At 46.8% G+C, this 484,696-nt stretch overlaps 5 protein-coding genes, 3 long non-coding RNA genes and 1 other non-coding gene across 31 annotated transcripts; 4 read left to right on the plus strand and 5 right to left on the minus strand.

Annotated features, from left to right (window-relative positions):
- Nucleotides 1-1,280: 1,280 nt before the first annotated feature.
- On the minus strand, nt 1,281-89,935 carry UHMK1 (U2AF homology motif kinase 1). Of its 12 annotated transcripts, none has more exons than XM_073221782.1 (17): nt 89,491-89,924; nt 87,831-88,123; nt 87,054-87,245; nt 84,950-85,044; nt 80,407-80,483; nt 80,158-80,256; nt 76,874-76,962; nt 35,094-35,430; nt 18,414-18,618; nt 16,310-16,485; nt 14,763-14,935; nt 10,226-10,419; nt 8,873-9,013; nt 7,886-8,074; nt 6,733-6,780; nt 2,554-2,620; nt 1,281-1,847 (listed from the first exon to the last, which is right to left on the minus strand). In XM_073221782.1, the coding sequence occupies exons 1-17, from the start codon at nt 89,756-89,758 to the stop codon at nt 1,755-1,757; spliced, it is 2,736 nt and encodes a 911-aa protein (XP_073077883.1). In that variant the 5' UTR covers nt 89,759-89,924; the 3' UTR covers nt 1,281-1,754. The 12 variants fall into 12 exon arrangements, 11 of the variants coding, with proteins under 11 accessions (XP_073077883.1, XP_073077882.1, XP_073077884.1 ...); XM_073221781.1 differs by having other exon boundaries at nt 6,733-6,783; XM_073221783.1 differs by lacking the exon at nt 6,733-6,780.
- LOC118973496 (U6 spliceosomal RNA) lies at nt 79,063-79,169 on the minus strand. Its single transcript, XR_005062872.1, has one exon. It is a non-coding gene; the product is annotated as a U6 spliceosomal RNA (small nuclear RNA).
- Nucleotides 89,936-108,171: 18,236 nt separating the features above from the next.
- Nucleotides 108,172-149,762, minus strand: LOC118973434 (uncharacterized). Of its 2 annotated transcripts, none has more exons than XR_012124980.1 (4): nt 149,337-149,762; nt 147,241-147,356; nt 109,457-109,789; nt 108,172-108,632 (listed from the first exon to the last, which is right to left on the minus strand). It is a non-coding gene; the product is annotated as an uncharacterized lncRNA (long non-coding RNA). The 2 variants fall into 2 exon arrangements; XR_012124979.1 differs by having other exon boundaries at nt 109,424-109,789.
- Nucleotides 114,412-148,517, plus strand: SH2D1B (SH2 domain containing 1B). 2 transcript variants are annotated; one of them, XM_017662543.3, is made up of 4 exons: nt 114,412-114,688; nt 135,135-135,198; nt 137,219-137,375; nt 147,311-148,517. In XM_017662543.3, exons 1-4 carry the CDS (start codon nt 114,540-114,542, stop codon nt 147,397-147,399), a joined length of 459 nt encoding a protein of 152 aa, XP_017518032.1. In that variant the 5' UTR covers nt 114,412-114,539; the 3' UTR covers nt 147,400-148,517. The 2 variants fall into 2 exon arrangements, with proteins under 2 accessions (XP_017518032.1, XP_073077615.1); XM_073221514.1 differs by lacking the exon at nt 147,311-148,517 and adding an exon at nt 140,966-144,685.
- Nucleotides 149,763-151,380: 1,618 nt separating the features above from the next.
- On the minus strand, nt 151,381-403,031 carry LOC108405971 (carboxyl-terminal PDZ ligand of neuronal nitric oxide synthase protein). 7 transcript variants are annotated; one of them, XM_073222112.1, is made up of 13 exons: nt 401,331-402,998; nt 340,981-341,052; nt 225,748-225,840; nt 215,059-215,132; nt 195,398-195,506; nt 187,133-187,274; nt 179,073-179,239; nt 177,443-177,616; nt 173,796-173,837; nt 170,519-170,684; nt 169,077-169,208; nt 155,310-155,595; nt 151,381-154,562 (listed from the first exon to the last, which is right to left on the minus strand). In XM_073222112.1, exons 1-13 carry the CDS (start codon nt 401,433-401,435, stop codon nt 154,067-154,069), a joined length of 2,058 nt encoding a protein of 685 aa, XP_073078213.1. In that variant the 5' UTR covers nt 401,436-402,998; the 3' UTR covers nt 151,381-154,066. The 7 variants fall into 7 exon arrangements, with proteins under 7 accessions (XP_073078213.1, XP_036879617.2, XP_073078214.1 ...); XM_037023722.2 differs by having other exon boundaries at nt 215,059-215,117; nt 401,331-402,996; XM_073222113.1 differs by lacking the exon at nt 401,331-402,998 and adding an exon at nt 400,451-400,570.
- SPATA46 (spermatogenesis associated 46) lies at nt 160,197-162,926 on the plus strand. Of its 2 annotated transcripts, XM_017662549.3 has the most exons (3): nt 160,201-160,335; nt 161,581-161,694; nt 162,260-162,922. In XM_017662549.3, exons 1-3 carry the CDS (start codon nt 160,233-160,235, stop codon nt 162,760-162,762), a joined length of 720 nt encoding a protein of 239 aa, XP_017518038.3. In that variant the 5' UTR covers nt 160,201-160,232; the 3' UTR covers nt 162,763-162,922. The 2 variants fall into 2 exon arrangements, with proteins under 2 accessions (XP_073078217.1, XP_017518038.3); XM_073222116.1 differs by lacking the exon at nt 161,581-161,694 and having other exon boundaries at nt 160,197-160,335; nt 162,260-162,926.
- Nucleotides 403,032-419,947: 16,916 nt separating the features above from the next.
- LOC140845931 (uncharacterized) lies at nt 419,948-468,129 on the minus strand. Its single transcript, XR_012124849.1, has 4 exons — nt 466,053-468,129; nt 463,869-464,378; nt 442,027-442,121; nt 419,948-420,236 (listed from the first exon to the last, which is right to left on the minus strand). It is a non-coding gene; the product is annotated as an uncharacterized lncRNA (long non-coding RNA).
- On the plus strand, nt 430,879-436,754 carry LOC118973490 (uncharacterized). The gene is made up of 5 exons (XR_005062865.2): nt 430,879-431,061; nt 433,351-433,485; nt 434,974-435,044; nt 435,156-435,247; nt 435,548-436,754. It is a non-coding gene; the product is annotated as an uncharacterized lncRNA (long non-coding RNA).
- OLFML2B (olfactomedin like 2B) lies at nt 437,750-469,852 on the plus strand. Of its 3 annotated transcripts, none has more exons than XM_037023894.2 (8): nt 437,750-438,213; nt 440,640-440,903; nt 442,914-443,021; nt 451,298-451,471; nt 456,937-457,177; nt 458,862-459,404; nt 468,136-468,312; nt 468,791-469,852. In XM_037023894.2, exons 1-8 carry the CDS (start codon nt 438,040-438,042, stop codon nt 469,390-469,392), a joined length of 2,283 nt encoding a protein of 760 aa, XP_036879789.2. In that variant the 5' UTR covers nt 437,750-438,039; the 3' UTR covers nt 469,393-469,852. The 3 variants fall into 3 exon arrangements, with proteins under 3 accessions (XP_036879789.2, XP_036879787.2, XP_036879788.2); XM_037023892.2 differs by having other exon boundaries at nt 437,751-438,213; nt 456,934-457,177; XM_037023893.2 differs by having other exon boundaries at nt 437,751-438,213; nt 456,934-457,177; nt 458,865-459,404.
- The last annotated feature ends 14,844 nt before the right edge of the window (nt 469,853-484,696 follow it).

Here is a 484,696-nt window from a genome sequence, read left to right on the forward strand (position 1 = left end):
AATTATTTGACAAGGGCTCATGAAGGCACATAGTGCTACCACCTTATAGTTTCATGGCTCAGAGGCTCTAGGCTCTTTGCCTTCAGGTACCCAAGGCTCCCCAGCCATTGCTCCTCTCCAGGAAAACCCCTACAGTAATCCCATGCTGCCAGGCCTGCCCTTCCCTGGCATTATTAGTATGATCTTAAAGATAGGGAGATAGGAAATAACCAGCAAATGGGCAGAAAAAAGGAAATGAAGCATACTATTCAGGTGCTAAAAACTTGGCGGTTCTGTCCCCAAAATCCGTTTGGAGCTTGTTCTGATGGAGAACTCAAGCCTCACAAATCTTTTTGAGAAGTGGAGTGGATAACAATAGCAAAATTGGGCTGTTATTGAAATAAAACAGAAAATATGCTACACATACTATTTAGTAAGCCTTAAGCACAAAACCAGTGAATTTAGATAGATATAAATATCATAGATTCTTTTTTAAAAGTGACCCTTAAAATTTGTACTTCAAGAGAGAAAAGACCCACCTGTGACATTCCATCCTGTGACAACTTTTCAGTGGAAAATAAAATTTACTGATCTCTTCTCTACATGCAACTTTTATAATTTTTCATTTACCCAGATGTTAAATTTTATGCTTTTGGTCAATACTGACAGGCTATATAAAATGCATTTATGAAGCTCGATATCTTCATGCAAACTGCATTTTAGACTAGAGAACCCTAATGACCAATGATACATGGTCCATAAAGACCCAAATTTGTATCTTTTTTTAATCTTTCAGTTGAAAAAAAAAAAAAGTAGAATGGTGGTGACGAACTTGCCTGGAGAACGGCAGGAACCGTATTCTTGGGAACACCTAAGCGCCACGAAATGATTTGGGCAAAAGAGAATGAACCAACGACACAAGGCTGCTCCACACTGACAGCATTAACACTGGGGCCGGACAGTTCCCTGTGGCAGGAAGCTGCCCTGCACACTGCAGGGTGTCTAGTAACACCTCTCATCTCTTTATTAGCTTCTAGTACCACCATCCCACCCCCTCAGTTGTGACAACCAAAAATGTCCCCAGACATTGCCAAATGCCCCCTTGGAGGGGGCAAAACCACCCCTGGTTGAAAGCCATTATTAACAAGTGACAGGAGAATAGAGTCCAGGGTTAAGAGTCATGAAAAATGATGACTCTGACTCTCCCAGGAGTCTCCATTCAGTTTGTTACATCATCTCAAAGTTTCTCCCAAGTTTCTTATTTTCCCAACAGAATAAATTCCTCAAGGTACAAATGACACTCCACAGACAAGAAAAGTTTATTTTACTATCCGATTTTCTTAAAAAAATTTAATTTTTGATAAAATAAAACAAACTTTTAGTAGCATAGAAATCTTCCAACATGTATAATGACATATTATTACTATATACAACTTCGAAAACAAATGCTTTCAGTTCCAAGAAAGTAATATTGGGCACTCTGACTATTTAAGCTGCAGGAAATTTCCTGGATGGCCAATGTTTTCCTTGGCTTGGAAAAAAAAATTATACAATTAAAAAATATAAATAAGAAGTTTGATGAATTGAGAATCACAAAAATGATTTCTGAAAGTTCAGTCATCTGGATCTTGGGGAATCTGTGGTAGTAAGAGTTCAACAAGCAAAATGAAACCCTGTGGACAAAATTTGAGTATTCCTGGAGAGGTCCTGTAGGTTCACAGTCGGTCTATCAAAAATGAAAGCTATTCTTACTGTGGTAGAACTGGGCATCTGGTTCATAAGCCGTTCTTCACCAGCTCATGGACTCCATTCTCATCAATGATTAAAGGTGCATGGAACTCTTTATCTGCCACGTAACTTTCTATTCCCTAAAAGAAGCATTGAAACGAAAACACAGAAAATTGGTGCGCACTATCATGTAATTCTGGACTTAAAGCATAAATGACACAAGTTAGGCTGAGATTTAAAAGTAAAAAATCTATTTAATACACTTTTTAAACTGGGCTAATGACCCACTTATGGAAGCACAAAACAAATGACAAAAAAAAGGTACATAATTTCTAAAGCTAATAAGATGATAGTTATTCTTCCTATAACCATAGCAAGGTGACTGTCTCTGGCAGGACCTGACAAGGATCTCCAGAAAAAATATTACATAGTAGAATAGGAGGAACCGCTAAATCCTTTAATATTAAAAGTGAGAGTACTAAGTATATGAACAAAATAGATCCACTAGGAGGAATTGCATTAAAAAGAGCCAAATGATTTATCTGAAAAAAAAACAAGGCTAATTATTTAAAAAGCGCATTGCATTTCAACATATAGATGAAATGGACTGAACATTAAACCTTCTGTTCATGACGACTGACCCACTTACAGGACAGACGCAAAGCCATCAAAGGAATTCTGAGAGAGGAACTCAGAACAAATGCAGTTTCTTGGCTCATTCCCAGAACTGGCTCCTCTGGGCAGGGCCGTCAGGAAATTCTGTGTCTTCTCTAATCCTTCTTAAACACAGAGCAGTACCAGAGTCCTACTTCTAAAAGAAAAGGGGAAAAGGCAATGCAAACTTACTTCTCCAGCATAGGAGATAAGAGGAGAGATTTCACACTGGATTGGTACATCATTGGCATCCTTCAAGCTAGGGAAAAAAACAGATGTGTTCAAGATTTTGCTTCCACTGTCACTTGCCACAGTGAAAGCACAGACCATAACTTTCCTCTGAGAACCCTGCAGATAACCAAATTCTCCTAGTTAGGCAAAAAGAATGGATCCTACCCTGATCACTAAACTCCCACGTTAACATGAAATTGTCACAGTGCAAAAGACACTATTTGCCAGTAACTGTCCACAGTTCTTCAGAGTACTTCACCAGTATTCATACACTTAGACCCCCTAATGCACATGTCATTTTTTATCATTTTCAGGTTTTAGTTTGATAAAGAAGAGATTATTTATTGAGTATATACTATGTTCAAGGCCCCCTGCCAGGTACTTTGAACCCTTCATATTTCATTTTAATCCTTGCCACAACCTTACAAGTCAGGTGTGAATGTTAACATACTAAAACCACACTGTCCAATACAGTGGCCACTGGCCACATGTGGTTAAACTGACATTAATTAAAATTTTATTTAACTAAAATTCTATAACTTGGTTCCTTGGTCAGGATAACCACATTTTAAGGGCTCAATATGTTAACAAGTCCAAGCTTGTGCCATTCACCACACAACATGCCAGTAAGTCAAGAAGGTGTTTGGCCAAGGAAAGAGACTCTACTCGGAAAGCCAGCAGACCGGGAAGATGGTGGACTTGGGTCCTGAAGTCCCATCTTGACTCAGGGCTGATTTCAAGCTTCTTTCGTATTAAGCAACATGGGTGACCAAGGGGCTTGAGGTCAGGAACTGACGCTCGATCTCAGGTGTCTGGTCAGCTAGGGTTTGAGGAAGACTGTGAAAGCCCTGTCCGTGGTCAGCTGACTCCAGGCACTGTGTTGACATGGGTCTGGGCATGACGCTCCTGTAAGTTCTTGACAATCCAGTCATCATTTTTATACGAACTTCTTTATCTCCTCAGGGGAGGGGACTTTCAGGTAAGGGGCTGGTCACATCAATCTTAAGTCACGAGCAAAATTCCTTTTGATGATCAGCAAGCCTGCATGCAGGGCTGCAGCGCTGACCAGATGCTTTTTGACCCAAAGTCTATGGCAGCAAAAGAGACAGTTATAATATGAAGGCAGAGATGCCAACTTTTTCACTCTGTTAAAACTAGCCATGAATGGCTAATAACTGCCAAACTGGACAGCACAGGAATAGAATATTTCCTTCATTACAGAAGTTCTACTGGACAGTACTGCTTTAAAGGTCAGTTACATTATTTCCCAGTATGTGTTTTCCTATACAGCCCAATTTCCTAGATTAGCTGAGCTGATTCGTTCAATGTTTCAAAGTGCCTCTCTGTTACTTTCACCAACGTCCCTCTTTAAAGAGCTAAGGCAGAATGCATCCAGGCGCAGGCCAGGCCAGGGTGACCATCTGCTTCCGCTGCATCATGGTCTAACATCTGTAGCCACTTGCAATCCTCGGTTTCTAAGTGATCTAACACAGAAGTCAATAAGTAGGGTTTTTAATATGTTTAAAGTCATTAGGCCTCCAGGTCTTTTTTTACCATTTCAAGAATCTTACCAATAAAAACACAGGTCACACAAAATCTAGTCTCTTGTGGCCTCAAACCATAGCTCTCCTTTATTTCACCAAATACACAATCTAGCGGAGTCAGTGAGACCACAGGTCTTCTGGGTTCAGCCACACTCAGTATTTCTCTAATATAACCACTCAGCTAGCACTCAAGGCACTCCATATCCTCCTCCCACTTACTTGTCCTCTACTTGCTACTCCAAACAGGCCAGCTGCACCCACTTGGGGTTATTCCAAGTCATTCTCAGCCATGGGCCCTTCGACTACCCAAATCATACCCATCCTCCAAGACTCAGTGCAAGCCCCAATGTTCCCTGACAGCTGCATTACTTAATGATGCTTCTCATTCATTTATACAAATAAATAAACAAATTTATTAGACATCTGCTAAGTCACTGCCTTCCAGGGTAATTATTTATACCACACATTTAACACATAAGCACATACTCCCTGGTAATGTTTCTTAATTTCACGTATGTGCATCTTGACCTCCTCAGAGGCCATGAGAAATGACTTCTTTCTCTTCTGTAAGTAACCTCAGCACCTGGAATACTAACGGCATCTATAGGTCTGTGAGTAGGCCTACAAATGCTTGTCAGCTAAATGAGTAAATGAACTAAGGGTGGACAGATAACAGACTAACTGGGAGAAAAACTGAATTAAAAGAATCTACACACATCTGAAGAGATGTGTGCTCCATCGTAAGAGCTTAAGATCTGGCCCAGATCCTCTAAGGCAACTTAGTGTCATATTCAACAAAAAGGGAAAAATGATGACCCACTCCACTGATAAAATGTATTTAGCCCACGCTTACCTGAACCCCTGAGGGAATTGGTGTGCCAGGACCAGAAGGTGCTTTTGAACCCAAGGAACAGCTAGCTGATCTGAACATAACTTCCCCTCTAGTACCACAAAGACAGCCCATGAAACTAAGGAAGTCAACTTCAATAAACCAAGTTGGATGCCCCACAGGAGGAAAGACAGAAGCTACCATCACTGAATGCAAAATCTCAGTTAATAGGCAAACTAGCTCAGTAACAGTACTGTAGGTAACACCATTTAGTAGGCATTAAGGTAAAAAATAAAAATAACATCGTTTTGTCAACTCAGCATCCTTGCTTCCATTCTTTTTGAGTTCTTTCCATTCTTTCAAGTTGCTTCCTCTCCGTTTTATACAAAGAACTTCCTTTTCATCTCTTACTCTTGGGTAATATTTTTCTACTGTCTGAGGACATCCTCCAGTGCTAAGAATTTCAGCAGGAACTATTTCTAAGTCCATGATCTCATTTGGGGTCAAACTGTGATTTCAGTTTAATTATTCTACAAATGACTAAAATGAGATAAATGAGGGAAACAGTACTAAATGAAAGAACCCAAACAAAAACTAAATAATGCTTAAAGCCTTTTGTATCTTAGCTGAAAGAGCTGGATATTGTTCTCAGTTGCATAACTAAGAAACTATTTCACTTGTTTAGGTTAAAAAGCTGTGGTTCAATGGGGAGGAAATTTAGGAACAAAAATTTATTCCTTGAATTATAAGAGCACCTTGCTTCCACATACTAAAAATGATGGATGAGCCAGAAAGTGACAAAGAACTCTGCATTCCAGTTCCCATGATCTGAGGATCAATAGCCACCTATGAGTCCTACAAGAAACCGGCCAGATCGGTGAGTCCGCTTGCTTCTCTAGAGACCAGCCTCCCGGAAATTGACATGCACAGGGACTCGTCTCTACAGGGCAAAGATGAGTGGCACAAACAGGAAGAACACAGACGAAATCGACACCACTGCTTCTCTTCTCCCAAGATAACTCACATCTAGGTCCTCTGCCTCGTACACATTTCCCAAATTACCTTAAAAACTCAAAATTCAAACTAAACATATTAACTTTTAAAGTGTAACAAGTATTATCAAGTTGTCTCTAGCTATAAAAACGTTTTCCAAACTTTGTCAGTACCCACATAAGAGAGGATATGTGCTACGTCTAGCTAAAAATTACCTGCCACTAAGTCAAAAAAGATTCTTTCCTTAGGAGCAGGTTAATAACTATCTACAATTAACATACACAGACCACAGTGGGGAGCTGTTAGTAAGGGAATACATCAAAAGAACAGTTTTCTCCACCCTTAGAGCCATCAAATATGTCAGGAGTAGTTGGCCTTTGTACTGAGAACATATATCCAGTTCAGTAAGACACATCTTCAGAAGGTTATTTTTATCTAGTTTATGCTTATGGTAAAAGGGGTAAGCTGGAATCCAAATTTCTTCTCCCTTGCTGTAACTTACTCTAGATCTTAGCTATTACTTGGAAATTTGTCACTGCAGGCTAAACACCTATGGTCAGATTCTTTAGTAAAGCATGCTCCCCATTTCCAGCATGCATTGAAGTCCTGAGTTAGTGTCATCCAGATCCTGCCACCAAATAAGCAGTACACCCCAACCAAAGCTCCCACCAGCCCCCAGATCACCACAAGGCACCGCACTACACCACAGCACCAGTTAGTATGGAGGGAAGCACAGCCCATCACCATGCACTACAGGCGGGCTGGTATATTTACTTGTGATTGACATCAGCTGTGATGGTCTCTGACTTCCCATCTGTAGCACTGCTATGTAGGAATAAATAAACATTAATGGAAATGGAAACAAATCAACAATAACAATGACCGGGAATTGCAAAACATACTTGACTGAAAAGCATGTATTTATAGTAAGTTATAGACTTCACAAAGGAGATCTGAGGGGGTAAAAAAAATGACCAAAAATAAAGCATGAGGACAATCTGACATGCCACAGAGCAAGCTTGGTACCAAGACACAACCTGAAAGTAGCCTTGAACTGGGAGACAGCTCGCCACTCCTCCCTCTCATGAACACACAGTTATGGACCAGTAAGCTCAGTACCCGATGTTCTAACATTTATCAAGGCGGTCTAGCACTTTTGTGCATGCAGCTCACCATTTAATCTCTTAAGAATATAAATTACATGGCAGAACATTTTTTACAGAAGTATAGAACCACTGAATGATTGAGAAGGGGAAAATTCTGGGTGCCAATGAAAGTTTTATGATAAATACAAGATTTAGCTTAAAAGCACATTATATCAGATTTTAAATAGCTACAAATACATATTTTTTTAAACTTCTAACATCCCAAAACATTTCTAGTTTGAGTATCAGTGACTGTCAGTGGCATTCACCTCCCTTCCTGGCACCTCCCTCAGTGCCCTGAAAGGGCCATGGTAAGGACAGGGCGGGCCCACGTCCCGGAGACGGCATGGGGCTAGTGGGTCTTCTGGGGGACGGGGTGTCTCACAGACGGTCCCCATGGTGAGAACAGACACACGGCAGCACCGCCCAAACCCTCGTGCCCTGCGGGACAGTGTGCTGCTGATGGACTTTACCATGTGGCACACCCAAAGTATACCTCCTGACCACTATTCAGTCGGAGTCGTTTCACTGACATGGTGGAGATGTAGCCAAAACAACAGGAGATTGAGAAGAGACTCCCCTTCAAGAAGAAATAAAGCTATCTAAAATTAACACACACAGACCAAAGTGCCATTACATTCTCTCTGTGATGTCGTTATTCCACATCAGGAACTGCCCACATCAATACTTGGCTTTGTTAAAAAGATCTAGGAATACACAGAGAGAGGTCCAAGAGGCAAAGTCTAGGAGGTGGTCACACACAGGAGGAGACATCAGCTTACCGGGGAATTGCTGGGAGGCGAGAGCCATTTTCATCTATGAAGTGGCCCCCCGCATTGAGGACCCAGCAGTGATGCAGGGACAGCAAGGCGTGCCGGGCAGTGGTAGGGTTGTCCTTCCCGTTCTGACTGTCTGCATTCTTCAGTGGGGAAAATTCGTCTTCCCGTAATACTTCATACACCACGAACTTCCTAGAGTGAAATGATACATGCACTGCTTTATTACGGAATAAAACCACGCACGGAGCTTCTGACTCCACTCTATATAGCTAAGCCTCTGGTCTTAGTAATAGGCTCTTTTTATCTAATTTCGAATGAATGCTGAAATAATGCTCATCCCAGGAATAAAGTTGGAATTCTCTTCTTCAGTGTCAAATGGGAAATTACATCCACCCCCAATTATAAAACACTTCATCTTAAATCAGAAAGATTAGAAATCTTAATGCAAAAAAGATACTAGTATTATCTGTTCTGCAGAAAAAAAGCAAAAAGGGTGATTTAGAAATATACATGGAAAGATTAATCTTATACAGCTAATCTGTCTTCTGCATTTTCATATTGATCAAATTCGAGGACAAATATATCAACATCAAATGTAATCTCTGATGGAGTCATATAATCTACAAACATGTTCACTGAAACATTTACTTATAGGTCAGTAAAACATCCTAAACATAAAATGGGCCAGTTCTCTATCTCAAACTTTTTAGTCTCTCAGCCAAAATAGGTGACTTTAACAATTTTTCAGGTGATCCAGGTAATAAACTAATTGATACAAAGAAAAATGTACTCAAAGGCAACTCAAACCATGGTTTGACCAATGGTTACAGTAGAGAATGATAATCAACCTAGACTGTACACTTCACATCAAAATGCTATACCTGACATGTATGCTATCAAAGGTTTCCTGAAAAGTGTCCCATCTAAGAGAGTACAAAGCAGCATTTCAAGACATATATTTAATCATAATTAACACTATTCAAAACATACTTTGCAAACTGGAAGATGTCAAAGACAAATTTTTCCATCTTTATTCCATTTGGTTTGTCTGGCTTAATTAACTGCCCCTGGGAATCCACATATGGAATCTTCTTCTGAGCCACATGGTGCTGCAACTGAGGTTCATAAACACTAAGTAGGAAAAAAAAGACAATCACTTTCCAAACTTAGCCACCAAATCTGATAATCATTCTCATGGGCAAATGCATCAAGTACTAAGATTTTCCAAATAAAGAGCATTTGCTAAGTTCATGTTTAAATACTACATAGATTTTCCTGTTCATTTAAAGTTAAAAAAAATCAAATTATTATCTCTACATTAAATAATACACAACACACACACAGCTCACACCGATGTCTTTCCCTTAACTTCTGTGTCTCTTGTGAAATGTCCTACTCTTTGCCCCAGCTTTCCCAACAGAGATCCCTTCAAGTATGGGATGGAAAGATGTGTAATAGTAACTATGGATGAATAGTTAATAATTACTATGGATGAATTTATAACACAGCTACAAACAGCATAGTGGTATGGGAAATATTTTGGAACTGGAGTAAATATTCTAAAGTAAAGCTGAGCAACCCTTTTAAAAGTAGCCAGTCATCCTGAATGTCTAAAAACTTTCAAGTGTTCTTGATCTGGGTCATGGTTACATGAGTGTATACACACATCAAAATTCACCAAACTATACACTAAGATTTGTGTATTTTTATCATATATACCTCAATGTAAAAAATAAAAATAAAAGCTATCAAGTAAAGTATCAGATAGTGACAATGTCCTTTATGTAAAAATCCGGTAGAATAGAATGGCTCTTATTTTTTCCTGAATAAATTCCCATGCTGACTTCCATCCCGGTCTTAAGGTCTTTTTTCTTTACTCTCTAATGCACTACTTCCTAAATGCTAGTCTGGGAACCACCCAAATTAAATTGTATGGGAAGCTTCTTAAAAATACTGTCGCCCTGCGTCTACCTCCAGAAATTCTGATTCAGTAGATGTAGGATAGACATCTATTTTTCAAAGTTTCCAGCTGTGATGGAGACAGGGTGCTTCACTTTTTACTCTTTCCTTCACCAGAACCTAGCACATTAAAGGGAGGGGAAGATAAGAGAAGGCAGAACTGCTTTGGACTCCAATTAATGCACCAGGGAATGGCTCCTATGAATCTGCACCATATCTTACTAAAAACTACAATGGGAGATAAATTTCCATTTGATAAAAGTGATGCTCAGGAAAGATGAATTCTGTAGAATATGGACTTGGGGTGTCTTCCTACTTCTCAAGTGACTTAGTTTCTGATTAACAATAAATGAAAATTTTTAAAGCCCCCCATCTCGCCCATACTTGACAACTTCTCTCAGAAATGGTACAGTGAAGAAATGGTTTGCAATGTTTCCCGCATTGAACAGCAGTCGTCCATCTGAGCTTCGTTTTTGAGCTGTTGCCAGAGAAATCTCACTATATTCCACCACCTGATACACTCCATCCACTCGGCAAACAACTCCAACTGGTTCTGTAGGGTTCGTCTTCTCCACCACCTATACACCAAAGAAAAACGACAGTAGTGGAAGAAATGTAATCAAATGCTTGTTGGCGATTTCCCATTTTCAAAGGCCGTATTTACAATTTTGCTTACATTGTCTTAAAGGTATTAAGTCAAAACAAATCTTTAACTTTAGATAATCACCTCTCCTTTACATTCTTTGACAGACTACTTTCCAACTAGAACTGAGGTAAAGTACCTCCTTCCTATTTATCACCTGATTAATCTGTGGAGTAGAAATTCCATCATACACACAACCCAGAGGACTGGGAAATAATTACATGAGTCTACATCCACCTCAAATATCTTTTATTGTTAGCAGTTCATTTCTTCTTAGCCACACTCAAACACTTTAAGACTAAATGAAATGAAACTTTTCTGGACTCACAAGACAAAATAAGTAAGGCATTTGCCTCCCATTTTATACTGCCCTAATCATTATTTCATTGGAAACCAGGGTTTCTTTCATTTGCATTATCCCATTTTTCAGGGAGTTGGTTACAGCAAGCATGTCACTGGGCTCCCACTCCAACTTCAATCAGAAAACTTACCCATATTTATGTGTTTTGCATGCTGGACTTTGAAGTAAGAGATTCTTTGTTTAAAAAACCGTTTGAAAACCAGTGATTTATAATCTATAGATGGCTCTAGGCTGGTGGAGTTGCTATGTGAAAGGTATGTATCAAAATCAGAGGGAAAATGTTAAGAGTAAGTAATTTTAAAAGCCTCACAGGTGATCCTGATACTCCACCACCCTGATCCCAATACCACCACCTACTTCAAGTGTCTAGAAGAAAATTATAAAAGAACTGTATTCAATGCACTAACAGAAGACCGATGCAGACGAGGTGTGTACGCAGCAGAAGCACCAGGCAGTAAGAAATATCTGAAGATAGTATTTTGTTTGCGCTGTTCAATTAAGAATTCAGCATACTTCAGATTATTTTGAAAGACCTGTTCCTAATTTGAAAAATATCTTCTAAGAATACATGAAATTTTATCAGTAAAGTTAAAACTTTTCTTTGGCAACTGGCTTCTTAAATCTGGACTCTAGCTGTCTCTCTTAGACAACTAAAGTCACTACTGAGAACTTCGTTTACGCAGCAATTAACAGCTGGGCACTGCGTGTAGCTCAGTGAAGCAGGGCTACTGGACTCGTAAGCCTGCTGTGTAGTTTCCCTGTTTGCCACTCTGAAAAGAGCACAGTATTCACTGAAAAGAAACTATCTACCACAGAAGTGGATTAAACTGGAGGGAAACATTATACAGCAAAGTAATTTAAACTAATCATGGGCCTATTTACAATTCTACTCTATCAAACCATCACCACCTCTCACTTTATATACTCTACAGTGAGTTACCTTAATAGACAAATAACTTTGAATAGATTCTTCTTGTCCCCATTAAAAAAAAAAAATGCAGACAAGGCTTATTTTCCTATCACCTCTATATACCCCTAATTCCCAACAAGCTATGGAAAAATAAGCATATCCACATTTTCCATTTCCCAAGTGTTAGTATGTCAGTGAAAGGCTTACTTTGGATAGTTATGAACCTCCATTATAGAAGTCAAGATTACAAAAGAAAGCATTTGTGAATTGCATAAAGTTGGAAATCAGTTTACATTATACAGAAAAGATACACAGTATAAAATTAAGAGGTTTGCTTGGTTTTCTGTGAGTTAAATCCTGAGTTCAAAATACCACTTCAACCTCAAAGCTCCTGTAACTGCTTTACAAAATGACCTTCAATTAACAATGGTTTCTACCCTTTTAGCTTTTGACTTTTGCAAACCATTTCCACTTTTAGAAGTCCTTTCCCAAGGCCCTCACTCCATAAAAAAAAAATACTTAATTCACCCAGATAGGAGCCTTTAAAAGAAGTATGCAGAGAAGTCTACTACCCTCCTATGATCGCTACCTAATTTAGGTGTTTTTAAAAATACATTTAGTGCCTTGGGGTTTTTTTATTAAAATAAACATGGTGGGAGGCCAGATGCACAAAAATGGTTCCCAACATTTCTAAAAGTTTTTAACATGTACCAGTGAGTTTCATCTTAATACATACTTATCCATTCACTGAATGACCTCTACATGATATGGCAGGCAAAGCGAAGCAGGTAGGCTGAGGCAGGATGTGGCCCACAGAACCCACAGGTAAAGGAGAACAGGGACTGGTTACACTTGCATCTCTGTGTGATTAGTACACTCATCAATTTAAAGGTTTTTGAGCTGCCAGCAAAACACACTTTATCTATTAAAAGTCTGGTTTTATAATGTGATACAACACTAAAACTAGGACCTGTGGAACATGAATTCTAATCCTGCCTCCATTCATGTGAGGAAGGACCTGCACCTGGAACTTATTTAGTGCTGGAACTCAGGGTGCTCATTTCTGAGAACAAAGGGGGTGACCAGATGATCTCTGAGGTTCAATGCTCTCTGATCATCTAGAATTTCAATTGATTCTGAAGCTAGTGCAGTAAAATTCAAATTTTAGGAAAAAGAGTGACACCAAGTGGAACAAAGTCAGAAATGCAGTTCTGTTGTTTAAAGTTCAGTAGCTATTTAAAGTCCAATGTACAGTTTAGTATTATTTATAATACGGTACAGACACTTTATGTAATAGAGTATTAGAACAGACAGAAGTCTTAAATAAATGAACCAATTCTTTGTTTTCAGAATTAGGAGGAGTCTTATTAATCTTCCACCTTAATATCTCAAAACTTGTACTAATAAATTTAAGAATTTACGTTCTCCGACTTTGCAGTAAATTTATAGATTCGTTTTGAGAGAAACGACTACTTTATAATAGAAAATCTCCACAAGAATATGGTATGCCTTTTATGGCAACTCTTCTTTTTAAAACAAGGTGTCTCAAATTTATATGTAGTCTAATTTGTTTTTGTCCAAAGACTATATGGATGGTTTTTGCTTCTGGCAGAAAAGTCTTCCCTTCCTGTAATATTACAAATTATTCTAAACTTTCTTCTAACATCTTTATGGGGTTTTTTTATATTTAACTTTGTAATCCATCATGTTTACATTTATTTATATGTAATTTTGAAATTGATTTTGGTATGAGCTTTTAAGTTCTTACTTCACTTTAAACCGGTTATCTCATTCATTTCCCCCACTGATTTGAAATGCCGTATTTTCACACAGTATGCTCTTATATATACATGGATTTATTTTTGACTGATCTATTCTGTTCCACAAATCTGTCATTCTATTCTGGTTTTGGTACTAATAACTCTTACTCACTTGTTATTTACACCCATTTTAATATCTGACAAATTATCTCCAACCTTCTTTCCTCATCATCATCTTTTTTCAACATGTTCCTAGCCATCTTTACATGTTTATTCTACATTTTACAATCATTTTGTCAAATGTCTCCAAAATAGTCTCATTGGGACTTTGATCAGGATTGTTATACTTTAATTTGATAAGAATTGTTATTTATAGATATCCAGGAAAGGAATACTTATACATTATAATATTATACATTTCAGTATTATACATTGAAAGTATACAATTTATATAATATAAATATGTATACAATTATACATTGTAAATTTAAGACTTCAGCTTCTATAACTTTGATTAGACTTATAGATTCATTTTATAAAATTCAATTTATAAATTTTGAGTATTTCTAAATCTTCCAAAGTGCTTTTTTAGGTATTTCATGTTTTCTATTTTACTCCTAGATATATTGCATGTTTTGTTTGCTACAATAAAAGCAAGTCTCCTATATCATCACCTATGCAACAAAAAAAATGTTGAAAAGAACTATGCCCGGGGCAATCTTACATACAGCACTATAAATCTCACTCTATCTTAACATCATTCCGTGCTCATTCAAGCAAGCAGTCAATCCCCTTAACTGCCCTTACCCCCAGTCTGCATGTTTCCATTTCATTAACAAGACTATAATGAGATACCTTGTCAAATGCCTTGCTGAAGTCTAAATCTGCTATTTCTACCATATTTCCCCTCCTTAGCTGTCATAGGAAGAAACTGGGTTAATCTGATCAAATACAACTTGACATTAATGAATCCATCCCAGGCCTAGTGGTGATCATTCACTTTCCTAGGTACTTACAAATCATCCTCACATGTTTTAACCTCTTATTTGAGATGCACAAGCATACAACACTACTTCTAGAATTAAATGTTGCCAATTTAAGAAAAAAATTGGGTGTGGGAGAGTTTAGAGAGATGAATGGTTCTAAAATATTTAAATCGCCCTAATAAATCTAGGCTGACTCCTGGAATGTATGTACAGACAGAGAAAGACCATTTAAAGCCTCACTGTGGGCAAGGAAGGCATTACCTTTGCTCCACAGTCTGCTCCTTTCTGAAGGCAAAATCCAATGAACCGTGGGTCTGCCACTTTTACTAATATGTTGTCAACACAATAGACATGAATGCTCCAAATGCCTCTTTGCTCCATATCTTCCACAATGTTCTGGGCTGCAAGAGCCCGATAAAGACCACCATTTCCATCTGGGAAATAAAATAGCCCATTAGTGGCACACATAAAACCCATTACAAAAGTAACCCCAAAATCATTTAATGCTTCCAAACCAAGGTAAAGGTGGAAACCACAGTTTTACATTACAGGGCAAAAAAAAGTAAATATTCATAGGAACGATTCAGGTGTCAAAGTTACACTACATGATTTTGAAGGTAATTTGGCATAAGCGTCCAGAGAATAATATTATTAATGTAGGACCAGGCAAATTGAACACTGCACTTTTCAACTCAGCCCTTTTAATAATTTAGCCTGAAATATATTATGAAATATAAAACTCTTTACCAAGCAATGATTATTTCATAGCATTTCTAGTTTTATTAATACTGTACGATTCAAGTTAGCTCTCTATTTACAGCCCCAACACTGACAATTTCACCCCATCTCAAAAATGAAAATACATGGGTATTTTATCCCAAATTTAAGAAACCAGACCGATACGAAGGTCCATGGTGATCTAAACTAAATGCAAGTAAGCGCCTCTTCTTGCCCCATCTGTTTCTAGTGCGGCCTTAATGTCCTTCTTCCATCAACCTCAGCCAAGCTTAAATGATGACAAAAGGTTCGACAACTTCACAGAACAGAGCTAAGAATAGCACACTCTTCCATTAATAAAAAGAATTAAGTAGGGAAAAAAAGAGTTAAGATGGAATGAAAGCCTACATCTGGACAGCACCACTGTTAATGCTGTTTATTTCCTTTCAGTCTTTCCTCCAAGTACAGATTCACATAGATATGAACACATTTATTTTTATAGCTGGAATCATACTCAGGGTGACTGTACGTAGCTGCACAGCAGGATGCTGCCCAATTCTAGGATTGCCATTACAAGGACGCTGTGCATGTACTACTACCCAGACCTGTGCAAAGCCATGGCCCTAATATCGCATCTGCAGTTTTGTATTTCTCATTCTCTTACTTAACGTACTGAAACTATTTCTCTTTGTCATTTAATATCTACAAGTAATTATCCTAATATTGTTTCAGAATTAATGCTATAAGATAAACTGTAATGTAGCCTTTTATTTACTAAATAGCAAATGGTCTCCAATTTTTCCCTCTAATAAGTAATGCAGGCATTAAGACTGTGGTTTATAAAATACTCAATAAAGAGAATACTCTGAATGCTGCTCAAATTGCTCTCAAGGGCAGACATTCACAAAATGTGTCACAAAAAGTGTATCCACTTCACCAATGGGCATTTTCATTTTTTTAATTATTGCAAAATCGCAGAACACTTTAAATGTTTAAACATCCAAAACACCAAATTAAAAAAAAGAAAATCAAAATTTAATGATTTATGTTACTACCACTTCTAGTCACCATTATCAAGCATGGTTACAAACCTGGAGCCATAGAAACTTTGTTCTTCTCTTCCAAAATAATTTTCCCATCAAAACTCAGAGCAGGCAGCATTCCCTGCTGGAAAAAGATCACGTTCTCTCTTTTTAAACCAAAGTACTTGTGCTTTGTGAAGAATTCCTTTGTAGATTCCATGGTTCTGCCACTGGTCATTATATACCTTGCGAGAGACAAGCAGATCCTCTAAACAACAGCACTATGTGAATTAGGCCCAAATCAAGCCTTGTCCGTTTCCTAAGCTAAAGAAAATCTTCGCGAGCACCGCTTATTGTCTCAGCTCCCTTCATCCTTTTCCTGGGTACCGTATATAAGCTGCCCCTCCCCTCCTGGTAACTTGGTAACTTCACCACTCCTTACATAAGGAATAAATCTATGTAACAATATTAAACATAACTCCTGCGCCAGAGACCCTATAGGTGTTTTAAGTAAGTATTTTGGAGTTCGTAGAAAAGGGTATTCTAAATTAAAAACTAAATAAAAAAGGAGAAAAGGGTTAACTACAATACATTCTAGTGATCTTGGTTCTGCTCACCCTCCATTTAAAATCCTAAGACTGTAATTATATGTTCTATTGTCTCATAAATTCAACACATGTTATTGTGACAAAAAAGAAAAAAAATTCTACCTAAAACCACAATTAGTGACTACAATAGCTTTGTCCTTAGTAGAATATTAACTACATATGAGGAGTTTGTCTGTTTTGGTTACTGATATATCCCTAGAAGCGGCACTCAGTATGTTCTGAGTGAAGAAAACAGTATAATTTCCCACCACAGTAGATATGTGTTTAACAAAGTATCCGGAAATTTTGAACTCTGGATATAAAAGGTTTGGTCATAATATAGAAGAAGGTGATAAACAGGTGGCTAATCTGCTTGCATAAGCAAAGAACAGAAATTTCAAGAGTTGGGAGAAGAAAATCCAGCACAACAGTGGGAAGCCAGGACTTTATGCAGAATGTCAGCTGTGTAGAACACAGATGTCTCTCAAAGATCACCAAAGGAATCAAGATGAAAAAATAAATCAACAGTTCACAGCAGACCAATGCTCATGTGGAGAAGAGCTAGCAAAGCTGGGAAAATTACAAAAAGCTTATTTTAAAGGCATCAGCTACAGAAGCAACGCGGATTAGCACTAAAATTCTAGACAGTACAAATCTTTCAAAGGGGAGCTGAGGAAATGCAGCTGCCTTTTCCCGGGTGTATTAGCTGATTTTGAGTACAGGGAATCCGGGCAGAAGGACAAAGAAACCAGCTAGGCTTTTGTTGGTCACATGGGCTGAAATAACAAGGTTAGGAACTTGAGGGATCTCAAACACACAGCTGGTTTCCCACTCAAAACATGCTAACTTCCAAAGCTGCTCTTGGAAAGAGATTAAAGAGCTAAATCAAAAACTTCTAAAAAGCAGAGCGTAACTTCCCATAATCTCTCCATGCTTAGGAGACAAACACAGGTGGAGGTAGACCCTGAGAACCCCGCATCCTGGCTGCAACTAAGAACCCAAGAGTGGCCCATGGCAGAGAAATCAGTGAAGGTTTCAGCTGAGGGGTGTGGGAAGGGGGTGCAGGAGGGCTAGATACGAGTTTATAGACAGACAGAACCTGGTGAGTACTAGAGTGGTGAAAATACTCATACCATGTTGTCCTGAAATTTCAAACACTAACAATAAGAGGAGACCCTCAATGCTTTCAAAGAAAAAAAAAAAAAAAAGATTAGGAATCAGAATGGCAATGGACCTCTCAATAGCAATGCTGAAAACAACAGAGCAGTGCCTTCACATTTCAGAGGGAAGCTGTTTTCAGTCAGAAGTCCTGTACACAGACAATCATATGAAGTTTCTGGACTCAAAGGAGGCCCCAGGGGACTCACACTGAGGGGCTGGCGGGGCGGCAGTGGTAAAAGCCGGAGGAGGGCATATAGTGCTCATTAAGGTACCTGGATCACCTATCCAGCTGTTACACATATCGCTTTTAACACACATAGTAAATAACAGGAAATATGTCTGCTTATGAGTACAGTACATATTTATTTTGAATATTGTACATCGGTGTACGTTCAGGCCCTCTCCCACAATGAGACGCATCTTACCAGGGAATAACGCATTTGTCGCCGTGGTATTTTTCAGCCAACTGCTGAAGCTTCAGGATACGTTCTGCTTGAATCTGAAAAAGCGTCTTACGGGATGGCAAACCAACATCATACATCCCCTTAGGATAGGCAACACCGAGTCTTGTCCCCTGCCCACCAGCGAGGAGAAGAACTGCCACTTTGTTCTGCGAAATCTGGAAAAGTCCTAGAAAAGAAAACACTTGTATCACAAAGCCTCTATTACACATAGAAAGGTAACAACGAAGAGTCGCGCCATCCGCAGAAGGCAAAAACAAGGAATCCTCGTGCATGCGTGGATAACTAACTTGTTAATAAAAACATTTTTATTACTAAAAAATTAAATTTATGCAATCCAACCAAACAACAATGAATAATATACTGTAATGAACTAAGTTCTTTTCTGGTAACATTGGAAGGCAAAGACCAAGAGACATTCCAAATGGATTACAAGTACTTCACTACTTATTAGATGGGAGTCAAGAAAGACACAATAAAAGACAACACCTACACTTCAAGATGAATGATGATGCTACTAACTTATCTCCAGCCTATAAATTAATCAATAACAAATAATCAGTGAGCATCACATATACTAAGGAAGCTACCAGCCAGTAAATGTAATGGCTAAGAAGCCAGGCTCTGAAGTCAGAACACCTGGGTTTGAAACCTGACTCACCTGAATGAGCTTAGGGGATGTGCTTGCAGAAAGGCAATAGATGTTGTGGGGTGATGGAAATGTTCTATATCTTAATTGGGGTGGTAGTTTCATGAATGTATAAGTTTGTTAAAAAATTCACAGAATTAGTGCATTTTGTGGTATATAATTATACTTCAATAAAATTTATTAAAATGCCTTCTTTTTCCAATAAGCCATCTACAGCAGCTCAGGAGGATGTGAAATTCAAGGTCTTTTTGTTGCTGATTTACTTTTGCTGTCTGGAAGCCTATCAGTTTTCAACAGCTGAATATTTGGCAATAAGTAATAACCAAACATAATGCTTAAATAAAAATATTATTCTTTGAATCAAAATACATTCAAGATGGGGGTGTGGGTATAAAAATAAATAAATAAATTCAAGATGGATTTAAGATCCAAATGCAAACAAATGAAACTGTAAATGTCATTAAAAGAGGCTCTCAGTTTGCATTAAAAAAAAAAAAGACACTAAAACCTTGCCACACACCATGTCTGAGAGCCATCCCATCACTCTAAGGTGGAGAGTCTTAGCCACAAGGCAAAGCGGCTCGCGGGAAGAGGCTGCATGGAGACTGGGTCTCGGAGAAGCTAGAAAAGCTGCTGATGTCAGATGAGATACGGCAACTCTTGGTGGGTTTCATTCTTTTCTGAAATTCATACTTTCATTAAAATTCTTAGAAATTTTGTGAACGAAGCTGGCCACTGTCCACAATTACATGCCAAGCCAGAGGAGGCAATGGTGGCCAGTACTGACCATCATTTTTTTATATCCTTAGGTAATGTGTTTCTCCAATTTACTAATTGTGTGTTTTATGTGTTTTTGACATATTAGGCTTTCCTAAAGCTAAACTCCTAGTACATCGAGGACTTAGAGAAATATTCTAAATAAATCCAGTATAAAATCAGAATTGTGCCCAGTCCTGATCCTACAATCTATCTTAATTAGTAAATAAGTATAGATAGCCCAGAGACAGTAGCAACTTTCTATTTTAATTAAAAAGTTTAAAAGCACATTTGGTATTTCCGTAATTTTCACCTTTGATAGGAAGCTGACCTAAACACCTGAGACATTTTCTCTCCTCCTTCCTTGCCTACAACCAGAACTGTCCTCCTTGTTTTCTCCATGGCATTCATGATACCTTATCAGAGTTTGAAAATCATAAAAACAGGGGTAACTGTTAGGCCCCAGAGTAGTAACTATAATCTAAGTAGGTACGATTTCCCCATTTTAGACATAACAGGCTCAGAGAAGTTAAAGGTCTTGCCAAGGTCCACAGCTAGTGAATGTGAACCAGGACTGGCACCTAACTGCAGGGCCCAATCGCCACGCACTGCATTGCCTCCAGCCATCCCATCACATCCAAGCATTTAACAGACATGTACAGCACCAGAATTTTTAGGGCTATAAACCTTCCCTCCTATTTCTTTCTTTCCCACTGAATTCACGGGAGTTTTGCTTCCTTTTCTTAAATCTATCTCACCCACACCCTACACAGAAAAACTGCTGAGCAAAGAAGAGTCCACATTCTCCAAAACTTGCCGAACACTGAAATTTCTGAGAGCATTACAGATATGCGTCCCTCTTAAAGAAGCACGATAACCACCACGTAACAAAGATTGACTGAGATGACACACTCTGAAGGGAGAAGGGAACTGTATAAGGCATTTTTGAAAACTGTTTTAACATTTGGTTATTCCCTACTTATCAAACCAACTATGGTTTCTAAGGAGTAAATTTAATTCTGCTGTCATTAACCCAAAATGCATTATTTTTGAAATGCAGGTCCACAATACCTCACCTAAACTCATGGGTCAGATATGTTCCAGCATGTGGAAAGAACCCTTTAAAATTTAGAAAAGGAGTAAAATAACATACAATATATATTTCACCCCTTGCCAATCTCAGACGACATCCAGCAATCACACTGTATGTGACAAAGTTCATCAACAGTCTTATGTCTGCTCAAGTCAAGTTTTGCGGCAGAACAGGCTTTGCACCGCTTTAGAACTGCAAATAAATAACTAGTCTGAACTCTCGCATACCAAAGGTGTTAGAATAAGAAATACTTCTAAACAGTTTCAGAAAAAGTCTCAAATAAATATTCAGACAACACAGAAGCCCTAGTTCTTGTGTACTATTTACTTTCTTCACAGAGCATGTGTTTTAGCGTTTTATTGTTAATGTGGCTCTAGTCTTCCTGACATCTTACGTTTTACCTTCAGTCCAAAGGTAAATTATTTTCCTCAACTATCTTACCTGTAAAAGGTTAAGTTCCAGCTCAGTCCAAGGCCATCCAGTGCTTTCCATGGATTCTAACAGTAATCAAAATAGCACTGTATAAATTTTTCTTTTTCTTAGGTCAGTTCTCTAAACTTCTGTTTCATTCCAGTTTTCCAAATTTTTCAGTTTTAAGGCTTTGCTAACCAGCAGCTTATGGTGGCCTCATTCTTTATTCAAATCAGTGGCATGAGTTTGTTTTCTAAGCCTTTGTTTGCCAGATGTTCCTTAATCCTTCTTTCCATCTATGGACACGATCACTACATGTTAAGAGCAGCATTCAGATGATGCCTGCCAGGTGTACGTTTCCAGGCAGATCAACATTTACATCTCCTCTCCATCTAGCCATAACTATTACAATGAATTATAACAAAATCCATATGTATTTGCAGTAGAGGTTTCTGCATTAAATTCTTTCTGCTTATGCAGCTCACTTATGAGCAGACAGAGAAAAACAAGAGGAACAAAAGCAGTCCCTAGTGTACGGATGCCAGCTGCAAGTCACAAACTAAATGCAGCTACAGCTGTTGTTGACAGTATCAAATTGTGTGTACTCTGGCTCAAGTACACAACCATTTCATCTGTTACTACAATAAACTGCAATGCTTATCAAAGTTTAACACAGAAATTAGCCTGGCTTATGACAGAAAAAAATGCTGCTTGAAATTTAGTGGGCCAATACAATTCAGTAAGCCTTTTTTAGTTATGTGGCAGTTGTTTGTCATGGCATAAATGTCACATGAGCAACACTGCACCTCTCTGAAAAATGGTGACTTAATTATAAATGTATGTGACAACTAGGAAATTATGAACTTCCCCTAACCCACAACTTTTTTGCAGAAATATGAAAAAAAAACAAAAAGTCCATCATTATATCATCCTTCCCATCTTCCTACTAGAGGACACAAGAGTTATTAATCTTCCTAGAAAGGGTGCCTAAGATGGACCAAATCAGAGGTCAAAAAAAAAAAATCAAGCCAGACTGAGTTTGTAGGGCAGGTAGCACATCTCTCGCCTTGGAGAGTCATGTAGTATGGGCCGAACAGGTCTGAGCACTTTTCCCGGCAACATTTACAAGAAACAGAGCCAAGAGTCCGCAGTGGCCTGTAGCAGGTCAAATGCTTCCTGGGCATCTTCCTATCTGGACGAGTCCCTCCCATACACTGGGGCATGAGCCTGAAATGAGGACAGTGCCTGGACTTCCAGAGCAGAGCACTGCCAGAACCTTCCATTTGAACTCAGCACTCCAAGACAAGGGGCAGGCAGACAGGCTGTTCAGCTAGCGGAAATAAGGGAACACTACCCAAGCAAGTTAGTCAGAGGAGGTAGTTGAAGTCTTTGTCACAGTTTACAGGTGAAACTATAATTTTTATAAGTTTCATAACTGTCAGATTTTTGATTAACTATTTCCCCAAAATGTTAAACACAAAAAGCAGTGAAATCTCTATTTGAAGCAGTTTTAGCTACCAGGGATTATTGTGAATTTCATTAGCTGTATAATGGCATTATGAGCAGTAAGAACATGTCTATGTACTTACAGACACATCCCGAACTATATGAGGCTAAAAGTAACATGATGCTTGACATTTGCCTTAAAATATTACAGCAAAGAAAAAAAGAGAAAGAGGGAGAGACGAAGAAAAAGCAGCAAATTTTGATATTTAATCAAGGTGATACACATGTGGTTGTTCATTATAGTATTTTTATCTCTAAACATGTCTCAAAATATGCTTGAAGTTTTTCACAGTAACAAATTCTTAAGCCAGCTACAAAGTTATAGACAAAAACCCCATTATGTGTGCTTGTCAGAAAAAACTATAAAATATTACTAGCAAGTACTTATCTGTGAATTATGCGATGTCAGAGGGTTATATTTTCTCCTTTGTAATTTTTAGTTACTTTCCAACTTCCCTAAATAAGCATGTGTTATTTTTAAAACAAAAGAAACTATTAAAAAAAGTTTTCAGGAAAACTTGGAGAAAATGTTATGAATATATCTTAATGATCCATTCGTTTTATTTTCTACCACAGTGCTGCATGATAACAAAGTACCATTAAGATTTTAAAAATTTGTCCTAGGGAAAAAAAATAGCTAATACTCAATACTAACTTGTTATTATAAAGTAAAATTGGAAGATTGTTCTGTGCTCAGTAGAAGCATGCATCTCTTTAATAAAGAATGGGGTTTTGTTAAGCAAAATATTCCCAATGTTGAGTATGTTTACTAACATAATATTCTCATCGAAGCTTGTAATTACTTCTTTTTGAAGATCTCACTTTTGTAAAACAGATTTTTTCACTGCTCCTCTACATTCCACTTTCTACAACTGGCCAGAACACTTCAAGAATTAAGTTAAAACAAGATATCTCTCCAACAAGGAGCACACTGCTCACTTATGTAAAATATCCTTCAGAAAGAATTTTATATAATGTCAGTAGCCACTAGACACTTTGAAATTACTATCCCATGCCTTCATTTTCCCCCATCCTGCAAGTAATGAGTGTGGAGTGGGGGTTGCTGTTTTTGATACAATTGCTAAAATCTTCCTGCTCTCTGAAATATAGCATCATAATCTTTGCAATGGCAATCTCTTCTCTTTGACAACTTTCTGCAAAACTTTATTTTGTTATAAATTTGCATGCACATGGAAGTTTCTGGCTAAGTGAAAAGGATATACCGTCAGTTACAAAGTCACCTTCTCCACCCCTAGTGTATCGGCCACAAATAAACACTATCCCTTTGACAGTAAGCCAAAAGGAAGTTTGCTTTGTACCTTCTTATACCGGGTTGTAATAGCTCCGAATTTTAGTTTAAATAAAAACTCACAAATGTTGACTAGTTTCACAGATTCCACCAGAAAGGTCATAAAGAAGACTCAAATTATGGGAGGTTTCGATTTTTGCTCATGATCCCCTGATGCAAGGTCAAAGCTGTGGCTTTCCAAGAGAGTTAATTCTAAGACTTCATCCCATAAAATTGCAAGGAGAAATACAGGCAGCAGCTGGGATACAAGAGGGTAGGAAGAGGCCTGTGTGGCTCTTGTTTTGTTGCAGTAGGGGAGGAGGGGAGAAGGGGAGGAGGGGAGGAGGGGAGGAGGGGAAGGAGGGGAAGGAGGGGAAGGAGGGGAAGGAGGGGAGTATTAATGAATCCAGAATCAGAAGGGGCCAATGTACCGCTAAAGCTTTCCATTCAAAAGGATCCGTGTGGAAGTCACTAACTCGCAGCTTGGTGGCACAGCCCCACTCTGAGTGGGACTAGGTGAGCCACCACCAAGCATGTGGATACACAAGAGCCCTCCTTCAAGGTCATCCAATAATTTTCAATGTTTTTTCATTCCCAACTCCTTTTAAAGAAAACCTCATGTAAAGATCAAATATATGGAACAGTTGTGGGTAAAACTGTAATATTTCCAGAATGTCTCACCTGGCTTTAGTACATCTGCAAATCAACAGGCGCTCAAGGGTGGAGAGAAGTATGGCTTTAGGGTATTTGCAACATTCCTCAGGGGTGGAGAGTTCATCTCCTTATCAGTGGGTAATTACCTGGGCACCTGAGGGCGTGTCTGAACCTGAGAGGTTAAGGGGAGGGGGCTGGCTCGGTTGCTGGCTTGCTTCTTCTGGAGCAGAGGAGAGAGATGGCCCTGGACTGCAGTTTGTAGGTGAGGAGGAGGGCCGGTTTTGCGTCAGCTGGAGCAGGAAAGAGAAAAGGCCCCAGACTGCAGTTTGTATGCAATAAACAGATTTTTTATTTCTCCCTTTGACTGATTTCGGTTTTTAGAGGTATTTTGCCCCAGGATTTCCTTTCCCTGGACTTATAACAGTTCAAGCAGAACTGCCTCTGTAGTGGGGAGATGGAGTTAAATGACCTACCTGTTTAATACGCATTCCCCCCTCCTCACAGTTTCCCCTGCACTGGGGGAAATCCTAGGGCTCTTTGGAGCAGTCTAAAAATCAGTAAATCTGTAAGCCTGAAGAATGATACGGAGGGCGATACAGAAGGCTGGTGGCACTTATCTTTCTTTTTTTGGAGGTGGAGTGCCAAAGGGTGAAAGATAAAAGAAAAACAGCACAGTGTGGTCCAAGTGTGGACTGTAAGATTTTATCTGTAATACTGCACATCCATAAATGTCAGTGTATCTGTAATACTGTACATCTATAAACATCCATATATACAATCATATATTAGCTGGCAATGTGAGCCAATAAAATACATCTGATGAAGTTATGAGCAATTTCTCAGTAGTAGTTCTGTTATTTTGACATTGTTTTTGCAATAAAGTAACATTTTTTAAAAAGGAAAAGTATTCAGTATGTTTATTCTATAGTTGAGGAAATGAGGCCCAGATTTGACAAGGAACATGTACAAAACTCAAGGGCCTGAACTGCAATTTTAGTCACTTTTCCTTACAGTAGAGTAGTCAGTTATAAAAACCACAGCCCTTACCTCCACCAAAAAAGGTATATTTGAGATGTTTTGCCATCCTCAAAAGTACTAGTTACTACTAGTTATAAGGACAGACTTTTATGATACACTTTAGAAGCAGCAGCAGTGGAGAGCAATTCAACAAACACTTACTGACTTACTAGTAACTGCAAAACCATATTCTAAATGCTATGTGACAAGCACAGACAACCAGCACAAGTTCACAATGTGATGATGAAGACAGACATAACCCTTATTATAAGGCAGAGTGAAAGAAAATCATGAACAAATAACTCCAACCCAGACACTGAAGAAAAGGTGGTGGATCAAACAGAACCTTAAGGAGTGAGTGTCAGTTCCCCAGTGGCAGAGCCACTGCACTGCACGACTCCAGGATATGGCCTTGCACGGCAACCCAGCTAGGTAGAGAAGGGGCAAAGGCCAGATCAAGGCAAGGATAAGCATGAGCAAAAGCAGGGAAAGCCTAATATCTGTAATGTTCACACAAAGATGAATTATTTGGTCTGGCTAAAATCTGTGGGGCAGTAGGAATGGAGAGAAATATAGAACACCAGGACTGGATATTTAAGCTAGGGCAGAATTAGGGAAGGTTTTTAGATTAAGGCAGCATCAACTGAAACATTTAAATTGTACCTCAAGAAAGCAAATCTAATAGAAGTACGGAAATTGAGGAAGGAAAGTGAAGAGACAAGAGGCAAATTTAGACTTAAATGAGAAGAGCCTTGAATCAACCAGAAACAAAGAGAATATAGGGACTGGCACTGGGACATCGCCGAGGTCTTGGCAGTTCAATCCGTCATTTCCTGATCAGTCACCTGGTTTAAGATAGTACAAGAGGGGGCGGAGCCAACATGGCGGCATGAGTAGGACAGTGGGAATCTCCTCCCAAAAACAGATATGTTTTTGAAAATACAACAAATACAACTAATCCTAAAAGAGAGACCAGAAGACACAGGACAACAGCCAGACTACATCCACCCGTGCGAAAGCCCAGCGCTTGGTGAAAGGGGTAAGATACAAGCCCCGGCCCGGCGGGACCCGAGCACACCTCCCCCCAGCTCCCGGAGGGAGGGAGAGGGAGCCCAGGACTGCTGAACACCCAGCCCCAGCCACCCGCACCACAGCGCAGACACAGTGCATGCATGGAGGGCTGGAAACTAGGGAAATAGGGCAGCAAGACCTCTGAGCGGGTTCCGAAGCTGATGCCCCTGTGACAAAGAAAAGCGAGTGCTTTTTGAAAGTCTTAAAGGGACAGACACATAACAGCTGGACGGAAACAACAAAGATCACAGTCCAGTGGCTGGAAATTACAGGGAAAACCGGGTACACTAACCCCCTGGGCAACAGCTCTGAGACCCCTCACGGAGGTAAACAGCCAAAAAACCCCTCCACTCCCCCCAGCCCCACACCCCCATCCATTACCTCTCCGGGCGCTGCGAAAGCAGAGAAGCAGCCTAAGGCAAGCCCCACCCTCAGAAAGGGAGTTTTCTCCATATCGGCCCGGCAAGACACAAAGACCCAGTCTACACGCAATTACCCAACACAAGCCACTAGGGGTCGCAGTTGTCCCAGTAAAGAAAGGCCAGTAGCAAGTGAAAAGTTTGGCCCTCCTAGCTGACAGTCAATAGCACCTGTCAACATGAAAAGGCAAAAAAATATGATCCAGACAAGACTAACCCAGAGAGCTTTGGCATCTGCTACATCTTCCCCTGAGAAGGAACCTGGGGAGATAGATTTAACCAGTCTTCCTGAAAAAGAATTCAAAACAAAAGTCATAACCATGCTGATGGACTTGCAGAGAAATATGCAAGAACTAAGGAGGGAGAATACAGAAATAAAACAAGCTCTGGAAGGACTTCAAAACAGAATGGACGAGATGCAAGAGACCATTAATGGACTAGAAAACAGAGAACAGGAACTCAGAGAAGCTGATGCAGAGAGAGAGAAAAGGATCTCCAGGAATGAAAGAATTCTAAGAAAGCTGAGTGAACAATCGAAAAGGAACAATATCCGCATTACAGGGGTACCAGAAGAAGAAGAGAGAGAGAAAGGGATAGAAAGTGTCTTTGAAGAAATAATTGCCGAAAACTTCCCTAAACTAGGGGAAGAAATGGCCTCTCAGACCACAGAGGTACACAGAACTCCCATGACAAGGGATCCAAGGAGGGCAACACCAAGACACATAATAATTAAAATGGCAAACATCAAAGACAAGGACAAAGTATTAAAGGCAGCCAGAGAGAAAAAAAAGGTTACCTACAAAGGAAAACCCATCAGGCTATCATCAGACTTCTCAACAGAAACCCTACAGGCCAGAAGAGAATGGCATGATATACTTAATGCAATGAAACAGAAGGGCCTTGAACCAAGGCTACTGTATCCAGCACGAATATCATTTAAATATGAAGGAGGGATTAAACAATTCCCAGACAAGCAAAAGCTGAGGGAATTTGCCTCCCACAAACCACCTCTACAGGGCATCCTATAGGGACTGCTCTAGATGGGAGCACTCCTAAAAAGAGCACAGAACAGAACACCCAACATATGAAGAAGGGAGGAGGAGGAATAAGAAGGGAGAGAAATAAAGAATCATCAGACCATGTTTATAATAGCTCAACAAGCGAGTTAAGTTAGACAGTAAGATCGTAAAGAAGCTAACCCTGGACCTTTGGTAACCACAAACTTAAAGCCTGCAATGGCAATAAGTACATACGTTTCAATAATCACCCTAAATGTAAAAGGACTGAATGCACCAATCAAAAGACACAGAGTAATAGAATGGATAAAAAAGCAAGATCCATCCATATGCTGCTTACAAGAGACTCACCTCAAACCCAAAGACATGCACAGACTTAAAGTCAAGGGATGGAAAAAGATATTTCATGCGAACAACAGAGAGAAGAAAGCAGGTGTTGCAATTCTGGTATCAGACAAGACAGACTTCAAATAAAGAAAGCAACAAAGACAAAGAAGGACATTATATAATGATAAAGGGCTCAGCCCAACAAGAGGATATAACCATTATAAAAATATATGCACCCAATACAGGAGCACCAACATACCTGAAACAAATACTAACAGAACTAAAGGAGGAAATAGAATGCAATGCATTCATTCTAGGAGACTTCAACACACCACTCACTCCAAAGGACAGATCCACCAGACAGAAAATAAGTAAGGACACAGAGGCACTGAACAACACGCTAGAACAGATGGACCTAACAGACATCTACAGAACTCTACATCCAAAAGCAACAGGATACACATTCTTCTCAAGTGCACATGGAACATTCTCCAGAATAGACCACATACTAGGGCACAAAAAGAGCATCAGTAATTCCAAAAGATTGAAATCCTACCAATAAACACCTGTATCCCCTCACCAATGTATTTTGTTTATTAAATAAATGTATTTTGTCTGAAAAAAAAAAAAAGAAATCCTACCAACCAACTTTTCAGACCACAAAGGCATAAAACTAGAAATAAACTGTACAAAGAAAGAAAAAAGGCTCACAAACACATGGAGGCTTAACAACACGCTCCTAAATAATCAATGGATCAATGACCAAATCAAAATGGAGATCCAGCAAAATATGGAAACAAACGACAACAACAACACTAAGCCCCAACTACTGTGGAACACAGCAAAAGCAGTCTTAAGAGGAAAGAATATAGCAATCCAGGCATATTTAAAAAAGGAAGAACAATCCCAAATAAATGGTCTAATGTCACAATTATCGAAATTGGAAAAAGAAGAACAAATGAGGCCTAAGGTCAGCAGAAGGAGGGACATAATAAAGATCAGAGAAGAAATAAATAAAATTGATAAGAATAAAACAATAGCAAAAATCAATGAAACCAAGAGCTGGTTCTTCGAGAAAATAAAAAAAATAGATAAGCCTCTAGCCAGACTTATTAAGAGGAAAAGAGAGTCAACACAAATCAACAGGATCAGAAACGAGAAAGGAAAAATCACGACGGACCCCACAGAAACACAAAGAATTATTGGTGAGTACTATGAAAACCTATATGCTAACAAGCTTGGAAACCTAGGAGAAATGGACAACTTCCTAGAAAAATACAACCTTCCAAGACTGACCCAGAAAGAAACAGAAAATCTAAACAGACCAATTACCAGCAGTGAAATTGAAGCGGTAATCAAAAAACTACCAAAGAACAAAACCCCCGGGGCAGATGGATTCACCTCAGAATTTTATCAGACATACAGGGAAGACATAATACCCATTCTCCTTAAAGTTTTCCAAAAAATAGAAGAGGAGGGGATACTCCCAAAATCATTCTATGAAACTAACATCACCCTAATACCAAAACCAGGCAAAGACCCCACCAAAAAAGAAAACTACAGACCAATATCCCTGATGAACGTAGATGCAAAAATACTCAACAAAATACTAGCAAACCGAATTCAAAAATACATCAAAAGGATTGTACACCATGACCAAGTGGGATTCATCCCAGGGATGCAAGGATGGTACAACATTCGAAAGTCCATCAACATCATCCACCACATCAACAAAAAGAAAGACAAAAACCACATGATCATCTCCATAGATGCTGAAAAAGCATTTGACAAAGTTCAACATCCATTCATGATAAAAACTCTCAGCAAAATGGGAATAGAGGGCAAGTACCTCAACATAATAAAGGCCATCTATGATAAACCCACAGCCAACATTATACTGAACGGCAAGAAGCTGAAAGCTTTTCCTCTGAGATCGGGAACTAGACAGGGATGCCCACTCTCCCCACTGTTATTTAACATAGTACTGGAGGTCCTAGCCATGGCAATTAGACAAAACAAAGAAATACAAGGAATCCAGATTGGTAAAGAAGAAGTTAAACTGTCACTATTTGCAGATGACATGATACTATACATAAAAAACCCTACAGACTCTACCCCAAAACTACTAGAACTGATATCGGAATACAGCAAAGTTGCAGGATACAAAATCAACACACAGAAATCTGTGACTTTCCTATACACTAACAATGAACCAACAGAAAGAGAAATCAGGAAAACAACTCCATTCACAATTGCATCAAAAGAATAAAATACCTAGGAATAAACCTAACCAAAGAAGTGAAAGACTTATACTCTGAAAACTACAAGTCACTCTTAAGAGAAATTAAAGGGGACACTAACAGATGGAAACTCATCCCATGCTCGTGGCTAGGTAGAATTAATATCATCAAAATGGCCATCCTGCCCAAAGCAATATACAGATTTGATGCAATCCCTATGAAACTACCAGCAACATTCTTCAATGAACTGGAACAAATAATTCAAAAATTCATATGGAAACACCAAAGACCCCGAATAGCTAAAGCAATCCTGAGAAAGAAGAATAAAGTAGGGGGGGGTCTCACTCCCCAACTTCAAGCTCTACTGTAAAGCCATAGTAATCAAGACAATTTGGTACTGGCAGAAGAACAGCCACAGACCAGTGGAACAGACTAGAGAATCCAGACATTCACCCAGACATATATGGTCAATTAATATTTGATAAAGGAGCCATGACATACAATGGCAAAATGACAGTCTCTTCAACAGATGGTGCTGGCAAAACTGGACAGCTACATGTAGGAGAATGAAACTGGACCATTGTCTAACCCCATATACAAAAGTAAACTCAAAATGGATCAAAGACCTGAATGTAAGTCATGAAACCATTAAACTCTTGGAAAAAAACATATGCAAAAACCTCTTAGACATAAACATGAGTGACCTCTTCTTGAACATATCTCCCCGGGCAAGGAAAACAACAGCAAAAATGAACAAGTGGGACTATATTAAGCTGAAAAGTTTCTGGACAGCAAAAGACACCATCAATAGAACAAAAAGGAACCCTACAGTATAGGAGAATATATTTGAAAATGACAGATCCGATAAAGGCTTGACGTCCAGAATATATAAAGAGTTCACACGCCTCAACAAACAAAAAACAAATAACCCAATTTAAAAATGGGCAGAGGAACTGAACAGACAGTTCTCTAAAAAAGAAATACAGATGGCCAACAGACACATGAAAAGATGCTCCACATCGCTAATTATCAGAGAAATGCAAATTAAAACTACAATGAGGTATCACCTCACACCAGTAAGGATGGCTGCCATCCAAAAGACAAACAACAACAAATGTTGGCGAGGCTGTGGAGAAAGGGGAACCCTCCTATGCTGCTGGTGGGAATGTAAATTAGTTCAACCATTGTGGAAAGCAATATGGAGGTTCATCAAAATGCTCAAAACAGACTTAGCATTTGACCAGGAATTCCACTCCTAGGAATTTACCCTAAGAATGCAGCAATCAAGTTTGAAAAAGACACATGCATCCCTATGTTTATCACAGCACTATTTACAATAGCCAAGAATTGGAAGCAACCTAAATGTCCATCGATAGATGAATGGATAAAGAAGATGTGGTACATATACACAATGGAATACTATTCAGCCATAAGAAAAGGGCAAATCCTACCATTTGCAGCAACATGGATGGAGCTGGAGGGTATTATACTCAGCGAAATAAGCCAAGCGGAGAAAGAGAAATACCAAATGATTTCACTCATCTGTGGAGTATGAGAACAAAGGAAAAACTGAAGGAATAAAACAGCAGCAGAATCACAGAACTCAAGAATGGACTAACAGGTACCAAAGGGAAAGGGACTGGGGAGGATGGGTGGGTAGGGAGGGATAAGGGGGGGGAGAAGAAGATTAGCATGCACGGGGGGTGGGAGAAAGGGAAGGGCTGTACAACACAGAGAAAACAAGTAGTGATTCTACAACACTTTGCTATGCTGATGGACAGTGACTGTAAAGGGGTTTATAGGGGGGACCTGGTATAGGGGAGAGCCTAGTAAACATAATATTCATCATGTAAGTGTAGATTAATGATAACAACAACAACAAAAAAAAGCAGTTCCTGTGTGGTGACCTCCAATGAGTTCTACACAATGGTATAAAGGGCATATAAAAGTGTAGGCAAAGGGTTTGTTTGTATTTATACAGAGGATCAAAGCCTAATTTGGCTACCCAGAAAATGAAGTAAGATACAATATGAAAAAGAACTTCCAACATCAGCACTCTCTGGAAAACTCATGCCAGAAGATGATCATCAAAAAACCCCAACAAAGACCCACATGCTGCTACAGGTGTAGACGCACTCATCCCACCGGTTCCTGGACTTGCCATAGGAATGAAGAAGGAGATATCTAAGCTGGCCTGTGCATACAGTAAAACAACAAATTTGACTGGATCTATACTGTTGGAACTCAACCAAGAATTAGGAGAAGTGCAAATTGTAGTGCTCCAAAATCTTACAACTACAGACTATTTAATGTTAAAAGAACATATGGGATGTGAACAGTCCCCAGGAATGGGTTGTTTTAATTTGTCTGATTTCTCTCAGACAGTTCAAGTTGAGTTGGACAATATCCACCATATCATAGATAAGTTTTCACAAATGCCTAAGGTGCCTAACTGGTTTTCTTGGTTTCACTGGAGATGGCTGGTAATTATAGGCATGCTTTGGTTATGTAACTGTATTCCTATTATGTTAATGTGTGTGCGCAATTTAATTAGTAGTTTAAAACCTATACATGCTGAAGTTACTCTACAAGAAGATATGTCAAAGAAATAATCAATCTTCCCATGTTTTCTTCCGCCTGTTACTTCTATAACTTTTCTTCTTCCTTCCTAATTACAACCCCTAAATAGAATTCATGCCTCATATTGAATTTACCATGTATCATAATTCTTCCAAGTGGTAAAGATACCTCAAGACAAATGCTGGGCATAGAAGTCACAGGGCATAAATATGCAAAGAAGTAAAAAACTAACCTTTTCAAACAATAAGGCTTCTCTCTCACTTACCAACTTTACATTTCCCTGTATGGCCCCGGAAGATGACTGGTTAGCCAGAGACGGGTAAGATTCCTCAAGGGAGGAACGACCTAAGACAGGCACAGTCGCAGGGGGGCCATCAGGTGAGTTAATCAACAGTGGTGAGGCTTAGAACCTCACCTCCCCTGTTTTGAGAGAAATCTTCTGCATCCGTGGATGTTTTAATGCCCTTGTCTAGCTTGGATTAACACATAGTCTACAGGCACACACCTGATCATCTACAATTGCTCTCTTACAACACTAAACTATGTTTTCTACCTTTATCTTGCATCTACCTACCACTTCAGCATTTTATTAAAAATAAAAATAATAATAATAATAAAGGGAGAAATGTGGGATCCACATATAAATCAAGTATAAAAATCAAATGAATATTCATATTTGACCTGATTGTTTATAGTTCATAATGCGTGATCAAAACCGAAAGTTTCTGTGATGAATGCCCTTGTACTGTTCACCATGTAAGAACTTATTCACTATGTAAGAATTCATTATGCTTCAGAAGATTGGAGACTGACGAGAATTAGGCTTGAGATGGATTAATGATTGTGCACTGAGCATTGACCCCCCTATACAGAATTTTATTGTTGTTAACAACCATTTGATCAATAAATATGAGAGATGCCCTCTCAAAAAAAAATTAATAATAATAAAGAGAGAAATGTGGTATCCACATGTAAATCAAGTATAAAAATCAAATGAATATTCATATTTGAACTGACTGTTTATATTTCATAATGCATGATCAAAACCGAAAGTTTCTGTGATGACTGCCCTTGTACTGTTCACCATGTAACTTATTCACTATGTAAGAATTTGTTCTCCATGTAAGAACTTGTTTGTTATGCTTCAGAAGATTGGAGACTGACGAAAATTAGGCTTCGGGTGGATTAATGATTATACATTGAGCATTGAGTCCCCTATACAGAATTTTATTAACAACCATTTGATCAATAAATAGGAGAGATGCCCTCACAAAAAAAAAAAAAAAAGTACACACTTCCAATTGTAAAATAAATAAGTAACCGGGATGTAATGTATAGCATAAGGAATATAGTCAAAATATTGTAACAACTTGGTATGGTGATAGCTGGTACCTAGAATTATCATGTATATAAATGTTCAATCACTGTGTTGTACACCTGAAACTAATGTAATACTGTGTGTCAACTACCCTTCAATAAAAAATAATTATCTAAAAAAAAAAAAAAAAAAAAAAAAGATAGTACAAGAGTCCAGCCATTCATTACATGATTCAGTTACTTTAACACTTTTAGTCTGTCTCATGATAACTCTTGAACAATTAGTCACATGCTCAGTACCTTCACTCTCCCAGGCCTGGAGCTGGTCTCGATCCCTGGTAGCGCTGCCCAACACCTCCCGAGGGACAGGCTCCATTCGTGCATCCATTTTCTCTTGCTGAGAGGACTGGTTAAATCCTTGCATGGCCTTTTGGAAAACGGTGGTCAGGTCCTCAAAGTTCATGACCTGGAGGTCTGCATAAAGCTCCATCTGTTGGGCTTCGTCCAGCTCATTCCAGAACTGCAGCAGGTGTTCTTGCCCAGCTTTGGACAACCTGAGTTTGAGGCCATCAACATTCATAATGCTCTGGTAGCCAAACTTTGTGAAAAGAGGGGTGTGATTTCTGCACCTGTAAACCTGCGAGAAAAGGAACCAACAGCAGGTCAAAGTTCAACCTTGAAACGTGAAGGCTTTCTCTTCCCAAAAATAAGTATATCAAAAAAACTTGATGTTAAGGAAACTAACTTCTGCCTTTCCACCACAATACTTGTAAGAGATCAAACTTGAAAGACCATACTAATTAGCATTCTGTACCAGGCACTACACTAAGTACTTGACACAGTCGTACCTCATCTTCAACACTCGGACACCACCAAGGAGGCCGAGGCCCAGAAAGGCAAAGTGAGCTGGCCAACTGGGAGCTGGGGCAGGGGCCCAGGCAGTCCGATTCCGGGGCTCACCCGCTGACCACATTTAGTTGCCCCTGTACTACTCCTCGGACCACTGAGCTACCACTGAAACAACCCTGGCAACCTGAAACAATTTCACGGTCCTCCTTTTATCTCTAACAATGGGAAAAAACTGCTTTGTTTTGTTTTTTTTACAGAATACAACAAAATTCAAGAAAACAGGACCAACTATAGTCATGAAAAATGTTTTATTTCAATAGCAACTTCTGCAAAGAAGCAAAAAGAAAATCCACTGCCTTTACTAAGAACTGTACCCTAATGGCACAAGGAACACACACATAACAATCAACAGGTAATAATGTCTGTAAGAGCATTCCATGACAGCACAGCAAAATGTTAACCTGCATAACACCAAAACATTAAGAGAAAGAGGACTTATTTAATCTACTTGCCTAATATAGATAAATGCAAGACAAGATAGGCACTGTCTAGAAAGAGCTCACAAAGGAAGCAGGAGCTAGCCAAGCCTCACAGAGCAGAGTACCCAGATGAGGAAACGAGCAGAGCTGGATGCCCAGCAGCAGGAAGCAGGTGGGAGAGGGGGAACACTAAGAAAGCTGAAGTTTTATGTAGAAGGATGGGAAATGATGTAAGGGAGGGCGAACCCTTTACGAGCCTTGAAAACCAAGCAAAGGAATTTAGACCCAATAGAATCGGTAGCAAGAGGCCAACAGGAGACTGGCTCAGCTGGGCAGGTTACCTTGCTTTAGAGAGATGGCGTAAAATGGATTGTAAGGAGGGTCAGCCAGAAGTAGGAAACAAGTTAAAAGATAATTGCAGGTAAGAAACACCAACAGTCTGAAGCAGATTCGTTACAGAGGAAATAAGAATAAAAGGGCTAAATTTGGGGGTCACAGTAAAGACTCCTCACTGTATTTTAAGTGCTTAGATGTGAAGGGCAGAAAAATGGAAGCAAAGAAACAGCCTGCTGTCCTCTTCCGCCAGTGGAAGAATGAAAGGCAATACAAAGGTGGCTCACAACACGATGCTAGAGTTCAGCAATTTTCCTGTGCCTCAGTATTCTAACTAGCAACGTTTAAGCAGTTAATAGTATCTACCTCATCAAAACTATTTAACATTGAACACCATTACAAACTCGGGTTAAGGGAACCTACATCTAGGGTTGCGAGGCGGCGATACTACCACCTACCACTTGCATATCACTTAAGGAGAGGCAGTACAATTCTAAGTGCTTTAAAGATACTGGCTCATTTAATCCTCAAAACAGCGCTAAGGTATCGTTTCGGGGAGCACTTTACAAGGAAAAGGAGCCACAAAGATAACATGCCCCAAGTCCCAAACCAGTACAGTAACAGAGCTGAGATGCAAACCCTGACAACCTCTTAATTCATGCTCTTAACTATTATGCTGCACTGCTCTCAAGAGAAAGAAAACGCTAGCTCATACGTGCGTGCTGTGTGTAAAAGGAGTAGAAAGAAACACATTACTCAGAAATATACACATAACTGAAGTTCTTACATCCGACTCACTTTGCAGAAAAAAAAAGTCCACAAGCCAATAGAATGGAGAAAGAAAGAAAATATATAGGATAGAGATACAAGGAAAACTTTACGGGGTGAGTAAATACTGCACTTTCAAAAGCATTACTACTTTTTATTCTGTATTGGGCAAGTCAATCCAAATCAGAAATTACTCAGAAATAATTTTTACTAGTGTCCACTCAAAAATAAATTCAAGAAAGATATTATCATACAATAGAGACAGGCAGAAAACTTCTACATATTTTTCTCTCAAAAAGATGCCCTCCAAAATTGAAGTGACAGACTGGCTTCATGATTCTTCTTAAAAAATCAACTTCAAATAAGATTAGCATATAAGATTGAGTGCATTATATTCCCAACTTTTAATTTTACTTTGTTATGTAAATTTACTTCCAGGACAGAATACTTCAAGTGTGGAAAGGATATCAGCTATCAAATATACTTTATGAGACAAATGATTCATAATAAAACTAAGGCTTCTGTAAAGAAAATGAAGCCTTGATTATCAGTGTGGGATACAATTCTAGCTTGCTGACCTAGGACCCTCATTCTTTTCCCCAAGTACTTCTTTAGTCTTTTCTATCCACTGAAATCCCAGTCATCCTTAAAGTCCTGCCTCACATAGTGCAGTTTGAAATGAATCTTCACGGGTCTGAGAATCAAAAGGGACCGACTTTTATTTCCAGCTCTACTGCTTGGGCAAGTCGCAGACACCTTCAACTTTGATGTATCTTCATCTGTAAAATGGGAATAATACAATGTTCTTCACAAGGTTCAGAGGCATAAATAAAATAATCCTTACAACCAATGAAAAATGAGGCTCTAAGAGGTTACTAATTGCCCAAGGCTACATACGTAGTAGGTAGAAAAACAGGAATTTTAACCCAGATAAACGTGATTCTAATGTTATAATCATTCCACCACACAACAACTCTCACAAGCAAGGAAATACTAAGAATTTAACCCAAGGTCTCATTTAGAAGATAAGCGGTATAGCTGGGTGGTAACCAGCACTGGGCTCTGGAGTCAGATTGGCTGGGATCAAATCCCAGCTCCATTATTTCCTAATTTTGTGGTCTTGAGAAAGTTATATAACCTTTCTGTACCTCAATTTTTGTCACCTACAAACTGAAGATAAATACAGTACTTAAGGTTAAGAGGATTAATGAGTTAGTAAAATGAAAAGCATTTAAAATAGTACCTGGCACATGGAGAGTCCTTTATAAATGCTACTAGCAACTACTACATAAATGAGTAATTTGTGCTCCAGACCACTGAGTTACAGCCTCCTGGACATGAGGAGAGCTACTTTTTTGAATTCATACCGGAGGATGAAAGAAGTTTGCCAAGGACATAAGGAGAGAAAATCCGTCAAAATGGTTCCAGTAAAAAAATGTATTCAATGAATAAGGAATAGTGTTGGAATATGGGTAGCAAATAGCTGTAGGTGAGACTGACCGTCTATCAATGCTGCTATTTCTGTTAAATGAAAGGTGACAGGGTCACACCACCCTTCTCACTTACTTATATGGATAGGTTACCTCTATAAGTTTCCTTTTCATATGTAAAGGCACATTAATAAACAATTTAAGATGGAAAATTATTTAACTATCTTGTGCCATTATTAATTCATCCCATATTTAATGAGCACTTGCTGCCTTCTGGTGACAGAGACACAGCAATGAACAGCGATGTACATGACCACATTCCAGTGTGGGAGACATACACACAACATGTCAGGTAGCTCAATGAGACAAGTTCTACGGAGAAAACCAAGGTGGGGTAAGGAGTCAAGAGACACAGGGGAGATGGTGGATATTTTACATGGCGTGGTCAGACAGGGCTTCTGCGACATTTGACAATACATGTGAATTAAGAGGGGCAAGCAAGTTAGCATGATGGGGAGGAACGTTCCAGGTAGAGGAAGCTACAAGGGCAGCAGTTCTGAGGCAGGAATGTGCCTGGCATGCAGCTGGAGCCGAGCGAATGAAGCAGAGTGACTGGAAACGAGGCTGGAAAATGAGTAGAGACCAAGCAACGTAGAACCTTGTGATCCAAGTAAGGGCTTTGGGTTTGGGAGCCATTGGAGAATTAGGAGAAGGCGAGTATCACTCTGTTGCTCTGTGGGGAAAAAAAGCCTGTAATTAAAGCACAAGTGAAGGCAAGTGGAAGCCAGCAGACCAATTAGGGAACTACTGCAATGGTCTAGATGATGGACGAGGGTGGCTTACAGTGGTGGTGAAGGTGGATTCTAAAAGGTGGACCTGCAAGACTAGGTGATGGACTGAACATGGAGAGAGAGAGAAAGACGGAGATGAAGCAAAGATGACTCCAAGTGGTGGTGCCATTTATACTGAGGTAGGGAAATATGGACAGGAGCACATTTAGGGATATGTGTGAAGGGAATCAATGCTTCCCCTTGGGTTATGTTAAACTTGAGATGCCTCGACATCCAAGCAGAAACGCTGATGAGATAGCAATGTAGGAGTCTAAAGTTTCAGAGGAGATACGGAGCTAACCAGAAAACTTTCAAGGTCATCAGCATACATGATATTAAGTTATGGACTGAATGAGATTCACTAGGAAGTGCAGATAGATTAAAAAACAAGAAGTTAGGAGACTCAGCCTTGGAAACTCATCAGGGTATTAGAAGGAATTTCTATTGATTTATATATGTTTCAAGAGAGATGATTCCATCATTTTTTAATTAAAAAAATACATCATATAAAACAGCCAGCAGAGCGATAGGTTTATTTTTCAAGAAATGGGGTCTTTCCTAGGGTCTCATCTAAACTACTCTTTTGCCCAGATGTAAGGGAGCATACCGTACTGGGAAAATCAGCCGGGAACCAGGTAACTGAAGAATTGGAAGTACTAGTTCTGGGTCCCTCCCCATCATTTGACTGTGCAAATCATTTAACCTCTCAGTATACACATTTCCTCATAAAGATAATACAACCAGTCCTACTCACACCCTCAAAGGACAGTAAAGAGTCGAGAGTGATCTACCCACTAAAACACACATGCAAACATATTATTACACCATTTTAAGACATAAATCAAACTCTTCCTAAAAAGTCATTTCATACCTAATGGCTAAGCACCTTCAAGTGCTGCATACTTCAGAACCTTCAGATGCTTGAGAAAATGGATCCATGCCAATAAGACAACTCAGAGGTTAAACTCTGAAATCATTTGTGCATTTGGAGGAATAATTTATCTGATTTTTTTTGTGGTAGATATAACCACCTCCATGCCACAAAAACAGTATTTTTCCCTTAATTCTGATAAGAGGTGTGCACAGGTATATAGTGGTAAGCATCAGTGAAGAGACTGGGATTTTGACAGCCAAAGGCTGAAAAAGTACAGATCTCTAGAAATTAGGACAAAACGCAATATACACCCATTAATACATCTGCATCAAAAACAATGACAAATTTGACTATTATCAAATAGAATTTAAATGCTAGTATTAAAGAAATCTGTCTTTCCCCCTCCTTTTTTGGTCTCCTTCCTGCCCCTATCTCTGCTGCTGAATTATGTCCCCAAAACTGATAAGCAAACCTCTTAGACCTTTTAAAATGTAGCCTTGGGGTTGAGCCATAACCACTGAATCCTATAGATGCGTGGCAGCGCAGCCTACCAAGTCTTTCTTAATCCCAGCCAAGTGCGCCAACTCAATAATAGCGGGGGAATAAAAAGCTGCCTTCGGTTTCCCGTAAATCTTTCAGTCCACACCTAGTGAATTCCACTAAAGCACTACATAATGCCATGCTCGTGTTATCACAATCACTGCTACCTGACCAGATTTCATAAACCATGTACAAATACAGAACAGCGTCCGGCCAAACGTAAAGTGTTCGGGAAGCCATATGTCCGGCCCCCGTGTGCTCTCGGCTCTCGTATTCCACCCTCCTGCTTGGCCGACCCAAAGGAACCCAGACAGTCCAACCCTCTCCCATGACCAGTATTAAACAAAAAGCGGCAAGTAGGTTTTGTCCCAGTCTCACATCCCACCGCGGATGCTTCGTGGTCAACACTCACAATTTCTCTCCTCACGTAGCCATGACACGCCACCCGGCTGGCTCCCACCCGACAGCTCCACGCCCCGCGGTCCGCCCGAAGCCCCCCGAGGTTGGCCTAACTGTCCTCGGGGCCCGAGACCCTCAAGCGCCCCGCCCCGTCCGGGCGCAGCCGCACTCCCAGCGCTGGGCAAATCCCTGATTGCAGACCTTGCCCCAAGCGCCCCGAAGCGGCCCGGCCCCGGGGCGCCCCCGCCCACGTCCAGCGCCCGACCTCCCGCGGGGGCCCGGGCGCCGGCGGGCGGACTGTGCCCTTAGGACAGGCGGCTCCTCGCAGGGCCGGCGCGTGCCCCGTGCGCACGCCCGCGCGCGGCGGGACAGACCCCGGCGCACCCCGGCCACCGCGCCGTCCAGGCCGGCGGGGGAGGGAGACGGCGCCCGGGTCGGCGCCCTCACCTCCCTCGGCGCCACGTCAGCTCTGCCGGTTCCGGCTGCGACTGCGGCTTCAGCTTCAGCGGCGCAGCCACCCGAACGGTGTCCCACACCCGCTCCGCATATATACCGCCATCCGGGGGACCGGGGCGGGCCGCGGGCGGGGGCCAGGGGAGCGCCGGCCCCGGCCACCCCGCCCCTCGAGTGGCTGCCGGCGCGGGGAGGAGCCCCGACCGCCCGCCCGGACACGTCAGCGAAGCGCCAGCGCCGGGGACCAGGCGGACTCTGAGAGGGGCGGGGACCCGGAGCGCCAATCATTCTCTGCTCCAATGGAGGCGGAGATGCCCGCGGGAGGCCCCGCCCCAGCGCCGGCGGGCGGGGAAGGGTGCCCCCTGCGACCGCTGTAGGGGCGGGGCCCCGTCCGCGAGAACGTGCCGCCGTGCGGGGCGCCCTGTTGTCCCCGCGTCGGCCCGCGGGGGGGTTTGTCCTCGACGTCCAGGCGTGCCTTGGTCCCAGCGGCTCAGGCGCGCGCCTCTCCGGAGCGGGCCGCGGCGCTGGGCCGGGAGCTCGGTCGGCGGCTGGCGAGTTCTGGCAGCCCGCCCGAGTGTTTGCGAAAGCGCGGCCGTCGTCCGCGCAGCACCCGGAGGGCGGACCTGGCGCGCCCCGAGCCCTTGGGCTGGGTATTTAGTGTCGACTTGGCCACACCCCCAGCAGGGCTTCGACCCGGTTTTACGGTGTTTTAGGTTCCACGCGTTTGAAGCCAGGCCATTTGCTTTTGCACAACAGGCACGAAAAGAGGAAGTGCAAGCAAAGGTATTAGGTAACCCGAGATAATGAAAAGTGCACCGTGTGAGCCCGGTTGTCACCTGTGTGAGACCTGGGGGCTTACGCCCCGCGCCACAATATTCCACACGAAAATGGTGATTGGACAGATGGCCTCCGGGGCCATTGCAAGGCCACTGTTTATTAACTGCCTGTTGGTCCTGTTCTGTCATCTTGTGTGGATGGGCACGTACAGGTTATATGTTCAGCCTTAGGCCTTTGAAAGCTGTGTTTACATTTAAAGTTGTGCTGCACTTTGCACAGTTTTGCAAAAAGTCCAATACCTTGAAATATCAAAAACACCTAAGTTTAACAAAGCACCTAATATAAGTAAGTTCAGGCATTTAGATACCTTTCTTTACCTTCTTAAGGACCAGGGCCTCTTCATTACCTTCATTCATTGCAAAATAATCCACCACACTAAGTGACAATTTACATTTGGTAAATAATGCTGGTTGATTTATATTCAGGAGGTTCAGTATTCTCCATCTTTAATGATCCCAGAATTTCATCCATTTATTTGAAAGATTTATAGTGTAGTAGTGCTTACGTATATGAGATCTGAAGACAGAATTCTAGCTGCTTTATTGCTTGTGATCTTTGGCAAGTTAATTCATGAATTGGTTTTCTCATCTATAAAATACAGACGATAATAAAAATGCCCTTGGGGTTGTTGTGAGAATTAAACCAGTTACTACAAGTAAATAATATAAAACAGACTATATACAGTGTAAATGCATCGTAATTACTGTTATTTGAGTGCTGTCAGGTGCTGTTGTACATCATCATCTGGAAAGCCTCTCATTGTTTGGATCCGTGATACTATAAAGGACATTTCTCTCAAATCTTTCATGGTAACTGAGAATAAAATCACTATCATTAATAATGCCCAGGTCCCACTTAAAGAGACCTAGAAGCCTGCCCACAATGATGTAAATGAATATAGCATTGTGACCTTTAATGAAAGGAAGAGAGTTTTAAGACAGTTATTTCTATAAATATACTGATTATTACTCTTCTCTGTTTCTATACCCTGAGAGAGAAATACATGAGGGTTTAGAAAAATTCTAAGAGACCCAGATTCAAAATCACCAACCCTTACAAGCAGTGTTGTCATTTAACTTCTCTAAACCACAATTTCCTCCTTTATAAAATGAGGATAATACCTACTTCACATGGGTGTAGTACCAATTGAATGAGAAAGAGTCTAAAATAGTGTCTGGAGTATTTATTACAGACCTTCAATAAATACTCAATGAGGATTGAATAAAGAACAAAAATCACTACGGAGAGTCCTTTGAAGATAAAAGGTATAATGGGAACCCAGCAATGAACTATTACACAGTCAGATTTTTACTTTTACCCTTTCTGCTAATTTTATTTCTAGTTACTAGTCATAAGAAGGGCATTAATCTCATCTTGCCAGATAAATATCAAGAAACTTCTTACACTGGAGAGCTATTTCTGTCCTTCAAAATATATTTTATATACATGGCCTCTTAAAACAGCAGGGAAAAAAGCAAGGATGCTTACTCTATCCATGATTATTTAATATTAAAGATATCAGCTAATGAAATTAGACAAGAAATTGTAAGAGGCTTAAGAATCAGAAAAAAATAAGTAGAACTACTTAATTTCTAATAACTTGAGAGATTACATAGAAAACCCCAGGGAATCAGTGATGAGACTGGCTCACCTGCAAGAATCAGTGGTAAGACTAAATCGTAACATGGTTTCAGCAAGGTAGAAGGCTATAAAATCAATGGACAGAAAACAAGAGTTTTCAGGTACACAAACAATAACCAGTTAGAATTAGAAGACCTGATGGTAGAGAACATCCCATTTATTCTCTAACAATAGTAACCATAGTAACAAAGTTACCATTCTCTAACAAATTGTAACAAAGAAAATTAAATAATTAGGTATAAATCAAACATAAAATGTGCAAAACCTGTCTGAGGAAAATTAAAACACTTCCACACAAAAGTCACAAAAGATACTTAAATCAAATGCAAAAATGTCCCTTGTTAATTTATACATTAAACTCTACTCCCTATTAAATTATAAATTTATAAACTAGACAAACTGATACTAAAGTTGAACTTTAGTTCTCATGGAAAAAGAAACATGAAAGAACAGCTAGAAAAACACAGAAAAGCTATCGTAAGAAGCCTACCTACCAGATGTTAAACTAGTCTATGAAGCCCCTATAATTAAAATAATGTGGCACTGGAACATGAATAGATGAACAAGTGGAATAGACTAAACCGTCCAAACTAGGCCCAACTACCATATCTTAAAGATGGCATTTCAAACCACTGGAGCAAAAAAAAAAAATGAACGTTTTAATGAATTGGGACAAGTGGGTAGCCACTTGGAAAAGTACAAAAGGAGATCCATACTTCACACCATTCACAAGAATAAAGTCCAAAAACATAAGGGATCTGAGTATAAAATATTAAATTATACTAGTACTAGAAGACTTGTAATGCTAGGCACCTGCCGAAAAACACTGATAGGAATAGATATGGAGAGACTTTAATAATACATTGTTACTTTTTAAAAAAAAAAGCAAAGTGCAAACAAGTATACATAATGAAAAAGGGAAATAAAAATGTATCACATCTGGTTATTTTGGGAAAAAGGAAATGTAAACAGCAAACCAATGAGATTAGTTACCTACAGGGAAGCGGGCAGCACTGGACTGGAAGAAGGGCTAGGGGTGTTGCATTTCTCTGCATATAACTTTCTGTGTAGTTTTGACTTTTGGAACCAAGCTGATGTTTTACATACTCAAAAAAATGAAATAAAATTAACAAAGAGAAAGTTGGACGCTGCAATAGAAAACAAACAGAAACAAATCATCCTACCTGTGTCTTAAATAACATAATTCCCTGAAAAGTTTCCTAGGGAAACACTCCAGTAACTTCTGAACACAGTATTTATTTTTTTTTACAGCTTTACTGAAGTTGTCTTGAAACTAGAGATCTTTAAAATGCAGTCAGATTACTTTTACATGTGAATGTACCTGTGAGTAAAATACTTTATATGCTCTCAATCTAAAGAGAATTGTAAACAAATATTAAACTCTAGTTAGTAGTTTGGCATTTCATAGTGATATGGGTTAGCAATTCTTAAATTATTTTATGTAGAGTGGAGGTGGGCAAGTGACTAAATATATTACTAATGAGGGCATATTTACTGTTGAAGAAAATCACAAATACAGAAAGGGAGTGAAATGAGAATGACCTCTTTAGTGGCAAACTGGAATTGAAATTACCAGTATGAACTCATGGTTATTACTCTAAACACAGAAATAGATAGGTGTGTATATGTGATAGAAATGTATAGTTGGGGGAAAGTGTTAGCAATTGGTGAATTTAGGTAAAAGGTACATGGAATTTCTTTATACTGCTCTGCAATTTCCCTATAAGGTTGAAATATATCAAAATTTAAATGTACAAAATATTAAAATACTACTAATGGTGGAGTTCTTCATGGTCAGTCCAGACACAGAAGAAAGTCTGTAACCCACGGAGCACCCAGCTCCGTGTCCTTGTCCCATGCCACATGCCCTTTGGCACCCAGTCAGTATGCCACATCACCTGGGAAATGGCAAATGCCACCAGCAGTATTGTTTATGATGGCAGCTGTGCCTCCTTGGAACAGGAATGATAGGGAAGTGTTTTGCAATGATTAATGATCTCCAACTTTCCAGTTGAAAACAGTGAGGCTTCGATAAGGAGACTGGAACTTGTGCCAAGTGGGAGTTGCCTGGAAACCCTTGGGTGGAACTATTCTCTTAACAACAAACTGGCATATTTCAGGAGTCAATCAAGAACAAACAGACTTTTGTTAAAAACAGGTTGACTGAATTACGCTGCGCCAGTCCTTATGATAGTACCATGGGGAATCAAAAGCTAGGGTCTCTGTCCTCAGGGAGTTTATAATGCAAAAATATAGGACAGATGTTCCTCTTTCCAGCAAGAGGGTCCCAAGTGCCACAGTGAATACACTAACGAGGGATTTCGGCACTTAGAGGAGGGTGAGAAAAAAGGAGTGAAGGAATTCCCCTAAAGGACAGGCCAATAGGGTTTGAGGAAGAGTCAGCGGGTGAGGGGCAGCCTCCCTCTTTACAGAAGCTGCCCCTTGATCCTCAGCCATGACAATGGGGTGTCTACAAGCTGCTTATTTGTTTTCCTACTGGCAACACCACCACCTTTTCTAGCAGGAGCTAGAAGAGAAATGACTTCCTTAATGAAAGAAACCAAAGGACTTACACTCAGCTGAAGAACTGAGGAGTGAAGTACCTACCTGGGGAATGGTATTAAATAACCTATGACATCTGAAGCATCAAAAAGGAAATATGACTACAGAGTATATATTTTTGATAATAGGTATGATCCCAGCTTGGTTTTAAAAAAAATAGATAATACTTTCATCTATTAAATAGACAGACAGAAGATAGACAGATGGATAAATGAGATGATAGGTAGAGAGAAACTGTGAGATTTGGAAAAATCACTCTAAATCCCTGAACTTTAGTTTCCTCATCAACAAAATTGAGATAATACAGTACATTTTACAGAGTTGGAAAGAAAATTCAAAGAGCACACAGCTGTTCAATAAACATAAGGTGAAAAAAATGAAAGAGAAGGAAAGAAAGAGGAAAAAAATAAAGATAAGAAGGGAAATGGAATAGTCCTCTCTTAAAAATACAGAATCATGTTGCGATTTCAAGAGAGATGTTTTAAATGGGCCATTATTGCACACAAATTCAAAAACTCAGTAGGGCATACAAAAGAAGTTCTTATCTTTTGTCTTTTAGGGGCAATGGGATTATTTTTATATTATTTTGAATATATTTTTCTGAATTTACAAATGTGAAAATTATTTGATAATTAAGAGAGTATATGTTTTTTAATTTCAGAAAAGCAGGTTGTTACTTAAGCAGAAGAGCCTGCTCACTAGCTTGCTTGGTTTTCCTTACGGTTGTGTTGGACATGTGCCTGTCTGTGCACACTTGTCCTGTGTAGTACAACCAGTGACGACCCACTCAGATTTTTCAGGGTGGGCTGGTTTGGGTGAGGCTACCCCAACGGAGTCCTCCCCTTACTGTCTCTAATGCAATGGCCTCAGATAGATCACTGAACTTCTCAAAGAACGCAGATGGTTTCCCAGAACATCGGATCACTAGGAAAGTCTGGCTCAGCTCTCGGATGAGCTCAAGGCAAGGCCTGAGCATTCATGAACTCGCTGTTTCCGAGACAAATAAATGGGTGGTGAAGCGATCAGAGCTCTGAGCTTCCTGTTGACCGTCTGGTAAAGTATGAATACTTCATTCTCCCGGGAGATGATCCTGGCAGCTCACCACTCCTCCCACGCTCTAAATTTCTATAGCTTATGGTGTGTTTTGAAATACTGTGAAATAACAAATACATGAAATTAATTTTTTTTACTTAAAGTACAGACTATTATCTCAAAACTTGACTATTATCTAGGAAGTGCATAAATAACAGACTGGAATAAGCCAGGGAGCAGGTAAGAGTGTGTTGTGTGCAATATTAGAGATACACAGCTTCAGGACTCCAAATTGAATAGGTTTTTATGGGGTGGAAGAGTGGATTTTAAATATAATTTCAGGGCAATTGGCTGGAGACTATCTGGTCCACCTCCCTTAATTCATAAAGACACAAAATCTCCCCAAAGTGAAGTGGTTTACCTAAGGACGGATCAAACAGGTAATTAAGAAGCAGGAATAAGATTAGAAGTCAGCCATCTATTGCTACATAACATGATTTTTCTGAATGAGCCTAAAAATAATCCAATCATTAAAACCCTTCAACTTCAGTAAAAAATATTCCCAACATAATTTCTTCCCTTAAAGCTAAACATATCATTACCATTATGAGTCCTGGGTCAAATATTTAATGTCTATTCTTAGTGGCCCACTTGGACGGATTTTCCTAATGAACCGTAGTGGTGTCTCCAGGGGGAATTCCTCAGAAACAGCCTAGAATGGCATCTGACCTACACTGAAACCAGAAGTGCAACATATTTTGTTCTTAAACCTGCCTCCCCGCCCACCTGGTGGTTCAGCCACCCACTTGTGCTTATGGATGCCCATTCATAATAGTCTCCCAGATGTGAACAATCTCCCATAAGCTGGTTTCCCAGCTATACTCTAAATACAGTATGTTTGGATTTATTACGCTTTTTATCTCTAAGTTCACCTCATCTCAATAGGAGTAACACACACAAGGTAAACCACAAGTTATTATTGTTGGAGATACCTCCTTGTCACCTATTCCTTCTTGATGGGTGAAATTTGCTTTCTATTTTTCAGGTAATATCTTTAAATAAGGACATAATAAAAAATGGGATGTCACCTCCGAGAAATCTCAGGCACAGCAAGAAGTTCGTTCATATTATTTTGCCCCAGGCACCACATCTCCACTTGGCCTGTGTTACTTAATGTTAATAGAAAAGAGACCCAGTGTTGCAATACAAGTCTCTTGACAGTGCCAACTGGATTGGTATCAAACATTAACTACAAAAATGCAGGCTCAAAATTTACTTATGTTTCCACTGCTGCTGGGCAATTATTTCCTGAGTCATCCGACAGCATTTATTTATTCACGTACTTTGTTTTTGACTGTTTAGCGTAAGAGGTAAGAATATGGATTCTGAAGCCAGAGAACATGAGTTTCAGTCCTGGCTCTGCAGTGGCCTAGCTGAGCGATCCTGGATTGGTTAACTGATGTCTTTGTCCCTCATCTCCCCACCTACTAAAATGAGGTCATAATAGTATCTACCTGCTAGGGTTGCTGGGGGATATTCCTAAAGTCCTTAGACCAGTTTCTGACTCAAAATAAGAGCTCTGTAAGTTTTTGTTTAAAAAAGACTATTTACTAAGTTTGGCTTACTGGGCAGGTATTGGGGAATAGAATGGTGTGGCAGACATACTCAAAGGTGACTCCCATGACCCATGACCCTACCCTGCCTTTTGGATTGTATAAGGACCTGTGAGTACGACCTCTTGATAGCAACCAACTGCCATGCTGTGAACTGCTGCCCACAGAGAGAGCCGCACAGAAGGGAATTTGACACACTTCTAGGTGCTGAGAGTAGCCTCCTGCCAGCCAAAATACAACCAACCAACCTTGAAGTTTATAGTCCTACAGCTGCCAGGAAATAAATTCTGTCAAGTAAATGAGCTTGTAAGTAGACTCTATGCCAGTTGAGCCTGCAGATGAGAACGCGACCCACTGACACATTGACTGCAGTTCAGGGAGACCTTGAAGCAGAAAACCCACCAAAGTCCTGGTCAATACTTTAATTACAGCTTTTTGAGAGAACCTAACCCAGAAGATCTGTGTAGCTGAATGGGTTAGGAGAAAAACACACAGCCATTCATAAAAATTGGCGCCACTTAAAATTTATAACCATTACACAAATACTATATACCACATTTCTCATTCTCTCATTCTGCCATTATTCTAGGTGACTATTTCCTATCTCTCAGACCTTCTCCGCCATCTCCACTCTCAGCAGATACCCTTGCTTCTCCTTTCATTGAGAAAATGGAAATACGCAGAAGAGGATTTCCTGCCCAGTTCACCTGATTCCAGCTATAGGGAAGCTCAGAATTTGTCCTGAGAGCAGTGAGAAGCCTCTGAAGAGTATTATAAGCCATCCTTCTATCTTCTCTACCTATAATGTGGGACAAGACAGCTAATATCACAGGCCTGCATATCCTATGGGCATCCGTCTCTTACACTATAAAATTGTGACAGTCCTTGCTAGCCCAGCAAGGGCACAAAAGATCCCTGGGCATAGTTGGTGGTGTTTGAGACTCATTTCTTATTTTCTTCTTTGTGATGAAAGAAAACTTAAAAGCAGAAAATTCAAAGACCAGAAACTTTCGGTGTTTTTCAAAGTTTTTCCTCATTTTTTGATATACAAGTATTAGAAACATTAAAATTTGGAATGTACAAAAGAGAGGAGGAGGAAAGGAAGGGATGGTGGGAGGGGAGGGGAGAGAAAGAGAAAGAAAAGAAGGAAGAAGAAGAAGAAAGGAAGAGAGGGAAGGAGGGAGGTAGGAAGGAAAAATAAAGAAAAAGTACAGAGAAAAGGAATAGAAAATCACAAGGGCCCGTCACATAAAACAGCTCCTATTAACAATACGTTTTCTACGTACTTTTTAAACCACCACCACCACCACCTTTCCCGGGGGAGTGGGAGGGGCAGTGCCTTCTCAGAAATCCTGACTTCTTGCAGCATCAGCACCCTTGCCCTAGCTGAGCTCACTTCCCACTCAAAAGTTTTAGAGAAGACATCCTGGGGTTTGCTCTGAATCGATGACCTTTCTGGCATTTCACTGAAATAACTGCTGACTAGGTTTTTCTTGGGCATAAAGCGGTTTTTAAAAGATATCCTGATTCTTCTTTTGATAGGAAAAACAGTAAATTTAGTTATACTCTATTCTAAGCAGTTATAATGAATGAGTGACAAAATATAAACAGGCCACCCAAGAACAGAATGAATCCCTTTGAACAGAAATGAACATACGAACTCTTCTGCTCACCAGAATCTCTCACTAAATTATATGATAGAATTCTACTGATACCTGTTTTATCCTTTTTAAACATCAATGTGTCCATTTATTCATCACTGAATATACTATCCCATTAATATTAGGCTTTATTAGTTCCCATTTTAACTTTTTTTCTTTAAGTTGTGATAATTTGTATACAGATCATTATTTCTGTTTAAATATATACAGATCATTATTTCTGTTTAAATAACTGTTTAAACATTATTTATTATTAGCCATAGAAGATGCATCTTTAGGCCACACTTGGTACACAGAACTAGTAATTGGCTGTAAAGTAATTTAGAAATACGAAAATATAAATGGGACTTTCCAAACGGCAGTTGGTGACTCATTAAATAGCATCTGATTATAGCTGGTTTGGTTTTACGATGAGGAAAGCACACATTAAATTGACAAACAATGTAAAATATTTCCAATTATGTGCTTGAAAGTTTTCTGACCACAAAAATTAAGAACATTTTCCAGTAGTCATTGTGATCATTATTTTCATCATTCAATTCTCTTTACAGTTGATTCAACGAAAGTCTCTATAATTATGCACAGCAAAATACATTTGGGATAAATTAAGTCCAAAATCTGCTTAAACTAATATATGCAAAGCCTTTAGCTATTTGTAACTATTGATAAATTTTCAACAACAAATACATTTCTATTATTTCTTAGGTGCCCACTGAAACAGAAGGCCTAATATTAACTTTTTAAAATGTTAAATGATTCTATGCTGCCATAACTTTCCTCAGAAAGCAACACTATCAACAAAAGAAATAAAATCACATCCAGTTAATTACGGTTAGGAAGCACGGACATCTCCAAATCGTTGAGCTTGTCAACCTTAAAAATTAAACAAAGAGTACCAAGCAGCCAATGAGTTTATTCAGGAACAGAAGAGGAATTGCAATTCAGGACATGCAAACTATGGCAGAACCATTGGCAGGACTGGAGAACACAGAGCATCCTTTCACAGAGGAGTAAGAGAAACACGGATGGGGTTGCTTTAAACAAAAGCTCACTGGAGGAAAATGAGAGTTCAAAGTGGTAATGGCTTCTCATTGGCTGCAGGCGAAGGCAGATTGCGGTTGCCAGGCTTAGAGGAAATCTTCCTACTTCCTGCTGGTCTATGTAAGCTTCCAGGAGTGGAAATGTGGAAAGAGTTCTCCCTTCATGGCTTGCTGACTCCATTTTAAATGAGATTTCCTTTATTCTTTTTCACAAGCTCACCTCAAAGCAACTGAAATTCAGCACTGAATGATGTTGAATTTTATGTACATTTTTCCTTATATTCTCATTTCATCTTCAAAATAATCTATTACAAGATTAATTTCAATATTACCTTTATTTTACAGCTCAATAAACTGAGGTTTAGAAACATTAGTGGCTTCTGTGAGGTCTCATACAAGTGGCAGACTTTGAATTTGAACACACAGTTGACTAAAAATTTCATGTTAAAATCACATTTAATGAATCTGAATCGCCAACCATTTCATTTCCAAGATAGTACTCTCCTAAGCACCCATGTAGATAAATACTGCATGGTAATATCTCAAAAAGATAATGGTGGCTAATTAAATATCTGTATTGCCTCATGAATAAGCCTTCACACAAAGTTAGTAACATATTTTACCTTGCAAAACCAATCCTGTTTCTTCAAAGCTCACATGTTTAGTTTCACAAACCTTTTTTCCCCTATATTCGAGTGATTTGGCCTCAGATGTTAGCATTAAGGACGGGCATAAACAAATGCATTTCTGACTTCTGCAATGTTTCTACAAGTGTTTAAAACAAAGAGAGTTAATTTATGAGATAAACATGAATGTTTTTATCAATACTTAAGATACAGTACACAAATCATAGCAACTTTTAGAACTTACCCATATCCTCATATCATTTAGTGTCAGTTACTCATATTAAACATGCATTTTTGGAGGACAGAATCTTAACCTGAAAGGAGCTTTACAAGCCATCACGTCCTACCTCTCAACGATGAGGTGAATCATTTCTTCAACATCTCTGACAGACAGGAAGCTTATGAAATCATGAATTAACTATTGCCAGGTAGTTATAAATGTTATATTTCTTTCTTGCATGATAAATGTATTAACTTTATATGGCTGCTATAACAAATTACCACAAACTTATTGGCTTAAAGAACAAAAATTTATTATATCACAGTTTCTGTAGGTCAGAAATTCAGGTGGATTCAACTCAGTCCAATACTCAGGGTTTTAAAAGGCTGAAATTGAGGCGGCTTTACAGAAGAATCTGCTTCCAAAATCATTCAGGTCATTGCCCATATTCAGTTCCTTGTGGTTGTAAGACAGAGGTACCTATTTCCTTGCTGTTGTCAGCCCAGGGCAGTCTTTGCTCCTAGAGGCTGCTGGCATGTCTTCCCAGGCTTTCCATTTGGGCCCCTTCCAACAGTGTAAGTTAGTTAGTGTTCTCACTGCCCTGAAAGTCCTCTGTGTTCTGCCTATTAATCTCTCCCCATCCCCTAATGCTTGGCAACCACTGGTCTTTTTACTGTCTTCAAGTTCTGCCTTTTCCAGAATGTCATGTAGTTGGACTTTTCAAATTGGCTTCTTTCCCTTAGTACTATGCATTTAAGTTCTTCCGTGTCTTCTCACAACTTGATCACTATTTTACTGCTGAATAATATTCCATTAATTGGATGTACCAGTTTATCTATTTGCCTACTGAAGGACATTGTGATTGCTTCCAAGTTTTGGCAAGTATGAATAAAGCTGCTATAAACATCTATATGCAGGGTTTTTGTGTGGAGAGGTTTTGAACTCCTTTGCCTAAATACCAAGGAATGCAATTGCTGGATCTTATGGTAAGAGTATACCTCATTTTGTAAGAAACCAATAAGCTGTTTTCCAAAGCAGCTGTACCATTTTGAATTCCCACCAGCAATAAGAGTTCTTTTTGCTCTATACCCTCACCAGCATTTGGTGTTGCCAGTGTTCCAGATTTTGACAATTCTAATCAGTGTGTAGTGATATCTATTATTGTTTTAATTTGCATTTCACTGATGACATACGATGTGGAACTTCTAATGTGCTTATTTGCCATCTGTGTATCCTCTTTGGTGATGTTAAGGTCTTTGGCCCATTTTTAAACTGAGCTGGTATGTCATTTTTTATCTTTCTATTTTCAATCTATTTGTGGTTTTGATTCCAAAGTTTCTCTCTTATTAACAGCACATAGTTGTACCTCGACCTCTATCCAGTCTGTTGATCTCTGTCATCTTCTTGAGTGTTAAGCCCATATACATTTAATGTAGGTGTTAATGTGATTGGATTTACTCCACCATTTTTATTTATTTTATGTCTCATGTCTTTTATGGTCTTCTGTTCCTTTCTTTTTCTTAAACAGAAGTTAATAGTGTAGCATTTTAATTCCTCTGTTGACTTTTTAACTATAAATTATTAGTGTTATTCTTTTGTGATCACTTTAGGAAACACAATAGGTTTTGTAAATTATCACAATCTCCTTCTATGGCTAATATGACAATTCTGGTACAGTACAGCAATTTTGCTTCAATATAGCTTTATTTTCTCATATTTTCATTGTATCTCATATTCTCTTTCTCATAAATATTACGTATTTACATGTTATGAACTCAACAGGAAAATGTTAAAATGATTCCCTTATGCAATCTTAGATTAAGATTAAAGAAACTAAAAGAAGAAAAAGTACATTTATTCAGTCCTATATTTATACACATATTTATCATTTCTGGTACTCCTCATTTTTTCCTGTGGATTCGAATTGCCATCTGGTGTCACCTCCTTTCAGCCTTAAGAACTTCCGTTAGTGTTTCCTGAAGGCAGGCCTGTTAGCACTGATTTCTCTAAGATTCTTTTTTCACTGGGAATATTTTTAACTTGCCTTCATTTTTTGAAGCATAGTTTTCCAGAATATGAAGTTCACCCATTTATTTCTGACCAAATTTGCTGTTTTCACTGACAATGTCATTGGATGTGGGTTTCTCACTTTTCGCCCCAATCAGGCCAGCCCCCTCCAGGTGAACTGCTGTATTTCACAGTCAGCCCCGTCTGGGTAGCACTACCAAGCCAGTGGGGTTGGGGAGAGAAGCAAGACCACCACAGACTCCCACTGCCTGTACAGAAGTTCAGCAGTAACTCAGGAATAAATACTTCTTAACTGGTTGTTTTCTTTGGTCTTTATCAGAGCCCTGAAATGAAAGTTCTTGAAATTTTTGTCTAGTTTTATAGTTTTTCTGGGAGACTGCCAAAAGTTCTATTCTCTGATTATATAGATTAGATATTCTCAGAAGTTTTAACTCTTAAGAATAGCCATTGACTTAAGAAGCTTTTATATTTTGGCTGCTCAGGACACTAGAGGTGATTTTCCAATCCTATCACAGATGCTTATTGCTCTAAAGTGTCTCATTTTAACTTTATTTTTTCCTTTTGGAAGTATAGCCAATTCATTTTTATCAGAGATAGTGGAGGACTTGAGAATTTACTAAGCATATACTAGGTTACTGGCAAGATATACTCTCACATGCATTATGTCACTTTAAAATAGTAACACTGCAATATATACTTATTTTTGAAAATTTCAAAAGTAAAGAAACATACTTAATGTCATAGCCTATTTTCTCTGCCCTTCCCCTCTCAACCTGTGTGTGTGTGTGTGTGTGTGTGTGTGTGTGTGTGTGTGTGTTTTGATATTAGTGGTAGAAGGTGACAAGTAAATCTCCTACTGGTCTTCTTTCAAGGTCATAGCCCTCTTTCAAAGTTCTATAGTTAATAAAAATCTTTGTTCTTATATCAACTGCTGCGGGTAGAAGAGAAAGCCATAGTATACGTCTTTGAACTTCAGCACTGCCTACGACACTGTGGTTATACAAAGCAGAGATCCTGTTCTTTAAGGAGGAAACCAGATGTTTAGTTCCAAAAAAATTATATTGCTCTTCATATGCAGAATTTTTTTGTCCCTGTGAGTGCATATTTTATCCTCTCAGAAATTTTTTAAATATACACATGGATTGAGACTTCTTTGCTCTTAAAAATAATTGTTGACAGTAGGGTAGACTGCCATCAGGAGAAAACCTGGACCAAAGAAAAAAAGAATTTTAATTCGAACTGGTGCTTCTCCATCTTTATAGGAAACAAAAAGTAATTTACAGCCAGGATCAGAAAAAAGCAAGTACTGCAGTAACCACGGGGTATTGTCGGAAAGGCAGAGCCAGATCAACAGCAATTTTAAACTTTTTTTTTTTAACTTTCAGATATAATGTTCACAGGGGAAGAAATGCTGCTCTTGGTTAGTCTGAATTGTGCCCATTCTTTAAGCGACATCAGAGGAAATCATTGGCTTCTCTCACTGACGGGAAAGGGAATTGGAACTGAACGTCCCCATCACCCACACTCCAGGACAAATGGTTCCTCTTCCCCCAGGAGCTGACACAGACCCACAGAAAAGTCATCTTTAGCATCTAGTCAAAGCCTGAGGCATTGCCCTTAAATGCTGGGAAAGACTGAGAAGAAAAAGTTCTTTCTCCACCAGGTGGGACTGGAATTTCCCAAGAGAAGAGTAGCCTCAGGGCCGCTCAGTTGAGGGACTTCCAGAAAACCGAGGGAAGAGGGCAGTGCAGATGAGGAGACCGACAGACTGGTCAGGGTGGACTCCGGCGAGGACCCATGCGAGGGCCTGCCCGATTCAGTCCCAAGGGAGGTGAGCAGTCTAAGAGGCACGTGAGTACCGCACCACAAACGGACCAAACTGTACTGAGGCTGTTTAACACCCTGACATCAACATATATTTATTACCCAAATAAAAATCACCCCAATTTCATGTCTTTGGGTTTCCCAAAGCAGAAAACCGGTGACCACTTGACGCTCTCTACCAAAGAAACACAATCTTGAATACACAAGCTTGGCTTCTTATTGCCACAAGCGAATCTGACTCTCTCTGCAGAGCCCAAAGGCCCATTAAACTGCTTCCCCAAAGAAAAGATGAATTCTGTCTAGAGCTATAAAACGCAATTTATAAATCTGTTTACATCTTTCAATCTCTTTTTAAATGACTCTCTCTAAATGGCTGGGATTCCCCAGGTTCCTGGTTCAGAGCTTCTATCTAGGATCTTAATTATCGCATCTAGAATATATTTTTTAACGTTTGGTAGCCATTTATTATAAACAATGTCTTTGGAGAGTTCCATTACCCAGCAGGCTCATGCTAGACTTGTCCTGTGGCTGCTAATTCAGTGTGGTTAGGCAGACTGCCCTCACCCATAGCTGGGCTTTGAGCATCTGCTGGGCTGTTCCAACAGAGATCACAGTTATTGTACTCACCCTTGATGAAGAGCTTCAGTTTTCCATAAAGAGCCTGTGGTTTCAAGTTGCTAGGGAACTCAGGGCTAAACATGGAGTGGTGCAAGAATAATGAAAGGCCTGTGAACTCAACTGGAAGGTTGAGACACGTCATAGCTGGATCCAATTCATATCCTCTGAGGTCATCATTACTAGCCTCTGTGGGTGTTGTTTTCCCTTAAAAACTAGAAAATTAACTTCCCAGCTCATGTTTCTGGAACTCAAAAAAATACCATGAGCAATGAATTGTGAATTTCACCCAAGATATATCATCAATCTACAAAGAGCATACATATGAGGCGCACATATATGAAATTATTCAACTGTGTTGAAGCCAACTGTAAGGCCAAGCATAATTCAAGAGAGACTTAGGGCTTGAAATTACGGCTATACTGGGGATACACTGAATGAGGCCACAAAGCCTCACTCTTGACATACTTAACAAACACTTTAAGGAACGATTGGCCCACATACGTCCATAGCTGTAGTAATAGGAACATACCTGTATTAACAGGAAAATATTGTTTGTGAATTAATCACCAGCCAACTTTCATCCTGAAGTAACAATCCTCCTGTACCTACTCACACAGCTACAGGCTATAAGCAAAATGAAGGGCTCCTATCTTTGGAAGGAAAATATGTCATTAAAAATCCCAAACAAAAAGCTCTCCCAAGCTTCATTGAGACCTGACAGTGAAATTGTATTATTGAGGTCAGCTTTAATATATAGTAATTTTTACAGGCAATGCACATTTGATGGTTGCAGTAGTTATTTTTGCCCACAACATCAAGGAGTGAATATTTATGTTTCATCATTTCTTGAAAGGCTTAAGAACTTAGTGAAAGAGTGCTAACAGTGACCACAGGTAGAAAGAAACCAAGAGCCTTCAAAACTGCGTTTCTGGATCTATTAGTTGACACATTTTCCACAGTTGCAAGTAGCAACTTTTCCCAAATGTACACTTGTTAGTAATAAAGGCATGGATTTGCCAAAATATCCTGCTATTTGGGATGCTCCTAACATCAAACAGGGTGAGGCCGAGCCATGTACTAAACCGACATGGTCAGAAAGAGAGAGAGAACACTGGAAGGAAAAGCTTTAAAAAGTTCATCTTGCAGCCTGACGTGATTAGAGTAATTAGGATGATGATCGGCAGCAGCACGTGACGATGTAAAAACAATTAGTGTATCTGTTACCTGAAATACATGAAGACACCAAGGCGTGTAGAGCTTAAGCAGCTTACAAAAGTCATACGATTAAGGTGTGATGAAGTCTCTCCAGCTCCAACATGGCCACGGAGTCATACAATCCCTTTATCACTCAAACATACCTCCCTATCTTCATCGCCGAGTCACCTTCTTTGCCTGGTCCCCAAATCTCTAATTCTGTCTGTCTCTGTCTCTCTCTCTCTTACGCACACACACATATTTGGTATCTGATCATCTCTCTTGTCTTTGACCCAAGTAACTTGGCCTTTGTAAGCCAGCAGATAGCTCTGTTGCTCTATCCAAAAAGAAGATATTAGGAAAAATAGAGCATTAAAAAGAACAGGCATTAAGAAGGAAAAGAACTTTCTGTTCCTGAGCCCTTGCCATCTATGTCCACTTGTGATGCCAACTGATGTTGTAACATCACCCGCCCCAGACAGATCTTCTCTATTACCTAAGGATTACCCAATTAGTTGAATTCCCTGCCCTTTCTTTTTAACAGAAAAAAGAAAATGATTGTGTCACATGCATGAACAGAAACATGAGTAAGTGGAGGGAAGCTGTTCTGAGTGGCAGAAGTCCAATTTGCTGAAACCACAAAAGTGACCCTCAAAACGCCACTTTGAAGCAGCCTCGGTCAGGGACTGGAGCCCCATGCCACCCCTCCTCAGAGCGCCAGGCGCAAGTCCTCTTTCTTGGCTGTGACCTGCAAGTCAGAAGCTGAGGTCCAGTGGATCTGGGTGAGCACTTCGCCCCCATTCCCGATGTTCCAAGTGGAAGGAGCTCCTTTAGAGTCTAGCTATTGCTATCATTCTATCCTTATTCATTTCCAGAGGAAAAGAAGTGAACTGACTGGCAAATTTGGGAATATGCAAAACTCTTACTTGCTTCTGCAGAAAGCGTGGGCTTTCTGCAAATGTCAGCCACTCTGTAAGCTTGGCAGCAAATGCTCTGCCCTTGAAGGGGGGTTGTCACCAGGGCTGAGTCTGTCTAATGCTAAGGAGCAGCATTAGGAAGCTGCTGTAGCCACGCACCTAAATTGCATCTTCCAGTTGCACGATCAGTAGACAGCAGCCATTTCATCTCCCTTTGCCTATTTTACCCAAGTTCAGGGAGAATGGTACCTTTTTTTGGTTGTGTTTTTTGTTTTTAGCTCCCTCATTTCCTGGCATAAATAATGTAGCATTCCTAGTATATGATGTCCTTTTAGTTATAAAGTATATAAAATTCAGTCACTGTTCTTAAAGCTCTCATATACAATGGGGAGAAAGAAACCTTATTTAGCGTGAAGAAATTCTAATGGAGGTGGAGCACAAGATTCTTTGAGGCTTCCAGGAAGGAGCAGTTGATTCAGCCCAGGGACCATAGATTTACAAAGATGGTGGCACACGAGCTGATTCTTCAAGGATGAGAACTGTTGACTAAGCAATGATGCACAGAAATGGAGGAAGCGCTCTGGGTAGATTGCGGAGCCCTGAGCCCAACTTCCAGTGCAGAGCTGGGGAGGAGAGGGCAGGGCGTCTGGAGAAGAGTTTGGGAAACATTGGAAACCACTGGAGTGCCTCGTAAAAACACACATGACCAGGCTCTACCACAAGTTTACCAATCTAGAAGGAGGAGTAACCTAGGAATATATATTTTTAATTGGCACCTCAGGTAAGTTTTTGATCAGGAAAGTTTGGGAAATACTGCCTAAACCTGAGGAATCATTAAAGAGCACCAAGAAGTGCAAGAATCTGATCAGAACAGAATTTTTAACTGCTGGCACAGCAGAACTTGAAGGCAGGGAGATGACTGTGATAGTTTAAGCAAGAGACTATGATGGTCCAAAATATGCCACTGACCATGGATATGAAACCCAAAGTCTAAATTTAAGAGGTATTTAAGGTGAAGGATGGGCAGGATGTAACTGACTGCTTGCTGACAGTGAGGGAGGAGAGCTGGATGGCTCCCGGGTTTCTGACATAGACCACTGGGTAGACGGGCCATTACCAGGAAAGAGAACAGTCAAGGGATTCTCGAAATATGTCCTCAGCTAATGAGCAGCTGTCCCTTCTGGAAGCACCGCCCCCTCTCCAAAGGAAGAGCCCACAAATTGTCTTTATACAATGTAGGTCAGTATCTGGTCGTATTTTATTGACCTAAAATGGGCACCTAAATATATTGGGTCAATTAAATAAGGGATTTCCAGATCCTATATAGAAAGCAGTTTTTATCTGTAGCTGGAATAGTAAGTCTGTGCGGCAGGCAGCTACATCCCACCCAAGGGTGGGTGAGCAGAGAGAAGACAGCAACCATGATAGTAGTAGTAGCCGGAGGGAGAGGAACGAGAGAGCCACTAATAAACTAGGCACACTCCAAAAGTAGCAGATACTAAGAAAAGAATCAGAGGACCTACCAGCAGCTTCCCAATTCCTGGTTCCTATCCCTCTAAGACCTGGCTGTCTTGCTACTCTCATATTCCATACTGTATCCTTACGATACATTCTTTTGTTTTTCAGTTTATTCACTTCAGCTAGCACTACTTTCTGTTACTTGCAACCCAGGGATAGAGACAGCAAGCATATTGAGTATATCAAGATTTTAGGTAGCCAAAGAACGTCCCCACAGAAACATGTAGAAGGCTGTTTTGATATATTAGTCTGGTGCACAAAAAAAAAGGGGGAATGGCTAGGATGAAGTAAGTATTTGCTTATGTTTGGCAAAAAGGCTGAAGCTGAATTAGAATAACTACAGTCCTCTAGACAGGTCGCGGGGGATGAGAATAGCTATGGTCATCTACATATATCATGAGGAAAGGAGATAAGAAATATAAGCTATCTTAGACACTAAATGACTGGAGCAAAGTTAAGACTTGTGATTTCTGAGGGAGTACAAATGACCTTTTGGTTGTTGTGGCTAAAAACAAATTTTCCTAACTCTTACAATTATTAAATCTGATTAAGGTCTATAAACATTAGAACTAATCTCATAATATTGTAAGTAATAAGTAGTGACAGACATTAATTAGAGAGAAACCTCCACATGCAAATTTGATAGAGCAGCATTTATTTTCGATGAGCAAGTATACTCATGCTGTCCTCCACTCCCTTTCAGGAAACTCTAACTGCGAGTGGACAGCTTTGGTGACCCTACATTCTACATCCAGGAAGGCAAAAATTCAGGATGTAATACAACTGCCTTTGCTAGAGAAACTGGGAATGATTTCTGAGTTTAGCTACAAATGAGGGTCAGAATACCTCACTGAGTCAAAAATCGTTACCACACCTCATAAATCAGGAGTGGCCCGGGTATTTTGTCTGGGATGACTTCCAAACATGTGTTAAGTATTATTTGTCATGGAACTTTATGTAATAAAAGTTTATTTTTTTTATTAGATAAACATCACTAGGACATTTGCCAACTATGATAGTTCTTTGGACCCTAATTGCTTCTTCCTTTTCCTCTTAAAGTCGCATGCTCCATTTAACTATTTTTTGAAAGTTTAGATCCTGAAACGCATGTTACCGTCAGCATGCCAGTCTTCTGCCCAAAAATCCATACTTAGTGTCATAGAAAAAAGACAGGAGGAAAACACACTGGTATTTCCAAATTTTCTCTAAGCATGGAATTGATAAGAAAAGGTGTAATCAGAAACAGAATTTGAAGAAATTTATTTTAGGTCGGTACCTTGTTAGCAATTAATACACATGAAATTTTCAAGGCATACTCCTGAAGATAGTCGGTTATTTTTGTGTGTGTGTGTGATATGTACTATTTTGTCAGATATATTCAGGTTCTTAGTAATTATAGTTCTGCTGTCCTCTGCAATCATAAGTGAGAGATGCAAAGGATAAAACATACACAGTCCAGTCAATACTGTTACACATTTTAAATGAAGTGTTGGCATTTATTAAGTTATAAGAAGTGGAACAGATGTAAATATACCACCTTTGCTACCTTCTCTCAAAAGGTTCTGCACATCAATAGCATCCCACAAATTTTCAAGAGTTTAAATACAGTGTCTTCTTTGGGTCCCAGGTAGGAGTAAAAAGGTTATAAAAGACAGTGAGACAACTGAGAGAAACTGAAAATGGGTTGTATATTGGGTCGTTTTGTGCCAATGCTAAATTCCAGGGGAGGTAATAATGGTACCATGCTGATAGAGGACAATGTCTTTATTCCTAGGAGAGTCATACTGAAGTACTTAAGGGTCAAGTGCCATGATATCTGCAACTTTCAGACTGTTCATTAAAAAGTAGTTATATTTATTTATGTATATAGGGGGGGAAAAGCAAGAGATAAAAGAAATGTACCAACATGTTAACAATAGGTGAATCTAGGTAAAGGGTATATCCTTTCAACTCTTCATTTAAATATAAATAGCCTTCTGTTCAAGACTTCCCCGAGGAAACTGGGGAGAATATGTTGTTATACCCACCCTACCTAACCATGGAATTGTTTCCACCCTACCCTGCTTCCCTAAACCTCTCTTAGTATCATACAGCATTCTAGTGTTTCAAGGATACAGGTTGGGAAATGCTGCACTTAGCGCTAATCGGCCCTTCTCTAATTTCAACTCGTTCACTTCCTGCTCAACTGAACTTTGGGTTTCATTCTTTAAAATGAGCCTTTACAAGCTTGCTCCCTTCTCTCAGGGACCATTTCATATAAACACGTTTTAAAATGGAGTTGCCTGTAACGGTTTGCCTTTTTAAAAGGCAAAGACAAAAACGTCTAATAGCATACGGGTCTCCTGCAAGGCTCCCCACTGTCAAAAGCACAAAACCGGCAGACCACAGGCTATTGCCATGAACGTGACCAGTTCTGATGGCTACCTCTGCAAATTGCTTGATTTCACCTAACAGACAGGTCTCTTTTGTGAGTGAGGTTGATCTTTAAAAGGTTACTGCAAAACCCTAACTTTATTTTCCTTCTATCACTGATCTCTCACTTAGATCTCTCGCTAGAGCCTCTTGCCAGATATTCACAACTCTGGGAGACATTTAACTGGAATTTAAATATGCAGGCTCCAATCACCTACTCAATTTCCTTTATACTTCTCTGTGCGTTTCTATTCCATATGTTGGTGAAGATGATGACGCATACATAAAGACATCACATATGATTTGTTAATATACATAATGTATACACTACATGGAAAACAGGCCTTTGAAAGTGGTTTAGTTCTGCGTTGCCAACTCCCTCATGTCCCGACCTATTTTATACATCAAGAATTTTTATTCAAAATTGCAGAAGAGTGGAGAGAACTACAAATTACAATAAAATGCGTTTTTAAATTGGGAATTTGCCTACCAAGTTTTCAACACACTTATGCTAAGAAGGGGCTCAAGGATTTGGGTTGTTCAGACACAGTTTTACACAGAAGGAAGTGAAAAACCCCAATTCCTTAACTTTAAGACCACATAGTCTTTCACAAAAATAATTTGCCATACCTTTAAAGTCCGAAGGAAGCCCACCTTTCCAAATTCCTTTGTAAGTTACTTGACTAATCGCCACTTTTCTTGTCAATAAGTTGCATTTTATCTGTTCTCCTTTGCTTCATAATTGAAGTAGAAACTACCAAATTGTCATTCTTTGAAATACTGAAGTCATCTACAACCAACTGGCTGCACATTCTACATTCATTTTCAACTGAACAGCACTTACTGAGCAATGACTGTAGTTTGGGCATGGCACTAGGTGCTCGGGACACAGCCCTGAACATGGAAATCCAGTCCTTAAGGGTGCCCCAGGGGAAGAAAAAAAACTGTACGTTTGACCATATAGAAAATACATACATAGGAAGCAAAGGGCTGGCACAGAAGCACTAATGTTTTTTGGGGGGAGGTGAGAGTTTGGGGGCAGAGTTTAGGGAAGATTAGAGCTAGGGGGTGACAACTGAGCTGTTTTAAAAGACAAACAGTATTTCATCACATAGGTGGAGTCAGACTGTGAAATGTCTTATGTGACAATCTACAGGGATTACTATTGTGAAGGAAATGGGCAGAAGAGAGAGGAAATGAAGTGAATATTTATTTTTTATTTTGGTATCATTAATGTAGTTACATGAGCAACATTACGGTTACTAGACTCTCCCCATCACCAAGTCCCCCACACACACCCCATTACAGTCACTGTCCATCAGCGTAGTAAGATGCTGTAGAATCACTGCTTGTTCTCTCTTATACTGCCTTCCCCGTGCCCCTCCCGGCGTATTTTAAAACAGGCAGTAGCATGATGGGCTTACTTAGGAATGAAAACTGTCAGCACTGTGAAGGAGAGAGTGGGGACACGAGACTAGAGACGGGGACCCCCTAAGAGGCCATGGTATGGGAGCCGGAGCAAGGACCCAGCCAAGTGGTACGAGAGGAAATGACAGAGGGAAGACAGACCTGAGGGGCATGGCTGGGTGACTGGAGGGCAATGGAGCAGAGTGGTGCCAAGACCAACCCTAGGAAGTAAGATGATCCATGTGCCCATCTTCCTGACCATAAATGCAGTGAATGCTGGACACCTTCTTCACAGGCTGGTGAGGACTAAGTGTGGGGGAAAGAAGGTAATGCACAAAAAGCATTCTGCAGTGCCTGGAACCAAATAAAAATAAATGCTCAATTCGTTACTATTCTTACTGCAACTATCATGGAAAAGGAGGGATTGAGAGTGACTGAGTCTGGTCTACTGCTTTCCAATCCTCCAGCCAAGGCCCTGTGCTTAGACCAATGCTTCTCAAGGTGCGGTCCCTGTACCATCAGCAGCAGCCGTACCTGAGAACTTGCTAGAAACACACAAGAACTACAATCAGAAACTCTCGGGGTGGGGTCCCCAATGTGTGATGTAACAAGCCCTCCCAGGTGATGCTGGTACATGCTCAAGAGTGGGAATCGCTGATTTAAACATTCATTTTCTCTTGTCTGACCTCTTGAAACAGTCTCTGAGGGTGTCCCCCAACATTATCTTTCTCTTAACTCATCACCCAGATCAGCTATAGGCTTCTTAAAACACACACCACTGGCGGACAGACCATATATAACTACCACCGTTAGTCTTACGAAATGTTTGGCAAGTTTATTTAACATTTAACCTCCTTGGGCCTCAGTCTCCACATGTGAAAGGGAACATCAAACTATATAAAACGGTACCACCATCTGGGAGATGCTCCATACTTGACTGCTGTTCATTATTACCATTGAACCTACTATCGCATTTGGTCCTGGTATAAAATACAACTACTGTCAGAAATTAAGTCACTTGTCTCTTGATTAAAGCTATCCAGCTTGATAAAAGAGCCAACATTAGAACACAAATCTCCCAATTATGGATTCTAGTTCTTTTCATTAGAGGCTGATACTGTAGGAACAAGAAGGAGGCTCTGTCTATAATATCAACAACATTCACTCCAAAATAAAAAGTTACATTTCAATAATGTCAGTTTGATGCACTGTTTCCAAAAGTGAAATATATACTTTTTAGAAATGGTGGTTGAAGCTACATGCAAGGTTTTCAATGGTAGCTTTCAGTAAAAATTAAATCGTAAAGAAAAGCATACTCACCTGCTATCTAACCTTGAATAACTAAAATAATTACTAAGTGCGTAACTGAAATAAAAAAGCAATTCCTTTATTTTTAATAAGCTTTATTTTATCACCCTTATCAAACACATATCAGAAAGCATATCAACAGTGCATTTTATGGTCAGTTTACAACAAAACTGAACAAGGCAATTGTGTTTACAGGAAGTTTCAGCGAGGAACTATACACAATACAGTCGACTGAAACGCAGTGTCCGTACTTTCTAGATATATAGGAAAGTGGAAAAGTAAGTTCTTTGCTATTCAGCAAGAAAAAACAAGTTTAAAGGACTTGAATAGAAATTCAAAATTAGGGATCTGAGAAAACAACTTTTTAGTACTGATAACACATCAACATGTATAGTCCCACTTAATTATTTAAAGAAAAAAATCTCACAAACAATAAGAAGACATCACCAAAACAGAGAACCACTGTGCCAAGAAATGCCAAGACCAATATGCTACTGGAACAGCTGGTAGAAATATTATAGACAGCTACTCACTATGTACTGTAATATTCTCGGAGTTCTGAGGTGAAGGTAAACCAACAGGAGAGAATACTCCTTGTAACTGGCTTTGGTTTAAGAGATCTTTCACATTTTTTCTAACCACACCTTCTAGTCAAAAACATAGCCATTACCTGTTACCGAGGGAAATAATAGATTTTGATATTCACAATCACTCCAGTGATACAGGAAACCATAAACTGCTAAATGTACGATCACAACTGGACTTCTAAGAGTGATCAAAAGATAAAGATGGAGCCCTTTCTGGTGGTGGTTGGGGTGGGGGCGAACCAAACCTTTCTACCCCAGTGTGACATTTTAAGAGGGTAAGAGAGGAATGTTAATTTATTAAAGATTTTTTCCAAACAGGAATTAAGAATGAAGGAAGAAATCCTGCTGGAAAAGATATGACAGCTTTACCCTCTGCAAAGTAAATATTCTACACAAGTGCAGCTCAGCTATTTTTTTTTTATTCTGATGAATAAGCGCTACTTACTCGCATAAGGTGCTGTAACTGTGCAGCCAGTGCACACTAATGCCACCCACTGCACCTGACGTGCAAAGGGAAATACAGAGATGGCTGAATCCCAGGTCCTTCCTGACCTTGATTTGCACGTATCTTGATGTATACCAAGTACACAAAAATCCCTGGAATTTAAATATTTATTTCAAAAATATTAGGCCATATTGAATACGGATATTTATTCTGGTTTTGTAAATTCTTATATTAATTTTCTGGGGAAACAGTAATTAGGAATGTGTAGGAAAGGCAATGTTTCTGTGCTACAAGTACCAGACCTAGATTTTTAAAAATAAATATCATTTTTAGATCATAAGCTACATGGAAAATTGCAAATACCAGTAGGAAGCCACTTTCTTCAATTCATATCTCTATTTTTTCTCTTCTTTACTCTTAAGTTTGGCAGACTCCTAGCAATCCATGCTAATAAAACAACACAGAGTGAGATAATTCAAATAACTTGAGATATTTTGAGTCCATATATGCATGACGACTTCAAACCCCATATATTTGCTTTTATGGTTCATTGTCCTGACATCATGAATGCTAGTAAGTGATAACCTAGAAGGGAGAGGCAATTCCAAAATAAGAGGGCAAAACAAGTGACCACAAATAATTCTCTTGCTGACAATCAAGAGTTTACCATGCTAACAATTAGCTCTGCTGTTTACATACGGGTTTTCAAGAAGAAACAAAGAAACTAACAATTCCAGTTTGGGCTTTTTTTTCCCTCTAGAATGTGACTTATTTTCATTATATAAAATAGTATAACAAAATAAGCTCTTTTCTGCAAAACAAGGATTAACGGTCATTTAAGGAAAATAAGATAAAATGCTTCTCTTTGCCTTTAAATTAAAATACTATGAACCTAGGTCATCAAACTTATATGGCTTTCAAAAAATCCATCAGTTTTCTTTAAGATACTGTGACAGCTACTCTTTCTAATGGGAAATAACAATCAGGCAATCATTTTGTAAGTTTCCCATGAATTCCAGCATTTATGGTGCCACAAACATAACTGCCATAATTATGACAACTGTCTGAAAAGCACAAATAAAGCAAATTTGAAACATTAACTCTAATAAGCAGTATAAGAACAACGAAAGTGCTGAGCTGTAGGAAAATTAATAAAACCTTCTTATCAGGAGAACAAAGCTTGCATAAACTATGTAGCTTATATCCTGAAGGTCACAGTAATTACCACCTATAAAATATAAAATTCCCTAAATGCTCTCTGGTTCTTTTATAGCCCCTTTCTCCTATAAAATTACAGAAAAAATAGATGAAATTGTTTACCTCTTCTTAAATATCCATGGTATTTGTCAACTGCATGTCACTGTGTGAATCTACTGCTTATCACACGGCTTAAAAAACAGTGAAAACACCGGGTGGGGTGGGGCTAAGAAAACAAAACCTGATACACCCTGCAGTATCAGGCAGAGAAGTAGCTAACCTAAAACGGAACAAAACAAGACCTTTAAAACTTTGGGTACTTCCAAAACTAAACATCCATGTTCCTCTGTAATTTAGAAAATGTAGCTGATCTAAATATACCAGAAGAGGCTCAGCTGGGCTCCATATTGTGGAGACTGAACCATTTTTATATTTATATTCATTGAGAAAGCTTTTAAGTAATACTAATTTGAAAAGACTGCCATGTCAAAGTTAAGGTGACTTTTGAGCACCTTAAGAAATGGAAATTATTTGACGCTAATTGTGACCAAAGGCTGGTCTGTACGTGACCACAACTGACAAGAAATAAACTGTATCAGAGAGCTAAAGTAATAAGATTTGAAGAGAGAACCATAAGTTAAAAAATGGAACTAGATTCAAGGAAGAATTAAGATTCTGCCAGATAAACTCTGGCTTTCCCATCACATGTAATATTGGGAAAAAAACAAATACAAATAGTTTTACACATTCAAAAAGAGGTAAACCAAGGAAATTTTGGACTTTTCACTACATGATTCAATCCAAAGGTTATTCCAAGGAAAAGGTAGACGTACAATAAATTATCATCATCTGGGAAGCTTTCACCCAACTGAGTTCTAGTATTTTCCGGAAAACACAAGGCACTTGCTTCAAGCTTTGACTGTCTACACATCCACCAAACTAAATGTCATGATGCAATTCCATCCGTACCCTGACCTGAATAAAGCCCCCTAACATGTACCCTTGCATAAACGGCTAGGGAAAACACTCAGTTACTGAGCATCTCCCCTCCCCCCTCACCCAGGAACCATGTTACTGTAATTACCATCAGTTACTATGGTACTGATTTTCATTAAATTATAAGAAATAAAATGTCATGCTGCCAAGTAACTGATAGTAGAAATTACATAACATAGGCCCAATAAGGTCAGAATATTAAGATCTCTAAGAAGAAAATAATGCCAAAATCTTAGTTACCTGCATATGATGGGTAAACTGAAATGAGCCATGAACCATCATCTAAGTGTTGGAACTCTGACTTTTACTCCAGAAACATAACTAATGCCATTATCAGAGTGAAAGCCCAGTATAATAAAATGAATACAAACCCATGCAAAGTTTCTCTTTAGCTTTCTCTACATGGCAGCACTGTTTCGGGCAGCATTCCCTATAATAAATTTGCTCAAAGGTGAAAATAAGTACAAGTAACATGAATCTAGAAGGCTAGTTAAATAAAAATTCAGGGACTTTTTTAACAGGGTTCATTTAACATAACTCAGCACTTTCTTTAGCAGCTGGAGTACCAAAAAGAAGGCAACACTTGTCTCAATAAAAACAAAGAAGGATGAGTAAAACTATATTTAGGATTTTGTTCTACAAGTGGCCATAGTTTTGGCTCAAAACACAACAGAGAGCGTTTCTCTAAAGAGTTACTATATTTTTGGGCATAAAACAAGGAAGATAACCAGTGGCAATCAATGCAATCTCTTATTCCAAGAGGATAATTTTTTAATTATTCCTTTAAAACGCAGCCAACAGTCACTTTAAGCCAGTGCTATCTTTTAACTGAGGTGTCCAACCCACTCATTCTCTTCCTCTAAATACAGCACTAAAGTTGTGAAAGTGACTAGGCTAGCCACCTCTCCAAATATGGTTCCTAAGAACCAAAGATTTCCTATAGGATAATGAATTTATGTCTTTTCTGGGCTGAAAATGTACCATGACAATCTCATGGAACAGTAAGAAGAAACTGGGAGGGCAAGAGGGAAGGAAGCACAGATATCAATTTAGGGCAAGAAAAACTACCTGAGATAAAATTTGCCCAAAAGGGTAGGGGTTAAGTGACACGAACCCTCACCTCTTTACCTCACCTCTCAAAAAGAAAACTTCTGGGTTTTTAGTAACTTCAAGGAATCAAAATCTCTGTATATATTTCATCCTAAAAGAATCATGAAAATTGTATCTTTTGATAATATTTGGTTCATGGTAAAGAAAGATAGTAAGGTTAAACTTCTTATAATATCAAAGGAAGGAGGGTGAATCTGCATATGTCATCTTTGGTGGTAACGGGCTAAGAGCTATAAAATAATTTTTATACACGGGGCATCTTCTTTCGATCCTGTCTCTTTAATATAAAATATTTAATTCAATACATAGTTACTCAGGCCCATCAATTAGCCCCTCAGCTCCCTTAAAATCTAGTTAGCATCTTTTGTAATAAAATTACAGTGTTAAACACTACATGTACGTATGACTTCACCAGCAGGCAGATGATCAAAGAATGCTGTGAGATTCGGCAGCGTCGAGTCAGCAGTGGACTGCAGCACTAAGCTTAGAAGCCTACTTGCAGTTTATTTCTAAGGATTCTTTTGCACGGGGCAGGGAGGGAATGAGAAAGTTCTATGTGCTAACCCAGCATACTTGTCCTTAAAAAGAATTCATTTGTGTTCTGTGTTCTTTAGTATGGATGGAAGAACCTGGTGTTTTTAATCACCATGGAAGACGCTACGTATAAATATTTATGTTTTAGGAAAGCCTAGGTCTCTACAATACTGGTTATAGTCTTTTGAATTTTTATTTGAAAACAAATCAGCTCATCAACAGCTGAAAGGGCCGAAATGAAATATACTAGTGCCCTTCTAAGGGCACATATTAGAAGCTTACTTACTATCTAATTTTCCCTTGGGGACCACACCACAAGACCTTTTGGCAATTCATAAATCAGCCCCCTTACGCCAACTTTGGCCTTATAATAAAGATTAAGGGAGAGTCCTGAATAATGTGGTAACTGTAAATAACTAAAATGTCAAATAGTAATTGTTTAAACAGAGTAAAATAATTCATCCTCTAAAATAAAAATTCTTAATTGGGTTCCCAAAAACCTGGCACACACAGAGAAAGACTATATGAGGAGGCTTCCAGCAGGGAAAGATATAAAAGGCATTTTTCTTAGGAAAAAAATAAATAAAAATTTCATTTAGGTAAGGAAACAAGAAAAATTTCATAACCTGTATACAACTTGTCTTTTTTTCTTCTGTATGATCAGCATTCTATAAAGGTTTCTTAAGTTTTAAACTTTAAGGACAATCTACCATAAAGGGGAAGGAACCCATAATTCTAACTCCTAAAGCCACGTAATCAAGCCTGTTTCCTCTGCTCAGGGACACATTAGATTGCTACGAATCTTCTAAGAATTCTTCCCAAGTTTTTCTTTTCTACTTGCACCTTACGACGGCCTCATCCTTCTTAAACTCCTTGCAGTCAAAAGCCAGATCACCTGGATGCTGTTCCTTAGCTTCTCCTCAGCTAAGGATGGAAGCAGAGAATGGGGGAGAGAAGGAAGAGGGGAGCAGGTGGGAATGAAAGAGAAGAAAAAAGAATCCTTGATTATCCACTCTCTCTCTGCCCGTTTTTTTCTTTTCTTTTCCCTTCACTGAACATCTAATTCTTTCTTTTTGACCCACTTCAATTTTCCATCATAGTACACAGCAATGTATCTTGAGAAATCTTACAATGATCATAGGAGATTCAGTACAAAAAGATGAGCTAATAAAGGGTCTAAACTAGATGAAGGATGGGGCACTTTACCTGTAAAGTACCCGTTCTTTGTTCCAATCACTTTAACAGAGTTCCCATGTAACCCAGTTTAGACTTATTGTTCTGAGCCTCTCAGGAATGAACTATTTTCTCATTTACATTCTATTAGACAGACCAACTCTCCAAAACTTATATCCTAAATCTTACAGATATGAAACAGGTAGGTAAGAGTATAGACTGTATCAGCTCACAAGATTCACACTATAAAGTACACTGACTCAAATTTTCTCTCATCTTTCACACCTGCACACGCATTCAAGCATACATACTAGACATAAAAATTGTGCAAGATCATCAGCTTTCTATTTTAAAAGCCTTACTTAAAAAAAAATGTAAATAGGCTCACTGCAGTTTTCTTAAAGGAATATTCAGTATTACAGTACTCCTTTAAAAAAATTCACAACTCAGTGTTAAGAACACAGTAGGTAATTGCTGCTTAACAATTAATTACTTAACATTACTGAGAGCATCCAGTGCCAGCCATGGATACCAGCAACAAGGAAGAACCAACCGACAACATGAAGGAGCAATCTGTAAATGACGTCACCAACTCTAACACATTTGTTATTACTCACTACATGGTATTACTCATCCTGGCTTCCTGATCACATGAAATAATTAGTATCTTTTTAGGTACATAGGGAAGAGCAGCGCTGGCCTGCACAAAAAAGGCTGCCCATGTGGACGCTCTGAACCCCTCAATACATAGCTGGGTGGGTTTGTCCTACTCAGTGCCAAACATCTGCAATGTGTCACTGCGTGAGCAATGGCTGCACATTAGTAGGATTAAATAAATGTACAAAGTATTCCCTAAAAATGATAAGGGAGATACTTCTGCATTCAGATGTAGAATACAATAACCCAGGAAATGGAAGAGGAGAAACAGGAAACAGTCCTTAGTTTACTGATTAAAGCAAAGTTTGATACAGATATCCCCTCTTATAGGCACTCAGCGGGTAGAATGTCGCCACAACAAACTTCCCATCAAACATCCTTCCAGTCAGCAATTTCTGAGCAGCTTTGGAATCACCAGCGTTTGCATACTCAACAAAGACCTGTAAAAGGACAGAGAAAACCAAGTAACTTCATGTCCATCAAGACTGTTTCAGAAGAGCCCTGCTCAACTCTATAGCGTACATGTGCGTACATGTATCAACTGGACACCTTGTTACAATGCAGACTGGGCTTCAGCAGGTATACAGCGGAGCCAACCCTCTGCATGGCTGAACAAACTGTCAGTGCTGCTGGCCGTGGGCCACATGTGTAATCAACAAGGTTTAGAACACTTCCTCAGGATTCAGTTCAATTCTGAATAACCCATCAAAGGCAAGCTGGGTGAACAACATACATCCCTTTGCCAAGTTCATACAGCAGTGCTCATTAGTACTAGACGCAGACAGGAGACAGGGCCGAACGGCCCAGAGAGCAACTGCACCTCAACAGTGCCTCACAGATAATCCTCACTTTCACCAGTGGAATGAGGCAAAAATACTGGACAAAGCTGCTGAAATGTATACTATTAAAAGATTATAGAATCTTCATGTAGAAGCCATGACTACATTAAGGAAGAATTTCAAAACTAGGTAATCTCCTTTTCCACAGCATCCTACCTGAGATAGGTGGAGGAAATAGCATAATAATGTTATGCTCTTTTTGTTGCTCTAAAGTAACAGTTACAGGGAGGTGAAATGATTTGAAATGACTTTTTCTCAGGTACCCATGAACTTGTGAACCAGGAAAAGAACTGCCTCCCCGCCTCAGCTGAATGCCAGGTTTGCTATGTCAGTAGTCTTCAAACTGGGATGTGGACATCCTAGGACACTCAGAGACTTGGAAAGGGATGCAGGAATAGACAGATGTAAGGAAATCCATTTCCAGACCCTCAATTTTCATTTGCACCTCTTCCTAAAATTGGATCTACCTAGAAATTCAAGACAGGTTATTCTCTTTCATTTCCCCTTTCATAGGGGCTCTTCTCCCACTTGACAAAGCAGTTATTGCCAAAGTATAAAGACCTCCAAGGCATGAAAAGAAGAGATGATCCCAAATACAGTCATTTTTAAAATGGCATCTTCCTTCACTGGTAAACAAAGCACCAGGCCATGCCTATGACTGGTCACCCTCATCCTAAGCATGGATTTCTGTTAAAGATAACATTTGACAGACCTGGGGTATTTTGGTCCGTGATGGGATTTTCTGATGTCATATATATTGTAAAATGGAGAGGTGGAACTGATTTTGCCCCTTCTGTTCCATGACTATTTTCAAACTACGTACTACTCTTGAAAACAAAATAGAGATCACCCTGAACTAAAAACTGCCCTTTACCCATATGTAAAGGTAAGTGGTGCTTTTCAGCGATTCTTAAAACCCATCCCTAAACTGTGTCATTAACTAGAAATGATAGTTAGGCTGTTCGTTTTCAATCTAATTGCATGCAGAAAATGCTACTGATAAACTTTCATGTGATTTCTTTCAGAAGTGTCCTTCATATAAGGTGTTAAGACCTATATTACTGAATCATATCATGAAATACATAATAAGCAGTCAGTGCTCATTTCATTCATCTTAAAATACTTAATATTGTATATCTCCCTTTTTACAAAAAATAAAAGTATGCTAGCTATAGGACCAGTTAGTTTCTAACAACACATACTTTTTCATCAAATACAAAAGAAAGTTAGACAATGATGTCCAGTAAGAATGAGGCTGATTTTTAGCCTGAATCTTAATTAATTCTAAATCCACACACGAAAGTTCAATGAGTAGACGTGCATTTACAGAAGAAATACCCTGCTTTCTACCACACGCCTTGCTTCATAAATAGCCTATAATTTTACACATTACATCACTTTTGACTACATAAAGAGGAAAAATGTTTTTTTAAAACTCATCATGAAATTACATATTTGAGCTTTATCATTTTAATCTTCACTACTTTTTAAATTATAAGATGCATTCCATAATTTATTTTTCAGTGTTTATATTAAAAAAACACAGTAGTTTTACTGTTAATTTGAATTGAAAAATTCAAAGGAAAAACTGACTTTGAGCTGTGATTCCAAGTTTATCAAAAATTGTTTTCATTCTCCTTTCTTCCCTGAAAATATTCCTCCTGTTTCTTTATTTCGTGTCTTCCATTTCATTTTTGACCACTGAGGTTAATATAGAGTCAGATCATGTTAATCTTTAATTCAGAACCTTCCAATACTTCCCTTCCCATTCAGAGTGGAAGACAGTGTTGTGTTACTGGCCTGTGAGGCGCACTGGGCATGTCCCCACCGCTCTCTTACCTCTCTGATCTAACCTGCTCCTCCCCCCCCTCTCTCACTGACCTCCTGAGACACGCCAGACAAAATCAGGGCCTTGGAATCTGCTGTTCCCTTTGACTAGAATTCTCTTCCTTACCTCTGACAGATTGCAACTCAGATATAGGCTCAGTATGTTCTTCCCCACAACCTGCAACTTACCCCAGTACGGCACTCCTTAAACCTCTCCCCCGCAAGCCTTTCTTTCCATAGCACTTGTGAGTATACATTCTTTTGTCTGTTTTGGTCAGTATTGTATCCCAGGGCCCAGAATATAATAGATGCTCAATAAATACTGACTGCCTGGATTATTTACAGCAATAATGCATTTAGTATGTTCCTGACACTGAATGAGACAAATGCTATTATTACTGCATTGACAACTTTTCAGACTAGAATGCAATTTATTTTTTTTCAGTTGCCAAGAATTTTTACAATTTTGAACCATAAGAAAAATAATTTTGCACAACCAGAGGTGATTTCACCCACCAGGGAACATTTGGCAGTGTCCAAAGACATTTCTGATGGTCACGACTGAGGAGGGGAGTGGGGGAAGGCATCTACTGGTAGAGGCCAGGGATGCAGCCAGCATACCATAGTGGGTATCACGGCTCCCCCAACAAAGAATTATTCAGCTCAAATGCCAACAGTGTAAAGACTGAGAAACTCTGAGATAGAGTAAAACAACATTCTGTTTCCCAAAAGATAAAAATACTACAGATTAAAGAAGGATTTTCTCCTACATCTTTGCCATACAATCTAAAAAGAACTGTGTGATCATAGTTTTAGCCTGTACACTTTACAGGTGGAATAACTGAGATCTAGTCATGTTGTGACTAGAACTCAGATTTTAAGATTCTAAGTACAGTGCACTTTTCTTCTTCCAATTATTTTTGGTGATTGATTCTATTATAATCAGAACCTGACCTAAATGATTTTCTAACTCTATTTAATTAGAAAAAATTGGTCAAAATATTTCTGTAGCTGACCCCGACATAAATTAACATTTCATTCAGTTGGTGTCACCGTTTACTATGGTTCAAAAATAGATAATACTTTTTAAAAAATAAATTTTAACTTATAAGAAAATATATGCAAATTATAGGACTTTTGGGAAAGATACAAAAAAATCCATAATGCATAATTCATCATCCCTGGCAATATTTTTGTGTACATTTTCTACGAAACTAAAACATTTGTACAGAATTTTAATAACCTCTGAATAATTCTGGAATTATGAAAACATTTGCTTACTTGTCCTCTGCCAGGATTTTCCTTTGGAACAAGCAGAGACACCACTGGTCCGTATTTCTGACACTCCTCTTTTACATCTTCCACAACATCTGATTATTAAAACACATAATAATAACGATCTTGATGTAATTAGTAAACAGTCATTGTTTTTCAGTCTTAAATCATCAAAGCATTTGGGAACCCATATTAAGTAATGAGGTCATTTTCTACACCTTCTAAAATTAGGCTTAAGAATAATATAAAGTCAATACATTTAATAATTTTTTTGGATTTCAAACTTAATGTTTTGAAGTTAATATATCAAATTATTCAAAATCCAAAAAAGCAGTCTCACTTTCCCAAATGCTATTTTGTTCTCCTCCCTAAAGGCAACAAAGATTATCAATTTCTTTTGTATCCTTCCAAAAATATTTTAAGCTTATACAAGCAAATACGACCATATATAATTTTTAAGTAAAAAAATCGAACTCTTGCCTTTTATTAACATTATATTCTTAAGATCTTTCAATATCATGAAATTTTCCCCATCTGTTTTATGGCTGTGTAGTATTTCACTCCACAAATGGTGGATAAACTCTCCAATATGCCCTCCATTAGTGAACAATTAAACTATTTCCAAACTTTTCATGATTATAAACAATACTGCAATAAGCTTGTACATATCTCATTTCCCTTGCGTATTTCTAAGTTGATTCTAGAAATGGAATTGCTAGGTCAAAATTGATATGAATTTGTCATTTTGTTAGAATTAACAACTTGCCTGTCATTAATGTTTACCAATTTCAACTCTTTCCAGTGATGTATGAGATGTGTTCCTGTACTCTACCCCCAAGAGGGTTATCAAATATGTTCTTCATTGTTAATGTGACAGATAACAAAGATATCACAGCACAGTTTTAATTACCATTTCAGTAAATGAGAATCTAAAGCCTCTACCCATTATTTAATGGGTTGATTTATTAGGGACTTGTGATAAAAGCCATAAATATTTTTTCCTAGATTCTCAGTTGTCTTTTAATCTTTCTTACGGTGGTTTTTATGAAGGTAATATTTGCTGGTTTATCATTTTACCGTCTCTGAGTTTGGTGGCATGTTCGTGCCTTTTGTGCTCCAGGAATGTACTTTTTAAAATCAGTCCTGGTTTTTTTAAGTTAAAAATTTTTTTACCTTTACTCCCTCCCTCTCACCCTTCCTCCCTTCCTTCCCTCTTTTTCTGCCTTTCCTCTTTAATTCCTCCTTTACTTTTTGGGTTTTTTTAAATACTTTAATATTTACTTGATTTGGAATTTATTTTGGTCTAAAATGGAAGGTTTTAATCTAACTTCTCCCCACTTACAGCTGTAAACAAACTTACCTAAAACTAGTGTTATTTGACAATGACCTTGCAAACTGGAACTAATACAGGTATTTAATGGCAATATATTTCTGCTGCACTTTTAGATCATGTGAGATTCTTAAACACTAATATTTAATAGCAACATTTAAACTTTTAAATACTTGGTGTATTTAGAAGCAGGAAAAAAGTGTTATATAGCAAGATACAAAGAGCAAAGTAGCTATGGTCCACCCAAGGTTTATTAAAGAAAGCCCAAGTTTGAGTTTTGTAGAGATAAAATTTACTAGTAGCAGACAGAATTAGGTGAAGAACACAGCATGAAGACAAAATAAGCAGTCTTTTGAATCTGAGACTGTTCTTTCAGATAGACAGGCATTCTGAAAAGCTGAAGCTTTTCAACTTAACTATCACAGACTCAAAGAAATTATGTTTTGTCTATTTGTCAGATAACTACATAAAGCTCAGGGTCATCAAATGATTTTGCCACACAAGAGACTAACTGTGGCAAAATTAGCCTTATCTGTAAAAATGCAGTTTTCTATAAAGAAAATGTTTAATCCTAAGCATCTGGTATTTTTAAGTTTTGTCCTGCTTTAGTCCATACACTATTCTGCTTCCAGAATGTCCTTACTAAAATACAAGTTTGACTATATCACTCACTTAAAATTTTTAATGGCTCCTGTTGCCTTCAACAAAGAACAAATATTTACTGGGTACTTGTAAACCAGGGCCTATTTTAGCCCTGATGCAAAACCCTTTTCTGTAGTTTATATTCCAGTGTTTGTATCTCTGGGATAAAATCCAAATTTTTAAACAAAGCAAACAAATCTGTTATGTATCCATATTCTTTTTTTTAAATATGGAACGCTTCAGGAATTTGTGTGTCATCCTTGCGCAGGGGCCATGCTAATCTTCTCTGTACCCTTCCAATTTTAGTACATGTGCTGCCAAGGTGAGCACTGTTTCTATGTTCCCGGCTACCTCTTTAAGCTTTAACTAACTGTTCCGCAATAAATATCCTAAGATACAGCCACACCAAACAATTGCTGTTCTCTCATTTTTGTGCTACGTCCTCCCCAACCCTTCAATTTTTAACCAGGCAACTCCAATTCGTAATGCAGCTCAGGTATCACCTCTGTGGAGACATGCTCACCGATCACTCCAATGAGGTCACGTACCCCTCCTCTCTGCCTTTGTATATTATCCTACTTTCACGTTTATCAACTGTAACTGCTTGCTATATAACTGTCTCCCCTACTACTCTAAAGGCAGGCAGGGAATAATCCACATTGGCAAGGACACAGCCAGTACCCAATAAATGTATCTTGAACAAATGAAATCTAAACAGGAGAAATGAAAGCACAGGGAAGGACTCCCACAGAAGGAAGTTGCTGGGAAATTAACCTTACATTAATCAGGTAAAGGCTCATGAAACCTAAAAGTCAAAAGGACCTTAGGAATTGTCTTAGCTTGCTCAAGTTGCTGTAACAATGACGCCACACACCGAGTGGCTTAAATAGCTGATACTTAGCTCCCACAGTTCTGAAGGCTGGGACCCCAGCACAGAGGCGAGGGAGTCAGTGTGTGGCGAGATGGCCACCTTCTTGCTGTATCCTCGTGGCGCAGAGGGAGAGCTCTCCTGTCTTTTCCTCTTTTTTAAGGGCATTAACTCCACTCTGAGGGCCCCACCTCATGACAGAATCCAACCCTAGTACCTCGTAAAGGCTTCAACTCCAAATACTATCACATTGAGGAGAAGGGCTTGCCATATGAATTTTGGGGGAACACATTCAATCTATAGCAGGAACCAAAAAGCGAGTCTTTTAGAGATTATATAGTTCAATACTGTCATTATATAAATTAGAAAAACACGAGAATCTTATGAATTGATAGGTCTATGCAGACTTATTCAAGGAAGACATCAAAACATAGTTTAGGAAGCATGTACCTTCATATTCCTCCTCGTTCTCCAGATAATCGTCATCCAGCACGTTCAGCAGCCTTAGCACTGGAGTCGGGAGCATCACCAGATCTTCAATGTGAGGGGCTGCGAAAGTTCAAGTTAACACGGTTAACTGTAAATGTTCAAGATCTATTGATGAACAGCAGGCAAAGGAGCTTGGGAATATAAATTCGTTCCGATGTCTTATTTGATTGTCAAATGACCAAGGAGAAAATAAAGATGTATACCACTTACCAAAAGGAATGCTGAAGAATGGACTGCACAATGCCATTTCAGCAGGAATTCGCCTGCTCGGATCACCATGAAGCATGCTAAGGCACAAAAATAAGTGTCTTTACAATTACTGCCAAATCTTGTGAAAATACAAGCCAGAAAGAAAATAAAAATGTCTAAATATTCATCTAAGCACTAATTATATCAGCGTGATTTACTGAATCTACAAAGAATATAAACGCTATTTACGAGTAAATGATTCAATAAATCATGATATATACCTATGTCACAATATTACATTTTAATTTAAAATGTTTCTGATTAATAAATACAACATGGGAAAGCGATCCACAGTCTACAACATCAAGTGAAAAAAAAAAAAGCTAGACATAGATTTGGGGTAATCCAAATTAAAAAAAAAAAGATATTGGTAAAATGGTTTTTTAATTCTGTCAAATCCCCCTAATAATAGAGCAACTTGACAGCAAAATCAAAAACCTATGGATAACATGTACAACAAAACTAGGCAATCCTAATAAATGCCAAAATTCAAGAGGCTAGGGAGAAACCATCAAAATAGTAGTCAGCCTTTCACCATATTGGCATCTATGTGGAAGGAAGCAGAGAAAAGAAACAGTTGATCTGATAAACCAGAGAAAAGAACAACCCAAAACAGCCAACAGGCACTCACTGGAAAGCACAGTAAGCCAGCTGGAGAAAAGCAGCTAAAACTACAAGAGCTTACATACATACATCCTCATTCCAAGGGTCGCAAGGGGTCTAAGACAGGAAGGGGTTGGAATAATCTAGACCCTATGACCTCCCAACACTAACCAGCTGAAGCTCCATTCCAGGGCAAAGTCCCTGCAGAAAAAAGGAATCTTGGAACTAGAATCCAAACTGAGTAGGACTGAGTGAATAAAAATTGAGAGAAAGACACACAAACACCAGGAAAAAAGTAGTGGAGGGGCAGAAGCAGATCTGAGGGAAAAACGCCTTTTTATAAGCATTGCATAGTAACAACAGAAAAGGGAGCCTGTATAATTGGAAAAGCTATCTCAAGTACACCACCTTTTATAAGCTTAGGAAATGAATTTCATACAAAAATGAGCCACATAAAAAGCCTTATACAAAGTTATACCAAAAAAACTGCAAAATTACGTCCCTCAGACAATGAATGTATGTCAGAAAAGACATGACCACAAGACAGATGGACAGCATGACCCACCATTTCAAAATGAGCTGAAGACATTTTCAAAAAATGATACATAAAAGAGCAACATCAATCAAAATTAGGAAATCTCAGAAAGTAGATAACAGAACTGAGGAAAGAATCAGAAATATAAGAAAAAAATAATTTCACAAAGTAAGATTAAGCTAGAAGAGATACAAGGATGAGTAAACATGAGATATCATCTTAAAAGTAAAAGGCAGAAAGGAGGAAAATTTTTAAAAATCAAAAAGAAATAATGAGGTAAAAAAAGATTCAGAAGACAGTGACGATATTAAATAGAGTCAAAGAAAATCCCATCTATGGAGAATAGGAGTGCCCAAAGGAGAAAACCAAAGCAAGGGAACAGAACACTAAAAATAAAGACACTCCTAAGACAAACAAAAGATCTGAAATTACAAATTTTTCTGACACTATAGACCCAGTACAATCAGAATCAAGATATATTCTGGTAAAAACCACTACACTTTTAAGAAAAACATGAGATTTTGGGGGCATCTGGACAAAAAGTTTAAGTGAATTTTAATATAAAGACAACTGTGTCTTTAGACTCAACAGCAACAGCAGATGCTAGAAGAAAAATGGAGTCATATATTTAAGACATTCAAGAAAAGAAAAATGTATGTCAAGGATTTTTATGTACAGATAAACAGACCTTCAAGTATAGTAAGCACGGTTTATTATTAGCACGCAAGAACTCAGAGAATATTAACCTTATGATCTCCTAGAAAACAAGCTTCAGCAAACTAAAATGATGAGAAGACATCAATACAAGGACCAGTAGTGAAGACTGAATACATATTTACATATAAAAGTAAGATTAAATGAGAATGTTAAAACAGAGAGTGCTTAACACATAACAGTTATATAATCTATTGATGCAAATACAACTATATCTAAAATGGGGGAAAATAGGAAAAGCACATACAAACAAACTTTTCATTAGTCTTACTACAGTACTATTCTGAGACTGTTTTATCATAATATGGAATAAGGCAAATGAGTAATTGTGAAATATTCTAGTTCTGGCATTGTCTTTGTCCTGAAGAACCAGAATTCTTGACATCAAGGAAGGAGATATAAAATAGAAGAATGATAAGTAAAACTCTATGGTCTGGAATTTGAATTAGTAATGTCAATATGAACTGTAACTACTTAAAAGGCCTAGAAACAAGACCATCCTGGTAGCAATGAATATTCCTAATACCCAGATTGTGGTTTTAAAATAAATTTCCTACTTTAAACCAGGTTTCCTGGAGAAATGGCTACTTCCTGGTCTGTGGCAGGAAACGTAAAGGATGACCCAGGAAAATCTCATCCTAACATAGCAAGGAAGCTGTAAATGATACCCAAGGACTGCCAAAACCACCTCACAGCACCTCACACTCACCACAGGAGGGTCAATTCCAGCCTCAGTTAAGGTAAAAACTGCAAAGGACTGAAATATCTAAAATACATCTCAACCACGGGTTAATAACACTTGGAGCTTTCAAAAGGGGATGATACCCCCTTTGAAGGATAACAGAAAAGTCAAGTTATTATGAAAATAAAGCAAACAAAGCATTTACTCTGTCTTTGGTTAACCAAACGAAGAACAAATGACAGAATAAGATCACCATTCTACAACTCCTAACAAAGTAATGGATCTAGGCAATGAGTATTAACAGCTGCCAACACATAAAACAGAGATATCTACACCATGCACCTCCTTTTAAAACAACATAATACTATATATAGTCTTGGGGGAAAAAAAAATCAAACCCTCTAGATACAACTACCAATTAACAGGAAATAGAAAACCATGTTAAACTATACCATGATAACACAGTCACCAAAATGCAGACTGTGGGCCACTATACTGAGACAAGAACCCCAGGTTGTTCAACAAATATGCAAGGGAAAAGGAGGGCAGGATAGGAGCCAGAAAGGGACCTTTCAGATTACAAGAGACTTCAAAGGGATTTTTATTTTTAAAAGAGCTTAATGTTTAAACATTAAACACTAAGGCTTAACGTTTAAGGATGCACACTTAGCTAATAAAACTATAATGAAAACAAGGAAATAATTACCATACAAGTCAGTGCAGTGGTTAATTTTAGGGAGGAAGAAGGGGCTTGAGATTGGGATAGGGTGAATAGAGGACTTCTGCAGTAGCTGGACTATCCTTGACTTGAATAGTGGATACAAAAGTATTCCTAAGGATTAATTCAGCTTCACATTTGTTTTCTGTATCTGGGTTTAATTCTATAACTAAAAAAAAGGTTCAAATAATTTGCATGCATTTTTAACCAAGTCAGTATTCAAATTCAGATGATTTGACTTTCAAGCCAGAATCCATTATATGATCTTACCCTGCCATCTTCTCAATGTAAAATGCAACCTGTAATATCTACTACCAATCAGATACTTAACAGCTATTTAAAATTAATTTGTAAAACGCATACACACAGTGCAAGTAAAATTGGCGAGATCTGAGTAAGTTCAGTGGATGCAGTGTCAATTCCTGGTTCTGATATTGCACTACAGTTACGTAAGATGCCACCACTAGGGGAAACCAGTGAAGGGCACACAGACACCTCTGTGACATTTCTGCAATTTCCTGTGAACCTACAATTATTTTTTCAAGTTAAAAAAAAAAAACTAATTGAAAAGTTTATAGAGTCAATAATCCAAAGAAACAGTAATATTCTGACTTGCTCAAGAAAGCCACCCTTTTGCAGCATACTAATTATTTTATTCATTTCTGGGCCATAATGCTAGAAATGTAAAAGATCATTACTTGCTAATATGCATTATTTATTTTTAAATACCCAGTGTGTCTGGATCTACTCAGAAATCAGAAACACTGTATCTGTCCTCAGAGTTTGAAATAATGGTAATTATTTAAAATATAATATATAATTACCTTATTTTATACTTTCTTTGGTAGTCCAAAAGCAAATTCAGTCTTTGTCAATAAAGACTCTCCTTAAAAACCTATATTCCATCAAGTATATAGAGCTACCAGAGCTACAAGAGGCCAAAGGCCCAGTGGCCATCATCTATCTTCCAGTGAATCAACAGCTACCAGGAAGAGCCTAATATCTGGTACTCACCACCAACAAAAGGACATTCCTTTTGAAATAATTTTTAGTAAAATGACATGATCACTATGTTTCTTACAGGAAGCTAGCCTGTACAGGGTATGTAACTTAAGATTTTTATTTCTAAGGAAGCAAAACCTGAACATGATCAAACAAACCAGAAAAAATAACAGAAATACATTCAGTGAAAAAACAAAAAGCTTTATATAGTAAATGAATGCACAGCATGCTTCAAGTACACGTAATGTACCTTTTGATAAGGTCTCTTAGGTGATAGGCTGGAATTGCGGCATTCACCACTGCTTTACTGGCAAATATGTGATCAATAATAGCAGAACTGTTTGCCTGCAAAGGGGCAGAAAAGTCTTCTTTGGTTATTCAGTTTCTGTTTACTGAGTACTAGGCACACAGCACTGTACTATTTGGTAAGTAAAATGAAACAGAAAGCATCCTCTTCTGAGAGCTTATAATCTTAATTGAGAAGATTATGTGTAATTTTAAGCTTCTAGAAAGGAGAAACATTATTTTTATATTCTCAGCACCTAATTTAGTACCTGGTACTCTATGAACATTTTACCAGATAAAGAATAAAGAAAGAAATACCAAAGCAACCACATAAAAATGTAGTTTGAGGCCAAGTGAGAAAATGAATGTGTGATAACGGATTCAGAGCGTCTTAGTGATGAGTTTTCAAGCAGAAATAAACTATCAGAGAAATAAGGCAGTTTTAAAAATCGCTTTTGTCCTATTATTCTTACTCTGAATCCTACGGAACATAACATTTTCCCCCTGAGTACTATGCTACCTCGGAATCTGGAAGTGTGTACATGAGTGAAAAGACTCGATACCATCATTATCACTCAAATTTACTACAGGCCACACATTAGGCCGAGAACTATGTATCATTTCTTTTATAACCTCAGTACTCTTACAATACACATGCTATTATTACCCTCATTTTACAGAAAGAGAACTGTGGTCTAATGAACCTTAATAAGTAACTTAGTAAGAAGTGAAGGCAAGACATAAACCCTAGTAGTTTGATTTCAGAGTCTGTGCTTGTTCTCACTTGGCAATTTGCTTCCATAAAAGATGACAAAATGTGGAATGAGTTTTTATCTAGAGAAGTGGACACCGAGGACTCCATTAGTGTACACCATGCCTCCAAATCTGCCTGCATGTGCCCTAGCTCTGACCTAGTTCTCATCGGTCAAGCAGATACAGTCCAAGGGGCTCAAAGACAGTCGAAGCTAATGCGAAAAACTCATCTGTGTTTGCATTAGTACTAGAGAAAGAATCCTTAGGCCTCGGCTGTTCGGGAGAATCAGTGATAAAGAATGATGTGGTTTTACTTGCATGGAAGCTTTTTTGTTTTGTCTAAAGTAAGCATTAGGTATTCCCACTGGGCTATTAAAATATTCCTTCTGGGAAGACTTCCAGAAACAGATGACTAGGGATTTAAAAGAAATTAGACTCTATATGATATAATATATATCAGATGCTCAAAAAAACTTAAATAACAATGTTTAGCAATTAATGGTTTTGATATTATCAAACCTCTAGCCTGAATGATACTGATATCCACTGAAGCCCCACAATATGTCTCAAAACATAATGGTAGTTTATTCCTAACTTATGAACATACAAAAAGTTCATTTCCCATGTTAGAGATTTGGAATTTAGAACTCATGCAGCCAATGTTTTAAGCAGTACTTACTTTACCAGGATAGTTCATATTCGGAAAATACATAAATATGAAGCAGTGAAGAACTGAGGACAGAACACTAAACTCTTGAGTAGCCTGGGCAGAATTTGGAGCCCAGTTCTAGAACACCCAGCTCTGATCTGGAGCAAGTGGCGTTACCTATCTGTGCTTCCAATTTCTCATTTGTAAAAGAATAACCAATATCCACTCCAATGATCCTCATAGATTTTTTAGAATTCAATGAGATTGTGCCTTAAAATACTTTTAACTATAAAGCATTATGTAAAGTATTTAACTTAGTGTTAATTATTTAAGAATAACAGAACGTATGAGTAATATGTTAGAACGTGGTATAACAAAAATACAAAACAAAAGAAAGCACTTTTGATTCTTTGGGAAAGTGTATTCATTCAAACATTTTATCAAGCACTTACTACATACCAGGCCACCAGCTAGGAACTGTGAGCATGCAACGCTCACTAGGCACACCAACAGCTACGGCAGTGAGCAGTAGCTTTTAAGGTACCAAAAATACAGAGAGGAGGATGGAGGAGAGGAAGCAATCAGAGTCCTCCACAGAATCACTGTCTTATTTATTACTCTTCAATTGGAATGGAGGACCCCAAAGCAAAGCGCTAGTGCAGTTTACCTTCCATTCCTGAGATCTGACTGTATGTTTCAGTTTCATTCCTGAGAACATTTCCAGTAAAATGATTCCTAGGCTCCAAAGATCAACAGCTGAGGTACATTCTGTATCACTCTGCAGGCCAGCCTGGGCCAAGCAATTCTGCAGTTCTGCTTCTGGAGCCCGATACCCGTCTGTCTGAATATACTTTACATCCTAAGGGAAATAAGTAAATATTACCACCAATAGAAGACTGATTCCTTTCCTTCCATCTCTACAGTGTATTTACTTCTCTAAAAGTGTAGTATACCACTGTCAGAAATGTTTAGTCCTCGGCTACCATAATTCTTTGTTTCATTAGAGGGACGGTTCTCACAGGCAAGCTGTATACTTTCCATATGGCTGCTCATTTTTTAAATAGTCTCTTGCCAGTCGGCACTGCTGGTAAGTAAGGCCATTCTGCGAAGAGGTGACAAACCATGGAGAATGGAGGGTTGCCTGAACTGTCATGTGTGTTCTGCCATGAGATAGTGCCCCAACATTCAAGACACCCGGAATGTAACAAAGCAATTAAACAAATGCTCAAAGATTAAAACAGCATTCTAGGTAGATGAAGTACTCTTAAAAATTTCTGAGCCCTCTTTGTATCGGCTCCCCCAACCTGACCCAGACGTATATCCTTTTTACCTGGTGCAATGCAATTCTTTTTATTTCCTTCATTCCCCAGGCATTTCAGTATTTCAGATAGAAATCTCTCTTAAGTCTCTACTAAAGCACCCCTGTTATTAAAGTATTTCTTACCTGATTGCCTTCTTTGAAGCTAAGTCCAAAGTCAATGAGTTTAAAACATTCATTCTCTGCACTCCACAGTATGTTACGTGGTTTGAGGTCTGCATGGACATAACCCTCATGATGAAGAAAAGCAAGGGCTTCCAGAACATCTCTGGCACAATGCTGTATCATCCACATGGAACAACCCTGGTGACTGGAATATAAAAGCAATTCCGAAACACTGACATCCAGGAGCTCAAGCAATAGACAGCGCGATGGCACATTTGGAGAGAAGTGGATTGTAAAGACTCCATACAAAGTCACTAGAAAAAGAAATGAATTATAATACTAAAAATCAGACTCCGAATAAGATATTATTAAAGTAGGTAACTCTGTAGTACAAATTTGAGATAGTCTAGGTAAGGATAACTTTGATGAGCAATCAAGCTCCCACTGTAATTTATTTCTCCCATGAATAAGACTTTTTGGCAACTGGGTTATTTTAATAAAATAAGATGAGACAACCTTCAACAGCTGATTACTATTCAAAGATATTAAATATGGCACAATAATTCAAACTGTGTTTCGCTAACCACTCAGTGGTGGGTGAATATGCACTTTAGGTGCCAAGCAAAAATGATGGGAAGTAAAAATTCAAATAATAAGTACTCTTAAGATGAATGTCACAACGTGCAAAAACAAAACTGAAGATTGGTTCTTGATCCAAAATAGTACTCTATAATCTAAATATTAAAATAAGAGCTAAAGACTTTCAAGATGACATTTCAACTTAATCTTGCAGAGATTCATCAAGTCCTTAGGCTTGCAAAAACTGCAAAAAATTTCCCTCTCAAATGCCAGCTTATATAAACCATTTAGAAGCCTTAAAAAAAAAAAAACAGCAACACTAGTGTTAAGAAATTCTTTGTCAAAATGGTAATACGAACAGGGCCACTCCTCAAATTAAACATGGATTATGCCTGCCAGGAAGTAAGACATTTCTTTACCAGCCAAGGCTATGTAACTAATTCTAAGCTCTTGGTGTAATGACAATGAACACCTTTCATAGATCAATCATCAGTCCTTATTATACATGTTGTATAATAATATATATGGGTGTATAAATAGTTATCTTATATGTCTCTTACATTCTGAATACCTAAATCATGAAACACAGTCTTAAGCAGGGTGAAAGCACGAAGAGTTCCAAAATTCACATTTCCATAAAGACTCCAATGTAATTAATACTGAGTCATTTTTCCCAAATCCATACTAAATATGTATCAGGTAACATCTATATTTGATTATCACTGATATCACAAGCCCTAGAAATAGTTCACATTTTTTTCACTAGCCCGCAAAGATTCAAAAATTTCCATACAAGACATGACAATCTAGCAAAGATGCATGCCTCACTTCACCAGAAAAGATAAATCTTCATGCTAATACGTGCGGCCTTCTCCGAGCAGACCCGAAGCAAAGGAGAACTTGCTGAGCATCTACTATGTGACACTGGGCAAAGCAGAACACCAACTCCACGGACTGCAGACAGTGATGGAGTGAAAGGGGGATGGGAAAGGGGCCCGGCTGGGGTGACGAGACGGCGGGACCGCTCCTTCCGCCGGGCTGAGACGGGGCGCATGCTGGCCTGGGACCCGGGCGAGAAGGGAAGGGGGACAGCGGCAATTACCGATGTTCCTGTGACCCTGCAACCGCTCCAGCGCCGCCCTCTCTTTGCGGAAGCCGTACTCGGCGGCCGAGGCCGCGGCCCCGGTGGTTCCCGGAGGTAGGAACTGCTTGAGGGCGCCGGGCGGCGAGCCGGGTGTGCCGCAGCAGCGCACCCGATACACCGAGGCCGAGGAGCCGCTCCCCAGGCGGCTCTGGACCTGCCACAGCCGCCCGAAAGCTTCCAGGAACCGCGGCGGCTCGGCGCCCCACGCGCAGCCGGATCCCGCCATCGGGCTGGACTGAGGGCACCGACACGCGAGCTGACACGACGCCCGGGGCAGGCCGGCAGCGCCCGCGGTCACATCCCCGGCCGCCGAACCCGCGGCTCCGCAGGGAGGGGCCTGCCGCCGCCTCACCGACTGCCAAGCACTCGAGCCGCCATGACACCGGAAGCCGCGTGCGCCCGGGCCAGAAGCCGGAAGTGGGGGACGAGCCAATCCTGCCGGCGGGAGGGGGCGGGGCCTGGGGGCCTGGGGGCCTGGGTTCCGGAGTGAAGTAGATTTGGAGAAAAGGGTTGCGGGCATCGGACGAGCTGCTTCCTTGCGTCGCTATTATTTAAGTCCTGAGGCTGACACTTCCACGTACGCCACCTGAAACTGGTGCTTTTTCATGTCGAGTCACCTCACCTCACGCCTGGGAACCCAGGGAAATAAATCCCTGCCTACATTCTTCATGGACGGGGCACCAAAGGGCTACCCCAGTTATAACGGAAAGGGTTTACCACCCCCTGCACGGCCGCGGCCGCTAGGAGCCGTAATTATGGGTGCCCAGGTCCTTGTGCCCTTTGTCCACACGGCCTATGACTGTCTCACGGAAAAGCACCCACTCTGGGCAAACATGGGTCTTTTACACACTTTCATTGTTCCATGAATTCATTTGATTCTTGTATTCATTCAACAAACGTTCGTTGAGTAACTTGCAGCAAGTAGGAACCCCAATCCACAAATGAGGGTGTGTAGTGAATGTAGTAGCCTTCCTTATTTTTCTGTGATTCAACTTTTTCTATTTCAAACTCCACTCAGATGGGGTGGCAGCAATTCAGTGGCAGACCATTTGCTCCCCACCTCCATTTCCTAAGGTTTTGCCCCAGTTTCCAGGCAGGTGGGGTAGCTTATGAAATGCAGAGAGAAGAGGTTGAGGAGCCATCTGCTTTTCAGTATCACGGGGCAGCATCTTGTCAGGGTGTGGCCGAGATATGCCTTATTGCTGCCTGCAGGCCCTCTCGGGGTCTGGAGTAGGCCCTACTATTTTTATCAGGCATTTTTCTCTATGTCTGAAGTTGATACTAATCTCTCGAGAGCTTGGGCTATTGGAATACAAAACAAAAACAAAAACCAACTATAGGCTCCTCTAAGGCAACGTGCACGCATTTGTCTACTTGCATAAGGGATAAAGGCCCAGTGGAGGCATTTCGGAGTGGGCAGGAACTTAGGTCCTGGGGAAGACATGAAATAGAAATGACTCTGATTTCAAGTAACGTGGACTTGGTACAATGAATTAACACGTGTATTTCATTATGATCGCAGGTGTAAAGGTACAAATGCTCTAAAGGAGGCACAGATAGATTGCTAGGAGTAGAGGAACTCTGAGCAACTGCATGTTAGAAAAGTGTGAGTAAAAAGAAGCATTTCATTCGAGTCTGTCTTGTTGAAACAGAGTGTACTGATCGAGATACAGCAAATACTGAACTTTTAGAGGTTGAAGAGGTCTTCCTTGTGACAAATATGCATTTTATAATCTATCTCTACATATAAGCCCTTTTCCTAAACACTAGAGGCAGAAGTTATCAGAAAATACCCTCCAGTAAAGTTTTTTTTCTTTATGCTTTTCCAACTTCTCTTAATACTATCATGTCTTCTATTGCTCCCTTGTTAACGAACAAGGTAAAGGACTAAATTGTATAATTGAGCCCCATCCAAAAGAGGTGCCAAGAATAATGCAAAACAGATGCACCGTGGAATGCCTTTAACTAAAGCGCTGGCCCACATTTTAGTTGTTGAGCTCTTGAAGATTCAAATCCTTCAAGCATGAAAGTCAGTTTGGACCAGCTAAGACAGAAAATTTCATCACCTCCAGGTGTCTGGGAGGAGTTTAGAGTTTAAAAAGTGTATGGGTTCCCTCTGTTGTTACAATGGGGAAATTACAGTCCCCGGGGGCCCAGAGGAATGTCACAGAGCACACTGCAGTCTCCAGAGTAAAACTCAGAGTCAGACCCAGATAGGGAGGCTTTTCCCCAGGCTGTACGGGGTGGGGCGGGCGAGAGGGACAATTGATTCATCCACTGGGTCTACTCCCAGGACCACTCTTCTTGGCTAAATGGCAGGAGAGAGCTAGGCAGGTCCATTGATGCTGGAGTTGCCTCAGAGCCCAAGGACGGGGTAGAGTGATTGGGAAAGGAAAAGATAAATCTGTGACCAAAAAGAAGACTTTGTTTTGAAAAAAAGATGGAAACTAAGTTTATAGAGCACATATGGGAGCTGTTACATTGTAAGGGCTCTTTGACAAACAGTAGCTGTTTAAAGAAACTGTACAGAATTATTGTTTTCTTATCTGTGATCCTCTATTACCCTTTGCAGTTATCTTCCCAAAGGAAGCATGGAAAACTTAACAGAGAAGCCTTTTTCTTCAAATTACTTCAGGATAAAAAGCCCAAAATAATAAATTGAAGAAATAGAAAAGAAGTGAAAAAAACTCAGATATGTCTGTGGTTAAATATGCATTGTCTAACTCTCACTTCTGTCAGGATAAAACAAGGTAATATGCATGAAAAGTTTGAAAGCTACAAAGCATGTTGTTATTAACATTTTCTTATAGAGCTGAGGGTGACAGAAGTAGAGGTAACAAATAGATCATTGAAGGCCCCAACTAGCTCTTGTGTGAAAAATAGGTGCTTCATAATACAGGTGGGTCTGAATGGCAGAAAAACTTATTCCTCAAGCCCCTACTGAAAATCAGTCAAAGCTTGACCTTTAGACTAAGAGACATTGAAGACTAGATATAGAGACAGGAATGTGGACCCAAATCCTGAAAGGTGGAAAAGCCCAGTAGCTTGAAACCATTCATTCATTTATTCATGATTTCAATACATGTTTATAAAGACCTACTGAAATTTCCTGGGCAAAGAACTCATAGTCTGGTGGGGGTGGCAGGTAAGATTAAAGGAGAAGAAGTACAGGTGAAGGAATGTATTTAAAGCATAAGAAAGAGCCCATCATTTGAGACTGAAGAGAGTCAGAAGATGACGGTTGTGGGTAAAGTGGTCTGATGAACTGAAAGGCACCGATGACCCCGAGCTTTTCCAAAGGTGGCATGAGATCAACATGGAAGCAGGTGGGGAGGAGTGGGGGTTGGAGAAAGAAGTATGCTGAGTGAGAAGTATGCTGAAGAAGATGGTGGGTGAAAATGGAATGGCATCTCCCTATCTTGAAGTTTGATTGATGATTGGCTCTGATAATATTTAGGAGGCAGTTCTGCACTGGATACACTATTGGGGAAAAGGCTGGGGGTAGGGGGTGTCTCAGTGTCACTCTTTTCAACTGGCCCCAGGAACTATTCATCCTGGAAATTTTGATCGGGGAATGACGAATCAGCATTTTATTAGTATCTCAAACAATGTTATGAAACTATACTCCTGAGCTTTCTCCCCACTTGCTTTATCCACAGCCTTCCACAGCTCAGTTAATGGAAACTATCTTTCCAGATGCTCAGCCCCAAAAACCTGGAGTCATCCTTGACTCTTATTTCTCCCATCCTTAAAACATACTCAGACTGCAACCATTTAAAATGTTTTGTTTTTATCACCTCCTCAGCTACTCACTTGGTTGAAGCCCAGATCCCCTTTGCCTAGATGGTGGAAATAGCCTCTTAACTGGTCTCCATGCTCCCATGCATGCCTTCCTACCGCCATCTCTCAACGCTACAGCTTGACTTCCGGTTAGAAGTCAAGTCAGGCCAAGCCTTTGCCGCAAGCCCTCTGATGGCTCTCACCTCACTCAGAATTAAAGCAAAACATCCGTCAGAAGGCCCATAAAGCTGCACATGATTTACCCTCCTGCCTCTCTGACCTCATCTTCTCCCACTGTCCCCCTTGTCCACTTTGATCACAACACACCAGCCTCTTGATTGTTCCTCAAACACATCGAGCATCTGTTTTCTTCAGGAAGGAAATTTGATGAGTCCTCTGCCTGGAACCGTCTTTCCTCAGATACCTATTGGTTATATTGTTTTAGATTTCTGCCCAAATACAGCTGAATTGGGGAGGCCTTTCCTGTCCACTCTAATGTAAATTAGCAATCCCCTACTTCCAGGCATTCCCTGTTACCCCTTATATTGCTTTCATTTTTACCCATAGTACTTCTATTTGGCATAGTATATGCTTCCTTCCTTCTTTGCTCCCTCCCTCCCTCTTTCCTTCCTCTTTCTTTCTTCCTTTCATTACTCGATTCCTCTGTCTAAAACGTAAGCTTGATGAGGACAAGTTTGATCTTTGCCTCCACACCGCTATACGTACAGGGCCTGCGACAGTGTCTCACATATTAGGCACTTGATAAATATTTGTTAAACGGTCATCTGCTTTTTCTCCAAAGGCAGCAGCTGAAGCCGGTTAATAGAGAGGAGATGACAACCAAGAGGAGAAAGTGGAGAAACCAGAAGGACTTTAACCAAAGGCATTATGTCCTAAAAAGGAAAGAGTAGAAAGAATTGGGGGAGATAGACTTTGAAGAGAGAAAAACAGAGGTTGAGATGAGCAAATCCCACCTGCCTTAGAAGAATAGAAGCGCTTGGCCGACTGTTGGGGGACGCATGAGAACAAGGAAGAGCCCCAAGGAAGGGGTCAGTCTGCCCACGGGTCAGGGTCATCAGATTTGGGGCTTTATTCATTTCATCTCCTCTCGCTCCCCTCTGATTGAGATGAGAATTTCGTACAGAAATGACGTGCACTAGAGGTTGTGTGTTCACGCAGAGGCAGTCTCCGTCTGCAGCCTTGGCCCTAAGGGCAGCCCCCAAGTCCCCACAGGAACACCAGTCTGTCCTTTCCTACGTCCCAGGGAAGTGGAAGTGTTAAGGCCACGCCGCCGTGGGTCGTCTTCCCCGGTGTAGCAGGATTATAAGCTGTTTCTTAATATTTGCTTTCCCCCATGTAATCATTCTTTTTTCTTTGAAGTTGCACATTACTGGTTTGCTGCACCAAGCAGAAGCCTCTGGGGCATCTGAAGGGAGAACTCAGGCCGCGCCCGCTTCCTGCAGAACCTGGGACGGCAGCCTTCTCCTGGGCGGGGAAGCCCCTCCGCTGACTTTTTCTTATCCTCGGTCCCGGACCAAGACCGTTTTGTACAGGATTGAAGGACCTACACGAGGAAATACGGGAAGGAAGATGCGGGAGGCAAAGGTGATTTGGAAAGAGGAGGCAGAAGAGAAGGGGACCAGAGAGATCGGGCCGTGCATTCAGTGCCTTCCTTTCCTCGCTTCCCTCCCCGCACCAAGTAACTCTTACAGGTGCTACTTTCCCAGGGACATTTGCATGAAGCGGAATTCTCACGCTCTCTGCTCTGTTCTCCACCTTCTGGTGGACGTGTTAATAAACAGTGAAGAGATGATCAGCAAACCAAGGAAAACCCAAAGGCCTTGATAATCCAGAGGCCCCAAGGTCAGCTACATATAACTAAGAATCGCTTCTTGATTCAAAAATGATGTTTCATTCCTGATTCTGAGATAAGAATGTAGCAAAAGAGGTACAAACTCAGATTGTTAACTCATCACTTGTCACTATTTTACTTGGTGTCACAGACTACCTTAATTATTAATTTATACTAAAAGCTGCATTATTTTTATTTCAAATGCTAACCGCTTTTCCTCTGAAAATTTAAGATTCTGCTTAGGAATTATTCGTTCTGATTCTTCCAACCTAAGCAAGTTCCCATTAAATTCTTTTGTTTTGTGGGTTCATGTATGAAGTTAAACTACTAACCCTGGCTGTGTTACTATGTATAGTCCTAGTATAATAATGGTACTGTATATTTTAATACTGTGTCTTTTAATAGATTTATATTGTATTTATTCTTTTGGACAGGGATGGATACAGAGAGAGAGTTTGAGGGTTTCTGGGGTTTTTTTTGTCATTCTGTAATTGTGTTATAATATAAGAAGTATTGATGGGATTTAGGCCAAGAAATCTAACTGGTGTGCAATGGAAAAGGGCAGATTTATATTCCACCTACCTCACATCCCAATTCTAATACAGAATAGCAGCAACAATTATTTTTTAAAATCCTTTAATGTGATAAGGCCAAGTGAAAGGCAAGAACTTCTTCCTTTCCTTGAAAGAAATCCTGCCCGACTCTCACTAAAGCTCTCAACCCTCTGCACATGTGGTGGCAGAGCAACTGCAAGGTCAGCTTTTCCCATGGCATGTTAACAGAGCCCACTGTAAGTCAGAAAGGGGAACGCACCAAACTGTCCTAATGAGGCAGGGGACAGAGGGACGCAGGCAGATAGAGTTCAGGGCCCTTGTAAGTTTCAAAAAAAAAAAAAACAACTCCAATCGAACTCAACCATTCAAAAGTACAATTAGTTAGATGAACCTCAGCTAAGTGGTTATGCCCTATGTAAATGAAGCATTGTACTTCCAGCCAATCAAGAGTGGGTTGCAATGTCATCAGTTCAGTTCTCTACTTGGTCCAGGGAGAGTGGGATTTCTTCCTCTCCAGAGGCAATATAAACCCCTGAAACCACAGCCCTGACATATCCTCCCTTGCTGCCTCTCCTGACTAGGAGAATGTTTCTCTTTTCAATCATTGAAAGAGCTCTGCTGGTTGCTCCGTACCCTTGTCTGCTGGCTTCCTTCTTCCTCACCTCCAAGACACGATCCTGAAAAATACAGCAGCATTCTCAGCCAGTAACACTAGCTGGAGAACGTGGGGTGGGAGAAGGGAGATTAGCAAATTCTTGAGGAGGAAAAAAAATCTCTAAATTTGCAAATGAAATTTCCCCAGAAGAAATCAACTAATATATGCAGTGTGCATTGTGTAAAGTCTCTGTTCTGAAAGCATTTGGCAGGGCTCAGCAGAACTGAGTCAGATAATACCATTTCTTTGCAGATGATGCATTCAGATGTCCCAGGAGGTGGTTGCTAGCGTGGGCCCTGGAGCTGGCTGGCTGGCTCCTAATCCTAGAGTCATCACTTTGCCATCACGTATGTGCTCTTGGGCAGGTGACTTCTCTGGACTCAACTTCTGTTTCTTCAACTGCAGAACATCACTGGGTTGCTATGGAGACCAAAGGAAGAGCCGCATTTAAAGGGCTCAGAGCCTGACAGAATAAGTACCCACTCCACAGATTTGTTATTCTTCTCTGCCTTTTGAATTACTTACTATGTGGACCCAAAAGCTGGGAAGATAAGACTAAAGAATTCTAGAGCTCTCTTCCTGGTCGGGACCACTGATGGTGGCACCACTTCATTTGTCCTATTTTCTGGGATGGTGGTAGCATTTACCAGGGGCCTCTCGGCAGGGCCCATTGAGTAAGGGCGAGAGACAGAGTGGGAGATGGTCTAACAGGCAAGAAACTAAAGTGGTGCCATGGGAAAACCTTTTCTCTTTCATCTTTGAGCCCCATCTTGGACTGTTTTATTTGCAATCCAGCCATTGCATTTTAATAAATGGGCAGGCTTGATCCCCCCATCCTGCAAGTGAAAATGAACCTAAGACATTACTCTTAAATTCATCATGTTTTTAATGCTACTACCATGGGTTTTTTTCCACTAGTATAATTTTAACCTGCCAAGTTGGTCCTACCAGAAAACTGAATTCTCCCAAGACATAAAATTTTCATTACTTACTACTTGGTTGCAACAGCTACCTTCTGCACCCTTACCAGAGGCAAAGATTTTTTTTGTGGTCCTCTGGCTGTTATTACTACCAAGGCTATAGACAGAATTTCAGAATAGGCAATGACAAATGATTTCAGTAAATTAAAAAATTCAGAAAACTGCTGATTCTTTTTTTGTATAGTTGATATATAATATTGGTTTCAAGTATGCAACACAGTGATTCAGCAGTTACAAGCATTATTAAATCCTCACCCCCACTAGTGCAATTACTGTCAACACAAAAAAACATTGCAGGATCATTAACTATATTAAGATTTTTGTGCCCCTTTATTCCCTTCACCCTCCCCATGGTAACGACCAGTCACTTCTCAGTGCTGATGAGGACTATTTCTGAAACACTGAAATTAGACATAAATAAAAATACAAATTTTTAGTCTTCTGTATAATTTTGCAAGCCTAAGGGAAGATACTTTCTGCATGTGTGTTTATTTTACACATGTGGTATTGGAAACGAATGGTATAATACACCTCCCCATAAATTAGACAAAAGATAATGGATATCAAAAAGGGACTGAGAAAAATATTCTAGTGAGTCAGATATAAGAAGCAAATATAAGAACAGGAGAGTCAAGTGAGTTCCAAGTTAGTAAGTTCAGGTAAGGCTTGGCAAGAAGTACCCTTGTGAAACTATGGAATAGTAGCGTGCCGTGGAGCATTGGTGTTTGGTGTAGACTGGGACTGACTCCTTCGGAAGTCAATGCTTTCCAGCTCTTTTGCTGTACCAAAAATCTCAGGCCATAAGATATTAAAGTATCACCTTATAACTTGAGAGGAAAAATGAAAGTGAAAATTTTAAGCTACTGTATCATTTGCAAAATCATATGGCTTTAAAAAGCTTGAAAATGACACTTTTTTTTTTGAGAGGGCATCTCTCATATTTATTGATCAAATGGTTGTTAACAACAATAAAATTCTGTATAGGGGAGTCAATGCTCAATGCACAATCATTAATCCACACCAAGCCTAGTTCTCGTCAGTCTCCAATCTTCTGAAGCATAGCGAACAAGCTCTTACATGGTCAACGAATTCTTACATAGTGAATAAATTCTTACATGGTGAACAGTACAAGGGCAGTCATCACAGAAACTTTCGGTTTTGATCACGCATTATGAACTATAAACAATCAGGTCAAATATGAATATTCGTTTGATTTTTATACTTGATTTATATGTGGATCCCACATTTCTCCCTTTATTATTATTTTTTTAATTTTTAATAAAATGCTGAAGTGGTAGGTAGATGCAAGATAAAGGTAGAAAACATAGTTTAGTGCTGTAAGAGGGCAAATGTAGATGATTAGGTGTGTGCCTCTGGACTAAGTATTAATCCAGGCTAGACAAGGGCAGCAAAACATCCACGGATGCAGAAGATTTCTCTCAAAGCAGGGGGGGGTGAGGTTCTGAGCCTCACCTCTGTTGATCCCCAATTTCTCACCTGATGGCCCCCCTGCGACTGTGCCTGTCTTAGGTTGTTCCTCCCTTGAGGAATCTTACCTGGAAAATGACACTTTTATAAAGCCTACCATTTAAGTTGCCTATAAAAAGTACAAATTAATAACATGTTTAGCATTGATCAGAAGAGAAATATACTATAAGGATGGGATGTTATTTGGTTAAGGAATAAGTACAAAGTGTTCAGTTAGAAAGTTTATAAAGGTATAATTATGCAATTACGCATAGTTGGAACTATTCTCCATGCTATGTTAACAGAAATGGAATGTACTAATAGAATAGAGATTTAGGAGACCATCTTTTGGTTAGCAAGATAAATGATAGTAAAGATGAGATGTGCCAGTTATCAATTTACTGCCTCTCAGATTCAAATCCATCCTTCTTTGACCTGCTTAGAGATACTGAAGCAGGCGCCTGGCAATATGTCTTGCTTGCCAGCTGTTTTTGTTAACAGGGCACTGGAGGAACATGGCTAGAGACTGGATCTTCTTCAGCTGGTTTGGAGCAGCTTTCAGGGACCTGAGGGAAGTCTCACAGGATTCGCTCTCCAGGGAGTTTCTCCAGCACCTCAGCTGGCAGCTTCCTGGGGAAAAGCTCTCGTACACCAGGACTCTGGAACTTCTGTGTTGCTCTGTAGCCCAGGCTGCAGCCCCAGCCTCCCAACACCTGATCTCGGCCTTCAGTGGTGGGTACCCTCTTCCAAATTCTTAGTTTACTCCTTGGATATTCTTTACCTGAAGCTGGAAGTAGTAGCTTCTTCCTGTGTTATGATTCCTGTGACCCTTAAAGTTCCCTTTTACCTCATCTAGGTAACTGCCTTTTACTGCTTAACAATTCTTTATGTTAAATTTTCCCTGCTCCAATTATAGAGTGGTTTCTGACTCCTAACTAGATCCTTTCCTTGAAAGAAAGTATATGCAATACAGAGAAGGAGGCCAATTGACTACTGAGATCAGCCTTTCTCACACTCCTTACCCTGGAGAAACCCTGGAAATGATTTTTAGGTCACAAGGAAACCCAAAATAGAAATTATTAAATTGTGGTTTATGTTATCCGTGAGTTGTAGGTAATAATGGTTAATATTCTCTTAGTAGATAATGATGTTTTTCGGTAGATCTACTTATTTTGCCCCAATTATTCATGTATTTGTGTGTGTGTGTGATTCTCCCTCCCCACAAATGACCACAACTCATTAGTGAAGACAGAGAAAACTTGAATCTTTCCTTCGTTTAAATGTCAAGGCCAAAGAGGCCTAAAAATTATAAAACTTCCCACTGTATAAGATGCTATTCAGATATACTATGTGGTATATTCATGGGAAAGAGTAGTTTTCTCCATTTAAAACTAAAAATTACTGTTTAGCCAACCTCTCTTGAAAACAATAGGTAGTTAAGCTTAGCTTATCTTTGTTGATCTTTATTTTCATAACATTTTTAAATTCATAAGACAGACAATGAATTGTTGTTAAATAACTGACTTAAGCTGAAAGGAGGTTTAATCTTCCTAAAGGTAGGCTTGATTTAATTTAAATAAAAGCTGTACATTTATTTTAATTAATGTTATTTATAGCATGAAGTGTTACTAACACTTATTGAATAGTTAAGCCATAAAAGTCATTAGCCTAAAAATGTCAATAAAAATCTAGTTTAAGATATAAATTTATCTGAAACTTAAAAAATACTTCCTTACTGAGTGATATGATCAGGCTGAAATACAAATGCAGCAGTTATGAAATTATTATATATATGACTGCTTTTTTGTACAAAAGTGTTATTTTTTGAAATTTAAAATGCAGAATAAAATTGACTTCTTTAATATGAAATCTATGCTTGTGTTTTGCTGCACAAATATTTAAATTTGAGTCGAACTGGAGATAAGCATTTATGGATTTCATTTAAAAGTGAAATAAGATCAGTTTTGTCCTTGCTCTTGATTCTTGCTATCCAAGAAAAAAACCATTCTCAGCCTTGTATTAAGCGGAAAACTGCCCCCACAATGTTCGTTGTTTTTGTATGAATGGCAAGATACCCTTATTTTACCCAAATCTTTAACTTGTCTAGGGAGCAGTCAATAAATCTCGTTTTTTGTGTATGATCAGACTGCAGCTCACCAAGTTCTTCCCCTTCTCTCAAAGCCAACCCCAGGAGATTCAGAAGGAATGGCCGCTTACCCCGTCATACATTTGGATTGGAAGGAAGAGAAAACACAATTCAGTTTTGTTCTGCAGTTTTCCCAAGTTATTTTCAGTAAGACTTGAAACTCACTGATGCTTCTAATCCCCAGCAGGAGTAAAAACAGTGTGATTTCACAATATGATTTTTCCAAAGACTCCGTTTGCTTTTCAATTCAAGGGCCTTGTCCCTTAAGCCCATGCATTTTCTTTAGGGCCTTCCAGAGACGTACTCAACGGGCTTATGGGCTTGACAATGTCTGCTAAGGAGGCTAATTTCTGCAGCCAGCCTTCATCTTCAAAGCACTCGGCAAAATCGGGCCTCCGAGCTTGGAAAAGGGATCTGGCAACTCACCCTTTAGCTCAAACACCCTGTTGAGAATGTTTCCCCCACCAGCCACCAGATAGCTGCGTGTAATAGATTTATGTACTCTTCATCTAGAATTTTGCAAAGGTTTTTAAACATTCCTTTTTAAAAAAAAAAACTGGAGATCTACTTTCTTTTTTAAACTGAGATGTAATTGACATATAACAATTAGTTTCAGGTGTACGGTGTAATGATTCCATATTTGCATATATGGATTGCAGAATGGTCACCACAATAAGTTTAGTTACCATCCTTCGCCCCACAAGTTACAAATTTTCTTTCTTGTGATGAGAACTTTTACGGTCTACTCTCTGAGCAACTTTCAAATAAACACCACCATGTTATTAACTATAGTCGCAATGCTGTACATTCCCTCCTCTGCCTCTGGCAAGTGCCAGTCTGTTTTCTGTATTGATGAGTTTGGTTTTTTGTTTTTGTTTAGATTCACATAAATATGAGATCATATGGTATCCATCTTTTTCTGACTTATTTCATTAGCATAACACCTGAAGGTCTATTCACATGGGCACAGATGGCAAGACTTCCTTCTGTTTTTATGACTAATATTCTCACATATATATCCTATATATGCAATATGCATATATATATAATATTCCTATGCATATGACGTTTCCTTTATCCATTCTTCCTTCAGTGGACACTTCATTTGCTTGCATATCTTGGCTATTGTAAATAATGCCGCTGTGAACATGGGGGGCAGATATCTGTTCAAGTTGGTGTTGTTTTTGTTTCCTTTGGATAAACACCCAGAAGAGGAATTGCTGGATCATGCAATAGTTCTGTTTTAATTTTCTGAGGGATTTCCATACCGCTGTCCACAGTGGCTGCACCAATTTACATTCCCAACAACAGTTCCTTTTCTCCACATTGTCCCCAACATTTGTTATCCCTTCTCTTTTTGGTAATAGTCATTTAGACCTTCTTGAGTGAACCTGTCTCTGCTTAATAAGATTAAGAGCATCCCCCGAAGTTTTTGTTTTGTCCCTGAGGGTTTTTCAAGAGCACCTCTCTTTGAAGAAAGCAGCTCGCTGTGACAACATTAGGATTCTCTTTTATTTTCTTTTTGCAACAAAGGTGAACCTCTCACTGAGCCAGCTATTGATGTGGTACCATTAATTATACTTGCCAATAGAGTGCCTTCAAGAAAAACCATCTTCTATAGACACAAAGACACTATTTCCTGGCCTTTTCTTGTTTCAGTCTGTCCTTTGTAGCAGAAAAGATTTCCAAAATATTATCATCATTAAATATCTTACAAATGCCACAGCATATTTATTTCTGAAATCTGTTAACTCATCAGCCTGGATAAAGAAACTCTTGTTCTTCAGTTGTTAACATAAAATCTCTTCAGTGTCATGTGACTTGTCATCAGCATGTTGATTTATTGTACTACCTTGGAATAAATCTGTCTCAACTTTTCATATTACATGCGGTAGGCTAAATAATGGCCCTCAAAGATTCCCCTGGAAACTGAGTATTAACTCTGCCACATACCAATTGGTATTATGACTTTGGTTTTATCTTGGTATTATGTCACATACCACTGGTTATGTGACCTCATTCCAAATTTATAGCTTTGCCTCAATTCTTCTGTCCTTCAGCGTGACTCTCCTCTCCTCTACAAGTTACTTGAAACTAATCACTTGACAAACTAATTTATTCCACATTGTGAATGACCAAACCCCTTTACTCTTCCAGAGATGTACTGGTGATTTTCTAATAAGTAAGTTGAGTGGGGAAGAATTTTTAAGATTATAAATTAAAATATAACACATGCAGAAAATGTCCAAGTCATGGATATACAGCTGAATGAATTTTCATAAAGTAAACACACAAGAGGGAGGTGGCACCCAGCTCAAGGTAATATTTTGAGACTCAGTTCATTTGGCAGTCACTTATCTTCCTCCAGCCCCAACACCCAGGACAGAATCTAGGCTGTTTCATGTTTCCAATCTGTGCGTTCATTGGCCAAGGTAGAAGCCACCAGTATAATAATGAAACTATCTCCAGGCCTGGGTGTGAAAGCACTTTGTAATCTCTGTGTCCAGGACCACCAAAGCGTAAACATTTTCTAAAGGCTCAGCATCAAATTCTCCTCCACCATGAAAGTTTCTGACTTTGCTGATGGCATCCTGACAGTGTCTCTCCTCTGTAATTTTTGGCTGGACTCTTACCAGTGTTACTCCATCGCTATTCATCCTATGTTGTTCTTATGTCTATGCTCACGTGACTTGCTGGGGAAGGGAATGTTTCTTATATCTGATAAAAGAGACTCAAGAAATATTCGAGGTCTTGTCTGCCGTATATAGTCACCACCCCCTTTGCTTTGGGTATGCAGGTGGGGAGCGGGCGGTGTTATGGACAGAATGTTTGTGCCCCCCTTCTTACATTGAAACCCCAACCCATAATTGGGACTAGATGATGTCATATGGGTGGGGCCCTCATGAATGAGATTAGTACAAGAGTGAGAGTGACAAGAGCTTGCTTCCTGTGCTTTGCTCTCTGCCACGTGAGGCTTCCAGTCGGCAGTCGGCCCCCTGGAAGAGGGCTCCCGCCAGAAGCTGACCATTCAGTGCCAGCACCCTGCTCTCAGGCTCCCAGTCTCCGGAACTATAAGGGAGAAATTGCAGTTGTTTATAAACCCTCCAGTTTGTGGTTTCACTGCAGCAGCCTCCACTGTGAAGATGTGAGGAGGGGTGGGGCATGAAACAGATGTTTGCATGACGTCTATAGAACAAGACTACTAACTGGAATAAAATTGCAGAACCCACTTGGAAACTGTGACTGTCATTGTCATGGTATTTTACTATTTCCTAGCACAGTAAAGTGTGAAATCTGGCTTTGGCCTCCCTTACTTCACACTTCCAGTAAGTTTATCACCATGTTTTCTATCAAGTTGATACAGTACTACCGTCCACTATTTTAAGACCACCACATCTACTCATCACTGAATAGACCATGATAATGGCTAGCTAAGATTTATATAATACGAAAATGGGAACTTTGTCAATGGAGGCATGAAACCAAGCTCTCAGCCAGTTATGTTATCTTTTATAGCAAAATGGCCTTATGGCCAATTAGCTATGCGGCAAAAATGTTTGCAGGGAAAATGCCTGCAGCAAAGATGTCTAGGGCAAACGTGTTCATGACAAAACTACCTAGAAACAACTGACTCATTCAGAGAAGATGATGAATGAGTACAAATTTAAGCTGTGCCATGGGGCTAGGGGAGGAATGGAGACAAGACTATTTAGGTCACAGAAAGGACCCATCAATCATTGGATATAAGGATAAATGAGAAGAAATTTTGAATAATCTCCAGTTTTCTATTTTGGGAGTCTAGCTGGATAGTGGTAACATTCAGAGATAGAATACATCAGGGCAGGTTCATATTAATGGCTTGCTTCTTAATCTGAATGGTGGGGATATAACCGCGCTTACCCCCTACTGTGGTTCAGAATATTCATTAAGATAACAGACAAAGCACCTGGGACACAGGATGTGCTCCGTAAGTAACAGTAATGTTATCCCATTACCTGCAGGCCTCCTCTGACTTCCTCCATCTTTTCCTGTAAAAAGAGAAAAGTCTTTCCATTCTTAGAGAGAAAGATCTCAAATGTGACCTTCCTGGCCAAACATTTTCTGCTCTCCCAAGCTAAACACAGTATTTTGTAACTGTGCCACCCTTCTTGACCCCAGTCCTGCCCCCAGGAGACTGTTCGGTCACCTGGGCCCTTTCATTCTATACCTGCTGTAGTCACAAAAGCAGCACACATCACGTAAGGTGGACACAGGCCAGCTTCTGGGTACACGCTAATTCCTTCCGCTTTCCAGGAGATAGTTTGGGGACTGCGTAGCAATCTCCAGGATGTTTCCCCTGTCTCTGAATTGAGGGGTTGAGGGACTTCTATCTACATTGCAAGGCCTCAAGAGGGTTTCCCTGCAACCTGGAGCTTCTCTGGGTTAGCCAACCAGGCTGCTTAATTGTCTCTGAGGCCCAGGAAAGAATGTTTCATGCTTAGGAGATACCTAAGGAGAGCGTCCTCTCCTCCCCGCCATTAATGAACATGTAGGTACTTTAATTCATCAGAGGAGCTGTGGGACATCTCGGACGCGAGGACAGGCCAGTGAGGGAGAGGAGCATTACCAAGGAGAGAGATGGGCGTCAGGGGTTGCCTGGGGCAGGCCCAGCAGGGGCATCCAGGAAGCAGAGGGGAATGAAAGGTGTGACGGAAACCTCACTGGCACATCCTCTGTGTACGCAGCCATCTAGCCAGGCTCGCAGGGATGTGAAGGTACATTTGGGCTTGAAGCAGTCAGCGTTTGGGGAAGGACAGAGACACAAAGGGGACTGATTCGAAAAACAGCAAGAAAAGTACAACAGTTGTGATGAAATAGGCACAGGAGAGGCATGCAACCGAAGGGAGCAATTTTTCATGTTTGAATGTAGCACCGAAGTGAGGTTTTTGTTTTAAAGATGTGATAAAGTGACTAACCAAGTGAGAATAAATGCAAAGTAATGTGCTAGGATGCCTTACTATTCTTCCCAAGTTATACTTTAAAACAATAATAGCAACGACAGTATTAACTGACATGTTTCTCTCTAGTGCACCCTATTTAGGATATTTTGAGGAAGTCATTATGTGTTTTTTAACTGTTTTATTGAGGTATGAACAATATATAAAAACTGTAGCTATTTAATATCAATGCCATTAACTTACCCATCACCTCTAAAATTTCCTTCCACCTCTCCTTTGTGGTAACAGTACATAAGCACTACCCTCTTAGCACATTTTAAGTATGCAGGTTGTGGACGGCCCCGAACAGCACCCCTGGGACTGTGCAGGACCCAATCTGCATAGTCAGTGCAATGTCTGTGGAAAGCTGTGGGTTACAGAAAATGACACTCCCTGAATTTTATCTTTGTTGAGAGCAGTGACATTTGACATTTCTATTTGACCCAGCCTGCCAGTCCCTTCACCATAGAATGACCTCAGCCTAGAATTTTCTCCCTTTGACACTTCCCAACCTTTACCTCTGGGAGCTCTTGCTCATTTATTTCAGATAAAAGATTATTGCCTTTTGTACACCCACGGTCATACCAGCATTATTTGCAATAGTCATAAAAGTCGAAGCAACCCAATCCTCTGATGGATGAAAAGATAAACAAAATGTGATGTGTATACACATACACACACACAATGGAACATTATCCAGCCTTAAAAAGAAGCCAATACTACAACTTGGGTGAACCTTGAGGATTTAGGCTAAGTGAAATAAGCCAGGCACAAAAGAACAGACATGGCACAATTCCACTTACATGAGGTCCCTAGAGGAGTCGGATTCATAGAGACAGAAAGCACAATAATGGTGTCCAGGGGCTGAGAGACGGGGGAATGGAGAGTTATTGCGTAATGGGTACACAGCTTCTGTTTTGCAAAATAAAGAGTTCTGCAGATGGATGGTGGTGATGGTAATGCTACAATGTGGATGTGCTTAATGCCCCTGAACTGGGCACTTAAGAATGATTGAGATGGTAAATTTTATATTATATGTATTGCACCATAAAAAATTATTATGTACCTTTTAAAAAACGTGTTTTCTTCTGAAGGACCTTCCCTAATCCCCTGTAGAAGGTCAGGGCCCTCCCTAATCCCCTGTAGAAGGTCAGGTAAATTTTATATTATATGTATTGCACCATAAAAAATTATTATGTACCTTTTAAAAAACGTGTTTTCTTCTGAAGGACCTTCCCTAATCCCCTGTAGAAGGTCAGGGCCCTCACCATGCTCCCTGGTACTGGACCATGGTTCCCCTACCCATCACTTACTACACTCCAGTGCAATAACTACATCAGTCACTACCTAGTGCTGCCCTCAAGCTTTTTGCAAAAAACTTCTGTCCTAATGTGTTTGTAGCCACCAAAATTAACTTCCTGACTGGGCATACAGCTAGATCACTTACCAAAATTGCTTTGACTTAAGTTTGACTATATAATTAAGTTCTCCTTAATGAAATTTTTGATCTAAAATAATGGGTGCCCCTTTCAGATTTGGCCCTAGAAATCTCTCATGTGTGGTCTTAACGCCCATTTTCCCCAGACTGCCATATATTCAGGATGACAAAGGGAGCCTTCAACACAACAGCGCATGTGGAGGATGCCAGGGCCAGTGCCGTCAAGGGTTCCTGAGAGACCATGTGGGAACAAGCTGACCTGCTGACGTAAAGTTCCATCCAGGACTCTTATGCAAACAGGACACAAAATCTCTTGTGTATGTCACTGAAATTTTGGGAGTCCTTTGGCTACTTCGCCCTCCCTCCCTTTACTCATCCATTAATCCACCTCCTTCATCTGACTTCATCACTTATACGTAGGAGTGGGGAGCAAGCTTCTTAGCCCCTCTTAGGTTCAACTTCTTTATTGGGCACATGGGAATAAAGGGGTTTGTTTTATAGAATTGTGGCTATAACATAGTGCAGCACTTAGCCCATAAGGAGCTTATTGATGATTATGAATGGCCCCGACTACGCACTCATGGCTGACCATCGGCGTGCCTCAATGCTCCGTACTTTAGAGGTATCATCTCCAATTCGGACATGCCTCTGTATGAGCAGCTATAGGAAACCCAGCCTTGCATTTCAGCTGCACTATGTCACGACTTCTAAGACACCATTGCTTTTCAAAGACAGTATCCTTTTAATAAAAGTCTTTCAGGAGAAACATACACTATCCTTTTTAGCTGTATGCATTGATATTATGACTGGTTTTGATTTCAGAAACCTTAAATTATAGGAGAAAATTCTTAGGATAGACGACACATGGTATTTATACAGTTCTTTTATCTCTTCTTGCCCACACTTGCTGATTCTCAGGCCATGTGCATGCACATGGGCTCACACGTGATAAGATAGGAAATTCTAGCTCAATTGTCTGACAGTCCATAGCAGTCCACCTTGAAAAGAGTACGGGTCAGCACATGTGATTTAACTGAGCCACAGAGACGTGGTGGCCTCATGCAGGACACAGCCAGGCTCTCCTGGGGCTCTGGTGACTTTCACTGCCCCGAGTTAGACATACGGGGTTTGTCGAGGACCTGTGTCTGGATATGCTAAATTCCTAGAGCCCCCAGGAGCAAAAGGAGAAGAAGCCCCTTTCCCAGGAGCAGCCACGTCACTGGGCAGTAAGTGTGGGCAGCTGCCCTGGCATCTGGAAAAGAGAAATAGAATGCGTGAGGCCAGAGCTTGGTGTCTGCATGGAAGGGGGGACTGCTGACAGGTGCTGAGCGCTCCCAGCTCCTTCTAGAGCTGCACAAAGTATTTCTCAGAGTCCTGGGGAGGCTGGAAGGGACCAGTTACCTGCCCGAAGCTGCCTAGCAAGGGCGGAGCTGGAGTTGGTCTTGCTGGCAGAGCTCATAGCTATAGAGGCTGAGGGCCCGTCCAGCTTATAAAGGCTCCAGGAGCCCCTGAGGACAAACCCTTTCTGGGGTACAACAGCTCCTGGCCCCACTCATATACCATGTTCTCCCCTCCTTCCCCCACAGAACACCTCCAGGTGCCATTCCGGGCCCCGCACTCAGGGACGATGGAATCTACTCTAACTTGAGGCCTAGCTAGCCACTCGGCTTGAAGCAACAGTTTTACAAGATACAGGTGGGCATAAGGGGCCTTCCTAGGCCATCCCAGGAGAAGAGGGCTCGGAATAAAGGGGGAGACAGAAGCAAGGAATCCAGATCCCTTCACAAAAAAGATCCTGCGTCTTCCGTTTCCTGCCCCTGAAGGGCTGAATGAAGGGGCAGCTGCAGTGGTTTCAACCAGCTACAACTACAGCCTTCAGCCAGTCAGCTGGTGACTTGGGGGGACGATAAAGAGTAAGGAAAGGAGATGACCTACCAGGGAGGGGTCCTGGACTGGCCCAAAGAGTGAAGCCAAGGGACAACGTCTACCAAGGGTGACTGAGGCCCCACCCCCAGGCCCAGAGGATGGCCCAGTCACCCTTACCAGTAGGGACCGGCCCTCTAGGCCCTGACTCACTGAAGCTCCTCGGAGTGTAATCAGAAAGCAATATGGAGGTCTTTGTGGTTATCAAGATGTGGTGAGTTCCCACATCCGCCATCATCAGGTTGCTGAGCTGCAGGGAGTGGGTCTGGGTGACCTGCAGTCGATCTTTCCGTCGTGGGTCAGTCACCATGATTTGAGGACTTCCCACTTGGTTCACCTGTATGAAGACGATCGATGTTCCATTGTGAAGCCAGGTGACAGACTCAGTCTCCCGTCCTGCAGAAAGCTGCAGGGGAAGAGTTACGGCCTCCCCCAGAACCCCGGCCACCATCAGCGGGGTTGAGCCGGTTTGTGGAACTGTGTTCCCTGTAAACACAGAAGGGAACTGCATAAAAACTGCTCCTGGCCTCCTCCCTCCCCGCAAGTCAGGCTTAGCTCTCCCTGGTTGGGGCCCCCGAGAATGCTGGGCATCAGCACCTGTGAGTGGTGCCATGGCTGCAGCTGGAAGCTGGCACTTCTTCCTCCCCTTCCTGCTGGGCTCACTGTCCCCCAGCCCCAGGGCTGGGTTTCTATGAGAGCTATTGACCCTATTAGACCAGAAGGGAGACCAGAGGAGAAGTCAGGGCCTGGCCTGGCCCCTCTTTATCCTTAGCCCTCAATTTCAACAATCTCATGACTTCCTGTTGTCTGAAATGCTTCCTTACTGTGGGGCGAGGGTTTCAATATTACTGCAATTCTGGTGTCTCAACAGTGTTCGATCCACTCTAAGCATCCCTAGGTGACAGGTGACAGTCCTGTCCTAGCCTCTATTTAGATGTACAGTTTGGGGCAGCCTGCTGATTTCTCCAGGCCTCTTCTCTTCCTTTATAAAACAGTGCAGATGAAATGTAAAGCCTTTCAGATTCCTAACGATTCTGACATTCAAAACCTCACTATCCTATGTGCCCTCGACCCTCTTTCCTCCTCTCCTTTTCCCTCCATCACTCAGCCTCCCCTCTCGCGTCATGGAGCCATTCAACCTCTGCTTGGTTCCCCAACCTCTCTGACGTGGGTGCTTGGTTCAGGGAAAGGCTGTGCCTGGCGGTGCCCATGGGGCCCCTCTGCCCCTTGGAAGATCGAGCAACAGGGGAGGAGCCTCTGACTCACCCATCCTCCCGGGACTGGAGAGGCAGGAGGAGGCAGGGCTGAGCAGGGGGTCCCAGGCCAGCAGAACTCACCTGGTTTGCCCTGAGGACCCCAAGAGAAGGTGGAATAAAGCGGCGCGGCCTATTCTGCAGCACCAACAACCAGATGAATGTCTGTTAGTTCCCCAAGCTCAGCGCTTCTGCTGACCCCTTCCCTCATTTTATCTTGATTGGTCCTGACATCTAAGATTCTGTCCTTAAAGTCATTCTGAGTTCATACATATGAAGATCCCACTTTAGAGGAACCTCATTTACTTTAACAAATGGTTCTGATACAGCTGGTTAGCTATTTTTACAAAAAGCTGAAATCTCCTCCTACCCCAAAGGCTGTGAGAAGTCCCAGGTATGTTACACCCAGTATCCCCACAAAACCATTGCAGTAGGCAACATCCCCATTTTGTGGGAGAGAAACTGGAGCTTCTTATTAAACAACTTGCCCAAGACCAAATTGCTAACATGTTCTTAGTTCCCTCTCTTACCAATGTCCCCAGTCCCACTGATTTATGCCCAGGGTGGTCTCCTTGGAACTGTGGCATAGCGTGCCAAGCAAGGAACTTGAGGGCCTGCCAGTGGACCCAATAGGTGGCATCTTGTCATTCTGCGTCCTAGAGATGAGCAGCGCCTCTTTGCTATGTTAGAATGGCAATGTGATGACTTTCACAGACCAAAATAAAAATATCATGGGGAAGGTTAGAAAAGAAGGAAGTCACACGGAGAGATGGCCTAGCAGCTTATAACACTGGCCAGAGAGCTAGGTGGTAACCATGAACAGGAAATGCAACTTGATCTTACAGGCTGAGAGAGTATCCAGAAATGTGCAAAATACTGTAATGTGACTTGTGAGTGTCGGAATTTGTGAGGGTCTGCCTTTATGATCAGCAGAGTCGCATGGAATAGATGTCAGGAGATACAAGGGATTCATCTGCATGTGGGAAGGGACAGGTGGCACTTTCTCTAGCCATGGGAAGTCTGCATGTCCCCACTGAGGAGAATAATTAAAGAAATCACTGAGAGAGGCCTCTTAGGACATCTTTGGAAAGTCTTGATTCTAGAAAAGACGACTTATATTTTACATAAGTTCATTGTAGACAAACCAAACAAAATTTAAAGGTATAAATAATGAAATAGAAACCCTCTAAAATCTTATCACTCATAAATGATCCTGTTAATATTTTGGCAAAATTCTTTTAAAACTTATCTCTGTGAATATGTATACACACATAGCATTCACACACACACACACACACACACAGATGGAATCATCTAATTTGCTGATCGACAACCTTTTATAACTCAAAAAATAGATCTAAAAAGTGTTCATCCCACTATTTGACTCAGTTTTTATGAAACTGATCTATGGAGAAACCGTACTGAATGTCCAAGATTCTGGATTTGTCTGTCTGCTTCCTCATGACGGTACCATAAATAGAAATGAGCTATGAGGACTTAATTCATTTCAGGTGTAAGTGTTTTTGAACGTACACTTCAAAATGGTGCTGTGTGTTTATGGCTGCATCAAATTAATAGGCATTCAGTGTCCGGGTGTCCCACTCTTAGACATGTTAAGACCTGTTATTGGGTTCACGTGGTGACTGCTTAATTTCTCCCTTGTAAAGTTCATTACCAAACATTTGCCTAAAGTTTTCATGCACTGTCTCTCCCTACCTGAATTGTTTATTCCATTAGGCATTAAAATAGAACTGAGATGGTTCTATCAGAGGGTAAATGCATATGTAGTGGCTGGATATTGCTGAACTCTCCTCCATTGGAGATGTGACCATTTTCTGTGCCAACCAATGATGGGTGAGGTATTCTATTTCAACCCAGTATGTTTTCAAACCTGGTTTTCAGCCATAGGATAGGTGAGAGATGTTATCCCAGAATGGATTTAATTGGTGCGTCTCTTGTGATGATTGAGGATGAGAGGACTGGGTTTTGAAGTAGAAAAGAAGGCATGGAAATCCATGCTATGCTAAAGATTGAGAGTGAACCCAATCACTTCCTCCCTTAACCAAAAAACATCCTTGCATCAAGCTTGGCACCAACTTCCTCTTTCATCAGTAACACTTCTCTCCTCAACTGCCAGAGTTCGCAGGAAATTAAACAGGGAATTGCCCAACGCCACACAAGAGAAATTAGGATTTGCAAGTGTCTCTCTCTGATAACAGATTCCTGATTAGTGCCATACCATTACAGTCCGTTGCACCAGCAGCAGAGGAGAGGGACTCCCAAGAAGGAACGAAAATCTGCTATAAGGAGGTTCAATGGAACGTAGATTTCCCCCAAGAGTGGGTGGACAGCTGGTACGCAAGGCAGCGAGATGAAATAATTATCTGGGTTATGAAGGCATCAGGAGAAGTAAGGATGAGACATGAGCACATAGCTCTATTTTTACTTGAGATATGTAGCAATCCCTATAGATATTTGTATAAGACGGCTGAATAGAGAGAAATGCACTTATAGTTTATATCAGTTAACATTGTGTGATGTAATTGTGAGAGTTAAGTAAATAATCCAATTTAAAACATTGGATTATAGGTACGCTTACATGGCTTATAATAGCTGAAGTTAATTAATAATTGATAATACGTAGGCTGGTTTGGTTGTTCGAAACAACTTTGGAGGAAATGAGAGGTGTTAGTCAACAGGCACAAACTTCCAGTTATAAGATGAATCAATTCTGGGAATCTAAACTACAGCATGGTAATCACAATTAATGACACTGTATTATATACTTATAAATTGCTAGGAGAGTGGATCTTAAATGTTCTTACCACAAAAAAGAAATGGTAATTATATGACAAGGTAGGAGTGTTAGCTAATGCTATGGTGGTAACTATTTTGCAATGCATAAATGTATCAAATCAATGGTTTGTATACCTTAAACTTATACAATATTCTATGTCAACTATATCTCAAGAAAGCTGGGGGAAAAGGCCTTAGCAATTACTCTTAGGGCTAACTCTGATCCTCAGATAACAGAAACCACCTTTCCCAAGAACATCAGCTGATCAAGTTGGAAGAGGCTCAGCAGGAGAGAAAAAGTTGGGGGGGATTTTCTCATCAACACCAGGTTGTCTAAAGGGAACTAAGTGTCTCTGGCTGGATAGACTCTTCTTGGTCTTTCTTCAGGGGGACATATCACTGCTGTCCTCCATGGTGGGAGTTTCAAATGACCTGAGGAACTTCAGACCCAAAGCTAATTCTCTTCTTCCACCTGGGGAAGCGTCCCTGAACTAACTTTGCACACCCAGGTATGCTTCCCATCCACACCAGCTCTTTCGCCAAAAGGCAGAATGCTGGAGGATGTTAAGAATGGCCTTTGTTCACCTGTGGCCAGGAGCCTCAGCCAGGCAGTGGGCTGTCCTCCCCCACGGTATCCAACTGTCTCTCTTCCCACTGATGTCTTCCATCTGTGGAAGTCCTACCTTTTCAATTGCTCCATTATGTCTGGACATATTTGGACTCATTCAGCATCTGAACACTTTTTGAGCCCCTGTTCTGGGCTACACATAACATCCTCCCAGGCAGCTTCAAGCAGCAAATGGGCATGCATTACAGCAAGAGGCAGTGATGTGCTCCCTGGAAGGGACAACAGGAGCCAGAGAAGATGAGCTGGTGTTTTAGGGTAATAGCTAAGACTGCAACCCAGTTCTGAGGAGCCTCAGCATTGCAGCCCCAGCCATGAACATCACCGATTCCACGGAACTCAAACATGCCTCCACCCACTTCAATGAGTCATACAAGGGCCATTTACAGGCTAAAAGTTGTGGTCACTTGATCACCCCCACCCTTCTCATTTCCTGAATCTTGTGAAGCTGGCCCGTCCCACCGAGCAATCTCATCTCACTCCCACCAGCCTGAGGAGAAGGAGGTACTTCCACTGTCCCCCCGCAGAGCCATCCTTGGGCTTGAGGCTGGATTTCAGGGGCATGAGAGAGCTGCCCATGGATCTACCTTATTACCATGGCCCTCTGTCCAAGCGAGACTGTGAGACCTTGCTGCTCAAGGAAGGGGTGGATGGCAACTTTCTGTTAAGAGACAGCGAATCTATTCCAGGAGTTCTTTGCCTCTGTGTCTCGTGAGTAGCCTCATCTTCTACACATTTGGAACCTTACATTGAATGTATACTGATAACCAATAGAAAGGAAATTGCATTTCACTCTGACTTTGCAGTCCAAATGGGCAGAGTGAAAAGAGCTAGCCACTGCCGAGTAAGTGGTATTTTAGAAAGGTCCTCTCCTGCAGAGGTCAGTGTATTCAGTATAGGACCGGCTATGTGCCCTTTATGAAATTTCAATATGAGAGACCAGAGTTTTACATGTATTCTGCTGGCTACACTTGCAATACTTAGAATACTAATAATATTTCACCTTTTGTTAGATTTGTAAAGGGCTTCAACGTCTGTCATTTCCTCTCATCCTTCTGGTAGTCTATTAAGCAAGCATAAGCAATTGTCATTTTACAGCTGAAGAAAAAGAGACCTGAATTTCTCCAATGACTTGCTTATGTTAAAATTCATCTGGCATTTCCAAAGAGGCTGAGTTCAGTACGAAATTCTAGGGGCCAGAGCCTTAGAGCTGCCCTGCTGAAGGAAATTGTTTAGTCAAGTTTGGAAAGCAGTTCTGAACAGATATCAGAAGAAATCTTGATTACCTTTAAGAATTCTCCTCTTTGTAATGACCACTGAACTTTTCCTTCTACTTGTTATAGGACTGACAACCCCAGTGTCTCTACGGATACATTTCAGTGCTTCTTAGAATTAGGGAGCTCTGGGGACAGAAGTGACTGTCATCACTAACAGAATAGGCAGGAATATATTTCTTTCTATGATACAAGCATATGGATATAAGAGACATAACCTTAAGGTGTCAGCTGTTTGAATTTTCAAGTTAAAACTCAAGTGATGTTGAAAGTGTTTTCATATAGTTTTTAGCCACTGGTAATTCCACTTTTGAGAATTACATAATCATAGCCTTTTCCCATTTTTAGCTTGTTTGTCTTCTTTTTACTGTTTTTTTCCAATTTTTATGTATGAAGGTAAAACACTTTTTCCAGAAAAGACACATGCACAAAAGAAAACCACAGACCAAGTGCAATTTCATTTAATACTAGTTTTCAACTATTAACAAACTAGAAGCCAGTAACACATTAAAGGAGAAAAAACACTATGCACAAGTATGGTCGGATCCAAGAAATCAAGAATGCTTCATATTAGGGAAATTATTAGTTTCATTACATATTAATAGATCAAGGGTTACAAACCACATAACTCATTCAAATTTGCTTCAAAGGTATTAGATAAAATTCCACATTCAGTCCTTCAGTTAAACACATACACACATATATCACACATGAACTTACATGGTCCTAACCATACAGAACTAGGTAGATACTTCCTTAACCAAAGGCCAGATGAAGCATTAGAGGAATTCCTACTAAAATCATGAATGAGCTGATGACGCTCATTATCAGCAGTACTATGTAACATTTTTCAGAGATATTAGCAAGTCTGACAAATCAGAGGAAATAAAAAATTAAAAAGGAAATGCAAAATGATTATTTGCAGTTGACATAATTTTATGCCTGTGAAATCTAAGATGAACTGAAAAAAGACCTACTAAAACGTTTCTAAAGTTCATTAAGGATATCTGCTTATGAAGCTGAAATTTAAAAATCAGTACCTTTTCCATACAGAAACAATTACCGGCAAGAAAATATAATAAAATAAGTCAATTGCATTAGCAAAAAAATAACACCTAGGAATAAATGTAATATGAAATGTGCAAGACTTATAAGAAGCAAACTTAAATATCTACTGGGGAATTTATTAGAAGACTTAAATAAGTTGAAGGACTCAATTTGGAAGCATCCCAGTTCGCCATAATTAATCTATAAATTCAGTATGTTTCCAGTTTTAAAAAACTGACAGAATTTAAAAATTTTTCTTCAAGAATAGTAAAGTTTATCCAGGTGGGATATGGAGTACAGGGAAGGTGCCAGAATAGCCAGAAATTTTTTGAGAAAAACAAGGGAGGGACTAGCTCCACCACATATTAAAATACATTATAAAACTATAGCAATTACTACAGTAATTAAAAGCATTTGGCACTGACAGATCAACTGAGTAGAATTTAGAGTCTGTTAGAAATAAGGCCAAATACATATGAAATTTAGCATATGATTAAAGCATTTCAAATGAATGTGGGAAGGATGAATGACAATTAATAGTGTTAGGACACTTGGCTAAGTCACTTAGGAAAAAACAACCTCAATCCCTGTCTTTATTCTTAAGTAAAATTAATTCAAAGTCTTTCTAAAATATAAATTATTTTTTTTAATGGAATCATGTATATTAGAAGAAAACATGAACGATTAAAAAAGATTCTTGGAAATGAGAAATCCTTTCTAAACAAGATATAAAGCCCAGAAAAGGAACTACTGATTAGTATGACCATTATAAAAAATAAATCTTAAAAATAACTTCATGACTACTGACAAGCCAACAGAAAAAAAAAAACCTCATTTACACATAAGAGCTTTTAAAAAATCAGTAGAAAACTAGGGAAAGTGCAAGAAAAAACTCTGAAAAAGAATGTGAGAAAGATAGGAACTTAAAAAAAAAGCTAGATCGCAATGATCACTAAAGAAATTTAAATTAAAAGAATAATGAGATGTAATTTTTTACCTATTCAATGGACAAGAATTAAAATTATGAAAATACCCAGAGGAAATTACAGTGCTGGCCAAGCAGACACGCTTGCAGATGGTAATGCAGGCTCCTTGGAGGGTAATGTGGTCAAAACATAAAATACACGGATATAACCTCTTGCCAAAATTTTGCTAATAAAAACCTATCTGATGGTTATGACTGCAAGAGTTTGTGCAAACTGGCATGAACAAATTAGATAAATCCACATATGATATGAAAAAACCTCCAAGATCTTTTGTTGTGTGAAAAAGGCCAAGATGCAAAGTACAATCCCATCTGTGTACAGAGGAAAATGACTGTATCCTTGTATAGTCACATAAAATTTATACAATGTAAGAAACATACTAGTAGTTACAGCTGGGAAATTTAGGAGGAATGTGTTGGTAGAAAGTTTGTGGATTCATTCTTTGTCTTTGGAAACTTTTTTTTTGCACTGTTTAAGAGTTTTGTGTGCGCATGTATTACTTTTGCATTTAAAAAGAAGTTTATCAAAATGTAGTGAATCCCTCCCATCCATTCAAACACCGCACTAGTGTGTGGGGCGATTCTAGGGAGATTCCAGTTAGGGAACTTGCAATTCTTTTCAAGAGATCCAAAACATGTACATAAAGAAAATAAGGGGAAAGTATAAACTTCAGAGAAAGCTCTTTTATACAAATTTAAGGACAGAAGAGACGTACAGGAGAGTCTTCTTAGAGCTGGGCCTTAGGAGAGTGGATAAGATTTCATTACACAGAAATGGAATGGAAGTCATGTAGGGAGGGGAGGAGGCAGGAGCAGAGATCTCTGAGAAGCAGGATATTATCAAGTATCTATGAATCGTACATGGTTCTAGAAAGGTAGTCTGGAAACCAACTTTTGGAAATGTAGGTTACGATAATATTATAGGGTCTTAAGAGAATGATTATGTGGGGATAATGCGGAAGCATAATAGTTTCTGAGCAAGGAAGCGGTAAGACAATTGCTGAGGTGCAGAACTTCAGTCTGTAAGGGCAGGTACTGAGGCTGCCATGTGATGGCAACAGAGACTGTTGTGTGTCCGGATGGGAGATGGTGAGGACCTAGCAGTGTGCATGTGTGTGGTGGGGGGTGGGTGGGGAGGGTGCAGGCAGAAGCGAGGAAAGGTGCGAGGATTGTGACAGACACAGGACACACCTTGACCAAGATCTCAGGGTAGGTCGTCTAAATTGGGATTCTCTTTTTAAAATGTACACTTATTCTTAACTGTTCTGCAGTATATCACCCTAGCTTGTATATTCATCTAAAGCAAAAGTCACTAAGACTAATACTAAAAGAGTAATACTTATAATAACAAATCAAATGGGGAGGCTGAGATAAATATATCTTGGGCAGCTGCACAAGATCAGGCCTCCCCCTGCTCCCTGCCCGTGTCAGTGAAAGGCAGACAAAATTTCAGACATTCTCAGACTTCATTAAGGCTCAGTTCAAATGAGCCACATCAACATGGTCCTTGTGGAATTTTATTATCACCTTATAGTCCTTGGGAAACTATTTTCACACAGATCAGTGCAGACCACTTATTCTCGTTGTTCAACAATTATTTAAAGTCTCCCATATGCCAGGCCCTGTGCTAAATACTCACTTGGTGCCTTCAAACAGCTCAGAGCCTGGTGGAGAAAATAAAAAGTAAGCAGACACTGGGACGTGTGTGATGCTGTGGATGGACTCATATCAGGGCATGACGGGAACGGAGAGCAACTCGGGATTCGTTCACCAAGGGCTGGAGATCCTACCTGGGGGTTGGGACTTGAGGGATGAATAAATAAAATCTTCATTCATTCTTTTAACAAGCTACGTTTCAGGCATGGCTTTATGCATTGTGACAAATACTACAGGCATTAGCCCTACCCTCACAAAACTACATTCTGGTGACAGGAAACATGACAAAAACAAGACAGATTGGTAACCCAGGGAGGGACAGAGAGGCTACTTTAGGCTGGGTACAGGAAAGTTTCCTGTGATACTGTGACATAAAGCAATTCATGCCCCAATATACAGCCTACGTGAGCAGAGTCCAACTCATCTACAATGCAAACGTTAGCAAGAGAGCCTCTACAAAAGTGATTTCCAAGAGCCAAACATTGTACAATGTGTTATACCCATTGTGTCATTTATCCTCTGCAATGTCATTTGCAGTAGGTGACATCCCCATATTGTGGGAGAGAAACTGGCGCTTCTTATTAAACAACTTGCCCAAGACCAAATTGCTAACATGTTCTTAGTTCCCTCTCTTACCAATGTCCCAAGTTCCACTGAAATATGCTCGGGGTGGTCTCTTGGAACTACCTGTGGCATAGCGTGCCAAGCAGGGCATTTGAGATCCTATCAGTGGACCCTGATAGGTGGCATCTTGTCATTCTGCTTCCCAGAGATATGCAGCCCCTCTTTGCAGTGTTAGAACGGCAACGTGATGACTTCCACACTTCACAGACCAAAATAAAAGTCTCATGGGGAAGGTTAGAAATGAAAGAAGGAAGTCACACAGAGAGTTGGCCTAACAGCCTGTAACACTGACCGGAGAGCTAGGTGGTAACCATGAGCAGGAAATGCGACCTCATTTTACAGGCTGATAGGGCATTCAGCAATGTGCAAAATACTGTGTAGTGTGACTTGTCAGTGCTGGAACTGGGAGCGGGGTCTGCCTTTACGATAAGTAGAGTTTAATGGAGTAGATGTCAGGAGATACAAGGGAGTCATCTGTGTGTGGGAAGGGAAAAATGGGACTTTCTGTAGCCATGGGAAAGCTGCACGTCCTCACTGAGGAAGAAACAGCAATCAAGAGAATGAATGGGAAAGACCCAGACAGACATTTCCAGCTCTCAGCTTCTGAGATTTTTGGAAAGCCTTGAGAGTTCAGAGGGAAAAAATAATTCAAACTCTGTTGTTGTGTTAGAAAAATCAAATGTAAAGACAGGTATGAAAAGAAAAGCAGAAAGCATCTCAGTCTCACCACTCCGAAAACACCGTTTCAGATGTCTCAGCGACATCTGCAGACGGCTACGCTATGCACGTGAGTGTGTGAGCAAATATATGTGTACATATATAAAAGTAAAAAATATTAAAAATAAAGTAACACAAAAAATGTTAAAAAAAATACAGAAATGTAAATTTGTATGTATGCACTACCTATGAAACTATAAAAATCACTCATTATACATGATGGTTTACAATCTGTTTTTTTTAACGTATTGTAAGAATCTTTCCATATCAGAGGAAGGCAATGCACATCATCCTTTCATGACTGTTTAGCATTTTGTTGATTGGATATATTATACTTTATACATAATTGTACATTTCAGTCATTTGCAATTTGGAAATGCAGTTTTTTCCAATTTGGTCCAATGGACCCAATGTGATCTGAGACTATAAAGATTTTTGCACTTGTATCTTTGAAAGTTTGCCCAACTCTCTCCTTAGCACAAAATCCTAGGTGCTTTAACATTTCTACACACATTGCCACATTAGCACAACCAAAGGTTATGCCAAGGCACATACCGATCGAGGTCAGTGACAAGGCTGAAGCCAGAAACCTGAGAATAGCAGTGACTTGGCTTCCCACTAGGTCATGGCCTGGAAAAATGCAAAATATGTAGTTGACGTAATAGGGCGCAGTCATTCCATTTCTTTTAGCTGATCTTTTGAAGCTTGGTTAAAATAAAACTAAAAGCTGAAACATGAACAAGTTTCCCCACAACGCTGATCACAGGAAGGAGACCGACTGCTAATCTGTAGACCATTCCTGCCCCGAGAAAGGGCCCACAGTCCTGGTGCAGCGCCTCACATGGTGACCATCTCAAGGAAATGCCTCCCAGGAAAGAGTAAAACAATCTGGAGATAAGCAGAAACTTAGAAGACCTGCATTCTAACCTTTTCAAATCTTGACTGAAAACAGCATGCTAAAGATTTAAGAGTGGGCTTCATAAGCCCTCATATTTCTCAAGTCTTATGTAGGATGGAAGATTTCACAGGAAAACCAAAAAAAGTAGACATTTCAACACACTGAGTATAGAAGTGACTGAGTGACCATCTGAATCTCTTTCCTTGCCACGTCCAGAGCTGTCCTCTACTGTGTATCCTGTTTACACTGAGATGAGGCCACCACCTTCTTACTGAGGACCTAATAGCAAATATAGGCACCATTTTTTTTCTAATACCAGAGACCAATCATGAAAAGAGCAAGAACTATATATGTAACATGAACTTAAACTTGGTTTATAGTTTAGAGAAAAAATAAATTCTATTCATATACCTTTGTGAGTCATGAGTGATCTTTATAGCTTTATTGAGACATCATTGATCTAAAATACAAAGCATATAACTTGATGAATTTTGACATTTGTTTACACCCATGAAACCATCAGCAGAGTCAAGATAATGAACTTATCCATTACCTCCAAAATTCCCTGTGTCCCTCTGTAATCTCTCCTTACCACACCTCCCACCACTGCCAATCATCTGCCTTCTGGAACTATAGATTGATAAGTATTTTCCAGAATTTATTATAGATCAAATCATAACTTCTTTCATTCAGAATAATTATTTTGAGATTCATCCATATAGTTACATGCCTCAGAGTTAATTTATTTTATCGCTGAATAGTATTCCATTTTAGGGGTATATCACAATCTGTTTACTCACTATCAGCCATTACAACTAAAGTTGCAATGAATATTTGTGACCCAGTCTTCTGGACATAGGTCTTCATTTCTCCTGGGTAAGTAACTAGGAGTGGAATGGTGGAGTCATACATTCATGGCAGGTTCATATTTTTAACCATATTTAAGCCACCAAAATGTTGTCCAATGCACTATTTCACATTCCCACTGGCATTAGATGTGTGCTGGTTGCTCCAGGGCCTCACAGACACTTTGTAGGGTCAGTTTTTAAAATTTTAGTCATATTAATAAGTGTGTAGTGGTAGTTTATGTATAGTGGTAGTTCATGGCGGTTTTCATTCACATTTGGTTAATGACTAACAATACTGAGTATTTTTTATATGCTTATTTGTATCCAGATATCTTCTTTGATGACGTATTTGTTCAAATATTTTGCACATTTAAAAATTTTATTTTCTCATTTATTTTCTTACTGAGGATTGATGATTCTTTACATATTTTGGATGCAAACTCTTTGCGAGATACATAGTTCACAAGTCCTTTCTCCCATTTTCTAACTTGCCTTTATCCCCTTGATAGCATATTTCAAGAGCAGAGGTTCTTAATTTTAATGAAGCCCAATTTGTCACTTTATTCTTATATACCATGATTTTGGTGCTGAATCTAAAAAAGCCTTGCCTAACTCAATTCACAGAAATTCTCTCCTATCTTTTAGAGTTTTATAGTTTTAGGTTTCACATTTAGTGTAGCCCGGTCTGACTTAATTTTTGTATCTAGGGTAAGGTTAGGGTTGAAGCTCATTTTATTATATATGGCTACCTAACTGTTCCAGTTCATTTGTTGAAAGATTTTAATTTTTCCCAATGAATTGCTTTGGTGCTTTTGGGGAAAAAAATCTACTGACCATAGAAGTTTAGATCTACTTCTAAGCTCTCACCATTGATCTTTTTTTCTATACTTATGCAAGATCTATATTATATTGGTTACTGTCACTTTATAAAAAGTCTTGAAATCAAATAGTATAAGTCCCCCAACTTTTTCAAGGGTATTTTGGCTAGCCCAGGTCCTTTGCATTTCCATACATATTTTAGATTCAGCTTTTCAGCGACAGATGGAATTTAAATTGAGATCACATGAATTTACAGGTCAATTTGGAGAGAACTGAAATGGTAATATTGATCCTTCTGATTCATGAACATCGTTTAATCTCTCCATTTCATTTAAAATCAATTCTTTTAAAATTTCTCTCAGAAATGTATTGTAACATGTCTTGCACAATTTTTGTAACATGTATCCCTAACATTTCATATGTTTGAGGTTTTAAATGATGTTTCAATTTCACTTTCCACGTGTTCAAAGCAGGTAAATAGAAACAAGATGTCTGCATATTAAACTTGAATCCTGCAACCTTGCTAAATTCAATTATTAGTCCTGTGGTTCTTGCAGTCTGAATGATTTTCTACATACCACCTGCAATTAAAGATGGTTATACTTCTTTCAATCTTTCCGTTCCATTCTTTATCCTGCTTTATTGCAATAGCTAGGACTTGCAGAACAATGCAGAACTCCTTGTCATTTCCTTATCTGGGGGTAAAAATATTCCATCTTTTACCATGATCTATGATTTTAGCACTTCTACTCCTAGTAGAGTTGAATATTAGGAATGTATATAGAAGTTTATCAAATGCTTTTTCTGCATCAACTGAGAGAGTAGTATGAATTTTTGTTTTTTAGTATGTTCAATTTTTTTAAAGACTCCACACATTAGTGATCCCAGGCAGTATTTGTGATTTCCTTCTTTTTTACGGTTGAATAATATTCCATCACACACGAGTATATATATATAGACCATATATATAGACATATATATACACACACCACATCTTCATATGTTCATCTGTTGATGGGCACTTTGGTTGTTTCCATATCTTGGCTATGGTGAATAATGCCACACTGAACACGGGAGTACAGATATCCCTTTGATATCCTGTCTTCATTCCCTGTGGATACATATACCAAGAAGTGGGATTGCTGGATCATATGGTAGTTGTATTTTCAATTTTTTTAGGAACATCTTGGCTGCTTTCCACTGTGGCTGCACCAGTTTACATTTCTACCAAGAGTGCACAAGTGTTCCCTTTTCTCCACATCATCACCAATATTTGTTATTTCTTGAATTTTCCAACAGGTGTGAGGTAGTATCTCATTGTAGCCTGAGATAAATCCTACTTGATTGTTATGTATTATCTTCTATATATAGTGGTTGATTTGACTTGCTAAAATTTTGATAAGAATCATTGCAGCTATATCATGGGAAATATAATCTGTATCTTTACTTTTTAGAAAGTCTACTTCTAGCTTTAACATAAGAGAAATGCTCGTCCCATAAATAGCTTAGGAGTACTCTCTCTTTAATATTCTGGAAGAGTTTGCTTACAATTGATGTTATTTCTTCCTTAAATGTTTAGTAGAATGGATCAGTAAAGCCATTTTGTGCCTAGAATTTTCTTTGTGGGAATGTTTTAACTATAAATTCATTTTCTTTAATAGATATGAGGTTATTCAGTCTATTCTTGAGTGAGGTTTGTTCATTTGTGCTTGCAAGTAACTTGTATATCTGATTGATGTCAAATAAAACTTGATTTTATTTATCCTTGTAAAGAATACCATCTTTTTATAAAATCAAACTTGATTTTATTTATCCTTGCAAAGAAATAGCTTTGCTCATTCCTATTTCAATGATTTCTTTTTTATTTGTTATTTCCCTTTTTATACTGATTTTCTATATACATAATCTGTCAATTGCTTAGAAAAGAATGTTGAGATTTCTCACTTTATCCTGCATTTATCTATTTCTGCTTGCAGTTCTACTGGTTTTTCTTCATGTATTTTGACACAACCATTTAGATGCATAAATATTTAAGATTGTTATATCCTCTTGATTGATCCTCTTATCATTTTGAAAAACTCTCCTTTATTATCCCTACTTATCTGTGCTCTGAAATCTACTTTATCTGCTATTGCCAGCTTTTTATTAATAATGATAAGATATATTTTTCTCATCAAGTAACTTTTAACCTATTTGTGTCTTTTTACTTACTTCAGATCTCTTGTAATAATCATACACCAGAGTCTTGCTTTTTATCCAATCTGACGACCTCTTCCCTTTAATAGAGAAGTTCAGACCATTCATATTTAATGTCATCATTAAGATGACTGGGTTTAAATCTACCATCATGATACTTATTTTCTATTTGTCCCATCTATTCTTTGTTTTCCCTTTCCCCTTCTCCTGTTTACTTTTGAATATTTTATATTTACAAATCACCATTTTTGTGGGCTTGCTAGCTATAATTCATTGTTTTCAGTGGTTTACTTAGTACTTATAGAATAAATGTTTAACTCAGCCTATATGTGAGTAACAATATACCACCTCACCTATAGTATAAGAGCCTTATGACCCTTTTGTTTCCCCCACACTCCAAGCCTTTGTGCTAATATTGTCATGCATTTTATTTCTATATATTTTTAAATTCTACAATAGATTGTTATTTTTTGCTTTAAACAGGCAATTACTTTTTAAATTATTTTAAATATAAGAAAAATATTTTCCCTTTACCCACATATTTACTATTACTGGTACTGTTTGTGCATTTGTGTGTGCCGGGGTTTCTCAACCTTGACACTATTGAAATTTTCTGCCAGATAATTCTTTGCTGAGGGGAATTCCTTGCGTAACTTGCAACGACCCAAACTCTCTCTAGACATTGCTGAATGCCCCCTGCAGGGGAAGAACCACTCCTGGTTGACTTGCATTGTTTCTGATCAGAAGTTTACTGTAATTCTTATACTTGTTCTTCTGTAGTTATCTTTTTCTATTTGACTACATTTAAGACTCTCTCTTTATCATTGGTTTTAGGCAATTTGATTATGATGTTCCTCTGTATCATTTTGTGTTTCTTTGGTTTGGGGTCCATTGAATTTCTTGAACATGCAGATTTATAGTTTTATCAAACTTAGAAAATTTCATCTGTTATTTCTTTAAATATTTTTTCTATGCCCTTTTCAGGGAATCCAATGACAGGCATATCAGGCTATTTACAGTTGTTCCACAGAGTTCACTGGTTCTATTTTTCTCTTCCAGATTTTTTTTTCTGATTTTCATTTTGGGTAGTTTCTATTATTCCATCTTCAAGTTCACTACTTTATTTTTTCTGCAATGTGAAATTTGCTGCTAGTCCATTCCATATTATCTTAGAGAATTTAATTTTGGTGTCTCTTTTATATTTATACTTAACAAGTTTCTATTTACACTTAACAAGCTCTATCTTTCTTCTAGATTGTTAAACATCTGAGATAACTTTAATAACTGTATTAATGTCCTTGTCTACATAGGGGGAACCTAATAGTCACCCTGAGTGGGTGAGTTAGAGCTAAAGAGTCCAGGAAGACCATAAAGTTTACAAAGGGATATACAGAAAAGAGAGAAATACACTGAGAAAGAGCAACAGAGATTTACAGAGAGTAAATTAAAAATTTAGCTGGTAAGTTAACATTTACTAGGTGTGAATAGAGGCAGGAAATACAATCCATAAGAAGAAATACTAATCAATAGAAACAGACCCAGAAATGGACAAACATATTTTATAGGATATTAAGATAATCAAGGTCTTTCTGGGTTATATTATGCCAGAGATAGAGAATGACACATCTTTGAGGTAGTTCATGACTGTGTGCCGCTACTCCTATCAAAGAAGGCACACTGGTCCTGACTACTTGCTGAGGAATTTTAGATGATAGCTAGATAGGTAGGTAGATTGCTTTTGTTTGGTCTACAGAAAATCTTCTCCTAAATCTAGATGCCAGATCTGAGGTTATTTTAGCCACAAAAGGATGTATATTTGGAACTGCAACTATAACTACAATAAACTTTGAGTAAGGTTGCAGTAACTCACAGCCATTCTCCAAGGGACATCTGGGGTTTGCACTGGCCAGATAGGCAAGTTAAACGGGAATGTGGTACGAATCAGCATACTGTGTATTTCATTTTGATGGCACACTTAGTAATTTCTTCCAGAGATATGAAATTGCTTTTAGCTTGCTATTTTGGCAGATGAGGCCAGTTATAGGAGATTATGCTTGATCCTTCCTGCTACAAATAATCCTTATTCTATGAATCAGAGAATCAGTGAAAAGAGTTTGCCAATTTCTAACTGCATAAGGATATTCTGGAACAGGGGAAATAACCACGGGCTGGTCCTGTGGGCCCTCTGGACTCACTTGAAGTAACTCAGGCCAAGATGACTTCTCTCACCTGATTCCCACAAGTGCTGCCTCTGAACTGGTGAACGAAGAGAACATTTGGGGTCTTCAGGAACGCGTGTCAGTTCAGAGCCAGTACCAAATTACCCTAAAAATATTGGGTATTTTTCCTTTCCCCATTGTACAATGACCCTGGTAAATGGTGGTAGTTCTTCTGGAAAAAGCCTGGAGAAGAGTGGACACATTCCTTCCTTAAAGGAATCCAGAAACCAGGCAACCCTCTGAATTAAAGGACTCTGGGCCTGTGAACTGGACTACGTCTGTAAATTACGTCAGACATCCAAGAATCTCGACTATGTGACTCAAATCGGGGTTTTGTCATCAGAGCTACAAGTTCTCTGTTTACATTTATATCGAACAGCCCTTTAGGCTGCCCGTCTACGCCATGCTTTGGAATCCAAACATTGCCACAGACCCCCGTAGAGCAAATCACTCATCCTGTTACATCCCTTTGGTTTATAATAATTGTGTTAGGTCACTAACACCGGACCTCTGCTGTTCCTGGATCTCGTTATTTCAGTTGAGAGCAGGGCACCCAATTCCACTGCGGGATTCCCTCTGCCATGTCCAGCCTACAGGAAGCTACACTTTTCCAAGACGCCGGTCCTCTCCTCACAATGTATTTTTTAGTGCATCATGAAGGTGCTGTCCTTTAGACATCTGGAGGTGGGTAAGGAATGACTCTGCAGTTGGCATAACTGGATCTATTACAACATTCCCATCTCCCTGAGTCACAGTGCCAGGGACGGTTTGGCATTTTGATCTCTCTTGAATGTAGGCCATTATTAAATCTACACTTCAGTTAATCAGTGTAACAGAATATTCATGCCACCCCCAGGTGCATGAGCTAATACTTTCATTACAGATCCTGAGTGAATGTGCCAAGCTTATCTTTTATTCATCCTTCTTGGTTTAACATCTTTATGGCTAATTCCATATATGCTCTTTGTATACGTGCCTCCCACTGGGTGAACAAAATCAGAAGCCTGCAGGCAAGGTCGCTCGCAGCAGAGGCCACAGCAGAGTGGAGAAGATTAGAAGAGGATCCGGGGACACAGAGAATATCCAGCACAGGGATACACCGATTTTGAACTCAGTAAGTTTGAAACACCCAGAAGACATCCAAGGGAGAAGTGTTAAGTGGTTGGATAAATGGGGGAAGTTGGAGCTAGGAATGCAAATTGAAATATAACTTGGTAAGAATGAATGTTTACAATACTTGATCTTTCCAGTCAAAAACTTGGCTTCTCCCTTTAGTCTGTGAAGTATCTGTTCATGTCTCTTGGTAAGATTTCTTCATACAGGCTCGGCACATTTCTTGTTAAGAATTTAAAGCAACTCAACAAATATTTATTGAGTGGGTACTATGAGGCAGGCTAATGTGCTAGAGAGAAAAAGCAGATGTGACTCTGACCTTGTGGGACGCACAACTGAGGGTGAAAAGAGATGAGGAAGTGGATAATTAGGGTTCAGTATGTTGATAAATAAGCAAAGTGGGACTACATAAAACGCAAGGCCTCTGCACAGCAAAGGACACCATCAACAAAACAAAAGGCATCCTACAATGTGGGAGTACACATTTACTAGTGATTTATCCAGTAAGGGGTTAACATCCAAAATATATAAAGAAATCATAAGACTCAACACCAAAACAAGCAAATAACCTGATTAAAAAATGGGCAGAGGACCTAAATAGACATTTTTCCCAAGAAGATATACAGATGGCCAACAGGCACATGAAAAAAAGCTCCACATCACTAATCCTCAGGGAAATGCAAATCAAAACAACAATGAGACATCACCTCACACCAGTCGGAACAGCCACCAACCAAAAGACAAGAAATAACAAATGCTGGCAAGGATGTGAAGAAATGGGAACCCTCCTGCACTGTTGGTGGGAATGTAAATTGGTGCAGCCACTGGGGAAAGCAGTATGGAGGTGCCTCAAAAATTAAAAATAGAAATACCATACAACCCAGAAATTCCACTTCTAGGAATTTACCTGAAGAAAACAAAATCTCTGATTGGAGAAGGTATATGCATCCCTATGCTTATTGGCACATTATTCACGATAGTCAAGATATGGAAGCAACCTAAGTGTCCATCAATAGATGAATGGATAAAGAAGATGTGGTACATATACACAATGGATTACTATTGGGTAATAAAAAAGAATGAAATGCCGTTATTTGCAACAACAAATGCTAATGGAATAAGCCAGGTGGAGAAAGACAAACACGCTATTATTTCATTTATACGTGGATTCTAAAAACAAAACAAAGCAAATCGAAAAAAACCGTAGTAGACTCACAGACATGGAGAAGTGACTGGTGATTACCACGGCAGGGCTGTTGGGGCAGGTGGGAAAACAGGTGACGGGGATAAAGAGGCACAAAATTTCAATCATAATATAAATTAGCCACAAGGGTGAAAGGACAGCATAGGGAATATAGTCAATAGTTGTATAATATCTTTCTATGTTGACAGATAGTCATTATACTAGTTGGGCTAAGGATTTAATAATGTATATAATTGTTGAGTCACCATGTTGTATACTTGAAACCAGTGTAACATTGTATACCAGCTATGCTTCAATAAAAATAAAGAAAAAGATCAAAATAAATTGATGGTGATAAAAAGTCAGAATAGTGCTTACCACTGGTGCAGGTATAGGCTAGGAAGGGACAAAAGAAAACTTTCTGGGTTATCAGAAGTTCCAGTGTATTGATCTGGGTGGTGGTAAATATGTAAGGAACCATAAAACTATACTATTAAAATTAGTGTACTTCAAAAAATAAAATTCAGTATGGCAAGCGGTATGCTTGGATGGTAATGCCCAGCTTTTCTCGAAGGCTCTCCTGCCTTCGCCCCAGTGAGATGGGGCAAGAACCCATCCCAGGGCCCTTCACCTGAAGCAGGCTGGCACCACCAGGCCTTCGAGCAAAGCCTTGGATGGCAGAGATGGCGTGTGGCTGGTGATCGTGGTGTGTGGACAGTGAGGATATTGTGATACTGATTACCACAGCTTTATGAGACTCGAGGCCTCTTTAGACAGGAAGATGCCAAGTAAACCCTACCTGCCCATCACTCCTCTCCTTTCCCGGCGAGAACAAGCCTGGGGTCAACCCTCTCCCCCATCCCACCCTCCTAAAGGCACAGAGGGAAGAGGGCCGATGCCAATTTTTATACTATAGTCATTTTAGGCCTGCTTATTAAAGCATCTAAAATGCTTTTCTGTGTATTGTAAAAAGGAAAACCTCCTTAAAGGGGGAATTACTAGAGAATGAAAACACCCTTTACTGAAACACAGAGCACTTCACTCAAGACGGGTGAGGTTGGTGGTAAAAACAACACCCTTCAGGGGGAGCCCTCTGCGTTTAACTGTTTTGTTTTTGTGTTTGGCTATTTCAGAGCCGTCAGGAAGCATCTGGAATCCAGAAAGTTAACCACTGAGTTTTCTAAAGGCTTAAATAACGAACTCTGTAGCTTGCTTTCAATAGACAGGCATTAACTCCAATAAAAATCCAAAAAGTTCAAAACAGATTTTTTTCAAAGTGGCAAAAGAAGAGATGAGATTGTGTGAAGATGAACAAACCAAAGGCAAATATTTAGAGTCAGCTGATATTTACATCCTTACCATTTCCCAACTAGTGTAAACAGCGCTTTTCCAACAGATGGAAAAATTTGCATTAAAAAATCCTCAGGACTCAGTGATGTCATCATTGGTCCACCCTCCCTCCCTGCCCTCTTCTCTCCCCTCCCTTCATTCCTTCCTGTCTTTCCTTTTTCACCCTCGAAATTTCACTTAAAAAAAGTTTTTACCTTAAATTTTTCATTTTTGAGTGCTTGTTGTATTTTGAATACTGGATTTTAATTGAATCCAATGATAGTCCTCATTTGAAAATATGTATTCATTAATTTATACTTGTACTTGATATTTTTATAATACATTTATGATTTTTAATATTTTGATGTATTTAAATGTATTACCTATCTCGTTTCACTGATCTTCGCTTTTAATAAATAATATTTCCATTGTCAATTTTGTTCCAGCATTGCCAACATCAAAGAGTGGACTTTTTGGGCTCATAGGCATTTCAACTTCACTAAATGTTGCCAATTGTCCTTCAAGACATTAGTACCTAATTACTCTCCCATTAGAATACAGAACTTTCCAGAGCTCCACATTCACAGCCAATATTTTCCATTTATAAACTATTATATCTTTGCCAATGAAATAGTATGAAATGGTCTCTGATTGTGGCTTCTTGTACTTCCCTGAGTAGTGAAGGGAAGCATCTTTTCTCATGTTTATTGGCCATTTCATTTGTCTTTTGCTTATTGTACATTTGTGTTATTATATATTAGGCATGTAATTATCCTCTCCCAATCTGTGGGTCTTTTCACTTTGTTCACGGTATACTTTGATAAATAGAAATCTTAATTTTAATATAGTGAGTGGAGTACTCTTTCCTTATGGCTTGTAGTTTCGTGATTTAAGAACTCCTTTCTTAACTTAAGGTCATTAAGTTGTTCGCTTACATTTATTTCTCCTAATGTTCTGCATTTTCATAATTGGGTCTTCAATTGGAGTGTGAAGTAGGGATCTGACTTTATTTGTTTCAATGTGCAAACATTATCATTACCGTTTAACAAATGGTCCATCACCTCCTCACAGATCTGCTATGCTACCTCCGTCACATATCAACTTTTCATACATATATGGGTCTGTTTCTGAGCTATTTTATTCCATGCGTCAGAACCAGTTCCTCACTACTTTAATTGCAGCTTTATGAGAAGACTTGAAACCTATTAAGACAGGAACACGCCCTCCACCACCACAACAAACACACACACCCCCAATCTTATTTCTTGTCTTCCAAACTGACCAGATTTGTGTGCAGAGTGACATGACCTGACTCATATTTGTTAGAAAGGGCCACCCTGGCTGTTGTGTAAAAAATAATGATTAATGACAACAGAGAGGAAAAAATTATAGAATTATGTTCTTGAATGGATGGAAGCAGGTGGCATCCAGTGGGAACAGGAGGGACCAGCTCTAGAGGGCAATGTGGAAAGGTCATCTGCAGTAACAAAGGCGGAGCCTGAGCACAGATGCTAATAGGACGTAGAATCAGGAAATTCTCTTCTGATTGCTTCAATCTTTGCGAAGTCATCAGTTAAGAGGTGTTGAGTGTTTAAGAATCAAGGACACAGTACAGAACTGTTGACTATAGGGAAGTAAACTAATATAATATCGTGTGTCAACTATACTTCAATAAAATTAAAAAAAAAAAGAATAGGGAAGTAAATGATTGCCTAGAGACATTACGAGCCCACATTAGATTTGTCAACGTGGCTGCGTGTTTGTTCTCCCCAGCCACGTACAGCTACAGGACGGGCTTAATCAGGGTTCTGGTTTTGCTAGCTGAGTAAATAAACTGAAAGATGGTAAAGGAGATGAAGGTGTACACAAGGCGTGACCCTAATAAGGGCGGACAAGCAATGTACGCTGGGCACAGGAGGGACTGAACACAAGCAGTAGGATCAATGGACTGGAGGGAATATGGGGTCAAGGGATTATTGGGGTCAGGGTAGTAGAGGAAGGGATCTGGAGAGAGATGGGAAGTAGGAGAAAGGGGGATGCGTGAAGTTCACATTATGAGAGAGCTGTCATTACTGGCAGTCACAAGGTCAAAGTCCTGAGTGGGGCTGGCTTCCTGGAGAACAACCTGTGACCTGGCCCCGGGCCCTACCTCAGAGGGCCCTGCACTTGGTTTAATGCTCTGCTGTCACTGTCTCAAAATTCCCAACGATTTTTTAACAAGGAGCCTTACATTTTCATTTTGCCTTGAGTCCCACAAATTACGTCGCCAGTCTGGGTGATCAATGTGGGAGTGAGTGGCTGATGTGGGTGGAGGACAAGATCACCGAAGAAGAGCTCAAGGAAGTAAGAACTAGGAGAGTTAGGGCATAATCTACACGTGAATTGAAATGGCCTGAGATTGGGCAGGAGCAGCAGTGAAGAGAGGGCCGGTGAGCTGGGCGCTGGACCCAGGAGCCAGGGGAGGTCGCAACAGTGAGGGGCAGGCGGTAATACAACCTACTGACATGAACCCCCAAGCTGAGGATTTGGAGGAAGAAGGGAAGCGGCCCTGAAGAGCCGAGAGAACCAAGAACACTGGCCTCCCTCCCAGCCCCGCAGCGAGAGGGCTTTCCCATGGGTGAGGGGGAGCATTGTCCTCGGGGCACAGCCAGGTCTCTGCAGGACAGGACGGTGACAAGGATGCTTAGGGCAGAGGCTGAAGACAGAGGGCCCTTTGCTGAGGAGGGACCTTGAGTTCCAGAGAACACAGTGGGAGGATTTCAGGAGTCGGGGAGAAAGGGTCACAGCAGAGGCCATGCCGAGCTCCGTAGGATTAGAAAACAGAACAGAGATGGCCTGGGAACCGAGGCTCTTGTAAAGACAGACAAACGGGGGCAATGGGCATGATGAGTTCAGCTCAGTGGACTCCTGGGGGTGGGGGGTGGGGTAGTTGCAGTTGTGGGAGAGAGGGAGAGGCAGGACGGCATGTGCTCGGGGTGAAGAGGGGCCCCTTTGTCACCACTGGTGATGGGGGCAGAAGGCCAAGGGGAAGCATGGGCTTTTTATACAACTTTAGTGTAAATTCATGCTGAAAAATCATGCTTCTTTTACGAGTTTTATAAATGGCATTTATAAAATATTAACGCTGGCATAAAAACCATTTTTATGTTTACTGGTAATACCACAGTCCTATAAAGCAGGTCCTAATATCATTGCTCTGTAATCCCATCATTTTTCTGCATAAACATTCTAAAACAAAGGCATATAGTATCACAAGTTCAGTAAATCAGTTTCTTTTAACGCGTTGTTACAATGGGGCTTGTTATTTCATTAAAAATAGTTGGTAAAGAATTAGACCATATTTGAGCAATATCTGCCTTATAACTCCAAGTATATGGCTTCTGGACTAATTAACATAGAACCTCCAAAATCAGTGGTAAAGTCTTCTGTACCTTAAAATTATAAATAGCTTTCTGACTTCCCAATTCAATCATTAGTCATTTGATTCTTTGTTCTAGGTGCAAGTAGGAGGGGATCAGTCAGATACTTTGAACCTCATGTCAATGTCTTTGATTCTCATTTTTCACCTTTTAATATTTCTGTTGAATCAGAACCTGTTTAACAGTCAATAGTTACATTTAATATAAGCACTTTTCTCCTGGAAAGCTATTATTAAATTGATACTGTATCTTACAATTGATGACATCTTAGAATTGAAGAAACAGTGATGTATGCTATTTTTTGCTTTGGAAATTGCTGAATTGGGTCTGTTATCTAAATTCTGGTTAGATTTCTTAGCCAATGGCTCTGGTTCCCATGAGGAACAGGAACACAACATATCACTTGCTTGGGCAAAATTCCCAACATTCTCTCTTCTGGTTGCGCTAACTATCCCTAACGAGGCCAGTGACATACCATTTAATGAACAGTACAGGAGTGTTCATTGGCGCTCTGTATGTTGTATCAATTTAGAGCTAAATGCAGAAGACTAGAGATAAGTAGCAAAACTATGGAAACTGTAAATTCTCTCTCTTATCCTCTTACTAAACTCAGACTTCTACCATCAGAATATTTCAAAACCTCCGTCTTTCAAATTCTACCATTTCAAAACTTCTGTCTCAAATTCCTACAGATGAGAAGGCCTGAGAATGATCCATTTCTTTTTGGGACCCAAGATTCACAAAGGCAAGGCACACAAAATATATAATAGTGGATGTTACCTGGACTTGTATGTAAGAACATTATGATTCACACAGTCATCTTTCCACAGGTTTAAAAATTTCGTCTACACATACCGAATCTTCAGAGAGAAACATGGGTGTTACAATATACAGGTAAGAACATACAGGAACGCCTGTGACAAACAGCCTGGAGAGAAGAGCCTGAGGCCCAGCCGTGTGGGGCATTCTGAAAGGGAAGCACCGTGCAGAGTCAGTCAGGTCAATATTTAACCTTGTCTCTCTCGGAAAGAACTAGGAAGGCACTGGAATTGGGTCCCATTTTTTAACAAACAAGGCCGTCATTCAAAAGTGTAAAGTACGCCCTGTTCCTTCAGCGGCCCGATGGAACAACCTGGCCTCCGTGTAGGACCTCTGCCGAATGAGAGGACAAACAATGACCAGGACAGCATGGAAAGGAAAGGTGGGGAGAGGTCTGAACATTTGGGAAGTCAAGGGGGCTCCACAGTTGTGTGAAAATATAAAGGGAAGAAGAATCAGTCAACTGCCAATCTTAGGGATTTCTTTGATTTTTCTGGTGTGCTGGAAAACCTTTTGCACATTTTGAATTTGCTTCTGTGCCTTAGGAAGTAGAGTGAAATAAACATAATTAAATCTTGAATTACTAACAGAATCCTGGAACAGTCTTTCTGAGACACATGCAAGCTTGAGCAGATTTTTACTGCACGATTTCTCAGAATCTTCAATATGCTAACGGTCACTGTGAATATCTGGAAGAGATTAGAATATAAATGACCCTCAAATACATATATTTATTTATGCTATAAAGGATATTATTGAGGTAACTGAGAAAATATGAATAAGGCCTGTTGATGAGTAAATGTACTACATCAAGATGAATTTCCTCATTTTAACCATTATAGCATGGATATGTAATGTCCTTGCTTTTGGGGAAATACTGAAGTATTTAGGTTAAAGGGGTACCATGTCAACAATTTACTCTCAACATTTAAAAAAATGGAATATATAAATACATATATATGTGTGTGTATATATACACACACACACACACATATATATATTTAGAAATAGAATGAAAAGCAAATATAATAAACTTAACATTTGGGGTGTAGGTGAAGGATACACATGGGGTAAAACATTTCTGCAACTCTTTAAGTCTGAAATGATCTCAGAATGTTTTCTAAAGAGCAACTTGTTTTAAAACTTTTTCCTTTGCTGCGCATCCTTTGGGGAATTCTAGGCAATCCCTTAATACCCCGTTTTGTCTCTTGTCTGGATGAAACAGAGAAACATCCAAGTCAGTTGTAGCTCAGACACAGGGGGCGTTTCATTGGGAAGCAGCTCTGCGCTCAGAGGCCATCGTGAATGCCGCCCTGGGTTGAAGGGATGACCCTACTTGTGACCTTCCTGCAGCCGACTTCAAAGTCAGCCTGCATCTATATCCATTGCGGAGGTTAACCACACTGCACGGGAGAACCTTCCAGTCACCACCTCTGCCTGTGGTCTGACGGGGAGCTGTATGAGAACCACAGTGATCAAGAAAACCACACGAGAGCAAAAGGAGCGAACTGTTTTTAAAGAATTGCTTTAAGGTTATATTAGAAAAGTGCACTTGGTGTAGAGCTGGTAAGCGGAAGACTATTTACAACTTACCCAAGTCATGCTGACATTCCTAGTTTCAATATAAATCCAAACTTTTGTCTCGTTTTCCTCTCATGGAGATTCTGAATTCACAAGAATGTAAATTAAGTATTTTGCGTTTCCCACCAGAAGTCCACCTCTGTTAGTCCCCTAGGAGAGCAAACCTTCCAGGGAGGCAGCCTCCCTGAACCCTCAGAGGGGTGCCCTCCACAGTGTAGCTGCAAGAACCGCCCCAGACAACCTTGCCAAGGATGGGGGCTCACTCAGTACTGCACACTGAGGTGCGGCCCCTTGACCGTTAGTCCTCTAGGGTCACAGTAGCTCCGGTCAGAGGTCAGTCTGAAAAACCAGGGTTCGTGTGCACTGCAATGCGCGTGAGCTCCTAAGCGTGACCTGCAGGCCACTTGTTTTGCTTGTCAGCTCAGAGGCAGCCCAAAAACCACTATTTTGCCAAGTGTCACATTTCACACACAATTGCAAGATGATGAGTTGATCTTCTCTCGTATTTTTGCAGACTGTGGAAGGCGCTCAAAAACAGCTCTTTCCAAACCTAAAGGAATTGGTCGCCAGATTTGAAAAACCAGATCAAGGGCTGGTGGTCCCCCTTTTAAAGCCAATAAGGAAACCCAGCCCCTACCTGAGATGGAGAAGACAGAAGATTCAGTTGGAGGGTAGGTATGGTAAACACCCTCCCACGAGGTTCGGAAAGGAACCTTAAGTCCCATTTCCACCACTGGCTCACTTTGTAGATACAGATAAACACCCTTTTCTATTATGCTGCGTTTATCTAAAAGGCTTTATGTACTAAGAGCAGTTTCTGTCTTTTGGGGAGGCAGTGTCTTTGAGCCTCTGAAGGTAGCCAACACTTAGAGCTCTCTGTGCCTACACTCTGAAAGGGTTGGCTTCCAGCGCATTCTGTGACCTTGTGCAAACCACACAGGTCTGGGAACAGATGGACAAAGAGGAAGAATTTTCAAATGAGAAAATTGCTTCAGTCCCGTGCCCAAGGCTTATCCTGCTTCATTTTTTTTTCATTTTTTTATTTTTATTTATTTATTTTTATTTTTTTGAAAAACATTATGTTTACTAGGCTCTCCCCTACCCCAAGTCCCCCCCACAAACCCCATTACAGTCACTGTCCATCAGCATAGTAAGATGTTGTAGAATCACTACTTGTCTTCTCTGTGTTGCAAAGCCCTCCTCTTTCCCCCACCCCCCACATTATAAATGCTAATCATAATGCCCCCTTTCTTCTTCCCCGCCCTTATCCTTCCCTACCCTCCCATTCTCCCCAGTCTCTTTCCTTTTGGTAACTGTTAGTCCATTCTTGGGTTCTGTGATTCTGCTGCTGTTTTGTTCCTTCAGTTTTTCTTTTGTTCTTATACTCCACAGAAGAGTGAAATCATTTGGTATTTGTCTTTCTCCGCTTGGCTTATTTCACTGAGCATAATACCCTCTAGCTCCATCTATCTTGTTGCAAATGGTAGGATTTGTTTTCTTCTTATGGCTGAATAATATTCCATAGTGTATATGTACCACATCTTCTTTATCCATTCATCTACTGATGGACACTTAGGTTGCTTCCATATCTTGGCTGTTGTAAATAGTGCTGCGATAAACATAGGGGTGCATCTGTCTTTTTCAAACTGGAGTGCTGCATCCTTAGGGTAAATTCCTAGAAGCAGAATTCCTGGGTCAAATGGTAAGTCTATTTTGAGCATTTTGAGGAACCTCCATACTGCTTTCCACAATGGTTGAACTAATTTACATTCCCACCAGCAGTGTAGGAGGGTTCCCCTTTCTCTGCAACCTCGCCAACATTTGTTGTTTGTCTTTTGGATGGCAGCCATCCTTACTGGTGTGAGGTGATATTTCATTGTGGTTTTAATTTGCATTTCTCTGATAACTAGCGATGTGGAGCATCTTTTCATGTGTCTGTTGACCATTTGAATTTCTTCTTTGGAGAACTGTCTGTTCAGCTCCTCTGCCCATTTTTTAATTGGATTATTTGCTTTTTGTTTGTTGAGGAGCGTGAGCTCTTTATATATTTTGGATGTCAAGCCTTTATCGGATCTGTCATTTATGAATATATTCTCCCATACTGTAGGGTACCTTTTTGTTCTACTGATGGTGTCCTTTGCTGTACAGAAGCTTTTCAGCTTGATATAGTCCCACTTGTTCATTTTTGCTGTTGTTTTCCTTGCCCAGGGAGATATGTTCAAGAAGAGGTCACTCATGTTTATGTCTAAAAGGTTTTTGCCTATGTCTTTTTCTAAGAGTTTTATGGTTTCATGACTTACATTCAGGTCTTTGATCCATTTTGAATTTACTTTTGTGTACGGGGTTAGACAGTGATCCAGTTTCATTCACTTACACGTAGCTGTCCAGTTCTTCCAGCACCATCTGTTGAAGAGACTGTCATTTTGCCACTGTATGTCCATGGCTCCTTTATCAAATATTAATTGACCATATATGTTTGGGTTAATGTCTGGAGTCTCTAATCTGTTCCACTGGTCTGTGTCTCTGTTCTTGTGCCAGTACCAAATTGTCTTTATTACTATGGCTTTGTAGTAGAGCTTGAAGTTGGGGAGTGAGATCCCCGCCACTTTATTCTTCTTTCTCAGGATTGCTTTGGCTATTCGGGGTCTTTAGTGTTTCCATATGAATTTTTGAACTATTTGTTCCAGTTCATTGAAGAATGTTGTTGGTAATTTGATAGGGATTGCATCAAATCTGTATATTGCTTTGGGCAGGATGGCCATTTTGATGATATTATTTCTTCCTAGCCAAGAGCATGGGATGAGTTTCCATTTGTTAGTGTCCTCTTTAACTTCTCTTAAGAGTGTCTTATAGTTTTCAGGGTATAGGTCTTTCACTTCTTTGGTTAGGTTTATTCCTAGGTATTTTATTCTTTTTGATGCAATTGTGAATGGAATTGTTTTCCTGATTTCTCTTTCTATTGGTTCATTGTTAGTGTATAGGAAAACCACAGATTTCTGTGTATTAATTTTGTATCCTGCAACTTTGCTATATTCCGATATCAGTTCTAGTAGTTTTGGAGTGGAGTCTTTAGAGTTATCCTGCTTCATTTTGCTCAATATTTGCCAAGCATTCATTTAGACAGTGCTAGGGGACAAACTATTCCAGACAGACGCCTAAAGGTACTGAGCCATAGTGGGAAATGAGATGGCCAGTAACTGACTGCAGAGAATCCATGCTGAGACCTCCCAAATCATATCATGAGCAGTTGCTCTTACCCGCCTCCCTTGAAATCTCTCTGAACATAATCTGTTATCTGTCAGTGATCACGTAATTTGACTTTAACTCAGACTTCAAGAGGTATTTATAGATTAACCCTGTTTCCTTGCACTGGGATGTATGGTTATGTTCCCAGTTAAAGGGATTTCAGGTACCAGTAGGCAGGTGGTAGTGATGGGAGATGTGCGAGCGAGGGGGAGGTGCAGAGGACAGAGTCCCTGGGTGCCTGCAATCACCCCACCCCCGTCCTACTCTGCCCTCTGCCCCAGCCAAGCCACCCGGAAGGCGGCTGCAGCAAGCACCTCACCTCCCCAGCAAGACTCAGCATAGGTCTCAATGGTTGGGATAGAAACCCTCCTCTCCCACGGTTCCCCCGTCCCTCTGGGCCAGGCAGAGGGGTCCCACACACAGTCATTCCCTCCAGTTTCAGATGAAGTCCCAGGGCCATTTTCCACCTAAACCCACCAGGAAAAAAACAAAAAAAAGAGCATTAAAGGGGCAGAGCTAGAACGCTGTGCTGCAGGCCTTAGGCGAACCCAGATGGGCTGCCGAGGGTGGCTGGCATCACGGCGGTATTTGTCTCAGCAATGACAGTGGAGGGGAGAACCTTGCAGAGATCTTTCCCCAGAGTGGGGCAACGGCTCCCTCACGCCAACGGCCCTTGCTCGGTCACCCCGGCAGAGTGAGCCCCCAGTCGTCAGCTGCCAGAGGGGACACACCCTCCCCTCGGCTCATCTTCCTCCTGCCCCTGGCCTCCTGAGAGCGAGCCACAGGTCTGCTGCCGGTGAGCAGGGGCCTCTGTGCTGGGAGCCCTCATGTCTGCCCTATAAAGAGACCCCTCTTTTGCAGGAGGGCTCCCTATGGTAGCCCCGCCCTTGAAGAAGTCACTCTGGTGTGCCATCGAGGTGGCCCCGTGCCTGGGGAGGGTCTTCCTTCTCCTGAGGGGGGTGGGCCTCTGGGACGCCAGGTGCTGAGCCTCAGGGCTGCTCTGCTTTGTCCCCAGAGAACGATAACGAGGACTATGTGAATGTCTTGCCTTGAAGATAAGCAGACAGGACCAAGCGGTTAGAGAAGAGATGATGGGTGACAGCTCTCCCCGGCCTCCCTGCCTCTCCTGCAGGTGGAGGTCTGGGAGGCCAAACTCTAGGGGACAGCTCGGACGCTGCAAGTCCGGGAAACGGAAGATGCTCTGTCCACCAGCCTTGGAGGACCCCCTCTGTAGGTGCCCACCTCCCAGGCATACCCCGCGAGCAGCTTCGAGCCCCTCTCCCTCTCTCCTCTCTCTTGGAAGAGAACAGCCTGAACCTGTTCTCCCTGACGTGCTACAGGCACCGCCACTAACTATGCCACAGTTGATACCCGCCCGGCCCAGGCACCCAGGGGGGCAGCGTCACACAGAAGAGCGGGCACGAGGCACACGTTCCAATCCGCAGCTGTGTGACTCTGCACGCACAGCCTCCTCTGCCCAGGTCTCTGTCTCTCCATCTATAAAACAAGCGGCTGGCAGGGTGGTGCACACTGCCCCCCGCCTCTCTGCTGCGTCCGGTGTGCGCGGTGGCACCGGGAGGCCTGGAGCGACGGACATGCGCACAGGGACAACCAGCGAGGCGTCAGGGGCCCCGCCTCCCAAACGGCCAGTCGGGCCTCCGCACCCACGGGGCTGGTCCTGGCCACTGGGGGGGCCCTGCCCCTGCCCCACCCATGCACGCTTCTCCCTCCAGCCTGGGCTCCTCGCCTCCTTGCTCTTGATCTTCTTGACAAACATTTCCTTGGACCCACATTGATTTTCCTAATTTCATTTCTGTCCCAGCCACTTGGCAGCACGGATGCGGTTCTGGGCCATGATATATGTGGGGGCTTTTAAGCTACGCTCCTCTGTGGGGCTCCTGTTCCCAACTAGGTTTTAAATGCCACCAGAGCAGGGCTGGGTCTCCCTTGTATCCTCCACATACAAGGAAATTCTACGCACATTCGCTTGTCCATCCTCAGGCCCCAGTGAGTCACTGCACCTCACTGGCCTCATCTTCAACATTGTTGAAAGAACTCCAGATTTCAAGACAACATGAACAGACATGGTAGTGGCCCCAAAGGGTGAGCCACTCTGTGTCTTAGGTCATAGCAATCCACAGCAGCCACCTAGAAGAGAACCCCGGCCCCCCTTCCAGCTAGCTGTCCTTGGCACAGAAAATCTATTCAGTGAATTTTTCTTGGATAAATGACTGAATAAAATTAATATATAAAATGTGGACACTCCTTCTGGATAGCAGAGATGTGTCTGAGCTTCATGCATTTCAAAATCTGCTAGAACAAGACTCTTGGATGAAGATCTCCCAGTTCTAACCCATGTAGAAGTGATTTCCTTTTTTTCTGAGCACACAAGTAGCCTTGTGTGATGCTTGATCCCCAGTGGGTGGGCATTCAGCACATTTCTCAACCGAGCCAGCCACGTTTCATAGCTGAGATGATGTCATGCTAGAAATCCCCAAAATTTTTTAGAAGACCCCAAACAGGTCATGTGAGGAAGAGCTGAAAATCTGGGAATTTTCAATAAAGAGGAAAGACCCAAGAAACTGCAGCAGCTGCCTCAAGTGTTTGGGGCGCTGCTCAGAGCAGAGGGTGGAGACTCACCGCGTTTTGTGCCAAGCAACAGAACTCACCCCCGCAGCTGGACGCTTACGGTAGGCAAGTTCAGTCAAATGCAAGAAAGAACTGCGGACCGCTGGGGCTACCTCACACCCTGACAGTCTGCCCTGCGTGGTGAAGGGGAGAAGGGCCCTTCCTGGAGAAGAAATTAGACTGGCTGCCTAACTGTTAAGGCGCCTGTCAGGTCGAGCCTTGTATATTCTGTTAGATTAACTCTTAATTAGTTTTAGCTGTTATAAATTCTGCCTTATGGTTTATTACGTTTCTAGAAGCCTAGGGCGACAGCAAAATGTTTACACTCCCATTAGATCTACTGATTTGCCTATTGACTCTACCGTAAATTGGGTTGTAAATTCTACGTGAATGGCTTTGTCAGCTGTAAATAATAATATTTTGTTCTCCATCCTTTCAATAGCTATGTGTCTTATTTATTTTCCATGTTTATTTGATTGGCGCCAGTGTACATTAAGCAGTAGTCATGAAGGGGGCATTCTTGTGTTGTTCCCAGTATTACATGGAATTCTTAGAAATTTTTGCCATTTAAGCATATATTTGTTGGAGCCTTTAAAAAAAGGCTATTTTAATTTTTATCACAGATGTTTTGAAATTAAGTGACTTATTTCTACATCTATTGAGATAGTCACATTCTTTTATCATCATTGCATTATAGAGGTAAATAACATTAGTAAAATTGCTGATCTTTAACCATCCTTGTGTTGCTCAACTCGATCATGTTATATTATTTTTAATAAACTGTTGGATTCAGTAAGTTAAGATTTTTGCATTAAATTTGCTTTAAAACTCAAAAACCATACAGAACTATAGTTTACTGAATCATGGTTATACTAATCAAATACAGTAAATTAAGCAGTCTCTCCTTTTTCAGTTTTCTGTAACAACTTTGTCAATTAAGGATTATCTATTGCCTGAATGTTTATTAGCACTCTGGTAAGTTTGAAGCTCTGATAAAGAGGGTGAGGGAGTCTTTTATGACTGTTTAAATCTCCTTAATGCCTAGTGGTTCATTCAATTATTTTGCCAATTTTGGCAGTCTTTGTTTTCTGGAGTTTATCCATTTTGTCTAAGTTTGTACCATGATTGGCATGTAATTCATAATATTCTTTTATTACTTTTAAAGATTTGTTGTGACTGTAGTCTTAACCCCTTCTTCACTCTGTATGTCATTTGCATCTTACTTTTTTATTGATCAGTTTTATCCACTTTTATCTGCAGTCCTTTCAAAGCCAGCTTTTAGTTTTGTCAATCTTTTTGCTGTTTTTAGATTGCTATTGCCTATTTAATTGCTTCTTATTCTCATTTTTTTAAGTTTATTTGGTTTATTCTCAATATTGTTTTCTAAGGACTATATTTAAAGCTATGTATTTAGCTCATAGTATATCTTTACCTATATCCCACAAATTTTAACCTGAATAGTGTCTATTGCTATTCAGGTCAGAGTAGTTTTAATCCCTGTAAAAATGTTCTCTTCAATCCAAGGATAATAGCTTGTAATTATTTTAGTTTTTGTTTTAGTACAGAATCCAAAGTCTATAGAATTAAAGTTAATAACATAGTGTGACTGGATTTCTAAAGCTTCCTTGATGACCTGGTATATCTGTGAATATTTCATTTGTCTGACAAGAATTGTTTTTTCCAATTCATTTTAAAACTCATCCTCTTTACCCACCCCACAAAGTGTTCAAAATTATACATCACGTAAAATATATTTTTATAGAATTTATTTTTCATCTATCTGACCTACTAGTATCGAAGAGAAATAAGCCACTCATTTCATCCCAATATATAGTAGAGTTTAGCTTTCTGATTACCATAGTTGGCATATGGATTTTTCCTCATAGCTCCACCATTCTTGTTTTAACTATTTTGAGGTTATATGTTTAGGTTTATATGTTTTTACAATTATTTTAACATCTTAACATGTTTACTTTATGAAGTATTTCTCTTTGTCTGATTTTTTCCTTTAATTCTATTTTGCATCATATTGAAATTGTTATCCTGTCTTTTCGTTCATCCCTTCCCACTATATAGTTTTCCACCCTTTTGCTTTCAAGTTTCTTCGTTTTTTTTGTGTTAACTCTGTCTTCTATAGACAAAATATTGCTGGATCAATTTTTTTTTTCCAATTTAAGATTCTCTCCTTTTGTTTGGTGAGTTCCATATATTTGTATTTATTATAACTTATTCTCTGGAATTTATGTCTCCCATTATTGTGAGCTGAATGTTTCTGTCCGCTCCAAACTCACGTGATGAAGCCTTGACTCCCGGTGAGGTAGTATTTGAGGCGGGTCCTCTGGGGGGTGATCAGGTTTAGATGAAGCCCTGAGGCTGGGGCCCTCGTGAGAAAAGGGAGAGACAGCAGAGCTGTCACAAGGAAGGGCCTTGTGAGGACGCCGCAAGGAGGTGGGCTCTCTGTCCCACAGCAAGCGGGCCTCCCCGAGCACTGCGTCCACGGTCCTCTTGGACTTGCCATCCTCTAGGCTGTGAGAAATAAAATCTAATAAAACGTCCGTGGTTTTAAGCCATGTAATTTGTGGTATTTTGTTATAGCAGACTGAGTAAGAAATCTTATTCTATTTTTTCCATTTACTACAGTTTGTTTCCTTCCTTTTTTCTCCTTTCCTGCTTTCCAGAGAATAGATCAAATCTAGTGCTGCTGATTTGAAGGGTCCATTTAAAAAAAACCAACAAACATTTGTTTGGTGGTTACTCGTATGTTATTAAGACCTATATTTTCTAAGAGACATTTTCTCTATAATATTTAAAATACATCAATTGCTAAAATTAAGCATCCTTTCCCTTCTGTCACCATCACCAATCCCACCTCCTATTCTGATATTGTCTAAAGTTTTCATTATTATCATCAACTCCTTTTGGGTCCTTTATCATTTAAATAACAGCAAACTTTACTGAGCCCATTACTTAGCCTTACTTCTTATATATTTGCAAACACATAGCGCTTTCCTGAGTCCATGTCTCTTACCAGAATATTTTCTCCAAGAGTATTTTCAAAAAAAATTTTTTAAATAGTAAACCATTTGCAGTCTTATATGCCTCATACCTTTTATTTTACACTCATCTAAATGATAGAACTGAATATAAAAAAATAGGTTTAGAGTTCTCTGTTTCGGCAATACAAAAATATTAAGCCGTTGGGATTCTTACTGAGCTGACTCAAGTCAGAGTCTCCTTGCAGCTGATCTTTCACTCTGGTCCATCTTTATGATCTTAAATTTCACTGTAATGTGTCTAAGTGTGAGTTTTCCCTTCTCCATCCTGTCTGAAAGTCTGTCTGCTGTTTCGTTCTTAAGATTTTGATCTTCCTGTACTTGGAGGACTCATTCTTTTTTCAAAGATGCCCCCTTTCTATCATCTCTCTCCTACTGGAATCCCTAGTTAAGAAGTCTCATCACTTTTATTTCTTCTTCCACATACTATTGGTTTTTAGGAAAATTACAGGCCTCTCCAGAATGGAGATCGTACTTATCTTATAAAGAATAAAAAAGGTTATTACTTTTGTTATGAAAAGCTGCCTCTGTAGTAGCTACCAGCAACTGCAGTGCCCAAGCTCGCCACAAGAGGTCAGACAGCCACCAAGAAAACAAATACTGATTTTCCTTGTTTTTTTTAAAAGCTCTGCTGAGGAAACACGGTAGCTATACACCCCGAAACCCGAAACATTCCTGTGAATAATATTCACCTCTCATTTGAATGCTTAATCTGCAGTGTCGATAACAGGATTAGCGTATGAGCCAGCCTTCCCTGCATTTGCAATTTGAGACATAATAGGAATATTCCTGTCCCTCCTGGAATGCTAGCAATTCATAGCACAGATTCATACCAACCCCCTTAAGAATGAATGTTTTCAGGAGGCGCTAGGGTCAGCTCTCTCTTACTGGTAGTGTGACCTTAGACATGTTGCTGAAACTCCCTAAGCCTCTGGTCAGCCCCATTTAGAATATGGAGTTAATCATTGCTGCATAGGGTTAATGTGTGGAATCAGAGACCATGCCAGCACAGGTTAACGTTGGAAAAATACAGCCTTTGTTGTTTCTTCTTCTGTAAAATGTAAGAGTTGGTGAATGGGTCTCAAAATTCCCAACTGACATGAATATTCAGTGTTCAATGAAATTGCATTCACCCCTGGAGAAGGTCCAACTCAAAAAAGATGTTTCCGGGCCTTAACATTTTCTGGAAATTTTTATCAGACTGGTGTGATGGAAGCAGAAGAGCTTCTGCTCCTCAGACCTAAACCCTAGCTTTCAGGATGAACTCTCCCTTATCAGTTATGACTCAGGCAGTCTGCTTCGTCATTATCTCAGCCTCAGTTTACCCATCTACAAAACGGCACTGAAATAACTACCTCACAAGAAACGAGGGTTAACAAGATCATGGGTGTCAATCTCTTTGAATGCAGTAAGATACTGTTTGTATCTGAACAACAGGCTTCATAGGACTTCCCCGGCATGGTTGAAAAAAAACAAATGAGATAATGAGTGTAAATTGATTAGCACAATACCTGGAATACATAGGAGCTTTAGATATGTAATAACAGAGCACCAATTAACAGCAAAGTCCCAGATGGTAAAAGTACAAATATTAAGGGTTGGAACTCACAGCAGTTGGAGAAGTGTCAGTCAGAGGTGGGCACGTGCCTGGCATTGAAGTGTGACTCTTTTTTCATTAGGCTGGACACAAACGCCTGCTTCTGGGGCTCCACGGCGAGGTGGTACCTGTACAGGGAGCAGAATTAATGGAGGCTCTGGCTGGAGATAAATGAGCTACTCACTAACCCGTTCATCATTTTCCCCTTTGGAAATGGCCTCCCTCAATTCCTCTGTGCAGTCCAGGACCAGGCACAGAGACTGGGTAGAGGCCCTGCAAGGGGCTGCAAGGGGTCTTGGGGGTCTATGCCAGCCTCAGTGAAGGCCCAGGCTCCTCTGTTCCACACGATTCATGCATGTGCGTGTGTGTACATTCATATATAGAAAATCTCCCAAATTAAATGACAAGCTCCTTGACTTTAGTTCAGCACAAAGCACATCTTTATTGAGCTCCTGCAATGTGCCAGGCTGAGGAGTCAGAGACGAGATGGTGTGGCCCCTGCCCTTGACGGCCCGAGGCACGAGGAGGCAGCCATCTTCCACACCATGTGGCAGGTGCCAGAGCAGAGATGCACAGGGTGCTTCGGGAGAGCACCAGAAGGCTGGTGGGGGGTCCAGGGAGGGGCCCTGGAGGAAGGGGACTGAGCCGCCATGTGAGGGATGAGTTAACAGCCTGGCAAACTCAGAGGAGAGAGAAAGGAGGGCAGAGGGGACCGGGCAGGGGGACAGCCTCGGAGACATGCAAGCAGTCTGAGCAGTTTGGAGCTCTGGGTACCAGGGCACAGAGAAAACTGTGGCAGATGAAGCATGACAGGCAGGCCGGGAGGCCATCCAGGATGCAGGGTGCCCTCTCTGAAGCTCCACACAGTGGGCTCCCCCGCCCGGTCACATCCTGCTCCCCCTACGTAACTGCTGGTTAATGAGCAAGGGGCTTCCTGGGGAGGCACGGGCAGGGCCACTGATCTCAGCCTCATCCCATGTGGGCTCAGCTCCCAGGTGGCCTACACAGAAGACGCAGCCCCTGGAAACGGCACAGGGTGGTCTGGTCTAAAGAGAACTCACCACATGTGCTGCAGAGGCTTTCTGACAGGCGTTGACGTGGAGAACCAGGTTTCAAATTGAGCAAGGGAAGGTGAAATGGAATTCACCAGCTACCTGGAGACTGCGAGGAATACAGTGCCGGCTGGGTCGTCCAGGCTTCTGCTGAGCTCCCTATCCGGCAGCTGGGCCTGCCCCCTGCGGGCTCAGGGTAGGCAGGGAGCCCACCCCCTGGGTGCAGGGTGGATGAAGCTCGCTCCCTCCCGAAAAGGCCACGAGCTCCTTCCCTGGCCTCGTGGTGGCCCGGGCCAACCGCACAGCCTGACGGCTGCCACATGGAGCGGTTACAAGCTGCCACGAGCTAGCCCACGAGGCCAGCTGACCACTCGGCTGGACTGGAACACGAGACCAAAGCGGCGGGCGTCACCTAGCGAGCACAGGCCAGGGGAGGCTGCGGCGGCAGACGGGGGGTGGCGAGCCAAGGAAGGAGGTCGCTGAGCAGATGGCGTGGGGCACCGCTACTGGTCACACAGCGAAAACCAAAACAAAACCAAATTGCAGTTTGTTGGAAGCTGCTTTTTGTTTGGGGCCTTTTTTTTTTTTTCACCTATTCCAAAAGGAAAATATTGGCAGTGTTCCCTGCTCTGTAACCAAGTTCCCCAGGCACCTCCCAGGAGAGAGACAGAGGCCTGGTGGGTCCCAGCCAGTCCTTAAATGTTTCCGTGAGCTTATGTGCCTCCCTGTCTGCGAGGGGTTTGTTTAGCGGGGTAAAGCCTCTCCGGGCTCCCTCGAGTGGGACTGTTTATCATGGCAGCAGCTGGAGATAAGCTGGACACAAAGAAGGTTTGTGTCTCAGGAGGGTCAGGCCCTAGATACGGAAGGTGGAGGAATTTTCTCATTAGCAGGAGCCAGTGGTGAGGACCCCGGGCTGCCATCGTGCGCCCAGTGCAAACAGCAGCAGACAGGAGGGCAGGCGGGGGCTCTGAGCTTTCACAGGACGACTGAAATTAAAGTTTCCAGGGTAGATTTCTTTGGGAGAGTTGAAGGACATTAAATGCCATCTGCACTTACCAAGCTGTCAAGGGAAGGTGGACATCCATCCAGAGGGCTGTGTGGACTTAATTACTTGTTCCCACTCACAGGGGGGCCACAGCGGGGAGTCCAGATGGGGCCCCTCAAACCCAGCAGGGGGCACTGGTGAGCATAGCCCCGGGGAACGTGAAGGCCAGAAGCCACTGCTGAGTTATCATCAGCAGATACAGGCTGGATAGGGAGGCTCTGCGTGGAGACCCAACAGGAAGTGAAAGCACAGACAGTTCTAGAACATTCCCAGAATTCACTGACCTCAAAGGGATTCTGAAGTCTGAGAGTTAATTGACCAAGAAGAAATTCTGTTTGGAGCAGCATCTGAGGTGCAGTGCAGGATAATTCCATGAATTCTGAACACCAACTGGGTCCCCCGCAGTACATGAGCGCTTTGTTCCTGATGACCTCTGATGTGTTAGCCTCCTTCAGCACCCGCTGTGGACAGATGAAGCTCAGAGGAAAAACTCCCAGTTTGAATTCACATGCCCTGGCCCACGCCGCCCCCTGCCCCCCCTCCACCCCGACACACACACCCCACCTTTGGTGCTTCCCTTGCATTTTCACATCCTGCTAACATAGCACGTTAGCATAACAGGGGGACAGGTGCGAAGGTGTCCTTACGATTGTTGGCATGCTAAGAGACAACCAGGTTACCCCTTTCCCACCAGTTACCCCTGTGCCCCAGGCAGCACTCAGCTCATGCAAGGCCTTGGATATAGTGTCTGAATAACTACGTCTTTGTACCCCAGCTACTAGCCCAACAGCTCAGCTTTTAAAAATGTGACCTATGCACATCCATTTTTACACTTTAAGATCTCCTCAAAAAATTTGTATACTATTTTTCGTGTTTGATCTTAGCCAAAAATAACCACTTTGCATAATAGGAGGAAAGGCATATTAAAAGCACATTTCACGCCTGAATGACCTCAGGGGCGGATCCTGAAGTCATCCGATGGGAGAGGCCACCCGGAGCATAGTCACTGGAGCTTGCGCCTAAGGAAGAGAGTTGCTGTTAAGTACTTTCAGCGCTTTATTCCCATGCGCGGGATGTGTTGGACTGGTTTTTGCTTTGCCTGCCTACTTCGAACAATGTGCTGAGCTACACCGCAGGGCAGGTGAGCGACCTTACAGAGGGGGTGTGGTCATCCCACACGTCCTCTGAGAAGCATAGAGTGGAATCCGGTGCAGGAAAGCCTGGAGAATTGGCCTCATGCCTGAGACACCTCTGACGTGGAGACAGGGACCCGTGTGAGCTGTAGACTCCAACCCCGGCCACGGGGGCGAAAGACAGCACCCCACAGAGAGGTCCCATCCTTCCTCTTTGGAAATGTGTATGGTTTCTGCAAACGCACTAAATGCCACTTTTCTTTCCCTGTCTCTTCTCCACTTTTCTTTTAAGGTGGTTAAAGGCACGGTCAATTCTCAGCTGTGTGAATCCTCTGGGTTCCTGGATGTGATCCCAGGAGCCTGAGGGCAGCAAGGGGATAAAGGGGCTTCGGTCCAGCACGGCGCCAGCCCACACTCGCTTGATAAGTGAGCGTCAGAGCTGCCAGTCTGGGTGAAAACACCCAAGTCAGCAGCTCTGGGCATTTTCCTGCCATTTCCAGGTGACTTGGAACCTGAAGGCAGCCCTGGTCCCTTTCTAGAGATTTCTGCACGGGTGCACACAGCTCCATCCCCTCCTTAGCGGCACAGGCTGCAGACCCCAGGCTAACTCACTGCCTAGATGATCTGGGGGTCACGCAGTTCCTGCTTCCTCCTGAGGAGGGTCTTACCCTCACCCATCACGTTGGCATCCCTGGAGCAGCCGTAGATCGGATTGGGGGACACTTACATGGCAGCCAGCGATCGGGGAACACACGCAGGGGCAGCTGAGAGGCGGTCTCCCTCTCGGCCTGGGGTGGGAGGTCTGTCAGCCGCGCCCATCTTCCTCCCACCTCTCTGCTCGGCCTCACACCTGACAGGTCAGCCTTGAGAAAAACCAACCACTCCCCATCAGCCCAGAGAAAAATACTCAAAACCAGCAAAAGCAAAGCACAGCATTTTATTGTGCAAGTTCCTTCTACCAGAAAATTACTAAAAATATAAATATAAAACCTCTAGAAAATACTCAGAATAGATCCATAATCTTCTTCCCCAAACTGGGGCCAAGCTTTGTTCTTTAAAAGTTGGTGGGTTACATACGCGCTTGTCGTTGTGTCACCCACACAGGCAACACAGACCCACCTTTCCCCATGCAGGGGAACAGGCCGACCTCCTGCCAGAATCTGGGATCTTCCCTTGAGATCTACCAGGGTAAAGCTCTGTACTGAACATGGGGACATGGGGGCTGGGGGTGTTAATGGGCAGAGAAAAGATTCTGTGGACACAGAAGACAGGTCTTTCGTTTTTCCTTGTCACCCTGCCCTGGCCCGGACAGGGCCACCTGACAGCCAAGCTCCCAGGAAAGCTGGGGTCACAGGGGGCACGTCATGGGACGGGAGGTGGGGGCGTGCTGCAATCACAGGAAGGCCAGGGTGTTGAGACAGACATGGGAAGCCCAGTGGGGCTTTGGCCTCCTGCGGGGTCGGGAGCCATCACTCCTGCCTGCCTGTGGGCACCACCTGGCCCTGAGCACCAGGCACTACCTGCAGCAGCTGCAAGCAGACCTCAGCCCGGGAGCCCCACCCGAGAACGGCCACACCCTTGCAGGAAGATGGCTGAGGTGGGGATCACAGGCTGGCCAGAGACGGAAGCAGGGCCCCACAGCCCCCTACTTAGTATTGGACTCCAGTCTGAGAAACTCGGGGGTCACCCTGGTGATGGTCCTGGGGCAGCCCGGTAAGATCCCTGGGCTAACCAGTCTGGGGGCCAGGACAGCAAGTGGCTGGGTCTGGAGAACAAGGTGTTGAAGCCAGCCTGGGCCTGCAACCTCTGAGCCAATGGCAATCACCCGGCCAGGCCATCCTGGTCTCTGCCAGAAAGCTGCCACGGAGGGCAGCTAAGTTTCCCATCACAGAAGCAAACCAAACTACTGGACGGGAGCTCAGATGAAACTGGGGTAGCTCCCAGCAGGCGTATTTAGGTTCTCTCTCCCTACTCCCAGCTCTTATTTTGTGCAAAATCCCAAGTCATTCTGGGAAAACTCACAGGCCCCCAAATGCTAGTCCTGAGAGCTTGTGAACAGGGTCACATATCATGCCTTTGTGATGTTCTTGGGAGTCAGGCGGGATCTACATCCAGTAACAGCCCTTCTCCCCTCGCCAGGGCCTTCAGGAGCCCAGCACACGTGTGCCCTCGCGGGAAAGGGGAGAGAGGTTCTGCTGTGAGTGCGTGTTGAAGCCCTGCTTCCTGGAGCAATGGAACACGGAGGAAGGCGAGCGGGCAGCTATGGCCAGGCCACAGGGCTGCAGAGCAAGAATGGAGGAAAGGTGGCCGCATCTGGGGCTCCCCTGTCCCCAGCTTGCATGTTTTATAGGCAGAGGTGGCAGGGAGGGGAGCAGAAACTGGCCAATGAGATGAAGTGGGAAGTGGGCTGTGGGTGGGAAGCCAGACGATGACTAGAAAAATAATGGCAGCCAGAATCACAAGACAGCAAATAGCGAGGCCTGGCAGCCTCTGGCACCCCAGCCTTCTCTGCAGAAGCAGGTCCCTGTTCAAGAAAAGGGCCATTCTCTTCATGCTGCAAAGGTCCCCGGGGTTGGGATTACCCCCTGCCCAGGTCTCCAGGCTGCAGGAAGACAGCATGACAGGGCCCCTAGTGGGAGACAGAAACACAAAAGTGGGTTAACCCAGGAGGGCGGGAACTGGTTTGGGCTGGAGCAACCGTGCCAGGCCCTCACACAGATGATCCCAACAGCAGGGCTGCAGAGGGCACCGCGGGGCAGCAGGGCAAAGGCGGGTAGGCTGGGACCAGGAACTTCAGCACAAGGGCCAAGTACCTCCCGCCTCACAAGCCCGCATGCTCTGGTTGCGCCCCACTCTCACCCCCGGGCCCCACAGCCGAATCACTTCCGGCTGTGGGCTGGCCCCTGAGGGCTGTCCTGCTCCAAGCTGCTCTTTCCCTGTCCTGTGTCACCGCCTTCTGCTCGGGGCTCTCAGGGCCGACTCCTGGGCCTTACCCCCCACCCCCCCACACACACTCTGAACACCCTCTGCCGCTCCTGCCGCGGCCTGTCTGCACAGCCAGGGAAGCCCTGCTCTCTCCCGCGCAGGCATTCAAGGGCAGCTGTTCTTTCCCCTGTGCCCTGCCCGGGGGAGGGCTCCCTGAGTAGCAAGGCTGCCTGAGGGCTCAGGCCTGCCATCTGCTTCCCCCGGCCCACACCCCAGGGCTGCGGCAGCCAGGGGCCTGTGCATCTGGCCCGGAGGAGCTGCGCCTGGGCTGGGCCTCTCACCAGGCTGAACCCATCAGCCCCCAGCCTGCTGATCCCGAGGCAGGAGGGCACTGGCTCCCCAGGGAGGACAAGGAAGGAAGGGGGAGGCGGGCAGGGAGCAGGGAGCGGGCGTGCACAGGCACAGAGAATCTCTGCAAAACGCTCCACCCTGGCTGGTAGGAAGCCAGAGCCACGGGGGAGCAGAGGTGCCCAGCCCCGAGGGCTGCAGCCAGCACCCCGAGGGAGAGCCCACTCTCTGTGGGGGCCCTGCACACAGACAAAGGGCGTGGGGAGCTGGGCTGGGGCCAGGGCACACTGTGGAGAAGAGACGCAGGGGGTGTTTGGCAGGGAAGAGAAGGGGCTCTACTCAAAGGACAGCAGGTCGGGGTGTGGGCCCTCAGTGTCAAGGCTGGAGGTCCGTGCCCGAGGGGGGCTGCTGTCCTCCAGTGGCTCAGCCAGGCCAATGGGGCTCAGGCTGAGTTTGAGGCCATTTCTCTCCATGGGCCCCGGGGAGGAGGCCCTTCGGTGCTTGGCCATCTTCAGCTCGGACTCATCATGGGGGTCCTGATGGATCAAGTCCGGGACGGACAGGGAAGTCTCCCCATTGGGCAGGGCCTGGCCCCCGTCCGCCGTCCCCACGGGGGCCTCTGGCCGGGATGCATCCGCTGGGCTGGGCCGGGCAGCAGGCAGGGAGTCCTGGGGCTGCCCGGGGGACAGCTCAGTGCCACACCCCAGACCGCTGAGGACAGGCTGCGACGAGATCAGCATGTCCTGCGTGGTCTTCAGGGCCCGAGGGGTCCGCTTCCTCGCTGCGGGAGGAGGGGGGTCCAGCCGTGGGACCGCTTCTTGTAGGGCTGACCTGTGAGGTTGATGATAATGAACACACATCAAGGGGGCAGACCGCTGCACGCCGCATCCCTGCCTCTCCTGCTCAGCCTCCCAGCGAGCGCTTGCATCCGGGCCCTCACTCTGGTTTAGGGGGTGCGGCTCCACAGCTGGAGCACAGCACCCGCTTCCGGCCTGCCACGTGCTCGCCCGGTGATCAGAGCAGGAACACTCTGTGCCGGCGAACAGGGAGCCCTGCCAGGGGTGCGACCACCTCAGGAGCCCAAGGGTTGTCAAGACCCTGGGGGCAGGAGGACTGGGGAGGCTGCTCAGCAGGGACCCTGGTTCTCACGGCTTCTCTACTGCCCGCAGCTCGGGCAGCAGCTCACAGGGTGGCTGGGTGTCAGTGCACCCAGAGCTCTGGGCAACTCCCGGGTTGGAATCCAGCCCCACCAACTGCTAACTGTGACCTGAGGCGCCTTACAGTACCTCCCTGAACGTGCACCATCTGCAGAATGAAACAATGTCCTCTACCTGGGGGGCGGCTGGGCTAAGGCTGGGCAAACAGAGCCATGCAGCGGGCGGCCGGTGGTGCCAGCACGGGAGGGCACTGCAGTCACGAGGCCGGGGCCAGCACCCACTGCGTGGCCCAACCCACAGCTCTTCTTCCCAGGACACCCTCACGTCCCTTCTCGGGGTGGCTTTCTGCTGGAGATGCCCCAGGTCTGATCAAGGGGGTGCACAGAGTCGAGGGCGTGTCGGGGGATGGGGATGTGCTCACCTCTCGTCCCCCAGGTCAGCCCCGCCGGCCAGCAGGGCCCCCGCGGTCTTGTTGACCTCCATCGTGCCCACACCGCTCAGGCTCCAGGCCTCTTTTCTGCGCAGGAAGTCGTTAACTTGGGCCCCCGCGGCTTTACCCAGGCTCCTGAGATGCTGGCTGCTGCCCACCCGGAGTCCCGGGGCTCCAGAGCTGGGGGCCGCCGGCCTGGACAGGCGGGGGAAGGGGCAGCTTGGCTGGAGCTCTGGAGTGAGGGCTGTGTTCAGATTCTCAAACATGCCATGGTCCACTAGGAACAAAGGGGAAGACAGAGACGGTGAGTAGAGGGCAGTGGGGCCTCTGGCTCTCTCACTCTGCTTGTCCTCTCCTTACCCCATGCCCACAACTCCATAAGGCTCTGGAAATATTCAAGAGTGGGAAGGCAAAGACACTCCCGAGCCTTCCAATCCAATATACCCCAGGGGAGGTGGGGCTGGAAATTCTAGGTCTGCCCCCACCCAAGGTAATCAGTGATGAACACTAACCATAAACTTTAACATAACTGATCCCTTTAAACCTGTCTCCTTGACTCCAGGCTTGACCCTTACTTTGGGGTCACCAAGCCCGCTGGAGTAAGGAAGCAATGAAATACAGCATTTTTATGCTGGGGTGCACACATGCCGAAGCCTCTGACAAAAGCATTGGGACGAGCTGGAGGAGGCGGCCTGGGGCTGTAAGTTACCCACTGGAAAGACACCGATGTAGCACGTTTTCCACGTGGAGAAATAGGCCAGCCGTGGCTCCCTTCTCCTGAGGGGGAACTAAGAACAGGTCAGTTGTATGCAGTGACATGCCAGGTAGGGGTTCAGATGGTTCACACCAACAGACACATGCTCCGTGCCAAGGAAGATGAAGCGGGAACCGAACACGTACCCGTTCCGTCTGCACAACAGCTAGCGAGGCAGGGCAGGTAGGGCTCCTGTGCACAGGTGAGGACCACTGGGCTCAGAGTGACCAACTGCTGGGCCTGCAGTCACAGAGCCACTGACCGGGGGTGGGGAGGGGACCAGAACCAGAACGCAGGTTTCCGCACCCAAAACCCATGGCTCTTCTACTGCTTTGCCTTGGACCATGGAACAGCGGCCTACATACACCTTGTAGACAGTCCCTCCCGGGGGCCTTTCTTGGGCTCAAACGATTAACTCAAAGGGCTGGGTATAGACCCACTAGGTTGTAAGCATTTGCAGGGCAGAGGCCATGTCTCATTCATCTTTGCATCTTGAACAGCTAGCCTGGGTCTGGGGTACACAGTAGGTGCTCAATAAATATCTTGAATTGCCCAACCCATTTTGCTGACGGAAAATTGCAGAGGCCAAGATTGTAGCTCCAAGCCTCGTAGCTGCAACAGCCAGAGCTCAGGGCTCTAAGCCACGCCATGCTGTCGGTACACGCTCCCGCCCGGAAAGCCAGCTCAGTGTCCAAGGTAGCCACAGCCACTCTGGGGCCTTGGAGGTGGGCTTGAGGTTCCGTCTCACCAACCACTCTAGCTACTTTTTCAACCCGGGGGAAGATGAGGCTTTCTGTGGTCACAGATGCCTCTCCTTGCTGTTACTTCTGCTAAGGGCATTTTCTCAGTGACCCTTCCTAAGAGTCACTGAGGTTAGCATGTCTTTTTGTTTTGCTGCACTTCTGCATAAGGCAGTTCTCTCTGCCCGGCGCTGCTGAGTCCTGGGCTTGGGGGAACATTACTTTCACTGTGGTTTCAGCAGAGGCACCCCTTCTGAGCCAATTATCTAGAGAAGCCATACTCTAGTAAAGATCTTGGGCAGAAGTTGTGGGAAGAATAGGAATCCCCCCTGCAGACGAACCCCCCACTTTTTACCTTTGCAACCGCTCCCAGCCCATGTGCAGGATGAGCACCACCAAGCAAGACCCCTCCCACTAGCAGGGGTTCCCGGCCCGCCTACAACATGGTCATCGGCTCCTGATTCTTCTCCCGAGAGAGGCTCGGGCTATGTTATCCACTTCGGTGTGACTTCCCTGTCACGTCCCACAGCCCTCTAATTTTTCTTTTATCATAAAATCTGCAAATTGGCAGAGAAGCCCTTGGAAACGAAGGCATTTCATTTCCCCCTCAACGAGAAAGTATTTGGGCCACCATGCAACCAGAGTGAATATTCAAGAGAGGTATCACCAGGGAAGGCAAATGCCCATCCCTTTACCCTATTTCCTGGCACAGATATTTCCATGATGGTTTCCTTATTAGTTTAAAGTGAAATTTCAGAGCAGACACACTCATTTCTAATAAAAGTTCCAAAAACACCTGTTAAAATGATTTGTGAATTGGGAACCCCTTTTATGATTATTTTAAAAACACATACTAATAAACATACAACTTTTGTATTATGTACCATTTTATATTCCCTGTACTCCTTCCTCTCTGCCCTTCAGAATGTATACACCAAGTTCTTAATTTGAAAATAGCCCTTCTTTAAACTTTTTACAATTCTCTAAGTCCTTCTGGTAAACATACCTTGTCTCTATAAGAAAGTGGTAAGCTCCTCGGGGGAGGTAGCATCTTCAGTGATTTTTATTTCTATAATGCTCTGCACAGGGCTTGCTAAACAGTGGGCATTTAATAAGTTAGTTTAATAGAATTGGCTTTTTATATGAATACTTAGAAACTGACTGCATTATGGGCTGACACTGTAGAGAAACAATTTCCGAGCCTTTGTCTATTACAAAAGCCACTCAAAATCCCCCTCTGGGAGAGGTCTGTAGGGACCCTTGAGGTCAGTCCAGGAGGAATTGTCCTTTCCAAAGTGGGACTTAACTGGGGGTTCCTTCATCTCCACATCCAAGGGATGTGCTGTGAGCCCCTCCCGCTTATGGCATTAATTAAGATCCACACACTGTCGTCTCCGCCTTCCCCGAGACTTAGAGGCTTGGTGGTTTAGAAAATAATGGCGATGGTGGAAAGAAGGATGGCTGGAGCCCGGCTGGGTGGGTGGCCCTCCCAACAGCACCCTGCAACATGCACACATCCAAGCAGAGGGGAGCATCATTCATAAGAAAGACGGTATCTTACCTGTCCGAGAAAGGAGCTCGGAAAGCAGGTGGGAAACAAACGAGAGAGAGAGACATTTTATGTAGTGACCCATCACTTTGGGAGTGTCACCTCCTGCCCGGGCCTCCAGTAACAACCTACCACGAGGATATAGTGTGAAGACAGAAGCCCTGACACCAGGAGTGTGACAAACCCTGGATGGCCAGGCTCCCATAAACTTTTCAGTAACTAAACCAACACAGGGTTGTGTTTAAAACACTCTACAAATAGCCACTTTAATGCGACTGGCCATATTTCTGCCAACATTTGGAGCCCCCTTTCCATGAAGTATACCCAAAGTTCCTAGCTGGCAGTGGGAAGATGCCAATGGGCCAAGGTAGGATGCACCTCAGTTTTCTGGATCCTGGACGCATCGCTCATTTCCCTGCTGTCTCACTTACACATGTAAATCACTAGGTTTTTAGAGCGGGAAGATTTTCTTCCACTCCAACTGTCTAAATTAACCAAAGGGGGAAACCAGGCGGCAGAGAGGTTTGCCTAATAACATACAGGGAGCTGATGGCAGAACAGGGATTAGAACCCCCACGCTGCCTCCCAGACCCAAGGCCTTTCTCTACCCCACGATGGCCAGATCAAACTGCTGACACCCTCAAAGTTACCGACACATATGACATCAATTCACATTCCAACTCATTCTACCGTCCGAAACCAGGCTAGGGGGGAAGCACATGAGGAAATCACATTCTTCACACTGTTCTGCAAATGTTTAAGTGCTGTGAATAAATACAGACACCAAGACAACTCCAGCTCTCAAATGCAGAAGCTTGCCCACATCGCTTCGCACACTTGCAAGATGAGCCCACTGCTACTCAGGGGGACAGACCTTTCCCACGGCATAAACACACCCACGATAGTGCAGATCTAACTCACTGTATGCATTTAGTTGACACCTGTGGGATTGTAGAGAATGAACATCTTCATCTTATTTTCAACGTGGCATTAACATCCTATATCCTTATTCCACATCCCTTTGTGCACTAGGCTGCTGATTTACCAAAGAGGGGCAAAGAGGCACCCTTGCCACTCAAGTTCATAGTCTCCCCAGAAAATTGCTTATAGTGAGCAAAATGGTGTTAAGCAAGCCACCATTTGCATTTTAGTCAACTGCTAAAAAAAACAGACAATACAAACCATTTAAAACAGTATCTGGCCCCTATTCTTAGGAGTCCACAGTGAAGTATTTGGCATGAAGGGGCATTATATTTGTAACTTACCTTCAAGTAGCTCAGAAAAAAAAAATGCACACACACACACAGAGATGGAGGGAGGTAACTGATAAAGGTAAAATTAACAGGGAAATCTGGATGCCAGGAATATGCATGTCCTCTGTACTAATCTTATTTTTGTAAATTTTCGTAAGTTTGAAATTTATTTCCAAAGAAAATACTGCAAACCAAAGAACAGAAAGTGAAATAACCAAAACATTCGGTGGCAGAGGTAAGGCAGACAATGGCCAAGCAAAGCATGGTGGGTATTCAGAGAGGGCAGAGGTTTCCAGGACTGGGGGTGCTGACAGCAATGACACAAAAAAGTGACTCTAAGGAACTAAGCAAGGCAGACAGATCCCATCACTGCCATGTATCTCTAATAGCCTTCATTCTTTGGGGATGTTCGCAAAGCAGGCCACTGAGGAACCGCAAGTCCAAAATAATAATCTTTAAAGATCGAGATGGATTCTATCCATCTTTGAAAGGGATGACCCAGCTGGTGAGTGGAATCATGTGACATTATGCTGTCACCTGCTCAGAATGTTTATTGTCCGGACAACCCAACCAGAGTCTTGGGAGCAGGTTATGATCTCCACACACTAGAGCAGAAATATGGAGAAGTTCTCTCTCCTTAGCATTTCTGAACCTCAAATCTCTTCCTCGGTCCTGAGCACTTTCCCTAACATTATGTCTTCACATGGCACCAGCTTGCCAGGTAAATTTGGGGGCCATGAGGTCTTCTTTTTTTTGAAGTTTCAGTTGAGTACTCTACCAGATCATGTTAGAGGAGCACGATTTAGTGAGAAAGTCAAATTATACATGGGGAGAAAATGATTTTTCAAAATTCTGCTTTCTTGGTAAGTAGTTCCTGCTGCTTACTCATTTCTGGCAAGGAAAGAATGAGGGAGACACTGGCTGTCAAGTTTTTCCTCTAGAATCCACGTGACATCTCAAGGTGTCAGTCTGTCTGTGTGGAGTATGTGCTGGTGTTAGCCGTTTTGTCCGACAAGCTGGAGAAGATCTAGACTTCTCAATCCAACAGCAGGAACCTGCTGGGTTCAGCAGAATAACTGATGGGTGCGCATGGACAGTTGGGTGCTCTGATGACTTCCCATTCCAAGTATGGCCTGTTGGCCCAAACATCAGCATTACCTGGGAGCCTGTCAGAAATGCGGGGTGTCACGCTGATCCCAGAGCCGCTGAGTCAAAATCTGCCTAACTAGATCTCCAGGTGATTCCAGTGCACAGTAAAGTTTAAGCAATAGCTCTCTCCAGGTTATTCTGAACATCCACGTGCCTATACACAGGACAATTTTATATGTCTGTTTCCCAAACTGAGAGCAGCTACTGCTCTGGGATTGAGGTAAGTCGGCTTTTTATCCAGCATTAGCAGCCATGCAGGGGGTGGCAGGCAACTAGGTGGGAGATGTTGCCATTGGAGAAACCAGCCTCTGGCCCTCGAAGGAACCATGTGACATGGCCACGCAGCCCATGAGCAGACTCCCTTCCCTGGGCTCTGCAGACAGACAGACACTGAGCTGCAGAAGGTTGGGGGCCAGGCAGAACACGAACACGAACACGAACACACATGAGCACATACGAGCATGCACACACACACACACACACACACACACACACACACACACACACACACAGTGAGCTATGGGAGGTCGAGAGGCAGGCCAGGCAGAAAGCTGTCTTCTTTCCGGTATGCAACTCTTAAACTGTCTTTTGGAGAGGCGTGCTCTCAGGTCTCCATGAAAGTGCCCTTCCTGAATTCCCCAGGATGCCAGCCAGATAGGTCCGCCTGTCTGCGTGCTCAGGAGAGGTCACTGTTTTTGCTTCGGCCTTGCAATGTCTTAAAATTTCAAGGCTGAGCCCCTAGGTATGTCTTGGGGAGTCCTGAGAAGAGGACTACCAAGCTTGCTCAGCTCACCAGAGCGTTTCTTCTCTAACCCAGACATCACAAAGACTGTGTTTCTGGTGGAGGCGTCCAGCCCAGCTCAGGCCCTGCCACGGCAGTTCCACGGCAGGGCAGTCTGGCACAGTGTGCGTGACACGGTGCTCTTACCAGGTGAGGCTCTGGCCCCAAGTGGACATGTGTGAAAAGCTGGGGAGTTCAGAGGCCGCCCCCTGCCTTCCCCAGGAGTCTCCTCTCTGGCCCTTCGGAGGCCTGGGGGGTCCCCTGCTTCTCTTGTCCTGTCTCAAGCTGGTATGAAGAGCATTTTCTGCCTGAGTGGGCTGGTGCAGGAAGATAGTGAGGCTGGAAAAACAGCCACCCCAGTGATGGAGGAAAGAGGGACTGTCGGAGGCCAGAGGTCTGGCTGTGCGCCGAGCCACCTGTCTACCCTTAGAGGAGGCAGAGGAAACGTGTCTGCAGGGAGGGCAGGCCTGACAGATGCCACAGCCTAGTCACCAAAGGGGAGTGTCTACCCACACTGCCCCTTGGGCCAGCAGGAAAAGCGAGCAGCAGGAGGGCACTGCGCCTTAGACTGCGGCCCCGCCCTGCCCTCTCCGGCTCCCAGGACCGCAGTGCAGGGGGTGGAGGCAACCTGGTGTCACACCAGCCCACCTGCCAGTCTGCTCCTCCCCACGGCCTCCAGCCCCCTGAAGCTGACATGCAGCCCTTTCCCCTGCAGACGGCGTCCTGGGAGACCCTCAGAACGGGGAGCAGCTGAGGCGGAACTGCGCCATCTACCGGCCCTGGTTCTCCCCGTACAGCTACTTCATCTGCACGGACAAAGGCAGCCACCTGGAGACCTACGGCCTCCCCGAGGGGAGACCTCGCCTTCCCGAGGACCCGGCCAGGAGCAGCCCCTCGTCTTCTTCCTCCGCAGAGAACCCCTGCCCCCGAGGGGCCACCGAGAAATCCAGGCACGGCCAGGACCCCGGGGACTCCATCACAACCCAGGACATCCTGATGGCCTCCAAGTGGTACCAGGTCCAGCAGAACGGCTACAAGTGCGCAGCCTGCTGCCGCATGTACCCCACCCTGCACTCCCTCAAGAGTCACGTCAAGTGGGGTTTCAAGGAGGGCTTCAGCTGCAGGGTGCACTACCGCAAGCTCAAGGCCTACTGGGCCAAGGGGAGGGCGCGGCCTGGGGACACGCCCTCCGGGGGCAGCAGCCAGGCCTTCAAGTAGTCCCACCTGCTGGCAGCAGCTGTCTGTTAGTTGGCAGCTCAGATAAATTGGGGATGAAGCCTATTCGTGTCTCCAGAGAGATGTCAATCAACCAAAGTTAGTTGCAGCCTTCTACCAAGTGTGAGGTCACCTGCCGTCCAGCCTCTGGTCCCACCCCACTCCCCTCTGGCTAAGAGCTGCCCAGCAACACCACCCCCTTCTCCCTGCCCCCCATCCCCTCCGCTTCTACAGACAAAACCTGAAGTTTGGGAATATCCTCTAAGATGGTGGTTCTCAAAGTGAGGCAGATGAGCCGCGTCAGCTTCCCCTGGGAATGTGTTAGAATCTCCATCAGACCTACTCACTCTGGGGGCTCAGCATCTGTGAAGGAACCGGGCCTTCAGGTGATTCTGATGCAACTCAAGTATGAGAGTCACTGCCCGGAGCCCTGGCCTTCCTGTTGGTCCCTGGGTGACACGGGGGCTCACACCCAGGGGATGTGACCAGTCCTTGCCCCACACCGCGGCGGGGGCTCACACCGGAGGGATGTGACCTGTCCCTGCCCCACACTGCGGCGGGGGCTCACACCCAGGGGATGTGACCAGTCCCTGCCCCACACCATGGCGGGGGCTCACACCGGAGGGATGTGACCTGTCCCTGCCACACCCCACAGTGGGGGCTCACACCCGGGGGGATGTGACCTGTCCCTGCCCCACACTGTGGCGGGGGCTCACACCCGGGGGATGTGACCAGTCCCTGCCCCACACCGCGGCGGGGGCTCACACCCAGGGGATGTGACCAGTCCCTGCCTGACCCCACAGTAGGGGCTCACACCCGGGGGATGTGACCAGTCCCTGCCTGACCCCACAATAGGGGCTCACACCCGGGGGATGTGACTAGTCCCTGCCCGATCCCAGGGCGGGGGCTCAGACCAGGAGAGGAGGGCTGAATGCACTTTCCTGTTGGCAGAATCTCTGCAGTCTAAAAGCTGCCTGGATGTTAGATCTTCTGAGGGTGGAATAGGGAGAACGGCCTGCTCCTGTAAGGCAGTAAAGAGGCAAACAGGGCTGGGCCCACCTGGGCCCACCCCACCTCACCCCACCTCCACCTCAATCCTTCACTCAGAAGGGGCATCTCTTGCTGAAGCAGAACAGAATCATTTTTGACCCGGGGGGGCAACTTTACATGGCTGCATTGAGTCATGTCAAATTGGGCAACAAAACCGTTTCCTATTACAAGTCGTGTGCCACCAGACAGCCCTGACCCTTACATTTCTGAGCAGGCCTCACTGCCAACTCTGACCCAGAAAACTGGGCGAGCACCAGGGATGCAGGACATGGGCTTTGCCCATCATGTGGTTTCTGAAAAAGGAAGAAGACGTGGGTGCTTGATGGCCTTATTTATCGCTCATCTGCCCAGTAACTCAGCGGGCCCTCTCACCGCAGTGGGCTTTTCCCTTCAGGGACCCTGGACCCTTCCTTGGTCTCTGCCCCCTACTGCTGGCCACCAGGCTGGGGTGGAGGAGCTCCCCATTCCCTTCCAGAGGTCAGACGGCCAGTCTTTCCAAAGCCAACCCATGGTTTAGAGCAGCTTCTGCTTATCACTGTCCTGCTAAAAGACCATCGGGGTCTTCTGTGAGAGGGGCGGGGCTCAAAGCCCTTCATGTCCCATGCCACCGAGCCACTCCCTGCCCTGCAGCCCATCCCCTGCTCCTCACCCAGCTCTTTCCACACCCCCCACCTGCCCCGAGTCCAAAAATCTACTTGACTGCAAGCTCCAGCTGGGCCAGGACAGGCAGGGTCCCGCCCTGTCACCTCTGGGGTGGGGTGGTCTCTAGGCCGCCCTGATACCCCCTCCCTGGACCTGGTTCATTCAGGAAGCAGACGAATGACTCTGGGCATATATTTAGTTCCATAAAAGCCACCTGAGTCCCGGCAGACTTCTTACCCATGTCACCAGGCACTGGAGCCCCCCTGATGGGGCTCTTGGGGGAGCCCATGGAGGGGAGCACAAAGGGTGGGGCACAGTGAAGCTGCTCACCGTGGTCCATGCGAGAACCAGGAGAGGAACTGCCTCCTCTGGTCTCAAACACTCTGTCTAGGCTTCTCCCCCAGGGTATCCGATATCATAGCACAGCACACACTAGAGAGGGGGAAGAGCCCCCCAACGGCCGGCACTGAGCCCAAGGGTCACAGCACATGCCTAGGGATGCCTAGCAGGTGCTTAGTGTTTTCTCCCTGAGGACAAGGTGCTTCCACCCTTCACATTTAATGAAGCATCATTATGACCCCAGAAACTTCTACAGAGTTCTGAGCGTCTCATAGCAGCTGGAAACACACCCAGCACAAGCATGACCACCGACTCCCGTCAACTGGAAGGCGAGCTGTGCTGTGCCCAGGGCCTCTGCCAGGCACTCTGCTGGGCGCTCGCAAAAGGCGACCTCATATGCTCTTCATTATGGCTTTATCTGGTGCATTTCATCCATTTTACAGATAAGAAAATGAGGCTCAGTTTACCCAGCCAGAAAAGGGCAGAGGGCATGTGAACTGGGTTAATCTGACCCTCCCAACTTCCCCTCAGACCTGGGCCAAAGTATCAGGCTTCACAAACCCTCTGCCTCAAAACTGCTAAAAGTTCTGGCCAAAGTAATCTGGGTTCCGCCGTGTGGGTTTTGCGAGATCCTGCAACGCCTGTTCCGCCAACACCCTCTCCTTGACCAGCATCCCGCCCTGTTAATTCCTCCTGTCGGGAACGCCCACACCCCAGTGAGCCAAGACTTCTCTGCTGTGCTGCGTTGCAGTGGCACCACGACCCTTCCAGGCAGGGGTGGGAGGAGCCTGTTTTACCTACAGGGCAACATTTCTGGAATGGGGCCCATTCACAATCCTACCAACTACGTATTTCAGACAGTCAGGGAATCAGTGAAATGTTACCATCTGGAGGATCTTAGTTATATCTGCAAATATCTGTATCTATGATGTCGGACTTTCTCCAGCACTCAAAATCACTTCTATTGCCTTGTATTCCAATAATGTTTGGAGCTTGAAAAGACGTGGAGTCTCAAAAAATGGGTCCAGACTAGGGATTCTCATCCTCAGCGCTACCACCATTTGTGCTGGCTAAGTCCCTACTGCGGGCAGCTAACCTCCCTGACCTCCACCCACTACCTGCCAATCGCATCCCTCCCCGAGTTGGGACAACCAAAAACATCTCCAGATGTTGCCAAACATCCCCTGGGGAAGCAGACTGTCCCCAGATAAGAACCACAGCATAGCCTGATCTTGCAAGACTGGTCTATATCAGCAGCCACTGACAGCACCCCCTTCGCCAACTCTCCGGGGAAATATGAAAATTCTTTCTAAACCCCTCACCCCTGAGAACTGCGTGGCCCAGAGCTGATCCCACCTGGCTGGGGACGTGGGGGGTGGAAGTGAGAAGGAAGGAGTGGGGGGACCAGAAGCAGCAAGAAGAGACAATGGAAAAGCTTTTAGAAATAAGAAAGGTTTATTTAGCAAAAAGCCACCAGACTAGTGACGACATCCATGGAGTAAGTGCACTTACATGAACAGAATCTTTGCCCAGAGAGTTGATCCAACAGAGTTAATGACACAAAATAGTTTCAGGAAGAAGTAGAGGGTCAGGAGGACACAGTCAGGCAAAGAGTCAATCAAAGGGACACAACTAAACAGAAGCAGCTGCGAGAGGGGAGGCCATGGGGCCTTGCAGAGAGCAGGGACAGGGGCAGGGGCAGGAGAGTCTTTGTCACCTCACCAGGCAGTCTGTCCTGCGCAGAGAAGCGCCCTCCTGGCTCCACACCTGTGCCGGCCTCACTGCCCAAAGTTTGCTGCCACCTGGGGCAGCTGCCACCCTGGTAGGTGCCCCTGGTGTCCCTGTGTCCTCCGTACAGGGCAGAGTACAAGGAAGAAGAAGAGGACAGCAGAGCTAGCGAAGCAAGAAGCAAGGCGGGAAAGGACAGGGTGACATCGCCGGGAAATCAGGTCTTTCCTGCCCAGTGGCTGGGGACCCTCTCAGGCCCCTAGATCTGTCCTTGGCCTCCCATCTCCACACAGCCAGCGTGTGCTGCTTTGGGTCACACTGGGGAGATGCCAGATACACGAACCAGTGCTCCGGGGGGGTGGGGGCGTGAACACCCCAAAAGGTGTGGCCCAAAGGATGGGCGGAGGCAGGGGAAACCACCACAGAGCACTCAACGGCAAGGGCCTCGACTGGGTCCCACGTCGGCAGTACAGATGACTAGGCTGCAACTCCTTAACCTTCATTTCCTCCCCCTTGCCCTCTGCAAGCTTTTTAAAGACCTTTTAGGGACTATTCCACCCGCCCTCCCCCAACTCCTCACTGCACCCCACACAAGCCTCTCCTACCACACTCCATGCACCTAATCCACTGGCCTCCGGCAGGATCCTCAGCTCCTGTTTGCAGGCAGTGGGCCTGGAGAAGCCGGCCCTTCTCTCCTCTGGACACCCAAAAGCCTAATGACCTGAGAGGAATGACTGATGCCACCCAAGGGACCCGGGTCAGGATTTTGTAAGCCAGTGAGGCTCAGCCAAAAACTGGACCCTGATACCACTCCTTCAGTTTCTCACTTTCCCGGTTCTTCCCTCCCCCGTGTATCTGGATCCACTCCCAGTGGTTAATTAGAAAATATATCACAATCAACAGAACCACCCGTCTGCAACTAAATGCACATTAGGAAAAGAACACAAATCTGTTGTTGACCCAAACACTCTATAAAGATCCCGATTTCCTTCCCTCTCACAAGTCAGACATAACGTATGCACCTTCTCTCTCTCTCTCACACACACACATCCATCCACTGACACCCTAGTGCACCAAGGCAGGCTAACATAAAGCTGCATTGATTTCCCCTCATGTGGACTTTCTTGTCTCGAAGAAACCCAAATGTATAAGGAAAGGGCTGCACTTCCATCTGCATAAATTGTAAAGCGTAGTCAGGGTTGAAGGACTCCACTTTGGAGCAACCCCATCCTTACCAGCTGGCCCTGAAATCACACTGCAGTCTGGGCCTGTAGCTTGTGGTCCAGGATGAAGACTTATTTCCCCAACACACAATGCCAGGGTATCTCAGCTCTGTCTTCAGCATCTTTAAATGTTAACAGCCGCTTCTGGCCTTACGGGAGTGAAAGGAACTTGTCCTTGTAACCGTCAGCCTACTGTGCCGGGGGACTGACTCTAGGCAGCGCCTGGATGGTAAAAGGGACTGACACGTGGCACAGTGACAGGTGAGATCGAGGCCTGCACCCACAGACGGGGCAAAGGGGACAGTGGCTGTGGCACGGACATAAGCAGTCTCAGCTCCTAGCCTGTGTTTGCTTGCTTTTTCCCTCTTGCAGTAAAAGCTGGCCACTGCCCAGGGGAGGGACAGGTTGAGAGGTAAGGCTGGGGGCTCGGGGGCTTTAGGTCTCTGAGGCTTTCATAGAGGCGAGTGTTAGAGAAGCTTCAGCTGGCCCAGCCCCTGAGGCAGGACACAAGGACGGAAGGGGGCCACTTCCCCGCCTCCGTGTGGACGGGCTGGGCTGGCGGGCAGCAGTCGGTCCTAAGGACGGGTGGCAGCAGAGGCTGTCCTCCCCGCGGGCGTTCCCCGCAAGGGCCTGCACGCCGTCCTGACTCCTAGTCTCTTCTGAAGCAGCAGCCAGCACCCGCTGCGGGGATCCGGAAGGGGTGCCCAACGCGAGGCACACATCCCATCCCACGCTCACACTGGCAAGGCTGCCCTGGCCATCCGAGGCCAAGCATCTCCGCAAGGGCCGGGAGGCGGAGGGTCTCCCAGGGCGGTCAGCATCCTGGGATGCAACCTCCAAGTCCCTGGGAAGGTACCGCCGGCCCCCCTCGGGGCCGGGACCACGGAGACGGGGAGGGCGGGGGCCTCTGGGCGGCACCCCGGGCGCGGCTCCGGAGGGCCCGGCCCTTCCCGCCGCTGTGGCCCACCGGGAACCCGACTCCCCCCGCTTCTCCCTCCGAGCAAGACCCCGATGCTCCCGGGAGCCGCCGACCCTGCGGCCGGCCCCGCGCCTGCGCCCTGGGCCCCGGGCCCTACACGGCGATCTCGTCGTCCAGGCTGTCGCCCGGCTCCTGCCGCGGCAGGACGTTCAGCAGGCGCGGCAGCTCCTCCTGCGACCACGAGTCGCGGTCCTCGCTCTCGTCCGTGTTGGACTCGTACTCCGAGGCGATGCCGGACTCCCGGAACTTGAGCAGCTCCAGGCCGCCCAGCAGCGGGGCGCCCGGGGCCGGCGGCGGGGTGTCCCCGGGCGGGAGGAAGCGGAAGCACTCCAGCCGCACCAGGCGCTCGCGCCTACCTAGGGGGCTGCCCGCCGGCGGGGCCAGGGGCGGCGAGGGCAGGTCCTCCGGCCTGGGGGTCGCGGGGTCGCAGAGCACGGGCAGCGCTCCGGAGCGGAAGGTGATCTCCAGCAAGCTGTCCTGGGAGCCCACTGCGGGGGACAAGGGCGACAGGGGGCCGCGTCAGCCCGGCCTGGTGGGGGGCCGCCACCCCGACCACCCCTCGGGGGTTCTGCTTCCGCCCGGTCCTGCCCCCCACTGTGCCAGGGACAGGCCTCCGAAGGGGTGTGGGGAGGGAAACAGCCCTAGGGGGCTGCGTTGAAAGCATGCCAGAGCTTTTAGTCCAACCGTGTAAACTGGCATGAATTGGATAGGGCAGGGGTTGTTAAACAAAAATAAATACTCAGACAGGCTTCTGTAGTGGGGAAGGGTAGGGGTTCCCCATCCATATTTTTGGGGCGCTTTACAAATGCAGTGTCCCAGCCCTGCCCAGATCTAATGATGTATAATCTCTGCGGTTTGGACATGGGAATATACATTAAAACAAATAAAACCTTATGGGATAGTTTGGGGAACTACTGGAACAACAAGGAAAGCATTTGTTTTGCACTTGGGCCTGGGTTTGAATCTCGACTCCGCACCTTGCTAGTCCTTTACCTTTGAGCTAGTCACCTAACCTCTCTGCGTCCAGTTCCTCATCTGTCAAATGTGCGTAACATCACCACTATGGGGCTCAGATCATGTACATGGAATCCTATCGGAGTATCTGGCACAAGAGATAACCAGCGGACATGCGCTGGTCCACAGCCCACGCACTGAAAACATCACACCGCACGCAGAGCAGCTCAGGAGGAAGGTGTGGGAGCGCCCCGCCCCAGCCGCCCTCACCTGGAGGCGGCTGGCCAAGAGGCAGGCATTTCGGGCGGGAGCCAGGCAACTCTGCCAGGGAGCGGCAGGGCTAACTGGCCAGTTACTCCTCTGCCTTACTCATTAAGTAGGTCTACCACTACCAGCCTCTTCCACGCTACAGTCGTGAAGTACGGAGTGCAGAAACTGTCACCCCACAGGTAGTTCAATGCCTCCCGCAGGCTCAGAGAGCATCTCATACCACAGGTGCTTACATTTCAACTGGAAAAGCCCTCTAATAAATGGGCTGCCTAGGATTTGGAGGGCCCAAGGCCCCACTGAGGAGAGTGGATGACCACGCGGCAGGACTCCCGGGACACTCAAGGTCGAGTCTGGGCACTGGACTAGAAGGCAGCCAAGACCTTCTCTGGCCCCGACATCGTGTAATCCTATGAAGTGCATGGATGGGACAAAGATGCCTTTGTTTTCTGCTAGAATACCAGGGCAGCTCAGGGGCCAATAAAACACCCCAAAGCTTTCGGGCAAGGAACATGTGTTTCCCAGAGCCTCCACATGTGTTTTCCAGAAGGCAAGATGGGGCAGGGCCCTCACTTACTAGCGTTCTGGCCCGAGAGCTTCAGCTCCAGCTCCTGCACCTGCCTGACCAGCAGGGAGATGTGCTGCAGCATGTCCTTATTCTGCAGCAAGAGCTGGTGCACGCGAGCCTGGGCCTCCAGCCGTGCCGCAGCCTCGGCAGCCAGCTGGTCCTTCAGCAAGTGAACCTGCAGAGAGGAGGAGAGGCAGAGGGGCAGAGGGAACAGGACAGAGAGGAAAGAGGGACATGAATGCAAATGAGAGTCGCTGGTGGGCAGCCAGGACCGAACACAACTTCTGGGTTCGATTCAAGATGAAGGAGCCCTGCCTGGGCAAAAGGGGCACCTGGGCTTGTGATTCGGAGAAGCCGAAGCAGCCGGGTCACTGTCTTGACTTTGTCTGTCTTGTGAGGGCTTGTGACATGTCACTCACTCAGGGCCCCACCCTGGCACTCCATTCCTGCCAGAACTCCTTTGGCTGTTCACACAACACTGCTGTGTCCAGGGACATACTTGTGTCTCATCTTGTCTTTTAAAACCCATGAATGAAAACTGACATACTGACCCACTAAACTTAGAATAGCGTCACAGAAAACCCCCATATAATCCCTCCTGCCCCCATCCTCATGCTCAAACATGGAAACAGAAGCCCTGCATATGCCCTGAATCAGTGAGGTGGACATAATAAAGCCTGCCTCTCCATGTCTGTGGGTGTCAGCTTCCTTTCCGGATCGTCCACTCCCTTTCTATTTCCCATGGCAGTAGGTCCCGGCTTCATACCTGATGGGGTCAGATGTTTGTTGACTGACTCATAAAAGGGCTCGTCCAAAACCCCAAAAGAGCTAAGGTGAACAGTTTACAGAGCCACCCTCTGTGAGGAGCGGACCCCCATCAACTCTCGCACCCTCTTCCGGCAGAGCGGCTGGCACTGGCTCAGCCAACATGCTTGGGGCCAGCGGTGTCTGTTCCTGGTGTGTAACTGGGAGCGGGGATAAAACTCAGGGGGAGGAGATGTGGGGCGATTATATCAGGATCCTGGCTGGAGGACACTGAGCCACAGGTAATAACAGCATTCACACGTGTGATTCCTTGGCTAGAGGTGGATAAAGGGGCCTTCGTTACAGTTTCAGAAGGTCTCTGAAGAGAAGGAGCTATTGAATGTGGTGGTCTGAACCACGGCAGCTTGTGGAAAAGGGTTTTCTTGGCCCCAAACGTGTGCATAAAGACACAGTCAGGTGACTGGGACGGGACAGGGAGATCGCGGAGTGGAGGAGAGTGGAGAAAGGGGATTTGGGGGAGCTAGCCGCCTCTCTGGCTCAGACAGCAAACGCTCTGGACTGCTGAAGGGCAGTTCGCTCCCAAGAGATTCACATCTTACCAGGGAGTAAAAGACCATGTCCAGCTCACTGCCTGGCCAAGCCTGACCAAGTGACCCGGCAGCCCAGTGTCTGTCCCTGCCAGCCACCAGCAATGGAGACACCTAGTCTGGGTGCAGCCGCTTCCGACCTGCCCAGACCCAAGGACCTGACCTTGCAGTCAGCTCTGAACCTAACGAAGTGGGGCTACTAAGGAAATCAGTTACCCCTTTCCATTAGAGGCCCCCGTGGCTGGGCTGTCTTTCCCCAGGGGGCAGGGGACAGGAGGGATCTAAATTTGTCCTCCGTAAGGTGCTGCTAAGGACAGAACTGATAGTTTGGTCAAGATATTGGCGTCATTTGCAGCCTCATATACACTAAGGGAAGAACTAGAGGGGGCTGAGAACAGGGGCAGTAATAATTTAGTCTGGATATCAGAACATGGATGACTATTCAGCTTTAAGCTTTTGTCTTCCTTGGAAACTGAGGCATGGAGGTATTTCACCCAAGAGTCCCCCAAATCCTGTTGGTTCTGAAGAACAGGACAATTGTTCTGGGAAGCCCCCAGAAGTGCCCCCAGAGGAAGGGCCACCCTTAACCCTTCATCTGTGACTAATATAAACTTATCGTCAGAACACCATTGAAAGGAATCTACTGAGCTGACAGAATTGTTAATTATCCTGTTTCTATTTCCTTTGGAATAAAACAGAAATGTTATAAATGTGGAACAAAATTTTCAATGCATGTAAACAGAGAAAGCAGGGAATTCCGCATGCCACTAAATGGCATCTATGGAGGGCTCCTTGCACACACACTACAGACTCAGGTACCGGCATTCCACATCTGAACATCCCAACAGAATAGGCCGTTGGAGAGCAGTGGACCAGGGGCTGGAAGTCTGAGTCTGTTCACTTTCTCCATCTCTCAGCCAGGAGGGCAGCCTAGAGATTCAGAGGGTCTATGATTCCAAATGGATGCAGGGGTGAGTTCCAGGCGCCATGTGCCAAGGGCTCCCTGATGAAAATCCCTAGACTCCCACTGTGAAGTCAGAGAACTAGAACTGGGGACCAAAAGACGAGGACCCGCCTGCAGAAACCAGGAGAAAAAAAATGGCTGGGAGCTTCTTTTGCAGGTTCCAAGACGTACCGGCGGTGGAAGACCGTCCTGCATAAAAGACCACCTGGAACCAAAGGCTTCCTTCACAGATCTGCCGGCCCAAAGTGCCCTGAGAAAATGCTCCTGAATTTGAGTGTTCCTGGTCCAGATGAAATAAGAATGTTGGCTCTGCACTGCAGGGCTGTAACATTCCAGGCGTTTTCAAACCCTGGGAATGCGAAAGCACAGGCTGCTGCCGCTGATGAGACCAGAGCTACTGGGCCCTTCTGTGTCTGTGGCCGTCCAGCGTGGCATCGGCATAAGACTCAGACCTCCCGCTCTGGCAGTTTGTGCCACGGGAACACCCAAACCAGGCCAAGTGGAAACAAGCAGCCTGGACTTCTTTTAAATTTGAGGCAAGTTAACTATTCGTGTTTTGCATACGTAGGTCTGGCCCTGAAGCACTGAAAAGGAGGCGGCGAGCGTTCTTTTCAGCCCTGGCAGGGGGCAGGCTGCTATAGCTGTGTGCTTGCTCCCTTAACTGTACAATGGGAGTGGATCCTGCCTCCTCCTCCTCCAACCAGGTGAGATATTTATTTGTATTCTGAAAATTTTTCTTAATTAAAGAATTAAATACCTTTAGCAAAGGTAGGCCATGTTAATTTCGGAAAAGGTGTGAGTTTGCTTTTCCCTTCTGGAGCTTTGCAACTACTGCAGTCACAGATGAAGTGGGTGGGAGGGCTCTCTGCCGAAGGCCAACCCTACACCCTCCAGCTCTAGAAAACGACACCCACCCTCACCCCACCCAGCAACACCAGACCACTGCCCACTCGCTCACCAGCCTACTTGCCTGGACTCCAGCTCCTCCGTGAGAGGTGGGGGCAGGGCCAGGCTGAAGTGAGGGAGCAGCAGGCACGTGGAAATGGCAGTGGAGAGAACCAGAGCAATTTGCCCCCACACACACCAGACAGACAAGCAGAGGCAGGCGGCGCTGTCTCAGCATGCATAAGGCACAGGGACTTGGGAAGGGTGCCGGGGACTGGGACAAGCCACAGGGACAGATGCTGAATCTAGGGCCTGGGGATGGGGGGCAGAGTGTTTCTAGCCTGTGCCTCTAACTACAGCACACACAATTGCAAAGCATAAGTAACCAATCACTTGGTTGTAGAACAAACCCAAGCGGCAGCAGGTAGAGGAGAAATCTTTAAATAGCAATCAATGTGCTCTCATCTCTCTCACGAGCTAGGACAGGAATTGGCAAACTGTGAAGGAATCTGGCACAATTAACCACTGCCAGTCAGCCGCAGTGCCCAGATCAGTTCTGGAGCTACAGGCCCTGCCCACGGCCATGCAGGTGCCAGCTACAGCCCAGCTTTGGTTCAAGGATTAGTTATATTCGTTCACACCCTTGAACTTCTGGTCCATCTAAAAGCAGGAAGCTAGTGCAGCTAGGTAAGCCTCATGCTAGGTCAGCAAAATGGTCACAGGGCTTGAATATTCACTATTTACACGCTGAGGTGAATTAGAACTGCTTAAGAGTTGGCTGGACACCACCTTTGGGCATGTATGGTTAAGACCAGGCAGGCCCTTTCCAGACCAGCTCTGAACCAATTTAGGGAGAGGCTGGGAGAGGTCTTGAGGTCTGAGACCAAATCAGAACACCAGGAAAGAGATCTAAGCCTCGTCCCAGTAGTAACAGTAGAACGAAATGGACCTGTGAGAGTAAATGTAGCAGGGAGGGGACATAAATAACGCAACAGGGATCCCAAGAGCGCTGCTGGCAAGAAACTGCCTTTGTCCATAGCTCCTCCCAGGAGCCACCTGGGGACTCGGATGCTCCCAGGGAAAAGGAAAATGAGTTCCCACCTGCCATGCTGAGGTCTCAGTATTATCCACTGAAATTCTGACTGCTGGTAGTTTTCACGCAGACAGACAGAAACCTTGAAGTTCGGTGGCAATCGAGTCTGACAGAACAAGTGGAAGCTGACCTAGTGCTGGACACTGAAATCAATCCTACCGAGCAGAGAAGCCAGGGACAGCAGACTTAATCTACTGGGCATGTGTCAAAGACACCAGGGAGACCTATCTGTCAATCCACCTACATATCTGATATAACTGTTTTCACCCAAAGATATGGATACTAATAAAAAACCCTTGGGTCAAATGAGACAGAGTGGAAGGGCCAGGAGTGTGCAGAGAAGCACATGAGGAAAGGACAGCTGAGGACTGAATCCACCTGGAGTGCAGAGGAGCAGAAGGGCTGAGCGGCACCACAGACCTCTGCTGCGTTCCTGGGCAGCGAAGGAGATGCCAACCTAAGGCGGCCGAGACAGCTTACGGGGTGGAAGGGGAGGCGGAGGAGAGGATGTTCAAGAAGCCTGATTGCCTCCAGGTCCTGTCCAACCTGAAGATTTTGGAAGTCCACAACCAACTCAAGCCAACTCACCAACGGGTGACGTGAGCACCCCGTGGTGGCCTTTCAATCACGTCACGGCCCAAACCGAGGCTCAACCGGGGCACCACCAATGATAATCAGCAGATCCCAAGGCAGAGGCTGAGGGTGCCCAGCCTGCATAAGTGGTTGGAGCAAGCACCGCACTCCTTCCTGCCCCCGCCCCCACATTCTGTCTTCCACAAGAGAGGCAATTATAATGGGAGCAGGGCAGTGACGTCCCACTGGACAGATGCTTGATTCTGTCCTGGAGAACCACTTTGTGATAAACCCAAGGTCACTTAGGGCCTGGTGGCTTTGCAGGCGGAAGGCTGCCTTACGCGGCCACAACACTCTTGCTGTGGAGGGCATACGTTTGCAAGTAGTGTCTTTCTAGCGACGTCAAATTCAAATGCCTCCCTGATAATCATGAATATGCACCAAGCCCATTTTTAGATAAATAATAATTACTGGCAATTGATATGCTAGAAGAGGAAAGTATTCAGGTCAGAGAATGGATTTGTATTCAGTGGGAACTTCTGGAAGGGATGTGAGTCGCACAGGGCCCCAGGCTGGGAGCTCCCGCCAGCGTTCACCAGCGGAGGAGGTGCATGGGACCACCACGCTGTCACTAACTAGAGATGAACTCTGTTAGGAGACAAACAGCAATGATTTTTTTCCCCCAAAATATAAGAAACCATTAAGGACACTTCTTCTTGTTGCTGTTTAGGGAACACTTGTAAATCCTCTTAGCAGCACACGTTTGTTCCACAGTCAGAATTTTTAAGAAACATCAAGGAGCCGTGCCCGGCAGGTTCCACTCTTTGGAAAACTGGCTCTTAGAGGCCTTGTGCCTCAGGCCCAGGTCCGCTGTGAAAACGTGTTATAAGGTTTTGTCAAGACCCAAGTTGCCCCAGACCCAGCTCTAACTGCCAGAAGCTCCCTCAAGGTGCACACTGGAAAGGACGGCTTTGTCTGGTGATCTCTCTGCCAGGAGGTCATAAGAATAAGCAGAAGAAACAGTGGGAATAATAAGTGCCCCCTGGAGAATCTGCTCCCCACCATTGTAGAGCACAGAAACCTCAGAGAGTCTGGTCAAAGGGAGTGAGAATGCCCGTGTGCGTGTGCAAAGCGCCTTTCCAGACCTTTCACTGACACTCCCAGCCCGAAGGCCCCTCCTCCTGTCTTCATCTACCCCCCCCCCAGGTGTCTCTGACTCTTAGGTCAGGATTCAGCCTTTAAATGCTTCAAGGGATGTATCTTCAGCATTACTGGTTGTCCCAGTGAAGGTGAAGCTCAGACCTGTGAGTTTCAAGGACGATGTGAAACACAAAGCCCTCCAGGGAAAGCAAGTAGGATCCCACTAAAAGCAGCGAGGCAAATCAGGTCTACAAAGTGTCAGCAACAGGAACCCTTTGGGACTCAAACAATGCTTTGCTCCCAAGAGCTACGCCAGTTCTTCCCACTGCAGTTCAAATACTACATCTAAGTTCCTGCAGGTTAAATTCCATTATGATGACTGCTAAGGCCAGGATGGCATCAAATCCTGCCTGCAATGAGAAGATCACTAATGGAGGTGTGGAAACCTGTTCGGACAGGCCGCTGGGATGCCGGGGTGGCAGTCTCTGCAAGGGTGCTGGGCGCAAATTCAGGTGTCAAGGCTCTTTTAAGACAGTCGCCACAACATCAACCTGTCCTGCGTCCGAGAGCGTCCCTTCCCACCCCAAACGCCAGGAGAATAAGGCCGGAGAGGAGGGGTAGAATTGGGCGCACCCGAGTCCTCAGCCAAGTTCACATCACTGTCCACCAACATCCAGCCAAGCCAGCCAAGCCCAGCTCAGAGCGGGGGTTCCACAGGAACCAAGACACTTCTGCCCCGTTCAACCACATCCACTGCCTCTCCCCTTCCCGCCGCCCCCACTCACCCCCAACAAGCCCCGACCCAACAGCATGAGCAAGCCCTGCGGCTCCCTAGGCGCTGAACCTGCCCTGAGCCCCCGGCTAGGGGAGGAGCGTCAAGCCCATGAGGGTGGAGCCTGCGAGGAGGGGAGGAGGCTGAGGAGAACCTGGGCCACGGCCACTTGCGTCTGCTGCGTCTGCTGCTGGAGGAGCTGCTGGAGGAGCTGCATCTGGTGGTGGGTGGACAGCGGTGTCCCCGCGCCCGTGGGCTTCGAGCAGGCTGCGGGAAGGAGCATCCTGGGCGAGGCGGCCAGCACGGGCTCCTGGGGGTGCGGCGGGGCCTGGAGAGGAGAGAGGACTGGGATGACCCCGGGCAGAGCTGCTACAGGGCCTCTCTGCAACACGCAGCGTGCACACGCGGGGGTGGGGTGGCCCACTGGGAACCGAGGGTCAGCCATACCGTGTCCTCCACAGACACGGACAGGGCCCTCGGAGGGAGGCGAAGTGACCTCCTGAGCTGGGGATCGGCTGACAACCCTACCAGGACACGTCAGTAACGAGACAGACAGCCTGCACCATCCTCTTGCCCACCACTGCCCACTGTGCCATGCTGTCGTTACCTGAAGCTCTGGATTTAGGGGGATCTATTTCCATGGGCCACGGCTACCTGCCTCCCCACCAGGAGAACAGGAAGAAGGCAGCTACCCCTTTACTCCGCTGCGCCCTAGGACTCCCTCCCCAAGGCCTGCCGTGTGTCTCCTGGGGCGGCCCCAGCCCACCCCAGCCACTTCCCACAGTGACAGCCACCAGGGGGGACAGGGGACCTTCAAACAGAATGGTCCGGACAGATCCTCTGTTAGCTGAAAGCGGTTTCTGCCCCTCGCCGTCTCCCTGGATAGTTGGATGCCTTCACCCTGGCGGCCTCTACTATGCACAGACCCCTCTGCGGGCACGCGCATTTTGTTTCTGGCAGTTCTGCTGCTCATCCGTCTTTCACGTGCAAGAGCCAGCGTCCGAGGACAGGGCTCTGCCACTCGCACAGGACAAACAGCCCCAGAGAAGGTACCAGGTGACGCTTTGGAACTGTACTGCCCTCCAGACTGGACAGGCCTCCCTTTGTGATGAACAGTGTCCACCTGAGAAAACGCCTGTGCGTGGGGAGGAAGGAGAGGCCCAGGACACAGACAACTGGCTGGAGACCACAGTGGAGGGCCATTTGTCGGAATTTTCCTTCTGGATTTTTGTTTAGTTTTCAGGTCAGAATTTGGTCTAAATTCTTAGTTTCTTAGTCTGGATTCTATCATGAACTCCCTGGGGCCTCCGTCATCTCAGCCTCGAGACACGGGGATGGAGTGGATGATACCTGAGGTGGCCTCTCAGCTTCTGACCTCCAAGGGGCCAATGCCAGCCCCATGGCTCTGTCGCACCGTGCACAGTGGGGGGTGGGAGAGGCAGACTAACTGCCCCTCAGCCAAGTCCCGGGGGGGATGGCAGGCATGCAAGGACCCGCCTTTCACAGCTATTGTGCAGGGACGGGGGCCACCAAGGGCAGGGCCTCCAGGGAGAAGAAGGGGACCAGGTCTCGATGGGGCCCCGGAGGGCGAAGCGCCACAGGGAACACTGTGGTCTCCTGCCACATGGCACGTCCCGTGCCCGCGCCTGAGCCTCCAGCCAGGCCCTGCTAAAGAGAACGAAACATGCTCTGCATGGGGCTGGGGGGCCACGGACTGGCTGGGGCCGTGACCCGGTTCACCCCAGGAGGCAGCACTGGTGCAGACCACCCGGCCCGCCGCCTACCTTGGCGTCAGTGCGGGAGCCTCCCTCCTTCCCCACAGCGTCCAGGTCGGTCACGCCTCGGCTGAATTCCAGGAGGTCGCTCCCTGGGGGCGGGGCCTCTACTGCATCGATGTCGGTCTCCTCCGCGGTGGCCGTGGAGGCCCTGTCGGCTCCAGCGAGCTGGCGGCCTGCAGGGACAAGGGCAGGTGGCACCAAGAACACCCTCCTTTCCCAGCACCTCGGTGGTCAGTGGCGTCGTGGGAAGGGAATGCCACCAGCTGCACAGCCTTTTCACCCATCTTTTCACTCAAGGAAACGGAACTTCCAATCCATTCCCACCCTAACAGTTACAAAGTCCAGAAAGATAAAACGACATTTCCTTGAACGTGGATGGGACTGCTTCCCCAGGCCGGCCTGATGTTTGCATTGACAGGGTGTGGGGGACCCCGGAAGAAGGGGGTGACAGCCACCTCGGCCTCCTCTTGGCACAGGAGTGGACTGGGCCCAGGAGAGCGCCCTGAACTGGCCGTCCACAGTAAGGGTTTCCCAGCCAGGCCCCAACGGGCTGCTAGACAAGGAGTAAGTCACCCCACTCCCTGGGCCCCAGGTCCGAGATTGAAGAATGAGGAGGTCTGAGGCCCCGCCCTACAGCGTCATCGGCCCCCCACTGCCTGGAGCCCGACCCTGACCTTGCCCCCAGGTGCAGAAACTGGGAGAGGGGCCTGTGGGAGGAAGGCAGCAGTGGTTCGGGAGACACGGGGTGACTGGTTTTTCACCCCTTTTCTGGCGTGTCTGCCTGCTCCCCACTGCACCGTCCCCAGGGAAGGCAGCGCCTGCTCAGCCTATGGACGGAAGTCCTGCTAGTCCTCATTTTCCTTCATTCCCTGTTCCTTCCTACTTCCTGGATTCCATAGACACCTGGCAACACCTTGGCATTTCCCAGGGAAAAATTTCTTTCTTTGCATTTGGGATTAGGTACATTATTACTGTTTTCAAGCAAGATTTTAAAAGGTTTGTGAGACCAAGCTTTTAGATTTTAAAAGCTTTCAGAGACCAAGCACCGAGTGTAAAATGGAGCAGGTTAACATCAGCAAGAAAAGTGGAAAGCTGATTCCCTAATCCTAAAGCCAACCCTCGGTCCTCTGAGCACCTTTCACCCCCTTGGAGAACAAATAGTTCTGACAGGTCTTCCCATGCAAACCCACGGGAGGGGTCTGGGGAAGCAAGCCTGGGACTCGGAGAGCTGGCAGCATGCCTGCTTGTCCTGGCTGCTCTGGAGCTGGGGGATGGCCTCACTGAGGGCTGTAATGGAAAGGACGGGTCTGGGCCATGGCCTGGCAGGGCAGCCCGTCTGCTCCTTTGTAAACGAGCGGCCGGGGCATAGGGGGCAGGCTGCTCTCTGCCACGTCCTGCACCCAGAAGGGACTTTCTTGGTGACTGGGAAGGTAGCAGTGAGAGAGGGCTGATGGCCAACTCGTGGCAGGTGGATGGTGCTGGGAACCGAGCACTGGTTCGCCATGCTGGGGAGGATGGAATGGGGTGAAAGGGCATGTGTTTGGGCAGCAGAGAGTCCACCACTTACCGGGAGGAGCCAGTTCCCCAGCGCGGTCCACCCATTTGTCATGCACTTAGCACGTGATGGTCGACCTGCCTGGCTATCTACCCTCCCCCACCCTTCCAGTCTTGAGGTCAGGGCTGTGCCTCATTCATCTACTTTTGTTTCCCAAGGATGTGGCATAGAGGAGGTATTCAATAAACACTGACCAAAGGTCATGACAGGGTAGCAAAACAGGGGGGTGGCTTTGGGACAAGGCTGTTCCCCTACGCCTGGCGATCCTGGTGACAGGGATAAGCAGCTACACTCACAGAAGGTTTGGAGATAACTGGGTGGGAAGCCCGGAAGAAGCAGAGAACCTCAAGGTTCCAGCTCTGCTTCAGGGGGTCACAAAATACATAAGTAAACTTGTGCAGTCATTCTGCTTGTCCTCACGGAATTCCCAAACTAGGTCCGAAGTGAGCGTACCACAAGCCATGGGATGCCTTTCTGAGAGACTTCCTGTCCCCAGTGGGCTCTCTGATGATCACATTTGAGGTCCCAAAGATTTAATACAGCTGATGGGTAGAGATGAGCAGAGTAACAGATCTGTTAGGACCAGGAGGGTAAAGCTGGGGTGGACAGAAAGAACACATTGCATGGAGGGCTGAGATGACCGTGTGTGCCCGTCAGCACATCAGGCAGCTAAGGCAGGGCTGGAGGAGGGACCCACAGCTAATGGTCATGTGCAGGTCCTCACAGACAAGGGAGGAAATCTGGCACTTGCAACTTTCCTGGCCTCAAGAAGCCTAGAGGACAAGAAGTGGTATTAAAAACCTTCTGGCAAAATCAGGAACCTTACAGGATTGAGCGTTATGGGCTCCAGTTGTGCTAGGGGGAGGTAAGCCTGTGTTTTCTCAGGAGAGATGGAGAGGGACTTTGGGGACTAATTTCAACTGTTTCCTGACACACTGAGCAGTAACCAGAAGCCATGAGACATGTGCTGGCCTCTTTCATCTATTCAGTAAGTATTTATTACATAGCTTGTACAGGACAGGAATCTACTGGGCATCAGCAGCACCTTGCTTTCAATGCTTCTGCAGTTAACAAGGTGGCGCTTCAGTGACCTCGACTGGCTGTTTCAGGAAGGGCTGGCAGACAGCAGACCCCAGACCGCTGGAGGAGGAAGGGCAACGATTAGATGAGGAAAGTAGTAGGTGAGCGAGTATCAGTATGTCTTGTAAGAAGCTTGACTATGACGGAAGGAATGAGATGAGGCTAGGGGAAGATGCAGGTTTCATTTTGTTTTTTTCTGAAGATGGGGGAGACTTTGCCGTATCTATATGCCGCGGGGGAACAAGTCAGCCCAGGAGAAGGCTCAGGAGGCGCCTGATGGCGGGGGATTCAGGAACAAGTGAGATGAGGGTGGAAGGCGGAGGCGGGTGCAAGCGTTCACACAGCACAGGAGAAAGACACTGTCCCCAGAGACGGAAGCTGGGCCAGCCAGGGGCGCTGCTGAGTGGGGAGGGAGTCCGGCTGAGCCCGGGGAGCACAGGTGACCGCAGCCAGGCCACCCGGGGGATGCGGGTTTCCCCAGTGCTGCCCCGCGTTACAGGGCTGGAATGGGCAGGTACTGCTGGAATAACGCAGAACTTACTACATGTCAATTACACTTCAATAAAACGGTTTTTAAAAAAGAACAAGGAATTATCAGCTCACTCTCAAAGTGCTTGAAACGGCCATTTTGTCTCAAAATTGCAGTGGTAACGGTTTAAACATAAAAAGCACTGACAACATTCCAGGGCCCGGGTTTAAGGATTTTACATGCATCAAGTAACTTATCCTCACGACCATACCAAGAGGTAGGCCCTATTATGATCCCCATTTGATGGCTAAAGAAACCGAGGCACACAGCCAGTAAGGCTGGAGCCGGGGCTCCAAGTTACCAGTGTGGCTCCAGGCTCAGGGCTTTTCACCACGGCGCCCCCTGCCACCCGGCAGGCTCCCTGCTGCCACCCACAGTCCCACCTGTCCTACACCCAGCCCGCTTGGTCTCTTCAGGGCATTTGCTCTCCAACGTGACCTCGTTGGCATGCCGTCTGTTTGCGCCCCACCCCGGCTCGGATGGTGAGCGCCTCACCAGCACGGTCTTGTGCAGTTTCCCAGATGCAGAATTGAGCCTGGCACTCCAGAGGCACGTGATAAACACCCGCTGAATGAAGGAAGGAGCTGGAACTAAGGAGAAACACAGGATCGGGCAGGGGTCACGCAGTGAGACAGCGGAGCAGGTCTGGGGAAGAGCAGAAGCGACAGAACGTCCGCGAGTGCTTGCTACTAGGTGAGCAGGGCGCCCAGGGCCAGCAGATGCAACAGGTGAACAGTAAACATCCCCGAATCCATCGCTCACTGTGCAGATGCTGGGAGTTTCAGCTTTAAGAAGCTCTCTTCTTCCAAAGGTTTCCAAGCCCTTCCCCATGCTGGACTGCCCGCCGCCATGGGAGGAGGGATGCCTCCAATGGAACAGGACGGTTCCCAGGAAACCCTCTCCAGGACTCAGAGAAACTGTGCAGGGCCAAGCAAGGCACATGCAGTAGCTGCACTGGCCCGCCAGGCTGAGCCCCAGGGCCTGAGGGCAGCTGCTGCCTGAAGATACAAAAGATAAATGTCCCCCAGGACAGGGAAGGGACTGAGGGAATGAGGGAGGGAAGGAAGGCAGGCACTGAGAGGGAGAGAGGCCCCCCCACCACACCGGAAGGTGAACAGCACAGCCTCCGCGCTGCCCAATTCCTCCAGGGCAAACAAGTTCCCTCCACACAATAAAGGGGCTACAGTCACACCACGTGGGCCGCACCACTGGGAAGACAAACATGGCACTAAATGAACAGCTCCCAACATGGAAGCTTGGGACGTGGTCATTCTTGTTAAAACAAAAAACTGCCAACCGACAGTCCTACTCTGAGGCTTCAAGGTGCTCCCCCAAATCTTAATGGAGCCGATAGATGCTTCTGGTGGATGCATTTAGAGAAAAAAGAAACATGTTCCTAGCAGTTTATAGACAGTAAGGAAACAAGTGGAACAGTAAAGAGCGACCATGGGGCTGGGCAGTGAGCGCCATCCTTGGTAAGAAAAGGTTTCCCATCCTGCATCTGTAATCTCGGGGCATCCAATACTCCAAGTAGGTGTAACTTTGTGGCTGCGGCCCTAGCTGCAGCCAGAGGGCACCTGATCCATCATTTAATGTGGACCTGTCCTAAAATCATGGGACTCCAAACATCCTGTCTTCCCTCCTCACTGCACAGAGGGGGGCATGTATATTAGACTTAGAACTGGAAAACCAGCTCATAACTAACACATATTTAGAGAGGATAGTATGCTAGGCATAACGCTGACTTACATGCATTATCTCACACCTGACAGATAAGAAAAGACAAATCTGAGATAATGAAATTTGCTGAAGGTCACCCTGCCGGGAAGTTCAGGTGCCAGAACCCGAGCTCCCAGGTGCTTCTCAAATCGGCGGCTCCAGCATGCTTCCTGCCACACCACGTGGCCTCTTCACTTCTGCAATGGTCAGTTTTGTGTGTCAACTTGGCTAGGCCAGGGTGCCCAGATATCTGACCAAACATAATTCTAGATGTTGCTGTGAAGGTATTTTTCAGATGAGGCAAACACCGACATCAGCCGACTTTGAGTAAAGCACATTCCCCTCCGTAATGTAGGTGGGCCTCGTCCGACCAACTGGAAAGCCTTAGTAGAACACAGAGCGACCTCCTGGAAGGACAGGAACTCTGCCAGCCAGCCAGCCGCCTTTAGACTTGAACCGCAACTCTCCCCCGGGGTTCCACCGGCCAGCCTACCCTGCAGGCTCCGGACTCGCCACACCTCCGCAATCACAGGAGCCAATTCCTTACCCTCAGCACATGCGTGTCCATCTCCCTCACTAACACGCTTCCATCATGCCACAGGCCACAGTCTCATTTGCACGAAGAGGGAAGGGCCCCTGCCACTTCCCTAACTCAGCAGGGATGCCAGTGTGATGGGCACAGTGCACACCTACCCGACCCTGACCTCCTTAAAGGGACACTGAGGGCTCTGACACCTCAAATTTTGAGGGAACTGTACCGGACCCAACAAGTTTTCCTAAAATGGACCCAGATGTTTCTACATGTAGAAATAAATTTCATTCTTCTTAGGGAGGGTGGTACACAGAAGATGCCAAGCAGCTGAGGTCTCATATTTAGCATGATGATTTGAGAAAATTATCAACAAAGAGGTGTTACCAGGAGAGGTGCAGAGCTAGTGGGCCCATCATTTCAACGCTGACCATGTGCTACAACGGGAGGGGCGTTAACCACGCTGGTCTCTGTGCAGCCACCGCCACCACCATCAGGGTGCTCAGCCCGCCAGTCTCACCCTCCGGGCCAGATCACTGCAATTCTACCTGCTCTCCCCATACCGAAGGTCATCCTTCCTCATCAAGGGGACTGCTTAAAAGTCACTCCCTGCTGAAATCCCTACTCAACATACATTTGGCATAGAATAAGCATTGAATAAATGCTGTTGGCAATGGCTAAAATGACATGCATCCTTGGCCACGCTCACTGACCATGTCTATCATTTCACTTTACAAGTATAATAAGTCTACATGGAGCAGTCCTGCCCACCCACCCCCCCCCAGGGCTTGCACTCCACTGAAGGCAGAAGCCACCCCGCATCTGTAGCCAGGGAGTGAAATGATCAAGGTAACAGTATCAGCCAGGAATGAAGAGAACACAGGAACCGAAAAAAGTCTTTACATTTTTGGTAAGGAGAAGGGGAGCTGAAATGCAGGCTTCTCCAAAGACAGGGCACTGAAGGCCAAGTGGAGTGTCTGCCTGGAGGTGAGGCTGAGACTACTGGCAGGAGGTTTCAGGACACTCAGGGATGGGAAGGAGCCAGGGCGGGCAGAGATCAGACAGAGAACAGGACAGAAGTGACCTGTAGTGACCCCGGAAGAGAACCTCCACAGTACCACAGGAAATCATATCTCCTTGTGGGGCTGGAGGTGGCGGGAGAGAGTAGCTCCCTCCGCAGGAGGGGAATAAGACCGACCCCTCAGAGGGGTCTGAACGAACTGCTCTCCAGCTAGTCCTCTTCTCCAGAGGCCAAACCGCACCCTCCCCACCTCCTTGGCAGGCAGCTGGGCAGCAGGTTTCTGTTAGGTGCTTGGGGACTGGCTCAAGGCCCTCAGACAGGAGTCTAGAGAACAGCAATGTGCAAACTCCACCTCTGGGCACCCGTCCTGGGTCCAGCCCCTTCTCTCCAGGCATTAGCGGCTGCCCCAGAGACTGTGCGCTTTACTAGCTGGTCAGAATTTCCTTTTGCATATGTGCATCCTGGCTGCCAGGGCTGTGAAAGCTTGGAGCCTCTGCTACCAGGGCACCGCCAAAGAAGAGCTGGTAACGTAAAGGCATCAGTCTTCTCCAGCGAGCAGCTCTAGGGCAACACCTCCAGGTGAAGTTGCTCGGCCTCTGTTCTCTGAGCAGCACGCCAGCTGTAGGGCTGTGCAGCACAATCTCTTTCCTTCGCTGGCCGCCTGGCTCCTGTTCCCAGAGGGACCCACAGATTTTCCTCTGAGCACGGCTTTCTCTGTATTCCTTAAGTTTGGAATTCTATACGCTCTCCAAAGGGCCCCCTTTGCTGTTAGAAATTTGTATTGTTACATTAAATTTACAAATTGAACATAAGGAAAACCAACATTTTTATGACATTGTGGTTTCCTAACCAAGACCCTCCCGTTTGTTCGTGATTTTCTTCATACAAAGCATATACATTTTTGTTATTTTTTCACAGGTATTTTATCTTTTTAAATTGGTACTTTAATGGATTGTTTCTTCCACTAACTTCTGAGTACTTGTGGGAATAAAAAACCCTTAGTCATCTGTATGTGATACTGGACCTCACATTTTTAAGTATTATTTCTAACAGCTTTCAGCTTATTTTCTTGGGTTTTTGCATATAAAAATTAACATAACATAAACAATATTAGCCTTGTACCTTCTCTTTTCTAATGCTCAGACTTTGTTTTTTACACATTTAGTTAGATGATCAAGGTGGTAAAAGGAATCTTTGTCTTATTTCTGCCTTTTAATAACTTGAAAATTAGAGATATTGGGAAGATGTCCATACTGAGGGTTTATAGAACTACCGAATTTAGAAATAGGAAAAAAAAAGTAAGTGTTCAGGTAACTGTAAATTTATCTTCTTTCTAATTTGTTGTATGATGGTACATTTCTACTAAAATTTTCTTTGGGTTCAGACTCAGGAGCATGAGCAATACCTTTAAAACATGTTTCCTGATATCCAGTCAGTTTCCATTTGATAGTTTAAACCTGTTTAATTATCTGAAAATAACACACGTTCCCTAAAGAAAATTTGGGATCTCAAGAAAAGTAGAAAAAATAAAACGCAAGTGACTCGGTGTCTGGGGGCTTGGAGGAGTGACCCTCGCCCCAAGCTGTGTGTCCTCCTGCCTGTCAGTCCGCACCCGCAGTGGTGGGCGGCCTACCTGGGTCCCCTGAGCTACTGCTGCCCCTCTCGCTGTCCCCGTCCTCCTGGCCATCTGCATTCTGCTGGGTGTGCTGCAGGCTCAGCTTGTGGCAGACCTCGAAGGCCTGCCCCACGGTCCGGACGATGCGCATAGCTTGGCTCTGGGAAGGAGAGAGAGAGAGAGAGCAGGTGAAGGCCACGGAGACCCTGCCCAAGGACGCACGGAGAGGCTGGGGTGGGAGAGGATGTGCAAGGGGCACGCCGGCAGGAGCCCGCAGAGCCCGCAAATGAGAGAGGGGGAAATCTAAGGTCGTTCCAACGTGCTCACACTCACAAAGATGAGTGGAAGACACCTCCCTTCCTGAGATACTCCAAAAACAGCCAACTGACGGACAGCAAATACCCCAGTTCTGGGCTTAGCCCAGTTCCTCCTCCCAGGTTTAACACAAGTGGCCAGTATGCTTCAGAATCCTTTGCCCACCATGAGCAAATGTTCAATGGGTTCATCACATGAAGCAACACAGCCATCTTTCTGTTTTCCTGCTGGCAACAGTGGGCTTCTCCCTGGAGCTCCGGCAGACCAAGGGCTGTGGGGATGGGGGCTGAGAAGCATGGTCCAAATGGCAGAACCAGCTGACAGCCCCAGAGCCCAGCCCCCTGGATGCCACGGGCAGCGAACCAGAGCTGAGGTGAGCCTTCCCGGTCTGCTCTGAAGACGTCACTCATTCGGATCTAGTCTTTGACCTTTTCCTACTACTTAACCTCTTCCTGTAACAGCCCAGGGACTGAGCCTGGCCCTGGCTCTCAGGACCCGCTGCTCAGCGAGGGGAGGCGGACGCAGGGCAAGGAAGCCTGCCGCTGAGCGTCTGGCCCACGCAGGTGTAGGAAGGACCTCACGCAAGGTTTCCGGGGCATGGCCTCCACAGTGGACAACTGACCGCAGCCTGGTCATCAGCCAGCGTTTCTTTTTTTCCAAGGACGAAGAATGAATCCAATGGCAGCTCTGAGATAGGAGTTCAGGCTGGACGCTCAGCTCACCGCTCCACTGACCCCCGTGGTCCCCGCACATGCCACCACCGCACACCACACTTTATTTAACTATGGCTGTCACCCCACTCGTGACTCTCATCACATTTTGGAGGATCTGGCTTCAGGTCAGCTGTGACCACCTAGTGACCCCACACGATCTCAGAGGCGACTGCTCGATCTGCACCGAAGGTGAGGAGCAGCAGGCGCCAGTCTTACACAAGAAGGCCCCACCTTTCCCATTCCCAAAATACACGAAGACGTGTGATCGAGAGGGCGCAGTCCCTACCCAAGTGGGGCCATGCACAGCCCGGGTTTTGCCATCTCCCCTGGCCGTCAGGCTGTGCTCTGGTCAGAGGGCTGAACCAGAAGCTCAACTCTCTGAAGAAAAAGGAGACTCGATTCTTCCCCTGGGCCTCCTGGGATCTTCCGTTGCTGATTCCCTTTGTGAGGTTGAGAGCAGACTGCCTATCGTTCAGCCTTTACGGCAAAGCTCATGACCAGTTCACAAACCGCAAACAAGCCCCGAAAGTCAGAGAAGGGAGAGGGGAGTGGCTGTGTGTGATGGACACGCAAGTGACTCGGTGTCTGGGGGCTTGGAGGCAGAGTGTCGGTAGGCAGAGCTCAGCACTTCTGCGGTTTGTTGCACTCATTTATCCTTTCCTCCTCTTTAGGGTGAAGGCACTCTACTTTCAGTCACAGTAAAGGACACAGTCCTTGGTTTACGAAGGGCCCTCTGCACCTGAGTATGCAACCAAGCTACCCTACTTGTTCTTCAGCAGGACTACATACACATCAAAGACCTGCCCTTCCCACGCACCCCTCCAGGAGCTAAAAGGGGCGTGGTGGCTCCCAATTTTACCCCAAAGTGTTTATGTGAGTTTAGATGCCCCTTGACCTCTAAGCTCTCCTTCCTTCACCAGGGAAAAGTCTACTTTTAGAAAATTCTACGGAAGGCCCTTGTGAGGGGGGAAGTTCCTTGAAGGTGGCTCGCAGGGTCCACCTGCACCTGGCAGGGGCTGTTCCCCCCCACCACTGGCGCCATGTGCCTTCTGCATAGCCTGGCCGCCTGCTAGGCCTCCTCACTCAGAGACGTGGCCAAGAAAACTGGTTCTGCCTGACCCCTTGGAATGCAGGAATCACGTGCCAGGACTTAATTGTTAATAAGCCATGTCTAAACCGAAGGAGGAGAACTGTGAGGAAAAGCTTTAAAAAAGAGCCCCTTCCCTTGGTCCCCGTTGCGTCTCATGACCATAAACGGGCCTTTGGAAATCACGGGAGTGTTAAAGATGTGCCCGCAGGTACACAGCAGAGCAAGCACACAAGTAGTGCTAGGCTGGGACGGCAGTTTCTTCCAGCTCCGTGACCTGGCCATTCTCTGGAATTCGCCAGATTTTTTTTTAAAGCATCATTATACTGCGTTATTTCTGTACAAATCCAGTTTAGTTTAACTCAAGCCCCTGAAAAGTACTTGGCCACGCGGATCAAGTCTTCCTGTCCAAAGCCATTTTCTATTAGCAATCCCGAAGCACCTGTGGGCTGAGAGTTGTTTAGATTTGGCCAGATAGGGCTGTGAGGCTTCCAAAGCTGGGAAGGACTGTCTAACTTCAGAGCGGCTCTCAGCCGCACGAGGCAATTTTGTGAAATAGGGCTAGAGAGGAAGCCGTCTTAGAACTCCGCGCCACTTATCCTCACAGCACAGAAATGCTTCTTTAAGCCATCTACTTACTCATGTTGACAAAGCCCCCTCCCCACCACCTCAATCCAGCACAGAAGTCAAGAGCAACAGAGAGCTCTTCTCTGCAGCGTGTCTAATGCGGGTACCAACTACATGCCTACCGGGGCGTCAACACTGAGGAATTGCTGCAAATCATGAAAACAACACTACATTCTCAGCGAGACTGGGCTGTCCCCTCAAAAGCAGACAGAAGTCTGCAGTGGCAGCTTTAGGAAGGTAGAAATCTAACCGTGGATCCCTATATTTCACGGGTCTACAGAGAAATTACAGTCCATCACGATGTGATTTTCTGCTCTCATTTTAGGGGACCTTGTGGTTGGCTGGGAATCTTTTGAGTGATATACACATGCAAAGAATGTCAATCACTTAGTCTTACTCTGCAGCTAATCTAATAGATAACCTTGAGGGCTATTTTGAATTTCACTGCCCTGGAAAAGGCTCTATTTCACAAGTCATAGGCATGATTAAAGAGAGTCTCTAGAGAAGTATGGAACGTGCAGGGTTTAAGCTCCAAATGCAAGGTTTGCCATGCACAAAGATGATGATGACACCCAAGATGAAGTGGCAGCAGGACAGAAAGAAGAGAAGGGCAGGTACCCTCCTGGAAACAGGGGTCTTTATCAGTCCAACTCTGGCCTCTAGCTTATGGTTTCCCCCCAACTCTGAGCACTCAAGTTTTCTGAACAACTCAAGTGTTTTCTGAGCACTTGAGGCCTGGCTGGCACATGCTTCTGATTTCTAGGGAACCAAAGTCCAATGAGTCAGTTCTAGGACAGCTCCCACCAGGTGCACAGTTCTTCTCGTCTATCACGGCAGTCAAGTATAGTGCCTTTATCTTGACTCTAACTGCCACAGAATCTCAGCGAAAATAGAACCTTTTTTTGAAACTCAGTAAAAGATTTAAGCTTATATCAAATGACTGCCATCTAGAGAATTCACAATCCTGAAGCAAGAAAATGTATTTGGACTTCTACACAAGGAAGAGCCACGGTGGTCTGGCTCTGAGTAGGAGATGGGTTAGGTTTCTCTCCAATAGGTTACCTAATGGCCTTGATCACAACATTTGATTGACGGAGTGCCTTGGACACCAGAATATCGCTATGAGGAGAGCTTACTTTCAAAGTGGCTATGACTTTCAATGTTGACAGAAGATAGTGTATCGGGGAATTTCCAATAGACTGGGTTTTTCCTTGTCCTCTGCTAGTGCACAAACCACAGCACCACAGAGAAAAGAAGGCTGAGTTATAACCCCAAGGTCATCAGTAACCAGCTAGGTGACCACGGGCAGCTTAATTCACCTTTCCAGGTACTGATTTCCTAAACAAAGAGGATTGGACTAGACTGAGTTCTGAGGTCTGTGATTCTGTATTTCCACTTCCCAACATAACCCCACCCCAAAATTTAAGATATAAAAAGACAAGCTCTCTCCCTAAATGTAGGACCCGTCTCTCTCCCCTGTCCTCAGCTGGGCCAGGCAAGTGGCTTGTTCTGTAGCACATGAGTGTCCTCATCATTCGAAATCCATGGCAAGCTCTCAAGGACAGTTGAACTTCTCAGCTGCTGGCCCCTCATGTGACAGTGACAGCATTAAAAGAGGAAATGACTTCTCTTAACCCAAACCGATGAGCTGGGGTTGCAAGCAAAATGATTCCGAGGAGCTGCTCGTAAAGATAATGGGCAGATTCCCGCCACCCCTGTCAACTGCCAACACTCCGTGTATTTTCGCACTGATTGTACAGTCACACTTGATCAGGGCCCACAGCCACGGCCTCCTGGGGCTAGGAGAAAGTGACAGAAGGGCACAGCCACGCCACAGGAGAGGTCAGCGGTCACACAGGAAGCGTCACGAGAGGCTAAAGGCCTTGCAAACAAACACCCGACGGGGGGCAGCAGGTGCTCACTGTGTCAGGTGGAAGGGCCTCCACTGGGTGCTCTGGGCGAGGAGGAAACCTACTCCACCCCTCCTTCCCAGCTCTGACAGTGCTGGGGGACAGCCCCCCACCCCAATCCCGGCCAACCTTCCCCATCACACAGAACTTGTTCCCTGAAGATCGGATTGCTTGGCACAAAATGATCAGCAACCCCGGGATGCCTCTCATCTCATCTCCCGGCTGGAGACGCTCAAGTCCAGAGAAATTCCTGCATTCTTCACAAGTCTCATGGAACAGAGCTCTGGACTAGAAGTAGGAAGCTAGGTTCTGATCTCAGTGGCGCTGCTGACCCACTGCGTGCCCAACGGCACCTTACTTCCCCGCCCTCTTTCCTTCACCAACTACAAAACACAGTCAGTAGGAGACATAAGGATACTAGGAGAAAAAAGGAAAATCTATGTCAAAGTGACCCGGGCCATTTCGAGTCAAGGAACTCTTCACACTCAAGCGATGACGATGGGAGAACCTGGCTACACACAGGCTTGAAGAGCACGGCCAGTCCTTCACTGAGCACTTCCTGATGAGAAGAGCGCCCCGCGGAGGTTAAGAATGGGAGCTCTGTTGTGATGCCACCTCTCGCTGCGAACTGTTTCTTAAGCCTCCGTTTTTCCATCTATAAAATGAAGAGCATAACACTGCCCCCCCTCACAGGCCCCCTGGGGAAGGAAAGGTGGTAATTCACATAAAGAGTTTAGAACAGTCGCAGGCACACAGCAAGTAACCAAAACATCAGATAACCTGATTCAACACAAGCTGGAAACCGGGTAGTCTAGAGCGCTGTGAGTAGCAGGCAGGGTGCTATCTAGCTTCAGATGAGAGCCCAGCTAAAAAACCCAGCTCAGGAGCAAACCCGGGAGGTGGGGGGGGTGGGGGTGAGCACCACACTGGCTGCATGTGTGGGTGACCAAAGGCAGAGCTGAAGTGCACAGTGACAGCTGTGCTGGGGGTGACATACAGGGAGGCCCTCTGCCCAGAAGAAACCACCCTGTTCCCCATGACGGACGGAGGGGTGAGGATGCCCCCCACGTGAGAAGCCCGTCGGAAAATGTGCCATGAGCATGCATCCGGGGCACACGATGTGGTGCAAACAGCTAAAACCGAAGCCCTGGAGAGGAGCTCATACAAGAATCCCCTAGGCCTCGATCAGCACGAGGGCTCCAGGGAACACCCAGGCCTGCTGGATCTCCCTGCTGACCTGCAGCCACCCAGAAACACCCCGCCGGACATTCCCTCAGTGCACAGACTCTACACCTCACCTCCTAAGTATTCTTACAAGTTGCCAGTGAAAACTCCTTCTCAAGCCACCTGCTATCTCCCCAAACCAGAAGTGCTTTACGCAGGAAGAAATCACCATATCTGGAGGCTGACCAGGGTAAGCGCGCAAAGATTCTAGACATGTTCCCCACCCTCCCCACTTCTGCTTCCTTGGCCCAACAATCCACTTCTCTTTCTTGGCTTGGAAACCAGTCCTTCCACCTACAGCTGGGCAGCGATGGGGCTCCCAGCCCAGGCTGTCTGGAAACAATTCCTTCAGTTGCATGGCTGCAGGCCAGCCAAGGGCCTGAGAACCAGCTCAGTCTCAGTAGGTGAGAGTGAAAGGGATGGAGAAGATAGAAGAGCCAGTGACCCGAATTAGCTTGAGAGCTTTGAGACCTGGAAAAAAAAATACCAGTGCACCAGACGACTACTTTTTCACTGGGAAATACGAACTTAATTCTGTGCTCCCCCCAGGATCAATGCTTCCAGTGGGCATTGTTCTCAGACTCAGATTTTGGCAGAACTGGATGACCCCACTGTGTCTCTGCTGCTATACTAGAGCTGATGGCAAAGCAAATGGAATGATCCCCTTCACCCCCGGTTTCCTGCTCAGAGTTCTTTTGTTCTGCACGCCTCTCCAATCCCAGCCAGTGCCGGCTCATGGGAACCGCGACGAGTCATTTAATCTCTCTGAGCGTCAGTGTACTCATCTGTAAACCTAGTGGTGAAAATTACCTGTCCCCAACTTCATACAGGATGCATTAGTAAATTACAGTGTGCCAGTTGTAACTTCAAAAAATCTGAAGTCCATGTGATTCAGTTACTGGACAAAACTAAAGTCACATGTACTCAAAATGAATTAAATGAATAGAGCGCTCAAAATGAATTCAAAGGGAATGCCCGTCTTTAGCCGCATCTGTCAAAGACCTTTGCGGATAACCCAACTCATACTCTCAGGGACACTGCACTCCCCCTCCCCTCCCCTCCCCTCCCCTCGTCCCCGCACCTCGAAGCTGCCTAAGAGCCTTTGCTCCCCAGCCTTCTGCCGTTTCTTCCTTTCCCTCCCACTCCTCCTCTTTCTTTTGGTTCTTAATTTGCAGCTCCACTTAGCCCCACGGATCCCCGCTTTTTTTTTTCAACTGTACTCGTATCTAGAAGTGAAGTCGGTCAACTTGCCCCCGTTTGCCTTCTACTCTTCTAGTTCTGGCTCTTTCCATCCAATTCCACGATTTGCATTAAAAAGCCTGGGAACAGGTGGATAGGGGCACAGATCTCCCTGCAGGAAGAGGCTTGATCATCAAAGTAGAATCTTCTCTGCAGAGCTGGGGGGGGACCGGAAATATGTATCATAAATATTGACCCTGTCGTGTATTATCCTGGCTTGACAAGGCGCGGGCCTATTAAAGATGCCCCAGGGCATAACATGTCACACAGGAGTGCGGCACTGGTCCCCGCAGAAAGCCAGGCTCAGCGGTTTGTGTCTGCAGTGGTGGACCTGTGCGGAACCTGAGAGGCACGCAGTGTTTTTGTCCGGAGTCTCTCCTGCAGAAAAATAGTCTTTGTCATACTAACACATAGTACACGGAAAACATGATTCCGTGGCCCAAGGTGGCCTAAGAAACACTGGGTTAAACAAAGTTAAAGGCGTTGCTCTGACTTTAGGACTTGCTGCAAATTTAAACAGGCTCATGTGCCAACAGCTGGGGGGAGGAGTTCAGGTTTTATGGGAAACATTTTGGGCAATGCTGATCCTGACGCCTCCTCCTTGTCTTAGAGACAAGGAAGCTGAGGCCCATGGCAGGCAGTGCCCCAGATAACAAACACCCTGCAGGGTTTTAGCGAACAGGAAGAACTAGAGAAAAAAACAACAACAAAAAACAAAAACAAAAAAAAATTAGAGCTTTCCCAAAGCCTGGTTTGGTGTGTCAGGCCCCTGGAAGAATGACAGAGGGCGTGCATGCCTCGCCAGAGTCGCAAAAGGTGATTTCCTCAAGCATCAAGGCTGCGTCACCAAAACAGCCATCGGCACAACCAACGTCCCACACAGTCTAAACTGGATCCCACAGGTCAGCCTGTGGACAGGACGCAAGGCCTCATCAGCGCACGTCCATGCTTCTCTCCTGCCGTACACCAAGGCGGGCGGCTGTCCTGTGCGCCCGTGTGCTCCCCATCCAGAGCCCTTACCCAGTGGCTGAGATCTGTCCACGTGTCTGCATGTCGCTAAGGACAACGTTTAGATGAGATGACACTAAGAGAATTCCACTACACAGGAGCAGTGACAGACCACCGATGTCAGAGGGAAATTAAAGATGACCGATGACTGCCCCTTTACCTTCTTCTTGGATTTAAAGACGTTACACCTGAAGACATTGCTGGCACCATCTCGAGCGATATAGCTGAAGATCTTCAAGTCTTGGGAATCGTGAGAGACGTAGAAGATCCTACAGGAAGAGCAACAGAAAAATGCACTGAAAATAGCAGTAGGTTCAAATCTCCAACAGGGAAACCTCTGCTTCGGGGCAGCCTGGGCACGGAGCTCCCTCAAGTCACATTCCAGGGAAGGCCTTCTCCCCGTGAATGCTACAATGCAGGTGGCACTTTCAGTGGCTCCCTAAGCACTGACGCCCAGTGAGTGGCCTCCGCTCTGGAAGGGGGGCGGGGACAGGACACAGACCCCACACTAGGCTAGACAGCAAATCTGTCCTGGTAACCTGGGTGTTAGGAGGAAAAACTGTTCCCTTCCCTTAGCAGGGCAATACACCGGCACCTAATCCAGGGAAATGCGGCAGAGTCTCCTGACACCCGTTCAGCTATCCCCAAATAAGGAGCCTTGGGCGCCAGTGGTGCTGACCACGTTAGGAGAAACGCCTCACCACCACGGGTCCCTGTGGTAGTGGAGGTGACATCAGTGCCCGTCCCCCTCCATCAGGCCCATGGCCCCCGTGTATTCATTCTGCCATGCAGCCAGTCCCCGAGTCCACGCAGTGGGCAGCCACTATCCCAGCAGCAAGGGGAACAGCGGTAAAGTCCCCAGGCTCACGGAGCTCACACGCAGGAGGCAGTGATAAACAAATGGAAAACGAGCACTACACAGAGAAACAAGGCAGAGCAAGGCCAGAGGATGTTGGGGGCCATTCAGGGCAGTGGCCAGCGGGAAGACTGCACCACAGGCAGAGACCTTACAGAATGGCGCAAAGGAGCCAGGCACAGGACTGTGGGGCACAGGAGCTGCAGGAAGTGGGGACAGCACGTTTAAAAGCCCTGTGGTGTTCCGAAGGCGCCTGGCGCATTCACTGCATGGCCCATATGGAGTGAGTGTGGTCAGCGACGGGCCAGAGATGCAGCCAGGGGCCAGGATACGGGAGGGCATCACGGTCAGGGTTTGCGCTCCAAGCAAGATGAGGGACCCACCATCAGAGGCTCCTGAGCAGGGAACTGACTTCCCGACGCTTGACACTAAAGGATCACTCTGGCTGCTGGGGGCCGGGGGGCAGGAGCAGAGGCAGAGGGCAAGGCTGGGGAACGGGGAAAATAGTAAGCAAGTCCCTAACGGCTGGCACTTAAGTGGGCCTGGGACAGGGCACCACAGGAGCCACAGGTCTGGGCGCTGTCGGCACGGGGCATGGGAGGGGCCTACGGGCGGTGCATCAGCAGAACCGGTTTGGGGCAATCCAAGGAGTGTTGCCCTGATACACCCTCCGGGGGCACGTCATTTCCATAAAACATCTTTTCCTCACTAACAACAGTGGTGACTTCCACCCAAGGATTTAACAGGCCTGCCCTGTCCTAGTGCCGGTCAGTCCTGTGTAGTGGAAAGAGAACAGGATTTAGCGTTGTATCCACAACTTTGTCACTTACTATGAAGTCAATCATGTAAGCCTCAGAGGCTCGGTGTTGTCATCTGTAAAATGGGTCTATTGACAGTCACATCTTGCAGGGTTACTGGGAAGACAAATGACGAGGCAAGTGTCTTTCCACTTCTTACCCACATAACCTCGAAATAGTCTCTTGGTGTCTTTTTCCTGAGATTCTCATCAAGGACCCCAAGAAGCCTGGAGGGACAGTCAAAAGGAAAGTGGATACAGAGAGGACAGTCCGAGGAGGAAGCCCACGTTCACCCTGGGGCCCCCCTGTTTCTCTGAATGCTGCCGGGAGTCATTTCAGTACATGGCACACATCTACCACCTCTAAACGACACTGACATAAAGGTGACCTGCTTACTTAAGGTGGCTTCCAAGAAAGCTAATCTAATGTCACTGAGCCCAGAGAAGTCCTCTGTGCTTCTAATGACCCCAAAGTGGCCTCCTAACATGGAAGGGACCAGCCAACAACTGGTCCTGCCTGAGCTCCAGACCCACCAGCCAGGCCTTCCAGACACACCTTCCTGAAGGCGTCTCAAGCTGCTCAGGGGCGACATGCCCCTGCTTGAATTCACCATCTTCCCCATTTTCTCCAAGCAAACGTGGCCTTCCTTCTCCCAAGCCCCATCTCGACGAGGGGTACCATACCCCCTCAGGCCGGGAACCCGGGCAGCACCCCTGACTCAGGACTAAGTTCTTGGCAGCCCACCACCCCAGTCTCTGAATGCTTTTTTCTTCAACTCTGTGGCACTGTTTTGGTCCTACTTTTCTCCTGGATTTCTGCAACCCGTCTAGTGTGTCTGCTTCCTAGCTCACCCACTGCCAACCCTTCTCTACTTTCCTAGCCAAGTGGTATTTTTAAAAACACAAACCACATCCTTTTATTTCCCTTTAAAAACATTCAAAGGCTTCCTGCTGCCCTAGGGTCAAGTCCAAACTCGTCAGCACGCAGCATCCTCCTTTCTGCTTTTGTCTCTCAAGAGAGAGTCCTGACCTAACGGCCTTTCAGAACTAATGACGTACATCTCCTGCGTCTGCCACCGCCGGACACCACTGGCTCCTCAGGGCTCGGTTCTGAGCAGCCTTCCCTGCCCGCCCCTCCGCCGAGTTGGAGCTGCCGAGCCCCTGGGCTCACCCATCCCAGCGCGTGTATGTTACCCTATGATGTTTATGCTGGAGTGCCTTGAAGGAGTAAGAACCACATCCCAGCATCCCTGGTGCCAGCACGGCAGGCGGCACACAGAGGCTCCTGTGCCTGCCCGCGAGGGAAGGACACGTCCCCGCCGCCGTCGGTGAGCACCCACGGCACGTCTGCCTGCCCCTTCATCTTCCTCTCAGGAAGTCAGGTCCGCTTAGTTCAGATTCATCACATGCTAAACTCCTTTGACTTTTGGGGTTTTTAATTTATTATTATGCAATACCCTAGGACTGGGAACTGTATTTAAAACTGATAGAGCAGATATGAATGCTGACTGGCATGCCAGCAGGGCGCAGAGACGTGGAAGGCAGCCAAGAACACAGCCAGCGAAGCCTCGCCCTCCCTTGATAAACAAAGCATTTGTTCAGCAAATACGATGACCCCTTGTGTGTGGACACAGCCGCGCTCTTTGGAGATTGTTATGTCTGAGTTCAGAAACCCAATGTGTCGTTGTTAAATGGAAATGGCCTCCAGCTAACCAAAAACTCCACTGATTGAAGCCTAGCAAAGCGTCCACAAGCACAACAAGCAGGAGAAAGTTTTTCCAAGTGACCTCATTCGCCAACACATTAATACATCAACAAATTCAGGCCTCAGGTCCAAACTTCCAGAGTTTGAAATACACTCCAAGACCCTTATTTCTTCATTCCTTGGATTTTGTAAGAACTGTGATGGAATGCCCTGGGGGTGGCGGTGGGAGGGGAAAGAATAACACGAGAGACTTCACTTTCCTTCTGTCTTCTTTCCTGAAGTCCAGCGCAATTCATTTTCCCTCCCAAAACGCATCTCAGTTTTCTCAACCTTGAATATAATTATCAAAGGCAGGACAACATAGTTCACACAGTGCTCACGATGGTCACTAAGGTTTTGTCAGGATTTTGTTCCCCCTTCAAATTTCTTAAGATTTCTTGTTTTTATTTCAAAATACGCATGGAATTACAAATTTCACTTACTCATAGACTTGTTATGATTTAAAGCCACAGCAATAAACTCTTCTGCAGATCCTTATGTCCATAAATGACTGGCATATAAACAATACCTTGGAGAAACTGGACAGGGGTTTATCATCATGTTACAGTTCAGGCTGACAGTGATAAATAACCACCGGGCCCGCCACCAACACCGGTTTCCGCCACAATTAATCTGAAGATAAGCTTGTTTCTCTTAGGAGCACAGAAAAAAATGTAAGAGGGTAGAAAAAACAGTATGGTCATCAGACAGATATGAATGCCGCCTGGCACAGTGACAGAGCTCACCCAGGATCTGTCCATGATGGGCAAGTCCCTCCCTGAGACAGTGCCCACTCCCCTTTATGGGAGCCTCGAGTTACTTGAAAATTTTCCTTTATGTTGATTAGAAATCTGCCAACAGGAATGCAATAGAGGGAAACAGTGGGAAATCCTGGCCCTGGTGCAGGACAGACCTGGATTTTAGACCCAGGCCCTGCCGCTTCCCAGCTGGGAGATCCCAGTCATCCTCTCCTTTGGTTCGTTGCCCGTTAGACCGCCGATCGCAGCACTGACTGTACCGCACGGACAGGGTTTGAAAAATAAACGCGTGCAGAGATCAGCTTATCGCAGGTGGCTTAATAGATGGCAGCTGCTCTTAGGCTGCCGCACACTGCCCTCCTGCCCGACTTCTAGCCTTTGGGGCCTCCGAGAACAAGGCCAATCGTTCTTCCAATGGCAACCCTTTGAGTATTTGGAAACCACCACTGGGTTTATATTTACTCCTCTCATTTTTCAAGTGACACACGTCCTCTTCCTTCAATGTTACCACACTGGCCCATTTTCCAGATGCCTTATTTCTCTGGCAGGTGTGTACTGTGGAAAGAGCACGGGCTTTGGGATGAGAAGGATCTGGGTTCAAGTCTTAGTTTTGACCTTCCTAGCTGGTAACCTTAGGCAAACTATTCAGCTGACATAAGCCCTTTCTTTCTTCAGCTAAGATATACTTCATAGTATTATTAACACACACACACACACACACCACATTCAACATGATCCCTGACACATGGTGAGTTGCTAGCTCAGTAAACAATGAGCTCCATTTTTCTTGTTAGTCTTTTATGTATGTACCCCAAGTTTCCAACAACTCTTTAAACACAGTTCAAAGAACTGAACGCACGTCTCTAGAGGGATGTAAACATCACAGAGTATATTTGGGTGACTATTTTCTATGCCTTAGAACTGAATCTGCATCAGAGCATCTCTATTTTTTATTTAGTTACAGCCTCTCACTGCTGGGTTCACAATGTGGTCAACTCAGACCACAGATGCAAAGCTAATTTGCACGACTGCTCCCAAGGCAGATTCTCTAAGCATACCTGGGCAACTGGCTTTTGGGACTGGCCCCAAGTGATCCATATTTCCTTTTCCAAGACTGTTTAATGAGCATTTCTACAATTTTGCCCACAGGCAACGACAAGTTCACTAATCTGTAGTGTTTTATTCTTGTCATTTTCTCGTATCTCTTCTATTCCCCATGAATTTGCAAAGATGACCGATCATGATTGTGCATTCTCATTCTTTAGGACCAGGACCTACACACACTTGAAGTAAGTGAGGGACGCCTGCCTTTTTCCTCATGGGGTTTCAACTTTGCATATTTTTTAAGTCACCTATGTTTTAGTGTTTCTAGTTTGCAGATGAAATAGTTCTCTGCTGAAGAGGGAAATAAAAGAGACATAGTTAGAAAAATGGGATTTGCGAGTCCCCGCTCCTCCCCTGCGGCCTCTTCCGTGACCCCAGCACACCTGGGATTTCAGCTCTCTCAGGGACAGCTGTTCTTTGCACCCATATTTGGTTTTAAGCACTGCCTACCGTACTGTGTACTTTCTAAACAACGTCTTATGAAAATCTGGGTAGCCACATGATTTTTCTTCACGGTCTCACCTAAATTATTATAACGATCTACTGTGTACCTACAGTAAGGAATAAGCAATCAAGTTTTAAAATCTAGTGAGAGTCATTCTAACACACGTATCCTTTTGCAAACCTAGTTAAGGCACCCTCACGGCCTATCTCAGCAGCTAATTGTTGTTTTAATTTCACAGATGGTAACAAGTTCTTTCTTATGTCCCACTAAATCTCCCCTGCTTTCTTTGAATCAGCCACAAACCATTTTCTAAATGCCAAGCATAGTGACACGTTAATTTCCTCTTGTTCAGTACTTGAGAAGCAGGTAAGAAGCAGGCCCACATCCCTCACAAAACCACCACGGAAGTCCCTTCATGTGCTTCAAGGCTTTAACTTCTCCCCAACAGAGGTAATTTCTCCAGTGTAACTGTCACCTGCTGTTGGCTCTCAAACAGCACGGTTTTCACAGGCTGCCAATTCTTCCTCCTCTGCTGCAGTGTTATCTGGGGTCACACATTCTGTGTGCTCATGTTTTCTGGGCTCGGCCCGTGCCCTCCCAGATTTCTGAAGATCGTCAGGCTTTCTGAGGACTCTTGCTCAGAGACACAACTTGCCTTCCAGAGCCGGAGGGCAGAGGGAAAACCCACCCAAGAGGAGAGGGACTACTTTGGGGTGCACCGGGGGCCTTGCCTAAAAAGCTGCACCCTCTTCTCCTTTCCCTGAGTGTAATTTATTTTCCTTTCTTCAAAGCAGTGAATATTTATTTCCCTTCTTCAAGAGTTGGGCAAAAATATGTGCAATGCAAAATAAACCCTAATCAAAAGCTCTCACGGTTCCTCATCCACACCCCTGAATCTCTGGGAACACCATGGTTTTGTGGAACAGGCCTGACAGAGCCAGGAAGCCTGGGCTGAGGCTGCCGCCCTTCTACCATGCCCAAGTCACTTCATACTCTGAGCCAGTTTTCTCTACTGCAAAGCGGCATGAGAAGAGGCTCTCGGGACTATTACAAGACGAAAGGGGACGATGTCTGCAGAGTGCCTAGCACACAGCAGGTGCTCAGAGAACCTTAGTAAATCGAAGTGATCATATAGGTACATGTACTGACCTACTGTGAGTCTACCACGTGCCAGGCACTGCTCTAGTCACATTACACACAAAACCTTACTTAATCCCCACAACATTATGCAGTAGGCAGTATGAATCTCCCATTTCAGAGGTGGAAAACACAGGGGTTAGCCAACTGCCTCAAGGTCACACAGCCAGCGAGCGGTCTCTGTATTAGTTTCCCAGGGCTGCTGCAACAAGTCACCACAAACTGGATGGTAAAAACAACAGGAATTTAATGTCTCATGGGTCAGGAGGCCGGAACACAGAATTCAAGGTGTTGGCTGGGCCCGTTCCTTCTAGAGGCTCTGAGGGAGAATCCAGCCCGTGCCGCCCTCCTGGCTTCTGGCCGCTGCTGGCAATCCCTGGCTTCCTTCAGCTACGCCGCTCCAAGCTGCTGCTTCCCCCGCACAGGGCTCTTACTCGTGTCTCCTCTGTTTCTGTCTCCAAACCTCCTTCTTATCACAGCAGTCAGTAGGTCTGGGGCCCACCCTAGCCCAGCATGACCTCATCTTAACCGAATCCCACCTGCAAAGTCCCTACTGAGCACTACGGTCACAAGCGTAGGTTTCCAGGTTAGGCCTGGACTTAATCTTTTTTGAGGGGTGCAATCAGACCCACTACAGTCTCAGTGCTAGATTCTGAACCCCAGAAATCTTCACCAAGTTCTTAACTTCTGCATCAAGATGTCAAACATCATAAATAGACAGTTGTGATTGTTACTGGAAGTTGGTGCCATGGTCCACGATGCCCCATAGGAACCCTGAATTTCCTCCCTCTAGTTGCTTTCCAAGCCCTTGGTACCTTCATAGATTCTCTATGGTCGCCGACAAATTCGTCCTCACACAGTAAGATTTTCACTGGGTGAGAGGCACGCGCTTTCTTGGCTGCCCCTGACTGTGCGCCTTCCCTCCAGGCTCCCTCAGATAAACCAACCCAAGGATACCAAAAATGGCAGGAGCACATCTTAGTCTTCCCATAGGTGGTCCTCAAAAGACCCCCTCGAGCTTCCAGGGACTCACAAGGCTTGCTCTGTCCTCAGCTCTCATCCCACACCCCTCAGGCCTCTTGCCCAGCCCTGCGGAACCCCATGAACCACGACGGGAAACGAGGGGAGGGCACCCCCACCCCCAGGGCCCCGAGTGGGCCTGGCTGGCACAGCCAGCTACTTTTCTTCCCCCGACTGCGCCACCTTGCCTTCCTGACCCTTCATCAGGGAGGGTCTGCACCACGGAACCCCCCACCCCCCACAGCACCCTCCCAGGCCCTGCAGGGGGAACAGGGCAGGCGGGCGCTGCAGGGGTCAGCACCCTCCCACCCCAGGACAAGGGCAGAACCATCCAATTCACCCTGGGGTGACTCCCTCCCAATCACCATCTAGTGTCTTTGTCTTTGTTTTCTTTACTTCCAGGCCACTAACAAACCTTAGAACAAAATAGAAAAAGAGTGAACTGATTCTTCTTTGATTTCATTTAAATTTCCAATCATTTTTTAGTGGTCTTCTGTCTTTACTTAACATTTGGGGAAGCGGTGGGCTGGGGGGCTTGAGGCAGCCAGGTACAAGCCTGGAGGGACGTGAGGAGAAGGTTGTAAGAAAGAAGGTTCTTCCTTGAGAGTCCCTCCCCTCCTGCTGTGTGCCAGAAGCTCCATCTTCTCAGGGCCTCTGAGGGATGGTCACTGAGGGATTAGAGTGCCTTAGGAATGGCTCAGCATAACACTGATTCTTAGAAATGTACGTCCTCCTCTGTACCCACCCCATCCGCATACCGGCTTCTCTTGGGACACAGAGCTGAGCCCGTGTTGGAGCCTGTCCTTGAAGAGCCCGGAGCGCGCTGACAGGCGAGGCCAGCGCAGAGAAGCGCAGCGGAGGCCACTGACCACTGCCTGCGGCCCGGGGGCTGCCCTCCGAGCAGCTTCATGAAGAGCCCACGGAGGGAGTGGGGATGGTGGAAAGGGGTCACTCACGGCATCAGTTTATCATGAGGGGCTTTTTACAAAGGGGAGGACGGAGTGCAGGTAGTGCGGAGCCCTGCGGAGCCCCCAGCGCCGGGGCAGGGTGGTAAGTGGCTGCCAGAACCAGACACAGAGGACCTGTGCGTCGGGGGCTGGAGCTCTCATGGCAGGGAGGCAGCCCGCCGACGTGGCACTCACAGGGCAGCCCCCTGGGCCCAGCGCGGTGGAGAGGGGTGCAGCAAAGGGCGGCCATGCACCGCAGGCAGAAGAGGGGAGAACATTCCTTCCAAGGGAACCGCGCGGGAGGCAGGACTCTCCAAATAGCACCGTTTGCCCGGACACAGGAACACAGGACAGGAAGTGGGAGCAGAGGGAGGTCAGGGGCCCCACACAGCTGGCAGGGAGGGTGGTGCGCGAGGAGGACAGGAGGAGAGGAAGGGGGCCAGCAGGAGGCTACTGAGCGCAGGACGTCCGAGGGAAGAGGAAGAATCTGGATCAGGGCTTGCTGGTCAGAAGAGCTGCACAAATTCTTGTTCTGCTGCTCAGAATTGTGAGACACTGGGGCAGCCTTTTAATTTGCAAGGTTCGCTTTCTCATCCACAAATATGGGCGGAGTCCTGACCGTCAGAGTCTGGGTGAGTGAGGGGCCTCGCACGGGCAAGGAGACGGACGCGCCCTGGCGTGCTGCAGGGCATGGCCTGTGCGGCCCCACGTCAGCCCTGAGTCGGGCAGGAAAGCAGGAGGCCTAGCCATGGCAGTGACGGGGGAGGGACAGGCATTTAAGAGCCGTTGCTCTGGACCTGAGGATGAGCAGGGGGAGGAGAAGGTCCCAGTTGAGTGACTTGGGTGACCTGGCAGACAGATTCAAGATTAACCAGGTTAAGGGACACAGAGGGGACAGGGAAGGTGGTTCTGAACACGTCAGCTTCGAGGGCCCACCGACGTGCACAGTGTCAGGACTTGGCGGGTGGCTGAAGCCATGGAAAGCAAGGGTCCCGGGGAGCAAACACTCAATAGAGTGGGAAAAACCCCATTACAATGAGCTGAAGAAACCAGTGGGGGCTGGGGGCCACCCACAGCAAAGGCCATTATTCCAGGAGCCTGGTAGTGGAAGGCCAAGACAGGATGGCATCTTTTCTTCCTAGCATGGCAAGCCCTGAGCCTGTCCATAGGCTAAAAAAGAAGAGACAAGACCAAAATAGCCTCAAGACCCAGGAAAACACAGGGGAAATGATGGCTCGAGATCCAGATGAGACAACGGGAGATAGGGTCCCAGGGGGAGCCCGCCTCAGGAGAGGGGCAGCAGCCTCCTCTGAGTCTAGACGGCGAAGGGCAAACTGGACACCTGCCATGAAGATGGGCCAGTCCCATCCCTGGCTTGTCACCTCCCCTCATTAGAGGGCACGCAGGGGGCCTTTCTGAAGTGGCTAAGCCTTTCCCTGGCACAGTTGGGCTGTTCTCACGTGCAAGGAGGTGGGGTGAGCTCTGGCTGAGGCAAGACATCGGTGTGAGTTTTCGGTCACGCGTGCTGGTGAAAGCACCCACCGCATTAACTGCTCCCGAGCGGCATCTCCCCTGTCCGTCACCTTCCTTCCTCTCCCCAGGATGAGGGCACCGATCAGAAACGTTAATACGGACCAAACAGAAAGCACACGTGCGACCAGAAACATGTGCTGCTATCTTCAGAGAAGACACCCATGCTGATGCACCCAGGCCCTGGGCCCCTGGCCGGGGGGACTCACGTAAACACATGGAGGCTGCAAGGAAGGAGGCCCGGCCAGGGACACAGAGGGCTCTCCTGGGGCTTGGTGTAGGGGCACTTGCAGTTTCTCTCATACCCAGCTTGTCAAATTCCTCTCTGTCAGCTAAGGCATCTGACAGGCTTCATTATTTCCTTAGGGCTTTGTCCTTCCCATCAGTGAGAAAAGGCAATTGGAAGGGATTTGGGTTTAGCTGTTTGGATTTAAAAAAAGAAAAAATCCTTCTTATATACATACATATAAAGATAGATGTGTGTGTGTGTGTGTGTACAGATACATATGTATACATATTTTGTGCATACACACACACTTTTTTTTAAACAGTATTTGTGTGTAAGGACAGGCAGATGGGACCTCTGGCCCACTGCCTGGATGGCCACTCCAAGTCTAGAAGAAAAGGCACCAGCAAAATGGACCTCTCCCAGCAGTCAGGAGCCCTCAACGACGGCTGACAAGCCACACTGCGCCGCAGGGCGCTCACGTGAAGACCACAGCTGTCAGGGGTTCCTTCTGAGGTGCTTCCCGTTCTTTGCCTTCAAAAAAACCTTTTACCGGGGTCATCACTAAGAACAAGATGAACACATTTGCTGTTCATTATGATTTCATTTCTCCCATCTGCCCTGATAGCTCTGAATTACCAGTAGAAGCTGCAACAAATTGTCAAGAGATAAAGTCAAAAACCAAGATCATCCACAGAAAAAGACGACGAGGCTCTGATGCCACGAGTGAGCCGCACAGGCTGGCACCCTCAGTCTCCCTGACAACGGGCATGCTTTCAAAGGCAGCCGCGCTGAGTGGCTGATCCCACAGCACAGAGATGTCTGCCTTCCTCCCTGAGCAAAGCTGAATGAGGCCGCTTGATTTCCTGTTGGCCGGTGTTCCCCAGTGCAATGCTGCCTTTCAAACAGTCACCTTGTGTGCTGTTTATTCTCTTCTATTAGAACTTATGTTCTTGATGTTCGCAACACATTTTTGATCACCTTCCCTAAATACCTTCACATATGGGCCAAATTCAGAGCTCAAGAAATGTCTGCAGGTTGGAGGGTCAGTTGGTTCATTCATCCATCCATCCAATCAATCCTAGATAAAGTCTATAGAATAAATGTACCCACTTTCAGGGAATTCTGCAGAGATCTAAGAGCAAATCAACTCAATTTAGCAAACACGTACTGAGCACGGTTATGTGCAAGACAGTAAACAAGAGAGACATAAAGATGAGTAAGATGTAGCATCTACTAAAAAAACACAGACAGATAAATAACTAATACAAGGATGAACCTGAGGGCTATTCTTCAGGTCCAAAGGATAAACAGAAATTAGATCCGCACTACGGGAGTGGGGATGAAATCCAGAAAGACCTCCTGGTGGAAGGGATATTTAAAATACAACCTTCAACAATGAATAAGAATTTGACAGGAAGAAATGTTAGTTGAACACAGAAGACTCGATCACAGTTTGGTCATGACTGCAGCCAGAACTGGGACAGGCCGTAACTCTTCAACAGCTGCTCCTCAGGATCTCCTGTTCAGGGTGTGGTGATCACATCCCCTGCAGATGTGATTTAGCTTTTTCCATCCTGCATTTCCTGAATTCTATGCATAACTTCCTGGGCCTCGCTGCCATCCTCATCTCCACAGTTCAAGGTATGTGTTGGCAGAAAAGGAGCTCAGGTTCACACTGGCTGTGTTCTTAGAGGTGGGACATCACCACCCTTCCTCCTAACCATGCCAAGATGCAAGAAGGAGCCACAGAGAGCAGCCCAGGCCACGCTCAGAGGACAGGGCACTGCACACAGGGTCTAGACTGGTGTGCAATGCAGAATGCCCGAGCTGCCCCTGTGGCATGAGCAATGACACCCTTCTACTACGATCCTAGACACTACTAAGGGCTTGTCAGACAGGGGCTACAACTTCAGATCAAAAGCAATCTTCATTTGCCTTTGGGTTTGAAGATGGTCACACGATGTCCATTCCCCAGCCCATTACATGGTCCTTTACACCAACATAAAACACAGATGCCCTATATGCTGACTTCCCCACATCCATGTGAATCCAGGTTCACTCAGGGTACATTTCATCAAGGCTCCTATGAAAATCCTCTCTCCTTATGCGATCTGAAACCCCTCCCAAAAAAGAGATCGGTTTGTTTGAATAAGACTCCTCTACCAAGGTGCAAATGCCTCTTGGGCTGATAAACTCCATTCATAATTAAATTATTAAGAAAGCTAGATTCTTTTTTCCCCCTCCTCCTACAGTAGAATAGCCAATGATAAACCTTCCTGGACTGAGATACAAAATATTCTGGTGGCTTATGACTGTTGACACCAGCGGGTCTTATGTTGGAATTGATGAGCCTTGGGACTACAGGTCTATGAATTGTCCTAAAATTCAAAATTTTGCAAGTATGTACAAGAATGAATTGTTCTAGGGAGAGAATACAGTTTCACCAGATTCCTGAAGTATTCATGCCCCACAAAAGGTCAAGACTGTCCAGTGGACACCCAGGCCCGTGCCTGTGGAGGAGTCAAAGAAAGGAAAGCCAAATTTAGCCTGCACACACTGCCATCTGAGACTCCTTAGGCGGCTTTGCACGAATTCTAAATCGATTCCGACTTTATGCATTCAAGAAGGAGAAAAACAAAGCACAGAGGGATGGAACTTGAAAGCAGGCAGTTGTTCAAAAGCAGGACTGGGACCAGGCCTGGTTTCCCTAGTCCCCTGGGTCCTCCTCCACAGGGTGATTCCCTCCCCGATAGGCAGGGCTTAATTATGTGACGTTTTCTAAAGTTGGCCTAACTGGGTTTTCCACCATTATTAGTGTGAGAGATGCCCTGTAAGGCCTGGCACAGAGAGGCCGACCCCGAGGTGTGACCAGTGGCTCTGTGGCTGTCCTCAGCTTCCTGCTGGGCATGCCTCTTTGCTCTCCAGCCAGCCTCGTTCCTCGTCTGGGCTGTGCTTTAGGCCACCAAGCAGGGCAGAGGACAAGGCCACCAAGAGGATAGTGGGCTTAACAGCCTTTTTGAAATGACCATTTCAGTGCAGCTAACAAGTAGATGAAGTCTGCCCTAGCTTGTCATGCAGTATTTTTAGCACTTACTCTGTGTTAAAGATCCTTCCAGGCACAAGGGATATAGTAGTCCACAAAGCATGTATGACCCCTGCCTTCGTGGGGCTCACGCTGACCATTATCATGACAACGTTGTCCATTCTTTGCCCAAGACTGAGTTTAACAACCAAGCAGGATCCACCGGAGGCAGAAAGCCCTCAGAAAGGGCAGAGGGGAGGCTTCCAGATTCAAGCTGAGGTCACCAGGGACCTCTGTCCACCCGCGTCCCTAAATAAGATGATTCTCTCTCATCTACTCAGTATTTAGACTGTCACTAGTCTGAATGACTCAAGCTTAAGAGAGCTCACATCCTGACCCCTTCCTACGCTTTCTACCAGTCGGCCCTTTGTCCAGCCTTCCCTGCACGCTCAGAGCCCCAGTGACGTCTCCCTGGTTCACCTCCCCAACACAAGTCTCCCCACGTCTGGGGCGCCCTGCATTCCATGCCACACTGGTTCCCCTAAAACATCACTTTCTCTCTGGAACTCTCAGAGTCAAAGCCCTCAATGGAAGACAGTACGGACGTGGAAGGAAGTCCTTGATATATTACTGAGAGAAAAACAGGCTTGTTGTAGAACTATATGCAGAATAATATGGGATTCTGAAAAAACATCTGAGCATCTATGTATTTGCATATGGAGTGAGTCTAGAAGGAATCAGGCTTGAGAGAGGGTGTCTGACTTTTTCCTTCACACAACTTCTTCACTACTTCATTTTTAGTAACTAGTATGTACTAGTCATTTGAGAATTTAAGCCTCCATCATGACCAAATGGTCACAGGAAGGAAGGGCCCCCATGGGGGCCCCACAGACGTGGGCCAGGCCCTGTCTGCCTTTGCACTCCCCATCTTTTCTACATCGTGGCTTATGATGGCTCTGAGCAGAAGAGATGAAAGGGGGGGAAGGAGAGAGAAAGGAAGGTCTTGGGTGCACGTGTTAACAGGTACATGTGACAGAGCCATGAGGCCTCGAATGAATGACGGGTCAGCTGTCCCTTGCTGGTGACTCACAGTCCATCCTAGGCGGCTGCTGAGACTTAAGCACAAGGGACTTTGTCAAGCCCATAAAGAGGTTTACAGATTCAAGTGCAGAACTTGCTTTTAAGAAAATACCCAGACGCATGACAGGCAAAGAATGCATGTAACTCTGCAGGGTTGAAGAACAAAGAGAGGAGGCAGAACAAGACAGAGAGGAGGACCAGGGGGAGGGAGGCACCGCACGAGGCCCCAGGAAGTGCTGGTGATCTGGGGATGCAGGCGGCACATACAACATGCACCAAGGGGGCACTTTCCACACAGTGGGGGAGAGCCAGACCACGGGGAGCTGCAGGCGGGCACTGCCCTGGAGAAGGAGCCAAGGGCGGACCGAAGAGGCGCTCTCAAAGGGGCGAGGGAGGGTATTTCAGGATAGAAGACAGTGGAATGTACTGGCAGGGAGGGAGGGGCCCACGGAAAGTGCGAGATCGGGTTGGCCACGGCTCAGGATGCCTACAAAACACGTGGAGCAGGGCACAGAACACGGAGCACTGGTAGCAGTGACACGAAGGTGTACCAGAGGGGAGGAGAAGGCCCAGGAACCTCAGAGGTCATCTCCTGCTAGGCTCTCCTCACGGGGGTCCCAGACTGTCTGGGGAGCGGAGGTTGGGAAGAGGCAAAGCTAACCTCCATGTGCTGTCTTCACCTCTCTGGCACCGACAATCCAAGCTACGAGGCCTTGCTCTCTCTACCTCCATCCACACTTTGTCTAAATAGATTTTCTAAAATTTTCAATGAAATCTGCCAGTGTGAGAAGTACTGTGAAGGAAATGAGGACATGCATCCGGAAAACTGCTTCTCTGCTTTGTATAACGTCTCCGCGTTCATTTTCCCAGAGGAACGTTGGGTTTCTTAGGGAGGAGGGATCATCCTTTATCACTGGAGCCATCAGAAGGAACTGGAAAACACACAGGTGATTGGCACCTAGACAGAAGGTAATAAAGAGCAGGAAGTTCAAGGACGCTGCTCAGACCAAAGGCTGCAAGCGCTCCCTCAAGGCACTTGTCAACTAGGTAGAGTAAGGGTAACAGAGTCTATAGGCAGAGGAGGGCGGGGGAGGGCCTGGCACTTTGGTGAGTAGCATTTCTCCCTGGGGCGAGTAAGGGATTGCAGAGCAGCCCCAGGGAACTCACTGAAGCCAGACAGCATGAATGAAACTTCTCTCCCCTTCTTAGTTCATAAGTTTCCCCATGCAGAAAATTGGGTAATTCTTACTCATGCATATGTATGAGAAGGCAATGAATACTATGAAAGGTTCTGAAGCCGGAGAACATAAAAACGTTAACTCTACATAAAGCATCAGCCACTCGCGTGATGGACGCTCATGTCCTTGAGATGGGCTGGCCCAGAACTGAGAGGAGAAGCTGGGGAGAGATCAGAGGCTAGGTGGGCTCCCTCTGAACCCCTGGTTACCAGTTTCCCCAGTTTGCAGAGGCCCCTAAAGGACCTCCCGCACTGGGAGGCTGCAGGAGCGGAAGACACTCAGCCTTACAAAGGTAACATGGGAGGACACACAGTCACCCAGCCCCTTGGGCATCAAAGAGGCGGCCAACGAGACGAGATGTGTGCAAGAGCTCCAGTCTGCTCGTGGTCTTCTCGGCCTCCAGGGCCCTGGGGCCTCTGCCCCCTTCCATAATCCAGTGACACCGTGGGGAGCTGGGTTTGTGGGGGTCTGAAGTAAGGGGGCTTATAGAGAAGCAGTGTCTCTATCTGGGGAGTCACTGTCTGATTTCGGAGGGTCAGCATGGATAGGGAGGGTCATCTTTAAGAATCCCGAGAGCATGTCTTTGACTCCACAAAACACTAGAGCGACTAATTACCATGTATATTCTCTAATTAAGTGGTTCTACCTAGGCATTCTAGGCTAGGATAGCATCTCATTCCATTACAAAATAAAACATTTTAAAAACCTTCAGTACATTTTAACTCCCATGGGACCTTCTCCTTCTCCCTTTATACAGGTGTGACCATCGCCTTGTTTAAAAGCGCCCACGTGTTGAATCCCACGGCTCATTTTCAATCATCATGCCGTGCCCCCCTTCCAGTCCCTACCGAGTGGCTGGCAGACTCCGCTCCCCCTGATGAAAGCTCCTGCAGAAGTCGCTGCACAGTCTGCCCCACTCACGCCGGCCTTTCTCCTGCCTTTATGCCCCTGGATCGGAGCCGCCCACTCTCCTTCCAGGGTGTGGGCCCTTCTCACCTGCAAGCCTTCAGAAAGGCTGCCCTGGGTGTTTCTCTCGTACTCTCATAATAAAGTACTAAAGGCGAACTTTCTAAGCTTCAGCACTGAACGTGACTCACGATATCCTGAAAGATTATTCACTGTCTTCTGTCTTCCACTTTTCCTATCAGCCTGTGTTCTTTTGTAGGCAGTATATTTTCCGTCTGGATGGTTTTAAAATCTTTGTCATCAACATTCTGTACTACCAGTTGAGTTTAAGAATCAATTTATTTTACCTTGCTTGTAATTGAATCTGCTTCCGGAGTCTGAGAGTACTCATCTTTCCTTAATTGTCTGATTCGATCATCTACACCCTTGACTGTTGACTCAGTGAAACATGCTGCCCAAGGTCCCTGATTTCCCAAGAATTCCCCAAATGGCACAGAATAGGCTTCTCAATCCCTGACAGAAGACACTTTCCATTAAAATCTAGTTTTTTATGCCCTACAAAATGTTCTGCATTTTGGTAGGATATCATTTTGGACCGATAAAAAAATATGAAGGCAAACAAGTGAGTGGGTTTGTCTGGGAAGGTGGACAACACTGAATGGTGTGGGAAACAGAAGGAAGGAAAGTCTGGGGGCCAGTCCTCCAACCATATACTAGTTACGTCATCACGGAACAGTTATCTAATATCTCTGAAGCTCAACTTCATCTTAAGAACGGGAATGACAGATTCCACCACCCATGGTTGTTTGACTGAGGCGCCACAGGCCAAGTCCCGTCCGACTGCAGAGCCTTTGCGGGGAAGGACCACGTCTTGCTCGCCACTTGTATGTGTCATCAATCTCCTGCCCTTTTAACACTGCTCTGTTAAGCATGAAGTATTCTCCATCCATTTACAGCGAGCAGGCTGCCCAGATGAAGGATGCTGTGGGAGGAAAGGGCTTCTCCCACGGGTCACAGCTGCTGCCCAGTCCATCAGCAGTGTGGGTCTGAGGTCATCTGGGAATGTTTTGCCCCAGCCATGCACCCAAAACACATAGTCCAGTCCCCAGCGTGACTTGCTGGTCACCTTCCCACAGCCTTTGCATAAAAGACCCTGTGTGTTCCAGGCCTCCCATCCCCAAGGATGCTAAGCTCCCTTGCTGTGCCCACCCCCGAGGGCTGCTTCCTATTTTCCCAGCAACTGGGGCCCAGCCCTGGCCTCAGCAATCCAGGGGGCCTCTCTGCTACCCAGTGGCTGCAATACACCTTCCACAATGAAGTCTGGACCCCGGCATAGGGGCCCCTCCACGCTCATCTTCCTTGCGTGCCCTCCTTCAGCCTCACAGGACTCTAAGGAGTGCTCTTTACACTTCAGAGGCACAGTTACAGCTTGGTAATTCTTTATATTCTCCTGTCTAAAGCACCGTATGCATTCTGTCTCCCAACTGGGCCCAGACTGACAGCCCCACTTCCTTAGTGCCTGGCCCCGTGAGCCATGCATATGAGCCCTCCATGCATCCTTACTCCCTTCCCCAATCAGCCCTGAGCAACCTGCTGCTGTCTTACTCAAAAATAAAGTGTGGCTCAACACGGAGGGCCAAAGCTGGAAGGCACTTCCTCTCTTTCTAATCATTTGACCAATGGCTTGGATGTGAAATTAATGCCATTTGGGGGACTGCTGAAAATCCTGTGGGGACTCTACCTGGTTTGATTCTTTATACTCAATAATCAACTAGAGAAATACTTCCAGTGTGGCTTCTGAAGGCTTCAAGTTAATTAATTTACTACCTTTGGTTAAAAAAAAAAAAAGGATTTTTGTTTACTTGCCAGTCTATCCCTAATATCAAGGAACATAAATCTACAAGGGACTGATTTAATCAAATGTGTTCCTTTTATCAGTGCCCAATAAGACTAATGCAGAAGACACCTAGGCAGGAAAACTAAAATTCAAAAGCACAGTGACTTCTATAATGGCACTACTGTGACTTACTCACTTTAGCTGCTCAGTGACCCAGCACAGTGCCTGGCATGGGGATTTTCACGTATGCATATTTGTTTGCACGAAGGGAAATTCCATTTCATGGGCATCTACTCTTTGACTAGAGGCAAGGCCACCATGCTGCCAACTTCTCAGCTGAGTTCCTACCTTTATCTACTTTGTCAACCAAGGCAAGCAACTTGAGAGGAGACAAAATCCAAACATAAATCTAGGTCCCTCCGAATCCCAAATACCCATTCTCCCACTGAAGAAAACAGGAAGGTGGTTGGGGTGGGGTGGGGCCTGGCCAACAGAGCTGCAGGACAGAAGAATGACATGGGTGAGTCGGGGTCCCGCCGCGGGCCCCAGGAGGGCCCTGGCTTTCTGCACGCGTTACCATCAGGCACTCCTCGGCCCACGGAGCGCACACAGGGGGCAGTCCTCAATCTCTATGGGAATCATTCCAGTCTCATCATGAAAGCAATTTCTAAGGATGATACTTGTGACTTCCTGCTTTCCCAAATGATCCCCAAACCCCTTCTCTACAGTTTCCGAAAGGGTAGGAAGGTAGCACAGACCACAACTATGGGAAATTGTGAGCACAGGGTGACGGAAAAACCCGGTTCTCTCATTTTGAACAACAGATATGCAATTATGAAATCTCAGTTAACATAAAACTAGCACAGAATGAAAAGACCTCAAATAACCACCAAAAGATCTGGATCAAACACCAAGCAGAATCCTTCATCGTTCCTAAGCAGTGCAACTGAGCACGAGAAGAGCTTTCCTCTTAATTTGAAAGATGAGGTAGATCTCCTTCTTGCTGCTCACCGCTACAAAACAACAGGTCTCAAAAGGGAAAAGCAGTAGAAATTTAGTTTGTCTGGACGCACGAGCCAGGTGGTGGCTCCAGGAGATGAGAGTGGACCCTGGGGGGCTGGGCTCTTACCTGTAGATAGGGTCCTGCATCACCAGCATCTTTGGGCTCTTACCTGTAGATAGGGTCTTGCATCACCAGCATCTTGCTCTCATCCCAGGTCCACTCCTTTTTCTGCAATAAAAGAAGCTGTAAATGAATAAGTTAGGCTTGTCCTCTGCTGCAGGACCAGGGCACGCCACGAGGGCTACTAATGCTTACGCAAACACATGCACTTGCTCTGGGCCTCACTTCTTCCCCCTAAGAGGCCTAGAATCGATTGCTCCGAAAGGACAAGTGGAAAAGGTCAAGTGTCTGGTCTGTTTCCTTCAAGCACTTGAGAGGAGCGTTTCCCTGGGGCACAGAGGATAGGCAGGAGCCAAGGTGGCCTCAGGGGACCACAAGCAGGCTCTAAATCAGAATTTCATGGAGAAATTCAAAGAAAGAAAGAAAGAAAATAGGACTATACATCACTCAAGATGGGTGGGAGCTGTAGAGGGGACAAAAGGAGGAAGAAGGCAAAGAGCCTGTGAATGATGCTGCCAAATGCAAATGAGCAGACTCCATCCTCCCTCCCCTAGCGGGGAAAAAGCGGGACACAAGCCCGCAAGTTAAGCAGGACATTTGCAGATTCAAATGATGCTCTTCATTCTGGCTGCAAACCCAAAGGAGACCTCGGAGTAGCTGGGGCCGAGGACAGCAATGGGGAAGAGTGGGAACACAGGATTCCAGGGCAGCCCTGGGGACCCGGACAGCCAATGAGGTGAATGGCAGCCCAGGTGCTAGGGAAGGACCAGGGTCAGCAGCCACCTGGTCCTCTCAGGTCCCACCCCCAGGAGCAGGGACAAAGAAGCCCACTCCACCTTCATGACCTCTGTCACTGAGGCGCTGTCATCCAGGACAGAGGGGAAGAACATACCCATCTCTCCATGAAAGAGCATCAAGACAGAAGGACAGAAGAGGAAAGCATATGCCAGATAAATGTTCAATGAGCACTCTCAGCTCTGCGCGTTGCTCAGGGACAGCGCGCAGGGGAACCAGTCTGAAAGCACACCAGGCTGTGGGGCTGGGAGCTTCCACCAGGGACCAGGGGAGACCACGTCCAGCCCTTTGGGCGACATTCGCAAGAAGCAGCTTAACACAACACCATACACAGCCGGTGGGCACCAACACACACACATGCCAGTTAGTCCCCAAATCTTGATTCAGTATCAATCCAACCCAGAGAGGTGGATTTTAGACTCGTTTACAAGCATTTGCTGTTTTACAGACAATAAAACTCAGCTCTAAGAATTAACTGTATTTTCAAAAGTTGCCTTCCTATAATTGCTACCCACTGCCCTGTAAGGTTTTAGGGTATTAAATGAGTAAACACAGAAACAAGGAAACTAAACCTCTGTCTAAGTAGGAACCTTCCAGGTATATAAATACACCCAATCCAGACCCTCTTCTTTATCCCAAATTACCCCAGGTTTTGAAAACATTCCTCATCTGCTAAGTCTTCTGGACTTGTCACCTTAGTTGACCTTCTGTACACACCACACGTGCCAGCATCCCCCTCAAAACCTACACTCTGACTGGTATCTCTGACTGATTTCCATGTGGTCTGGACAGCAGGGTAGAGACACACGTTCCTTTCTGCATTCCAGCCATGCACTCCTCTCAGCCCAGCAAGGACAGGCTGACAGGATTTCAGCTGCCTCGTAACCTTACCAGCACACATTGGGACGGTTTCCAATGACACACACTGAGACATTTCACAGGACGCCCGTTGTAAACAGGCAATATAGTTGTTCACCATAGGAATTCTTTAAACAACAATGTATGTTTAAAATATGGTTTGATTTGGTGGCAAACTTAGATAATAAATATTAAATTCTGCCACATCTATATTTGTGATGACATATTCTGCCTGACTTTGATTCGATGAGATAAGCAATGTTTATAAAGCACGTCCTCTCTGCGGCTGAGCCCACCCATTGCGATTTCATTGCAGCGATTGTTTTTCAGTTCTGATACTTTCATTTGGCTCATCTTCCTGCTTTCTCTGCTGAGGTTTTCCATCCTTCACTTGCTTCAGGAGTGTTACAATTGCTCCTGGAAGTATTTTTAAGGCGGCTGCCACAAAATCTCTATCAGATAATTCTAACATTTGTCATCTTGGTATTCACTGTTTTTTTTTTTTTTGGTTTTGTTTTTTTTCTTTTTCATTGATGGTGAGAGTTTCCTCCTTTCTGCTGCAGCATGTGATTTTCCACTGAAATCGGCACATTTTGAGAATTATGTTTTAAGACTCTTGATCTCAAACTTTATCTTCTCAGGTCACTGCTCAAGCAGGGGAAGGAGAGGGACGTCACCTAGTTGTGACCAGGCAGAAGTCAAGGCACGGGTTCCCACTGGACTTGTTACACCCAAGGGGGAGGGGGCTCCACGCCACCAGAGGGTGGGGGCTCTGGCACCCCATGGGGCTTCCGCTGGCTCAGAAGGGCATGGGTACCCAACTGCTGCCCCCGCCAGGCCCTGTGACCCCAGGCCAGTCTAGGCTCTGCACTGACCAGGGGGCCCGTTACCAGCTGCCAGCGCTCAAAGTCCCGGCTCTCCTCTTGGCCTCTGACACCAGCTCGGGGAGGCTGGGGTACCTCATCACAGCCTGGCAAGGTGGGTATCAGCCTGGCTGGCTGGGACCAGTTTCTCTGCGTGGTTTGGCTGGATGAGTGGTGGTTGCCTGGAGTGTTCTGCCTTGCCAGGCCACCCCTTTCCTCCGCCGCCGGCTGGGGCACAGGCTTTGCCTGGGGCTTGTGTCTGTTCCCACTGCCCCACCTGTGCTGCTGGCTTCTTCCGCTCCGGGTCTGGGGTATGTGCAGTGAAAACACCGCCCGTGGGACTCACGACCATGTAACTCCCTGGGTCCCCAGCCTGCCTGCCTGCCTTCCTGCCTTCTCTCCACCTCTGGGAATCTTATGATTGTTTTATCTACAATGTCCAAGGTTTTCGGTCGTACATCAGCAGTAGGAATAGGGGAGAATGCATCTATCCCCAGAGCAAGTCTGGTTTGTGTGTTTTAAGCTCCGGGTGCCGGGGCCCACCTCTTTGGTCTGAGGTGAGGCCCAGCAACCTGCGGCCTTAACAAACACTTCAGGTGCCTCTGATGCGACTAGCACTGACAGCCACCGCCTTTACCACTGAAAGTCAAACTGACGTGTCCGACTGGCGGCTCTCCTCCATGCAGAGCATCGCCCCTGCAGTCTCAGCCCAGCACCGGGAGGGACCCGGCCACTCCAAGCAGTCACCCGACGATGATCCCACCACTGTCCCTGGCCAGGGAACCCTGGTGTCACACAACAAACGGCCGCTGTGAGGTGAACCCTGGGAGGGGTAGCGGCAGAGGCTGCTCTGCTCCGTAGGGAAGGGAGCCTCAGTTTCCCAGGTTCTCACTCTCAGGAACGCCTGTGATGAGTCTGTTACTCTGCTCTGATTTTCAGAGTTAGCAGAGGAGGCACTGACGCGACGTGCCAGGGAGGCCACGCCAGTCCGCCAGCTGCCGCACCCACTGTCCCTCTGGGGAAAGCCGCCCCGGAGGCTTCTGGGTGTGGACAGTTTGCGGGTGGGTGTCTGATGACCCCACCCCGGCCGACCTGGCTCTGACAGACGGGGCTCAGGGTGGGCAGCTGCTACCCACTGCCCCGTAAGGTTTTAGGGTATTAAATGAGTAAACACAGAAACAAGGAGATTAAACCTCTGTCTAAGTAGGAACCTTCCAGGTATATAAATACACCCAATCCAGACCCTGAGGACGGTCCAGGGTTGCCCCACCATTGAGCTCCCCAACTCTACCCAATAGGATCCTGCACCAAGCCTAGGCTGGACCCCCACAGCGAGGTGGTTTTTGTGACCTGCCGCTTATCTTTCCACTCAAACTGGCTGCAGGGCTGCGACAGAGGAAGCCTCCGACTCAGGCTGCTTCCTCCTCGTCTGCCAACGAGCCTCCGTTATCAGCGCGATCTGAGCCACACTCTTCCTCCAGACGCTAAAGAATGTAACGAATACACAGCCATTCAAAGGCAAGAATAATGAGGCAAAGTTAATACAGAACAGCGATATTCCTTCTCTGGAAGACCTAATAAGAGGCTGGGGAGACCAGCCTCCAGGGGCAGCTTGTATTAATGTAATGAGGCTGAATGGCAGCAGGGTCCACAGCAGCCAGAAAATACTTCACTGTCAAAAGAGGTGCCTGCATCCATACAGACCATCCTGACAAAAAAAATCCACAACCTACTTATTTCCCTTTTCTGAAAATCCCATTAAAACCCAGGCCTCTCCCTTTAAAGATCAACCTGAAACACTGAGGGTCAGAGAATTAACTTACTTCCTGCCAAGACCACCTAGTACAGTGGCAAAACCCAACTTGTCCGCCTCTAGACCCCATGTTCTCTTTGCTGCTCAAAGTAATGAAACCAAAGATTTTCTCTCTCCACTGCCAGGAAGCTCCTCACGTTCAGCAGAGGGTGGGGGTGAGCGGCACGCAATGTGTGCTTTTACGAGACCGCTGAAGGGGGGAAGCACTTCTTGGGTACAAGGCCCTTTCCTTTACCTATTGAGCGCAACTGTCCACTCCTCCCTGGAAAGGTACAGCCATCTGGTCACTCCACCACCTCCTGGCAGGGGACATTATGGGGGAACCAGCTCTGAGGTCGGTCTGCCTGGAACAGTGCCTAAACCAGACACAGAGTCAGGGCTAAACATCACAGTGCCCTGCTTTATTTTGGAACCCAGACATTACTAGGGCATCGCTGAAACCCTTCCCTAGGAATCCAGAAGTGGAGGAAGAACTTGACATTAACTTCCTATCCCTCCTGGAATGTACCGGTCGTACAAAATCTGTAAGCCCCACCGTTACTCAGGCCCCTGACAGCAGTGGGGACTTCTCAAAAAAAAAAAAAAAAAACCCAAAACCCCAAAACCTTGCAAAGGCCACAGGAACTTTGCTTGACAAGTTCTCCATGCTTCCAGAAAGAATAGGATGAGTCTGAAAAAACAGCTATCACCACCCGCAGGTATAACCCACAGATAAAGAGAACACGTTTCAAAACCCACATGCTAAGAAATCCTCACACCACAATGCACCTGATTCCTAATATGCCTGTTTTAAAACTCGCAGAAAGTAAAGGCCTAGAAACACGACACGGTAGAAAGCCGCTGGACTGTCCATTCCTGGCTCTGTCGGCAACCACCTGGGTGGCCTCAGGACAGTCACCAGGCCTCTCTTGTCCTCTGTGACCGTACCTAATCAATCAGGGAATCGGAATAACTCATTTTTGAAGTTCCGCCTCCTAAATTCTGGGTCGATAATTCTAAGTGCCTCTTTCTTACCCAATTAGACCTGAGCTCTGTGTTTCCATAGTAACTAACACTCACTACCTTTTGGGAAGGTCACTGGTTTCCTTGTGATGTGATATGCCATGGCCAGCGTACAGGCTAGAGGTTAAAGGCCCTGAATTAATCAGGCATTTCCTACCCAGCAGCTTTTCTTCAAAGGAGTCTGAAGAGATTAGTACATACACAGAACCTGACAGTGGGAAGAACCCACCTGGGATCTGAGCAAGACAGACCTGGTTCAAACATTAGCTTCACCACTGATGGCACTTGAGGTTTTAGGCAAGTTGCTCAACCTTCTTTTCCAAAATGAGCCTAAGAATGCTACCTACCCCATAGGAAGGTTGTAAGGATTTAACAAGTGTACTATTTATTAAAGTGTATTATTTATTTGCATCAAATAAGCAAATGGTAGGCACTTGATGCGCTAACTATCGTTGTTAGCTGTTCTCCCGATCACCGCAGTGTGCGAATACTCTCGGCAGTTTGCTACCTCTGGTCGTCTTCACGGTCCCTGCCCTACAGGCTCACAGTCTGTGTGGCACAGAGAGAAACAGCTACAATGCAGTTTTATAGGAGCTGCAATCGACCTGCATGTGCATATAGTGCCATTAAAAATAATTTTGCTGGACAGAGTCTGTGTCTAATAGCCCTACGCATCCTCCCCAGTTCCTTGAACATACTGGGTGGTGGACACACAATAAATAGTTGTTAACGAGAACGATGGAGCCATTATAAAATGTTGCCTTAGGAGATTCCAACAAAGTTGTTGGTTTATAAGAGAAGCCCTTTCAGTCCTTCTGTCAGAAAACCCTTTGGATGGAGTTAAAGACTAATCTTTCTCCTTTGGAAGTCTGCTCCCTAACAAGTGGTGCTATGGTGTGACTCCAGTAGTGACATAAATAATCGTTACTATATACACGGAAAAGATAATTACTCAGGCCAAACTGGGAGTTGAAGAAAATGTACTGACTGAGAGGTGACAATGCAAAGCCAATTATCTTAGCTGCTGGGTTCATACCACAAACACAAGCTAAGATTCTTGAGGAACTTGAGAGTCATTATCTGCTGGCATCAGTTCAAGATGACAGCATTTCTAGACACTTGTTAATATAACCAAAAAGATGCTGTTTATCTACATTTCAGTGAGAGATGCTCACAAACATCCGGCTACTGCCGACCCCAGAATAAAGCGCCTGAAGATCAGAGTCACTGAACAAGTCTTCCTCATAAAACCACAGAAGCTAGCAATTTCTACCGAGGCCCTTCTACGCCTGGGAAAGGCTCTTGACTTGTTTTCTCAAAGGGGCAGATTGGCAGGAGGAGAAAAGAGGGAAAGAGAAGACAGCCCAAACCAACAAACTAGACTTCATTTGATCCCACTGTTAGGTACTCAGTTCTTCCCACACACACAGCACGTTTATGCATCCAGCTAGTCAACAGCCGCAATAACTGAGAACACACTACGCATGGCCAAGGGTCCAAGCCCGTGCTGAGCTTACAGGGATGGCCCTCACCCTTAAACCGTTCTCTGGGAGTAGGGAATCCCCATAAATGCGCTTTTTCCCCAGCCTGGATGCACACCACCATTCACCAGTCACACACAGGCTCGGCGGCTGCTCTGGGGACTGTTTGACCTCAGAGGGTCCCATCCTGCCCCACAAGGTCAACACCACACACACCCGCTGTGCCTCTGGGGCCTGCTTTCTCTATAGCCCAGCAGGTTCTCCAAGACCAGAACAGGTACCGCTAGCCTGTCTACACACGCACAAGCCCTCAACAGTATGGCTCTGGAGCTGGTGCGGAGCATCTGAACTGGCCAAGTCAAAGCCGTCTCCCAGTCCAACTCTTCATTTTACAGTTGAAGCTCAGAGAGGAAAAATAGCTTGTTTAGAAGCACACAGCCAGGAAGAGAAGTGCCAGGACAGGGACCTAGGTCTCTGCATCTCAGCCCGGGGCTCCTCGGCATGCCACACAGACCCGGGGAACACCAGCCTGTTGTGAGTGGGAGGAGGAGACCAGTCACCACCTTCACCAGCTGGTGCGGCACAGACGTGGATTAACCAGTGGGGATGTCAGGTTGCACGTGGTACCAGTGCCTCTGGCGGAGTATCAGCCCTGTTTGTCCACCTTCAGCTGCCCACAAGAGCTCCAGCACTTAACCTCATCAGGATGGCCACCTCCGAAATCTGGGGCTGCTGATTTCCCTGGAGACCAGTGCAGCATGTCTGCACTCAGCCCCGAGATAGACACACACAGAGACAGACACACAGAGGGGGCAGTACCAGCACACACAGACACCAGGGAACGTCACATGGAGATAAGATGTCAGAGAGGCTGATTACTGGTCATGTGCATTCATCTGTCCGAGGCAGTGTGAAATGAACACTGTGATTAAAGCAATTATTTAAATCCCAGGCACAGCCTGAAAGGCATGCCGTGCGGGGGTAGAGAAAATGAGTTGGGAGGCTCCCTGCTCCCAGGCCTGGCATCCGAAGACTCAGATCTAGGATAGACCTGTTAGATCGCCTCTTTTCTCTGGAGAGAACCCAGCCCAGCAATTACCAAGGATGGAGTTTCACAGTGAGTCACAAGCCGCGTGGGCTCCCGAGGGAGATGCTTCTGCAGCTCATTCTTCATTCACTCGGGGGAGGGAGGCCAGCTTCTCAGCCAGGTGACCCCTCAGCGGCCAGGTGTCCTCACGTGTGGTGGGATCTTGGGCAAAATACACAGACTCTCTAACCTCAGGGTTTTCACGTGCAGAACACGGCTGACACCACATATGGTATACGATGCACGGAGGACACATGAGATGGGAAGTAAGACTGTCCCCTGAGGGCAGAACTACGAGGTCACCCCATAATGCGTCAAATCATAGGTACAAGTTACCCAAAGGGGGAAGAACAGGCCCCAGGGCAGCAGGCCTAACTCAAAGTAAGCAAAGATGATGTTAAGGACCAGGGTGCAGGAAAGATGACAGGAGCGTCGGCCCTGAAAGAACAAACCGGAGAGTCCCGAGGGCAAACCCGGCAGAGGCTGTGGGACAGACGCCAGGAGCAGCACAGGCTCGACAAGGCCAACGTGAATATCCAGGGACCCGTTAATTGTGGAGCCAGAGGCCAGGGAACATTCCTGCCACACAATTAGATGAGCTGCCCCATCTCTGTGCTCACCAAGCAGCCCTCTAATTACCTCCTTCTTACACCACTTGCCTCCCGTGGAAGAAAATGCACTGTCAGGCTAATGGGAGGATACGGTCCGGGACGTTATTCCATGTCTCAAAGTGAATAAGGGCATCTCGTTTACACGTCAGCCTCTTCTGAGCCTTGTCCGTGTGGTAACATCCCAATGTCCGTAACTCCAAGACTGATGAGTCTGAGTTCTGGACTGAAAGGCTGACGGCTCAGCCCCTGGGGGGCGCAGTTCAGTGAGCGCGTCGTCTGCATGGCTTGTTTTCCGAGGTGACTGGGTGCCGTGAATGCTCACCAAGTGAAATGTCCACCTGACTTCAGTAGGACTGATGGAGAGAGCGCCCATCATGGCTGCAAAAGCACCCTGTAACCTGGGAAGTGTCCACAACTCACAACCATTACGCGATCAGTTGGTTCAGGAGGCCCCTAGGCTACCAGTCCCCCTCACACGAGGGCCGACTTATCTGACATGCATGTGTTGAGTACGTGATAAAAGCCAAGCTGGGGCTCAGCTTGGCTTCTTGAAGTGTGAGCCCGGGTAGCCCTGGCCCATATTTGCCCCCTGAGGGTGTCTCCTGCTTTTAAATTCACATTGTCATCATCCATAATGTCTTTAACTGAGGCCCAACTTGCTGACAGGCCTCATCTACCTGAGGCCTCAGCCTGCTTCCACACCTGTCCTGCTCCAGAACTCCTAGGAGGACAAGATCCTAGAGACTGTCCCATGGCTGACCACCGTGTGCATATATGTGGGGCAGGTGGAAGGGCAGAAAAGCTATCCCCAGGGTAAGAACAGCAAGGGGACCATGGACCCACAGTGGGGTTGGAAAAGTCAAATATACTTACTAAGCTATTAGAAATTCCCTACTACTTGTGAATTTTGAAGTCATTCTTTATAAGAGTCTACCACATCTTATGCTTTTCCTATATACTTCCAGCCTCACAGCCATAAAACACTTTCTAGAACCACTTCTAAATACAGGCATCTTTAGGGAGCATAAGAGAACACGAGAACACGTTTTGGTTTAATATATGGGAGACCTTTGTAAATGTCCAGCCAATCAGAGAAAAAATGGGCCCCCTCAGGGAGCAGTAAGGTCACCATCCCTGCCGGGCTCCAGTCATCCATCGGGTCACGTCTCTTGCGAGGAGCGTGGAGACTGAATCCTTGGATTGGCAAGATGACTTCCCCTCATCATCCTCTCAAGCACCTGGCTCCCCAAGTTTATGTTGTCTACTGTTATGTGTTTGTCTTCACCTTCCATAACCCCAGGCCTCAAGGTCGGCCTCAGGTTCCACCAGAATCAAGAGCATCTGAGGTTTGGAACCAGAAGCAGCTCCAGAGGCCTGTACATCACTACATCATGGCACTGCCACCAATGAGTATAAAGCAAAGACATCATTAATAAAATACAAGGCATTAGCAATCACGGAACAAACAAGCGAAAACAGCCTTCACATATCCTCGGTCAGCCCAGGCCTTTCCCATTTCTCTCTGGAAACGCACTCTCTCCCCTCTGCCATTATGCAAGCCTGCTCCTTCCCGGGGTTAACAGCATTCTCCCGCAACACACCCATCACCATGAACAGCCAAGCGCTTAAAGAGCATGTGCTCGCTGGCCTGCCCGCCCCAGCGCAGAGGCTTGCCCCTGGGCAGACAATCGCCCCCACCCTGGCACCCACCTCGGCCACGCCTCAGCCTGCAGGGGAACATCAGCAGGGCTGGGTCCTGAGGGCTGTTCAAATAGACGGGCTGAAGCAGCGGTGAGTGTGAGAGGAAGACACACAGACGCACAGTGGGGCTGGGCGCCACCTCAGGTGCGACTGAGGACAGCTCCCGCGACAGGAGGTGACCGCTGCTGGGGAGCCTCCCCTCCTGCTCACCTGTTCCTTGTCACCACTTAAAAGTAGTTCCCGAGATCAAGACCCAAAAGTAAAGGCATCAAAGCAGGGAAGGGCGTTTGGATGTGTGAAGCAAGGATGACGGGAGATGGGCCCTGCCCCCCAGAGGACACCAGGACTGATGGGGACACTGGCCCCGCCTCGCTCCAGCTGCAGCCCCGCAGCGCTGTCACCGGTCTGGGTGGCCACCTCAGCAGCTGGGGGAGGGTCTGCACAGAGAGCAGCCTAGAGGAGCAGGTGGCCGCTCCTGCCACCCCTGGCTCCCCTTTCATCACGGGCTCCAATTCAGGGTCCCTTACCTTTTTCTTTTTCTTCAGAATCACCTTCACTCCATCAACTGACACCATGATGCTCACTTTCTTCTTCTTGATGTTCTTGGCTTTAAACTCATACTGCAAAGGAGAGGAGAACAAACAAGCACAGTCCAATTAGATCAGCGCCATGTGCAGGGTGCAGCTAGCTCGTGACCCGCAGGAGAGGGCCACAGACGGGCCTGGGAGCTGGAGCTGCCCCCGGGGGGCGGGGTCCTCGGGGCCTGTGAACGCAGGCGGGTGTCTGCAGGCAGGGGCTCAGCCATCTTCAGGTTGAACAGGGAGGGACTCAGTGGTCACCAGTTTCATTACTCAACCACCAGGCAGGACCAGAAGAACGGATCTAATCCATCCCAATGAGATGAAAACAGCCTTTGAAAATCTCATCAGAGATCCAGAACCTTCCCTGGGTAATTCAGTCTGACATTTAATGACTTTCACTGTCAGGCATGTCTTCCTTCTGTCTATCCAAATGCTGCTGAAAGTCTATTTCATCCTCAATGAAGATTAGGGTGAGTTGGCACCAGTCTTTGAATCAGGGCTTTTTACATACTAAAAGATAATCATGAATTCTAAATCATTCTTTACAAGTTCGAGTCCCAAACTGCTGTATCTGTAAGTCCATCTCCAAGTCTACCCACAGCGCTGTTAGCCCAAAGTATTCCAGAGAGGACCTGACTGGTGATGGTTAATATAAAGGAGGGTGTTTCCTTGCAACCTGTATATCTATACTCCTTTTTGCCATCCTGAACGGGGCTGCTCCGGCCCCCGCCCTGCATGCTGTTGGACCCTGGCTTCCTCCTCAAGCCCAGAGAGTTTTCTGTTAATCGGCTCATTCACAGCCATTTCTTACGCTTGCGCAGATATTCATGACTGGTGGTATAATTCCACGTCTTTCTCACTGTGCGTCATTCTGAGCGCTTACCCAGTTCACTGACACCATCTTCACCTGGTCCCCATCTTGGTATCACCGCCTAGCAAACCTACCTGCCAAGCTCTCTAATCAAACATCTTTAATCTACAGATTAAAAAATAATAGTTCAGGACCCAGAGTCAAGACCTCTACTCCAACCCACAGGCCTCCTTCTCTGGAGCCTTCTATGCTCAGACCCTCCCCCGCACGTCTAAATCCTAGTTACTTCCAGTTCACATGTCGATAGAAATGAACCTAATCCAGTCTAAAGACATGAAAACAACCCCTACTTTGAAAATATCATCAGAAATCCAAACCCTTCCCTTGGCCGGCCTTCAACACTTTGATTTTAGGAACTGAGCTCAGAGCTCCCAGCCTGTCTACATGGTGTCCCTCCAGCTGAATGAACCAGGTGGTCTTCCTACTCTGTGGTGCAGTCAGGGCTGGTGCCCCTCAGCTGTCTGCAGCTCACAGGAAAGAACATGACCTAGTGAACAGGTACAATGTTCTCCTTATGTTCACAGGGCAGGCTGTGGTCTAAGCTGGGTGGAGTTTCCAGGTGATGGCAATGTACGTCACTCCTCGGCCTGGAGGTCACTCCCATCCTGTCAACAGCTGTCCTTCTAATAAAAGGGCCTGAAAGAAGAGTAGACCAGGGCAGCAGACACACAGGAGAAAGAAGAAACCTTCAGCTCAGACTGGGCTTCAGAATCTGGGAACCCAAAGCCCCTTAAGAGTACGGAGCACTGGAGAGTGAGCCCGTCGCAGGCCAGGGAGGAAAAGCACTTTGCACTGGAGGCTGGCTTAGGACCGGACCTCAGCCATGAAACAGATTCCTCTCTAGGTCAGCAGCTGCAAGCTGGCAAAGGCCGGCATTGTGACTGAGGGGCCACCCTTCAGGACATAGCTGCAGTTTGCAGCGAGTCCCTGCCTGCAGCTTTCTGCACAGGGGCAGTACTGGGTGAACTGCAATGACCTCTGGGTGGGGGAGCCACCAGAGACTCTGCAGGCTGGCTGCCTTTGGCCCAGTGCCCGTCGGGAGAGGCGAACCGGCTCCGCTTCCTGACCACACCTGCATTTACCTCCATTCACTAGGGCTTTCAATAAACACGGCCCTTTAGTGTGCCTCCCGTGGGAACAAGCCACTAAAATCAGGGCCGCTGCTGCCAGTCAAAGGCATGCAGAGGACGTGCTTTGATTAACTCAGGTGGGCGATAAGAGCACAGAGTCCTAGAAACACCCAGAGGTGGCAGAAGCTGCCCTAGACAGGTCTGTCTGCAACTATTCCGTCGTCTTTGGTCTCTTCTAGTAAGCCACTCTTACAAGTTCCCCGTACTTCCTTCGCCCCATTTTCTGGCAACAGACAAAATAGCAAGGCTTAAGTACTTCTCTCTGAAGGTTCTAGGTCATTCTCCCAGCCCGAGTTTGGAGAGCATATTGCCTGCCAAACTGGACCTTTAAATGTCTTATATTTCCAGAAGAATATTGTAGCTGTTCGTGTCTTTCTTGTTTGTTCCACCTCACTGTTGGTTCCACTGTCTCTGAGACCTTTTTTAAATCAAGATCCCCGAGGCTAGCAAGAGGTTCCCAGCCAGGTCATTGCCTGGGGATCTAAAACCTTCACTATTTCTATAGTTTGTTTTGACAAGCCACGCCTTTAATATCTTGATCTTCAGATCTCAACATGCAACTCCATGTTCTCCTTGGAACTGGAAAACTGCCTCTATTCGATGTCCGTGCACCCGCTCCCAGGTGGCTCTGGCAGGTTCTGCAGACCCGGCGACTACAGGGACGAGCATGACCAGGTGACCAGAACCCCGATGACGGTGACAACCCAGCTGCTCCTCCTCCCAGCAGCGGGCGGAAAGCCCTGGAGGGCTTCAGAGCCAAGAGGGGCGGGCGAGGCACAGAGCAGGCCCGTGCCAGGGGCCGCACTCCCGCAGGCCAGTTCTAAAGGCTCTCCGGTCGGACGCACTCTGCGTCCACGCCGCCTGCCTGGTGGTCAGGCGTCTCGAACCCTTCCCGACCAAAGAGGAGGTACTTAAATTGCAGTTGTTAGAAACTATGGGGATGAAATCGAGTGATGAAAAATAATGAAATATTAATTATCATGAAACCACTTGTTTGTAGGGTAACTGCACTTCACTTGGGTAACCATGTTACTACGCTTACTGTGGGGACAGAAAACGGATCTGGAGACAGGGGAGATGATGGGGGTGACCAGGAGAACAGAGAGAAGGGGCTCACGAGGGCCGTTTTTTCCCACCTGCTGCTCTGGGGGGCAGGAGGGCTCGGTGGGGGAGCAGCTGTTCTGCTGCGTAGGAACATCTGCTTGGACTTTGCCAGGGGCTGCAGAACAAACAGGACGGCTGGTGCCACCGTCTGCAGCTCAGGCCAACATCCCAGAGCCCCTGCCAGCTCCGGAGTCTGCCAGCGGGCCCGGCTCTTCCCCCAGCATGGCCAGGCTGACCTCATGTATTTGCTTTGCCTGCCGGAGCCCCACCAGCAAGGGCAGATTAAGTCCTACAGGACCTGACCTTTAGGGGAACATAACAAGTCCTGGAACACGAATGGAGATAAAGCGCATGAGGTTCACAAACACAGCCTTGGGACCCGGTCCTGGAACGGCGGCCCTGGAGCTCAGTGCGCTGTCCCAGCCAGGGACACTCATGAAGGGGAAGCAGGGGGAGCCTGAAGACATTACGCTAAATGGACAAATGCACATACTGTGTGGCTCCACTTCCACGAAGTCCCTGAGAGTAGTCGCAGTCAGAGAGCAAGAAAGCAGACCGGTGGTTGTCCGGGGTAGGGGAGGGGAAGGGAGGAGGTGTTGTGTTTCGTGGTTTAATGGGTCCAGAGTTTCAGGGCTGGAAGATGAAAAAGACCTGGAGACGTTGGTGATGACTGCCCAGCAATGTGAACGCTGGGTGCGGGTGCCACAGAACCACACACTGAAGAATGGTGGAAATGGGAATTTTCATATTATGTATATTTTACCACAATAAAAGGATGAAAATCTGGAAGCACTGGAAGCACTGTATAACCCACACATTTCTTCTCAGGCAAGTCCACTTGAATTCTGCGTGCCAAATGGCATTTCTGTTGCTCTCCCACATGCAAGTTAAACATGTCACACTTTTCTGTACTTCCACGTGACTGCATTTGCTATTGCCCGTGTCTAGAATGCCCTCCCCCCACCATCTGCTTGGTGAACTCCTGCTTATTCTAGAACTATCTACTCAGCCTTCCACCTAGCAAAGCCCTGGAGGTCAACGCCCATTCGCCATGTCCTCCCACTGAGTTGTGTCAGCAACAATACACCCGCCCCCGAGCCTCTATTGTCACTCCCCATTAACTAGCCGAGTGCTCATTTCCCCACTAGGCCATGCCCTCCTTGACAGCAAGAAATAGCACATATCTGTACCCCAGAAAATAACACCAAGACACAGGAGGCTGACAAATAGATGTCAAATAAATTAATGAACACAGTGGACGGTGGTTATTCACAGTGCCTGAGAAAACATGCCACTGTCCACAAGGGAAAAATCAATCTTCCAGAAATTAATGAATTAACAACTTAAGTTACTAAAGCTTGGATTCCATTCTACAAACATAAGGCTTTCAAGATCTGCCTCGACTTCTTTCATACTCCAGGGCACACTGTTGAGCACCTTAGCTTTTTATTTGATCCATGCATACTTCATTCAGTGAAGTGATTTACACCTTCCGTTATAGGTAAGGGCTGTCCTCCATCACCGCAGGGGCACAGTTAGAGGTAATCAGTGGGGGGAGTGGGGGGTGGTTATGCAGACAAACCTCTGCTCTCTGGGCTACCCAGCTTCCCTGAGTGGCAGCTCCCGTGCCCAGGAGCCAGAATCTGGGGGACAGGGTGCTCAGGAGCCATGGCAGCCCCTGACACTGTGTGTAGCTCAGTGACTCGCACTGTTCATTCATATGAAACCTCAAAAATGCAAGAAAGACAAAGACCAAAGTTGGTACTAAACCCAAATTCTAGAATATGCATGAGGCTTCTTGCGAACATTGGGTTGAGAGAGAAAGTTAGTTCCTATCAATCAACCTCAAGCCCAGTGCAACTTACTGCAGCCACGGACACATCACTGGAAGTTGGGTATAAAGAAAACCTCTGTAAACTGCAAAACACTTAAAGGGGCTCCTTTTTAAAGAAAGGAATATTCATTGCCATTCTATCATGAATGTAGAATTTGAGAATTTCGAAATTAAGTAGACCAGGAGAGCTTAGAGCCAAATTTTAAATCCCATTTGGGATACCTGCCAAAAAAGGCAGAATCCCAGACCCAGGTAAGTGCTCAGCAGAGGTGCTCACACAGCAGACCTGGGGTCGGCGAGAAGTTCGCATTTTTTGGAGGCAGGCAGTAATAGAGATCACACTGTTCATGAACACTATATTCTGGGCCACAGAAGCACATTATAAGAGTTCTTCCGTATTTTCATCAACATCCAGAATTGCCTTAGATGAAATCAATGTGTCACCATATATGTACTTTACAGTTTTCATAGTAGGTTTGAAAAGTGTAGATACTATTATAACAATTGAAAGACAGATTCTTATAAAAGCACTACTGCTGTTTGCTGTCAGACCTTTTCTAAATCAAAGGCAGCTAAAATTACAACTACTATGTTGGGAGGGAATTCTGCTGGGTGGTAAGTATCAGGTGTTCACAGATTGTGCTTTGTATATTTTGTGACTTTGAAATAGCTCATCAACAAAATTTTAAAAGAATCTTTGTGTTTGAAATGTATGAGAACACAAATATTAACCAAACATTTCATCTCACGGATGAAGAAGCCGCTGCTCAAAGATGGCAAAAAAAGTTCCCCATGTTCATTAGCCAAAAACCCACTCGTGGAACCCACATCTTCTGACTCCTGGCCCCGCTCTCCTTATGTCATCCAGCATCTGTTTCTTCCACTGGCCCCGAAGTCTGTCTCCAGGAAATAAAATCATTCATTCATTCCTCCACTCATTCAGTGCATGTGTCATGAGCGCTTTGATGTGCAGGCGACCCCATCTTACACAAGGAAGCAACAGAAGGGGGATGAACTTAGAGAAATTAACTTCACAGGATCTGGAACATTCTCAGGCTACTCAATGGAGAGCCTGCAACCCCTTACGAAATTCTTTCCCATGTGAATTGCACCGCCTGCCCTCATTTCCTTTGCTGCTTCCGACCTTGCTCCACACCCAGGGCCACCTGGCGGTGACCTGGGAAGGGCACAAAATGCCAATGAGGCTAGAAAAACATGGTAAAGGGGGCCTTTGAATGTAGGGAGGGCTTCAGGGCCGGAAATACCGAAGTTCAGTGCTATCTGGCACCCTGAGAAGTGGGGAGGGTACATCCAAACACAGATGTTCTGAGGGGGGGAGGCGTTTGCAGTGTCAAGAGACCAGCATGATGGCAGAGGGCAAATCAAACAGGCCCTCGGGTGGCAGAGAGTGGCAGCCTCAAGCTGTAGACTCAAGAGAGCCTCTGAGTGGTGGCCGTTCCCCGCAGCGAGAAGACCCGACAGGCTCTGGGCACAGCCATCACTTTCTCCGGCTGGACGCACGGTGACAGGTCACAGGGAGCTGCACAACCACCCAGGTGATTAAGGGGCGCAGGGGGGTGATGGATGAAACCAGATAAGAACCTACTACTAACAACCTATGGCCTCAGGTTGCTTCCCCCTCTGCCACCTCTCACACCACACACTGAGAACACACCTCTGAACCTTTTCCTTTGAAGTAAAAACAGGCTTAGGTGGGAGAAAAGCCCCAAGTGAAACAAAACCACCCCGACTCCGACCAATTCTGTCCTCCTCTAATATCTACAAACAGAACTCCTCTAAACTTCATGCAAGTAGAAGACAAGGAACATTATGATTGTCCTCCAGAGGAAGAAAAAAGACAACATTTAATGTAATTCATATCCACAGATACACACAACGAGAAGGAATAAAAGTCTGCCGGTATTTAGTAAAAGTCATGAATCTAGGATTTAAGGTTTTCTCCCTTAGACCAAAAATGGTTATGAGACAAATGATGAATCCTTCTGTTTTTCTAAGGCTCCATTTACTTCTCTTTAAAAGACAGCAATCAATCATGTTCTGTGACTTCCCTACAACCCACACCACCCACCATGCACCCTCCCCCCGACATGTACCTTGTAAAGGTAAAATGGAACATTTAAAAGCATTTGCACTCTTAGCTGTGTGACCTTGGGCAAACCACCTCACCTCTCCAGGAATTTTCTTCTGTGAATTTAAGGTATTGGGTTAGATTACATCTGAGCAGTTTCCCAGCTCTAAATGTGACTCAATTAGTACAATCTTCCAAGCTCTCTTCCAAGCACAAAGGGGGTGTCATATGTTGAAAAAGTCTACCTTGTACTGGAGAATCAGGGCGAACCAGGGCATAGGCATTACAAGGGAATTCAGAAGTCATGCAGCCATTCATGTGGGACTCCCTTCCTGCCCCTCCAAGCCTCTGATCCACTGAATCGTTCCCCCCTAGGCTTAGACCTATTGGCACAATGAGAAAGAAGCGAGGTTAGGTCTGGAAAACCTGGGCCTGCACTCACCCTCTGGGGGTCGTAAGAGTTTCCAGGTTTGAGGAGGAAAACGATGGGAAAACCACAGACCGCAGAACAGACGGCCACACTGAGAGGTCATGATGAAATGAAAGGTAGGGAGAAGGTCATTCTGGGAAGACACTGAACAAACTATCTGAGGAGGAGGAAGAAAACGATGCAATCAGAGAGTGGGGGGCTCGGAAGGCAGTGCTGCTGTCTGTTAAGTGACCATGCAGTCTCAGACATGGTACCGGCAGCTGTGTTTGAAAAGTGATTTCTTACGACGAATCTAAAACCTGCTCACAGAAGCTTCCACTTCCATGATTCTCTAAAGCAGTGCCTCTCAAACTTTAAGGTCCTTACAAATCATCTGAGAACCCTGCGTAATTAATTACAGGTTCCAGGCTGAGGGTGGGAAGGGACGGTTGCATTTCTAACAAGATTCCAGGTAATGTTCCCACTACTGGTCCACGGACCACACTTTGAAGTAGCAAGGCTCTAGAGCCAGCGGGCAGGTGTCCAAGAGGTATCTGGACGTGTTAGCGGTCTGAATGAATGACCTCAAGTCTTTTTCAGTGCTAACAGCCTAAGGTTCCTACCAATTGTATATGTCAATATTCTGAGTTACATAAAAGTTGAGAAAGGGTTTTTCTCACCAATAGCCACTTTTGCTGGTCAAAAAAACCAAACTCTAATATACAAGTGATAAAAATACAGTATCCAGATCACAAGTTCCCAGAAGGGAGGGGAATCTGAAGTTATTGACTCGTTCAAAACACAGTAATTTCCTGCCAGTAGGTGGCAATGTTTCCTCGGGGTCAAAGGGACCTCAAAGGGAATGAAGGTTTTTAATGCTGGCTGAGCAATGGGGCCACCTGGGAAACTGAAAATACACTAGTATCTGGATCCCACCCCAAATCCGATTTAATTGGGCTGTAGTGCAGCCTGGATCCAGGGATTTTTTTTTTTAATTACTAAAGCAGAGTAAGATGGAGCAGAGCCAGAGAAACCAGGAGACGAGGAAGGGTAAGAGGTAAATGCCAGTCATCGCATCACCCCTCATTCCCCATCTCCCGCAGCCACTCCACGGATGACTCAGCTGCACCACACAATCCCCACTCCAGCTCATCTTCCCTTTCAGCCCATCACCAATAGGTTACTTCAAGGCTGTCAGACTTTACTTCCTCCAAATCCCTGTGGCAACAGATGATCTTGGGCCAAAAGATCCCGGGATGGTTTATGTTTACGTAGGAAAGGCACTGCTATCCTTTGTTTTCTACAGGACTGTTTTAAAGCACAGCAAAGCGCCCTGCCCCAGAACTCATCCCCAGTACCAGCCTGGACTCCAGCGGTTGGCAAAATTTTTCTATTAAGGGCAAGACAGTAAATATTTTATGTTCTGAGGGACATGTGGTCTCTGTTCCAACTACTCAGCTCTGCTGCTGAGCACAAGAGCAGCCTTCGATAACACACAGACCAATGGCTATGGCTGCGTTCCAATAAAACTTATAGCAACAGGCAGTGGCAGGATTTGACTCCTGCTTTATGCCATCTGAATTTCTTCTGAATTTTCTATCTCCTCCCTATGATATTATGCGCAGGTACCGAGCACAGCCACTTGTGGCACCCACAGCACAGGGCTGAGACCCCTGCAAAGAGAATGAAAAATATGTGAGGGGGCCGCCTGGGGAGGCATGTGAGATTTGAAACATGGACCTAAAGTATAATGACTCCTCAGAAATGAGGATGAAACAGGGAGAGAAACCCCTAAGAACTGCAAAATCAACAGACAGGTTTCTGACATGGGGCTGAGTCCTGGGATTCTTTTTTGCATGAAGCACCGCTCTGTGACCTGAGGCAGATTTTCACCACCTCCAGTGGAAATCTGCAGCCAAACTTATCGGGAAGAGAGAATCAACTACTGGGAATGAGATATGACCACACCAACCCACCAAATGGACATTGACATAAACCTCACATCTTATGCAAAAATTAATGAAACATGGACCAAAGGTTTAATTGTAAAACTATAAAACTTCCAGAAGAAAACCAAGGAGAAAATCATAACCTGGGGTTACACAGAATTCTTAGGCATGACACCGAAGGGATGGCCCATCAGAGAAAATAAACGATACACTAGACTTCATCACAACTTTAAAACTTTTGTTCTTTGGGAGCCAGTGTGAAGGGAATAAAAAAACAAACTACTGACTAGGAGAAAATATTTGCAACTCACACAACAAAAGACATGTCCAGAGTTTATTAAGAACTCTCAAACTGAACAAAAAAAAAAGTAAAAATTGGGCAAAAGATGAAGAAAACTTCACTGGAGGATGTCTGAGAGGCAAATAAGCATGTGAGAAAAGGCCAACAAGGTTTAGTGGTTGGCCCAGTGGGGCTGCATGACGGGAGGAAAGGAACTGTGGAGACTCCTGCCCAGGGAGCTATGCTTAAAAATTATTTCTGCTCGCTGGAACGTTTAAAGTCTGCATCTCAAGTCTTAGGGCCTTCCGAGACATGTCCAGACCTCATTATAACTCCCTAAGACAGTAGGTATTCCCCCAAGACTGGAATAATGGCCTCCCATGGAAAGATGTTCAACATCATTAGCCATCAGGGAAATGCAAATGGAAACCACCGTGAGAACCCACTACATACCTACTAGAGTAGCTAGAATAAAAAATCTCACCACCGGTGAGGATGGAGCCACTGGACCTCTTTGTACACTGCTGATGGAAATGTAAGATAGCACAACCATTCTGGGAAGTCGTTCTGTAGTTTCTCACAAAACTAAACATACATTTATCATAGGCTCAGCAATCAAAACTTGTATTTCCGTAAAACATATGTGGTACTCAAATGCTTAGTGGCTCTATGTGCATGTTGCCAAAATTGGAAACAATCCAAATATCTTTCCAACAGGTGCATAAACTGTGGTGCATCTATACTATGGGATACTACACAGAAATAAAAGGAGTATGTAGATCGCATGTGATATATTGTTGCTACAAAAATGACAGGTCACTGGTTGGAATATTTAAAAAAATGTTTAATACATAAAAACGAATGGACTATTGATAACAGACAAAACCTGGAAGTACCTCACAGACATTTTGCTGAATGAAAGAAGTCAGTCTCCAAGGATTACATGCCATATGAGTACGCTTATACAACATTCTCAGGAAAGGCAAACTATAGTGACAGAGAACAAACTGAGAGCTGCCGGGTAAGAGGGCTTGAGGGTGTGATCACAAAGGGATGGTGCCAGGGAGATGTCAGGGTGACGGAGCAGTTCTGTGTCCTGATATGGTGGCAGTTGCATGAATTCATGCACACACCAAATTCAAAAAGCTATACCACAAGAAAGGGGAACCCTCCTACACTGCTGGTGGGAATGTAAATAAGTTCAACCACTGTGGAAAGCAGTATGGAGGTTCCTCAGAATGCTCAAAATAGAAATACCATTTGACCCAGGAATCCCACTTCTAGGAATTTACCCTAAGAATGCAGCACTCCAGTTTGAAAAAGACAGATGCACCCCTATGTTTATCACTGCACTATTTACAATAGCCAAAATATGGAAGCAACCTAAATGTCCATCAGCAGATGAATGGGTAAAGAAGATGTGGTACATATACACAATGGAATATTACTCAGCCATAAGAAAAAAACAGATCCTACCATTCGCAACAACATGGATGGAGCTAGAGGGTATTATGCTCAGTGAAATAAGCCAGGCGGAGAAAGACAAGTACCAAATGATTTCACTCATATGTGGAGTATAAGAACAAAGGAAAACTGAAGGAACAAAACAGCAGCAGAATCACAGAACCCTAGAATGGACTAACAGTTACCAAATGGAAAGGGACTGGGGAGGATGGGTGGGAAGGGAGGGATAAGGGTGGGGAAAAAGAAAGGGGGCATTACGATTAGCATGTATAGTGCGTGGGGGGCACGGGGAGGGCTGTGCAACACAGAGAAGACAAGTAGTGATTTTACAGCATCTTACTATGCAGATGGACAGTGACTGTGAAGGGGTATGTGGGGGAGACTTGGTGAAGGGGGGAGCCTAGTAAACATAATGTTCTTCATGTAATTGTACATTAATGATACCAAAAAAAAAAAAAAGCTATACCACAAAGTCAATTTTGCCCTGTTAATATAAAAATTGAAATGCTCTGGGCTGGATGAAACATCAGGATTGGGCTTGGGTCCTGCCTCCTTCTCTGCAGGAGTCCCCCACGCTCCAGGGCTGGTTGAGACTGAAGGTGAGGGGCACTGTCCCCAGCCTCATGCAAAACAGAGTGACAATCTGGACCCCCTGCCTCCCAGGTCAAGGGCGGAGGCTTCCAGCTGTGCCAGGAGCTGCAGGCCAGGAAAGCCTCCCACCGGCCTGGGCAGGGGGGCTGGGTGGGGAGCCTTCCCAGCCACAGGGCTCCCTGCAGCCTCTACACAGCCGTCCAGGCACGGCTGGGTCACTGCACTGGGGCAGCCGACACCCAGAATGTCGGGCGGCTGCCGGGCTTCCAAGCCTGGTGGCTCTGTCTGGTAACTCAGCCCCTATGGGAAGACATTCTTTCAGACCTGCGGGAACACCCTATTGCCTTAGGAAACCATAATCGGGACTGGACATGTCTCCATAGGCCCTGGAATTCAAGGTCAAATTCCAACATTCCAATGGGCAGAAATCACTTTTCAGCCTAGTTTCCTGGGCAAGAGTCTCACTAGCGTCGGTTCTGTCCCAGAGCACCTAGCCTGCTACCTTGTTGGTTTCTGAACATCTCTCCCTCACCACTCAATCCACACCTGGCAAAGGCTTGACTTGGTGCCATGGCAGGGCAGCACCAGGTGAAGTCGTCCAGAGAGGAAGAGGGATGCCGGGCATTCATTTCTACCCGACACCCTCCCTCCCTGCGGTCTCCATTCACACCTCCCTGGGTTTGTCTCTTCCCCCGGAGCATCAGGGGTCTGTGCCCTCCCCTCTGCCAGCGCCCTCGGTGGACACAGGAAACCCCTATGGTTGGCAGTATTCCCGGCGTTGGCCAGCGGGCCTCTGGAACGTGGCTGCGGAGCTCCCTTTTGTTCCCCATGCTCGTGCAAGGGGAAGGGTTACTCTAGAGAACCCAGGGCGTCCTTGTACAGGGCAACGCGGCAGCCATCTGGTCATCCCACTCACCCCAGGGCTCAGCTCATGCTCCCGAACCAGCACCCACACTGGTCTTTTTCCAAGGCAGCCCCCTCTCTCCCTCTACCATATTATCATTACTGCTGAGGCATTCAGCCTGGCTATGCACTCGTGTCGTTTACACAACAGTGCTCCGTAATTTCAGAGCACCTTCCTATCTGTTTCCCGACTTAACCTCCACTGGCTCTCACCAACTTGGCCTTCTTGTCCTCTCTCCCTTTCTCCCCTGAGCTATTTCAGCCACACACACCTTGTTCTTGACTCTGAAAATGTAAACACTGTCTGGAGGCTGGAGAGGTGGTGCTCTAAGGCTCATACTGCAGGGCGGGGCGGGAGGCAGCACAAAATCTGCACCCCACCACCACGCTAATCTTCCCAAAACACTCTATAACAGCTTCTGACCAACAACCCTCTGGAATAACAACATCCTACCTAAATCAGAAACTCAAAACTGATATTCAACACTTTGTATCAATGGCTGCAAAGTGCCCAGTTTTCCTTCCAACCGGAAGCTGCTCCCTGAAACATGTGGTTTCTTAGTTTTATTCTTCAGAGATTTTTGTGTTTGGCAAAAGACCCCCAACTCAGGTCGAGAAACCACACACACAGAGATACACAACCACCCACCTGCATCCTGCTTTATCCACAGAAGCTATAACCCTCATTTTTCTATGTTGGGGTTCCGTGTAATATTTTGACAAAAGGGGTCTCAGCTTAAAAAAGAAAAATTTGAAAATCACTGACCTATATGAAATATTACGTACCAGTAGTTCAACTTCACTGTGGTTTATTCATTATCCTGAAGATGCTTCAATTTTCTCACATCAGCACTGTCACTTATACGATTACTGCCTTAAAAGTGCTCCACAACCATTTGATCAATAAATATGAGAGATGCCCTCTCAAAAAAAAAAAAAAAAAAAAAAAAAAAAAAGTGCTCCCTCCAAGGAGTGACCAGCACTCAACCAGGTGAAGTGGGTGGGCCAGAGGGTGACACCAGCACAGGAAAGGGCCTCTGGAAAGTTCTGCGGCTCACAGTGAGCAGGTGCTGCCTGGGAGCGTGAGACGGGTGCGGCGCCGAGAGCACCGGCTGTACCTGGGCTAAGGTATTAGACTGACACTAGCCAGGTCCCAGTGAGTTTAGCCATGCTAAGAATTTGTCTTTTAACCCAGCATGAGTTATTAAATCCCGGATCTACCCCTTCTGTGGTCTGTGACCTTGGCCAAATCTCTTCTGCTTTGGTATATCAGAACTTCCTTAGTTTTTGCCCTGAGTATTAGAGGCAATAATACATAAAGAGCTGATTTAAAATAAATACATAAAGGTGTTTTTTTTTAAAGAAACTCCTCCCTCAGTCCCTTAATATTGTCAAAGGATTCCCATAAGTTCTACTCCAAATATCACTCCATAAAAACCTGTCCTGCCTATGATAACCTGAAGGCATTTCTTCCACGCTGCTAAGGCTGTTACACTCAGGGACTTTCTCATAATGTGATATGTAAAATGCACCTGACACTCTTAGAACATGGCTCCTGCTCATCTTCTCAACCAGAATCTAAGTTCTTTGTAGGCGGGATCTGTATAGGTTCAGCTTTATAACCTCTTTAGCAACCATTATAGGAATTTCAGCCAACTGTAAGGACTTGATCTGACAATGTAGAAAGATCACTCTGGCTGCTGTGTTGAGAAAATAAGAGGGCAAGGGAGGCGGCAAGGACCTTATAAAGGAGGTTGACTGACCCAGAGAAGTGAGAAAGTGTGTAAAAACTGTAAGAGCAGGCTTGCAAACACCACCCATACCTAGAGGCAGGGGGAGTACCACCAGTGGGCAGGCTCTTGACAAGGTGCCATTTAATTCTGGAGGAAGACAGTCCTCCAAACACAGCCAATGTGGTCCTTCAATTTATTTTTCCCTTTAAGATATTTGGTTATTCCAATGGCTATGATAAAGGGGAGTCACAGCATCACAGAACCTCAGAAGGGTAGGTTACAGAGCCCCATGGACTCTAAGCCCAACACTTGAAAAGTTACAAATAGTTACTTGGGTTCAGGAAACACAGACAGCCTCTAGGAACTATTTCTCTTTTCCTAAGAGTTTTACGACTTTTAGGAAATCAGGCTATTGAGTGGCCCACAGGCAAACTGTTCTCTTTCCCACTTTTTCAAAAGAACATTGGGAAAAAAAAGAACAGTAGCTAGACTGCCCTTAGAAAATTATCTGTAATGGTCACCTTGTTTTGTACCAATCATCACATTCTGAGCCCAAATCAAAGGCTCTTCTATGACTACGTTCCAAAAGAATATGTCATTTTAACAATTTATTGGCTTGGACTAATTGTGCCAAAAAAGAGACCTCATCTTCTCCGGGCTAAAACGAGCTGAATTCCTTTTATTGCTTCCCACTCCTTTTTTGATCAGAAAGATTCTCAGTTGCAACCAAGTATATTCAGATCACTGCCCAAAAATGAACACTAATTTTTAAAACTTTAATGTGTTTAACCCATGCCAGTTCCCAAAATATCAGCCACTATCTTTTCCTTACAATGTTTCAAATTATTTCTCAAAAAGGTAGAAGAAAGGTCCCTCATTTCATATTTCGATATCTCATAACTCTCCCACCAGGTTGCTACAAAGAAGCAAAGGAAATCCAATTTAAAAACAGGGACATGATATTTGATAACGAATAGTTATGATAACCAAGGAATTGTAAGGGTTATTTCACCATTAGAAATTGGCTGCCAGGTGACTGGCAGTTCCCAAACTCAGTGAGCTTAAAAGTCCAGGCACCAGTCTTCCTCTGGGGAGATGCTGTGGTCCCTCTAAGACAGAAAGGGGCAGCCAATGGGAAGGGCAGCCAATGGGAAGGGCAGCCAATGAGAAGGGCAGCCAATGGGAAGCCACATTCGGAAAGGGCACCGACCTAATAGGAGCTTTGCTTTGCCTGGATGGGCCTGTGGTGCTCGGTGAGTCCTTTCAATCTGGAAACAAATCTATCAACTTGGAAATTTTTCTTGCATTGCCTCTTTGACAAGTTCCTCCTATTTGCTCTTTCTGGTCTCTTGAACTTATCAATTGTTGAATTTACTAGATCAGCAAACCACAAAATCAATCCTTTTTCTCTCCTAACTTGTCTAATTTTTGACTGATTTCTTCTTCTTAACCTTTCAAGCTTTCTACTGATGTCTAAGTTGGACTATAACATTTTTAATTTCGGAGAGGTCTCTGATTATTCATTTTCATAGCATCCTGTTCTTGTTTTAGGACGTAGTGTCTTAATTCTAGGTGTTGTGTTTTTTTTTTCAGGTTCCCTTCTGATCTTTGCTCTCATTTTCTTTAGCTTCCTCCTTTCATTTATTTATTTTGGTCTATTACATTGGATAATTTCCTCAATTATTTCATGATCTGGGACTGCCCACCCCTACTTAAGAAAGAGGATGTCAAAAGCTGCCTGGAAATGCTGTGTGTGTGGTGGGGCTAGGTGACCTTCCTAACAAGAGGGCTTCACTGCACAGTGACTGGGACACAAACTGGCCCAGTTCCAGAAAGCTTCAAATGTCAAATTTGGAAATTTTTTTCTCTTGAAATCTTTTCTCTGGGACCACTGAGTTTCTCCAGAAAAATCTTCTTTCATATTCCAGCAACAGGGGAGGTAGCTATAGGTTCCCACCAGTCAGCTATTGAAGACTTCTACTTCTGATTTTCCTTCCTGTTGCTACACCTCACCCCTGCTTTCTGCATCAACCGGGATCTCTGTGTCTTGAGCCATCTCAGAGTTTTCCCACATCAGTCAACTTACCTGTCACCTGAAGCTATCTCTGTTTGCTGAGAGCCATCAACACACCCACACATTCCACCTTTTAAAAAGTTGTTGAATCTTTTTATTGACTATTTCCTCTCCTATTTCCTTTGTCCTACTGGTTATTTTAGTGGGAGGAAAAGATAAATACATGTAGTCAATCCATCAGGTTTCATGACCATTCCCTACACGGATATGCTTCCCTGGGAAAATTCTGTATGATTCTCTACATCAATTTGTGTGATGCTAAAACTCTAAGAGAAGCAGCCTCTTCTCTCCTGAAATAGAAGCGTGGAGGTAGCCTTACCTCAGAGGGGCAGACACAGCTCTGATCTGTCTGCTAGCTTTTCTCCTACTACAGGCCGACCACACATGGTTCTCTTTCGTTGGCTGTGCCCAAAATCCCATTACTCACTACACGTCATCATGATCCCTTTGTATGTGTCCAAGCTCTGCCACCCACAAACAAAAGGGCCAGACAACCACCATATGGACCACATCCCCTACATTATGCTACGGAAGAAAGAGAAGCTCTTACACACAGGACCAAGCATAATGTAATGCTACTATGATCTTCAGAAACTGTGAAAGGGTTTGAATCTTCCATGCGCCTTCCTAAGAGGTCACTTTTCTACCACCAAAAACAGGAGAGCAGTCATCCCACGCATCACTACTAAAATATGTATCCTCCAGGAAGACAAGGGCGAATGATCAGAATGATAAGCATCCTGGTGAAATGTTTTAATAATTAATAGGTCCTTCTATCAGGATTAGCTAGAAACCCAGAATTTCACAGAAGGCAAAGCACAGCCATTCCAGAATATGAAGACAGTGGGGATTTTGACAACAAAAGGAACCACGCTTAAGACCCAACAGAGAGAAACCGGAAGACAAAGGCTGAGGGCATGAGATTAAAAGTAACCTTCCCCCCGCCAGTATTAGAGTGGTGATAAAGATCAATTAATATCAGGCGGTGATACCAGAACGACTGAAAGGGAATCATTTTTCTACCAGGTGATCACGGTTGTGGACTGTCCAGCCCACCTAACACCTTCCTGGATTCCACCCCAAATCACCTGGCACTCACGTACACCTCCCACACATGTGGCAACATTCTATTCCGAGTCTTACTCCACCGGTACTTCTCTCTTAGGGCTAACTTTTCACTTGTTCATATTTTATTTCCCAAGTAAAATGGAGATCCTTGAGGCCAGGGACTTACAGCCCAGCTCACCAAGAACTTGGGTTTCAGAGTCTGTGCAGAAACCGCTTGTGATGCCCCAATACACAACACCTCCCCCGTCATAGAAATCCAATTTTTTTCTAGAGCACAGACACCCAGGATTATGACTTCATTTCCCAGCCTCCCTTGCAGCTGATGTGGTCACGAGACTAATTTCTAGCCAAAGGGACCCTTAAGAGTCTGTTGCGTGTGTCTCCTTTCTTCATCCCTGGCCTCAGACAAGACGTGTCAGACCACAGGGTCAAGGTCACACCAGGTAGAGCAACACACACAGGAGCCACGGTCTCTGACATCCTGAGCTACCAAACCACCTCGAGACAGTATTTATATGAGAAAGAAAAACTTCTACCTCTCGTAAGCTTCTCTTTTGATAGGTTTTTCTGTTCTTCACAGCTGAACCTGACACTAATAGATACGGAGTCCCTCGGATTTGGGCTCACTCTCAGCTCTGTCTTCTTCTAGCTGAATGATCTCAGGCAAGGCACTTGCTCCAGTTTCCTTGTCTTTAAAATGGGATTGACATTACCTAACTCGCGGTTGTTACAAGGATAATGTACACAGCAAAGAATCACACAAGTCCACAAAGGAAATGAGCTTATAATGGGGAGATGTGACCTGGTCATAAAAGAGAAGAAGGCTTCTCAGAGGAAGGGACACTTGAAATTTAAAACATAAACATTAGATAAGGAAGGCAGGAGGGCAGGAAAAACACGAGGCCAAGGTCACCATGTAGCCAAAGGCCCTGGGCTGGAGGGAGCGTGGAGGACACAGGGAACAGAAAGAAGAGCAGCGTGACCCCAGGAAAAATAAGGGGGCTGCGGTGAAGGTGAAGAGGCTGCCAAGGCCGACAGGGGCCACCTTACAGGCCGTGTCAAGCAGTGTGGTCTTTGGCCTGGTAGAAAAAGGAAGCAAAAGATGCGTTTAGGTTGAGAGGATGAGGTGGGCATGGCTGAAGATTCCAATTTCAAACACTCTGGCCACAGTACAAAGATAGATCCAGAGTGGGGGCGGGGCTGGCGTAGACGTAGGAGGCCATTCAGATGCTACTGCGAGGGTCCACTAGGCGTGTGGTGGAGACGGAGAGAAGCAGTTGGATTCAGGACCGAGTTTAGACGTAAAAGCAACAGAGCCAGGGCTGGACGGGGCGTGGGGCAGGCGAGAGAGGACCCGAGAGGGGGGCTGCCGAAGTCTGTGCCGCTGCCCGCACGGCGGTGCCACTCACTGGAGGACAGCTGGGAAAGAAGCCAGTTTACGGAGGAAGATGGACGTGACAATTCCGAGATGTCTTTGCGGAACCCAGGAGGAGATGTCAAGTAGGCAGTGGGGAAAATAATCAAAATCTGGAGTCAGAGAAGAGGTCTAAGCCAGAAGCATGAACTCCCGATTGTGTATAACTGAGCGTATGTGAGATTACCTAAGGGGAGCGTAAAGAGAGGAGAGAGAATGCCAATATTTACAGACTGTAATAGAGGGTCCCCTTTTCTATGGAACCATAGGAAAACACCACTTTGTCGACCAAAAAGGTTGACTACCAGCAACTTTTAGATGGTTCACCGTCTAACAGACAAGGACACCAAGAGGGGGTAAAACCCAGAGGGTGTGACGTTCTGTGAAAGCCGAAAAAACTTAAAGGAGTAATGAAGATCAATGGTGACACATGGTCCTGAGAAGTCAAGGAGGACGCCTGAAAACAGCCAAAGGGTTTGGAGAGAGCCATCACCAGTTCCTTTACCAAGAATTATTCTGGCAGAAAGATGGGGCTGGAGGTCAGCTTAAGATGGGAGAGAGGGGCGAGAAAATGCAGTAGAATGTAAGCCATTCTTCTAAAGATCAAACAAGAGAATACATTCAAAGAGTGCCTGGCTCGATTAAAGGGCTTGACGAATGAGTTAAATGATTTTTTTTTTTTATGCAACTCGTAAGATTCTGGTAGCTCTAACCTTCCACAGCACTTTAAACCAAGGTTTGTACTCAGCAGCTACTCAGTACTTCGGATGTGATGATAATCTGTCAAGTAGGAACAAATGTTAAATCATTCTACATTACATGTGATTTGAAACTAAAAGTAGCTATGAATTCTTGGTGAACCAGATGCCCTATTTTTTCTTTATGAAAATCTAATCTAATCTAAATATGATTCTGTATTTCTTCATGCTGTGAACCTTATTAGAATATCCTTAGATTACTACCATAATGAAGTTACCTCCCTTAAAACACACACCACACACACCTGGACTAAAAGGAAAATTGGTTATATTTGGTGACACTATTCACTGCTGGGAAATTTAATGACGATCCTCTGAGAACCTCCAGCATCTGAAAGCAAAGCAGGCCTTTTTAGGATCAGGAGCTGCTCTTTGCTGTGGTCAAGGAAAGAAAGAGGACTTCTGGAATATTCCAGAAGTTTCACTCTGTAACATCTGTTTTAAGAAAGAGCATGACAGATCATGAAATATTTCAGCTTAATGATTATTAATTTGAAAGTTATAACTAACACTCAGAGGGTGAAGCTCGAGTTACATGGAAATTTTACTTATATGGAAAACCTCGTATTCTGATGCCAAATGGTATGTACCTGGTCTAGGGACTGAATGTTTGGGGCCTCCCCCAAATTCACATCCTATCTTCAATGTAAAGGTGTAAGAAGCTGAGGCCTTTGGGAGGCGATCAAGTCATAAGAGTGGAGCCCTCACGAATGGGATTAGTGCCCTTATAACAAAAAAACCCAGAGACCACTCTGGCCCTGTCTGCATGGAGTCCAATGAGAAAACGGCTGGCTGCCACCACAAAGAGGGCCTTCACCAGACCTCACTATCAGCACCTTAGATTTCAAGCCTCCTCAATCGTGGGAAAGAAATGTCTGCTATTTATAAGCCACCCAGTCTACGATATTCTCAGCCCAAATGGGCTAAGACAGTATACCAGATATACTCTGGCCAAGTATATCTGAACTTGCATATCCCAAAAAAAAAAAAAAATGTTAACTCTCAAAGCAATCACCTTGGGAACATTATGAATTCCAGTGAAATAATGATCACTTGAAACTTTTAGGAAGTCTCTCTGTAAGAATTATTTTAGACTTAATATATAAATTATATCATTATCAACCTCACTAATTTGTAACCAGACATCATTTTTTAATTAGAATAGCAATAAGGCAAGTTATCAAGATAAGCAACCATTAGAGTTGGTTCCAAATGACTTTGGCCATTAAAAAAAAAATCAAATATCATATATCCTGGTAAGAGTAAGCCACAAGATCTGGAAGCAGTTCTGAAAAGAGAGACGAGCAGCAGCAACAAAAATAAAAGTGGGAATAATCACTGGATGAGGAGCTCAGCCTTCCCAGACCACCTCTCTGAACAGGACCACACTCTTCAGATGGATGGGTTATGGTATGCTGCATAATATGGCTCTGGCTCTGATCTGTCCCTGCATGTATTATTCAACAAATGTCACATTTGAGAACATTTAAATGCATGCAAGTTAAACTAGACTCTAAGCCCACTCTAAATCAATGCCTACATATTACATGCATTACAAAGCTCCTATTTGCATTAATGCTGACATTGCAAGACTTATGTATCTGGATATCAAACCCTGGAGACATATATTTCTCCCTCATTCCTTCCACAGACGGTGGGGACTTGACTTCACAGGTTTCCAGTTCCCACCCCCACAGACCTGGGAACCCAGATGATCTAAAGTCAAACCAGGAAGGATTTATTTCACAATCACACACACACACACACACACACACACACACACACTCACTCACTCCATATGGGCTGTCCAGAATCGCTTCACAAATCTACTTTCCTCCCAGTCAGATATATTTCAAGTTGCTGACACCAGAGCCACATTAGCAACTTCATAGGTAAAGCTGGGCTCCATCACTGCCCTTGATATATGGCACCCTTGGTGGTCACTAAGCCCCATTCATACCCATGACATCATTGTTTCCATGGAGACAACATCACTACATTTGCAAAGGCAGAGAAACTACAAGAGAGTCCAAAAGAAGGCAAATCCCAAGAATGCGATTGGACTACTCAAGCTTTTAGCTAACATGCTTTTTCAAGGGTGTCTTAGTTTCCTTGGAGAGAAAAACAATCCCAAAGAGCAGATTTTAAAAACCTCAAACAGGGAACAAACACCAACTAGGAAATACAACCATTACATTTCTTTCTGAAACATAATCCACTCTGTTTTAAAGTCAGATTTAAGAAATTTAACTCTTCTTAAAATAAGATCTCAACCCTATAACATATGCACGTTAATGTTTGAATGCTTTTAAAAACATTTAAAACTTTCAAAATGCTTTTTGACTTCATGTTTTATGCTGTGAATGTTATTAACATTTTGAAAGTAAGTTTTAATTATTTACTTTTGCAGTTCAACTAAGAAAGAGAAATAATCTCAGATGCAGTCAAATGCCACAAGGCAATGTAAGAACCAAGCCATTATCATGTGAATACTGAGCAAGGAAACCAAATTTATGAAATTGGACACAAAGAATGGGAAAGTCAAACTATGTAAAATTTGAACAAAACATTTTCAAAAGCAATCACAAAAATGAAAGATTTACGGAGAAGAAAATCAGACTGCCAGTACCATTCTCTGCATAAACCTAAGAGACTGCATTGGTATTGTTAGAAATGGCCTGCTGTGCTTATAGAGAGAAACAAGTACAAGCACTTATAATTAATAGTCTGATTCACAACTCCAGAAACATCTTAGGAATCCCTTTCTGAATGTGGGACAGTCTTCAAAAGACAGAAATGCTGCACAGTCACCCAAAAGCACATCTAACTCCGAAAAGATGAGTGCACACAGGGCTGGTCTTAGGCAGTGACCATGTGTGTACAGACAGGGGCACTCTCGGTCCCGGATGTTGAGAATCACAACTGCACTCCCTATCAGAGGCCACAGGTTGTCTTTTCTAGTCTCCCTGAGCAATGCAAGGATGCAAGCCAGAACCTCTACAAGCTGAGGGAAACGGCCCTACCAGAACCAGCCAAGCGACATCCTACACACACCGCTCTGAGCCCCCGAGCACCCCTGCCAACTCTGGGACTGTTCCTTTGCAACTGGCTTTATGTCAAACCCACCAGGCTATGTAAGCATCAAAATGTCCGTATTTAATGATGAGTGCCATCTTGCCCTACGCACTCCCCTCCCTGAAAACTCACACGTAGGAAGCAGCACAGAGACACAGGGGTGGCACAGGTGTGCCAGTACCCGGCACAGCACCACCCAAGCCTGCAGGGGGTAGGGCACCTTGTCGGCTTTCTGCCGTAGCCCTTAAGGGGGTGGCATGTCAGAAACAAACATTGAGAGCTAAGAGTTGAGCCAGGGAATAGAAGACGGATGGAACCACAAAAGACCACACTGTGTGCCAACCTGGAAAATAAACCAAAGGAAAGGGGGGAAGTGGAGAAAGATCCAATGGGAGAAAAGAGGTCACAGATAAGATGGGTGGTGACGGCTGGACCTGCCTCCCACCCACTGAGGCGCTTCTTGGGTCCCATTGAGGCATACCCCCCCCACCCCCACACCTTGTAGTCCCGTCGGGAGATACGGTATAGGGAGTGAGTGACAGTTCCACAAGAGAGCATACGAAAAATTATTACATGGTTCCTGCTCTGACGGGACTCACAGCCTAGGGAGACAAGACAAATGTCTAGAAAAATTCTAATTCGGTGTTATGAACTCTGGGTGGTAAGGTGGAAGGTGGCTAGGGTCCGCAGGGAGACGGGTGGGCAGGGACTGGGCAGCACCTCCAGATCCCAGCACAGCGCTCAGGAGACACAGAGCCCCGTGCACGTGGAGGAAACGGGTGCCAGGGAGCGGTTCCAAACGAGGCTTGAAATTCCGCCAGGGGACGATTCATGGCCAATTTCTTACATAACCAAAATAAGACATAAATCTGTATATGTGATTGATGGAGTTGCTTGAAGGAGGCAATGTCCTCTCTGAAATCGGGATAAAAATATATAAAAAAAACAACGTGAAGGAGATGAATGACTAAGTCAGGTCCAGCTGCGGTGAGTCACGATCCCGGTGATCGGGAGCCCCTGGGATGGCGATCTAGGTAGGACTCGAGACCCCATCCTACACTCACAGCCCACGGCCGTGTCCCCTCTGCTGGCACTCCCATTCTGCTGCCACTACAGCTGATGTTGCCTTTGACAGTTTTTGCGTGTGAACCAGATTCAAACCTGGACTTCTTACTGCTCATGAGCTACTGTGGCAGCACTTACCTGAAAAATCACACACAGATGTGCACAGGGACACCCACTGGCCTCCCCTGCGCTCCCAGTGTGTCAACCCCCAGCTGCTGGCAGCTTCCGGCCACAGCCCCCTTTCTAACTATTCCAACCAGAAGGTTCTGTGGCATTTGTCATAGACTCAAGGCCTAAGTGAAGGCATTTGTGTAATAAGTTAGTTTCTATTATCTTTGGTGCTGCACCTACCTTTTCTGTGCCTTTATCTCCCTGCCATTGTGGCCCTTTCTCCTCCAAGGCCACTTTCTGACCAATCCTTGGGAAAGGCCTGAGCCGAAGTCAGCTTCCCCTGGGAGAATTTCGGGCAAGAGAATGCCCTGGAAGTGGAATGTGCTGGCGAGGTGTTGAATGACTTAAGGGCCAGGGGTCATTAAGAAATCACCTAAAGCAAGAAATTTCCTAAATGAGGGGCACATTCACAAGCAGTGACATGTATCTGGCTCTAGTTGTCAGGATTAAAAAATTATAATAAAATCTCTGATTCAGACCAAATGCATGAGAGACTCAAGACTCCATGAGAAATGACTTTTGCATCATCACCCATGCTGCTAAGAGACAAGACACTCTTACTTCAAATAACAAGCCACACACATACTGTGCATGTGTGTATGTATATGTGTGTGTCTAAGAGGGGGATGGAAAGCAAAGTTCAGGAGCAAACACAGCAGAATAAGATAGTGATGCTGGTTCAGAGATTACATAGTCAGGTCAGAAAGGCACCAGTAAATTACATAGTGTCACATTAATGTCATTGTTTGGCCAACCGCCGAGAATCCCAAGGACTCATAAGGAGTTACAAGGTAATAAAGACCTTTTGGAAGGACAGCAAATCCATCAGATGATTAAGTTTAGTCCAGGAGTCAAAGTAAGGAAAACAGATGCAGGGATGTTTCCCAACACATCCGAGGAGAGAGCAAACAGTCACTCAGACGCTCTGCCACAACACCAGGCGGAATCTCATGGGCTGGACTTGGCACACAGTTGATGCTACACCCCCACCTCATCTCTATTCCAATGTATTCAGTTCTTACTTACCTGATTCCAACCCTTCAAGTCGAGGCTAGCTTGCTCACAACAGAGAATCATTACTAGCATAGTTTATTTTGCAACGTTTCTCTCGTGAGACTACATTTATGCAACGAAGTTTACGATGCTACAGAGGCTATTCCTCAAGGGATCCATCTGACCTTGTTCATTCTACTGCCCTGATTACAGCTCACCTTGGCTGGGACTCCCATCCTGATCAGCCCCTTACACACAGCAGTGGGAGGTCATGAAAAGAGAAAATCAGGGACTGTGGAGAGCTCAGAGCAATTCATTGCCTATCGTGTAAAAAAAATCATCAGAAAATAACCCATGTCTGAAATTTCTCTCCTGGGGCAGCCACCCAGGTCCCAGCACGAAGCAGTAAATGAGGGAGAAGACAGAACCTCTTGGGGAAGGGGGTGGTGCTGACGTCAGTGCGGCCAGGGCCAGCTGGGGCGGGCAAGTGCAGAAACGACGCCGATCTCAGCTCCCAGGGATGGAGTCACTGCTCTCGGAGAGGAGAAAAAACACGGCCAACCTGTAATACAAAGGTTGGCCACCTCAAAATAAAATGCCCTTCAAGGTCATCATGAGCCCTTTCTAGTACTTTAGAATAGCCTGACCAATGCTAATTAACCCTCCGGATTCCACAGCCCCGTGGGAGATGTAAATGTGTTTAACTGATGAGCACATTCAATCTGCAACTATTCCTGGAGCTCTAACAGCTTTCTAAAGGGCCTTTTGAAGAAAAGCACTTGACAGTATCATTAAATGTCCTCACCGAAAAGGACCACCCAGAGCCTCTTCGGAGAGGACGCAGGAAGAGTGGAAAGCCTATGAACCTGGAAACAGATCTTGATCCAAATCCCAGGTCAGGCATCTACTGGCTGCATGAGCCCAGGGAAGTTATTTAAGCCAGTTAAGCCTCACTTTCTCTACCTACAAAGGGAGGAAGGACACAACCACCCACACCACAGACTGTGTTGGGAAAATGACCTGCCCGCCCCCAGTTTCTAGTGGTCTCCAGTTACAGGGTGTAGTATGCACAGCCACTGCAGGAAATGCATTCATGCAGATTCTCTGGGCCTCGAATTCTTTACTGTAGATGACCAATATGTTTGCCTCTTGCTAATCAAGCAAGGTGGTGTTGGAGTCAGCTTGCCAGTGACACCTCCCAAGGCCATTCCCCATGCTCCCGGTCACCCACCAGGCCCACTGCCTCGCCCTTGAGATGTCTCGGCTCTGTACACCATTCCCTAGAGACCACTTTAAACCTTCAGCCTCTGCTGGAGTTCCAAGCATCTTCCACCTTAATTGTCATCTGGGAATCTTAGTGACAAGCTGCACACCTCCTCTTTCAGGGTCCAAACAAAAGCACAAGGTAAGAAGGCTGAGGCAGCGTTCCGTACACTCCTGGGAAGCTTCTGAAATCTTAATAAGAGGACTGGTCCATCTGCTTAAACATATTCAGATAATTTTCAAGTGAAATTATACACACTTTTTTGGGTCAGCCTGGTCTTGGGGAGGCGGGGGGCGGGAGAGGAGTATTGGCCACATGGGGTGGTGGTAGTTTTGATGTTGGAATAGCAACATGTCACTCCTAACCAGGGTGCCCTCCCAAGCTGCTACTGGTCATGAAAATCTCAACCCCGTGAGGTCCTGATTTATAAAAAATGTAGAAGCAATGACATAAATGTTTCATCAGAAGCTCCTATTAGAAAAATGAGAAAATGTTCCTTAACGTACATTTTACAGATGGGAAAGCCACATTACCCCAAATCACACAGCTCCAGAACCTGCAATCCTATCTTCCCTTTTCCTCCTCAACCACTAAGAAGCCTCTGAAGGAGCAGACCTATCTCCCCAAGACAGGGGTTAATTGGTAAATTTCCTCGGTACGGGACGGACTACTTCATACTTTCTGGACTCATGCATTGAAAGAGATAAATCTTCAACCAGGCTACTTGTCTGTGTCAGTAAAAATATTTTTAAAAATTGGCTTGGAAAATAAAACTCAACAGGTATTTATACAAAAAAATAAATTTAGTCTGTTCATGGTAGAAAGCTGTGATTTTTCCCACAAGCTTATATCCACAAAGGTGTCGACGAAGCCTCAGATGTCAGCATCCACAGGCAAGGGTGACCCCATTTCAGCCAAGGAATCCAGGATTGGGGGAAACGCTTACACCCTCTCTCATCTTACTGGCCAGAACTACATGAGGTGACCTTATTAATTTTGTTTTCTAAGAATTCAGAGTGGTTGGTTTGTTGTTATTCTTGTTGTTTTAATTTTCTGACAATTCATAATGGTGATAGGGCAAAATAACAGGTTTTTCCTGTATCTTTAACTGCCCTCTGCTTCACCAATGAGAAATAGACTTTGTTAATCTGAGGGACCCAGGAGTAAATATTTGTTGGGGCCAACTAGGCGTCAGATATGTACCAGGTGCTATAGAACAGAGCTGTCTGATGGAACTCTCTAGAATAATAGTAATGTTCTCCATCTGCGCTCTCCAATATACCAGCTACCGGCCACATGTGATGACTAAGCATTTGAGACATGACTGGTACAACTCAGGAATTTAATTGTTTATTTTACTTTAAATTACCACAAGTAGCTAGTGGCAATTACATTGAGTAACACAGTTACTGGGGACACCAAGCAGCAGAAAACATCGTCCCCACGCACACACTCGGGTCCACCGAGGAGAACAAGACAAGGACATATGAGAAGCTAACAAACAATTACAAGGTGGCAGGTAAAGGTGCCCAGTGAGTGGCATGGGGAGCGAGGGCTGAGGGGGTTTGGGGAGCCCGGACACAGAGTGTGAGCGAAGAGGGCCCAGTGGGAGAGCAGGACTGCAGGCCAAAGATGACACTGCTTCACTCAGACCGTCTACATCCAGGTGGTCCTCAGCCTCGCACAGCAGCCAGGCGGATGCTATGGACCCACCAACAGGTTGTTTGTGGGGACAGATAGACATGGTACCAGCAAAAAGTGCCCAGGGCTGAAGGCCCTGAAGACTGTATCCAAAGTGACTTCCCCGGCAGTGGGACCCTCCAGGCAACCCCTCTGGGGCCATCACAGGGTCGGCCCGAAGCAGTAAGGGACGCTGGGCTGAAGGGAACAGGCAGGGCTCCAAGGTGTCTGGGAAGCCAAGGCCAAGAAGAGAAAAAGGTCAGCCAGGTCAGCCTTGGGTCATGAAAACTCGAGAAGCAGGCCTCTGGCTGATACTGCACCCACCGAGGTCCGAGGAGACCTCCAGGGACAGGTGGAGGGGCGACCCGGGCAGGGTGGGGCTACCTGACTGGCTTCAGCACCCCGCATGCCAGAGGACGGGCAGCCAGCCACACTTACACACTTGGTTTCTAAGAACTGTGCCAAGTGGGCAGAAGTCTGAACGTGGACGTCCTCCGCGTTCATCGCCGTCGGGGCTGGGCTCACAGCGGCACGGCAGCCGGCCCCGCGGTGGTGCCCTTTCCCCCAGCTCAGACCTGCCCTCTCACAGGGGAGGGTCCTCAGGGAAGTCCGAAGGGCCCACTGTGGGAATCAAACGGGGCTGCCCGGCACAGGCTGCTGCTCTGGTCCCAAGTCGGCAAACCTATCTTCAGGTCTCTACTCCACCAGTGGATATTCCGCTCCAACCTACCTGTATCCTCTCTCGGGGAAAGGAGGGGTGTTGGCAGGAGCCTTCGAACCCTGCAGCCTCTCAGAATCCTGTATTTAAACGTCACCAATCCTAGGAAGGCTGCCTTCAGCAGTTTAACACCTTGGGGGAGAACGTCCACATGAAAATTCCTAGAATTGTTGCCCTGAGTAAGCCGGCAACGGGTCTGGTCCTGGGGTCCGGGCAGAACCTCCCTGAGGGGCACCATTGGCACTGAAGGGGGAATGGCAGAACCTCCCTCGGTCACCTGGCCTAAGACGGACTCCAGGCCATGCTCTCAGAGTGAGCGGGAGGGAACAGAGCAGGCACGGGACCTGCCTGCACAAGTCCTGGGTTCACACCGCAGCCCTGCCAGGACTGCCATTTAGCAGCTGGTATGACCATGGGGGGGTTCATTTCACTGTCCAAGTCCCCGCTCTCTCGTAGGTACAAGGCTCTGCTGATTGAGTGTCAACATGACCACCACCTCTTCAGGGAAGACATCTGCAATGGGTCAAATCCCCGTCACACACGCTAACATACCACGGACCCCCTCCGTTGGCCGATCGTGGTTAGCCGATGTTCACACTCACGCGTAATCTGATTAACTGTTGATTCTCTCATCTGCGAACTTCATTAAGGGAGGGAGGGACTGTGTCTATTTCTTTTTCTCACTACTGTGCCCAAAACTCCAACACGACATGCGGCACATAGTTTCAAATTAACATGTGTCGAACAACTGAATAAATGATTAACTGTGCTCCTGAATGTGAAAACGATCTATAAAATAAGAAGCACAAAGGAAATGCGCATCATTGTTACTTGGTGTGGATGATGACAAGAGGATTAATCCTCTTAGCTGTTGGAAACCATTCTGCTTCCACCAAAGTAACAAAACTGCTGCCTTTCAGGGGCACCACACGGAAAGGAACTCGTACAAGCTCTCCCACGGTGCCGTTTCAGGACGCTCCCCACGCCCGTGCCAAACGTCCAGCCCATCTGCGTTCAGATGCAGTACAGCATCATTCTGCCCCATTGCTGGTCACTGTGGGGGCCTCAGTTGAGTCATCTGGGCATTTTCAAAAGACAGAGGCTCAATCTGCTGGGTGTCTGGTGCTGGACCAAAGACAAAGCATGCCGGCCTCGGGGCTAGGCTGAGAAAAGCACTCCAGGACCCCCAACCCCCGCCCCTCAGTTCAATCCAACTCCAGCCCGAAAGCGCCATGGGCCCCCAGGAGCCAAAGGAGCCAGGGAGAGCTGGCCCCCCGTGCCGATGCATTCAAGGGGACAAAGGCCTTCCGAGCTGCGCTGAGCTGGTCTGCAGATGGAAGGCCTTTATGCAGGTTTCCAAGGAGATGACTAAGATGCTGTTACCATAGAAACTGTTGCCACCGCCTATTGTCCATCACCCCTTGACTGGAAGGCAAGGGAGGGTACGGTCTGATGGAGGAGGGAACAAGAGTTGGATCTGAGTCGGGATGAAAAGGCATACTGCAGCGAGTCCCCTCAAGACTCCTGTGGTGGACCCACCAAGGCCTCCATCCCCACCGGAAATGACGCAGGGGCGTGAGTGCTCACGCCTTGCTGTCGTCTGTGTTGGTGGCGTTGGGGTGAGGAAAGGGGCACGGAAGAACGGCCTCCACCCGTTTGCTGGGCCCTGTCCTCTAGTGAGCGTCCTCAGCATGGTCCACACTGTCGCCGGGAAGCTGCCAGGAAACCAGTGCAAGCTTTGCAGCCCCTCCCCCTTCCCTGCTGAACACATTTTGTCAGGCAAAAGAACAGTATATAGAAGTCCCTCTGCTTTTTGCCATTAATGAGACTCACTAATGATAGTGGGTTTTTTTTTTTAAGTCTAATCAGAGCAGCTTATGGGTAAATTAGAAAAGTTCCACAAATGACAGACACACAGAAGTGCATATGGGTGATGTATGACATAACGGGACTTGGCGTCAAGTCTGAAGACGAGAATCTGAAGGTCAGCCGGTCGCATCACTTATTACATGCATGACCTTCAGCACTGTGCCTGCTTGAGTCTCAATTATCTCTTTTACTCTGGGGGATACTAACCACCAGTCCAGTTCATGTGATATAAAGCCTCATCCAGTAACTGCGGCCTCACAAGTCAAGCACCACAGTGTTAGTTACCTGAATGAATGCCACACCCAGATCAGCAAAAAGCCTCTCTCTACAATTACTCCAGGCAGGACTATATAAATCCTTTCATGCTATCTCACTTCCTCTTTGGAAAATAGTTGGTACCCAGCTAATTTTACTAAGACATTAAAATTAAGGGTGACAAGATGGAATATGTCCCCACAGCCTTCGGATTATTTTCCAATCTGGACCATCAGACCATGTGCAGGCACCACGGCTCAGCTGTCCTTTCCCCAGAGCAGTCTTGGAAAATTACATCTCAAATAGGAGTAAGATGCTAAAGCCACAGGGGGAATTCTTTGGAGTAGTAAGGATGGAAAGTGGGTACTGTTTGGGGGTAACAAGGAATGTCAAACCTGGTTCACTCGAGGGTGGAGGAGGGCAGTTGGGAAAAATCTGGACTCTAGAAACAGAAACAAGAATACACATTATATACTCACCCATTTGAAAAAGCCTTCATGTCTTTTACTCCCTTTAATACAGAAACAAAAAATTTGAAATCCATTTTACAAAATAAGCCTTTGCAAAGCTGTGTTCCAGGCCTAGGCCTCCTGCAGTCAGAGGAGGCATTCAGGTGCTACCAGGTGGGGCGGAGAAAAGAAAATGCAATTCAGTTCCTCTGGATCTGCTTAAGGTCCTTATTTATGATTTTCTTTCAGATAACACTGCTGGGCATCGGTGGGACACTCTCAGACCAGGAGCACCTCTCTTGATGTAGCGCACAGCAGGGATTGAGAGAGAGCGGGGCAAAGAAGGAAAAACGCACTGATGCCACTGGCTAATCCTACATGCCAGTAGGGAGGGAACCAGGACAACACAAAACATGCGAGGTGACAACCATCAGGGATCAGTGCCACGCCAAGACCATACAACCAAGAAGAGGTCATCAAAGGGTAGCAGCCAAAGAGGCTAATGCCCTTAGTCCCAGCAGGGGGAGTCACACCTTGCTTTAGCTTTAAATGATTGCCACAAAATGACTTCTGAGAGCGTTAAAAATCCATGACTCCCACAATTTGCCCAGCGTAACGAGGGATGGCATTTCTTCTCCATGACAGCTTCTGTGCTTCACTGCACAGCTCTCTCCAGTGAAAACTGGCCATGCACTCTGTCCCCATCTCCTCGCGACACACTCCCAGCTCAGAAAGGAAGAGATAGAATGGACCTGACATGCCATACACTGTCACCAGGCCTCTCATTTTAGACTTGAAAAGACTGAGGTCAAGACACCCAGTAAAGGACTTGTCTAGGTCAGGAGCCAAGTAGGAGCAGATGCCAGACCAGAATAATTTCTCTTGGCCCTCACTGCTGTATTATTTCTACCATATTATAACACTGTCAGCATGTCACCATCTTCTCCTATGTATACTAATTTCATGGCAACTAGACTAAAATCTTTGACAGCAAGAGTTATATTTATTTCTAGTCTTTCCTGAGGGTCTAGCCCATGTACTTGACCAGCTAGCAGCATCCAGGGCCTTTCTCCATCTCAGCAGGCATCATTCCATACCGTCCATTTACTTGTCTTTCTCCTCACTGGGCTATAACATCTTTAAAGACAGGATTTGACCATGTCTTATTATTGGATCTCAATGCCCAACACCTACTGGGAGCTAAAAAATAAAAGGTTGAGTTGAAAAAATGTTTTCTAAAGTAAGTCTCAATCCATGCACCCCATCACAGAAATCTTGGCTACCTCTGGGTCAGGACTTGATTACTCCACCCTCCCTTGAAACCATTTCTTTTCTTGGCTTCCACTTGACCCTTTCAGAAGAATTCTCTCCACAGGGACATCTGACCCACCATCTTTAAGAGAGATCAGAGTGACCAATGACATCTTCACCCCCAAAAAGGGTTTAATGTTGGTATGAATAAAATGCTTTAAAAGAGCTAGTGTTTGGAGCTAGATGTGATTTTTTAAAACCTTGTAGTTTAAAGAATCCATCATCACATATCATTAAAATAGCCCACTTGGGAAACTTACAGAAAAAGATGACTGTTTCCATCGCTAAACTGCATTGCCAGAAAGAACAGAAATGACAACTTACTTAACTCACTCTAATGACCCTCGGACAAACTCCAAAGGCGAGCCAGTATTTGGACCTGATCAGATACTCAGTCTGACCCCTTTCTCTACCAAGCCTGATGAGTTGTCAGGATTTTAAAACATCTCATTCACAAAGCAATGTCTAAAAGCCAATGCTGATGGCAAGTGGGCTGCCTCCCGTTTGGGCCATTACAGTTAAAGCTGCCATGAACTTCCATGTAAAAGTCTTTGCATGGACATATGCTTCTTTTTCTCTTGGGTAGGTAAAAACCTAGAAGTAAATGATTGGATCATGCAATAGGTATTGTGTTTAATACTTTAAGAAACAGTCAAACTGTTTTCTAAAATGACTGTTCCATTTTTTATCGCTACCAGCAGTGTATAGGGGTTCTACTTCCTCTCCATCCTCACCACACTTGATAGGATCAGTCTTTTCCATTTTAGCCATTTGTACATAATTGTAAGAATCTGTAGTGGCATCTCATTATGGCTTTAAATTTGCATTTTCCTAGACTAATGATGTTGAACATCTTTTCACATGCCCATTTGCCGTCTGTATATCTTCTTTGGTGAAGTACCTGTTCAAATAATTTGCCCACTTTTTAAATTGGGTTCTCTTACTATTGAATTTTGAGAGCCCTTTATATATTCTGGGTACAAGTCTTAGACAAGAATATCTATAGCAGTTGCTTCCTTTACAGACAAAAGATCCTACCGACTTCCCCTAACGGTTCTCCCAACGCCCCACTCTGACTGCACTCCAATCCAAGCGTTTAGTTGAAGGAGCGGGCAGCATGGTCTTCTCATGAGCCCCATGGCCCTGGCCGGCCACAGCACATCCAGAGTAGTGCATCTTCTCATATTCCTGTTACTCAAGTCCATTCTGTTCTCACACACTCCTAAAAGGAGTCAACATAAGTATGTTTCCTCTTTAAAAAGGCGGTAACTTTACTCCACAGTTCTTAACAGTGGGCAATTTTGCTCCATACAGAACATCTGGTAACGTTCAGAGACACTTGTTTTTCGCAACTAGGTAAGCAAACGGTTGCCACTGGCATCCAGTAGGTAGAAATCAGAGATGCTAAGTATCCGCAATGCAGACATCAGCAGCCTCCCCACCCCACCCCGCCCCAACAAAGAATTACGTGAAACCTTGCTTTAAATTGGTTTGTGGGTACTGTGTGTAGATAAAGCAACATGGCTCAATAGAAACACTGATTTAAGAGCCAGGAAACCTGTCTGGGTGCTTCTCCTAGCTCTGTCATTAACTTGTTATGTAATCTTGGGAAAACCAACTAATTTCTCAAAGCCCCCAATTCCTCATGCACTGGATGCAAGGGCTAACCTGAATTGTCTCTAAATTCTCCCAATGCAAAGAAATACAATCCTATCACTGTCTATGCAAAACCACACAGAACTTGGAGCAGCTGTGAAAACATCCTTAGGTTCCCGTGCTTAAGGAGTTTAACAAGATGGTGAGGAACACTGGTCCAAGCAGTCACTGAGAATCTGTCTCCTAAAGAAGGACGGGCATCGACTGCGGCTGACTCGGCACAGACCTTGCCTCGGTGGGGGGAGGCAGACGAGGCAGGCTGCCCAGGACATTCCCGGGAGAGCCCGGATGCTCCCTAAATAGAAGCTGCCCCACGGAGCTGGATTCTTCTCCATCCACCACTCCAGCCAGACTCACTCAACTTCAACCACGTAAATAAACTCCACTAAGCGCAAACATGATGTTTACAGCAGAGTAGGTGCAAACCCTTCTGGGGAAAATTGGCCTAGCAGAGCCAGGCCCCAACTCAGAAGCAAGACAGTGCCCATGATACGCCGTCTGTGAAAGCCCAGACGGAGTTCTGGTAGGAGGGAAAGTCACCTCCTCACGGGAGCCGGGGACTCACAGGCCTCGCTGCAGGCCCAGACGCTGCAAATACAGAATCCTAACCAAGTTCCTGCCACTCATGCCCCCTCTGGGGGAAGGAGCTCCTTCACCAATTCTTACAACAGCTGCTCTGCAGGTTAAATGAGGTTGAAAATTGCCCCTATGGGTCTCTGTAAGAATGAACAGACAGCTAACATCTTGGATGGCCCAGGGGTAAAGTTCTTTAATTTCAAACCAACCAAAAATTAGAAACATTAATTAAGGAAGGAGATCTACCAGTAACACCCTGCCTGTCAGAAGCAGTCCCCAGAGCTGCCCAGAGAGATTTCTGGGGACAGTACCATGACTTCCTCCATAATCGGCACTTTAAGAGGGGCAAGCCTGGCCCTTGCGGGAGGACAGCTTTACTCTCCCAGGGGCTAAAGGGAGACTCGGCAGTCTCTTTCCAACAGGGTGAGGGCAACAGCTGGGACACACTAGTAACCTCACCTCTCCTCCCTGGTTTTCCTCTGTGGAGAGAAAGGACGGCTCTCTGCATGCACGCCCAGCCAGGGGGAAGGGAAAGGGACCAGTGCAGAAGGGCATCCTGGTCTCCAACAGGCCCCGCCCATGCCTGCCACCCCACACCACCACTGCTCATTCGCTTCCAAGCAACCCAGCTCCTGGGGGGACCCTGAAGAGCATTCTTTCCTCTTCCTCCTCATCACAGTCCTGGCTGCCACCACGGCCACTCCCAGACAAGCCTGGCGCAAAGCCCCTGAGAGATGTCTGCAGACGGTTCGACGGATCACGACCGTTCTTCACCAGCTTAAAGACTGAGCGCAGGCACTTCTGGGTGATTCGGCCCCTGCACTGCCTGCTGGGTGCATGTGCGTGTGCGTGTGTGTGTGTGTACATATGTGTGTGTTTGGTTGTGTGGAGGGGGTGTCAGCTCAAACCCCAAGCAGCACGTAAAATCCAGTCCTCTTTATTAAACTGCCCACTTTCTTTTTCTCTTCTACGTTAGCCTGCGCCCTCCTTCCCAAAGACCAGTTCTCACTAGGAGCTGGGAGACAGCGGCCACTTGTACATTCACTGCTGACCCGGAAGACTAAAGCAATTTCGTCTCTCAGGATTTCAGCCCCGTCTGCCCTTCCCTCAGTTCTAGGAGGCTGACTATTCCAGTGACTGTTTCTATATAACAAATAACTGCATCTGCAATGTAACCACCATTTTATTTAGCTCATGCTTCTGTGCATCAGGAATGTGGACGCGGCGGAGCTGGGCAGTCTTGCCCAGGGTTTGAATGTAGTTACAGTCGATGTTGGCTATGGCCACAGTCGTCTGAGGGTCGGGCTGGGCGTCCAAGATGGCTCACTCACAAGGCTGGCAGAAGATGCGGGCTTCTGACCGGGGGCTCAGCTGGAGCTGCCGAGCACAGTGCCCACGCATGGCCCCTCTGGCACGGCTCTATGAGGTGAGCCAGCCTGCTTGGCAGCTGGCTTCCCTCAGAGTGAGCCATGTTGTCTGGCCTTTTTTTTCGGGCCTTAGACTCAGAAGTGACATATTCCGACCACATTCTATGGGCCATAACAGAGTCCCTAAGGTCAGCCCAGATTCAAGGGGAGTAGTCGCAGGCCCCCCTCTCAATGACACGAGTTCCAAGGAGTGGACCAACATTTTTTAAAATCCCCACACTGACCTGTTTTAACTCTTTTAAGATCCCCATCCATTGGAGGTCAGGGGATGTGTCTTTTTCACCACTGTACCTCCAACACCTGGCAGAGTATCTGGCTCTGTAGATGCTCGATAATTGGGTGTTGATGGAATGAACAAAAGAAAAAAATGCAGCTTCCGAGTAAGGATCTGTTTAAGAGGAAATGACTTACTTTCCTTGCGCCTCATGTTTCCCCTCCAACTGCTACGGTGGGGATACTACATTCAACCTTCATGGGACTGTGGTTAGGAATAAATAAGATAGTTTATGAGGAATGGCATTCATTTTCCTGGAGTTGCTGGACAGCAGACTAGCGACAGCACGACCTGGCCTGTCCCCCCAGCTCGCAGAGCCACAGGACTGACTGACCCTCTTGTCCACACTGGTGTCTGTCACCCTACCTGGGTGGGCTTCCTTTCTCTCGTCTCTCTGCTCAATCTTGGAGGCCTGTCTCCACCTCAGGCCCTTCCCAGAGAAGCAGGGTGGGGACTAAAAACCTAGAGCGTGGGTACAAATCCTGCCTCTCCCATTCCACAGGATAGTCTCGGACTGGCTACTCAGTTACTCCGTCTCATTTGCATCCACAAACGAGGATCATCAACGTACAGCTACAGCTGTGAGGATGAACTGCCTCACTGCGCACTGAGCACTCTGGTTACCGAGCATGTGGCTAGGATGATGCAGGTGTAATCAGCTCGTTTCACCCCAGCCTTCACAGAGCTCCCCTCCTCCGAGCTCTACGCTCTGCCCCCAGGGCACACCCTTCAGATTCCCAGAATGCTGTGCTGCTCCACGTGCAGCTTGCCCCACAAGGATTAACCGTAAAGCGCTCGAGCAGCACCTGGCTCGCGCTCAACCCCACCTCAGTGTTGGCCCGGACGCATCTGCCTGGAAGGCTCTTTCCCACCTCTCCACCCACCTCGGCCGGCTCATCCTCAGTCACCCTCCGAGTCTCAATCCAGGTGTTTCCTTCAGGGGACTTTCCCTTCCACCCTTTGGTCGAGTGTCTTCCAGTCAAGGTCCCTGCTGGTCCCTGGGGGCCTTCCTGCAATTCTACAAAGGCTCCCCTTTTCCAAGGCAGCACATGCATTGAGGAGCAGGGCATGGGCTGGATTTCAGCCTTTATTGGAGAGCCCATGAGCCCTCCACTCTGCATAACTGTGCAGCCTCCCTGCTTCCAGTGCGCAGCCACTGCCTTTCCCACACTGTACTGCACCAGCCCTCGGCTCGTCTGCGACCTTCCTTCCAGCAGACTGTGAACTCCGCAAAGGCATGGCCACCGTGGCTCCACAGCACCTCCAGTACCGAGGCACCACTCGGCACTCCACAGGTGCTCAGGAAATACTTGCTGCATGAATGACTGGACCATGAAGGGCCCCTGTGCCTTGAATCCTTCTCCTGTGGTGGCTTACATCTTCTGGTGTCCCAGCATAAGCACAGAGCTACTCAGAAACAGGTGCTGACTTGTTTATCATCACCACGTTGTGAGTTGTGTTCTGTTCGGAGTGTGGGGAACAGAGAGGCAGACTTCCAGACCCTTCATTCTCATGGACAGTGAGTACAGGCTCCAGCTGGAAAGAACGTTCTGCTGTAAGGGCCTTCCATCCGGGTGGCTTCCTCCACAAATTCAACCCTCCCTACAAAATGACAAAGAGCTTGTCTAGGGCCCAGCTGAGCTTGGGCAGAATATGTAGGCCTCAAATATTTCCCTGAATGGTTCAGAAGGCACGGGATGAGTGCACTGCCCCAACAGCTGCCCACAGAGCCAGGTGGCAGGAATCCCAATCCCTGTGCCAGGTAAGCAAGCATGCCTCGACACACACCCAATTGCCATTCAGTGCTGCAGGAACCAGGCTAGGGCCGATGTGGAAGTCACGGGTGGCGCTGTGTTTAGTAAGCTGGCACCAGTTGTGGTTTATTATTAAAAAGGAGAGATAATAAGGCAATAAAGCAGTCCACCCTGGGCAGTTAAGGTAACAGGTTTCAATTAGTGTCTCTACGGTGGGTAGGTTGTGAGTGGAAGTGCCAGGAAGGCGCCAAGCTGCCCGGTGGTGGGAGTAGCACCAAGCCAGGCACCCGGCAGCATGGCCAGAGCATGGGGTCCACATTCCCGGAACAAGTCGCCTCCCCTCTATATCTGTGTCCTCAAGTGTCAGTTAGCAAGAGAGGGGTCCTTCTACTTCTTGGAATTATTTTGAGAATAAAATCCGATAAACATAAAAACAATCTGAAAGTAAGTAACTGAAAGCTATTACCACCTTGGAGTTGTGTAATTCCTCCTCACTGTCGTTCTACTGCTGAGTGGCTTCTCCTACCAGGTTCCTCACCTGCTGTCTTCATCCTTCACAACTGGCCTCTGATAGCCCATCTGTCTTAGCCAGTGATATGTGACTCCTCCAGCTCCATCCCCAGGTTTCCTGGGAGTAATGAGCACTTCAGCTATCTTCTTGGGTTCTTCTGGCTCACAGCATACTTGGCACATAGTAGGCCCACTGAATATTTCCTTCACTGACTATAAGCGTGTGTGTGTGTGTGTGTGTGTGCAGACGCATGCATGCTCACCCTGCCAATCCTCAGAGGCTGACCACCGGCACAGCAAACCTCCCTTCGGGGACAAGGCACCAAAGCACAGTGTTATTTTAGGTCAAGTTGCACTATCTTCAAGGTAGAGCCTCCAAAACCTTGGCCAAGGCTCAGAGACCCTTGACATGCAAAGACCCAATCTAACCCAACAACTGAGAGAAAAGAATCTTGCAGGAAGAGAACGTGATCTATAAATCACAACGGTCACTTCACAGGCATGTTCCTCAGATGAGCCTCATCCACTCACCTCCAGGCACCTGCCCGTCAGTGACGAGTCAGCTTCAGTGACTCTCTTACAGTAAAGGGCTCATCAGCCCAGTCACGGCCAGTGAAAAGGAGTCATTGCAACATGTTAAAGCACAGAATCATGGAAAACAGTATGTGCATGCCTCAAACATTTTATTTTAACATCTAAATGTACGTGTACACACTGTAATAGATTTTGATGTAGATTAGTGATCTTTCTTCTAGGTACAGGTCCCAAGATTAATTTCCCAAAGTCTTCCTTGCATAAATAATAAACTGTCTGATTTCTAGCGTGTTTTCTTCCAAGTGGGTTAAGAGCATAAAGACATTCGCTAAGTAAATCCAATAGTTTCAGGATGCAGAATCCTTCTAAGAATTTGTTTCCCTCCAATCTTTTTTTTCTTTACAGTTTTCTTTATACCTGATTCATTGTCAGCTACTTTTGTAGCAACTCTTACCAATTATATTCAAAACAGTCAACTTAGCTTTATAAACACAGCAATCACAGGAGCTAGATGCTAAGCACTCAGAAAAATGCCTAGCAGGTAGTAAATGCTCAGTGAATGTCGGTTTTTCTCCCGCTCGCATTTCATCTCTGTAATGATTATATTACTCCATTACAATACCAAATTTAACTGGCGCACACGGGTTTAGGAACTCACACAACTGGCTCTTGCTAAATATTTGGCCTAAAAGGAGAGAGAATGATGGCGACATGTAAAGCGGTAACATGGGCATATGGCAGCAGTCGCCGTTCACATGTTTTACAAAAGGGCTGGAGACCAGCAAGGAAGTTAAATGGAGGTCACTTAGAAGCTCTGCTTCCCTGATGAAGTCCTCCCCTGCGGCCTCCATCACCAACCGGGGCTAATTTGCAAAACAGCACCAGATGTGACCTGCACAAAGGCACCCAGCTGACGGGGTAAGTGGGGGTTGAAACCCATCCATGCTCCCGGCTCCAAGCCACACACACCTTTTCCCAAGTCACACACCCACTCACCCTTCCTCCCCCTCCCCACCCCCACCCTGTGCCCTCCTCACGCAGAACCACACTTCACACAGAGAACATTAGGTCGGACTACTGGATGCATGCACTGCAGCTTACTGGAAATGCCACCTCCATTAAAAACAGCACAGCTGAATAAGGAAATGTTTACATATGAAATGTGATTCATTCTTTCAGGTCTGACTCAGGTTGGGCTGTACCCCACTGCGAAGAGGCCAGCACCTCAGGACCCTCTCATTTCCCCTCACAGCCCACAAGGAGACTGCGAAAGGACTCACATTTCTCGCAAGTTCTCTGAAAAGTAAGACCAAAAATAACAGCAATAATGACAGTTCTTATTTGTAGAGGGCACTTACATCTTTTAAAATACAAAGCTGGAACTTCGCCTGCCAAGTCTCCCGTTAGGTGCGACCGCTGATGAAGTATTAGAACAGGTGGCCTGTTCCCACTTGAGTCGAGCATTCTTTTGGTAATCAAGGACCTGTCATTCTTTACACCTCATTCTCCTTCTTGTCAATCAACTGCCACTTGACCTGAAGTTGACTTCAGGCAGAGGTAGTGCAGTTAATGCAAGAGCAGATGTGTTTTAAAATCTAGATTGACCAGGATTCTCACCACACCCACACCGAGCTGAAAAGTGGACTGCTTTTCCTGGTGCTGTAGTGCCTGTGTAAATCCCTGTGCAAAACAGGGGGACAGAGACCGAAAGTAAGCAACTGAGGGCTGGAAATCCCATCCCGATCTCCTGTCCCGTCATCCCGGAGGCTGCACTGCCTTCAGGCTCCAATGTTACAGCTCAATGGCTTAGCAGGGCCTTCACAGTTTGAAGTAAGCATTACAAGACCTCAGATTGCGCCAGCACGGTGAGCACTGGCCCACTGTCTCCAATGAGAATTTGCCCCCCAAAGCATCAACGTGGTCTTACCCTCAGCTCGACCTTAGCTTTCAGCCTGAAGCTCTTGAGAAGACTTAACTCAGGAGCTCCTGCCACAGAGAAATACTCAGGAATCCTCTCGAGCAAACGTGAGCTGGCCAGTAAGAGGGGAATGAGCTGACGTGAATCACTGTCCTCTCACCAGACATCAAGATGGATTCAACAGCACACACGAGATCGTGCTTCCAGCAGGGCTAGAAGAAGCCAAGGCGCTAAGGAGCAAGCTCCCATCAAGACGACGCAGCCGGCACTCCCAAGGAAACCGCGAGCTCCCTAAGTGAGGCTGCCCTGACGCCTGAGGGGCCGCCCAACGACCCAGAACCAGCCATTCTCAGTGACCGTGGGCCAGCCTGGGGGCTGTGGCTTTAGATTTAGAGAGACTGCACCTCTAAATGCTGGAAACAGTAAAGAAGAGAATGGGGGAACAAACAGACCACGCCTCAGAAGGCTGGAGTGTTTTTTCTAGCAGGCGAAGGGCAGAGAGAGGAGCCAGAGGACCCAACAGACAGACTTGCCCCACATCCTCACGGCTTAGCAGGGCAGCAGATGGGGACAGCACGTGCATTACAGGCGGACGGATGGACAGGCGGGAGTAGGTCAGGGCACGCTGCTCAAGCTTGTAGCCCTTCAGCTGTGGAGACAGGAATGCACTGCTGTGAGGGATAAATTGGCGAAGAATATTTTCCTGGGACTTAATGAGACAGCATCTGTAAAGCATTGAACCCGCACACAGGCACTTATAAGGGCTTGATATAATGGCAGCTTCTATTATTCATAACTGAGAAAAATATTCGCACGGTGCCTGGGACCTGGTAGGTATTCAAACCTCTTGGTTGGTTCTAGAAAGGTAGAGAGAGCTGCTGGCAGGGAAATGTGCAGTTGGAATTGTCCTCTAGCACTGAAGACAGAGCAGCCAGATGAGAGGGAATTCAGCAGTGAAGTCAAAGACCTTGACACACAGTAGATGGTCAGTAAACATCTTTGAACAAATGAGAACCTAAGCAACTAAGTTGTATTTGTCATTTACAACACATCACTAGGCTGGGACTAGGAGCAGGGAAACGAAATACAGGCTCTACTCCTAACCAGCTCTCTAAGGACGCTTCTGGCCTCAGTTTCTCCTCTCCAAGGGACGGAACCAAATGACTTCCATGTCCCTTCTGGCTCTCAGGTTCTGTATTTCTGTGATTCAACTGACAAGACAGGTGTCGGCAAATATCTGAGCACAGGGTGTGCATGTAAAGAAACAGGCTCCCGTCAGGAGTAGGTAAGACGGGCAAGTTTGCCTTACTTACCGGCCTCACATGGACCAAGAGACAGAAGGCCAGGAATGAAATGCCATCAGCCTTTCTGTAACTGCCTCTTTGCCTTTAATCACACTGCCACGCACACAGGCCTGGTTTTAATTAAGCAGAGCAGTGACTGCATCAGCCTCGCCATCAAAGCTTTGATCTCCCTACGGGGCACGTTTCTGCACCGCTGAGCAAGCTCCAGGAGTCTGAAACATAAACCAGCGGGAGCCTTTGACAGGTCAGCCTTGACAGAGCTCCTGGGCCCCCCCCTTGCAGGTAGGTGCACGGGGAGGGTCCGCCAAGGTGCAGAGGCCGAGGGGGCAGTGGGCAAAGGCTTGTGTCGCTGAAGCGCAGCACCAGGGGCAGGGAAGCTCTGGAGCGAATGCCCAGGAGGGGTCGTGCTGGCTGCTCTGCACAGTCAATGAAATCGTGACTTTCTGTCATGGAGAGATGACTGAGACCTGGTCCAAAATCAGGTTAACTGAGTGAATCTTTCCACAGGGAGACAGTGTTCCCGACGAGGCCCCCGGGGTCTAATGCCACAGCAGAAGACAAGTTAAATAAAAATCCTACAATGATTAAAAGGAAAAAATTTCCCTTGTCTCTGTACGGCACCTCTTCCCCGTGCAGTAAAGACTCATTGAAGGAATCCTCAGACGTAAAACCCTAAAAAAGTAACAACCTAAATCTAAGTGAGCAGGGTGAGAATGTCAGGAGCGGCCTGCGGCTGGGACCCGCCGACACAGAGCCTGGAAGCAGCAGCGGGGGCAGGAATCAGAGCAGGGTGTCGCCTCAGCTCACAGGGTACAGTTTGTGGGACCCCAGAAGAAATGGCTCTTCTCATATGGGAATGGCAGTTCCCCGCTCATGTGCGTGTGTGTGTGTGGTGGGGGTCCTTCCACGGGGCACTGTGAACACACCCCTGCAGTTTCTGGAATGGGCTCAAAAGTGAGAGCTGCACCTACTCGTCCCATGATGGGAATCTTCTGGATTAGACTGGAATCATGGAGACTGGGCAGCAACGTTTTAAAGGAGGAAGTAAGTGGAGAGACATAAAACAATACAGGATACAGAGAGAAGGGCAGGCAGACAGGCTCTCCATGGCAAGGATTTAGAAATCGGAGACCTTGGGCAATTTGGGGAGAAAATGGTAAAATGATCTTGCCCACATCTCAAGAGAACAATTTCTGCTAGAAGACACCTCCCGGAGTACAGCTCGAACGCTGTCCTTCCCGTCTGAAAACTACTGACTGAAAACTACTGACTTCCTCACTGGAGTAAGTTACACACTCCTCAGCGTGGCACTCAATGCCTTCCACCATACCAGCCAGAAGTGCTTTCTGTCCTCACGCCATCAAGCCCCACTCTTGTTCAGGGGCACCATACTCTCTCGCTGCTAGGACGCTATGCCCTGCAGTCCCCCACTACAGGAAAATACCGGCTAATCCCTTAGCCTACATAGCTTTTCCCCATCTTTGTCTACTAACATGATACCCGTTTTCCAAGGTCCAGATCGTGCTGCCTTCTCCATGAGGGAAACGTACTTCCTCGGCGCTCTGTACATCTCCGGGAGCCCTGACAACATTCTGCCCAGTGCCAAAAGTTTCTACGCATGGTGGTCTTTCCCTCTAGACTTTAAATTCCTTAGGGGTAGAGACCATGCCCCGTTCATGTATTTCCAGCAGCAGTCATGGGCCGTCCTTAAGAAACATGATTACTATATGCAGACTATTTCCCTAGCTGCTGAGTTTAAGAGAAAATAAGACAATCACACCCCTTCAAAAACTGCCCCAAGGTGCCAGCATCAGATCCCACATCTCACGGTGTACAGGAGTCTGGGAAGGTGAGTACATATCTCAACCCAAGTTCTCGGCAGGAGAAAGTAGTCTAGGGAGGTTGTCACAAGACCTGGTCACCAGGCAAAGCCTTTGGGGGCGTGATTTTCCAAGCACTGCCTTGCAGGTACAGGTCCCAGAGGGCACCAGCATTCCTCAGACTGGACCACAAGGTGCTAAAGGCTCACTGAGGACGCCTATGGCTTGGGTGACTTGGGAGAAATGGAAGTGGCTGCTAATGGGTACAGGCTGCCTGTTGGCAGGACAAAGCATTCCTTACCTGTGCTGGTGGGTGCACGACCCTGAACATATCACAAACCACTGTGTTACACCCTGTCAATGGGGGCATCGTAGACCATGAGAATAATATCTCAGTGAAGCTATTTTTAAAGAGGTACAGCAAGTAAAAGCATCTTACTCGGAGGACACCTGGAAAATGGCCAGGTCAGAGGCAGAGGTGACCCCAGCCCTTGCTCTCAGAGTCCACTCGCAGCCAGCTGCCCCGCTAGGCACCACCCCGCAGGAGCAGCAGACACAGGTGGGGAGGGGACTGCCTAGCGAGGCCCGTTTACTTCAGCCATGAGGATGAGTTCCCAAAGGGTAATCCCCTCACCAGCACCATCAGCTTTGCCCTGGAACTTTTTGGAAATGCCAGTTCTTGGACCCCTATCCCAGACCTACAGGAGGCGGGCCCAGCCATCTATTTAACAAGCCCTCAAATAGACTGAGGCAGGCTCACGTTTGAACCACTGCACTCGCTTAATGCTTAAATTCACAGACTCGGAAGCTCGGCTCTGTACCTCTGAATTCTGCCACCTCCTCTTACTAGCAACGCGGCCCAAGGCGAGTGACCCAGGCCCCATTCATCCCTTTCCCCCACGTGAAATGGGAGAGGCAGCCTCACCTCTGTATCACAGGGTGGGTCAGGGGGTGAGATGAGCTCATGGGCAACAAGCACGTCACAACAGGACCTGGTACACAATTAAGTCAGTAAGGATTTGCTTCTCTCTTAAAATGTATCCAGCCAGATTTGAGGTTCAGCTCATGGACCTTTGGCCTGAAACTAGCATGAAGCCGAGGCAGGCTAACAGAATCAAAACACGAGTCCCACAAAACGGCAAGCTGCCGTGCAGCTATATCAGCAGAGCCCCCCAACACACACACAAACACACACACACACACACACCACAAAAGACCACCACATTCCCCATCTTTAGCTCTGCTGAGGAAAAAAGAACCTCTACTTTTTATGACAGAGCAGAGGGGATAAATGCTCTATATAGAAGACACAAAATAAATCAGTTCCAATAACAGCCTTTTAACCCCCTGATCCCTGAGAGGAGGAAAGGGGGTGAACAGAGGCAAGTGCTCCAAGCTCAGCCATCACCAAGCAGCTTTTAACAGAAGCTGCAAAAACCACCTCCGCTTGTCCAAAAATTCTGAGAGATTAGGGTTTCTACCGCCTTACAGAATCCAGTCATGGCTTTCCAAGCTCAGAATGGCCAAAGCTTCGCACCTTACAAAGCTAGGTTCACATGCTCCCTGCAGTCGATCCCATTTCGAGAGTACCCCCCCTCTCCCCAAAACTGTGGCCAGAGGAGGCCCAAGGGCCGGGGCCCTCACAGGTGCCAATGCCCAGAGACACAAAGGACACCTCTGGGCCATGAGAGCGTGGATTTTATGTGAATGAATTATGTGCACATTAAAGAGAATTTGAAAATACATAAATGTAGAAAGAAGAAACTAAACAGCTCAGTACCACTTCCCAAAGACAACTATTAATATTTTATATTTCCTATCTTTTTAATATACAGGTTTTAATTTGGGAGTTGTTTTTGTTACAAAACTGATATTCTATTTATATACAATTCTAATTGTTGCTATTTTACTTAACATAATAAAAGCCTTCTCCCAAAATGCCTTCAACTGTTTAGAACACTTTTAATCACATGTAATATTCCATTATGAGGCTACATAATTACTATATTTGCCCGCCAGTTATCAGTTTACTGCTTCTCAACTCCAGATCCATGATGCTGTGACCAGCTTTCTGATACTGGAGGTGGACCCTGGAAACGGTGCTGCCCGAGATGACAGCCACTAGCCACACGTGGTGAGGCCCTCGAAATATGGCTCCTGTGAATTAAAATGCGCTGTATGTATAAAACATACCAGATTTGGGAGACTTAATACAAGATATGTAAAATATCTCACTAATAATTGGTTGCATATTAAAATAACATTTTGGATATACTGGGTTATATAAGATGCACTATTAAAATTAATGTAACCTGGTTCTTTTGCTTTTTGAACGTAGCTACTAAAAGTTTTGAAATCACATATGTGACCTGCATTACATTTCTGTTGGGCTGAGCTGAAGGCGTTCATCTCTGCCAGCTGGCACCGAGCAGGGCCTTGTCAGCAGAGGGTGCTGGGAGGGCACCGTGGGGGAGGGTTTCTCTTCCGGGCTCTGCTGCTTTTGTTCTGCTTCTGTGGCACAGCAGGCGACTTCCTGGCCCAGTGCGTGCGGGAGACTCAGAGGCGAACGCCCCCACTGAGTCTTGCTGGAGCCCCAGTGACCTCTCCCCCGTGCAGGGGGCCCCCGGACACTCACTCTCCAAGGGGCTCCAAATCTCCGCTTGGGGAACCCTTGCTCCTGATTCACCCTTCCTCGGACGGCCTCACTCAGCCCCGGAGACAGAAGGTGCTCTTGTATTCTTTAAAACTCTACCCCTCTTAGTTGTTAGTTCTCACTTGCTAGTTAGTAGCTCCTTTTATTAAATTTCCCTCTTCCAATCACTGGTGTGGTGTCTGTCTCCTGAGCGGGCCCTATGGATACACATAGTAACGGGGAGGAACAAGCTGCTGAAGGCGTGCTGGCCAGGCTTCGGGCAGCGGCCACCTGTCCTCCGTTTCCTACTGTCCGTCCCCAGGTTTCTCTTCCCTCTCTCCTACTGTCAGTTCCATAAAAGCAGAAAGGTATGTTTCCCACGGCACCTGGATCATCATTCAGGGGCAATTTAAAACCTCACAGGAACAAGTCAATCAAGAGCTGTGCCTTCTACTCGTTACGTGTTTGCCGAGCTTCTACCGTAAAAAGGTAACACACTGGCTGTTGGGTGGAGGGTGGCTCGCAGGTGGAAGGAGTGTCATGTGCAGGAAAGAGAAATGCATGTGCAATAGAAACTCTGGCTTCAAGAACCAACAGCCCAGCAAATAAAGGACGATACAAATCACTACAATGTAATAGAAAAATGGTACGAAATAAAAACAAGAAAACAAGAGCTGCAGCTATCCCATTCCGGGTGCCCTAACTGGCCAGAGGAAGACACCCGGAGAATACAGGAGTGTGCTGCGATGGTCTCCCCTCACTCCAGGCGTCCCGTCCCCCACTCCAGGCATCTGTCTGCTGCCTTGTTAACCAAAGGTTCTGCTCAGATCAGCAGCCCTAGATGTTGCATCTCCAGCAGGCCTGGTTCCTATTCCTGTGCTTGCCTCAGCTTCCTTCCCCAGCCCCGGGGCAAAGCTACGCATTACAGGGGTGTTGCTGAGGACCACCCTGAGCAGTCGGCTCCACTTCCTCAGTCGGGATCATGACCTCACACTCCAACTTTACCCAACTCCTGCCTTTAACACAGGATTAATACCTGCTCCCAGGGGTATTTTAGCTCTAGAATGTCTATGGCCTCTTTTAAAATAGATTCCAGTTCTCTGCCAAAGTTCTCCATCTTATCATCTTGTTCTTCAAACTTACTAGTCACACTTGTTTTAAAGTCCCCAACATGTGGAGTAACCGCCACAGAGTAATTCCCACAGTTTTCTTTGCCTCTGCCCTTGTTTTCAGTCATTAGGTTTGCTTTTCTTGTACATCTGGTAATGTGTTATTGACCATCATATATTGTTTATGAAAAACCACTGAGTTAATTTGAGCTCTGATTCTCTCCCTCCAGGGAAACTTTACACTAGTTTTTGGTAGGCAAGCGGAGAGAGAAAAAGCATCTTGCTCCAGCTGAGCTGCTCAGAAGCTAAGCACAGGTCTTGGGAGTGCTGGTCGGTTTCCAGTTAGCCCTTCCTCCCAACGTATAACCTTCGGGGCTCCACACTCAAAGCCTGGAGGAGTCTTTACCAAGGCCCTCCCTTCTGGGTGAGCCCCCAACTACAATTTCTGTCTCCACAGCTCTCAGCCCACTGAAGGCTCTGCAAACCTATGTAAACCTCTTTGCCACTACCACTTACCAAGCTGGCAAACACACAGAGGAGAAAGTGGCACCTAGTATCAGCTCACTTCTCTGCATTTCCCTCCTCCCCAGGATCCTGGCCTCTCTAGGCCTCACTTTCTCGGTATTCTCCAGACAGATTTTATATTATTTATATTTACATAACATGATATGCAGATATACACTTTCCTGGTACTCATGGTGGAAGGATTAGTATGACACAAACTGCTCAGAAGAAGCCTAAGAAAAAAATGACTGATCACGTTAGAGCTGCTCAATCTAACCTCTATGCTCTTTTTCTTTCAAACATGCCAGCCCTTTATATTTCTGTGCTGCCTCGTTCATGTTTTCAAATGCACGGTCTCTGCAGCTACATCTAGTCTACTGTTGACACCATGTCTTTGTTTCCCCACTCGGCCAACCCTGTTGTTTTCATTTCAGAGATTTCCACTTGATCTCTTTTCATACTGACTGTTTTTGCTTCATAACCAACCTCCTATTACTTAGAAATACTTCTACCCCTGTACCTCTCTGAGATTCTAAATATGCACCTTTTTAAAGATTTTTTCAGAGCGTGCTGTTGCTCCTGTTTTCTTGGGCTTGGATTCTCTGGGCGCAAGTCTGCTGCCTGCCTCTCACGAGCATGGTCCTCTTCAAATGCTCCAGAAATTCTGTTTGCCGACTAATCTTGCAGAGGACTATTTCCTCCTGAAGTGCCTCTCCCTAGCAGCTGATACTATAGTTGAGCTTCGGCCTATGGGATATGTAGTTCTGAAAAAGGTTGGAAGGTAGGCTTTTAGGATTTTCCCCATTTGTGGACGACCAAACACTAGACACCAATCTTATCTGTGTGTGTGGCACAGTTCTGGGCCCTGTTCTCATATCTACCTCCATTTCCTTCCCAGGCCAAAGGAGAGCTGCCCATCACTGCCCATGAATGGTCTTGCTCCAGGCCTGACGGCCCTAACGCCAGCTTCAAGGAGGAGTGTGGTTCTGGTCTCCTGCCATGTGCAAGGTACAACCCTTTTCTAGGGCAGGTTTTGAAGTCTGGGCCACTGAACCCCACTCCTCTCCAATCCTGGTCCAAAAATTGTTCCTCTTGATTTTGAATTCGGTTATGATTTTTTAAAATTGTTTCTACATGTTTGGAACAGAGAGAGAATGTGCTTGCTCTACTATATTCACAAAAAGTTCACCAAGAAATGTTAAGGTGGCCTTCTTAAACACTAAAGCTTGCATGCTTTAAAAAAGTTATGAATATTTTATGTGTATAAATAAATGCATTCATATGTAGAAATGGGTACATTAAATAACATAAATGCATAGGTGAAAAAAACAGAACAATACACTCCATAAATGTTAACAGTGGTAACTCTGAATGCTGGAATTAAGAATAATTTTATTTTTAGTTTAAATATTTTAAACATAGTTTCTGTAATATTAATATATTGTCCAGGAAGCTTTTCTCTTTTTGAAGCTCACAACCCAAAATGAAATGAACAGTGCTACCTTAGGCAGCAGCATGAGGCCTGTATACTCCTTCCTGCCCCTCCAGACAAACTGGCCCTTTGGGAAGAAAAAAAGCTAGAGGCATACTGGGGGCAAGAAGAGTTAAGAGCAGAATCCAAGGCCTGCCATCAAAGGCTATTAAAGAGGGGAGAATTTAAGAGCTCCCTGAGGTCAACACTAGCTTAGAAAGACACAAAGGCTAATGGGTGTATTTGTCACTGGTTCTCTAACTAGCAGCAGAGTTTAGGAAGAAATATAGCCCAAAGGAGGGAAAGTGAGCTGAATCAGCCTACAGGTGAAAGATAATATATAGAAAAACTAACCATTTAAAGTTAGTAATGGCCTCAGAACTTCCAGCAGAACAGCTTCTCCAATGCCCCCAAAACAAATCAGGTGATTGTGTCTGGTTCCCATCACACCCCTTACTATCTCGTCCTTGCACTTAGCACAATTTCCAAGTTGCTGCAGTGTTCAGGGTAGAGTTAGGTCCCCATCCCACAATGCAAGCCCACAGGTAAAGGCTGTTTTGTTCTCTACTGCATCCTGAAGGCCTGGCCCCATCAAAGGTGCACAAACTTTTCTTAAATGAATGTTGAATGTAAGCAAAAATATTTTTATTTACCTTGAGTTTCTCCACTTTCTCTGTAACAGTCCTTATTTCTAAACAGAAAATTAATTTCACTAGTTTGTTTAAATAGCTTCATTTTGTGGGGGGGGAAAAAATACCATGAGCTATCAGTATTCTGTGGCCACAGCGGGGGTGACTCCCGGGCTGATTTCTCTCCTAATGAGCACCATTAGAGATCTCGGGATGTGCCAGCAGGAGGCAGGCAACACCCAGCAGTTCACAGGCCACCACCCTTTCAGGTGAACAAAACAGCAGAGGTTAGCAACTGACCACCTTATCCTAGACTAGGCTGGATCGCTGACAGAATGGAAATTTTAAGAAAGTGGAACATGGGACAACTTTGCTATTTATGAGGCACCTAGAGGTACTGTCATCCTCCCTGGAAAAGGGAGAGGTACATTAGTTCACAGTGTACTCCCACAAACATTGATTCACTCCACCTCTGTACAACCTGCCCTAAGAGGGAGCCCCCACAGGCACTGCGACACCCAGTTTATAGGCTGGGAAGACTGGAGGCACTCTTAGAGGTGCGGCTGGAGCAGCGCACCTGCTGAGGCATCTGGGGGCACAGAAGAGAGGGAGGCAGGAGGGGCGACAGACTCCGAAGACACACTCTCCCCATTCCCAGTCCTGGGTCATGTTGGGACAACAGTCCAGGTCTCCAGGAAAGAGGAGAGCAACCAAAACCAATGAATGGGAAATAAGGGGAGGGACCTCACACCCCCACCCCAGAGGAGCCTGGCGTTCGTGCTGGTATCTATCACTGTGGGCTCGTGGGGGGCCAGCATTAGTGGCTTGACTGCAGTGAGGGGGTGTATGGGTGGGGGAAGGTTGGCGGCATCACGTTCTCAGCTTCAGGATCTCAGGCCTGTCATTGAGAAGATGATTTCCAAGGGGGAGAACTACTCAGAACCTTGTATTGAGGAAGATGCTTCTTTTTGGGCACTTCACTTCTTCCCTGTCTACGACTCCCCTGGGCTCCGCTTTCACCGCCTGTTTCACTCATTACCCATGAGCCCCTGGCCTCCCTCTGCAAGGTCACTCTGGGCCTGTGGTCCCATCCTGGAAACCCCATCAGTCTTAGCCAAAGCCCCGGAGGGTTCCAGCCAATTCCTCAGACAGCTGTCCTTGCTAATTTCTCTCTCTCACCTGCTGCCAAAGTTTCTCTGGATAAAATTAGGTTCAAGATCCATATGGTCTCCTCTGTCTTCTTAATCAGCACAGTCTTCATATTTTGTTTTATTTTTTGTTTGTCAAAGCAAAGCTGTCTACCAGAAGGGTTGTACCTCTTGGTGACCTAGTTACCTACATCCCACACATCCTCTTCCACTTGACCTTAGCTCTCAGGCTTCCAGTTCTAAGACCCTGTACATAGAAAGCTCAACCACCTTGAAAACCAAATAATGCCATTTCCACCGGCATATTTCGTCTACCAACAAAGTTCACTGTCTGTAGTGGAGGAGAGCAGAAATTGTGAGAATCAGAATCAGGAAGAAACCGCCAAATATCGGTCAAACCTAGAAAAAAACAATGTCTCGAATATAGAGGCAGGCAATAAAGATGTTGAATGAATCGTCTCCAGAATTGATCCTCACCTTGTTTCCTGAGTGGATTCCTGAACTGCACACATCCCAGGTGCTCCCTGAACCCATTCTGGAATGAGAAAGGTCTGCCTTTTTCCCCTCTTTCTCTCCCATAAGTCCTGAGACCTTTTGAATGAAAAGCATTAGGGCGGCAAAGTTTGTTAATTATAAGTTAATGACTCTAGGTAGTCTTTAAACCTGTGAATGAAAATTGCCAGGGAGTACAGTCCTTATTTACATAAACTTCTTAAAAGTGAACTGGAGATTGCCTGTTGCTGAGTGACTAAAGATACTACCCAGGGAACCAACAGCAAGTGAAAGGTGCTCTTTGGTTCAGAAGTGAATTTTATGTTTGTATGTGATCACATATACTATGGAAATATTCATCTTGACTTTGCCATCTCAGGTTTCCTTCAGGTTTTTCCTGCAAACAGGCTACAGTGCCAAGAGAGGCAGCAGGTACTCTGAAACGCAAGGCTTTGAAATTTTAATAATTTCTTATACCCTGCTAAACTATGCTAAACTATGACTATTGGAACAGATGAATGTAACAGATGATTCATAAAGAAAATATTCTATGTAACCAATTATAAGCATAATTAGGAATTCCAGAAATCTTAGTCACAATTTAATTGAACCTAATCTTAACCTTAGATTTTTACTAAAATTTTCCTATGCTTAACTTTGGAAACCCAACCCCTTTCAGACCTTCCTCCAAACAGGAAGCCCAGCTGGGCCCCAGAAGCCTTTCTGCCTGCCTTTCCTTAACTACTGTAACCCCCAATCCCTAACCCCACCCCATCCACGTTTTGGCGAGAAGAACCTGCTATGTGGCTGCTTTCAAATAATCACAGAAATGTTCCTAGTTGTTTTCCTGTCCTTACAGGAGTTTCTCTGCTTTCTCAAGACAAGGCACCTCCTCCAAAAAATAAAAATAAAAATAAAAGGTGGGGGTGAGCGGGAAGGCTATGGACTTAGGGAGGTGGGTCTACAAATTGCACCTCTATCCTGAAAGCAGGAAATTTCATAACTAGATTCTAAAGGAGGTAGTTTTTCACTTAATTCTTACATATAACAGGAAAAATCATGACTTTCCTGGATATAATTTTAGAATCACCTCCTTAAAGATTCCACATACCTTATACTCAACATCCTGAATAAAATGTTTAAAAGTCTTTGAACAAAATGTTCAGACAGTAAATGAGCATAAATGGCAATTAATGAGAATTTATTCACGGCTGTCAAATAACCGAAGGTCAAAATAGTATGATCTGTGTGCAAATTCTCCTTGACACCACCACACGCATTTTCTTCCATTCTCTCTTGACCTAATCAGTCACACATGGCCATAATCTTGCCCTACCAGGAATGCAAACATCCATGTTTAAAAGTGGATGGTACTTTTTTTTTTTTTTCATTTTCCTTTGGGCAGTTTCATGCCTTTTCAGAATGATACAAAATGTGCTCATCATGGTGAAGAGGAAACATGAAGAATCCCTGAAGAGGTAAAATACAGTGCAGCTCCCAAAGCAGGCAGCCACGCATGCAATGGGTGGTATGTGCGGGCTTGTGTCTGTCTGGCCTATGAACTAGGCTGAGTGACAAAAATCCCAGTTGAGGCTGACATAGCAACAAATGACTTGTACTAAAAACTGTCAGGTTTACAAAAAACACCCTCTGCTTGACGAAAGAAGCACCAGCATACATGAACGTCAGGTGGGCGCCATAGGATCACGATGGACACCCGAGGCTGCAGTGAGCCCTTTAATGGACACCAGTCAGGTAGGAGGGTCTGTCAAGGGCCCACCCATGCTCAAGAAGAAAGCAACGATACTGGCTGTTACCAGACATGGTTCCTTGTCTACAACTGTACTACTACTGCTCAGTCATGTTGTTTAGGTTGAATATTAACAGCAGGAGTTCAAGCAATTTGATAGTAACCTAAAAGAGTTGGCAGAGCCTCCAATTCAGTTTTTCCACACGTAGCACTAAGGCCTGCGGAAGTACAGGGTGCAAGGAGATGCAAGGATCTTCAGTGCCACGATCTTCACCACAGTGAAGAATTTTTTAAAAACGGGTTCACTGGCAGAATGACGATATAAACTATACTCTCATCTGTACAAGAGAACACTGCGCGGCCACTGAAAAGAAGTGGAGAGTGCCCGTCTGTGCTGACATGGAAGGATGTCTCTAATTTACCGTCGAGGAAAAAGAAAGGAAGCTACAGAAATGTATGATCCCGTTTTTTGTTTTAAAAATCAGTAGCTGGCATTTACTGAGTGCTTTTGTTCCAGATACTATGTTAAACATTGACGTGAGTTTTTTAATTGGATGTTCACTAACAGTCTTATGAGCTAGTTAATATTCTACATCTTAAAACTGGGGGACGTGAGGCGGAGGGCACTGTAATGATCTGTCCTAGGTCAGAAAGCCAGCGAGCTGTGGGGTCAGGCACTGACGTGTGTGTGTGTGTGTGTGTGTGTGTGTGTGTGTGTGTGTGTACAGAAAAAACAAAAAGGAACACAAAGTGTGTGTGTGTGTGTGTATGTACACAGAAAAAACAAAAAGGAAACACAAAATCATCCAAAGTGTTAATAGTGATAAACTCTCTAGAGAGGGAGAATGACCACATGAGCTGAACCTCTTATAAGCAAACTGGAGTTTTTTTCCCCCAGCAAGAAATTCTAGTCCATTGAAAAGGAGACAGAAACACAGGAAGACAGAAAACCAACAGGCCTTCGATGTGAATTTCTGAATAGGTTAACACCAGGCAGCCGGCCTAACGATCACCTCAAAAGTATGGAAAACTACTGTTTAAAGGGTTCCCCCACTCCTGGAATAGAGCCCTGATTAGTCAACACATTTTGGATAATAAGACTCATTACCTGATAAACATTAAAGTGGTGAATCATATAAATTTTCCCTCCTGTTTGCCCCAGAGATTCCAAGCATATGCAAACACAAGACAAAACCACATCTGTGTAGAACGCCAGGAGGCCCCTGGCACAAGGCCCCAGGGAAAGGGTACGTCTGCCTGACATGGAGACCAAAGTGCAAGAACTTGGAGCCAGAATGAGAAGTGACAACAGGGTGGTCCAGGAGGGCCTGGTGAGCCCCATCCTTCAAAATCCAGGAACCGAGTAAGCACTGGCCCTAGAAAAGCTACAGATACCACACGGGAGGCTCCAAAGAACAGACTGCAACGCAGCCATCTTACAAGTGAGAAAATTAACTTTTAGCATCCTTACTTCCATCAGTTTCACCAGGTGCAGAGATTCAAACCCACTCTGGGCACCTGTGTTCCTTGTACGCTATCCATCCAACCCTCACCCCCGTTAAAAGGTCTGCAGCAGTGACCTAGATCCATGCATCGCTTAGCAGATCCGCAAATTCTAGCTGAACAGAAGCGAGGAGGTCATTACAAAGAAGGGGAGAAACTTCCAGGCAACTACAGTCTCTCATCACTCACGTCCACATGTAATAAACACAAGCGATTTCACTTAATATGTCTATGTTTACTCTTTCCCAGGGGCACAAGCAGATAAAGCTGCTTCCTGAAAGGTAACGTTACAGGCAGCATTTTTCCAAGCCATCAATCTTCCCCTCAAAGCAGCAGCATGATTAGAGTAAGTGAATCATAGAATAAAGCTTAAAACCTAATGCCTCGTTACTCCTACAAGAGCACATTTTCTAGAAGGCCGAATGTGTTCAGGGCTACTCTCCCTAGGACTCATTGCCCTGTCTCTAGCAGTTCTTCAAAATAATTATTGTGCCCCATCTGTTTCCTTAATGATGCCAAAAGCAACTTTCTAAAAAGGAAAAGGACTCCTTCACATATCTATGTAACTTTTGCAGCTGATGGATAGATTGATTGATTGGTGGGAGAGCGGAAGGACAGAGGGCCTGAAGGATGTAGGAAGAGCCAGGACCCGGATCCAGTGCCTGGGCAGAACAGGTAATAGATGGCAGCTGTTTAAAAAAAAGAAGCAGGACCAGATTCCTGGGGCCCAGGAGACTAAAGGAGGATACGAACAGCAGCCTGAGTCTGGGGTTTGAGTGTGACAGCCCACACACATCCCAGAGACGACACCCACGGACAGCCAACATGACTCAGCACCTGCCAAGGGCCGGGCACCACTGGGAGCCCCTGGGATTCCTTCCGTCAGCTAGGCAACAACCCCTGAGGTGGGTGCTCTCATCGCCACTTTACAAGGAAACAGGCAGGGCTCAGAGTGTAAGGAGCACAGCTGGTCAGCGACGGAGTCGGGCCTCAGGCCAGGGGTAGCCGAATCCCCCCACCCCATGACGCACCCATCCCTTTGCCTTGCACACGGACACACGGAGCTGCTGCTACACCGCGGACCCTCCCCTGGACTTGTGGGGAATGACCTAAAAGGATGCAACAACTGTAAATGAAAAATCAGGCCATCACAAATGCTCTGGCGATATCAAGCCTCGTGGGGCAGAGAAATTTCAGAGCGGCACCTGTGCTCCAGCAGAGGAAGCATCTGGAAGCCACCACACATGGGCAGGGGATGGCCCTGCACACTCCCGGCAGCCTGCTCCCTTCTCTGACGGGCCAGCGGCCAGGAACAGCTGGAAGCTGGAGTCAGGCGGCCACGCAGGGAGGGAACCTGGTCTCAGATAGGTTCTCGCCAGCAAACCGCGTGTGAGCGTCTGCCCCTGCGACCATCTAGCTCCTAATCAGTCCTCAAGATCTGCTGAGCAGTATGCCCACAGTATATGCCCCAGGGTGCTGGTGGGCACCCCTATCATCGTTATTTGGAAATCTAGGAAATCCTCATTTTGGTGTGACTGCCCAGGGCATAACCATTGGTCACAAACGAATAAGCAAGCTCAAAGCACTATCATCCTGGCAGTGTATTCACTCGCCCGACATTCTGGGGGCTGATGGTGTAGCCCACATTCACAGACACAGAAACCGAGCTCAGGAAAGGGCTTCCCATCAACCTCGAGCGAGACCTTAGGTCACCAGGCTCCTGGCCGAAGATTCTTTCCCAAGAGTGGTGTATTTTACATTTTTTTAGCCTCACAAGTGCTTCAGTTAGAATCTTCTCTGGAAGCTCTAATTTCAAGTCAGGCAAAAGTGAACCTGCTCCAATGGACATAGAGGTGGGGCCTCCAGGAACACAAAGGCACAGGTTCGAGTCCAAACTCGGCCACTTCCTGTGATAACTTGAGGAAGTTCGTCTCTCCGAGACTCAGTTTCTTCACCGCTAACTAGAGGGCTAATGCGGCCTCTTAGGGTTATTCATGAGAAGCAAATGAGCAAAGGTAAGGTTCCCAGAGGGATCCATGACAGCTCCATGCAGAGGGGAGCTGCGGACCCTCCCCGCTCCGGCGGGGCACCTCGGGGCGCCGGTGACCCCAGGCAGCAGAGGAGCCACAGGGGAATTTAAGATCCAGTGCTCAGGGCACAGAGAAATGTCCAGAAAGGGGGAACAAACAGAGAGGAAGGCATACACGGGGGTTTAGAGGCCTTCCCAGAGTTAATGCCAAGGTCATGCCCTCGGCTCTGGCATCGGTGAGTCGGCCGCAGACACACTCTGCCTTCTGGGCAGCACTGCCAACTGGGACATCCATACTCACGCAGACACACGGGTAGCTGACCCAGAAGCCAACAACAGGTGATTCAGGACCCACTAAGGAAGGCTTGCACAGTGGAAAGAACACCACTTTGGAATCGGACAAAAGAGCTTGAATCTTGCTATGCTGGTCCCTCTGAACCTCAGCTTCCTCATGCGGAGATGACATGAGGCACCAGCTGTGCCCATCACACACCAGGCACAAAATCACATCAACGCCCTTCCTCCCCCACCCCGCCACCCAGCAGGCCCCTTCCCCAACCAGCAGAGGAGCGTTTGATGGTAACAACTGTAAATGATAACAGCACCCACAATGACGATATGTGTAAGTGTGCCAAGTCCTGCTGTAAACATACTTCGAAACGTTTGCTCATTTAGTCCTACCGTGACCACAAGCTCACAAAGTACGACTACTGCCCTGCCTTCACGCCGCACAGCCAGGGAAGCCAAGACACAGGGAAGCTAAGAAACTTGCCTGTCTCCTAGCTGATCATGGTACTGTCAAGATTCGAACCCAGGCTGCCTGGTTCCAGAACCCACAGCCTTCAAATAGCCTTCTTATAATGTGTATACTTCTCTCTATGAATATAATTCCTTTTGTTTATATTTCACAGACTCCTAGAATTACAAATGGTGTGTCACTCTACCTGCCAACACACTGGTGAGAGGACTGGGCAGATTGTAATATTCCCATTTGGCAGATGAATAAACTGGAACACAGAGGCTAAGTGACCTGCCTGAAGTATACAGGCTGAGACTGAAATACAGGAAACCGAGTCACACTCTAGAAGCACACAGGACAATGACTGTGGAGCCACTGATAAACTTCACAGGCGGCATTAGTGCAGCCCCATCAGCAGCCTTACTGTCTTCAGAGCCTTGGCCAGGGCAGAGTTACATGTACACGGATCCTGACGCCCTCTCCAGCCTAACCTAAAACTCTCCCTTCACAGCAATTGTGTGACAGGTTTTTCCTATTGCTGGTGGGCCTACTAGACATTGGCCCAGTGAGGTCACCAGCAGAGGTAAGAGTGGACATGGGACACTGGTGGCTCAGGGTAGTGAGCACCTAATGGGGAAAAAAACGTGAGAGCTTGGCAAGGGGATGAGCATGTGTGTGAGAAGGGCAAGCAAGGCAAACAGACGCCAGGGGACTCCAAGGAGCGGAGGCAGGGAGGAGGGGGGAGGGGAGGTGTGCAGCCAGAGCTCTCCGGCAGGACATGAAGGGCGTGCAAGGGTCCCTGCAGCCCGTCTCCACTTCCTGGCCCCCAGAGGGCCGAGCACGCACACAAGCTGGACCCAGACCAGAGGGTGGCCAAAGAAGAGCAAATCAGAAACACGTAAAGGATACGGGTCTGAGACAGAGAGATCTGATGCCAAGTCTCCAACAACAAAAAGAGGATGGTGAGATCACGAGTTATTTTCCCTGTTTTCCAAATGTTCTGCAAGGAGGTTATAGTTTCATACTCTTATCATTAGAAAGCTATTTTCTGTTATCATTACTGCAAACGCCCTGCTTGAGCATGAGGATCCAGGCACCTCTGGGCATAAGGGAAGGGCCTCGGGGGCCACTCTGCCAGGCGGCCATCTGGATGGTGGACCCCAGGGCCGCAGGGAGTACTCGGAAACACCTGGGCCGGTAATAGGGCTCAGGCCTGGGAGCAGGACGTAACACCGTGCCGGTCACTCTCCCCTCTGGCCCAGCGCCACAGACTCATGTTTGCACCGTAGGAAAAGGCCAAACAGCAGGACGTCAGAGCAGCAGAACACGCTGCCCAAGGTTCACGAAAGGAGTCCAGCACAGAGCTGCAGGGAAAGGTGTCATGGTCAGCGGAGGGCACAGCCCAGTGCCGCCACCTGAGGGGGGCCAGTGCAGCAGAAGGGTGACCTAGCAGGGCTGCTTCAAACAGCGCAGGGCATGACTGCAGCCAGGTGCCCGCTGGACCGACAGTGGTAAGCCCGGGGTACCCAGTCCCGGGGCCCCAGCAGGGTTCCTCCTGGGGTTTGCTGGCCCCAGGCAGGGGTGGGTGCTCAGCACCGTCATGGCCCCATGAAGGACCAGGGTGGAAAGCAGCCTGAGGGCCCCTAAGGCACCTCCTGGGAACGCCTGAAGCTGTAAGGGGAAGGGAAAGCGGCCTCAAGTCTTGCTGTGGTGGGCAGGGGCACAGAAAGCGGAATATGGTTTTATATGATCAAACTTGTTCTATTTTTGATGCTCCATTCACTGATATGGCCCAGAGGGGGTGGAAAAGTGACATGTTCCAAAAAATTTTAAGAGTTCAGAAATAACAACGGTGAATTAGTAGCTCAAAGCAACTGTAAGAGGCAAGAGAAAGAGGGGGGTACGACTAACGCACGGAGTGAAGCACAGACGGAACTCCCACTCGGCGTCACGTCAGCCGTGCTTCATGCAGGAAAAGAGTGGCTGATTCTAGGCAGAACATTAAGATAAAAGCTGTAAGAGGTGCTTCAAGAGCACGACAAAAAATAAAAATATAAGATGGGAGGCAGAGGAATACGCACGAGTGAAGGACGTCTCAAAAACCTAAAAAAAATGTGCAACAGGGTAGAAAAGGGAGATTCGTCAGCCATTTGAATGGTGGGAGGGGAAGAGAACTGCTGAGAATTAGTTTTAAACAGAAGACAAATTATGAAGGTAAAATCACACCCGCCATCTCACATGGAGTTCTAGCCTGGCCGTTCCAGCACTGACCGCTGTGCGTGATCCTCTCCTTATTTTTCTCTCCACTAGACTGCGAGCTGGTTAAGAACCAGCTCATAGTCAGTCACCTCCTTGCCTCTAGTGCCCAGCACAGGGCCTGGCACAAAGTTAAGGTTTAAATGGGTGTTTACTGAATGAACGGACAGATGACCAACTAGCTAGCAAAGGAAGGCTCATGGGACTGAAATAAAAGCCTATCTCTAGCCCCATAAGGCGACCAGAAAAGGCAACTCCAGCATTTGGCATGTCACTGAGTCCCATTTTCATGTATTCTCTGGTGGTTTCATGGGTGTACATTCTGCAACCACCAGGAAGCCTGAGGTCCTAGAGAGCAAGCACCACAAACTTCCACATCTACATCCCCCTTCAGCGCCTGGCACAGTGCTAGATTTCAGACCTTCAATAGATATGCATTAAATAGGCTTGAATAAAAAAGATAGGAAGAAATAAGAATTGTTACTTCTAGTGGGCAAGGTTCTTTTATTTTAACTTACAAGAGAATGAGCTGGCTATTCATCAGGCTTCATTGCGATAGGCATTGCCCAGGACAAAGGCAGCCTTTCAGGAGTACACAAGTGGCAGGGCACCAGGCTCAGCATTTCCAAGGGAGAGCTAGGGGTCAACAGTGAAGTACGCTGGCACACGGAGGTTGGCAGAGCACCTGCCCGGGCTGGGACTGACTCCAGAAGCCTGACCAAAGTCAAGAAGGCTCATAATTCATCCAAAGGAGAATTTAAAACAATCCAATTAGTCAGGTATGACTGCAGATTGGGCAATTGAATGTCAACTGAATTCCACAGTGAGGACAGGAAGTCAGGGATGGGAAGGGAGGTGGGTGCTTCCCTCTTTCCCCAAAGCACACAGCCCAAGTGAAGGTCTGCTTCTTGGATTCAACAATCTGTCAGCAAAAATGCCAGCACAGGATCAGTGGGAGAGCCTCCTCCCTTAATGCAAAAATTCCTAAGCAGGCAGCTCCCTGTGTAACTCTCCCTAGACTGAAGGGGCGGGCAAGGGAGCTCATGAGCAGAGGGAAAGCGCTGAGACAGGAAGTGCAGCTGGTTATCATAGCCAGTGCTAAGCATGGGAGTTGCCAGCGTTTTTAAATATGTATGGAAGAAAGCAAAAGGGACCAGGATCCTAAGTTCATGCTCTTCCTAAGGAAACATGCAGGGTTTTCAGGTAACCAGGGACTCCCTAACTGTAGCCAGATTCCTCAAGGTTGGGGAGGTAGGCACTCAGCACTGCCCCGATCCCCCAGCGATAGCCTGTGTATCTGCTTTGCCTGCACACAACTCCCCACTCCACCCATGTTATTCCAGAGAGTCAGAAACGGTCATGCTGAGCAAGAATCAGCAGCTTGTGACTTGAGTTCAAAGTAGCCTTGAGATAGACTTTCCAGGGACAATCTCCAAGCCCATCCAGTAATCGGCATTGCCACACACAGCTCAGCTTGCCAACACTGTCCTCTGTGCTACCAGACCACACAGCCTGGAGAGTTCAGAAGTTAGGCATTCACATAAAGATAAAAACAGTTTTAAAGTTCACATGGAACCACAAAAGACCCAAGTAGCCAAAGAAAACAAAGCTGAGACATTGTCACACTTTGATTTCAAACTATAATTCAAAGCTATAGTAATCAAAACAGTATGGTACTGGTATGAAAACAGCTGCACAGACCAATGGAACAGAAGAGAGCGCCAAGAAATAAACCCAAGCACATCTGGTCAACTAATTTTCAATAGAGGCACCAAGAATACATTAGGGAAAGGGCAGTTTCTTCAATAAATGGTGATGGGAAAAGTATATCTGCCTGCAAAAGAATGAAATCAGTTCCTTATCTTACCCTACACACAAAAATAAACTGAAAATGAATAAAACATAAGACCTGAAGCTGTAAAACTCCTAGAAGAAAACATTAGGGGAAAAAGAATTCCTTGACATTAGCCTTGGCAATAACTTTTTGAGTATGGCCCCAAATGCCCAGGCAAAAAAACAAACAGGTGGAACTGCATCAAACTAAAAAGCTTCATCACGGCAAAAGACAACATCAACAAAATGAAAAGGCAGCCTATGGGTTGGAAGGAAATATCTGCAAACCTTGTATCTGATAAGAAGCTAATGTACAACATATATCAGTAACTCTTACCAAAAAAGGCCAAATAACCTGCTTTAAAAATGGATGGAGGACCTGAATAGACATTTCACCAAAAAAGATATACAAATGACCAACAGGTGCTGAAAAGATGCTCAAAGTCATCAGGGAAGTACAAATCAAAACTACAAGGAGTAATCACCTCACACCTGTTTAGCTGGTTATTTAAGAAAAAAACAAACCCTAAGATAACAAGTGTCAGAGAGAATGTGGAAAAAAAGGAACGGCACCCCCTGTTAGTTAGAAAGTAAACTGGTACAGCTACTAGTGAAAACATTACGAAGATTCTTCAAAAAACTAAAAACATACAGTATGATCCAGAAATCCCTCTTCTAGGAAGGAAAAGATATGAATGAGGTTAGTGGTTCAAAGAGATTCTGTGCCCCCAAGTTCATTGCAGCATTATGCAAAATGGCCAAGATATGGAAACAACCTAAGTGTGTGTCAACAGACTAAATGGATGAAGGAATAGTGATAAACACATACACAGACACACACATGGAGGAATATTATTCAGCTTCACAAAAGGAGATCCTGCCATTTGCAACAACATGGATGAACACAGAGAACATCATGCTAAGTGAATAGATGAGACACAAAGAAAGAAACTTCACTTATATGTAGACTCTAAAAAAGTCAAATACACAGAAGCAGAGAGCAGGATGGTGACCAGTAGCAGGGAGGTGGGGGAACTGAGACGCTGAGCAAAGAGCAACGCCGCAGTCATGTATGATGAACCAGTCTTGAGCTCAAGGTCAATGGCACCATGGAATACTCTGCCAAAAGAGGAGGTTTCAGGTGCTCTCATCACCAAAAGAAAAAAAAAGGCAACTATGCAAGGAGATGAAATGTCAATTAGCTTGACTTTAGTAATCATTTCACTATGTATATGTAGACCAAATCCTCACGTTGTACACCTTGAATATATATCGTTTTTATTTTTAAATGTTTATTTAAACAAAAAATTTTTTAGATGATTCACAGCAGCTCAAGTCCCAAGGAGCAGCCAGGGCAGAGGGGACATCCAGGCAAGAAGCAGGAGATGGAGAACCTCTAGAGCTGCCACAGAGGCTCTTCTCCTCCCCACCCACCACTCCCTTCCTAGACCTTCACCCACAGCCGGATCCCCTAGGCTGCTCCTGCTCCAGGGAAGGGCACGGTGTCACTCAGTTCTGCAGGATTCTACAAATCTCCCTGGTCTCATCATATGCCTCACCACCACCAAATATGCACATATGGTTAGAGTGGGACAGTGGTGGCTCAGAGCTGACACGGTCCCCACCCCAAGCCCCGAGGTTCCCGATCCAGATGTGCCAATGAGGACCTGGGGGCAGGGCAGGCCTACTTTGCTCACCCTTAGATCCCAGCACCCAGCCCAGGGCTCTGCATCTACCATGGGCCACCTGAATGAAGAGGGCAGTTAACTGGCATGCCAGTCCTCCTTTACGTACAAGAGGCAGGATATAGAGAAGACCTGCTCAGCCCACTGGCCACGCAGCCTCTGGTTCTGAAGTACCCCAGAACACCATTCCAGCTGGTAGAGAAGGCCCCGGATGAGCATGCCAGCCTCCCCCCATCCCTTCAGGTGTGAAATGGAGGGGAGGGTTACTCAACACGATGGGCAAAGCGCCTCCTTTCCCAGTCTCCCAGGGAGCTGAGCAGCTTTGCCCTCAGCTCTGCCACTGAGCAGTCTTAAGACCTCAAACCATCAGAACTTCGGCAGACTTTCTGCTGTGTTTGCTGCACAGGATGGACTACAAGTCCTGACCTCAAAGATAAGCTGCTCCTGGTGTTCCCACCCAAGTCTGGGGCATCCTCAGCCAAGCCAGTCCCCCGAGGGCCCGCTACCTAGAGACCCTTGACCTTCATCGGTGTTCTTTAACCAGGCAACAGTTGGCTACCTGTGAACAATGCAATTCCACGGAGAGGAAGAGAAGTGGCTCCCTCGGCGTCTCAAACAGTCAAGAAAAAGGTACAAGGGGAAAAACGCGAAGTAAGAGTTCTGACAGAAGACAGCCACAGAACCCTTCGCCTCGCAGTGCTGTTCACACCCCAGAAAGTGGCTTATTCCTTGTCATCTGAAGTTGAAAAAGAGCCACTATTAATTCAGTGCTATGGGCTGGACTGTGTCCCCCAAAACCCATATGTTGCAGCTGTAACCCCCAAAGTGACTGTATTTGGAAATGGAGCTTTTTAGGGGGTGATTACGGTTAGATGCGGTCATATGGGTAGGGTCCTAATGAGATAGGGTGGATGGCCTGTTACGAGGAGTCGGGGAGACAGAGAGAGATCCCCCCCAAGTGCGGGCCCGGGAAAGGCCGTGTGGGGACTCACAGGAAGAGGTCGCCCGCCGCCCAAGGAGGGGCGCCTCGCCAGCACGAACGCTGCCAGCTCCTTGCCTCCCCGCCTCCAGAACTGGGAGAAAACAAACTCCTGTGCAAGCCCCCAGCCTGTGGTATTTTGCTAAGGCAGCCCACGCTGAGTAAGCCTGTCGGAGATCCAAGCAGCCTGCTGGCTCTGCCCGCTCTCAGACGCCATTCACCCCCTTCCAAACCAGGGGGCCCCCTCCTGGATTCCTCGTCTTCCCGTCTGGCTGGGATGAGAAGCGGGACAAAACAGCAAGAACACAGCAGTGACAGGCAGGGCAAGACCAGGGTGGCAGCGGATCGAGATGCCCTCCAAACGGGGGGACCCCAGGTCGGGGCAGCATGGCAGCCGTCTGCCACCGCAGGGATGGGGAACAGAGGCAGTCAGTGGAAAGGAGGCCAGCGTCACGGAACAATGGGGTACGTGACCTCCTATCCCACGGGCAGGGCAGCCACTGCCACGTCCTCAGCAGATCATCACCTTGACGTACTGACAAGTGGCATAAATGTGTCCAGTCAACCACGGGGTGGAACAGGCCCCAAAAACACTCTCACGGGAAGCAAGGACTTCACAGAAAGATGCTGGCCTCGGTTCAGCAATGTGACAGCCACGGGCCGGAAAGCAGTAATTTCCAGAGAGAGTGGATTAATGCTGGTTCTCCGTCACAACTAACTTCCATGACAGCCGATTCAGAGCCATGAGGAGATGAACAGAAGGTGGCAGGGGAAATAATGCGGCTCTGCCTGGCGCTCAACAAGGGAGCGCAGCTCCCAATGACAGAGGACCAGAGAGCTGTGGGCTCCACGCGGGGCAGGGTCACTGGCCTGTGAAGTCAGGTGGGGGCCCTGCAGCCCACAGACTTCGAAGGTTCCCCCAATGCCTCTCTAAGCCCCTTCCTTTCAGCCTACTTCTCACTCAAAAGTTGCTTCTGAAGACATGTAGCTCAAGCACTGTTCTCCCCCGACACGTCCTCACTTGAACATCAAGGAATTCACATTCAGACGGAAGCTCCGCCCCTCTCCCCTCCTCCCCTTCTCAAGGGTGTCAAGATAGAAGGAAAATTAGCGAAACGTGTCATTTCTTTAAACTCACAGGGTCAGAGAGGGCCTCGGGTCGCCCACTCTGACCCCTCGGCTGGTAGCTCAGCTATGCCCAGCCAGGACACCCCTTCCTTCCATTTGCCAAGAACTCTGAAATGACTAGAAAATTCTTCCTCTGCCGAGCCAGAATCTGCCTTCCCGTCACACGGCTCTGCTGTCAGGGTACAAAGGGACCCGAGGCCTGGGGCTCATGGAGGCCTTCCAAAAGCTGAAGATGGTTACTACGAGGCTGGGGAAAAGCCTGCCTGGCCCTCTACCAACTCCTCTCCCTGACTATAAATTCACGGGCTTCAGGTAAAGTTTTCAAGACCCAGAACATTCAGAAGTAAAAAGGGATGTTAAATAACTGAAACGGGATCTCAAGTACTTAAATTATTCCTCTCCCTTCAGAGGTGAAATCGAGAGAGGAGAAGCAGCCAAGCCTGAGTCCGCACAGCTACCGAGTGGTACCCCCAGCTTTTAGACTGAGCTCTCCCCGTCTGTGGAGCTCCTGGTCCTGAGTTCTCCTAGAATACCCCTTCTCATTGTCCCCAACAGATCTGCGCTCTGTCCTCACCACCGCCCCACTCCACACACGTGTACTCACGTATGTGTACATACACACACGCACACAGTCAGGCCAGCACTGCTCCCAGCTTAAAGGCTTAGGCCCTAGACCTTCAGCTATCCTGGTACACCTTATAGGTTAAACTGTCCTGGGACACTTGGGTCCCAGAATGGTGTGGAAAATAGAAACCCCATGTCAAGGAACAATTTGGGTACATGACTCTCATCTTACCAACCAGGTGAAACTGGCCTCCCACTGCAGGGCAGGCAAGCTTGGTTACAAATGCCACTGCCATGGCACATGCATCTGGAAACCATCCCTAAGCAAAAACTTAGAACCATCTCATACAAAACCTGCAAACACCGAGTTCCCAAGGAATTGTAAGGCCGTAACTGAGAATCCAGAGGAGAAAAAAATGTAACCATAAGCCTGTTCTATGCACCCTCTTCCCCACCCCACCAAAGTAAACGTGGAATTTGCTCATTCCTTTACAGCGTTGGCATTCTGGGACTCCAGGCCTCGGAGACAGCAAGGAAAGCAAAATGACAACCAGGAAACTGTAAGCCTTTACGTAAAGCATGCTAACCAAAGACAAAGAACATGGCCTCAGACGTTCAGTTCTCTGCAGCCTCCGCTGAGGGTGGTGCTGAGGGAAAATGATAGAGGAAATAAGCATTTATTAGACATTGTTCTATGGTCAGTATCCAGGCATTGAGGAGATGATAAAAATCCTCCCCCAAGGTATTTATAACCTAACTGAGGAGACAGGATACATGCAGTGCCCGGGACACAGTAAATCAAGGCTTCTCAACCAGGGCTGATTTGCCCCTTCCAGAGACTTTTGTGGCTGTCACAATTGGAGGGTGCCACTGGCATCTTGGGGCAGAGGTTAGGGGTGCTGCTAAAGACCCTATTGTAATGCACAGGCTGTCCCCACAGCAGAGGACTATCTGGTCGGAAACTACGGTAGTGATGAGATCAAGAAAGCCACAAGCAAATGCTCAATAAATGATGTTTAAAATGAATCAGAACTTACTAGGTCTATATGTCACCTTGATGTCCTCTTGGGTTTACTGTTGTTGGGACTTTCATGTGATCCTAGTATTCCTTCCCACTCCTGGTGATAAGCCTCTGTCAGGACATATCTCTACTCACCAGCAAGCTAGCTCTTTATTTGCAGGATACAGCTGTGGGTCCATGGCAGCTTACAGCCTCTGAAGCTGCAAGGTGAATAGGACCTTCTTAACACAAAGCAAATTAGCATGTTCCAACTGCTGTGGGGCTTGAAATGCCCTCCTTTCTAACTTTTTCCTACTCATATTTCAGATCTCATCAAACCAGACAGCTTCAAGAAGTTCCGTCTTCCTCGTTATCTACCTTTCCCTTCCTTCACATTCATAAACTCATCCTTCTGTTTCCCTGACTGCCTGCTGTTTAGATCTTTGCTTTCTTCCGGCTACTGATGCCACTTGCATTACTTTTAGCACTGCTATTCTCTGACAGTGTGTAGTTAAGAACTAATTAAGTACTACTTACATGGGATGTTGTTAAAAATGTAGATGTCTATGTCTTACCTATAAGACTCCTAGTGGGTGGCTTAGAAATTAGTAATTTTGACGAACTCCAAGGCTGCTGCTATGTATGTAGTGTATGGACCATGCACTGTTCTCAAGACTGAGATGACATTGTTGAGGACAGAATCCATCAGACTATTTTTGATGTAACTTTACTGAAGCATACTTTACATATGTATCATATTGAGGCATATCTTACATATAACCAATTTAAAGCATGCAATCCAATGATTTGTTACTAAATTTATCAAGTCATGCAACCATCTAAAACCATAAATTTTTAGAACATTTTCCTCACCCTGATATTATCTCTTGTGTTCATTTCCTGCTAATCTTTGGCTCCATCTCACACACTCTGCCCTAGGTAACCACTAATCTGTGTTCTGCTTCTATAGATTTCCCCTTTCTGAATATTAAAAAGAAAGAATGGAATTATATAATGTTCACTCTCTTCTGTTTAAAAACTATATGTAACTGACAAGTGAATGAGAAAACCCCGAGCAGCCGCATGGTGTCATGGTATCAGTGACTTGTTCCTTGATATTGCTAAATAGTATTCCATTGTATAGGATAGACATTTAGGTTGTTTCCAATTTTGGGCTATTATGAATAAAACTGATAGGAATATTATATTCATGGGCAAATCTTTGTGTAGATATGTTTTCTTTATTCTTGGGTAGAAACCTAAGAGAGGAATAGAAACCTTATAGTAAATTTATATTTAACATTATAAGAAGCTGCCAAACTATTTTCAGGTTGTCTGTGTATTATTTACATTCCCCTCACAGGAGGCTTCCTGATTCTTCACATTCAAGCCAACACCTGTCATTGTCTTTTTGAGAATAGCCTTTCTGGTTGCTATGAAATGATATCTCATTGTGGTTTTAATTTGTATTACTCTACTGACTAATGGCACTGAACATCTTTTCATGGGCTTATCAGCCATTCATATATAGTTTTTGGTGAAACTTCCATTCAAATCTTTGGTCCATGTTTTGACTGGGTTGTTTTTATGGTTATATTGTAAAGGTTCTTTATATATGCAGTATACACATTCTTTACCAAAATATGTGTTTTGCAAATTCTCCCTGTCTCTGACTTGTTTTTTCATTTTGTTACTGTATATGAAGTACAGGAGTTTTGAATTTTAAGGAAGTCCAATTTATTAAAATTTTTATGTACCGTGATTTTGATACTGTATTTAAGAAGTCTTTACCTAGCCTAAGTTCTTATATATTTTCTCTTATGTTATCTTCTAATGTGTTTACTGCTTTAGCTCTTTAAGTCTGTAATACATTTTGCATTAATTTGTATAGTGTAAGATAAAGATCTAAGATAATTTTTTTGCATGTGGGTATCCATTTGCCCAAGAATCATTTGCTAAAAAGGCAAATAAATTTTCTCTATAAAAAAGAATATGTCTACCACACTCCCTTGATAACTGTAGACTTATATTAAGCTTTGAAACTGGGAAGTCAAAGTCTTCCCACTTTGTTCTCCATTCCAAAATTGTTTTGGCTACTCTTAGGTCTTTTCAGTTCCATGTATCTTTTAGGATCACCTTGTCAATTTCTGCCCCAAAGACTTGCTGGAATTTTGATAGGTGTTGTGTTGAATCTATAGATCAATCTGGGGAAGATTTACATCTTAACATTTATGAGTATTCCAATTCATGTAAGTGGAATATCTTTCCAATCATTTGGAAATTAATTTCCTCAGCAATGCTTATAACTTTTAGTGATATCATTCAGCCATAAAAGCAGAAAGCCATTTGTGACAACATGGGTGGACTTAGAGGGTAAGTGAAATAAGCCAGGTAGAAAAGTACAAAAACATATGATTTCACTTATTTTTGAAATCTAAAAACTAAACAAAATGAATGAAACAGAAATAAACTCACAGACACCGAGAAGTGACTGGTGGTTGGCATGGGGGAGGGTTAGAGGTGGGCTGGTGGGTGAAACAGGTGAAGGGGACAAGGGGCACAAAATCTCAATCATAATATAAATTAATCATGTGGGTGAAAGTACAGCATAGAGAATATAGTCAGTAATTCTCCAACATCTTTCTATGTTGACAGTAACTACACTAGTTGGGGTAAGGACTTAAAAATGTATGTAACTGTTGAATCACTATGGTGTATACTTGAAACCAATATAATATTGTATATCAACTATACTTCAATAAAAAATAATAAATTTTAGCGTTAAAAAAATGAATCAGAACTCATCCAATATTTATTGAGCATAAGCATGTGCTAGGTACGGTTATGAGAACTCAGGAATTAAAGATGAATAAGACATGTCTCTTCTCTTAAGGCCACATAAAACAATGACAAAAATACAAGGTGGGGTATGATCCAACGTTAAATTGGATGCGTAAGTGCGAGAAGTGCGGCCACAACGTGCCAGCCTAATGCATGAAGGAGATGGGCTGAAGGCTTGGCCTTGGAGGACAGACGAGATCGGGCTGGGCAGGCTGAGCGAAGGGGGGAGTTAAGGGACAGAGTGGCCTCACTGTGAGAAACACGGGCCTAGAGGACACATATGAAGCGTGTCCCTCTCGGATCCTCCTGCACCATCACCAGCCACAGAAGCCAAGGCCGGCCACTACATACACAATCTTTATCTCCCACCTCTGCTCACCAATACCTGGAACTGGATGTGGATTTAATGAACATGAAATAATTAGAAAATATGACAATAAAAACAAGAATTACCATTTAATGAGCATTCACTCCATGCCAGTTTACTTAACGCTTCATCTGTAGAATCTCGTTCCATCCTTACAACATGTAAAGTACATAGTATTGCTACTCCTCAAATGAGAAAACAGTGATGAATGAATAGGTAAGTCAACAAATGGGTCAAAAGGGAAACATCTTGAGTAGCTCTGCTTGTCTCTCATCCTGACCTGGGACGTTCCTGACCCTAACCCCAGCTTTCTGACTTGCCCCCCGGCTCCCTTCAGAACAGGTACACATGAGATGCCCCTAGCTGTGCAAAGCAGAAGTGTCCAGCAGGCAGGCAGTGATGTAAAAGAGCCCCTTACTAGTGCCACCATGGCATGGGAGTATGTCTAGGACCCCCCCAGAATTTCTGCTGGCCAGAGCCAGCACCACAAAGGGAATGAATGGAGCAGAGACCGTGTCCAAGGACATCCTTGGGGAAAAGGTTCAGGATCCCTGGCTCATGTTGATGCAAAGCAGCAGCACACAACAGCTCCTTTTCACCAGCACATTAAACAGACCCTCTAATTATGTGATAAAAATCCTCCTGACAACTGCTTTTCCCTGAGCGGCACATTATCACCATCCAAAGATTGTTCAGTCTCTAAATAACAGGGTAGGTTCTTCTATAAGGCACGGATCCACAGCAGCTGCAACGGCACAAATAGGTGCTGGCCAATCCCTTCCGTCCGTGCAGTCCGACCATTCACAAGACCCAAGCAATCATGTTCTGAGACACATCCCTTTATCTCTATTTTACAGTGGAAGAAATCAAGGCTCAGGCTCAGAGATGTGACATGCATTGCCCATAGCCAGCAATACCTATTTAATTTGTAAACAAATAATGCCTACTTGTACTACCAATTTTTAAAAAAATCACTGTGATGAAAAACCTGACAATCCCCTTCTCTTATCAAAACAAAGTTCAGCCAGTTTGGGGGCGGCAAACTTTCTGTAAAAGGCCATACAGCAGATAACTCAGGGTTTTGCAGGGCAGACTATCACGACCACTCGACTCCGCCCCTGTAGCGTGAAAGCAGCCACAGACAACGCAGCCATGAATGAGGGCGGCTGTGCGCCAATGAACTTTATACAAACAGGCTGGGGGGCTCATTTGCTGACCCGTGAACTATACCAGAAAGGTGTCCCATCTGTTAAAGACTGACCTCATTCATATGTGGAAGCCCTAACCTGCAATGTGACTGTATTTGGAGACAAGGGGGTGGTTATGGTTGAATGACGCCCCGGAGTGGAGCCCAATCAACAGGGCTGGCTTCCTTAAGAGAAGAGGAGACACCAAGAGCGTGTGTGCACACACAGGAAGAGGCTGTCCGCCGGCCGGGAGAAGAGGGCTCCGCAGAAACCAACGCTGACCTTGCACTTCTCACCTCCAGAACTGTGAGAGAGATTTAATTTCTGTTGAAGCCCGCCAGTCTGGGGATCTGCTGAAGAGCATTGTCTCCAGCCCCAGACTGCTATTCCATCCTCCGAAGTCTGATCAACCCACATGAGTCAAGGCTAAAGAATCAGAAAAATTTTTAACTTTGTTGTTTTTTTAATGGAAATAGGTTTACAATGCCTCAGTCCCTGCCCCTTTCCAGAGCTCCCTGAAATAAAGACCCCTTTATCCTACTCCAACCACTCAGCTCAACCTTGCTTTTTTCCCCGTTTCCCTTTTTTTTTTTTCCCCGTTTCTGTTTTCCAGATACTTATGTAACATTCCCTAAAAGGCTTTGTGCTGCTATTTTGCCTTTTAAAACATAGATGATCCCTGGGCCCCTCACAAAGCGGGCTTCACTTGAGCAGGTGCTCTGCTGAGATGAAGTGGCCAGCGATGAAGGGCTTGCACTCCTGGTGTGCTTGCACTCCTGGTGAATACCTCAGGGGAGCAAATGAAGACAAATCAGACACGAACCTCTCAAGGTACAGGCAAAACAAACCTTTAGAATAGTCTGCAGGAGACAAGTGAATAAGGGAAATAAAGAGCCTCCAATAGGCCCCAGAACAACACCCGCTCGTAGGGCAAGGTCGTCCACAGTTCTGAATTCTGCAGGGTGGCTCACACACCAGCGAGAGTGAGTACAACAGGGCTGACCTACAGCCAGACAGCAGCCGGTCTGGACCCCGCAATTCTGTGCCGGTCACCTCCCCGCACACCTCCACAGTCCTCCTTAATAAGGAGCTCCAGCGGGGATGGCACCAGAGAACTCCCCGGAAAAGCCACTATGTTATTCTGGATGAAAACCAGAAAGGGAGGCTTGAGCATGGCAATATCACAGTCATGTTTAAACAGGGGCCAGGCAAGCTCTGTAACTTTGAACCCCATTTTCAGGAAGCGTGGACAAGTTGTGCTATCTCTGGTCCCCATTCACTTAACTCTCAGCCAAAGGAAAGACCAAGTTGAGTGGCAGGGACAGAAAGACAGCCAAGCTCATTTCTAAGGCTCTGTTCTGCGGGCAAGCAGCAAAGTCAGCTCCACTCCCCATTAGATAAATATCTGCACCACCTAAAACAAAGCCAGGAGTAAAACGCCTCTTAAAAATGCCTTAAACTCACATCCGTCCAGGAACTGCAAGGAGAAATGAGGTAATGCGCGTAGGACGAGCAAGCCTAACACACAGTAATCAGCAATAGTTTGCTTGAGACGTGTTTGTACAATCACCAGGTACCAGCTCCCTGCCTGGGGTTCACAAGGCCTCTTGGCACAGTCTCATCCATCGAGAAGCTAGCGTTGGTTCTGTTTCGTCTCCAGGACTAACAGACAAGCACGATGATTTCTGGCAGTGCATTTACACTAAATGAACCATTACAAACCAGGTTCGGTGCCTTCAGTCATTCAGCCTCGTGAACATTTGGTTGCACATGAAACCTGAATATCTTATCCACCTCAGCAAACATCTAGGATAAATTTTGGTAGCTTCGTCCTGATGTTTGCTGGTTCTACCCTGTAAACAAATCATCACCCATCCACGTCACACACAAGCACCCACAGCCACACGCACACACGATCTCCAGATAATGGCAGCAATGCCGAGTGTCTAAGATTCATGATTCCTAAGAATACGGAAAAGGCCGAGCTTGGCATCCACCTTCCTCCATCCCATCCCTTTTGGAAAATAGCTCCAACAGCTGGGAGCAGGTGCACTGACCCAAAGCTGGGACCCCACCACCACCACCACCGTGAGACAAGAACACTAACCATGACATGCCTAAATCACACATGCCCAGGACGATGCCAAGGGGAGAGGAGGACGTGGAAAACCTTCCGCCCGGCTCCTACTGTCAGCTGTGCTCAGAGGGACCACACCTCTCTGACACTTGGGCATTTGCTGGACTTGGTCTCCATACCCTGTCCCCTCCTGCCCAGATAGAGGGGACACATAAACCATTTTTACTCTCTCCACCATCAGTGACTAGCTAGTCAATCTCCCCATCAGATGAACAAAGACTGAAGGAAGTGACATGCAAGCTGAAATCTGAAAGATGACTAAAAGCTTTGGGGGTCGGTTAAGAAGTGCACCAGCCATGGAAGGTCTGCAGGCAGGGGAGAGCGGGGAGTAATGGAAGAATTCCAACCATACAGCGAAGAGGCGGCGAAGGAAGGAGAAAAAATAAGGTGGAGGTATCAGCTGGAGCCAGATTATTCCTATGTGGCCTTTTCAGCTGCATGAAGGAGTTTACAGCACCCCAAGAGCAGGGACGGGGCAGGGTGGGCGGCATTAGGGAACTCGCACTTGCAGATGGAGCACTGGGTGGAGGCGAGGCTGCTGCTGGGAGGTGAGCCAGGCGCAGGGGAGGCGCTGCTGCGGTGGCAACGGGTGTGATGATTCTGCATTTACTGCTCACTTTTCTTGAGGTCCAGATCTTCTTGAATATCCTATCAACCTCCTCTCTGGGCTTCGCTACCAAAGAGGAAAAGGCCAATTCCTCCGGGGCCCCCTTGAATGGGCTACACCAACCCTTTGCAGAAGCCAGGTGGGACTTGCTTTTATGGCCCAGGTGCTCAACATTCTCAACATCACCTTCCACTGAGGCAGCGCTACCATGTGCACCGTTACCATGTGCACTGTTATATCATTTGGTCCCGCACCCGGGGAGTGACAGAATTGGCATTAGCTCCCTTCAAATATGAGAAAATATTCAGAAAGCAGCTACAAAGTCAGATTCTAAGGTGGGGATGAGTGACCCTGGGGGTGGAGTCTGCAAATCAGTTGGGAAAAGGGAGGGTCAGCGCCCTTCAATGACCTTCCCTGGGAAGCAAGTCTGGCTTCCCCCTACTACTTCCTCCAACATCTTTTCATCACAATACTGAAAACATCTCACCTTTTAAAAACTGCTGCAAAGTAAATGCTTTGGAGGAGGAGCCCCAGTGGAAGAAACGGTTCCTCTGGTCGCAGCCATCAGGGTACACCACGCCCGGGCACCAGTGGTGGAACCTGGGTAAGAATCGTGCCCCTTAACTCCTGAGCCAAGGCCCACTCTACCACCTGACCCGGATGAGGACAGGTAAGTGGACAAGCACAGAGAGGGAGAGATGGGCCAATGGACAGCCCCTTACAGCTCTACAATCCACTTCTTTTGTCTAATAAAAAATTTCACAGGAAAAGCAGTCTTTTTTATGTCAGCAAAACTAGATCAAATAAGCCAAAGAAATAAGCAAGTTCCTGCAACAGACTCTCGGAGTTGAAGCTATCTGTGCCAGTCATGAAGCAACACCCCCCGCCATCCACATACAAACATCCCGAAGAGGACACCAACAGTGGCTCTTACTGGCCGACAGACTGTGCTATGGGCAAGGAGGAGAACCGAGTCTATAGATATTAGTTGAACCTCATGCATCTAGGGACACACGAAGCTGAACTCTCACATCTTTTTTTCCAGTTATCTGAGCCAATCTATTCCTTTTTTATTCAACATAGTTGAGATGAGCTTTTCTCATCATCTGGAACAAAAGCATCTTAAACTGATACCAAGTATAAACTGGTATAACAATTCTGTAAAACTGTATTAGTACTATGTATCAGGAGTTTAAAATTGTTCATACACTCTGACCTGCCCATTTCTAGGAACAAAACCCAAGTTAATAATCTAGAACACATGCAAAGACTGGGCACAATATGTACAAAGATTTATGCACAATGATGTTTACTGGAAAAGCACAAACTAGAAATCAAACGTAATGGCTCATGCTGGAGAAAATGTTAGATAAAACCATATTATGTCTTTAGGATAAATATCATGAAACCATTAAAACACTATGTTTAGTGTAAGGTTAAATATTTTGCCTATAATCTTAAAAATTAAGACTCAAAATTGTTTACACACTATGATTTCAACTTTGTGAAGAAAAATAAAATATACGAAAGTACTAGAAGATAATGTGCCAAGTGGTAATAGTGGCTGCTTCTGAATAGGGGTATTACAGATATCTCACGGATGTTTTATTCTTCCTTCTTCAAGTGCTCTATGATAAACGAAGCACTGATGGCTAAAGAAAAAAAGTAAAACTGCCCCCCAAAATGAAATTCATTCTTCCTCATAATTAAACAGAATTTCTTTCCTTGAAGACTACCCAAGAGCTCTAGGATTCCAGTATAAGGACCTCTGGGACCACATATGGATTCAGGTATGTAAAACCCTGCCAAAACCTGTGCTCAGCTGTCACCAAGTTAAAAATCCCTGTTTCCCCAGCCATATCCCCCAGAATGGGCTCTCCACTCTCCTCTGAACACCTTCCATCATGTAAGTATCTCTTTGGGAATGTGCTGTTCTGAATTCAACACAATGTTCCAGGTATGGTCTAATAACTTGTGCCGAGGGAGTGGGATTCTCACCCACCCCCCTTCTTCTAGATACACCATCTCTATTAATGTGGCCTAAGTTCTCATTTCCTTTCAGCTCAGAAAAGGGGTAAGCAGAGTGGCTCAGGTTTCTGAGACAGAATGCACTACAGCAATATACACTTCTCTCTCTTTGGAGAACTCCTGATTCTCCAACAGTCACCCTCCCACAGCCCCCAAGGGATTCCTTACGGGTGATTCACTCTGAACTTCACTCTGAACCAAATCCAGAACTTTCTAAACCTCACAGAAGGGGTGCCAGGGATAATGCAGAGGCCCTGAGCTGAAAAGTTCTCTGGAAATAATCCTCTGCCCCCAAAGTCAGGCCCAGGGTCTCACAAAATACACAGGCACCCACTTGGCCAGATTTCTGTTCAACCCATTTTCATGAGCATGGGGAGGGGTGGGTAGCCTGCAGCCCCAGGGAGTCACAGAGAGCCCCTCTCCAAGTCTCAGAACATGCACAGCCTTTTGGGAGGTGATGTGGGATGTTTCAGAATTATTCCTATGCCGTCATATAGGCCCTGAGTGAACTTTAGGGAAATATTTAAAAAGCCAGATTCTGGGTCTGATGGAATGAATCAAAGAAAGGTCACCAGGGTGAAAACCACCAAACAGCCACACGCAAATATCTGTGTGCATATATATGTCCACACACACAGGCTTTTTCCATGTGGGCATCAGCGGTTCCCTTCCCCCCAGAAACCCCCCAACTTCTTCTGGGCAGTGCACCACTGGGAATGGGATGGCAAATGGCCAGTCATTTTTTCTCACCATTCCCAGAGGAAGACCTGAAGCTGAGGAGACAGAATGGTAATACCCCCTACATCTCACATGGTAAGTGGCCCCCAGGACCAAACGGTTTCCATTTCCGGATACCTGGCTTCCGCCACCACCCACTGCCCCCTCCTACAGGGACAGTCAATTGCCCTCTGGACTCTAGGACCAAAGTGATGATTTATGTCTCGCTTAATTTGTATTTGCATGCAGAATTCACCGCTCTTAATTTCAAGTGGGTAAATCAAACAATTAGGCTGGTCTACTGCGGTTGTCCTCAAACCCAGAATTATGTGTTTTAGCCACAAACTGCTTGAGTGGTAAACCTGACCATTCAACTGTATCCCAGCACAGGAGCACCTGGGGGCTGGATTTTAAAGTTGGTAGTTTATCACCACTCATTCTAGGGGCAGAATTGGCAAGGATTTACACACACACACACACACACACATACACGCACACAACACAGGCAATCCATGCTCTGCTCTCTAAGGAGTATGAGGGGAATTTCCAGGAGTTCCTGTACCTCGGATATTTCTTGGGAAAATCACACAAAGCTGATTTCACCTACCCGTACACCTGCCTCCCAGAAGGGCTGGGGAAACGGTGGAAGGGACACAGGGTTCAACCAGCTCAGTCATTTATCTGCTGTTTATCTCCAACAAAATGGGGTGACACCACCTACTGATCCTTGCAAAGGTCCAGGGTGAGGAAGCAGCCAGCACAGAGCCACAAGACACAAAGTCCCCAAAGGATGCTGTTCCCTTCTCACACCCTTTAAAGGCCATCTTTGCAAAACTCCATTAGGAGAATAAAATCCCCCCATCTGGTCTCCTCCTGCCTCAGGTTCCACATGCTTCTAGAAGCAGCTCTAGGAGATTTGGTGGTCGCGTGTAACCCAGATCTGCATTTGCGGTGCGATGGAGGGAAAAGGGGTAAGTCACCATGCCTGCCCCCTTTGACGCAGGGTACGGGAACCTCCCTGGTGATGAGGGAGACGTGTAAGGGAGACCTGTGCCCTATTTAACCAATCCATCTATACTTGCTGCACGGCCATGACCTGCAGGGCATTATGCAGGACAAAACCCGATCCTCCCCTTCAGCTGCTAACTACCTGGCCAGGAAAACAAGGAGCAAAACCCTGTGACCCTCCGGGAAGACACCTGTCCACACTCTGGACTCAGGGGCCTTATTAACTGGGGCGAGGGAGTCCAGACAGTCTCCTCCAACCTCTACACCCCAAGCTGTCAAGGCGGACCCTCTGTGTGGCCCGTTTACTTTATCTCCAGGGCTAGCAAAGAGCAGAGCAGAGCAATGGGTCTCGATAAATAAATGCCAAAGAATACATTAAATTTGAGTCTGAGACAACAGAATCTTCTGGAGATTCACTGCATACTGATACCAACAAATACCACACTGACGCATCCCACGTCCGGAGCCTAGCGGAGAACAAGACGTTTCCAGGTCCTCCTGAGGTCCATCATCCCCTTGGGTCAGCAGGAACCACCCCAAACCTTGCATCAACTTCACGTCTCTTTTTGGGTCGACTTTTGCCTCAAATTTCTTAAAAACGCTTCTGGAAATGGCTGAATCAGATCCTCCTGCCACTTCAGGGACATTAACCGGCTGGCTTCTGCGTGCACACATTCACCAAGGGCAAGATCACAAAAGGTTAGACTGACAGGATATTACCAAGATCTGAAACTATCAGCCTGGGTGCCTCTGATTCATATGCAGATGACTCTGGAGACGGGGTGAGGAGGAGGCCCCTCGGGGAAGATTACAGGCCTGACAACCCAGTCTGTAATTAAAACGTCATTCTCTGCCGGGCTGCTTCCTCCCCGACCCCCTAGTATGAGCGTCAGGGCAGCCCTCTCTCTCCTACACCCCCTTGTGCAGCCCTCTCTCACCGTCCTCTCACAGCGCCCACCAGGTCACAGCCTCCGGCAACCCCTCTGCAGCCCAGGAGGGCGAGAAGGTAGGTACAGCCAGGGCCATCCCCCTGCAGGCACACGGGGGGTGAGGCTGGGGACGACCGGCCCTCCCGGCCTTGCACCTGCTGCGAAGATCTCTCGTCACAGCCCTAAAAGGCAGCCCTGGGACCACAAGCTAAGCCGAGGACAGCGCAACCCCAGGCAGGGCAGGCCCAGGAAGGCTCGGTAGCTCAGCCCTGCAGCCCTGCGACACACCCGCAGGCCGGGGATCTCGGAAAAGTGACATGCCAGACAGCTGACACTTGGGGGTGCAGAGAGCCCAGGGAGGATACAGCCGCTCAGGCCCGGGGTGACTGTCCACAAGTCACACACTCTCCCAAGCCAGCAGGAGGCTGAGAGGATCCCTACGGTCTGTGTCCCGGGCTGGTTCTCCACACGCTTCCAGCTGAGAAGTACTTTACTAAGTTCTTAGAGATTTATTTTTCAGGAGAGACCAGGCTCAATCCGCTTGTTCCACTTCAGAGAGACCTCACAACTCCCAAGGAAGATCAGCTACAACAGACCCAGCAGCCGGGGCATGCACCCTACTCCGTCCTCCCACTGCAGCCGCAGCGTGCGTGCCCACCACTGGGCTGAGGAAATGCAAGGGAAGTCAACACCTGCCTGCAGTGAAGCCTGGCACCACAAAACCATTGGGCTTTTTCCTTTTGTTTCTGCTCGTGTTTAGTCAAAACACCTCCTTTCAGGTTTATCTGTGTGTACATTGGCCTGAAGACTCTCATTTGAGAAAGAGACTGTTTCTTGATTTACTATGCAGCACCCAAGACAATGTCATTAGCAGTTAATTATTACTCAAAGACATGGACTCTGCCCTCAAAAATGTGTTTCCCACACTTGCCAGTGAACACCCACGCAGTCCGTGGCCTTACACACAGTGGCACGGCAGAGTAAGAGAGCCACCGATCACCTCTCCTAACCACTCCTCATCAACTTACAGTTGGAAAATGAAAAGCTGCTGCCTGAACCAGCAGAAAACCTGGGTGTGAAAAAGAAAACGGGGGACAAACCCCTGGGGCCTCCAGCCGCACTCTGCCCTGGAATCGTTCATTCGAGAAATGTTTACTGACCACCTACTAAACGCTGGGCAGTCCGCTCCCTCCAAACAGCCCCTTTGTCAGTCTTTGGAAAGTACAATTCTTTAAATACTTACCTATTATAATAAGTAGACCACAGTATTGTAGTTTTTCCAAAGCATGTTTATTCCAATTAGAGGTTGTCTTCCCCATTCCATGCAGTGATGGGACGTTCCTCAGCATCTCCTCCCTCCCTGTCGTTGGGAGAACAAGCGCGGTGTCTCTGCACTCATCACTGATCCGAGACCCCACGATGGGGCCCACTGCAGGGCACCCGCTCCCCAGGCAGGCCGCACATTCCTGCAGGGCCCTGTTCCGTTTGCGTTTGTTCATTCCTGAACACCGACAAAGCATCTGCCCGGCGCTGCACACGGAGTTTCCTGAAACCCCCACAGCACACAGTTCTCTGCTGCACTTCCGGCCTCAAAAAGCATGAAATGAGTGGGTCAATCTAAGCTTCATATAGAAATAAGTAGGTATCAACCACCCTAATGAAGAAATGAACAGAGCATGGGTAAACGAAACCCACCACGCGACTGGCGATCCTCGACGCCACCATTTGTCATTCCCATTTCCTTTATCGCCACCAAATATGTTGCCTTCCTCCCCAGAGGCAGTTGACAGATTTTCATTTTACCACGTTTTCCTTCACACCCTTGAAGAAGTGCGAACTCTTCAGACAGTGTAAAAATAATGAGGAGGAAAAGAAAGTGAAGATCCAGTACCCAAGGAAGACGACAGAATCATAAGCCCGCGATGACTGGGGTCCTTTCAGCACCAGCTCCACACATCCCTGGGGAGCACTCCTGAATGAGAAGCAGGCTTCCTTTCATGACAGCTGCCCTATGTGTCACCCTTGGAGAACACACCGAAGGCCCATTCAGGAAGAGAACTGCCTGGGGAAACGCAAGCCAGAATCCGGGAGGGAAGTGGAGATAACCCAAGACTTAACAAAGCCTTCCCATGCTGACCACTGCCCTCTAACTTCCTGCGCAGACAACCTACTCAAAAGACCATGGTCCCTCAGCAAAGCTATCCTTATCTCATTTACCCCCATAGTCCAATGGCCTAAGGCTTTTAATTATTCTGACAATGGCTTACTTTTTATTTAGAACCAGTCATGTTCTTGGCCCTGGTCTGACCTTGACTGGACAGATAAAATGTATGGCATATGGCTGCTCCCAAGAAAATGACAATCTAGTCGGAAAGATAAAACTATCCCACAAAAACTCGTTCCAAGAATAACAAGGACTTATGAGCTACAAATGAAATAGGCCTTCCTGAGTGGGATTAATAGGGCCTGGATGGCGGGGAATGCGTCATGGACTACGGAACACAGGAAGGGAGAAAAGGATACAGAGTGGTAACAGACGAACGGTTCAGACTAAGAGCGTGGGCTTGAACAAAAGGAAACAGTAAAGTATATGTATTCCCTGGGGAATAACGGGGGAAGCAGGAAAAGAGTTCAAATAGGTACCCAGGCTGTGGGTAGGGCAGGATGCACATTGTAATGTGGAGTCTGAGAACAAATTTTTAAAAGTCAATTAGAGAAGCTCGTGCATTCATTTATTCAATACATACAGAGAGCCCGTTCTACGTGCCAGGCACGTGCTAGGTGCTAGAGATGCTGGGAGTGATTGAAACATGACAGTGGTTTCAAGGACAAAGGAGCATAGCAAAGAGCGGTAAGTGCCATGCGCACAGGTAATGGGACAGTGAGGACGGGGCAGCAGCTCCACACTGCTAGGGACACTGACACTTGCATTAAAAACTGTTAATAGTCTTATTCCTAATGGTAGCTTACATCCTCTGGACACCTACTGCATGCCAGGCACTATCCTACATGCTCACTTAATCTCCAGAGGACCCTCTACTAGTCACTACCTTGTCCCCATTTCAACCAGAGAGGAAGCAAATTTTATAAAGATCACAGAATGACTAAGTGGCAGCCTGCGATGAGGGGATGCCATCCCTGGCATTTCCTCCACTATGAGGTATGCGCAATTCCAGTGCAGACAAGCCTCTCAGAATCCAGCAACCGACCCAGCAGAAGTGCTGGCCAAATCTTTCCAGATGCTGCTGGCATCAAACCTTAGTCCCACAAGCTCACTTCTCCTGGACTGAATGCCCACCCCAATTTCAAAGGCCTCTCACTGGATAAAAAAGAAGCTGGACTTCCTCAAAGCATTCCTCTCCCCTTCCTGCCTCCCCAGCCCCAATCCCCAAGGACAGCCAAGGGCTTCGGTGAGACACGGTCCCAGACCTAAGAGCCCAGACCAGAGGTGACAAGAGGGCTGGCAATCTTGCCAGCTGCATGGTACGGTTTTTATGTGCTCTTTTTGATCATCTGTGAGATCATTTAAGACCATTTTCCCTTCCAAGGCCCCGCTGGAACCGAATGCAAACCTTGAAAGGTTATAGGGAACTTTTCTGCAGACCCAGAACTTCCACCAGGGAAGCAAAAACCACAGTGCCCTTTGAAAAAAGGTCTCAAAACAAAAAAAGGGCAGAGCCGGCACTGAAGGTTAGTTCAGGACGGGGAGGACCCTCAGTCAGAGAGGCGCTCCCAGGCCACCCCAGACCCGCAGCTCACAAAGATGGACCATCCAGGCTCTCTGCCATGTGCCAGGCTGGGCAGAGCAGTCCTGCAAACCGTCGTGGCCAAGAATACACTCTCGGCTCTGCTGAGGCCGTAAAGGACGCTTTTTTCACTGGAGGGAGAGAGAATATAGACTCTAGGGAGGGAAATCAGGTTTCACAAGCCCATGGGGATGGAAAAGGGAGTCGGAGATGGGAAACACGGCAGATCCATCCGGGACGCGTATGCCAGGCTGTGCGTGGGGAGGCTGCGAGCAGAGGGTGTCCATCTGGCACTTGTTGCAGGGACGGCGCCGCATCTCCGCAGAGCCTGTGAGCCCCACACCCTAGCAGCTGTGTCGCGCTCCCGTAAGTTGGCTGCTTTGCCTCGGATCTTCTGGCAAATACTTGCCGATAGCTCAGATGGAAAGGTAATCGCTTAATTAAAAAGAAAAGAGTAAAGAAACGTCCATCTAGAAAATAGGGCAGCAGAATCTAATTAATATTGTGGGGTGGGGAGTCCTGGGAAAAGGATCAGAAATAAATAGAAAAGATCTGGCTTGATTTCTGAGCAGTGCCCCCTTTTTCCCCGGACTTCTCTGAAAGCAGGAGAGATTCTTCGGGGTATTGCCAGGGAAGGGAACCGACGACCCTACTAAATTCAGAGGACAGCCAGAGAATTGAGAGTCTTTTGGCTGCTATTCAGCAAACATTTAGTAAGTGGTAAAGAGAAAAAGGGAAGCACACATAATTATCCATCAGCACAAATTATTCAACATTCTCTCCCCCTTCCTCTACTCAGGCCTGACTGCTTGTTCAGTTCCCCTCCCTGGGCCATTCCTCGGGCATCTCGTCCGAGGCTTTGCAGCAGCCCAGGTTCCCACCAGCTAGGAGTGCCCTGGGCCCCTCCCTTCCAGCCAGGCCACTGGGACAGGCTCCAGTACCGAATGGGCCAGAATCTTATCTCCCTTCAGCCTAGCCTACTTCCACTTCAGGCCAGGAGAGCTCTGCAGTCTACCTTAAGGTATTTCCAGACAGACAACTTGCTGCTAAGCAGATCTGAGAACAGGGAGCCCAGCGTCTCACAGGGCAAGCTGGGCTCCCAAATTCAGCTGCTTCCCAGCCACAGCAGCATCTCTCCTCAAGGCGTTTGGGTATTTCCTGATAAGCGTCACTCAAAAGGTGACTCTCATGCTAAGAAAACCCTTCAACTGTTAGGATTCTCCAGAGGTGGTGAGCTCACACGGGCACATCCTAGTCATTCACCCGGGGTCGGCGTGGGATGTTAGAGGGTCTGGCTGCAATTGGGAAACTGGTCTACACAGCTCCTCAAGTCTCTTCCACTCCTGTAAGAAGGAGATGAGACACTCCCTGCCCTGCAAGAAGGTAGCAATAAACATGTCAGGTCTCCTGCTGAGCAGTTAAAATTCAAGCACGTATCAGATTCCTGCAGAAAGATCACCTAAGAAAACAGAAAGGTGCCCAAGCTGGTAAACCTGACTACACCCAGATTAAATTATTTAAAAATCTGCATCTACAATCCCCAAATCAGAAGGGGGATTGGCCATCAGTGGAAGCAAAGAGTTTATGCACAAATAGGTATTGTCCATAGAGGCCACAGACCAGAGAAGTCTGGGCCCAAGGCCATGTGGCAGGGAACATCCTTTCTGGGGAGTTGCAAGCAGCCACTAAGCCTCTTAGCCTGGTTCCCTAGCACAAGTGTCACTTGTACCCCTTGTTGTAAATGTATAAATCTCCAACGGCCTTTTTGCTAATCACTCCAGTTCAATCCCCAGCCTGCACCCCGTCGTGCGCACCCCCCATCCCCACCCCGTCCCAGGCCTTATGCTATGCTCAGGTCTTCCTTCTACCAGCTTGTCACCCAAAACAAACCATTCCTGAGGCCTTTCCCACTTCGGCAGAACCACCTTACAAGCAACAACTTTCACGCTAGAGTCTAAGAGACACCCTGAAAAATTCCTAAAAAAAAGTCCACTGATGGCCCAGACCACATCAGAACCACCCAGAAGGCTTGTGAAACACAGACTGCTGTGCCCGAACCCCCAGGTTCTGGTTCAGCAGTTCTCCAGCAGGGCCTGAGACTCTTGCATTTCTAGCAAGTCCCAACTGAGCCTGATGCTGTCTGGGGACCACACTTTGAGATCACTGGCCTAGACCACTCCAGTAATCTGGGATGCGAAGCTCAGAGACCAAAGATGCTGTCACTGACTGAAAACCCCAATTCCCTTACCTTCAGTGGAACAATCACCGCCTAACCGGGTAGTAGAGAACCTGTTAGTTGGGCACTAACCACATGCCAAGATCCAGGCAAGCACTTGGGGTACACTACCTAATTTTAAATTAACAGGGTAACGCCTCAGCTAAATGACTGGTGTAACTGCAATGACAATATCATTATTAAAATTAATGAGCTGATAAATCAAGGATAAAGAGTCAGTGACAAACACAGAGGTCAATTACAGGATCAATCTGAGCTCAGCCCTCTTAATGGGGGAGGAAGAGGAAGGGAATTTAGCCAGCTATCTGGGAGAAGGCAGCAAGAATTTCTGGAATCCCTTATCTTCCCCTGTCAGCCCAAACACAGATCCCCAGGCAACCTGGTAAATCAAAGAACACTCAGAGTCCTGGGGGACCCTAGGAATCTTCTCCCACCATACTTCTGAGCTTGCGCCTGGAGCTGGCGGCCAGTGGGCAGGACTTTGTAACAGCAGGCCTAGGGGTTGTGGAGAAGAAACAGAAACCAGCCGGATGGCTGCCCCCGCCAGACCTCTGCCCTGTACGAAAAGAACGCTTAGAGCTGTGAGAAACTACCCAGGGAAGAAGCAAATTAGCAAGCTGAAGTAGTAGAGAAACAGGCAGAAAGAGCTTCCAAGCAGTACCTGTCTCTGAAGAAATTAAGAAATTCAGGGTTACTTTCCACCCTGAATGTTTTTGTATGAATAGGGTCAACGGCACTGCGGGATGCACAGGAATGCGAAAAGAAAATCAGAGGTCCAGAGAGGAGCTGCTTTAAATGCTGCTGATACGGCAGTTCTGCCACAGAGTGGTGGACGGTCTTGGCGGGGGACAACTCGGTCAGGTTTTGTTAGGCTGGGGGTCCCCATGCAGGGCCCCTCCTCATTTGGGACTCCAGGCAGCAACATAACAGGGTTCTTTGTTTCTGGAAACAGACACGGTGCTCAAAAACCTTGACTATGCTGCTTACGCTAACAGATCACCTCCTTCCCCCTTTCCTCCTCACACTGCCAGAATTTTACCAGTTCCTACGGTTCTCAAGTTAAAGTACGTTCAGAGAAGAGAGAAACCCAGGTTGAAGCGTCCCATCCAAATGGGAAAGGATGGCTGACGAAACCAGGGATGTCAACCCGTGGAAACCAGGGTGCCCACGTCCACAGGGCCATCGAAGCGAAGGGGCGCGAAGCACATCCCATAGGGAACTGCCAGAGAAGGGCCGGCAGTGCAGGCAGGGGTGAGCTAGCTCCATACTCTTGTAACACCAACGACAAAATCCCACCTGGTGCCGACTCACAGGCCCAGACCGTGAAATGCCGTGACACGCTGTGGCCTGAAGCGCCTCCGTGATCTGGGCCTGGCCACATCTCCAACGTCCCATGGGGTCCCTCTTGCGCCCTCCATACCACAGGGATGTTCCTTCTGGAGGAAGCCGGGTCCATTCCCGCCCCCAGCCCCATCTCTGCTGACCCCTCAGCTGTGAACGGGTCTGGGCAAGGCCATTCATCATCAACACAGGCCTCAGAGCAGATGACGCCTCCTCAAAGGCCTCCCCAGACACCTCCAGACTAGGCCCACCCCGCGATACCCCAGCATCACTGCCAGTCACTGCACACTTGATTTTCCACGCAGGACTTAGCACTCTCTCTGATATTACCTTGTTTGTTATGTATTCATATCATAACCAGTCTTCCCCAGATGAACACAAGTTCTGTGGGACAGAGACCTCACCCACCTGTTTCCCCGTGCCTAGAACACTGGTCAGAGAGCCATACGCAAATATTTGTTGATTGAGTATTGGTTGAAACACTAGGTGCGGTCCTGGTTAAGTTTGAAAAATTCGGTATGCAAAGGTGTACCTGTTTGCATTTAAATTACAGAAAACTAGTCTACTTAAAATAAGAATGAGCAGACCACTGACAAAAAACATGCCGGTTTTTCTGTTATAATTATTAGCAGAACCAGATGACCACCTTAAACTATCTCCATGCTTCAAGTAAAGTCTGCCTAGATAGAGACGTTATTTGGCTTTTTATATAATGGCAGTTTCAAGTGATAATTCTGGGTAGTTATTAATAACTAAAATAGTCAATATGTAAAAGATCTTAGACATTTACTGTAAGGTAAAATGACATGATATAAATATCAACATATATACTGTGGTATAAATCCAAATTGTGTATTTGTGGAAAACACTCAATCTTAGTAACAGCCAACCATGCAACAGTTGAAGAAAAATGGGCAAGGTGTCACACTATCGTTCAAAACTTACTGAACTTTAGGGATGGCCTGTAAGAGCACTAGACACAATGCCTATGGTCATACCACCTGTCACTCTGTCCAATCATTTAGCAGGAACCAGCCAGACTGTTCTCTTGTGTGGAAGCTGAAAAAATTTGGCCATTCTCAGTGCTTGCCAGTTAGGTCTTGGGTCAAGTGCCTGCTGTCCCTACACTCTGAAAGTCCCGATTCATAAAGCAAGTGGTCCAGGTCTTACAAGGGACATTAACAACAGAGCATTAATCAAGCATTATGAAAATGGCCGATAAAGAGACTGTGTATGGGCCCAACTTCAGCAACAGAAATCCAGGAAGAAATATCTCATCAAGCAGAAGTTCGTGGACCTGAATATTGAGCAAGTTTGTCGGCAGGCCACAGATAATTTGCAAAATAAGTGCAAAGAGCATCATTTGCTTATACAAAATAGCATATTTTATGTGAAAGCTCTAGGATGCCATTTGACCACTCTGTTTCTGTTGAGATCCTGAACAGAAGTGAGAATCAGTCCCAGTTTTCAAGAGTCCGGCCCCTTTTCCCACCAGGCGGATGGGCAAACAATCAGCGGGTGAGTAGACTGGTTGGGATCTGGGTTGTTAACTAGTTCTGCCTGCTGGGAAGAAGCCCCTCAGAGTAAGAATGGCAAGTCAGGGATGATGACAGGAAGATGACGTACCACCATATTTAAGTGGCCCTGGAAACTCCTCTGAACACTTTCTACCTGGCTCCATTATCTTGATGCAATAATTACAGGTGTGGTTTTAACACTTGCAGATACAAACAGACATGGGCACACACAGCTGGCTTCTTCCTGAGCATCACCTGGCATCTCAGACCCTGGGAGTCTTAAATCAGGGCAGCAGGCGAGCCCTCATGGGCTCTGGACCTCTGCCGTAACTACAAGGCCGCTCGGAGTCAAGTCCCAGCTCACCATCCGTGACCTGTATTTTCATGAACTGTCCCCAGCGTCCTCTATTCAACTAGCTTCACAGGTCTGTGACACACCTCCACACATTGCAGAGAGTAGCCCCCGGCTTACAGAGGATATGACATTTGCGGAGGGGGCGGGAGGGAGTTCAGCAACACGTGTATCAACAGCCTAGAAGTCTACATGCCCTTGAATGCAACAGCCCCATTTAGTCACTTACCATAAAGGAGTAATTCTGAGCCTATTCCTCTGATATTATAACCAAACGATCCTGACAGGGAGCTGTGAGAAACTAAACACCAGCTAAGAGGCAAGTAACAGGGGCCTAGTTAAGTGAATTATGCTATATCCGTTTACTAGAATGCACATATATTCAGCCACTAAAAACCAGGCCATAAAGGATTATTTAATGAGAAGAAGTAATCTTATAAATATTAAGTGAAAAAGACTACAACATCTTTTACATGATAAGATCTCATTTTTGTTAAAAAATATCCCATTTTTACTAAAACTGCAATCCAGAAGGATACACCAAAAGGCTTTACAGTAGCTCTTTCCAGTCAGTGGGATTACTGGTGAGTTCTGATATTTTCCCCCTAATCTTTTTTAAAAACTTTCATGCAATAAATGTGAATCACGTCTAAAACGTCTCAGGGGCTTTAAACGCTCACCTGTGGGACACGATCACATCTCAGAAACAAGTGCCATGACAGCATTTCTGCCCAGCGACTCACACTGTAACAACGATGCCAAGCAGAACGCAGTTTCACTGTGCACTTCCTGAGGCTGGATACAGACCCATCACACCAGGACTACCCTATTTTGATGCAATAATTACAGGTGTTGTTTTACATCTGCAAATACATATAAATGAACATAAAGTTAAGAAAACTAACTATGAAAGGAGGAGGAAGAGGGAATTCGCCTTTCTTACTCCCAGGCAGTGGCTTTACCATCCAGCCCAGCCTTCCAGGATGTGCTCCTGGTGAATCTTGGGAACAATTTAGAACCTCGATGCCTCCCGAAGAGGAGACAGAGGGTGTCAGCCAAAGGTTCAGAATTAAAATCTGATTCCAGAGAAGGGCGCTGGCATGCATGCATTCTTTCTGGAATTTGCATGCATAGGTTTTTAATTTCCTTCACCACAAATCACACAATGTTCCTCATTGTTACCTTGGCTTTTATATTGTGTGTCTATGTACAAAACTGTTCCTTTAGAAATGACATTATAATCCTCTTGTTAGTGATGCCAGCAGCCCTGGGAGGTGGGTGATGCTCACACCTGCTGAAAATCAGGGGCAGAAGGCTATGCCACCTGCCTCATAGCAGGCCAACAGCAGAGCCTCCTCAGACTGAGGACACGAGTGCTGACCTGGCAGCCTCCCTACAGTCCAGCCCTTTGCCAAAATGGCTGTTCAGATCACCCTCATCAAGACTCTAGCGTTCCTCAAGGCACCAGGTCACTGGCCCAAGGCAAGAGGAATCCATTTAAGCAACAGGCTCTGGGAAGCAAGGTGGAACCTGTTAACCATAAAACGAACACAGGCTGCCAACTAATGTCACCAAACAGAGACTGGGATAGGCAGAATAATGCCCCACCTCTCCCAGAGACGTCCACATCCTAATCTCCAGAACACATGAATGTTTCTTCACACAGCAAATGGTACGCGGTAGGTGTGATCACATCAAAGACCCTGAGACAGGGAGGTCATCCTGGATTACCTAGTGGCCCGATGTAATCACACGGGTCCTTAACCGTGGAAGGGGAGGTGCAAAGAGGAGAGTCAGTGGGGACAGGTCTATGGGAGAATGGTCAGACACACAACGCTGACTTTGAAAGAGAGGGAGGACCCACGAGCCAAGGAATGCCAACAGCCTCTGGCAGCTGGAAAATGCAAGAAACCGGATTCTCCTCCAGAGACGCCAGAGACCTTGGCCCTGCAGACAACTGGATTTTATCCCAGGGAGACTCATGCCTGCTAACAGACGCACCAGTAAAAACATAAGTTTGTGTTAAGTCATTACATGTGCAGTCATTTGTCACAGCAGCAACAGAAAATAATAGACTATCCTGATTATTCAACAGAGGGGAAAATGCTCCTCACTGCAACACAAGAAAGGAGACTTCCACCTTGATTTCATCCAGCCCTCTCAGCAGGTCAGGCTCAGGGGAGCTACTGGGAAACAGGGTTCTCTACAGGTGTCTTAGGAGAGCTTTCCAGTTATTCTAGACACAGTACTGATGGAATAGAAAGGGTGTTAGCTACAATACCCCATAATGTGGTGGAAAGAGTAAGGTGTTGGAGTCAGGAAAAGTGGAGCTCAAATCCCAGTTCCTCCATTCACCAGAAGCAAGTGACCCAGCCAAGCTTCAATTTTCTCCAATCTGACAACATTATGACCGACTGTAATGATTAAATACCATGTGTACCTCACCTGAACAGTGCCTGTCAGACAGCAGACACTGTAAAAGGTGGCTCCCATAATTGTGATGACTACTGCTAATAATCGATCTTATTCGGGGCCTATAATGAGCCATATAAGTTCTCATCTCTCCGGACCCTGGTTTCCTCATCTAGCAAATGAGGGAGACAGACAGCTTCCTACCCATCTTGCTCAACAGCTCTGAGGATTAAAATTAAAATGGTTATGGAAGCATTGTGAAAACTACAGGCCCAACATAAATGGAAAGCAGGACTTTCTCATTCCTAGTCAGGCATTCTCCAGGGTCCTTCATAAGAGCTGCCCTTCTCAGAAGATCACCAAACAAGATATGGGGCCCACCTAAGGAAAGTACGAAGCAGAAATCTCGGCAGAGATAATGATGGCTCATAAAGCCACCAACAAAATAAACCTGACATTCTGCGTTCTTCCCAGAAATGACAAACCCAAATCCAGGCCCTGACAACTGGCCATGTGTGAGGAGTTCCTGACAATGCTGCCCCCTAATATGGAGGGACCCCCATCACTGTTATCCAAGGGCAGCTAGTACTAGAAAATAGGAACTGAATCTTCACAGCAAACAGTGAAAAAATAAGAGCCAAGGCTTAATCTTTTTAAATGGAGTAAAAATTACTCAAATAAGCTTATTTAAAATGCAAAACAGTATATAAAAATACAAAACATTTAGGTTATATTGCATTTTGAATCTGTAGACTGCAGTAAGAGCTAATTATTGATTTATTCTTGTGATGTTTCCCTTACCGCAACATAACTACAATTGAGATGACATCCTTCACCTCACCGGACTTCCACGCAGTACTACTATACAAAGGGTAATCATTGCAAGAATTATTTAAGGGTTTACGTTTTCTCAGAGGCATTCCTTAATATTCAAATCCTTCTCTTTGGAAGCCGGCTTCTTGTCAACACGCTGGGTGTTTTTCTCAGCAGTCATGAGTGGGTCTAACCCTTCCTGGTCCTCATCGGCCTGCAGAGCAGTCAGAGTTCTCCGGCAGTCCTTTTACTGACTGTCTGTAATCCTACATCTCTTGCAAAATTTGCAATTTCACTTTGAGATACATTTGCATAGAATTTGCATTGCGCTGCCATATACAAAAGCCAAATGCAGGCTGACAGCCCTTGAGGACTGATGAGACTAAACGCTGGGGCTCAGAAGAGGGGAACTGAAGACTGTTTTCGTTTTCCACTGCTGTGTAAGGAACTACAAGCTTCTCAGGGTAAAGCAGCACACACTTATCCTCCCCCATTCCCCTGGGTCAGAAGTCGGGGTGCAGCCCCCATGAGTCCTCTGCTCAGGGTCTCACAGGCGGCTGTGGCTGTGTTATCAAGCTGTGCTCCATCCCAGAGCCAGGGGGCCCCTCCCTGCTCAGGCCTTTGGTGGCAGAGCTCAGGCTCTGCAGCTCCTGGACTCGGGCCCCCTTTTCTCTCTGGCTGTCAGCTGGGGCCACCCCAACCTCCAGAAGCAGGTCCCTCTCTCCACGAGCCCTGAAGCACACTGCTCCCTTCCTCAAAGCCTTCGGGAGAAGCCCTCACCCCAGTCTGGGAAGAGGCTCTTATACAATGTGACGTGATCATGCAGCAGATGATACAAGGGCACACCACGCTGGGGGTCCCCTTAGGGTGCCTCGGCCACCTGGACCATTTTTGTGTTTTCAGCTTGTTAGTGAACACATTGACGTTACAAACACTGTTCTCTCCTGGATGACCTCGCGATTCGGAAGCCCAGATAATGAATCCCTGCAAGCTAAAGACCGCCCACCCGGTCCTCACCCCTCAGATCCGCTTCTTCACGCCCACCACCACGGTCTGGTTTGGGCACCAGCATTTCTTGCCAGCACCAGTGGAACAGCGCCCAGTCCTGCTCTCCTCCCACCCTTCCTCACCCGGCCCCCGGAGAGCCTGGCAACATGCAGGCTCACCACGTTTCTTCTCTGCTTAAAGTCCAGTGGCAACTCCTCAGAGGCAGGATAACATCAAAGCTTCTTAGCAGACAAGCCAGTGCCTTGGTGACCTACTGCCTGCCAAGTCCAGGGCCATGGCTGTCTCTCTCCAGCCCTCCCTGGGCTCATGCCTCGATGCCCAGAGTGCCCCTCTACCTGGATCTCCCTTCCCCTCGTCCATGCTTCTGATCTGAGCTCCAGGATCAAGGCCTCGTAAAGCTGACCTGACTTCCTCGGGGGTCCCGCAGATCTGGCTTTCACATTCCCACTGAACCTCACAGGCAACCAATCCAGCATCTACCCCTCTGGGCTGCAGCTACAGGTTTCCAGATCCTTCTCCCTGCCATGCAGAAGCATCTGGAGGCCGACAGCTAGTGCCAGGGAAAGCAGACAACAGCGATGGCCTCCACACTGACATTTCTAGTATTGAGAGCACAGACTACAAAAGCACACAGCCTGGGCGTGAAGGCCAGCTAGAACACTTACTAGCACGTGGCTCAGGACAGGTGACTCAATCTCCCTGAGCCTCGGTTTCTTCTTCTCCAAATGAAAAATTTCTACCCTCACTGGAAAAAGAAAAAACCTCTAGAATTTCTCTAAATCTCAAAAAAAAAAAAAAAGAATATTAATATCTACTTCATAAGATTGCTGGGAAGAGTAAACACAGTTAATATTTGTAAAGGACTTAAAAAAGAGTATGGCCTGTGATTAGGACTGTATAAATAGATATTTGTTAAGTAAAACCAACACCCAACAACCCTCTGATACATGATGGTGGGAAATTTCCACAGAGGAAGGAGAGAAGCTACACAGAGCAGGGAGGCGGCCGCTGGTAAAACTGCTACCGATATTGTTCTGAAATACTCTAGCCAAAAAAGAAAAAGCATCAATAAAAAACAAAAAACAAACTTCAAAAGGAGCAGAAAAGGCAAGAACTGCAAAAGCCTGTAATTCCAGGACCTGAGTGACAGGCACAAGAGCAGCTCTAGGGCTCTCACCACTTTTACATGTGTTTGACAGTTTCCAGAATGAGGCAGTTGAGGTCAACAGGCCAGCAGAGGCCTAGCACCCAGGAAGAGAACAGCACCTGGGCGAGGCTCCGGCCTCCGCAGGGCAAGGAACGCCCCTTCCTTCTGCTGCCCTGCTTGGGAGCCTGAGCAGGTACTGATCCAGCCCCCTCAGGCCATGCAGATGTCACTGCTTCTCCCCAGGGTCGGCGTGACAGACTGAGGAAGCCCTGACATCAAGACAGCGGGTTAACCACCAACTCAGTCACTAACTAGCTCGTTATGTAACCCTCTTCAGCTTCCCCATGTATCAAATGGAAAACCCTCCCTCATAAGACTGCTACAAGGATTCAATAATAGATGAAAGCACAATATATACTACATGGCAGGTAGTCCAAATGTGTTTTAAAAAAATATATAAAGACAGAAGGAACTCAGATGTCTAAACCTGAAACTTGTGCAAGCCAGCAGCCTGCCCACAAATCAAGGTGTGGGTAAACTGGGAGGCAGGCCGGACTCCACTGAGCCCACCACCCCCAGTCAGTGCTGAGGTGACAGTGACTCAAATACCAAACTCGGTTACCAGAGTGCACAGCCCACCCACCTGTACAACAGACTCACCACCCCCAGTTTGACTCAAAGACCTGAAAAGACTGTGTGCATGCCAGCCTCTCTCCTGAGCTCCAAGGGTGAAGAGCTGGGCGACAGCAGACTTCCCAGGGTGGCTGACCCCACACCACACCCAAGAAAAGTGAAAACAGCTTCCAGGGATCGGAGTTAAGACCCTATTCAACCCTATGGAGTAATCCTCCGGCTTAGCCAAGCCCCAATTCCAGCACTGTTAAATCACACAATCCCCTTACTCTCCCCTGTCACCTCCCAGATTTAAGGAAACACAAAAGTTCTCTGCAACAGGAGTTGGCAATACATACCACTTATAAACAGAGAAGAAAAAAAGCAGGTCAGTATACGGGCAGCTCAGGAAGAGAACTAGTCCACTTTCAGAGTGTCCTGACGTTGTCCAGTGGCATTGGGGCAGGCAGATGCTGGAAGGGAGGTAGGCAGATGTCTCCAAATATTTATCCAATTGACTGGAAAACTTACATCCAATAAAAACCTGCATGTGTAGATCTATAGCAACTTTTTGTTCATGATATACATCTCTGGAAGCAACTGAAATGACGTTCAATGGAGAACACTGAGTGGAAGAATAGTGAGTGGATACGCAGACTGTGGTACAGCAATACTATGGAATACTATTCAGTTATAAGAATGACTTATCAAGCCACAAAGACAAGGATAAACCTTAAGTGCATACCATTAAGTCAAAGAAGCCAGTATGAAAAAGCTACATACTGTAGGAATCCAATCATATGACATTCTGGAAAAGGCAGAGCTATAGAGACAGTACCCACATCAGGGGTTGCCAGGAGGTTAGAAGTAGGAAGGGCTGAATAGGTGAAGTACAGGGGATTATTTAAGGCAGTGAACTTATCTGTATGATACTGTAATGGTAAATACAAGACTTGAAGCATTAACAAAAACTCAGAACTTTACAGCACAAGACAAATAAATCTTAATGTATGCAATTAAAAAATCACTTAGGAGGTAGGGAGCTGGCAGGTGGGGGTGATTCCATGATGGAATGGAAACTATGACAAAAGAATCTAAATGTATTACAAACGTGTGCAACAACCACCCTTAAGAAGGTGGAGTGTAAAGTGCTGACCTCACTAACTTTAGAAGTTGAGTCTGTAAGACCAAAGACAGCAGGAACTGCACGTGTGCACTGTGTACTAGTTGATGAAGTTGTTTCCCACAGGAGTCTGAGTTAACAATTCTTAAAACACTAACACTGGAATTGAACAATTAAGTAAACAGATGGTGGGAGACAGTTTTCTCACTGTTGAAATTGGAAATTATAGACAAGTAAATAAAAGGAGGGGGCTAGGATGATTCACATGGCAATGGATTAGAACTAGAGATGTCAGTATGAATTTTTGTTTAGCTTAATATAGATACAGATGGCTACACACAGAAATATTGATAGACTTGTATATACACAAGAGTCAGTACGTACACATTTCCTAGCTCTATCAATTGAGAAAGCCTAGAAGCAAAGATACTTCAGAAGCAATGTGCACACCTGGCACCCGATTTTTGGTTTCTAATACCATTCTCCAATAAAAGGAACCAAGGCTCCTTACTGAAATGGTTGATTCTTTAAAAAAAGAAAAAAGAAAGAAAGAAAAGGTTGCTTCTAGACCTAGGTCAGGAAATGTGCAACATGTAGTGCCAGAAAGTTTAAAAAATACCTTATAGCACCAGAAAGTCAAAGGGATATAGAAGCCAAATGAAAGTCCTCTCAATGGCCAAAGCAGGAACAATTTGAACAAAATAAAGTAGCAGTTATAACCCAAAGTACAAAATAAGTGTCAATCCATACAGATATAACTGACTGAAGAAATAAATGAGTGAGAATAATCTGCCACACAGAATTTCAAATAATTTATGTAGATATTCTTCCCTAAAGAAAATGGAACATAAGTCCCCACTCACTAATTGTGGACTACAAATACTTTCTTTCAAAGGGGACAGTATGGAATGGGGAAAAAGAAAAACTCTACAAACACTACCTTTAGTCATGTGATCAAAGGTAACCTCACCAATGGTAAGTCCTACTGGCAGCATGGACCCTTGATAGAGGGTACAAACGGCACATTACCTCTCTATTCTTCCTTGCCAACCCCATTACTCCACCCTACTCATGAGAAAAACATCAGACAAATCCCACTTGAGGGACAGTCTACAAAATGCCTGCTGAGTTAATCCTCAAAACTGGGAAAGTCACCAAAAACAAGGGAAGACGGAGAAATTGTCACAACCAAGAAGGGCCAAAGGAAACGTGATGATCGAATATGTGGCATCTTGGACAGGCTCCTGGAACAGAAATAGGACATTAGGAAGAAGCTAAGGAAATCTCTGTGAATTGCGGATTTTAGTTAATATCAAGATGAGCTCATTAACTGTAATGAACGTGCCACACCAATGTAAGATGTTAATAACAGGAGATCTAAATGTAGGCACATAGGAACTTTCTGTACTCTTTGCAATAATTCTGTAAATCTAAAAAAGAAAAGTATCTCTTTTTAAAGAGGCAGACTCCTGTTGAGTAGGGGTGAGTTTACCATGCGTTTAGATAAGAATGACACTCAGCAAGCAGACAGAGATGTTTGCTGCCCGAACGTTACAATCTCAACCCTTAGTCTCAACAATAGCAAAGTTATTCAAATGATCCGTGACGCTCCTCTGGCTAAGAGTGAAAAGAAAATAAAACATCTAATGGAGGGAAAAAGACGTATACCTGAAGAGCTGGCCAGGTCACAGGGAACAGCAACAGGTGCCAATAACATCAGAAGGTTACTGACATTTCCCTTAAACCAGCCGCCTCATCAAGACTATTCCCAAAGGCTGCCGGCTCCAACGGTAAGTGACTTAGAGTCATGGCCATCCAGAGGATTACGAAGGCAAAAACTGTCGTGTGGACTTGGGGTGCACACACCCACGGGCCCACACACCCACTCCAGACAGGGATAAGCAGTCATTCTTTTCTATCAGGGGTTTATATGCACCACACGGAAGTGCCCGTCTTTGCAACTTCCACTTTTCTAAGTGCAAAGTCCGGATCTCATGATGTGTATTTCTATTGCTACCACTACCCTCCTGACTATGAATGTGAGAACTTATGACTTATTTTTCCCCAACTTTGGCTGCCATTTTCTGGTAGATGCTTGAGGTTCCTCTCTCCCCTCTCCCCCACAAGCCATCACAAGTTCATCCTGAACTTGGATTCCTGGCTGCCTTGACAAAGAGCTCTCACTCAGTTGGGCGAAGGACAGTGGATGGCCTGAATAAGGCTAAGGAAGTCTCTCTCACGCAGCAAGTCAGCCTCTCCCTGTGTGGCACGGTCAGGCATCCCAGTGGCTAAGCCCCTACCTCAGGCTGCTGAGTGGGCCCCTGGGGAATGACACCTTTCTATGTAAAGGCTAAGGAGGTACGAGGAAAAATCAATTGTCCAAAAAGGATGGTGTGGGAGACTGCCATCAGCTGCCCTTCAATGTGCTGGGAGGCCTCCACGGAGAGGAGAGTCCAGCACAGTTGGCCATCATTTGGCCAGGAAAAGCAGTGCAGAGGGAGGCCAGTGCATTCAATGAGCTCTCGGGGGAGGTGTGGGGCCCAGACTGGGGGCTGAGTGGGGGGAGATAAGCTCAAGGACGGGGGCTGGAGGATGCTGACATAAGACTTTTTTTTAAAAGGGAGGGGACATGAGCCCTCTTGCAGGATCATTAGAACCAGAAGGCATTGAGTCAGGCGTGGGGACAGTTCAGGCAAGGAGCAGAGATCACGACTTCGGCTGTAATGAAGACCACATACACAAGCCCAATGCAGGAAGATGACAACAGATTAGGCAAGGGGCGGCTGGGGCCTGGATCAAAGCAGAGGTCACAGATAGGAAAACACCCGATCGAGGAGATGCAGGCAGAACAAGAGACAATGAGGAACAGTCTCACCACGCCTTAGACAAACCTTTCCAGCAACAGTAAGGGTGAGGGAAAAATCACTTGTTACTCCCTACAAAGTACGAAAACAAGGCAGAAAGAACCAGGGGACCTGAATTCTAATCGGTGGGATCCAGGGCAAGTCACCACCTTCCCGGGCCCGTGTCCTCACCGGTAAGCAGGCGTGGAGAGCTGAGTCCTCCCCCTCCGTCCCTTCCGGTAAAGGGAGCCCTGGTGATGATGGTGCCACGGGTGCCAGGGTCCAGGGATAGTGACCAACAGTCCCGTGTGCCTCGGGGTGCTGCCATCGGAGCCCCTGCACCTCACCCCAAAAGCATGAACGCCCGCCAGCTCCTGGCTCTTCCGTTCCTTGGCTTCTAGCCCCCCCCCCCCCGCCTCCTCTTCCTCCGGCTCGTTCTAAGTTCACTTCTCCTCCTTCGTGTTTGTAAAGGGGTCTCTTCCTGCTCACTTACATCTGTAGACGTCAACACAGTTCTCCTGACAAACACATCAAGCAGGCGCCGACTGCGGACGAGGACACAGCACAGGCCTCGAGTCGGCACTCAGAAGGCCGGCAGTGTGGGTGGCAACCTGCGATGGTGAGTTTTAAACGTCTCCTTGACCGGGCTAAGAGAAGCCCAGAGAGCTGCTGGACATCATTTCTGGGTGTGTCCCTGAGGTTGTTTTCAGAAGAGATTAGCATTTGCATCAGCAGACTTCGGAGAGCGGCTCCCGCTCACCAAGGCGGGCGGGCTTCCTCCTGTCCAGCGAGGGCCCGAGTAGGAGACAAGGGCGGAGGAAGTGAAACAGGTCTCCCTGTTTAAGCTGGGGTGTCCATCTTCTCTGCCCTCACACATCGGAGCTCCCGGCTCTTCGGCCTAGAGATTCCGACCTGGACTTACCCTACCGGCTCCCCCGGTTCCCACGCCTTCCGGTTAAGACTGGAACCGCCCCATCGTCAGCCTCCAGCTTGCAGGTGGCGGTCTGTGGACTTTTCAGTGTCCATCACCATGTAAGCCAATCCCTCCTCATAAATCTCTTTCTATATATCTATATATATGCTACTGGCTTCTGTTTCTCTGGACAACCCTAATACAGAACCCCAAGTAGGACCTCCCAAACTTGAAGACTAGCAAAAAAGTCCCTTGGCCAGAGATTTCGGCAACGATGGAAAAGAAGTTTTGACAGCCACAGGGAAACCCTAACCACCACCTGAAAACTCTACACTTTATTCACAGGGAATAGGGAGCCACAGAAGGCTTAGCCGACCTCATGCTGGTCCAGAAGCGGTGTGCTGGCCGGCCCGGGGAGCCCTCAAGCTCTGCCAGCACTCTCCTCGGGAAGGCCGGATGGACACATGCCACACACACAGTGGTCCTAGGCGAACACTCAGGACAAGGCCCATCTCTGAGACGAGGGAACTGGATTCTTCGAGGAGCAGGCTGAGTGCCCATCCGTGCCACTAAATGCAGGTTATCTGGGAATGGATTTAAGCGAAAATCCTAGCTCAGTAGGATCTCTTTCAGTAAACAATCTGGCTCCTGATTCCATGCTGGTGCTCAGCAGGGTACAGTTGTTTAAAGGCAGCCAAACTCTTACTTAAATTAAGTGTCATCCCTAAATGAAGACCAGATGTACAAGCCAACAAAGAAATCTAATCAATCACGTTTGGAGAAAGGATTTCTATCCTATAAAAAAGAAAACTAAGGGAGGAGTGGGGTTGGTCATTAGACAGCAAGTGCTGAAGGAGGGTCAAAACGGGGCTCCAGGACAACGGGGCCGCTGGCAAGGAAAGGCAGGGCACCGCCCCGGAGCCCATTTGCCAGGGCGTCCATCTTCTCTGCCGGTAAGCAGGCGTGGAGCTGTTTCATGAGTAGCACTTTTCATGCTACTCAAAAGCTGAAGGCCTGGGGGCCACACAGGGGCCCCATCTGGAAGCAGCTCCTGGCATCCTACTCAGCTGTTAGCACCCCATCGCTCTTTCAGAAATCCCAGTCAGGAGAGTTTTTATTTTGCCCTCAAAGCCCACTGCTTAGAAGACTGCCCACCCCAGCTCCCCAAGTGGGACAGAATCTTTGGTATCAGCCCCACGCCTGGTGGAGACAGTCCAACCCAAAGCAGGCCTGGTTTCGGGGCTCAAGCCTGAGCCGAGCCAGGCATGACATGAAGCCCTTTCTACGCCATGCAGACTAGACAGAGTCCCTGGAGACTCGGGGCTGCCTTGTTATCTCTACGAGGCCCTCTCCAGGGATTAAGGTTTCCAAAGCATGAAGGGAGAGGAGGAGCCCCAAACCAACCCGTGTGCCCACATACCTTGGCACGACCCCAGCTCCCACATCAACTGCGGGTGGATTTCTTGGCCCCTGCTCTTCCAGGCAGGCAGGCAGCCTCCGCCAGGGACCCCGCGGCCACTCTCTCCCTCTGAGCAGCCCGAGCATGCCCAGCAGCTCTCTCCGCAGCTGTACCAGCCGATGTCCCAAAGCCTGGCCGAGGCCTGGGGAGGAGCAGGTTGGTCTGAAAGCTCTCACCTGAGCAGACGGGCTCAGCGAGCAGCCCCAGAGCAGCAGGGATGGGATGACTGCTGCCACAGGATGGAGCAGACACAGCCCACAGCCGACTCCATGCGGGGAGAGGCCCCACAGAGAGGCCAAGGCTGCACTCTGCAGCACCACGTCATGCCCAACTAGCAGGGGAGCCCACTGGGGCGACTTAGCGGGGAATCATGTCTGCCTCCGGGAGGCAGGCAGTGGTCAGAAGCGCAGGTTTTGGAGCCAGGTTCCTGGCAGTTTACTCACTGTGTAAACTTGGCAAGTTACTAAGTAAAGTTAATTGTGAGGATTAAGCGAGGTACTATAGGTCAAATGCTTAGAGCAGTTCCTAGCACATAACAACTAATGATAGACCTTGGTCTTTTTGAACTAGACACTTGATTCTTATGTGTCTGATGTCTGGACAGCAGGGTCACCTGAAAGAAATAAAACCATCCCTTCCCTGTTCTTCCCTTGGCTTCTCCAGGAAATGGCTTTTAGGTTCATACATCTAAAGAACTGAGGCTACCAAGTCAAATTAAAAAGTATTAAGCACTAATATACACCCAGAGCTCCTCAAACTGACTCCTTTCCCAGTTTCTCCTGGGCCAAGATAAACAAAAACCCACTTGGACCTACAGGTAACCAAAGCAAGCAGAGGCTGCGATGGTCGTCAGCAAGGACGTGACAGGAGGTCTGCGTGTGAGCTGCTCCAAGAGGGCCCCTTCCAGGGGCTGCCTTAGGCTGAGGCTGTCAGGGAGCAGGGCTGCCCTGAGGGACCGGGGTGGGGGGAGTCCAAGCACACAGCAAAGGCGGGAGCAGCTGGAGGGGCAGGAAAGCGGGGATATCCCCCCATGGAAAGGGGTTAACAGACACCCCCTCAGCCTCACCACCACCCGGGAGCCAGGGACAATTCACTGCTCACTCAGGGCCCAGGCCCTGGCCATCCAGAGAGTCAAACCAGGGATTCTCCAGCCCAGCGTCCATGTCCTCCAGCCAGGGGCTCAGGCAGTAAGGGGGAGGCTCCATTAGGAGGAAAAGGGCTCAAAATGCCTGTTTCAGTAGCCAGGGTGTGTGCCACCACCTATTTAACAAGTCCTCCAGAGATGAGACTATTAACAGCAGCAAGGAGAATGCAGAATCTTCTCCCTGAAGAGATGGTTAGTGGTTAGGGAAATGGGGTAAATGGCTAGCATCACACTAACAAGGGAGCCTCTAACAGGTCAGACAGCAAGCAGGGTTGAGCTCACTGTGAAGAAGTGGTTTGTCCTTCCCCAGCTGCGGCTAACCACCTCCCTAGGGGACAGGAGACAGAGCAGAAGGGTGAGGAACAGCAGCTGCCCGGTTACTTTTCATGCTACTCAAAAGCTGAAGGCCTGGGGGCCACACAGAATAGGCAGGCACAGCAGGTACCCCGTCGAGACCCAGTGATTAAGGCAGCAGATTCAACCCAGAGCGGCACTGCTGGAGGGGGAGACTCCACAGCAAGGCCCAGACCCAGGGGCTTGCTTGCACGGCCCATCTCGCTTGTGGCCTTCTGGGTCCAACCACAGCCCATCTGTATGTGCACTTGGCAATTTAAAAAGTCTCCCATGTGGGGTCCCCTGTAACCCTCATGAAACAGCTATGAGGAATCAAGGTAAAAATGATTCTCCCTCTAGGAAGCCTGAGGTCCGGAGAAATTACCTGGCCCAGAGTTTCTCAGCAGCGGAGCAGGGCTGTGCCTCGGGCTGTGCCTCCAAGTCCAGCACAGCTCAGATCCAACAAAGGACAGTGTGTGGGGTGACTGGGGGTTTCTCTGCAGCCACACATGCAACAGGGACAGAGAGAGGAGATGCCCACACCCACCGCGTATCTATCACAGGCCAGCAGGGTGCTGGGCTGCTGACAGTTGTCAGTGCCTTTAACTCCCACAGGGTTGACATGGTTCCTGTCTCACAACGGAAGAATCAGCAGCTGAGAAAACTGCCCCTTGCTCTCAAGATGATGATCCTCGTCCCTGCCCTCAAGGAGGCAAGCACACGGCGCTCAGGGCAGAGACAGAGGACTCCTGGAGGCACAGGAAGCCTGAAATGGCTGGTGAAGGACAAGCTTGCTCGGCTGAGCCCTGGAGGCGGCCACACTGCGGAGGGGCTGCTTCCCGGGCAGAGGGCAGAGCGGGGCAGAGGTGCGCCCCAACAGTGCACAGGCACGCAGAGCGCTGAGGACTGCGGCCCACCACCACCTGAGGGGCCCGGCAGAGCCCACAAGGCTTGCTCAGGGTTCAGACTCCGCGTGTAGGTGAGGCAGCATCACCAGGTGGCTTTCAGGAGGACAAGCCCTGCAGACCTGCGTTTAGACAGACAGGCCCGGTGGAGCGCGGAGGAAGGGATGTGGACAAGCCTGAGACGCAGCGGCAGTCCGGGGGCCCCTGCACCCACCTGAACAGTACGAGGACGCGGGCCTCCAGACGGCAAGGAGGGGGAGACACACATTCGAGAAATATTTAGGAGGCAAACCCAGCAAGGGTGGCTAAAGTGGGGGCTACCAGCAGAGAAGAGTCTAAGGTGACCCTGAGGTTTCCAGCTTACATTCTGCACGGATAAGAAGTCTTCCCATGAGATAAGAAAACACAGGGCACAGGGCCTGAAGCAAAAAGAAGGGACTGCAGAAATGATGAATTCTGTTTGTGACATACTGAGCTTAAGGTGCCTTTGGGACATCCAAATGGGGATTTCACAAAGGACACACGAGTCTCAAATTCTAAAAAGAAGTTTATAAAAATCAAATAATGGCCTCATTTACATCTGCCTGGCAGCGTTCCCAGAACGGAGAACGGCACGCCCGGGGCCACTGATGATGCTGTCTGGACTGACGTTTGGTAAAGCAAGGGCAGTCGGGGTGTTCTCGCGGATCTCTGGGCCAGGCGTGAGCAGACTGCAGTCTTGTCTTGGTTCTGACACCACCCGGATTTCCCACTCTCCTGCTCTGTGACCTAGGGCAAGTTATTTGACCCCTCTGTGCCTCAGGTTCCTCATGCATAAGATGGGATGATGACCACATCCCTATACCACACAGAGCTGTGGTGAGGATCAAGCAACATTATGTTCGTGAGGCCCTGTGCACAGAGCCTGACATGGTGACACAGCACATGGCACAACCTACACTCAACTCTGGTTACTACCAACAAGGTTGGCAACTATATCATCAGTTTGAGCAAGTCACGTCACTCCCATGACCCTTATCTGTAAATCAGAGATATTATCTGCTTTTTATGGGTTATTTGGAGACTAAAATTAGATGACAATGGACATCAAGACTGAACTAACTCTAAAGAGCCAGGCAAGTGACAGATCGGACCTTTCAGCAGGAATTAGAGGTTTCCCTCCCAGCATCTCGGTCCTCAGTGAACGGTGCTGAGGATGCTTAATTCCACGGCTGAGCATCCTGTCCTCTAATATGCTGCTTTGGATCCCAAGAGGAAACAGCCACACACCCAAGCCTCTGTAGTGTGCTGAGTGTGAAATACCACAGAAGAGAGTACTATTTAGCCATAAAAAGGAATGAAATTTTGATATATGCTACCATTTGGATGGTCCTCAAACACATCATGCTTAGTGAAATAAGCCAGACATAGAAGGACAAACTGTACAAGATTCCACGTATACAAGGAATCTATAATAGGCGAAATCAGAGAGACAGAAGGCAGAAGGGAGGTTACTAGGGACTGAGGGAACAGCGGGCACTACTGTTTAATGGGTACAGAGCGGATGCTGGGATGACGAGAAGGTTTGGGTATAAAAAGTGGGGATGGGAACAGAGCAGTGTGAATATACTTAGTGCCACTGACCTGTACACTTACAAGTGGTTAAAGTGATAAATACGTACATGCATTTTTAGGTCCACAGAGTCATCAAAACAAGGAGTGGATGCTCAGTGCAACTGGTTACTAACGGCAAGAAGGTGAACAAATGAGTCCCCAAAGGCTGGTCAGTGTAGCAGCAATGAACCAGACACTTCATCCCCTCCTGATGTGATGGATAAACATGGCTGGCTTCAAAAAAGACCCCTAGGCATTAGGTGGGTTGGTGCAAGAAACGGGACTGAGCCGGGCAATACTCAACTGCTCCCACAGAAACTCAGTGGCAGTATTTTCCACTCTCAGGTGTAAATGGCTGTGATAGTGAGACACCTTCTTTCAAAGCAAGCGTGTGTTTGGCTTTGATAACCGACTCTTACTAACTCTTCTCTGCGGACGGATAATGCATCCAGAAGCTCGGCCTCGGTCTTAAACTCACTCCTGAGATGCTCGGCTCAGCAGCAGAACCAAAGCTCTTCGTGTGGTGACTTTTCAGGCCGGTACAGATTCAGGGGACAGACAAACGCATTTCCTCATGTGTGGTCAGGCATTCAGCAGGTACTAAGGGAACCAGATTTTCATTAGGTGTGATTCCTGGGAATAATATCAGAGAAAAAAAATCTACCATTCCCACTTGGACTCTTGAGCCTCTAACCGCACTGACCACCTTGCTGTTCCTTGAACCCACCCTGCCCCAGGGCCTGTGCTCTTACCGTTCCCTCTGTCGGGGTATCTCTCTCCAGATGTTTCCATGGTGCTCGCTCACTAACATTCTCACAGCCGAAGGCTGAAACGTCTCCCCAAGGCTTTCCCGTAATCTGTATAAAACAGCTCCCACCCCCACCTCCTGACACTGTCTACGTCATGTCCTGCTTTACCTTTATACAGACAGTTCACATGTGATAATGTGTTTATTGTCCCCTCCCAAACCTCCATCCCAACTGCCAGAATATAAGCTCCCTGGATCTGATTTTGTAGACTGCAGTACCTCCAGGACCCAAAACAATATTAGCTCACACAAGAAAGCCAGTGCTTTATTTACTTATTTTTTAGTAGAGATAGTTAGATTCTGCTATCAGCTTACCATTCTTTATATTGATGAGAATACCTCACCCCAGGATCATAAGAAATCAAATAAAAAAATGATGTGTTTCCTCTGGCCCAGAAGGAGACAGCTATAACCGCTCCATCACACGGGGCTCCATCCACATCAAGTGTTTTCTAACATTTAATAAAGTCTGGGCCTCTTTTAAAGAAAAAAAATTTGCAAACACATGAATGACATGTAGCATATCTACACTCTGGAATATTGTTCAGTGATAAAAAGTACTGATAGACACATGCCACAACACGGATGAACCTTGAAAACATAAAAATCACACTGAGTAGAAGAAAGCCAGATAAAAAAGACCACAGGTGGTATAATTATCTATATGAAATATCAGAAGGGACAAATCCACACCAAGTAGATTAATGGCTTCCCAGAGCTGGGGGGTTGGGGGGAGGGGAGGAGTGAGATTGGGAGGTGATGGCTAAGAAGCACAGAATTTCTTTTGGGGGTATGGAAAATGTTCTGTTTGTGGTGATGGCTGAACAACACTATGAAATCTACTAAACCCCAGTGAAATTGTATGCTTCAAATGGGTGCCCTGCATGCTATCTGAATTATGTCTCAATAAAGCTGTTACCAAAAAAGTACTGGAAATCATGTTTGTTATAACATCATTTAATATGTATGACATAAAACTAGACAGAAACTACTTAGGTACACGGGTCTTATGCAAATGTATGAATTAAATACAAGTTATATAACCAATAAATTCAAACTAAAAGTGTTCATGTCAGAAAAACTTGTTATTTAACTGCAAGTACACACTGCTTCCAACACACAGTGACCTTCTTACCCGAGTTCTTTGGGGTCCAGCACGTACAAACTCAGGGGTGATACTCAGAGTTTTAACCAGATGGCACAGGTGCCAACAGATGGCTGGAACGAATCAGAAGGAAGGCCAGGCTCACAGCCACAAGTGGCTCAAACAGCTGCCCAGGGGAGCATACCCACAAATCCCCTGCTACCCAGCAGACTCCATCTTTCTGCCTCTTTCCTCTGTTCCAACTACAGCAACATCTCAGTTCCCGGCAGGGCATTGAACAGTCATTTGTCCTGCACCTGTGAGAATTCTTTATAGACATATTAGGAACTTTTCTTTCTCTTCAGTGCAGAGCAATTACAAAAGAACTACTTGGTGCCAACACAGGTATACAAACACATCTGTGGATGATGAAATCAGTTAACAGCACTCAGGCTTAAGAGAGATGGCCCTTCCAACAGACTGGAATAGGCTTATTTTACTTGGAACACAAAATTTTTGAATTGTAATAGAGGACTCTCAGATCCCAGGGAATCCATCCGCAAATTCCGAGCAGCCACAGAACCCATTTTGAGACACATTAACCTGCAGGGAAAAGGCTTTACTGGCACGCAAAGCTGATCTCTTCAACGGCTGACATTTACCAGATGCTCACGTTTGTCTGGCAGCCAACGTGTATGTTTTTCTGACCCCACTGTACCTGCCCAGGACACACTAACGGGAAAGGAAGTATTATTTATGGTGCACTGTCCGTGTGCTGGGCACTTCGCTCCATGCTTTGCAAGCACCTACATATAACTGTCAAAAAGAGACCCCAATTGTACTGATTAAATGGAGCCCGAGGGAGTGAGCAACTCGCCCAAAGGTCATTCAGCCAGCAATCAGAAGGAGTGGGCTTTGAACTTAGTTCTCCCTCACCCCAGCACTAGAGCAGCTCAGTAAAGGGGTGGAATCTTCCCAATCTGGGCTCCCAGCCCAATACTCTAACCCCCACTGTGACAGGCAGAGTGACACCCCCTCCAGGGACGGCCACCTACACTCCAAGACCTGTGAATATGTCACCTTTGGTGCGTGTGATTAAGTAAAGGGCCCTGAGATGGGGAGATTACCCTGGACCATGGGGGGTGGCGGGCAATGTTATGACAAAGGTCGGAGCCAGAGCAGAGGTCAGAGTGAGGTGACTCCTGGTGCTGAAGACAGAAAGCAGCCAAGCGCCAGGGAATGCAGGCAGCCCCTAGAGGCTGGGGAAGGAAGGGCACAGATTCTCTGAGAGCCCCGAGAAGGAAAGCGGCCCAGCCAACTCCGTGATTTCAGCCCCATTTCAGACTTCTGACGCCCAGAACTGTAAGACAATAAACTTGTGTTGTTTGAAGCCACTGTGTGTGTAGTAATTTGTTCCGGCAGCAATAGGAAATTAATAAGGCCATGCTATAAGAGTGGGAGGTTTGTGTTTCCGCCTAAGCTGTCTCAGGCTAGACTTCCAACCCTGAACTGGAAGAGAAGGACACAATGACAAAGGAGCAAACGACACGGAGGGCAACACCTAGGGGGAGAGCTACATAAAGGGCTGAAGCCATTCCTGGACAAAGCCTTCCGGGAGAGTAGCATGCAGATTCCACAGCTGAGTGTACAAAGAGGCCGCGTGCAGTGGCTTTACCGCCTGTGGGGGAGGGAGCACGTGCAGAGGTGAGACCCTCACCGCTCCAGTCACTGCTCCGGGAAGCCTCTGCCCACCCAGCCCCTGGACACTCTCCCAAGAGAGATCTGGGGCCATTTTGTTTTTTGTTCTTCTCTTGAGAAAGAAATTTCTAGAAGAGTTGGCAATACCAGAAGGGAGCTTTGGGAGAGAAAAATTGGCCCATTCTGTCCTAGGCTACTAACGCCACTCCTGAACAGCCACACTTGATAAATCAAGTCACTGTTAAGCAAAACTCTGATCCCCTGCTGGACTCTTGTCGAAGCCGTTTGCCGTGTGGCCAAGAGTTTGCCCGGCCCACAGCCAGAGGAGCCACAGTGGGAGACCAAACATCCAAGCGCACCTGGCCACAGGCACGCCCAGCCCTCCAGGTCCAGGCTGCACCCCATGTCAGCAGCAGGGACCTGACCCCAGGTCATCACAGCCAGAAATCCCGTCTTTGGCCACAGGAAGATGCTGCTCCCCTTCCCCCAGCGGAGGCCCCCCTTCCCAGAGCTTCAACAGGTTCCAAAGGCAAGGATGTTATGGACACCAGCTTGGGGCCCCGCAGCTCTACACCGGCGTCTCCAGCAGTTCTTCCCGGCACCCTCAGCACAGCCTGCTGGCTTTCACTGCTTTATGCTCACAAGATTGTCACCAACTAAGATGAACTTTCTCGGTCACTCGACAGAACCGACACCCTGCTGGACATGGAATACTGCTGCTACAGGTGCTCCAGAAGAGAGGGGTGCGGGGCCACACGGCCACAGGAGAGGGCACAGTGATTGAGAGGGGGACCCTCCCGGGGTGGGCATGCTGGCCCTGAGACCTGAAAGATGACACGGCTACTAAAGGAGAAGAGGCAGCTCAATACCTCTTAGGGTGTTTATCTGCATTTATGAAACGCTCTGAGGCCCCAAGGAAGGCATACAAACGATACCAAGGAATATAAATAGCCCTTTATTGTTCATAAAGTGCTTTTTCATGCATTACCCCAGATCCGACAATGGCCCCTGAGAGACCAAACAAGAAGCATCCTCCGCTCCCTTTTACAATGGAGGAGGCAGAGGATCAGCAGTCAGATACCTCGCCAAGGTCACAGCTGAGTCAGAGACCCAGAGCCCAGCGCCCTGCCTGCTCACTGAGCGCCCCTGACCACGCAGTGCTGCCTTCCGGAGGAAGCGCAAAGGGCAGCGGCAGGGATGGGTGCTCACACTGGGCACAAAGGGCGTGCCAATCATACCCGATAACTGGCTGCCGGATTCACCTATTCCCACACGAGTGTGATGGTGCAATGCCAGCCGCTCCGTTCCAGCGTCACTGGCCACCCTCCACCTTCAACCAGCAACCTTCAGGCAAGCAGCCCCTGCATGGGCCCAACTGTGGGATCATACAATTTGTCTGAACTTGGTCAACTGCTCCAAGCTGCAAAGCTAAAAACACTTTTCAAACAGGCCTATTCCCTCCTTCTCTCATTTTCCTCTCCCAGCTGGCACTGCCTCAGACCTTTGGGTCACTGGTAGACAAAAGGCAGGAAAATCACCCGGTGTGTCTGGGGAGCACCTGTTAAGTTCCTTCTTGCCCAGGGCATTACAGGATCAGAGAATAACAAGTGGGCAAGCCCAACACCAGGCAGCTGGCACAGAGTGGGGACGTGCCGGGTCCTGACTCAGACGGCCTGCTGGTTTGGGTTCTCCAAAGATCACCCAGCCTGTCCCCTTCCTGGCAGACAACAAACACAGCAGGTGTGGTTGGAGAATAATGGCCCCAAAGACGGCCAGGCCCGAATCCCTGGAACCTGTGACTTATGTCTCCTGACATGGAAAAAAGGACTTTGCAGGTGTGACTCAGAATTGTGAGATGGGGAGATCACCCTGGATTATCCAGTGGGCCTAGTGTGATCACAAGGGTCCTTACAAAAGGCAGGCAGGAGGGTCAAAGTCAGAGTGGGAGATGTGAACGACGGACGCGGAGCTCCGAGTGACGAGGCCCCAAGCCAAGGAATGCAGGCGGCCTCTAGAAACGGGAAAAGGCAAGGACCAGATTCTCCCCTGCAGCCTCTGCAAGTAACACAGCCCGGCTGACCCACTTTTATTTTAGCCCCATATGACTCATTTCAAACTTCTGACCTCCAGAACTATAAGTTAATGAATCCGTGTTAGTTTAAACCAGTAGTTTTGTGGCAATATGTTACAGTAGCAACAGGAAACGAATACAGAAAACAGGGAAAACTGAAGCTTTCTTCTGAGTCAAGGGAACAGACCAGGTCATTCTGTGCATAAGGGGACCAGCTAACGTGCCTCTCCCAGCACTGGGGAAAGTGGTAAGTCCTCCACCAGCGGACGATGAGCAGGGAGAGCAGACCCGTGGCCGCCACCCATTCCAGCTCAGACTGACAGGACTCCCAAAAGGCGTCCCAGCTCCCACCTCATTGATGGAACTTCCTACGAGCTGTCCAGAGAAAACAAGGAAACAACGCATGTGCAGTGAGCTCCCACTGGCCTTACTGAGCAACCGCGGGAAGTGTGCGGGGCTGGAAGTCGGAAGAGGTGGGTCTTCCTCCTGTGTTCACTGGGCCTCTCTTTGTCCAATAAATCCAGGGACACACTGACAAGCTGCAGTTCCAGTCACTTCAGGCAATGACTGATGCGCTGGGGTTCTGTGTGTTTGAACAACATAGTAGACTGGGTTTAACCAAGTATATTTTACAGGGAAAAACAAGTCATTCGTTCATTTGGTGAACACTACTGCAGTCTGTACTAACAGGCAGACAAGTAGGGCACCTGGGGTTCAAACAAAGCTATGATGGGATGTGACTGACCACCTCCCTCCAAGGGCGGCCAGTCCTCCCTGGACCCTGATATCCTCATCCCAGGGCCACTGACCACTGGCTCTATGTCAGTGCACCACAGGCCTTCCCTGACTCCCGCTGGGTCAGACCTCCCAGCTCCACACTCCCTAAGCTTCTTGCCCTTTGCCTAAAATCTTAGTTATCCATGTGCCTGCCCTGTCCCCACTGCTGAACATGGGCATGCAACAGACCATGAGGATGTCAGCACAGCCCAGAGAGCTCAGTATCTGTCTGTAGAATGAGAGAATGCACAGACATCACGCTGGTGCCCAGGGACAGTGAGACAGGTGTCCCCGTCCTGCCTGCCTGCCTCACTTCTTTGTATGTTGCTGGAAAAATTCAAAAGCAGGATCTCCAAGAGGTATTTGCATAACCATGTTCACTGCAGCACTATTTTTAACAGCCAAAAAGCGGCAGAAACCCAAGTGTCTGTCAACAAATCAGTGGATAAAGAACATACATTACGTGCATTCAGTTGAATACTATGTAGCCTCAAAAAGGAAGGAAATCCTGACACAGGCTACAATGTGGATGAACCCTGAGAAGGACATTATGCTCAGTGACATAAGCCAGCCACAAAATGATACAATCTGATTTCACCTACATGAAGCATTTACTTAGTCAAAATCATAGAGACAGAAAGTATAGAGGTGTTTGCCAAGGGCTGGGGAGAAGAGGAAGGGAGAATTAGAGTTGAATGGTTAGAGTTCATTTTGCAAGATGAGAAAGATCTGTTTCACGACAATGTGAACACACTGAACGCGAGTGAACTGTGCACTTAAAAGTGGTTAAACATTACGTGTTTTTTAACCATCAGAAAAACAATGTTGAAAGCACATTAAGAAAGAAAAAGATGCCCAGGACAGATATATTTCAAAGGAGCATCTCTTACGGTGTGACAACAAATGAGAAACAGGGAAAGAGAAAACCACCACTCACATCAACAAGGTGCGTATATTTACTGCAGAGTCAACACTGCCGTGGGAAACCGGGGAGCAGGAGGAAGCCCTGCACCCACCTCCAGGGACTCTGACCGCCCTCAGGCTGATCGCTGCCCTCTGCGCACTTCCTTCCCTGGGAAACAGCCGGTCTGCACTGCCCCATCCAGTGTCCTCGCACAGCTCCAGAGGAAGACGAGACTGGCACCGGAAGGGCTAGGCGAGGCACAGCGCAGCTCACAGATCTGAGGGACTCTGGTCCTTAAAGTGACGGCTTCTGAGGACCACCCACTGCCCTGGTCCACCTGGGAAGCCTGCGTCTTCCCAGCTGATGCCACAAGAGCCTCCAGGGACCCAAGCCCCACAGTGCCCTGCCTGATGCCAGCCCACTCAACGTGAAAGGACCAAGTTGGGTCCTGTACACAGACATCCCAGGCCCTCATTCTTGACATCCACAATTACAGCCAAAACAGCCTTTGAAAAGGACAGAGGAAGAGAAAATAGCAGCCTGGACCTAGCAATAAATTGGAGGTCTCAGGGTAAAACACACACCCAGACGTCCTGCTGTTAACGGTGGCCAGTCCAAGCAAGTGACCGGACAACCAGACCAAACAGCTTTCTGGCCAATTAATCTATCCCTCTGATTTAATGAGCTGCTCATTAAGCACTGGAAGTGGGTCACAGGCCAGAGAGCTCTTGGCACATGTCCACACAGGCTGCCAGGTGATGAGGGAAGGGGAGATGGGGGCCACACTCCAGCCCCACAGGCCCCGCAATGCCACGCACAAGCCCCACCGCACGCCTGACCCACTGCTTCGAGGCGATGTTTCCCTGTGCCTCCTCACCTACTCCCTCGCTGGACAGACTCCCAGTCCTAACCCTTCGGTTCCCCCCCAACTGGGACCGTCACCCAGATGAGCATTACGAAGAGCAGGATCACAGAGGTACAGCACACATCTGGCTGTGAATCCCAGCTGCACCCGACGACTTCATCTGGAACTGTTGGCCTCCCCAGGCTTCCATTACCTCACCGACAAAAGGTAATGACATCCTCACCCCATCTAGAATAGTTGTCAATAAATATTTCAACATTAGAAGGCCTAATAAAGCATCTGACACATAGCAAATGCCAAATAGTAGCTATCAGTAATAACAGCTACTACTTACAGAGATATTACTCTCATAACGATAGTGGTATTAAGGACAACATATTCCCTGCGTCTTGGTCAAAGATGAAGAGAAGAGGCATTAGGTGGTGAAACCCCAGGGACAGGCCAGCTCCACGGTGACAGCAAGAGGCAATCCCAACAAGGGTAACACCCCAGACGCTCCACCCAAGGCCTCTGTGCTTTCCACCCAAGTGGGAAGGTAGAGGGAGAGAGGAGGGCTGAGAATGCTGAATGCCCAGCCTGAAGCCACAGGGATGGCAAATTTTGCATGTTCTCACGAAACCAGGAAGAAAACTGATTTCAGGTCACATGCCCACCACTTCCTAGACCTCTGGGCCTCCTCACTATGCCTCTCTGAGCCTCAGTTTAATCTAGAAAAAGAAGGTAACATGACCCGCACTCTACAGCTTGTTGTGAGCATTAAATGTTCACTCCTCACTCATGGGAAAGTACTTTGAAACAACTCACTCCTATGTCTGTGAGGAGCAGTACTGTTGCATTTGTTTCCACAAATTCAACTTAATAAAAAATGCTAAGGACTGGGAAGGTCAAGGCAGTGAGAAAGTTATTTTAATAAGTTAATGAAATGCTTAGAGAAACAGGAGCAAAGATGCCAATTTTCTTCCCAGAACTGCTATCTTTCAATTGAGGTTTCTGTTGACTGGATGAATTGGCTCAAAGTAAAACTGGACCAAAACAAAAAAGCAAAATGAAGCTCCCAACATCTGCTATGTGTTTTCTATTTAGGTGAGCAGATTCTTCTAAAAGTCAGAGTCCAAACCAGGCTGCGTCCAGGATGACCAATTCAGTCACTCCACCACCTATTCTCTCCAAAAAATCATCACCATCCATTTGACCAATCCCAAATCTATCTTCAAAATACACTAAATTAGTTTCTTCTATTTCAGTGCCGCACACATGGACAAATTCCTTCACAGTGATCAGAAGACAATTTAATCCTTGTTCAGCCTTTGCTCCATGTACCACAGTCAGAGAGCAACAGGTCAGAATGTTTACCAAATTCTTCTGAAGTCCCCCAAACAGCAGAGCAGAGTGCACACGCTTCCACACCCTAAAGCAACCAGCCAAGGAAGCTGTGTGGAAATCCCACATTTGTTCTTAAACATTCAAGTAAATCTTACCTTATATACCACAATAAATTGCTTTAGTGTTTTTTTTTTTTTGCTTTAGTGTTTTAATGTTTTGAGTCAGTTAACAGTTAATCATCAAACCTTTTCCCTAAAGTCTTTGAATGAAAAAGATACATTTCACCATTCTTTCTCATTCCCCAGCAGACCCTGCACATCCCCAGGGTAACATGTATCGCAGTTTGAGAAGTTGCAGGTCAGAAGAGAGAGGGTGAGTGGTACTCCTCCAGCCATCACACACATTTTAACCCTGGCCTTTAATCAAAACCAACTACCCAACTCACAGTAGCTTCCCTGGACAATAGAGAGAGGGGTCTAGGGCTTGTGAAGGGGACAGTCATCCCTTTTGGCACCTCTAGCACCATCTAAAGAGGCCAACAGCTACGATGCTTGAGTTCCACACAGCCCCGCCTCCAGCCACTCACCCGTATCCGGCGCATGGCAGCCACGATCTCCACTCTGCTGTTGGGCCTCGGCACGTCCAAGCTTCCTACGTACTGCAGGGAAGAAGCAAACACTCATTCAGAAGAGGAATGGCCAGTGGCCCTCGTCACAACAGAATGTCAGTGGTGGACAGACCTCTGGAGGCCATTCGGTTCACCTCCCCATTTTACAGACAAGGAAATCAAGAGCCGAAAGGGTGTTTTGTTTTGAGACTATTTCTAACTTTATAAGAAGCAACTAAACAAGAAATTATTGCTTCCTTTTCCATCTTGTTCTTAATCAGAGATGCAGCTGAGCGCTGTGTTTAACGAGCAGGCTTCCAAATCAGAGAAACTAAGTGTGAAGAACCTCCCCCCACTCCCTCTGGGGCAAGGCACTTTCCTTTTGTCTCAATTTCCTCATCTATAAAGTGGGATTTCAGTAAAGATCGAATGCGATCTGGTATAAATATCTCACACAAATGTGTTTTGTACATATTAAAGCACACACACACCCAAAAAGGAATACATGTTTTTTTAAATAAATGGCACTTCATCGAGTTAGCCTGAGATGTTAGAGACCTTGCATACTTGAGTAAGTTCCCAGCTGAAGGAAAGGAACAGGTTGTTTATTAAGAATTCTAACTTGATTATATCTTTAAGTTCATTTCAAAGTCAAACAACAGGCAGGTTAATGTTCAACGTATGAACACTGCCTCGGTGTACACTATTCAGACAATGCAGAAATGCACAGAACAAAGGCATAAAGTCCCCCATTCTGAATGCTTTGCTTTCCATCTCTGTGTACTGAAGGACACATACACATTCATAGACACACAGGGGAATTTATTTCCTGTAAAAAGGTTCATACTACCCATGTTGTTCTGCAACTCGGTGATGTTTGTTGGTTTACTTTAAACCCAACTCGGGCATGTTTCTCTGCCCACGCATACGGGCTCTATCACATTATATGTGACAGTCCGCCCACCCACGCCCCCCACGGATGGACATCTGCCCTATGTCACTATTACAAACACTGCTTCCACAATCTTCCTCATCTACACACCTCCGAGCTCATCCAAGTAGCTGGATTCCTACACGTGGGACGCCTGGATCACAAGCACGGATAATCTCTAGATATCATTCCTTGGCAGGATGAAACGAGGAGGACAAGCCAACATCTTTGAGGCACAGATGTTAATCCCTTCATATGCACCATCCCATCCCACTCTGACCCGCTGGGATTTGCCTTTCCTTCTTATACACAAATTCTATAAAACAGCCCAGGGGATATCCTAGAAATTAACAGCCCCAAAATAACCTAAAAGTCTACCCAAGCAAAGTCTACATTAATACAAGATACCTTTCTCTGCAGGAAATGTATTTCCTGTGATTACAGGAATAGAAGGTTCTTCCTGAAATTTGGAGCTAAGGCTGGCCCCAGCGAGAAGGGTTTCAAAAACGAAATACTGCAAAACTATTTCCCCTTGTATTGATCCACGGTTTGTGTAACACACTGAGGAGCACAGTTCCCAGCAGCTTAGCAGTGAGCACCTTGCACTCGGGACCCACGGCGGGCAGCCCACCTTGGCGGGTGGGAGCAGCGTACCTGTCCATGAACACCTGGCGACTGGCAACTGGCTCAGGTGAACGAGGCCCCCCAGATCTAAGAGTGTGGTCAGACTGAACTGTGCCTGGTCTTTCTCCCCTCTGAGCTCTGGTGGGGCCCCACAGCATGTCAACATGTCGGTGACCCAGAGCCAGGAATGACATGAGGTCCAGGTTCCTGATTGCCCAACTTCAAAGGCCCCCCAGCCGGGGGCAGTTTCCACACCCCCGTCCGGACACTGCAGGCCCGCCTCTGCCCTGAACTCCGAGCAGTCAGCGCTGACTTGGCAACAGGACTCAGGGCTCGCGCTCCATCAGCCACCAAGTGAGAGCTGGGACCTAACGACCGAGCAAGGTCACATGTTATAAGTGAGCCTGGGGCACCGGATGGTCCTCCCACACTGGTCCCCACCACGCCAGGGAAGGACCTACTGCCCAGTGAGATCCTCAGATGCCTGAACACAAGCACCCAGATGGGACCCATCCCCACCCTCTACCCCCGCCCAGCCAGTCTCTACCTCCTGCCTCCTCCAGACAGGCCACTGCTGGCCTGGGACTCCTGAAGCGGTCAAGACTCATGCTGCCCAGCAGGGACAAAGGCCTCACAGATGGAGAGAAGGGTGGCTTCTAACCTTGGACAGGTTTCCTAACAAAGCAGCCGCATTCTGCACAAGGGGGAGCTCCTGTGAGGCCCCCTGACCTCTCAGCCCACTGTGCCTCCTCACTCCATCAGCCACCCCCAAGCTGGTACCACACCTTCACACATGCATGCACGTACACTCACACTGCCACATGCACACACGACTCACCTCACACCCCCCACACAGAGCATGCACACAGCCGTCCCTCACAAATTCTTCACACCACACACTCACCTGTCTTCCTTCCTTCCCAATCGGGACATCACAAAGCTGCCTTCCTGAGAATGAATCTAGAGCACATAGCCAACCACAGATACACCTTAGGGTCAAAGACATTAAGAGGGAACAAAGCAGGGTTCAGGCTCACATCTTCCAGTCAAAGCTAAATATCCACACTGAACCATGAGTCAGAAAGCAGACACAACAGGCAGAGAAGCAGGAGAGGGGTCAGAAAGCCTGTCCTCAGGGCAGAACAAGACGCACGATTAGTGAACAGCACCGCATGTCCACACATAACTGCACTCCAAGTGCCTCAATAGCTGACCATTACCGCCTCCACAGCTAACTTCGGTCCCACCTGGTCTCCATCTGGAGATAAAGTATCAGACAGTCTGAGACCAGCCCCATCCGTCAGAGGAGGGGTGGTCCTTACGACCAGTCCAGCTCACCGTCACTTCTGAGGAAAATGGACCACAGGCTGGCACACTCCACATTGGAGGCTGCCTCCCAGGCCTGAACCTCGTCTACCTGCTGAGCCAACAACCTTTAGAGATCCCAGCTCCTGTTACGTCCGCCCCTCAGGCACCAGGCAAAAGCCAATTCCCTGCCCTCAAATGCAGCTGCACAGTGAGAGGTTACTGCTCAGAAGTGGCATCCCTTTCATCAGCCTCTTCCGCAGGACGCCATGTGCCAAGGGCTCCCGGGACAACAGAGGCACGTTAGCTCGATGCCTGGGAATCAGGGGAACGACTTCCAGAAGGGACACTCATGTTCTTTCCTCTCTCCATCCCCCGAGTCATGCTGCTCCCCTAGGCGTCCTCATCTTGATTAACAGCCCCTAGTAGATCCAGCAGTGGTTCGAGTCATAACCAAGCCTGAAAGCGGGCAGTCACCCTTGATCCATCCATCACCCGTATCCATCACCGCTAAGCAGCCGCCAGGACCTCCAGTTCTGTGCTCCACCTCTCCATGCACCCTGCCGCCACCTGATTCCAGATGACCCTTCCTCACTCACTACACCTGCAGGCTGTCTCCTCACTGGTTTCTCCACAGCCCCCTCGGCTGCCTCCGAACTCTTCTCCGCAAGGCTGTCAGATCAGACCGTTACTCCCTCACTGAACCTCCCCAGCTGACTTCCAGCTGCTCTGGGCACAACAGTCACAGCCCTCTGCACGGCCTGCCTGGCCGCCTCTGCTGCCTCGCCTCACACCCCTGGCCTCTCATTCTTCAAAAGGTCCTCAAACGCACCCTATCTCCTCATTGACGTGCTTCTACACATGCTCTCTGACCCACTCTCTCTTTATTCCTCCAGCATTCACCATCCAGTCAGTCTCTGCCTAATCTCTGCTCCCCTTTGCTGACCCCAGGGAAGCTGAGATGCTCAGATTGACAGTTCCCATGGCTCCCTGTGGTTCTTTACAGGATCAACACACAGTTAATGCAGGATTTGTTCGTCACTGGTTGACCATGCCTAGCACAGGTCCAGCACACAGGAGATTCCTATGTCTGGTGGGAATCTTCTAAGCATGAACACGTATCCACCACCACCCCACCACCGCCCTCACAGCAGTCACCACTCTGGAGGAGAAGCCTGAGCCCTGGAATCTGCCTGTGTCCCAGCATCACAGGCATGGCCTGCTTTTTCCAGGTGGCCACCCCACCACCCCCTTTGTCCTATTGCGAGTATATAAACGGACCTTTTATCCAGGTCCATAAAGTGGACCTAAGCCAGATGCTCTTACAGTGGCCGCATGCAAATCTTGGCTTACCGTGAGATGAGGGCGTATCAAACCTTTCCTCTGGTGGATTTTTAGAGCCCTCTAAGGCTTCTGTGGGCCTGCCTGCAGGAGTCTCTGCTGTGAGACATCCCAGAGAGGCTCTGTTCAGACCTTCCACCACAGAGCTTAAAGGGGAATGAGGTGAAGCAGTTTAAAAATATCAGGGCCTATTTCTTTTTGATTAGCATCTAGGGAAAAAAAAAAACTAGAGGGAAGATGCAAATTGTAGTAGGAAATCAAGATATGAGGCCATCCATGTCAGCTATGTCTGTGGCTTCACCTTCCGGATAAGCAGGGGTTGACTGCAAATAAGGTTACCCAGAGGACTTCAGATTTTTTTTTTTAAGTTTCTGGACACTCTCTATCTCGTACTAGATTAACACCTCATGAAGTTGTTGTTTTTTTTCATTTTCTCCCTGCCACCTTATTTTCTGGAGATTAGCTTCTGAAGACAATGATAGACTGAACTGTAGTGTCTCATGGTATGTGAAGCATGATACTAAAAAAGCAAGACCTAGCAGCCACTCAGGGACTTGTGAGACTTTCTGCCATCGCCTTCCCTGGGGACCTCCCCTTATTTACAATGCTTGTCAACAGAAGTCTCAGAGGATGCCAGAAACCAGGAAAGAAACCTCCACAGGAATCAAAAGTAAATGCACCAGATGATTCTGCTTCTGATAACGTGGGAGAAACTACTAGGCCAGGCTTCCAACAAGCGCCACATACCATGTCTGGACAAGATATTAAAAAATAACCCTGCTGAGAATGTACACCACCAACAGTGACCCATAACATAGACTATACTATAGGCAGTAGTTAACGTATCAATATTGGCTCGGTTGGGAAACCAGGGGGCAGGGATGGGGCGGATATGGGAACTGTGTCCTTGCCACCCAACTTTTCCATAACCCTGAAACTGCTCTTAAGAAGACAAAGGTCTACTAATTGAAATAAATTTGAAGACACTGAAGAGAGACCACAAACAGGCAGGCAGTCCCTGGAGGGAGGGGGGCTGGTTGACCAAGTCACGGCCCTGCAGCTCAACCCCGCAAACACTGCCAGGTTGGCAGGAGCTCAGGACAAAGGGCTCACTCAGGCGGCCCGGGGAGTCGGACACCCGAGACCAGACAGCCAGAGGGGCGTGAACATGAAAACAGAGATGCCACACAAGAGGGTGGCATGGACAGGGAGTCCCACAATCGCGTGTTGACCCCACCCAGGCCTCTGGATGACTCCAAACCGCACCCGTGCATGGGAGACCCCAAAGAGCGCAGGAGGCGGCAGATGAGGATTTAAGACCAGTCACACTGTCTTTAAGAACAAAAACCAAAAAAAAACAAACAAAAAAATCAACACTCTCCAGAAGAGAACAGCAGAATCTTGTGTCATGGGACTGTTAAAACCCACTGACTGGCCAGCACAGGGAAGGTCACAGAGAAAGGCCACGGGCCCACACCCCCCTGGAGCAAAGGAACAAGCCCCCGCGGAAGGGCACAGTGTCAGGGGCCCTGATCTCTGCGCTCCGAGCTCTCACCCTCTCTCCAAACACCGGTCAGTTCACAGCCTCGCAGCCTGCAGGAGGGGATGGGCAGGAGGAAGCCCCTCCTGTCAGAGGAGGGCCATGATGGTGGCTGCAGCTGCTAGCGGAGGAAGAGAGGCGGGCAAGGTCTCCCCAGCTCCTGGCCCCAGTCCGGACCCAGCCGCCTGCCGTTTTACCAACTGTCCCCCTTTGGGTCCCAAACCCAGTGTCTGCTCCACCACCCTGCCTACTTTCTCAAATCCTGCAGGTCTCCTGGCCACGCTGTCCGTCCTCTCTGCAAACACGGGCTGTAGGAAATCAGATACCCTGTGTGTATCTGGAAGTCACCAGCTGTGATGGGCCCATCGCAGTTAGTCCTTAACAAAGCCTCGGTCCTGATTCCTCCTAAAAACACAGAAGCAGAGGATCTCAAATGCAGAGGAACCTTAGGACTCATGTCAGGGGCTACATCACACAGGTTGAGGAAGAGCATGGGAGAAGCACCGAACTCGCGGGCGTCTTGCCCGCTCAGACTAGCTGTTCTCCGTCAGGACCCTGTCCCAGGCGCTCTTTGCACATCACCTGCTGGACTCCTTCCCGCCTGTAACTCGGGCTGCGGCCTCAGGGCTGCCTCATTCGCACGCTGCCTACCAGCCTACCAGAGTGGGCACCCTGAGAGCTGGGACCTCGCCCTGCCCTGCGGGTGCATGATCCCAACCCTTAGAACAGGGCCTGGCGGAGTAAGACGCAAGTGTCGAAGGAAGGAGATGCGGTGACCTGCCCAGGGACGCTGCAGTGCAGGGCGTGGGGGCCCGCAGTCTGACCCCAGCGCCCCGGCTCCAGCGGCGCCTGCACAGCCTGCTCTCGCGGCCCGCTGGGCGGCAGCTGCGCTGGCTGGTGGCTACGGCCTGGGGAGGAGCTCCCGCCCCATTTGGCAGGGCCCAAAGCAGCACGAGGCTCTGCCTCAGAGACGCCAGATTCCGGGTGCACGCTCAGCCGCTGGCCTTCCACTAACACGGGGACGGAGAATAACAAAGTGGCCCAGCGGGGCCCACTCCCCAGCCCTGAGGCCTGCTCTGCTGTCCACGGGGCTGAGCCGGGAGGAAGGGGGCTCAGAAGTGCCCAGAGGGACGTGTACCGGAGTCCTCACTCACTGCTGGTCCTTCTCTCCCCCCCCCTCTCTCTCTCTCTCACACACACACACACACACACACTCTTTCAAAACGCTTGAAATGCAGCTGCACACCACATCTTTATTTATTTGTAGTCTAAGAGGAATGAGGCATTTATATTTCTTCCTCTCTCTCCCAGCCCATCCAAAAAAGGAAGTGCTATTTGAAGGCCATCTGATGCGACTGTGTCACTATTGATCAGGGGCTCAGCAGGGGCCGATGAATGTGCCGGAGATCACAGCAAAATCCTTCCTGCTCCTCAACATGAAGGGGCTGGGTGGGAAGTAACGGTGGGGACTTGTCTTTATGCCAATGCATGCATTTCTCCAAAGGGCACAGAGGGTAAGAGTGAACCAGCCACCACAGAAACACTGTCCTCTGGGATCCTATGGTCTCCATCAGCAAAAGCTGGAGGGGTTGGCCTGATTTTTTCTTTATTATGAGGATCTGAGAGATACAGCAGAGAGAAGAGTAAAGGCAAGAAGACAACATTCTTCAGGCCTTTCAACTGTTAGCTCCTGAATGAAGGAAAGCCTCAGCTCCGGATCCCAATCTCTGGCTGTCCTCACAGGGGCAGGCATGGGGCAGAGGCCAGGCTGCACCCCGGGCAGGGAGCACCTTCTGCCCTGCTCTTCTGAGATACTTCCTTGGCCAGCAGGTTACCTCTATGGAGGGGGGGAAAAAAAGGAGGTGGGGGGGCTATGCTTAAATATAACCCCTGATCAAGAGATCACTAGTTCGGACGATAGTTCTAACCGTTGGAAAGTTCTCCCCATGGCAAGCTGAAATTGGCCTCCATAGAGATTGACTCTACTTTCTCCTCAAATATGTAAAGACATTTCTCACCGCCCTGGCACCCTTGGGCCGTCTCTTCTGTACATTATAGCTCTTCTCATCCTCGGAGTTCACAGGACTTTACGGATAAGGTCTCACTATTCTCCATGAAAAGGTGTCCCAAGGGCTCCCAGCTCCACGGTGCTTTAGCGTGAGTGCCCTCTGGCAGGCTAACACCACAGAAGGGGACGGTTTGAAAGAGGACAGATTGAGGAGAAAGAAAGTAAATGAGCAGGGTAAGGAAGAGAGCAAGAGAGGGAAACTGAGGTGCCAGAGGGCACCTCCGAGCAGCTGCTGCCACCCTGATGCCCACCACACTGTGAGAACTTGGGTGTCCGAGTCAACCTGCTCTTGACGCAGCCCCTGGGCTGCACTGGTTTTCAGTTTGTTCATCACAGAGGTAATAGAAACCAATTCCTTACCCCCACCTCACACAAGAGTTGAGAAAAATAACAGTATCATGTACTCTACCTCTGAAAAGAGAAATGACACAGAGACAGACTGGTCATCAATAAGATCAGCAGAGCCAAAGTTTGTCTCTGGTGGCCTCCAGCCTCTCACTACGGGCCCCATTCCTCATCTTCCCAGGTGCCCAGTAGCCAACCCGCCTCCCAGCGGGCATTCCCTCCCTAGCCTCCCATTTCCCACTTCCCCATCCTATGTTCCAAGTCCTCAACCTCCTTCCATGCCACACACAGCTCCCTAATTGGACAAACGGATCCATATTAGGAAACATTGCCAGCAAATGGCCTAATTTACTAGCCCGGCCACATGACACACTCATCCCTTAACAGCATCTTATGGAAACCAAATATCTTCAGAGGCTATTCACTGGCCAGAGGTGCCAGCACTGAGTGTCAGATCACCAGAGAGGCTATTTGAGGACAGAAATGCCTTTAAACTATAGCTTTCAAATCACACCATGGAAGCTTCCATCTCTTCTGCCCAAGGGTAAGTGATGGCCCCACACACAAAACTTTGGAGGCTAAGATTAAAGACTTTTCAGAGAAGTAGTGAGATACGGCAAAAAGAACCTGGACTTTAGAGTCGGATCCACACTGAAGTCTGAGCTCCAGGTTCTTCCATAAAATGGGAAGAAGATGACTGGCCTGTTACAGAGCCACTGTAAAGACTAAATGAGACAGTGTATCCACAGTGCTTGGCACTTACATCTGCCTCCAGCTCCCCACCTGGGTTAGCTCTCCCTGTTGCACTTGGCTTCAGTTAGAGTTGTGGGTTTATATCTATCCGCGCAATTCTTAGTTAACTGTGTCTCTCCTAATTAGACTGCCCTGATTAGGGGTCACTGCTGCCATCGCTGTACATCCTGAACACCTAGCATGAAGCCTGGCCCATCAAACAGATGAACACGTGGCAGCTTTTCCTGCTATTGAGAATCTTTTAGATGTGACCTAGTTCCTTTACCTCCAGGCAACTCCCAAACTGGTAAGCTCCACCTTGCTAGACAACTACCCAGGGTGATCACTCAACAGTCCTCATAGCAGAGTCATTAATCACTGCCACCATCACCACCACCAGAAAACAGTAAATACTTTCGCCATGATTTTTCTTTTTGTATGTGTAATATAGTTCATCTTTACTTTCTGACTTAAATGGTCCCTCTAGAAAACAGTATTTGGCCTCTTTTGCATTTTGAGAAACAAAGTAAGTTTTATCACCCCGAGACACTAAAGGATGTTTTGATTAGAAATTAAAAGTTAACATAAGGAGTAAACCCTTCAGCAGTGATTTTAAAATCTGTCTCCTTAACAAGTTTTCTTACCAATACCAATGTGTCCTTAATTACCAGTGACCCTGTTATCAGATGGTATCTTCCACATCAAAATATTCTAATAACATACCTTAGAATTAACATTTTCTACACATTGTCATAACACAAATAATCTGAATACAGAAATGTTTTTATTTAATGATGCAAAACACAAATGTTGACTTGACATACATGCACATGACTTTTTCTCTCGTTATAACTTGATTGGTGAATCCAAAGGGACTATATGGAAAATGCTGTATTAGTTAATTGAAAAGTTAATTCCAATCCATGTCATCTTTTATACTCGAACACAACTTCACTGTGTTGGTTGATGAGATGGGCCCACAAGACGACAGAGGTGTCCAAAGTCAGTCCGACTCTCAACCAGTCAGGTTTGTCATGTTGCAGCTCCTAAATGTAGAACTTTAACCACGTTAAAAAGCTGCTGGGGAGCCTGGAGAAGGGGCACAACAATGCGATGGTGTCATCTTGCTGGGCCAGTGCCATGATTTTTCAGATATGATAATCCAAAAAACGGAAGGAAGCATAAAGTCTGAGGAATCAAAAGGCACAGCACCAAGTCATCTTACGGAAGGGTGGAGAGAACAAGAGCGAGAAAGGCCACAAGAATCATCGAGGAGAAAAGTCCACAGGGGCAGCCACTGGGAGGAGGGAGAAACAAGCGGTCTGCGCAGGCTGTGATGACGGTGTCCCCGAGGGTGGAAATGATGCGAGAGGGGCACCAGCGCCAGAGGGACCCCTGCAGTCCCCCAGCGGCTCCTCTTGTTTACTACAACAAGGAAGGGCCCCGGGGTCCCATGATCAGGTGTTTTGCCCAACGTCACCAGTTATTTACAGAGTTGAGGAGAGACTATGGCCCTTCCAGACCAATTCTCTAAAAATAACAGTATGATGCTCCCTGGGCAAGGGAAACAAAATAAACAAATGAACAAGTGAGACTACATCAAACTAAAAAGCTTGTGTACAGCAAAGGACACCATCATCAAAACAAAAAGGCAACCTACAGTATGGGGGAATACGTTCATAGATGATTTGCCCAATAAGGGGCTAACATCCAAAATACATAAAGGACTCATATGCCACAACACCCAAAAAAATAAACAACCCAATTAAAAAAATTGGCAGAGAACCTGAACAGACTTTATTCCAAAGACATACAGACGGCCAACAGGTAAATGAAAAGATGCTCCACATCACTAATCATCAGGGAAATGCAAATCCAATCCACAATGAGGTATCACTTCATACCAGTCAGAATGGCCACCATCCAAGACAACAAATAAGTATTGGTGAGGATGTGGAGAAAAGGGAACCCTCCTACACTGTTGGTAGGAATGTAAATTGGTGCAGCCACTATGGAAAGCAGAATACAGCTCTCTCAAAAAACTAAAAATAGGAACACCTATAACCCAGTAATTCCACTTACAGGAATTTAACTGAAAACAAAATCCCTGATTGAAAAAGGCATATCTACCCCTATGTTTACTGCTACCCCATTTACAATAGCCAAGTTATGGAAGCAACCTCAGTGTCCATCAACAGATGAATGGATAAAGATGTGGTACATACACACAATGAATTATCATTCAGCCACAGAAAAGGAATCCTGCCATTTGTGACAACATGGATGCACCTGGGGGTATTATGCTAAGTGAAATAAGCCAGGTAGAGAAAGACAAATATAGAATTATTTCACTTACTTGTGGAATAGAAAAACAAAATAAAACAAAATGAACAGCAGGAGACAGACACTTAGAAGTGCCTGATGATTTCCGTGGGGGAGGGGGCGCAGAACAAAGGGGCACGAAATTTCGCAATCATACCATACGTCAGTCATGGGAACAGCGGTGCAGCATGGAGAACATGACCAATGATTCCGTAACATCCTCCATCCTCCTACGGTGACAGAGCAGCCACACTAGCTGGGGTGAGGATTTAATAATGTGGGTAAATGTTGAACCACTGTGTATACTGGAAACCAATAAAAGATGGTGTGTATCAACTATACTTCAATTAAAAAATAAAAATGAAAATAATAGTATGATAGAATCAAATGAAAAGGCTTGGCAGCCCCAATCTCAGCTCTGCCCCCTTTAAGGTCAGAGTTCAAGCTGGCCAGCCTCCTTGCGCCTCTTCTTCTGCATCTGTGAGATGGAACCTTGCAGGGCCATCAAGGGAATTACATGAGACCTAGAGGAAAAGCATGGAGTATCTCATCAGAGCACCAGTCCTTTATTTTAAAAAATTACAAAATAATTCCTATATGCCAAAGATCAGGGAGACAAGACAAGGAAACTGTTAAAGGGAAAAAGAAAGTGTAGCAAGAAATGACCAAGCTCTATCCTAATAACGAACTGGGTTTGGAAATGACTGTCTGGAGAATCTGGAATGAATACAAGAGGTGCTGGGCTGGGGAAAAGGAAATGGTCCAGGGCAGGGAGAGAAGGGGTCGCAGGCAAAGGTCTTCGCTGGGACAGGAGAACAAAGCTTTAGAAAACAAAGGCCTGCGGCAATCCTGCTCAAACACTGAGCCTCAAACCACACTGCTTGCCTCCCATTCTGAGAGGTGCCAGCGGGGCACAGCAAGGGTCCAGATTCGTCTGATGTAAGTTTTTATTCTTTAAGGAGAAATGGATATTTTAATAAAGACATTTGTGAAGAGGTGAAAAAAAAATCACATTACATACCACAGAGCTAAACAAATTCCTGGAGGTGTCCACCTCATCCTTGGAGACCTGGGAGGGTCAGAGAAAAGACCAACCAGGGAGGAGGTGAGGCCAGAGGCCAGGTGGGCTGAGGGGCAGCCACCGGGGCAGAGGGAAAAGGCACAATGTCCTGGGGCAGGGACCCCGTCCGCAGAGGAGCTTCCTGCCAATGCTCACTTATCATGAGCCATGAGGTTCCCTGTGTCCACCAAGCAGGGGCAAGGGTGGTAGGGACGAAGGCCAGCCAGGATGACCAGCCATCTGTTTGCCTGGCGCTATCCTGGTTTTAGCATGGCAAATTCCACACCCTGGGGAACTAATGCACAGAGTATATTTGTTACAACAGCTAGAGTTATTTACTCAATCAATGCATTATGTATCCAAAGAAAAGCCCAGAGGAGTTGTCGGAAGCATTCTGTTCCCTCAGGTTACACGAACCATTCAAGGTAAGGAACGGACAGTGGCTCCAGCACCTGCTCTTACACACTTACCTGCTTTCTCACAGATCTACGTTTGCTTACACACACCCTCCCTCCCGGCCAATCCACAGCAGTCACAACTTTCCCTCAGGTAAGAAGGGTGTTTGGTCTGTGGACCCAGGCAGGGAAGAACCTGAACAGCACTAAGAAACGCCTGGTCTGCATGTGTAAACCTGCGTATATAACATAGAACTGTGTGTGCCTATAAGAGGAAGAATGGGTTTAGACATCAAGCAGAAAGGGCAGGAAAAGGTCATCATACACATACTCTTGAGAAGGAAATAGAGCTCTCAGGTACACCTCTAGTGGTGCACAAAAATCAGTAACACACTGCGCTGCCCCGGACAGAACTCCCAGATACTGTGGTGATGGTACCATTAAATCAGATCAGTAGATAGAAATGCATCCAGAAGCTCATGCCAACCCAAATCCAGTTAAACTACATGAAATGGCAAATCAATAGCATTGCAGAAGAGCAAAGGGACAAATGGCCCTGGGGTAGCGGCCGTGGCCCAGAATTTGAATGTACTTATCCATGTGGCTAAGAGGCTGAAATTCACCAAGAGCAGATAGATGGATAGAAACGTCAGGAAGTGGCACACTGCAGGAGGCTGTGTACCAGCACCAATCATGCCATGCCTCCCAATCTGGGCAGGGAGAGAGGGGGCGTCTAACACTGACAAAGTAAAAGGAGCAGAGGAGGATGGACGCCATCTCTCAGCTCCCACCTCTATCACCAAAACCCAGGCCCTTGAGGACTGAAGGTAGGACAGAAATTCAGAGATCAACCTCCAGGTTCACCAGAATCTCAGGACCGCTGTGCACAAGTCCAAGGTGCTGACATGAGCCACCAATTCCTCTGCAACAGCTCAGAGCTGCTGCCCTGTGACCTGTACTCTGGTTGGCCCTGGCACAATCTGCCTCTTCCTGAAGTCCAGGGAATGCGGAGAAGGGGAGTGTGCACCCCAGGAAGGCCAAGAGGCACGACCATCTGCTCAAAGGCAGCTCCCTTCATGCTACAGCCAGCTGAGGAGCAATTAAAGAAAAAGAAACAAAACTAAACAATTCTCTCTCTATAATTCTTCCACCAGCTCGCCTCTTTGAACTTTGGCAAATCACCTGACATCAAATGTCCCATCTGTAAAAGGTGAGGAGTAGCCCATTCACCTACCCCAGCAGCACGAGAGAAAAGAAGAGGCGCATTTTGGAAAAGCGGCGGGAGAATCACAGGGCCAGCAAGCCCAGGGTGTCACGCCAGGAAGACAGAACATGAGGTTCTAACCTGACATTTCCATTTCAAAAACTGCTGCTGGCTCTTTTTCAGTAGGCTGCAGTCATTTATAAGACTGAAGCTCCAGAGGGAAAACGGAGCTTTTTGTTTTTTCTTTTGTGTCCAGCCCAGTGCTGGGGACACGGTAGGCATTTAAGAATTAGAAGATGTTACACAAAACTAAGAGTAAGAGGAGAGGACGGGGTCATGAGACCAGATTTCTATAATTAAATGCTTGGTCAAATCAACATCATAAATTTTTTCTATGTTGAAAATATTCCCCATCTGGCTAGCTTTGTGTGTGTGTTGCCCACCCAGGAATCCCCTCTTCACCGTTACACCCAACAAAGTCTACCCAGCTTCAAGATGCCACTCAAATCTCATTCCATCTGATACTCCCTGACCGCCCCAGCCCATAGCAGTATCTGCCTCCTCTGAGGATCTGTAGCATTTCTTGAAACCATCTTTATAGTACTGAGACTGTTTTAATGTTTACACGTGTCCATGTAACAGAGCTTTCACCAGACTCCCAGAATCTTAGGATCCTAGGCTGTATTATGTACATAAATCACTTCCCCTACAATACTTAACTACAGTCCGACATACACAGAGAGATAATTATACAACAGTCTTCAAATAAATAAAAAATGTTTAGAGTTCCCACTTCAAAAGAGTCCATTTATAACATTGTTTCCTAGACAAATTTAACCTGGAGAAATCAAATGACATGCAGTCCACTAAATGCACAAAGTTCATTTAGCATGAGGCCTCTGGTATTCCAGAAGGCAGGTAGGCTTTTTTGCCACTGCCAGTCTTGAACTCAGTTACCCTCCCTGAGTTTCCAGAAGTCAGAAGTGCCCCAGGGCTCCCTCATGCCTTAAGGCAGATCCCCAGATGGTGACAATAATTGCCAAGTTCCGAAGTAAACCTGGCTCTACCACCTCTCAGCCTGGCTCAGGCTGTCCCCTTGGGAGATGTACAAGGCTTCCGCTTCTCAGAAGTAAATGCCAGTTCTGGAGACAGAACGGGTGTCCCCCAGTCAAGATAATATCTGCAAATTCAGGACATTCGTACCAACTGTTCCTGTCCTCTAGTCCTGGAAATCTTCCAGAGTGAGAAAGAAATTCACCTTCCCACACATCCAAGAGCCTGTCTTTTCCCCTTGCTTCTAGGAAACTTAGAAGCCTTTGCAGGTACTCAGCGTGCACACTGTCCCTGAGGAGCCCGCAGCCTGACGTGACCCAGCCAGTCCACCACTTGCCAGCAGCCATTCCTGTTGAGGGTATGAAAACTAAGACTCCACTCTTGGCTTCTAAAAACAATACACATAAAAGATGACATGCACTTCAACAAGGCACTATGCTGAGGTCACTGCCGTGATAAAGTTACATCTACAGAACAACAGCAGCACAGAACAAACACCTAAGTTGATTGGATGCAGGTCAGAGGTTTGCAGAGAGGAGACAGAATTTGAAGGATGAATAGCTGCTGTCAGACGGAGACTGAGGAAGGGCTGGTCCCCAACAGGAGTACCAGCATGCACGGATGCAGAAGTCTGTGGGCCTCCTTCCTTCCCCAGCTCATTACACACCCTCTAACCCCAAGACCAGAGGACTTTGCACAGAAAACTTTGGTCAGATTTATATGGCCACTTCATGGATGATGGATTGGAGGGAGCAAGATGAGAGACCAGTGAGAGATAAGGAGAACCAGACCCCAAGCAATAGAGTAAGGGACAGGATGAGGGGCTGTCTGTGAGCTAGCAGGGTCTGGTCCTGGAAACTCATCAGATGTGGCCGTTATGGAGGGAGACGATTTTCAAGTTCCTGTCACTGTCCTTTAACCAACTGCACCCCCACTTTTACCCACTCTCCAAGTCTCCTCCCCCACTGATACTACTGGTTTTGTTTCGAGATATGTTATCCACTGTTTCTGCGCTATGACTCACACCTCAGATTTGTGTCATTTAGCATAAATGCTGTCTGGATGGCTGTCACCTGTGCTTTATCCCATTAATTGAATTCCTAAGGTACCCTTTTGAACTGACTTTTCTCTTCCTTTCAGAATAGACAGAATTTTGTGAAAACGTCTTCCCCTCCTCCTTCCTTCCCCAGCTCATTCCACCTCAAGTTCATGGGGCAGTAACCGGATCCAATTCTATGTTCTAATGCATGCCAAGCACATTTCTCGGCACTTGGTGAATACCCGTTACTTCTACCAACCGCAAAAATAACCACCACCGTCTATAAATAGCTTGGCTTCCTGCAGTTGAGAGGAATTACCCACACTGCAATTAAGGAAAAGCTGGAGAAAACAGTTAGTTAGCAACTTCTCACTTCAGACAAAAAGATTAAGGTAATAAACACCCGTTGCAACATATTTCTTTGGTGGTGTTTTTATAATAGTCCAATAAAATGCTACAAGACCACCCAATGTCACAGCAGGATGCTAACCACGTATGAGTCACCCAACAGCTAAAATTGAACAGATTAATCTGTCACATAGAAGAGAGTAATGAACATCAACAATTTATACTGCTGGATTATAAAAAGGAGGGATTGTTCTAAAACCTAGTTCATATAAAATATCACTGTCATGAGTCTCAGATGACCTTAATTGTTTAGAAATGGCTTATTCTGCCCTAACTGCAAACAATTCAATTATTGCTTTATGTCTCCCATGTGGGGACATTATCTGAACAATTACCCCCCATTCCCCAGAGAGGTGAGGGTTCTACTTCCTGGGAAGATCCAGACAATAAAGACCCTTTTCTCTTAAGTAATAACAATAAGAAGTAATTATTACTAACTTTCACTGTTACTTTTATTGCTTATAATAGTTAACGTTTACTGAACACGTAGTACATGGCACCTCCGTTTACAAATGCACCCACTGAGATGCTCAGATTTTTCCCTAAATCACACAGCTAGCAAAGGGCAAAGCCAGTGCCCTCCACAGCCCTCTGTAAAAGGAGGGGCCACGCCTGTCACTGCCAGCTGTGAGCTTTAGAGCAGGTCCCTTGGTCTCAGTTTCCCCAGTGCTAAACGAGGAGGTCAGACTACACCCTCAAACACCGATCAATCTATCCCTCTCCGATGCAGTTTCTCAAGTGAAAAAAATATTAATGTTTCAAGCTCTTCAGCAGAAAGGCATCTTAGACTGGCACGGCTCTGCAGAGATCACGTGGCTGAACGCCTCATGAGGAATTACGCTCTACAGAGACATGAATAAATAGGAAATTACAGTGCAGGAGGCCTTTTCAAAGCCAGCAGCCAAGAGAGATGAAGACCAGGAATGGAGAAGAGAGGCAGCACACACCTGCAGGTCTCTGAGGAGCGACAGACGGCGGAGGAAGGTGGCCGGGAGCAGGGAAGACGGCGGTGCACCTCTGGGGAGAATGGGGCATGGGCAATGTGGAGAAGTGCGCATAAGAGTGTGGGGGGAAATCTGAGCGGATCCTCTCCCCATCTCATGCCCCAGATTCCCAATTCTTTGTTTTTTTCATAAAGAAGCTTAATGATCCACAGATTTCCATCATTTGAATGAACTGTCACTTGCATAACAATTCCTCAGTGGTGAGCACTTTGGCTGTCTTTCCAACTATTCTCTTCACTATTCTAAGTAAACTGTGCTGAATATAAAGACATATTGCACAAAGTTTGATCTGAAGGCTATTTCTTTAGGATAGATCCCAGAGGTGGGAATTGAGGACTAAAGGGTATGAAATGTTGAACTGTCTTGATAAATACATATATACACAGGTATACATGTATATAAAATCAACCTGCTTTTCGTAAGAGGCTGAACCAGTGTGCACTTCCAGCAGCAGGACAGGAAACATCCCATTACTGTCACTCTGGCCATAATCAACTGCCACCATGGCTTCTGCCTCCCCTACGCCCTCTGTCGCCTTCCCAACAGGCCAGCAATCCCCAGTGTGTTTCTCTCTGCCAGCCTTGAGAAGGCAACTCCAGGCAGTTCCAAATGCGTCGGCAAATCGCCCGTCTGACAAGGCCTGCTAAGCCTCAACAGCTTACAAGACAAGACAGAGATTCCTCCGCCCTGGCTGCTAAGCGCTCCAGGATCCAAGGGACAGCTAGAGCTGCATTAAGGATTAGGGACACTCCGATAACTTTTCACAAAGGAAGAAAAAAACGTCACGCAAGGAGGTTCCTGCGGCTCTTACACTGAACCCTCCTCATGTTGGCAATTTTTTTTTATGTAAGAAATGAACAGCAGCAGTACAAGTCCTTTGCTTATTTTTTTGCCACTTGTTTGCTTTGTTTTATTGGCTTTTGTACAATGTGTATACATCCAACAGGGATTCCGGCAGGGACATACATCCCGTTACAGCTCTCAGGGACTCCCGGACTCACTGCCCACACAGCCATGGCGGCGCTGCCACTCCCGCCCGGCGTGTTGGATTCCACCCTGCCTGCGGTGGGCAGCGAGCCCCCAAGACCCCGTCTCTAAAGTGGAGGGAGGGCAAGGCCCCTCTGCAATGCCTGCAGACTTGCTCCAAACCTCTCGCTGTCTCCCTCATGAGCTATAAACAGTTCCCAAGCAGACTGGTTATGACAACAGTGAAACAGTCCAGTTCTAGATTTTTCTTTTAAAAGAATGCATGCGGTGAGGATCCAGAAATTAGTATCTCTACCTCCCAGAATGCAGGTAACAACAAATCACCAGCTGGCTCTTTATGACCGGGGGCTCTTGTTCTGGGGTCTGGGCCCTCAGACTCAAAGAATTCTCTCATGGGTTCATGGACCCCCTGAAGAGATGGGCAATCTTACCATGGAAAAGGCCAAGGTTTTCAGATTTTCATGAGCTCCATGACTCAAGAGAACCAAATGTCTGCCCAGAGCAGAGTCCTGACTCATCCCCACCCAACCCCAATCTCTGGCCGAGGCCTGGACACATCGTGGGGGCTCAGCATGCACAGAGCAAATTCAAAAATACCAATTGACTAATATTTATCCTAAAACCATATATATAAGGACTCTACAAATACTATTCATCATGAAGGGAAAATTGTGGAGGCCACGAGTGGTTTTACTTTTTTTTAAATGAAGCCTTGACTGTAATATCAGCAAGACAAGGCACCTGTTAAGCAACTGGTATTGCCAAAATATTTCACAATCTTTCTGTCTGTATTTCTAACAACATTGAGAAGAAGAACCGTAATATGCGCCCGGGGCTGAGAAGATACAATAATGTTCATGAATTCAGGTGTGGTATGAAAGTCCAGGCAAAAAAAAAGGCTTGTCCATCCTCAGATGGCAGGAAGCTGGGATGGGTCCCTAAGGTCCTAGGAGACAGTGGAAGCCCCCATGTTCCCATGCACACGTGCAAGCATGGACACATGTGCAGACCTCGCCAATCAGCTTTTCCTGCACAGAACCTTCCCATAAAGACAGGAAGGATACAGCCCCAAGAAGGGCCCGAGGGAGGCCCGTAGTGGAAAGGAGAACTAGCGGGCCTCCTAGCAGCAGCCTGGCAGGGAGCATTCAGGGCACCAGCCCCTTTTTATCCCAGGAGCATAACGGCACATTCGTTCACCAGGGGGCTCAAGTCCAGGAGAAGGGTGGTTAGCAGTCCTGGCTGAGCGGCAGAAGGGGCTCTGCAGAGTTCAGGGTTCTGAGCCACCAGGGCAGCTAATGAACCCCTGAGCTTCCCTACATCTCCCTCCCTTCCTCTCAAACAAAAGGACGAGCGCTGGGCTATATGACTTCATGCCTCCCTGTCCAGAGGGAGATAAATTCATGGTGAATTACCAGCGAGAATTCATCAGTTTAAAAACACAATTAGCTACCAAGAAGTCGGCACTCTAGTGTCAGCCACAGGCTGCGATCCATTAAGCACATCAGTGAATCCACACACACACACACACACACACCCCTGATCATTACTGCCCAACACTGATCTGATGAAAATGGACCAATGTACGGAAACCTGCAATATCTGGAGAGACAGCCGAGGCAAAGAGAGCAAAATGCATAAAATGAGCTGCTGTCCCCAGGAAACTGAGCCAGCATTTTCTGATTAGATCATGCCCCAGAAAATAGATTACCGCTGTCCACAGGGGCACATTTAACTCTGCTCTTTTATCTTGATCTCCACAGCCCGGGTGCTGCAGTATATGTATCTGCAAGAAGCTCCAGAGGGCTCTAGTAACTTCTAAAATGAAATGGGTTTAACTCTGATTCAGACACTGGAACAAAGGCTGCCCCTTGTTCCAAATGAAATATGAAATATGTGCTTACCCCCCCAAAAAAGACAACAAATCTATGTGAGAATATCAAAAAAAATGGAGGAAAGTCTGAGATCGTACTTGTTAAAGAGGATGCTGGGGGGGCGGGGGGCACAAGCAGAGCTGTGCTTACACAGAGCACAGCACGTAACTCCCATCCCAAATCGGCACCGAAATCAGGAGGTCAGAGGGCCAATGTGCCCCATGAGCTGGACCTGCCCTCTGCCTGGCCAGCTGTCTTTTCCCCAAGCATCATCTCTGGAACAAAAATATTTCTGAAAGGAAACCCACAGGGTCCAGTTGACCCTAACCAGGACAAATGCCAAGGTAACATATTACAAACCTATCACAGCAAGCTACCAGTCCCCCCAGTTCTCTCTGAGCTTTAGTTGGTGTAATTACAGGGCCTAAACAATGCCCAGCACAAACTAAGTGTTCAATGAAGTAAACACCCCCGATAGGACAGATTCCAAGAAAGAAAAAAGAAAACCAAGGTAGAAAGGGTCACCCTGTGGGACTAAAGCACATAAGAAGGGGCACCCTGGGGATGGGACTAGCTGTCCAGGGGAGCAGCAGCCGCCTATTCTGGACCCACAGGACACATGGGATCAAGGAGTCTTCCCCAGGACATCAAGCAGCAGCCTGCCTACAATGGGATCAGCACACAACAGTCCCAGGAGTCACGGTTACAAAGGGAGATGGCAACACAATGGCCTGTGCCCAAAGGAGAGGTGACACCCAGCTCCTGGAGAAGGTAATGGGCTGTGACAGCAGGCCACACCCTTCAGCCTCCAGAAAGCTGAGCCTCGGCCTTCAAGAGAAACACTCCTGAAGCGAGAAGGATACATCCAGCAACGGCACCTTGAATATTCTTTTGATATTGGCCAATTCCAATTTATCGATCCTCTGCTCTCTAACCAAGCTTCTGCCTTGTACATTTGACATTCTGAGGGGACAGAGGACCAGAGAGGGCTCAATGTTCAAAAACTGCATACCTCCCACTATAACCTAATGAATTGGCAATCTTGCTAGTAAGTTTCTTATGTCAGTTCTTCACAGACTGACCCCCCACCCAGGAGGAAAGCAGTAAAACTGACCTCTGAATTCTCCTCTTCTTGTTTCCCTTCCACACGCAATGCTTTCCAGCAAAGTTGTTCTACCCGCCTCCAAACTGCCTTCAGCCTCTCTCACTCCAGGATTTCTCAAACTTCAGTATATACAAATAAGTCACCTGGGGATCCTGGTGAAGTGCAGACTTCATTAGCTGGGTCTGGGACAGAGCCTGAGAGTCTGCATTTCTTACAAGATTTCCAATAACCCTGATGCTGCCCAGCTGCAAACCACACTGAGGAACAAAGCTGATTATCCCAAAAGACATTTCCAGACAATTCAGCTCCTAAAACCTCCTCCCAAAAGCCTACAATAGCTCTCACCATAAGTGGCCCAGCCTCCGAACATCTCAGATTCTTATCCTAGTTGGAATATGTGTCCAAACAACTAGGATGTCATTATTTGACTCACAAAGTGACCAAATTTAGAGGCACAGTGCCCTGCTTTAACATTTTCCTAACCCACCAGGCACTGTGTGAAATTAGCCTGTTCATTTCATTTGTAGAGTGGTTCACTGTTATTTTCCTTCCCCCTTCCCCCATCCCCAACACCCAGGCTAGTTTGTAAAGCACCAAAGCTGCATGGACTGTTCGTCTTATCCATGGCTGCACCTTCCGTACAGAGAAGTACCAGCTCATAATGGGCACTTGAAAATCCCCATTGCATGAGAAAAAGCAAACAAAGCAAATTGCTTTTCTTCTGTGAGACAGAAGAAGAATCTTGGCCATTCTGGGACCTGGAGATAAGCCACTGGCTGCAACCACTGTCCTCTGAGGGGCACTGACCCACTGCCGCACGGATTCAGAACAGAGACAGACACACGCGACGGAAGACACAACCCACCCCTGCAAGCCCTTCTAGCTGAGTCATGGGGAAGTCACAGATACACACATAAAAGCCAAGTATATTTAGAAAGCAGAAGTACAGATGATATAACAAAGTCCAGACAGAACACATCATTCTGAGTGGACGGACAGGTCTGGCTGACAGCAGTGGGGATTCCCAGAGACCTGGTAAGTGTCCCAGCAGGGAGGGCTTTGGGAGGGGCTGGCTTACCAAGGCAGACGATGCACCTCATTCTCCAGATTAATTATCAAAAGGGATAGTTTACCAAATGTGGTGGGGATTTATTATATGTCAGCATGGCTGAGCTTCAGTCCCCAGGTATTCGATCAAACACTAACCTAAGTGTTGCTGTGAAGGTGTTTTTCTAGGTCTAACTCATCAGTTGACTCTAAATAAAGGAGATTAACCTAGATAATCTGGGTGGGCCTGATTCAATCAGTTGAAAGGCCTGAAGAGCAGAGCTGTAAACTCCCTGAGTAGGAAATCCCGCCTCTGGAGGGTCAAGCCCAAGAGTTCCAGACTGCCAGCCTGCCCTGTGAACTTTGGACCTTCCTGCCAGCCCAACTATCACCAAGCCAGTTCCCTGCAACAGACGTCTTTACGGATCTCTTCCCTACTGGTCTGTTTCCCTGGCTGAACCCTGGCTGACATCCTAGCTAAGCAAGGGAGACGCCATTCTCCCGGAGAATACGGCTCTCCCACACCGCGGTTTACGGTGAAAGGCAGCCCTGTTCTTTCTATTCAAAGGAAGGACTTGTTTCTGTGCCGCTGTGCTACCTTTAAGACCACAGATGAATAAAGGAAACCATACTTACAACCACACCACCTGGAATATTCTCCCATTGACTGTTACGCTTTTCTGTAAAAGTTCAGTGTTTTCAGACTCTCTGTAGTGAATTGCCTTCAGAGTAATAAAAAAAATAGGTATTTTTTAATAGGTGGGAGCACCTTGGAAGGATGCTGCAGGGCAATGAGAGGCGCATGCTCTACTGTGGCTGCCCCACCTCCCGAAAGGTGAAGGATGGACGGGAGAGGGGAGGCGCCCTGCTTGGCAGCCTGAGCACCAGGCCACATTCCACATGGGCTGGCGGGACCCCACTGGGCCACCACAGACACTTCTGCTACCTTGGTGTGCAGATGCCCTGCCAGCTAAGTCATGCCTGGGCTGCCTCCGATCCTGCTGCAACAATGAGCTTCCCACAGGGGCCAAGATCACCCACTCCCTATTTGCTGCCAGCCTCAGGTCCACCTTTCCACGAGGCCTTGAGCCCCTCCCAGCCCCTCTCCAGGTGCCAGAAGCCCCCACCTCTGATCCCATGAACTGGCCTCCTACAGCAGCCCCTGTCCCACCACCCTCTACGCGGTACACACACCAATCTGACGGCCCTATTCTGAGATGCAGCCCTGACAGCAGAAAAGACAGACATGGTGAGGAGCCGCGTAACGTCTGGGAGGCACTTCATCTCTCCGAATATGCACACCTTTTCCTTGGAGATGATAGCAGCTAGCCCTGGAGAGTTGCTATGAAGAATACAATATACATTTAAAAGGTGTTATTACATCCTTGACATACTTATAATGCTAATATGCTCAGTGTATGGTATATGCATGCCTATACTTGAGAAAGTTCTTAGGGCAAGTGATTTAAACTAAGCAGGAAACGTGGGAGGAAAAACAGCCCTTTTTCAGAAGTGACACTGTCATCACACTACGGACAAACCTGTTCCATCATCTCTTAGGTGCCTGTCTTTAAATGTGCATCCACATCAGAACGTCTTAGATGGCAAGGTCTGAAAAGTCAGAGCCTGTCCAAGAGTTTAATTACATTCCCGATGATGGGGTGCACCAGAGCGCTGTTTGGGCCCTTCAGAGAGCCACTGGTCTGATCCTGTCAACTTGTTCAGAGATAAAAACTGGAGCCCAAAGATGTTCAAAGAGACGGCCAAGGCTACCCTAACAAGACCCAGCAACAAAGGGAACCAGCAGCTGGAGCAATGCTCGGCACCTTACCCCTGAGGCCAGGATGCACTGACTGCAAGACGGCGGCTCGAGCCTTCTGACGCGAGGCTTTTTGCTGCTGTCCACAGATGCTCTGCAGCACCTTCACTGACCATGCCAAGTAAAAAAAGTTGTCAGAGCGCAGCAAGCCTCCAGAGCACACACCTAGCTCCCGGCCCCTCGGAGAGGCAGGCAGGCCCACGACGAGGCGGCGGCTCAGGGAAGTGTGACTACAGACAGATGGTGCCGGTTAGCTGGGAAAATCTAGAAGTGCATGAAATGAGACACCACTAAAAATACTAGGGATCCCGGAGTAAAGCAGTGACTTTTTGCAGCAGAGCAATGAGAAGACTCAGGACATAAGGGAGCACCGGCCTCAAGTGTGAGGCAGATAGAAACAAAATTAGGGGTTGGGAGTCTCCATCTCCCAACAATTGCTACTTCCTGCAAGTACCATCGATGGCCACCCTGGCAAGGAGGCTGGCAGGACTGCAGGTCAGAAGGCCCACAGATCACCCAGGACAGCTCCTCCCCCAACTCCAGCCCAGGCTCGGATCACCCTGCAACTCTCCCAACATGGGGCAGAGCAGTTTGGCACCCACAGCATCCAAAGAGAAACCGCTTCCATTTTTGGCCAGGCACGTCTTCCCTGTGTCTGGCAGGCGTCTGCCTCCCCATACATCATCCGCTGGGAAAGCCTCAGACGCAGCAACTTTTCTGGCAGCCCAGTCACACTGCTGACATTGCTTCCGCGTCACGTCATTTAAGACCCTGTGATGGTTTCTGCACACGCCAACCAGCCGGGTCTCCCCTACTCACACCCATCCTACAGGCTTTGAAACTGCAGAGCCCAGTCCAAGGGGCTCAACCCCAGGGCCGCAGCAGTACACTCCCCACCCTGGCCCGGCCTGGGCCGCCAGGGCGCTGGCACAGGGAGCGCGCCACGTTCACTGCTGACCTAGACCCCTACTAAACAAGTGACCTCTCCTCTCCAATGGCTCCCATGTTCTCTCCCAGAGGCTCATCCTGTTTCTCAACCAAACCAAGCCGGCTCCTACTACCAGACTTTCAAGAGCACATGTTCCTTATAAAATCCTCAAGAAGCCCCAGAGAAGTCCCCTGGCCTGCCCAGAGCAGCAGCCCAGCCATCCCCTCAGACGTCCCATGTCCCATTACCCCGTTTTATTTTCTTCATAGTGTTCATCATTGCCTAAAAATACCTTACTGTCTCACCCCATCAGTTGTTTAAGGACAAGGGAGTGTGTCTGCCTCATTCACAACCGTATCCCCAGTGCCTGAAAAAGTACTTGGCGTGCAGGAGATGCTCAGTAAATATCTAGAAATGAAGAGAAGTAAATGATTCAGTGGCTGGAGCACAGGCCCTGGCACAAAGCACAGGAGCGCTGTGACCTCAGCAAAGTATTTCATCTTTTCCAAGATCACACTACTAAGACTTTAATATGTACGCCACAGGGCTCGTATGTGACTTAAATTTTATTATTTCTAAGTACCAGGTCTCCAATTTCCCACCATGCCCAACACACTGTATGTCCTACACTGACGGCAGCAGTAATCGGTATGTGATGGTGGTGACGGTGAGAGCACTAGCCTATGCCACGGTGACGACGTGCATTGGCATCATCTAAAGACGTCATGCGTTGCTATTTTCTACTTCTACTAAAAGAAGCGGTGTGACGCACCAGAGATTGCATGGAGTTTGGAGACGGAAGACCCCGGCTGGATCTCAGACCCACCAAGCCATTCATTCCCTCACTGGTAACAGCAGGGTGGTGAAGACCAGCAGTGAGATGGCATATTTATGTGAAACACTTTTCTAAACTCTAAAGCACTCTATTTATATGAGTATTATGAACATTTAGAATGCCCTTGTCCCAGTTTTATATTCCTCAGACCCTGGAGGCTGTGCTCATTGTGCTGGGCATGTTCAAAGTCATTTGGCTCGGGCACATGTACCCAGACAGGCACAGTGGGCTATTAATTATTCCAGGCAAAGATTCTCTCTAAACAGTACTTTTGTGGGAGGTTCAAGGAATACAGCATTCTTCACCATGCAGAGAAAAGAATTGAACTCATCAAGTAAGAGCAATGCACAGAAGGCAATGGAAGCCCAGAGATGCAGGTTTAAGTCCCAGCCATCCCACTAATTGGCCAAATGACACTGAGAGGTCATAGATGTTGCTGGCTTTTCAAAAGGCCCTAAGATGCTTGGGAATGAGGAAACACGCTTTTCCATCCAGAGACACTACAGTCTGCAGTTGGCTGGAGACGACAGCAGAAGACAGAGCCAGATTAGGAGGATCGTGATTCACACTACAGTCTTCTTAGGAACAGTTTCCAGGGGCACAAACTTGGGGGCCTTACTAGCAATCACGGGCTTAGGGGGACTTGGTGAGTGGCTGAATTCCAGACTTAAAACTGGAACTAATTCCAGATACTCAGTGTGTGTGTTATTTCCTTCTAGAAATTTATCTCTATTGTACAAACATAATATGAAAACAAGGTTTAATACAGAGTCCCATTTCTACATAGAACTTTCCAGAAATTCACCTCTAAGCCATATTTATGCAAAGAATTATATTTCCATTTAACGCTTTACCACTGAAAACCTTAAACATACAACAAAGCAGAGAAACCAGGATAATGAATGAACCCCAATAACTCATAGCCAGGTTTTAGCCACTACCAATTTAGGACCACTCTGGTTTCATCCAGACCCACCCACATCCTCAACAGCCCTTTATTTTAAAGCAAATCACAGCCATCCTATCATTTCAAAAGTAAATAACCCAGCATGCATTTTTAAAAGATAAAGATCTTTCTTTAAACATAACCACAACAACATTATCTTACCTGGAAAAAAAAACTTAATGACTTCCTTCAAATAGCCAGTGCTCAGATTTTCCTCGGTTATCTCAAAAAAATATTAAACACTTTGTTCTAATTAAGATACAAATAAGGTCCAAGCACCCCAAATGGTTGATATATGCCTATTCTAAGCTAGAAGTTTACCTGTTGTCTTTTTATTATAAACTGATAATTACTTAAAAACCCAGCTTATTTTCCTACAGTCTGGATTTTGCTAATCACATTCCCATGGTACTGTTTAATATATTCCTGTACCCTGTATACTGTTAAAAAAAAATTGTTAAATCTGAAGACCCGATCAAATTAGGGTTTGATTTTTCTTGGCCAAGCGCCGTCAGGAGGCACGTAATGTCCGGCTGTCTCCCCTCTCACACCGCCAGCAGTCCTTGTTGATGACTGCCCAGAACCCATGAGTTTACTGGGTATTACAAATGGTGATGATTTTATCATTCCCTCTTTCTTAGCTGTGCTTCTTACACAAAGAGAGGAACCCTCCCTTTTCCCTTCCTTAGCTCTTGCAGGCATCCCAAAGTAGTTTGTAAAACATTTCTCTTCTTTTTTTTCTTTTAATAAATTCAATTTGGGGTTTTTGCATGAAATTTGAAAAGGCAACACTAAGCCGTGTTGTTAAAAGACGCACAGACAGGCGATAGGGAGAAAAAGCAAGGCCATGAGGTTGTTTTTCAACCTTTTCTATGTTATTTTTAACAAGAAAAATGTCTAAAGCAAAGCAAAGAAATATGAAAGGTAAGGAACTTGTAATGTTTACTAAGAGACCTTCTGTGGTCTTACCTTGTTCTTTAATGTGGAACATATTCCTGTTTCCTTATTCTGACTGTTGGCTCTGAGGCGTCGGATGAGGGCACCATCCATCCCAGGCTTGCAGCAGTGGCCTCCCGCAGGAGGCCAGCCTCGGCGTTCCACCCACCCCCTCGCTCCGGGTTGTCCCAAACGCCTGGGATCCTGCACGCAGCCTCTTAGAGCTGTAAGAGCTACCAGGAGCTGAGGGTGGCCAAGACCTGTCCGTCTCCCAAAGGGGAGGACCTCGCTCAGCATCCAGACTTTCAATCAGGGTGACTGGCAGACGGATACTTGGGCATCAGCTTAAGCGAGGTGGCCACCAGAACCTGCTGATCTGGAGGTGTCCCCAGAGTGGCAATTGCAAAAACTGGGGCTCTAGATGAGTGTATAAGCCCTTTCTAGGGGATACCAGCAAGCTGCAGTGAGGCAGAGGGACAATGCAAAGATGGAGCCCACCGGCCGACATTCCCAGCACTGGGGGCCTTTTGGGGTGTCCCAGACCAGTCTGCCCCTCAGGCTGAAGCTCAGGCCAAGCAAACAGGCCTCCTTCACGGACAGAGTGGGGGTTCACCCACTGTCTGCAGTGCCCTGAGGTGGTCACCTGCCAAGAACCATCTCTCCCATTGGTTCAGAGACCGAGCACTACAAGCGCCCCTGCCCAGGAGGGTCCCCTGGGCAGCAGCCACCAAACATGCGTAAAACCTCCCTCTGGGAGATACTGGTGTCTGGGGTCCAGCAGAGGGTCAGTACAGAGGTGGCACCTGCTGGCAGCTGGGGGCACAAAGATGGCACCTGAGAGGCACCAGCTTAGAATTTTTAAATGGTGCTCATGGGCTAGAGCCAAGCAGACGGAAGGAGCTAAAAGGTGCCCGCTGGCCGGCACTCCCAGCTGCGTGTTAAATTGGATGCCTACCCACTTGCTGCACTGATGTACAGTGACTACATTGGGGTGTGGGTGGGGACTTGATAATGTGGGTAAATGTGGTAACCACATTGTTTTTCATGTGAAACCTTCATAGGAGTGTATATCAACAATACCTTAATAAATAATTTTTTTTAAAAAAACATCCAAAAAAAAATTAGATGCCTGCCCCTCGGGCCAGCACTGGATGTAAGGGAGCCGCCTTCACGTCAGTCCCGCCAGCGGCCACCCCAGGGCTGCACCCTGGGGCTTGTGGGCCGCGGGCCAGCCCGTCAAGGGTTGTTTCAGAGGACGCTCAGGTCTTGGGAGCCTCCCGCACAAGGGCCCCGCTGGTTTTCAAGGTTAGAAGTGTTCCCCATGGAAGGCGTTGTGTTTTCCCGATTCTTGTCTTCTCGAAGGAAAGAATTCAGTCAAGAGAACAGATAACAAGAAAAAGCAACGAGGTATTTAGTGGGTTACAGCGAAAAGCACACCACCCAGATGGCAGAACGGGCTGTCTGGGAACCAGGGGCGGCCTCTCTTCCTTTAGCAGTTTTCAAAAGAGTTAATTTCCTAGCATCGTACAAAAATGACTCGTTTTCTTTTCTTACCATTATAAACTCAGGTTATTCAAACCTATGTGAAGTATTTTGATCCACGGTAGTCTTACCCTTAATGATGCTCAAATCGTCCCCCTTTGGCCAGTAGAAGCCTCTTCAAGCTGGTTGGTGGGTCCTTTTGTGGCATGGCCCTGGCTGCCCCCCCCCCAACCTTGCAGCTTCCCTGGGGCCCGTGTGACAGGAGCTCCAGGCCCATCCTGTTTATCTCCTGTCCCAGATTTGAAAAGCAGCCATTTCTCCAAAGAGTCCTGGTCCCTTTTAGTGGGAAATGGTATTTGGCCATCGCAGTCTGGACCCCAGGAATGCCGACTGCCATGTTTTTGGACCTCGTCAGTGGGCAGAGCTAGGATATTTCAAATAAAGAAATGCTTCATGAGCTCATCCAGTTCAAGTTCAGGACTGTAGGGATTTCATTTAACCTCACTGTTCTTATGCCAGTGTTTCCTGCCCCCCACCAAAGAGTTGTTCATCCCTCCATATGCATATAAGGATCTCAGAGTAACGATACCAACACCAACAATGATACTAAGAAACAGCCTAGAGTGTTGCCTGCACTTGGGAATCTTTATAGTACATGCCACTAAGAACGTCCCATCAAGTCACTGTTTTAAAACCAATTGGCAGAGTCCCTCTCTGTGGGTTATGCCAAGCCAGCTCAGTAAATTTTTAAATTACATTAAAAATTTATGTTTTGAAGGTCAAACTACGAAACAACACGTCTTCAAGGAAGACAAAACTTAATTCCTTTTCCTTCCAGCCTCCTGCTTCTCTTCTCCTAAGGGTAACTGTTTTGTTTAAAAAAAAGGAAGAAATCATAAAATAATTTTTTAAATATAAGCAAATAATATTCTCTCCTTTCTAAGATAAATGGTATCTTGCCCTTTCACTTAGTGCATCCCAGAGACCACTCCCTTAGACATGTCCTCCATCCCTACTTCAGCCTCGCAGTTCTCCTCCATGTGGTGGCACATACTTTATTCAACCAGCGCTCCATGGGAGAACACCTGGGACATGTTCAGCCTTTTGTTACTGCAAACAGTGCCTCAATGATTTGCAAACTGCCTACGTTTTAAAAATATTTTTGCCAGTAAAATTTAGAATAGAATCCTAAAAGTGGAACTGCTAGATCAAAAAGTAAATGCATATATATATATATATATATATATATATATAAAACGGCATAAGGTATTGTCAGTTACCCTACAAAAATAATATACTATTTCACATTCCCACCAGCCAGCGAGAACGTATTTCCTCCACAGACTTGCCAACAGTGCATGTGGTCAAACTTTTGGAATTTTGCCCATCTTTTAAGTAAGAAATGCTACCTTAGTGTAATCTGCATTACTGCGATGAGGCAAGCTGAGCAACCTTTCATATGGTTATGAGCCATTTTTAGTAATGACTTTATTGCTGAACAACAGAAGCCAGAACAGAGACATCTGAAAGAGAGAAGATGAGAAACACTTAATGATGGGCTAGTGGCGAAAAGGCCATGAAGTTCAAGGGAAGAATGCCAGCCCCAACAGTTACAAAAATAAGTTAAAAAAAAAAAAAAAAGATACCATTATTGTAGCAGCCAAAACTAGAAGGCACCTATAAATCAACCTAACAAAAAGGCTGATACAAACCTAAGAAGTGATAGAATTTCATGAAAGACGTTAGTGAAGATCTACATTAATGAAGAGACAAGCCATATTCACAGATGGGAAAACTAAAGAATATAAAAGATGACAGTTATCTCCAAAATTATCCTATAAATTCAATGTAATCCTGTTTAAGTCTCAAACTAAAAAGTAAAATCAATAAAGGAAAAGGCTGTTATATAAAACTCCCTACTTTAAAGAACTTATTGAACTGATTCTAAACTTTTTATTAAGAGCAGAGGCCCAAGAATAATAATGAAGACTGTAAAGCAAGAAACTGTCCCCTAAATCACAAAGCTTATAATCAAACTATGATGGACACTTTGAAGGGATAAGAGAGAAATAGGCCTACAGAACAGAAACCCTTGAAATAAACCTCCACATATACAGACACCTGATATATGACAGCAGTGGCACGGCAAACGTAGGGAATGGACAGACTAAAATGGTACCAGAACAACTGGTTATCTACACAGAGGAAAAAATAAAATTAGACTCCTATTTCTAACCACACATAAAAATAAATTTCAGTGCTAAATGGGAAAGGCAAATCTTAAAAGCCTTTACAAGATAGAAAAGAGCATGAATCTCAGATTATACATAATTTTTAAAAGACAAAACAAAAACTGAAAGGAAGAAATTGATACATTTTATACTAATATCTAAAACTTTGATACATCGGAAGATATCTTCAAGATAGAGAAAAGGCAGCGGAAAAAAATACTTGTTATACTCAAAACCAAGCTGAGCACTCAGAAAAAACTCTACAAATCAACAAGACAAAAACCTCAACTAAAAAATGGACAAGAGACAGAAACAAACAATTCACATGAGAAAATAAAAACGAATGGCAAATAAACATAAGAACTGATGCTCTAACCCACTAGTGATGGGGGAAGTGCAAATTCTAAAGATATTTCACATTGAGCATATTTGACCAAAAAAAAAGTTAAAGCCAACAAAACCAAGTGTTGGCATGCATGTGGAGCAAAGCAACATGTATGCGCTACCTACCAATTTACATAACCTCCAGCAATCTTGCATATCTAACAAAATGGAGAATGTGCTCAGCCTATGGCTCTGCAAGCCTACTCATGGGTATATAACCTAACAAGCTCAGAACAGTGCTCAAGAATACCTGGAGATTGGTACAAGAATGTTCACTGAAATGTTTTCTGGAAGTCTGAAAAACTGGAAACAACCTAAATACTAAATCAACAGAAGAATGGATAAGTCATGCTAGATCCCTAAAAAGGAATTCTACTTAACAGTGAAAATTAATGAACTAAAGCTACATGATGAAATCTCAAAAACAATGTGAAGTGGAGAAAAAGCAGTGTAGAATAAGATACCATTAGTTTTAAAACATGACAATGCTATATAATCTTAATGAACACACGCATATGCTTAGTCAAAGTATAGACATGTGGGAAGAATAAAAAAAACAAATTCAGGAAGTGGTTCCCTCTAAGAAAAAAAAAATAGTTAAATGAGAACTGAGTATCAAATGGACTTCTACTTTAAAGTTTTGTGTGCGTGTGTGTGGTGGCACCTCAACATAATAAAGGCCATATATGACAAGCCCACAGCTAACCTAATACTCAACAGTGAAAAGCTGAAAGCTTTTCCTCCAAGATAAAAAACAAGACAAGGATTCCCACTCCTGCCACTTTTATTCAACATAACTTTCAAAGTTCTAGCAAGAGCAATTAGGTAAGAAAAAGAAATAAGGCATTCAAACTGGAAAGGAAGAAGTAAAACTATCACTATCTGCAGATGACATACTGTACACAGAAATCCTAAAAGCTCCACTGAAAAACTGGCAAACTAAACAAATCTAGTTGAGCTGCAGGACACAAAATCAACTCAAAAAAATCTGTGGCATTTCTGTATATTCATAGCCAATTATCAGAAAATTAGGAAAACAATCCCATATATAATTTTACCAAAAAGAATACCCAGGAATAAATTTAACCAAGGAGGTGAAAGACCTGTACACTGAAAACAGAAATTAAAGAAGGTACAAATAAATGGAAAAACAGTCCATGCTCATGGATTGGAAAAATAGTTGACATGTCTGTACTACCCAAAGCAATCTACAGATCCAAGGCAATCCCTATCAAAATTCTTCACAAAAATAGAACAATCCTAAAATTTGTAGGAACCACAAAAGTCCCTAAATAGCCTAGGCACACTCGTAAGAAAGAACAAAGCTGACGGCTCCCTGATTTCAAACAATATTACACGGCTCTAGTGATCAAAACAGTATGGTGCTGGCATAAAAACAGACACAGAGACCGATGGAACAGAACAGAGAACAAAGAAATAAACCCACACACCCATAAGGTCAATGACAAAGGAGCCAAGAATATACAATGGGGAAAGGACAGTCTCTTCAATGTATGGTGTTGGAAAACCTGGACAAGCACATGCAAAGATGTAGAGATCCTGTAAGACCTGAGACCATCAGACTCCTAAAATAAAACATAAGTGGTGAGCTCCTTGACACAGGCCTTGGCAGTGATTTTTTAATCTGACACAAAAAGCAATGGGAACAAATACAAAAACAAACAAGAGGGATGACATCAAACTAAAAGCTTCTGCATAGCAAAAGAAGCCATCAACAAATGAAAAGGCAACCTACTGAATGGGAGAAAATTTTTGCGAATCGTATGTATGATAAGGGGTTAATATCCAAAACATATAAAGAACCAGTACAACTCAATGGCAAATCAAAAAATCCAATTAAAAACTGAATGGAAAATCAGAATCAGTATTTTTCCACAGAAGACATACACATGGCAACATATGCATGAAAAGATGCTTAACATCACTAACCAGGGAAACACAAAAGCCACAGATTCTGCTTTCCTATATATACACTAACAATGAACTAGCAGAAAGAGAAATCAGGAAAACGATTCCATTCACAATTGCATCAGAAAGAATAAAATACCTAGGAATAAACCTAACCAAGGAAGTGAAAGACCTATACCCTGAAAACTACAAGACACTCTTAAGAGAAATTAAAGAGGACACTAACAAATGGACACTCATCCCATGCTCTTGGCTCGGAAGAATTTATATTGTCAAAATGGCCATCCTGCCCAAAGCAATATACAGATTCAATGCAATGCCTATCAAAATACCAACAGCATTCTTCAACAAACTGGAACAAATAGTTTTAAAATTCATATGGAACCACAAAAGACCCCGAATAGCCAAAGCAATCCTGAGAAGGAAGAACAAAGCAGGGGGCATCTCGCTTCCCAACTTCAAGCTCTACTACAAAGCCACAGTAATCAAAACAATTTGGTACTGGCACAAGAACAGAGCCACAGACCAATGGAACAGAACAGAGACTCCAGATATTAACCCAAACATATACAGTCAATTAATATATGATAAAGGAGCCATGGACATACAATGGGGAAATGACAGTATCTTCAACAGTTGGTGTTGGCAAAACTGGACAGCTACATGTAAGAGAATGAAACTGGATCATTGTCTAACCCCATACACAAAAGTAAACTGAAATCTATCAAAGACCTGAATGTAAGCCATGAAACCATAAAACTCTTAGAAAAAAAACATAGGCAAAAATCTCTTGGACATAAACATGAGCGACTTCTTCATGAACATATCTTCCTGGGCAAGGGGAACAAAAGTAAAAATGAACTGGGACTACATCAAACTGAAAAGCTTCTGTACAGCAAAGGACACCATCAATATAACAAAAAGGCATCCTACAGTATGGGAGAATATATTCATAAGTGATAGATCTGATAAAGGGTTGACATCCAAAATATATAAAGATCTCATGACCTCAACAAACAAAAAAGCAAATAATCCAATCAAAAAGTGGTCAGAGGAACTGAACAGACAGTTCTCCAAAGAAGAAACAGACACATGAAAAGATGCTCCACATCACTAGTCATCAGAGAAATGCAAATTAAAACCACAGTGAGATATCACCTCACACCAGTAAGGATGGCCACCATACAAAAGACAAACAACAACAAATGTTGGCAAGGCTGTGGAGAAAGGGGAACCCTCCTACACTGCTAGTGGGAATGTAAATTAGTTCAACCATTGTGAAAAGCAGTATGGAGATTCCTTAAAAAACTCAAAATAGAAATACCATTTGACCCAGGAGTTCCACTCCTAGGAATTTACGCTAAGAATGCAGCAGCCCAGTTTGAAAAAGACATATGCACCCCTATGTTTATCACAGCACTATTTACAATAGCCAAGAAATGGAAGCAACCTAAGTGTCCATCAGTAGATGAATGGGTAAAGAAGAGGTGGTACATATACACAATGGAATATTATTCAGCCATAAGAAGAAAACAAATCCTACCATTTGCAACAACATGGATGGAGCTAGAGGGTATTATGCTCAGTGAAATAAACCAGGTGGAGAAAGACAAGTATCAAATGATTTCACTCATATGTGGAGTGTAAGTACAAAGAAAAAACTGAAGGAGCAAAACAGTAGCAGACTCACAGAACCCAAAAATGGACTAATGTTACCAAAGGGAAAGGGACCAGGGAGGATGGGTGGGAAGGGAAGGATAAGCAGGGGGAGCGGGGGAAAGAGGGCATTACGATTACATGCAAAATGGGGCGGGGGGGGCGGCGCATGGAGAGGCTGTACAGTAGGGAGAGGACAGGTAGTGAGTCTACAGCATCTTACTATGCTGATGGACAGTGACTGCAATGGGGTGGCGGGGGGGGACTTGGTGATGGGGGGAGTCTAGTAAACAATGTTCCTCATGTAATTGTAGATTAATGATACCATATATATATATATATAATTTAAGTAAAAAAAAAAAAGCCACAGATTCACCTCACACACCCATTAGAATCATTATCAAAAAGACAGGAAATAAGAGCTAGTGAGGATATGGAGAAAGAGAACCCTTACGCACTACTGGTGGGAATGTATATAGGTGCAGCTGCTCTGGAAAACAGTATGGAGGTTTCCCAAAAACACTTTAAACAGAACTACCATGTGATCCAGCAATTGTGGATATATGAATAAAACACACACTAACTCAAAGACATATGTGCCCCCATGTTCACTGCAGCATTATTTACAACACACAAGACAGAAAAGCAGCCTAAGTGTCCATCAATGGGTGAAGGGAAAAGAAACTGTATGTATGTGTGCATGTATATATATGTATATATGTATATATATATACACACAAACACACACACAATGGAATATTATTCAGCCATAAAAAGATGAAATCTTGCCCTTTTCAACAACATGGACGGACCTTGAGGTCATGAAGTCAGAAAGACAAGTACTGTATGATCTCACTTGTATGTGGAATCTAAAACAACAAGCTTGCAGATACAGAGACGGACTGGTGGTTGCCAGGGAAGGGGGTTATGGAGGGAATGGACAAAAAATGGGTGAAGGTCAAAAGGTACAAACTACTTCCATAAGCCATGGGGATATAATGTACAGTGTGGTCACTATAGTTGATAAAATTATACTGTATATTTGAAAGTTGCTTAGAGAGTCTTAAAAGTTCTGAAAAAACTGGTAACGGACATTAACTAGACCTACTGTGGTGATCATTTTGCAACATACACAGTATCACTAGGTTGTACACCTGACACTGGAATGTTTTATGCCAGTTATACCTCAATTTTAAAAAAATAGAGAGGAAAAAAATCAGGGTGGAGAATACCTACATGATCTTTATACTATCTACATTTTTGTATGCCTAAAGTACTTCATAATTTTTTAAATATTAAATTCATGCTAAGAGCCCTGATTATGGTTCAGTTGATAAAGTTACACTGGAAGACACTGGTTCAGTATGAGGGGGTGCCCTAAAAATTAGAGCCTAAAATATGCTAACATACAAAGTGAAGAATTTCCACTCCTGGAGCTCTTTAAGCAGAAGCAGATGCCCTCCTGTGGAAGACAGGGTAGAGGAAGGCTACTAGGACCTGTTTACCAAACCTCCACCGCAGAGCTTATGCTTAGAAGGTGCTTGATTAATATTTGAATAAACTTTAAAAGCACGTGTTGAAAGTCTCCTTAAATGCTAGTGGTGAAAATGGAAAAGAACAAAAACTCTAACACTTAGTAACAATTAAGAATATTAGCTTACATTCCCTGAGGATTAAACAGGATGAGTAAAATACAAGACCAGAGAGGAGAAAAAGCCACATGAGCTACAGTGATTAGACAGACCTTCTGTAGTGAACTCAAACTATTCCAATGAACACCACATGATGATTAGCCTTTGAAGACTGTTTATACAGTTTCTGTGGGTTATTTAATCCTCACAGTAATCCTGAGACTAGTTCAACTCCATTCTATCTATCAATTAAGAAACTGAAGCTGAGAAAGCTTAAGTGACTCACCCAAAATCTTTTGACCAGTTAGTGTCAGGGCCAGTACTACACCAGAGGTCTGCAGACACCGAACTGCTCCATCTTTCTGTGGCACAAGTAGCCATATTCACAGGATAAAAGAACCCTATTTACAGGTGGAGTCATGGTCTGAAATGGTCCCTACAGCACTTGACATAAGAATAGAACACAAGTCGATGTAACAGTTTTATCATCTAACATCATATAGTCCTACCCTCCCACCATGTCTCTAAGCCATTAATCAATCGCCACTAAGAAACATGAATAAGTTCTGACGGCACAGCTCCTAGGATTGTTGCCAATTGCCCATACTGGGCTGTGGAAAAACAAAGTTAGGCCAGATTCACATTCATGACACAAAATCCCTGCAGATTCCCACAGAGGAGCCCCAAGTAGATTTAAAGGGGCTGCTTCACACACCGTCCACAGATCCCACTTCCCAGCAAGTAGACCACGTTCCTAGAAGCACTGTGAGGAATGGAACATGACAGGTGGCTGCCTAGGGCTGCATTTAAAGCTGGGATGGACAGCAACACGGAGCCCATCCCCATTCTCACTTTGACAGCTGGATCAGCTTGGCAGGGACCACGGCAGGACAGAAGTCAAGGCTCACAGTAATCCTGTGAGCGGTGCAACCTTAGATAAATCACCAAACTTAGTCTCAACTGTATAAAGTCAAAAGAAAGGAAGCAATGGCCCCAAAATATCCCAGAATCAGCCATGTGTCCACTTGGCAGCCAGGTTCAGGACAGGCCTGCAGACGCAGCTCAGATGCTCAGCAGATGTTTATTAAACCATCCATCCGTCAACAAGGCTGTGTTTATGGTTAGCCCTAACAAGCATGACTAGGACCTGGTTCTCTAACTCTGTTTTATGGGTTTCTTGGGTTCCAGGGGAAGAATAAATCAAGCAAGAGTCTGACCAAGTCAGAGTCGGCACATACCTGCTAACATTTAAGTAAGACCAGAGTCTGCAAGCTAAGATCACCCTCCTCACCAGCCCAGCTACTGTCACAGCGGGAGATTCGAGTCAATGGGATTATGAGCAGAGAAGGGGGATTAGGGAGCCAACCCATGTTCATGATGCCATCAGGGCCACTCCATCAGACAGCCAGACCCACTTTCAGGGCGAGACAAGAATGTGCCAAGGCCTTCCTCCCCTCCCAGGGGGGTAACAACTCCGATCCACTACCAGCTGAAGGCTGAGCTACAGACTCCACATAAGTCTCTCCCATAACACACAGAGACGTAAACCGGCTTTGAGGATGTCTAGGAAGATGACAGACAAGTGCTTTACACCCACTGAGTTCTTAGTCACAGGATAACTGGGCTGTCAGAGGAACCTTTGAGTCCATCTTCCGGGTCACACATCAGCACAGACACAGCCCTAGAGGACAAAAAATGATGCTATGGCCCTGTTCACACTGCCTAACTGCTTCGAAAAACCAAAGGATTGCCTCCACGCATCTGGCTGCAGCCTCAGGCAAAGACAAAATGCCTCACATACACCTAACGCACCCACCTCCCACTCCACCACGCGGCCCTCGCAGCCAACACCGTCTTGCCCAAGTGCCAGCCCTGAAAGCCAGCACAGTGCCCAGCCTGCCACAGTACTCAGGAGGCACATATCAATGCTCATAATGAAATGTCTTCCATGATCCTGTCTTAGCAGGTTCCCACTTACCCTCTGCTCAGAGGGGGCCGTGGTTTTCTTTTTCAATCGAAACCCGCTCTGAGAGGTGGCACGCAAAACAGCAGGGGCTCTGGGCTTCCAGTGCCGCCACCAACTGCCTTCCACCAGCCCGGGGATGTCACGGCGCTTGGGGGCTGGGACCTCATCTCCCTACCTGTAAGTGGGAATAAAGTATCTCAAAGGATTTGAAGATCAGGCTGGGCAGGGCTGAGGGAAACAGATGAGGAAGCAGCAGCCAAAACACTGGCCTCTCCCTTCAAGGAGCCATTTCTTTCTGAAGGTAAAACCCAGTTTTCCTAGGGTCCCCTCTCCTTTAATGTCACAACCACAGGCCTCCAGCCGTAAGGGTTTGTGCCACGGAGCAGAAGAGAGAGATCGGCACTCAGATCTTCTTTACCATTTCATCTGGGAGGCTTCCCACACTGCACCTTCTCAGGATTTGTGGGTTTAGTACTCAACAGTACATGGGATTTAAGACTGGAGAAATGAAACCAGTACATGAAAAAGTGAACAAATTCATTCAATGCACGATATACATGGGACACAAATCATGTACCAGGCACCGGGTACACACATATGAATTACTATCTCCTTGGTCAAAGGCACAAGACAACCATTAAGAGAAAATGTATATTAAGATGAATAAATGTCAATTTATTGAGTCATCAGCTGTAAACTATTAGAGCTTCCAGAAAAGCCCTTCCTTATCTTGGACACGTCCACACCCACCAGATTTATCCCCTGATGGAGGGGCAAGTTCAGTGGCACCGAGGCAGTCAGGCCTCGGGTCACGCTCTGGATTCTGCCCTGGAGAGCTGTTACACTGCTGATGAAATCCTGCGCTCCGCCCCTCAATTATTCCACACAAACACCCAATTATGTGTGATTCTATTTTAAGAAAACCCACTAACTGAAACACTAAACTTCTTAAAACAAGAGAGTGAACAGCCTTGAATTTACTCTGCAAGAGGCCCCCTCACTTTATAATAGTCTGTTTACTCATTGCTCAACAGGCAGGCCAGGGTCTGAGAACTAGAACCTGGCATGGAAGGGTTTTGGACTGGTTGCAATGCCAACCCTGCCCTTCTTTGGACCAGCAGCCTTGAACAAGTCACTTTCTTCTGTTTGTACTCCAGCCCCCTCATCTGGGAAATAACAGAGGTGACTCTGAACCTAAATCTCAGATGACCTCTGAGGTCCCTTCCAACTGGAGCACCCCTCCTCTGACCTCCTGCAGACCATCTGTCTTTCCCCAGGGAAGTCCCATCCCCGTTGCTTAATGCCCACAGACTGGCTGACAGATCAGAGCAAATGGCCAGGACACAGCAGGTCTGCACGTGAGGCTTGTGGGTGCCCTCTCGCCCTGAGCTGTGGGAGGAGGAAATTTGTGCTCTTTCTTCCCTTAGCTGTTCGTCAATATGTCGCTCAAGTGTAACCACGCATAAGCAGAATTTATTCATTACTTATGTTCTCAAATATTTGCACTTTTTTCCTGCTCCATAAAAAAAAAAAAAAAAACTTAGAATCTCAGAAATTTGCCCTATTTGTAGTAAAAATTAGATACCACCCCAATTTCCTGATTCTGGGAAAATGGCAGCAATAGTGGCACTGTAACAATTGGATCTTCCTTATGAAAACAGGTCAACTAATAGCAACACTAAAAACTCAGACAGCAGCCAACAAAAGTCAATGACAAGGTGTCACCACAAGCCACAAAATACATACAGGTGGGGACAAATCGCCAGCCAGCATGCTGGTGCCCATGTGAGCGAAACAGAAGGACTCAACAGGGCGCATGGTGAACGTGAAAGGGAAGAACCCCAAAAGGGCCCAGGGGTGCACACTGATGAGCACAGGGGGAAGGGGGACCGTTGCGGAAGCTAGGCGGGCCGGGGCCCCAAGGGAGGTCCACAGGGCAGGCACCCCCACACCTGGGAATCGCAGAACAGACTCTCCAGGACATGATCCCACATTGACTTCACTGGAAGGAGAATCCGAACTGAGCAAGACAGGCAACTGGGACCAAAGAAACGAGAAGTTCTGATTGAAGTGGGAGAGGGAAACACAGCCACCGGTTCTCTGATCTACATGAAAACAAGAGAAGAGAATCGTGAGGTTATAAATGCTACTAAGCATCTCATCCTTCTAAAAATTCAGGGCAAGTTCACATGAGAACCAACCAAAAATTACCAAGGCCAACTCCATAGGCATTTCTGTAAGAATAAAGGAACAAAATGTCATTTCTGGAGATGTGTGACAAAGCAGTGCCAAAAAGATAAAAAGGCAGATTAAAAATATAACTATTTCAAAATGTGCTAAAAATACTTTAAATTATGCAAACCATGAAGGAACATAAATTAGAATTATGAAAATTCAGAAATGAAGTGACTGAATTCAAGAGTCAGAAATTTTTTTTAAATCATTATAGAAATGAAAACTAAACTAGAAGGAATACAGGAAAAAAATAAACCTAACAAATGCCTAAAAAGTAAGGAAAGTTTTAAAATGAAAAAATTGAGAAAGAGATCAAAGGGATTTGAAGGGCCAACATACGGTTAAGGGTTCTTGCAAAATGAAAGGAAACAGAATTCTAAAAAGATCATTCATGAAAACTTCCCCAAAAAAGAAAAATATCTGAAACCTCACACTTACAGAGCATACTATGAACCTGAGACTACTGACTCAGGATAACCAATATCAAGATATACTCTAGTAAAATTATTGGACTTTAAAGAAAAAGACAATTTGGGCATCTCGGGGGTAAAAAAGCACATGAATTCTAAAGGAAAGAAAAGTTAGATTATCAGACTTAAATAACAACCTTTATGCCAGAAGAAAATAGAGTAATATTTAAAGAAAATGACCCAAGGATTTGTAACTAGCAATTTTGACAAAAGGTTACCAACATGAAAAAAACAAAACAAAACCCAGGGAATACTGTTCCCATGGGCCCTTCATAAGGGTACCAGGGAATGAACTTCAGGTGACTGACATGACGAGGCATGGATATAAGTATTGCATATAAGTAAATAATATTAATATAGTATTAAATACATATTCAGAATAAGAGTTAAAAGAATATTACAAAGCATAATTTTTTTTTGTATTAGGATTGTACTTGTTCCCTTATGGCTGCTATAACAAATTACCACAAATTTGATGGTTTAAAGTAACATTACTTTACAGTCCTGGAAGCGCAAACTCAATTTCACTTGACAGAAGCAAGGGGCTGGCAGGCTGCCCTCCCTCTGGGGAGAATCTGGCCCTCACTTTTCCAGCGTCTGGGGGCCGCCCGCCTTCCTTGGCCGGAGGGCTGCATCACCCCAATCTGCCTCCAGGATCTCTTCTGTGTGGTGCCTCCTTTTTATAAGGACACTTGCGATGGCCTTTAGGGACTCCCCAGATAATCCAGGATAATCTCCCCATCTCAAAATCCTTAATCATATACACAATGCCTTTGCCATATCAAGTAACATCCACAGGTTCTAGAGATTAGGACCTGGACACACCTACTGAAGACCATTTTTCCACCTACCACACAATTTGATACAAGCTTTTTGTTTGTTTAAATGATGAAGCGTAGGGATGGCACAGGCAAAACATGTTTTGGGGTGTTTTCAGTATTATAACTGACGCTGGCATTAGTATTGTTGTTCTGGGACTGTGATATAGGATAAAGCAAATGAGTAATCATAAGATATTCAATTCTGTCATTCCCTATGTACTTGAAAAGCAGAATTCACAATGCAGAAGACCAGACGAAATATAGGAAAGGTTAAGTAAAAACCTGTGATCTTGAATTCTAATTGGAAACATCAGAATGAACTCACAAGTGTGTTTCTATCACATTTATTCTCGTCCTCTTTGTAGGTACTTTCCCATCTCTGTGTTCACTGAAAAAGATTAGAAATAATGGTCAACCCAATAAAAATCAGCATCCCAGGTGGCTATGTAGTGGTCTTGAGAAACTGTTTGCATCAGAAAATACTAGGTCTTCCTGGAGAAATAGCTGACTCAAGTCAGGGACAGAAAATAGGTGTGACAGAGAGAAGGGGAAAGAGCAGAGAGAGTGAAGGACCAGAAAAAGGAAGAAAGAAAATCTCTCAGGCCCAAAAGTGGCATCAGTTACCAGACTTACATATTTATGAAGGTAAAGACAATGGCTCACAGGAGGGGAAGGAGGTGTGGACCAGCCCTAGCCAGCCACGCACAGGCAACTGGTGGCATGTCCAGCCAAATACTCTGACCTACAGACTTAATATTGTGGCTTCACTGGGGAAACGGTCACCCTTATGTGAGCGGACAACTCGAACCCTCTTGCCAGTAAACATATCCAACCAATCTTGAGAGCTGTACTCCCCCCACCCCGAGCCCTCCTACCCGCAGGGAGGCTGCGTGCCAGTTTTGCATCCACATGTCTATCTAGTCATTCCTTCAATTACCTATCTTGTTGTAAATCCATAAAAAGGCATTCTGGTCTGACAAACCAGTCATGTCATCTGAATAACCCAGGTCCGCTTTCGCTCAGGAATGTCCCTATTCTGGGTATATGTCAGCAGTTCGCCTGGCTGCACACTGTACGCGCTTGGGGGCTTCTGACATTACAGTGATGGTCAGCCCCCAGCCCGGATGGGCGAAATAAGAATCCCTAAGGGGAGCGGGTGTCTTTGTTTTGTAAGTCCTCCAGCTGGGTTACGAAGCACTGTTGTAATATGAAGTTAGGTCTCTAAAGCAGCACAGCTGAGGGTTAACCCTTCAGTATTGAGCAACTAAGCTGCCTCTTAAGGCTAAGACCTTGGTCCCCGGGGCTGTCAGGCACACAGAGGCCTCTTCCTGCTTGAACAAAATCCAAGACCACAGCTCAGTCTTTTTTCTCATTTGACTTTCTGGGGGGCTCTACTGCTTTTCAAAAGTCCTCTCTTTGGGCTGCAAAAGGGAAAAATTGAAGACTAGAATCTAAAATATTTTTCCAGAGAGCAGTAAAGGCTACAAATATCTGAGAACACAACAAATAAATTCTGCTTATGGTCGTTACACTTGAGCAACATACTGATGAACGGCTAAGGGAAGAAAGCACAAGTTCCCTCCCCCCAGGGCTCAGAGCGAGAGGGCGCCCACAGCCCCCCACGCAGACCTGCTGTGTCCTGGCCGTTTGCTCCGACTGATCTGTCAGCCAGTCTGTGGGCATTAGGCAACGGGGTTGGGACTTCCCTGGGGAAAGGCAGATGGTCTGCAGGTCAGAGGTGGAGTGTTCTCCAGTTTGGAAGGGACCTCAGGGGTCATCTGAGATTTAGGTTCAAAGTCAACTCTGTTATTTACCAGATGAGGGGGCTGGAGTACAAAGAGAAGAAAGTGACTTGTTCAAGGCTGCTGGTCCAACAAAGGGCAGGGTCGGCACTACAACCAGTCCAGGACCCTTCCATGCCAGGTTCTAGTTCTCAGACCCCGACCTCCCTGAACAAAAAGTAAACAGAGTCTTATGAAGACAAGAGTCCACGGGAATGGGAGGTGAGAGGAGAGGTGGCGCTGCTCCCACAGGACACCTGGTGCACCAACGTTTCCCCTTAGAAGAGGTGAGTCAGCAGCCTCACGTGTGTGCATGAGACATTTTAAATGAAAAACAACTAGAAGCTGCTGGAAATAGGAACCGAAGGATCATCAAAGGCATCACTGTCGTGAGGCGCATGACACACACAAGACCCTAAGGATGGCAGCCTCACTCAACAAAGCCCTTGCTGAACTCCATGCACCTCTACACGTGTTGCCTGAGCAGCTACTCCATGCCAGGCCATCTGCCAGTTCTGCAGAAAATGTAAAAGTTCGGCTACCTCTCACGGGACCTATCAAAACAAGTACACAACAGATCATAAACCAAATGGTGCTCTAGCAATTCAAGGAGGAAGAATGCAGAGAGTTGGGAGATGGAGGGGGGACCAGTATGTGATGGGCTAAGCCTCCTGAGCTGAGCATGAGGCTGACATGCATCCTGGGTCTATGGCAGCAAAGCCAGTGTCCAACCTCCAGCTAGAACTCCTTCAGGAGAAGAAAACCGAGACCCACGCCATAAAAATCTTCACTGTCTTGACAAAGGAACAGATGGGAGGGCAAAGTCATCAGCCACCACCCTCTCACCACAAAGACCACTTTGAGAATTATGACCAACAAGACTCGGATGACAACTGGGCTGGGCAGGAGAATTACTACATGGGTAAGAGCCATGCTAGGAATCCCCCTGCCAGCAAACATGCCAGGGAAATGGATGTACTCAATGGCATCAACTTCATTCACCTGTTCATTCGAGACCAATGGTGCCCCTAGAAGGGGTCAGGCACTGTGCCATGTCCTGGAAATTCCAGAGTGAATCAGTGTGGTGCCTGTTTTCAGACTCTCACAGGCTAGGGTACCACCTGGGGCGCATGGAGATTGTGGAGGCAATAAAGGCAGTGAATACTGACAGAAATCCTGGGGACACAAAGGAAGGTGCTGTCTGACGCCCCAAACAATCTAATGAGCCTCAGAAACCCATGATGGATTTGTCACCAGTGATTTAGAGAATCCCTGCCTGCAATGTTCATATTTCAGCAACTTCCACTCCCGAGAACAGGTGGGGAGGGAGAAGGGGACTTCCCATTCCTAGGTCACTGTCAACTCAACTGGGGTCTATGTTTTTACAGCCTTTACTAGCATCCCACACAGCCCTTTTCTCATTTCATAGGGTCACAGTCTCATTCTCATCATTTTGGCTAAAATGGCCTTAAGCTGCGAAAGCTCAACTGCCTGCTAATACACTTCCTAAATTCTGGGATCGTGTAAGGTATCAGCACGGCTCTACAAAGATAGAGAATTTCATACAGGACGCTGGGGCACTGTGCAGCTAAGGGCCCGACCCACGACGAACAGCTTAGAGCCAGACGGAGATGAAGCGAGTTTCTAACTCAGGCAGTTCAGACACCAGCGTGTCCTCCAAAAGGGTGGAGTTTAGCGCCAGGTCCTGGAAGCTGTAACGGCCCAGATGTTCATCAAGTTCCTTGGAAGTCAAGACTATTTAATTCTGTATCTTTTTTCTTCTGATTCTCCTTCCCAAATATAGGCTGGCTCTAAGAACACAATATATGTTGCTGTACCAAACCTTCCTTTGAAATCTTCTACCTGCCTGCATTTCCACGCCCACCACGATCAGCCCGGGTCAGGTTCTCACCTGGGGATGTCAGCACTAATCCTCAGCACTATTTTCTTTTTCTGATTTTTATTAAAGTATCATTGACATACAATCTTATGTTGGCTTCAAATACACAACACAGTGGTTCAACAGTTACCCATAGTATTAAGTCCTCAGCCCTTCTAGCAGTCACTATACCAGCATAGGATGTTACAGAACCATTAGCCGTGTTCTCCATAATGTACTACACATGCTGTACTACTGTCCCTGTGACCAACCTATATTGTGATGGCAAATTATTGCTCAGCACAATTTTAACAGCACTTCTCCATTCCCTTTTCCTAATACACGATGCTGTGTGTACACACATTTGCATATCATCCCCTAGAAACACACATTTTTGTTCCCCTATTTACATCTCTCTCTGGCCTGGTATTTAAGCCTCCTAGGGTGTAGGTCTCCCTACCTCTGTCATTTCTTCACTTTTTTCTTAACTCCTTCCCCCTCAAAAAGAAAAGTACTAGAACCCTACGTATAAAGCCTCCTCCCCCAACTCATCCCACAGGCGCCCCCTTCCCTCTTTTCCACTTACCTACGTGACCCCCCCAAGGTGCACGTGCCATCATCCCAAAGCGAAAGATGCCTGCTCTTCTCGGCAACTTCCAGAGTAGGACCCGGAACACGGGCCTAGTACGACCCTCCCTCCCCTCGAGTGTACAAGGAGCTTCCTCATCAGTCTCTCCAGGTCTACTACTGCTGCCGTCCCCACCCCCGCCCCCAATTCACTCTCCACCCACTGCTACCATGACATTTCTAAGCATTATTTCATGCCCCTGCGGGACACCTTCCAAAGTCACAGACTAAGCCACCAACAGTGGCGGCCTCTAAAAACCATCCCAGGCCCTGGAAGACGCTAAGCGGACGAGACCTCCCCACCCCAGCGGAGCCCCCACGTGCGCCCCCCATGAAGACAAACATAGTGGTCTTCATGTAATTGTAGATTAATGATAGCAAAAAAAAAAAAAAAGGGCTGTCGGGACAAAAAATCTAAACCTATGGAAGGAAAGTGAACATAAATGATAGAGTTTACAAGGGAGTACACAATGATTCGGGAAGACACCCCCACTTGGGAGAGACCCCGGGCACTTTCGGTCTTCCCACCAAAACTCCCTCGGCCTGCTCCAGCGCTCCGACCCTGAGATTCCCAAACTGTGTGCCTCACAGCCCCGATCGCAGCCTCAAAGCCTGGGTCCTGTTTTGGCAGAGAACTGGATACAGAATGACCGTGGACAAGCCACTTAATCCTGGGCCTTTGAAAACTCAGTGATAAAAGGACCATCAATCACGCATCCGGGTTGGAAGGCTAAGACGAGGTTTACACAGTGCATAGCGGAAGGCCCCGCACAGAGTGACGCTTGGGCCCCCGACGCCGTGGCTGCGCCCGTGGGGCCGCCCATGGACCCGCAGCTCCCGGGGGGCACAGCTCCTGCAGGTCCCCGTCTCGTCTCTCTCACCCGCATACCAAGTGATGTGCCCTTAAACACAGGAACGCCATAAACACTTCCTAAATGATTGGACTTAACTTCTATACCTACATTTAGGAACATATGTTCAGGGACTAGAAGTCAGACTCAAAAAGGGCTGTCAGGATGGACAGTGACTGTAGTGGGGTGTGTGCGGGGCACTTGGTGAAGGGGGGAGCCTGGTGAACATAGTGGTCTTCATGTAATTGTAGATTAATGATAGCAAAAAAAGAAAAAGGGGCTGTCGGGACAAAAAATCTAAACCTATGGAAGGAAAGTGAACATAAATGATAGAGTTTACGAGGGAGTACACAATGATTCAGAAAGACACCCCCACTTGGGAGAGACCCCAGGCACTTTCGGTCTTCCCACCAAAACTCCCTCGGCCTGCTCCAGCGCTCCGACCCTGCGATTCCCAAACTGTGTGCCTTGGCTGGACTAGAATCAGTCGGGGAGCTTTTAAAACTCCCAGTGTGCAGACCTTCCGTATCCAGAAAGATGGAGTAGACGTACTTTTCCAGGTTCCCCCTGCTAACCACCACCAAAAGCTCCAGTCATTGCATAAAAAACACGCATAGGAAGGAAGACCCCGAAAGGTGGACAGGAGCAGGCAGACCAGCTCAGGGACCTCAGCACCCAAGGAAGGACACGGCACTGGAGTTTCCTGGTTTGTTTGCCTCACGTATCCCGGACTGGTTGTTGGAGAAGCCAGAGACTCAGAATCACCAACAGACAGCAGGAAAACATTCCAAGAAAAGCCTGGTTTCTCTCGCCAAAGGACTGGGAAAGGGCGACCTCACATGACAGAAAACTTTTAGACAAAACACCTCAAATCCAGTCAAACACCACAGGTGGAACTGCTGGATTTCTGCCCTCACCACACTGTAAGGAGACACCCCAACCTTACCTTCTTCCTGGGGACATCACAGAAGGCTGAACGGGGACGCGGGACAAGGCCTACCCCCTTCCTTGCTGGGTGTCAGGGGAGGCCTGGAGGAGAGGCGGAAGGTTCACCGCCACCCGAGGTAATAAGGCAGAGCCAGTGGCACCGACGAGAGCAGCAGTAATGAGGCACTCCTGCCTCCTCCCACGTGGCCACCCAGCTGAGGCCAGAAAGAATAAAGACTTCTACCCCCTCCCAACAGTAAGGAGGCACTGTCCCCTGCCCCCATCAGCACATTGGCAGAGGAGTTCCTGATAAAATAGTTCACTGAAATCTAAAATCTCCATAGTACCCAAAACACCCAAGTTTCAATCAAAACTCATTCACCATTCCAGGATCCAGGAAAACCTCAACATGAAGCAGAAAAGATAACAGACGCCAACACCAAGGTGGCAGATACAGTAGAATTATCTGACAGGGATTTTAAAGTAGATGTCATCAAAATTCTCCAACAAGCAATTATAAATATGCTTGAAACAAAGGAAAGAAACAAGTTATAAAAACTGCAACACCAGGCTACACCCCGCACTAACTGAATTAAAACCACTGAGCCACCAATTTTTTTATTTTGATGCCCCAACAATTCCAGTAGGCAGGCAGGTTTGAGAACCAGTGCTCCAACTACATGTTGTTCAAACTAAGGCGTCTATCAGACTCAACCTGGAAAACATATTAAGACACGGATCCGGGCTCCAAGCTACTTCAACAGCCTGGGCATATTAGTTTCCAAGTGGTTCTGATAAAAACCAAAGTTTGAGAACAGCTGCTTCAGCTAATCAAAGGAATCTGCAGGTGATTCTCACTTGAGGATATTGCAAAATTATTGATCTACAGGAGGAAACAGCTGCATGTAAGTGACCTTGAGGCAAGAGGTAAAGTTTCCATCATACTTAGGATATAGGTGCCCAGGATATAACATGTTTAACCTGAGCTGCCAAACTTAAAAAAGGAAAATCCACACACTTTGAGGGCCGATTTGAAAATGGAGGTACAGTGTAGGTACAAGTTATGTATGTTTATGGGAAATAGCATGGGACGGAGATAATATGTTACCTGTCACTTGGCCCATGAGAGACATTAATCTTCCTCTTGGCAGAAAAAGAAAAGGCTTCCACATGAGCACCTCTTTCCACCCGAAGAGACCAAAACAAAAAGGGAAGCATTTATAGAACAGATAAATGGACACTTTTATTTAAAAGCAAGGAGCTTTTCCATTGTGCAATCCGGACTGGATTTCCAATCAAAATGCAACATCACCTCACAGGAGGGCAGTCTGTCAGCAATTATACGTCCCCAGGGACCACAGGGACTTTGAGCAGAGAGGACTGGTCCCTAGCAACGGGGCTGGGAAAGGCGAGGAAGAGGGCGTGCGCGCTGACAGGAGGAAGCAGTGTGGCGACAGGAGTGGAAGGCCACCGTTCCACAGGAAGTGCTCGGGCAAGGGCCCAGCAAAGAACACCACTGTTCGGGAAGCAAGAGCCTCCAGAGCTGCCCTCCTGCCCGGCCTCCTGCTCCCCCACTTCCTCACAAGGGCCTCATTTCCACATCTAGAGATCAACGCACAGCCCACCAGAGGGGTCTTTTCAGGAGGCCCGTTGCCCACTGGCACCCAGCAGCAGGCCGGTCTCTGGTCACAGACATAATCTTGCTGGAAGATGCCAAGACCACCACCTTTAATAGACCATGTGCCCATTCAATTAACCCACAAAGATGTGCCTCAGTTTCTTCATCTGCAAAATGGAAACAGTAACGCCTACCCTCATGGGGCCACTGAACTAGTTAACTAGTTAACATATGTAAAATGCTGAGAATGATGCCTAGAACATGGTGACTATTTTATGTACATCAACTCTTGGAATTTTGAAGAATAGACAGCACAGCTGTGAATGGGACACCCCAAGCCGGACTGCTGGGGTTTGACTCGGGGATCTTTCCATTACTAAATGTGGACTACGAGAGGCCAGTTACTCTGCCTCTCTCTGCCTCGGCTTCCCCAGCTGTGAAACTCGGATAGTAAGAGTACATTAACTCAACGGGCTGTTGGGATTAATCATTTCATAGAAGAAGCTTGGCACACTGCCTGGAACATAGTAAGTGCTTTTTAAATAATAGTGATTATGACGTTAGCTTTCTATGTTGTGGGCAGCTCAAGGCAAGCACGTGGGGAATTCCCTCGGCCCTCAAGGAGGCTCTGGCCCAGACCAGGCGACAAGAGACGCACACATCGGGCCACCAGGGCTGAGCAGGCAGCAGGCACGCACGTGGCATTTCTCTCCAATGGACTCACACACTCCAGCGGGCGGATGGGGTGCGCATGCTGAGTACAGGTACACCAGTGCCTGCTTCCTGGCCACTCCTTGGCAGGGAGTCCCAGGCCTCACCCAATCCTCAAGGCTGATCACTTCAACAGCTCCCCTGGTAAAACACTGTTAGCTTCAAGAAAAAAGTAGGGAAGAAACTGCTGTTCCCCGTTCTCACGGATGCTCCGTAAGTCTCACTGAAGTGCCACAGAAAAGCAACCAGGTTACACACGGCGGCGGGTACAGGAGCAGGGGTTCTAAAGTGTCCCAACACTTTGGGCACAGAACTTGCTGGAAGCGTCATTTTTAATAAGTTTTAAAGCCAGCTGCTCTGATGCTTAGAAGGAAGCATGATGCTGAGTATAAAAAATTGAAAAGGGAAATATAAGCATCACAAGATATTAATTAAAGCCCATGATGCAGGATTCCTTCGAGTAGATTTACCTCTGCTTAAAGAAATACTCATCCAAGAAATTCAGTGAAGGACAGTGAAGACAGACAACATACCATACTTAACAAGATTCTGTGATTTTTAATCCTAACCAGGATTAAACGGCTGGAACAAATGTGATGGGGGCGTGAACCAGAAGCTAGTTAACCCGTTTTTATCCCTTCCCAAGGCGGCTGACAGCTTTTTTAAGCCCACAAAGCAGTCTTGCTGTCTGATTCGCAATTTCAGGAACCACAGCAATACCACAGATAATTTTAAAGCAGGCATGTGAAAGGAAGACAATGCCCTACTAAGCCTCTGCATTACAAAAGAATGGAGTGTAGGACAATTCCATAGATTGAAACCATGCACAGCTGAAACTTAACTTGCAATTTGTAGGGCTACACGATGACGATAGGAATAGAATGACTGTGCCGAGCACTGTGCTGGGCATTGACATGGAACCCATTTGCTCCTCTCATTAATCCCCTGACGTGTGTGACATTTGTATTCTCTTTTTACAGATGAGGATACCAAAGGAGAGAGGTTAAGCAACTCAGACAAGGTCACACAGCCAGGGAGGGACGGAGCCAGGATTTGAACCCAAACACAGTTTGGCCCCTGAGTCTACGCTACGCATGCTACACTGTCAACCAAATTCATGTCATGAACAGTATAAAACAGCAACTTAAAGGAAGCAAAACAATGAATCAGGGGGAAAGTATATTAATTGATTAAAAAAAACACAACAGATGTGTTTTTGACTCATGAATGACAATTATCTACTCCTGGAATTGGCCATGTGTTCTATAATCAAAGACTCTAATTCCATTGCATGTCCATCACTGGAATTCCATTCAGTTCAGGAAAGAATGCTCATTCATCACTTCCTTGGGAAGTGGCACTCTGTGAGGTGGCAGACGCGGAGTGCTCCTGGGTCCCTCAGGTCACTGGGGTCTAAGTAAGAGAAATGGTCAGGTGGGGACTGGAGCCAGCTGAAGCATCTCGCATCTCCCACTCTTGGGTGACAGGAGAAGGCCCTGGCAGTCCTCGTAGACAGCAGCTCCGAAATTACATGCATTCATTGAAAATACATTTTCTGTATGTAAGGCAGCTGCAGGAGACACCGGGGGCTTGAGGATCAGACGGGCAGGCAGCTCTAACGTGTAGCAGGGTCTGGTCGGTTGTTCAGCGGAGAAGAGGGACCAGTAACACCCACTCCACCGAGAGGCATGTGGACTGGGCCTGAGACGTGGGCGGGAAACTGCACAGAGGGTTTGGGGAACCATGAGTGCTGTGGCTGGGGGGAAGCACAGGGTGAACAAAGGAAATTGTTCGAAAACAGACAACCCTGAATGCCAGGCTAGGAATTTTGGGTGAGTAAAGGAAATTGTTCAAAGACAGAGAACCCTGAATGCCAGGCTAAGAATTTTGGATCTACTATAGGAGGCTTAGAAACTTTTAGTGTTTTGGAATAGAAGGACAACATAATTATATTTCGGGAAAATTAACAGAGCCAAAAGTTTATAGGAAAAGTGGAGGCCTTCCGAAGGTTACTGAAACAGTGTGGTGAGAAGTGGTGAGCATGTGAACCAGCCGGAGGGTGGGAACGCACAGAAGAGCCAGGTGTAGGGATGGACGGCACCGAGAGAATTCAAGGATGCAGCCACTGACTGGATGTGAGGGCACAGCAGAGAAGGGCCTGGCCACAGCAGGCATTCAGTTACCAGCCAGTGAGTCGGCCGCTGTGTGACAGGATTCACACAGAGCTCCAAACTGGCAGGGCTGGGTGCCCGAGAGGCTGGTTGGGCTGTTAAGAGAAGTCTGAAGTCAGCAGAGAGATTTGATTTGCAGCCTGTTGAGGGATGGGGTCAGCAATGTACTCACTGGAGAAGAGATGGCCAGCAGGAAGCCGGAAATAAAGATCTGGAGTCTGAACTGAAGTAAGGGACCCAGGAGCCAACCTGCGCTAACAGAAGAGGCCAGAGAGGATGGAATCAAGCACTCCAGGGGAAAGAGCGGCCAGCAAGGAAAACGTAAGGTCGCAGAGGTGGGCGGGCCTGGCCATCCGAAGGCCTGCCCCAGGGCTGAAGCAGGCGTATCAAGGACAAGGGCGGGATGCTCCGGAAGAAAAATCAGAATGCATGGGGACAGAGAAGGGTGACAGCAGGACAATTTCTATAGAGTAGCCAGGACCGAAGGCAGAAGGACACAGCCAGGGACTGAAAGGGCACCGAGAAACTTCAGGAAGCCGACCACTCTCACAGGCGCAAGGAACTGAAGGGCGTGTGTTCATTAAAGACAGAGGGAGAGAAGACTTTTCACACGGGGGGAGGCCATGGCATAGTCTAGGGCACAGGGGAGCGACCCAGGAGGGGGGAAGCCAGAGGATGCAGAGCCAGGGGGAGGGGGGAGTGAAGGAGACGGTGAGCAAAGGAGAGGAGGCTAGCAGGGGCTGGAGGGCAGGCAGGTTTCAGAAAGAAGGAAGATGGAAAAAGTTTACTGGACTCCATCATAATCAAAAGTGTTTGTGTTTCAAAGGACAATCGCTATCAAGAAGGGCAGAGTACCCACAGAAGAGGTGGACATATCTGCAAATCTAAGGGACCAGAGTACAGAACATGCAAAAAATTCTTGCAACTCAATTAATAAAGAAATGCAATACAAAAAATGGGCAAATGATCTGAGTAGACATTTCTTCAAAGAAAACAGACAAAATGGCCAATGAACACATAAAAAGATGTTCTACGTCATTATTCATCAGGAAATGCAAATCAAAACCCCAATGAGATCCCACTTCACACCCACCAGGCTGGCTAGAGTCAAAAAGCTAGATAATAACAAGGGTTGGTCAGGACTAGAGAAGTCAGAATCCTGGTTCACTGCCCGTGGGAAGTAAAATGGTACAGCCACACGGGGAACTAACCCAGCAGTCTCACAGTGCCTTGATATGGTCACCGGAGGGTGTGGCAATTTCACTCCTACTTATCCACCCAAGAGAAATGAAAATTTCTGCATGAATATTTGGCACACAAATGTTTACAGAAGCATGATTCATAACAGCTCTTTTTAAAAAGCCTTTATATCCATCATTTAACAAACGGATGAACGAAATCTTGTACGTCACTGCAATGGAATATTACTTGGCCATCCAAAGGAATGAGGCACTGACACAGGCTACAACTTGAATGAACCCTGAAAACATGATGCTAAGTGAAAAAAGCCAATCACAGAAAGAAAAAAAAAACATGTATTATATGATTCCGTTTATGTGAACTGTCCAGAATAAGCAAATCTAGAGACAGAAAGTAGATCAATGGTTGCTAAGGGTTGGGATGGATAGGAGATGATAGCTAGATGTGATATATGGATTTTTTTTGCAAGGGGATGAAAATATTTTAAAATTGGCCATGGTGACAGATGCACATATCTGTGAAATATACTAAAAACCACTTAATTGTATATTTTAAATTAGTGAATTGTATGGGATATAAATCATATCTCAATTAAGCTATTAGAAGCGGGAGGAAAAAGGAAGGAGGAAGGAAGTTTTCTCCCCAGAACAGGAAGGAAGAAGGAAAGCTGAGATCAAGTTTGCAGCACAGGACAAGGCAGTGCAAGGGACAGAAAGGATCACGGCATGGCCACAAGGTGCTGAGAGGGGCCAGAGGCGGGCAGGATAAGTACAGCAGGGAGGTCACTGGGGAGCAAGGGGCACCTCAAGGCAACCAAGGTGTGAGAAGGGACGTAGTGAGAGTCAAGGCACTCGGAAAGTGCGGGTCCCTGGAAGCCACAGCATTATGAGTAAGCAAAAATCAACAGTGAGTCTGATTAGGGCCTTGAATATAGATGAATGGCAAAGGTCAGCCGTACATGGAGCTGCATGATTTTGACCATTAAAAGGCCTGGGCCTTCTTGGGCCAAGGAGACATGACTGAAAGCCATAACGTCATGAAATGTACGGCGAAGGTAGAAACAGACTTGCCCATCATCAGCAAAGCACCAGCTGGGAGGAACACCCAGGCCACCTGTGAGCCATGTCAGGGCCAACAGAACAGGCATCATTCCTGAGCGGGGCCATATGTTTGAGACTCGTCATCTCCCAACAGTGGCCTGGGCAGAAGCTAACAATGGGTTTAAAAGTAAATGCACAAATACCTAAGAAGGTGGAACAAACTCTGACTGCAGTGATGACATCAGAGAGGCCGTCCACCTGAATCCCTCCTGGCCTAGGTCCTGAAGACAGGACCCTGCTGGTGGGAGTTCACATGCCCAGGATGGAGCGGCGTCAGTTCTGAGAGCTCTCTACCACACACCGCAAGCTCAGGCTTGAGTCAGAGCACCCCATTTCTGGTGAGCCAAAGGGTGTGATGTCCTCATCTGGAAGCCCTCGACAATGTCTTCAAGAGGCATCCATAGGCAGCCTGCTGTGTGGTGTGGACTGCTGGAATCTTTAAAATGCACACCATGGAAATTATCAACCAGTGAAGCCATTTAGCAATGAGTCAAATATGGCCAGAGAATTTAATTCAGATCTGACCAAGAGCCAACCCAAACTGTACAATCACAATATACGACAGATCTATTTACTGCTCTCAGACTTTCTATAACTGGTCATTTCTTTCTCTGAACAATTTGGTATTGCCAGCTATGACTATATCTGAGGTTGGGGGAGTGGGTCATACACAGAAGCATGATATAAGGTCCTCAGTGAACACTTGATATTGTTGGTGAAGGTATATACAGAGAGGAAAGAACACAAAACTTGTGGTAGACTGTGATCCCAAGATGGCTTCAGCATCTTTCTCATCCCCCTGCACTCTTGCAATGTGACCTTGACATTCCCCATCAAGAAGTGAACTCTACGTCTCCTCCCCTTAATTCAGAGCCAGCCTGTGGCCTGATGTGACCAACAGAACGAAGCAGAAGTGACCCTGTGTCACTTTTGCAGGCCAGGCCTTAAAAGCTTGTCTTCAATGCTTAGAACACTCCCTCCGGAAAGCCAGCTGCCGAATCAAGGGCCACCTTGTGATGAAGAAATCCATCCAAAGTCCCCAGCAGAGCCCACCACCGCGTGGGGGACCACCCAGGCACCAGCCACACGAGCGAAGCCTTCCAGGACCTGCAGCCCCAGCTAACTGAAGCCAAGTGAGTGAGCCAGTCAACACCACCGACAGAAGAACAGCCCCACCAAGCCCTGCCTGAATTCCTGACCCATGAATCATGAGCAAATTAAACAGATGCTGTACAAAACCACTGAATTTTGAGGTAGTTCGCTCAGATCAATAGAGAAGTAAAACCAAGTTAAAGCCTGGAAACTCGGGATAAATCCGGTTCTGTTCTTATCCAGCTATGTGACCTTGGGTCAAAGACTTCCCCTCTAGACCTCAGTTTCCTCATCTCTAAACTGAGGAGGTTATAGGAGGCGAGTTAAGGTGCTTTCCAGTTCTAATGGGCTGCACCATAGTGCAGGCCAGGCAAAGAGTGCTATGAGTAGTGGGGAGCCACCTTCCCAGGGCCAGGGCACAGGGCCAGGGGACAGAGCCGGGGACCAGGAGTCAGAAGCGCCGAAGGCGGAGTATTAAACAAGCCAGGCCCCAGAACACAACATGGCTCACAGTAAGTGCTCACGAAAGATCACTCTCGTCATTTTCTCATCCTCTCAGCTCTGTGACTCTAGGCAAGTTAATCTCTCTAATCCCCAAATTTTTCCATCTGAAAAATGGGGATAAACACTAATGTTCCTGTTTCGACACAAGGCAAAATCACCTACAAGTGTAACACAGAACTACATTACTAATACTCTTATTACCCTTCACACCACTGTCATTAAAAGTCTCCTCCTCACCCAGCAAATAGAGACGGTCAGCTGATGGCCCTGGCCACCAGGAGGGCACACTGGGAGAGGCAGGTATGGAAGGGCCACACTGCAAAGCCAAGTGAAATTTTACCACCCACCCACCAGCAAAAGTCAGCCAGCCAGCGCCTGTGCTCAACACAGAAAGTGGGTATCCCTTAGGGCCAGCTCTCAGCCCAAGGGGGTATCTGCAAACAGCCCAACATTTAAAGTCTGAACAATTTCCCAAGGAATCCAAGAGGTGCCCCCGGAGGATGCCCCACCGGCGAGCTGGGATTCAGACCACAGCCCAGCACAGAGTGAATGAACAGTCCATAAAAACATGAAATGAATAAGCACTGGATTTGGGAATCCAAAGGCAAAGCTCCCAGGTTTAAATCCTGCCTTTGCCACACACAGCTGTGTGCACCAAAGCAGGCCACAGTCTCCTGGAGCCTCCACTTTGTGTCTAAGACAGAAGGAGACCCGCCTCTAGGGAAGCGGTTAGGATCACATGAAGTACTGCAGGTGAAAAACGTCCAGAATTCTGCTCGATAATTAAAGTATGGCGTTGGTTTTGTTTAAGTGCACAGAGCCTCAGACACCCAGATGCCCTTCAGCCTTAACCATGACTTTTCACTCTCTGCAGAACCCTGAAAATGAGTGGCTTCCACCCAGAGAGTCCCTCCATCCAGTGCTGATTCTGAAAGACTGCCAGCCTTTGGGAGAGACAGACATGGGCTCATTTTCCAAGGGTACCTGACAAGGCAGCAATAATACATTTTACCGCCTGTGCTTTTCCAAAACAAGGGACGAGAGTGGTGTGGACTGAACCCGGAAATCCCAGTGACTGTGCAAGTTCACAGACACTTCTCTGGAGAGCTGTGGAAACCAGCTGGAGGAGGTGCTTGCTGGGCGCACATGGGACAGAAAAGCTCCTGCTTCCCCCTGTAATCAGGTCTTGGCTGAAACGGTTGAATGTGCTGGTGTCCAGCCTCCATTACAAAGAGCTGGGAGTTAAGACCCAGTCCTTAAAGTCAGCCCTGTCCTTTCTTCTCTCTACCTTGCCATTCTCAAAGCCAAACCCTGCCCTGGGAACACACCCCGAACTAACTGTGGCTTCCCCTCCTTATCCAGCGCCACTGTGTCTGAATCCAGGGAAGTTACTATAGGAACTACATCACACAGCCCCCAGACATTTGCTTAGAAAAGACACTGCATGTTCGGAAAGGGAGGGTAAGCTCCGGCAAATTGAAGGGGAGCCTCAAGCCGAGTGTTTCTCCAAGTCTGGTCCCCATCACCTGCATTAAATCACATGAAATACCCATAAAAGTACACAGTCCCAGGCTCCCCCCAGATGAATCAGACTGGAATTGAACGTGGCAAGAATCAGACTTTTTAATCCCCTCACCTGGTGACTCATGCATGCTAGGTTTTGAGACCAAATGCAAAGACTGTAAGAATAAAAAGGCTTGGAATCACTTCTCATCTCTCTTCTTACCTTCTTCATTCTTGCAAAACAGAGCACCAGTGAACCAAACACGACAAAAGCCAATTTCCCAATTTGTTATGTCCATGAAAGTTAAATCGTGACTGTGATGAAAACATACTTTAATAAACCTGCTCACCAAAGCAACAGGCCCAGACACAAATTAACTCAAACATCTGATCTGAGCCAACCAGATCTAGTCTGAGAGAAGCAAGGTAAGATCTTGGCTACAGCCGCACTCGGGTCTCTCGGCCACGCCACTCCGCATTCAGTAGGGCTGCATGGGAGGGGGGCTCCTCGCTCTAGCAAATACAGTCGGGGGAAGGTTTTTCAGGAAAAAGGACAAGAAAAGGTAAGATTCACCAACTCGCACATCTCCACGAGAGGGGGAAAAAATCTGAAGATAACCGACATTAGGCACACGTCAGACACTCAAAGATGTTTCGCGAATTGAAGGAAATGGCCACCTGATGGACTCATCCCAGCCTGAGATGTGAAAACCCTGCCTCTACAAAGGCATGAAGGAGAAAAGGGAACAAAAAAGGGATGGAGACGAGGCTATTTCCACATTGGAAGTACTACCCCTTTCAAAAGGAGCAAGACCCAACCGACATTGTCACTTACCAGTGACAGGCGCACAGTAGGCGCTGAGCGTCCCTGGGTCTTTAAGTCACAGGGGAGTCAGACAGCATGAAGCAAGAGCAGCGGCACTTTCCGTGGGCAGCGGGGACCCCAGCTGTGATTTCAGAAACCAGACCTCCTCACCCTGGGGAGAGCATCACGGGGAACCAGCCCCATTCACACCTGACGGTCCAGTACAGAGGCTGCGCCCACCTCCTCCCTCCCCCAGGGACCTGGGGCTCCGGCCTCAGCGCTGGAAATTCCAGGCATCCCCACTAAATCCTTCAGCGGCGGCTCCCTTCTTAGCTGCTGAAACTTAACCTTCCGCCACTAAACTAGCAAATGGGCAGCTTTCACCCCTCCCCCGCCTTCAATGACTGGCACTTGCAAAGGAGTCGTGGCAGATCAGGCATTTAGGAAGTGACTCTGACACCTGGCACCTAAAAGCGACACCCCTGTATTATTTTCCTCACTTAGGGAGCAGGCATCCCCCTCTTTAAAAGACCTTCCTGAACGCACTTCTCCCACGGGATCCCAGCAGGTAAATAGCGCCAGCGCTTCCCGGACCCGAGTCCAAAGAACCAGGTGTCCGGGCTGCGCTCACCCACCGGCGCGGCCGCCGCGGAAGGAGGGGATCCGGCGAGTAACTCCGTCAGCCCCGGGCGGGGGAGGACGGAGGTGTCCGCAGGTGGGCGGGGGCAGCCGCAGCGCGCAAACTTTGCAGTTGCTCCTTAGCAGTTCTGGGCAGGAGCCGGCGCATTACGGACGGAGAAGGGGAGTCGCCGCCTAACAGAAGGGCCCCCCGACCAGCCCACCCTCCCGCGCTGCGGCCGGGATGGCTGCGCTGCCAGCCGCCGGGACGCGGTGCCCGCGGGCCCCCCACCTTGGCCTCGAAGCAGATGCCGTGCTGGAAGGCGTCCTCGTTGTGCAAGGGGATCCGCAGGTCGTGCCCGTCGTCCACGAGGTTGTACTTGGTCTTGCTGGGCATGGTGACCGCGGCGGACCGGCTGCTGCAGGGGCGGCGGCGGCGGCCGGAAGGACTGGCGAGGGCCGGGAACGGGCGCCCAGGGCCGGCGGCGGGGCGCGGAGGCGGCCGCGCGGAGCGTGCGCGAGGCGGCGGCGGCGGCGGCGCGGGGCCGGCTCGGGAGGGGGCGGCGGGCGAGGCGGCCGGGAGCCGAGGCGCGAGCGCCGGGACGAGGGAGAGGAGGCGGCGGCGGCGGCGCGGGGGCCTGTCACGGAGACGCCGGCGCGGGGCCGGCCCCGAGGCTCCTCCCGCGGGCGCGCAGGCCCCGCCCACCGCCGCCGAGCAGGTGAAGGTCCCGCCGCCCGGGAGCCTCGCCGCGGCCGGGGGTCTGCAGCCGGACCCCGCGCGCTGGCGGCGGCGGCGGCGCCCGGGACTGTTTGGTTTGTTTGGGGAGGGGGAGGGGCCGTGTGTACTGTTTTGTGTTTAGGTTTTTCCAGGAAGGCCCCCGTCCTGGCCGAAGAGAAACACGTTGTTAATGCCCGGAGGCCGCTCCCTGTCGGGAGCCGAGACTGTGCCCCCGGGGGACCGTCGCAGGCGCTTTTTGTTCCTTTGTGCGGCGATTGGTGACTTCGTAATGGGGGTGGGGGCCGCGCTTTGGGGTTAGTTTTCATCTTTAAGAGCCATCAGCCTGTGGAAATGGGGTAGGCAAAAAAAAGTACTACGGACAAGAGAATCCACAGCCTTTTTATTTTTCTTAAACAACCTTTATAATTAGGTATGAAGAAAATGAACTTACAAGTTATTGGTGTATTAGAATAATATATTAATCACATTAATATTCCTATCTCAGTAAACGCTTGAGTTCACCTGGCCTGTTGCTAAGAGGCCCGTTCACTCTTCTTCACATCAAGAGGTTTTGCCTTCAAAACAGGCAAATGAAGGGATCATAGGAGGAGTGAGGGACCAAACGTTCAGTGTCCGTCAAACCCCTATAGGTACAGGTACATGACAGCTATGATCGACATAGCTAAATAGTACCCCAAAGTCATCCAAACATGCGTGCGCCCGAGCCAGTCAACCCTGAAATCACTGAGACCGAACGGCCAGCCCTTCTGCTGAATCCATCACCTTAAACCTGCTTTTGGTACCGGGGGAACATCCTTGCAAGCCAGCTCCCAAACCGAACATCATTGACCGCAGGGCTTGGAATCCTTATGAAGCATCATAATGCTGCTCGCAAAAGGCGTGTCTTCCTACACCATGTCCATGATACATTTACACAAGAGAATGCATGATTGCCATAATCACATTTCCCATTGTGTCACAACCTGCTAAAGAACAACTGCCCTTTCCTATATATTGCCTTCTTCCTATCTACTGAAATGACTGGTCAAGATGAAGCATCTTCTGAGATATCCCCTTCAATAAAAACAAGCTGATCACTAGAACAAATTAATCACATGTATTATGCTGCATAGACTCTATTGTATTCATAAATATTAGTAAGAGCCAAAAATAATTTGCACCGAGGAAATGCACGACTTAACCATTTGCATAAATATAGAACATGAAAGTCTAATGCATGTCTGACTCTCTGAATGTCACAGTGGTTTTAATATGCGTCATAATGCACTCTAAAACCTGGCACAGGAACTCGGCATTTTAAAGACAAGACCTTAAGTAACTGCTTCATTTACATCTCATATTCCCTCCTTAATTTAAAAAGTCTGACTCCAGGCAGCCTTTTTTTCTAGATTAACTTGGGTCCCACTGGACTGCAGAATTTGCCGGAATTTCATATCTAACTGTAACGCATTGTAGATCACACACAAAAAACTGAAGCCCCAAAGGTATTTCAGGTTCTAGTACAGAGACTACTACCTAGTAGACATCCAATAACTCTTCATTGAATTGAATAATAATAATAGCTAATACTCACTGAGCTGCTTCTGTGTGCCAGGCATTGTTCTTAGAGCCTTACATGTATAATCTCATTTAATATTCACAACCCTAAGGCTAGCCCCATTTTATGAAGAAACTGCAGCACAGAGGGTTATATAACTGGCCCATGGACACACACTTAAAAAAGGAAAGGAGTTAGAATTTGAATCCAATTCTGTGTCAAGAGGTATTTCCATCACCGCCTGCCTGGATTACCATGAAAGTTTTCTTACTGCAAATGAGATGCATATCAAATTCAGGGTCCATGTTTTATTTAGGGATGTATTGTTGCTAAGCTATACACATTCCATTTCGGTTAGATGAAATGTTCCAAAAAGGAGAGGCCTCTTCCCTGCTTTGGCCTCTACCTAACGCAATGTCACAGCCACAAAGGCATAAAAACACCCTTCTTGCAGAAACAATGAACATCCAGAGTAATTTCCTTATTTTTTAGCAGTGATTTCAATCTTGTTTTTGCACCTTTAAATATGATTGAATTTCACCCACAGCACTTCCAAATCTATAAAAAAAAAAGTCAAGTTTTATTTCTTAAAGTAAATGATGGGGTACATGTATCCCTTTCCATATCCTGTATTTTAAACAGTGCATAATGCAATTTTAACTTAAAGTGCGTTTAACTGAAGTCTAAATTGCCAAAGCATACAATATTCCCTATGTTAAATTTCATTAAAACTTTGTTTCAAAACGAATTGGAAAAAAAATTCCTCAACCACAAAACTTTAGAACTGGAAGTTCCTGGGAGATCCTCGAATCCGCTCCTTCAATTAATTATAAAAACAAAGAGAGAGAAACCCAGGGAGATTATGTAATTTGCCTAGTTATCATTATAGACTAGCACTCCTAAACCAGTAATATTTTCCTTACCTAATGATTGGTTATAATAAATTCACAGCAACTTTATTTTTAGCACATATTTGGGACAGAGAAAATTAATCTGTTCTCGATCATAAAATACCGGCTTTGCTGTGTTAAACACTTCCTGTGCATTGTCTCACTTGACTATATAACTCATTTTACAGATGAGGAAACTGAGACTGAGAGAGGCGATCAACTTGTGTACGTCAGAGAGCAATAGATGCTAGGAATCCTTCCTTGAGTATAACCAAGAAAGAATGAAGAGTAACAGCTTGCTCAATGCTGCAATACATGTAGAGCTAGAACTCACAAAAGCTTTGTATAAATAATGATATTAAACATTAATAACAGGTAATGATTTCTTTTCATTAAATAATACTTAGCTCCAAAAAGTTCAAATTATTTTTTTATGGCACCATTTTTACCTAACACTGTCTCCCCAGGTCATGCAGAGTTGGCAATCATTAGCCCATTTTAAAAGGCGGCAAAAAGGTATTAAGTGATTTCTCCGCACACACACCCCCCAAAAAAGTATCCTTTTATCACTAAAGGTATCTGATCCAAGTTTGGTTTATTATGCTTTTTTATTCTAAAAGCATTAAGTTGGGACATTTGCAACATAAGAAAGATGATTCTAAGAAGTCTCACATGTTCTGATCCTGGCCTACATATTTTTTCCCCTTAATTGAACCTGAATCCACCACCTACACCCCTGTACCAAGGGCAGGCCACATTTCCTATTGCATCATTTATTTCTGCTTTAAAGGTAAGGCTCTCTTTTCTACAAAATTATGCACATTATGTTTTATAAATTGAATACTCTTTCAAATCGACTTCCAAGACAGTAAGACCTTTCGAGTTCCAAGCTTTCAGACACCAGGAGAGGAGGGAAGGCAAGGTGAGTGGGAAGCGGTGGTACGAGCTCCTTCCTCTGTAGCCCTTTCCCAGCCATCCCTGGACCAGAAAAGTCACAAACAAATAGTATCCAAGGTTTTGGCCATGTCTCCTGGGTCTGCAGGCTGCCTAACAGCCTTCTTTCTCCTGGGACATGTGTAGGGAACTAGGAGACCTAGAGAAAGAAGCAGGGTCTGGAGAATTTTCAAGTTGGAGGAAGTTGGAGGATGGCTTGGTTTCCCACAGAGTTTGAGTCCCCTTTCTGATGTAGATTCCTCTAATCGCTCCTGGAAGATGTAACCATTCCCTGCTTTTCTAATTCAGATTATTTTTCAAAGTTAAAGTTGATAGCGATGTTCCCTGACCCTGGTTGATATTGCAGGTGAGATATATTTATTGAGTCAACAGCTTTTGATCCAAAAGCCTTTTGGTCCAAGGCAATGAGATCATATTTAACAGATATCACTGCTGTATTAGTTTTGCAGGGATAACAGTGCAATGAGAGGTATATATCCTTACTGAGACAGGCACTCCTAAGTGTGGAACAAATGTGTGATTTAAGTATAAAAAGGAGAGGCACCATTTCTCAGTGTCACAGGAGGAAAGGAGAAGCATCAGTGGACTGGCATGGTCAGGAGAAGCTTCCAGAAGGAATTCCAAAGAAAGGATTTGAATAGAACACAGCAGGAGGAGAGGAGAAGACAGAGTCAGGGTCTGTAGAGACATGAGCCTGCACGTGTCTTCAGGGGACAGAGAAGAGACAAGCTCCCTGGACAGAGTTCCTGCAGAGCCCACTCTGTGATCAGCCCAAGCAGCAGAGTGGAGAGAGCCAGGGGACCCCTCCAACAGGAGGTGACCCAGGGTGCTAATGCAGAAAGATCATCCCCTCATCAAAAAAAGAGAAAAAAAAACAACACGTTACTTGACCCTTTCATTAAGCCAACGTTGAAAAATGGTGCTAAAGCAGATGGTTGGATTTCCCATATTGTAAGATGTATAGATGGTTGACTGGATCGTCATCGTGCTGTTTTCCTGTCCCCACAAATTAAGGATGGTGAAAGCAGATCAACCTGCAGCCAGGTACGGCTCAGCGTCACAGATTCCAAAGTACCCCCACATCGCTCGCTGCCACGGCTTCTATGTTTTGCTTCTGTGCCCCTTGAGCCTCGGGCCTTCTCACTGACAAAGGGAGGATTATTGGTTCTCTGGTTCTGTTTGACTTATTGGTTGGTTTGTGCATTTGTTTGTTTTAGTTCCATAACGGCGAGGAGAATTTTCTGTGGTTTAGCAGCTCAGCTGAAAATGGATTTTAGGACCTTCACTTTTACTCCCCCCAACTTAAGTCTGGGACTGTGGTCATCACTTATCTATTTAAAACACAATGTAAGCCCAGCTGCTGAAGTCGGGGCTCGTCTGCTCCACTAAATCTGTCCTGTCATTGTAACCGATATTGGTTCCTCCTTATAAAACCCACATTCTTCAGATGAGGCAGGCCTCCTGAAAAGACTGGAAGCACTTGAAGCACAATATAAGTAAATATTTTATTTTCAGATCTCTCCTTGGAGGTGCAAAGCTTTTAAAGCTTCCTCCAGACTCCCCACTAGAGTGCTTTAAAAAAAAAATTTTTTTTAGAAGGAAAACTATGGCTGTGCGATGCACACAGGTGCGTTTGGGCATTTAATCTTCCCTCCCAGGACCTGGATTGCCCATTTCGGGCTTTCTCTGTTTTGAGAGCTCAGTTTCAGCTGCCCCAGACTTTGATTAGCATAACAGGTTCTGCTCACCTTACACTAATGTCTTTTCAAGTACACACAAACCGAGTGGCACAATGTTTTTTTAAAAATCACAAGCATTTCAGGAAAGCTACCAAATGAAGTGTTGAGATCTTATCCTCATCCAGCTTTAACAAGTTTCCATCACGGCCAACTGCCTCATTCCCTTACAAGGTCTCGAAATCTCTTTCATAAAGCCCTTGACATCACTAACTGGCCTCTCTCCACACGGCTCAGAGCATTTTTCCTGAAACAGTGCTGGAGGGGCCTCAAAATTTTCCACCTCTCCGAGCAGCCATGCTGTGCCATTCACTGGCCAAAGGCAGCCTCTGTAATCCGAGCTCCGTGTACATGATAATAATAACACTTTAACTGCAGCCAAGTTTAATTCAGAACAAATGTTCCTTGAGTTTGTACCTTTTTGGAAAAGCAGCCCCGCCTAACAGCTAAGACAGAGAGGGGTCGGGGTAAGGATAGAAGTGGAGTGGAATTTCTTAATGCAAATCTGATCGACCATACTAATATATGCTGAGCACATTCCTAACGTACTAGTGCGGTCCAGTCACCTGCCTCCTTGTGGCCCATGTCCATCTGGGAGACAGAGATCATCTCCATCACCGCCTGGTGGACTTCTGACACATACTCCAAGAAAAGTCCTTACCAAGCCTAGTGGTGGAATGGGTAAACTAGTCAAATTTTCTGCTTAGTGGAAGTTACCGTGGATATAGGATTTACCTATGAGAATAAGATTAAGACTATGACACAAAGCCCGCTCAGCTATTGTACACCTATGTTCATAGCACTATTCACAATAGCCAGAAGGTGAAAATGACCCAGATGTTCACTGACCAATGAATGGGTAAACAAAAGGTGGTATAGACATACAATGGAATATTACTCAGCCTGAAAAGGGATGCAATTCCAACACATGCTATGACATGGATGAGCCTTGAGGACAATAAGCTAAGTCATTAAGCCAGACAGGAAAGGACAAGCAGTGTATGACTCTGTTTATATAGGGTACCTAGAAGAGGTGAATGCAGAGAGGCAGAAAGTAGATTAGAGGATAAGAGGGGCTGAGGGGAGTGGGCAATGGGAAGTTGCAGTCTAATGGGTATAGTATGTCTGGGATGATGAGAAAGTTCAGGAGATGGATGGTGGTGGCTGCACGACGTTGTGAATGTGCTGACTGCCACTGAATCCAACATTTTAAAGAAAAAAAGCATGTTTCTGAAGATAATGTAATGGTTTCTTAATAAGGGACTGGGGTTTCTTGTAGACCTGCAAGGTCACTGCTACAAATATCAGAATCATTCTGCTGATGAGCAGAAAAGTTCTGTTAATCAGAGTTTCTTCTGAGAGGGTCTTAAATCATGAGGAATGTACTCTCTGAGACTGAGTTCTTCTGGAGACCAGCTGGCATATTAAACAGACAGAGAAGGGGGACACACTTTGGGATGTTAAGTTACCTGAAACCCCATTTGAGACCATCTCAGGTGCTACTTTAAAGTGTTTTTTACAGTTATTTCCATGAAAGTTTAACAGATTTTAGAGCCTGAACGGTTTTATGAAACTGGTTACCATCTGAACATCAAGGGTAGGGTAAAAAGTCTCTTAATTTCCCAGCTGTTGGAGATGGACATCATTTCATTTCAGTATGTCTTTACTCAGTACCTACTGTATGTCATTGTTATGAGATACATCAGCTGTTCACCAGATATTTACTAGTTGCTGACCGTGTGCCCCATAGACTGCTTTGAACAGAGAAAGAGATAGATGTGATGATTCTGTTCTGCAGGAATTCACTTTGGTCTGTCAAGGAAGGAAGACTGGTATTCCAGTAGTACAAGAACAAAGCAGTAGAGTGCCTCAAAGGGAACAATACTGATGCTATAAGGGCTCAGAGGGAGGGAAATCACTTTGTATGGCAGCCAGGGACGGGAGGCCTTGGGAGGTGACATAGGAAAAGCTTCGTGGAGGAGGAAGTATTTCAGCTTGGCATTAAAGGATTATGTTACGTCCTTGAGCAAGATCAGAAAAGGGAGTTCCAGGCAGAGGAAAGAGCCAATTGGAGCCGTGCTGTAACTCAATGTACTTAAGGCAGTAGTGCCCCACCTCCTCTGCAGATGCATTCTGAGGTTCACCTGAGGCTTCTCTGGGGTCAGCCAATGAGTCCTACTCAAATGTCTGCTGAGCGCTGCAGGCCCTTCCCAGCTTAGCTCAAGGGGCACGGCCATCACGAGGAAATAAGTCAGGCTTGCGAAGGCCTGTCTGAACTCAGACCTCTTCCTGCGACTTTGTGTCCTTGGGCCAGAAAATGACTGGCGTCCCAACAACACACTTTTTCTCTTGTTTTAGCCAACGACAGGAAAAGGAGCTAAAAAAAAGTGGACGCTCACAGCCTCTTCAGATCTTACCCTGGGTAAGCGCTGTGTGATTCCTCTGAACATGTCCATTGTTACACCTCTCGGAAACCTACTGCAGTTACTTATTAACATAAAGGCCGGAACCTGTTTGCCTCAGTCATGTCTGATTCATGAACACGTGGTTATCAGCAATCGCGATGAGAGCATTGATCACCTGGGCTTCTTTCTTTATCGGCTGTGCCATGACAAGGAAACCACGAAAGGTGTTCAGAAACGTGAAGCCAGCAGTTGTGTTACAGTTTGACATTTTGAAAACAAATAAATTTGCTGTTTTAACTTTAATTTGTTCTTGACCACTCAGGAAAAATATTATGGAGAAAAAATTTAATACCATGCATAACCCCACCCTCTGTATGTTGTGCAGTGAATATTGTTTTTAAACCTTCAAATCTTTATTTTCACTGACCTCTATTTGAAATGTTGCATTTCCTTTCATTATTTATATATATTTTTTTATTAAGGTATCATTGAGATACACTCTTATGAAGGTTTCACAAGAAAAACAATGTGGTTACTACATTCACCCTTATTATCGAGTCCCCTCCCATACCCATTGCAGTCACTGTCCATCAGTGTAGTAAGAATGCAGTGAATATTTCTTAAAATCTTTCACATAGGTAGCAAACAGGGCTTCACTATCTTTTCATCTCATGAGTTCAATTAAAACCATTGTCTTAAAAAAAAAATGTTTGCTTGTTTTGGGGTCACAGGTCCTTACAGAAAAAGAAAGGCCAGGTAATGCTCTGGGCAGAGAAGGAAGCCATAGGCCTGTCTTACACTTTTGTGCACGCACGTGTACATGCATACACTCACACGCATGATCTCAGGGCAAGAAGGAATTGTGCCACCTCCGTTCTGTACTCACCTGTACCCCTCCCCCACAAGGCAGAAGGATAAAACCCTGTATGTCACAGCACAAGTGATTACACGGTGTCCCCTGAGAGTCACACCCTGCTGGTGGCATGTTTTCTTGAAGTAGCTACTGTGCAGGGAAGGTGGGCCTGGCCCCCCAGGAGGGGAGGGGAAAGTACACAGATGCCTCCTGGGATGTGCCGGAAGTCTGATCTTGTCTCATTTAAATGTAACAACTGTAACAACAACTGCGGAGGCCGCAGATCACTGACTCTACTTGTAACTAAGGACTAAGATTTCAAAGTCACGCCAAATCCCACACAGCATCTACGTGTGGGAAAAGATACAGGAAGAGGCACCAGGGCAAACTTTTCCAAATGCCCAAAGTTGACCTGATGCGTGCACGCGCGCACATGCACACACGCACACACACACACACACACACACAGAGCTGTAGCAAAGGTTTGTGGGTAAGGGCCTGGCTGTCATACTGCCTGAGTTTAAATCCTGGCCCCATTACTTATTAAGGTAATTAGCCTCTCTGTGCCTTATTTCCCTATCTGTAAAATGAAAACAATAGTGGTATCTATGATGTTGGAGATATGCCTCAAAATAGCATGGGGTGGGAGAATTAGGTGAATGAAACAAGATTAGCCATGCATTGATACCTGTTGTACATAGGGATTCATTATATTGTTTGTCTATTTGTGTATGTTTGGAATTTTCCATTAAAAAAAAGTTTGAAGCAGAATTATTCACAAAAGTGAAAAGGTGGAAACTACCCAGATGTGCTTCAACAGATAAATGGATAAATAAGATGTTGTGTGTACATACAATGGGATATTGCTCAGCCTTTTATATAAAGGGATGAAATTCTGTTCGTCATGCTACACCATGGACGAACACTGAGGAATTTGCTGCAGGAAATGAGCCAGTCACAAAAGGACAAACAGCATATGATTCCACTTATAAAAGATACCGAGAAGAGGCAGATGTATAGACAGAAAGTAGAACAGAGATTGTCACAGACTGGGAGGACAGCAACGGGGATGTGCAGTCTACCAGTTACAGCATTTCTGTTGCAGATGACCAAAAGCCTGGAGCTGGGTAGTGGTAACGGCTGGACAACAATGTGAACATACTTATGCCAGGAAACTGTACACTTAGAAACGGTTTAGAGAAATTTTATGTTCTGTATATTTTACCATGATTTTCTTAACAAATCTTGGAACAGCGAGATCATGCATGTCACTTACAGGCCCAGGCACCTTGTAAATTCTCCATATTCGTTGCTATCAACCGAGGCACAGCCCAGTGGCATTACTGGTGCTTTCTGACAAGAGGGGCCATCCAGCCTTCTAGAGGAATAGGTTACATCATTTGGTGCCCAGGACTTCTCGGAGGCCCTGTGTCCAGTCCTGGGCTGCAGCCCTGGCATGAGGGCTCCTTGGCATGGCAGGGAGGCATTCACAGCCTACGGACTACGAAGCATTTAATGTTTTCTAGTCACCACTGCTGGTTGTCAAATGAGCTGGGGTTACCTCGGCAGAATAGAAGCAGGCCTCCTGTGTCCAGCAGAGACGTAACAGAAAATTTGCAGGTTCCCCCAAGACCCCTCTCAGCCTACTACAAAAGGGGATTTCTGCAGACTGTACCAGGCTGCGGGGCAGCAGTGCAGGGGTTCAGTCCACACAGAGTGCCCTTGAGCCCACTGCAAAACTTCCCCAGCTACTCTCCACAGCCACCCTCAGAAGGGGGCTCCCAACACCCACCGAGCAAGAATCATAATAATCCTGGCACTTTGGACACACACACACCACCTCTCCCTTTCATGATAAAAGTAGGATATTTTCTTACCGTGCCTTATAGTTGGCAAAGCCCTTTTGTTTATATTATCTCCCTCAAATCCTCACAAGAACCTTCTGAGGTTCCCGTCGTGCAGGTAAGGAAACAAAGGCTCAGGGAGGTCGTGGGGTGTTCCCCAAATCTCAGAGGCCCAAGCAGAGGAACTAGGTCTGCAAGGCAAGCCCCCCCGTGCCTACCCGACACTTCTGTGCTTTCCTCCTATTTACTTCTGACTCGCGCACCCCACTCTGGGTGCCTACAGCTCCCTTGATGGGAGGGGCTTTCTGGAAAGAGGCACATCTGCAAGGCAAAGACCAAAGATGGGGTACCTCGCCCCTTACGGATCCTCAGGGAGAGGGACAAACTGTGTGCCTCGGGGGGCTGTGCCCTCTCAGGGCGCCTACCAGGGATCCCATCGCCTCGATGCTCCTCAAGCGGACTTCTACCTTGCTCTGCTGCCTAGGTCCCACATGGCGTCCCGTCAGAACAAGAGGGACAAGGGGGGAAGGTATGATATTGTCCCCAGGAGATGGATAACATGGCTTTCTCAGCATTCAGAACATCTCACGCGGCCTCTGCCTCTGGCGCTTGAAACATCTAAGACCACCCTTCCCCATTTCCCACATCATCTCTTTAGTGTCTTTTCGCAACACCAGAGTTTAATCTACATACAAGCACCACCTGGGACCGTGAACTGGACCCCACTGCCTGGCCACTAGGTTCTCTCCACTCAGGGGCTAGAGGCTGACACTCCAGAGAGCTGTGCCTGAACCAGAGGCGCACAGCTGCTCCCCCACTCAGGGCTCACCTGCCGTTCACTGACTCCTTTATTCAGGAACAATGCTACCTACGCGCATTTCATGTGCCTCCCCCTGAGATACCATGCACAACTTGGGGGTGGAAGCGAATTGTCGAGGAAAACTCATCTGTGCCTCAAAATAATATTGAGACAACTGCCCACACTCTCCTGGGGCTGGTGAGTGTCACTGACCATCCCTGAGCAGGTCTGGATCATAGTGTGCATCGTGGCTATTGTCTCACACACAGCTAGGCAGCTTGGGATGGTTACAAGAAGGTCATAGTCTCCTTCCTCCAGATGCTCCCGCCAGCCCTGGCCAGGATCCTGCATTAGGGACACTTGTGAGATTTCCACCCCAGTTCATCTCCTGAGCCTCCCTTCCCTCCGTTGTCATTCACAGCTGTGACGTCACCCCATCCCAACGGTCTTGCCATACTCACTCCTGGTCACCCTGGGACCTGTGTCCAGGACAGGGACACTTTCAAAGGCTCCAGGAAACAAGAATCGATACTGTGCTATCATTTCCTATTTTTCCTTATTACTTAGGGCAATTTAAAGCACCAAAGGGAAGTGGCTTTTCGGTCAGCTCCTTCCACCCCATCCTTTCACAGAGGAGGCCACTAAAAGCCCAGAGAAGTTAAGTGACTTTTGAAAGTCCACACAGCTGGCTGAGAGCAGAGCTGGAGCTAGAACCCAGGCTCTGGGGCCTGTCCTGGTCCCAGTTCTGGATGTTACCCACCTGCCATGCAGAACTCGGCAGGGCTGTGCCCATGGCGGGGCTTCCCTGGCGGGCCAAACCTGACTGTCATCAGTCTCAGAGTCGATGGCTCTGCTTCCCTGTCCGGTTTCCCTTCTAGGCACATTCTCTGTCCAGCAAGGCAGTCTCTGGTGCCCTCAAGGGGCAGAACTGAATAGTAGAGAATTGCTCAAACAGGATGCGATCTGGAAGCCGTCTGAGAAATTAACCTTCTGATCCTCCTCCACCCGGATTGTACAGAATACTTTGGAGTCACCGTTTTATTTTAAAGATCATGAAGCATGTTGAAGCATATTAAAATATGTCTGAAACACAAACTGCCTCGAATGTTCTCAAGAGCATAGACCAGACCCAGGCCTGAACCCCTGTGAGAACTGGTGACCCCCAGGGCATGCCAAATGCCTGCTCCCCGAACCCGAACTTGAAACGAGTGAGCAGGAGGGGCTAGTGGTGAGGTGACTCTTGGAGAAGAGGGTGCTGGTGTCGTCCCTCTCGGTCCTGGGAGCCACAGCGCTGCCTTCTCATCAGGACTGGAGATGAGCGTCCTGGGAACGAGCTCTCGGTGAGAGGTAGGGGCTGACAACCAAGCAGGGCCATAGGCAAGAACACCTCCCAGGCAGGGCTGGAGGCCCTGGGCCCCTTAGAGCAGAAGCCCTGGGAGTGAATTTGAGGCTGCCCCAGGGCTGAGGGTGGGGAGGCAGAAGGAGGAAGGGGCCAGTAGAAGGTGACTTGGATGGGAATAACCACTAAAGGAAGAGAGAGTTAGGGTGAGACAGGACCTGTGCACCCACCTGAGAGCCTAAGGAACCGGGTGCTGTCTGTGTCTGTGTGTCTGTGCCTGTGCCTGTGCCTGTGCCTGTGCCTGTGTCTGTGCCTGTGTCTGTGCCTGTGCCTGTGTCTGTGTCTGTGTCTGTGTGCCTGTGCCTGTGTCTGTGTGTGTCTGTGCCTGTGCCTGTGCCTGTGCCTGTGCCTGTGTCTGTGTCTGTGTCTGTGCCTGTGCCTGTGCCTGTGCCTGTGCCTGTGTCTGTGTGTGTCTGTGCCTGTGCCTGTGCCTGTGCCTGTGCCTGTGTCTGTGTCTGTGTCTGTGCCTGTGCCTGTGTCTGTGCCTGTGCCTGTGCCTGTGCCTGTGTCTATGTGTGTCTGTGCCTGTGCCTGTGCCTGTGCCTGTGTCTGTGTCTGTGTCTGTGCCTGTGCCTGTGCCTGTGTCTGTGTGTGTCTGTGCCTGTGCCTGTGTCTGTGCCTGTGCCTGTGCCTGTGCCTGTGTCTGTGCCTGTGCCTGTGCCTGTGCCTGTGTCTGTGTCTGTGTCTGTGTGCCTGTGCCTGTGTCTGTGTGTGTCTGTGCCTGTGCCTGTGCCTGTGCCTGTGCCTGTGTCTGTGTCTGTGTCTGTGCCTGTGCCTGTGCCTGTGCCTGTGCCTGTGTCTGTGTGTGTCTGTGCCTGTGCCTGTGCCTGTGCCTGTGCCTGTGTCTGTGTCTGTGTCTGTGCCTGTGTCTGTGCCTGTGCCTGTGCCTGTGCCTGTGTCTATGTGTGTCTGTGCCTGTGCCTGTGCCTGTGCCTGTGTCTGTGTCTGTGTCTGTGCCTGTGCCTGTGCCTGTGTCTGTGTGTGTCTGTGCCTGTGCCTGTGCCTGTGCCTGTGCCTGTGCCTGTGTCTGTGTCTGTGCCTGTGCCTGTGTCTGTGCCTGTGCCTGTGCCTGTGCCTGTGTCTATGTGTGTCTGTGCCTGTGCCTGTGCCTGTGCCTGTGTCTGTGTCTGTGTCTGTGCCTGTGCCTGTGCCTGTGTCTGTGTGTGTCTGTGCCTGTGCCTGTGTCTGTGCCTGTGCCTGTGCCTGTGCCTGTGTCTGTGCCTGTGTCTGTGCCTGTGCCTGTGTCTGTGTCTGTGTCTGTGTGCCTGTGCCTGTGTCTGTGTGTGTCTGTGCCTGTGCCTGTGCCTGTGCCTGTGCCTGTGTCTGTGTCTGTGTCTGTGCCTGTGCCTGTGCCTGTGCCTGTGTCTGTGTGTGTCTGTGCCTGTGCCTGTGCCTGTGCCTGTGCCTGTGTCTGTGTCTGTGTCTGTGCCTGTGCCTGTGTCTGTGCCTGTGCCTGTGCCTGTGCCTGTGTCTATGTGTGTCTGTGCCTGTGCCTGTGCCTGTGCCTGTGTCTGTGTCTGTGTCTGTGCCTGTGCCTGTGCCTGTGTCTGTGTGTGTCTGTGCCTGTGCCTGTGTCTGTGCCTGTGCCTGTGCCTGTGCCTGTGTCTGTGCCTGTGCCTGTGCCTGTGCCTGTGCCTGTGTCTGTGTGTGTCTGTGCCTGTGCCTGTGCCTGTGCCTGTGTCTGTGTCTGTGTCTGTGCCTGTGCCTGTGTCTGTGCCTGTGCCTGTGCCTGTGCCTGTGTCTATGTGTGTCTGTGCCTGTGCCTGTGCCTGTGCCTGTGCCTGTGTCTGTGTCTGTGTCTGTGCCTGTGCCTGTGCCTGTGTCTGTGCCTGTGCCTGTGCCTGTGTCTGTGTCTGTGCCTGTGCCTGTGCCTGTGTCTATGTGTGTCTGTGCCTGTGCCTGTGCCTGTGCCTGTGTGTGTCTGTGCCTGTGCCTGTGCCTGTGCCTGTGCCTGTGCCTGTGCCTGTGTCTGTGCCTGTGCCTGTGTCTGTGTCTGTGCCTGTGTCTGTGCCTGTGCCTGTGTCTGTGTCTGTGCCTGTGCCTGTGCCTGTGCCTGTGTCTGTGTGTGTCTGTGCCTGTGCCTGTGTCTGTGCCTGTGCCTGTGCCTGTGCCTGTGTCTGTGCCTGTGCCTGTGTCTGTGTCTGTGCCTGTGCCTGTGCCTGTGCCTGTGCCTGTGTCTGTGCCTGTGTCTGTGCCTGTGCCTGTGTCTGTGTCTGTGCCTGTGTCTGTGTGTGCCTGTGTCTGTGCCTGTGCCTGTGCCTGTGCCTGTGCCTGTGTCTGTGTCTGTGCCTGTGCCTGTGCCTGTGCCTGTGTCTGTGTGTGTCTGTGCCTGTGCCTGTGTCTGTGTGTGTCTGTGCCTGTGCCTGTGCCTGTGCCTGTGCCTGTGTCTGTGTCTGTGTCTGTGCCTGTGCCTGTGTCTGTGCCTGTGCCTGTGCCTGTGCCTGTGTCTATGTGTGTCTGTGCCTGTGCCTGTGCCTGTGCCTGTGCCTGTGTCTGTGTCTGTGTCTGTGCCTGTGCCTGTGCCTGTGTCTGTGCCTGTGCCTGTGCCTGTGTCTGTGTCTGTGCCTGTGCCTGTGCCTGTGTCTATGTGTGTCTGTGCCTGTGCCTGTGCCTGTGTCTGTGTGTGTCTGTGCCTGTGCCTGTGTCTGTGCCTGTGCCTGTGCCTCTGCCTGTGTCTGTGCCTGTGCCTGTGTCTGTGTCTGTGCCTGTGTCTGTGCCTGTGCCTGTGTCTGTGTCTGTGCCTGTGCCTGTGCCTGTGCCTGTGTCTGTGTGTGCCTGTGCCTGTGCCTGTGTCTGTGCCTGTGCCTGTGCCTGTGCCTGTGTCTGTGCCTGTGCCTGTGCCTGTGCCTGTGCCTGTGTCTGTGCCTGTGTCTGTGCCTGTGCCTGTGTCTGTGTCTGTGCCTGTGTCTGTGTGTGTCTGTGCCTGTGTCTGTGCCTGTGCCTGTGCCTGTGTCTGTGTCTGTGTCTGTGCCTGTGCCTGTGCCTGTGCCTGTGTCTGTGTGTGTCTGTGCCTGTGCCTGTGTCTGTGCCTGTGCCTGTGCCTGTGCCTGTGTCTGTGCCTGTGCCTGTGCCTGTGTCTGTGTCTGTGTCTATCTCTGTGCCTGTGTCTGTGCCTGTGCCTGTGCCTGTGCCTGTGCCTGTGTCTGTGCCTGTGCCTGTGCCTGTGCCTGTGCCTGTGTCTGTGCCTGTGCCTGTGCCTGTGTCTGTGCCTGTGCCTGTGTCTGTGTCTGTGCCTGTGTCTGTGCCTGTGCCTGTACCTGTGCCTGTGCCTGTGTCTGTGTCTGTGTCTGTGAAGACTCCAGAAACCGTGGCCTTTTCTCTACCAACCACTGACACAGACTTTATGTAAGCAGAATTCATTGCTCTTTCATTTGTTCCCATAGCCCTGTTTGGACACTTAACCTGTGTTGTGTCTTGTTTCATACCTAACCCTCAAACTATCCAGTTCAACAAACATTCATCAAGTGCCTCTATGGGGCAGGATCCAGGTCTTGAGGCACCTCCACCGGATCCTGTGCTTGCACCCGATGCCCGTCAGAGAGAGATGTGGAAGGCCAAGCACCCAGAATTTAACCAGCTCAGCCAGAGGTGACACCCATCACTTTCTCAAGCTCTTTTGGTGAGGCGTGCTCACATGGTTCCCTTCCCTGTGCCCCAGAAGCCAGGACCTGGGATCTCTGGCTGGACGACCGCTTGCCAGCAGTGATTCTGCATCTTGCAAGGGAGCACAACGTTCTGGGTTAGTCAGCCCTGCCACAAGAGCCCTTCAGAATAACTAAGCATTAAAGTTCTGCTACGAGAGACAGAGAAACAAAAGAATGACTGACTTACACCTTTTTCTGCAAGATCTAGAAAACAATGTGTTCCTTGGGAGGTTTGTAAAGAATTAACAATCGGAACCTCAGGGGTCCTCTGTAGCCCTCCACGATCTCAGTGGTTGTTCCTCAGGGTCACCACCACAGGGGAGCTGGAACAGGGGTACAAATAGAAAGGAGGTGAAAAGACCCAGGGGCCCTTCAAGGCTGACTCTTTGTAGACGGAGAGGGAGCTTGAAGGAAAGAAAAAAAACCTTCGTGTCATCTTCTGTAAGGATGACCTTTCCAGTAAAGGTTCTGTTCCTTCAAACACTTCCAGACACGACAGGGTATCAAGACAGGACACAGATAAATGTGTGCTCCCTGTGCCAGGAATTCTGAGCTGACAAAGACAGAGGGCTGCGTGAGGACTTTGGCACTAAGACAGGGAGTGGTTAATCAATCAGCTGGAGACGTGCTCTGGGTACCTTACTGGCCCAGAGGGAACTGGATTGGAGGCCTCTGGCGTCCACATCTCTTTCTTTAAAATATAGACCCCCACAGCAAAGGGGTTCTGGTCTGAGATGTGGGTTTGCCGTTACCTAGAGGTGATGACTTGTTACTAATATGTATTAAATTGAGCGGCAATTGGGCTATAAATAATGTGATTAAAACTGGGCAGTTCTAAGACCTGTTTGAAGACCTGAAACAGTCCGTTTTAGAGAAAATGAATCATGCTTCACTCTCCCATCAAAACAAAGATAACAAAACATAACTGTAAATACTGCCAAGCCTAAAACCCAGCCAGCCTCCCTCTACATGGACCCAGGGGGGGAGGGAGTGGGGAGGACCAGTTTGAAGGCTGTATGGTGAAATGAACCAACTAACTAGGGCGAAGTGGGCCCCCTAGCGGTGCAGGGGATCCCGCACGATGCACCCCCTCCTATCCCTGGAGCTGCCAAAAACGGAAAAAGAGGGAGGGGCCGGAAGAGATACTGAAGACACAGAATCATCATTCTTAATGCTGATCCCTAGACCACTGACCTGTGGGTCCTAAACTTCTCCCCGAACAAGGACAAGACTGATCAGAGGAGCTGGGTGGGCGTTGGCCTGTGAGTCGGAGCTGAGAAGCACGGGCTTGGTAGACATTACCTGATCATCAGAGAATTCAGTATGGAGCACCCCGGATGCTTAGTGGTGTTTAAACTTTCTCTAGGGCAATGCTGCAAACTTAGTGCATGTAAGAATCATGCTGGGCATGGGAGGAGGTGTGTCAAGACGCAAAGTCCCAGGGCCTCAGCTAGAAAAGGCCTCAGGACCAGAAATCTGCACTTTTAGTCAGCATGACCAGGAAATTCTCATATAGGTGCTGGGGACATAGCTGAAAACAGCTGTGGGCTAAGAGGTTACAGTCTGGTGGAATTGGCAGAAATAGTGATTTATATCACCACCCAGGAAAAATTAAAATCTTTTTTCTAAAAGGAAAACATTCTTGTTACTCGATATAATCTTATCGTATAGCTTTCAAACATTGAATATGTATATTTCCTAACTTGGCAGTGCATACTTTACATTTTAAAGCAATGATCTATTTTTTATATTTTTCAGGCTGACTTTGTGTCCTGAGAAGGCATGTTGAATTGCTCCTCTGGGTGCAGATGTCTGGAGTCACTGATGGTGTCTCCAGCGTGACAGGGAAATCACAGGTCCTTTAGAAACAGGTGGTAGAAGGACAACCACCGATCCCATAAAACACAGTTTCACAAAATTGTTCTGTTCAATGAAAACGTGTTTACAAATTGAGTGTTTTTCTTAAAAGGCGGTTTTAATTCCAATTAAGCTGGCCTATAATTGATTTTTTTTAACTATTGCTTTTAACTTGAAATGTTTATTTAGCATGAAATACTTCAAATATTTTTTTTGTAGGAATGATAAAGTTCTACGTATAACAGGAAAAATAATAAATGGCTCTCTGAGTTAAAAGAGACCTTAAAAATAAAATATTCCAGGCACTTATCTGATGTCAGCCTGTAGAAGAAGACAGGCCTTTGAGACCTGAGATGTGCGTTGAGACACAGCTTTGCCGTTCGATGATACATCGCTGTATAATCTTAGACACGCGGCTTACGTTTTCTAGGCTTCAATTTCTCCATCTGTGATCACAGAGTGACCACCAGTCTCTTTCAGTCCTAACAGCCTCTGATTCTCTTCTCCACTCTTCACTGCCCTCTTCGTATTTATTCATAACCTGAAGAAGAAAGAGGAGCTGATATTTCAGTTTGCAAATTATCCTCCAATATGGAATGAATGCATGAGCACATACATATGTACAAAAATTTTGGAAAAACTAGACCTAAAATTTCTGCATTCTAAAAATGCTTAAAATATGAGTAAATTGACTCTCAATAAATCAGAAAGAAAGGACATTCTCTGATATAAATGCTTAAAGAAGACAATGGCTTTTACCAGCCCTAGAATACTCTTCTGTAAGTACAACCTCTGTTTGAAGGGTTCTTCATTAGAGATGAACAGAGCCATCAAACACATAGTTATAATCACAAATTATCTCAAGAGACATAAGCTCATGCTTTAGGAACTAAAATTTATCATCTCTTTGATGCTTAATAGGCAGTGCCTTCCTGGCTGAACATGAGTTTCCACTGGTGAAGTGGCTTCCTCTTATCTTTCTAAATAATCTACACAAGAACCTCTTGCCAACCTTTCTTGAAATATCACATGGGTCTTGTGTTAATTTTAAAACTATTATTAATACAAATAAATAACTGTTGTTCACTGCTTTGCACTTTGCACACAGTGTGAACTCAACAGTTGTTTACTAAATGAATAATTTAAATTGAGTAAAGCACCAGACACCTGACAAACTGGATCCCTGGTGCAGTTGAAGCAACATTCGCTTTGGGGTCCCGACTGCCTCCCGCTTAGCCGCATACTCCCGCTTAGCCGCATACTCCCGCTTAGCCGCATACTCCCGCTTAGCCGCATACTCCCGCTTAGCCGCATACTCCCGCTTAGCCGCATACTCGCAGGCAATTTACATAACTTCCTTGAACCTCAGTGTTCTTCTCTGCAATGGGATAGTTCTACCCAAACATTAAGCTTAATGGGAGGATTAAAACAGATAATAGGAAAAATGAAATCAGTGAAAGACTTCAGCTCCCATTTTTCTTATGGGGAAAATCTGAATACTTTCTCCCCTAAAAGGTTCTCATACCAATGCCAATGTGTGTGGCTTTTTTCCCCCACAGCAAGCAATTCGAGCAATTCATGGACACCAGCTGAGTGTTTTACAATTCAATTCAATTCTGACATTATCTACGTAGAGATAGCATCAGATTCCACAGGTTAAGGGGTCAGTCCTAAAAAGCTAAAAGGTCCCCCCAGACACACGTTTCAGATGTCAACCGCAAACCCAGCTTCTCACCTGTGTTTCTGACCAAATGGCTATAAATCAGAAATTCCCACAACCCCCTCCTTGGTTTTGATTAATTTGCTAGAGTGGCTCACAGAACTTGGTGAAACAATCTGTTTACCTAGATTACTGGCTTATTGTAAAAGGATATAGCTCAGGAACAACCTGATGGAAAAGATACACAGGGACAGGTGTGAGGAAAAAAGCCCAGATCTTTCAAGCCCTCTGTGAGCTGCTCTCCTCAAATCTCCATGTGTTCACCAACCCAGAAGCTCTCCCAACCCAGATCTTCGAGTTTGGCTTCATTACATAGATACTGTTGATTAAATCATTGACATTGGCAATTGATTCAATCTCCAGCTACTCTCAAAAGTCAAAGGTGTGGGATTCAAAGTTCCAACCCTCTAACCAGATGAGTGGTCCTCCTGGCAACCACCCTCCATCCTTGGATGGGGTCCAAAAGTCACGTCATCCACATAACAAGTCACCTTTATTGCTCTCATCACTTGGGAAATTATAAGAGTTTTAGGAGCTCTGTGCCAGAAACGAGACAAAGACAAAACATAGATTTCTTATTATTAACCACAATATCACACCCTCTAAGTCTGGGAACAAGTCTGCTCTCGTGTCTGTTCAATACCATATTGGAGGCCCTAGCAATAGGGCAAGAAAAAGAAATAAGAGGTATGCAGAATGGAAGGAAGAAATAAAACTGTCTCATTTCTCAGGCAATGTGATCATTTATGTAGAAAGTCCTGAAGAATCTATGAAAAACAGATTAAAACTAGTAAGGGGTTGTAGCAAATCACAGGACGCAAAGTGAAGATACAGGAGGACATGATGATGTTACTGAGAACCTCAGAAACCCAGATGATAGCCGGGTAATTTAGATACAAGGACCTGAGACCACACAGTCCTGGCATGTGTCCCACACCCCAGTTTCATGAGCATTGTGTGCACTTAGTTTTACACACGACATATTTTCATAAGCTTGCCTTACAAGGGAATGAGCAAATAGAACTGTAAGATTAGCCAATTTGCAAAGTCAGCCCCAATCCTGCTCCCAGTCTCACAGAGAGATGGGCTCCTTCTGGAGGTCCTGAAGTTGTTTTTGCGACTTCAATGGACAAAAGAGAGCTTTTTCTTGTGAGAGTCACTGAACTTCAGTATGAGACAAATATTGCCAGTAGTCACCACCTGTCTGAGTAAAAAGTCAAGAATTTATTGGCCTGCTCTTAATGGGTTTGACAATTTTTACAGATTTGTCAAATCTTCATGCAGTTCTCCATTGGGAAAGGCATCTCTATGTTTATATCAATAAGTAAAATTTTCCTATTGCTGCAACAGATTACATATGAGAAAAAGGTCCTCTTTTACTCATTTTGCAAATAACAGTATTTGTGGAAGAAAGACTTCAATATTTTGCTGAAAAGAATTCAAGAACTCATATGTGAGAAGTCATATAAGTGATCTAAATTATCTCTAACATCAGTGATTTTATATAATAGAAGATTTAATTACTGGAACTTGGAAACATCCATATACTTGTCTGAGCATATCCTGTGTTTTATGAATTCTGACTAAGATTTTCATGGCACTAATTACTTTAACCCTGTCCTATGCAAAAACCTGAGAAATCAAGAGTTTTTATGTTTAGTTAACTACATGTTCAAATAACATTTAACTAAGACAACTGTTAAAATAAAAATGTTTTCCCACTTATCACCTAAGACTATCAGCCATGTCATTAGTGGTATGCATACTGGAAAACACTGGTTTGGTGGGAAAAACACTGTAATTGGAGCCAAAATACCTCAACTCAAATTAATGGTTCTGTTACTTAGTAATTATGCAAACTTGAAAAGTTACATTTCTGAGCTTCAGTTTCATTTTTAAAGGGAAGATATGCGGTAAAAAGCATATTTGGATGTCATTTGGGGATCATACAACCAAATACTGCCACATATTTATTTCAAGGACTGTGTTTGCATTTGCATTTGTGCCGAGGGGAGTCAAGACCAGTCACAGTGAATAAAACCTCTCTAGTGGTTCAAATAGAGAAAAGTAGAGCATGTGAAAAACAATCAGAGAGCACAGGCATGCTGAACTCAGAAAAACCTGCCCTTCAGGCATCAATACGGTATTCAGGAATCCTACTTCTTTAAAAATAGGAATAATGTGTTCATGCCAAGGGAAGACCAAGGTGATGCTGTAGCATCAATTACCATTAAAGAAGAACATTTTGTCCTTAAACTATGAAAAGAGTTCAACGTGGCAACCAGAATGGCCATGGGTCAATTATTTTGACATTAGAACAAATCAGACTGTATTGCAAAACATTAAAAATCAAGCACTGTCTCTTAGGGGATCAATGGCTAACAGCACATTCAGAAACACCAAGATAAATGTCAGACCTTTCTTGAATATCCTTATAGCTGACTTCTTAAATATTTTCAAAATGAAAATGTAAGATTAAAAAATTTGGATGGAAAGATTTAAATATCATCAGATTTTCCCTTATCATGACAGCAGACCACAGTAATGTCAGATTTACCCTCATTTCACTCTTACATTTATACCATCACCTATATGTAGGGTATTTTGATAGGACATTTGCATGAGTATATGTGATTGATATATCACCTATAAGGAGTGGGCTAATTATGTGACCAAGAAAAAGAAAATTAATATAGAAAATAACGATTACATATCAGATCTTTAAGACAATGTCAGTTAAAAATAGACACACTTCATTCTTATTTTGGTAAGAGTTTTCGGATTCATTCTTGACTCTCAGAAGATACACGATGATAGCCCAAGAATGAGAAGCATGTCTCATTCATACAGCTGTGACTAAAGAAAATCTGATCATATTCACCTAAGCCTGCAGACCCATTGGGTTAGAATGCTTTTAGCAGCAGGAAAAGAAAATCCTCAATTATTTTGGCTTTAATACAACTTGTATTTTTCCGTATATAAGGTGATGGGGAAGTTCCACATATGATTCACTGGGCTCCAAATCCTCTTCGCTGTAATTTTGCTGGTAGCAAGATGGCTGCAACAGTTCTACATGGGATACTCAAACAGAACATTCAGACATAGAAAAGGGGTCGTCTCAACTAGTGTGTCTTCCTCTGGAATGAGAATTATCTTTTCCCAGGAAAATCTTAGAATGCCCACCACATTTCACTGGCCAGAACTGTGTCACATGCTCAGGTCCTAAATAAATGACTGGCAAGGGAAATGGACTAACATGAGTGGCTTAAAACAATCAGGACTTAACCTTAAGAAGGGGTTGGGGATTCCCTTCTGATGAGTTTCTTGGGTAAGAAATGGACCCCAGGAAGCAAGCAAAAAGAAGGAAATGGGTGCCAGGTAGGCATGATTATATACATGAGCCACCACATCTTCCATCCATCAAAATGCATGAACTGGACATGAGAAGAGTAGTTGGGTAGCTTAGTTCTATACAGGTTTAACTATTGTTTTTTACACCTGGGGAGGATGTCTACTTTCTAATTATCAAGTATCATTGAATATTTTCATAATTCCATTTAATCTCCACTTTTGGTTTATGAGCTATACAAGGTTGAATAGTGTACCTCAGAATTCATGTTCACTAGAATGTCAGTGTGTGACCTTATTTGGAAATAGGGTTTTTGTAGATAAAATTAGCTAGAATGAGGTCATGAACTAGATTAGGATGGACCTTCATCCACTGACTGGTGTCCTTATGAGAAGAGAAAACAGAGACACCCAGACATATAGGAGAAGGCCAAATGATGGAAGCAGAGACTGGGTAATGTATCTCCAAACCACAGAATGCCGAAGATTGTCAGCAACCACCAGAAGCTAGAAATAGGCAAAAAAAAAAAAGATTTTTCCTAAAACTTCAGTCACCTTGACCCTGCTGACACTTCAATTTCGGACGTCTAGTCTTTAAAACCATGAAAGAATAAATTTCAGCTCCTTCAAGCCACTCAACTTTGTAACAGATTGTTACGGTAGCCCTAAGAAATTAAGACATTAGCTATACACCTCTTAATCTTATTTTTTAGGGGCTTGCGGTAGAGTTTACAATGTTTTTAATCCATCACAGTCTACTTTCAAAATATGGTCAAATCTCAGGTATAATTTAAGAAACAGCAGTATACTTAAAATTTCCTGCTCCCATCCTTCATGTTAGTCTAGTATTTTATTTCTACTTATGTTATAAACCTCAGAATACATTGTGTTTTCTAAAGTGTTTGCTCTAAACAATGACATTTAGAGATATTTTTTAATTAGAAGAAGTATCTTTGATATACCACATATTTATCATTTCTTGATCTCTTAATCCCTTTTTGTATATCTGACTTTCCATCTGGTACTATTTTTCTTCAGTCTGAAGATCCTCCTTGAGCATTTATTTTAAGGCAGTTCTCGTGATGACACATTTTCTCAGTTCCTGCTTCTCTAAAGATGCTTTGATTCTGTCTTCATCTTTGAAGAGTATTTTTGTCAGATACCAATTTCTAGGTTGATAGGCTCTTTTTAAAAATGTCAGCACTTGAAATAGGTCATTCCACTGTCTCCTGGCTTGAAATGTTTCTGTTAAGAAGGAAAAAAAATTCTTATGTTTGCACTGCTGTATGTATACAGGGTGTCCTTTTTTTTCCTGGTTGTTTCAAGGATTTTCTCTCTATTACTCGTTTCTAGCCAGTTATTATGTTCCTTTGTGTGGTTTCTGTGTGGGGGTCTGTGTGTTTACTTGGGGTTCATTTTAGCTCCTTAGAAAATTCAGCTTATAGTTTTTCATCAAAATGGAAGGTTTCAGTCATTGCACTTTGAAATATTTTTCTTCCCTACCCTATGACTCCAATTACACATATATTAGGCCTCTTGATATTATCCCACAGGTCACAGTGGCTGCTGTGGGATTTTTCCTAGCTTTTTCCCCACTCTGTGGTTCAATTTAGTTTCTATTTCTGTCTTCAAGTTTACTGATCTTTTCTTCTATAGTTTCTAAAATGCTGTTGAGTCCATCCAGTGAATTTTTCACTTCAGATATTGTATTTTTTAGCTCCAGAGGGTCCATTTGATTCTTTTTTCATGTCATTCATTTCTCATATTCACATTTTACATCAAGTCTTTTTAAGACTTGCTTTATTTATTTGTTTGTTGTATGGGACAATCTGTGTATTTTACCCAATAGATCTTGAACATATTTATAATATTTGTTTTAAAATTTTGACTACTAATTCCATCTGGGTCTGTTTCTATTGACTGATTTTTCTCTCGGTAATGGATCATATTTTTGTGCTTCAATATATATTCAGTAATTTTGTATTACATCATAGACATTTTGAATATTACATTGTTGATTGTATTTTGATGCCTTCCTTTAAAGAAGGTTTAATTTTGTTTTGAGAGGCAGTTAAGTTACTTAAAAACCACCTTGAATCTTTGGAGACTTGGTTTTAAGCTTTTTTAGAGTAGACTTTGAATGGGCTTCATTTGGTGGCATTGAGAGGGTTTTTTTCCTCCTGACACCAGCCAATTTTGACATCAACTAGGCGTTCTACGATTAATTCAATTCTCACATAAACTACCTGAAATTAGTGTCAGACTCCACATGTTTCAGGGCTCAGTCCCATAAGACTGTCCTCACTTCAGACACCAGTTACACGTGTAGGATTTTCAGGTTACCCCACTTTTCTTCAACTTGGCAAAAAAGTTGAGAGTTCCCACAACCCCTCTGCTTTCAGGTCCAAGAATTTGCCACAAGACACAAAACTCATGAAAGTACTTTACTTACTACACTGGTTTCGTATAAATGGGTCAGAAAAAAAACAAATGGAAGAGACATATAGGAAAAGGTAATGGGGCCTAGGGTATGTGGGGGGGGAGGGATGTTCACACCCCTATGTTCACCAACACAGAAGCTCCCCAAACCCCACTGTTCAAGCGTTTTTAGGGAATGAAACATAGGTATGACTCACCCAGTCAGTGTTCAGCCAAGGATTCAAGAGAAGCCTTGTGCAGATTTCTGAATCTTTCCCTAAAGAGCGTCCTTCTTTCTGGCACTCTGCTTTGCATGTTCCAGCTGCCTTAGCCTCCCCGAACCCTGTCTTAACCTCAGTGAGACTGCTAAGATCTTGGGCTCCCACCTCTGCAGCATATTCCAAAAGGTGCCGCCAGGCAGAAAACTGTGTTAATCGTAGGTCTCACCTTGTTGGCACCCTTCCTCTCGGGGATCACAGTTCTGCACTGCCTGCTGTGTGACGTCTGGACGAGGTGCTTCAGACATTTATCCAGTTCTCTAGTTTGCAGTGGGAGCGCAGGTCTGCTATCAGTTACTCCGTTGCAGCCAGAAGAGGGAGTCAAGCTGTTTCCATTTAAGTGAAGCAGATTCCTCCAGAAAAGGGAGACACCACATTTCTGATTTCCTATTTTCCCTTTACCAAAAAGGAGCTTATCTTTTTTTGTATTCACAGAAACCATCACCTTGCCACTCTTTTACCCTAGCTTGCTTTAGTGAATGAGTTGCCCACACACCCTGGAATCAGCCTCCTGAAGGCAGCATTCTGAAAGAGACTTGCACCTCTGCTCTCCGAGGGACTGGGGAAGGTTTCACGGTGCAGACAGGTGGTGACACCTAGACTTAGTACATCCCCCGCAGCAGCTACTTTAGACCCTCCCTACTGTCCTCCACCCCCTCAACCCACCACCTCCCCGTAATTCTCAACAGAGAACCATCAGCAATGTTCTCGCACCGTGAAACCTTCCCGGACCCCTCGGAGGGCACATGTGGCCTTCCCTTTAAGTTCCCGCATCATTCTGACCCTCTCATAGGGCCCGTATTAGTAAGCCTTGTACCATAGCTCTCTGCACATTTCTGTGCTCCCGGATGGGAGGCTCTCTGATGACAACGTAGATTCCTCCTTGTTTTCTTCCCCTCCCCGGGGCCTGGCGCGTTCTCCTGCTCCGGCTGCTCATTAAATGCCGCTTCACTTACTGATTGGGTTGACTGTTCCCCTCTGATGGGGCTATTCCTTTCCTTTATTTTTCCTCCTTTATTCTTTCATCTCTTTCAGTCTGTCTGTGACCCAGAATCTTTCTATTTTTAGTTTTTTGAGGAACCTCCACATTGCTTTCCAGAATGGTTGATCTAATTTACAATCCCACCAGCAGTGCAGGAGGGCCCCCCTTTCCCCGCATCCTCGCCAGCTTGTGTTGTTCCTTGTCTGTTGGATGTTGGCCACCGATGCCCCTTTAGCTTTCTCTTCAGTGGGACCTTTAATCTCTGCCTGAGCTTCAAGTGACTTACGTTCAAGTCACTTCTGTCCATTGAATGCAACTACCTGTCTGATCACCTCCTTTACCATTTGCTCTCTACTCTTCATAACCAGCCCCCTTGGAAGAGTGGTCCACGCAGGTGGAAGCAGCAGGTGAGCTGCCGAAAGCCTAGAGCATGGCTGGGGGATGCAGCAATAAGGGGACCCAGAGAAGGCCAGGGCGTAGCCTGCAGCCGAGTCATAGGCCAGGACCCACTCTACCCAGTGGGTCGTGGAGAGTGTTGGCTTCTGGCAGAGGGTGGGACTGTACTTTAAGAATGTTAGTCAGGCAGCGATGTGCACGTGAGAACTCCACGACAGCTGTGCTGGGCGAGAGGAACTCATGAGCCAGAAGAAGGAAGTGACAAGAAGGGGCAAGAGCCAGACATCCAGCCCAAGTCCTGCTCACAGGCCTTGGCAATGGGGGGGCTGTGGGAGGAGACAGAGAAGAGCTTGCTGGTGGTGACGGTGACGTTTCCAGCCTGCACCGGCCTGCCTGCACCCGAACAGGGGAGGGAAGAAGAGGAGGAAGAGAGGATGGTTTGGGAATGGAGGGGAAGAGCTCAGGGGATGGAACTGCAGGGTTTGCAGAACGCACCAGACACCAGGTGTCACTCTATTCCCACTCTGAAAATCGCAAAGCAGGCCCTGGGCCACCAAAGGACGGTAGAAAGCTGGGAGCACTGTCACCTCCTGGCTCGGCCCGTGTGCTGACCTCCTGCTGCAGGGCCGGCACAGGAAGTCCACACGCTTCAGACTCCCCAGATGTGACAGGCGTCCGCACTGCTGGCGGCTCCTTGTTGCCCCTCGCTCTGAATCCCACCATTGGAGGACCAGGTCTTTGGGCCTCTAACGACTTTGATTTGGGGGACATAAGAATTCAAACCAGGGATCCCAGACTCATAAGCCCTCAGGGCCCTGGAGTTACCACGGGTGGAATCATGTGCAAACCAGAATGTGTGCCCTCCCTAAAGACATTCCAATTTGGAGATTAAAACGATCCCCCTGCTGGCAGATACACCTGCAGCCGGCTGCTTGATGACCTGTACCTTAGGCGTTTCGGTCCAGGGATGTGGTGACAGACACCGGACAGAAAGCCTGGACAGGAGACCCCGGGGGGCGGTGGAGTAGATATTAGAAGTGGGACAAATCGAGCCTTAGCCTGGAGTCTTCTGTGTACACATTTCTGTCCCTGACTCAGATGGCTGGAAATGCCCAGGAGTTGAAGACACGGTGCCAGAGGCTCAGGCAGGCCACGGTCCTGCTCTGTCCTGATGGAACCGGTGAATACTGAAGAATGTCATCTGATTCAGTGGTCCCCAAACCGCAGGCGATGGCAAAGTCCCCACCTTCACAATTGTTGCCATGTCATTTGGACGGACAACGCTTTTCTTTAAATAAACCTTAACAATTCGCTTTTTCATTTAAGCTCTTCCTAAGCAGTATCTCTGATATAGCAAGTTTTATGTCTGTAATGCTTTTTTTCCCTAACACATTTTAAAATAAAAAACATAACCATTACAATTAGTGAATATCTATCTGGGCACCACCTAAAATACTGTCAAGTCCTCCTGGCAGTGTGCAAGCCACAGTCTGGGACAGGCTGGCTCACACCCTTCTTTCCACAGATGAAGAAGCTAAGGGAGGCTGAGTGTAGTTCGGTATTTCAGAGCATGGGCTCTGAAAAAATAAGCCCTGGCTTCCAGTCCAGACTGTGTGACGCTGGTCTAACTATTTACACTTTCTGAGCCACCACTTCAGAAGCGACTGGCCAGCTTCTCCTGGTGGCAGGCCCAGGGACAGTCCTGCTGCTCGTCTCTCCTCTCCGACGTGCCTGCAAGACATGGACCGCCCCCATGGCTGTGCAGCTGCCGTGTGATAATCTGAGGAAGCCCAGGATGCACAGGTGTTGAGGAGCACGTCATGAAAAGCACAGAATGTCTGCGCTTCTCACATCACAAATATCCACCACTTTCTAGAGTGACTGATGGCTAACTCACAAAGCAACTATTTTTATGTGGGTAGCTACATGCAAGTCAGCTGTGTTCCAGAACACTACAGAAGGATCAGTAAATCAAGCTGCTTAGACTGAAGAATTCAGAGCATTAGGGCTGAGAGAGGCCACCCTGGAAATCACTCAGTCCAACCAATTCTCTGGGTAAATACAAAACTGAGGCTCATGACTTCCCAAATTCACAGGATGGCTGGAAAGGCAGTGCGGGGCTGAGGTGCCAGGTGTCCCTGGTGGGACATCTCACTGCCCACGTTTCTGCAGGAAGTTATTTTTCCATCAGAGTGCTGTTTTGCATGGAAGTGTTTGGAGAACTGTGAGTATGGAATTTCAGGAGGAGAGATGGCATGTGGGCGACGGGCTGGATGTGGATTTTAGAAGCTAAATGTTGGAGGAGGGGGTGTGATTGACAGCCCAAGCTTGGGCCACAGCCGTGAGATCAAAGCTAGCTTGCCACCGACTAGTTGTATTTTTTGTCTTTAGGCAGGTCAGTCAATCTCTGCTTCAATGTCCTGTGGCCTGGGGTTAACGATAGCTACACTGCAGGATGTCCTGAGGATGAAATGAGATTTTTGCACCTGGCCATAACAGGTGGTCAAACCGTCCTGAACCCCAGGAAACGCCATTTACATTGTAGGGTCCCCAGACACAGTCCCCAGAGTTATGCAAAGACAGTGTCTTCCTGCACAAGCATTCTAGATCAAGAAGAAGTGAAGCCCAGTCACTCTGAAAATCTGTGAAGGAAAGTAAAACTCGAACAGCGCAAGGTTCTTCAGGAGCGACACCTTCCCCGTTCAGATAACAGAGCTCTGAATGGTTAATTCCTCGCAGAAAGGAAGGGGGAACATAAACTTAAGAGGAAATGAGGGCAGTATCAGTGGGATGAAGAAAGGTTAGGAATGATGTTAATTGGAACAGGATGACACGCTTCAAGGTTAATTGGAACAAGCTTGAGTTGGGCTCGCAGAAGGAGGATGGTAAGTTCTCAGAGGAAGGGGGAGAATGTCGGCAGGAGCAGGCACTCAGGGTGGCCACCCCGTCTCAGTCGTGCTGCTGCTGTTTCAGGAACACTGGCCCTCAGAGCACATGGCCGGGTCTCCTCCTGCCTGCAGTGAGGTGGCCCTTGAACCAGGAATGCCTAAGGCAGCCTCACTCTGCTCGCTGCTTGGCCAGGGCTATGCAGTTTGTCCCCCCCCAGAAGTCCCCTCCATGACCTGCCATCCCAACCCCCACCCCTAGTCAGGGCAACGTCCGCCCTCGCCTGCAGCCCCCTGGTTTTCCTGGGCTGCTCTGCCAACAGGCTGTGAAGCCCAGTTTTGGAGCTCAGGAATTCCACCTCGGGAAATGCTTGGCTTTAGAAAGTTATCTTGTCAACACTTAGTCCCTGGAACAGAGCAAACCCGAAAAAGCAAAAATCTTGTTTACCTTAGTCACAATCACTGGATGGAAGGAACACAGTCAAATATGATAGTTGCCTTTTTTTGCATAAGGAAATTGAGGTACAGAGTTCCTACTAAGTTCATATAGTGAGTCAGAAACAGGAAAGCCCATTGAAAATGATGACATTTTATCATTCATTCAACAGTCAACAAATAACGTGTGATGTGGCAAGCTGCGTCAGACATTTTTATACATCTCTAATCTCCACAACAACCTAGCAGTGTTAGGAAACTAAGGCTCACAAGAGAAAAACTTGCCCAAGACCACCCACCAGATTTTTGAGAATTCATCAGAATTAATATTTGAGCCCAGGTCTGTAGCTCTGAAGCTCTCACAAAGTTCCGACTAGAATCATCTTTCTGGCTTGCATGCAAACCTTCACCTTTACAGCAGTATCCGGGTTTCCTCTCAGTGCTAAATCTGAGGCTCACCCTTTATTAAGCTTCCTGTAGTCTTTGTATTCCGTATTATTTTTAGCCTTGGATTGGGGATTGGGGTTCATTCCTTACATGTGGTGGACACACAGTAAGCAGAGAATATTTGTATGACCCGCGTGTTAGAAGGAAGAGACCAAGGCTATCAGAGGTGAAGTGACTCACCCTAGGTCAAGAGCAAGTATAGTAAAGCCAGGTTCCATAGCCCATTCATCTGGCCCCAAAGCCCAGGAGCCCACATGACCCAGGCTGCCGGACAAGGCTGGAATCTAATGACATTCATGCACCCCAGTGAATGGCAGTACTCTGAAGAGGAAATGTATGGATCAGGCATTTTCAGTGGTAGATCTACCAAGGGAAATATCTACAATGAGCTGAGCTACTTGTATATCCCCCAGTCAGATTCAGCCTCTAATCTGTGGGCGGGTGAGAACTCACATCTGAATCAGATTCAAGTCAAGCTGGAAAAGATACCACCTGGCAATGTAGATACACAGAAGGGTTGCCTCTGACATTCCTAGATACTAATTTGCTTTATCTCTTAAGGGGAGATATTTTTGCTTTTCGATAGGATAATTAATTTATGTTAAGTAAGTATATCTTTGGAAATAGAGGGGAGACAGAGAGAGAGCCGACCAGCCACGGGCAAGGGTGGAGTGGGTACATGTTGACGTGACTGGTCCAGAGGGGCCTGCCTGGGATCTTACCATCTTCCCACTTTGTTCCCACAGAGTCACCTGCCCCCCTTCCACACATACCTTAGGCGATCAGTTCAGAACTGGGTACGTGACCCACTTTGGACGAGAGTCCTTTCCTAGGCATTTGGAACTGGGCCTGAGAAGGAGAAAGCCTCCCACTCACTTAAGGTAACTGTGGAGCAGACATCTGTCACTGTGTGGACCAGAGAAGTCCCTGTTCAAGCCAGACCCCGGAGACATTAGGGCCCTTGGTTCTTATAATAAAGTCTCCTTCCCCACCCCACACTTTGATTAATCTGGATAAAGTTGCTTTGTTACTTGCAAGTGAGAATTTTTAACTAAAGACCTCCCCCTTTTCTCACCCCCATGTCCAGAGAGTCACCAAGCCCTGCGAGTTCTCCCTCTTTGATGCCCACCCCTTTCTTTCTGTGCCTCTGCTTTGATCACAGCCTTCTGAGCTCATGCCTGGGCTTCTACAGCAGCCTCCAAGCAGGCCTCCCTACTTCAGTCTGACCCATCAGTCCGTTCTCTAGACTGTGGCCAGGACCGTCTGCTGGAACGCGGGTTTAATTACTTCGCTCCCTCGCTTACCACACTACAGGTGCCTCCCTCCTCGCCGGCTCAGCTTGAAATCCAAGCTCCCACGGAGCACCAGGCCTCCTGTGATCTGGCCTCCATTCTCACCTCTTGTTCCTCTCCCCTCCCTCCCTTCCCTCCCTTCCCCTCCCCTCCCCTCCCCTCCCCTCCATGCAACCCCAGTGACCCAGTTTTGCTTGCATTTCCCAATTCACTCGCCAAGATTTTAGAGCCTCCAGGCTTCTACCTGGCAGAATTCATGATTTCTGAAAGGCCTCTCAAGAAATGCTCACAGGCATGATGGGGCTCAGTACCAACACCTGTGGCTGCCTCAACAACCACACACCAAAAAGGTTAATATCGCCAAGGGAAGACTTTTCCTATTATTGGTACAAGGCTCTAGAATCTGGCCCTGTCCAAATAAATATGACATTTTAAAATGAATCATTTGAATTAAGACAGAAACAATGCTTACTGGATTTGGAAAACTGGGACAAGACCAAAAGGAGCAAGATTTCAACAGGATGGAAAAATGGGCCCAAACCATCATAATATTCAGTGGGAATAAAATATAAAGGCCTGGACTTGGATTAAAAAAAAAAAGGAAAATAGCTGGAAAGCATGGGATGGAGGAAATTAGCATAAGATTCATGTTAGGGGGAAAAAAAAAGAAAGGAAAAAAACTACATAAAAAAATAAATCAGTGTGAATCATTGGTGCAATGTAACTGCCAAAAAAGTTAAGGCAATCTTGGGCTACATTAATAAAATAAGAGTACTCAGAAAAAGAGGAGAAATGGTTTCAATATGGTCTGACATCTACTCAAACTGGGGCCTTTTTAGAGAAAAAATAACCAGAGTAATGGAAGGTCTGGAAGAAAACAGGTGAATAAAATGGTAAAGATAGAAACTGAGGAAAGTAGGTGTAGTTAGCTTTAGGAAGAAGAGGCTTAAAAGGTGTTTACTTTCTATCTTTAAGTGAAAGAAAAGCTCTTTTGTGGGAAGATAATATTAAACATATTCTGTGTAGGACTACATGACTGAAGTTTCAAAGTGGACTTTAAAAGGAGATGTATTTCAGTTCAATAGGAGAAAGAACTCATGGTGATGAGATGGCTGCCACAGCTCCAGGCACCATGACCACAATCAAAGGTAGGAAGTGGGGGCAAGAGGGCACCAGAAAGTTCCTCTCACTTATTTATTTCTTTTACCAGGAAGCAAAATACCTTTTCCAGACCCGGCAGATTTGTTTTATTCTTTTAGCCAGAACTGAATCATATAGCTGCCCCAGCTGCTGGAGAGATTGGGAAACTGAATGTCTGGCAAAAGGACTGGCCCAAACCAGTTATGATCAGGTCAGAAAGACAATAAATACCCTAAAAACAATAGGTTGGAAAATATAAAGAGCTTGAGTCCTTGATGACATCTCTGAGCTGCTGAACCAAATTTCACAGCCAACTTCCACTCTTTTTAGAGTGGGAGAAAAGGAAACACATACTTGATTAAGTCATTGTTGATATTCTGTTACTTGAGTCAAATGCACCCTAATGGATACAAAGATTGTATTTATGAAAGTAATTGGGAGTACATCCAACTGGACTATTTGTAGTTCCCATTCTTTCAGCTGATTTTATCAAATGTCTGTTTTGTTCTAGGCACTGGCTAAGCTCTGGGGACGTAATGATGAATGAAACCAGAATAAAGCTCTGCCCTCGTGGAGGGTACAGTCTGAGGGAGACGACTGGAGCTACTAAAGCCACCATGACAGAGGAAAAATTTTACTCTCATGATTCTGGCAAGGAGAGGGACATGGTAGTCTTAGTCCATAGTATGGGAGTGAAAAGGCAAAAATCCTGGTATGTCTAAAGTATGTGACATGAGGTCCAGAGAATGAGGGAGGGAGACAAGCAAAGATCATCACTCAGTAGCTTCAGGCCACAGCTCACCAGAATCTCCACGTTCCTGGGTGAACTCATTCCAACAGGCATCGAGAAGGTCCCTTGGACCACAGCATCCCCCAGGTGGGTGACCACTATCTGACCATCACCAGCAACCCATCCATGAGCCTTCTCTGCGGACTCACCACCTATCCCAGGACTCTCCCCAATCCATGTTGCCTCGACTCCCTGACCTGTAGCCCATGTGAATTCAACAAAATTTCTTTCCTTGAGATCCCTCATAAATGTGCCCAGTTTCTTGAGTCTGGTGGACAAGTTGCTTCTGTTCACTGGCCTTTCTGCTGGTAAAGCAGAAACTTCTTGTCCCAGGACTCAGTCCTTACCTGGGTGAATCTGTAAAGGCTCAACAAACCCTCTTTTATAGCAGAGATCTCTCAGCCTCTAGAGTTTCTGATCTGTCAGGAGCCATAATACAGGACTGGCCCTAGCAGTGGGGTCAGCAGTTTTCCCTGAGAAGGGAGCACCAGTTCTGACCCAAATATGCGCACACAGGCTGGCGTCTCTGCCTGAATGGCTTCTCCCTCTCCTCGTCACCTCCCATGAAACCCTGGAAGTGATCTATTTCTCCTTTAAGCTCCTGGGGAAAATGTTCTTACCTGCCTTACTGGTTGACTACTTGGTCTGCTCACCCCTACTCCTTCCAGAAAACATGGAATGTCTCATCTTTCCTTTAAATATGTAGCATCCTAATGGTTCTCTTGCACCTAGCAAACATTCAACACTTTAAACTATATTTTATAGATGTTTACTGTCATATAGTTTCAAAAAAGATGTGAGAGCTTACATAGTTGTGTGTGTGTGTGTGTGTGTGTGTGGTGTGCATGTACCTGTGTGACATTTCCACAAGTCCAGACACCCAGAACCTTGGATTTCTGTCCATAAGCTGGCGTTTTAAAAAATCTATTAAAATATATTAATAAGGGTTATTATTATACTGGTCAACTATCATGATTTATATGAGCTGAGCTCTCCCTAGTTTATTACTGAGATTATTACAGCCCTTATTCCTTAACATAAGAGACAAAGTGTTTGAATTTCCCAGGACGCATAGTAACAGCGTTCACATCTTTGAAGGGGTCTGGCTCTGCTCAATATTTCCAGGGTGACCGTTGTCCCGGAAGACACAGTGCCTTTCCTTGAATTCACACAGTGTGGATCTCCGTCAAAGGGGCACTAACTGAGGGACACTAGCATAATCGCGCACTGTTGAAAGCGGACTCCCTCTTAGAGGTCGTCCAGTGCACGAGACTCTGAGCTTGTCCCAAACCACGAACACAGTACGAGGTGCCCCCTTTGACCATCATTTGATTCTCGGGCATTAGCCAGCCCCCTCCCACTGGGATACACAGAGTGCCGGAGATTCACAGCCTTTTTCTTTGTATTTAATATTTAAGCAACTGAGGACCCGCTCCAGCAACTTCCAAAATTGTCCTCTGGGTGGAGGTATTGCCAGGTTCTAAGGCCGCGGCAGGCAAGCCAAGTACCGACGGCGCCAAGTTCAAAGCTGCCAGAGATCAGGCCCAGAGTCCAGTCAGGGAAGAGAAACACCTCCGAGCAAATGCTCTTGTACCCCTAGTGCAATAAAGGGGGCACGCGGGGTGCAGATCGGCTCGGCCTTGGGGTGCGCGCTCGGTGCCGGCCTCCCGGGTCGGAGGAAACTCGCCGCTCTCGACGACGAAGGGCACAAGGAGCCCCCAAACCTCAGGGACCCCGCTCGGTGCACCTTCTCTCCGGTGATTCCTGCCGGCAGACAGGCGCCCTGCTGTGCCCCCCAGCCCCCCGGGCGAGCGCGGCGGCGGCCGAGGCCGAGCGGGGCGGGGTCCTCCCCCTCCGCGCCGACTCGGGCCGCACCCCCGCGGCCGGCACAGCGGAGGCCCCGCCCTCCCCCGCCAGCAGCGCCGCCGCCGCCGCCCGCGCCCCGCGCCCCGTCCCCGCGCGCCCGGGCCCCTGGCGTCCCCCTGAGCCCCCTCCCGGGCCCGCGCGCGCCGTCCGCGCCGCCCGCGTCGAAGGAGATGAGCGGGGGCCTCGGGGAGCACCCCCCCGCCCCGCGCAGCCGCGCCCAGCCTTAGGAGGGGCCCGAGCAGCCCCTCCCGGGCCTCGGCCGGGACACCCTCGCGCCTCAGTCCCTGCCTAGCGAGACCTCCGAGCCCAGCCGTCCCGAAGGGCCCGGGCCCCTCCGCGCGCCCCTCATGGCCAAGCCCGCGCTGCTAGTTCTCTGCCTTGCTCTGGGTGTGGCCCCGGCCTGGGGGTCCAGCGTCGCCCCCTCTGGGACGAGCGAACCCCCCGCCGGGCAGACGGTGGCACCCACGGAGGACGACACCCTGCAAAACGAGGCGGACAACCAGGAGAACGTTCTGTCTCAGGTAGGCTGCGGGTCCCACGCCCGCCCCTCTCGCCCTGGGTGGGGCAGGAGCTGCACGGTGGTCCTCGCGGACGCGTTGGGAGGCAGCTGCTTCTCCCCCGCAATGCCAGAGGGAAGGGCATTTGCTTTTCATTTATCAGAATGTTTTCTTAAGTGAAAGGGCATGGATCGTCCTGTGAAAATCATGGGTCTTTTAAGGTCACCAAGTTAGAAAAAAGGAGAGAGGAGGGAAGGGAAGACTCCACACAACTCCCAGAGGAGAAAGGAGAAAAGTAAAAATAATAACCTTTTGGTTCAAGGGTATGGCCATCTCTTGTCTGTGTGGCTTTTTGTCGGAATAGGAATGTGGAAACAGGCGGGCTAGTTGGACAAGAGAAATGGCATGACCCACGGGGACATGTTTATCGCACAGTGAGACTCCCAGGGAGGAGGGGAGGGGGCGACAGAAGAGCAACATGTGTGGTGACCACGAAGCGGAGGGACTGGACAAGACCCCACGTATTGTATTGGGGCTGCAGAGTAGAAATGCAGATACACTCAAAAGCCTGACAGATCTTCTCGGACGTGAGTGACAGCTGATGACAACAGGCTTTGTACAGTGTCCCTTTATAAAGCAGTTTCACTTGTTCTGACTCAATCCTCGCACACCCTCATTCCCATTCTATAGATAAGGACCAGTAGAATGCTGGAGTGGGTGGGTCTTCTAGCCACCTTTAGCCAGATCTTATGACTGCAAGGGACAGTTCTCTCTGGGGTGTGTCTGGCATGATGGTGTGTGGTGGGTGTTACCGTAATCCCAAAGTTGAAGGATGGCTGAGAAACCATCTTGTCACCAGTCCGTCACATCCCTCCCACCACACCCTGCACAGTCCTGAGCAGGTACCCAGGGCTCTGCCTGCATCCCCACTGAGCCCCTGGCCTGCGTCTTCTTCCTGTGTGATGATGGATACCCCCTGGCATTTATCAAATACTAGTCTCCTCACCCGTCCTTGAAAAGTTATGCTAATATTGTCCTATACCCACCCATAATCTCTCACTGACTCCTAAATCCAAAAGACAAAAATCCTTCCCCTTGGGGCTTGGGAGGATCATCAACAAATCCTGAAACTGGAGCCTCTGGAAACGCAGGGATCCACCCAGGCTCTCAGAGCAGGCTTCTGTAGGAATCTAGGACGTTTCAGAGAACTGACAGCTACCGATTTACTGTCGGCCCAGAAAGACCTGCCGCTTAAGTCACCCTCACTACATTCCTCCCCTGAGGGATTCTGTATTTGACAGCAGCCCTAAAACAAATATTAGTATTAGAGGAAACCCAACTTTGCAAGAAAAACATTACAAGCCTTCTGACCCCCAGACCGATCCCCCCAGGAGCACTTCCAGTCCAGCAACGTCTCTCTGCTTGCCCGTCAGGGTCACGGGTCCAAGGAAGGGAGCCCTTCTCCACACCCAGAAAGGGAGCCCTGGCTTGGGGGGTGCAGGGTCTGTTGGAGAGGATCCCGGGAGAAGCCTTTTCCCCGGCAAGTGCCCCGGCTGGTGGCTCCAGAAGGCCCGCCGGTGCGTCTGTCCCCACCTGGGAGGCTGGCAGGGGCAAGCGCTCCGGAGGAAATGTTTAGCATTGTAGGAGCAGCGAGCGCGGCCAGTTTTCCCTCCCAGCTTTGGCCTGGGGTTTGGGTTCAGAAGCTGTTCCAGGAGGCAAATGAATCCTTGGGCTGAGTAAACCTTTCTGACATCTGGTCCCGTCTCTCCTCGCCGTTCTCTTTCGCCAAATTGAACTCATCCTTCGAGGCCCAGATCAAATAAAACTTGCTCCAGGAAGTCTTTCCGCTCTGCACCCCCCCCACCCCCCAGCACCTGCTGCACTTCGTCACTACAGGGACACTTATCACCCTCCAAGTGGCCGTCCTCGATAGGCCTCCTGCGGGCAGGCCAAGTCCGGTCCGCCCTGTTCCCTCTCACAGCTCCCAGCACAATCCCGAGCAGGCCCTCAGTAAATGGTCAGTGAGCCAGTGCGGACAGAAGCAAGCAGCCTTTGCATCAGAGTATCAGCTTCCCAATCCCAGCCTCAGGCCCCTCTCCTTTTCCTTTTCAGTCCGGGCCTGGACTCTCGCTGAGGCAGGGCTGCTGGCAGGACAATGGGGCCCACTTGTTTTCTCCTGTCAGTGAGGAGAGGCTGAGGGCCCCTGAGAAATGCACGGCTTTCTGAGCCAAATGCAGAGAGCTGAGCTCTGAGCGCCGTCAAGGAAACATCAGAGTCAGCAAATTGTGCTGCAGTGACCTCTTCTCTGTACAGTTGGGCATTGCCCGAGGTCTCCGGTCAGCACAGACATTGACAAAGTGAGCAGAGAGCCTTCTTGAGGAGCCTGCCATCCCTGTTTAAACACCCAACCCTCTCTCTCTCTCTCTCTCTCTCTCTCTCTCTCTGTCTAGTTGCTGGGAGACTATGACAAGGTCAAGGCCGTGTCCGAGGGCTCAGACTGTCAGTGCAAGTGCGTAGTGAGACCCCTGGGCCGGGACGCCTGCCAGAGGGTCAACGAGGGGGCTTCCAGGAAGGAAGACTTCTACACGGTGGAGACCATCACCTCAGGCTCGTCCTGCAAGTGTGCCTGTGTGGCGCCCCCGTCGGCCCTCAATCCCTGCGAGGGAGACTTCAGGCTGCAGAAGCTGAGGGAGGCGGACAGCCAGGACTTGAAGGTAGGACCTGGCTGGGGGGATGCCAAGGTGACATCAGGGTGACGGGGTGCCTCAGGCACCCATGAGTCCACAGAGCCATTGCCAGGGAATGTAGGCCCTTGAATAAGTGGAACCTGTTTGAGCCTTTAAAGGTCAGGCCTCGGGCCCCCGAGGGTTGCGTGTGTCCAAGGCTGACAGGCTGGTCGTTTGTAACCCTGCTGTCTGAAGGAGATGCTAAGTGCAGAGTGTGCTGGCCTCCCCTTACAGAGCCAGGGAGGCAGGGCCTGGGACAGCTGCCAGGCCCAGCTGGCCAAAAGAACCCAGTGTTCTTCTCCAAGCGAAGTATTGCTGCGATTTACTGTCAGCCTGCTCGCACCCCAAAGAGGCAAGAGACACACAGAGATGAGAGAACCTTTCAGGTCTCTGCACGAGGCTGGGGTGAGCCAGGGTAGGAGAGGCCTGGGGCCTGCTCTAGGTTGCTGTCAGACCGTGAGCCTCACATTCCACAGGGCGGGGAAGCTTCGGCCTGCCTGAGGCAGCCCCATGGGTGGGCCAAGGGCTTCGTGTGACCCCTGCCCTTCCCCCTTCAGTTGCATCATGAGGTAGTGGGATGAGCTGGGTTTGCAGTCAGAGAGACATGGGTTCAGGTTGTTGCTCTGCCACTCTTTGCTTTGTGGTCCTACTCAGGGGACTTCACTTGTCTGACCTCAGGCTCCTTGCTTAAAAAGTGGGGATTACAACATCTACCATGTGGGTTGTTTTGAGAATTGATGAGATGACGGCCACTGAGTAGTTGGCATGATGCCTAACATCTGTTCAGGGCTCCCTAGACACTGGTTCCATTGATAACAACCTGCGGTGCCACTGCCCTGCCTGGCACCTAGCACACACTTGGTAACTGGTAGTCACTGGTATCCCTTTGAGTAGGGTGGTATTAGCCAGTACAGCGAGGGGCCCAGGGTCCAGCCACGTCCCTCAGAGCTGCAGCTCTGCCATAAACTATGTCCTGAGCCCAGGGCACAATCACCCAGTTATAGATTTGAACCTGGGGGCTTCTGGAACAACAGCAGGCAAGATTTCTACTTGAGGTCAGAAAATCATTACAGTACATACTCACCGGAGGCCTGGAATCCACTGCTCTTACCTAGGATTCAGCTGTCTTCCCCCGGTGCAGAGTGAGGATGGAGATCTTCAAGACATGAGTATTTCATGCTGGGAATTCTTCATTGAAGAGCAAGGCTGGGAGAGGAGTGGAGAGCAGAGATTGTAAAAGTGTGTTCAGCAAACTCTTCTGGGGCCAGTCCTTGCTGGGGAGGCCAGTTTAAGCATCTCCATCTGCCCCTTTTGCCTGCAGTCTGCATGCCCTGGGTGCCACCAGAGCCTCAGCCACCTTCCTCCTAGTACACTGGCAGGAAGGACAGTATTTAAAAGCTGAGAAGGCCCGGTGTCCCCTGACAGCTTGCCACCTCAAAGATGGGTCACTGGGTCTCCTGCCTCACGGTCAGCTTCACTTTCAGTGTTAAGGGAAAACGTGGTGTCTTCCAGAGCCTTCAGGAGACAAGGGAGTCGAGTGTTTCAGAGGCATATCCTCAAGGCATTGAAGTTTATAAGGTGCTTCGTTGAATATTTATAGATGGCCTGTCCTGGGCCAGGTACTATGCTAGCTATCTTGGGGAAGCACAGATGAGAACGACATAGGCATTACTTTCAAGGGGTTCACAGTCTGGTAGGAAAGACAGCTGTGCATACAACTGACAGATTTGTGCATACAGCTAAAAGAAGTGTAAACAGTCTGGGCCTCAAGTTACTTGTTCTTGAAGGATTCCTCCATTTTCTTACCCAACTATTTCAGTAGGCAAAATATACCTACACCGCTGTGTTTGCTTCTGTGCCCGTTCACACAAATGCCAGTTTCTTAGGACCACCTTCCAATTCCTGGCTAGCGGTTTCCCTGTTGAGCCTCCAACGTGGAGATCGGATAGGCAATGGCTTGCCCTAGCCCTGGACTGACTGCCCACCCCTGTTTCGTAGCTGTCCACCATCATAGATATGCTGGAAGGAGCTTTCTATGGCCTGGATCTGCTGAAGCTGCACTCGGTCACCACCAAACTGGTGGGACGACTGGATAAACTGGAGGAGGTAAGGAAGATTCTGGGTTTCTATATCTTTCTCTTGATCAGGCCCAAAAGTATATCACATGTCCCATAATATTTTTTTTCCAGAAAGCATGTACCCTAGTTAGACTTAACCCATTCTATTCTTTGGAAAGAAAAAATACACATAAACACTCATCAAAAGTCATGCCAAATTGTTGGTGACAAAGAGAATCAGTGAAATACAAATGTAAATAACTCTTTACATATATATATATATATATATATGTCATATAACCAATAACCAATGTGTTTCTATTTTTACCTTGACTCCCAGGGAGCTCAGAGCTAAATGAAATGTAAAAGTACAATAAGCATCTTACTTCTGGTTTTAAGATGAAGTCCTCACCCCCCTGAGTGCATGGCTGTTAATTTCTTAGTCTGGTTTTGTTTTGTTTTAATTATTCTGGTGTATGCTTCTTTGGGTGTGTTTATGGGGTAATCCATCTAGTACTAGTGGGGGTAAGGATTTAATAATATGGGTATCTGTTGAACCCCTGTGGTGTATATTTGAAACCAACATAAAATTGTCTATCAACGATACTTCAATTTTTCAAAAAAAAGTAGGGATCTCTAGTTTGGCAGAAAGAGCGCTCACTGGCTGGGAGTCAGGACACCGGGAATCGCTATCCTTGCTACTGGCGGCCGTATCTCATTTTCTCCATCTATAATGTAGGAACAATGCCCTACCTACTCTGTATGGTTACTGAGGGGATAAAAATGAGCTCATCATTTTGGAAATACTTTGAGATGGTTGGATAAGACAGGTTGCTCGGTTGTGACCGAGGTGAGAGCCAGGACAGGGATGATGAAACTCTGCAGTCGCAAGGACTGTTTTCAGCACACCCCTCCCACACCTACCAGTGTTCTCAGGAATTAAACACCAGTTCCCCGCCCATCCTTGGGCTTGGCTCCCCCAGCACTGTGATGAGATGTTTTCTGAATATGGCCGTTTATTCTGGGAGGCTTGGTAGGTCCATATCACTGCAGTTACAGGGTCTGCTGAGAGGTGTCAGGGGCCTGGAGCCCGAGCTTTAATAGATACGTCGAGGGGGCCAACAGGACCGCATCGGCCCACTCTGCCTGGAGGGGGTCCCTGGAGAATTAGGCCATCTGGCATTTTAAGTCTCTCATTCCCTGGCACTGGCCATTGGAAGGCAGAGCCACAAGGGGACTTCACGCAGGCGTGGACTCTTTCTCCTGTTTAGACATACTTACACATACTTCCTGATTCTCTCACATCGGTTCAGAGGGAATTAAACCAGCATCCAGTTGGCCCTTGGAAACTGGAATGTGTCTCTCTTTCCAATGCCCCTTTAAAAGGAGGATTGCATGTCTATAGAACGGGTGCCAGCCACCGCCTCTGCTTTCCCTTGACCTTGACAGGCACATGGTTTTCATCCCATCTGGAGAACACTAGCCGGGACAGATCGCTCTGGGCTGGAGCACAGGGCCTGTGAGGCCAGGGTCGGCGCTCAGCCTCCAAGAAGGCCAGGGAGTTGAGCTCCATTCAAGGGCTCTCACCCGTTGCTGGCCTTGTCTAGCAGCTGAACCCTTCCTGCTGGCAAAGGGTGGGAGCGTGGGTGGATTTGGTGCAATGCCACTACCAGGGCAGGATGGCACCTTCTGTGCAGGCACGTGCTACCTGGGTTTTTGCCAAAACCAATCTTAGTTATATCAGTGGGGATTAGCTCTTTTTCACATCCTGCGTATGTTTAAGAGCAAAAAGTAGACCTTTATATTAATATCAGTAATCATACCTTCAGCTTATATAGCATTTGTGGTTTTTAAAGCATCCCATACAGTTAGCTCATTTGTTCTGTCAGCTGGACAGGATGTGGGACCTAAGGAATGAATGACTTCCCTGCAGTCTCGGTGCTAGGAAGCAGTCTGGAGCTCAGGCCTTCTGATTCCTGGTCCAGGGCTTTCTGATCAGTCCTGTATATTTCTTCAAATTAATGCTGTCTGCTCTGGAAGCATCAGTTTTTCTTAACCAAAACTTAAAACAACAGCCCTTCCAAGGGAATTTCTAGCTAGAACCATGGCCGAATCTCATAAATCCTGTTAAATAGAATTGGAGTTGAATTTGGGAAGGTCCCACCCAGTGGAAGTGTCCCCAAGCCAGGCATGCCAAGGCGACGGCGGCTGGGTGTGACAGCAGTCACAGATGGGTGTGGGCCCCCGGGCCGTGGAGTCCTGTGCCTCAGCTTGGGGTCTGACCGCTTTTCTTCTGGCTCACGCCGGCTGACTGTCTGCAGTCACCGAAAAGGTAGAATGTTGGGCAAATGGAAAAAACACTCCTTCTCCAGCCTGGCTGTGCAGGAGTGAAGTATCCTGCTCCTGGTCTCTGGATAACCTGGAATCCCGAGAGGAGTTCTTTGGAGGCCCGACCAGACAAAAGGGGTCAGATTGGGGGGGGGCATTTTGCCCAGAGTAAGATCAATGCTTGGCAGAAGTGGGCACACGTGTGCACGTCCACCTCGGGTAGGTAGGAGGATGTAGGAATGGAAACTCCGTTTGGTGAAAGAGGAAGGAAGGAGAGAGAAATGGAATCTAAACTGTTAGTCTCACCTCGTGGTAAAATCACCTTGGAAAGTTGCTTTTGGTTAATCTTTTTAGTTGTGAAACATGACATATATGTAGAAAAGTGCATAAACAATGAATGTCCAGCTTAACAAATTATGAATTAAATACCCCTGGAACCATGCCCCAACTCAAAAAACGCAGCACACAAGCCCCCTGAAAGCCCCATGTGCTCTCTCCTACACACGGCCCCCCACGAAGGGAGCCTCCACCTGACGTTTATGTCAATCATCTTCCTGGCTTTACTTCAGTTTTGTCATCTAAGGCTGCATCCCTAAATACAATGGTTTTACCCGTTTTTGATATACAGACTTCTACAGATGTATGTGTTTGTGTGTGAATGTGTGTGTTTGGCTTCTTTTACTCAGTTTTGTTTTTAATACCTGTGTTGTTTTGTGACTTGTAGTCTGTTTGCTCTTATTGTTGGGTCGTATTTGATTGTGTGAATAAACCCCAACGTGTGCACCTGTTCTGCTGCTGGTGGGTGTGGGGGTCGTGTTTAGTTTCATAATCCACAGTCGCCCAGGGAACATCCCCACGTGCGCACTGCCCTGTATGTGTACCCTGGCCAACACGCGGGCGTGCGCTTCTCTGTGGTATACAAGCAGGAGTGGAAGTGCTAGGCCATGAGTCACACTTATCTTCAGCATCAGGGGATATTGCCAAACTCTTTTCCCAAGTGGCTGTACGTGTTTACAGCCCCTCCAGCAGGGTAGGAACGTTCCACACAGTCCTCACCGACACTTGTATGGTCACTCTTGCTAATTTTGTCAATTTGGATGCTATCCTGGTAGGACCATCTCACTGCGCTCCCAAAACTGGACTCCCACACTCTTTCCTGTTCCCCTGGCAGAGCCCAAAACCCATGGGTGGCGCTCTAGAACTGGCCCAGGTAGAAGTGACCTCCCGGGTGGTCAGCAGCCCCAGACCGTTAACACGATGGACCGAGGCCGACCCTTCCCTGGGGGTGGCTGGGATACAGGAAGTATTGGGGGTGCTGGGGTTGGAGGGTGGGTGGGCACAGAGCATAGGCACCCCACAAACAGGAACTGGAAGTCTAGACGGAAAATCTGTAGCTTCCAAAGGCAAAAGGCAGACCCTGTTCATTGCAAGGAGACCTGACAGTGGCCCTTGTTCAGTTAAGACCCTTACCCTGAGCTCTGAGCGCACCCAGAGACCCCAGGCATACAGGCTGTCCAGGCCTAAACATGGATTCTGAAGGCAGCAGGAAGAGAGGCAGGGGTGCACCTCATGCCACATATACTGCTTCCAGGAGCAGACTTATTACCAAAGTGGAGAAAAAGAGGCCCAGGTCACCAAAAAAGAATCTCTCTGGCATCAAGGCTTTAGTTGGGTTAAGTCATTCCCATAAAAATTGCAAGTCTTTGTGAAGCAATGCCCCACCCCAACCTCGCTGCAGGACGTCTGTCAATTTCATGAGTCCTCGGATCTGTGTGACAGTGGACACTGACGCCTTTGTGTGTGGGCGTGTGGGCAGCCCTTGCTCTTAAAATAGAAGCATGCCTGCAAGCTTCCTGAGGTGTGGCTTCTGCCCCTGCCTGTAAGCGTGGCCCTTTCTCTTTCTCTCACACCTACTCGCTACCTGTTTTGCAAGATGCATCCATGAGCACAGATGGGCACTGTGAAACCTTGTGTGTCATCTGAAGCCCTACCAGACCTAGAACCGGCCTGCTCCCCAGAATGTGCTGGCACAGACATTGCTCAGGCTTCTCCCCCAAACCTAAGGATCTGGTGGCCTTTGTGTTTCTGGTCTCGAAGGCAACATCAAAGGAGCACTCCTGACCCTGGGGTATATCCTTTTACCGACTCATAAGGAAATGCAGGTTTCATCTGTGCAGGCCTGGCGGTGCGCTGGGGGATCTGTTTCCAAGCCTCCCTTCTGCCTGCCCTCCACTCCCGTCAGGATTCTCCCAGCGCCCGCTCTCTTCCCACCACTCCCCTGCGTGCTTAAAGGGCAGCCTCGGAGAGAAGCGTTCGTCACTCTGACCACAGTGTCATCATCTGTGAAAAGGGGAAGCGTTAGAGATACGTCTACGGTACATTTCAGCTCTAGGTTATTTAATTCAATTTACATCTTAATAGGAGTTCAGGTCAGTGTATTACCTGTGCCGGGGTCATGTATACTTCAAGCCTGATCTGCCACCGTGGAATGAAAGCTCTTCTTCTTGGCTAACAGAATGTCAGTGTGAGAGTCAGCCCTCCATCTGCTGGCTTGGGAACAGCTTGCACTGCCGGGGTGCAAGGGAGTGTGTAGCTGATTGAAGGGGTGAGGTTATCCCTAATCCAGAAGCTCATCACCAGAGGCCTGGGACGTTTTGCTCTTTCTGTTTGACTGTCCTTCCAGGCTCCGGACATCTTGAGGGTCATCTGGGGCTAAGTCATCTTTGTTCCCTAGGTCTGGGCCAGGACTGATGTGGACTACATGGTCAGCAGCTGTTTGCTTGGGGAGCAGCTGAGCACGGCAGCTGGTGGCTCCTGGTGCCCAGGCCGGCCTGTCCATGTCCATCAGCTGTTGTCGGAGGGATGTGCCGCATCCTGCCTGTCCTGTCAGCTGGAGCACCAGCTGTTTCCAGCTGCTGTCCCTGCCAGCTCTCTTACCAGGGACTGGAGACAGATGTCGGCAGGGTGACTGTCCCAGGCCACCCGGTCTTAGTTGTGTCTGGAGCACTCGGAGGGGAGGGGCACCCTCCCACCGTGGTCCAGTTAGCCCGTACTTACTTCACCCCCGCAAGGAAGCCTGTTCCCTGTGCCCTCAGGCTTGCCAACTGCATCCCAGCCCTATGCACACCCAGCCATCACTGGTGGAGAGAGGTGCCTCCTGGGACATGGGGCACTTGGCTGCAGCACGACGCAGTTGGACATTGATGGATCTTGCTTTAGTAGTGACACCGCTCCAGCCACACCCCAGGGTCCCCCAGAGTGGAGTCCTAGGGCCGTGCTGGGCAGCAGATGTGGACACACCTCAGCCCCCACCTCAGAGGCACGTCGTCATCAAGCTCCTGGGGAGGCAGGACCACGTCTGTCACCTTGCCCTGACTTCTCTCTTCACAGCTCTCTCCTAGTCTCTTGTGCATTGCTTCCTCCTCCTCATGGAGGGCGGTCTTCATCAGAGCATCCTCCTCCTCGGTCTGGCTTATGCTTGGTGCCCAGAACTGCACACACTAATGAAGGAACGCATCGGCCTCCTGAAGCTGCTGGGCTCCGTTATGTGTCACTGGACGTGGGAGCTGCCAGGGAGACGCCCAGGCTCTGCTCTCAGCCGCCCAGGCTCTGCTCTCAGCAGGTGCTTAGGGGGGCACAGATATGCCTGAAGCCCACTAAGGCCCCAGGCTCTTTTTCTGTCCACCCAGAAAGGTTCGGCTCCAGTAAAACAGCAGCACACGTTAGGCCCCCTTTCCAGCAGCTATGCCCCGAGCTTCCTCCGTGTAAAGCACTTCTCAAACTTTAGTGAGTATGCACATCGCCTGGGGGCCTGGTTCAAAGGCAGATTCTGACTGGCAGGCCCATCCTGAGGCTGCATCTCTGACAGGCTCCTGAGGGACGGGGTGCTGCCTGCGCTGCTGGTCTCAAGCACACTTTGGGTAGCCCAGATTTCAGGGAGCCCAGCGTTTCTGTTTCTCTGCTTACGCATACGCACATCTTCTCATACGACCTGAGACAAAAAGGCAAGTTTTCATGGGCCCCTTTGATGGGCTCCGTGCTGCTCCAGAGCTGGCAGGGTGCCCGGACCCTCTCCCGGGTTCTTAGTGGTCCAGTGAGTGACCCAACTGAAGCAGCGTGGGCCAGGAGGCTGGGTGCTGGGTTCAGCTCTGCCACTTTTTTTTAATGCATTCAGGCAAATCACATCCTTACTCTGAGCCTCAGTTTCCTCATCTGTGTTCTGGGGTCCATTCCAGGTGTAACATTCTATGGACACCATAACCACCTACATGACTCATTGACTCCTCATAATAACCCACAGGGAAAGTGCTAGAATCACCCCATTTTACCCATGGAGAAACTGATCACAGGAGTGTAAGTAACTCAGCCAAGATCACAGATGAAGCAGTAGCAGCGCTGAGACGTGAAGCAGGCTGTGTCCTTCAGATCCCGGGCTCCTAACCGTGACACCTGACCGCCCCTGACAACACCTATCAGGAATGACTGCACACCCAGTAAGACGGCTCATTCCCAGTAGTCTTGAAATAAGACCTCTCACTCGTGGGCTTTAGGCCTCACACTTAATTCTATGCAATTTAGAGAGGCTGGCAAGGCCCGAGACCCACGGAACACATGGAGCCCTTGCAGGGCTCAAAACCTGGCGTGCAATGAAATGCCATGAGAATGGCCTGGCCAGTCCTGGTTCTGGCGCCTGGTTAATTTTCACAGGCACCTAGTGGCCTCTTCTGGGCAGCCCCTCTAGGAGCCATCAGAGCTACAGTGGGGGTCATCCTGGCTTCCCTCCAGGACATTAGCGACGTCTTGCTGGGCTGCAGGGCTGTGCCTGGCAACATCTGAGCGTTTACACTTCCCACGTCTGTCTGATGAAGACGGAAAGCAAATGCATCCTCTCCTGTACATTACATGGTCGCTCCCTCTGCCATCCTCATCAACAGAGAATGTCCCATTCAAACATTCAGATGCTCTTGGGGGCCTTAGAGTAGGGGCCCAGGTTGGACAATGCTTGAAGCTCTGTGTAGTGAACGTCTCTAAGAACTAGAGAAAGCGTGCCTGGGAGCCTGTCCACAGCTGTCTAGGACTCGGATCCCACAGGGCATGCACCTTCTCCAGGACGCCGTCTCTGCTGCCTCTAGCCCACCTCCTCCGTCCTCGGAACTCCCTAAACCTCACATGGGCACTCACAAAACCTGATCGGTGGTCTTTCTCCTGCAGTGTGGACCCTCTCTCCCCAGTTAGAGTTGCTCTCTCCCCCCTGCCCTACCCCGGACAGGAACCTTGAGGGTGTTTGCACTTAGAGCCTGTCTTGCTGCACGCTGCACCTCAGCCATGCACAAGGTACTCAACATGTTGGCTGACCGAAAGGGGGCTTTGTCCTTTCTGGTATGATCCCCAGGTCTGGGGCTCTCTGACCCCCAGTGGGAGTCATTTAGGGAAACTCTATTTCTGGCTAAGGAGGGGAGTTTAAAGCCATCCTAGCAGTTTGCTATGTAAATGATGCTTTTAAAGTGCTGGGGAGTCGTGTGTGTTCATTTGAAGAGATTAAGTAGATTTCTTGGGCCACTTCTTTGAAAATCGCTTTAAAAACTCTTCTTTCATTAACTGAGCCACTGGTCACATGTTTGGGGTGCCAGTGGGTGTTTTTTGTCAGTCATCAGTGGACAAGGGTGGACTGTGTGCAGATGACAGAAAAAGCCAGGAGCCCTGGTGGCCTGGGGATGCGGCAGGGCCGTGGCTGGGAAAGCGGCGGAGGTGCCGGCCCCTGTTTCCAGCAGGGGGACATGCCGCAGCCAAGCGGGCCGCCCCGGAAATGCTGCTGGGCCCTGGCACGGGGCTCAGCACAGGGCCAGACCCACGCTAGGGCCCCCATGGCTTCTTGGCCCATTTCTCAGCCTGTTTTTTTGTCTCCATGCCCTGAGCGGAAGGTGGCTGCCGACTGCTTCCTGCTTGTCTACATAGCACTTTAGTGGATCCTCTTTTTACATTTTTTTCTCTTCTCAGGAAGTTTCCAAAAACCTCACCAAGGAAAACGAGCGGATCAAAGAGGACGTGGAAGAAATTCGAGCTGAGATGAACAAGCGAGGCAAAGAGAACTGCTCCACCACCATCCTGGACGCCATGCCGGACATCCGCTCGGCCCTGCAGCGAGGCGCGGCGGCCTACACTCACCCTGAGGTACGCACGGCCCACGGGCCTCTGAGCTCAGCCCCAGGGGAGCCTGTACCAGCATCTCCCCTGGGCACAGAGCTTTCCAGGTTTCGATGCTTTCGCGGTCATGTTCTCACAACCGTTCTGCACGTCTGACGGGGCAGAGACTGGCTCCGTTTTACTCAACATTGAAGCCCAGAGAGGTTCGGTGAGGAGGTGGTTGGCCGGGCCTCAGAGCTGGGTCCCTGCATCCCAGGCCCCGTTCTTTTCATTACACCCGTCACTCCTTTGTGGGCATCCCTTGCATTTATTTATAAGTAAGAAGAGACACCCCTGCTGGCCTTTTGGGGACCATCCTGGTCCACTTCTCCTGTCCTGGCATAATTAACAGTGCTGTTAATAATCCAAAGTGATATTATTCAATAATAATCAAAACTTTCACTCCCAAAAGTGCTCCGGTTTAGAAACAGTAAGTTCTGTGGCTGTCCCTATTTATAAGGCACTCTGTGAGGTGCCGTGTACCTTCCTCACGACGCCATGTAGCTTGCACTACAGCTCTGGAAAGCAGACCAGGCAGAGGCCAAGAGGCTCCCTTTGCAGAAGACGACACATATCCAGGGATGCTCATGGTCTCGCTTGCTCGGCCAGGAAGTAGTGGCAGAGGGTCTTGAACCTCTCGTCTCTTCCCAGCCAGCATGTCCCGTGCATGAGATGGAACACGATCTGATGTGAGTGGAGGGATGCCAAACGACCTACCTGCTTAAAAATATCTCCCCATTTGACGCTTGTTTCTTCTGCTTCCAGTGCCTAAGTTATGTTTATGTCCTAATGGTTAAGTACGTCACCATGGAATGTGTAAGGTTATTGTCTATGTTGGGGCCCAAGAAACAGGCATTGATTTGGGAACTAACCCAAAAGAGTGGAAGAAGAAACAGGTACATTTTGGCAGCAGAACTTGTAAATGGGATGCTGCTGTCAAGGCAGGTCCAGGAGATGTGTAATCCAAGGGGTGCTGGGCTATCTGGGCAATAGTGCAGCCATTGAGAGAGGCCTCGCTTTCTGGAGCCGGGCCAAGGGTCGGGAGCAGGCAGCAGGTGCACTCCAGGTGCATGGCTGAGGGGTCCCCTCGGGCAGGGTGTGGGTAGCGCAGGGCCTGGGACAGTGAGAGTCCCTGAGCTGTCACTCTGTGTGCCACGACAAGAAGGGCTGGGGAGCGTTACTAAGGAGAACGCTTGCTTGGGTCGTTAAGACTTGGGCAGAGGAAGGAAGTGATCTGGGTGTGGGAGCTCTTGGGCAGAGAAGCTCGTCAAAGTGCTGCCAGGCAGGCAGCAGCTGTGGGTTTGGAGAACCGGGCACATGGGTTCCAAAGTTGGGATAGCAGGCAGATGAGGACCTTGGAGGCAGGAAGCCCTGAAGGAGGGCATGCTGTCTGCGTCCTGCCTGGTTTCAAATCAAAATAAGACCAACTCCAAACCAGAAAACAAGGATAAGGAAGGCCAATAATTTTCTGGCTTTGCCCATGATAACTACTTTGATGTTTTTAGGGATGTGTCATATTCTTTCTGCAATTATTTTTCTCTTTTTTCCGTGTCCCCAACACGCTAGCTACTTTATCAGCATGGCAGGCTTCCCTGAGCTCAGAGGTTCTGAGCTTGTAAACCCAAGAGCCAGGGGACATTGGGGCAGGAAGGGAAGTGGGAGGTCCTTGTTCATCACACCTGGGGCCCAGCAGCTCCTATCTCAGCCTGTCTGGCTTCCTCCACCAGCCCAGGCGCCCAGTGGTGTCCGGCATTCCCTGCCTTCTCAGGCTCCCAATTTTCCAATTGGCTGAGCTTGAAAATTCATGCAACCCCTTGATGACACAGTATGTGGTATGTTCAGGAACCCAGCTCAGATTTCCTGAGGGCAAACAGTAAACCAAATCAAACACACCAAACTCTTTTTCTCCTTGCTCAGCAAAGCCCTTGGCCGCCCCTGAGAACCCTATTCATCACACTGCTGAATTTAGCACCATCCACCCAAACCCAGGGTGGGGGTCAGCCAGGGCCCGGGAAGAGCTGGAAAGGGGGAAGCAGCGCAGGAGCCGTGGGCCTGGTCCTCTGTTCCCTTCAATTCTTGTCTCATTAGTGAGTCCTGCGCTGAAAGAGGGTGAATGGCATTCCTGGGTTTGGTCGTTATTCCCAGGGTTCTTAGAGGTGATCTGGGGGTTTCTCGGAATGGTGAAGGCCTCTCTCCAAGGAGATCCTCGTCTGGAGGGCTGGCAGGGAGCTCTGGGGGCTGGTCTGGGGGTGGGGAGGTCAGGGTGGGAACAGGAGCATAGGGACACCAGCAGTTGAAGTCATACAACAGACTCTTGGGTTAACAGGGAGAGGAAATCAAAGTTTGTGGGGGCTCTGCTGCCCTGTGCAGCCTGTCGCCAGTGAGTCCAAGGAAATTATATGTTCCCTGGCAGAGGCTGTCCAGGGTGTTGCTCCATTTCCTTGGCTGGGCGCAGGACTGCAGTTCCCGCCCATCCCTGAGAGCCTAGAATTAAAGACAGTTCCTGGGGTTTGCCACGAAGAAATGACAGTCTGCTTTTGCAACACAGAGGGAAGCCAGGGTCTGGCAATTAGATGGCCCACAGCGTCTGAGTCAAGGGCTGGGGCCTCTCTTGTCGGCCTCCCAGATAGCTCTTTCCAGTGGGAAATGAGGGATCCCCAAGTCTGCTGGGCACCAGCCAGACCATGGCTCTGAGGACTTGGGGAAGTAAACGAATTTTTGGACGGCAAATGAGTTAGTCCTGCGGTCACAGCTGTGGGCAGTGTGGCTTAAAATAAGGATGCTCACGGGCTCTGAAGGCTGGCAGCCCTGGGCCTGTTCGGAGCACTGTGACTTAATAAGTACCCCTTCACCACTTCCTTATTGACCAAATAAATGACTCTGAGCTTCTCTTCCCATATCTGTACAATGTGGATAGTAATACCTACCTTTCCCATTGTTGTAAGGTCACAAATAATATAACTAGCTTGTCTGCTCACACTAGGTGCTCACTAAATGTCACCACCACTGGCCACACATCCCTTGTCTCCTTAGTTGAGGTCACCTTACCAGCAAGAAATGGGAGCTGAGGGAGGGGCAGGCGGCAGGAGTGGGGGCTGCCCAGAGCACATGTCCGCCCCTCCTCCTGGGCAGCTTTGGGCCCAGCCAGGGGAGGCTGGTAGAAAGGCGCCCCAGCTTCCAGGAGTTGTTCACTGTGTGCTAGGGAGCAAGGAACGCCTATTTAGGAACCGCCATGTCTGTAAACTCTCTTGTCGCGGTAAAACCGGTGCAGACTTGGCGGTGTGGCCACGAATGACTCCAGGTTCTCCCTAAGCCAGATTTTAAAGGTCAAAACGAGAGACTGCGTTGCTTCTTCCTGGGTGAAGTGAGGAAGCTGGCCAAGACACTGGGTCCCTACCAGCCAGCATCCATGACCCCCAGGGTCCTGCTCTGCCCCTCAGGGCACTGGGCATCTGGAGACAGAGGTTTTGTCTCAGAGTGGGCTCTGCTGTCTGCACGGACCTCACCAAGTTGCAAGATTTAAGGGAGCGCACCCACCTCCTCCTGGTGGGGATGGGCGTTCACAGCTCAAGTGGCTCTAGGAAGCGGCTCTTCACCATTCAGCCACTGGAGTGCTCCCAAGAGCGGGGCCGCACCTCACCCCCTTAGGCCCTGCACACTTTTCTGGCGGAGTCACTGCCCCTCGGAGCTGGACCCACCTGTGCGGTGGCTCCAACTTTGAACACAGCCAGCTCAAAGGCAGGCCCTGTGCCCAAGGTCCTTTGCTTTAAAAGGTGGGTGTCTGTGATCTTGGGTGGGGGGACATGATGAGATGGAACAAAGCAGCACCCAGAGACTGTGCCACACGGTGGGCACAAGAAGCCAGTCGCTGGGCAGCAGCTTTGTGCAGCACAGCACGGTCCTTCTGTGCGACCGGAACCACCACAGTGGCATTCGCATGGTGCCATCAAGGTGCCCGGGTCATGGGCTACTTCAAAGATCGTTTTATTTGACAAAACGCCAGTGCCAGTCACAAACATAGACAGTTCCTTGGGATTTGCTATGATTCAAAAAGTAAGTTGAACAAATATTTAGGAGCACCCACCCAGGGGAATCAAAGAAGAGCAGAAGGTGGTTTCTGCCCTTCCAGGTGCTCATTTAAGTAATGCCTGTGGAAGGGAAGTGCTGTAAATGAACTACAGACTTGTTGTATCCATTAGAAGTCAGCTCCTCACGTGAGTAGAGACCCAAATACAGTGCCTTAAACAATAGAGAGGTTCGTCGTCCTTTCACGTAGAAGAGCTCTGGAGGTAGGCAGAGCAGGGTTGGTATAGTTACTGCGAGATATCATTTGTGATGTCCATCCTCAAAATCCCCTCATGGTCACAAGATGGCTGCTCAGCTCCAGCAATCCCATCCACATTTCAGACCAGAGGAATGAGGAAGACTGAAAAAGATGCCTCCCAGCCGACTTAACCTCCCTTTTAAGGAACTTTTCCAAAAGCTCTCAACCCACCAATTTCTACAGATTCCCCACTGGCCAGAACTTAGTCCCCTGACCACTCCCACAAAACCAGTTTCCCATTAGCAAGGAACACGGAGATGGGATTTCCACTTTGAAGTCTCTGCCACAAAGTACAAAGTGAGGATTGGGAAGGAAAGATTCATTCTGAACCTGGGAGTATTTGCTGAGGATCTGAGATTTTAGCCAGGCCCTGACAAATGGGTTGATTACAATAAGTAGCTGTCTTGGGGGAAGAGAATGGCCTTCTAGACAGAGAAGACAGTCTGAGCACAGCCCCAGCAGTTCAGGGAGCCCAGAGGCTCAGGGGTCAGCCAAGCGGCTGAAGGACAAGGGCGTAGAGGCAGGGGCGGAACAAGAGAGTGCGGAGCTGGCTCACGGTTGGCGCCTACGGTGCCTACGAGCTCTAAATGCAGGCCAAGGACCGTGGACTTTATTCTGGATGCACAGGTGGGGGTTGGGGCAGTTTGTTCTGGGCGTGGACGTGACACCACCAGGCTTCACCCTGGGGTGTGCCTTGGTCCGCCGGCCTCATGTCCCAGCCTGGGCCCTTGCCCACACGAGGATCTCACTGGAACTACTGACACCAGACCTAAGTCTCCAGCATGGTGAGGCCAGGGTGTGAGGAGAGCCGCAGGGCCTGGGGAGTCCGCAGGAAGGAGGGAGGTGGGTCCTGGAGCCAGGCTGCCCCGGGTCGGATCCTGCCGTGTGACCTTGGGAAACTGACATAACCTTTCTGTGCTTGGGTTTCCTAATCTGTAAATGGGAATGAGAAAAACAGTTCCTTCCTCACAGGACTGATGAGAAGGGTTAAGTAGTTAACATACGTGATGCACGGGGGAACTGGCTGTGGGATCGGCCTCTGGGGTGAGGACGCCCTCGGCTCCGGCAGTGCCCCCACCCGGCCTCTGCCTCTCTGACCGTGACCCTCCCCTGTGTCCCCTCCGAGGAGCGGTATGAGGAGCGGTTTCTGCAGGAAGAGACCGTGTCCCAGCAGATCAACTTCGTGGAGCTCCTGCAGGCGCAGCCCCTGGCCCCGCCCCTGGCCCCGCCCCAGGTGGTGCGGCCCCGGCGGCCCCTGCAGAGGCAGGTCCACCTGAGGGGCCGGCCTGCCTCTAAGCCCACCGTCATCCGGGGCATCACCTACTACAAGGCCAAGGGCCCTGAGGAGGAGAATGACATCGAAGAACAGCGTGAGTTGGGGTCAGCAGGGCCGCCCCAGAGGCTGGGCAGGGAGGGAGTTAGTGCCGGGGTCCTGTGGAGACGCTCTTCCTGGGAGCCCACACCCCTTCTGCAGTCTAGTTACTGCTGTGGCCCCAGTTATCGGTAGTTTGTGCTGCATTTCCCCACGACTTGCTGAGTGGCCTTGGGCAAGTCACTTGACTTCTCTGGGCTTGCAGAGCATGGCAGAACAGGAAGGGACTTCAGTGCCCTCCGGGGAAGTCGTCCACAGGTGCAGATGGGGACACTGAGGCTTGGAGGGGGAATGACTGGCTCAGAGTCGCGCCGGGGGCGTCCCCCTCCTGACCCCGCTTCAGGGGTCCCGGACTTCCAGCACCTGCCCTTTTATCTCCACCCTTTCACAGAAGACACATGTTCCCTTTCCCCTGTCTTATCTCATTTCCTTAACACGTCCTCCTCCTGTGCTCCTCCTTCTGCCTGCCCCTCCCCTTCGGTCCCTCTTCCCCCTGCCCTGCACCCGGGAAATCCCCACGTGCCGCTCAGCCAGAGCCCGTCCTCTGTCGGGCCCCGCATGGCAGCCTTCCAACTCCTGCCCCGCCTTCACCTCCGTGCCTTATGCTCACCCGGCTGCTGGCGTGACCACTGTGGCCATTCTCAGCTGTGCGTGTTGTCTGTTTTCATTATCGATCGGTGGGAGGGTTTCCTCTTTTACACATTCTGGAACAAGTCCTCTGTCAGTCACATGCATTGCGAATATTTTCTCCCTGCCTGTGGTTTGCATTTTCAGTTCTTTAATGGTGTTTTTCACAAGCAGAAAAAACCTGTTTACCACTGATTTTTGGGGGGTCAGACCTTTTTGTGTCCTAAGAAATCTTTGTCTGCCTGTGTTCCTTCTCAAAGCCTGCTCACTCCGTGATTTCATTCAGAATGAAAACTCAAGTCCGAACAGAGGACCCAAGCCCCACAGGACCGGCTCCCAAGCTCTCCTTGACCTCACCTCCCGTTACCCTCCCTGCACACCCTCTGCTCCACCTGCACTGGCTGCTTTGCTGCCTCAGCAGGCATGTTCTGGCCTCAGGGCCTTTGCACTGCTGCCATTTCCCTACATACTCTTCCCCCAATTGCTGCCTGGCCAACTACCTCACCTCCTTCAAGCCTCTGCCCCCCTCTCCATCCTGCTGAGTCCCATCCTGACCACCTTCCCTGCTACTGCAGGTTCGCCTTCCCTCCCAGCTCTGGATATCCTCGCCCTGCCTGACTTGTTTCTCACGGCGCCTTCCACGTGCATACTATCCCTTGGTGTCTCCACTAGGCAATAGCTCCGGGAGGACAGGGACCTTTGTTTGCCCACGGTTGTTGTCCGAGCCCCATAAATGTCTGCTGAAGGCATGGGCTGGATGACTGGCTTCCTGCCTGGCTCAGGAGCCCATGACTGTGCGTCCTCCCCCCGAGGCCCTGTAACCCAGGTGGCCTTTAGCAGCCGTCTGTTCAGAGAGACCCTCCAGGAAAGGCAGTGGCCTTCCATCTGTCACGTTCTTCTAAGGTCCCGGCTGGGCTCCCTCTCTAAATCAGGGGGTCATATGGAAGAAGGGAGCCCTCTTACTAAGCTGCCAAATACAGTGTGTGTGTTCCTGGTCGCTGACCCAGGTTGCTCTTCTCCCCAAGTCACAAATGAACCTTCTGTTTGTTTCCCAGAAGATGAGTTTTTCAGTGGTGACAATGGAGTGGATTTGCTGATTGAAGACCAGCTTCTGCGACACACTGACCTGCTGCCAAGGGCCACCCGGAGGCCAGTAGCCACCAGTCACGGTGCTGCTGTGACGAGGGACGAGAGCACCCCGCCCCCAGCCCTGTCTTCTGCACGGCCCCAGGCCTTGACTTCAGCACCCAGCGTCCCTGACCCCACCCTCTCTGCCTCAGCTGAACAATTCTCAACGCCGGTCCAAACAACCTCAGTGTCTCCAGATCCCACAGGGGAGGCAGTCCTCAAACCTTCTGCCGAACCAGCCACCACCATGGCCCACACGGCCACCCAGCAACCTCCAGCCTCAGCTTCTCCGTCAGTGGCTCCTGGGGATGCATTTATGGAGGCTACACACACGGCCCAGGTGCCTCCCACCACAGTGCAGACAGACTCGCTGGGGAGAGGTGCGACTGCTGGGCAGGGTGCAGCCCCCACCAGCCCCTCCCGCCCCACCCTGAGCCCCGAAGAGGAAGATGACATCCGGAACGTCATAGGTGAGTTCATTCTACCTGGCCTGTGCCTCCCGGTCAGCTCGGGTGAAAGGCTGGGCCTGGAGAGAGGCTGACGGGAGAGGGAGGGGCCAGATGCTAGACTTCTGCCTAAAGTGGACTATGCCTCTGGCCGGTGATCAGTGTTGACATCTAGGATTTACATACTCAAAATATGCCACTGACTGGGGTGGACTCCTCTCTGAGATATATATAAATTTATGGAGCCAAGATCTCACCTCCCTTCAGCACTTTTGTAAACATCTGTTGTGCACTACGCCAGGCTTTATGATGGGTACTGGTTACTTGGTGATGACTAAGTTAAGCATTGGAACATCGTGTGCTAAATGCTATCACAAGAATGGAGAAACAGAAATGGGAAAGGGAACACCAGCTTGGCCTGGCTGCTAAGAAGGCTGGAGAAGCTTTTCTAAGGAGGTATCATTCGAGTTGGGTTTTGAAGGATGAATAGGAGTTTCTTAAGTACAGAAGGGAAGCCTTCTGACTATTAGGTCTAAAGGAACAAGGTATGTTCCAGAAGCGTGGCGAATGCAGCTCCTGCTTGGCAGCTCCAGGGCCACAGGACTCCTCTGAGGACAGTGAAAAGGAGTGTGGGAGGAAGCCCACCAGAGGAGGAGGTGTGGGGGCTGGCAACAAGAATCTCTCCCAAACATGCATTAAGTCAGCACCGATGGTGATGGAAAAATAACCATTGAATAATTTCATCAAAATACTTGCTGAAAAATTTACATGATTTGACAGAGGACATGGTCTGCCTTAGACCTGTCTTCCCCTTCTTCCCATTTTTCACTCCCTTGGCTGCCTCATTCCTCATCCCAATCCCTCCTCAGAATAAGGTGCCCACTACTGCCAGAGACAAGGTGGGGGAAGGAGCATAACACCTGCTTGCAGCCTGGCCTCTGCCACGACATCTCTGTGACCTCAGCTAATGTCCTGCTCTTCTATGTGGGTCTCAGCTGAAACTTGGAATTCACTAAAGACTGTTTCCCCCATTAAATTCTGTGATTTTGTGCAGTAAGTTTATCAGGCCAGGATACAGCAAGGGATTCTTATTGGGTGAAAATCCCAAGATGGCAGAGCCGGGAAATAACCAGTACAAACGGACCCGGGGCAACAATCTCATGAACCTTGGCCCTGAGTTGCTGAGCAGAAAGGCAGTTCTGTTCTGGGCCACAGATGTTCGGGTGGGAGCAGGAGAGCATGTTTCCATGTTTTTCTTTTCCTTTTCTTGCCCTTCTTCATGGAAAGCAAGCTGATCGCAGAATAGGAAGTTGATTGGATACTCACGCTGCAGGTCCTGCTCAGTTTCTCTGGAATGTCCTGGGGCCTGAGCAGAGGTTCCACTTGTGCACTGCCTCTGGGCAGCTCATAGGAGCACAGCCCCCGAGCCCAGCGCTCCATCTGCCCCTCTGCCGTGGAGTGAGCTCCGCAAGGCCGCATTGCCCCACTACAGGGGCTAGATCACCAACAGTGGCGACAGGCTACAGGTGACCCACACATTTGCATGTCCTCAGCGATGGCGTTTGCCAGCCTGCGAGCCCTTTCCCTGGGTGACCTCCTAGGCAGGAGTGCAGATCTGCCAGGTCTCTGTAACTCCTCTCCAGCCTGGGCCCCAGCGCCCGCAGCCTCATCCCACCTGCCTCCCTGGGAAGTGCCACCGGCCAGCTTTTCTGGTATAACTCCCAGCATGCACCTTCCTGGAATTCTGAGCATTCCACCCCCCTGCAGCAGCCTGACTGACATGTTGATGCCCAAATGGGAGAAACCGTGCCCCAGCAGCCGTTTATCTATCTGGTGGCAGGAGCTCAAGGTGGGAATACATGTTCTCTTGTAGTTCAATATTCAGTTCACCCAGGAAGATAGCGTCACATAGAGGGTGAAGGTTGTGCTTGAAGACTGGCCTGTAGAGTTTTGCAGAAGAGCTGGGGTCCTTGCCTCTTGACTCTACTTCAGAAAACACAGGGATATGGACACACACGTAGTGTTCTCATCAAATACCAAGGGGTGGAAAGAGCGGGCGGCATGGAGAGAAGAAAAGTTTGGCTGTTCAGGCAACGTGAACTCTTGGCAAGTTTGTTTTTGGGAATCATTTTTAATCATTTATTGCTGTCAAGTGCCTCTCCCAGGCTGCTGTGTGGATGAACCTTTCCAGAACCTTCTCTGCAGACCCCCAACTTGCCTGTGCCTGGCCAAATAAGACTGTGATGTCCTTCATGTCCTAGTCATCAGCTACATAAAAATCGTTTGGCTGAAACCGACGTGGGCCACTGATTTGCAGCCTGTAAAAGGTTCTTTGCTATTGAATGACACTGGCAATTTTGATTTTGAGCTATTTGGAGATGTGTTTTTATATAAAGACACACCCTATATAAAAGGGACATCCTATCCCATGGTTTCCAAACCTAATTTTGTGATGTCCTAAAATGTCTACCATTATTTTCAGGGGAATTGTAAAACTCTCAGAAACTTTCCAAAAGCAAGTAAATTAGAATTAACTCTTGGCTGTGAAAGCATTCAGCCAGAGCGTGGTAGCTTTAGGACAGCAAGAGGACAGATGGCGAAGGGAGGGGATCAGTCACCGTCCAGCGGCCCCAGGAGGTCCCCACAGGCTACTGCAGAGGAAGGGATGTTGTGCCACGTGGCCTGCGTGGCAGTCGCAGACTTGAACGATGGCAGCTCCTGTTGCGTGTCTGAGAATAGGCCAGTTGGGGTGGGAACAAGGGGTGGGGAGAAGCGAGCACACAGGGCATCAGGATGACAGCAGTGTCAGAGAGCCTGGCTCACCACTGAATCTAGGAATTGTGGTCTGCAAAGACTCTCCCACACAGTGCACAAGCGGAATGACCCCCAGGCTGGGCCGGCCATGCCGGCTGTGGGCATAAGCTGGTCACTCTGCCCGCTGCATGTCAGCAGGGCTGGCGTGAGGCAGCCGGGGCCCCAGGCAGCTGCCCTGAGACACCTGACAGGCAGCCCTCCCTACCCCCGACCCGCAGGGACACTGGGCTGTGCTGGCTTTACCCGGCCCCCTCAAGCCACTGGGAAGCCCGCTCACAGCCAGGACCTCTGGCCCTAGAAACAGGAATATAAAGTTGAGACCTCCTTGTAAATGGATAAGCAATAAAACCTAGGCCTCTGCAAGGATAAAGAGTGCACTCCTGAGTCTTACAGCCCTGCACTGCTGGCCAAGACATGCTCACCGCCCTTCAGGGTAATTTGGGGTGGGTGTGGGGAGGGGCCCCCACGCGGTCAGTCTGACCATGGAGCACCATCGCTGAGGGCGCCTGCCAGCTCGCAGCTCCAGGGCAGAGGGCCCTCTAGGCAGAGCGGACAGCATGCCTGGGTGGCCAGGGGACTGAGGGCGGCCCACGTGCCCTGCAGCCTAGGGAGAGGGAAAGACGTCTGGGGCGGTAGCGAGGAGCCTGACAACCCGGGGAGTTGAGATGTCATTCCCAAAGGGGCAGAGGGTTCCAAGCAGGGGAACCATCTTCAGATTCATGGTTAAAGCGAAGGATGAGCGCAGGCGAGGCACGGGCACAAGTTCAGGCAGCTCCCTCTCCCCGCCCTGGGCACACACAGGCTCTCTAGACACCAGCACCCCCCACCTGCGGGGAGGAAGCGCAGCTGTGGGGAAGGTGCCCGGGGTCAGAGGAACTCTCTTCTGCAGAGCCGTGCCGGCCTAGCTGTCCTGAAGGATGAGGAGATTAGCCAGGCCCAAAAGAGGGTGGCCTTGCCCTGAGAGGTGGGGCGTGGGCAGCAGCACAGCTAGGCGGCTGGTCAGGCCCACTGCACCGCTTGCGGAGAGCAGAGCAGAATGCAGACGCGGGTCTCGGGTTCACAGAGCACACGAAAGCACTGTCACAAAGCTCTTCCCTTCCATGGCGCCTCTCCCTCTCTCCTGTAACAGTTTCCTGTTGGCTGTGTCAAGCCATTGTAAGTACAGAAATGCTAAAAATATAAATTATCAGCATGAGGTTTACCACTCATCTTTACATTATTGTACAACATCAGGTCGAAGTGCAAATATATGACCGTCTAACTCATAGGTGGGACCCAGCACGCGAGCGCGATCCCCCTCCGCAGCGCCCACATGCACAGGGGTCCTGCTCTTGGCACAGCACCGCACACGCTGCGCCGAACTAACTCCCCGTTGCTTCACTGCTCCATGTGCACGGGGCCCATGCTCCCTACCTGAGGCTCCCTGAGTTAAGGACGAAAAGAAAAGGAACTTTGCATCACCCTATCTTTCCCTCTCCTGTGTCATTTTCAGATGATGGCTAACACAGGGAAGGGGTGCAAGAGAGAGAATATGATAGGGTCCCTGGGTTATTCGTGTTTCTTAAAACCCCATTGTCTTCTTCCTACGTTCAAAGCAAGTTCTGGTTCAAATGGGAAGTGTGGCCTCCGGGGCTGCCAGGCCCCATTAACTTGTCATAAAGGCGATGCGCTTACCTCGGGTGCACGTGGAGGCTGGCTGACCGCCCGCGCGCAGTGGGTCCCCCTGCAGTTCTGCTCCTGAGGCGCAGTAAGGGCTCACGGGCACCTGCGGGGCAAGAGGGCAGACACAGGAGATGGATTCTCTGCACTCCCGCGCCCACTCCACTGTCCTGTCAGAACTCACACAACACAAGCTCAAACATCAAATTATTAAGAATTTCAAGAGGGGGGCCGCAGAGCATTAAACCCAGGGTGATCCCTTCTGAGCCAGGGGCCCGGGTGATTGCACAGGTCACATGCCCAGGAAGCCAGTCCCGGGCCTGGCACCTCTGGGGAATACAAGCAGTCGGGAATGGGAAAGGGATCTCAAGCAGGCAACCTGAGGGCCAAATCCGTCCCAGCGTTTTTCCAGTCTTGAACTTGAATACCTTCAGGCCAGTGTCTCCTGCAACCCAGCACAGCGTCTGGGGCTGCCTCCTGTCCCGCCCTCAGCACACTTCACTCCTAGCAGTTTCTGCTTGTCCCCTGAGGCATTAGAGTTTGAGAATCTGAATGAGGGGAGGTGGCGAGAAGTACAGATGGCGCTGCAGGAGAGGCTGACGTGCTAGGATAGGACTCGGGCTTCACGCTGCAGTCCAGGATGGAGAGTTAAGGGTTTAAGTGGAAAGCAGCTCGGGACCACTGTGGCATAGGTGAGGAGGGGCAGAGATGAGCCAGAGAGGCCACAGGGGGGATTGGAGGGACCCAGGCAGGAGGCAGTGAGGTCCACACTCTGCCCAGAGGTGGAGGGGAGGGCAGAGGGGCCAGTGAGCAGGGTGTTCGTGGGCAGGGAGAAGGGACATCAGGGAAGCCCAGCCTGCTGGCTTGGTGAGTGGGTGGTGCACCACGCCTTTCTCCAGGACCGGAAGTACAGGAGCAGGTGGGACCCTAAGCAAATGAATTCCATTTTAATCAGTTAAGTTTGAGTAGCCAGGAGGACACACTGGAGACAGACGGCTGGTAGGCGGGTGGCTGCACTGTGCTCAGGTGCAAGCTCAGGGCTGAGGGTCGCCAGGAAGAGCTGAGTGTGCCCGCGAGCGCAGGAGGCATGAGAAGCGCTGGCTGGAGGCGGAGCTCCGACGGGAGGCATTTGAAAAGTGGGCAGGAAAGAGAAACCAGCCATAGAGCCAGGGAGGCGTGTCTGGGAGATGGGCGGGGCCAGGAGAAAGGGGCGCCAATGCCCAGGGGGGCAGGGACCTGAGGTGGGTGGGTGCCCAGGTGGGCCATGGCAGCGCGTGAGCGGTAAGGCAGCAGCCAGGTGAGGGCTGAGGAGCATGTGGGTGGCATCATGGGTGACAGGAGCAGATGCTCCCTCCGCCCTGGGGGAGGCCTGCCAAGTGAGCCCCGGGGTGGTGGGGGCAGGGGAGCGCCTTGTTTGCTGATTTAAGAAGGTGAGATTTGAGCAGGTGGATATGCTGAGGGCAAGAGCCCCTTCTTTTCAGACCCTGGGAACCTTTGAAACAGGGCCAACGGCCTCCCAGGACTATTGATGACTGAATGAATTGACACATAGTGTGTAATAAGCATTCGCTATCCGGTCACCTTGCTTGGGGCGAATCTCCGAGAGGAGTGCACACAGCTCTCTTCTTAGGAGCTCCTCTGCACAGCCTCCCCTGTCCCTCATTACCCGTGGAGAGAGGCGGTGTCTTCCCTCCAAGGTGGCCAAGCGGGGGGGCATCTGAAAGGCCCCAGGTCTCACGCTGCGGGCATGGGTCTGTCCTTGTGCTTTCCCGACCTCCCTTGAACCTGTCTTCCAGTGCTTTAAAGCCACACGTCAGTCCCACTGTGACATTTGGATTAAACAGACTTTGGAGTCAGTAGCAGGGCCAGGGCCACCACAGCCAGGCCTCGGGCTCTAAACCTGAGCATATTCTGTGCCCCACCTGGTGCTGAGACAGGGCCGTGGAGGGACTCGGGGGGCTGTCTAGGGTGACCTCCTACATCCAAACTCAGATGAGCCCAGGCTTCCAGGAGCCGACTGGCAGGCCCGTGTCTGGTCAGAGAGGTGGTACAGCTGTGGCGACCCTTCAACAGAAACCCTCGCCTCCCACAGCCGTTTGCGGGGCTCTGGGGCAGGGGCTGGGGTCTGCCTCAGACAAGCTTTGCCAGGGGAAGGGGCCATAAAGATGCCCTCCCCGGGGCTGGCACACTAGGGCTCACCTCAGTGCAGAGGAAGCAGGCATCTCCGCGGGCACTAGGCCCCCCGCTCTGCGCCAGGGAGTGAAACGTCTGTCACGTCTGAGGGTTTCCACCCCGGGAAAGTTCACTCTGGATTCAGGGAGACCAAGAAATGACAGCGGAACGTTCTTAGGGTAAAAGGGTTTATACCCAGCTTTGTTCTCATGGTGGCAGGTCAAGCGCTAGAACCCCGTCCGCCTCGGGGCAGGTCTGCAGGCAGCGAGCTGGTCTCTGCCCCCGGGGCCTCTCGCAGCGCTGGGCGGAGCTCTTTACAGGACAGTGAGAGCCCGCCGTCCACACGTGTGCGAGGCTGCACCTGTGAGCACTGCACGTGCGCAGTGGGCCAGCCGACCAGGGTCCAGGGAGAATCCTGGCCGTGGAACTTCCGTTTTCCCTACACACCTTCCATCAGACCCTCGGCAGGCCAGGCTCAGCCAGAAACTTTTATTTTATTGCTTTGAACGGATGAGCTCAGTTGTGGGGGAATGAGGCTTTGGCTGGTAGCTTCTGCTGCTTGTCTTAGGGAGTCCAAATCTCTCCCCACTGTGTGGGACCAGGACCTCATAAACCCCCCAGAGCTGCCTGACCCCTGCCAATTGCATCCAACTCTGTGGCCTGCCTGCGAAACAACGTTCATCCCACTTCCAGCTGCCTCCGCCTGGGGGCCACAGGCACAGTGCCTGCCCTGTCCTGCCAGTTTGAACCCCTTCCTTGGACCACTAAAGGGGGAGCAGAAAGGATGGGCCAGATTGGACCAATCTGGAAATGAGGGTGGCCTGGAATTCAGCCCCGAACCTGAACAGCAGGCCTTTGGTTTACCCACGTGAACGTCAGGCACCCATCATTCTCATCACTGTTTCCCACCTGTGCACCTGTCCTGAAGGCAGGTGGGAGGTGTTTGCTGGTCTCAGCTGCCAGGAGTGGGGGCTAGTTGGGAGGAATGGATTCACCTGCTGCTCCCCCACCTCCCCTCCAGTGCCCTCTTCCCACCTTCTCCCTAACCCACCACTGCAGGGACAGAAAGAGCACGTGGCCTCAGTTGGCACATGTGATTTCAGCATCATTGAGGGTCACGTTCAATAATAATATTGCATAAGCAATGCAGGCTTTCGACTTGGTCTGGAATCCAGCATGGTTCTAGTGGCCTTTAGGGCCTCTCCTGGGCACCAGGTCACTACAAAAAGCCCCTCAGGAGGACATTGTGGAGTTCCTGTCCCATTAAGGCAGACTTGACCTTAGAAGGGGCTTTTACAGCCAGAGTAAGTCCTTATGGGGGGCTTGGTCCCCTGCCCCTCCAGTTCCCCAGAAGGGGACCCTGGCATCCTGCCCACAGAGTGACAGGATCATAGGCCTGAGGGCAGCTCTCAAGGACTAGCAGGTGGGCCTCAGGGGCATGAATACCCACTGCTGGGTCAGGGCTGATCTCTGCAGGTGACCTGGCCTCAGACAGCCTGGGCCCAGCTCTTCCAGGCAGCTCAGCAGCCGGAGGACCTCCGTGTTCCTGGTCATACCTGGCAGAGTCCTCCGGTCCAGTCACATCTCTCACACTGCCGTGTGTTCATCCAAGATTCAGAATGTCTGCTCAAGGCCTACCGTGTGCCAGACACAGAATCCCAAGGGCGGAGGGGAGGACAGGAAAGGCACAGACCCTGTGGCCCCCGTGGTGCTCGTGCTCTGGGTGGAGTGGGCACGGAGGGAGGGGAGAGGTGCACGCGTCTCTGAGGTGCGCAATGCCACGTCCTGGGAGAGGTGCAGTCACGGAACTCTGGGAGCAGGATGGGGTCCGAGAGGAGAGAGCGGATTTTTCAAAGGCGGGTATGGTGTCAAAAAGGGCTTTGGAGTTTGTAGAATGGAGGCCAGCAGGAGCAGAGCTCAGTGGCGTGAGGTGGTGACAGCAGGTGGGCCTGTGGGACTAGGGTGCCTGACGGATGAGATGAGCACAGGGGTGATGCCGAGGTAATGTGTGGTCGGCTTCTGCCGGCTTCAGACCGGGGGGAGCCGGGAAGGTTCTGGCTGCGGGCACTCTGCCGTCATCCTGTCCCTCCACCCACCTCTTCGCCCTCAGGAAGGTGCAAGGACACCCTCTCCACGATCACGGGGCCGACCACACAGAACACTTACGGGCGGAATGAGGGGGCCTGGATGAAGGACCCGCTGGCCAAAGATGAGCGGATTTATGTGACCAATTATTACTATGGCAACACCCTGGTGGAGTTCCGGAACCTGGAGAACTTCAAACAAGGTACACGTTTTGGGCCCAGCTCTGTGGTGTCCTCCTTCCCATTTCCCTGGGTTTTATTCATGGCCAGGTCTCTGGGTGCAGACGGACTGGGAGGGCCACACCGCTCTCACACCCTCACATTCCCTGCTCCCAGGGTCCCTCCCCAGGCTCTGGGGACAAGGGCAGCCTGGAGTCCAGTCCAGAAGGCAGCAGAGAAATGCCGCCCTTTCCACTGCCCCTGGCAGTTCACAGACTGTGCTCACGTAGGGTGGCCCCCCGGCTCCTTGGAACAGCTGGGTGGGGACAGCAGGAGGCATCCTTTCTGTGGCAGAGAGGAGGCCAGGCCCTCAAAGCTGAAGCCGCCTGCTGCAGAGCCCAGACACAGGCCCGGGGCTCCAGGCCCCCAGCCGCCTGCTTATCCCATCCCACGAGCCACCGCCGCCCTGGTTGGCAGGTTGTCCCTGGCCACAGTCTGAAGCCTGTCCCCTCACTGCCGCAGGTCGCTGGAGCAATTCCTACAAGCTGCCGTACAGCTGGATCGGCACGGGCCACGTGGTGTACAGCGGCGCCTTCTACTACAACCGTGCTTTCACCCGCAACATCATCAAGTACGACTTGAAGCAGCGCTATGTGGCCGCCTGGGCCATGCTCCACGACGTGGCCTATGAGGAGGCCACGCCCTGGCGGTGGCAGGGCCACTCGGATGTGGACTTTGCCGTGGATGAGAATGGTCTGTGGCTCATCTACCCAGCCATGGATGAGGAGGGCTTCAGCCAGGAAGTCATCGTCCTGAGCAAGCTCAACGCCGTGGACCTGAGCACGCAGAAGGAAACCACGTGGCGCACGGGGCTCCGGCGAAACTTCTACGGCAACTGCTTTGTCATCTGCGGGGTGCTGTATGCCGTGGACAGCTACAACCAGCGCAACGCCAACATCTCCTATGCCTTCGACACCCACACCAACACGCAGATCGTCCCCAGGCTGCTGTTTGAGAACGAGTATTCCTACACCACCCAGATAGACTACAACCCCAAGGACCGCCTGCTCTACGCCTGGGACAATGGCCACCAGGTCACCTACCACGTCATCTTTGCCTACTGACACCCCTGTCCTCGCACACAGAAGGAGGGGGGCTACTGGCACCTGTGTGTGTGTGAGTGTGTGTGTGTAGATGGGTACATGTTGTTTAAAAATATATATATTATTTTGTATAATATTGCAAATGTAAAATGACAATTTGGGTCTATTTTTTTTTATGTGGATTGTAGATCAATCCATACGTGTATGTGCTGGTCTCACCCTCCACAGTTTCTATTTTTGTGCAAATGAACTTCTGACCAGAAACCATCTTCCTTCAAACCCTCAACCCCTCCAGCTCCCAGATCATGACGGTCGAAAAGGTTTCTTCATCTGGGTCTCGCAGGCAGATGGTCCCAGGAGGTGGAGGGACGGACGCCAGGAAGAAGTGCTAAGGGGCAGGAAAGAAACGGTACTGGAGAAGTTTAAAAAACCCAGAAAAATGCTTTTTTTTTTTTTTTAAATAAAGGAGAAATTCAAAATCGCCTCCAAATGTGTTTTTGTTTGGCTGACTGGGGTCAGGTCCTCTCCCCGAGAAGGAGACTCACTGTGTGATCCAGAGGACCATTCAGGCGCCACGCTTCTCCAAGGCCCTTGGCTCCCCTCGCGATGAATGTGTGTGGGACGAGGATGACCGCTGGCCCTGCCCCAGCCCACTGAGCCCCACGCAGCACCTGCACCCACAGGGCACCCTTTCCTCCACACCACGTAGATAGGAGGCTGAACATCAGAAAAAGTCTCAGCAGGTGTCTCCGCAGGTTGTGGGAGGGGTGGCACCAAAGATGATGTGGAAAGACAAGCAGCTCGTGTCTCCACTGCCGCCACCTCTCCTGCCCCGTTTCGGGTTCAGCTGCTGCCTGGCGCGAGTTCCTCAGCCCCTGCGCAGGCCCGCTGCGTACGCTTTCCTGCAGGGTGGTGTACGCCACCCCCGCCCAGTCTCAGCTGCCCCACTGATGCTACTTCAACTAACAAATGTCAAAATGACTACTTCACTTGGTCTTACGGATGTTTGGATCAAATTTTCTTCAGCAAATGCAAGCACCTGCCTGCTTAGGAGGCAGGAGAAGTGTTACAGGGAGAGAGATGGTGTGTCCAGGGTTCAGAAAGATGGTGGCAGCGAGCCGCCCATGACCAGAGGCCTTGCCTGGCCAGAGGAGGAAACGACCCTTCCCTCCTGGAACCCGGGCCCTTCTGGCAGCCCTGGGTCAGAAACCACAGCAGAGCTCCACCCGAGCCCCAGGCTGAGCTGCTCCATGGGCCTGGGGCAAGCCTCCGGGGGAGTCACGAGTGGGGAGCTAAACGTCATACAGAAACTTTTACCCATCTGCCTGTATGAAGTGATGTGTTTACAGTTGCCAGACTCCTGCTCCGGGGGTGGGGGTGGCCCCCCAGTCCACCTGGAGACCTCCTCCCATGGCTGGGATGCCCGGAGCTGGGCTGGGTGGCTGCCCCCTACCACCTGTGCCCTGTCCAGGCTCGGGTTGTTTGCTCTGCCTTAACCTCTCATTAGGTCTTTATCCACCTCCCCAAAAGTTGGCCTGCCTGCAGCATCCCCCAAAGTGACAATGGGTTTCAGGGACAAGCAACCAAAGCGGCTGGAAGAGGTCAGGGCTCTGTCAGGGCCCAGTTGTCATGCAAAACAATCAGTTCTGGGAGGCCCTGCTTACAGGGACCTAGGATCCCAAGACATAGGCTGTCCCCCCAGGAAGGCCGGGACCCAGACTGACGCCCCAAGGCGGTAGCGGCAGGTCAGAGGCCAGGCAGTGGTGCTGCCTAAGCCAAAGGGTCAGCTGCCCCTGTCCATGGGCCCCAGGATGGGGTCGGTCAGCAGGGAAGGAGGGCTGCTCCCCACCCCCTTGGTGGCTCTGGGATCAGGCTCCAACCTGAAACTCGCCTGCTGTCGCGTTAGCCCCTGACCGCCCACTGCAGCTTGTCAAGCCAACCGATTGCCCTGGGGCCCAACCACCGACTCAGCAAGCCTGGGCTCCCCGCACCCCTGCCCAGGTCTCCCATGCGCTGGCAGGAGGAAGCCAGGCCTGCAGGGAGGGTGCGGCTGGCCTGAAGCTGGGTGGCCGGAAATATCCTGAGCACATTCAGCTCCTTCCCAAGTAGCTTCCTTATCCTGGGGCTCAACTTTGGAAACAGGAACTCAAGCACGAGTTTCTCAGAAGGTGGAGGAGGTGGAGAAATGACCGGGTATGGGCCACCCTCCCCACCTTTCCCCCACCTGCAAAACAAGGCAAGGGAGGGGGCTTCCCACTCTCAGACTTGCTGAACTGTTTCTCCAAGCTTTGTAACCTCTCACCTACTGTGGCACTTGCATTGCTGAATACTATTGGGAAAAAGCTTTAATTTTTTTCCTCGTACGGTACTTCCCGATAGTATAATTTTCAAAAGTAAAGAAAAAAATGACTAGCAATTCATCCTGAATTCTTTTTAGCTTCATTTATTCATGCATCCATTCATTCAACACATACTCATGGAGCCCCCACTGGGGGTCCTGAAGGACCAAGTCCTGACTCCACAGAGTTTATATTCTAGGGCAGGAGAGAAAAAAGAAACACATTCCCGTGTGACATGACAGGTGGCAATAAAATGAAGCGGGGAAAGGATCTAGAGGCAGAAGGGAGGAAGGGAGAGAGCGGCTTGATGGACAGGCAGGTTGAAAGCCTGTGCTACGGGGGACACTCGGGCAGAAGCAGAAGGCTGAGAGCAGGGCCTGAGCCCCTGCAAGCCCCAGCAGCGAGAAAGTTCCTTCTCTTGCCCGGCCTGCGCCAGCACACCCAGCCACAGTGGGGTGCGGCCTTCTCCCTTCCCTACCGCCCAGGGACGCCTGCCGTCTGCAGGAGGAAGTATCCACAGGGCCTGGGGCTGAGCCTGGCTCCCCACGCTGCATTCGTGTGACCTTGGGTAAGTCACTTCGCCTCCCTGAGCCTGGCTGTCTCAGAGCACATGCTGCCTACAAGGAGTGGGGAGTCCCTGGAGGCTCAAGCGAGGCAATGCAAGTAAAAGTAAGAAAAATCGTCCCTGCCCAAAGCTCAAGTCCTTATCCTGATTCCTCAGCCGGCTCCTCTCCTGGGCTCCCCTGATGACCTCCTGGTCCCTTGGAATATAAGCTGAGGACCCTTGTTTTGCTCCTCTCCTGGGACACTTTCCATCCCCACCAGGCACAATGGGAGCCAATGGGTGCTTGGGACAAATCCCAGCTCTGCTCCTTTCTGGCTGTGTGACCTCAGACAAAACACTGCGCCTCTCTGAGCCCTCAATAATGTCTCCGTCTTACGTGGCTGTTTAGGTGCTTAAAGAAACAACATCTAAAGCAGAAGGCAAATACTAGGCACTCAATAGCTGTGAAAACTTTCAATCGTACAGAAAGTGTAATGTACTCCCTTACTTGTCACCAACACCTAACAGTCATTACTGTTTCATGACATTGGCTTCATCTGCCTTAATATTTGCTGAAATATTTTCTATTAAAATTAAGTTAATATTTAAGTTAAAATATTTTAAAATCAAATGAAATTTTTAAAATTTAAAAATCATGACATTGTACCCAAACACTTCAGAGAGCATCTCTTAGAAGAGCATTTTTCTACATAACCTCAACATAGCTAGATCCTTAAAATCAACTAACACCCAATTGTCTCAAAATGTCTTAAACCTTTGGGTCTTCGAGCCAGACCAGTCCATGTTTACACACTGACTTCGATAGTTTTGTGTCTCCAACACCTCATTCTCATTCATTCTTTCCCTCCCTCTCTCTCTCTCTCTCTCTCTCTCTCTCTCTCTCTCTCTCTCATAAATGTTTTATCTCAGAACAAATGTAGATTTACAGAAAAGTTGCAAAGCTAGTACACAGAGTTCCTGCATATCCTTTACCCGGTTTCCTTTAATATTAACACCTTACATAATCCTGGTATGTGTCAAAACTAAGAACCAATATTGGCGCGTTACTAAGAGCTGAACTCTTGCTGAATCTCTTTCAGTTTGGAATGCTTCCCCCTGCTCTGCCCCTTGCACACCATTGTTTTGCTGAAGAAACTGCTGGTTTTCTGGCAGAATCTCTCCTCTGGCTTTATCTGATTGCTTCCTTCACTGTCATTTAATCCTCTCCCCACGCCCTGTTGCTCTTTTAAACTGGAAGTTACATCTAAGGGCTTGAAGAGATTCAGGCTCTAAATTTTTGGCAGGTCGGCTTTGTGGCGATGCTGTGACCTTGGTGCCCAGCGTTTTCCACATTCGCCACACCATCTGCACTGCCCTTGCTCAGCCTCACCACCGAGGACAGCACACTGCATGCAGATGCCCACAGCAGGTCCACCTGCCTCCCGGGTGCCCCCCGCCCAGATCCGGGAAGCCCGCTGCAGGCACAGGAAGCTTGCTTTGCTCATGGCCCTGGAACGGTCAGGTTTTTACATGGACTGAAGCATCTTCTGGCGCTTGGTCGTCTCTCCTGTCCCAGCCCTGAGGGATCACCGGAGGACCACTCTGCTGAAATTTCTGTCCTTCTAAACCGTCTTTTTGGATTGGGTCGAAGATGACCCACGGATGGCCACATGTGGTCCACAAAAAATTTTCATCCTGACCAAGCCTGAGAACACAGGCTGGCCCCCAACTAAGAAATCTTTACTTTGCTGAAAAGTAACTGGCCAGCGCCCCTCCCTCCTCAGGGCTCCCAATCCCAAGTCAGTCACTCATCCTCTGTGAGCCCCAAACTACAAGGCACATGGATGAAGGCTCCCAACAGGTCACCTAAAGCTCTGAATACTGTGTGCGGCATCAGCCACTTTTGCCTTCATTGTATTTTCCTGTGAGCGGGGCTTACCTGCTCCATGATGCGTCCCTCTCCTGCGGGGCAGAGGCTGCTCCTTAGTCACCTGGGGCTCTCCAGTTGTTCTTAGCATAGGGCCTGGCGCAAAATGCCTCTTCATTAGGGATCTGCCAAATGATAAGTGGGTGAAGGAGGGATTCCTTTCAGCCACACAAAATTCGAGGTCAAGTCAGTGACAAACAGGAACATGGCCACAGTCCCAGGCCTTCCTGCTCTATGAATTCTGGGGGTTATTCCCAAACAGTGTTTTCCCCAAGGTTGCCCTGGCCACAGACTCTTAGTACGAAGCTCAACTGCCCAGGTGGACTGAGTATGGTCATGCCAAAGCTCAGGGAAGTCAAGACTGGAGGCAGACTCCCTCCCGGATACCCTCAGAGGGGCGCCCTCCAGGGCCAACACTCTCCCCCCAGTGGTCATCCCTGAGCCCCGGAAAGGTCCAGGTCCTCCCACATTGCCAGGTCTCCTTGAGGACAATGGGCCGCTTTCCCAACTTGAGACCAAGAGGCACAGAATCATGCCCAGTTTCTCAGCCAGGCACACAGCAGGAAATAATGGCCATCCGGGGTTTTTACTGAGCACAGATGAGTGGCATTCAGGCTCTGAAGGCTTGACCCTGACTGGGTGGGGGGGTGACCTTGACCCTCCCGATCACAGAGCTTTCCATGGCCGCCCACACACACCCACAGCAACTGTGACATCCGCCCCTACACACACACTATCATGAAATCACCAACAGGCACCAATAAAAGGTCTTGGATTGCAACTTTTCAACAAGGCAACTCAGGATGAATATTTGCTTTTTGAGAGCATCCTCATATTCCATATGAACTTGTTAGCTTCACATATTTAGCAATCCTTGGTCGTAAGCTACAGACTTCTATTAGCTTAACCTAAAAGCAGTTACGGGAAGGACTGACTGCACCAGGCCAGCTCTGGCTAGCAGAACATTGTGAAGTGTCTTTTGAAGATACCCTCATGGCAACCTCTACTTGGCCCACTGCAGCCCCCAGGTATCTCCATTCAAGATGCAAATTTCTAGAAGAGGGTCTGATTAGTGAACTTGTTTCTTGCCAATGGGTTTCTGCCCCAGGCAAGTTCACTATGTATTCAATGTGACCGAAGAAATGACAGTAGAACCTTCTTGAGGTGAAAGCCTTATATCCAACTTTATTTCCACAGTGGCAGGTCAATCACTAAAATCCCATCCACTCAGAGCGAGTCTGCATGCAGCAAGCTGGCCTCTGCCTCTGGGCCTCTCTGCGCACAAGGCTGTCCTCTGGGGCCCTCTGTCCACACAGTCGACCTCTGGGCCTCTGTCCTCGGTGCTGCCACCACTCCAGCCTCTGCTCTGCTCTCCTGCAGCCTTGCAGCCCTGCCACCATGTCGCCCAGAACACTGGGCGGAGCCCTTTGTATAGAGTCAATAGCAACGTATTGCCCACACGTGTGTAGTGAGCGAGCCAACCAGGACCAGGTGAGAATCCTGGCCACAGGAACTTTCATTTTATCCACAACTTGGGTCCAAAGTCTGCCCCTGTAAGAGGGTGGGACTCAGTGACTGATAGCTCACCGCAATCTCACCAAATCACACCAAATCAGGAAGGGCCGGTTCTGCGGAGGGAGGACTGCTGAGTGGACAAAAACAAAACTGAACAAACCAAAAACAAAAACCCAAAAAGCAAAACCAGATGTCCGCTACAAATGTTTTATTTAATAGAGCTTTCCACTAATGTATTTGAAATATGATTCAATTTTCCAAAGTTCAGTTTATACATGATTCCTTGTGTGACTAATCAAATTTCTCTTTTCATATTAGCTGCTGGAAAACTGACAGCCAGAGCCTTACTCATAGCAAGCCTGTAGGATTTTTATGGTGTCCACATTGTCTTTACCTCTCTCTCCCCTCCCGGTTCTATTTTATGTTTTCTTTCCAATTTGCCACCTTGCTGTATGCTGTGGGTTTTGTTTTCTGTTTTCCCGGAATAAGGCGGGATATAAATCAGCAAACTATCTGGGATTCTTCAGGAATGTGTTACGGTGTAAAGCAAGGTTTATTTGTCCTGACTTTTCCCGTTGGAAGCCTTGTAGTCTGGGAGCCGAGTCACAAAGACATCGTGGCACGGCGTTCCCAGCGTTCTCTACTTGGAAAGCTTTCCCAGAGTCATTAGATGCAGGCAAGTTGTATCAAACGTTTACTGGACGGCGCTTCCACGACTGGGGGAAGCGGTCTGACAGGCCAGTTTCGTGGTTGAGAGGGAAAGGGGGAGGGGATGCGGGGAAGGGGGAGGGGACACGGGAAAAGGGGAGAGGCCATAGGGAAGGGGGAGGGGACAGGGGGAAGGGGGAGAGGACGCAGGGAAGGCGGCTGCGGGGCTGGGCAGGCCTGGGCCCCGGGCTGTCTTCCACGCGGCCTCGGCTGAGCTCTCCCCGGAAGACGCTGCCTGGCCGGGGGACCCGGGACAGCTCGGCGGGGCCGCCTGGAGCGGCAGGTGCCAGGCGTGCGCTGGGAGGCCGGGGGCCTTCGGAGTTGCGGAGGGGCCTCGCTGCGTTTGGAGCCAAGCTGGGAGGCCGCCCGCTGCCCTCGGAGGAACCCAGCTCCGCCCTCCCGCCCCGGGCCTGGAGGCTGGGGGAGGCGGGCCTGGAGGCTGGGGGAGGCGGGACGGAGTCAAACCGGAGACACCTGACTGGGGAGCTGCCCCGAGCGCCCACAGATTCTCAGGGAGACACGCCGGTCCTTCCAGGGCCCGGGACAGAGAACTCAGGAGCGCCGGCCCTCTGCCCTCCCCCACCCCCGCGGGGCCCTGGGAGAGCTCTGTCCCCTTGGCCTCTCTGCCCCCCACCCCCCGTCCTGCCGGGGCCCCGCACGGTGGCCTCAACAGCGCAAGGGGCCTGGACCAGCTCCCCGAGCCAGTGCCCCCGGCAGGCCCCGCTGCGAGCCCTGGGCTGACCCGCCCCCCTTCGCCCGCAGGCCGTGCCCCGGAGCAGCAGGCATCCTGGGGCGGGGGGAGGGCGGCTCCGGCGGGGTACCTACACTGCAGGGGGCCGACGCTGGCTTTCGTCTAGTTCAAGGGTCCCCGAGGACCCTCAGACCTGCGGGTCCGGGGGGGCTTTCGCCAGGAGCGATGTGGGAGGGGTTCCTGCCCCTGGGCCAAGGGCTCTGATGCCCATGGGGTGTGTTCTGGGGGCTGGCAGGCGACAGTGCTCATGACTCCAGTGGAAACGGACTCGTGTTTGCAGGTGGACACTTGATGGCCTTCCTCCCAGGGGACTCAGCGCGAGACGCCCTGAGACGGAGGCATCCGAGTTGAAGGAACAGCTGGGGGTCATTCAGAACCACCTCAGTATCAGAGTGGTGCCTTGAGAGGCAGGAAGCTACCAGCGAAATAAAATCAGCAGAGAAGTAAACCAGGCCACCAGCTAGCTTGACTCTCCGCGGACGCAGCTGGACGTGGCACGCGAGGTCACGCTGGCCCCGAGCGCCCTCCCCGCCTCTGCTAGGCGGCTCCCTCCGAGATGCCTGGCAGGGGGCCCTTCCCTGTACCCCCTGCCTTTCAAGGCAGCTCCCCAGACCCGCCTCCTACGGGAGGGCCTCCCACGGCTTGCGGGGCACTGCGAGGCCTCTCCGCCCCTGCCCCCTCCTCACTCGCCTCGGCGGGCGCGCTGCTTCCGGCCGCCCAGGTTGCTCGTGATTGCCCCTAGCATGGCTGCTGCAGGATGGGTCTCTGTGTCCCTCAGCTTGTGCAGGGCCTGGCTGCCGCCAGGGAGCTCAGTTCTGGTCACACAGAGGGACTTCGGACCTCCCCCCCCCCCACAGCCCCTGGAACCCAGCAGGCGCCGGTGGCCCCTGGGCCACCCCGACCTTTCTGCCCTCTCTGCGCCCTCCAGGGCCAAGCCTGTTCTGACGCCTGCATCTCACAACGGGCACTTCTGTTGTGGGGGCCACTGCCCTCCACGTCACACTTTCAGAACAGACGGGGCCTTCACAGGGACACCCTTGGGGTTATGGCTTTCCCGCTGGACTCACTGCTCCCCCCGCAGCTCTGCAGGGGACAGGCCCCCGCCCCGGGGGTCCCAGGAGGTCCCCAGCCCCGCTCAGCACTAAGGGCCTGGGCTGGCGGCAGCTCCCAGGCTCACTGTCTTTCTCACTCTGAGGAAGCCAACCCACGTTTTGTTCCTCTGCAAGGCCAGCAGTCAGGATGGACAGGAGGTCGAGCAGAGAGGGCGGGGAGCCAGGCCCTGGACGGCGCCCCCACAGGAAACCGCCGCCTGGAAACTCTGAGGCACTCCAAGCAGTTCCCAGCTGCCCGGCTCGGCATCATCACGTGCGTTCCAGAGCACCTCAGAGCCGTGGGCAAGACATTCCGGGGCGCACGGCGCGAGGGCCTGCGGCGCCCGGGGAGGAGGGAAGCGGGCTAGGGGGGGAACACTCAGCATCTTGAAGCACTTGGTGTTGACATTAGTTCCCAGGAGCTCCAACTGGTTCCTTGAGCTTAAACGGCAACAGTCTTGACCCTCAGGAAAGCGGCTCCGATGGGGGCAGCACCAATCCCAGAATGGGGTGGCAGGGGTCTTCTGCCCGCTGCGTCCTACACCGTCTCGCGGGCGGAGGTGGGACCTGCCTGCCCACCCCTTGGGGCCATGCCATGTGACACCGTTAGTACATGCACTTTGCAGATGGCTTGTCAGATGCATGGGGGTTACAATCACACCCGCTCATGAGAATTCTCCTGATCTTGCACAAAGCAGGTGCAAAATCTTCCATCCAGGAATTTAAGAGCCTGTGTGATTTTTCTTGGTTTTGCCTGCAAGGCTGTATTCTCTCTGTGACTCAGTATGTGGATGGCTCTCCCTGAGGGAAGCCGTTAGGGTGGAAGCTAGGAACTGGGCTGGTGCCAGGCTTAGGATGGGGCAGCTGCCCCTCAGCACCCACGGGGGCCCGAGGCCTGTGCCAGGATACATCCCCGTGTTCCTCAGGGCCCCGCCCCCTGTGCCCCAGGAGACTTCCTACATGGAAGGCCGGGCTTCCCAATGTTGGGCCCAGAGCCACTTCCTCTGTGAGCCCCGCAGCCGGGAGTTGGAGGAGAAAAGAAGGGGAGACACTGGCCATCGCTGTGTCATCGCTTCCCAGACGGGCTGTGTGGAGAGGCCTCGCTCGGCCTGCTCCTGGGAGCCCCCCCATCTGGCCCTGGGGGGTTTGGGTCAACCACCAGGCCGTGCACTTCCTCTTCTCAGCAGACTCCCTCTCCCCCTCCTGGCTGTGCTTTTCCATGGGTGCATCGGGCGTCCTGGGCCAGCAGTGGCCTTTCAGCTGTGCCTCACACCAGCTCGGCCATCCTCCCCCACCGTGGCCCCCTGCCGCACGCCTCACGTCTTCAGGTCGCTCTCCCAGCTCCAGGTCAGCCTGGGAGCCTGTCTCCCTGCCGTGCTCTCTGGCCTGGGCCTCCCTTCCCCCTCCTGCCTCCCCTTTTTCTTCTTCCCCAACCCCCTTCCCTCTCCTTCCAAGAATATGCCATTTCCCAGAAAATTCCATTCCCCAGCCATAGTTACGTTCATGCATTTCCCCAGTTCTAACATCACAGAGGAATGTCTGACATCATCTCCACCAGCGGATCCAGCGCCCACCAGCCCCCACCCCTGCCTCTCTCCCCTCCTACCTGTACCAGCTATTTGCTGTCTTGACTCTGATGAGTTTGCTTGTCTCTTGAACCCTGTTCCACGCTGCATCTCTAGGACAGCGTTGCTCTGTGAACGTCAGGACAGGAGCCAGGTCTTGGCCTCGAGGGACATTGTTCGTTGGTTCCCAAATTTTCAGAGCTGCGAAGGAGAGAGAGGAGGGGCGGGTCCTGTCCACGGTGGGGCTGGGAGCATCCTCTCTGCGTGCTCCTGCCAAGCACTCTGGGGGCTCTCCTTGCAGTGAAGACCTCCCTGGGGAGGGCTGACGGTGGCCCAGGGGACCTCCTTCCTCAGCAGAGGGTGCTGGGTCCAAGTGGGCCTTCTCGGGGCTCAGTCCCAGGGGAGTCTCAGATCTGGGGGGGTTGCAAGTGGCCAGTTTTGTCTCCCCTTCCCTCCTGCAGCCTGGAGCCCCAGGATTACTGCCCTGCCTGAGTGTACTTCTGATCAAGGGCACCACCCTCATCCTGCCCCTCTGCTGGGAGGCCACCCAGGGTAGCAGGAGGCCAGGTGATGCAACAAATGACAGGAGGCCGAGGGTGCTCAGGGGAACTCCTGTGGACTTCTCAACAAGGAAATACTTTCCTAAAGAAAAATTCCTTAGGTATTGCCCTAGCGCCCCAGCAGCGGCCCCCATCAGAAGGCCCATCTCTGGCAGAAGCCCGCTGTTCCCACTCCCCAAGCCCCTCTGACAGGCGTCTACATGGGTGGTTCTCAATCTCTCATCAGGTCCCCTGCAGGGTTTGTTAAAACAGAGCGCTGGGCCTCTGAGTCCGCCTCTAGGTCTGGCCCAGGGCCAGAGAAGTTGCATTTCCAGCAAGTTCCAAGGTGCTCCTGCTGCAGGAGGGGGTCCACGCTTGCAGACCCTCAAGTCTATAGCCTCTTCCAAGGTCCACTTCCAGTTTGCCACAGACTGAAATCTGAGGAAAGAGCAATAGCAAGACACCAAATAGGGAAGGGGAAGCCAATACCGCCTCAGCGGTTGCGGGCTGGCAGGCCTTGCGTCTCATCTCAGCCCTGGGCTCTGTGGGTTCCGCACTGCACACAGTCCATGGACATCTGCATATGGTGATGTTGCTGGTGCAAACACACGCCAGTGACACACGCCAGTTGTCAGGCACGCTCCTGGAAAGATGATGTCTCTCTGACTTTGTAAATGCTCGATAACCCAACTCAACAAAGATACTGACTTAGCCCGAAACGCCCAGAGTACCGTGGCAAAGCACTCTTGGGGAGAAAAATAGCAAATTAGACACTGACAGGGTCCCGCCTCTGGAGCCTGACGTCCCACAGGGCTGACAGATGTTACACAAATACCTCTGCAGGTACGAGTTTGGAAAGGGGAGGACAAGAGGCTGCTCTGGGATTCGCCACCCTTAAAAACCTAACTTTCTGCGAGCAGACATTTCCCCCCTCGGATCGCTCCTGCCCTGCTGATTTGTACCAGATCATAAATCTTTGGGAGATGGAATTAGCCCCAAATGTGCTGTTAGTTGGAATGGGCTTTCATTGTGTTCACCTGAGGGTGAGCCACACAGCCACTTAAAACCAGAGGTTAAACAATTCTGCAACTTTCTTGCTCATATTGTTTAAATTAAGATGAATTTCTGGCTCCCCCCAGCCGAGGAGTTGATGGGAACAGCCAGGCTGCTGGTGGTGGGGGAGGCTGTAATTCTGTCTTCCCGGAGGCCGCCGGGCTGGAGGGGGCAACATGTCGGTCAGATGTGCAGGCTGCTTAGCAGAGAATGCCAGCATCTCCAGGAACCCAGACACCATGTGGTGAGATGCATTATCCTGTGTCCCAGGGGCGGCAGCCAAGTGAGTGGGGTGAGCTCCGTGGTCACGGCAGATGCTGGCCGGCCAGTCTTCCATCCCAAAGCACTCCTAGGAGCAGCTTGTGTCTAAGGAAACTTATTTTTCAAGCTGACCGGACATTTTACCCTCTTCTGGAAATTATCTCTACTCTCCTGTGGGAACCAGAGGGTAACCACATAGACCCATGGAAGAGATCGTTCACGTCTTTGAGGACAAGGATACTGTCTGGCTCATCTGCATCAGTTTCCCACACATGAGTGGTAGATGTCCAAGTTTGGTCCAACCCTTAGAATCTGTGGCAAAGGCTTAAATCCTGGGGCCACTCTCTCTAGCCCACTATCTTTGCAGAAATGCACCCCCAGAATCCAAGGTGATTCTTGGGTTGCCACTGGGTAGCCAGGGAAGGCGGAAAACCACAGAGCCTTCAGAAGTCAGCCGGACCCGTAAGGAGTGACATTCAGGGATGGCCTTTGAAGCCCTCAGTTCTTCCTCTGTAACCAGGGTAGGTCTGCAGAAATAGGGTGATGCCTGTAAACAACTGAAGTGGTACTTTTAGATTAGCTTTACAAGGCCCCCCCATGTGAGTGAGCCCAGGTTTTAAGAGTGGCAGTGCTATACATACTCTCAGGAGATGGTCAGTTTCTGAACATGGTATTGCTCACCCATTTTAAAGATACGCCCTTCACTTATAGATCAAAGCGTTTCAGTTTTGGGTCTAGAGACCAGCGATCTCCTGCATAAGCATCTCTCACTGCCTCCTTGCCCAGCATCTGCACGAGAAGTTAATTCTGCAGGGAAGACTTTCTATCACAGCAGAACCTGTGATCAAAAAGAGCAGGCAGATGTCCTCTGGGGATGGGGCTGAGTACCACCCTCGGGGTCTTGGCATGAGCCAGGAGGGCGGCTGGCCCAGCCTGAAGCCTTCAGTTATGAGAACACCCCACTTGTCCTCACCTCTCCGGACAACTCACCCAGGATGAGGACCAGGAGAACAGCCAGCATCGCTTAATCACCTCCCGAGGGCGTGGGAACCCACAGGACCCCCAGTGTTGCCGGACCTGCCTCTCAGCTACTGTCCCTCTTCTGAACGTGCCTCAACACCCTGGTTGCCTGTGATGTGTGGCTTCCCTTCTTTTCTAGTCTGTCTCCTGTTGCATCTTTTATGGAATTCAAATCCCAGCTCTTGTATATGTTAGTTGTGAGATCACGGGCAAATTTCTTAACCTTTTGTGCCCATCTCTTCATTCTGTAACATGTGGATAATGACATATATATCATAGGGCTCTGCAAAGATGAATGAGCTAATGCTTGCAAATGCTTAGACAATGTCTGGCAGGGGTGAAGTCTGCAGTACGCATCAGCCACTGTCTTGATGGGACCTGAGGGCAGGATTCTCATGAGGTATTGGTACAGACCACACCAATGAATGCAATGGAATGAAATATGCTATAGATTTCCTATGCAGCACGTTGGAAGTGTCTAAATTTCTAACAAATGCCGAACAGTGAGGTAAATTGCATAGCATATGCTAGAAGAGCCCTCTATTTATGGCACCATGTTATATAATCCAATGTCAGTTGGGACTCCTGACATCCCAAAACTGGCTTGAACTGTATCCCACATATAGTGCAAGTCCCAGAGGACAATCCCATAAGGATTTCATGGTGTGGTCCCTTGGCTGGGGAGTTAGATTTCTCTACCTGCCCCAGTTCTCTTAGTCTTCAGTTTACGAATTATCTTGCTTTATAGCCTGTATGCTTTTTTTCTTCATTTGCACCCACTGAATCCTACTCCTATTCTTTCATTCCCCAAACAACACTGATACAAAGCCGTGTGTGCAACAGGCTGTTATTGAAGATTTGGGATAATGAAGAGGGTTTACGTTTTAGTACTACCGTTTGTAAAAGTCCGTTTGTCCTCCTGCCACTAGGAAGCCTTCTCAAGTTCCCTCTCTGGAGGTTCCAGTCCTATGATTCTGCTGCAGGAAGCCAAGCGGCTGCTCAGTGTCTAAAATCAAGAGTATATTTCACTCCATCACATCCAGCGACCAAGCCATGTGGTTTGATCCCACTTTCTTTTCTGCTGCTCAGCACCTGACCCTCCAATGTCTGCTAACTTTCTCTGCAGAAAAGTAGACTTGGGTCTCACTTTTTGAAGAAATATATTAAGGTATCTTCAGACACAAATGTAGTTTTGTCTCCGAGAATGCTGACGTTACTGTAATTTTGTATCTTTATGTCTGGCTCCACAAGGGGATCATGAGCTCTTCTGTAGGAACCTATGCTGAATCCCAGTCTTGGGCAGGTGGAACAACATAGTGGTTAAGAATCCACTACGCTGGAGTTAAACTGCCTGGATGCGAACACTGGCTGTGCTTTACTAGTACGTAACCAGCTTAGGAAATGGGTTGTAGGGATGATTGAAATGAGTGATTTCAAAGCTGTGTCTGAGACACACATTGGGCGCTCAGCAAACGCCTGCATTAGTTACTCCTGGGTGGGTCTTTGCTGGCAGTCTGCAGTGACCAGTTTCACGCACGCACGGTGACAACGTCATTCCAAATTGGGAAGAGGCTTTTGGTGTGATTGAGTAACCCAGTTTTCTGATGTAGGGCAAAGTGTAAGATTTTAGATATTTTTTTTTCCTTAGTAACACTGTAGTTCAAGTATTTGGACACAATAAAAGAAACTTTTACTTAACCAAGCTGGGAGAAGAATGGAAAAGAGTTGTTGCTTTATCTAAACAGCAACCTGCCACAAAACCATTTTAGGCGTCCTTTATTACTCATCACTTAACATTGAAGACTCATTTGGGGCCTCTTTTCTATCTCGATAGAGAACAAAACAAATTTAAAACATTTTTAATTTGAATTTTAGACAAAGAACAAGTATTGCATTATAAAGAGTTGCCTGAAAGCATGTAAGTGTCTCTTGTCAGTGTTTATGTATTGTAAGCCAACATAAATATTAAAGGAGAGAATGGTACATCTCTCCTCATCTTTAACCCATTCTAG

This window comes from Manis javanica, chromosome 14 (assembly GCF_040802235.1).
Source record: "Manis javanica isolate MJ-LG chromosome 14, MJ_LKY, whole genome shotgun sequence".
Taxonomy (NCBI): Eukaryota; Metazoa; Chordata; class Mammalia; order Pholidota; family Manidae; genus Manis; species Manis javanica.

Coding starts and splice junctions, on each gene's coding strand:
- OLFML2B (XM_037023892.2), top strand. CDS start 438,040: ATGGCCAAGCCCGCGCTGCTAGTTCTCTGCCTTGCTCTGGGTGTGGCC. Junction 440,904..442,913: donor CGGACAGCCAGGACTTGAAG/GTAGGACCTGGC, acceptor CCTGTTTCGTAG/CTGTCCACCATCATAGATAT. Junction 443,022..451,297: donor GACTGGATAAACTGGAGGAG/GTAAGGAAGATT, acceptor TTCTCTTCTCAG/GAAGTTTCCAAAAACCTCAC.
- SPATA46 (XM_017662549.3), top strand. CDS start 160,233: ATGGAGAAGTTCTCTCTCCTTAGCATTTCTGAACCTCAAATCTCTTCC. Junction 160,336..161,580: donor ACATGGCACCAGCTTGCCAG/GTAAATTTGGGG, acceptor TCTCTAACCCAG/ACATCACAAAGACTGTGTTT. Junction 161,695..162,259: donor TGACACGGTGCTCTTACCAG/GTGAGGCTCTGG, acceptor TTTCCCCTGCAG/ACGGCGTCCTGGGAGACCCT.
- UHMK1 (XM_073221781.1), bottom strand. CDS start 89,758: ATGGCGGGATCCGGCTGCGCGTGGGGCGCCGAGCCGCCGCGGTTCCTG. Junction 88,124..89,490: donor GCAGGGTCACAGGAACATCG/GTAATTGCCGCT, acceptor TTCTTTTTCTAG/TGACTTTGTATGGAGTCTTT. Junction 87,246..87,830: donor GCTTCAAAGAAGGCAATCAG/GTAAGAAATACT, acceptor TATTTCCCTTAG/GATGTAAAGTATATTCAGAC.
- LOC108405971 (XM_073222112.1), bottom strand. CDS start 401,435: ATGCCCAGCAAGACCAAGTACAACCTCGTGGACGACGGGCACGACCTG. Junction 173,838..177,442: donor CGCAAGTGGCCGTGGCCCAG/GTTCTCCTCAGC, acceptor CCCTCACTTCAG/CCTGGCCCTGCCCCCACCTC. Junction 169,209..170,518: donor GCTCTCGGGCCAGAACGCTA/GTAAGTGAGGGC, acceptor TGTCCCCCGCAG/TGGGCTCCCAGGACAGCTTG.
- SH2D1B (XM_017662543.3), top strand. CDS start 114,540: ATGAGAGAGCTGCCCATGGATCTACCTTATTACCATGGCCCTCTGTCC. Junction 114,689..135,134: donor GTTCTTTGCCTCTGTGTCTC/GTGAGTAGCCTC, acceptor ATCTTTCCACAG/GTTTAAAAATTTCGTCTACA. Junction 137,376..147,310: donor ACAGAAGATTCAGTTGGAGG/GTAGGTATGGTA, acceptor TTTTTTCATTAG/GCTGGACACAAACGCCTGCT.